The 479,733-nt window shown below is 41.7% G+C and overlaps 3 protein-coding genes, 4 long non-coding RNA genes and 5 pseudogenes across 11 annotated transcripts; 5 read left to right on the top strand and 7 right to left on the bottom strand.

The window, feature by feature from the left end:
* Positions 1 to 1,538: 1,538 nt before the first annotated feature.
* On the bottom strand, positions 1,539 to 6,263 carry HOXA13 (homeobox A13). Its single transcript, XM_045388949.3, has 2 exons — positions 5,288 to 6,263; positions 1,539 to 4,563 (listed from the first exon to the last, which is right to left on the bottom strand). The coding sequence occupies exons 1-2, from the start codon at positions 6,210 to 6,212 to the stop codon at positions 4,319 to 4,321; spliced, it is 1,170 nt and encodes a 389-aa protein (XP_045244884.1). The 5' UTR covers positions 6,213 to 6,263; the 3' UTR covers positions 1,539 to 4,318.
* A 338-nt stretch (positions 6,264 to 6,601) lies between these two features.
* On the top strand, positions 6,602 to 13,416 carry LOC123572342 (uncharacterized). The gene is made up of 3 exons (XR_006696867.2): positions 6,602 to 6,663; positions 6,765 to 8,798; positions 10,877 to 13,416. It is a non-coding gene; the product is annotated as an uncharacterized lncRNA (long non-coding RNA).
* Positions 13,417 to 43,046: 29,630 nt separating this feature from the next.
* LOC123572343 (uncharacterized) lies at positions 43,047 to 49,301 on the bottom strand. Of its 2 annotated transcripts, XR_012433213.1 has the most exons (4): positions 48,761 to 49,301; positions 47,655 to 47,923; positions 47,102 to 47,197; positions 43,047 to 44,172 (listed from the first exon to the last, which is right to left on the bottom strand). It is a non-coding gene; the product is annotated as an uncharacterized lncRNA (long non-coding RNA). The 2 variants fall into 2 exon arrangements; XR_006696868.3 differs by lacking the exon at positions 43,047 to 44,172 and having other exon boundaries at positions 44,422 to 47,197.
* Positions 47,989 to 52,991, top strand: EVX1 (even-skipped homeobox 1). Of its 2 annotated transcripts, none has more exons than XM_015447370.3 (3): positions 47,989 to 48,590; positions 50,236 to 50,492; positions 51,072 to 52,991. In XM_015447370.3, the coding sequence occupies exons 2-3, from the start codon at positions 50,355 to 50,357 to the stop codon at positions 51,612 to 51,614; spliced, it is 681 nt and encodes a 226-aa protein (XP_015302856.1). In that variant the 5' UTR covers positions 47,989 to 48,590; positions 50,236 to 50,354; the 3' UTR covers positions 51,615 to 52,991. The 2 variants fall into 2 exon arrangements, with proteins under 2 accessions (XP_015302856.1, XP_005549977.3); XM_005549920.4 differs by having other exon boundaries at positions 47,989 to 48,645.
* Positions 52,992 to 75,328: 22,337 nt separating this feature from the next.
* LOC102130450 (large ribosomal subunit protein uL29 pseudogene) lies at positions 75,329 to 75,990 on the bottom strand (annotated as a pseudogene).
* Positions 75,991 to 139,560: 63,570 nt separating this feature from the next.
* Positions 139,561 to 140,543, bottom strand: LOC107129143 (heterogeneous nuclear ribonucleoprotein A1-like; annotated as a pseudogene).
* Positions 140,544 to 172,367: 31,824 nt separating this feature from the next.
* On the top strand, positions 172,368 to 343,313 carry LOC141409878 (uncharacterized). Its single transcript, XR_012432573.1, has 2 exons — positions 172,368 to 172,434; positions 342,216 to 343,313. It is a non-coding gene; the product is annotated as an uncharacterized lncRNA (long non-coding RNA).
* LOC102129296 (2-iminobutanoate/2-iminopropanoate deaminase pseudogene) lies at positions 259,248 to 259,969 on the bottom strand (annotated as a pseudogene).
* Positions 271,530 to 273,403, top strand: LOC102128675 (26S proteasome regulatory subunit 4-like; annotated as a pseudogene).
* Positions 302,225 to 305,353, bottom strand: LOC102120097 (coiled-coil domain-containing protein 86 pseudogene; annotated as a pseudogene).
* On the bottom strand, positions 329,516 to 470,922 carry HIBADH (3-hydroxyisobutyrate dehydrogenase). 3 transcript variants are annotated; one of them, XM_074035314.1, is made up of 9 exons: positions 470,736 to 470,922; positions 467,125 to 467,441; positions 457,542 to 457,702; positions 440,271 to 440,380; positions 437,336 to 437,457; positions 346,970 to 347,103; positions 342,058 to 342,134; positions 335,186 to 335,342; positions 329,516 to 330,446 (listed from the first exon to the last, which is right to left on the bottom strand). In XM_074035314.1, exons 3-9 carry the CDS (start codon positions 457,644 to 457,646, stop codon positions 330,288 to 330,290), a joined length of 864 nt encoding a protein of 287 aa, XP_073891415.1. In that variant the 5' UTR covers positions 457,647 to 457,702; positions 467,125 to 467,441; positions 470,736 to 470,922; the 3' UTR covers positions 329,516 to 330,287. The 3 variants fall into 3 exon arrangements, with proteins under 3 accessions (XP_073891415.1, XP_045244888.1, XP_045244887.1); XM_045388953.2 differs by having other exon boundaries at positions 467,344 to 467,441; XM_045388952.2 differs by lacking the exon at positions 467,125 to 467,441.
* Positions 410,720 to 435,456, top strand: LOC107129225 (uncharacterized). The gene is made up of 3 exons (XR_001489503.4): positions 410,720 to 410,853; positions 424,778 to 425,013; positions 435,190 to 435,456. It is a non-coding gene; the product is annotated as an uncharacterized lncRNA (long non-coding RNA).
* Positions 470,923 to 479,733: the final 8,811 nt, after the last annotated feature.

The raw sequence follows: 479,733 nt of genomic DNA, 5'->3' as shown, positions 1-479,733 counted from the left end.
TCGATCAAGTTTAAAGGAATGCGCATAAATCAGCAAGCCCCTACCGTCTCCTTGGGAGAGGTCCGCAAATCCAGGAGGGCGCCTCTGAACCCACCGGGTCTGGGGATTAGCAGTCCAGGGCAACCTCCGTCTGGGCTTCTGAACTCGGGAATTCGCAGAGGAAGCAAGACACTGCATCTTCACCGAGCCCTCCAAACACATGCAGTAGAGTGCAATCTGCACTTACATCTATTACAAAGTGAAATCTGTGTCAACTCTCCACACACAAATGTTGCATCTGCAGCTGAATTTCGCTGCCTAGTGGTGAATTTTTAAGAAAAGATTTCAACTAGGTTGTTTTAATTTTTTTCTTTCCTTTTCTGTTATTTATTTTTAACCCACAACTTGAATGGGTGGCTTCAGCTCTGCATCAGTCACAAATAGGAGTAAAATGCACAGCGACATTTAACAATCATCCACTTAAAGTAACTAAATAAATATGACAGTACTGAGAGCAGATAGAAAAAGTAGGGTTTTTTTAAAGTCCTATTTTTATTATTTTGTATTCAGGAAGAGTTTTCTTTTTAGAAAAAAATACTTCGGTCAGGTTTTCAACAACATTATTCACAGATCAGTGGCTGATACTATTATTCCTGTTTTTCAGAGGTGGCTGGTCTCTCCTTGGACTTTTTTTTCTCTTTCAGGTTTTAGACTGATTGCTATTTGGGCATTAAAGGAGCCATCATAAATAATCCATGCCCACCTCTGGTTATCTGGTAGATCCATAGAAATTTTAAATAGAAGGAGAGTTAGGTAAGATCCATACTATCAATGACCATTTTAGAACTGGGGGAAAAAAACCCCACAACAACCCTGAAATATCTTCTGTCATTACAGTTTCAAAAACTAGAGAGAAAAAAAGAAGGCTACTACTTTACCCAGGGTTCCTGTAGTGGTGATGGCTTTCGAAAGGGGCGGTATCCCGGCTGGAGAGCTGCTGTTGGCCTCCTTCCTAGGCTCAAGGCTCAGAATATTTCTTACATCTAAAGAGAAATATCCCCCGTCAACAGAAGAGTCCCTTTTGGAGCTGTTCTTAAATACACAGTTTGATCCAGCTTTGAGGGAATTTTCCACCACTTTAAACATTTTGGGAGAAAGTTGTTACTTTGGCTTGATGGCAGCTCATTTGGAAATGGAGTACTGTTTGGAACAAGAGGTGGAGAGGTGGGTCTGAAGCAACATTATCATTTGTTTCCACAAGTGGAGTGAAAATCCTCAGGGCAGCAAAATATAATTGAATTTCTCAAGCCCTTTCGATATGTATGTTTCAACACCAGCCTGTTTTTGAGACAGCTTTAGAGACTCTTTCCATAATTCTCATCTATAAGGAAGCTGTGAGTCCTCAGGAGAGGTTGGAGAGGTTTCCGGCAGCCACTTTTGTAACCAATCAATATTATTTTCCATAAAATGTTGAATCTGGTTCTTCCATTCACTGTTACTTTCCTCTAATATAAAGATAAAATTAGCCTGCATCTCACAATTCTGCATCCCACGGCTACTGGTTCCACCAACATTTTAATACATATGTGCATAGCATAGATTTGACAAAAACACATTATCCTATGTGTGTATTAAATATACAAACATACATATGTATTCTTTATGACTCTGAATACAGCACCTGATTGTTGTTAGAGGTCAACAGCAGATATATTATTATTATAGTTTTGATGGAAGTTGTTAATATTAAACATATTTATTTATCCTACAAATAAAATGGCAGATTCACAAGCATCAATATAAGATTGCACACCACCCTGGAGCAGTACTCAGCTCTGAGTTATCCAGGATAACTCAGATCTGTATCCAATCCTGTGGTCATTTTGTAGCTATGAAATATTAAGTCCTCTTTACTGACCTCTCAAGAGGGGTTTCTTAGAATTTCTGAAACGTAACTCTAGAACTCTAGAATTAGCAAGGCATCTGAATCTTAATTTGCTGTAAAGACTCCTCAGTAGCTCTAATTAGAATGCGAGACCACATTGGAGGGTGAGGACCAGGAAAGAATGGTGATTTAAGAACACATCTTTGACTGTAACAAAAATGTACAGCTTTAAAGCAGATCTGCAGAAATCTGATGCAGAGAAAGCCACTGTGAAGACAAATCGAACTTAGCCATTAGAGAAAAGGAACAAAGCTTCATCTTGTAAAGTACATTTTGTACCTCAACTCTAGGAATCACCTTAAATTACAATATCTTGGGTCATTAGCAATTAATGATACGATATCTGTACAGATTCTACAAATATATATACAAGCACACACAAGCACTAATATGCAAAAGTATACATGTGTACACATATGATATATATTTACATATATACAGGGACATGTATAATTTACATATATTCAAATTTGCTCCATCTGGAGCCAAATAATTGAGTACTGAATCTCTAAAGTCAAGGAGGTAAGAGCTCTTGATTCCCTTGGTTGAAAAATTACAAGGAGGCTTGTCAACGCGAGGTGGCGCCCTTGATCTACTAATCCAGCTAAGGCCAATTCATGAGCTGTCAAAAGTCAAGGTCACAAATTGTCTTTTTTCGTCAAGGTCAAGGTTTAAGGCCTTTCGTAGTCCTGTCATTTCAACAGATATCAAAACCTGCCCTCTCAGACACATGCAGACCCAACAGCACATTTTAAAATACGACAGCCTAGGCATTGCTGATACAAAACAACTGGTTTTCATTTTCCACAGGGAGCCTGGGAATCCATACTATCTCTTCCTCCTTTCTTTTCTCTCCCTTTTGGAATATCTGACACTTTAATCTCCTTGAAGCACTTATCATTTTTTAGGATTTTAGTTATGAGGGGTTTCTCCCTTTTCTTAAAAATTTGGTAGCAAAAAAAGTACTGAATAATAATAAAGAATGGTCCTTGGTTTATATAAGACAAACCTGCTCCTTTTCTTTCTGTGCAGTGCACATTTAGCATAGGAAAGAAAAGAGTATTTTCTGCAGATTTTAATGGCAGTGACTATTTTATTAACAGAATTAATACCACTACATCACTATCAACAGGTCTAAGTTTTTTTTTTCATTTTTAGTAGAAATATTTAAAAAGCAGGTGCACAAATACATTTTCACAGTGTGCTGAGTGTCTTTATTTACAAGATATCATTCTATAGTGAATATGAACAAAACGAATGTGCTGGTTGAAATAACTGCTTAAAAATGTGCTGTGAAGATGAATCACTAATCTTTCTAATGCAGTCTGATAAAACAATAAACATGGAAAAATACTAATCTCTTAATAGATCAAACTATAGAATGAAGACACCTAAATATTTCAGGGGAATGAATTTTCATTTTGAGTTTTCTAAAAAAGAAAAAAAGAAAAATGATTTCTCCAGCAAATGTTTAGCAAATATTGTGAAATGCCAATTCAAATGAAAAAACGAATTGTGTTCAAACCGAAGTCCATCATGTTGGGATGGAAACTTTCGGGATTTCTCAAATAAAGTGAATTCTGCGGATCATCTGATGATTTAAGCATTTTCAAAAAGATACCAAATCCTTCGGAAAATAACGGATATTGGGGCAGTAAATATAGTCCAAATGCCACAAAATATGCTTGTTATAAGCAATTAAAAATTATTCTGAAAAGGACATTACCAACTCGGTTTCTCTTGTAGCCTGAAAGGTTCAGCTGGTTGGTTTTACTATACTACCAAGACAAATGATCCTCAGAAGAGTTTTCTCTCCCGTTTTCCCTTCACAGCAAATATTCCAAGATTATTATTTCAGTACCTTCTCGTTTCCCCTCTAAATCTATACATAAAATGTTTTGCAGAACATACAACAACGGTAGGAATTTCACTAAGATTTACCTGAGCAGACGCTTAACATGCAAAGGGAATGGCGACCTAAGAAGGACAAGCAGATGTTTACAATGGCCTCTTGCTTTTGTAACCAACTTCCAGATTATTACCATCTAACGCAGTGTCCTAAAATATAACGATCACATAAATACTTACAAGATTTCAGTAACTGTGTAACTTATCTGAAATTGCGTATTTTGGGGGTTGACGTTTGACATTTAACGGGCTGGGCTGGTGGGATTGGCGAAAGAACTGGCAGTCTTTACCTTTTTTAAAGTTTTAAAACAGTTGTAGATTCCATTAAAGAGAAAGAGATCTCCTTCAGGAGAGCAAAATGCCAGTGTCTGTCTCTTTCTCTTTCCCATTCTTCAATTATTATTAAGCATTATTATCATTATCTGGGCAAAGCAACAAGTTCTGAAGCGTTTCTTCAAGTTGCCTTCTTGTTCCATTTTTAATCCATTAACTAGTGGTTTTCAGTTTGTTGATGACTTTTTTCTCTTTAACCCTCCTGTTCTGGAACCAGATTGTGACCTGCCGCTCAGAGAGATTCGTCGTGGCTGATATCCGCCTCCGTTTGTCCTTAGTAATGAATTTGTTCGTGGCGTATTCCCGTTCAAGTTCTTTTAATTGCACCTTGGTATAAGGCACGCGCTTCTTTCTCCCCCTCCTATAAGAGCTGGCATCCGAGGGATGGGAGACGACGTCTAGAAGATAAGGGAGAAGGCAAGTTACACAGGGATCGGACCCCAGCCAGGGCATAGGCGACAGCTCGATCTGAGCCACCCGCCTTGCAGCGCCCGGCTGCTCTTTGCCACGCGCTGTACAATCCGGCCTTCTGCCAAAGCCTAGAGGGTCAGTGGGGAAGGTGGTTAGTTCTGAACTGAAATGAAATCGCCCAGGGCTCCAGTGACGTCCCCAACCCGGCCATCCTGCAGGAGCAACGCGTAGGCAGTTTCGAGAGATAGCCTGGTCCAGCGGCCCACACCTTAGCGCCAAGCTCAAGGTACAACACTTCTGTGCCTGGCTCCTTTCTGGGTGCCCGTCCCAATACTCGAAGCTTCTACACTGAAGCCATTTTTGAGAGAATGAATAGGGAGGGGCAATTTGGGGAGCTGTTTTCTGGTAAATTTCTCATCCTTAAACTGGTGTCAGGGGCTGGGGAGGGCGGGGCGCAGAGGGAGAGGGAAGCTAGCCGCGGTCCCCACAAGTTCTCTCCCAGCCACCCCTCACCCAGGGAGGGCCAGGGACCAGCTCAACTCAAGGCAGTGCAGGCAGCCCCAGCCAGCCATGCTTGGGCTCCCAGGGGTGCAGAGCCGCTAGGGCAGACCAGGAAAAGAACAGAAGGGAACCCGGGATCGCCCGGGTGCGAGCGGAGGAGAAGCTGGAGCAGAGCCGGAAGACCAGGGTTGGGAATATGTCGCCATTTACCAGGCAGAGTGGACTTCCAGAGGTGGGGAGGCTGCGCCTGCTCTTTGGGGCAGTACATTTGGCCGTTCCAGCCGTTGGGCAGAGCCCAGGGCTGGTAGCTTTCCATGGGAAGACCCAGGGGCTCGTGGCGCGACTCGCCGGGGCCCCCGAGGCCCGGCACCACTGGCATATCCAGGTAGCCAGGCATGGGCTGATGGTGGTGGTAAGGCCCGGCTGCGTAGCCCTGGTGGTAGAAGGCGAACTCCTTAGCGCGGGAGCTGAACTCCTCGGCCGCTGGGCCGGCGGTATCCATGTACTTGTCCGCGAAGGCGGCGGCGGCGGCGGCGGCCGAGGCGGGCTGCGCGCACGACTTGATGGCGTTGGGGTGCGGGCCCATGCGGGCGCACGGATAGTAGCCGCTGCCGAAGTAGCCATAGGGCAGCGCCGCGGGCCCCGACGAGCTCTGCGCCGCTGCCGAGCAGGGACTGCATTGCTTGGCGGCCTCTGCGCCCGCCGGGCCCGCCGGGCCGGGCCCTCCTGAGGACGACGCGGCGGCGGCGGCGGCGGCGGCAGCGGCAGCGGCGGCAGCAGCGGCGGCAGCCGACGGGGGCGCCTCGCCGGGGGCGCTGCTGTAGGCGGACGCGGCTCCTGGCGCCAAGGGCGCCGGGTGTGCCATCAGGTTGCGGCACTGGTTGGCCGCCGCCGCCGCCGCGGCCGCGGCCGCTGCCGCCACCGAGAAGTTGCCCCCTGCCGCCGCCGCCGCCGGGTGGGGGAAGCCCCCGCCCCCGGCCCCGGCCGCCGCCGCCGCTGCCGCCGCTGCTGCAGCCGCCGCCGCCCCTTCCATGTTCTTGTTGAGTTCGTCGGCCACCAGGCCGCCGCCGTTGTCGTAGAGAAACATGACGGTGGGCTCGATCCAGCGGGGGTGGAGGAGCACGGAGGCTGTCATAGCCCGAGCCGCATGGAGAAGACCCCAGTGGCGCTGTTTTAAAAAGCCCCCAAGAAGTGAAGAGCGCGCGGCGCGGGGCCGGGGCCCGAGCAAGGGGGGCGGATCGCGCCCCGCGGGGTCGCGCCAGGCGGCCGCCCATTGGCCCGGCCCCCCCGCTCCGCCCACGGCGTATGCAAAGCGGGCGGCTCCGACTCCAGCTCTGCACGGTGCACCCGCCGTCCCCGCCGCGGCCCGCGCCATCCCCAGCGCCAGCGCCAGCCGCGCCGCCGCGCAGCATTCACCGGGGGGAGAGGCGGGGGAACGTGCGGGTGGGGCAGGGAAGGAAGGGCGGCCCCATCTCCGCCCCCCTTCCCTCCCTTTATCCCAGTGGGGCCCAGACCCGCGCAACCAGGCGGGGAGGGGAGGTGGGCTCGCGATTGGGTTGCGATCTGGAGCGGTGGGGACAGGTCAGGTAATTCTGCCGGCCGTCAGGGATGGGAGAGTGGGGAGGACGGGACCAGCCTAGCTCAGAATGGGTGTTTCTTGAGGCCTCTGGGGCTGTTTTCTTTCCAGGAACCGGCGCGTATTTCTGCAGTGAGACCCTAGGATGGACATCGGCGCCTTCAGCTTCCATGGAGTTGCGATTTTGCTCTTTCCAGGGAAACAGTGGCAGGGGGTTTGCTGCTTGTCGGTTCCTGCGGATATCCTAGGACATTCCACTGGAGGCTTGGACTGCATTTAGGAGCCCCTATCCCTTCCCTGTCCACACTGTTAGTGAGCAATTTCATATGTTTGCATTTAGACCCATAGACTCAGAACGACTCATCACACACACAAACATCGTGTACACTGACACACTCACTCGCATTCACACACTTAGGTATACAGCCTGTTCCTTGCTCTGACCTTGTAACAACGCTTCCTCCTCCAGAGACTTTGAGATAGAGTGAGTGATCCGTGTGCACCATTCATCCATGCTCCCACCTTGCCAGTGTGGCTGGCTTGTTCTGGAAGGGGCTTAAGAGGAACAAGCCCCAGCTGTGCTTCTGGCTGTGACTCAAGCCCCCCTTCTGGGCTCTAACGCCTCCAGCTTCTTTGTGGACCGGACCTGACTCTCCAGGAACCTGGGAATCCACTGTTTCACTCTATTTTGGGACAAGAAAAAGGGGCTCTTTGGGGCCGCTTCCTGCCTTCCCCTCAAGTAGGATCTCCAGCCTGCAGAGGGTGCCTAGTCCTTCTTTGCCCAAGAACCAGCCCAAGAAGCCTTTCCTCTGTGCCTGGGAAATGCAACCTTTTACTGTTAGCATGGCAGGGTGTTGGTGCTGAAGAACCAAGCAGCGACCCCTCTTGCAGCTGCCATGTTTTGACGAGGGGCTCTGGGGGTCCTGCTGCTTTAGGGTCACATACTTCCACTTCCTGATTCACTACTGTGAGCTGGTGAGATGCCTAGAAGAGGAACAAGCGTTCAAAGTGAAAGTGGGCACATTACCGGAATAGTGCTGGGGAGAGTGCTGGATTCTTTTCCACCCTAGGCTGACTGGTGAGAAGCCAGGCTTGGACCTGTCCTCTGCTCCTAGCTTGCACATTCAGCCCTAAACTCAGAGCAGCATGCATACCACCACCCCCCCACACACACACACACACACCCCCCACCATCTGCTCTCTAAGGCCCCTGGGCTTCCTGCAGGGTCCAGACCAATGTGGCTGGGCTTGGGCTTTTATCTGTCCTGATCCTGGGTTTGTCCTGACCAATGTAAGTGTCGCCCAATAAAACCTTCTATGACCACCACACCAGCCACCCCCCGCCCTTCCAAGTTTGCCCTTTCCTTCTTGACTTTTTAGCAGTTCTGGGTAAACATTGATTTGCCCCCAGTTTACCTTCTCCCTGACTGGTCATTTGCAGACTCAGGAACTAGCTTCTGTAGGGACCTGACTTTTCTGTTCCTTTCTGGCCCTTTCACCACCCCCCTTCCTCCCTCCAAGTGGCATTGTAAAACTCAGCGACAAAGAGACAGAGTAGGGTTCGAGGCCCCTGTTCCTAGGTACTTGAAGGCGGTTTTACATACGGGTCAGACACGGCTGGAGGCCAAGGTCAAGTTGAAAGTTGCAGTCTAGCCAGCATGAGAACTGCCATGCAAGCGTGGAGACCCAGGCAGCAGCAAAAGGCCCACTGCCCGCATGCCCTCACGCTTAATTTTCTCTCTCTTTTTAAAGTTCTCGGCTCTGACTCAGTTCGGCTGCCCAGAATTTTTTGGTGCCTTCATGGGGTTTTTGGGGCGGTGTTTACCGACTCTTCTCTGCCTCCGCCCTACTCAGCCAGGGCTTTGAGCGTCTTCGGTTTTCCAGCCAGACCCGGAAAAACGAAAACACAGCTTGGGGAGCCCCCACTAGCCTGCGCCTGTGCCAGCTCACCTCTGGCCATGGCGCAGCTGCCGGTGCACACCGCGGCCAAGGCCGGCTCCACATTCTTCCCTCCCCCTTCCACTTCACCGGAGCCCCGAACCCTGCGCACAGAGAAAGGGCCTCAGCTCCACAGACGACTGGGTCCCTCCTCACCAAAACTGATGAGACAAGATTTCATCTTGTCGGCCGAGGAGCCACAAGCAGGTTTGTCTGGAAGGGATGGTACTGGGGGAAGGCTTTGGATTGCATCTCAAATTAAGCTTTGCTCCTTAAATGTGGTTCTCTCGCCAAGAAAGAGCTTGGGGCCTGAATTATTGAGATTTATGGTGCACCTTTAGTGATCAAATTTATCTGGGCTTTTTTTAGTTCCCCCATGTTAAAACAATAACAACAACAACCACAAAAACAAAACAAAACAAAACCTTCTCAAAACATGCTTGCTTAGAAGAACGCACCCTGCTTGTTCGCTTCTTGTCTTGGATCTCAATATATATTTTTATTTTTCTAACAGACAGGTCCATGGCGTCCTGGCATGCCCCCACTGTTTTCAAATGTCTACATGTCCTGTCAGTATTGAGTTGTAGCCACCAATCAGTGGAGGTGGTTTATAGAAGAAGAACAAGCTCTGAATAATTTTGGGTCTGAGTTTCAGAATTTCGACTCGCTTTTAAGCAAGAATAATCTTCCTTCCCTGTCTTCTGCTGAGGGAGATAAGACATTTCTTAATGGTTCCCAATATAATTTCTTTCCCTGCCAGGCAGCCAACAAATTGACTTGCTGTGGCAAAAGAAAGGTTGGAGGACAATTAAGGCGACTGTGCTCTGGGAAGCAAGCACAGACCCTCCTAGCATTTTTCCTCTTTTCCCAACGGCAAGGTCAAGATTTGCTTGCCTGCCAAAGTAATGGATCCTGACCTTCTGAGCTGTCTGTCCCTCTGATTTTTTGTTCTCCAGGCTCAGGAATTCCTATAGGATTGCATAGAGGCACCATCAACCTGACAATTTTATATTCTCAGACTCCTCATGGGTTAGACTGGGGAAGCCAGGGCACCCACTAGGATCGGCCGGCCGCGGTGGCACCTTAGGCATGACAGCCAAGCAGAGTGCTGCATGAGTAGAGGTGGGAGAGGTGGGAGAGGCTGCAGTCATTTCCCAGGTACTGCGTGGTGCACCGATTTCCCCAGAGGAGCCCTGAGAGGGCAGCGCAGGAAGGACTGGAGGGTAGTTTCTGCAGCAGGGCCTTTGTTTAAGGAATTACCAGAGCATTTCTCAGTGTTCCAAAATGCCTTGGCTGACAAGGCTTCTTACCTCCTGGGATAGACCAGGGTGCCCTGCAGGGTTTGGTTGCCCAAAAGCTTCTCACTGAAGAAAAAGACTATGGCTCGGTTTTTCTGGTTGGGGGACTGGGTGCCAGCCTGGTCCATGGGGCTCTGGGCTCCCAGCGTTGGAGGAGAAAAGGACAAAGGGAAACCAGGTTTTAATCGAGTTTGATTTTCATTAGCAAATGAAATTTACCTGCTCTCACTTTAACTCTGAGGAGGCTGTCAGTGCTGCTCCCTGGCACCATTTCTTTGCATTCATCCAGCATTAGGATAAACATTCCTTGGTTGGTTCTAAAGACACTTTGTATTTCAGGATATTCATGTGCTTTTAATGTATCCAAGCAGCTTTACAAGCCACTTTTGCAGAACATCTTAACCCACTCTCTCCCACCCTAGGTGGGCTGGGGCACAGAGATAATGTCAAAGGAAGAAAGATCCAGAGGAAAAACTGGTTGAGGGGCTGAGGAGAGAGAAAGAGAAAAAACAAAATCATCAAACAGTGTAGCACCTCTGAAGCCAAACTTGAGCAGATCATTTGGGAAAGGAGCAAGTGGGGGACTGCTCTGCTTACGGAAGGAATTTTGAGTGTCCCCATCAGGTGGAAGCTGTACCCTCTTTCTTAAGGTGAAAGGGTTGGTAGGTCCTGAGATCTGGGTTGAAGTCAGCCAGTGGACAGGGAAATGGCGCATTGAGTCACTCACTCAAGCTTTTGTTCTAGATTTTTGTGCATTCGAAACAATAATAAGGCAGTAAAAGGCTTGAGGCTGTGGGGATAGTTTTGGGCTACGTCACTGTGGTGACCAAATGTTAACATGGTGAAAGTGGAAGTGCAAGGTCCAGGAAGATCCACAGGGACCCCCACTTTGCCTTTAAGATCCCTTCATGGGGTGGATCTGAAGGACAGCAGATTTTTGGAGGAGCAGGTCTCCTGCTGCCTGTAGAGTTCTTTTTTTTTCCCCAGATACCACAAAGCCACTAGTGCACAGGGCCTCAGAAAATACGGCAGGAGCTCAAGGAAAACTCCAATTTGAGTACAGCCCTGCCCTGTTTCCCCCAGAGAGTCTCTGAGCAAGGAGATCTCCACCCGACACACACCATTTCAGAACAACCAGGTCCCAGACTCCCATGAGGAGCATCCTCCACTGCAAAGCCTTGGCCAGCCGCGCCTGGACTCCCCAGAGTTGGCGCAAACTCCGGCCTCCAAAACTCGGCTCTGGGAGGCCTAGGTGACTCCGAAGCCGGCAGCGGCCGCGGCCGCGGCAGCGGCGGCGGTGGTGGAAGAGCTCTTTCCTCCGACAGTGCCTCTGATCGCTCTTCACTGGAGCTGGAGACAGCCTTCGCGTAAAGGACCGGAGCGTGAGTTAGAAGCAGAGGGAGCTTGGAGAAGGGCTCGGCCGGAAGGAGGAAATGTCTTCTCGCAGTGCGCGGCCAGCCCGCGGGGGACACCGGCTTGCTGGACTGTGGGGCCCCTGCCACCCAGGGAGTGACCTGCGGGTCACTCAGCTGGGGCGCTGGGCGAGCGCGGGACGGCCCGGAGAATTCCGTCCGGCTGCGACGTGAAGAGGACGACGGGTCTCTGTACCCGACTCTGCCACTGGCCCAGAGGAATTTTACCCTTGGGCGCCCACCCCCGCCCTAGCTTGATGCTTACACCCGCAACAAAACAGGAAACCAGGACTGGGCAGTTCATTCTTTAAGTCAACAAATACACTGAAGACTTCGAGCGTTTGAAGGAAGTAGGGGGTTTGCACGAAAGCCGGACTCGGCTTTCTCGCTGAGAAAGCAGCGCAGGCAGCCAGGCGGCCTGGGCCCGCGGGGGTCCATCTCGCCCTAGACTCCTAAGAACTCCCACGGCCCTGTTCCCAGCTGCGAATTCTTAATGCACAACGCGACGGAGGGAAGGAAATTCACCAGCGCAGCGACGAGGAAGGGGAACTCAGGACCCCTTCAAGTACACACTGAGGTGTGATCAGAGTTTTATGGGCACGTTATATGCTGTAATTATAACGATGTGTGTGCCTCGATATGCACGCACATTCACGCATCAAACGTGCGTATACACACAGAGTGAATGTGCGCATCCAATGTCATGTGGGTGAAATACAGGCATCATAACCAGCCCTACGAAAAAAAATTCACCCTGTCGGACCAGCCTGGTGACATACTTCGCTGGCGCATCTCCTAACTCACTTTTCCGACCACTCACCATTCCCTCTCCTGTGGCTTTGTAAATACACCTGTCCCCCGTGGAAGGTGAGTCCTGGACTGGCGTTGTCCGGTTCACATGTCCTCCCCAGAACCTCCATCTGGCTCCAAGGACCCTAGCTGAGCCGGTTTAGAGCACCCGGCACTGTTCAAGGAGGAGCCGCGGTTCCTTTGTCCCGTGGCTCCAGCCCCGTTCCGCCCAGCTCTCAGGGAAACGAAGCGCTCAGTACGAACTTCTGATATTAGTTTTTATGGGTATTTACACTCTGGTGAGGGGAGCTGACTACGGAAGCTCCATCAATCAGCCCCCAACCTTGGGTTTAGATATTCAGTTTATGGGTTGGGAGAGGGAGTTTACCGGAAAGAAAGCATCAGGGTTGGCCGCTGACTCCAGAGAAGTGAAAAGGGAGTAAAGTCGTTTTCTGTTTCTGGAAATCAAGAATTAGGAATGGGCAACTACAGGTGCTAACCAACAGACCACTTTTTTGTTTTTTGGTAGCCCTTTGGCAGGGATAGTTTTTCCACCTTTGCCCCACATAGTTGTTTTTTTTTTTTTTTAATCCTTTTATTATGGACTTTGTCCACACACACAAGCATAACAAACCCCTATGTACCCAGCTCCTAGTTTTGACCGCTATTATAATTTCATCTTCAAATGTTTTATTATCCACTTCCTCTCTCTCTCTCTTTAGTATTTTGAAGTAAATCCCAGATAGTGTCACATCATTTCACCCCCACCATAGGATTTTGAAGATCTGTTATATTTCAAGATTGAGCAAAAGGACTTGAAATGGGGTTATTGCAATGAAACTCTAGAAAAAACCTGAGGGTTCACCCAGGAGTAAGCTGGACAAAAGAGGGGTTTGAGAGGTAGACCCATCTTGCCTAAAAATCTTGTCTCATCTTTCTAAAAATTACATATGAAAGAGGAAGATTTATGTTACCTTTTTATATGAGTGAATCGTCCTTTAATAGAAAATTTCTGTTGCTGTGTCAGAATTATGGGGGAACACAAAAAACATACCTCAGTCCTTAGTGTGTCCTAAATTGACATATATTCACTTATTAGTGGGTAAATGACTATATTCCATTTCAGCACAACTCCTCCCCTGGTAGAAACTCAAAAGAAATTTCTAATGATTAAACTAGGAAAGTTTGCACTGAATTGATGGCTCATCAGAACAACTGCAGTTTTCAGAAAGAAATTCAATGCCGAGCATTGAAAATATCCCCCTAGCAATAAGGGATTTTTAAAGAAAAGAATGAATAAAGGTGTTATGGTTTCTTTTGTTTTAATCTGGTAGTCTAATTTACAATGAGCATGATTCTCCCCATCGAACTCTGAAAGTGACTTAACTGAAAGCCTTGGCGACTTCAGAAAGCAAAACGGTAAAAACAGAAAATAGCACACTGTTGAATTTGACAACTTTTACACTACCCGGCTGCTTAATAAATTCTGACCCCACTTGTCTGAGTTGATACTGATCATCTTTTCTATGGCAGTATTTTGTATTTGGGTTGTTTATGGTTTCTTAATTAATTTTTTTGAGTAGTGATTAAATATCTGGGATGCTTTTACACTAAGCATATAAATTCTCATATAAATTCTACATTAAGCATATAAATTAGAAAAGAGCTATTTGATGAAACTCATAAGAGGTATGTAAATTTAAAAAGAGAAGAAAGTGTGTGTACATATTTTACAATAATCTCGAATGACTCCAACTGTATGTTGCAGAAGCCATGAGCTCTCTGCCCACTGTCTGTGGGGTATCAGCAATATCGACTCCTACCAAGCCTTGGGCACAGTGGTGGGTTTATGGATCCTATGTCTCTTGATCCTAAGATGGAGTTCACTACAGGGGTGAGGGCTTGGGTCAGGGTAAGGGTGGGGACTGTAGAAGTCAAACAATTCGGAGGAAGAGGGAGAGGGGAAGAGAGAAGCCACAGACAAGCCAGGAGACAAAGAGTAAGGGAGAGATGGGAGGGAGAAGAATAAGAAGCAATGAAACTGTAATTCTCCACAAATATTTAAGCTACAGCAGCTCAAAGATGGCCTGTTTTTAAAGCTTAGCAGAAGCCCATTCTCTGCTGAAGCCTGTTCTTTGCGGAAGCCTGGCTGGGGGGTAGTGGGGGTGGTGCCGCTCTTGAGTCTTCCTTGCCTTTTAGGTCCAAGCCTCCCTGTGATTTCTGTAACTGCTCAAAAACAACCTGGGCTTTGAGAATCTGATTATTGTCCGGAGTTAAATGCAGGCTCGACCTTCTCCCCATAGAGAGTCCAAACACGTGAATTCCTGTTGCTATCAGCTTCAGAGGCAGAGGTCGAGAGCTGAGCTTGGGACAACCCTTCAAGCCTGCTAGCAATTACCTGCTCTCAGCCACTTTTTAAAAGGCCATATTTCTTTACATTTCTAGGATCTAATGTGAGGTTATGTCAGGTCATGGGACCCTAGGCTGGTGCAAAGTAATTTGATGTCACCAAGAGCAAGCAGACTCGTTTGTCACCCTGAGGAATAGAAGTCCGCGTGATTTCTGCTGGGAGCAGAGCAGAGTTGATTGGCTGGGGGTGTGGAATCCAGCCAGGGGTCCAGTGTGGGCCTAACCAGGTGAGCTGGGAGGGGACTTTTTGGATCGTGGTGTGTGTGTGTGTGTGTGTGTGTGTGTGTGTGTGTGTGTGTCTGTCTGTCTGTCTGTCTGTCTCAGGTTGAGAGGATTAAGGGATCAGCTGTGCTCCAAGCACACACAGCAGCCCATTAGAACTCAGTGTGGAACCTGGACTGATCCAGGCGCTTGGATCCCAGGTTCACTTGTGATATGATCCAGGTCTCAGTTTTTCTGAAGTTAAGTCTGGTTAGCCCAGCTGCAGTCCTTTCTTCCCCTAACCCTTACCCACTGCTACTTTAATAGTCTGTAGCTGATTAAATAAAACATAAGGGAGTCTTCCTACCTGAGGTTTATCCAGTCATTAGGTGATTGGTGGGAGCACAGAAGGAGTCATAGCCTTTGTACCCCTTTGGGGAAACACTTCTGTGAGTGATAAGAGATGGCTAATGTCTCAGTGAAGGGTTTCAAGGCATTTGCTAGAATATCCTCTTCCACCATTTCCAGTTCTTCCATTTTTTCAGGGGGGGTTGTAGGTGGTCGTGTAACAAAGCCAAAGAACAGGGTCCCTTGAGCCTTCATTTGAGAATCAGGGAGAGTGCAAATCCTGGAGGAGTATGGGTAGCCAACTTGATGGGTAAAATGAAAAAGGAAGAAGCTGCTTCCCAGAGGCTGGGCCGATCGATACTAGTCCCAGGGACTTGAGCATGACAGGGTGGGGGTCCTTCTACAGAAGGCCTGGAAAGTCTATCAGTGGAGCTGCCTGTGGGGGCTCCACAATGTCCTGGGATTAATACATTGAAATGTGGAACATGGTTCCTTGGCCTTCTGTATCATTCCCAAAAGGAATATACTGGTGCCACTCTTCCTGACAATTTTAGGATGATCTAATGCCACAACTAACAGACTGAGAGAGCCTGGGCAACATGGTGAAACCCAGTCTCTTAAAAAAAACACACACAAAAATTAGCCAGGTGTGGTAGCATGTGCCTGTGGTCCCAGCTATGGGAAGGCTGAGGTGGGAGGATCGCTTGATCCCCAGCAAGTTGAGGCTGAAGTGAGCCGTGATAGTACCACTGTGCTCCAGCCTGGGCAAAAGAGTGGGGCCCTGTCTAAAAAAAAAAAAAAAAAAAAAAGACAGAGAGGAGAACTCAGACTCAGACTCAATCAAAGTGGTCAGCAAGGAGGCATGTCCCTACAAGGGGGGACCCCATTTGAAGCAGGCGAAGGCATCCAGTAGAGAACCTGCAGTGAGCATCTCCGAGGCACATGGGGAGGCCTGCACAGACTTCTCCATCTTTTGGCCATAAGGTTCGCAGGTGCTGGCGGGGCCAGAGAAGCTCAGATAAGAGCCAGCTCTCTATATGTGGCGCTCATTTCCATGGGGTAGTGAGAGGGGCCAATCCTTCACAGAAATTAGAATCTGGATGCAAGAAGGCAGCCAGGATCAGGTCTGGCCGGAGCCCCACGGCAGAGATGGGGAAAATGTCACCTTTGAATCCTAAGAAGCTAGGCTCCTGTGCTCTGCCAAAGGCCCGGTGGGCAGCAGTCTGTAGTTCCAGAGGTTTTGCATGCGGGTCTCTGGCCTCACTTAACTTCTGCAGCAATCTGCTGGTCCCCAGAGCCACTCAGTACCCTTCAGGAGAACCTACATATGGGCGCTCCAGGGATCTGCCGGCCTTAGGATCAGGAGCTCCAGAAAGGGTTAGATGGGAATTCAGAGATCCTGGGCCGGGTGCTTTGGGTGGGCAGCTAGATCTTTCTTTCAAGGTGGAAATTGCGCCTCTGCCCTGGGTGGGAGCCCAGCCCCAGCTCTGCAATCATGCAGGCAATAGAGTAAGCACTCCACTGTCGACGGGGAGGCCAAGGAGAGAGAGGCTTCTTTTTGAGGCCTCCGACTCCCATTCAATCCAGGAGGTTGCAGTCGCTGTGGGCGGCGGCGGAGGATGCTCGCAGGACACCGCTGTAGTTGCGACCTCTTCCCGCTAGATGTCTTCCCAGTTAATCGGAATTGAAGGACGCTGTCTCTGCTCCTCGGGCCGAGACTCGGTTTCCCCTGCTCCTTTTTGAAGTCTGGCGTTCCTCTGTGAAAGGTGACTTTTCCCTTTTTTTTCCTATACTCCCCTTCCCGCCCTGCGCTCTAAATCCTGGCTCTGGAAATCCACCCGAATCAAATGCTGGCTCCCTGCGGGCCCGCGTCGGAGCGGCTCACGCCATTGGAATCTTTTTATGACCTTTGATGTGTTTAAATAACATGGCAAGTCTGAGCACACACCTCGGATTAAACTTTAATCGGCTGCAGTCAAGGTCGCCCAGGTGGTAAACGCGTTTCCTTCGACGTCTCCTGGCAGACGCTGCGGGGTCCAAGGTCTGGGGAAAAGTCCTAGGCCCCTGCCATACCCTCCTGCCTGTGTCAGGCCTGGGTGGGGGCCAGGCCCAAGGCCACCCCATCGAGTTCCAAAGAGGACTAAGGAAATGGGATCGGAGGTAGACACCCAGGGTGGGCTAATGACCTGAGCACAGTTTTTATAGCTACTAGACAGAATAGTTAAAAATTCCAAGAAGCACTTTCAATTTCCCCTGACTCCAGAAAATGGTTGAGGGTCTACTCATGGTCAGTGCCTTACTGCCTCCTCCCCATGGCTCTGCTCCCCTAGGGAGAAAGGGGGTGCTGGTAATGATGGTGCGGCCAAGTTAGCTGATTGTTTTTAAGGTCGCCAGACCCATAAACTGTAGGCCAGGATCTAGAACCCAGGCTAAAGCAGCCTTTCTGTGTGTCAGGCTAGACGAGGTTAGCTTCAGTTTTATCTGGGCTGAGTCACTGGGTCTGAGCATATCTTTCTGAGCCAGTATACCTGTCATGGAGAATTGTCATGGGCAGTGTTTAGGAAAAGCTCCAAGAACAGGGCAGCATGTATAGTGAGAGCTACCACTGTGCTTTTAAAACAGAGAGAATGTACAAAAGAGCTAGAAGGACAGACAAGTCATCAGTAACAGTGGCCACCTCTGGGAAGAAGTGGTGTTCAGAGAATCTGAGTAGAGAATTTTTTTTTCTATAAAATCTTTTGTATTGTTTGTGAAGAGAACCAATTGCATCTATTAGCTATTGGGGTTATACTTTTCAGAAAACTGGGTACCCTATGTATCTCATGGCCAAATATTCCTTTGGGGAATTTCCTCCACACATTATACCAGACTTGCATTCAGCGGAGAACACTGAAATAAGTTACCCCAAGGCTTCAATCTTTGTCTTATGGACATCATCTCAGATTTCCATCCCCTGGGAGAGGTTCTCAGGCCTCTCTCTCTGGGCTTACCCCTAACTTGTAAATGAACATGCCAGCCAAAGACATAAAGCCCCAGCCATTCACAAAAGAGAACTCCGTTGTCTCAAAACGAATTAAAGCCTGATATTCAATTTCCCCCCAATCCCTGAGTGCCTAGGGGTTTGTAGAAAAGGCCCACAAATGACCCTCCAGACCAGAGATTCCCACAGTCCCTTGACATGTATATTTGGTTTGTCAATTCTTGTCTTGAAGACACTATCAAGTGTCTTCAAGGGCCACATACTAGACTGACCTATTGATCTCTTGACTTAGAGATAACACTATCACTGTCTAAAATTAGTTCTCAAAGTGCTTCTTCATGGCCTTCTGGGGGCTGTTAATACTCTTTATCTTGATCTTTGTAGTAGTTACACAAATGTATACATATATAAAATTCAGTGAACTGGGGGCTTAAGATTTGTATGCTTTGCTATACGTAAGTTATACGGTAATAAAAAATTTTTTAAGTGTTTCCTCCTAACAACCTGTGAAGTTGGTCCCGAGGTTATTATAATCATCTCCATTTTACAGACAAAGCAACTAAGACTCAAGGGAAGCTAGAGTCCCAGGCCTCTGTGGAAGAAAATAACCAGCCAGAAACTAACCAGCAGCTTCTTCCTCTGGGTCTTGCTGCTTCAATATCCAGCTTTCTTTTCCAGCAGATTTTTCAGGTGACAGGAGCCGGCTCAGTATAGAGACACTCTTTTCAGAGAGATTGTGAGGTAGGAACATGTAGTCTGCGTCTTCTTCAAATTTTTTAGTCTTCGAGTAGGGAGAGAGTCAGGGAGGGCACGTGCCCAGAGGGTGTGGGGTCTAGAGGGCCCCACTTGTGTGCCTCTAATGAGGAAGAGGGCCCTCAGGGCTTGGAACATATTTTCTTCTCCTTATTCTAGTCCTCCAAGCCCACACGCATCCGAGGCTCAGGAGACCTCTCCAGGCGACCGAACCCTCCCGCTGAAGTCCCTCACTTCTGCCCCATTTTTTCTCAAAAGCACGTCGAGGTGGGGTGGGGGTGTTCTGAAATAACGGTGGCTGCAGTTAGATGGCTGAGGACACAGAAAGCGGTTGTTATTTATTCCAGGCACCGTCACAAAAGGCTTCCAAAAATATCGAGCCGAGATATTTTATTATCCAGCCTGTCTGCAGCCTGTAATTATGCGTTCAAGATGTTTAATGTGTGCAAATGCATTAGCCGCTTTCGCTGGTGAAAACTCTAGCTGGGGGCGGGGTAGAGGCAAGTCTGGAGATAATTATGTCGTACAGTCGCAAACATTATTCCGTTCTTACTGTAAACGGCCCCGGCCACCTTTACGAGAAGCCAGGAAACTGAGAGTGACTTCGCAGCGTTTATGCGGGCAAACTGAGATCTTTTTGTTTCTCTCCCGGATTGTTCGAAGTGTCTATCAGGCGGCTTCGATGCCAGGTTCAAAGGCGCGCCAGGGAGAGGGCGCCCCGCAGAGGAGCGCAGCGGAAAGGCCCACGCAGGTCCCCGGTGCCCGCGGCCCTCGAAGGCCGGACCCTGCGTCTTGGCCAGGCACTGAGTGGCAGCTGAGACTGGTGGTCTGGAGCTCTCGCGGCCGCGGGCAGGCCCCTTCTTGGGCAGGGTCGGGCATTCCAGCTGTCCAGGGCTCTTCGGCACCTTCCTTCCCATCGGGTCGCTCTTCCCTGCTCCCCAGACTCGACTCCTCCGAAGCTGCTCCGGGTTGAAATGTGACCGCTAGGCCGACGCCCTGCGCCCGCGAGCAGTTCTCGAAAGGTGCGGACTGAGCCCTTCCTGGGGTGGGGTGCGAGTTGGCTCTCGCAAGGCTGACCCAGGGTGAACTTGCTATTTCGGGTCCCGGGTGCTGCAGGGCCAGGAGAACAGCTGGGATGGGGGACCCCCACCTCCACCTCCGGTCCGGCACATCCGCGCCCTGTCAGGTCTCCCTCCCGCCTCTTCGATGGCCAAGGCGTGCGCCAGGGCTATCGGGGAACCTTGTAAGGCCTCGTGCTGGCACCTAACCGCATTCGACACACACGCACCTCGGCCTCCTCCTATTAGTCTGCGGCCCCGCCTGCCAAATGAGAGTGACCAGTGCAGGGACAGATGGCCAGGCTGGTGGCCGACCGCCTGAGGGACAAAGGCGAACATTCACAAGACAACAGCAGCCCCCGGCTCCCCTTATTTCCATTTCGCTCAGGCTTTTAGGACAAAATCAACAGGGCCGCAGAGTGGTGCAGGCTCTCACCTCGGGTGACAGCCTGGAGAGCCACTGGTTCCGCGACCCTCAGCATGAAACTCCACAAGGGCGGCCCTCCAGAGGCAGGGGAGAGGCTGCTGCCGGCTTCTGCCCGAGGGCTTCTCTGTGGGAGGAGGGCAGGCACCCCACTTGAGTCACTCCCCGCGCCCTCAGTGTCCTCTCCTTTCTCTTTAGAAAAAGACTGGATTTTAAAACTCGTTTTAGGGCGCTGATTTAAAACCAAACCAAACCAAACTACTGGGTGCTCGTGGGGTGGTGTGGGACATATTTTAAAAAACTTGTGTGGGATCCAGGGTGCATTTTCTGGGGCCTGGCAGCGCTGCTGCAGCCCCAGGGCATGGAGAACAGGCGGGAATGGAAAGATCCGGGAGGATGATGAAACCCCAGGGAGGGAAACGCTCACACAGAGAGGAAAAACAAAACCCACTAGACGTGATTTGTTCCTGCTCCAAATGAATCATCTAAAGAGAATCCCTTTGGGCTACATTTCCTGGGGCTTAGGATCTGGGGCCCTCAGATCCACCAATGGTGGGGGCAGTTCCCTGAAATCTGCACTCCCAATCTCCCCCGTGAAGGTGCAGGCTGTAGCTACAAAGGGAAAAGGAGAGGAAGAGGCTAGTAGGATTCCTGGGTGGCTGCAGCCCCAAAGTAAACCCCATGCTTTGAGTGCCTCTGCATAACAAAGTTTCCCAGGCCCCCCAGACTTGGAGGGGGGTGGTTAGTTATGCAGCAACTAGTCGTTTGGGAACAGCAAGACCCTGGCAGGAGGTGCAGACTAAAGTTTTCAGGTTCCTGCCTCTTGTTCTTTCCTCTCCCGTGTCTGCCTTTCTCTCTCCCACCTTTCCAGAGAGTCAGGCCTCCAGGGGCAAGTGGCTTTGTTCTGAGGCCCTACCTGGATGGGCCAGAGAGACTGGGAAGTTTAAGGCCAGGTCTCACTCTTGGTTCAGATTTCAGACACCTCAGAGGTGGCTATAACTTAAAGCCTGCAAAAATAAACTTTAACCACATTCGGGTATCCCCCAAGCCTATAGCTTTGAAGGCCTAAAATATACGATCTTTTAACTTAGAGGCTGCTGGTTGCCTGAGAGGCTGAATAGAATTTCCTAAGCAAGAGGGGACAGGGAAAAAGGCCATTGTTTCTGTAGATATCCAGGTTCAGTTCAAAATCAGGGCTCACTGAAAAGGGCATGTGTCTGTGACTGCTCTCTTGAATGTAATTTTTGTGTCTCTCTCTCTCTCTTGCTCCCATAGAACTGTGCCCTCACAGCAATCCAATGTTTGATTCTCCCTATAGAAAGCAAATCTGATCGGGGTCTTCTTTACTCTCCTCCTCCTTCTCTTCTGTTCTGCAGCCCATTCAAAAGAACCTGCAGAAACACAGAGAGACCCATGAGGAGTCTCTTGCCACTGGGACTAACTCTGCCTGGGATCCAGAGACCAGAAATGGTGAGTGGTTTTTCTTCAAAGGCTGCTTGGGTCCTGGGGCTGGGATTGCCTGCACAGCGAGAGGGCCTCCCTTGCAGCTGCACCCAACCAGGGAAAGGGGTGGAAAGAGTTTTTGAAGGACTCCAGAAGATGGTAAGCAGAGCCACCTGGAAGACCTAGATTTCTCAACTCTACATCTCCTGGAGGAGGGATTCTCTCCTGGGAGTGATTGGTGCCAATTCCAGTTTCCAGATTTGGTTTGCCTGCCTAGGAAAATTGGAGCCTCATTTAAATCTTTTCCTAGAAGTCGTATGCTCATTCTTTGGTTTTCTGTTTTCTATTAGCCAGAGACTCATGTAAGATAATCTATGTTTCTCCCTCTGACCTCTGAAACATGTAATTTGGGGGAGATACTGTATTTAAAATGCCAGTCCCAGTAATGAGCCCAGCTTAGCAGTGTGAGCTCCCACCCTCCCCTTAATGAACAGAGCTGTCGAGAAATAATTTCACTTTGATCTAGTTTGTGACCTGAGTTCTTGGCTTAAAGAAGACTGGGCAGCTAATTGGATTCTTCAGTTGCCTTTAATCTCCACCTCAACACTTGGAACCTGACCAAGCTGAATTAAAACAAGTCTGATAAACAAGATGTAGCTGGCTCCCAGGTTAACAGCAACAAGAAAATCCCCACCACCACTGTGGGGTTTAATGATCACAGCGTGGTTGGCACCTCACAAAAAACATGAAGCTGTAGGCCCGCAAAACCTGCAGCACGGAAGTCTTCAGAATCCTTTCCCCTCCCTCCTAGCCCCCTGGATGTAGCTTAATTAGAAAGAGAAGGAGGGGTAGTGGGAGATGGGGAAGAAAAACTTACAGTTGGTGAAAGAATCAGGTTGGGGGTTCATCTCAAAGGGAGGCAGGACGTTGAGGAGACTTTGTCCCTGGGAGAGGAAGCAGGCCGAGCCTTTGAGGGCTGGACAGTAAAGATTGCAATTTGAATTTCCAACTGTGTTTCAAGAATGAGGGGATGCAGGAGGGAAATAGGATATGAGGGGCAGGGTTATGCAGCCTGGCGGGCTGGGAATCATGGATTGTATTTAATCTTTTCAGATGCCAGGGTTTTGTGTTCTAGAAGCAAAGCAGAAGGAGGAAGGAGTCTGCTAGACCTCCCCATTCTTAGTATGGGGCCTGAGAAGGGATTCTCTTGGACTCCCCTCCGGATGCTCCTGTCTGCTGTCTGCCTAAGTGGCTGGAGGAGTTCTGAGGGAATGCTTTCTCCAAGGCAGCAGGGGTTTTCTCTAGGCCAGGATTTCTCAAACCTCCGCAATATTGATGTTTTGGGCTAGATGATTAATTCCTTGCCATGGGGGCTGTCCTGTGTGTTGTAAGATGTTTACCAGTATCTTTGGCCTCTACTTATAGATGCCAGTAGTGCCTACCCCAGTTAAGACACCCAGAAAAGTCTCCAGACATTGTCAAATGTCCCCTGGGGGGCAAAAATTGCCCCCACTTAAGAACCACCAGTGTAGACCTCTGTGAGGCAGGCATTTCTGGGAAAAAAAGTGTAGTACTTTCCTTGAAATGATCTTTGTATAGTTTCAGAGAGCTAGGGGAGCAGGGCAGGGTACTCCCGCTCCTTCTTTGAACCTCTCCAGCAGGGCAGATCATGAATTCCTTCCCAGGGCTGTCTTGATCTCCTTATTGAAGGTGCTACACTTTCATTAAGCCTTTGAGCAAGGACTTTGAGCTTCCAGGGCATACAATCTGAATCTTTAGATACACTGAATCCAGGACAGGTGTGTGTGTGGGTGGGGAAGGTGATGGGGGGCTAGGTGTATATATGGGTCTGTCTAAGATAAATGCTAGGGAAAAGATATCCAGGCCTCACCTTTTCCTGTAGCTTTGAAAGCTCTTTCTTTGGCATACTTGGCCTTGAAGTGGGAAACAGCTGGGTTTTTGTAAAACAGTTGTTGAGGTTATCAGGGAATGGAAAGCCTATTACACATATTGAGGTGAGAGGTAGTGTCTAGGATGCTGTTACCAGATTCTCATGCAGTAGGTGGTCTTACAGCTCCTACCCATCTCTTCCCTCTAGCTCTGACTCTCAGCAAGCTCCACTCACATAGGCTTTCTGGAAACTGTTAAGATCCTAGAAAGTAGGAGCTTGACATAATTTATTGAACACTTGGTATTACTATTATAATGCTGACGGAAAATATTTTAAAAATAAGAGGCTGGGCATGGTGGCTTACGCCTGTAATCCCAGCACTTTGGGAGGCAGAGGCAGGCAGATCTCAAGGTCAGGAGTTTGAGACCAGCCTGGCCAATATGGTAAAACCCCGTCCCTACTAAAAATACAAAAATTAACTGGACGTGGTGGTGGGCGCCTGTAGTCCCAGCTACTCAGGAGGCTGAGGCAGGGGAATCATTTGAACCTGGGAGGCAGAGGTTGCAGTGAGCCGAGATCATACCACTGCACTCCAGCCTAGTGGACAGAGTGAGACTCCACCTCAAAAAAAAAAAAGAATTTTATTACAATCCAGACATCTCAACCGGATCCATCCACCCTTTTCTGTCTTCTCTCTTTCTTTCTCTCTCTTTCTTTCTTTCTCTCTCTCTTTCTTTTTCTTTCTTTCTCTCCCTCCTTCCATCCCCCATCCTTCCCTACCTCCTTTCTTTCCTCTCTCCCTCTCTCCCTTCCTCCCTTTCTTTCTTCCTTTCATTTTCTTTCCAGAATATGTTCACATAGAACACAAATGAAGGATGGTAAAGATTAAGAGAAATTGATTAATTGACAAGGACAGTTCTATCAAGTTTGCATTGCAATAATAGCAATGACAATAGGGTTAAGTTATGTGACCCTTATATATATTTTTCACATCTAGAGTAGGTTATAGCCACTTTGGGCTAGGCATATTTAGCCAGATGAATTAAGCTTTAGGTATTTGACTAAAATCACTGGTTGAGTGCTTACAGAGTGTTCATCACTTTACAAATGTTAACTCATGTAAACTGTTGAACACCTCTACGAACTGTTATAATCATCTTCATCTCACAGATGGTGAACAGAGGCCTAGAAAGCTTAAGTAACTTGCCCAAGGTCATCCAGCTACTAAGGGACAACACTAGGATTGGACTGAGGCATTGGATTTAGGGTCCATATTTTCTTTTTTCTTTTTTTTTTTTTTTTTTTTTTTTTTTTTTTTTTTTTGTGAGACGGAGTCTTGCTCTGTCGCCCAGCCCAGGCTGGAGTGCAGTGGCGCGATCTCCGCTCACTGCAAGCTCCGCCTCCCGGGTTCACGCCATTCTCCTGCCTCAGCCTCCCGAGTAGCTGGGACTACAGGCGCCCACAACCGCGCCCGGCTAATTTTTTGTATTTTTAGTAGAGACGGGGTTTCACCGTGGTCTCGATCTCCTGACCTTGTGATCCGCCCGCCTCGGCCTCCCAAAGTGCTGGGATTACAGGCGTGAGCCACCGCGCCCGGCCTTTCTTTTTTCTTTCTTTCTTTCTTTCTTTCTTTTTCTTTTTTTTTTTTTTTTTTGATACAGAGTTTCACTCTTGTTGCCCAGGCTGGAGTGCAATGGTGCGATCTTGGCTCACCGCAACCTCCGCCTCCCAGATTCAAGCGATTCTCCTGCCTCAGCCTCCCGAGTAGCTGGGATTACAGGCATGTGCCACCATGCCTGGCTAATTTTTGTATTTTTAGTAGAGACAGGGTTTCTCCAAGTTGGTCAGGCTGGTCTCGAACTCCCAACTTCAGGTGATCTGCCCACCTCGGCCTCCCAAAGTGCTGGGATTACAGGCGTGAGCCACCTCGCCCAGCTGGGTCCATATTTTCAACAACTAATTTCTGCTGCCACTTGTTAATATGCTGGGTAGGGACAGTGGCCCAGGGGACAACTGTTGAGGAGGTGGGTATCTCTAAGGGTGTAGCCACTGCTCTGGAAGCCTCATTCTGAGCTTTGGGGCCGGATTCCTTGTCCACAGTGTGTCTATTAACATAAGCCTTTCTGATAATTGAAAGTAAGTTATGGGAAATGTAATATATATCTCCGGTATTTACTAGCTTGGGAGCACGGGAGACATAATGAAGGAGGGAAGTTTGTAATTGTAGAAAAACATCAGTTCTAGGAACAGAAATCAGTGGCAGCCAGAGACGTTCTCCCCAGGTTTCCGGCCCTGCTGGTGGCCCCTCCACCAGGCTCCATACAGGCAGGAACCCCCAGAAGAGGAAAGGGGCCTGTTATAGGAGTCATCAACCTGTCACCACGGCTAGGGTGAATATGGCCTCTGAGTTGGGGGGAGGGGGGAGGTTTACTCTTTAGCACCACCAGCTGCAGGGATGGGGAGGGGCTGTGGAGGGTGGTGTGGGGAGGGGAGGCTGGAGGTGCAGCTGGCCTTCTCTACCCACAGCCCACAGCGTCCTCTGAACAGATATTGGGCCAGTAAGGTGCAGTGCTGCGGTGCTAGGCCCTGGCCCCACTTGGCACTAAGATGAGCATGGTGGTCCTTACCCTCAGGCAGCCTTCACATCTATAAGAATGTGCATACATGCGTGGGTTTGCGTGTGAGGGAAACATGGAGGGTGACACAGCTATGTAAATGATTGCACCGAAGGGAAGGCTGAGATAAGAACCTAGGGATGGAGCAGTATGAACCTGGTGCCAAGAGGTGTGGGGTGTCAGGGTCTGGTTGAGGATGGGCAGCAAGGAGGCTGAGATAATGACCTGGGCAGGCGGAGAGGGGCCGTCCCAGGTGGAGATGCAAGGAGGATGCTGGCAACAAGCTCTGGCCCTTGGGCTAGAGGGGAAGGGAGGGTAAAGGAGGCATTGTGTGGCACTTACCAGGTGCTGTGCTTTGCAGGGATGATCTCATCGAACCCTCACAATATCCCCATGTGGTAGGTACTGGTGTTACCCTAATTCTACAGATGAGGAAACAGGCAGAGAAGGTCAGTGACTTGGGCAAGGTCCCGTGGCTGGGTGGCAGAGAGTCTCTGTGAGCTGCTCTGAAATGGTCCATAGGAGGAAGCCCAGCACCTGCAGTGAAACCTGGGAAAGGGGAAACTTACTGGGAGGCTTTGATTCTGATTTGTGGCCTTGCTTGCTTTAAGAAGGTTCTCATAAGAAAAAGCTGCACGCAGCCGGGCGCGGTGGCTCACGCCTGTAATCCCAACACTTTGGGAGGCTGAGGCTGGTGGATCACCTGAGGTCGGGAGTTCGAGACCAGCCTGATCAACATGGAGAAACCCCGTCTCTACTAAAAATAGAAAAAAATTAGCTGGGTGTGGCCACGCATGCCTGTAATCCCAGCTACTTGGGAGGCTGAGGCAAAAGAATTGCTTGAACCTGGGAGGTGGAGGTTGCAGTGAGCCAAGATGGAGCCATTGCACTCCAGCCTGGGTGACAAGAGCAAAACTCCATCTCGAAAAAGAAAGAAAGAGAGAGAGAGAGAGAGAGAGAGAGAGAGAGAGAGAGAGAGAGAAGAAAAAGCTGCACGCGTCTTACATTTCTGTATTTCCCCCGTGCCTCTGCCAGCCCCATCTTAGAAGATATCCGCGAGTGATGAGAAGTCCTCCTCCTCCCCAGGATGAGTGAGAGGGCACCATCGCTGGGGCAAGGGCCCCTAGGCGCAGAATGCACGGATCCGAGGGACACACCACCGGACTGACCTGGGGTGGCGGGCGGGGCCGTGCCGCGAGAAACCGCAGCTCCTCGGAGGAGGTCGGGCTGCGGGGCTGGCGGGGACCCTGCAGGCTGGGCCCAGGTGCCGTGAGGCCTCCTCCCGACCTGGCCGCGTCCTCGGAGTTCGCTCGGGGCTTCGGGTTTGCAGAGCCATCTCCCGCCAGCCCGGCTTGCCCGGCTTGCCCGGGGATGTGGGGGATGTGGCAGGACCTGCTCCGCGCGACCGCGGCCCAGTGCAAAGCGTGATCCACCACCCTCTTCTGCTAGGTGGGAGGAACCTGGGGCTTTGCGCCCCTAACCAGCAGCATGACCCTCGCGGTCAGGGAACTTCTCATCTGTGAAGAAAGCTTAAGAATGACACCACTGATAGGAGCATACGTGCTTGCCTGCCCATAGGGGATAGGAACAAACGAGATCACATATTCCATGAACAGGCATTTAATGCCCACCTACTGTATGACAGGCACTGTGCTAGGCACTTATCTTTTCATTCTAAAATATTAATTTTACATCGTGTCCTTTTGGTATACTTTATTGAAATACTATGTACAAAAAGTGCAGAAGTCATAAGATCATCTAACACCAACAAATATTTATTTTCTTTCAACAAATAAATGATTCTGTAAAACTTACTGGCAATGTGTGAGGGTATTGCATGCTGCAATAAAGTGTGTCAGTAAGGGGCCTGTTCTCTACATTTCCTGCTGTTGAGCTGGGATGGATTTATCCCAGTACTTGCTTCTTCTGGGACTGGAGATGGGTTTTCAGTTCCACTGTCACTGAACACCCTGGCTACCTCCTGTGATCTCTCTGGAGCTCCTCAGTAGAGTAAGGCGTCTGGCCTTCACACTAAGGACCCTTCCTCCTGTGACTGATGAGGGTGGCTTGGGTGTATTTCAGAAATAATAGGACAATTTGAGTGTGGCTTCTTGTATTTATGATTACTAACACAAATGTTATTCACACATTCATGATAATACACATTTGCAGGTGAATGGCTTTGGCAGACCTGCTGGAAGAAATGTGAGGCCTGCGACTCATCATGAAACCCCAAGAAGGTTTCACTACTTTACCAACTGAAAAGTTCTCATAGGTGGCTTTAGAGAAGAGCCTTTCTTCCTGTGCAAATAGAATCCTTCTACTGAGCAGTCTTCTAAAGCAGTCATCTCAAAAATGGAGATAACACTACTCATTTTATGTTTTTTGCAGAAAGCTTTTAGAATAGTGCGTGGGTTTATTTTAAACTGAGAGTTTAATAAAAATTAGCCACAATTATTATTCACTCTGTTACACTCCCCCAAATGCTTATTTGTCTCCATTCTTGCCTCTTTAAGAAAGGAGGTAGTAGGTTGGAAGGTCCAGCCTAATTGTTATAATGTGCTGCCATGAATTCCAACCTAAAAATTAACAGTAGGAGGTGTAGATCCCTAAGTTTTCTCCCTGCACATTCATCCCCTGTTAAGACAGGGTGATTGGGTAAAGGTCCAACCTCCCTTCCTGGGCTCCCTGGCCTGGAGATGCACCAGGGCACTCCCTAGGGCAACCTCATCAGAAATCAGAATCCTCATCAGCAGACCTGAGTCCTTCAGGCCACCAGTGCCTTCCCAAGGGGGTTAAATGTTCTCTAACAAGGGCAGTGGTAGGTATGGAGAAAACGATGGAGTAACAATTCCTTCCATATGAGTGGAGATTTACAGTTGACAAGGCACTGGCCATTTCTCCATGTTCAGTGGAGTTGATAGGAAGACTTCCCTGGGTTTTGTGTGTTTGTTTTTGTGATGATGGAAGGGTACTGAGTGCAAAGAGCCTTTGGTATTTTGAATGCAAGGTGACTCTGCCTTTGGCTTTGGAGTTACAGACACCTAGATGTGAGCCGCCACTCTGCCACCTATTTGCTTTGTTACCTTCAGCAAGTCTGCTTACTTATTTCTAAACTTTAGCTTCCTCAACTTGAAAATGGATGTAACAATATCACCTAGTTAGCCCATAAGGCTGTTGTGCAGTTTAATTTCTATGATGCAAATAAAGCACTTAGCTCAGTGCCTAAAGTAATGTAGATGCAATACTAGTTAGCTTTCAGTATATATTATCAATATTCTTATATGATTCTCTTAGACATGGCAGAAAAAATTCATTCTGATTTTATAGGTGATAAAACTGTATGGAACTACTGATATTTACTATAGCATGGATGAACCTCAAAAATTATGCTAAGTGAAAGAAGCCAGACCCAACAGACTACCTCTTGTGTGATTATGTCTATCTAAAATGTCCAGAAGAGGTAAATTTATGGAGATAGAACATTAGCGGTTGCCTCAAGCTGGAGGTGGGAAGGAGAATTAACTTAAAAAAAAAAACCTGAGGGATCTCATGGGTTGGGGAGATGAAAATGTTCTGAAATGGATTTATTGTGATGGTTGTACCACTTGGTAAAGCTACTAAAAATCATTGTTTTGAACACCCTAATATTATAATGTATAACATATACTTCAGTAAAGTTGTTTTATTTTATTTTTTTATTATTTATTTATTTATTTATTTTTTTGAGATGGAGTCTTGCTCTGTCGCCCAGGCTGGGGTGCAGTGGCCGGATCTCAGCTCACTGCAAGCTCCGCCTCCGGGGTTTACGCCATTCTCCTGCCTCAGCCTCCCGAGTAGCTGGGACTACAGGCACCCGCCACCTCGCCCGGCTAGTTTTGTTTTTGTATTTTTCAGTAGAGGTGGGGTTTCACCACGTTATCCAGGATGGTCTCGATCTCCTGACCTCGTGATCCGCCCGTCTGGGCCTCCCAAAGTGCTGGGAATACAGGCTTGAGTCACCGCGCCCGGCCAGTAAAGTTGTTTTAAAAACCCAAAATATCACAGGAGAAGAGGGGGAATAGAATCTAGGTTTCCTATTAGGTGTTTTTTAGACTCTGCTACCTTCCATTGGGTAGGAGAGACAAGGCAAACAGCAGGAGAGGAGCCATGGTTAGAATCTTCATTAAATAAGAGAATGGAACTAAGACAATTCAGAGAATGTGGAGGCAGTAGTTTCTTACAGAGGGAAAAATGGAGACAAATAAGCTTTTGGGGGAGTGTAAAAGAGTGCATAATAATTGTGACTAACTTTTATTAAACTCTCACTGTGTGCCCAGGCACTATTCTAAAAGCTTTCTGTATAAAATACAAAATGAGTAGTGTTATTATCTTCATTTTTGAGATGATGAACTTGAAGCATAGAGAATGTAAATACCTTGACCACAGTCATAAGCTAATACATGGCAGGGTCAGGATTTGAACCCAAGTAGCTTGTTCCAAAGCGCCTGCATTTTACCCTGTTGCTATTAATACATATAAAAAGGAGGAGAGAAATGTCAGGTTTCTGGGCAAAAATCTGGAATTATGTTGTGTGGATTCGTGAGTCTGGAACATTCTGAGACTTTGCTTTAAAAATGTGATGTTGTTTTATGTACAAGTATGAACTACACCACATATCTTGCTGGGAAATGGATTTGCTCCACCACCTATTACATGGATGATATCCAGCATGGATATCATTTTTGTATATGAATATCTTAAAATGCCAGACAACCCCTTCACTTCTGTGTTTGAAGTGTGGCTATGCTCATTTCCCAGAGTATGAACTGAGCTCACATTTTGGGGACAACATTCAGACTGATGTAAACAATCTTAGAGTTACTTGGACCATGTGCCAAGCTCCATTCCCCCTCCCCTAGTCTCACTCCAGGTCCCTCCTTCATCCTTGTGCCCTTTGCCTCATTCCTGTCCCTCTTTACCTTTCCAGTGCTATTTTCTCCATGAAATAGGGAGTCTTTCTGGATTGAATAGAAAAATTATGCCTTAAAGAACCACTCTTTTGGTTTGCTGCATTGAGGAAGAATATGTATGTCACTAGAAGAAAAAACAGGCCATATCTATACAGAACTTGAAAAGTAATGGATTGAAAATTTCAGTGCTTCCAAGGCCCAAAAAGTATTGCACCATTTTTTCATTTAAATTGTATGAATAGATTAAGTGAAAATAATATTCTCATTTCTTTCATTCTTTTGATTTAAGTAATTTAAAACTATTTGCATGTATAAAACAGGCAATTTGTAAATTTAAGTGAAAGGAATGCAGACTTCTTGGATGCTGTACAGGGAGGGAAAGAGTTTGAAAAGATAATTAACATAGTAATGAAAAGATTAGAGAAAAGTGGTCAAGTGATCACAATCTGGTGGCCTTGGGATGGGGAAGAGGTATAATTTTTTAAAACGTTTATTATTTTGTGTGGGAGGAAATACAAAACTAATGCATGCTCATTTAAAAAGATAATCAGTTTTTGAAGATATAGTGTCGCAAGTTAATGCCCCATATGTCCCCATAATCCCAAAGTAACAGTTGAATATATATTCCTCCATATCTATGTGCATATAAAAATATACATATATTTCCTATATAACAATCCATGAAATTAAGTCACTAATCATATCTGATTGCTTGCAGACATTTGCTTATAATTTCTTTCTCAATTTTTACAAATGTGGAATCATATTACACAAATTATCCTTTTTCATTTAAAGTATGCTTAGACCTGTTTGCCTATGAGCACACAGATCTCCTCTGAATATAGAGTATTCCTTTATATGAATGTTCATCATTTTATTTAACCATCATTTTATTTATACATTGATGACTATAACCATCATTTTATTTATACATTGACGACTATCAGCTATTTCCACTTTTTCCTTATCACTAAAATAATCTAGTAAATATTCTTGAATGCATTCATTCGGGAATATTTACTAGATTATTTTAGTGGTAATGAAAAATATGCAAATTTTCAGAAGTGACATTTAAGGGACAAACCGAATAATAACTGTAAATTCATAAATGTCAAAATTGCCTTCAAAAAGGTTTTGCCGTTTTGTTTTTTGTTTGTTTTAGCGTTTCACCAATGGTTTGAGGGTGACAGTGTCCTTGCACGATGTAGTCCGTCTTCAAAGTTCCTTTACGCAATGTGAATTATATTGAAATTGGGCTTCCTTAAAATTCATAGAGCTTCGCCTCAGTGGAGGACAGCCTGGAGTAGGTGAGGGGGTCTCGAAAGGAATACCAGGCCAGGGAGTACTGGTGAGTGTCGGAGGGGAAGGGCAGGTCGGGGAGAGGATCCGCAGGGGCTGGGGTGTCTGCAGGGCTCCCCGTAACTCAGAGGGGCCGGACACCGCCGCCGGAAGCGTGAGCTTTTCTCAGCAGATGGAGAATTCATTTTTAACCCTCAGGGAGGAATGGGCTGAGACATCAGACCACCGCTCCTAGCGGGTCAAATTTCCTCCCCATAAATTCAAAACATTTGCTTTAGGGAATTCCCTCCGTGGTGCGCAAACCCGGGAAGCCGCGCGCCGTGGGTTTTCTTGGCTGACCGTCCGCGCAGCTGGAGCCGCCGAAGCCGCGTCATCCCGCATTTGCAGGCACCTGGGAGTTTGCAACCCGCAGAGCCCGCAGAGGCCACCGCCGAGAGTACGCGACTCGGTGCCCTGTCGGCCTCTACTTCCTCGGATCTGAGCCAGCGCCCCTAAACCGCAGGCCGCAGCAGAACCTGTCCCCAGCTTGGAGAGTCCCTCGCGCTGCCCTGGCTTCCGGGTCCTCAGGCGACTCGCGCTTCTCCCGGGTCCGCCGGGACCCCCGGCGGGCGCTCAAGCCTGTCGGCCGCTACTTGTGTGTAGAGAATAGGCCCCGTTACACCACCTCAGAAATGCGGAGGAAGCTGGGGACACTGAAGCCCGGGTGGCTGCAGTGAGGCTGAGGATCTCAGATGGGTGACCCCCAGCTCTGGTCAGTACCTGGGACCACTGCGTGTGGAGGACACTGCCCCCCAGGTTCCCACCTAGTTGGTCTCTTCCTTGGGTCAGTGGACTGCAGATGACTCCAATTGACCTAGTAGGCCATTTCTGTCCTAGAGTCATTTTTTGGCCAATATAGAATTTTATAACAATTCGAATTAGTTGCCAACATGTAGAAACACTTGAAAATGAAATACCTAACAATGATATCAGCTGGAGCTGAGATTCTGTGACCCCAGTCTTCTCAATTCCCAAATGTGACCATGGTCATTTCTCTCATTTCTGTTACACTTCTGTTACCAGCCCACTCCTGTAGTCACTGATGTGTGTTCCCTGTTGGAGTCACAGAATACCATGGTGGGGGCACCCTGAAAAATAGACCCCTTTAGCTCCCACTGATATTTGATGCTGTGAATTGGTCAAGGTTACTAGGGTGTGGCAGAGTTGAGATTAGCACTTTATTCACTGATGAGAGCCCAGAGGAGGGCAGAGACACTTCTGCAGGACCACCCAGCCAGAGAGCGGCAGGGGCACACCTAGAGCCCATGTTTCTGACCATTAGCCCCTTCTCCTGACCGCACAGGGGCCCCAGTAAAATGCAGCCTATGACCAAAGATGTTGCATATGACCCTTGCTTGGGCTCTCAGGCTTTGACTCAATATCTAGTCATTGGTCAGACCAACTGAGCTTCCACTGCCTTTGTCTGTAGCTATAGAATGGAGAGAGTCCATGAGGGCTGGCTTGTGTCTTGCTGTCAGCTTCCAGGTTCTGGGTTCTTGCCTAAGAAACAACTGCATCAAACTATGGGCAGATATTCCTTATCTTCTTGCATAGTCTAAAAATACACCTGGCCATACCATGGCAATTGTATTTGAACTTACGGCTCCAATCCCGTTGGAAATCAGTGCATCCAGTTATCAGGGGAATGTTTCCCAAACCTTCATACTTGCCACCTCCAGGGTAAAGGGAGACTGGAAAAGTAACAGCCATGTCTCTTGCCAGCCCTGTCACAGTTCTGAGTTCAGTCCTCCATTTTTCATTTGGAAGCCAGAAAGAAGTGGCTAGACTATCAGAAGGCCCATAGGGGTGGAAACTCCCTATCTTAAAACCAGTACAGGGAAACATAGTGGAGGGAAAATGAACGGCTGGAGATAACAACCAGTGTGGGGAAAAGAAATACTTCTGAAATGGCTTCTTATTTTACTTGGGAGCATTCCCCACCCAAGACTAAAGCGTGCAAAGAAGGCCAGAGACTTAGATGTTTCTCCTTAAGGAAATGAAAGTTTGAGGCATTTATGTTAACATATGGAATATTTATCTGTGACTGCATTCGCTCTTCAGACATATCTTCTTACCTCCCTAGAAGTAAGTGAACAGCTTACAAAAGCTGCAGTTTCTGTGGGAGAAACTCAATTTGGATTTGAAATCAAGAAGGCTTAACAACACCCACTCTATATGAAATTACCACCCCATTTTAATAAAGTCCAAGATGTTTAATAGCTCACTTAAGGTCTTACAGCAAATTGGGAGCAGAAATAGAAGAGCAAACTGTTTTTCTCATTTGGTCTCCTGAGAAAGGCTTGTTCATTTTCATTCTATCTCCAGAAAAATGTTTTATTTGTCCTCTTCACAATCCCTCCTTAATATCTCACTTAGGTGTTATCACATTGCAGGTAAAATAATTTATTTTTAAAGTGGCATGTTGTACACGTAAAAATAATTGAGTCTGCCTGCCTGGAGAAAGGTTCAGCTGCCTGCCTGGAAAAAGGTTAACTGTAGCCTAAAGTTCTATGAAGATGTATAATTTGTCAGTGAAAAATATATATGAACACATATGCATACCCCTTTATCACCACTCAGAAAGACTTGGGAAACTTACATTTTCTTCTTCTCTCTCTCTCATTTGGAAAACACGGCTCCTTCATTTCCCATTCTCTTGTAGACCTTCTGTCCTTGTGACCCTGTTCTCTTTACTTTTATGTTTGCAAGGCAGAGTACGGCACAGGCATAGCATATTCTCATCACCTACAGGCCAAGAATTTGGTCTCAGATAATTGTGCTAGTGAGGAGTAGCTCTGGCCCCCAGTCTTAGAAAACTTAAAATAAGCAAGAAAAAGGTTTACAGTTTTCCACCTAAAAGCCTGGATAGGGGCTCCAGGGCTGGTGTGATGCTTCATGATGTCAGAGATCTGAGCTGCTTCTACCTTGTTGCTCTACCTTATCCAGGCCCAGGATGTCAGTAGACAAGCTCCATCCAGGCAGCAGGATGGAGGAATGATAAAGAAAACCATTGGTCGGATGCGGTGGCTCAGGCCTATAATCCCAGCACTTTGGGAAGCCGAGATGGGTGAATTACTTGAGGTCAGGAGTTCAAGACCAGTCTGGCCAACATGGCAAAACCCCATCTGTACTAAAAATACAAAAATTAACTGGATGTGGGTTTCAGTGGGCCAAGATTGCACCACTGCACTCCAGCCTGGGTGACAGAGTAAGACTTTGTCTCAAAAAAAAAGAAAAGAAAAGAAAGAAAACCATGCAAAGAGCTTGCACATCTCTGTCTTTTAAGGAGTGTGCCTGGAGGCTGCTACGGGACATTTCTGCTGACATTCCAATGGGCCAGAATTTATTTGGCTCTAAATATAAGTGGCCACCCACTAGTATATTTGTTCCAGGTATGGAGTTGTTGCCTCTTTCATCTTCCTTTCAGTACATAAACTTACTGAAATTCCTCAGTCTCACATTCAGGGAAGTAACATGCCACAGTGGTAACAGCTAACATTTATTGAGGATTAGTGAGTGCTAGATATTCTTGGAAGTGCTCTGTATGTACTAACTCATGTTACCCTCATATGGCCCCATTTTACAGATGGGGCCAAATTAGAACCCAAGCAGTCTAATTTACGTATGGGCACTTAACCATTATTCTAAATTGCCACTGTAATTAAGAGGGCAGCAATTGTACTCTGTTATTATTTATGGATCATCTTATGCCTTTACTACAAAAGGAACATTTCCTTATCACACCAGGCATGCCTTGATTTTCTTCTCACTATTCCAAATTCCAGTGAATGTCACACAAAATCCTGGATGCCATTTACTATAGCACTGCAAAGATAGCAGCCAGATAATTCTTTATTTCAATTTCACATTTACCATCTCCACATCTGCTGCTTTCCAACAAATGCATTAATGCATCCTTGTTTTGCTATGTAGTTATTTCTTTCTTTCTTTCTTTTTTTTTTTTTTTGAGACAGAGTATTGCTCTGTTGCCCAGGCTGGAATGTAGTGGCGCGATCTCAGCTCACTGCAAGCTCCGCCTCCCAGGTTCAAGCCATTCTTCTGCCTCAGCCTCCTGAGTAGCTGGGACTACAGGTGCCCGCCACCACACCTGGCTAATTTTTTTGTATTTTTAGTAAAGACAGGATTTCACTGTGTTAGCCAGGATGGTCTCGATCTCCTGACTTCGTGATCCGCCTGCCTTGGCCTCCCAAAGTGCTGGGATTACAGGCTTGAGCCACCATGCCCAGCCTGAGGCAGGAGAATCACTTGAACCCAAGAGGTAGAGGTTGCAGTGAGCCAAGATTATGCCATTGCACTCCAGCCTGGGTGACAGAGCGAGACAACATCTCAAAAACAAAAAACAAAAAACAAAAAACGTTATGTCATGTATAATTAAAAGTGTTGGTAGCATTTCACAACCATCTGCCTTTTTGTGCATCTGTCAGTATTTCTAGGCCTTAAGGATGAGGCAGGGACCTAGAATAATTTATTCATTCTGCAGAATTCTTTACAAAGTTCATATTCTTACCCCATGAAGAGTCTGAGACTGATTCTTGTCATGGCTCTGTGAACTTGGCCAAGTCCTCTGAACTCTCTGAATCTTGGCTTCCTCAACTGGAAACTGAAAAGAACAATTCTGTCCCCTCCAACTTCATTAGGAACCTGGAGAGGAGCTAATAAAACGCTGGACATGGCTGGGCATGGTGGCTCATGCCTGTAATCCCAGCACTTTGGTAGGCTGAGGCAGGCAGATCACAAGGTCAGGAGTTCGAGACCAGCCTGGCCAATGTGGTGAAACCCCGTGTCTACTAAAAACACACAAATTAATAGGCCAGGTGCGGTGGCTCACACTTGTAATCCCAGCACTTTGGGAGGCCGAGGCAGGTGGATCACCTGAGGTCAAGAGTTCAAGACCAGCCTGACCAACATGGAGAAACCACTACTCTACTAAAAAAAATACAAAAAAATTAGCGGGATGTGGTAGTGCATGCCTGTAATTCCAGCTACTTGGGAGGCCAAGGCAGGAGAATCTCTTGAACCCAGGAGGCGGAGGTTGCGATGAGCTGAGATCGTGCCATTACACTCCAGCCTGGGTGACAAGAGCAAAACTCTGTCTCAAAAAAAAAAAAAAAGAAAAGAAAAGAAAAACACAAAAATTAGCCAGGTGTGGTGGTACATGCCTGTAGTCCCAGCTACTTGGGAGGCTGAGGCAGGAGAATTGCTTGAAGCTGGGAGGTAGCAGTTGCAGTGAGCCAAGATGATGCCATTGCACTCCAGCCTGGCGACAAAGCGAGACTCCGCCTCAAACAAAACAAAGCAAAACAAACAAACAAACAAACAAACAAACAAACTGCTGGACACAAGTCTGCCTGAGCAGCCTAAAGTAATAGATGGATTAATATGATGATCTGTGAATATGTGTCTGACATGGAAATGAAAGAAAAATAAGAAACAGAGACAAGGAAGTCGAAAGGAGTAACAGGGTTCCCTGATTTGCCATCTATTAGCTGAGTGATCATGGGGGAGGCTCTAATCTCTCTTGGTCTCAGCTTCCTCGTCTGTAAAGTGGGGATTATAATAATAGCTGCTCTTTCCATTTGATAAGACTATTGCATTAAATGGGTCAGTGGGTGTGAAAATGTTACTTGGAAAAGAAGAGACCATCTAACTTAATTATTATTAATACTGATAGTAGTTATCTTAGAAGAAGTTCCAGTGTTCTTCCAGGGCTTCAACTAGTTTGGTCACCTTTGGAAATGAAATCTATCTTTTGGGATCACACGGTAGTCACATGCAGGGATTGAGCCTAAAGAGTAGGAGCCTGGCTCCTGGCATCACACTGCTAGAATTCAAATTTCATCTCTGCCCCTAATAGGCTATGTGATCCTGAGCAAGCATTTAACCCTTCTTTCACTTAGTTTCTCCATCCATAGAATGGGGATGATAATTATGTAGTCTCTTACCTTCTGGAGTTATAAGAATTAAGTGCCATAATACTTATGTACTATCCAGTACACAGAAGATACTTGTAGGTATCTTTATTCTTGGATATAGGGTATTACTCTCAGGTATTCTTGGTGGCACCTTGGCCCCATACTGCCTAATTTACAACATTTGCTGTAAGTTTAATTTATCAAATAGCATCCCAGAGTAAGCCTGATACTAGAAAAATATGGCTGAAAGAAAAAGCATCTACATCTACAGCTACATGACTGAGACTTTTTTGGCTCCTACTAAAATCATTTGCTTTCTTTTTGAGACAGACTCTAGCTCTGTCACCCAGGCTGGAGTGCAGTAGCATGATTTCGGCTCACTACTGCAACCTCCGCCTCCTGGATTGAAGCAATTCTCCCTGCCTCAGCCTGCTGATTACAGGCGCCCACTACCATGCCCGCCTAATTTTTGTGTTTTTAGTAGAGACAGGGTTTCACCACGTTGGCCAGGCTGGTCTTGAACTCCTGAGCTCAGGTGATCTGCCCACCTTGGCCTCCCAAAGTGCTGGGATTACAGGCGTGAGCCACCACACCTGGCCTTCTCCATTTTAGAGCCAGCAAGCCAATCACATTTCAAGGCCTCTGTTCCCCTTTTGTGAAAGAAATCTCTAGGTAGGACAAGTTTTCCACCTTCCTCCAGCTCCTGCAGTTCCAGAGCAGTTTCTAACCTGCTGTCACAGAGTGAGGATTTCCATATCCTTAGGCAGTGGATGAATGACAGGATGAGTTAGAAGCTAAGTTAGATAATGGCATCATTAGGTAATAAGTTAGTGCACAAAGAGATACATGGAGGTGATAAGGTGGAAGGAGCAGGGGGTAACAGATGCAGAAATCTGTACTAGGGATTATTATCTTTTTATTTTTATTTTTATTTTATTGTTATTATTATTTTTTAAAGATACACTTTCAAAAAGCCATTCCAGGCTGGCTGCGGTGGCTCATGCCTGTAATCACAGCACTTGGGAGGCCAAGGTGACAGGAATACTTGAGCCCAGGAGTTCGAGATCAGCCTGGGCAACACAGTGAGACCCCCATCTCAAACAAATAAAATAAAAAAATAAAAATAAAGCCATTCCAGGCAGAATGGAGAATCATAGAAACTTACCAAGTCGAATAATGGAATTCGTAGGGCTGCAGTTCTTAAACTTGAGTGTGCATTAGAATCACTTGAAGGGCTTGTTAAAACATTGCTGGGCCCACCCCCAGAATTTCTGATTCAATAGGTCCAGAGAGGGGCCTCAGGAATTTCATTTCTAGTTAGTTCCCAGGTGACGTGGGGACCACACAAGGATCACTGTCATAGGGAATCTGAGAAGAGTTGCTGTAAGGCTGTCTTATTATAGAAATGGTCCTCAGACATAAGTCAGGCCCAAGAAAGAGTCCCAGGAGCTACAGAGATAGGAGTGTCCAGGGGCTCCCCACAGCCTGGACTTGCTGAGCCACAACAAATGGGGCCGACTAGTATATTGGTGGTATGATTGAACATATAGGCTGACCAGGCACTCTCACCCATGAGACCCTCGTTATCCAGACCTTGGCTGATGTGTAGGGGGGGAGTTTGGGAGAAGGTGTTCAGCGTTTCCTCTCAAAGGACAGGGCCAGGTGGGGTGGGGGTCGGAGGAAGGAGCTCACAGGAGAACCGCTTGTTACCTCCCCCCCCCACCCGTGGTTAATAACTGTCTAGAGAAGCCGTGGCTAAGGGGCTGTGACCCCACCACCCATCCCGCTTAGGGTCCAGCTCAGAGAGCGGACGCATAGGGCCGGGTGGAACTCCCTACCCAGTCAGGATCGGCTGCCCTCTGGGGTTGGGAGATTGGGGCCGCTGCTCCCGGTAGAGCCGCGGGATACGAGCCAGCGAGGATGCTGGGACGCGCCGCGACTTCCGCCTCTGGCGATCGGCAGTGGGGGGCGCACCAAGACAGCAGTTCGGGAGCTGCGCTTTGTCACCGAGGCGGAGAGGGGCGGAGGGCGCAGAAAGGGGCCACGGAGAAAGGACAGGGAGGCCGACCAGCTCCCAGGATGGAAAGGGACGCTCAGGGGCTCCAGGCAGCACCTGGGGCAAGGGGAGAGACTGACACTCCCGGCCAGAGCCCAGCCTGTGGCGCGTGCTTCAGTCCCGAGCCAGCGGCTCCCTGGCTTCTGGGCTGGCATCCCTCCTACCCTCCTCCCGCTGCAACACGCCCCTGATAGCCGGTCCCCCACCCTCTGAAACTCACCCGCACAGACTCACTGCCAGGCTTCTGGGCTGGGAGCGCGCAGTCCCTCCACGCCGTGGCGCCCTGCGGCCCCTCCGGGTGAGCCACCCGGCCCTCGTGCTCCGCTCCTGGGATACCAGCCTCACCTGGCTCCCGCGCATCGCTCACCGCCCGCGGGGTCGGCGGCCGCATCCGCCCAACCCACCTGGGAAGCGGAGCCCCTATCTGGGTCTTTCAATCATACCCAAGGCATCGCAGTTGTCTGGGTGTTAGGGAAAGCAGTCCTCGGTCCTGGGGCACGGGGTCAACGTCAAAGGAGAATCTGGCCCCTGGAGTCTGGACAACTTGGCGCTAAAATCCCCGCTCGGCCTCTTCCCCGCTGTGTGACTCTGAGCAAATTCCTCAACCTCTCGGAGAATCCGTTTTCCCGCTGCACGACGGGAGGGACTGTACCTCGTTGGGCGCTCCGAAGCTCAGTAGGAGGAGGATGGGGACTAGTCTGGGCCAGGAGGGGTCTCTAGGCAAGTCAGTCCCCAGAACTCCGCACAGAGTTTTCCATTTCACCGGAGGGAGAGGCTAGGCCCGCCCAACCAGTTGGACTTCCTTGCCTGGGATGGGGGAAGAGGGTGTCGGGGCAGTTCTCCCATCCCACACCTGGTAAACCGACTCCTCTGCTCCTTATTAAGCGCCACGAGTCTTCCAGGCCAGGGAGAGGGGAAGGGGCTTTGGCCTCCTCAGCTTGGGAACTGAGACAGAGGGTCAGAGAGCACACAGAGACAGAGAGAGACCTGCACCCGGGAGAAAGCATTTTGGGACCGTTGAGTTGCCCTCTACAACTCGACGGCCTGAAATGATGCCTCCACCCAGATTTGGGGTCCTGCATTCCCCTGGTTGGGTGGCCCTGACAGGCGCAACAGTGGGCAGGTTCCCTCTTACAGTGCACGGGTGGAAGAGGGTGGAGATGGTGCCCCATGGCAGGGGACCGGGAGTAGGGGGAACAAGGTGGTCAGGTTTGTCTGGACCTTGGATAGTCCAGTGCTTGGAAAGGATTTGTGTCTGTACAAAATCTATTAAAAACAAACAAAAGATCCTGAAAACATATCCTCCCCTAACCCCACTCCAATCTCTTCTCAATAATGGAAAGGAAGCAATAGTGTAATATGGTGATAATAACAGGACAGTTCCCTGGACTCTGGGTTCCCTTTATCACAAAGGAAGTGTCCAAGTCTTTTACAGAAGAAACCCCAGCGGGGTCATTCTCTCTCTGATGCAGGTCCAGAGCCTAGAGGTTTGGATGGAGATACATGCAGAACATAGAGGATGTCCCCAGCCAGGTTGCAGGTGTGGGCAGGCCTGGCCAGACTCTTGGGTTTTGCCCCTTGGACCAATCAATCCTGGAGGTCAGTTTGAAGGAGGTAACAGCCATGTAAGGGAAAATACCCTGGTAAAGCTCCTGGAGTATGGTGGCTCCAAGGGGGCAGGGGGTGGGGGATCTGGGAACTGAAGGCCAACTTCTCTGCCTCTGCATTTTCCTGGGAAGAAGGCTGATGGCTATGTGAAGGGGCCTTAATTCCTAAGAGGTTAAAACTGTCTGGGTGACCTTGGTGAGTCCCGCTCCTTTACAGAAAGGTTCTCAGGGTCTCAATGGATTGCAATGGTCAGCGAGGGACTGGGCTTTGTTTCTTAGGGTCTCCAGTATCAGCAGCTGCAGTGATGTTTCTGACATTCTGGCTTCAGGCCCTGAGACCCTTCCCACATGCTTGACCAGAGCAGTTCTCCTACCCTACATTCCTAAGGGTGGCTCTCCCAACCCCCTCTGTGAGTTAATCTAGAAATGAGGTAGAGGAGAAGAGGCTTTGGCCATAAAAATCACAAGTTGAATTTTTGGAAGGGAAGTCTCAGAAGGCAATGCTTAGCACCTTCCTAATGCTCAAATTGTGAGAGTGGCCTTTGAGCTGGAGGGAGGGGTTGAATCCTGATGCTCATTTACACATCAGCTTTCTGTCTGTGCTTCGGGTTTCTCAGCTACAAAATAGGGATGATTCATGCTGTCTTCCTCAGAGCCTGTTGTGAGGCTGGAGAGTTAATACATGTGAAACGCTTAGATCTGCGACTGCTCTTTTTTTTTTTTTTTTTTTTTTTTTTTTTTTTGAGATAGAGTCTCGCTCTGTTGCCCAGGCTGGAGTGAGTGAAGTGGCATGATCTCCGCTCACTGCAAGCTCCGCCCCCTGGGCTCAAGCCATTCTCCTGCCTCAGCCTCCGGAGTGGCGGGACTACAGGTGCCCACCACCATGCCTGGCTATTTTTTTTGTATTTTTAGTAGAGACGGGGTTTCACAGTGTTCACCACGATGGTCTCGATCTCCTGACCTCGTGATCCACCCGCCTTGGCTTCCCAAAGTGCTGGGATTACAGGTGTGAGCCAACGTGCCCAGCCTGACTGCTCTTATGCGGGAACTCTAGACTTCTAAAGGGATTTCTGTTTGCCCTCCTGGAAAAGCATGTGTGTGGTGTGGGTGAGGGATGGGGGTGGCCGGGTGAGGACTAGTCTGTCCAGCTCTGTGGGCCCTGAACCTTCCAGCTGTGCAGGTGCTTCTAAGGGCAGGCAGGACACTCTCTGAGAGGCCCATAGACCTGCCTAAACCCCAGCAAAGGCTGAGGCTTTGTGGAAGGTTGCCTTATGGAGAGTTAAAGCATTGCTAGGGGTTGAGGCATACCTGAAGGCCAGGAAGGGACATGGCCTTGGAAGGAAGACTCAGTCTGGTTTGACACTCAGCCATGACCTGGCCATCTGAGTCAAGACCACTGGTCATTTTACAAGAGGCCTTTTAAAGAACTGTTAAATTAAATGAGATTGTTAGATTAAATGAGAAATGGGTGTCAATGTTCTTTGTAATAAAAGTGAACTTCAGGACAATAATGATGAAGAAGAATCCATAGCATCTCTGCTAGGGTTGGGGAGGGAGATGTCTGAGCCTTTGGGTGCTTGGGTGTTGCAGAATTGCTCTTGGACACAAACAAACTGCATTGGGCCCTTCCAGTCAGTGGCTGATGTGGGGGCAAGCCTTGAGCTTGGGGAGGTCCTCAGCTGCCAGTCTCACCCTGGGTCCTCCAACCCCAGGATGGGCCAGTGGTGGGCATGGGGATGAGGACCAGATATCCTTAGCACAGGGCCAGGAAGCTACCACGCTGGCCTCAAGGAGCCCAGGCAGACAGGTGTACGGGCAGGGGTGCAGCAGGGCCAGCTGCCTCCCAGGACCTGAGAGGCATCTAGCTTCCTGTCCCAGGCACCTGGCCCTCAGTTCTAGGAAGGTGGAGGAGGGGGTACTCTTCGAAATCAGAGTTCCAGAAGCCGCAGGTTCCCCCTGTCTGAAGGAGAAACTGTTCCATGGTGTCTGCCACAGTTGCACAGCTACCACCGACTGTCTCAGCAGATTCCACTGCAGTGCAAGGAGGTGAGGGGAGTGGTCAACGCTGATCGACCTGCAAGTGTGAGATCCACTCGACCTTATTCCCCAGGGGTGCACCCACCAGGGGCACCAGGTTCCCAGAGGGACATCAGCAGCTGTCACGGCAGAAGGGGGAACTGGGTCCCAGAATTACCCACCTCCAGCTGTCCCCACCGCGAGGACCCAGCAGTCCGAGAACTTCGACGGCTGGCGCCCCCACCACTGGCTGGAAGATGACAGAGGGCCCAAGACTAATATTCAAGACAGCCAGACCACGCTTATGGTTTAGAAGGAAGCTCCCTTTGTTCTTACTTTTTAACCAAAGAGAAGCGAAAACATTTTTTTTCCTGATCGCGTTTTCACCAACACCTGAGCCGACAAGCCAGCTCCTGGCCCCGGGCGCAGGACTCCTCGCTCTCTCCCTTCTCCGGGCCCTGTGGCTGTTGAAAGGCCCGCTGCAGGCTGGGGAGGGCGACTGGGGCCATGGGCCGTCTCCCCCGAGCCAGGTGGGCAGACTGCGGAGGCAGGCCCCACAGGCGCCTCTTTCCTGAGCCCGGTTTTCTTGAGGAGCAAAGCTGTTCCAGCTGACCAGCGCGTCTGGGGGCCTAGACCCGGCTTCCGATTCCATTTAAAACGACCCGCGCACCTTATCTCCGTCGCCTCCTCGGGGTTCCCACCCACCCCCATCCCCACCCCCACCCCGGCCCAGGCCAGGCCAGCCCAGCCCCGGCGGAAGCCAAGCTGGGAGCTTTTGAAGTCCCGAGAATTTCAATCCGAGAGGAGCCGGCTGGATCGGAGCCCGTCGCCCGGGCGGGGAAGGGACTGGGGGCCTGCCGTGTGGCAGGTGGGGGATGGGTGTCCCCCGCCGCGGGAAATGAGAAGGCGCCGGGCCTGGAGCGGCCTCCACCTCAGCTGCTATCACCCCCTCTCCGCTGTTACGGGATTGCCCAGGCTTAATGGGGTTGTGCAAGGCTTCACTTGCTCTCGGAATTTACCTTCCTTCTCGAGCCGTGCCGCGAGTAACCTTCACGATACAATGATAATGACGTTATTAAATACTCCCCCCACATTCACCACCCAAAAAACCAAAACAGTGCTCTTATCCAGTCCTCTTTTTTTTGTCTTCTTTCCTTTAAAAACCCAACCACTCTTAATGTGACGTTGATGAAAGGATGCTTTTGGAAGAAGTGACATTTGGTTAAAACGTTTTCCCCCTAATGCGCCGGCGGAAAGGGGCGGGAGTGGGGGTGGTTCCCTAGGCTCCTAAGACTGGCGAAACAGTCAGCTTTGAAAGGGCGGGGCAGAAGTCGAGAGAGGGCTGGGGAAGGCTTTGGGCTGAGGGGATGTGTCCCTGAAGCTTCAGATCTGGAGCCCAAGGGAGGCAACCTCCCTCTGAAAAGCCTGTCCTCAGCTCCATCCAGCCCTCTCCCCGGGATATAAAAGCCCTGCTCTGTTGGGCCCGACCCAGGAACCAGACTAAGTAGTGCTCCTTGATCTCTCCTACTCGGCTTTCATCTCACCCAGAGGAAAAGGGGATCAAACAGAGGATTCTCATTGAATGCAGAGCTGGGGGTGGAGTGGGGAGCCAGGAGTCCCCCTGAGGACCCAGCCCCCAGGAGATGGGGGCAGCAGGCTACCCGTGAGAAAGCGAAGTGCTCAAGAAGGAAAGGAGGGTGGGCACCACCACCAAGGCCCAGTGCTGGAGGACCCTATAAAGAGTAGGCAACCTTGGCAGCTCTAAGACAGATGCCCAGGGGGCTTGCCATTGACAGCAAAGAGAGCAAGCCAGGTGTTCCCTCAGGCTGTGGCTGCTGGTAGGGAGGACAGAGCATGATAGAATCCCTGGACAGCTCTCCAAGGCAGCAAAAGGTTCCACGATTTGACTCCCCCACACTCAATTGCTCCTCTCACATCTAAAACGTTTCCCTGGATTTTGGAGCTAGCAGTGCTCAGCACACAGTGGCTTCAGGATTCCCAAACAGTGGAGATATCTATGTGGATACCACCTTCTGGATCCCGCTGCCTCTGCCCCCAGGCAAGATTAATGAGCATCTTCTTAGACTGAAGGAGAAGTGGAAAGCCAGAGTGGAGAGAAAACTGTCTTTCTTTGGACTCCTTACTTCCTCTACCTTCCTTAACCCTATGGATAGGAAGATGGAGGAGAGAAGCAAAGGGAGAAGAATACAGAAGGAGAAACAGGAGGAGAGAAAAGTAGGAGATAACAGACAAAAAGGTCATGGAAGAGGACTTACCTGTAAAAGCTGGGGCTTTGCTAGGGACATGGAAAGAAGGGAGGTGCTGGGCTGCCCTTTGCAGCTGGCTGCCTAGGGCTGGAAGCTCTTGGGGAGGAGGTGGAGAAAGGGAGATTGAGCATAGAAGGTGCCCACCTCCTGCCCTCAGCAATGTGGGGATAGACTCAGCCCACCCACCTGGCCCCAGCACACTTGCTTGGAGCTCAAAAAGTGTCAATTTGTAGGAGTTCTATTCAAGCTTCTTCCCTGGGAGAGGAGCCAAGAAAGGCCTATGGCCGCCCCCAAATATCAAGTTCCACAACCCCTGCCCCCACCTCCTGCCCTTCATCAGAGCCCCTACTTACTTGCTGTTTTAGGGCATTTTCAGCGACTTCACTCTCTTCTACCTCAAACACCATCCACTTTTGGAGACAGGGACCACTGCCCCTGGGCAGGGACTTGGGAGAGGACTTTATGAGCCAAACTTCTGTGAACCCCAACCTTTTTGTGCTCCGGGAGGCTGAACCCCTGCCCAAAACACTGCGGTGAAAGCTACTGCCTTCTCCCAGCTAGGGGCCTCCAGTACTGCCACAGCAGGGGCCGCATTTCCTGGGGCCTCTCCATTTGGAAAACCTCTTTCCAGGAGAATTCGTTGATTCTGAACGAATATCTTAAAATATGGGCTAGGAAAAAAAAAAGACAACTCTTAGAACCTCTCCCCACCGAACATACCTGGAGTGCAGGTTAGGCCCAGGCAAACGAGAAAGCGACTTCTTCTAGGAAGAGCCCTCTCAAGATGAAGCCAGGCTGTGGAAAACTTAAGGCCATCTAGATGGGAAGGAGGTATTTAAAAGAAATCAGCACACACTCTTACAGCAGCCAAGGCGGGTCTTTAAATTTAAAAAAAAAGTAAGGTATTTATTTCTTGTCCCTTGGGGAAGAAAAATAGCGAAGTTTGGTTCCCAGGAGTAAGGGGACAGAGGTGGGTAGGGAGAAGGAGGAGAAGAGAGGAAAAGATGGCCCAGCCTCAAGCTCTCCAGTCAACTTGGGGCGGGGGGATACATTTTTCCGTAGCTTGTAAAAAGACTTTTCAGCCAGTTTGAGGTTAGCTGCCAGGGGCAGACAGTTGTAATAATGCCGACAGAATTGAGGCTTGTAAGCTGGGCTTCACACTTCTAAAATGCAGTTATGGATTCTTTCATCGGTGTTAGATCAAGGCACCAAGTTAAGAAAACAAAAATCAAAACAACAATAAAAGAAGAAAATCAAAAGCGTATTTAATTACCGAGTCCCGCTGCCCCTGCGGAACTCGCCGCTCGCGTTAAGCTCTCTTTTCTTTCTGCGGAATTCCATTTGCATCTCCTCTGCCTGGGTGTCTCCCTCTCTCAGTGTGTGTGTCTCTCTGTCTGTTTTCACACTCTCCTCCCCATTCGAGCGAGGCCCACACCTGGCGCATCACTGCCGAGCCATTAGCTGCGGGTCTCCTTTCATCTTCGCTGTGGCAGACGTTTCTATTTATCCACTTGCGCTCGCCGAGTGGCGTCACCAGCGGTACTGTAATGACGATTGCAGCAGGAGGATGACAGCTTAGAAAGAAGAGGGCAATGGGGCTTCCTCCCAGAGGCGGTGCGGCACAGAGGAGCGCTCGCATCACAAGGTGACCCTAGCTCCCCACCGCCACCGCCGCGGTCGCGGTACGGACCTCGCTCCAGCCGCTCTGCGCGGTCCCAGTAACCCGGCCTCTCTTTCTCCCTCTTGCAACCAAGATCCGTCCGGCCGCTGGAGACCCAGGGAGCCGGGGTTAGGAATTCACTTGGGGCTTTTCCCTCCCCTACCGGAGAGCCCCGGGATGGAGAGCCGAAAGGACATGGTTGTGTTTCTGGATGGGGGTCAGCTTGGCACTCTGGTTGGCAAGAGGGTCTCCAATTTGTCCGAAGCCGTGGGCAGCCCGCTGCCGGAGCCGCCCGAGAAGATGGTGCCCCGTGGTTGCCTGAGCCCTCGGGCCGTCCCTCCGGCCACCCGGGAGCGCGGCGGGGGAGGCCCGGAGGAGGAGCCGGTAGATGGACTCGCAGGCAGCGCGGCGGGGCCGGGCGCCGAGCCCCGGGTAGCCGGGGCCGCCATGCTTGGCCCGGGACCCCCGGCCCCCTCCGTCGACAGCCTCTCCGGCCAGGGGCAACCCAGTAGCTCGGACACCGAGTCGGATTTCTATGAAGAAATCGAGGTGAGCTGCACCCCGGACTGCGCCACCGGGAACGCCGAGTACCAGCACAGCAAAGGTAGCCACCGCGCCCCTCCGCTCCTCGGGCCTCCCATTGCGCCCACCCTTCACTTCGGCGCAGGCCAGGAGGAAGACACTCCCTTCCCCTAGGGCAGGATGGCTGGGGGACCCACCTGAGCAACTCTCCCTGCTATCTGCGTTCTGGCGGGGGTCTCCTACTGTGTTCTGGCATTGGCGGACTAAGGGTGACAGCAGTGCCTTGAGTGCGGGGTGGAGTGGGCGCGGATGCAAGTCCTGGACTTGGGGGAGTCAAAGCTCACCCCAAGCCCCCAGTGTTTCAACTGCTCGGGGAATGCTTCAACTGCTAGGGGAAGACACTTTCCCCAGGCGAGGGCAAGATCAAACGCCAGTCCGGGCAGTTTGTGGCTGGCGGGGTGTAAGAGGCATGGAGGCGCGGAAGCGAGGAGTCCATAAAGGACCGTAAAATTGCGGCCCACTTGGGGCAGCCCGGGTGCTGCAGCCCTCCGACCAGTTTGCACGTCGGTCAGAGGTCCAAATTACCTTGTCACTTCCCGGGCTTGGCGGCGCCAGGTCGGAAATGGTCCCAATGGTCTAATTGCCTTTGGTCTCCGGTTGCATTTGAAAAGGCAGAGATCGGGTCCTCCCCCCTTCCCCTTTCCTTCCTAGTCCCACTTCTCCACCCAAAGGAAAAGGAGCTGCAGGGGGCTGGAGCCCCACCCTTCTCAGAGGTAGGCCCAAACGGGGGCTGGTTTAACTGGAGAACGCCTCCCCACCAAAGGCTAATGGGAAGGGGGTGGATAGCTCCGAAGGGAGTTTCCCTCTGTGCCAACAATCCACCTCCCCAGAAGGGGGTGGAAAACTGGGGGTGGGGGCGGAGAGGGGAGCCCACCAGCAGACACTCCTCCATAGAACTGCAGGAGTGGGTGGAAAGAGCCTGGGAGGGAAGAAAGACCACCCCCTGGCCTTGGCAGCCAACACCTTGTTGAGTACCAGCGCCTACCCCTTACTGTCTTATCACCAGTTTCACCCAGCCTCCTTCCCACAACCTGCCCTCAGAACAACCTGCACTTCACTCACATATACTAAGGTAATAAATAAGGTACTCAACATGCCTTCTCACTCCAGCCCTGCAATACATGGAACCTAGCACACATTCCCACACCTGTTCTGGCAGCCTGGCACACATAAGAGCAAGGAAACTCTCTGATTGCTCAGCATACTACAATGCACTTGACCCAGAGTTTACAACGCTCTAGCACAAAGGTGCATCTCAACTCATGTGCCTGTCAGAAGTGCACACCCTTGCCCACCCCTGCCAACGGGAGGCAGAAAGTTCACCTATGCCCCAGGGCAGGTGGAAAGGGCGACTGGGAACCCCTGTATCCAGAATGCCTTAGAGGAAGGGAAGGCCTCCCCAAAGACGTCTACCTACCCAATCAAGGGCAGGCCCTTATCTTCCCTTCTTGGGTTCCCCAGAGGCCGCAGTACCCTAGCAGAAACAGTTATTGGAGTGGCTGACAGGGTGTCCCTTCCCAAATCACCCTCCCACCTTAGGCCTACAGCCCCACTTCAATGGTGTTTGTGTGTCTGTGTCTGTACACGCCTGTGCTTTGGACTCGCTGTGCAGGGTCCGGCTCCGAGGCGCTGGTCGGCAGTCCGAACGGAGGGAGCGAGACCTCCAAGAGCAACGGCGGCGGTGGCGGGGGCGGCTCGCAAGGCACCCTGGCGTGCAGCGCCAGTGACCAGATGCGTCGTTACCGCACCGCCTTCACCCGAGAGCAGATTGCGCGGCTGGAGAAGGAATTCTACCGGGAGAACTACGTATCCAGGCCGCGGAGATGCGAGCTGGCGGCCGCCCTAAACCTGCCGGAAACCACCATCAAGGTATGCGGGGTCCAGGCTGGGGAGGCGCATGTGCACCTACTTAGCGGAAAGTAAATACCAACTGCCCACTCCCTAAACCGCAGGCCAGGAACCTGGGCCTGGGGTCTCCCTGCCCAGCGCGTGCAGATTGACTCTCGTGACGGCTCCTAGGCAGGCATTGCTGCCGTGTGGTTGACTCTGTCTCTTTCCTGGTTAAATAGACAGGGGGTGGGAGTGGGGGGAGGGGATAGAATGCCTGTGCGGGTGACAAGGTAGTTTCTGGGGACACGCTGTCTGCGGCCGCAGACCAATTGAGTCCACGTCCTCTCACTGCTCCTCCCGTACACACACCGGCCTCTGGCACCCCGGGGCCTGGCCACCTGGGCAGAGGGAAGGAGGGAGCGGGCTGGAGTCACTCCCCAAACCTCTCTGGAGGGATTCCAGCTCCAGGTGGTGGTGGTGGGGTCCGTCTCTACCCAGCTGGTGTCTGCTTTGACTCTTCCTGCCCTATGAACACTGTCCCCGGAGCGGGACCAGACTTCTGGCCTCTGACTATCAGGCCGAGTCCACCTGCCGAACCTGCTCCGCTCCTCTCCCCAGGTATGGTTCCAGAACCGGCGCATGAAGGACAAGCGGCAGCGCCTGGCCATGACGTGGCCGCACCCGGCGGACCCCGCCTTCTACACTTACATGATGAGCCATGCGGCGGCCGCGGGCGGCCTGCCCTACCCTTTCCCGTCTCACCTGCCCCTGCCCTACTACTCGCCTGTGGGCCTGGGCGCCGCATCTGCTGCCTCCGCCGCCGCCGCCTCGCCCTTCAGCGGCCCGCTGCGCCCGCTCGACACGTTCCGCGTGCTGTCGCAGCCCTACCCGCGGCCCGAACTGCTGTGCGCCTTCCGTCACCCGCCGCTCTATCCCGGGCCCGCGCACGGACTGGGCGCCTCGGCCGGCGGCCCTTGCTCCTGCCTCGCCTGTCACAGCGGCCCGGCCAACGGGCTGGCACCCCGGGCTGCCGCCGCCTCGGACTTCACCTGTGCCTCCACCTCCCGCTCGGACTCCTTCCTCACCTTCGCGCCCTCGGTACTCAGCAAGGCCTCCTCCGTCGCGCTGGACCAGAGGGAGGAGGTCCCCCTCACTAGATAAGGGGCCGCCGGCCGGCTGCCGGCTCCAGGACGCCCGTGGGGTCACCCCCAACCCCCGGGACTCAGCCTCTCGCTCCTCGCCCCTAGGACGCCAAGCGGGAAAGGAGAGGGCGGAAAAGGACCAGCGGGATCCGGCCGCGAGAATTGGAAAGCCTAGGAAGTGGCCGTGGCTGGCGCGTTTGGGGAGCAGGAGTGGGGATAGGGAAGCAGAGGTTGAGAGACCTTCCTCCGGGGCGGCCTCCGGACCCACTGCCCCCTACCAGGGTCGAGGCTGTAGCTCCAAAGCTAAACAAAACTTAGCAGCAACAGCAATCAATATCCGGCCCCTCGGCCCATCACCCTCCATCTCACACTCCCTTCTCACCGGGCCCCCTCTCCCCAGCCAAGGCCCAAGCACTGGAAAGGGAAATTGCTGTCTGTCTAACAAAATGCTGTGTATGCAGAGCAGGTAGAGATTAATCTTTGCCAACCTTTCCAAGGCATGACAAGGGGCTGGTGGATGGCAACATACCGGTCATTTGGAGGAGAGAGTGAGAGATTATTTACTACCGGGGAGAATCCGGCCCCTTGGCATGGAACCTGGAGCCTCGACTACACAGCATCTTCTGGATCTGGCGTCTGCCAGCACCAGATCTCCTTCCTCATTCCCAGCTTTGTGACACCTCTCAACTTGCAGCACCATCTCTCCCTGCCCCCACTTTTTTGTTGGCCAGGGAGGCTGCAGATGCCCCAGGAGCCCTTTGCCGCTTCTATGAGCCCAAGCCTTTTTTTCCCTGGGCCCAGCACACACCCTGATTAGCAAGTGATGTGTGCGAGGAGGGTTTGTGAATGTTGAATGTGTAATAATGATCAACACGGAGCTGGCCACTGAGCCCAGAGCTGGAGCTGTTAACAAGGCGCCCAGGGAAGAGCTTAGGGAGTGAGAACTTCACCTCCCTCTCTCAGTATCTGGCGGTAAATTAGAGGCAATTTTCATCCTTTGCTTGTTCACCTTCACTTCACCAGGAGCTTTCTGGCCCTACCCTTTGCATTGGGCATTTTACAACTTTTTCTCATTTTCTTCCCAAGCTACCACTGGAGCTTGACTTTCAGATACCAGTGGGAGCCTTCTGCCGATTCTGGGGACCCTGTCTGTACCCTCCACCAGGGTTTGTTTAGAGCCACTCCCAAATCCTCTCTCCCACACTCATCCTTTCAGCCAGTTTTTGAGGAAGAAGAGAACGTGTACACCCAATGCAAGCTTCACCCTGACTGAGAGGGAGTGGTTCTTCCTGTAGGGAATGAATTTGGTTTGGTTTGGGGTTTTCCTTTGAAGCCCAAAGAACTTGCTGTTATGATTCGTTAACCATATTGCAATAAAAGCTGGACATAATTCTCACTTTAGCATTTTAGCTTTTGTGGCAGCAGGCAGCTCTTAATTGACTTTTAAAATTGCTAGTTTAGCCACCATGGGTTTGAGTAGGAAAGGAACCAAAAGATGGACCCACAGAGTCTTCCAAGCCTCTGTCATTGGTAGGCTCCAAACAGCCATTGCATGGAGATGGAGAAGGCAGGCTCCAAGCTGCCCTGGGGTGCATGTTTCCTTAATTTTGGGTATGTTGGGAGCCTTTCCTGGGTAAAGTGGCAGCTGAATGCTGCCAGGGGCCCACTCCTGTGGTTTCTTCTCCAGCTGTTCCAATCCTTTGAGCGACTGAAAGGGAACCCAGGTTGTGGTCTCTGAGCAACCTGCCTCCACCCCAGCCCAAAGGGAGGTGAGTGGGGCAGTGGCAGTGGAGCCTGACTACTGCAGAGAGCTGAGTTTTCTGGTCAAGCTGGGTCCACACTTGAGGGTGGAGGACAGCAGGGAGGAAGGCTTCTTGGTTGGGATCATCTTGGTCTGAATTGTCCTCAGACTGGAAGTCATCTTGAGGGTGGGATTCTGAGGGATTAGGACAAGAGGAAAGGCAGTGCTCAGAGGCTACCTTCCAGCCCCCACCTGCACACCCCACAGGAGAGCCAAATGTGGCTGGGTATGAAGTTCCACTCAAACAGGGGAGAGATGGGACCCTTCTGGGAGTCCAGGAGGCTCTGGATTGCACAGACACGAGGGGTCCTCTGCCACTGTATCTTCCAGCAGATAGAGACTCCTCAAATGCCCTCCTCCCTCCTTGGGTTCCACAGCAAATCCTCCTGCACACAGTAGCTGGTGCCCTCCCAAGCAAATTGTGCCCTGAGGTTTCCAGCACCCCCTCCCCTGCAGCCAAAAGCTCCCGAGTGCCAAATCCCGGTAAATTTTGTGGTTGCTCCACGTTGGGCAGAGATTGCTTGTGACAGGTAAATGGGCTGCGGGTTGCCTTAATGCCAGGCGTATTTTCAGTTAATAGGGAGGGAAAATGAGGTGTCTGCAGCGATATTGGAAAGTACAAGATCGATGATCCGGCTTCGTGTCCAATCAGCAGCCTTTAATTGACTGTATTTTCTGGGTAATTGAGCCTCTCTTCCTCCAAATTGAAGTGGAAGATATAACAATACATCTTGCCAGGAGGAATTACTCATTACTTCATAATGAAATTTCCCTTTTGCCAAGGTTTGCGGTTTGGCACTAGGCAAACCTTCTCACTCCCCCTCCTCCCTCAAACATTCTTAGCCCACTCGCATCAGGCAACCCCATCTGGCATGACACGTTCCATTTGAGTGGTGGCAGGGAGGAAGTGGGAGTTGACTTGAAGAAGGTACTGCCCCTTCACAATCACAACCTCCTTATCTGTAAAACAGAAGGCTAGACCAAGACCTACCATGATGCTGTTTTCATTTTTCAACTTTCTCAATGTCTCTACTTGGCTTTGCTTCATCTCGGTTCCATTTTGCAGGTGGGAAAATAGAAGCTCCAGGTCTACACAGCTATTAGTGGCCAATGTAGCTATGAGGTCCTGGCTCCCACTTCCTCTTCTCTCACCCTGTTTTGGGGCACAGATTCTGAGGTAACCCCCAGTGAAACCTGATACCTCACTCCCGACTCACGCTTTCCCAGGGCTCTTCAATTCCAGCTGGCTGGCAGGGCCTGGGAGCGTGGTCCAGCGCCCAGCCCAGATTCGTCCGGCTGGGCAAGGCTGGCCACCCCGCAGCCCGAGTGCACACCGGCCCCTGGCAATTGCTGGCTTGTTAGTGTGTGATTGATTGCCTTATTAAAGCGTGTTCTTGTAAGTGTGACCAAACTGATTGCATTGCATATGTTTGGGATAATGCTCATTTTAAACAACAGGATAAAGAGGATGAGCTCCGCAGAGCCTTGAAGACAAAATGATTCTGGCCAGCAGCTCCCTAACTCTGGCATTAAATTGCTCAGTTACATAGCAAATCACTACTTGATTTCTGCATCCTTGTCCCTATTTTTTTTTTTGTCCTTCAGTTTGATCCTGTCGTCCAATGTGGCATGCCCCCTGAATGGTTTCTTTAGTGATTATGTCCACTCCACCTTCCTAGTTTCAAACCCTGCACCCGCACTCTCCAGACATGCAGTCCCTCTCCCTCGACTAGGGATTGAGGGAGAAGAGATTCAGAATGCATCTATTTGCCCTAGGCCTTCCGGGGGGACACGGTATTAGACAGTCACCTCCAAATGGGGCTCAGGTCCTCACAGTAAGTCGGGTGTCCCCCTACATCCCCAACCCCAGCCCTTTCACTAAAGTTTAAAAGATTCTTTTGTTCCTCAGGCTTCTCCCGCTTGGTTGCTTCCATTATTCCCCAACTGAGGAAACACCAGCCGCCATATGTCCACCCGAGAATGAACGTGAGTGTTGCGGTGGACCGTCGCCGCCAAAGGTGTCCAGACGGATGGCATTCTCAAAGTAGGGATCTTAGCATCCTCTCCATACACCATCACCCCAGATAGGTAGAGGAAAGAGTAGGAGTACGGGTACAGATAGGAGAGAAAGGAGGTTGAGGCCACAAAATTGGCATTTCTCTAATTACCAACCCCCTCCTCCACCATCCTGCCACCATTTGTTATGGCAAAGTTCTCTTTCTGTGCCCCTTCCCTAACAAAGAAATCCTCAGTCAGCTTCCACCTACTCCTTTTGATTTGCAGGAAGCCAAACTGCTCGCAGATTGAGCTTCCTAAGGGACACCTTTGGGATATGTTGGAATTCTGATTTGTTCAAGATGATGACGGTCATCAGTACAAATCAGAAACAATGCCACTCTTCGGGGTGTCATTTGTAAGTGCAATCACATGCATTCGTTTGCAAAACCCAGCTAAACTGCGTCTGGATAAGTGACTAGATCCAAACGACAAATTTCTTCCATCACTCAGCTCCTCTCAAGCTCTGCGGGGGCAGCACAGAAGACTGCTTTAGGGTGAAGCTAAGGCTCAGCTCACCATTTGTGCCAGTTTGAGGGACCTTGGAAATGTTGACTCTGAGAAAGAGACAAAACAAAACAAAACCCAATCACAAAACACATCCTACTGTCTACAAAGCAAACAGAAACACAAAGTCGTTTCCAAAATCACCTTCTCAGCAAATAAGTGTGTGATATTCCGAGCAGGAGCAGGAGAGGGAGAAAGATTGCCACTTAAAAAAACATGAAAGCATTAAGTAATTATTTAAAACAAGGCTGTTTAGAAAAATATTTGTATTTATTGCAGCTGCTCAATTGGCCTCGTTAAAGTCGGCAAGCATTTAAATTGTGTTACAATCTCATTTAAATCCCGCTCCGTTCCAGCAGGCTGAAGAGCTTGAGTAGACCAATCACTTCATAATGATGATGAATGAGAAATTAATTCAGATACAAGCAAGACAATTTAGGCCTTCATCTGTTTAAATAGCCTTCCAATATTATTCGCCATCGCGGGTCACAGATTGAATCAATTGTCCAATCTTGTGAAAGTCATATCCTTGCATCTTCATAGAGATTATTTATAGCGCAGTGAGCGCTGCTGAAAGGTATACGCTGTTAACAGGGACAATTACCTAAAGGGAAGCGTTTATAAAATGGAAAACAAATGCCGGGGTTGGTAACAAATGGGATCAAAAGCAGCCATTCCAATCTGTCTTCCCGAGGGAAAGGAGCGGGCGCGGCCCTGTAGGATTAGGGGCACTTCTGGCCTCCCCAAGGCCCAGGTGCGGCGCGCCAGCCTGCGCGGTGGCTGTGGCTGCGGTGGCGACTCGAGCCGGGCCTCGCTCTCGCCGGCTTCAGGTTCCCGCCTCCTCGGCGCAGGCAGCGGCCGCGTGTGGCCCGGGCTGGGCAAGCTGAGGAACAGCGACCCCCGGACGCTGACCGCATGGACGTCCCAGTTTGTGCCCGGGTCTCCGTCCCTCCCCGTAAGGGGCTTGGACCCCCGGGCTGGGTCTGACCCACAGGGCGCTGAGGCCTTTGTAGCTGAAGTCGGGAGGCCTCGTTGCCCGCGCAGCACAGGTTGCTGGTAAATTCTGGACTCTGGAGCCTCGGCCTTCCTTCTAAGCCGATGGCAGGGAAAGAACCTCGTTTCCACAGCTCCCCCGACCCCCGCCGCTTGCCATTTGGGGACGGGAAGCGCGCCCCGGTCGCTTCAGGTCCCTCTGGGCCGGAGCCCCTTCCATGGCCGGCTCGTCTGGGGGCTTTTGGGCCTGTGAGCAGCAGCGTCTAGTTCCCCCAGAGAAGAACCCTTTCCTTCCTCCATCGAAGCGTCCCTTTCTGTATCCTGAAATAACCCCTCCTGGGTGAGGCCAGTTGCCCTCCGTCGCCCTCCTCCCGCAGGCGTCCGGGAACCTCGTGAGGACCCCGTGCAGTTGAGTCCAGGCGACAGGTGCCTCCCCAGGTGTCTACTTGCCCTCCCTCAACCTATTAAGGGAAAGACCAGAACGAAGTGCGCGGAAGGTGCGTTTGTTTCTCCCGAAACCGGCGCTCTTGGGTAAAACCGTGTGCCGCGTCTACGCGGGCTCTGTTATGTGCGTGTCCCAGAAGAGCGGGCCTTCTAGGCGGCGCTCTTTGGAGAAGTAAGTGAGGTGAACTCAGAACAGAGAAGCGGGAACGATCGTTTGATGTGCCGAGCCGGAAAAAGAGAGGAGAGGGAGAGGCTCCCGGCGAGCGCGGAGACAGAGAAGCCCACGCGGCACAGCACGCGCCCTACTCCTGCCCGCGTAGAGGTGTGTGCGTGTTTTTTCCTCTGTATTTCTGTGTTTGAAACAAAAGCCCAACTAACAGATTCCTGGCGCTCTGAGAGGACTCACTCCCGGGAGCGACTTTGATGTATTGCTGTCCAATTAGTGTCTTTAATTGGTGTCCTCGGGGACAGGCAGGCCCGGAGCTGGGACAGAGCCTCCCCTCGCCTCTCCTGCACACTGGAAAGGTAAAATTTATAACGCACTGTAGCCACCCCTTGGGAGAGCGAGCGAGAGTGGGAGGCAGGGAAGAAAGGGAGAGATGTAGCTCTGTTTGCAGAGGATGGAGCCTCCAGCCCCGGGGGTCGTGGGGAAGGGCCCAGACCACCGGGTTCGACTCAGTTTTCTGTGTAAGAGGGTTCGGGGCGGCTGAGTCGCTGCGGATTATGAATTTGCTCGCAGAAAGGCTAAGGGAGCTCTCATTGTCTGTACAAACCCACCCCATGTGGTCTACCATCTCGTTAATAATGGCTGTTTGTTAACAAGGATGCGGAGGTTAAATAATCCTGGTGGAAGATTAAACACGTCTCATCAAGGCACTTGGAAGCCGCGCAGTGCAGAGACCTGCGCTGGAGCCGCCTGGCTCTCTGGAGCCTGGAGGAAGGTGGGAGCGCAGCCTGCAAGGAGCCCTGGGGTAGAGGAGGAGGGAAGGTCTGGGCGCCCTCTTCAGGGTGTCCTGCTATGCCAGGACAGGTCCAACTCCTCCACATGTCAAACAGAAAATCCACATAGAAGCCAGCCCCAGTGAGGTGTGGAGGTCAAACCCTCGGAGTAGTTGGCTGAAGGGCAGACAGGGAGCATCTGGGGTCTGAACCAAAGGCCCCCTTTTGAGGAGGGGTGGCCATCCCCGCCTCCCAGTCCTCACATGTCATGCATCTGGCAATTTGTGCCTACATGGGATCAGCATTGGATTAGAAGACAGAAGATGTGGCTTCTAGTTTGGGTTCTGCCCCTAAATCGCTGTGGAATTTTTGTTACATTATTCTCGCAGCTTCATTTTTCTACTGTGTAAGAGAGACAGGAGATGGGACTTGATGTAGATGATATATAGCCTTTCTTCTTTTCTCCAGCTTCCCACCAGAGTTAGGGAACTGAACACCTTATAAGATGCTCCGTCTCCCCCAAACCTTGCAGGATGCAGTCAAAGAGAATTTTATTTAGCAAATATCTGAGGGCTTACTCTGTGCCAGTCATGGTGCAGCATGTATTTTTTAACTGAGAGCAGAATATCAGTTCATATTCCCCTGTTATTCTCAAATATAACGTTTTATAACAAAAGACGAAAGAGAAAGAACTTCAAAGAGAATAGAATAGGATGGGTATGTATGTACAGGGTAGAGAAACTATAGAGGGAAAGGTAAAGGCGTTGACAAAAGCTGTGAAGAACTTGTTGAACTGGCAAGGAAGTCAGTGGATAAATACTGCAGAAGTAGCTCCTTAACAGAGATACTATGTAGGAGAGTAGAGAGAACGTCCCCACTTGAATCCTGGTGATTTGGCAGTGAACAAAAGGTAAGGGTTGCAGAATTTGACTAGAAGGCCCAAGTCTCATGCATCTAATATTGCCAATTTTTGGTTTATATATTGTTTCAGTAGTTGGAATCAATCTCTCTCTCTCTCTCTCTCTCTCTCTCTCTCTCTCTCTCTCTCTTTCTTTTTGAGATGGGGGTCTTGCTCTGTTGCTCAGGCTGAGTGCAGTGGCCCCATCAGGGCTCACTGCAGCCTTAAACTCCCAGGCTCAAGTGATCTTCTCATCTCAGTTTCCTGAGTAGCAAGGGCCACAGGCATGTGCCACCATGCCTGGCTAATTTTTTTTTTTTTTTTTTTTAGTTGGTGGGTAGGGATGGGGTCTTGCTGTGTTACACAGGCTGGTCTCAAACTCCTGGGCTCAATGAACCCTCCCACCTTGGTGTCCCAAAGTGTTGAGATTACAGGAATGAGCCACTGTGCCTGGCCTAGGAAGTTTACTCTTTAGCTGATTTTGAAACATTACTTTCTGAATCCATCAATCAGGAAACTCAGCTGTTAGGCTGGGACTCTTCAAGCTTCTAGGTGATGGGCATCTAGCCTCAAGGAAGGCAGTGCTGCTTAAATCACTAAACCATATCTCAGTTTCCGTGAGTCAGGAATCTAGTGAGCTTAGCTGTGTGTCCCTGGCTCCAGGCTATTCCACTTGGGGTTGTGGTCTTATCTAAAGATTCAACTGGGTGAGGATATGTTCTGGGCTCACTCATGGGGTCGCTGGCAGAATTCAGTTCCTTGCTGGGGGGCTATTTGGCTGAAGGCCTCAGTTCCTTGTTGGTGGTTGGCCAGAGGTTTCTCTCTATCCCTTACCATATGAGCCTCTCCATAGGGTAGCTTATAAAGTGGCAACTGTCTTTCCTCAGACTGAGTAAGCAAGAGAGAGAGTGGTGAGGGGAGAAAGCATCCAAGATGGAAGCTACAGTCTTTTGGTTACCTAATCTTGGAAGTGACTTTCCATCACTGTGCTGTATTATATTTGTTAGAAGTGAGTCAGTAGATCCAGCCCACACTCAAGGAAAGGGGATTACAGAAGGCATCAAATCCAGGAGGCAGGGATCACTGGAGGCTGTCTTAGAAACTGCTGCCCACAGGCCCTCGTTTATAGTATAGCTCTGAGGCTTATATGGTTTTATATTTATGAAGAGCTTAGGACAGCACCTGTTTGCTCTGATCATCAGCGTGATCCTTCTGATCCAATGAAGCACCCATTTCTTCATCTAGACCCTCCTACGTCAACAGTTCTCATTTTTTCCCGCAATGCCCTGTAAAAGAGTATAGGAAAGGCAAGACAGTAACCGCTGCAAGGAAAGAGGCTGAGGAAGCAGAATAGAAAGGGGATAGGATGGGAGATCCTGAAAAACTCTGGGGGAGGGTGCCTAGAGACAAAAGGGAAGTAGGAGACCCTTGTCTCCTATGCTTTACACTTTTTTTTTTTTTTTTTTTGAGACAATGACTTTCTCTGTCACCCAGCACCCACGCTGGAGTACAGTGGTGTGATCTCCAATCACTGAAACCTTCACCTTCAGAGCTCAAGCAATCCTCCTGCCTCAGCCTCCTAAGTAGCTGGGACTACAGGCATGCGCCACCACACTCAACTAGTTTATATATATATATAATATGTATATATAAATATTGGTAGAGACCAGGTTTTGCCATGTTGCCCAGGCTGGTCTTGAACTCCTAGGCTCAAGTGATTTGCCCGCCTCAGCCTCCCAAGTGCTGGGACTACAAGCATAAGCCACTGTGCCCGGCCAGCTTTACCCTGTTTAGAGTATTTCTATATACATGATCATATTGATTCTCACCACAGCTATGTGAAATAAAAATTGTTATTTCTATTTTAGAGATGAAGGGGAGGCTGGGCGCGGTGGCTCATGCCTGTAATCCCAGCACTTTGGGAGGCTGAGGTGGGCGGATCTCCTGAGGTTGGGAATTTGAGACCAGCCTGACCAACATGGAGAAACCCTGTTTCTATTAAAAATACAAAATTAGCCAGGTGTGGTGGCGCATGCCTGTAATCCCAGCTACTCAGGAGGCTGAAGCAGGAGAATTGCTTGAACCTGGGAGGCAGAGGTTGCAGTGAGCTAAGATTGTGCCATTGCACTCCAGCCTGGGCAACGAGAGCGAAACTCCATCTCAAAACAAAACAAAACAAAACAAAACAAAAAAAACCCAGAGATGAAGGGGAAAGCCCAGAAAGGGCACACAGCTAGTAAGCAGGCAATCGAGAACTTCAGTCCAGGCTGTCTTACCCTATGCCCTTGAATCTTTCTGTTGCAGTCTGACTTAGCTGCCCAACTTCTTTCCCATGAAGTTATAGCTTCAGCTGGAGTCATGGAAAGCCATATGGCATAAATATAATGCTGTGGGGGTGACATGTCAGATACTGGGTTAGGTCTTCTAGCCCTGCCTGGCCCAGCAAGTAAAATCAACTTGGCTAAAAGCTGACTCAAAAATGGGAAACCAGGGCCAGACATGATGGCTCATGCCTGTGATCCCAGCACTTTGGGAGGTCGAGGTGGGTGGATCCCTTAAGCTCAGGAGATCAAAACCAGCCTGGGCAACATAGTGAGACCTCATTTCTACTGAAAATAAAAATAAAAATAAAAAATAAGTCAAGCATGGTAGCACGTGCCTGTAGTTAAAACTGCTTAGGAAACTGAGGTGGGAGGATTGCTTGAACCTGGGAAGTCAAGGCTGCATTCCAGCCTGGGTGACAAGGCACAGCATCTAAAGGGAATCAGTCCTGATTCCATAAGCTTTCGGTACTGGGTTTCTCAATTAGGAAGGTGGAGCTGTGGAGCCCAGCAGCAAAAGGCACAGAAGCTGATGATACGTTATTACCCAGAAGTTTGAGGTGAAGGGAAAAGCTGTGGGACTGGCAGGAGAAGCTGGTACAAGGAGAGTAAGTAAATCAGGCTCCTGGACTTGCAAGGCTGATGGTGTCCAGGTTAGGGCTGCAGTCCTAGAGGGGAAGACTGGAGTGCCAGGCAGCAAACCGTGACTGAGACTTAACTATTCCTGTCCTGTCCCTCTCTTCTTTAGTAAAAAAGCCCCCTTTTTGCCTGGGCAAATTGCTGCCTGTAATAAAGGCCTTGTTTCCCCAGCTGGCTAACTGTGGCCATGTGGCTAAGTTATGGCCACTGGAATATAAGTGGAACTGGTGAGTGTGTGTGGCTTACAGAAGCATCTTTTTTTTTTTTTTTTTTTTTTGGTTGTTTTTGTCTTGTTTGTTCTTGAGACTGGGTTTTACTCTGTAGCCCAGGCTAGAATACAGTGGTACAGTCATAGCTCACTGCAGCCTCAATCTCCTGGGCTCAAGCAATCCTCTTGTCTCAGCCTCCTGAGTAGCTGGGACTGCAAGTGTGCATCACCAAGACTGGCTAATTTTTAACATTTTTAGTAGAGACAAGGTCTCACTATGTTGCCCAGGCTGGTCTCCAACTCCTGGCCTCAAGTGATCCTCCTGCTTTGGCCTCCCAAAGTGCTGGGATTATAGCATAAGCCACCACCACCAGTCAGAATGGATGAAACTGAAGAAGCTACCCTGCACCTGGAGGAAGCCATGATTGAGCAAAGCAGAATGACACAATGAAAGCAGCACAGGTCCCTGATGCTGTGGAACCCCCTGGACCCGCCTACCTTTGGGCTTCCTTTACATGAGAAAGAACTATCTTAATTGAGCCACTCTTATTTTGTATTTTCTGTCCCATGGAGTAGAACCTAATTCTAATTAATACAGTATTTAAGACTAAATAGGCCAAATGTGAGCAGGAGACATTTTTGAATATTGATTGCACAAGGAGACAGGACTTGGGAGATGTGGCCGCTGGCACCCAGATTCACATCTGGTTGATAATGAAGACAGGAGGTGTTGCTTATGGTACTGGAGCTTGAAGTTAGACTTGCAGGATGAGGAGGGTAGCATGAGTAGAACCTAGGTTTGGGGGTAAGAGGCTGGTTTAAATTCTCGTCTTTTTGCTTACTGGCTGAGTGATCTGGTGAACTGTTGAATCCCTTGAGCTTCAGTTTGTTTATCCGAGGGGTGGTGGTTATGATTAAAAGAGATAATAAACACAAAGCATTTTAATTCCCTTCTGTCTTCTTTGTTCTCTTTCTTGCTCTTTACCCCTAATCCTAACTTCCATTTACCCCCTGGACTAAGAGTATGACTTAATTCCCAGTCTCACCTTCTCTGGTATGAAGGGAAATAGAGGCCACTTATGTAAATTCTGCCTGTTGGAATTTGCCACAGAACGTGGTGGTGACAAACTTAGCTGTGGAAGGGTCAGTGTTGGCTCCATGTTAGAATCACGTGGGCTAATTTTTACAACAGACTCTGCCCTAAATCAATTGAAGTCTTGACATGGGCAGTCTGAACATTAGTCTTTTTCCAAGCTCCCCCAGGTGATCCTGATGCACAGTGAAAATTGAGAACTGCCAGAGAAGGGAAAGAAGAGGCATGCCCTAGCACCTGGTGGGTACTCAGTAATGCAATGAATTGTAATTGACCTGAGTTTGAGATTCATAGGGAAAGGATCTGGGTCTCCTTATTTTCTTTAAATACACATGGTCCACTCAGATTATTTATTGACTAACCCAAGTTTTAGTAGTTTAGAGATACTGCATAACTGGAGGCACTCTGACATTTTAGAGCCAGGAACAATGTTCAAGATTGTTTAGCAGGCCAGGCACGGTGGCTTATGCCTGTAATCCCAGAACTTTGGGAGGTCAAGGTGGGCGGATCACCTGAGGTCAGGAGTTTGAGACCAGCCTGCCCAACATGGCAAAACCCCGTCTCTACTAAAAATACAAAAATTAGCCGAGCGTGGTGGCATGCGCCTGTAATTCCAGCTACTTGGGAGGCTGAGGCAGGAGAATCGCTTGAACCTGGGAGGCGGAGGTTGCAGTGAACTGAGATTCTGCCATTGCACTCCAGCCTGGGCAACAAGAGTGAAAAACTATCTCAAACAGACAAACAAACAAACAAAATAACCAATTAGCCAATCTACTTTATTGGTCTTTCAGTTTTCTGTGAGTAAAATGAAACTTTTGTGGCTACAGTGGATTTAGAGAAGACACAGGATGTTACACAGGAAATATGCAACTTCTATTCATCTTATTTTGATGGAGAGGAGAGGCTGGGTGCCCTACATGCCTTTTGTATTTCACTTGGGCTGCAATAATGTGTCCAGATCCAAAGGCCAAAGCTGCATTTTTGTTTGAGACAGGGCCTCACTCTGTCCCCCAGGTTGGAGTGCGGTGTTGTGATCAAGGCTCACTGCAGCCTTGGCATCCTGGGCTCAAGAGATCCTTCTACCTCAGCCTCCCACCTCAGCCTCCCCAGCAGCTGGGACTACAGGTCCATATCCAGTTATTATTATTATTTTTTTTTCTTTATTTCTTCCTTTTTTTTTTTTTTTTTTTTGGTAGCAATGGGGTCTTGCGGTGTTCTCTAGGCTAGTCTTAAATTCCTGGGCTCAGGTGATCAATCTTCCCACCTTGGCCTCCCAAAGTGGTGGCCCCAAAGCTGCATTTCTTAATGGCCAGTCTAGGAACTTCAGTGGAAGTGGACATTTCAGTTGTACATCTCTGGGGTCAGCAACTGAAGTTAGTGAAATGCAAATATTGAGAAAAACAGGGCAATCGGGCATACTTTCACCTAGATGTTACGCCTCTAAACTACCAGGAAGGAAATGCAAAGGAGGAGTTGCAAGCTCAGGTTGCAGACTCGAAGATAAACTTGCATGTTGACTTAAGTGTGCCTTAGGGGAAAAAACATTTAGAGAGCCCCGCCAGTTTCTTATCTAGATGGCCAGAACTGGCCAGGTGCCTTTGGGAATTAGGATTAAGATCAGAGATAGTCTTTGGGGATAGTGGTGACTGTGGAAGAAATATATACAAAAATAGCCTGGCAGTTCCAAAGAGAATTTTTTAAATTCCAGGAAAGTGCTCTTAGCCCTGACTGAATAGGTCTGCTGCTATCATGATATCCCTGCAAAAGAGCCAATAATTCTACTTCCTGCAGAGAAAAAAGGTCATTTTATTTTTTTGAAGAAATAGATTTAATTCAATGCATATATAGTAATTCTTGAACTAACAGAGCCATCTTGATAAGGATGTCTTCTCCGTGATGCCACAGGCAGAGGCTTGTATTAGTTGAGAGGTCTGCATTAGATCAAAGGAGATAAAGAGGGAAGAGAAGAAAGAAAGGGAGAGTTGAATATAACCACAAATCTTGGTAAATCACTCAAGTTGTAAAGCCAACTATTGGAAACAAGAATCATTGCTTAGGTCATGGAGACCCACACTTGGATTTGAGCTCATGCTGTTAAGTATACAAGGTCCAAATCACTTGGAGGTAGCCTACGGGAAAGTCACTGATCATACTCCTACACTGGAAACTCTATCTCAGATCTGATACTCTTTTAATAAATTAGTTAATTGGAATTATTATTTTGATCTGGTAAAAATTTTACTCTTATTTCATCTTATGTCACATTTTAGCAAGATGTGACAAGGGGTCCTCAACTAATTTCACTGTACTTTCCCAATCAGGCTTGGATACAGGCATGTGGGTATACACAAGAGGGAATGCAGAAGTGTAGATGACTTCACGTGACTATCTGAGGGTGGACACTTTAATGGAATACTCCATGCTTGTATGTTACAGGATGGCCTCTCTTTGGTTGAAGAGGATGAAATGGGAGGTTTACACTGATCTGGCAAGCCACAGAGGGAAGTTCTGGTTTTGTTTGTGGCTTGGGCTTATTTCCTGGACTACTCATGTGAAAGCATGTGTCACCCACAACTCAGACTTTTAATTTCTAAAACTTTACATTTCACATAACCTTCCTACAGTTAACTGATATTCAAGTTCTCTCTCCACAACCTCTCTCTCCAAAATTCTACTAAGGAACACTCTTCAAATTGGAGTCTCCACCTGATTAGATGAGTTTCATAAAACTTCTTTTTTTTTTTTTGACCAACTCTGTTACCCAGGCTGGAGTGCAGTGGCATGATCATTGCTCACTACAGCCTCAACCTCCTGGGCTCAAGTGATCCTCCTGCCTCAACCTCCTGAGTGTGTGGGACTACAGGCACTTGCCACCATGCCGAGCTTTATAAAACTTTTTAAAGTTTATTAGTAGCCTTTCCAGAGGCAGTTTCAGCTGATGGGTAGTTGAGACTTTGGTAAAGAAGTGATTGTTGTGAATTGAACTGAATGCAACTTTAACATAGTGTATTTTTGGATGTGTGGTATAGGTTTGTCTAGTAGTGGAATGGTACTTTTACACCAATGATGATTTCGAGATAGATTTCTATCTTCAACGATCACCTGTGGACCCCTTAATTTTTCTCCTTACCTGTGAAGTTAAGTCCCAATGACATAGAGTTAGTTTGGTTCTTTTCCCACAATGTAATTCTTAGACAAATTGTGCCCAAGAAATTACCTTGACATAGATCATGTTTGAATGCTTTTTGGAGTGCTGCCTGTTGATGGACGATCACGTTGGTTAAAGGAAGTTGCCTTGGCTATTGGCTAATGGATGTGGCCCAGAACAAATTCTGTGCTGTATTCCTTTCTTCCTTCAAAGTCGGTTATTCCAATTTCAGGACAAAGCAATACATCCTTGGGAGAAGGGGTGTCTGAAATAAGCGCTCTGCCTTCATTTCCATTTCATTCTTCAGGACGTCTCCCTTCCCATCACACTGAGTCATGAAATACGAGTCAGTAATAGTGAATGGCACAGAGGCCTGAAAATGCTGTATGGATGGAGTGAGGATACTTGATTTAGACAATTTTATCAGTTACTTAGCACAGTAGGTCAATGTATATATGTTGATTTTCTGAAAGATGAAAAATTAAGCTTCTTCAGTCTTATCTCAGAGGAAAATGGGAAAATGATCTCAGAAGCCAAAAATAAGCCAAAGTAAAATGACATTCATGTAAGAGTGCACAATGGCTTTCAAAGAGTTAGATCTTCAAAGGACATTTTATTTCCACTATGGATTTTTTTTTTTTTTTTTTTTGAGACAGAGTTTTGCTCTTTGGCCTAGGTTGGAGTGCAGTGGCGCAATCTTGGCTCACTGCAACCTCTGCCTTCCGGTTTCAAGTGACTCTCCTGCCTCAGCCTCCTGAGTAGTTGGAATTACAGGCGCCTGCCACCACACCTGGCTAATGTTTGTATTTTTAGTAGAGATGGGGTTTCACCATGTTGGCCAGGCTGGTCTCGATCTCCTGACCTCGTGATCCGCCCGTCTCGGCCTCCCAAAGTGCTGGGGTTACAGGCTTGAGCCACCGCGCCTGGCCTGATTCTGGAATTTAAATGGAAAGGAAAAGGAACTAGAAGAACCAAAGAAATTATGAAAAAAAAGTTGGAGGAAACACATTATCTGATTTAAGACTTACTATAAGCGACAGTAATCAAGACAGTATGGTATTAGAAAGAAATAGACAATAGACCAATGAAACAGAACAGACAGTCCCTGAATAGTACCACCCAAATATGGCCAATTGACTTTCGACAAAGGTGCAAATGAAGAAAGGACAATCCTTTCAACAACTGGTGTTAGAATAATTGGACATCCTTATGCCAAAAACAAAAAACCCCAAAAAACTGCAAACTAAACCTCACATCTTATTTGAGGTAAAACTTACCTCAAAATATACAAAATATAAAACATGAAAGTACAAAACTTTTTTTTTTTTTCTTGAGACAGAGTCTCGGTCTGTTGCCAAGGCTGGAGTGCAGTGGTGCGATCTTGGCTCACTGCAACCTGCACCTCCCGGGTTCAAGCAATTCTCTGCCTCAGCCTCTCGAGTAGCTGGGATTACAAGTGCCCGCCACCACGCCTAGCTAATTTTTTGTATTTTTAGTAGAGACGGGGTTTCACCATCTTGGCCAGGCTGGTCTTGAACTCCTGACCTCGTGATCCACCCACCTCGGCCTCCCAAAGTGCTGGGATTACAGGCTCACGCCCGGCTGAAAGTACAAAACTTTTAGAAGAAAATGTGGAAGAAAACCATTGTGACCTGGGTTTAGGGCAAAGAATTCTTAGACACGACACCAAAAGCACATTCATAAAATAAAAAATTGACATAAAATTAGAAAAAAAAATTGGACTTATCAAATTTTAAAACATTTGCTCTGAAAAAGACACTATTAAGAAAATGAGATGGATTGGACAGATGTTGGTCAATGGATTAAAACAATAAATAGAACAAAATGAAAAGACAACCTACAGGCTAGGGGAGAAAATATTTGCAAATCACAAATATCCAACAATGAATCTGTGTTCAGAATATATGAAGAACTGTGGCCTAGGCATAGTGGGTCACACTCGTAATCCCACCACTTTGGGAGGCCAAGGTGGAAAGATCACTTGAGGCCAGGAGTTCAAGACCAACCTGGTCAACATGGCAAGACTCCGTCTCTACAAAAAAAAATTTTTTTAAGTTGCCAGGCATGGTGACACACATCTGTAGTCCCAGCTACTTGGGAGGCTAAGTTGGAAGAATCGCACAAGCCCAGGAGTTTAAGGCTGCAGTGAGCTATGATTGCACCATTGCACTCCAGCCTGGGTGACAGAGTGAAACCCTGTCTCTAAAAATTTTTAAAAAATAAAAAATAAAATTAAAATTTTTTTTTTTTTTTTTTTTTTTTTTTTTTTTTTTTGAGACGGAGTCTCAGTCTGTTGCCCAGGCTGGAATGCAGTGGCGTGATCTTGACTCACTGCAAGCTCAGCCTCCCAGGTTCATGCCATTCTCCTGCCTCAGCCTCCCGAGCAGCTGGGACTACAGGCGCCCACCACCACGGCCGGCTAATTTTTTGTATTTTTAGTAGAGACGGGGTTTCACTGTGTTAGCCAAGATGGTCTCGATCTCCTGACCTCGTGATCCACCCGCCTCAGCCTCCCAAAGTGCTAGGATTACAGGCGTGAGCCACCGCACCCGGCCTAAAATGTATTTTTTAAAGGACTCGAACAGATACAGCACCAAAAAGGATATACTAGTGGCAAATAAACGCAGGAAAAGGTTTTTAACATCATTAGCCATTAGTGATACATAGATTAAAACCATAGTGAGATACCACTATATACCTACTAGAATGGCTAAAATATTTTTAAAATTATTTTTAACTGATAATATCAAATGCTGGTGAGGATGTGGATCAACTGGAACTTTCATACATTGCTGGGAGGAATTCAAAATTATATAGCAATTCTGGAAATAGTTTGGCAGTTTCTAATAAAGCTAAATATACACTAACCATAGGCCCTGCAATCTAACACCTAAGTATTTACTAGAGATGAAAACTTAAGTTCACATAAAAATCTGTACATGTTTATAGCAGCCCTTTTCATAATCATCAAAAACTAGAAAAAACCCAAGTGTGCTTCAATAGGTAAATGGAGAAACAAACTATGGTACATTCGTCAGTGGAATACTACTCAGCAATCAAAAGAAATGAACCACTGTTACACACGACTTGGATAAATCTCAAATTCATTATGCTGACTGCAAGAAATCCCTGGCCTCAGTTTCCTCCTCTATAAAAATGTGGGCCTCAAGAAGGTCTCTTCCTGGCCAGGTGCAGTAGCCCACACCTGTAATCCCAGCACTTTGGGAGGCCAAGGTGGGTAGATCACCTGAGCTCAGGAGTTTGAGACAAGCCTGGCCAACATGGCGAAACCCTGTCCCTACTAAAAATACAAAAATTAGCCGGGCATGGTGGCACGCACCTGTAGTCCCAGCTACTGGAAGACTGAAGCAGGAGGATCGCTTGAACTCAGGAGGTGGAGGTTGTGGTAAGCCACGATTGTGCCACTGCACTCCAGCCTGGGTGACAGAGTAAGACTCTGTCTCAAAAAAAAAAAAAAAAAAAAAAGGAAAGTCTCTTCCAGTTCCATGTTCACAGATTTATGATCCAAATCAGCTATACTCTGAGAAGGGAGCTGCAAGTTCAGTCGGGAACCTTCTGAGACTCCCAAAACTGTAGAAAGCTCTCAACTGTCTACTCAAAGTCAGGCCAGTTTGTGGTCCAGGTACAGTCTGGACACATGGAGTCTGGACACATGGTGTGGGGCAGGATGGGGCCAGCATGGGTAGGGAGAGTGAATCCAGGGCTGCTCTCTATTGTGGGGAGTCTTCTAAAGCTCTCCTATAACAGAGGATAACTCATTTAAGGCTAGGGCTTTGCAAACAATGGGCTTACTAATCTTACTCCTCTAAGGAGTAAGAAATGCAGCTGGTTACAACCAGCATGCTTTGTAAAGAAATGGAATTAAATGGAATAGAGGAGAAACCATCAGAGTGTGTAAGTAAGTGTAAATATTATTTCAGCAAGCTTTTGTCTGGGGAGGAGGTTGTCATGTAAAACATTTGAAAGCATTGAAACATTTGAAAACTCGTGAATATGTGGAGGGAGCAGGGTAGGAAGAGGTGTCTTTCCAGGCCAGAAATACCGCTGGGAGATGGTGAGAAACAGACCTGAATTAGAAGTGATCCCATGGGCCGGGCGCGGTGGCTCAAACCTATAATCCCAGCACTTTGGGAGGCCAAGACGGGCGGGTCACGAGGTCAGGAGATCGAGACCATCCTGGCTAACACGGTGAAACCCCGTCTCTACTAAAAAATACAAAAAAAACCTAGCCGGGCGAGGTGGCGGGCGCCTGTAGTCCCAGCTACTCGGGAGGCTGAGGCAGGAGAATGGCGTAAGCCCGGGAGGCGGAGCTTGCAGTGAGCTGAGATCCGGCCACTGCACTCCAGCCTGGGCTACAGAGCAAGACTCCGTCTCAAAAAAAAAAAAAAAAAAAAAGAAGTGATCCCATGACCCAAATCCCCAACCTGCAAATGATCTGGGAATCCTTTTAAAAAGGTAGGAGAAGGGCTCTCATTCCCAGAAAACTGTCCTGGCCTCTTCCCTGAGCGCCCTGGGCACTGGCCCATGCAACAGCTTGGGTTTTCTGTGTGTGTGTGTGTGTTTTTTTTTTTTTTTTTTGAGACGGAGTCTCACTCTGTTGCCCAGGCTGGAGTGCAGTGGCATGATCTTGGCTCACTGCAACCTCCACTTCCCAGGTTCAAGCGATTCTCCCGTCTCAGTTTCCCGAGTAGGTGGGATTACAGGCGTGCACCACCACACCCAGCTAATTTTTTGTATTTTTAGTAGAGACAGGGTTTCACCATTTCGGCCAGGCTGGTTTCGAACTCCTGACCTCAAGTGATCTGTCCGCCTCGGCCTCCCAAAGTGCTGGGATTACAGGCGTGAGCCACCACACCCCAGCCTCTAGTATGTTATAAGCACTCATCAATATACAAAGGGTTGATGTAACTTGACTTAATTTTCTGCAGTTGGTGTGGCCATGAAAAAGCTCTATTAAAAGGAATTGTGTTTTAATCATACTCTACTAATGATTTTGGTTATAATTTTGGAAATCTTTTTTTTTTATTTTATTTATTTATTTATTTATTTTTATTTTTATTTTTATTTTTTTTGAGACGGAGTCTGGCTCTGTCACCCAGGCTGGAGTGCAGTGGCGCGATCTCGGCTCACTGCAAGCTCCGCCTCCCGGATTTACGCCATTCTCCTGCCTCAGCCTCCCGAGTAGCTGGGACTACAGGCGCCCGCCACCTCGCCCGGCTAGTTTTTTTTTTTTTGTATTTTTTAGTAGAGACGGGGTTTCACCGTGTTAGCCAGGATGGTCTCGATCTCCTGACCTTGTGATCCGCCCGTCTCGGCCTCCCAAAGTGCTGGGATTACAGGCTTGAGCCACCGCGCCCGGCCACTTTTTTTTTTTTTTTTGAGGTAGAGTCTCGCTCTTGTCACCCAGGCTGGAGTGCAGTGGCAAGATCTCGGCTCACTGCAACCTCTGCCTCCTGGGTTCAAGCTGTTCTCCTGCCTCAGCCTTCTGAGGAACTGGGATTACAGGCGACCACCACAACACCCAGCTAATTTTTGTACTTTCAGTAGAGACAGGGTTTCACCATGTTGGCCAGACTGGTCTTGAACTCCTGACCTCAAGTGATCCACCTGCCTCAGCCTCCCAAAGTGCTAGGATTACAGGTGTGAGCCACCGCGCCCGGCCTGGAAATATTTTCTTATATAAACTATAAATCTAGCTTTAGAATTCTAGTATTCATGTCAAGCAACATTATTTATGCTTGGTCTCTGTGCAATTATTTCTCTTACTGTCTCTTCAAAGTAGCTGATCAAATGAACAATCATGCTATATGATTTTCAATCCCCATTAAATACAACACTCACCGATGAACCCATTGAGAATTCCATAGCATGTGAAACACTAGTTTATGCTATTGCACTATAGAATAATTTGAACTCCTCAGCTGGGAGAACAGTAGGAACATTTTTTTAAAAAACAGCTCAGAATGAAGTAGAGCCAGTTTCATAGGAAGTGGGGTTGCTCACTCAGTAATAAAAGAGGCAACCTGATGTAGGGGAAAAGATTTAGACTTTGAAACCAGGCAAACCGGAGTTCAAATCCCCTTTCACCATGTACTGGCTGTGTGTGAAAATCAGCCTCCTAAACCTCAGGGTCTTCCTTGAGGAAGAATACTTACCTAGCTCCTGAATAGGAATGTAAAGCTGATAGCAATACTACAAACTTCCTGCCTACCCCAAAGACTGAGTAATTACTAACACACATCCTTCAAACAATTCCCTTACCTGAAGATAAGGCAGGAAGCTTTGAAGTGCAGACTTTATCAGCAGGGATTACCTCCCCTGCAGGCGATGTATACATAAAATCTATTTGGAGTGAGAATTGCAAATTGTGTCACTAAAATCCTGTTTGAAACATTTTGAATCTTGGAAATATCAAGGCTATGCAAAGCACAGTGGCTGCGCCAAGATGGTGCGGTGAGTCGTTCAGTTAAAAAAAAAAAAACAAAAAAAACACGGGACCAGAAACAGTGGCTCATGTCTGTAATCCCATCACTTTGGGAGGCCGAGGTGGGCGGATCGACTGAGGTCGGGAGTTCGAAACCTGACACAGTGAAACCCCGTCTCTACTAAAAAATACAAAACACTAGCCAGGCGAGATGGTCCCAGCTACTCGGGAGGCTGAGGCAGGAGAATGGCATAAGCCCAGGAGGCAGAGCTTGCAGTGAGCTGAGATCCAGCCACTGCACTCCAGCCTGACTCCATCTGACACAGCGAGACTCCATCTCAAAAAAAAAAATAAATAAATAAATAACTAAAAATAAAAATAATAATAAATACCAGAATCAGCTTATTATTTTAAAAAATATTTCTGGCATTTTGATTGGAAATGCATTAAATCTTATTTTTATTTATTTATTTTATTAATATTATTGTTATTTTTGAGACAAAGTCTGTCTCTGTTCCCAGGCTGGAGTGCAGTGGTATGATCTCAGCTCACTGCAACCTCCGCCTCCTGGGTTCAAGCAATTCTCCTGCCTCAGCCTCCCAAGTAACTGGGATTACAGGCACATGCTACCATGCCCGGCTAATTTTTGTATTATTATTATTATTATTAGGATGGGATTTTGCTCTTGTTGCCCAGGCTGGAGTGCAATGGCATGATCTCAGCTCACTGCAACCTCTGCCTCCTGGGTTCAAGCGATTCTCCTGCCTCAGCCATCCTAGTAGCTGGGATTACAGGCATGCGCCACCATGTCCAGCTAATTTTGTATTTTTAGTAGAGACGGGATTTCTCCATGTTGGTCAGGCTGGTCTCGAACTCCCGACCTCAGGTGATCCACCCACCTTGCCCGCCCAAAGTGTTGGGATTACAGGCGTGAGCCACTGTGCCTGGCCAATTTTTGTATTTTTAGTAGAGATGGAGTTTTGCCGTGTTGGCCAGGCTGGTCTCGAACTCCTCCTGATTGACCTCAGGCAATCTGCCTGCCTTGGTCTCCCAAAGTGCTGGGATTACACGTGTAAGCCACTGTGCCTGCCCAGAAATGCATTAAATCTATAACTATCTTTGGAAAAAATAACATCTTTATTATAATGAATCTTTCTTTCCCCTCCCTTCCTTCCTTCCTTCCTTCCTTCCTTCCTTCCTTCCTTCCTTCCTTCCTTCCTTCCTTCCTTCCTTTCTTTTCTTTCCTTTCTTTCCTTTCTTTCCTTTCTTTCCTTTCTTTCCTTTCTTTCCTTTCTTTCCTTTCTTTCCTTTCTTTCCTTTCTTTCCTTTCTTTCCTTTCTTTCCTTTCTTTCCTTTCTTTCCTTTCTTTCCTTTCTTTCCTTTCTTTCCTTTCTTTTCTTTCTTTTCTTTCTTTCTTTCTTTCTTTCTTTCTTTCTTTCTTTCTTTCTTTCTTTCTTTCTTTCGACAGAGTCTTGCTCTCGCCCAGGTTGGAGTGCAATGGTGCAGTCTAGGCTCACTGCAATCTCTGCCTCCCGAGTTCAAGCCATTCTCCTGCCTCAGCCTCCAGAGTAGCTGGGACTACAGGCACGTGCCACCACACCTGGCTAATTTTTTTTGCATTTTTAGTATAGATGGGGTTTCACCATGTTAGCCAGGCTGGTCTCAAACCCCTGACCTCATGATCTGCCTGCCTTGGCCTCCCAAAGTGCTGGGATTACAGGCGTGAGCCACTGTGCCTGGCCCATATTGAATCTTCTAATTGGTTGGAAAGGCATATGTCTTCATTTATCTAGGTTTTCTTTGATTTCTGTCATCAACGTTATATTGTACATAGGATACAGATACTGTACTTATTTTGTTAGATTTATGCCATTGAATATCATTTATATCATGTATATATGTATATGTATTTCATTTTAAAAACTATTATAAATGTTATTTAAATTTCTCATTTCCAAATGTATATTACTAGTGTATAGAAATATTATTGATCTTTGTCTATTAACTTTGTAACCTTGCCAAATTAAATTATGTCTTGAAATTTGTTTTTCAATACAAATTCCTTGAGATTTTCTACACAATCACATAATCTGAGAATAGGGACTCTTTTTATATCTTTCCCCCCAATCTATATGACTTTTATTCCTTTTTCTCATGATATTGCACTGGCTGGGAGTTCAATGTGAGTTGGAATAGGTGTGGTAGAAGTACACATTATTGCCTTGTTTCTAGTCTTAGAGGAAAAACATTCAGTCTTTCACTATTGAGTGATATCATGTCACTTGTATAGTCACATATAAGTAATATGTAATATATTATTACCTGTAGGTTTTTTGAAGATGCCCTTTATCAGTTTGAGAAAGTTCCCTTCTTTTCCAGTTTGCTGAGGGTTTTACCATAAATATATGTTGAATTTTGCCAAATGCTTCTTCTGCATCAGTTATTATGTTCCTATGTTTTTTCTTCTTTAGACTTTTTTTTTTTTTCCTCAGCCAGCTGTGCTTTATTGACAATGGGCCACTCAGGCCTTGACTGGGTACTTCTGCAGCAGGTACAGCCTCTCCTTCCGTTGCTGCTGCTTGGTCTTCTGGTTCTATCTGTGCTTGTTGAACCGGCGGCACATGGCGTGTGTCTTCTTAGGCCACAGGTTCAGGGGCTTATACTTCTTGCCCTTATAGAATTTCTTGAAGTTTTCTTTCTGAGTCTGGTTAATAAACGTGAGAACACGTCCAATTTGTGGACGACTCAGGTCTTAGAGAGCTTGGAGGCCGCACCGTCTGTCACTTTGGCGACGCTCAGCTGGGACAGCTCCACCTTCAGGTCGTCCAACTGTTTCAGCAGCTGCTCCTTCCGGTGAAGGTTTCCAGCCTTGATCTTGGCCATTGCTGCATAGGCTGCTGCCGCCGCCGCCGCCGCCGCCGCCTGCTCTGAAGGAAAGAGCTAGACTATTAATATGGTGGATTACATTTTTAAAATTGTAGACTATTAAGTCAGCCTTGTATTGCTGGGACAAACTGTTTAGTCATGTATTATTCTTTTTATATATTCCTGGATTTGATTTACTAACATTTTATTGAGGATATTTTGCATCTATGTTGGTTACAATACTGGTCTATAATTTTCTTACTGTCTTTGTATGATTTTGTTAGCAAAATCATAAAGTAGGTTGAGAAGTATTCCTCCTCTTCTAGTTTCTGACAAAGATTATGTAGAATTTGTATTTTTTTAAAATTTTATTTTCTTTATTTACTTTTTAGACAGAGTCTCATGCTGTCACCCAGGCTGGAGTGCAGTGGCAAAATGGAGCCCTCCACCTCCTGGGCTAGTGATCCTCCCACCTTAGCCTCCTGAAGACCTAGGCCCACAGATGTATGCCACCGTGCCCAGCTAATTTTTAAATTTCTTGTAGGGATGAGATCTCTCGCTTTGTTGCCTAGGCTGGTCTTGAACTCCGGGGCTCAAGCAATCTTCTTGCCTCAGCCTCCCAGTGTTGGTATTACAGGCATGAGTCTCTGCAATTGGCCTTGTTTTTTTCCTTAAATGTTAGGTAGAATTTACCAGTGAATCCATACAGACCTGGAGACTTCTTCTATAAAATGCTTTTCAACTGCTGATTCAATTTCTTTAATAAATATAGGACTATTCAGAGTGTCTGTTTCATCTTAGATGAACTTCATTATTTTTGGTTTGAGGAATTATTCTATTTCATCTAAGTTGTGGAATTTATGTGTATTGAGTCATTCATTACATTCCTTTATTATCCTTTTAATGTTTGCAGCATCTGTGGTGTCCCTCTTTTATTCTTGATATTAGTAATTTGTGTTTCCTCTGTGTTTTTCTTGCTAGAGGCTTATCATTTTTACTGATTTTTTTTTAAACAGCTTTTGAATTAATTGATTTTCTCTATTCTTCTGATTTAAATTTTATTGATCTGTTGTTATTTTTGTTATTTTCTCTATTCTTCTTGCATTGGGTCTATTTTACTCTTCTTTGTCTGGTGTCTTTAGGTGGAATAATTTGATTCTTTTTTGTTTGTTTTTTTTTTGAGACTTAGTCTTGCTCTGTTGCCCAGGTTGGAGTCCAGTGGTGCAATCTCGGCTCACTGCAACCTCCACCTCCCAGGTTCAGGCAATTCTCCTGCCTCAGCCTCCCAGGTAGCTGGGTAGTGTGTGCCACCATGCCCAGCTAAGTTTTGTATTTTTAGTAGAGACGGGGTTTTGCCCTGTTGGCCAGGCTGGTCTCAAATTCTTGACCTCAAGTGGTCCACCCACCTTGGCCTCCCAAAGTGTTGGGATTACAGGCATGAGCCACCATGCCCAGCCTTTCTTCTTTTTCTAATGTAATTATTTAATGTTACACATTTTTTAAAGCATAGCTTTAGTTGCATCCCACACATTTTGTTTTGTTATATTTTCATTTTTGTTCATTTCAAACTGTTTTCTAATGTTCCTTGACACTCCATCTTTGACTCATGGATTATTTAGAAGTGTGTTGCTTAACTTTAAAATGTTTGGTGATTTTTCAGTTATTCTATATTATCAATTTCTATTTAAATTCCATTTTGACTAGAGAACATACTTTGTATGATTTTGATTATTTTAAATTTGTTAATATTTGCTTTGTGATCCAAGATACAGTTCAGAAGTCCATTTCATATGCATTTCAAAACAATGTGTATTCTGTGGCTGTTGGGTAGAGTGCTCTATAAATGTCAAATATGTCCAATTGATTCATGATGTTATTTGTGCCTTCTCGGTCTTTGCTCATTTTCTGTCTACTTGTTTGCTCAGTTATTGAGAGGAATGTTGAAGCCTCCAACTACAATTGTGAATTTGCCTATTTTTCCTGTTAGTTCTGTCAGTTTTTGGTTCATGTATTTTGAAGCTCTGTTATTAAGTGCATAATAACAGAATTTAGGATTATGATGTTTTCATAACAGAATTATTATTACGTTTTCTAGGTGAATTGGTCCTTTTATTACATTATTATATAATGTCTCTCTTTATCTCTGGTAATTTTCTTTGCTCTGAAGTCTACTTTTTCTATTTTTAGTTGGCATTTAGCACATTGAAACAGAATGGTCCAAAGTGACAGAATCATTCCACATGCTTGCGCTCCTTCTCCAGGAAATACAATGGAATCTTTCCGTACTATTTTAAAGAGCCTTGATCCACAGGATAGTTTGTAAAATTCACCCTAATTTAGAATAAATAATAATGGTGACTTAGACCTTCTCCATGTCATATATAGACTATGTTGTTAGTAAAGTTCATTCTTTCAACAAACATTTTTTGAAATGTCAACCATCAACTGACAGGCACGGGGTTGTGTGAGGGGATACTGAGAAATAAAAGGATATAATAGAAGAAGAAAGAGAAGATTAAAAAAACCTTTTTCCAGACCCTTCAGATGGACAAGTTCAGTACAAATAATTCTATTTCAGTGTGCTAAATGCCAAAAAAAGTAGGATTACTATTAATAATCCCACTCCAGCCCTCTTTTGATTAGTATTTACATGCTTTTGTCTTATTTCTTTTTACTTTCAATTTACCTATATAATTACATTTAAAGTGAGTTTCTTATGTACTGAGTACAGTTTGTTCGGTCATGTTTAAAAAATCTATTTTGACAATCTCTGTCTTTTAATTGGTATGCTTAGACCATTTACATTTAATATAGTTATTGATATGCTTGAGTTTATGTTTATCTTTTTTTGTTTTTGTTTTTCATTTATTTATTTTTTTTTTTGTGATAGAGTCTCGCTGTGTCTCCAGGCTGGAGTGCATTCGTGCGATCTCAGCTCATTGCAACCTCCGCCTCCCGGGTCCAAGTGATTGTCCTGCTTCAGCCTCCTGAGTAGCTGGGACTACAGGTGCATGCCACCATGCCCAGATAATTTTTGTATTTTTAGTAGAGATGGGGTTTCACCATGTTGGCCAGGATAGTCTTGATCTTTTGACCTTGTGATCCACCTGCCTTGGCCTCCCAAAATGTTGGGATTACAGGCGTGAGCCACCACCTGGCTGTGTTATTTATTTATTTATTTATTTAAGATGGAGTCTCTGTCACCCAGGCTGGATTACATCTGTAATCCCAGCACTTTGGGAGGCTGAGGCGGGCAGATTATGAGGTCAGGAGTTCAAGGCCAGCCTGACCAACATGGTGAAACCCCATCTGTACTTAAAAAAAAAAAAAGAAAAATTAGCCAGGCATGGTGGTGCACGCCTGTAATCCCAGCTACTCAGGAGGCTGAGGCAGGAGAGAATTGCTTGAAACGGGGAGGCGGAGATTGCAGTGAGCCGAGATCATGCCACTGCACTCCAGCCTGGGCGACAGAGCAAGACTCTGTCTCAAAAACAAAACAAAACAAAACAAAACAAAACAACGGATACAATGTAAAATAGAAGAAGAAAGAGAAGATAAAAAGAAAACTTTTTCCTTTTTCCAGAGCCTTCAGATGGACACAGTTCAGTACAAATAATTCTATTTCAGTGTGCTAAATGCCAAGGTATGAGTAAGGGCTGGGGGATTGGGGGTGTGCAGGGGAGAGATTTTAACCAATATCTAAATAACTAATTTAACCAATAACTAAATACTTCTCATGTGCCAGACACTACCTTAGGTGCTGGGGGCACCATAATCTGGTCTAGGGTGGTGGATCTGGGAAGGCTTCTGGAGGCAGTGACATTTGATCTGGGTTTTGAAGGATGAGTAAGTTTTAACCAGCGAAAGGGTAGGGGTAGAAGGAGATGCGTATTCAAATACCTTGTGGCATGAGTGAGATTGATGTGTCTGTGAAAACTGAAAGAAGGCCAGTGTGGTTGGATCACAGCAAAATGGTGGTAAAGGGACACAAGATGTGACTATGAAGATAGGTGGTGTGTGTGTCGAGGTAAGGATTTGGGGTTTAGCAATGGGAAGCCGTTTACGCTGAGGAGAGGGCTTGACCCAGGATTAGATTTGCATTTGAAAAGAATACTCTGGATACAGCAGGGGGAACAGACTGGAATAGGTTAGTGGTGGATGTGAGGAGACCAATTAGGAGACTAATTTGGTGAGCCAGGCAAGAAGGAAAATGTTTGAAAAGCTTCTCAAAGGTTGGCATTTCAGCTTTTTTTTTTTTGAGGTGGGGTCTCACTTTGTCATCCAGGCTGGAGTGCAGTACTGCAATCATAGCTCACTGCAGCCTCGAACTCCCGGGCTCAAGCAATCCTCCTACCTCAGCCTCCTGAGTAGAAGGGCTTGCAGGCACACACCACAACACTTGGCTCAGCTGGGTTTTGAAGGATGAGTAGATGTTTTCCCATATCATTGAGAGCAAGAAGATTCTAGGTTTTAGGAGACATATTGAAAGGGCCTGTGAGGCTGGGCTCTGATGTGTTTGCACGCATGCATGTGTATGTGTGTGCATGTGTGAGAGTATGTGTGTGTATGTGGAGAGGTTGAGTACTTGGGAAAATACATCGGGGCCATATTGTGAAGAGAATTTGGCCTTCTTCATCAGGTAGTGAGATTATCTGATTTATATGTTGGAACAATCACTGTGTCTGCAGTGTAGAGGATAGGCAAATCAGTTGGCGACTTATTGTAGTTATCAGAGAGAGATGAGAAAGGCAGGAGCAAAGGGGACAAGAGGAGGGAATGGATTCAAGATCTATGTAAGAGATAGACTGTTCCGAGGTTATTAACATAGTGGGTGTGGTGGGTAAGAAAAAGGGAGGACTGAGGATGACTTTAAAGGTCTAATTTGGTTGAATGGTAGAGCCATTAACAGTAGTTGAGACTACACAGAAAGGGGAACACATTCTCTTGTGGGTTAGGAGAAGGAAGAGAAGGGGGAAGGAAAAGAGTGATACATTTGGCCTGGGGAACATTCAATTTAAGGTGCTCAAGACATGTATGGTAGAGATGTCCTCTTGACCAAGAATAACTAAGACTATCATTTGTTTAATGAATGCTTACCATGGTCAGGTACTGGGCTGAGGAATTTCCATAGATCACCTCATTTGACCCTAACAACAGCCCTATAAGGTAAATGTTATTGGCTCCATTTTACATATGGGGAAACTGAGGTGCAGAGAGTTTTGAAATTCTCATGTACTTGGCTGATTATTACATTATTTAACCCTTCAACAAATTTCCTTATCTCCATCTCATTTTCTGACTGTAAACTTTCCACCAAGAAGTCTTTTACTTTTCCCCATTCCTCCACCTTTTCCTGATTTACCACATGTAATCATAGAAAGAATATTGCCAGTTTTGAAGGAGATGCTGATTAAAACTAAGCTCTTGGCCGGGCGTGGTGGCTCAGGCCTGTAATGCCAGCACTTTGGGAGGCTGAGGCGGGTGAATTATAAGGTCAGGAGTTTGAGGCCAGCCTGGCCAACATGGTGAAACTCCATCTCTACTAAGAATATAAAAAATTAGCTGGGCCTAGTAGCAGGCACCTGTAGTCTCAGCTACTTGGGAGGCTGAGGCAGGAGAATCACTTGAACCCGGGAGGCAGAGGTTGCAGTAAGCTGAGATCACGCCACTGCACTCTAGCCAGGCGACAGAGTGAAACTCCATCTCAAACAACAACAACAACATAAAAAACTCTTTTACTAAATAGCTGTGTGGCCCTCACTTGTAAAACGGTTCCTCACTTGTAAAATGGAAAAAATGTAATGCCTTACTCTTTACTTCTCAAGTAAGCAAAATGTTCTAACATTCACTTTGTTAGAAAATTTAGGAACAATAATTTTGAATGATTAAACAGATATGCTACTGACTAGAATGTGAAATTTGCATGATTTTAAGAGCAAACAGCCGGGTGCGGTGGCTCACGCCTGTAATCCCAGCACTTTGGGAGGCTGAGGTGGGCAGATCACTTGAGTCAGGAGTTTGAGACCAGACTGGCCAATATGGTGAAACCCTGTCTCTTCTAAAAATACAAAAATTAGCCTGGCATTGACAGACAGGACTAGCTGGATTCCCTAGGCTGACTAACAATCCCTAATTCTAGCTGGGAAAGTTACTGCATCCACCTTTAAACACGGGGCTTGCAACTTAGCTCACACCCAACCAATCAGGTAGTAAAGAGAGCTCACTAAAATGCTAATTAGGCAAAAACAGGAGGTAAAGAAATAGCCAATCATCTATTGCCTGAGAGCACAGTGGGAGGAACAATGATTGGAATACAAACCCAGACATTCGAGCCAGCAACGGCTACCCTCTTTGGGTCCCCTCCTTTTGTATGGGAGCTCTGTTCTCACTCTATTAAATCTTGCAACTGTACTCTCTTCTGGTCGTGTTTGTTATGGCTCAAGCTGAGTTTTCACTCGCTGTCCACCACTGCTGTTTGCCGCAGTTGCAGACCCACCGCTAACTTCCATCCCTCCGGATCCCGCAGGGTGTCCGCTGTGCCCCTGATCCAGCAAGGTGCCCATTGCTGCTCCGGATCAGGCTAAAGGCTTGCCATTGTTCCTGCACAGATAAGTGCCTGGCTTCGTCCTAATCTAGCTGAACACTAGTCACTGGGTTCCACGGTTCTCTTCCGTGACCCATGGCTTCTAATAGAACTGTAACACTCACCGCATGGCCCAAGATTCCATTCCTTGGAATCTGTGAGGCCAAGAACCCCAGTTCAGAGAACACAAGGCTTGCCACCATCTTGGAAGTGGCCTGCCGCCATTTTGGAAGCAGCCCTCCACCATCTTGGGAGCTCTGGGAGCAAGGACCCCCTGGTAATATTTGGCGACCACGAAGGGACCTCCAAAGCGGTGAGTAATATTGGACCACTTTGGCTTGCTATTCTGTCCTATCCTTCCTTAGAATTGGAGGAAAATATTGGGCACCTGTTGGCCGGTTAAAAATGATTAGTGTGGCAGCCAGACTTAAGACTCAGGTGTGAGGCTGTCTGGGGAAGGGCTTTCTAACAACCCTCAACCCTTCTCGGTTGGGAACATTGGTCTGCCTGGAGCCAGCTTCCACTTTCAGTTTTCTTAGGGAAGCCGAGGGCTGACTAGAGTCAGAAAACTGTTGTCCCAAACTCCTGGCATTAGCCGGTTGAGATCATGGCGCAGCCAAAAGTTTCTACTCAACAGTTGCCTATGCGTGCACCCCTACCTTTCCTTCTGACCCATACCTCCTGGGTCCCGACCATGACTTTCTTGAAAGTGTAGCCCCAAAATTCTCCTTACCTCTGAATCTACTTCCTCTGATCCCTGCCTCCTAGGAATGGTTCAGACTTTCATTTCCTCTAGCAAGTTGTATCTCCAAAGGGATCTAAGGAAGTTCTATGCTGAATCCTTAGGCATCTAGGTATAAACCCAGGGAGTCTTATCCCTGGTGTCCCTCCCGATTTAGGTATACAGCTCTTGACATGGGCAATTATGTGGGACCCATTCCCCACCACCCTTGCCAGGGCCCCAAGTTTCTAATGGCTAAGAGAAGGAGAGAGAGAGAGAGAAAGAGGAAAGAGAGATGGAGGAGTGAGAGAGACAGAGGAGAGAGAGAGAGAGACACCGAAGAGAGAGATGGAGGAGAGAGATGGAGAGACGGAGGAGAGAGATGGAGGACAGAGAGAGAGAGGTGGAGAGAGACAAAGAGGGAGTCAAAGAGAAAAGAAAGAGAAAGAAATAGAAAAAAAAAGTGTGCCCTATTCCTTTAAAAGCCAGGGTAAATTTAAAACCTATAATTGATAATTGAAGGTCTTCTCTGTGACCCTGTAACACTCCAATACTACCTTGTTGTCAGTGTAAACAAGGGCGTAGCCTGAAAACACTGAGACCACTGACAGCCCTAGCTTTCCTATCAAAAATCCTTAACCCAGTAACCCGTGGATGCATTCAATCTGTAGTGGCAACTGCTTTGCTAACAGAAGAAAGCAGAAAAATAACTTTCAGAGGAAACCTCATTGTGAGCACACCTCACCAGTTCAGAAATTTTAAGTCAAAAAAGCAAAAAGGTAGCTTACTAACTCAAAAATCTTAAAGTATGGGGCTATTCTGTTAGAAAAAGGTAATTTAACACCAACCACTGGTAATTCCCTTAACCCAGCTGATTTCCTAACAAGGGATTTAAATCTTAATTACCATACAAAGGTCCTACCAGACCTAGGAGGAACTCCCTTCAGGACTGGAGATAGATGGTTCCTCCCAGGTGATTGAGGAAAAAACCACAATGGGCATTCAGTAATTGATAGGGAGACTCTTGTGGAAGCAGAGTTAGAAAAATTGTCTAATAATTGGTCTCCTCAAACGTGAGAGTTGTTTGCATTTAGCCAAGCCTTAAAGTACTTACAGAATCAAAAAAGAGTATCTCAATCTTGACTCAAAAGATTACCTATACCTTCTCTGAAATGAATTTGCATAAGAACTGTTGTTTATGGGAATGCATCTTGATGGGGCAGCTGGGTTGTTATGAAATACTCAGGAACCCAGCCCAGCTCTAGGACTCACCCCTGAGCACGAAGGCAATGTTGGGCACACTGGTAAAGGATCACTAGAATCCAGCAGCCCGGACCCCTTTTTTTGTGGTCAAGAGAGGCGGGAAAAGGGGTGCAGGACAGCTACATCGGTGAGCGTAACTAATCTGATAAGCAGAGGTACATAGGTGGTTACGCACCCTGGAAAGGAATAAGCATTAGGACCATAGAGGACACTCTAGGACTAATGCTCATTGGAAAATGACTAGGGGTTCTGGCATCCCTGTGTTCTTTTTTCAGATGGGAAACATTCTCCCCAAGGCAAAAATGCCCCTAAGATGTATTCTGGAGAATTAGGACCAATTTGACCCTCTGACGCTAAGAAAGAAACGAGTTATATTCATCTGTAGTACTGCCTGACCACGATATCCTCTTCAAGGGGGAGAAACCTGGCCTCCTGAGGGAAGTATAAGTTATAACACCACCTTACAGCTAGACCTCTTTTGTAGAAAAGCAGGCAAATGGAGTGAAGTGCCATATGTACAAACTTTCTTTTCATTAAGAGACAACTAGCACTTATGTAAAAAGTGTGATTTATGCCCTACAGGAAGCCCTCAGAGTCTACTTCCCTACCCCAACATCCCCCCAACTCCTTCCCCAACTAATAAGGACCCCCCTTCAACACAAATGGTCCAAAAGGAGATAGACAAAGGGGTAAACAATGAACTAAAGGGTGCCGATATTCCCTTATTAAGCCCCCTCCAAGCAGTGGGAGGAGGAGAATTTGGCCCAGCCAGAGTGCATGTACCTTTTTCTCTCTCAAACTTAAAGCAAATTAAAATAGGCCTAGGTAAATTATCAGATAACCCTGATGGCTATATTGATGTTTTACAAGGGTTAGGATCCTTTGATCTGACGTCGAGAGACATAATGTCACTGCTAAATCAGACACTAACAACAAATGAGAGAAGTGCCGCCATAACTGCAGCCCGAGAGTTTGGCGATCTCTGGTATCTCAGTCAGGTCAATGATAGGATGACAATAGAGGAAAGAGAATGATTCCCCACAGGCCAGCAGGCAGTTCCCAGCGTAGACCCTCACTAGGACACAGAATCAGAACATGGAGATTGGTGTCGCAGACATTTGCTAACTTGCGTGCTAGAAGGACTAAGGAACACTAGGAAAAAGCCTATGAATTATTCAGTGATGTCCACTATAACACACGGAAAGGAAAAAAAATCCTACTGCCTTTCTGAGAGACTAAGGAAGGTATTGAGGAAGCATACCTCCCTGTCACCTGACTCTATTGAAGGCCAACTAATCTTAAAGGATAAGTTTATCACTCAGTCAGCTGCAGACATTAGGAAAAAACTTCAAAAGTCCACAAAATTGAGAAACCCTATTGAACTTGGAAACCTTGGTTTTTTATAATAGAGATCAGGAGGAGCAGGCGGAATGGGACAAACGGGATAAACAAAAGGCCACCGCTTTAGTCATGGCCCTCAGGCAGGCAGACTTTGGAGGCTCTGGAAAAGGGAAAAGCTGGGCCAATCAAATGCCTAATAGGGCTCACTTCCAGTGTGGTCTACAAGGACATTTTTAAAAAGATTGTTCAAGTGGAAATAAGACACTCCCTCATCCATGCCCCTTATGTCAAGGGAATCACTGGAAGGCCCACTGCCCCGGGGGATGAAGGTCCTCTGAGTCAGAAGCCACTAACCAGATGATCCAGCAGCAGGACTGAGGGTGCCCAGGGCAAGTGCCAGCCCATGCCATCATCCTCACAGAGCCCTGGATATGCTTGACCATTGAGGGCCAGGAGGTTAACTGTCTCCTGGACACTGGCACGGCCTTCTCAGTATTACTCTCCTGTCCTGGACAACTGTCCTCCAGATCTATCACTATCCGAGGGGTCCTAGGACAGCCAGTCACTAGATACTCTCTCCTAGCCACCAAGTTGTGACTGGGGAACTTTACTCTTTTCACATGCTTTTCTAATTATGCCTGAAGGCCCCACTCTCTTGTTAGGGAGACACATTCTAGCAAAAGCAGGGGCCATTATATACCTGAACATAGAAGAAGGAACACCCGTTTGTTGTCCCCTGCTTGAGGAAGGAATTAATCCTGAAGTCTGGGCAACAGAAGGACAATATGGACAAGCAAAGAATGCCCGTCCTATTGAAGTTAAACTAAGGGACTCCCCCTCCTTTCCCTACCAAAGGCAGTAGCCCCTCAGACCCGAGGCCCAACAAGGACCCCAAAAGATTTTTAAGGACCTAAAAGCCCAAGGCCTAGTAAAACCATGCAGTAGCCCCTGCAGTACTCCAATTTTAGGAGTACAGAAACCCAATGGACAGTGGAGGTTAGTGTAAGATCCCAGGATTATCAATGAGGCCGTTGTCCCTCTATACCCAGCTGTACCTAACCCTTATACTCTGCTTTCCCAAATACCAGAGGAAGCAGAGTGGTTTACAGTCCTGGACTTTAAGGATGGCTTTTTCTGCATCCCTGTACATCCTGACTCTCAATTCTTGTTTGCCTTTGAGGATTCTTTGAACCCAACGTCTCAACTCACCTGGACTGTTTTACCCAAGGGTTCAGGGATAGCCCCCATCTATTTTGCCAGGCATTAGCCCAAGACTTGAGCCAGTTCTCATACCTGGACACTCTTGTCTTCAGTACGTGGATGATTTACTTTTAGCCGCCCATTCAGAAACCTTGTGCCATCAAGCTACCCAAGTGCTCTGAAATTTCCTCACTACCTGTGGTTACAAGGTTTCCAAACCAAAGGTTCAGCTCTGCTCACAGCAGGTTAAATACTTAGGGCTAAAATTATCCAAAGGCACCAGGGCCCTCAGTGAGGAATGTATCCAGCCTATACTGGCTTATCCTCATCCCAAAACCCTAAAGCAAATAAGAGCGTTCCTTGGTATAACAGGTTTCTGCTGAATATGTATTCCCAGGTACGGCGTAAACCAGACCATTATATACACTAATTAAGGAAACTCAGAAAGCCAATACCCATTTAGTAAGATGGACAACTGAAGCAGAAGTAGCTTTCCAGGCCCCAATGAAGGCCCTTTCCCTAGCCCCAGTGTTAAGCTTGCCAACGGGGCAAGACTTTTCTTTATATGTGACAGAAAAAACAGGAATAGCTCTAGGAGTCCTTACACATATCCGAGTGATGAGCTTGAAACCCGTGGCATACCTGAGTAAGGAAACTGATGCAGTGGCAAAGGGTTGGCCTCATTATTTACAGGTAGTGGCGGCAGTAGCAGTCTTAGTATCTGAAGCAGTTAAAATAATACAGGGAAGAGATCTTACTGTGTGGACATCTCATGATATGAACAGCATACTCACTGTTAAGGAGACTTGTGACTGTCAACCATTTATTTAAGTATCAGGCTGTATTACTTGAAGGGCCAGTGCTGTGACTGCACACTTGTGCAACTCTTAACCCAGTCACATTTCTTCCAGACAATGAAGAAAAGATAGAACATAACTGTCAACAAGTAATTGCTCAAACCTACACCACTCAAGGGGAACTTTTAGAGGTTCCCTTGACTGATCCCAACCTCAACTTGTATACTGATGGAAGTTCCTTTGTAGAAAAAGGACTTTGAAAAGTGGGGTCAGTGATAATGGAACACTTGAAAGTAATCCCCTCACTCCAGGAACTAGTGCTCAGCTGGCAGAACTAATAGCCCTCACTTGGGCACTAGAATTAGGAGAAGGAAAAAGGGTAAATATATATACAGACTCTAAGTATGCTTACCTAGTCCTCCATGCCCATGCAGCAATATGGAGAGAAAGGGAATTCCTAACTTCCGAGGGAATATCTATCAAACATCAGGAAGCCATTAGGAGATTATTATTGGCTGTGCAGAAACCTAAAGAAGTGGCAGTCTTACACTGCCGGGGTCATCAGAAAGGAAAGGAAAGGGAAATAGAAGGGAACTGACAAGCGAACATTGAAGCCAAAAGAGCCACAAGGCAGGACCCTCCATTAGAAAGGCTTATAGAAAGACCCCTAGTATGGAATAATCCCCTCCGGGAAAATAAGCCCCAGTACTCAGAAGAAGAAATAGAATGGGGAACCTCACAAGGACATAGTTTCCTCCCCTCAGGATGGCTAGCCACTGAAGAAGGGAAAATACTTTTGCCTGCAGCTAACCAATGGAAATTACTTAAAACTCTTCACCAAACCTTTCACTTAGGCATTGATAGCATCCATCAGATGGCCAAATTATTATTTACTGGACCAGGCCTTTTCAAAACTATCAAGCAGATAGTCAGGGCCTGTGAAGTGTGCCAAAGAAATAATCCCCTGCCTTATCACCAAGCTCCTTCAGGAGAGCAAAGAACAGGCCATTATCCAGGAAAAGACTGGCAACTAGATTTTACCCACATGCCCAAATCTCAGGGATTTCAGTATCTACTAGTTTGGGTAGATACTTTCACTAGTTGGGCAGAGGCCTTACGCTGTAGGACAGAAAAGTCCCAAGAGGTAATAAAGGCAATAGTTCATGAAATAATTCTCAGATTCAGACTTCCCTGAGGCTTACAGAGTGATGATGGCCCTGCTTTCAAGGCTACAGTAACCCAGGGAGTATCTCAGGCATTAGGTATACAATATCACTTACACTAAGCCTGGAGGCCACAATCCTCAGGGAAGGTCAAGAAAATGAACAAAACACTCAAACGACATCTAAAAAAGCTAACCCAGGAAACCCACCTTGCATGGCCTGTTCTGTTGCCTATAGCCTTATAAGAATCTGAAACTCTCCCCAAAAAAGCAGGACTTAGCCCATATGAAATGCTGTATTGATGGCCCTTCCTAACCAATGACCTTGTGCTTGACCAAGAGACGGCCAACTTAGTTGCAGACATCACCTCCTTAGCCAAATATCAATAAGTTCTTAAAATATTACAAGGAGCCTGTCCCCAAGAAGAGGGAAAGGAATTATTCCACCCTGGTGACATGGTTTTAGTCATGTCCCTTCCCTCTAATTCCCCATTCCTAGATACATCCTGGGAAGGACCCTACCCAGTCATTTTATCTACCCCAACTGTGGTTAAAGTGGCTGGAGTGGAGTCTTGGATACATCACACGTGAGTCAAACCCTGGATACTGCCAAAGGAACCTGAAAATCCAGGAGACAATGCTAGTTATTCCTGTGAACCTCTAGAGGATCTGCGCCTGCTCTTCAAGCAACAACCGTGAGGAAAGTAACTAAAATCGTAAATCCCCATGCTCTCCCTTATCATATTTTTATCTTTACTGTTCTCTTACCCCCTTTCACTCTCACTGCACCCCCTCCTTGCAGCTGTATGACCAGTAGCTCCCCTTACCGAGAGTTTCTATGGAGAATGTGGCTTCCCGGAAATATTGATGCCCCATCGTATAGGAGTTTATCTAAGGGAAACCCAACCTTCACTGCCCACACCCATATGCCCCACAACTGCTATAACTCTGCCACTCTTTGCATGCATGCAAATACTCATTATTGGACAGGAAAATCATTAATCCTAGTTGTCCTGGAGGACTTGGAGCCACTGTCTGTTGGACTTACTTCACCCATACCAGTATGTCTGATGGGGGTGGAGTTCAAGATCAGGCAAGAGAAAAACATGTAAAGGAAGTAATCTCCCGACTGACCCAGCTACATAGCACCCCTAGCCCTACAAAGGTCTAGATCTCTCAAAACTACATGAAACCCTCTGTACCCATACTCGGTGGGTAAGCCTATTTAATACCACCCTCACTGGGCTCCATGAGATCTTGGCCCAAAACCCTACTAACTGTTGGATGTGCCTCCCCCTGTACTTCAGGCCATACATTTCAATCCCTATACCTGAACAAGGGAGCAACTTCAGCACAGAAATAAGCACCATTTCCCTTTTAGTAGGACCTCTTGTTTCCAATCTGGAAATAACCCATACCACAAACCTCATCTGTGTAAAATTTAGCAATACTATAGACACAATCAACTCCCGATGCATCAGGTGTGTAACTCTTCCCACAAGAATAGTCAGCCTACCCTCAGGAATATTTTTTGTCTGTGGTACCTCAGCCTATCGTTGTTTGAATGGCTCTTCAGAATCTATGTGCTTCCTCTCATTCTTAGTGCCCCCATGACCATCTACACTGACAAGATTTATACAATTATGTCATACATAAGCCCTGCAACAAAAGAGTACCCATTCTTCCTTTTGTTATAGGAGCAAGAGTGCTAGGTGGATTAGGTACTGGCATTGGTGGTATCATAACCTCTACTCAGTTCTATTATAAACTATCTCAAGAACTAAATGGTGACATGGAACTTGTCACTGACTCCCTGGTCACCTTGCAAGATCAACTTAACTCCCTAGCAGCAGTAGTCCTTCAAAATCGAAGAGCTTTAGACTTGCTAATTGTCGAAAGAGGTGGGGCCTGTTTATTTTTAGGGGAAGAATGCTGCTATTAAGTTAATCAATCTGGAATAGTCACCAAGAAAGCTAAAGAAATTTGAGATCAAATACAACATAGAGCAGAGAGGCTTCAAAACACTGGACCCTGGGGCCTCCTCAGCCAATGGATGCCCTGGATTCTCCCCTTCTTAGGACCTCTAGCAGCTATAATATTAATACTCCTCTTTGGACCCTGTATCTTTAACCTCCTGGTTAAGTTTGTCTCTTCCAGAATTGAAGCTGTAAAGCTACAAATGGTTCTTCAAATGGACTTCAATGGGAGTCCCAGATGCAGTCCATGACTAAAATCTACCACAGAACCCTGGACTGGCCTGCTAGCCCATGCTCCGATGTTAATGACATTGAAGGCACCCCTCCCAAGGAAATCTCAGCTGCACAACCCCTACTATGCCCCAATTCAGCAGGAAGCAGTTAGAGCAGTCGTCAGCCAACCTCCCCAACAGCTCTCGGGTTTTCCTGTTGAGAGGGGGTACTGAGAGGCAGGACTAGCTGGATTTCCTACGCTAAGAATCCTTAAGCCTAGCTAGGAAGGTAACCGCATCCACCTTTAAACACGGGGCTTGCAACTTAGCTTACACCCGACCAATCAGGTAGTAAAGAGAGCTCACTAAAATGCTAATTAGGCAAAAACAGGAGGTAAAGAAATAGCCAATCATCTGTTGCCTGAGAGCATAGCGGGAGGAACAATGATTGGAATATAAGCCCAGGCATTTGAGCCGGCAATGGCTACCCTCTTTGGGTCCCCTCCCTTTGTATGGGAGCTCTGTTTTCACTCTATTAAATCTTGCAACTGCACTCTCTTCTGGTCGTGTTTGTTATGGCTCAAGCTGAGCTTTCGCTCACCGTCCACCACTGCTGTTTGCCGCCATTGCAGACCCGCTGCTGACTTCCCCGGCAGGGTGTCTGCTGTGCTCCCAATTCAGCCAGGTGCTCATTGCTGCTCCCGATTGGGCTAAAGGCTTGCCATTGTTCCTGCACGGCTAAGTGGCCGGGTTCATCCTAATTAAGCTGGACACTAGTCACTGGGTTCCTTGGTTCTCTTCCGTGACCCACAGCTTCTAATAGAGTTATAACACTCACTGCATGGCCCAAGTTTCTATTCCTTGGGATCTGTGAGGCCAAGAACCCCAAGTCAGAGAACATGAGGCTTGCCACCATCTTGGAAGTGACATGCTGCCATTTTGGAAGCGGCCCCCCACCATCTCGGGAGCTCTGGGAGCAAGGACCCCTGGTAACAGCATGGTGGCGAGTGCCTGTAGTCCCAGCTATTCTCAAGGCTGAGGCAGGAGAATTTCTTGAACCCTGGAGGTGGAGGTTGCAGTGAGCCGAGATCAAGCCATTGCACTCTGCAAGACTCTGTCTCAAAAACAAACAAAAAGAGCAAACTATAAGCACACAGGAACCCCAAAGATATTTCATGGCTTCGGTGTACTGTTTTGAGCTACTTCTTCAGATCTTTATGGATCAAAGTTCAGCTTCCACCAGTGGGAACATTTAATGAGGAAGGTTGAGAATTACCATGCATTCTATTAATATCTAGAAGGATTGCAGTTAGGACCAAATGACTAATAAGATACCATAAGTATTATTAGGAAATTTTTGTTATAACTCCGGGCAAATTGTACTTAGGTTCATTTCAGTTGTCATTTCCTTCATACTTTCTATGTCTGTTCTCCACCCTAGCAGCTGATTTATAGACTGACCTTTTACCTGGGCTAGTCCCCAACTATGCTGGCACTGTCACAAGGCAGTGAATCCGTGAGTAAATACATGTTCTGGTTTGCTTTGCTCTCAAAGGCCAACCTGACCTTCTCCTTGTCTTTCTGACTGGTTGTGACTCACAGACTAGCTGAACACCAGGCCCTTGGGATCCCAAGCTGGGCAGGGTGCTGTGTTTTTTCTTTGCTCATCCAGACTTTCCCAGTGCTTTCTGGTTCAGAACTGGGGTTGATAACACGTTTGGTAATGGGGAGACCAGGTTCCATTGCTATGGTTACTCTCTCCATGGATACAAATTATCAGGGACCTTCCATCCTCACAGACCTGACTCCCACCTCTTCCAGAGGTCTTTTACCGAGTAAAAACAAATGGTGAACTCTTCACTCACTTCCTGGAAATTTCTCTTCAATTTCACCCTATTTTTATCAACAAAATCACCGACCTATCTTTAAATATCAAATAGGAATTTTTACCTTTGAATATAATTGTTCAGATTTAGGTTACAAACTGCGTTTTTCTGTGTTGTGTGAATATTCATGTACCTGATTTTTTTTTTTTTTTGACAGAGTCTGACTCTGTAGCCCAGGCTGGAGTGCAGTGGCATGATCTCAGCTCACTGCAACCTCCACCTCCCGGGTTCAAGCAATTCTCCTGCCTCAGCCTCCCAAGTAGCTGGGATTGCAGGCGTGCACCACCACAACTGGCTGATTTTTTGTATTTTTAGTAGAGACGAGGTTTCACCGTGTTGACCAAGCTGGTCTCGAACTCTGAACCTCAGATGATCCACCTGCCTCAGCCTCCCAAAGTGCTGAGAATACAGGTGTGAGCCACCCCACCCAGCCTCATGTACTTGAATTTTTAATCATAAAAGTTATATAAGCCCATCAAGGGAAACAGTGAAAACTGGCAAAAGGGATGTAAAACCCCAGAATATTTTGGGCTGGATGAAGTGACTCACACCTGTAATCCCAGCATTTTGGGAGGCCAAGGTAGGTGGATCACTTGAGCCCAGGAGTTCAAGACCAGCCTGCGCAATATGTCAAAATCCTGTCTCTACTAAAAAGATAAAAATTAGCCAGGCACAGTGGCTCACACCTGTAATCCCAGAACTTTGGGAGGCCGAGGCAGGCAGCTCATGAGGTCAGGAGTTCGAGTCTAGCCTGACCAACATAGTGAAACCCCATCTCTACTAAAAATACAAAAATTAGCCAGGCATGGTGGTGCGCACCTGTAATCCCAGCTACTCAGGAGGCTGAGGCTGGAGAATCACTTGAACCCAGCCTGGGTGACAAAGCGAGACTCCATCTCAAAAATAAAACAAAACAAAACAAAATGAAAATTAGCTGGGTGTGGTGGCACGTGCCTGTAGTCCCAGCTACTCAAGAGACTAAGATAGGAGGATCGCTTGAGCCAGGGAGGTGGAGGTTGCAGTGAGCCGAGATTGCACCACTGCTCTCTAGCCTGGGCAATAGAGTGAGACCATCTCAAAAAAAAATTTTTTTTGGCATACTTTTTCTTAGATTTAAACATTTTTTGTATCTATTGACCTTTAAAAAATTTGTCTTCTGTCATCTGCACACTCATATTTTAAACTGAAGTTAATTATGGGTGGGTTTCAGGGAGCACCCAAATTCCCTGAAATTGTATGTAAAATTGTATATAGGGGCATATGTACTTTTTCTGGGGAGAGGGGAATAATTTCTATCAGATACTCAAAAGAATCTGACTCCAAACATTTTTTTAAAAATCACAATAAATTTGCATTATATTTTTTCTACTGCTCTAGGAAAGCACTTTCCCAGGAGGTTTGGGGGATGCCAGTTTATTACTCCAACAATGCCAGGGCTCAGCATTTTAATTTTTCAGTCTGCAATGGATTTCATTGTCCTTATAAAGGGTTAGGTCAGAGTGTCTCCTATAGCATGTAGGCAGTTGAGGGCTTTTGGACAACCATGGAGCATTTTAATTTCCAGGATTCTGTTAGATGTATGTGGTGGGAGGAGCCAGAGGGGTCATTGCTCAAGGTGGTTAAATGTGGCGTGTGTAGACAGTCAGCAATTCCGCATCCCACAAGGAAAGTTCTGATCTGTGCTGGGACTAGAGATCACCCTCAGTATCATACCTACTGCATGTTTGCCAGTATATTATGTCATCTATCTCTCCATATAATCTTGCTGTTGTAGAATCAATAGTTATTGAACGATTTTGATGGAAGATAGGCATAATTATCATTTCTCTTTGGAAAACTAGGAAAGTGTTGCTCGGAAAAATCTCTGTGGTTTTCTAAAGCTCCCAGTAACAGAAAATGAGAAACTTGAAATTGGATCCCAGATTCTGTGACTCTAATCCTGATAGCTTGTCCTTGAATCATAGATTATCATAGCCACCTTGGTTTTTATTTTGAGGAGCAGTTTCCATTTGGAAAGATGTTTGAATGGTCAGTGATTTCTATAGGCACTTGGTGGTGTCCAGTGATAGCAAATAAATAGTTTGATCATTATCTCCTCATTTATGAGAGCAAGAAGCAGGTGCATAAGTGAAAAGAAAGACGCAGGTTTCTTTACTTGTTCTGTATTTGTGATAACATAAAAATACTCATAGAAAACTAACTAGATGAGATAACCTAATATTCTAAAGATTTATCTCTATTCTGAATATTATGCTTAATATGTCATTATAGTACTCTTCCATTTCTGTGCTGAGAACGTTTTCTTCTTGTATTAATGAATTTACCTCTCATTCCTGAAGATAAGTGTCCCATTGGAGAGAGACATGAGCAATATTTGTGGACTCTAATGAACTTGCAAAAGAGAAATGAGGCAAATATTTTATAATAGAAAGATACTAAGACATCAGATTCTTGAATATGCAGGTAACGTTGCTGTATTAACAGATGTTCACCTTTTAAATAAAAATGTGCTTATAACAGACCCAATGAGATTTAAAAACTATCCTTGTTATTCAAAGATTTGATTTACACCAATATAATTGATGAAACTGTTCAGCCGTAGATTTTCAAAATGCTCTACTTTACAAATAGCACATTAAATTGATTTTCTCTTTTTATATATTACGGATTAAATGTTTCTCAAACGCTTTGCAAGATATTGAAGATTTCAGAAGACAGGGATGGTACATGTACCCTCCAGTCAGGCTTCCTAATGGGGCCATACATTTTACGGGAGAAACAGTGTGAGTAATTATTTGCAGGAGGTGGAAAAAGGTATCCAAGAATACCAAGGTAAAAATGCTTGAAAATTTAAAATTAAATGCAAGTTGTTTAGTCAAGATGTCATGGCTGGGCGCGGTGGTTCATGCCTGTAATCCCAGCACTTTGGGAGGCCAAGGCGGGTGGCTCACGAGGTCAGGAGTTCGAGACCAGCCTGGCTAACACGGGTGAAATCCTGTCTCTACTAAAAATACAAAAATTAGCTGGACATGGTAGCAGGCCTCTGTAATTGCAGCTAGTTGGAAGGCTGAGGCAGGAGAATCACTTGAACCCAGAATGCAGAGGTTGCAGTGAGCCAAGATCGCGCCATTGCACTCCAGCCTGGGCAGACAGAGCAAGACTCCGTCTCAAAAAAATAATAATAATAATAAAATAAAGATGCCATGTAGTAATATATTTTTGTAACCAGTATTTGATGTTTTATACTCTCTGATATTTTAAATGTTTGAGGTGCAGATGCACACACACACATACATGCACACACACGTATACACACACACACATTTATTTATTTATTTTTTGGAGACAGAGTCTCGCTCTGTTGCCAGGCTGGAGTACAGCAGCGCAATCTCGGCTCACTGCAACCTCCAACTCCCTGGTTCAAGCGATTCTTCTGCCTCAGCCTCCCAGGCAGCTGAGATTACAGGCATATGCTACCATGCCCCGCTAATTTTTGTATTTTTAGTAGAGACAGGGTTTCACCATGTTGGCCAGGATGGTCTCGATCTCCTGACCTCGTGATCCACCCACCTTGGCCTCCCAAAGTGCTGGGATTACAGGCGTGAGCCACCAAGCCTGGTCCACACATATTTATTATACTATTAAAAAGTTAGCTGTTACTTTAAATTAAAAAGGTTACGTTCATGGGAAAAAAATTTAAAAACTATGCAAAAGACAGAAGTAGATAAGGAGAAAAACAAAAGTTCACCTTCTTACTTCTCAATGTTTAATTATACTACCCAGAGATAAACAGGGTTAAAATTTCCTGCCAGCAATGTTCACTGTCTTATGTACATATGTCCTTTAAAAAGCTCTACAGATGTGATAGCAATACTGTTGAGCAACTTGCTATTTTCAGTAAATTATGTCTTGAACTTCATCTTTCTACATCTGTACATATAGATCTCTTTCATTCTTTTTGGTGGCTGTATAATATACTATTGTAAGAATGTACCTATCTTACTTAACTAATTCCTTACTGGTGAATATTTTGGTGGTTTCTACTTTTGTTTTGTTTTCCTGTTGTAAACCCATGTACAAGGACACACATTACACCATTATTTTTCCACACATGTGCAGGTATAGTATTGCATGGTTGGGTAACTTCCTAGGAATGTAATCTCTAGGTAAAAGGACATGTGCAATTTTTTTTTTTTTGAGACAGAGTTTCACTCTTGTTGCCCAGGCTGGAGTACAATGGCGCGATCTTGGCTCACCACAACCTCTGCCTCCCAGGTTTAACTGATTCTCCTGCCTCAGCCTCCTGAGTACCTGGGATTACAGGTGTGCACCACCACGCCCAGCTAATTTTGTATTTTTAGTAGAGACAAGGCTTCTCCATGTTGATCAGGCTGGTCTCGAACTCCCGACCTCAGGTGACCCACCTGTCTTGGCCTCCCAAAGTGCTGGGATTACAGGTGTGAGCCACCACGCCCGGCCCATGCATTTTCAATTATCTAGTTTTTTAGATAATATGAAAATTTAAAAAATATGTCTTAGAGTAAAAAGATCAATCTATATAGAAAGTGAAACACAGCTGGGCGCAGTAGCTCACGCCTATAATCCCAACACTTTGGGAGGCTGAGGCGGGTGGGTCACAAGGTCAAGAGACTGAGACCATCCTGGCCAACATGGTGAAACCCTGTCTCTACTAAAAATACAAAAGTTAGCTGGGCATAGTGGCAGGTGCCTGTAATCCCAGCTACTCGGGAGGCCAAGGCAGGAGAATCGCTTGAACCTGGGAGGTGGAGGTTGCAGCGAGCCAAGATTGTGCCACTGCACTCCAGCCTGACGGCAGAGTGAGACCCCATCTCAGAAGGAAAAAAAAAAAAAAAAAGAAAGTGAAAAGCAAAAGTTTCTTTCTCAAGCTCTGAGCTCCCCCCCATGACCATGATAACAGTTTCTTAGTCTCCTGCTCTAACACGAATATAATACATATTTTATGTGTGCATAAAAAATACAAGCAGGATGATTCATTGTGGGTTATGCTCACATTACGTTTGATAAGTACTGCTCTTCAAAAAAAAAAAAAAAAATGCATCAATTACATTCCTATCAAAAATCTGTGTACCTTCCTGTCCCCACCATCCTTGACAGCATCCTTGGATATGATCACACTTTTTCATTTCTTTCTTTTTAAAATTTTTTTTTTTCTTTTGAGACAGAGTCTTGCTCTGTCACCTATCCAGGCTGGAGTGCTCACTGCACTCCTGGCTCACTGCAGCCTCTGCCTCCTGGGCTTAAGTGATTCTCCTGCCTCAGCCTCTGAGTAGCTGGGATTACAGATGCGCACCATCATGCCTGGCTAATAGAGACAGGGTTTCACCATGTTGGCCAGGCTGGTCTCTAATTTCTGACCTCAGGTGATCCACCCAGTCGGCCTCCCAAGTGTTGGCATTACAGGCATGAGCCACCGTGCCTGGCCAATTCTTGTTTTGCCAATCTGATAGATGAAAATAGGCATCTTTTAAATCACTCACATTGTCATGTCTTTTTTTTTTTTTGAGACGAAGTTTTGCTCTTGTCCCCCAGACTGGAGTGCAATGGCATGAGCTCACTGCAACCTCCGCCTCCTGGGTTCAAGTGATTCTCCTGCCTCAGCCTCCCAAGTAGCTAGGATTACAGGCGTGTACCACCACACCTGGCTAGTAGAGATGGGGTTTCACCATGTTGGCCAGACTGGTCTCAAATTCCTGACCTCAAGTGATCCACTCACCTCGGCCTCCCAAAGTGCTGGGATTATAGGCATGAGCCACCACACCTGGCCTGGTATTTTTATCTTTTTTTGAGACTGAGTTTTGCTCTTTTGCCCAGGTTGAAGTGAAGTGGTGGATCTCGGCTCACTGCAACCTCCGCCTCCTTGGTTCAAGCAATTCTCGTGCCTCAGCCTCCTGAGTAGCTGGGATTACAGGCATCCACCAGGCACTAATTTTTTGTATTTTTAGTAGAGACGGGGTTTCGCCATGTTGGCCAGGCTGGTCTCAAACTCCTGACCTCAGGTGATTCACCTGCCTCGGCCTCCCAAAGTGCTAGGATTACAAGCGTGAGCTGCTGCGCCTGGACCGGGCATATCTTTTTTTATGGATGACCTGGAATCACACTGGATTGACTTTCTTATTGGCTTCTGTGCTTTCTTGGCATACTCACAATCAGACACAAGTATTTCTACAGTTACTGGAAACGAGATACCTATCCTGGAGCGAGCCACAGTGGCCCCAGTTACTTGCAGGGGAGGGGAGGCTGAAGTAAGAGGATCACTTGAGGCTAGGAGTTCAAGGCTGCAGTGAGCTATGATCACGCCACTGTGCTCCAGCCTGGGCGACAGAGCAAGACACCATTTCTTAAAAAAAAAAAAGCCTACTTTGTACCTTGATAAGATGTTATGTCCCCCGACCCCATTTCCTTCAACTCCATAAATGAGACCTTTATTTTTCTATCTCTTTTTCTCCGTTTCCTTCCTCTTCCAGATGAGGTCTTTGAAGTCTTTTTCTTCCCTTCCCACTCATCCTCTGCTCTCATCTCCTAGGTTAGGCTGAGGTATTTAGTGATTTTTGTTCTAATCTAAACTATAATATTCTCAGATGAGGCCCATGGGCGATATATTTTTTAGTCCTTCCATAAATGGAAATATCATCCTTTCCCTCTACAGGTGAATGACATCTTGAAAGATGATAGCCTTTTTCTTAGAAAACCTGTGATATTATTTCAGATTCCTGTGCTGAGGAAAAGAAATCCGGTGTCAGCCTGCCTCTTTTGTGAGTTATTCATTCTGTCTAAAAGCTGGCAAGCTTTCCTTTGTATCCTTGGAGTCCAGGAATCTTACAGTGATATTCCCAGGGGTGTGCTTTCTATCACTGAACTTGCCAGTAATTTGGTATGCCCTTTTAAGCTGCAGGCTAAGGAATATTTCTTCCATTTGTTTAATCATTACCTCTCTTTCATTGGTTTTTCTCCCTTTAGAATTCCTGTTATTCACAAAATAGCTATCCTTTACGCCTTTTATCTTTTTTCCTCTATCTCTTTGTATTTTTGTTCTTGAGACATTTCTTCCTTTTGGCCTCTAATTTATACCTCCACAGTGACCAGCTATCCTTTCCCTCAATTCATTTACTAAATTTTTCAATGAAAAAAAGCATACTTTAATTTCCAAAATGTCATTTTATGCTATAATTAAAGACTGTGCTTTCATTACTTTTTAGATGACTTAAGTAACAGACTGTTTAAGTAGACCCTTACTTTTACTAAGACCTAGTGGAGTTCTTCGGTCTTGTCACAGTTAACGATGTAGATGGAATCTTGGCCACCTAAACTCTGATCCACTTTTTCCTCCATCTGTGGGGCTATTCACAAGAAACAATTTTGATGATGTGCAAATAAAACTTGCTCTGTGGATCTGAAGGTAAGGCATTTATTTCTGTTGACTTTTCTAAAAGTATGTAGGATAACATTTTAGAGTTCGTGGATGTATAATGAAAATAACCACATGAATTTGTGCTATGAGGATAACTCTGGAAGGACGGCCATCAGACATTTCTGATTTCCCTCAAATACTCTTTCCTAAATTTCACCAAGTTCCATTCTAATATGATTCATAGGTGGTGTCTCCGAATTGTCTCTGCTCCTCTTGTGATGACTTGAATCATACCACACGACAATTAAATGAAAAGGATAAAACTTTATGAGCAATTAGTCTCAAAGTCTCTCCACTCAAAACTTGTGTGGCTTTTGTGCCAACCTACTAGTAATAATTACGTATGGAAGTTATATTAGGCAGAGTAGATTTAGAGTGCAGTAAAGATTATGGAATGATATGGAGGGACTGGTTATTCCAGTGGAGAAGAATGAACATGCTTGTTTTGGGTCCTTTTCCAATTACACATCTGTCTCCTGGATTGGTATTAAAACATTCTGTTTTTTAGCATCCTGGGTGCTTAAATTATTTTATGTCTGTTACTTGATGTTCAAGGTGTCCCACCAAGGTGGGGAGGAAGATTTTAAAAATTTATCTTGCTGCTTCATAGTCGGAAAATTGAAGCATAAAAAAGATACATATAGTGTCTCTTGGATCCAAGAAGGAAAGCAAACCATTTACTTTCAGGGCCATTACATTATCTCTTTGATTTTTGAGGACCTTTAAGCAAGAGATACAACATGCACTGCCTACATAACTTTTAGACCCAACTCACCACTGGTTCCCCCAACTCAAATCCACTGACATTTTCAACTCTTTCTTCTCTTTAATATTTTCATGGCGGCTGGGCGCGGTGGCTCACGCCTGTAATCCCAGCACTTTGGGAGGCCGAGGCAGGCGGATCACAAGGTCAGGAGATCGAGACCACGGTGAAACTCCGTCTCTACTAAAAATACAAAAAATTAGCCGGGCGCGGTGGCAGGTGCCTGTAGTCCCAGCTACTTGGGAGGCTGAGGCAGGAGAATGGCAGGAACCCGGGAGGCGGAGCTTGCAGTGAGCCGAGATTGCGCCACTGCACTCCAGCCAGGGGGACAGAGCGAGACTCCGTCTCAAAAAAAAAAAAAAAAAAAAATATATATATATATATATGTATATATTTTTTTTTTCATGGCATCTGATATTGGTGAATCTTACCCTTACCCTCCTGAAGCCATATCTTCCGCTGGCCTATGAGATATACTGCTTTGAGCATATCTTCTTATCCCTTTGATTACCTTCTGCTTCTTTCATTGGTTCTTTTTCCTCCTTTCATCATCTAAGACCAGTTCTTTTTTTTTTTTTTTTTTTTTTTTTTAACAGAGTCTTGCTCTATTTCCCAGGCTGGAGTGCAGTGGAGTGATTAGGGCTTACTGCAGCCTCAACCTCCTGGGCTCAAGTGATCCTCCCACCTCAGCCTCCCAAATACACACCTGGGACCACAGGTGTGTATCACCATGCCTGGCTAATTTTTCAACTTTTCATACAGATGAGGTCTCACTATGTTGCCCAAGCTGGTCTTGAACTCCTGAGTTTGAGTGATCCTCCCACCCAGCCTCCCAAAGTTCTGAGATTACAGGCATGAGCCACTGTGCTTGGCCCCAATTCTTGATAATGTGTTTGTTCATTCAGCTAATATTTACTGAACACTTATGATGTATCAGTACTGTGCTAAAAGGTGGTCATAAAAGGGTGAACAAGAAGGTGATATTCATCTTCCTATAGCTCACATCCTAGTGGGGGAGGCAGACAATAAGAATACAAACATAGAGGCCAGGTGCAGTGGCTCAAGCCTGTAATCCCAGCACTTTGGGAGGCCGAGACGGGCAGATCACGAGGTCAGGAGATGGAGACCATCCTGGCTAACATGGTGAAACCCCGTCTCTACTAAAAATAACAAAAAAACTAGCCAGGCGAGGTGGTGGGTGCCTGTAGTCCCAGCTACTCGGGAGGCTGAGGCAGGAGAATGGCGTAAACCCGGGAGGCAGAGCTTGCAGTGAGCTGAGAGCTAGCCATTGCACTCCAGCCTGGCTGACAGAGCAAGACTCTGTCTCAAAAAAAAAAAAAAAAAAAAAGAATAAAGGCCAGGCATGGTGGCTTATGCCTGTAATCTCAGCACTTTGGGAGGCCGAGGCAGGTGGATCACTTGAGGTCAAGAGTTCAAGAGCAGCCTGGCCAACATGATGAAACCCTGCCTCTACTAAAAATACAAAAATTAGCAGGGCACAATGGCACGTGCCTGTAATCCAGCTATTTGGGAGGCTGAGGCAGGATAATTGCTTGAATCCGGGAGGCGGAGGTTGCAGTGAGCCGAGATTGCGCCACCGCACTACAGCCTGGGCAACAGAGCAAGACTCTGCCTCAAAAAAAAAAAAAAAAAAAAAAGAATGAATAAGACCTAGTATTTGATAGCACAGCAGGCAACAGGGTGACTACAGTCAATAATAATTTAATTGTTTAATAATTTAATTTGGTTATTTAAAAATAACCGAAAGAGTATAATTGACTTGTTTGTAACACAAAGGATAAATGCTTGAGGTGATGGATATCCCATTTACTCTGATACGATTATTATGCATTACATGCCTGTATCAGAATATCTCATGTACTCCATAGATACATATACCTACTATGTACTCACAAAAATTTTTTTAAAAAGGGAATTTGGTGACTTGGACTAGGGTGATGAGTAGTAACTTTATGCAGATTACTACCATACTTAATCTTCAACTGTGATTGCTTCCCTTTCTCTCTTTTGATTGATAACTCCATTTGCTTGCAGTTGCATCTCCTCATGTCTAAACACTCAAAGAGCCTTTTAGTTTCCCAGTCCCTGGCTGATCCTTTCTCCATCCAGTCTTCCCATAACTGTCAAGACAATATCGCTGCTACCTTCCCTCATCCCTATGCAAGAACTGGCAATGGATTCTGAACAAACCGAAGTGATTCTGCTTTGTATTCAAGGAATTCTATCAGACGAACCAACTCTACTTGTACAACCATATGGCCTTATTAGTCTTGAAACACTACCTATTTCAACTTCTGGCTACGGCTTTGTTACTAATCTAAAAAGCGTCCATTATGCCTTCTTTCTATGTCAAACATGTTGTTAAACATGATGCTCTCACTGGTGTTCACTAAGTTAATCTTTACAAGGAACCCATGAGATTGGTTTTATTATCCTCATTTCTCTAATATAAAACTAAGAGTTAGAGAGGTTTCCTTGTTCAAGATAAAAAAAACTAGTAAGAGGCAGAGCTGGGATTTGAACCCAAGTTCTCTGATTCCACGTCCAGTATCCTTTCTTGAGCTTTTCTCTTGCAAACTCTCAATCTGTGATACTTTCTCTTTGGCTTTCTGTTGATGCACATCTACCTCTACTCTCCAACCCTTTCAAGAACTTTCTTGAAATTTGTCTCATATGGAAGTCTTTGTCATGTTTTCTCATGCTTTGAATATAGTTGAATTACAGACTCTTTTTTTTTTTTTCAGGAGACAGAGTCTCACTCTGTCACCCAGGCTGGAGTACAATGGCATGATCTCAGTTCACTGCAACCTCCACCTCCAGGGTTCAAGCAAATCTTGTGCCTCAGTCTCCTGAGTAGGTGGGATTGCAGGCATGCGCCACTATGCCTGGCTAATTTTTTTGTATTTTTAGTAGACACGGGGTTTTACCATGTTACTGAGGCTGGTCTCAAACTCCTTACCTCATGATCCACCCACCTCGGTCTCCCAAAGTGCTGGAATTACAGGCATGAGCTACCGTGCCCAGCCTACAGATTGTTTTGTTTGGTGACAATATCAATTGCAATTGGTTCATTGGCCTCCAGTAATTCTATTTCTCTACAACCTGTCTCTTCAACCAGATATCAGGATTCCCAAGGGCAGAAACAAGCAATATAGTCTTCCTTATTTTTTTGGTATTAGCTTTTAGTACTTAGAAAAATGCAGTTTTATTTACCCATAATTGTTGCTTGTCTAATAAATGGGTAAATAAAACAAGAACCTTGCATTAAATTCACGTATCTGGCTGCAGATAATTCTCCACATCCTTTGCTTTTATTCTTACTTTCACAGAATCTAAGTCCTAATAAGAACCATTTCCTTTTTTTTGGCAATAAAAATTCCAACATGTTCCCTATTGTGGTATCTTATTTGATAACCTTTCTAATTAGCGTTACATTTTAAATGCTTTTATAATGCCCCATTACATATTTGTCCAATAGTCCATGACAGTTCAGATATGTAATTGCTATTATGGATTACCTGGTGACCATCATTAAGTAATTAGAGAGACTTAAACATGTGTAGTGCTAATTAGGAAAGTTATCAACTATGGGCAGTTACGATAATAGGGAACATGATGATGATTTTGTTTTGGAACTGCAGTAAAAACATGGCTACAGGGAAATGGATGAATCTTTTGTGAATTTAGTGCCTGAGGAAGTTAGGAGCCATTTTAACAATGGAGAATTTGGCACAGCGGAAAGCAACTTTGCGAATTGTGCCCTTTTTGTCACTCCATTAATAACTGACTGTGACTGCCAAAATACTTCTCCTGGACTGTACTAGTGGAGCAAAAGGGGTCAAGCATGGAGCAAGACATACCCATAGAGGGCCCCTTAACTGCTCCCTTAGATCAGTGCCCCAAACCAATATCACTCTATTTTCCACCTCGCATTCACAGTCCCATGATCTATTAGGCCTTTACTCAACATATTCTATTAAGTGGTGTGAGTTTTCCCCCTCATGAAAAAATAATGACTACTTTACTAAGAATCATCCAAGATTGCCCAAAGTTCTTACAAAGGCCACTTGACCCTGACCATTGTTTCAAACAGTTCTTGAAACATTGGAGAATTGTTACAGCATAAAAGCAAGGAACGTGACATGTTCTCCGAGGGAATGTGATATGCTTTTGGAAGGTTTCGTTTTTTTTGTAAAGAAATAGTATTTCGCCGGGCGCGGTGGCTCAAGCCTGTAATCCCAGCACTTTGGGAGGCCGAGGCGGGCGGATCACAAGGTCAGGAGATCGAGACCACAGTGAAACCCCGTCTCTACTAAAAATACAAAAAATTAGCCGGGCGCGGTGGCGGGCGCCTGTAGTCCCAGCTACTCAGGAGGCTGAGGCAGGAGAATGGCGGGAACCGGGGAGGCGGAGCTTGCAGTGAGCCGAGATCGCGCCACTGCACTCCAGCCTGGGCAACAGCGTGAGACTCCGTCTCAAAAAAAAAAAAAAAAAAAAAAAAAAAAAAAAAAAGAAATAGTATTTCACTATTCCTAAATGGTAAGAAGCAGGTTTAGTGGGACTGTGAGGGAGTAAACTAGTTGTTTAAATGCCATTTCAGAAACATATACAAAATGATATGTGACATTTTGTATGTATATGCACATTTTTCTTACAGGAAGGGCTACACTTTCATCAGATTTTGCCCTTGAGCCTTTGGTAAGCTGGGACATAGATGCACATTACATGCCAGGCACCAAGGAACAGTACCATGTAAGAGACTTAGGATGCTCTATTGTTAGTATTACTAAAAAATAATCATAGCTAAAGTTCGGCTGGTGACACAAACATTTTTAGGCCAAGTATGCTTCTGCTGTGCGACTCTGCTATCTGAGACAAACATTCTAACCTCCCAGAGCTACCTCTCCTAATTATATGGCAAAGAGCTATGGAGACTTCAGGGTCATCTCAAGGTCATTATTGTCCTGTTGGCTGCCTGGAGACCTCTCTGGGGTCTTGGGAGAAAAAGAGAAGATGGTGGATTTTGACTCCTCAACCACAGAATGTTCCAGAGTCCCTTTGCCACCTTATGACTCAGGCAGTCATGACTTCTTCATGACTTCAATGTTTGGGTAGGTTCAAGGCACATCTTGCTGGAACAGGGGTAGTTGTCCTCTGAAGTGATTGTGGGGCTGTTGGTTCATATGGAGCTGTATATACGCTTTAATCCCCCTTTCCCTCCCCATCCAGGCATAGCTGGTGACCCAAACTGTGTGTTCAGACACTTGAGCTTGCCACTTGATTTTATTCAATCTTGTCCACGAACGCACTAATTTCAGGGCCTGGGAAATTTCTGACTTCTTCATACATGAACTTTAGAATGAGATTAGCAAAGTAAAGATGGACATTGTGGCAGGTATGTTCTCTTTCAGGTGAGATAAAAACGTCTTCATATATTCCTCCTCTTCCCCAAATTGAGCATCTGTTTATGTGTGACTGGGCAGCTTTGCCCTCCTCTATTAAAGTTGGAGCTATTTCCTGGTTAATTCTTTCCTCTCTTAATTTGGCAGACATCTGTGGCATGCTGCTGTGTGCATGGTGCAGACTGCCATGAAAGACATAAGCAGGGCCAGTGCACTGCCCTGCCCTGGGCTATTGGAGAAGTAGCTCATTTCATGGGAAGTTTGTTAATGTAAGCACTGAACAACAACTCAAGGCAGTGTTAGGGGAGGTATAACCAGGCTGTTAAGATCATGATATTCTCCTGAAGAAGGTGGGGCTTGACCTGAGTCTTGAAGGATGGCAGACAGTAGGCAAGGAGGACATCTCAAGTGGGGGAATTAGTGTAAGCTAAGGAATGAGGTTAATGAATACAGTGTGTGTGTGTGTGTGTGTGTGTGTGTGCGCGCGCGCATGCATGTGTGTGTGTGTGTATGTGTGTGTTTAAAGCAGAGGAAAGCAACAAGACTAGACAGGAAGGTAAACCAGGAATAGATCATGGGAGATCTGGAATTTTATGTGCACTTCAATCTTGATCCAATAGATCACGGACATTATTAGAGAGCTTATTAATAGGTTGAGGGAAGAAATCTGACACCTGTAAAGCACCCATGATGTGCCAAGCTCTGTGCTTGGTCTTTTACTTACATAAATAATTTCATCTCAAAATTACCTCTCCAGGAAGCATCTTCATTTTTCAGCTGGGAAAACTAACTTTAAGAAATGTTTTTATTGTGGACTATTATGTGCCTCTTGATAAAAGTACAAAAATCACCCATAAAGTATTCTTGCCAAAAATAGAGCTTCTATGGCGTCAAGTCTCTAAACACTACCAATAGTTTACAGGCCAGCAGAGAACAGAGGAGCATGTTAAATGATACATGAAATACAATCCAGAATACCAGACAGTACAGGATGAAAACAATAAAAAAGATTAAGAAAATTGGAAAATTACAAACATATACAAAAAAAGAGAAAATAGTATAATGAACTCTCTATGTATCCATCACTTAGCTTCAGCAATTGTCAACTTATGGCCAATCTTGTTTCATTGATATCCCCTCTTTTTTTTTTTTTTTGAGACAGAGCCGAGTCTCACTCTGTCGCCCAGGCTGGAGTGCAGTGGTGTCATCTCAGCTCACTGCAACCTCCGCCTCCCGGGTTCACGCCATTCTCCTGCCTCAGCCTCCCGAGTAGCCGGGACTACAGGCGCCCGCCACCACGTCCGACTAATTTTTTGTATTTTTAGTAGAGACGGGATTTTGCCGAGTTAGCCAGGATGGTCTCAATCTCCTGACCTTGTGATCTGCCCGCCTTGGCCTCCCAAAGTGCTGGAATTACAGGAGTGAGCCACCGCACCCGGCCGATATCCCCTCTTATCATCCCTCCAGTAATTATCTTGAAGGAAATCCCAGTTGTCACATCTCTTCAGCCACAAATATTTCAATGTATGTCTTTAAAAGATAAAGACTCCTAAAAAAATAACTACAGTGGGAGGCTGGGCGCAGTGGCTCATGCCTGTAATCCCAACACTTTGGGAGGCTGAGGTGGGCAGATCATAAGGTCAGGAGTTTGAGACTAGCCTGACCAACATGGTGAAACCCCGACTCTACTAAAAATACAAAAACTAACCAGGTGTGGTGGCACGTGCCTGTAATCCCAGCTACTCAGGAGGCTGAGGCAGGAGAATAGCATGAACCCAGGAGGTGAAGGTTGCAGTGAGCTGAGATTGCGCCACTGTACTCCAGCCTGGTTGACAGACCAAGACTGTGTCTTGGAAAAAAAAAATAACCACAGTACTATTATCATTGCTGAATTAATAATAATTCCTTAGTATCAGTGTCATCAAATATCCAACCATTGTTCACGTTCTCTTGATTGTCACATATATTAAAAACAAATAATTTCTTTTGTTTCAATCACAATCCAAATAAAGCCTATACGTTGAAAGTGGTTGTTATGTCTCTTAAGTCTCTTTTAATTGAAAAGCTCCTCCTCCCTTTCCTTTTTTTACCTTGGAGATTATTTGTTGAAGAAACCAGGATCTGTCCTGAGTATCTGCACATTCTGAAGTTGGCCGATGCATGCCCTTCTTTGGTGCAATGTGTTTCTCTCCCCTTTGATTTCCTGGAAACTAGTAGTGATAGCTGTTTACAAGGGCTCAATCACATTCCAAGTCCATCTTTTGGTGACAATACTTAGAGGTAGTGATGTGTATTTTCCTGAGGAGGCACAAAGTGGCTAATTGTCTCTCCTTTTATAGTTTATCTAATTTAAGCAACTCTGTAGCTAGGAAGTGGAGGAGCAATGAGAAGTTGACACTGAGGTCTCTGGTTCCAAACCTGTGCTCCAGCCGTCTCCTCCCATCGCCTTCTGAGATTAATCTGACCAGGAAGGATGGAAAGGATCCATGGGGATGGAGGCTGGGAGCAGGGGGAGATGAATCCATCTCCACATTGATGTGCTGGACACTCCACTGGGCTCTAGCAGGCAGCTGTTGCAGTGATCCAGAAAGACAGGGACAAGGGTGACCACAGAGACTGTCATCTCTCTGAGAAGGAAGGTGCAAACCGCAGGTCCTATTTTGATTCCTGTAATTATATTCAAAGGAGTCCCAGTACCTGGTTATGCAGAAACCTCTAGGTTTTGGTGATTTTTGAATGCTCACCCGAACTCTAGGGGATAACAGAGAAATCAGAATTACCCAGAACTGTTACGGAGAATTTTGGTGACTTTAAAAATCTTTATTTCTTTGTACTGCGTCTTTTGGATATTTGGAAAATTTTGGAAAAGATGGAAAAATTTTTCTTCTTAAATTGTATAGGCTTACTGCTTTTTCAGATAATAGCATCACATGCTTATTAAGACGCACATATACACACACACACACACCCCCTCCATCTCAGAAATGCTTACCATAAAAATCCTACCTAACAGAGAAAGTGTGGAAGAAAATCTGCTAAACTGTTACCTCTAGTTATCTCTGGTAGTTGTGTGGGGAGGGGATCATAGGAGCTGACATTTAGTGCTAACTCTTGTGTTTGAACTTGTTTGAGCATGTATTCTATTTGCCACTGGGAACCCCCCACCCAAAACGCAACCAATTTGGATGTGATGAAAAGTAATCATAATAAATGGTACCATATTAGACACGGTTTTACGAATTGCTTTTTAATTTAACACTACATCTAGGGAGGTGGAGTCATTATTATATAGGCAGTTATAGTAATTCTTTTTATTTTTGAGATGGAGTCCGGTACTGTTGCTCAGGCTGGAGTGCAGTGGCGAGATCTCAGCTCACTGCAACCTCTGCCTCCCGGGTTCAAGCGGTTCTCCTTGCCTTAGTCTCCCAAGTAGCTAGGTTTACACCACGCCCAGCTAATTTTTTTTTTTTTTTTTTTTAGACGGAGTTTCTGTCACCCAGGCTGGAGTACGGTGGTGCGATCTTGGTTCACTGCAACCTCCGCCTCCTGGGTTCAAGTGATTACCCTGCTTCAGCCTCCTGAGTAGCTGGGACTACAGGTGCATACCACTATGCCTGGCTAATTTTTTTTTAGTAGAGATGGGGTTTGGGGTTTCACCATGTTAGCCAGGATGGTCTCAATCTCCTAACCTCGTGATCTGCCCACCTCGGCCTCCCAAAGTGCTGGGATTACAGGGGTGAGCCACTGCACCTGGCCAACACCTGGCTAATTTTTTTGTACTGTTAGTAGAGATGGGGTTTCACCATGTTAGCCAGGCTGGTCTCAAACTTCTGACCTCATGATCCGCCCGCTTCGGCCTCCCAAAGTGCTGGGATTGCAGATGTGAGCCACTGTGCCTGGCCTACAGTAGCTCTTTTTTTTTTTTTTTTTTTTGAGACGGAGTCTCGCTGTGTCTCCCAGGCTGGAGTGCAGTGGCGTGATCTCGGCTCACTGCAAGCTCCGCCTCCCGGGTTCACGCCATTCTCCCGCCTCAGCCTCCCAAGTAGCTGAGACTACAGGCGCCTGCCACCACGCCCGGCTAGTTTTTTGTATTTTTAGTAGAGACGGGGTTTCACCATGTTAGCCAGGATAGTCTCGATCTCCTGACCTCGTGATCCACCCGCCTCGGCCTCCCAAAGTGCTGGGATTACAGGCTTGAGCCACCGCGCCCGGCCTACAGTAGCTCTTATATCTATAGTTACTATGTAGGCATTGCTCAGAAATTGTAATCATGGAGGTAAAAAAATTGAAGTCATGCTTATTAATTGATCAATGGTAGGCTTATGTAATTTATTAGTACAAATAATTGTTATACTGCTTCATTCTGGGAATCCAGAAGATCTCAGTCTTAATCCTGTTTTAAATTTGTCCTCCCTCCAGCCTCTGCCTGGATTTAGCCAGTGTGCAGTCTAGGAAGCCCTGCGGCCAGTGGACTTTCTCAGGAAACCTCTTTCTATCATGGGCAAAGTGCTTGGCAGTGGTTCTCTTTCTTCTTTTCATCTTTTGCTCCCATAGACTACAAGACAGAATTTTCTTTCCAAATAACTTGTTAAAAAACTCCCCCGTAGGATGTCATGGTGAGACATTGTGACAAACCTATTTGTCTTATTAATCATGTGCCAAGTGCTCAGGGCCAGAAGTGAACACTGTGGTTCAAGCAAAAGTAAAAAGCAGAGTCCCTGTCCTGAAGTTTCTAAATATATATTTTCCTAAATAACCCAGTGCTAAGCAGTCGCTGTCTTAACTTTGGTGGTACTTCTGGGGACTGAGTTCGTCTCCCCTCTCTGAATTGCCAGGTTGTGGGATGAGTTCAGAAGTGAGGCTGCAGCCAGGGATTGAGCATTGGGTTTCTGCACGCATCTGCACATTTCCTCAAATGCAGTCCACAGGCCACAGTGCAATTAAACACCCAAACTGCCAAGTTGAGTTTCTGAATCCAGTACCTCTCCCTAGGCCTGACTTGCATATTAAAGATATCCACTAACACATAATATCAATGTATAATCTGTTTACCTGTCATATGTACCCCTCTCAAGTATATTTCATTTTTAAATGATTGTATTTTAAAGACCAGAAATAATATATATGGAGCTTAGAGTATAATTATCAAAAAACTTACTAATAAGTAGCAAAACAAAAGCCACCCCGGAAACTGAGTTCATGCAAGCATATTTCTGCCAGCTTGGATTTTAGATGGACACATTATCTGCAATCCTTTTCTCAAATGGAGTGCCATTTACAGATATCTGCCAAGCCTCATCAAAACAAACAAGCCCCTAGAATCAGAGTTAGCATATAAAGAGCGGGTGGACAGGGCAACAATCTTTTCCCCAGGGCTCTCTTTTATCAGTGGCTCTGACCAAAGAATAGAACCCAGTGTTTTATGTTTCAAGTGTACCATATGGCATGATATGAGTGCACTTTAATGACTTATTAGCATATTCTTCCAACTAAGCTTTCCTAGTTAAACCAGCTTGACAAAAGCTGAATTTTAAAATATTTGCATGAAACCTCCCGGAATAAACATGGCTCAGTCATTGGTTTGCTTTTGCTTGTAGATAAAAGAGAAGCCACTGATCCTTAATGACAAGACTCATGAAAAACATTGAGTTGGCCACCTCTTCTTTTCCCCTCAGGAGTTGAAGATTTTTGGAATGTCTGCAGCATTATTTAGACATTTTCTCTCCCCATGGCATGAAGATTCCCCATTCTGCCTAGATTCTGTGCTTTACATAATGCTTTTTCTGCCTTTTGTGACCTTGATCCTTCCTTTGTGGGAATGAGATTTTCTGACTGAGATCTAGTCACCTGCCTGCCTCATTAAAAAGCCTTTTAGCCTTTGGAGGAGGACCAGACACCAGATCAGGGCTTGGGACTTCTCACTGGGGCTTGGCTAGGAGTGATATGAACCTGGGGGTGAGTCATGTTTCCCTTGAGACTTCCCTAATTGTCTCTGTGAAAATAGGGTCTGCTAGGAGGAAGGCGGGCAGAATGGAGACATCCTCATTACCTAAACAGAGGAAGCCAGTCTCTCTGTCTACTATTGCACGTGCTGTAGTGGTGTTTTTTTTTTTTTTCTTTTCAAATTTGTCTGAGTGTAAATGTCCCCTTTTCTCTCTTTCTCAAGTCAGTTCTTGATATTTTTTGTAGATCAGATTGCTCTTGGTAGAGATTACCAGTGACCATGATATGATGAAGGTGACCATCCTTGGTGACCCCACAATAAAGCTTCCTTGTCATCTCTAGTGCAACCACAATAATATGGGTATGTGAACACTGATTTTTCTTTAGAAAACCTATTTTATGGCAAACACTACAGAAACCCCTTCTCCATAGTTATTTTCCAGTTAGAGTAGCCATGTGACACTGTTATGACCATAACATAAGTGGAAGTCTGTTGGACACAGTTTCTGGGAAAACTTTTGTTTTTCTGGTAAAAAAAGACAAATCCAGCTGGCCTGTGCCTTGCCTTTACTTCTATCTTCTTGTGTGGAATGTAGATGAAACGGCTTTAGGTGCTGCAGCTATCTTGTAATCATGAAACAACAAGCAATCGAATAGAAGCCAACACACTAAATAAATTTAAAAAGTAAATTTCATATGTTAAGGCACTATTCTTCAGGTTTTGTGCAATCCCACTTTGTGGATTAGGAAACTGAAGTGAGAGTGGCTGAGTGGCTTGCTCAAGATCAAACAAGTCTTCTGACTTTAAGTACTGTGCTTTTTCTATGTATTTTGTTAATAAGTCAGAGTCGATACTTTTTACTGTTATTGTGTTCTTACTAAATGCCAGAGTCTATGCTAATTTTTTATATGCATTACTTTATTTAACCTTTACAAAAACCCTGTGAAGTAGTGCTCTGAACTGAATTCTGTTGCCCCAAGATTCATATGTTGAAGCCCTAACCCCCAATGTGACTGTATTTGGAGAAAGGGCCTTTAAGAGGTGACTAAGGTTAAATGACATCATAAGGGTGGGACCCTAATTTAATAGAATTAGTGTCCTTATAAGAAGAGACACCAGAGAACACCTTCTCCAACCTGTACCATATGAGTTGGCCATCTACAAGCCAGAAAGAGGTTCCTCTCCAGAACCTGAATTGGCCAGCACCTTGATCTTGCAGTTCCTAGTCTCCAAAACTGTGATAAATTGATTTCTGTTGTTTAAGCCACGCAGTCTGTAGTATTTTGTTATAGCAGCCCGAGCAGACTAAGACAAGTGATACTATTGTTATGTCCCTTTTGCAAATGAGGAAAATGAAGCTCAGAAAATTTAAGTATTCTCAAGGCCACATAGCTAGTAAGTGGTACTTTTCCTTTCTTCAAGAGATAATATCCTTGTGGCCAATATGTGGTCAGTCCTGTTAATACATGTATACCAGATTATTTCAATTTTTTAAAGTAGTAAAATAATACTTCAGAACAGTGGTTAGTAAATTTTTTCCGAAAAGAGCTAGCTAGAAAATAGTTCAGGTTGGCCAGGCACAGTGGCTCATGCCTGTAATCCCAGCATTTTAGGAGGCTGAGGTGGGTGGATCACCTGAGGTCAGGAGTTTGAGACCAGCCTGGCCAACATGGTGAAACCCCATTTCTACTAAAAATACAAAAATTAGCAGGGTGTGGTGGCATACTCCTATAATTCCAGCTACTTGGGGGCTGAGGCTGGAGAATCACTTGAACTCAGGAGGCAGAGATTGCAGTGAGCCAAGATTATGCCATTGCACTCCAGCCTGGGCGACAAGAGGAAAACTCTGTCTCTCAAAAACAGCAGCAACAACAACAACAAAAAGAAAATAGTTCAGGTTTTGTGGACCATATGGTCTCTGTTGGAACTACCCAGTTCTGCACTGTGAAGGCAGCCATGGACAATTCAAGTGTGAATGGGCATGGCCATACTCAGATAAAGCTTTATTTGCAAAATCAGGTAGTGAGCTGGATTTGGCTCATGCCCAGGTTATAGTTTGCTGATTATTGTTTTAAAGCAATGTTAAAATGTTAAAATGACAATACTTTTAAAATGAGATGTGCTGGGTTTGAATTCTGCTCTGTGACTTTGGGTAGATTCTATCATCTGGGCCTCATTTTCCAAGTTAGAATGGTAACACCTCTGCCAGCCACCAGGGTCGTCGTTGGGATCATGAAAGGTACTAGATGTGGAGGACCTCTAAGAAGAGCAAGTGCTTATGCAGATACAATTTGATGTGGGTATAATTTGATATACTTCAGAGTGCTCCTGGAAGCCCTACCCCAGGCAGAACATACTTAGTTTAAAGCCTGGACTCAGCTGAGACTGATATGGGTTGCTCCAGGGAAGGAAACTCCTCCTTGTACTGGGGGTCTTCCGTGCCCATGAAGCTATAACCTTCAGTGACATCTGGAGTGGAGCCAGCCTTTGGGTAGATTCCAGGCTCCCTGACTCCCCGGTGGAGAGCTCTATTTGGCTTTGAGCCTGCGTCTTCAGTGCAGGAGCTGTTTATCTGAGCTGGGGAGGGCACCGTGGGGAGTGATACTCCTGGTAAGGAAGAAACAGGGCAGCCTGCATCTCTGCTGAACACAAGTCAACATGAGCAAGGGTTCTGGCTGCTTGCCCATGCCGCATGAAACCAGGCTGTGAGGGTGTAAAGGAGAAGCCAGACAAATGTCTGCCCTTCTTTTCATTCTTGTTGCTTTTGCTCTCTGAAAGTATTGTGTTTTTTTGTTTTTTTTTTTGTTTTTTTGAGACAGAGTCTCACTCTGTTGTCCAGGCTGGAGGGCAGTGGCGCGATCTCGGCTCACTGCAACCTCCACTTCCTGGGCTCAAGAAATTCTCCTGCCTCAGCCTCCCGAGTAGCTGGGATTACAGACACACACCACCACACCCAGCTAATTTTTGTATTTTTAGTACAGATGGGGTTTCAGCATATTGGCCAGGCGGGTCTTGAACTCCTGACCTCAAGTGATACAACTGCCTCGGCCTCCCAAAGTGCTGGGATTACAGGCATAAGCTATTGTGCCCAGCCTTATTTATTTCTTTTCTTTTCCTTTTATTTTTTATTTTTTGAAAAGGAGTCTGGCTCTCTCGACCAGGCTGGAGTGCAGTGGCGCGATCTCGGCTCACTGCAAGCTCTGCCTCCCAGGTTCACGCCATTCTCCTGCCTCAGTATCCCATGTAGCTGGGACTACAGGCACCCACCACCTCGCCTGGCTAATTTTTTGTATTTTTAGTAGAGACGGATTTTCACTGTGTTAGCCAGGATGGTCTCAATCTCCTGACCTCTTGATCCACTCGCCTCGGCCTCCCAAAGTGCTGGGATTACAGGCGTAAACCACCGCGCCCAGCCTATTTATTTCTTAAAGTGAGATTATCTATGCAGTTGCTGGCCTCTGAGAAATGTTTTGGTCTCTGAGAATTTTAGAAAGCCAACTTCTTGAAAAAATGGAGAGGAAAGAAAGGAAGAAAACCCTTAAAAACATGTTTTACTTATGACATGGATGTATTTAGAGGACATTATGCTAAGTAACATACGCCAGCAGCAGAAAGACAAATACTATGTAATCTCATATGTGGAGTCTAAAAAAGTCAAACTCAGAAGTAGAAAGGTGGATGGTGGTTACCAGAGGCTGAGCCTGGGGAGGATGTGGAAAGGGGAGAGGTTAGTCAAAGGGTACAAAGTGCCAGTTAGACAGGAGAAATGAGTTCTAGTGATCTATTGCACAGCATGGTGACTACAGTTGATAATAATAATGTATTGTGACTGGACACAGTGGCTCTCACCTATAATCCCAGCACTTTTGGAGGCTGAGGCAAGGAGATCACTTGAGCCTAGGAGAACAAGAGCAGCCTGGGCAACATAGGAATACCCTGTCTCTACATAAAATAAAAGTAAAAAATCAACTGGTTGTGGTGTCATGTGTCTGTAGCCCCAGCTACATGAGAGGTTGAGGTGGGAGGATTGCTGGAACCCAGGAGTTTGAGACCAGCCTGGGCGACATAGTGAGATCCTGTCTCTACAAAAAAATGTTTTAAATTAGCCGGGCACGAGCCAGTGGTCCCAGCTACTTGGGAGGCTGAGGGAGGAGGATTGCTTGAGCTTTGGAGGTTGAGGCTGTCGTGAGTTGTAATTGTGCCACTGCACTCCAGCTTGGGTAACGGAGTGAGACCCTGTCAGAAAAGCAAACCAACAAAATAAAAATAAGAACATACCATGTATTTCAGAATTGGTAAAGAGTAGATTTTAAATGTTCCCACTACAAAGAAAGGGTACTACAAAGAAAGGTGAAGTGATAAGTATGTTAATTAGCCTGATTCAATCATTCTACAATGTATACATGGAGCATAATATCACAGTGTACCTCACAAATATATAAATTATCATTTATCAGTTTAAAAATAAATTTTTGGCCAAGCATGGGGGTTCACACCTATAATTCCAGCACTTTGTGAGGCTGAGGTTGGAGGACTGCTTGAGCCCAGAGTTCAAGACCGGCATGGGTAACACAATGAGGCCACCATCTGAAAAAAAAAAAAAAGAAAAGAAATTTTAAAAACTTAAAAAAAAAAAGAACAACCCAAAACAAGTCTTAGGGAGCCAGAAAGGGCTTCTTTAAATCTGTTCTTCTTTTGAGTTGTAGAAACTTGTTAGCATGGCATTCACAGGCTACCTGGTTAAACTTTCTCTCCCACCACATTCCCAGTCTGCCCATGTCCAGTCATCCTGGGTTTCTTGGTCCTGACTGTATCATGTGGTTTTGGTGTGTGCCTTTGCTTCCAGTTCCACTTCTTGGAATGTTCTTCCATTTTCACCTCCCCTGCTTGGACACATACACCTCCCTCGTGCCAACTTTATTTGGGCCTCTCTTCCATTGCCTCTGAAGAAGGGCTCCAAGGGGAAGTCTTCTCAGGCCCCCACTCTGCAAACAGAAGAACGAGTTCCTCCTCTACTCTCTCCTCTCCATGCTTAAGGTTCATCTTCAGTTTAACCCTGAGATTGTATTGTCTTATTCATCTGTTTTCTTCCAGGCTTCTTATACACAGTAGGTACTTACATACCCAGTGAATAGGGAATAAAAGCAGCCAGAAGTAGTTCACATCAACAACCTTGGAGTGAGGAGACAGACTCTCATCTTTCTGTTGAACATGAAACAAGTAATTTCTGTGTGAAGAAGGGCTTTGTAAACTGTCATCTGCCACTCATCTTCAAGGCCATTCTCTTTTAGAAGGAGTTGTGTTGGTGGCCTTCATGTTGTTTGCCTTTAATTCCAACTTGTATGTTTCCTAAAGACATAGATCTCATGAGATGAAGTAGTGATTTGAGAACAAATCAGTGCCAGCTCTGCTCTTTTATCTCCAAAGAGAATGGACTCTTCTCTGAGATCCAGGGGATTTTATTTCTGGCTCTGTCCTCTATTTTCGTGTTCTAGCCTATGACCAAGGCCCATTCAGCAGCATGAAGTGAAGAGGGTCTGATCTATGAAACTTGATCCTGACCGGCCACATCTCTAGCTCCAGAACACCTATACTGAATTTTCTGGAACTCTCCTCCCAACGGTTACTCTGTCAGAACCTCAGTCGGCTGCATGTCATCATCTTCATAGCCTTCTTTTCTATGGTCACGAAGTCAAGGGACAGCAATGCCAGCAAATCCTGAAGCTTAATGTGGCTAATTAACTCACATATGCCACAGACAGGAGCCTGCACTATTTATGGCACCAAGAAGTGAGAAAATGTCCCCTACCATGGGTATCAGGTAACTAACACAGTTCTGCCAAAGTTTGGTTGTGAAACACGAAGCCTCTGAAACCCGTTGGTGTTAAGTGCGCACCAAATATTCAATCCAGACATGTCGTGCTTGAACTATTCTGGGACTCATAAACCTTTCATCAGAATCAGAGGTGAAATATTTGGCCTTATTTGTAAGTCCCATATTTCTAAAGACCTTGGGGGCTCATTTAGTATTCCCAGCAGAAGGTCACAAGGTTGGTTTTCAGGGATCCTGGTTTAGTGGAACTGATGACTTTAAGCAGGAGATACTTTCATGATTTTCCAGAAACCAGTACCTCACTCCTCCTGCACATTGCCTGCTCTGTCTCCTTCCCTCTCCCTAACAGCACCCCCCAAAAACCCCTAAACACAAGCACTGTTGTATATGTGGCTGTACAGAGCCCTTATGTTTTCTGACCAAAACACTCAAACTTTTATTTAATAAAAATATTAGGGAAGGAGCCTATTCTTCTAGGCAAACTGTGTTATGGAAGGCTTTTTTTCCCATCAAAAATTAGTGGAAGGTGGTGACAATTTCATAGCAACATGAAATCTAAGTGTTAGAAGGGTCCTTTGAAATGATCCAGTCACCCTTCATTTTACAGAGGAAGCCACTGAGATCCAGGTGAGGTGACCAGCCCAGGAGCTCACAGTCAGGGCTTGGCTCTTCTAGGTCTCAAGCAAGTTACCTAATGATTCATTGCCTCAGTTTCCTCACAGATATTCTAAGGATTGGATGAGATAAGTCATCCAAAAATAATTAGCACAGTGCCTGGCGCAGAATGAATATTAGCCACTGATTTACTGACATTACTATTATTTCCCAGATCATTTGTTACTAAGTTTCACTCTTCATTGCACCTGGCTCTGTCCTTATGTCACCAACAGTATGCTCAAATCTGGGCCTCAGAAGCTGCCTTATAATGGGAGGGTATGATGTATTTTGGGGGGATGTGATGATCTTATTTTTCCATATATTCAAATCTTCCAGAGGTTCAGAAACCTCATGAACAAATTATCCCAACAGGTTGCTCCTAGTTTCCAATTATCACATAAGTTAAAAGCCAGATTTTTAAACCAGAGTTGAAAATGTTTCCCTTATAAACCAGCTGCATACTTAAGATCACAGAGATGCTGTCTTGATGCTCTGTTTCTGTTAGAGAGATGTTTGGACAACCTGGGGCCATTATCTGCAAGTGTTATCTTCTCATTTACTGACTTCACTGCCTGGAATGTCCTTTCCTGAGACAGCCTTCCTTGAAGGTGGTGGCACACGATCAGGCCCCTGGGGATGTCTGCACTTTCTCTCAGGGAAGGTCACTGTCCAACACATCAGCCCTCTTTGGGCCTCTCTTAGGAAATCTGCTGTTTGCTCTCTCCTCCAGGAAGGGGATGGGCAGGAAGGAACTCCTGGCTTGGCTCATGGCTGTCTAACAAGAATAGCCAATGCTTCCTGAGCACCTATTATGTGCCAGGCTTTGCTTTAACTATTTTACATTTATTTTCTCCTTGAATCCTCATAGCAATCCCATGAGTTAGATATTATTAGTAGTTTCATTTTGCAAATGGAGAAATTGAGGCACCCAGAAGTTAAATACTTACTAAAGAGACAGGTTGCCCTCCCAAGTGTTCAAGCCAGGTTCCAACTCCCAGAGCTATGCCCTGCAGTGTATAACACTGTCTCATCCACAAATTGTGTGTCTGCTCCTGGGCAAAACAACCAGGTGTTCATTCAAAACAGAGTTCAAACCTGACCCACCCTCACAGATCCTGGTTGATGCCGTATTACAGACAATTACAGGCATAGTTAGCCCCCATCCCCACCTCTCCACAATTTATTCCCTCCTGCCTCCCTCACCTTAGGTAGCTGCTGCCATGGGGGCACTAGGATGTATACTTCCCTTGAATGTTTCTGTATTTTAACTACAAATGCTTGTGCCTGCATATAATATATAGAATTATTTGGGGGTGTTTATGTGTTATATGGTACATAAATGGTACTATACTCAATGGGTTGTTTTACAACTTAAAAAAATTAAACATTATATTTTTGAATTTTATTCACATTGATATATGTACACCTAGTTCATTCATTTTAACTGCTGTACAGTATTACAATATATAATTATACTATAGATTGTTTTTGTCACTTCCCCTATTGATAAACAATACTGCTATGAACATTTAACATGTCCTCATATACAATATACATGTAAGAATTTCTTTCTTTTTTTGTTTTTGAGACAGAGACTCACTCTGTTCCCTAGGCTGGAGTGCAGTGGCTGGATCTTGGCTCACTGCAACCTTCGCCTTCCAGGTTCAAGTGATTCTCCTGCCTCAGCCTCCTGAGTAGCTGGGATTACAGGCGCCCACCACCATGCTTGGCTAATTTTTGTATTTTTAGTAGAGATGGAGTTTCACCATGTTGGCCAGGCTGGTCTTGAACTCCTGGCTTCAAGCAGTCTGCCCACCTTGGCCTCCCAAAGTGCTGGGATTACAGGTGTGAACCATCACACCCAACCAATAATTTTTTTTTTCTTTTTTTCTTTTTGAAGGGGTCTTGCTCTGTAGCCCAGTCTGGAGTGCAGTGGCACAATGTTTCCCAGGTTTGAGCAATCTTCCCACTTCAGCCTCCTGAATAGCTGGGACTACAAGCATGCCCCACCACACCCAACTAGTTTTTGTATTTTTTGTAGAGATGGGTTTCGTCATGTTTCCCAAGCTTGTCTCAAACTCCTGAGCTCAAGGGATCCACCCACCTTGGCCTCCCAAAGTTCTGGGATTATAGGAGTGAGCCACTGCGCCAGGCCATGTGAGAATTTCTTTAGGTATATGTCTAAGAGTGAAATTGTAAGGCATGCACATTATTAACCTTACTGTTATGATATTGCTTAATTGTTCTTTAAAATGAGTGTCAGTTTAGACTCCCAGGAGAAAAGGGTAAGAGTTTGTATTTCTCCCAATTCTTGTCAACACCTGATATTCGTAGACCTTAGCATTTTATGTTTTAACTAGTATAGGTAGAGTTTTTTGTTCACGCATTTTACATGCCATTTTTTGTTTATAATTTTAAAAATTATTTTTGATTAAAGTAAAAGAGTACATGATAAAAAACATTCAAAGTAGAAAAGCACATTCAATGAAAATTGAGTCCACTTCCGATTTCTGACCCTATCCCTTAGTTTTCCTTCCCAGTGGGGAAGGAAACTACTTTTTATGTATCCCTTCAGAGATATTCCGTGCATCTACAAACATACGTGTATGTGTTTATACACACCTACATGGCTTCATACCTTGTTTTTTTTGATTTAACACAAGATCTTGGAACCTTTTTTCAATTCATTGTTATTTATGTTTACTTCATTTAAAAATATCTTCTCCCTTTACGTATGTCTCTGTGCAGAGATAGAACACTTCCATTTTCCATCATTACGGAAACCAGGGTCCTCATCCGGACACTGGCTTTTATTACTCGTACCTTGAGATGGCCGACAGGGAGCTGCCTCCTAACCTCTCTTTCTGACCAGACCATTCTAGCCAAAGCCACGCAGTTCTCCAGATGATTCAGACAGAAAGTCCTTACTCAGGTAATTTTTGTAAAAGCAAAGATTGGTAATGACAGTGGTAATGACAAAAATTATAAGAAATAACTGAGAAGTTTATTGTCTTGGCATACAAAGAATGCAAAATAATTACTTCAATGTTAATAACACAGGCCTTCTTGAGCACTTACAATTGCTAGGCCTTGTATTTTACTTACATTATATTTTTAATCCTCTCAGCATTCCTATGAGTGATATTGTTGAGGTGATATGTTGTCATCACCTCCATATTATAGCTTTAGAAATTGGGGCTCAAGGACTTCAATAATTGGCCTAAGGTCTCAAGCCGGTAAAAATTAGTATGGGACAGGATTGAAACCTGGGTTGATGTGACACTAAAGCTTGTGCTCTTAACGACTGCCATATGGCTCCACACACACATCTAATTTTGTTCGCTTATGATTACAAGGGGATATATTTTTAAGTGTCCAAAATATGTCAATTTATGTATTCATTTTTATAACCATAGTGGTTATTAAATATTTTAATATCACCCCAGCAACCAATTTTATTGTTCATTACTCTCTCAAATCTGAGTGATATTTCCGTTAAATGAAACCAGTCACTCTTACTCAAACAAACCTTTTGTTTTCCGGCCTACCAGTAGATACTTTGGTTCTAGAAATGCTGAGAAAAGTCCTCCTGTCATTCAGTTCTGTTTTGCAGTGGTTCTGCCAAACAATTCTAGAGCAAGTCTGGGCGTTGTGGCTCACGCCTGTAATCCCAGCACTTTGGGAGGCTGGGGCGGGCGGATCACCTGAGGTTGGGAGTTTGAGACCAGCCTGACCAACATGGAGAAACCCTGTGTCTACTAAAAATACAAAATTAGCCGGGTGTGGTGGCGTATGCCTGTACTCCAGCCTGGGCAACAAGAGTGAAACAGTCTTTAAAAAAAAAAAAAAAAATTATAGAGCAATTACTAGGTAGCCACTAACGGGAAAACAGTAACAAGGAGACCAAAAAGGAGAGGAAACTCCAGGATGTTTCCAGAGTCTCTGATTTCTGACTGAGTGAACAGAGATGGGAGACTTGAAGTCTCCATTCTGCTCTCTACCTCTGCAGAGACACCAATCCCTCTTTTTCCTTGAAAAGGAAAGAAAACCACCTCCCTCTTCATTATTTCGATTTGCTTCCGTCTTTCCCATGTCTCTTTGACCCTACCCCCACAACCCAAGGTTTAGCCATCGACAAGGTAATATTCTGTTTTTGACTTTTTCTCCATTCTTTTTTTTTTTTTTTTTGAGACTGAATCTGACTCTGTCACCCAGGCTAGAGTGCAGTGGTGCGATCTCAGCTCGCTTCAACCTCCGCCTCCTGCGTTCAAGCAATTCTCCTGCCTCAGCCTCCCGAGTACCTGGGATTACAGGTGTGCACCACCACACCCAGCTAATTTTTGTATTTTTAGTAGAGACGAGGTTTCACATTTGTCGGGCTGGTTTCAAACTCCTGACCTCGTGATTCTCCCGCCTCAGCCTCCCAAAGTGCTGGGATTATAGGCATGAGCCACTGTACCCGGCCCTCCATTCTTACCTAAGAACAGAATAGAGCCCCAAGCAATGGTAGTTTCTGCAATTTTTGTGAAGCTCTGCTTTGTAATGGGGCTAGAGATGGTGGAGTGGAGGAATGGAGGAAAGGACGAATACTGATGTGCATGATAAGAGGAAGTATGAGCACTGTTGTAAAGAAGTAGCTTTGTGAACTGTCAATCTAAATAACAAACAGAGGGCACTGCAATTCTCCCTTGCAATGTCCTACTCCTGAATAAATATCTTTAGAATAGGGTGTTACAAAAATCATATTTACTCAGAAATATGGCATTGCAATGGGAATATGTGTGCCATAGTAAACTATGTGTGTATTCAAGGAAGTAAAATAAGATAAAAGGTTTTAAAAGAAAAATGAAGAGGATTACATAATTGTTTTGAAATGATTATTTTTGGCGACAAGGATCAATAACGAGGGTGATGTCAGTCCAACACTGGACAGGCAGTTACTGGGTAGATGTTGTCACAGTAGCTCTTACTGACATTTTGGGCTGGACAATTCTTTGTTGTTGGGGCTGTCCTGTGGAATGTAGAATGTTTAACAGCATCCCTGTCCTCTCTATACCCATTGGATGCCAGTAGCATCCTCTGCAGTCATGACAATCAAACATGTTTTCAGTCATCTCTGGTTGCCCCTTAAAGAGCAAAATTGTCCTCAGTTGAGAGCCACCACCAAAGCTGTTCCCTCTGCCTGGCACACTCTTCTCCTAAAGTTTCCACCCCGTCACCTCCCACAAGTCACTGCAGACCTAACCCTGATGAGCCTCCTCTACCACCTTTTTTAATTACTGCAAACTGTTCCTCTCCTAACTCCCTGAGCCCCCTTACCCTTCTCTACTTTTTTATTTTTATGATCATCTAATGTACTTATTTGTATGTGTTTATACTTGTTGTCTCTCACTACAATGTAAGCTCCTTAAGGGATCAATTTTCTTTGCTTATATTTCCTACAGCACCTAGAGCATTTCCTCACACGTGGTTAAAAAATAATAAAAATACATACGCAGAAGGTATAGATGAAAAGTCCAGCTCTCACTTCTGTTTTCTGTCCTCCTAGTTCTTCACTCCCAAACCAAGTAACTGCTTTTATCGGTTATTAGTGTATCCTTTCAGAGCTTCTTTATGCGAAATCAAGCAAGTAGGAACATATATTTCTAATCCTAATTTTTTAAACCAAAAGTTGGCACATTTAGACACCATTTAGCACCTTCCTTTTTTCATTTAAGCTTATATGCATTATGAGAATAGTTTATCTGTCTAGAAAGATTTTTGCTTTCCTGTTTGAACTTTTCCTGTGGCTGAAACTTGGAGATGCACAGTCTTGTAAATAGTAGCCTGACTTTCCTGTCTTTTCACCAAGAGAAAAATTGATTTTCCCGTTAAACTTGAATTCAGATTTCAGCCAGACCCCAGCCAGTCGGCAGGTCTGCCTGCCATGTTTCCTCTCTGAGAGCTATTCATTGACTCAAGTCCATATGTCATTTGATTATTTTGGATTATGTGACAAGCTTTTTAAATTTTCCTTTTGATATGAATTTAATTGGTTGCCTCTAGGACAGGGCGGAGGATTGGTAGTTCTTGGAAATCGGCCAGACTGTGAGTGTAGGAGGGTCCCTGGGGATGCAGACAGTGTTGACCTGGATCCTTTGAATAAGAATTCCCCAGGGTGTTCTGGACAGCCTTTCCAGCAGGAGCTGCAGGAGTGGACCCAGGCGGGAGCAGCTCCTTACACAGCCTCCACTGCCCTGGAGGTGACTTAGACGTTCATTGAGAAATGGTTCCTCTGGATTTCTGTGCAGAGGGAGAAAGGCTTTTTCCACCTCGTTTTTACATACGGTGGTTGTCCACCTACCTTGAAAGGCAAAAATTGGGAGGCCCAGGGAGATAGCTAGTTGCTTGAGAAGTCCAAATGTACAAAAGGTCCAAGATGAAAAATCTGGTCTGGGGCCAGTGGTGTGACTCTGTGATGAGCATTTTATCCTGTAGACGCAAATGAATGGTGTATGTTTGAAAATGAAGTACTTAGTGATTATTACTTGAGAGGTCTTAAAACATTTAGCTCTCAACTTATCAGGCCTCCATGTTTGACATTTCACATTAGCCAAAACGGATGGAATTTTTAAAGACCTAAAAGATAAAATATGCAACAACCTTCGAAATTGTAAACAGAGAATTAGAATGACAGATCACTACTGGTTTAAAAAAGCTATTATCTTGGGTGTACATACAAAAGACCCTCTTCTCGTTTGGGAGGGACATGTTCAGGTCACTATAGTCAAACATTATTTTTCTCTCTTTAGTTCCAGAAAGACTAATAAGAAGTTGCGGCAGACAAAAAGAACAGCTGGATCATGCATCTTTCAAATGGGAAAAACTTGTACCCTTAATCACAGATGAACCCGTGAGGAAATACTTTAGAAAAGATTGAACTCATCTTTTCATAGAATATGCAATCTAATCAGCACTCTGAGAAAAGCAGAGAGGAAGGATTAGAAATAATAGTCTGTGTTTATTTTTGTCTGGGATCTATGGAAATGTAGGTTTATGACTTGACTTGACTTGAGCTCTCACAGTTAAAATATATGGCATATAGAATAGTACTTGCTGCCAGGTCTGGCCTGGCCTCATTCAATTTCACAAGGTAAGTGGCAGACTGTGTATCCACTGGAGTTAGCTGTGGTTTGCTGGGAAAAGAAATATCTATTAGTTTAGGTCTTCTTTGCTTTTTTATTTTAAAATATACATTAAATACATTTCAGGATACATTAAAACATATACATGAAGTAAACTACTAATGTTTATTTCAAAGTCAAAAACAATATTCTATTTCTTTTTTCTTTTTTTTTTTTTTTGAGACAGAGTCTCTCTCTGTCACCCAGGCTGGAGTGTAGTGACTTGATCTCAGCTCACTGCAACCTCTGCCTCCCAGGTTCAAGGAATTCTCTTGCCTCAGCCTCCCAAGTAGCTGGGACTACAGGCACGTGCCACTATGCCCTGCTAATGTTTTGTATTTTTAGTAGAGATGGGGTTTCACCATGTTGGCCAGGCTGGTCTTAAACTCCTGACCTCATGATTCGCCTGCCTTGGCCTCCCAAAGTGCTGGGATTACAGGTGTGAGCCACTGTGCCTGGCCTCCATTTCTTTTTTGCAATTTGATCTCAGATATTCTGTAGTGTGTTTTGGGTGGGGGGAAATCTAGGTTGTTTTCTTCTTCCTTTTTTAGACAGGGTCTCAGGGTCTCACTCTATCGCCCAGGCTGGGGTACAGTGGTGCAATCATAGCTCACTGCAGACTTGAACTCCAGGGTTCAAGGAATCCTTCCTGCCTCAGACTCCCAAGTAGTTGGGAATACAGGTGCACACCACCACGTCCAGCTAATTAAAAAAAAATTGTCTGTAGAGACAGGGTTGCCCAGGCTGGTCTCAAACTCCTGCCTCAAGCAATCCTCTCACCTCAGCCTCCCCAGTGGCTGAGATTACAGGCTTGAGCCACCATGCCAGGCTAGGTACTTTTTAAAAACAACTTTTTGAGATATGATTCTTATATAGATCACCCATTGAAAGTGCACAGTTCAATGGTTTTTAGTATTTGTCAGAGTTGTGCAATCATCATCAAAATCTAATTTCAGATCATGTTCATCATCCCAAAAGGAAATTTCATTCCTGTTTAGCAATTACTCCCCATTTCACCTACTCCCCCAATCCTTGGCAACCACGAATGTAGTTTCTAACTCTGTGATTTGCCTATTCTAGATATTTCAGATAAATGGAGTCATGCAATATGTGGTATTTTGTGTCTGGCTTCTTCCACTTAGCATGTTCTCAAGGTTCATTATGTTGTAGTATATGTCAGTACTTCATGCCATTTGATGGTTGTCTAATGTTCCACTGTGTGAATAACTGCACTTTGTTTATCCATTCATCCTATGAAGAACATTTGGGTCGTTTATACTTTTTGCCTATTGGGAAAAATGCTGCGAGGAATATTTATGTACAAAGTTTTAGTGTGGATATTTGTTTTCATGTATTTGGGTATATACCTAAGAGTGGAAACGCTGTCTCATATGGTAACTGTAGGTTTAGCATTTTGAGAAGCTGCCAAATCATTCTCTGCTTTTTAAAATTTTTTTATTTTTTTGGAGATGGGGTCTTGCTCTGTCACCCAGGCTGGAGTGCAATGGTGTGATCATGGCTCATTGCAGCCTCAACCTCCCAGGCTCAAGCGGTCCTCCTGCCTCAGCCTCCCAAGTAGCTGGGACCACAGGCATGTACCACCATGCCTGGCTAATATTTTTTATTATTTTTGTAGAGACAGGATCTCTTTATGTTACCCAGGTTGGTCTTGAACTCGTGGGCTCAAGTTATCCTCCTGCCTCGGCCTCCTAAAGTGTTGGGATTCCAGGTGTGAGCCCCTGCACCTGGCCTGTTCTCTGCTCTTTAAGAGTGATAACTATGGCATTTTAGCCAGGGGTTTGTCAGGATTTGAGTATCGAGCACATATTTGATTCAGCTGGTTCACAGTTGTATTTTATCCTTCCCATCTCCATTCCCAATTGTTTCATTTGTTCAATGTTTACTGAGCCGGTTGCCAGTATTGGAGGATTACAATAAGAAGAAAACAAGATAAACAGTTATGAGGGCTCCCTGGGACATAGAAACTCACACTGGGCCATGTTGACCTATGCCTTACCCTGTATTCTCTTGGTGGTAAACTTAAATTTCAAACATCACTCTAACAAAGTCTAAGGACAATCAATATTTTTACTCATCTCCTAAATAATACCAGAAACCAGGCATGCTTAAATTTCCTTCTGCATCCTCTTCTTCAATTTTCTACATTTTAATCAAGTGTTTTATTTCTACCTTGTTTTGTAAGTCAATATTTATTTAGCATTAGTAACACTTAACAACTGATACCTTTGCTCACAATTGCAACTGGCTTCCCTTACATTTCTTCTGGATTCATTTCCTATTTTCTGAGATATATTTATTAGTAATTTTTTCAGAACGAATCTGGTCATTTTTTTTTACTTTATTTATTTATATTTTTTGAGACTGTCTCATTCTGTCATCCAGACTGAGTGCAGTGGCACGATCTTGGTTCACCGCAACTTCTACGTCCCAGTTCAAATAATTCTCGTGCCTCAGCCTCCCAAGTAGCTGGGATTACAGGTGCATGCTACCACACCTGGCTATTACTTTCATTCTTGAATAATTGTCTAGTATATTAAGATCAATAGACCAGGCATGATGGCTCACACCTGTAATCCCAGCAATTTGGGATGCCCAGGCAGAAAAATTGCTTGAAGCCATTAATTTGAGACCAGACTTGGCAACATAGCAAGACCCTATATCTACAAAAAATTTAAAAAATTAGCCAGGCAAGTTGGTGTGCACCTGCAATCCCAGCTACTCAGGAGGCTGAGGTGGGAGGATGACTTGAATCTAGGAGCTTGAGATTACAGTGAGCAATGACTGTGCTCAATGCTGATCAATAGAGTGAGACCCAGTCTCAAAAATAAATAAATAAAAAGATCAATAGCACTGTCTGGCTGCTGTCTTAATGTTCAGATCAGTCTTCACAATGTTCAACTGTGCTCAGTTCCTGCCTTTTCTTCTCTATCACCTTCATTGTTAAATCTCTGTGGCTTAACACAATTAAAATGAAATTCTCATTCATGTCTTAGTCTAATGTATCGGGTGGCTCTCTTGAGTAGCTTCCCTCCAACCAGTGCCTCAGAGATCCTCGCTCTTTTCATTTTATGATTCTGCCACACTGAGTTCTTTCCAGGGAGTCTATTGGCTATTTAGCATGTTTGTGTATATGTGTATGTGTGTGTGTTTTTTTCAGAGAAACCTAGAGGTGGTGCACATTACTTCTACTACATCATGTTGGCCCGAAATGCAACTGCATAGCCCCAAAGGAAGTTGAGAAATGTAGTTATCCTGTTTGCCCAGGAGGAATGTTTAATGAACTCACAGCATTACCTCTGCCACATTATGACATAGAATTCTTGGTTGGCAGTTATTTTTTCTCAGCACTTTTAAGATTTTATTTCATTTTCTTTTGGCATCTATTGTTCATGAGAAATTCATGGTCAGTCTGATTGTTGTTTTTCTGTTGATAATCTGTCTTTTCTCTCTGGTATCATTTAAGATTCTTCCATTCGTCCTTGATAGTCTGCTATTTTGCTTTCATGGGTCTCTTTGTAGGTTTGTTTTTATTTATCCTGATGAGAAAACTTTTAAAACAATCTGGGAAATTCCGAGTCAGGATATCTTTGAATATTGATTTTCTGCCATTCTGTTTTTTCCTTCAGGAGCTTTTAGATCTATTTTCCATGTCTCTTAACTTCTTGTTCACATTTTCTATGTTTAATCTATTGTTTAACTTGTTGAGGTTTTTTTTATTTTAGTGAGAATATTTGTTATTGTCTGGGACATACACATACTTGGTTTTTTTCCCCAACTTATCCTGTTCTTTTGTTTTTACTTTGTGAATTATATTTCTTCATCTCTCTGAATATTTTACACATTTATTTTGAAGGCCCCTCAGATTAATTTTCAAATTAAAATTACTCTACGATCTGTAGTTTGTTGGGTGTGAATTATCCTGTTTCTTAGGATTGTAGGCTAGGTTCCTTGAATCTCTTTCTCCATGAGAGTCACATGTGTGCGTTAGAGTTGTTTCATAGCTTTCTCTGCTCAGGCCCTGTATTCACCAGTTCTATTTTTTAATGTTGCCCAGGCTGGACTTTGAATTCCTGGGCTCAAGTAATCCCCCTGCCTCAGCCTCCTGAGTAGCTAGAACTATAGGCATGTGCCACCATGCCTGGCTTGTGCAACTTTTGTCTTACTTTTTGGTTTGGGGTTTCTTAATGGCAAAGATAGTAATACAATTTGGAGCCCATGCTCAGAAAGTCTTGGAGGTCTGGTTTCTTGAGAATGACTTATCTATTCTTTCTAATTAGAGAGAATTTTGCTAGAGGAAATAGAAGAATTTAGCTTGAAAAGTAAAGTATGACATTTAATAATGGATTCTTGAGTTAGATTGACTTAAATTCAAGTTCCGGCTTTATCAGTTAGTAGCTATGTGACTTCATTAAAGTTATCTAATTTTTCTGAGTGTACATTTCCTCATTGTAAAGTGGAATATATTCACTTCTTAGCTCATGGATATTAATCACTGTTAGTTATGATTTCTAGCTGCAGATCAAGGACAAAGGAAAATTTCTTTGTACCAAGTACCCTAGCCCAAGCAGGAAGACCTATTGAAGGAGCAGGCAAGGGAAATATCTGTAAAAGTTGGAGAAATGCCCTGCAGTTGTCAGCATCAGGAAATGTGAAGGGTGAAAGGTAGGAACACTTAAGGCATGGCTGTCTCTCCAGCTGTGTGGTCATTATTCCTTACTGTCTTCCCCTGGCCTCTCAGTCAGCAGGAACCATGTTGGTCAATGGTAGCAGCATCTAAGGTATCAATCTTCATCATGACCAGTGCAATCTGCCTAAGGGCAGAAGACTTTTGAAAAGTGCTAAATGAATGCTATAATCATTTCAGGATAACTATTATTGAGTTGAAAAATTTGAGATAAAAACAAAGTAAATTACTTTTATTATTTGAACCTTAAAATTTTTTTATTTACTTAAGTTTTATCTCCTTGTTGTTGTGATTCTTAAAGTGACTTCATTGTTTGGAAATCTAAAATTAGCTTTATTATTTTCTTTCTATTTTACTTTTTTCTTGTGTTCCCACCTCTGTTTCAATGCAAGTTTTCCCTAAGCATCTTTGTACCATGTTTGTCAGTATAAAGGAGGGTTAGACAAAAAGAAAGAAAGAAAAAAGGAAGGAAGGAAAACACACTGGTTTTACATAAGCATTAACACCTGTTTCACGTGCTGATAAAGTACAGTACTGCACTAATCTAGTTGAGTCTTTCTTAGTTGTCTGCCACCTGGTCTGTATCCTGAGTTATCCTTGAATTCCAGTTTATAATGGCTGACCCATTTAACCTCCCCATAAGGTTAAAACCCAGATATAAGAGGCCTTACTGCTATTCAACTTGTCACAGAAGGTTGAGTTTGACCAGGACCCTATCCTTCTAAGGTGGAATCTGGGAAATATCCAAGCACTTCCAAGTGATAATGCAAGCAAGAGACTCCTCAGCTATTGACCAGCTTTGCCCCAACAGCCCTGACTACCTCCTGGCATGAGAAAAGCAAAAGTCTGATAAATTAAGCCTCAGCTTCTAAGTTTTAGAAAAGGTCTATGGAAATAATTTTCTTTCCTATTTTTAATGCTTTGTAACTCTGATTATATCATAAATAATGCTTACTTCATGTCTAATGGGGCCAACATCATGTATGATGGCACTTTATCTGAGAAGGCATAAAAGTGGAGCAAGAAATCATTACCAAGAATGCAAAGCAAATTTAAAAAATCAGCAAAGTTTAAAATGAAATGTTCCTAGTTGATTTCACGTGCTACTGGCCTAATGACACTGTAACAGATGATTTTAAATCTAGAGCTGCTGGTGCAGCAGGGAGAGTCACTTTTTCAACTCTTCATGTAGTACCACAAGGATCAGGATGACGCTTTTGCATACACCTGGGCACAGCTGCAGCTCAAATGTGTGAAATTTCCCACAATGTCATGGGCACCTGCTGTTTTAGTCTGTCCAGCATTCATTCCCCTCGGTTCTGGTAACAGAGCCAGCTTCTTTTTGGGGGAATTCTGTCTTCCGCATGGGTGGGCCCTTTCGGTGAGACTGCCCTGCCATCCTCTAGTTAAGTGATGGCCACATGACCCAAGCCTGGCCAATCAGGCATTCTCTCTAGTGGAGTCTGTAAAACCAAGATGGTGGTTATTGATTCTCCCAGACAGAGGCTCCCTGAAGAGACTGCCCTTAGAGCCTGGAGCTACTCCAGTCCTAATCCTTCAGCTTTTCTAAGTTTCGCCCCATTAAATTATTTTATCCTCTTTAACTTTGTTAATTCACTTCTGTTGCTTGCAACAAAAACGCAAATTGACACACCGATACATACTTCCTGGTATGGCAGGCTGGCGCTCTCCCACCAAACCCTCCTTCAGAAGGAAAAGTTGCTTTTACACCTTCTTAGAACAGAATGTCTGGAGGGGAAGCTCTCACCTGGAACAACCAGTCATAGAAAAGACTTCACTGAAGACATGACATTTGTTTGTAAATAAATGGCAGAGGAGTGCTCCAGTTGTGCTGCATTTTCTTGCTTAGAAGGAGTGCTAGGGAAGATCGTCCATGCTCTGGAATCAAACTGCCTGTGCTCAAATCCTGGCTTTGTGACTCAACTAAACCTCCGTTTCTTTATCTGTTAAAAGAGAATAGTTGCATCTACTGTTAGGGTAGTTAAAAATGAAATAAGATAATTCACATAAAGAGTTTAACACAATGCTTGGTGCATACAGATCCTCAACAACATGAGTTCATTGTGACAATATGCTTAAAATACACTTCTCTAGGTTTCCTTTAATTTGGTCTGTATGGCAGCTCTTTGGGATAATAGGATCAAGTAAATGTGATGTCCCTCAGGCGCAAAGATAAAATGTGACCCGCTATCAATTGGACACACACTTAGAATTATTTAACGAGTAGTGATTGTAAGAGCCTTGAGTCAGAAACTGTTGAAATTAGTCTTGAGATAGAGCTCTCTCTATTTAATTACTATCTATTACAGTAGTCCTCCCTATCCATGGGTTCTGCAGCCAAAGATTAAACCAACCACAGAGAAAAAAATTTTGAAAAAAAAAAACCAATAAAAAATAGCAATACAACAATAAAAAATAATACAAATAAAAAACCAGTACAGTATAATAACTACACAGCATTTGCATTGTATTAGGTATTATAAGTAATTAGAGATGATTTAAAGTATAAGAGAGGATGTGCATAGGTTAAGGGCAAATACTATGCCATTTTAGATCAGGGACTTGAGCATTCATGGATTTTGGTATGTGGGGGAGTTGGGTCTTGGAACTAATACCATGTGGATACCCAGGATACACAGGGACAACTGTACATTCGCTCTTTCTTTTTTTTGTGTGTGTGTTGTTTTTTTTTTTGAGACGGAGTCTCGTTCTGTCGCCCAGGCTGGAGTGCAGTGGCGAGATCTCGGCTCACTGCAACCTCCGCCTCCCGAGCTCACGCCATTCTCCTGCCTCAGCCTCCCGAGCAGCTGGGACTACAGGCACCCACCACCATGCCCGGCTGATTTTTTGTATTTTTTAGTAGAGACGGGGTTTCACTGTGTTCACCAGGATGGTCTCGATCTCCTGACCTCGTGATCTGCCCGCCTTGGCCTCCCAAAGTGCTAGGATTACAGGCGTGAGCCACCGTGCCCGGTCTGCTCTTTCTTTTTTACATTATCCCCTTTCGTACCTCTTTCTTCCTCACCTCTTTGTAGTCACATCTCTTAGCTGAACAACAACTCTGATTCAAGAAGTAGTTACTGAGAGTTAGGTCATGTCCATACAGATGAATTAGGAGGCTTTCTGTGCTCAAGGCCTCAGGCTGGTTCTCACCTTCATTTCCAGTGTTTTCACCGACATTCAGCCTGAGTCTCAGGAACTCTTTTCTGAATGGTTGAAAGGACTTCCTAACTGACCTTTCACCTCTCTCTCCACTTCTTTCTTCCACCTTTTGAATCTCTCTGCTACATGAATCTCCCTGAAATTCAGCTCTCACCACATATTTCTGTAAACCCCCTCTCGCCACATCGTGCCACATTACCTACCAAATAAAGCCAACAGTTTTCTTTCTGGTGTGTGGGGTCCTCCCCAATATGGCGTCACCTTTCCTTCTCTCCTTCCTCCTGTTCCCCATGGCCCTGACCATCATCTGTCCTTCTCCAGCAGGCTCTGCATTCCCTATCCAGCTTTTGATCCATTTGCATCCCCTCCTCACATGGGCCAAAGCCCTGCCCATTCTTTAAGGCCAGGAATAAATGCCACTTTATAATTTGTCCTGGTTTCCCAAAGCCTGTAAAGGCTCTTCCTCCCCTCAGCCCCTACAGCGCATTGTAACTCTGTTTCAGTTTTATAGGACTCTACCTTGTTCCATAGATATTTAGGTAAGACAGGAAGAACTTTCTGCCTGTAAAAAGGAGACACTGAAATGTACTTCCAAGGAAGGAGGGGAGAATTTAGCTTTCTCTGCAAGTTTTGAAGAAAGAGATCCATCTTTGAGGAAATTTTATATGAGGTCTTGTCTGGAGGTCAGTCAATGAACTGATGGCCGCCAAAGGGTCTGGATAATTAAAATTCTAGTAAATTTCTTGAGACAGTTTTAATTCCTTGAGACAGCACATGCACGTAGATGCGTAGGAAGAACACTAGAACAGGTTCTACTGAAGAAGACTAAGAACTATCATGGAGCTGTTTTCACTTTGCCAAAGGAAAGAGTAGCCAGGCCTCCTAGAGACTGGGCTGTTTTGAGGTTCTCCATACCTTATTGGGACTAGGTAAATTATTTTTCCTTCTTCTACAGCGATTTAGATCTTGGGATCCCTGTCCAACTCATTTCCTGGTTCTTTGCAGAAACCTTGAGTATGTGGGTCCCTATCAGGAAACAGTGTGAAAGAGGAGAGATATTGGATTGCCAGCACTCTTCACATGTGTTATGTGTTTAACTTCCATATTAACACATAAGGCAGAAAACATTTCCTCCAATTTTTTAAATGTCAAAATGTTAGAAGTTTAGTGACTGGTTCAGGATTACTTAGTAAGTGTTGAAATGGGTATTCAAACTGAGGTCATACTCTTTCTCATTCCATTCAAATCTTCCCACCACCCCTTTCTTGTCATCAGTTCTCCTTTTGGACTTTCTCTCCCATATGGCCCTAGAACTAACCTGTTGGCCCAACTTCCACCAATTTCTCACTGCCGTATCAATCTGAGGCCTGTCCTTCACCTTCTCCCAGAATCAAAGGAGATTTTTGTGTGTGTGTGTGTGTCCCATTCTTTCAGGGCTACATTGTTAGCCAACCCAGAGATGATTAAGAGCTAAACTATCAGTGATCTGTTATGACCCAAAGACTATTATCCACCCATGATTGTGGCTTTATTCATTTCTCCTTTAGTTCTATTCATTATGCTTTATATATTTTGAAATTTATGTGAGTAGGCATATACAAATTTAGGATTTTAAGGTTTTTCTGATGAACTATGTTATCATCATAAAATGTTTTTCTTCATCTCTGATAATATTTCTTGTCTTGAAGTCTATTTTGTCTAATAATAAAGCCACATCAACTTTCTTATTATTAGAATTTGCATAACAATCTTTTTCCATCCTTTTACTTTCAGTATCTCTAAGTCCTTATATTTAAAATGTGTTTTCTGAAAACAGCATACAGTTGACATTGAGTTGTTTTTGTTTAAAAATCAAATCTAGGCTGGGCATGGTGGCTCAGGCCTATAATCCCAGTACTTTGGGAGGCCAAGGCCGGTAGATCACCTGAGATCAGGAGTTGGAGACTAGCCTGGCCAACATGGTGAAACCCCGTCTCTACTGAAAATACAAAAATTAGCTGAGTGTGGTGGTGCACACCTGTGATTCCAGCTACTGGGAAGGCTGAGGCAGGAGAATTGCTTGAATGGGGAGGTGGAGTTTGCAGTGAGCGGAGATTGCGCCATTGCACTCCAGCCTGGGCAATAAGAGTGAAACTCCATCTCAAAAAAAAAAAAAAAATCAATTCTGATAATATCTTTTAAATGGAGTGTTTAGTTCATTAGCCTTTTATATTGTATAAAATTTAAGGTATACAACATGATGTTTTGGTATATATATCCATTCATTAACATTTAATGTAATTATTGATAAAGCTGGATTTATGTTTCCCATCTTGCTCTTTTAGGGTTTTGGGTTTTCTTTTCTTTTCTTTTCTTTTTAGAGAATTGCATTTGAATAGGAAACGCCTGGATACCATGCATCTAACCCTGTTTGGTAATATTTTAGACAATCATAACAGATGAAGTGAAAGGGTCCTTCTGACATCTGCTACATGTTGCCAAGTAAGCATTTGAACTTTTTGCTTATAAGTAAAGGAATGCCCTAATTATTTAACATTTAGGTCATTTTCAGTTTTTATTTCCAGAAATGGTGTCTTAAAGATCATCTTCACACATAGCCTTTTCCTCCTGTTTTGGTCTGATGTAATAGGCTAGACTTCCAGAAGGAGGATCATTGGGTCAAAAATATTGAACATTTATAAAGTTACTGTATTGTTTTCCAAATGGGTGGTACCAATTTACCATGCAACCAGCAATGTATGACAGTACATATTTTGCCACATCTTTACCAGTATTGAATGTTCCCAATTCATTAAAATTTATTGTATTTATAAATTTAATTATACAATAATTTCTGGGATTATATTTAGTATATCTTAAAATTTTTATGTGCTACGAGAACCTCCAGAGCAGTAGGAAAAAAATATAAAATATCCTATTTATTATGCTGAGAATTCTAAGAAGGTTTTTATCTAGGCAGAGTGAAAAATTGTGGAGTAGATCTAGGGAGACTGAAAAATTCCCTGGTTGGTTCCTAAAGAAAGCCATCACTCCTTAAAAGACCTCTCTATCCTGTCTCCATCAAAATCTCATGCCAAATCTGCATTCTACTTCATCCTGAGGTATTGTCTCAAAAGGAATTTGCATGATGCAAACTTTCATGTACCTAAGGGATAGCTATGTGCTTAGAATAGTGACTGGCCCCCCATGACATCAGTGGAAAATGAAAATCTTTGCTAATTAGGTGCCTTTGTAGTAAGGAAACATAATGATTTCTATTATGCAATTAAGTATGAGCATTTCTTTCATTATAAACTGTAATTCTTCTTTGTTATGTGAGAGCAAGAACTAATTTTATTTTCAGATCAATAGTTGGAATGCCGAGTTAATAGACGTGCGATGTTAATATAGTATAAAATAGCAAATTAGGCTGCTTGGGTTTGAGAGCATTTTTTTTTTTTCTTTCTGAGACGGAGTCTCACTCTGTCGCCCAGGCTGGAGTGCAATGGCATGATTTCAGCTCACTGCAACCTCTGCCTCCCAGGTTTAATTGATTTTCCTGCCTTAGCCTCCTACAGATGTGTGCCACCACATCGGGCTAATTTTGCATTTTTAGTAGAGACAGGGTTTTGCCATTTTGGCCAGGCTGGTCTCAAACTCCTGACCTCAGGTGATCCACCCACCTCGGCCTCCCACAGCGCTGGGATTACAGGCATGAGCCACCACACCTGGCCTGGGAGCATCTTTTTAATCAGACCACATGACTATGGCTAGGTTGCGTGAATCACTGCTGCTCTGGAGTTTTCTGGATTGCAGAGCTCTTCCTGATTGAAGCAGGTCTCCTGAAAAATCACAATGGGACTTTGAATAAATACTTCCATCTCTTAGGCCTGTCTCATAAAATTGGTGGGGTTCTGAAATATGTTTTCTCAAGGGTTGAAATGCATATTTATTTTTTTGTTGGGTGGGCTGAGCCAATAATGATTGGAATCAATAAGAAAGTCCTTCATCAGTAGAGTTTATAATAGCAGCTTTAAAGGTCTCCAGATATGAGATGAACTCTGTTAAGTTTTATTGGTAATTTACCAGGTATACTTCATGAAATTTACTCAGATAATTTCAGAATTCATTTTTACCCACAACCACTGAAAGCCTCTAAAGATTTCAGGAGACCCAAACTCATTTCTACCCTGGCCAATATCTGCAGATCTAGCCCACACAGCTGGCTTCCAACTGTCTGTACCTCAGCTCTCACAAAGACACTGGTTTTGTTTTATTTTGTTTTGAGATGGAGTCTCACTCTCTTGCCCAGATTGGAGTGCAGTGGCACGATCTCGGCTCACTGCAACCTCTGCCTCCCGGGTTCAAGCAATTCTCCTGCCTCAGCCTCCTGAGTAGCTGGGATTACAGATGTATGCCACCACATCCAGCTAATTTTTGTATTTTTAGTAAAGACAGGGTTTCACCATGTTGGCCAGGCTGGTCTTGAATTCCCAACCTCAAGTGATCCGCCTATGTCGGTCTCCCAAAGTGCTGGGATTACAGGCATGAGCCACTGTGCCCGGCTGATCAATACATTTTTTCTTTTGTACTCCAAAGCAATGTATACTCATTGTTGAAAACTTGTAAAATAAGCAAAAGAAAGAAAATAAAAATCATTCAATAAATGTTTTTCTACTTGCTTATCTATATTTAAAAATTTTCAACATTGAATAGATATATTTATAATAAGAAAAAGTTATATTTAATTTTAAAAAATTTCAGAAAGATATACTTCAAAATGTTTATAGTCTTTTTAGCTTTTTTCCCCTTAATTTTGTATAATGATAACTATATTACTTTTATAATTGAGAAAAATAATTTCAGAATAAATATTAGTATTAATTATTAATATAAATTAATTAATATAAATATTATTAAAATTAATTCCACCACTCAGAAAGAAGTATTGCCAATATTTTGGTGTATATCTTTCAAGTCTTCTTAGGAAAGAAGACTGTATGTCTAGCTAGAGTTTTATTTTATTAATTTTAAAAAAGACATGTATTCAGTGTTATGATCAGACTGTTAGATTTAGCAATCCATAGCATGGGTGCATTAAAAACTTTTGTTAGAATGCTTTATACTTTCCACAGAACAGAACAGAACAGAAACTAAAATAACCTGCCACAAATACAGTCCTTGAGCTTTTTGTGCGTACACGTGAGCATTGTCTAAAACATATCTTCTTTGTAGCAGCTGGGCACTGCCACCACGGTGCTTGGTTGAGTCCACAAATCTGTTACTGGTAGCTTCCCTGTCACCTCTTTGGCTCTCCTCTCCTGCCAAGCTTTGTTGGTGTCAGTAATTAAAATCTTCTGCCATTGACATAGTGACTGCTGCTACTAGAAGCACCACACCCACCTTGGTTTCATGATTTGGCAAAGTATTGGCCTCCACCACCATAGGGGCCAAAGCTTCTGCCTCCAAAGTTTCTTCCCTTCATGGGTCCAAATCTGGAGATTGATTATTGTAATTGCCAAAATCATTGTAGCTTCCACCACCTCCAAAATTGCTCCTATCATTACCAAATCCCTTATAGCCATCTCCACTGCCACCATATCTACCACCAGCACAGCTGCTACCAAAGCTACCATAACCACTAATGTTTCCTCCATGACCAAAGTTGTCATGACCACCAAAACCATCTCCACGACCACCACCAAAGCTTCCAGAATGACTTCGACCTCTTTGGCTGGATGAGGCACCAGCCATCTCTTGCTCCGACAGGGCTTTCCTAACATCACAGTGTGGTCACTCCCACGAGAGTATTTCTGAACGACAGTCTTATCTGTGGAGTCATGGTTGTCAAAGGTTACAAAAGCAAAGCCTCTTTTCTTTCCACTGCCTTGGTCAGCCATGATTTCAATATTTCGATTTTCCCATACTGTTCAACATAATCTCTTAGGTGACGTTCTTCAGTGTCTTCTTTAACGCCACCAACAAAGATCTTTTTCACAGTTAAGTGGGCACCTGGTCTTTGAGAACTTTTTCTTGAGACAGCTGTCTTTGGTTCCACAGCTCTTCCATCCACGTTGCGTGATCTTGCATTCATGGCTGCATCCACCTCCTCCGCAGTGGCATATGGGACAACCCACAGCCCCTGGAGTGCTTGGTGTTTGGCTCTTTCATTAGCACACAGACTCTGAGTGTTTCCAGTTGCTCAGAATGGCTCCTCACACTCTCATTGGTTGTTCCAAAGTTCTTCCCCCACATGAAGAACTTCCATAGCTGTTCAAGCTCTTTAAAAGGCTCTGACTTAGGACAGCAGTGGGAAGAGACTTTAGCCATGCTTCCTCGGCTCCTCTGTTACTTAGGGGAGCCCTTGGTTCTCAATCTTTTGTCCAAGTCCTGATTTCGCATTTCACATAAATCCCCAATACTATTCTCATTCATTTGAGAAGGGTGGTGCTGTTAAGAAGGCAGTAGAAGGGATTTATGTCCTGGATGGAAGTTTGCACAAAATAGTTTTTGAAAACTCAAACTATGTAGGTTTCCAAGTCTTTTTTCATTTAGCGTGGGGACTAGTTGGAATCAGAAGCAGTAAATATAACTGATTGTGGAAGACATTAAATATAGAAAAAAAGATCCAACTACCTGGTGTGCAATCCAACCATCTCAAATACTAAAACTTTATGTTCAGTCATAATATTTTCCTCTTGGAATGAAAACATCTGAGTGTAATAGTAAAGCAACAGGGACTCACCAAAGAGTGAAGTTATCACTTGCCTGCAGAAGAGGAGACATTTAAAAGCACTCTATTCCCTGTGGCCCTCTGTATTATAAAAGTTTCATGATAAATCCATCCCCAGCTAATGCCTAGGGTGATTTAAATATATAGCAGCAGAGTCTCCAGTGGTCAACTGAGGGATAACGAGTTCTGGAACTGCCAAAGTGAACAGAAATCCTCCTGGTTCAAGCTTTTTGTTTTTTTCTTTTTGAAGTGATGCACTGATCAACAGTAAGGGAGAGGAATATATGAAAAGAAAGGGAGGCTGAGAGGCAGAGGGAAAGACAGAGGCTAGGCGTTTGTGATTATGTAATCCAAATATATACCAAGTGGCATGCTGAAAAGTCCCTCTCAGCAGGCAGCACACTCCCATGCTGAACATCCAAATGGAACATTTCTAATATCATCAGTGTTGTTCACAAACACAGAAGTATATTTGGTATAAGCAAATCCTTGGATACATTTGTAGAAGTGGATAATAGAAAATTCGAAACTAAAATCTGTCTGTTCCAACACACACACACACACACACACACACACACACACACACACACACACTCACACTGTGATGACTTTCCATCTCTCCACACTTGTACTTTTAAAAATATCAAAAGCCTTGAGTTTGGAAATCTTCCTTCCCTTCAGTTTCAGATATCCCTTCTCCTTCCCTCTTTGAATACAGTTACCAACTACAATCAGCTTCGGAACTCCTTTCCCTTCAAAACAGGTTCATAATGATTAAAAAATTATTTTTCACTTGTGAAACTTTATCTGTAAGCAACTTTAAACATGCTATATTTAGGCATGCTTAGTAATAGGCATCTTCAAGAAAAATAAAATGTAAGTCTAAAAGCTTACATACTAAGTAGTTTTAATAATTTCTAGACTATAACTTTCTTCAAGGCAAGGAGGGCATTTGATTTATGAAAAAGTTATTTGACTAGCATACATCTTTGGAGTTCAAAGAACCAAGGGTCCAAGGTAAAAACATATGTAGCATCTCCTAGACCTCCTAGTCTGAAGGAAAGAAAGAAAAAGAAAAAGAAAAGAAAAGAAAGGAAAAGAAAAATATTTTGAGCACTGGACCATAGTAGGTTCTTTTTTTTTTTTTTTTTTTTTTTTTTTTTTTTTTTTTTTTTTTTTTGAGACAGAGTCTTCACTCTGTTGCCCAGGCCAGAATGCAGTGGCTTGATGTTGGCTCACTGCAACCTCCACCTCCTGGGTTCAAGTGATTCTCCTGCCTCAGCCTCCCGAGTAGTTGGGATTACAGGCACACGCCACCACGCCCCGCTAATTTTGATATTTTTAGTAGAGACGGGGTTTCATCATGTTGGTCAGGCTGGTCTTGAACTCCCGACCTCGTGATCCGCCTGCCTCGGCCTCCCAAAGTGCTGGGATTACAGGCATGCCACTGCACCTGGCTCATAGTAGGTTCTTAGTAAATGTCCTGTATATTTACCCATATTTTCTGAATAAGTTTAACATTTTTCTCTTTATTTTAGTATTTTACTTTATCACTGATTTTATGCAATTTGATTGTGATATGACTTAGTGTAGTGTTTTTCACGTTTCTTGTGCTTTGGGTTCATTGAACTTCTTGGATCTGTGGGTAATGAAATTTGAAAAAAATTTTATCACTTCTTCAAATATTTTTTCAGCCCTCCCTTCTTTCTTCAGAAACTCCAGTCACATGTATATTAGGCTCTTGAAGATGTCATAAAATTCCCTGATGCTCTTTTCTTTTAGTTTTTAAAATCTTGGTATTTTATTTCTAATTTTTTTTTTTAATTTGAGATGGAGTCTTGCTCTTATCACCCAGGCTGGAATGCAATGGCACGATCTCGGCTCACTACAACCTCTGCCTCCCAGGTTCAAGCGATTCTCCTGCCTCAGCCTCCCAAGTACGTGGGTGCCTACCACCATGCCAAGCTAATCTTTGTATTTTTAGTAGAGACAGGTTTTCACCATGTTGGTCAGGCTGGTCTCGAACTCCTGATCTCAGGTGATCCACCCACCTCAGCCTCTCAAAGTGCTGAGGTTACTGGTGTGAATCACTGCTCCCAGCTCAAATCTTGGTATTTTATTTTAAAGACTGCTGTGTCTTTAAGTTCATGAATTCTTTCTTCAGCAATTACTGTTAATCCCATTCGGCATATTTTTCATGTCAGATATTGCAGTTTTTATTTCTAGAAATTTGATTTAGATATTCTTTTCTTGGCACATGATGCTTTGTTTTGTCACTTTACAAAATTTATTTTGAAATGATTTTAAATTTACAAAAATACAAAGAGCTGAAAAGATAGTAATGAGTGTTCCCAGTTCCCACTCTGTACCCAATTTACTTAAAAGTTAACTTCTTATATTATCATGATGTATTTATCAAAATTAAGAAATTAGCATTGGTATAGTACTATTAAGTACAGACTTTATTCAGACATCCTGGTTTGCAGCTTAAAAAAAATATTTCGGCCGGGTGCGGTGGCTCAAGCCTGTAATCCCAGCACTTTGGGAGGCCGAGACGGGCGGATCACGAGGTCAGGAGATCAAGACCATCCTGGCTAACACGGTGAAACCCCGTCTCTACTAAAAAATACAAAAAACTAGCTGGGCGAGGTGGCGGGCGCCTGTAGTCCCAGCTACACAGGAGGCTGAGGCAGGAGAATGGTGTAAACCTGGGAGGCGGAGCTTGCAGTGAGCTGAGATCCTGCCACTGCACTCCAGCCTGGGAGACAGAGCAAGACTCCATCTCAAACAAACAAACAAACAAACAAATATTTCAAATTTATTAGTCTTTCATGCACAGTCTTTCTTCTAGTTTCTTGAACATATGTAATTCAATTATGATAACTTTTTAACTCCTTGTTTACTAATTCTATCAACTGTGTCATTTCTGGGTCAGTTTCAATTGGTTGATCTTTCTCTTCATTATGGGTCACATTTTCCTGCTGCTTTGTGTGTCTAGTAATTTTTATTTGGATGCCAGGCATTATGAATTTTATCTTATTGGGTGCTAGATATTTTTGTATTCCTATACATGTTCTTCAGCTTTGTTCTGGGAGAAAGTTAAGTCACTTGGAACAGTCTGATTCTTCAGGTCTTATTTTTAATTTTTTTTAAGGCAAGACCAGAGCTTTTGCCTCACCACTGACCTTGCCCCACTACTGAGGAAAACTTCTTTGAGAACTCTACCAAATGTCCTTTGAATTATGAGGTTCTTCACTCTGGCTGGTGGAACAGAAACAATTCCTGGCCCCAAATGATTTCTGGAGATTGTTTCCTCAAATCCTCTCAGGTGCTTCTTTTCCTGGCCTCAGGTGATTTCCTCATCAACATGCCCTAATCAGTACTTTGCTGAAAACTTGGGGGCAGTTCCTCCGCAAATCTGTGAAGTTCTCCGTGCAGTTTTTTTCTTCTCTGGCACTCTGCCCTGTGTTCTTTAGCCACCTTGACCTCCCTGTATTCCAGGCTCTCCCCAGCCTGGGGAGATTTTTGGGCGTTTCCTGGGTTTCCCCTCCCTATGCCACAGCCTGGAAACTCTCTGCAGGTAGTAGACTAAGGTAATTACCTCCCTGTATTCCAGGCTCTCCCCAGCCTGGGGAGATTTTTGGGCGTTTCCTGGGTTTCCCCTCCCTATGCCACGGCCTGGAAACTCTCTGCAGGTAGTAGACTAAGGTAATTGAAAGGCTCGTCTTGTACGTTGTCCATCTTTCAGGGTTCACTGTTCTTCATTGACTTATCTCCAATGTCTTAAAGACCATTGTTTCATGTATTTTTTCATATATTTCATACGCTTTCATATATTTGCATTTCTGATTATATGACCCTCAAATGATTGCTATTTCTTCCTATTCTCGGGAGAATTTATATATATATATTCTGCTACACATACTTGGCTCTATTATGAACTTCTAAAAAATGCTCTCATACCTAACATATTTTACCGCCAGAGTGGCTGCAAGACAGGGCAAGCCTAGAGGCCCTTGGTCTGGGAAAGAGGCCAGGTTGGTGGGTCAAACAGAGAGTATGATGTGAGGGATAAGAGGTTATGAGTGGCAAAGTTCAGAGAGGATAGTTGGAAAGGAGTGTGTGTGTGTGTGTGTGTGTGTGTGTCTGTGTGTGTGTCTGTGTGTGTATGTGTTGGAATCCAGAGGGCATGATTAAGATCTAGGCCTGGGTGTCTCTGATACTAAGATTGGCAGACTAGTGAAACACATGTAGGCAGAAACAGACTAAGCATACAGGTAAATTCAAACTGAACTTAAGGGAACAAGCAGAGGACTTACCAAGATGAGGAGCCCCATGCAACACAGTGTCCAGTACACACGGGAGACACGTAGCACCATAACTGCTTGTCAATTTCGAGGTTGGCTCATTTGCTCCCCAGTGGCTGGTGATTTGAGAACTGATCTTCTGTGGGTTCCTTAGAGTTCTGGCATCCATTATTTCCAGCTAGCTTTGTTGATCCTCAATCTTGTTCCTGTGGTGGGACACCTGGATGTCATGGTGCCCTTTGTGGAATCTCATGAAATGCTGATATGACAAAATATGTAATTTTGTCCTAGGTTAGATATCATCGTATTCTTTTCTTTTTTTGAGATGGAGTCTCGCTTTGTCACCAGGCTGGAGTGCAGTGGTGCGATCTTGGCTCACTGCAACCTCTGTCTCCTGGGTTCAAGTGATTCTCCTGCCTTAGCCTCCTGAGTAGCTGGGACTGCAGGTGAGCACCACCACCCCGAGCTAATTTTGATATTTTTAGTAGAGACGAGGTTTCACCATGTTGGCCAAGATGGTCTCCATCTCTTGACCTCATGATCCACCCACCTTGGCCTCCCAAAGTGCTGTGATTACAGGCATGAGCCACCGCACCTGGCCTCATCTTATTTTTATACAGACATTCAGTAGTATGTGTCAAAGATTTAAGAAGAATTTATGAGATAAAAGCTTAGTAAGAAAAGCTTATCATTATCTTAGCTCTTTGTTCTGTGAAAGTGGGAAAAAAATCATCATCTTTCCATTTTTCATTAGTGGAATGCTTTGATTTAATGTGTATAACCCTGGGGTTCTGTGCAAGCAGATGTTGAGAACACCTGGAGTGGATGGTGCATTCTGTTTTCTTAAAAGCAAACTTTTAAAGCATAATATCATGTATTTATATATTACGTTATTAATATTTATTTATTTGAGATGGAGTCTCCCTGTGTCACCAGGCTGGAGTGCAGTGGCACGATCTCGACTCACTGCAACCTCCGCCTCCCGGGTTCAAGCGATTCCCCTGCTTCAGCCTCCCGAGTAGATGGGACTACAGGTGCGTGCTACCACGCCCAGCTAATCTTTGTACTTTCAGATATCCACAATTCAGTCTCTTGCACTATATAGTGACCAAATCCCTTTTAAGAAAGAACTAATTGCCCAGCTACAAGAAGTAAGGGTACTTGAGAGCCTCTCACTGTTAACTACTTTGAGTCCACTTCAGCTTTTGAGCTGAGGACATTCCTTGTCAAGGCGGCCCCAGCCAATGACTGAGCAAGACTTTATTACAAAGGCCAGGTCATCTCCACCTACCACAGAATTTCTCCTATGAGCTGTCTTGACTATGGAGCTGTTGATGATCTGGCAGAGACTTCGCCCACTCTTTCCAAAGGTCTGACAACTCCTCCTGCCCAGGCCTGTTTCCCCCTTCTCCTTTTTCACAGATGTTACTCTCTAGTGAAACTTTTGCAGTTCTAACTCCATCTCAATCTGCTTCTGACCCAACTTTCTGAAAAGTGCCCATATCACAAGGGTACAGCTTGATGAATTTTTATAAACCGAGCACATTTATGAAAGCAGCACATTAAGAAGATGATTATCAACAGCACCTAAAAGCTCCATGTGCTGCCTTCCTTACAGTCAACAACCCCTTCCCAAGGCTAACCACTGTCCCAGCTCTTAACATCATGGGTTACTTTGTCCTGTTGTAAATCATATAAATGAAATTTTAGCATATCTTTTGGTTTGATTGCCTTAGCTCAATATTGTGCATTCTTTTAAATTCCTTTAAATCTGTGGTGTAAGTCTTTAAGTAAGTGCTTCCACTTTTTCATCTTTCCACTCCAGAACTCTCTTTCTTTCACACACACACACACACACACACACGCACACACAGTGCAAACATAATGAATGTTTTTCAGTTTGATTTTCAATCTGATGTACAATGCACATGTAAAAATAGTAAAAATCGCATAGGATGTTCAATATGCTAAATTAGTTGGAATTGTCAGTGCTTCCATTTGTCTCATGCTTACCAAGTTTCCCTGGTTTAACTTCCACTACATCTGAGTTATCAGGGGTAGGTCATCTTTTAATATTATTATGGAGGACAGTGACTGGTTTCAACCAATTACTGACGAATCATTGATAGCTACATCTGTATTAAGCAGATCTTTCCTGAGTTTTAATTTAGTCAATTCCCTAGCTCTGCCCTAGAGAAATGAGGATGTTGCTGCACAATGTTCTTTTTCTCAACTCCAAAGACATTTCTTCACTTATTAACTGCCTCATGGTTCAATAGTATCTAGAAAATCTCCTGTTTCTCAGGCTGCTTGATAGTCTAAGATTTCACCCATTAAGCATATGTTTTTAGAGTTTCCCTGCTTTAGCCAGGCACAGTGGCTCATTCCTGTGATTGAGGCTGAAGCTAAGGATCCCTTGAGGCCAAGAATTTGAGACTAGCCTGGGCAATATAGTGAAACTCCTGTCTCAAAAAATATTTTTTTAAAAAATTAGTTGGGCATAGTGGTGCGCATCTGTTGCTCCACCTACTCAGGAGGCTGAGGCTGGCGGATCACTTAAGCCCAGGAGTTGGAGGCTGCAGTGAACTATGATCATGCCATTGCACTCTGTGTCTAAAAATTAAAAGAGAATTTCCTGGCTTTGATTCTTGCTTCCCTACCCAATTTAGGAGTATTCTTGAAAATAATAAAGGGAAACTTAAAGGCATTTCTCGTGCTTGAGCACATGCACTTGTGAATCTTATAAACAGTCCTCTAGTAAGAGGGCGTCTTTCAAGGTCTTTTCTCTTGTAGCTGTACTGCTAGTATGATGTTTTGCAAACCATTTTCAAAAGAGAACTCTCCCTTTATCCCTAGAGAGGGGATCAGCTTACCTCAGATTGCTATGCTTTTGCATTTGATTTTGTTTCAAACTCGAAAACAAAATATTGGTTCAGTATAGTTAGCTTTCTCCTTCTAGCTTTGAAAGCACTCACAAATAATTATGGTAGAAAGGTAAATGACACCAGGCTTTTTGCACTCTCAAAAGTAATTTTTTTTACTCGATGCAGGGACCTGTCAGTATCATTGACCAGATATAAACTTCTTATTGGCCTTCTTGGGAATCAGATGCTGCACTATTCATTGAGTAAGAGCTTAATAAACTTGAAGAGAATAAATGAATAAATTGATATAAGAGCCTTTTATGTTTATGTGTTTTTAAATCTAATAGTGATTCTAAAAAAGAGAGAGGTAAATGATGTGTATTTTGCTCTAAGATTTCCAAAGGTTTCTGATTTTTTGACTGACACTTAAGAGTAGAGTCTGCTATGAAGCATATTATTAATGGGTAATTTCTTTGCAATCTGATCTGAGAACAACAATGAAGTTTCATAGCCTTCAGCAGAGTTGTAGTTTAATTAAATGTACTTAGAATATAGCATTTCACTATTTTAGAACTAAAAGTAACTTTAAAAATAATCTGCCGGGTGTGCTGGCTCATATCTGTAATCCCAGCACTTTGGGAGGCCAATTATTAAAAATAACAAAAATTAGCCGGGTGTGGTGGCAGATGCCTATAATCCCAGCTACTTGGGAGGCTGAGGCAAGAGCCTCCTTGAACCTGGGAGGCGGAGGTTGCAGGGAGCTGAGACCATGCCATTGCACTCCAGCCTGGGCAATAACAGCCAAACTCCATCTGAAATAATCATCATCATTATCTAAGCTATCTTCCTTGCTACACCTTTACAGACAGGGAAGTTGAAATACAGAACTTGGAAATGACTTATTCTGTTCCCCTGCTCTGGGGCTTTCACTCCATCCCCACATTAAGGACTCTGGCTAGACTGGACCATTGTTCTCCAGAGGTTGTCAGTGTATTGACCTACTTGTATTACTCTACATGTTCTTGGTAGAGAAATCACTGATACCAAAGAGTAGTTTTATTTACCTCAACATTTAGGGTTATTCTAACCTTTTCCAATGAGCTTCTATTTCAACATTCATAACATACATTTAAAAATTCATCCAATTGGCTAGGTACAGTGGCTCACGCCTGTAATCCCAACACTTTGGGAGACTGAGGTGGGTGGATCACAAGGTCAAGAGATCGAGACCATCCTGGCTAACACGGTGAAACCCCATCTCTACTAAAAATACAAAAATTAGCTGGGTGTGGTGGCATGAGCCTGTAGTCCCAGCTACTCAGGAGGCTGAGACAGGAGAATCACTTGAACTCGGGATGTGGAGGTTGCAGTGAGCCAAGATTGCAACACCGCACTCCAGGCTGGTGAGAAAGTGAGACTCCATCTAAAAAAAAAAAAAAAAAAAAAAAAAATTCGTTCAACCAACGTGTCTTGGAGGAACCAGATTTAGGACTTCAGGGAGGGCAGTCAAGAGGAGGAGACGACAGTAACAGTGCCGTAGTGAGAATGTGATAATTGAGGTGAGTTAAGAAGGGACCCCTAACCCAAACTTGAGAAGGGGATGGTGAAGCCGGGAGTGGAGAAGAGCACTTCAAAGAGTGGGAAGAGCATGCCATGCCCAAGAGTCACACCTGTGAGTCTATAACAAAACGTGTTTTTAGATTTACCATGGAGAAAAACAAAAGAAATTCTGGGTTGACGTATTTTGTGTGAATAGAGAACTTGATCTAAGGTTAAGAAAACCAGAAAGTTCTGAAGTTCTGATGGGAAGAACACTGAACGGGAAGTCTGGAAAGCCAGCTTCCTACAGCACCAGCTTCCTACAGCACCAGCTTCCTACAGCACCAGCTTCCTCTTGGCTCTGCAGGTAACTGGCTGCATGACCTGGGCAAGTCACGTCACCCCTCTTGACCCTGGATTCTTCACCCATGAAAGAAGGGATAGGGAGTTATACCCAAAGTCCCTCAGACTCTGGCATCTGCAAATCCTAAGATTCGAGGTAGCTTTGTGCACTATGTCTACCACACAGAATATGTATTGAATAAAATTCCTAAGTTCTATCCCATTCTAATCAGAACTAGGTTACAGGTTAATAAAGCTGATTTCGAGAGGCATAGGCAATGCAGACTTCCCAGTGACCTCCTTTCCTATTAGGAAAATACATATTTATAATTGATTGTGTTTCATGCATTTTATTTGGCTATTAAAATAGTACTGTAGATAGATATGACTCTTCTCATTTACAGATAAGACTGGGGCTCACAGAAGTTAAGTAATTTGCCATCATGTCACACATTAAAAGTGGTGGTGGTGGGATTTGAACCTGAGTCTGTGTGAGGCCAGTATCTGACTTCTTCCCACTATGCCATTTGAAAGTAAATTTCTGTTAGAGAGAATCCTGACTGTGTAGGAAAATACACTGTGAAGATGACTTCCACTTAGGCAAAGGTCATCTTCCGCATCCACCACCAACCCCCTGACTCATTTTATTTCCCACCCTACTCCCCAGTCTTAGTTCTCCAAACTATACCATTCTCTGCTTTAGGAGCCTCAGCTCAGGTTGCTGAGTGAAAAAACAGGGAACTAGGGCAAGAACTAATAGAGTTGATAAAGTTTTCTTCAGAAACCACTTTGTCAACCTGACTGCCTTTGCTTTTGTCTGAAACCAGCGTGGAAGCTTCCCACTACTGAGACTAGAAATAGAAATCCCATCCTGTTTCATGAGTTTTCAACAGAAATATCACCCGGCATGCCTTTCTCTCTTCTACCTTTTCTCCCTGGTCTGTCAAAGCCCCTTTCCTGGTCACAGGTATTGCTTGACAGATGGACCTGTTAGCAGGCCCTCGTTGACCTCTGATTTACAAAACTTGTTTAGTTGCAAGCAACACTGATCTACTCAAGCAAGCTCAGGAAAGACAGTTTACGTGAGGATTAACAGGAATGTTCACAGAATCCCAAGAGCATAGTGGAAACAGGGCCAGAAATCGAAGTCCAGAACGGGAGGTTGTTTCTGGATCTAAGGTGGTCCCAATGGCCCAAGGACTGGGAGTGTATGGATCTTTACTCTGGAGTTCCACCAGTGGTATGACTCAGCAACCTGGGTATCTGTTCTTCTTTGTCTCTGATTGAAACTAGCTACAATGCACTTATTCTAATTTTTTTTTTTTTTTTTTTTTTTTAAGACAGAGTCTCACTCTGTCGCCCAGGCTGGAGTGCTGTGGTACAGTCTTGGCTCACTGCAACCTCCACCTCCCGGGCTCAAGCGATTCTCCTGCCTCAGCCTCCTAAGTAGCTGGGACTACAAGCAGGTGCTACCACATCCAGCTAATTTTTTTATTTTTTAGTAGAGATGGGATTTCATCATCTTGGCCAGGCTGGTCTTGAACTCCTGACCTCCTGATCCACCTGCCTCAGCCTTCCAAAGTGCTGGGATTACAGACATGAGCCACTGCACTTGGCAATGCACTTATTCTTTTAAAATCTACTTTATCCTTTAAAAATTCATACTTTTTTGGCCGGGCACAGTGCTTCACGCCTGTAATCCCAGCACTTCGGGAGGCTGAAGTCAGGAGTTTGAGACCAGCCTGACCAACATGGAGAAACCCTGTCTCTACTGAAAATACAAAATTAACTGGGAGTGGTGACTCATGCCTGTAATCCCAGCTACTTGGGAGGCTGAGGCAGGAGAATCACTTGAACCCAGGAGGCTGATGTTGCAGTGAGCTGAGATTGCACCATTGCACTCCAGCCTAGGCAACAAGAGTGAAATTCCATCTCAAAAAAAAAAAAATTAATACCTTTTGCTGAATCATAATTTCAGTTTGCCAAGATCCCTCACAGCCCCTTCTCTCCTTCCCCTCATAACTCCAACACTGCCTCAAGGCTTCTCTTTATGCATCCTTTAAGTTTCTACTCCTCCTGTTAATTTCCTATATTTCTACATGTTTCCAAAATAAAATTCCCAAAGAATTGTCCCAGATTATCCTTCACGCAAACAATATTATCCTTCACGCAAACAATATTATCCTTCACGCAAACAATATTATCCTTCATGCAAACAATGTTAATTGCCCCCAAACTCCAAGTACGCACAGATCAAGGTTGGACGCTGACTCAGAGTAGACCATTTATTGGCTAACCAGCAACTTATGTCATAGCCTGCAATGAAAATATGAGTTGGGCCATCAGCAGGGGAGGAATTGACTCCAACTAGATAGGTCTTGGCATCATCATTGACCTCCTTTGTATGACTACTATTGACCCATTTGGAGCAGCTTTATCCCAGTGTGAAACCTGCCGCTCACTAGTTCTGCTGGATGCATGTTGGAAGTGCTGATTGAGGTTAATCCTACCTGTACAAGTTTCTGAGGCAGGTCTTCTCAGAGCCTTTAATATGGTAAAGTGTATTCTAAATTAGCAAGCAGAGGATAAGGAATGCAGTGTGTTTCGTTCTATGTAGCAGATGCTGTCTGCACCACATCCATGTCCTCTCAGCACATGCCTGTACACTTTGAAGGCTGCTTTCTATGAACACCTACAATTCTTTGCCTGAAGTCTTTTTTTTTTTTTTTTTTTTTTTTTTTTTTTTTTTTTTTTGCTTTTTGATGGTGGTAGGGGGGCCGATGGGAGTCCGCTCAACCTGTTAACAGGTAAGCTGAAAGAACAAAATAGTTAACGTCCCTCACCTCAAAAGCAATGTTCAACCAAAGATGGACAGGCAGGTGGCAGATATGTTTCCCTGTTGCCTCTCAGTTAGGAAACTGAAACATGTTCCCTGATGCTTTCCAGAGTTTCCCAGTAAGGCAGAATTCCTCCTACAAGCTGTCTTCACTGTGGAGCTGTCAATGAGCTGGCAGAGACTTTGCCCGTTCTGTCTGATGGTCTGACAGCTCTTCCTGTCTAGGCCTGCTTCCCCCTTCTCCTCTTTCACAGGTGTTACTCTCCAGTGGAACTTTGGCACTTCTAACTCCATTTCAATCTGATTCTGACCCAACTGACTGAAAAGTGCCTGTATCACAAAAATCAGGGCTGAGTTCCTGCAGCCGAGAGTGGAAACTGGCTTGATAAAACTTCCCATATTGGCTCCCTTCCCCTCCTGGCCTCATTTCCCCACTCTTTTATTGGTGTTTCCCGGGATCACCTCCTAAGTAAACTATTTGCACTTTAATCTTTGACTCAGGCCCTATTTCTAGGGAAACCCACACCAAGACCCTCCCTTTATTGTGGGTGGTGGGGGGAGTGGGGGGAGGTGAGCACGTCTTTTAACATCTAACAGGCCCTGAGAAATATTGATCTAGTATACACAGGAGCTAGGGAAAATTACCTTTATCTCAAACTAGTTAAATTTCCTGAGACTTATTGATGATAAAATGGAGAGCACACACATTCCTGATTCAAGGTATTCTTCATTGATAGCATTCCCACACATGTAAGGATATGTGGATCTCAGATGTGTAACCACTCCATTTTTGTTTTACCTCTTTGTTACTCTCTCCCGAAATATGGTTTACATTGCATCCTTTTATATTACTATATTTCACAAGGAAGACATAGTAGAACATTTTTCTCAGCGCGACTGTAAATCCTAATTATGTTTTTGAGCTTGGCTCATCTTAGGTGTCATTGTGGGGACTCCATGAGTTACCACAAACATCTTTGTGATGTTAACAGATGATACAGCTTGATATATCAGTATAAGAATTTTCTCCATCATAAGATTTAGAATTATAAGGGTTTTTCAAGACTATATATATTATCCAAGCTTTCAACTAATAGGTTTCTAACCATTTTATTATGCTGATCACCAGATTTATAATCATGTATTGTTATTAATATATGAGATGATTTTATATATGGTCTTTTGGGTGCTTTTTATTTGTGAAAATAAAAATAAGTATATTTTTAGGAAAGCTGCAGCACCTAATGGGTATGATAGTATCCTACAATTGTTAAGCAATTTAAGATCTTTTCAGCTGATTGTAGCATAACTTTAAATGGCCTTAAATTGAGATACATGACCAACTTATTCACCTGGACAAATTTTCTGTTAGATGCTTGGCTGTAAGTAGCAGGAAACTCTGACTCAACTTTTTTAAACAATAAGGGAATTTTATTTTCTTCTGTAACAAGAAGTCCCAGGGCATGGTGGCTCTAGGGTTGATGAATCCATCAGCTTTTCATCAAGGACCTGGCTTCCCACCATCTCTGTCATTCTCAGCGGATCAGCTTCTTCCTGAGGCTAGCTCTTCTCATGGTCATGAGATGATGCTACCCATTAAAAGAAGAGGGAGGGTCAGCTGGGCACGGTGGCTCACGCCTGTAATCCCAGCACTTTGGGAGGCTAAGGCGGGTGGATCACTTAAGGTCAGGAGTTCGAGACCAACCTGGCCAACGTGGTGAAACCCCATCTCTACTAAAAATACGAAAATTAGTCAGGTGTGGTGGTGCATGCCCATAATCCCAGCTACTCGGGAGGCTGAGGCAGGAGAATCACTTGAACCTGGGAGGTAGAGGTTGCAGTGAGCCAAGATCATGCCATGGCACTCCAGCCTGGGCAACAGAGCAAGACTCTGTCTCAAAAAAAAAAAAAAGAAGAGGGAGTGTTTCTTAATGTGCTTCTCTTTAAAACTAAGGAAACTTTCCTGAGAAGGCCTCTGGTAGTTTCTCTTGAGTTTCACTGGCCAGAATTGTGTCACATGCTCCTTCCTAAACCAGTCACTGACAAAACACAGCATTACCTTGCTTGGCTTGGGCTATTGAGGCTTTACTGTGAATTACATAGAGAAAGGGAGGTCTCCAAACAAAATCAGGGTTCTCTCAAGAAAGAAAGGCAGAGGAAATAACTACTGGGCAGACCACCAGTCAGGTTAGCTCCCATTGCCCACACTGTTTGTCTTGGGATAACCAGAGCAAATGAGCAGCGGCTCTTAAAACACTTTCTTTTGTAACATCTAAAGAAACACAACGCATAAAAGGTTTAGCAATGATAAACTATTATGTTATGACTTTACAATGGCTACTGAGCATCACGCAGTGCTCAAGATTCCTAGTGTGAAGTTTGGTGTAGTAAGGAGAGAAGCAGATTTGGAGAGAGAAGACCTAAATGTGTTCCTGGACTTCAACAATTACCTGTTTGACCTTAAGGAATGAATCAGCTTTTCTGAATCTTAGTTTTATCATCTGTAAAATAGAGATTGTCTATCACAGAATTTGCTGTGAGGATTCGATACAATTGGATGCAAAGGAAAGTGCTTTGTAAATTACTAAGTGGTTCACACATGAGGGAGATTTAATTAAATTAATGAATTTTAATTGGTAAATAAAAGTTGTATGCATTTATGGTGTGCAACATGACATTCAAAATATGTATACATTGTGGAATGGCTAAATCAAGTCGATGAACATATCCATGGCCTCACATACTTATTTTTTTGTGGTGAGAACACTTAAAATCTATTATCTTTCTAATTTTCAAGTGTATAGTACATTGTTATTAACTATAGTCACCCTGTGGTATAGAGACATTTTGAAAGAGGAGCAGTAATGTGCCATTTATCCAAGCGAAACTCTCCACACCAGTCTTGGCAGCAGACCTGCAGAGGCTCTAAGGGAAAACAGCTGGAAGGATTACAGCTAATGAGCAGGCTTTTCAATGAAACAAAGCTGATTTAGTAACAACCCAAACAAAGTTAGTCTCTTTAGGCTTTTTTTTTTTTTTTTTTTTTTAAAGTTAATAAGTTCAGGAGGGAGTTTAGATGTACAAATGTGGTTACCTGGGCTTAAAGGTGACCAGGTGAACAGGAGTATATTGGTTCTAATTAAGGAGCACTTGACTTGTATTTTAACACAGTTAAAGCTGAAATCCAAAGCGCTTCATTTCTACAGCAGGCTTGCCTCTTCATTACAGCAAAATCTTCACTCAGTTCTGTTACCTCATTAGAAAGCTTAGTCACCTATACAACGTTCTCGCTCACTCACACCTGCACATTTCCTATACCTCCAAATGGCCTACCAGAAAAATATCTTTTTTCCTAATTAATAAGTTACTGTGATCTCAGTTTCTCTTCCCACGCCCTCAGCACTTCAGAGCTTGAATTATTCATTTCCAGCCTCAGTGCTGGGCTCCAGCTGCTCATATCGAAGAAGGCTCTGTTGACCTTGAGCTTGAGAATTTGTGTGTGTTATAATATAGATGTCACTAAAATATAACATTTACCTGCCGAGAACAACATTATACTGTTTATGAAACCATATAATTTCAATAACTAAACTCAGCAAGATTTTATTGCTCTTTCCACCTGGAATCACAGAAGTGCTGACTCATCACTTGAGAACTACAGTTCACCAACGTGCAGCTTCACTAAAAATCTGCAATGAGTCTTATTTTTTCATCATCTCTACGTAACCTTTTTTTTTTTTTTTTTTTTGGTGGCAGTTATACAGCCCCCTTCCAAAAGGTTATAATTAATTAAAGGCTCAAATTAACACCAGGAAAACTTTCATGTCACAAAATCTTCAGTGCCTCCGTGGTTAGAAAGAGCTATATTTTTAATACCATGATGATAAATTAAAATTCATGAATGTCTTTACATTTTTTATAGGTATCTTAACAGTCAATTTCACCTTCTCTGAAGATAGACTAAAAGGAGCCTTCTTTGATGTACTGAAGTAATTTCTTCCATATTTCCTTATCCCCCACTCTGGCTTTTTACTTCGTGTTATATACAGATACACACACGCACACAGTTTTCTTCGAGATATCAGTCCTTTTTTATCAGAATGCTTAAGTAAATTTGTAATTCTCTTAAGGGCCTTTAGACATAGTCAAATGACCATTTATACTGCATTTCATCTTGATCACCTCCTCCCAAAAAGTGAGGGGAAATAAAGGCTTGCCTCATGGAAATGGACAAATAATTCACCCAATTGAACCACAGTTGATATCAATATAGTTAAGAGTGAGAGGAAGGTATGAGAACAGCAGAAAACGTTAATTGTATGTACAAGGGATACCGCTCTGTTTATGTGTCACCAACTTCACAAAAGCATGGCAACGGCCTGTGAAGTGTCCTCCTGACTCCAATTGTGGTACGAGTGTGTGCACAGAAATGCGAGCCTTGTTAGAGATCAGAATCGCTAATGCCATTCTTATCTGTAGAAGTATTACATGATTTACAAATTTTTACTAACCTGTTAGCCTCAATCATGCCTCGAAGCAGTTATTTCCACAGGTTAATGATGTGTTATATAAAGAACGATTTCCTTTTTATTCTTGGTGAATTTGCCTTTTAATTTCATTTAGCAACCATTTTGTCTTACATGATGGAATGGTGTAGGCTTAAATTAACTCTCCAAAGATTGATAAAAATCGATGTCTGTTAGCTGTGCTTTGAACTATACTTCAACCTTACAAATGGAATTTGTTATTTTCTTTTAAAGGGGAGCATTATAAAGAATATTTGATTATTTTGGTAAAAACAGGCTTCCCTTAGTAAAAGAGACAGTATGTTATGAATGACGTTTATAACCTGATGTTATTTAGATAAGGTGGAAAAAAAGCCCCCCAAACCCAGCAGGACCTCAGTGATGGAAGCAAATCTGGAAAATAAGGAAATCTGATAAAACATAAGCCCACCATTTTTTGTCTTGTGGTGTGGGTCTTGCCCTTACCTGCTGGAAAACACTGGCAATTCTGTTCAGTGACAGGCAGCCAGAGAAGGCTAGCAAATGGATTTATTAATCATTTCAGGAAAAATGAAGAATGCCTTCAAAGACAACACCCTCTTCTTGGCTTCACAGAATCTTTTTAGGTTTTACTGTTAATAAGATTAAATAGGAGATGAGCAGTAAAGATATTGAAGCAGAGTTTGTTATAAGAAAAAGTACACATTAAGAATCGGGCTCCCCCACCACTTAGCTCAGCACTGTGTCCACATTCTTCTATTCAGACTTTTTTATTGCTGTTTGCTTAGGGGAAAAAGTCCCTGTTGAAAGAATGCTGGCCGGAGTACATTAGTCACCTTTCCAGTGCTCTTTCTGTGGGACGGGGCCACATATCCTTCCCAACTCTGTAGTTCTCTGCTAGTCAAGGCTGGAGACTGCTGCTGGCAGAAACCCAATCTTCTCCTTGCAAATAAAGGAGCCATCTGACAACGCTGTATTTGTTGGGACCTCTTCTGAGCCAATCAGAGACTGCCCTTGACCGAGGGGAGGAGGAGAAGTTTATAATAGGATCAGTTTTGTTTGCAATTTGTTTCTAATAGATGCCAATAAGCCAGTTAACTAGGCTCCGGTTAATGGATATTTTATTGTTCCCCACTCCCCCCATGGTGCACATGACCTTTCCTTAGAAGCATTTGTGATGCCTGAAAACATGTATCTGCTGCCTGGTAGCCAGAGGGCTTGCTCTGCTCTAGAAAACTTGTTCCCTAGCCCCGAGCGAGCGGCAGACCAGACCCAAATACTTTGATCATTCTGTCAGTGGGAAATTTACAGCAACATTCGGGCTTTTGTTCCATGTGTATTTCTCCAAATATAATATCTCCCTCAAGAAATCAATGATAAGCTGTTAAACTAAAGAGCATGGTAACATCCACAGAGCAGTAAATTAATGGTCTTTTGTGGATAGATGGTTACAGATTTCATCATAAAAAATGGATAAAAGATTACATATCACACAGAGCGAAACTTTTAATAACTCAACATGACTTTTCTTAATGGGTTTTATTCATTTTAATCATTATAGTGTCAATGATGATTATAGCCTTATTAGATTGCAGTGATTGAAGGGCCTGTTTATGAGATATTGAAAATCTCAGCCTGCTCAGAATAGCCTGGCGGCCTGTGTGGGTTAGATGTGTAACTTTATCTGAAGGAGCAGGTCTTGTCAGGAGAGTTTCAATTAATACTTTTACTAAATTGCTCCTGTCTTTAGTGACCTAGGTCACAGATGACTTAGGGATTCCACAACATCAGCTTTCCCAAACAGTTGGGCTACAGCAGTGTAAATCAAAAGAGGTTGTGAGTGTGTGTGTTTAAACGAAGGTAGGACTAGGAAAGGCCTCAGGCGAAGTGGCTTGAGTCCTTCTGTCTCACTTCGCAGCCAGGAGGGTCCTCTTTCTACCTTATGATGCCTCACAAGAAAGGAGTTCTTTTAATAACGGGATAAAAAGTTGGCCACAAGAATCTGGAAGTTTCTCCGTTTTTCCGTCCATGTCTGGGCACATGATTAAAATAAAAATCAAGACTCCATTCATGATTAATAAGGTGCTATTTCAAAGAAATGCCCCAAAACACAGTCATCCTAAAAAAGTTACTATAATAAAGGTGTCCATGTTCCTAAATTTAAAATAATAATAATAATAAAACCTATAGATGAATACCTTCAGTGGGACCAAGATTATGATGCCATCTATTTGATATCCTGATTTAGTATTGATTCTTCAGAATGTCTATTTCCGTTACAAATAAGTGTTACCTAAAAGTTATTACAAATGTTTCACTATAATTAATGTCGTCTGTAATAGGTCTTTGAGAAGAAGTGTGGTGTGTCATGGTGTTACATAAATTTGGGCTACTTCCTTTACCAGCAGTATGTTTTGGGACAGGTGACTTGAATTTTCATAGCCTCCATTTCTTCATCAGTAGAAGTGGGACCAATGATAATCCCCATTTTACCTGTCTCCTTTGTAGGGTGACTAACAGAATCAAATGAGTTCACATTTGTGCTGAAAAAACTCTGTGTTTTCAAGTGAATCTTTAGAATGTCACTAAGATCAAGGAGCCAGGTGATGTGGCTTTTAAAAATGCAGTGTTCACTATTAGATAGAAAATATCAAGTGATTTGATGAAAATCTGGAAAAGTCAAATTCAATTGGAGTCTAAGTGATTAGGTCTCAAATATTTGAGAAGAGAATAATAAAAGTCAAAAGGAATCTAGTAGAGCTTTTTAAAAATTTTTTTTATTTTTTATTTTTTATTTTTGCCTTTTTAGTGAGGAGAAGTGGATATTTGAATTAAAAAGATAGTGCAAGCCAGTAGGAATGGCTTAGGAAATGCCATACTGCTGTATGGACAAGTAGTCTGTCTCCATCTGTCAGATGGGCAGAGCCGAGAATCAGTCTCAGTCCAGACCTTAGCATGGGAGAAGGGAGATAATCGTGGGTGGGGGAGGCCTGGGAATTTAGAAGGGAAGAGAAAGGGAGAGAAATGGGGGTGGGAGAAGGACAGTGGCTTGTGCCTGAGCTGGAGAAAACTCACAAAATTAAAGGGAACCAAGGGTTGGAGAGCGGGGCAGCTGGTAAGTGGGAACTGAATGGAGCGCGTCTATGACAAGGAAGCACGCAGCAGGGAGGAGGTGCGGTTGGGAAAGAACATGACCATGACCTTGGGATCCCACAACCCTGGTCCAGTCTTTTTCTACCACCCTCACGATGGCCCCACAGCTGCCAGCCCCACTCAATATCCACTCACCACCAAGGACATGCCCTGTGGACTCAGTCACATTTACATCTGCTGGGGTAGATATAATCTATGGAGGGGTTGGGGATACTCAAATGATCTCAACATTTAATTCCCTTGGTCCACAGACTTCTATTCTTGATCTACACACTCTCCCTGGGAGAGTCAAGGCTAAGCTTCCCTACACAGCCTTTCAGTCCCCCAAATTTCTCCGTGGGTCCAGACAAAACTTTATAAATGCCTTGCTAGTCGTCTTTGCTCAGACATGTCCTAAACCTACCTTGTTCTCATCAAACCTGTTCCTCCTCCTGAGGAACCTTGGTTAATTACATTTCCACTGGACCAGGTCACCAATTTTTGAGTCATCTTCCACTCTGTGTCCTTTGCTTCTCAAATCCAATCAATCACTAAGCCCTGTCAATTCTAATTCCTTACTGTGCTGGTTTTAAAATATATCCACAAATTCTTTGACACTTCTATTGATAGATGGGTCTGCATTTCTTCCCCTGGAAACTAGACTTCTAGGACTGTTTTGACTAACAGAATTTGGTGAAAGTGAAACCATGTAACTTCCAAGATGTGACTTAGCCTCCACCTTGCTCCTTGGAACACTTGTGCCTCGGAGCCATGAGGCTTCCCTGTTGTAGAGAAGCCGAAACTAGCACATGTGGTGGAACCACATAGAGAAGCCCCGGGACTATGCGAAGAGAGAGAGATGCTTGGCTAGCTCCCAGCTGCTCTGCCCCTCTGCTGACTACCTGGCTTCAACCATCATTTGGCTACTAGACCCTGCCTAGAAAGACCACCTAGCTGAACAGTGTCCAAATTCCTGACCACAGAAATAATGAGATAAGATAAAATGATGGTTAATTGTTTTAAGCTACTAAGTTCTGCGGCAAACGTAACATAGCAAAAGTAACTGGAACGTTTGCCATCTATCCCCTTCTCCCTACCATCTTAGGTTGGGCCCTCATCACCTTGCCCAGCCTGTGGCTGGCACACAGGAGGCCCAATCAGTGTTCTGGCTGAATGCAAGTAAACTCGATGACAGTAGGCTTTGCAGAAGAGATTAGGATCTTAAATCTAGTTGGGTTGGAATTTTGTGGCAATAGATTTCTCCCTGCTGTTGTAAAACTGCCGAAGCGACACAGATAAATTCGAGAACTAGCATGAGATGCATGCTACCCTCAGAAATAAAACATAAAAGGGAAGAGAAAAGATTTAAAAATAAGCATTATCAAGTGCTATAAGTGATTGGTTTAGAGTTGGTGCAGATCTTTTTCTTTTTTTCACTCAAATTTATTCTGTCTTGTTAGTTGAAATCAGTTCAATCATTTGAGTCTTTTTCCCGAAAGGGCAAAACAAAGATTGTCTTATGTTCTTCTTTTCATGACTGGATGTTATCCAGTTTTAGTTGGAGACATTTTGGTTTTAACTTCTCTTAACCCTTGAACAACACTAAAATGATCCAGAAAGCTTCTGATTTATACGTTCAGTGAGAAACAGCCTTCCAATTCTTATAGCCTTTTACATGTTCCATTTTTCAATTTTATCTATTGGAATGTAAAATTTCAGCCCTTTTATAAATTGCCTATTAATATTTAATTTCTTACATCATTGTATTGTTACCAGATAACCACAATTGCTACATGAAACAATAACAGAAGATGCATTAACTATCAATTGAGGAGGACACAAATAGATAGCAAAGGTAATATACATGAAAAATAGTCTGTCAAGCAACGTCAGTCTCAATGAGCATGAATTTACAGTCTCGTACAGTAGCCACAATGATTCTCATTGTTGATTCAGCCTCTGATTACTCTGTTTGCACCACAGACAAAATAGTCTAAATGAACACCAAGATAATAAGTGAACTATCTATCATCTCTTTTATTTTTATCCCAAGCTAGGAGAATTGGCAGAAAGAGAACAGTAAATGGAGATTCCTGCTGGTTCTCTGTCATAGGACCCTTTTAAAACACTGAAGGCACTGTGAATTATTTAAGACGGGGAATAGAAAGCAGGACTTTGCAATTTTACTGAAGCTTTATGTCACGTTCTTACCTGCACTCCGACCACAGTAATCTCAGACTACAGGGTTTTTGGGTTATTGTTCAAAAACGATCAGTACAAGTATATTTTATGTCAGTAAAACAGAATGGTGAAGTCAGGAATTAGAGGAACGGTCAAGAAACAGACACTGCAGATGCAGATTGAGAACTTAGAGGAATAGTTTCGATTAATCAGAGAATCACAGACAGACCCCTTTAAGTGATTTTGCCTGTTTGACATCTCTGTTGGAGGTCCTACAGATATCTTCAACTCAACATATTTAAGATAGGACTTACTCTTATAGTCTTCCCTAACATTCTATAACAAGCCTAAACTAACCCTGTTCCTTTTCATCCTGATCTTCTTGTTTGCCTAATGGCACCATAATTTCTCCCCGTACTGGGGTTCAAAACCTGACTTCCTGTTTCTCTGTCCACGTACCACAGCCAATCGTTGCTAAGAGACGAATTACCAAGAAGCAGATGAAGCTGAAGCTGTGGAGTCCCTCTAGTGCACCGGCCTATTCTGGGGTTCTGGCAGTAGGGTGGGGTGGGGGTGGGGGGTTGGGCAGGGGAGGCTGTGATTGTGTTCACAAGGCCATAGGTTTTGTAAAATTTGGAAAAGATATTTTAGCTGATGTCTCTTTCGACTCCAGCTTTTCCTCTGCCACACTTCCCTTCTTGTCAAATGCCAGTTTGGAGATTGGGCTAAGGGGATGTTGAATTGAGTTTGAGGATGCGTTTATTTGGGTTTAATGGGCCACATTTATGTGATTTGGAGACCCTTCTGTTTACATTTGATTAATGTTTGTTGTCCCAGTGTAAGGGATGACTTCCAGTATACTCCTACCACCCACTGTGCTGACTTACGTGGCATCATGCCACAAAGAAACAAGGCTAGAAGTGTATCGTGCTGTGCAGGCCTGAAGGGAGAACGAGACGTGTATGTGTGGGGCAGTCTGTGGAAAGTTTTCCTATTTTTAGGCGTGTGAAATTGGAAGCAGAGGATTCACTTTTCATTGACACCTGGTCAACATACCAGTTCTATCCTATCAGAAATACACCCTAAAATACAATTTATACAATTGTGAATGTACTATGTTTTTAAAAGGAAAATATTACAAAATAGAATTATCATCCTGTGTTTGCAGGGCACAAACCTGTAGAAGGACTGTAATTAGTGAGCATGTCTACAACAAGTTGCACAGAAAAGAACTTAATAGAAGAGTTGTTCAACTTGAAAACAATCCTAGGCTCATGTGGTGGATCATGCCTGTAATTCCAGCACTTTGGGAGGCTGAGGCAAAAGGATCGCTTGAAGCCAGGAGTTGGGGACCTGTCTGGGCAACATAGTGAGACCTTGTCTCTACTGAAAAACTTTAAAAAATTAGCCAAGGGTGGTGGTGTGCATCTGTAGTCCCAGCTACTCAGGAGGCTGAGGTGGGAGGATCGTTTGAGGCCAAGAGGCGGAGGTTGCAGTGAGCTGTGATCATACCACGGCACTCCAGCCTGGGCGACAGAACGAGATCCTGTCTCAAAAAAAAAAATTATTTTTCTTTAAAGAGGGCCCCCTAACTGTATAAGCCTTATACCCTGGCCCAGCCCTATGGATTCTTCCTCCATGGTGATTCTTGATTCTATGTTGTTTCCATTTGCCAGCCTCCCCTTTCTTCAGACAGGTAATATGGGCACTCATCTTTACATTGTTGCAATTGTTTCATTGTACATGTAGTTTGCTTATTCCATTTACTGTCATAGACTGACTTTTTCCATACTTCTGCATAGTCAATAATTTCCACATTGAATAGTTACGTGAAATTTTACTTTACTGACAGCTGATTTAAATATTTCTTTGCAGTTAGACTTTTCTGGTTTCAGTTTTTGTTTGTGTTGTTGTTTGCTACTGTTAAAGTCAGCATTGGAGAGAACATTTTTGGAATATAGAATTATTTCTTCTATGTAATTATTTCGTCTGGACAAAACTCTAGAAGTGGCATTACTAAATCAAAGTGCATGGACATTTTATTACTCGTATAACTCTGTTGCTTTCCAAAGATTTGCATAATTTACATTGCAACTAATAGTACATAATTGTACCAGTTACATCTTGCAGCATTAAGATGATATTATTTAATTTTTCAGTTTTTGCCATCCCTTTGATATTTTTTTTTTTTTTTTGAGATTGAGAATCTTTTGATTAGAGCCAGGGGAAAGGACGAAAACTAGATAAATTATGTAAATAAGATTGCTTTAAAAATTCTAATTTTAAGATGAATGATGAAGAAAGGATACATGAAGAGAAAAATCTATGACTAATTTGGTACAAATCGTAAAAATAATTTGATACATAAATGTATCAAAGTCTTCAAACCCATGTAACTACTACCTGACAACAAGGTTTAGTTGGATGATTGGCTGAAGATTTGCAGATGCAAATATTACCACTATGCCAGATGTGTAATTGGACAGTCACTGCCAATTAAACGAGACAGGAAATTAAAAGAGTCCAAGAGATAATTGATTCTCCAAATTAGTAACTCAATTGGTCAAAATTACAATACCTGTTGAAGTTACTTTAAATTATACTCTAATAGTAATTAGAGGCTTTGCCTCATGTTCTATGAAATATTTCCATTTGCTGATGAAGTACTAAGGGACTGGTAATTTAGGCAAATAAATGATGATTGCCTGATCAAAGTCATTAAATTAATATAAAATGCAATGGTAGTAAATTCTCTGATAAAAGAAAACGGTTTAAAATCTCTATAGGGAGGTAGCCAAAAATATATTCTGCAAGTATTTGGATACATTTTCATATGGTCCAGCAACCCATTCCATTTTGCAGATTGACTTGATAGGTTCATAGACCCATCTTTTTTCTTTTACTATGGCAATAAGTAATTGTGTCTATTCCATGCCTTTGTCATACATAATTGCCACTTTATTGTTCCCGAAGGGCAACTGGATGAAGACTTTTAAAAAGCTGAAATTAAAATGACTAATAAGGATTAAAAGAAGGAACTCAGAGGTTGCAGAGCCTGTTGAAGCCTGATGCTGTTTCCTACAGTTATATTTTAAGGTAGTTAATTATAGGTCTCGTAATCACACGTTGTTGAGAGAGTAATTGTGCTTTCTTGAGATCTAAACTTTAAGAACCATAGATTTGCCTTCATTGTGACATAAGGAGCATGTTCTGAGTCTCAGACACCTTTTGCCAAATGTTCAAATCCAACACTGTCATTCATTAGAAAGGAAAAATTGTCCCGATATGGACCAGGATCCACAAAGGAAAATGAGTCTGAAATAGACAATTGCTTTACACACTGGGAATTCCACTTACTATGCAGCACTTAGAATGTGATAAGATTTCTGGCATCTTTTTAATTGTGGCTCCTGGTTGCTTTATAGAAAAGATGATGTCCCAGTCTATGTACCTGTGAATGGAGGTATCTGGGGAGCACTCATTTTTTCACTAAAAAGAAACATTTTAAGTACCTACTAATTGCAAGACAGGTTCTACACCAATGATGCTTTGGGATAGATGAGTAATTCAGCTACCTTGAATAAAAGATACAGTCAGGTTTTTTTTGTTTGTTTGTTTCCAGGCCTCTGGAACATGTAAACGTTGCCTAAAAGTATAACACTCTATTGCTGCAAAAGCAATGTAAAAATTAAACATAATTTTTGGAATTTTTTTTTAACAAAGCAAGTTTCTCCTGGATGCCGAGTAGGAGAGTTTCTCCTAGGAAGGAGGCTGTGAATTTCTGGGTGTAGAACTTACAAAGAGTTAGTGAATCGGAACCATAATCATTGCAATTCCAGTTGATCTGCCCCAGGTAAAACACAAAATCGTATTTTAAAGGGGTGAGTAGATGCTTTAAAAATGTTTTCAAAATAAATGTTTTGAATGTCAGTTTGGTTTCTGAGTTAAATTGTCTCTAAATGACCCAGTTCTAAAGTCACATTTCAAAGCTTCGGGAAACCCTGTCTGGGGCCTGTCTAGACCTCAGAATTGGCCTGGTTTGTTTTAAGGTTTCAGCAAGGGCTGGCCTGCTGGATTTGCCTATTTCCAGAGCAGAGGCATGTGTGAGATGTGATGCAGATTTCTAAGGTACTGTTTTGTTTTGTTTTTTCATTATATCCTGTATGAAAACATAATTTAAAAAAGTGGTATCACGGTATACATCATTTATATGTCATGGAAATTGCATCCTTCTTTGGCTTTGGAGATTCTTAAGTGAAAAGGGTCAAAGTGGTGGATCCCAACAAATGATCCAGTGGCTTTGATCCAGTGGCATCAGAGAGCTGAATTCTACTCTGACACCATAACTAACCCACTGTGGAACTTTGGAAACTCAACCTCTCTGGACTTCACTTCTAAAATGAGGCATTTGGAATATAAACTCTCTATAGTCTCTTTGTTTCTTTGCCTCTATGATATTACAAACAGTGTTGGCAGGTTTTCTAAATTTTATTGTATGCTGTATATTTGTCTGGAAAACAAACAAAAAATTCAGCACTAATTACATACTGGGCAAAGCTAAAACTTAGAATGAACTTAGCAGCTAGGTAGTCATGAGTTAGTAAATAAGGTAAGTTTATGGAGACTCAGAATCTCATGCAATTGGGGCACTGAGTCAGGTCAGGTGGGGTTGTTCATCTGTCACAGTCGGTGTGATGAAATATTCAAACTAAATATACACTTTTAAAACATACACATGCTTTGGTTTTTTTTTTTAAATAGAAGTTTGGAAAATACTAGAAACATTGACCAAATCAATTAGCTCATACCTTAGCAGTTCTGTGTTGCATGCATTTGACAGGGTGGAACATTCCTAAATAGGTATATTTAAGCCCCCGTCAAGGCTGGATTGTGTAATGGTCTGGCATATGTGACTTCTATGTTTCTTTAATTACTACTTCATGCAGCACCTGCATTAAGAGTGGAACACTGTGGGTCTAGTGAGCCTACCTCACACTGAAGGGATGGAGGGGATCACTCATATCTGTTGCATGATCCTTTCAAGTTGGACAAAGCAAATGGGTCAGCCACTGGGGGGTTGGAGCAGTGTGCATCATACTGGACCCTGTCATTCCAGCCAACGGAGGTATCCCCTCAACAGCAAAAGCCATTCACACAGCAGCGGTGAGCAAAGAGGCTCACTGCACACCATGATGCTACTACTTCTGAGATCTCCATCCTAATGTGCGTGGCTCTCACTGTGTGAGAATATAGCCTCATCTAAAGAGAGGCAGACTGGCAGTCTTTACTTAGGGAAGATGAGAAGAAGTTTATTCAGAGAATTAAGAAAGGCCACTCTTTCACCTTGAATATTAAACAGACTTATTGGTTAATTGTTAAACTCTCTTCTTATAGACTAATTTGGTGGTATGAATTTTCTCTCAAAATGTATCCTTGAAACTCTGTCTCACCAAAGAATTGACAAAAGGGTGAATGAAATCTGTGAGAATAGTGTTTTTGTAAAAAATTGAGGTGAAGTTCACATAACATAACAACCATTCTAAAGTTTGTAATTCAGTGGAATTCAGTGTATTCACAATGTAGTGCAGTGACCACCTCCCTTTAATTTCAAAACATTGTTATCACCCCAAAAGAGCACCCCATAACACATTGAGTAGTTACCCCCATTTGCCCCTTCCCCCATTTCCTGGCAACCATGAATTTACTTTCTGTCTCTGTGGACTTGCCTATTCTGGACATGTGTTATATTTTGAGGAGCTGCTTTTACTCCAAGGAACTCATCTCCTAAAGGATGGTGAAGGAAGAGAGCATGCACCTGCAGCCCCGTGATTATCAAATATCTATCTGTCGGGACCTCCTGCTTCCTTCCCCCGAGGTACAACCACCTTCAGACCACAACAGGCTGTCCACCAGCTCCAGAAAGGCTGCCTGGCAGCCCAGCACAGGAGGGAAGAATGATGTCTATTTAGAGTTCCAGGAAAGACATAAGTAGGGCTGAATAAAATGATTTTAGTTGGAATTTGGCCACATTTAAGGGCTAATTAATGGGGATTATGAACAAAGTGAGGAATGTGCTCTTGGCTGCCACTGAGTTATCAATGTAGTAAAGTATGGCCTGTGAGTTTCCTAACCTCTGTAGAAGGACGCCCTTGTGCTCTATCCAACATATTGAACTTGTTAAGTGCTGAAGAAAGCTGGACTCTTGGAAAAGGATGTGGAGTCTTTTATTCACTCACTGGACGATTGGTGCTTAAATCTGCGGGAACCTGGACATGTGACGCTTGATCTTAAATCTCACAGGAAAATGGTTTGGTTAGTGCTCACTGTTAAGATGCCATTCTGAGGCTTCAAAAAGTGATGGAGGCGATCATCTACCTGTTCCCTTTCCTAATTTGGACAGTCACCAATCTTACATTTGAAGTGAAAATATTAATATTTCTAGACACGTGCAAAATGAGAAAAAAAATCATGGATTGAGCAGCTCTTCTGGCTTCTTTCTTTCTCTCTCTCTTTTTTTTTTTTTTTTAGGAAACTGAGATCTGAGAGGCTTGTTTCTTCATTAAGTATTCTACAAACCTGGGAACTCTAGAAATGCTGGCTGGGAAGAGAAAGAGAAAATGGGGAAAATAACAAAAAATGGAAAAATCTTTTCCCCCACAGGCATCGTTTTTCAGTGAGTGAAAAAAGGTTCCAAATATCTGTCTGTTTCAGAATCCATTTAAGCAGTCTTAATCATCTCACCTCCGTTTCCTTATTATTCTAGAGCCTAGTCATTTTTTCCCTTCTAGAGTTAAGTTGCAATGCATATAGAGATGCATGGGTTTTATCCAAAACTTGTGATTTATTTTAGGTGGGCTCTTTCTTTATTCACATAAAGTAGCATTATGCATAAAAATTTAAAAATTTCCAACCCATAATTTTTTTTTTTTTTTTTTTTTTTTTTTTTTGAGACGGAGTCTCGCTCTGTCGCCCAGGCTGGAGTGCAGTGGCCGGATCTCAGCTCACTGCAAGCTCCGCCTCCCGGGTTCACGCCATTCTCCTGCCTCAGCCTCCCGAGTAGCTGGGACTACAGGCGTCTGCCACATCGCCCGGCTAGTTTTTTGTATTTTTTTAGTAGAGACGGGGTTTCACCGTGTTAGGCAGGATGGTCTCAATCTCCTGACCTCGTGATCCACCCGTCTCGGCCTCCCAAAGTGCTGGGATTACAGGCTTGAGCCACCGTGCCCGGCCAACCCATAATTTTTTAAAAAAGTAACTTGCCTCCCCCACTAAAGTTATGTCCAGATAATACAATAAATAAAAACTCTATTCGTTGCCATCTAGCTTTTAAAATTGGGCATGAGTGAGCGTTTACTGAAATTTGCTCCACTGCATAGAGCATAAATACTGTTTTAAGAGAAAAAGGGGAAGTTCTAAGCAAATGGGGATGTAGTCTGTTTTTCTGCTCTTGACTTGGAGGAGCTATTTTGCATTTCCTCAAAATCTAGAAGTAACTTGAGCAGGTTGGGATGGCTATGTGTTGGGCAAGAGGGTGAGGAAGAGGAGGAGGGAGAAGAAATGAAGAGGAGGAAATGCAAGAAAGAAAAAGGGAGGAAGAGGGAATGGCTCTCCAGAAGGACTTCCCTAAGTAAGGCCAGGGCAGGCAGGTAATAAGTATCTGAATACAGAGGAGCTTATTGGGGGTTTGCGACCAACTCCCTCACTGGGCATCCCTCCAGGTAGGGGTTTTGTGGAAGGCAGACTTTCATGGATGTGCAATTGGGCAGTGGCACAGAGTCTGGTGCTCAGAGGGCCCACACTCGGTTTAGGGCTCTGCTGTCACCATCTTGAAATTCTTACTAATCTGATTTTTGAACTTGTGTTCTGTACATAAAGTCTGATGGGACACGGAGCACATACATGAGCAGAGGAGACATATGCAATATTCATGTTTGCTGTTCCTTATCACCTCATTTGCATAAAGAACCCATGATGCTTAATGAGCACAAAATTTCAGCAGTCCCACAATGCATGAGAATTCAATAAGACTCAAAAAGACTAAGTGTAAAAAACGGGAAGTGTGTGATGCCTACAACTGAGTAAGCGGGGCAGCAGAAAGCCCCAAGAGGCCATGCTTTCCATTAGAAGACGTGCTTTCCAGAATTTACTTCAAATGCAGAAGAAGTAGTGGAATTCTAAGAAACACAGATGAGCTGAGCGTAGTGGCTCACGCCTGTAATCCCAGCACTTTGGGAGGCCAAGGCGGGCAGATCACCTGAGGTCAGGAGTTTGAGACCAGGCCGACATGACGAAACCCCGTCTCTACTAAACGTACAAAAATTAGCTGGAGGTAGTGGTGCGTGCCTATAGTCCCAGCTACTCAGGAGGCTGAGGCAGGAGAATCACTTGAACCTGGGAGGCAGAGGTTGCAGTGAGCCAAGATCAGGCTATTGCACTCCAGCCTGGGCAATAGAGTGACACTCTGTCTCAAAAAAAAAAAGAAAAAAAAAAAAAAGAAAAAAGAAAAATGAAACACAAATGACCAAGGAATCCTATCACATCCTTTCTTATTCATGTTGCTTTCCTGTAATAGTCACCACTTATACTGAAAAAGATGACATAAAAGGAAAGGGAAAGATAGGGCAACCATAGATTCCTTTCCTTTCAGACTCCCCTTACTTATCGGTAAGCCGAAGGTAGAGGGTTGATAGAATATGCACTTATCAAGCAGTGAAAGAAGACTAGCCGAGCTTGTTTTGTGCAGAATTTTTACTGTTCTGGTGAGAACAAAATACATATGCATGTATGAGGTACAAAATGTGAATTGTGCAATTTTGGTGATTCTGCATACAAGTTAAATGTTCCTATATTTGCATTTATAACTGATATTGCACAATATAAAAATGAATGGTGGCCGGGCGCGGTGGCTCACACCTGTAATCCCTGCACTTTGGGAGGCCAAGGTGGGCAGATCACCTGAGGTCAGGAGTTCGAGACCTGCCTGGCAAACATGGCAAAACCTCATTTCTACTAAAAGTACAAAAATTAGCTGGGCTTGGTGGTGGGAGCCTGTAATCCCAGCTACTTGGGAGGCTGGGGCAGGAGAATTGCTTCAACCCAGGAGGCGGAGGTTGCAGTGAGCTGAGATCGGCCCTGCTCTCCAGCCTGGGCGACAAGAGTAAGACTTCATCTTAAAAAAAAAAAAAGGGCAAAATTCATGCTAATAATTTTAATTTAAAATTTTTCTTTAGTACAACATCACATCACATAGCAAATAAGAAGACACCATGACAACTAGGGAAGAAAGGAAAAATCTTTATAATTTAGTATCTGTAACGGTATTTCCCCCTGCTTTTTGAACAAGGGGCCCCAGGCCCCACAAATTCTATAGCTGGCCTAGGGGAAGGTGTGCAGGTGTGATACAGGTGTGGTGCTGGAGCCAGGCGGAAGGTTGGGGGCCGGAACTGTAAACCTGATCTGGTTACATTAACAACTCTGAGTACCTTGATAAGATATTTCTTTCTTTTTTCTTAATAATTTCTCTTAAAACCAAGTAATACAGTTTGGCTGTGTCTCCACCCAAATCTCACCTTGATTTTCCACATATTGTGGGTGGGACCCAGTGGGAGGTAATTGAATCACGGAGGCAAGTCTTTCCTGTGCTATTCTCGTGATAGTGAATAAGTCTCACGAGATCTGACAATTTTAAAAAGAAGAGCTCCCCTGCGTAAGTTCTGTCTCTCTGCCTGCTGTAGTCCATGTCTTCCGCCATGATTGTGAGGCTTCCCCAGCTGCACAGAACTGTAAGTCCAATTAAACCTCTTTCTTTTGTAAATTGCCCAGTCTTGGGTATGTCTTTATCAGTAGCGTGAAAACAGACTGATAAACCAAATACCATGCTTCTCCAAAGCACTCCGCCCCTGGTATATTTCCGGGAGATAAGCCCGTTTTTCATGTGAGAACAGTGAGCTCCAAGGAGTGGCCTGCCCTTGGCTTCTGTTCCCAGGGCGAGTGTGGAGGCTGAGCTCTTCCGTTCCTTCTTCCATGGAGCTTGGCTGGTTCCTATGAACTGCAAGTTAAGGTTTGTTATTTTATAGTCCATTAAACAATCTTTTATAAAAATTTTAAAAAAGTTATAATGTAAATGTAAACAAAAAGTTAAAGTAAAAAGGTTAAAAAAATTATTTGGTGACTTTTTTTTTCAAGGCCTAAAAGCCACAATCAGATATTGTTGTAATTTTGGGTGTCATAGATCATATCTTACATTTGCTTTGGTATTTATAACTCTGTGGTATTTACCAATCTTAGGGCTATAATACTTTTTATAACATAAGTAGAAGCTGTTTCCCGGGTTTGATTTGTTAGTATTCTCTTCTGCCGTTAATTTATTGGTTTGTTCTACGTATTTTACAAAATCCAAACCTTGAGAAACAAGGCTTGACAATTTAGCTCCATATACACTTCAAAACTTAAGAAATGGTGAGATGTGTTTCATTTATATTCTTTATTATTCATTTGACTTACAAAGTATGTAGGCATGGAAATTGCCTGTCAGTTTTACTACTGAAAGCCCCAGCTACTCTTACTTAAGATTAAAGTCATTCTTTTTATAATCACTCACTTTCCTCCAAGAAAATTCTCTGTGTGGGGGGAAATTTTCGATGGAGAAGGACTCTGTGTGGACTTCCAACCCTTTAACCTAGGTTATAGTAGGATGTTAAGTCAGGAAATGACATATCGGGGCAGGAATCAGTTGTGCTCCCTCCCAAGTCTATTTTAAAGCACTTTCCATTTTAAATATAGCAATAAAATATCAGCCTCGAAATGTCTGATAAGGATAAAAGCAATAGATCCAAATCCAATCTAAATCTGACACTGCTAGGAACAAGAATTCACATTGGTAAGTCAGGACTCATTTATGGGGCCATAAATGGGTGGGCTGGCTATAATTTGGGTATTAAACTTGTAAAATATATTGATGGTATGGAAGAGCTAAATAAATAATTTACTACAAAAAAATTGGAAATCTTTACATGGTACTTAATTGACCAGTTGGTCTCCCAGATTCTCAATGCTCCTTGCTTTGCATTTATGTGTTTTTCGTAGGCTAGATTTTCCTCTTCCTCACTTGAGTTTAATTTCCCTCTGCAATGAATGATCACAAGTTAGTGCATTTCTGAAAACACACACAGTTTCCATTTAAAATTTTGCCAATCCATTACAAGCCTTTGACAATTTCATTTACCTGTTAGGAGGATAAATGTACCCCCAGTTCTGTCTGTTCCAGGATAAGACAAATTTCTTTCTGGCCTCAAAAAGCCTTTTCAGTACCACATCTCAGATTCCTGTGCCGAGCACATAATGGGCGGGGCTTCAAGGAGATGCTTTACAAAATTTACTGAATCTTTTTGCTTGGTATTTTGGGAATCGGCTGAATAGAGAGAAAAATGATTTTAGAAAGCTCTGTCACGGCCTTCTACACATCTGTGAGGTGCTAAGTGTGGTTGGGGAAGGGAAAGGAGAATGAAAATATGGAAACTCAAAGTAAGGCAGTGTTATTTATGTATGTATCCAGGAAAACAAGTAGATTTCTTGGACGATTTTAAATTTAATAGTAACAGTATCTCACATGTGTATAACAGTTACTTGTTTCAAAAGCCTTTCATATCTTTTATTTTTTCACCGCTTGTGATATTCCCCCAAAGTAAACAATAGAGGTATTACAATTTTTGGCCAGTTTTACTGGATGAGAAGACTGAGGTTTGGGTAAATTGGGACTTGCACAAAGTAATTTATATGGCAAATAGGCTGGTGCCTAGAGCCCGATTCTTAAGAATCCCAGGTTGACTCTGCTATGAAGGATCGTTTTGTGGTTCCACTGGCATGTAATAGAAAGGCCAACTCAAGCAAGGTTAAATAATAAGGAGTTGCATTGGCTTGTATAATGAGAAACCCAAACGGGGTGGGCTTCAGGCTTGGTTCTATCTAGGTTTTGACTCTGTTTTTCTGCAGTTCTTTCTGTGCCCTTCTGGGAGCTGACTTTGGCTTCTGGCTGGTGGTTGGTAGCAATTGAGGGAGTATGCCTCCTAATTCATCCCTACCAGGTTGACAGAGTCTGATTTCTCCATTGTTATCTCTTAAAAGCAAGGTAGGACTTTCCTGGAAACTTCCAGCAAGGTTTTTCTTTCTCCAGAATTGGAGTGCGTGACATCCTCAATCAATGACTAGCATGGACCATGGGATTACTTTGATGAGCTTAGTCTAATCAAAGCCAATTCTGAGTGACAGGTTATTCTGAAGAGGGAATCTATCTGAACAAAAGCAGGGTCCTTGTAGGAAGAAGGAGGTGAGAGTGGGCGATAGGTAGACAATCAACAGAGTCCTCTACAGTTACTCTGTATGATTTCAGTAGGCCACACGTTTGAGGAAATATCCACGTGTTTGTTATGGAACAAGGTAGCCAAAGAAACCTTTTTGGTTTGGCCAGAGGGGCTGATGAAACAACTAAATCCTGGTTGTTTCGCAGTCTCTTACGCACCTTCTTATTTTGTTTCCCCAGCAGCATCTGTGCTCTCCCACATGGCTTCTGCTTGGTCTTCTGCCAGACTCTGGGCTTCTCACAGGTACAATGGCTGTGCCTCACCCTCAGGAAACCCAGGGGTTTGCCAGAAGCACTCGCTCCCGGAGTCCCTAACTTCATCCTCTGCCAGACCCCATTTCTGAAGTGAAAGTACACAGAGGAGTTAGTCATAGAGAGTCTTGTGCAATTCTAAGAGGGAAAATGGGTGAGAGTTCATTGTTTTCCCTGAAGCAAGGCTTGGCAGTCCAAAATATTCCGCAATGTGCTGAAGTTAGTTTACCAGCAATGTGTTTTTCTCATACCAAACTGCTGTCTGAGCCACACCTTGTTGAAAAGAGTAGGGCCATACAGCTTACACAACTCTAACTATCCTCCCTGACAATTATAGAATAATAATGCACATCGAATACATCAGGTAGTTTTCTTATAGAAGAGTACACACTAGGAAACTTTAAATTTTTTGTCTGGAGAATCCTTGGTGTTCTAAATATGCAAAGCCTTTATGGCATCAGCCACCGCCTCTTACTCTGAAGACAAGCCACACTCTGGCTGTTAATCCAGACCCAGTCAAACACACCAGGGCCTGATGGGCCAGATCCCACAGTACAGGGGATGTGTGCCAGAGAGCACTGCTTAAAATGGAGGTCACTGGAGATGCTGAGGAGGAGGAGGAGGTGCCCAGCTTCCTTTAATACCATCGCGTGTTTTCAAGTGGAAGATTCATTTAAGCAAGGGAAAATACCTTCTCCCTAGGCTTCAGGCCCAGGTAGGTAGTAAAAAGCAAAGAACACAACTCCAAACCCCAAACACTCTGTCTTTTTAAATGAGGTTTGAGGCTTAGTTACTCACGTGTGACTAGCAGGACTGGTGTCATAATTTGCAGGGCTCTGTGTGAAATGAAAATGTGAACTCCTTGTTCAAAAATTATTAAGAATTATACGACAGTGACAGCAAAGCATTAAATCAAGCATGGAGCCCTTTTAAGCACGGGCCCTGTGCAACTGCGCAGGTCTCACACCTACAAAGCCAGACTTGGTGACTGTGTTCTTTAAAGTGACAGCACATTTTCTCTCACTATTTACTGTAGCTATTTTTTTAGCTCTAAACAGTCATTTCCTTTCAAAGAGCCCAGAACATAGAAAACTAGTTTGGATATTAATAATTGTTTTAATTTAAAGAGGAGAGCGTAGAGACATAAAATTGTGAGTTTTTGTTCTGGAGCTGCGTTGATTTGCAAGAGTCAAACCTGGTTTGTGCTTTAATCTCTGAATGGCCTTCAGTGAATTGTTTCCGTCTCAAAGTCATTGTCTCATTTACTGTAAAGCGGGGGCAATTCTAGTGCCTACTTTATTGGACTTCTAGAAGAATTAAATGCAATATTGAATTTAAAGTACTTAGCATAATGCCTGGCTCATATTATTGCTCAACAAATATTAGCAATTGCCATAATAATTATGAACTGAGAAAGGGATGGTTGAGGACTGAGACTCCTCCAAGGATATCTTAGGGTTAGGGGGTTTAAGTTGTGTTGGGTTTGCCTGAGCCTAGTTACCACTAGAAATTTTAAAAATGTTTTCTGATAATGTATTCTTTATTTGTAGAAAATTTTAGGAAAAAAATTGAGTGAAATTTATACTGGATTAATCATTCAAAGGTAACAACTGTTAGTTTCTTAATGTATTTCCCTCAAATTTTCTTTTTTACCTATATGTGTATGAGAATTGTACCTTAGTGTAGTTTTAGTTTTATATTCTGCTTCCTCTCCTTCCTGTAAATATCACCTTATGGCATTAAATTGCTTTCAAAAATTTTCATGACAGCTTAATTCTATATTGTGCAGATGTTCCATAATTTGTGTGTTTCCCTATCTCATGGACTTTTAAGCCGTTTTCAATTTTTCAGTATTGTAAATTATGCTATGAATGGCCATGCGCATATATCCCTGATCACCTCTGACTATTCCTCTCTTAGAGAAGAGTCCTCTTTTAAAGAAGGGATCTAGAAATGCATGGGTTAAGCCTCTTGCCATGTATGATGCTTCCAAAATGATTGCATCAGTTTCTCTCCCATCAGGTAGGGATAGGGGGATCCTATCTTCCAAGACCTTCTCCAACATCGAGTTATTTGTAAACCTTTGACCATTTGATAGGCACAAAAACTGTCATATCTATAATACTCTGTTGCTTTGATCAGTAGTGAGATTGGGCATATTTTCATGTTTATTGGGTGTGTTTACTATTTACTAAGTATTTATGTTTCTTTATGAATCATAAGTTCATGGCTTTTTGCCAGTTTTTCTATTGGGCAATTTGATTTGTGCCCAATTATTATCTGTTTTTTTGCCCAATTATATTATTTTTAATAAGGTACCCCAGATTCTTACCTCTCCTAATAATAATGCACATCGAATACATCAGGTAGTTTTCTGTAATAGTGTAGTGTTAGTTCTAAAAACATTTAGGACCAGAACAGAGTATGAAGTGGTGAGATGGAAAACTATTTGACAAATATGGCTATTGACAGCTTCTTTCACCATCATAGTCATGTTAGGTGGAACTTGTCTTTTAAGAAAAATTATTACAATACTAATAGAGAGCAATTTTTCAGTATTTTATGGGGTTATCATCAAATGTTAGTAGTAATTCTTTTTTCTGTGATAGGACTGTGTGATTTTTATTTTATTTCCTTTTATTCCTTGTACTTTTCAAAATTTATGTCCTGAACACATATTGCCTTTTATTATCTGTTTTACAGTTAAACAATAAAAACAAACAAATTCAAAGACCTAGTGATGGTTAGAATAAGCCTGTAATATTTTTGTTCCATATGATTTAGCAAAACTGAAGTTGCAAATAAAATTATTTGTCAAGTTACAAATGAGCTATTTAATCCTATTACCTTTTTAGTCTTTATACAATCCGATCTTGTAGTTGCCTGCACTCCCCTGAAGGGGATGTAACGCAGTGGGTACCACAATAGGATTTTGGGTCAACTAGATCTGAGGTCACATCCACGTAGCCTCATGTTGGTTGTGTGACCGTGGACATTAACATTTTTGTGCCTTAATTTTGTTTCTTTAAGATGGAGACAATAATATCTTCCTCTTCCTAATAAGGTTGTTGTGAGAAATAAATGAGTTAGAGTAACACTGCCACAGGCACACAGTAAGTGCTCAACAAATAGACTTCATTTTTATTAAACAGAGTTGATGTTAAGCCTATTTGAAAGAATACATTGGATTCAGTGACAGCACTGAAAGTTGAGTCTACAGAGGCCTTATTTTATGCCTCTTCTGCCTTCACCCTGAGCAAGTGATGTCAAGGGACAAAGTCCACTGTGATCCCACCTGCTTGCCAAATAGGGTCTCATGTAGGGCTGGGATGGGGCAGACCACTGTTCTCCCAGGAAAGGCCCGGTGTGGCTGTGTGTGTAGACTTCTCTGTCTCTGAGTCTCTCCCTGGCTCACCCTCTCTCTGTTTCCCACACACCACACATGCATGTATCTACATACCCACACACTCACAGACTCACACACTACACACTTACACATCACACACACTCTCATACACCACACACTCAGACTCACACACACACCATACACACTTACACCACACATTCACATACCGCACATTAATACACTCACACACCACATATATCACACACCACACATTCACAAACCGCACATTAACACATACCACACATACCACACACTCAGACTCTCACACATGCTGCACACTCTCACATACCACATGCTCACACACCCACACATTCAGACACACACACCGCACACTCAAACACACCACACACTCACACATACACCACATGCTCACACCACACAGACTCACACCACACACACATAACCACACACTCAGACACATCGCGCACTCACACACCACATGCTCACCCACCACACACTCACAGACTCACACACACCACGCACTCATACAATCACACTCACACGCTCACACACCACACACACACTACACACCCACTCACCACACGCTCACACACCACACACCCACACAGCACACACTCCTACACTACATACACAACGCATTCACAAACTACACATTAACACCCACACACAGACTCACACACTCACACCCCACACACGACACACCCACACAGCACACACTCCTATACCACACACACAACATTCACAAACCACTCATTAACACCCACACACCACACACACACACCACACCACACACACACACACCACACCCTCTCTGATCTGAGCAAGTTGTTGTGTGCAGGAGAAGAAAAATATCTTTTCCTTGTACTCATCCTAAGTTTATTGGCTGGGGCCCTGGTAATAAAAGACAGAGAAGAGCACACACATTTATGTGATCTAAGTATTCGGTCACATGGGAGCCTTCATCAGGAGACGCAGAGCGGAAGGCGCAGTTAAACCCAGGTGTTTCTCTGCAGGTTTGAGGAAGAGTGAAGAGTGGTGGAGAATATTACAAGACAAAGGAGGCCTGAATGAAATGTTATGGCCTGGGGACCTTAGTAAGGCCTGCTTGTCCACATTCCTCCCAGCATCCCTGCGTCTTCAGAGGCAACACTGCTTCTTCTCTCTGGGTCTAGGGGGTCACCTCTCCCATGAGGGGCTTATGACCTACTTCAGGGGAAGGTCAGAAGCTCTGTCTTGCACATGCTATTTCTCAAATTCCTTCAGCTTAAGATATTTAATATACTCCATGCCATATTTTGGGGTAGCATGTCCTGAATCCTGTTATGTGGTGATGGAGGGTATACATTAGTTGATTACTTTCCACTGATTTTCATTGTACATGAGGTTGTAACCACAAATATGGTGGCAGTCAGTGAGAGGTTTAAATGACAGACTGTGTTCCCTTTAAATGCAGACATAATACTTTAAAGCACACTCTATGGCCAGAATTAAGTGTTAGAAAGCAGATGTTTTGACAGGACTGCTTGACTCAACAGACAGACCAACTGTGATTAAGGCAGAGGCCGGTGGGTGTATCCAGGAGGCTGACGTCCTTTCTCCCAAGTAGATGGGCAGGTGCTATAAATCTTAAACTAAATGTTGTCTATAAATTTGGCAAAGAATTGCAACAACTCTAACGCTGGTAAGGGGAGACAGGCATTCTCATATCCTACCAGGGCAGTATAACTTGAGACTGTCATCTGGAGGGCAATTTGGAATGCAAAGTGTGATCATTACACCCACTGTGAGGATAGTGAGGATACTTTTAGATGCAAAGAATAGAAAACCTAGACAAAAACAACTTAGCTAAAGAAGAAATTCATTATCTCACCCTACCTCTAGAATTCTAGAGGTAGGGGAAATCCAGAGCTTGTTAACTGAATACCTCTGTGGTCATCAGGGTCCCGTGTCTTTTCTGCCTTTCTGCTCTGCCACTCTCAACATATGGGGTTGTCCTTATGGTTAATTCATAATGGTCATAGTATGGCTGCAGCAGCACGAGCCATCACAGACTCATTTGACAATGTCCAAGGGCTGGAAGAATGTCCCTCTCTTGTGTCCCTATTTAAGAGGAAGAAAACTTTCCAGAAGCCCTCTGTCTGCCTTCATATGGCTCATTGACTAGAATTTTCCCTCTAAAATTTCCCTCTAAATTTTTCCCTCACATGGCTGATTGACTAGAAACATATTACACATCTATTTTAAATCCTATCATTGGCAAAGAGAGTGAAATTGCACAGTTGGCTTAGGGCTTAAGAGAAACTTAGCTTTCTCTGAAGCACAGACCCTCCCAATATCTGAATCAGGTGTGAGTTCAATTAACAAGGAAGAAGTTGGTGGATCCTGGCTGTCTAGGCCATCAATAGAGTCTGCCATTCTCTTTAAAGCAGGGCTTTAGAGAGCTTTCCACAACACAGCACACACAGAAAATTCCAGTACAGTCCGGGCACGGTGGCTCAACAGATAGACCTGTAATCTCAGCACTTTGGGAGGCCAAGGCAGGTGGATCACTTGAGGTCAGGAGTTCCAGACCAGACTGACAAACATGGTGAGACCCTGTCTCTATTAAAAATACAAAATTAGCTGGGCATGGTAGCACACACCTGTAAACCCAGCTACTTGGGAGGCTGAGGCAGGAGAATCACTTGAACCCAGGAGGCAGGGGTTGCAGTCAGCCGAGATCACGCCATTGCACTCCAGCCTGGGCATCTCAAAAAAAAAAAAAAAAATTCTAGTACAATATTTGCATGGCACTCTGAAGTACATTGGGGAGCTTCAATATGGGGCTTGGTTGGTGAAAATTACTATCTTTTCTTTATGATACATAATTACAAGAAAAGTAAAATACAAAGTACTAAGAAAGATATTACACATTGAATTTGTATAAAACTTCTAAATAAAACCTTTTCAGGTTTTAACATGAGAAACTTGAGCTTGCTTCTAGAGACACACATATTTTTCTATTTCAGGTTTTATGTTGAAATAGCTACACTGAACTCTTGATCAAGACTTTTCTTTGAATGATGATTTCTTCAAATTCTTTATAGTCACCAGAGGAGAACTTTATTCTTAAAATAGGTGATAAAAATAATTAAACCGGCCAGGTGTGGTGGCTCACACCTGTAATCCCAGCACCTTGGGAGGCCAAGGCAGGTGGATCACAAGGTCAGCCTCGCCAACATGGTGAAATCCTGTCTCTACTAAAAATACAAAAATTAGCTAGGTGTAGTGTCACATGCCTATAGTCTCAGCTACTTGGGAGGCTGAGGCAGAGGAATCGCTTGAATCTGGGAGGTGGAGGTTGCAGTGAGCCGAGATCCTGCCACTGCACTCCAGCCTGGGTGACAGAGCAAGACTTTGTCTCAAAAACAAAAGCAAAAACAAAATTAGCTGGGCGTGGTGGTGTGCACCTGTAATCTCAGCTACTTGGGAGGCTGAGGCAGAGGAATTGCTTGAAACAGGGAGGTGGAGGTTGCAGTGAGCCGAGATCGCACCACTGCATTCCAGCCTGGGCGACAGAGTAAGACTCCATCTCAAAGAAAAAAAAAATGAAACCATTTTTACAACCTTTGAACATTTTCTGCAGTTGCAAATCTATTAAAAAAAATTAATAGGTCTTCTTTTTCTTTCACTGACAAATATAACAGTGAAATTTCTTTTATTAATGAAAGTGGATTTCAAGCTCATTTGAACTTTTTCATAGCAGGTCTTTCAAAATCATGACACGGTTCTAATGTACATATGAAATGATAAAGTGGGTATTATTACCTAGCCAAGATGCCGCTACAAAAGCACCTCAGGTACAAATGGACAGAGGTGTATGGTATAGATGAAAAAAATGCCTCCTGGATGAGCCCTTCCAGAGCCCTGTATTCAGTCTCCATTTTGCCCTGCTTAATAATTACACTTGGGACATAAACTCCCCCAGCAGCTCCATAGGTCCTTGTCTACCAAGGGCATGGTGTGATCCACAGCCACCTGCTTGGGGAAGCACCCTTTCCCCATGCTTAATAGGTTACTCTAGAACAGTGGTTCTCCGAGTGTAGTCCCCCGACCAGAAGCAAGAGCATCATCTGGGTACTGGTTAGAAATGCAAATTCTGGGGCCTTACCCTAGACTTATTGAACCAGAAATTCGGGGTGGGCCCAGCCTCTGTGTTGCACGAGTCCTCCAGGTGATTCTAATGTGCACTCAGGTTTGAGGCACTGAAGACAGATGTTGCTGATCATGCCCAACTATAGGTGCTCTGTTAGTCCTCACTCCAACTGTGGACTGAGAGGATTGCTGTCTTGTGGTTAACCTGTGTCTTAGTCCATTTGTGTTGCTAAAGAATACTTGAGGCTGGGTACTTTATTAAGAAATTTTGGCTCACAGTTCTGCAGGCTGTAGGATAATGGTATCAGCATCTGCTTCTGGTGAGGGCCTCAGGAATCTTCCACTCATGGTGGAAGGCAAAAGGGAGCAGGCATTACATGGTGAGGGAGGAAGGAAGATTGAGGGGCAGGGCCAGGATCTTTTAATAATCAGTTCTCACGGGAACTGAGAGAGTGAGAACTCCCTCACTACCATGAAGACAGCACCAGGCCACTCATGAAGGATCCGCCCCCATGATCCAAACACCTCCCACTAGGCCCCACCTCCAACACTGGAGATCAGATTTCAACTGGAAGTTTGGAGGGGACAGACATCTAAACTTTATCAAACTGTGACTCATCAAAGGCACACAGTCTCTGCTCCAAAGCAAGGGTGCGTCTCCACCTCTTGCCTTTGGCAGTTTTGAATGAAATAGCTGAAAGCAGAAAGCAGGACAGAACAACAGCCAGGGGAGGAAGGTCTGAGGCAACCATCCATGGGATAGTCAGGGCCCATTGTGTGTTTCCTTGGCTGTGGATGTCATATTTCCCTTAACGTTGTTTAAAGTTGTCCGAGATTGACAGTGGTGACAAGCCTGCCTCTGTCCCCATCAGAACTCCAGAGAGCAGGAGTGGCTGATCTCAGCCATTGGTGCCACCCACACAGGAAATGAGAGCACTTCCTATTTTACACACACACACACACACACACACTCATTAGCAGTTATGGTTGGGCACTGTCTCACAAGATCTGACCTCCTATGGGGCTTGTCCCTTTGCTCATGAGGAAAGACAGGGGACCAGAATGCTGTGGGATGCAAAATCACTTCATTAGATCACAGGGTGCTTGGAAAGTGATGTTAGATTTTTGACTTTAGAGAGAGTGTCTAGCAGACACTCACCCACTTCCCCGGTGTCCCTGAGTCTACTGCTCAAAGTCAAGACAGGTTTTCCTTTCAGGGTAACATTTCCTGGTAGTCAATAAAATGTGCATAACAGCAGAGGGTGGCACTGGCCCTAAGGAAGAATTTACATTGGGCTTTGCCTCTCCCCTCTGGTGTGGTTTTTTTTCTTACCCTTGGAGGGTGATTTAGGATGGAGAGCTGAGAGGGTACCCGAGAGTCAAGGGGCATCGTTTTCCATTCCATTCCTCACCAGCTGAACAAAAGAGTACTATGCCTTGATATTGTGGTACTGACTACCCTATAGCATTTGATGCTTAAAGCGTTTTCACATACTGGATCTTTGGAGCGTCCCTAGGACAGTAGTATGAAGGAGAATTCAAACCTCAGCGTAAGTGACTTGCCCAAGGGGAATATGTTTGATTTGTGCAAGTGGAGATCTGAACACAAAGTATCTGGATCTAAGAAGCACCATCCTCTTCTTGCCCCAAAACAAGACCTCTTTGCCACCTCGCCTTGCTCATCTTCAGCAGGTCAGGGTCAGTTTCTTTCCCACAGATTTTAATGATGAAACTTTCTGAGACTTGCTTTGTCTAAGAAAACCACCTCATGTTGTTAAACATCTTCACACTTGGGAAATTCTTTCTTATATTGGACTAACATCCTTGCTTTAAAAATGGTAAGTAAGCCCATTTTTTCTCTTTCTTTTCTGGCAAAAAGTGGGGTATAGTAATAACAATAACTAAATTTATTGAGCATCACTATAGTCTAGGCATGCTTCCTCAACTTCATGAGGAAAGTACTATTATAACCCCATTTTATAGATACAGAAAAACGAGGCACAAGATGTTAAGAACTGGTATAACTGGCCCAAGATGGAAAAAAACAGAAGCATAGGATGTTAAATACTGGTCAGAGTTAAAATGGCTAGTGAGTGGTTATGAAGGGATTTGAGCCCAGGTGGTTTGACTCCAGAATCTATGTGTCTGATTCCAGGACCACATTGACTTTAAGTAGAAAAGGAGATCCCCGATAACTTGCTTTGTGTATCTCAGTGTAATTCCTTCATTCTCTCTCAAAATAAATCCGGCTGCTTTTGTAGCTTTCCCCAGGTGTTACTTACCATTCAGTTAATCTCTTTTTTTCACCCCTGTTAGCTGCACTTCAGCAGTAAACACATTAGGGAGGCTCTTCTAACATTCTTTTACTCCTGGGTTATTACTTCCACTGTGGCAAAACTGTTATACTGAATTTGGGTGTAGATCTCCCTTAGGAAGTTTTTCCAGGTCCTGCTTCTACATGACCAGCAGGAATCTCCACTCCTGTTTCCTCCCGGCAACACACTTCAAAGTTCATGTTAGACAGACTCAACTATTATTCTTGAGGCTGCTATAAAATTTCTCAATGTAATCAGTACAAAAGACTTTCTATTGTTTTGCATAATTTTAGGTTAATTTACATGAAGTAATTAAAGACAAACTAAAGTCTAAACTGTCAGTTGAACCTGTTTTGTTGTTGTTGTTTTGATTTGTTTTTTGAGAAAGGGTCTTACTGTGTATCTCAGGCTGCAGGCTGGAGTGCACTGGTGCAATTATGGCTCACTGAAGCCTCCACTTCCCAGGCTCAAGCAATCGTCCCACCTAAACCTCCAGCAAAGTTGGGACCACAGGCGTGTGCCACCACACCTGGATTATTTATTTATTTATTTATTTATTTATTTATTTATTATGTTTTGTGGAGATCGGAGTCTCCCTATGTTGCCCAGGCTGGTCTTGAACTCCTGAGCTCAAGCAATCCCCCTGCCTTAGCCTCCCAAAGTGGTGGAATTATAGGCATGAGACACTGCACCTAGCCTGAACCTGTTTTAAAAGTTTGGAATTCAGAAACACTGAAAGGAGTGTGTATTAAAAGAACTACCTGAGACTGGGTAATTTATAAAGAAAGGAGGTTTAATTGGCTCTCAGTTCTGCGGGCTGTACAGGAAGCATAGCTGGGGAGGCCTCAGGAACCTTACAATCATGGTGGAAGACAAAGGGGAAGCAGGCACATCTTACGTGGCTGGAGGAGGAGGAAGAGAGAGAAGGGAGAGGAGCTACACACTTTTAAACAACCAGATCTTGTGAGAACTCACTCACTATCAGGAGAACAGTAAGGGAGATATCCACCCCCATGATCCAATAACCTCCCACCAGGCTCCTCTTCCAACATTGGGGATTACAATATGACATGAGGTTTGGGTAGAGACACAAATCCAAACCATATCAGAATGGGATTAAACCCAGACTATAAAGCTAAGAAAAACTGCTTTCATTATTACTCCTAAAAAATCTGGGGACATTTCTGGGCATGAGACTGGGGAGCTGAGACAGGGATTGCCCCATCAAACAGTATACCAACTGTTCCCTTGTTCTGAAACTTCTTCCTTCTTCGTTCCAAACTGTCCTTGACTATCATCGCAGTTAGATGTCCACTTAGACATCTCCACTCTGGGGAGCTCCTTCCTGATTCCAAATTCAGTTAGGTGCTCCCCCTCCGCACCCCAGAACCCTCCCAGTATCTTGTCCTTGCTCATTCTGCTAAATGGCTTGGCTTCCATCCTGCCCCAGGTTGCAGGTCATTGCCTGCGGGCAGTGACCTTGCCTCATCACCCTTCATTGGCTCCTAGTTCTACCCCGTAAAGGGACTGGTTCATAGATACTTAAATATTTAGTAAATGAATGAATGAGACCCTATTAGTGCAGATACTTTTTTGTTTGTTTACTTTTTCATCTCTATAAAAGAGGCGACCTTACTTTTCTATGTCAGTGAACATAATGAGAGCCTTTTTTTTTTTCCTGACTTCTCTCCTTTAATTAGGTGGATCATGAAAAATCACAAAGTACTTTAAAAAATGAACTGGTTCAGAACATCCTTCCCAATTATTAGCAGCTCCCAAGGATTCTACAAGGCGCTTTTCAAGGTACTCCCTCTTTTTCCTCACTGACGTTTCCAGAGCCTGCTGGCGTGGAAAGAATGTCTGAGAAGGAAAAAGAAGGAAAAAGAGCTGTGGAGACTGCATTTTCAAGCCAGGTTCCAAACCAGGACATTTTCTTCTACAGTTTCCCAGAGATCAAGCCAGCAGCTGCTTCCTGCCCCTTGCTGAGCTGTACCTGGGGGCTGATGATTTTACTGTTCTTTGGTAACCATGCAGATTCAAAGCTGCATGTTCAGTAGCTAGAGGGCTCCCTTAAATGGACAAAGTTGGAGCCTCACATTCCACGAGCCATTGGAAACTCTCAGCCTTTGGTTCCTTATTATGAGAATGTTATTGTGGCTCTGGGCTAGACAATGAATCTAGCAATGGTTTTGATGTCTTTTGTTTCATGCAGCCCATAAAAAAGCAGCTGGGCCCTCCTGTCTGCACTTGGTTTGGGCAGATAGACCCTCTGCTATGGCAGCCTTTAACTCTCACTCTAATCTGCCCTCATTAACTTACCAACAGCGGGAAATCTTGCATATCACGTTTCATTTTATAATGGCCTGTAGCACCCTCAAGATGCCCATCCCACCTATTCTCTTTGAAACCTTGACTGGGGAAGCTAAAATGCGTTGTCCCCATTTGGTGATTCTTAGAACCATACGTAGGTCACTTTTGTTCACTGTCCCATTCCCATCTTCCCTCCGTTAAGTAGCTGCAACTGAATTTTGCAATAGCCTTTTCTTTTCTGCCTCTGAGGTGATTTTAGGGAATATGTGGAAATCTAAATCTCCTGCTGGTCAACAGGCAAGAGCTGGGTACAAGAGGCTGAACTGCTGATAGGGTATTTGATTCTTTTTCATTCTGATTAAGCCTCTGGGGACTCATAGTCCAAACATGAAGGACAAATGGATTTTAAATTAGTTCTTAGGATCCAAAAACTCTGGCTGCAAGTACAAAGAGGTTAATGGTCTTGTAGGCATTTTTACTTGCTTCTCAGTTTTACAGCTTTCAATCCTTATGTGAGCCGATAGGAGCTTCTCATTGGCAAGAGATGTTAGACAACTAAACCCAGGAAGAATAGAAATAGTGCCAGGAAAGACAGATAACCTGCAGAAAGGCTATACGGCTATTTTGGCTTCTCCCAACCTGTGCAAGCCTGCCATCAGGAGGGTAGGGGTAGACAGGTGACAGCCCACATTTTTAACTACAAAAGTGCCTGGAGGTAGCATAAAGAACCATCAGGGCAGTGTCACACTTCCTTCCTCCCTATTATATGTGCCACCCAGAAGGTATGGTCCTGTTGCTTTTCTGTTTAATTTTCTGAACAGTGGACATATATTAAATGAGGAACAAGTCCTTTTGCAGATCTTTGTACAGTATGCAAGTATTCATTCAACACCCAAAATGTTGGAAAGTCAGATGTAAGTCAACATTAATAACAGCTAAGCCTGCAGGAAGTATGATTTCCTCAACCGCTACCAAAGGAAGTGACAAAGTATCAGATATATGTTTTTGATGTTTTACTTTTTAATTTGTATGGGTACAGAGTAGTTGTATGTATATATAGGGTACATGAGATGTTTTGATACAGACATGCAATGGGTAATAATCACATCATGGAGAATGGGGGATCCATCCCCTCAAGCATTTATCTTTTAAATACCAAGCATTTGATTAAGAAAAATTGGGATGGAGAAGATAAGTAACTGCAGCGGAAGTTGTAATGGTCTTCAACTGTCTATATAATCATCAGTCTTCTAGCTCAAATGATGGCTTGAATACACTGCCACCAGAAGTATTTTCTGGTTCAAAAATTGGAAGCAAGTTTTCAAGTGCCAGGATGAAATCCACTGCAATAATATAAAATGTAATCGCCTCATTTATTATTACAGAGATTATCAAAGATCTGATGGTGTTTTTAATGGCAGTGTGTTTTAATGACAGTGTATTTCATTTCTCTGGTGGAAAAAAGGGTTATGCTCCAGCAACCTAAAATAGCCCCACTGAGCATATTTTGCACCTCCACACAAGGCACTTGGGGATTTGTATGGGAAGAGTCCATTTTCCTGGGTTGAAAGAGATGTGATTTGGAAAGGGAAAAGGTTGCTGAGGGCTTCCATTCAACTAAGGGCATAGGTAGCTGTTGTCTTTCTGGTACCTTCCTCTGGCCCATGGGGGCAGCAGTGGGCGAGACAGCGTTATTTAGTTGATGGAGGTAAGGAAAAAATAAAGTGTATGAAGTCGAAGATTGAGCACTATGTGGAAAAGTTTTATTGTTAAGCAGGGAACCTGTGTCTAGGCTCTGGTGATGAGATGCCTAGACTTGGGAGGGGGTGTGGGGAGAACTAGGGTGGGTCCTTCAAACCAAGACACTGCAGACTCTATTTGTGTCCTTAGGATAGCAAAGTCTCCAATGGTTGCTGTTGGGCTGGTGATGTGTGAACTGTCCCTGGGAGGGGCTCCTGCTTGGGATATGGTGGTATAAGATGTGGTGCCCAGCTGCCCCTGCTATGCACAGGTCATGCGGGTCAGGATCGGGTGGCCCAGTCCACTCTGCACCAGTATCAGCCGGCTCATTGCCAGGCCAGGGTTTATCAGTGGCCACAGTGGTGGGAGGTGAAGACAGTGTCCTTCTCATATATTCTATTTGTTATACTCCCCTGCTCATTTCTATCACCTATGTCATATGGCACTTGGGAACATGAAGTTTGATCCTGGACACTACCCTCAGCATCTCTGAGCCTCAGCCTGCTCACGTCTGAGGAAGGAGGATAAATGCCCAGCACAGAACGAACTTAACATCAGACATCCTGAACCACTAACTGTGGACCACCCTGACCCTGCAACCTCACAATGGGATTTTTTATTCTTGCATCTCTTCCCAAATACTATGAATTCCTCCAGACACTGCATTCCTTATTAAACTGGACATATATGTCTAACTTGAAAGGTAATTAACTAAAAAGTCAAGGTATAGATCAGGGAACCAGGCCCCCGAGCAGCCCCCAAAGTTGTTGGTGTCTTCACACTGGAAAACAAGCCATTTGATCCCTTTTAGTTGAAGGAAAAATGCATTAAACTTTGTAACTAAGAACATTTATGATCTATCTGACCCAAAATCTCAAAACCCATTGAAAATGGCATTTAAATCTCCCAGCACCCTGAGATTCTGCCAACACCAGTGGGGAACATAGCTAAGAGATTGTATTACATCTTTGACCTGAGCTTTTTTTTTTTCTTTTAAATATGGTCTTGATAAATGATTTCCCATTTACCTTTTTCCTTTCTGTATTGTCTGTAACCTTGAAACTTGATTTGCTATCCACCAAGCAACACTGATTTGCAACTTCCCTAGATAGGATGGGGGAGGGGCTCTTACAGCCTCAAAACAACCCTGCTTTCCCTATCACGGGGCCAGAGGGAGTGGAGCTGCTTCTGAATGCTTGCTCTGAATTCAGCCTTGCTGAGTGCTACTCAAGGTAAGGGTGCGGTGGGTGGTGTCCCCAGTTCCTAATCTGATGAATTATCCCAGGGTACTTTGGGCAGCAAATTTCTGATGCAAAAAGGTGGTGTTTGTACTGCAGAGCTGTGGTCATAACATTTACACAAAGTCACAAAGTTTAATCTCAAAGTCGCCAAACCACTGTGTGCCTCAGTTTCCCCATATATACAGAGGAATAATAACCCTCACTATCAGTAGGGTGTTTTAGCAGCAAATAACAGAAAATCCAAATCAAATTGGCCTCAACAATAAGAACGTTTACTGACTCCCAGAACCAGAACTGCGGTGGTAGGGTATGGCTGCCTCTTCTGTCATCTCCTGCCCCCATTCTGTTTTGTTCTCATAACAACTAAATCCTTAGGCTGATAGGAAAGTGGAAGCAGCAATCTGCAAACTGACATGGGCCAAGGTTTCAAGGATTTTGTTTAAGGTAACATCCTAACAGGAGATTTTTGAACCACAAATGTTCCAGCCCTTGATGGTGAGAGTTAATGCCTTACAGTCACTGGCATATACTTGGGATGCTAGGTGTTATCGTAGCTAGCATAAGACCATAGGGTCAACTTTGCTTCCCTTGACATTCTGGAATGTGTCCACACCAGGCACAGGAGCTGGAATGGCTGTGCCTTCTGTGAGGTCACAAGTATCATCAGAGGATGTTCCTTTTAGGGGATGCAGATAGCTAATGAACAGCCAGAGCTGAAGACGAACCATGAAGCTGAAAGGTCACCTTGGGTTCCCTTGAAGGGAAGGATATAGAGTCCAGCCAGTGCTCATTCCTGTTGGTGGTCTTCTTCCAGAAGCCTAAAGCAGTGGGTCTCAAACTTGAGCACTGGCTTTGTTTGAGAGCTTCTCAAGGTACAGATTGCCGGGCCACACCTTAGGAGTCTCTAATCCAGCAGTTCTGGAGAAGGTCCTGATCATTTGTACTGCTGACAAGTTTCCAGATGATGCTGATGCTCCTGTTCCAGGGACCAGAATTTGAGACCAAGAGGATGAACGATGGAGTACGCTTTGCAGCAGAGACCAACAGCAGCGACCTGGACTCAGTTGACTTTCTGCTTACTCTGGCTTATTTATTCTCCATATGCTCCCCCTCATCGTCGAAGTATCCTGGATCATTCATTTATGGAGGGAACCACATTTTTACCTTTAGGCTAGAGCTCTCTGTGGGAGAGCGGTGGGGTTTTATGATTTGTCAACTATGAGGAGCTCAAGATTTCATCCCCATGGCTGTTTAGAATGCTTAAGAGAACATAGAAGCTCCCTAAGATGTGGCCTTTTTTGCACTGAATCTCCAACACTGGAAGCAAAAGGAAGTCCCAAACAGAAACCTGTGCAGTGCTGAGTCTACAGTGGCTCTGAGAACTTTTAACTAATGGGCACTTGTAAATCTCACAACATTTCCTGCTGGCGTGAATGCCTTGGGTAAAATGCTCATTAAACTGTCAGCCAGCAGAGAGGTGTCGTTCCTGGAAAGAGAGTCACAGCATCCAGGGGTGGAAAGAGGCCTCCCTTGGCCACCAGGGTCCTTCCCTCCCCTCGTCACCCACCACCGACCCCAGACTCAAACCCTCCTTTCAAAGTCTTTCCGAGGATGTTACAGCTCTCCTTCACCAGGAAATTATTCTTTTTCTCCAGTCCAAATATATATATATATATTCATGTTTAATCTGCTATTTCTTTTTGTTGGAGAGGATATCTTCTGTGAAAATTGAGAATGGCTAGCCACTGGCTGTGGTGAACAGTCTTTCATGTACTTAGAATCCCTTATAAAATCACTCCTGAGTCCTTATCTTTTTTATTTTTGTTTCATCATTTTAAACATTACCATTTAGTGACTGGGTGTGGTGGCTCATGCGTGTTATCCCAGCACTTTGGGAGGCTGAGGCGGGTGGATCACGGGGTCAGGAGTTCGAGACCAGCCTGCCCAACATGGTGAAACCCCATCTCAACTGAAAATACAAAAATTAGCTGGGCGTGGTGGCGGGCACCTGTAATCCCAGCTACTCAGGAGACTGAGATAGGAGAATCGTTTGAACCCGGGAGGTGGAGGTTGTAGTGATCCAAGATCGCGCTATTGCACTCCAGCCTGGGCGACAGGGCGTGACTCCATAAAAAAAAATAAAAATTAAAAAAAAATTACTATTTAGTATTATATAACAATTACACAGTAAAAAAAATTACATAGCACAAAATAGTGTATAACAATTCTTTCCTGTAATAAACCTGCAACAATAGTTTCATATGTACTTTTCAGAGATTTTCCAAACATATATTTGTACACACACACACACACACACACACGTTTTTTAACTTAAGGACATATCTTGGGGTTTCTTCATATCAGCACATACACTAAGGATATACCATAAATTATTTCATCACTTCTCTGTTTATGGTTTTTTGACTATTTCCAGTTTTGTACTTTGGGCAGTGTGGTAGATACATCTTTCATTATTTTGGCAAATACAAGATTTCCTAGAAGTGAGGTTACCAGGTCAAAGTTTGCATATATATTTTTTTCTTTTGATATAGAGTCTTACTCTGTCACCCAGGCTGGAGTGCAGTGGCACAATCTCAGCTCTGCAACCTCTGCTTCCCAGGTTCGAGTGATTCTCCTGCCTCAATCTCCCAAGTAGCTAGGATTACAAGTGTGTGCCACCACACCCAGCTAACTTTTTATATTTTTGGTAGAGACAGGGTTTCACCATGTTGGCCAGGCTGGTCTCGAACTCCTGACCTCAAGTGATCCGCCCGCCTTTGCCTCCCAAAGTGCTGGGATTACAGGCATGAGCCATTGTGACGGCCCAGGTTTGTATATTTTTAATTTTGACAGATTGCATTCTAGAGGTTGCACCAATTCTCACTCCTGTCAACAATGTTCAAGAGTGCCAATGACTCCCTACATATGCTTGCCTGTATAGTGTGTTGACAAGTTTTGAAATTTTTGCCTTATAGGCAAAAATAATGCTATAATCTTCAGACCTTTAATTCCCACTTCTCTTCTTATGATTGAGCACCTTTTTTTTTTTGAGACGGAGTCTTTCTCTGTTGCCCTGGCTGGAGTGCAATGGTGGCATCTCAGCTCACTGCAACCTCCACCTCCCAGGTTCAAGCGATTCTCCTGCTTCAGCCTCCTGAGTAGCTGGGATTACAGGTGCGCACCACCAGGCTCAGCTAATTTTTGTATTTCAAAGATGGGGTTTCACCATGTTGGTCAGGCTGGTCTTGAACTCCTGACCTCGTGAGCCACTGCCTCGGCCTCCAAAAGTGCTGGGATTGCAGGTGTGAGCCACCACGCCCGGCCGTGCATCTTTTCATATGTGTAAGTACCATTTGTGTTTGTTTGAAGTTTGTTTATATATCCTTTGACCCATTTTTCTATTGGTTGTTGAGCTTTTTTTGTAGGTTATTTTTATATATCAGGAATTAGCCTTTGTCTGTCACACATGTATATTCTGTTGTAATAATTTAAGTATTTTTCCCCATTTTGTCATTTCTGTTGATTCAGTTTAAAGTGTTTTATGCCATGGAGCCATTTTTTTATTTTTATATAGTTAAATATAATCATGCATTTTCTTAGGGACTTCTGGGTTCTATGTCAATTCAAGATTATTAAAAATGAAAAAGAATATTCCTTGCTTTCTTCTAGTACTTTTGTGGTTTATAGTCTTGTGGTTCCTTTCTAACATTTAATTTGGTATAAGGGGAGAGGTACTGATACAGCTTTGTTTTGCTTCCCAATAGCTCTCCGCTTGTCTCAGCACTGCTTACTGATGGCCCATTTACTCTTTACTGATATACAGTGTCACCGTTGTAAAGTAAATTCCCATTTGAACTTGAGTGTGTTATTTGTGGAATCTGTATTCATTCCATTGATTGGTCTATTCATTTGCCAAAATCTCATTATAAGAAATAGAGCAAATTTATCATGCATTTTAGCATCTGCTAGGACAAGTATGCTCCATTACTCTTCTTTTTCAGAATTTTCTAGACACACTGGCATGTTTACTTTTGTGTAGAAAATTGAAAATCTGCCTGGAATTGAAAATTACCATGTTGGTACTTCTATTGAGATTGCATTAAATGATCTATTTAGATTGATTTAAGAAGAATTGACTTATGATTATTGTCTTTCTATCCAATAACAAGGTTAGCATTTCCATTTATTCAAGTTTTCTTTTGTGTCCCTTAGTAGCATCTTAAAGTTTCTTCATGCACAACTTCAACATTTCCTGTTAAGTTCATTCCTGGATATTTTTCAGTTTCTTATTATGAATGAGTATTTTTTTTTTCATTTTGTTTTCTAACCTGTGTATATTTTGTATCTTATTTTCATACCCATCAATTTTCTGAATTCTTTTACCTGCTATAGTAAATTTTCAATTGATTATCTTTTTGTACTCTCTGCAAGTAGTAATTTTGCCCGCCTTCTTCCCATGCTTCCACTTATTTCTTTCACCTGTTCTATTGTAATGGCTACTGCATCTAGAACACTGTCAAATAATAGCGGGAAGAATGGATGTCTTGGTCCTGCTCCTGAGTTGAATTAGGAAGGCTTCTAGGGCTTCCTCATTCTGTATGATTCAGGCTTTGGTGAATGATCTTGTTATTTTATTGAGTTAATATGTTATGAAGGCATCCTCAATAATATTTTGTTAAAAGTTGGATAAAAATTTTACAATGAATATTAGATAATTAAATGACTTTTCAGCATCAAGGGAAGCAATTATGATTTTTCTCTTTTGATCTATTATTATGTTAAACTGTAGTCCAAGCTTTTTCCAGTGTTGGAAAATAAATAGGTAATGTTTATTCTGTGTTTACTTTGTGCCAGGCCCTATTCTAAGCACTTTACATGTGTTAATTCATGGAATCCTCTCAATATACTGTAATTAACCCCACCTGAAAAATGAGAAAACGAAAGCACAGAGAAGTTAAATAATTATGTGTCCAAGGTCCTATACCTGGCGAGTACCAGTTCCAGGATCTGAACACAGGCAGTTTGACTCCCGAATCTACACTCTTACCAGATACTCTCAGCAACGGTCTTTGAAATTCTCATCAAGAGGTAGCACTCTCGTAAAGTGTACTGGATTCTGTCTGCTAACACTTTATCTAAATGGGTTTTTTGCCTTGATATTAATAGATAGCTTTGGACTATAGTTTTTCTGTGTGTATACTATCGTTGTCGAGTTTTGGAATTGATATCTCGTTAGCTTCAAAAACCAATTTGAAAGTTTTTCTTCTTTTATTGTGGCCTGGAACAGTTTAAGTAGTCCTGGAATGATCTTTAAGACATTCTTTGCACCTATGAAGTGTCTGATTCTGGTGCTTTTGAGCGAGTTGGATTTTTGATAATATATGCTATTTTTTTTCTGTAATCATTGGTTATTTAGATTTTCTGTAACTTCTATGATTGGGTTTTGTAGTTTATGTTTTTGTAGAAAGCCATCCATTTCATCCAGGTTTTCAGCTTTATTTTAGTAGAGCTGAGCAAAGAAATATCTCAAAATTATTTTGTGTATACATACAAAACAGTTCCCAGTGTACTATTTTGATTTTGTATTAGCCTATGTTCATATTTTTTTAAATTATTTTAGCCAGCAGTTTTTCTGTTTTGTTCTGTTTTCAGAGAAGTAGCTCATGGATTTATTTGTTGGTTTTCTATTTTAACATTTTACTCTATCTGTGGTTACTTCCCTTACCCATTTCTAATTTTGTATATGTTGTTTCATCTTTTTACTTGACTAGGTTGGCTAATGGTTTGTTATCTGTTTTATTGTTTTCTTTGTTTATTTATCCCTAGTACCATCGTTTGGATCCATTTTTAGTTCCATTTAAAAAACTAATTCCTTTTGCCATATTTAGTTATATTTATTATTATTTTTATAACTTGCCAGAATGACTGCTCCTATTAATTATTTTCATTCTCTTCTGTTTCACAACACTAGTTAGTAGAACTATGCGGTGAGAGACAAGATCCCAAAGATTGTGATACACGATGCTTGCATTATCAATATTTTCTAGATACTGCATTTTAAATTTTGTTTTGAATTTCTTCTATGGTCCAAGAGTTAAAGAGAGAACTTCTAAGTTTCCAGGTGGTTAAGATTTTTTTGACTCTTGTAAATAGGGTTATTTTGATCAATATTTCAAGGACAATTATATAAAGGGCATATTCTTTATATTCAGGGTTTAGAGGTATAGATATAAACAGATATAGATATACACACGTGTGTGTGCACACACTCCACCCTATTAACTATGGGATTTAAGTTGTCGGTAGAATTCTTTTTTGTCTGCTTGATCTGTCATGGCCTGAAAAAGTGCTCACCACAGTTGCCTTTTTGTCTGTTTCTCTTTGTTTTTATTGCAGTTTTTCTTTTATGCATTTTGAAGTAATGCTATTTGCTACATGAACATTCACTAAATTGTGTGTTTACCATTATAAATTGTCCATCTTTGATTTGTATAGTGTGTTTTATGTCTTGAATTTAATATCATGATCCTTGCTATTTTTTTGCTTGCACCTGATTTCCATGTCTTTGCTTTACCTTTTGCTAGCAACTTTTCCGAGTAGTTTTATTGTAAACGTATTTCTTGAATGTGTAATGTGGCTGATTTATATCTTATTTCAGGTGAGATATATATTCAGATATCTGATTTCATATTTATATCAACCTGAAAGTGTTTTTCTTTTAAAAAGGGGAGTTTCCCATTTACATGTACTGCTAAACTATTTTTGAATTTAGTTCTATCATCTAGCTACTTACTATCTTACTCTTCTTTTTTTATTGTTTGCTCTATGGCTTAGGTTTTATTGCTTTATGCCCTGAGTAAATGTATTTATCTTCTACTAGTTTTTAAGATTGACATTTTGGTTTTTATTATTCTGATGATACCCCAGTACCTTTTTTTTTTTTTTTTTTTGAGACGGAGTCTCACTCTTGTCGCCCAGGCTGGAGTGCAGAGGCGTGATCTCGGCTCACCGCAACCTCCACCTCCTGGATTCAAGAGATTCTCCTGCCTCAGCCCTGGAGTAGCTGGGATTACAGGCGTGTGCCACTATGCATGGCTAATTTTTGTATTTTCAATAGAGATGGGGTTTCACTGTGTTGGCCAGCTGGTCTTGAACTCCTGACCACGAGTGATCCACCCGCTTCGGTCTCCCAAAGTGCTAGGATTACAGGTGTGAGCCACTGCACCTGGCCCCTAGTAACTTTTAATATATTGAAAACTTCTTGCTTTGTCAAGTTCAAGCAATATTTTTCGACACCCTGCTATGAAAAATGAGGCAAATTAGCAAGACTCTCTCTTGTCCTCTGCACCTTCCTGCCCTTCTTATCCCTGTCACCTCTGTACTCCATCACCACATGAGTCCAGTTCTTCATGGCACTTATCACAATGTGTAATGATGCTACTCATTCATTTGTATACTTGTTTGTTCTTTAACTCCCCCTCTGGACTATAAAATACTTGAGACCAAGGGCTTTGCATGTTGTGTAATCAGAAAGAAGTGACACAATTACAGGATAAGGGAAGGGTTATAAGGGGCCTTTAAGATTATCTCGCCCAAGCTCACTTCATGTAAGGAAATCGACCCCTGGTGGGTGGAGACACTGGCCCTACATCACAGAGATACTGAGTGACATCGCAGAGCTGATGAATTTCGATCACTTCACCCAAGCTTGTTCAGAACTCCAGGCTCCCTCAAACATATCTGAACCACAAGGGAGGCTTCACATTTACATAGAACCAATGTGGATAATATTTTTTAGCAATTTCAACTGCTGTCACTTGCATCTTTTAAATGACATATTTGAAAATAGCTCCATTATAATGTACAATTTAAAAAAATCATTGTTTCATATGTTCATAATAATCTCGTAACTTTTTTTTTTGCTGTTGTTGAGACGGTGTCTTGCTCTGTTGCCCGGGCTGGAGTGCAGTGGTGGGATCTCAGCTCACTGCAACCTCTGCCTCCTGGGTTCAAGTGATTCTTCTGCCTCAGCCTCTTAAGTAGCTGAGACTACAGGTGCATGTCACCATGCCCAGCTAATTTTTGTATTTTTAGTAGAGATGGAATTTCACCATATTGGCTGGTCTTGAACTCCTGACCTCGTGATCCACCCACCTTGGCCTCCCAAAGTGCTGGGATTACAGGTGTGAGCCACTGTGCCTAGCCATAATCTTGTAACTCTTTACAGATACATTCTGAATCTAATCTTTTGAGGTTTCTTGGTGGAGGAAGCCTGAGAGGAAGAACACACCCCCATTGTAAGTTGGGAACCAAGATTCTAATAAGTGACACACTGTAAGTCACTTAGAATGGCAAGAAATGATTCCAGAAAAGAATCTCTGTTTCCTGGCAACCAGCTCAGTAGTCCCTGAAGGGCACTTGGAAGGAAAGTTTAATCAATGGAAGGGTCAAATGTTTTGTTTTTCAAACGGCCATTTTGCATGTAATGGTGCAGACATTGTGGGCTGTTCTTCTCTTGTTCATAAGATCTAGGGTCCTTCTGTGCAAATGCATGTCCTGTGGGTAAGAAATTACTTCAACTGAGTTTATTGGCATTTCTTAGCACATATGAGTTCAAAGAAAATTATTACAGGTAAGAGCTCTGTCCGTTAAAACACCACTGTATAGATTACATAGTGATATATTTGGTCAGAGAGACATCCAAGAAATGCTCAGGACAGATCTTGCTAATTCCAAAGACCAGCCTTTCCAAAGGGTCTGTAAATCTTTCTCCCGACCTCAAAGCCACCTGCTTGGCCCTCATTATGTTTTCAGTTTGACTGAATTCCCGCTTATGGGAATGTATGGAGTGTAGGAAGGGTGCTGGAGTCAGACTGAACCCTTGGTTTGAACCTGAACTTCTGCATGCTTTTGAGAAAGGTCTTATCATTGCCAAGCCTTCAATACTTTAGATGTGGACAGAGTATAATAACATTATTTTAGAAGGTCGTTGTGCTGCTTCAATAGGATTATGTGTGGGTATCTGTTGCTTGGTATATTTAAGCCTTCTCCTGATCACAACACATTACTAGCTGTCAAAGATTGGCAGGGAGATCTGGACCAAATTGAAAACAGTACTGACTAATACTATATCATCATTTGTGCTCAAACTGACTTTGGTCGGTTTCTCTGCCAGCTCTTGAAACTGTATTAACTGTATCTAAGGAGTACGTAATAACTCGCTAGGACTTAGTAACACGGACTTCCGGTTAACAAGAAAAAATGGAGTCATGGAAAAATAAGGTAATGAACCTAAAGCTACATGAGTCACTGGCCAGCTCTGTGGATGAGCAGCTCTCACAAGGGCCACTGTGGCACCCTCGGGGCCGCCTGTGTGTGGTGGGGGACGGATGCCACAGATCCCTGGAGCTGTGATCTCTGGAGGGCTCTCTCTGTTTCTGACTGATAAGGAGATACTTTCTTAAATTTCGGTTGTCACACTGCAGACATTTCTTCCCCTATTAATAACCATTAGTTCTTTGTGCTCTAGAAATCATGAGTTAGAGGGAATAGGACAGTCTTTTGTAAAGACAGGCCATTGAGGAGTAACCCCAAATAGAAACAATGAGTTGCAATTTCTCATTCAACAAAAATGTTATTGAGCACTTCAGCTGTGCTGGGCTAGGCGAGTGCTGGCTGATGGGAGGGACACCATCGGCGAATCAGACCTGACCTGTCTAGTGGGAGAGCTACAAATAATTAGAAAAGACTATGTGGTGTTCACCTTGGCCAATTTAACCTGGACCTCGGTTCCTAAAGTATAAAAAAGGGAGACCTGGGCCTGGTGATTCCCCAAGGTCCATTTTACTTCTTCAATTCATGTTTATATGAAACTTTACCCTCAGTTTCTTAAAAAAAAAAAAAAACCAAAAAAAAAAAAAACACAAAACACTAAAAGGTAGAGAAACATAATAAGAAACATTTTAAATGATTTTACAACATCTTAATTTCCTCTGTAAAAAGGTTTAAACTGAACTGGTAATGATGACTTCATCCAAGCAGCCAATTTTAGCTCAACATTTAGGAATTGCTGTGGAAGAGTCCCAAGAGCCTCGGCTGTTCTTTCTTTCCCCCCCCCCCCTTTGCTCTTTCTGGCTTGCTGCTGCTCAAAGTTTTCCATGTCAATTTTTTTCCGTCTCTCCCTGCCTGCTGGTTCCTCCACATCATTTACTGCTTGTGTTAATTCACTTTTATTTGACCCTTAGCATCATCCATCAAATTCTCGCATGTTCACTAGCATACCATTGTTGTAGTAGTGGCTCTGCAGCTTCAGTCAACCTCTGGCCACAATTCCTCTAACTGTTGCTGCTGTTTCTTCTTCCTTCCTCATCTGGCTAGCTAGAAATGGGTGACATTAGCATTGAAAGGTCTATTCCCATCCACTCCTATTTTCCTAAAATTTCAGCTTTTGAAACTGAACAAAGTGATACTTTAGTAAACATGCCTGTGCTAAGAGAACTGGGACTTTCCTTTAAAAAAAAAAAGGAATTTCCACTCATAGGTGGGAATTGAACAATGAGAACACTTGGACACAGGAAGGGGAACATCACACACCGGGGCCTGTCATGGGTTGGGCGGGGAGGGGAGAGGGATAGTATTAGAAGATACACCTAAAGTAAATGATGAGTTAACGGGTGCAGCACATCAACATGGCACGTGTATACATATGTAACAAACCTGCACATTGTGCATATGTACCCTAGAACTTAAAGTATAATTTTAAAAAAATGGAGTTTCAAATGATAATGAATTTGAATTTTTCCTTTGAAAACATATTACATTCAATTATGCTGTATTGCAAGCTGGGCTGACAGTCTGTGATTTATATTGTTATAATTAGCAGATGAAATAAAGATTATAAAATATGCTGAACAGGGAAATGCAACTTGAGAATATGCTAGAAGTGTTCATTCTAAACATTGCAGTGTTTCTTTCCATCACTCTGTTTCTAATTAGAAGCGCAAGCACAAAATAAAGCCAAAGGGTAGGATAAGAAATGGAGGCTATTTTAGGCCAGATGCAGTGGCTCATGCCTGTAATACCAGTATTTTGGGAGACTGAGGCAGGAGGATCACTTGAGGCCCCAGCAGTTTGAGACCAGCTTCAATAATACAATGAGACTCCACACTCTACAAAAAATAAAAATAATAATTTAAAAAAGCTTGGGTGTGGTGGCTTGTGTCCGTGATCACAGCTCCTTGGGTAGCTGAGGCAGGAGGATCATTTGAGCCAGGAAGTCGAGGCTGCAGTGAGCCATGATCACACCTCTGCACTCCAGCCTGGATGACAGAACAAGACACTGTGTCAAGAAAGACCCAATTTAAGGTAAATATCAGACTTTCTCAGGTTTGCCCTAAGTCACTCAATATTTTTGTCCTTTCTTGATATATATATTTCAGTCATTATTTTGTTTATTGTCTGTCCCTCCCTCCTCTAGAATGTAAGCTCCATGAAGGTAGGGAGTTCTGTTGTTTTTGTTTAGTGCTGTATCTTTAGGGTATAGAATAATGCCTGGCATATAGTAGATGCTCTCTCTATATTTGAGTAAATGAAAGAATAGAGGAATTGTCATATTTGCAGGACTAAATTCCAGTATTATAAAAGGAAACTACTATACTGCAGGTATACTATATGGTAAATGGAACACGTTTATCTCCGTTCCCTCCAGAAATGCCTCTAAAAATAATATAAAAGGCATAAACTCTAAAAGACTAAAAGAACTAGAGAGAAGACAGCAGCAGACAAGAGATTTCAACAAAATTTTGATGGCTGATCACCTTGATGATTTTGTCAGGCTGGAAAAAGCTGACACCTAAGCCCATGGGGGAGAAGCCAATTAGAAACAAGCTATTTGTACCACAGCTCCCTAGAAAGGCTCAGGATTTGGAGGCACCTTGTGCCTCTCATGCGCCCTTCTCAGGAAGTTACTGGAGGATGTACTCCACGGAAACAGGGTAGAGGTCAAGGAAGAAAAAGATGTAGGGTTGGGGAAACAGGGATCTAACACAGGAGAGAGATAAAGGACATTTCCAGGATGAGAGTAAAGGGAAATCTCAGCCTGACAGGTTAACAGGCCTAGGGAGCAACCAGTCCAGTTGGTGGCATGGGAACATAAGAGTCCAAAGGTAATGTATTAAAGAAATGGAAAACATGATACTTTCAGGAACCATTTCTCTAGGTGTTAAAGAAGTAGAAGGAGCAGCAACAACCTGGTGTACTTGAACATACTCGGAGATTTTACAGTTCTGTCAGAGGATTTAGGGTCCCATTAATTATATAAATGCAAAAACAAAGCAATTATAATCTCCAGGGAAAACAAACAGCTATACAAAAAAGGAAATGGAATTACATTTTACTTCTAAGTTTTAACTGTGATTAGTATTTACTTATTCATCATAATGCTATATATATTGGGATGTTCAACAGGAGGGCAAGTGTTTGGTGTGTGTGGGGAGGAGACAGTTTAAGAAAATAAAACCAGTATCTTCCATAACTGAGAATCAGTGAATGCTATCTGAAACTGAAAAATCATGGCTGGGCACAGTGTCTCATGCCTGTAATTCCAGCACTTCGGGAGGCCGAGGTGGGCAGACCACCTGAGGTCAGTAGTTCGAGACCAGCCTGGCCAACATGGTAAAACGCTATCTCTACTAAAAATACAAAAATTAGCCAGGCATTGTGGCACATGCCTGTAATCCCAGCTAATTGGGAGGCTGAGGCAAGAGAATTGCTTGAACCCAGGAGGCGGAAGTTGCAGTGAGCTGAGATTGCGCCACTGCACTGTAGCCTGGGTGACAGAGCAAGACTCTGTCTGAAAAAAATAAAATAAAACAAAACTGAAAAATCAAAATATAGCAGTAGAAGCATAGTATTCGAAGCTATGAAGGTAAAAGCTCAAATAAATGGCTAAAATTTAAAAGTGCTGGCCTTTGGAAAACTTACAAAGCTATGTGCACATGTGTTATATTTTTATATAAGTAAAAATAAAATTAACAAGAAGAAATTAGGCTTTCATTATTCACCTCAAGAGAAGGATCTTGAAGTCAGATGTGTTCATCTTTTAATCTCTGTACATAGAAGATATTTGATAAATGATGAATGAATGAGTGAATGGGAGAGCTGTCATGAACTTAATTTAGAGTTCATAGCATATCCCTGGCAGCTGGTGGAATGATGAGAAGTCCTGCATCAGAAAATGATTTAAGGAAGCTGAGAAAAGATATGCAATTGTGTACCCTACTACAGTGGAGCCCTGAGGTTTCTGCTCAGTTTAACCTATTACACAGTGTAAGGCTGGCAAAAATTGCTCATTTCCATAGAGCTGACTTTGCAGATTTAAAAAGTCCTGAATGGGAAATAAATATGCTGCTCTTAATAAATGTCTGGTTAAGGTATAGTTAATATAGTTCAATGTGAAAGTGTATAAATGATATATTTTAATAGCACCCAGAGCACATTTCAGGACTGAGATAAATGCAAACTTTTAAAAAACTCTAACATCCTCTAAACACATTGCCTTATCATAGTAAATGATAAATTACTAAAGAAAAATGTTATTCTGCAATGTTTTGAAGATTAAGTAGCATATGAGTAAAATTAACATTGTGTGTAAGTGAAGCTGTGACTATATCATGTCAGGTTGGTAATAAAATTGCAAAGGAGAGAGAATTAGAGTTTTATGCCACAGAAATGGAAGTAGTTTTCATTTTAATTGTTTTTCTTTAAATGGATTGTTTCTGTAATATACTATATTCTTTCCAGTTCACAGATGTTCAGGAGGGATAAAAGAGTTATAAAATATTCTAATGTGAGCTTTTAAAATTGCTTTTTTTTGGAACAGGAAAAGAGCAGTCTAAAGAATTCAGAATTTTTAGAGTACAATAAAGCATTCATATTGCAAATTTAGTAATTTGCATTTTGTGATATGGAAAAACAAATGGCCTTTTAACATTGACGCTACTGCTGGCCTGTTAGTCACATACATTCACTTTATGATTTTATTTTTAATGTCAGAGATCTCTACAGTTCACTTACTTTCTTCCTTGCCTCCTCTCTTGCTAGCAGTTCTTTATTCCTGGCCTTAGGAAAGTCAACCTTTTCTGTAGCATCTAAATGTGGCCCTGGACTTTGCCTAGGTTGACCTGGATGGATGAATTTGTTGTGCTAATATCAGAGGCTTCCAGCTGTCCCTCTGCCACTGACCAGAGTTCCTTCCCCCTCCACCCTTCCAGGAGGCCCCACCCAGGGCCTCCTCAGAGGCCCTCCGATGGCACAGAGCCAGGGTGCTATGTTCCTTATACTTGCTGCACTTAGTATTTCTTGTCACCTTCTCCCCATCTTCATATCTTTCCATGATTCTTTCTAAAACTACGTTTATCCTTTGTGCTGTGTACAAAGGCTCCTGTTTATCCCAGGGCTGTGATCTTTTGTTACAATCACAGCTGCTTTTTCCCTGCTGCGCATATGTATCCTGAGAAATGGGCACCACTGTGGAAACCAACATTGGGATCAAAATGCCCCTTTTTTTATTTGTTTATTCAATAACAACGGCAACAGATATTTACTGAGTGCTTATTATGCATGAGGTTCTGGACTGTTTTTATAATGCTGAGCAAGATAAACATGGGCTCTGCTCTTACGCAGCTTACAATCTGGTGAGCAAAATATACGTTGAAATGAATTCGCCAATGAATCCATTAATTTCCAATATCATAAGCACCGGGAGATAGACATACAGGGTGATATATGTACATAAAGCAGGGGTATCTGACAAAATTTGGGGGATTAGGGAAAGTTTTCTTCAGGAAGTGACAGTTAAACTGGAATCAGCTGGAAAAGAGCAGAGCTTTCTCCACAGAAGCTCAGGAGTGAAGGCCTCGAGGCAGGGGAGAGAGTGGAGAATTTGAGAAACTGAGAGAAGGATCCTTGCCCTTCATTGATGAGGAGGCATTGAAGGATGAGGCTGAATGGGCAGGAGATGTTATGGAGGGCTGGCACGTGAGGGGCAACAGAGGCTTGAATGGGAGCAGGATGGCATCGACCTGCACTCTGACAGAATGGATTGGAGGGTGTATGTGTGGATGGGGGACATCTGCTCCAATTCTCCCTCATATCTGAGGTAAGCTGGTACCCCAGGGCTCCCTGGGTTTAACCATCACTTCCTATCGTCCTGCCACAGGTTCACACACAAGCGAGTGAGGGAGCTGGAGGGAAAGGAGTGGTACACACCAGCCTTGAGAAGTAGATGTGAGAGACGCATGCTACTTTGATTAGAAGACTTTCTAGATTTTTCTTTGGGCATTTCTCTTATTTCTCATTGTATAGTCAATGCTTGTTTTTTAACCTTGCTTCTGCCTGATCCTTTGATACCTCTTGGAGGTAGAAGAGGAAACACTAACGTAGCAAAGGCAAAGGGAAGTACTCTGTTGTTTCGTATAAGGGTTGTATCATCAACCAAAAAAATGAAGCTACACTTGAGATAGGGGAAAGTATGTCATTTCGAATGGAAAATTTAGTCATTAACTACATTTTAAAAATTATTAACAAGAAAAGGACCAATGATAGAAAAACACAGATGTCAGAGTTTCTGTTTCCCACACTGCAAAGTTGAATTCCATCAGTCACGCCAGAAGGTTAGGATGACCCTGCTCTTCTAGCCTCCTCTTTGCAATCTAATACGAACATTTGCGGAAAGCAACACTGTTTGGTGATATTTTCTGTTATGTCAGCTATTTGGAGAATAAATTATTCTACTCATCACTCCATGTATAGTTTTCCACCACAGGGTGTTTTCCAATTTTTTCCTTGTAATGCAACACTTGGTTTCATGGGCAAAAATGTTTTCTGAGTATAAGAACAAATTCCTTCCTCCCCTCCTCTCTCCACCCTCCTGTCCTTTCCACCCTTTTCTTTCTTCCTTTTTCCTTCCTTTTCCCTCCTTCCATCAGTAAGTATTGTTTATGACATTCAAAGCACTAACTTCAAAATCAAATTTGTGCGAAGTGGCAATTTTGATCATCATCCCAGCATTGTCCTGAAATGACTCCCATTGACTGATGACCTAATTCTGCCTGGTCAAGTCAGAGGAAGTCTTGGCCACATGGACTTTGTGGCCACAAATCCTGTCTAGCACATTTATTTTGATTCAGCTGGGTCTTCCCTATTGGGCACCTTCTATGGAGATGTTTGAGGAAAGATGGAATGTTAGAGAAGGGGTTTGTCTTCTTTTCTCCAAAAAAAAAAAAAAAAGAGAGAGAAGGTGACAATACCACTGTACACAATAGAAAAGGAAAACCCAGGCCCCTGAGTGAGAGCCAGCAAGCACTGCAGAGACTGAAGCTCGTGCCCACAGGTAAACAACAGCAGCACCCCTACGTAGGAGCAGGGCCACTGCTATGGACTCCAGCAGGGAGAGAAGGGGACAGGTAGGAGAAGCCGGGGGAGATTTGCTTACCCAGCTCTCAACAGTACTCGACTAGGGCAATGTGGCCTCCCTGACCAGGTGGTGGAGGCACTGAGGACATCCCACATCTCCCTTTGGCACCATTCCTTTGCACACCTGCCCACCCATCATGCGCTCAGCAAGCATTTATTGAGCACCTTGTATGGACATAACATTGAGATGCTCACATTGTCTCACTCCTCAAGGAGCGTAAAGTCTAGTGGGAGGAAGATAAATAGGCCACAGAACACAATCTGTGGCGGAGCAAATAAAGAAGGTGCTTTAACAGAGGGACATTGGCAAATAAAGAAGGTGCTGTCACAGAGGGACATTTTCAGGCACACAGGGAGAAGGGGAGAATTTATTATGGCTGAGTCTGAGATTTAAATATGAGAATATTTAAAATATAGATACTTAAAGTGACAAGGTCATGCAACGTACATGTGAGGTGTCTGATAAACCTTCATGTCAAAGAAGCTTAGTGTATGAAAATTTAATCTCGGAAAAGTTAGGTGGGGCTGTTACGTTATAAATAGGTGCTTTACAACAAAAGATGCTTAAAATAATAAGTATGTCTTATGTTAATATGACATAAAATATTAAGAGAAGGCATAGACTTAACGGGCTTTTGAAATGTTAATATAGCTATGAAAATGTGGTTCAAGCTACTAACATGTCATTGCATATTATTTTTCATAAATATTTCTGTTGCATAAGCTAAAACATAACCTGTAATTGGGATCATAAGTGCAAACACCTCTAGGAATAGGACCCAGGCATCAGGAGTTTTTAAAGCTCCCTGGATTGTTCCGCTGTATGGCCAACACTGAGGACCACTGCTGTGGAGTGGCACCCCTCAAACTTGGATGTGCAGAGGAAGCTTGGGGGTCCTCTTAAATGGAGGTTCTGACTCAGTAGGTCTGGGGTGGGGTCTGAGAGTCTGCAGGTCTAATGAGAACTCAGGTGGTGATGATATTGCCAACCGAAGACCACATGGTGGAAATGATGTTGGTTTTAAACCATGTGCACGGTGCATCCTGGGGAGCATCTCATTGAACACTGGGGACTTGATATTTCCGGGGCTCCTCATCCTGGAGTACAAATTGAATTACACAACAATTGCAACTCAAATGCCACCACCTCTCATTTGAGCCAGTTCTCACAGGTGTACCACACTCCCGTCCCCACTCATGGAAAGAGAGTGCTATAAATATGTCCAGTAGTCCTGTCATAGTTCTTAGGGGTATGTCACGTGGGCTCACAGGCATGTCCAGTTAACTGCCCCGTGGTCATTTCATTTCTCCCTCTTCTCTTGATTAGCTTTGTTACCTTATACTGTGACCCCAAACCCCAGCCCTACACCAGACCCGCAATGATTCCAATAGGGGACAGCCAGGAGACATTCTAGCTAAAAGACACCATCCTGTCCTCAGAATCGCTGGTCCCAAGCAGTTCTTATAACTCAGGGTGTTAGGTTTCATCGTCCCTTATAATGAGTTCTCTCTGGAAGGTCTTCATGGCTCACAATAAAAAAAAAATTCAGGGGGCCCACCCCACCAAGGCAACAGCCTTGTCTGAATCCCTGCTCATTTTCTAGTAGGAACCACAGCCATACCAAGCTTTGTTTTGTTGCTAGAAAGAACAGGGCAAGCCTGGTAGAAAAAGGAGTATGTGGAGACAGGAGGAAAAGAGTTCTCAGGGGGCATTCATGCCAGGGACCTCTGTAGCCACAGTCTCCTCAGCAGTGGGAACACTGCCTGAGACTCTGATCAGTGGGCTATATCTATGCAGGGAGGGCTGGACTCGCTTGCAGTATGTTAGTACAGGGCCTTAGAACCTCCTCAGATGGCTTCACAGATGGGGTGTCTCATCCTGCAATGGACATGATGTGACTGGGCGATGTTAGGTGCAGAAACCTCATCAGTAAAGGTTTCTGTGGTTAAGGGAGCACCCCACCTCCGTCTGTTGAACCAATCTCTCTATAAATTCTTCTCATCGTGTTTCCAGGTTCTCTGTTTCCTCTTTCCATTTTTTCCATTCCCATCATATGTGTGTAAGATGTACACATAGATGTGGCATGTGTCTACACCCTATGTTATTGTTAAACACGTAATTATCTTTTTCTTTGCCAAAATGCACATTTTTTGTTGTGTTGAGAAGCTACTAACAGTTAAAGCGGCCTTCATAATGATTTAAAATGTCTATATGCAGTAATATACAACCTTCAGAAAACACTGGCACAGTGTCTGTTAACATACTGCAGTGTGTGTGTGTGTATTTTAAGACAGGATCTTGCTCTGTCACTCAGACTAGAGTGCAGTGGTATGGTCATGGCTCACTGCAGCCTCAGACTCCTGGGCTCAAGCAATACTCCCACCTCAGCCTCCATAGTAGCTGGGCCTACAGGTAGGTGCCACCATGCCTGGCTAATTTTTTTTTTTTTCCCTGTAAAGATGAGATCTCACTATGTTTCCCGGGTTGGTCTTGAACTCAAGGAATTCTAGCCTTAAGGAATTCTCTTGCCTTGGCTTCCCAGAGTGCTGGGATTACAGGCATAAGCCACTGCACCCAGCTCTATAGTATAAAATAGTAAATTCCAGGAAAATTTAAATGAGGCCAGAATTTCCAAACCATTCTGCTGCGATTTATAACAAATGGGCCTCCCATATTATCTATTTCACTCTTTTATGTGTATTTCTATTGCTTCATAAACACAACTCTCTTGACTAAGTATTGCATGCTTTTGGAGTAGAATGGAGATGCCAGGTTGTTCACATTCTTAAAGGTTTTGTTTAAAGAGACAAACAGCTTAAGCAACACCCCAATTGGTAAGTTTAGCACAGTTTAGATGTAGAAAAGCAGAGATGTGCCTTACTGCAAATCACCGCCTCCACATTGCTAATACGTAAAAATCCAAACTTCCCAAACACACAAATTAAATTAATGCTGGATGTTTCATTTTACAAAGCTTTCATTAGATAGCGGGTTCCTAGAATGCATTCATGGGAAGGCAGCTCTTCAGAAGTTAATCTCCTGCACAGTATGAAGCAGGCATGCCTCTCAATCTGCATGAAACATTCCAACTATTTTTAAATCATGAGGTCTAGATTTAACAGCTTTTCAAGGAAAAAATTATCTAGGTTTTTACATATGTAATGAGAGGATACAGCAAGACCAAAAACCATCTTGAGCCAAGAAAATTTAGTCTTGGAACAAACAAAGTGTACAAGGATTTCCAGTGTTACAGCAGCCCCTGGCAGAGTTGCAAGGAAAAGCCAAGAGGTCTCCATTCAAGTTGTAGTCTGGGGCCAGCTTGAGCACGTGGGTGCCACTACTGCTGGGGCTTCCGGTAGATCAATGAGGGAGTCACTGGCTAAGGAACACTATCATGTCCACTGTATGGGCAGACATCACTAGGCATTGGTTCACTGTTCAGTAGTACTTTCCTACACCTGGTGGGTACATCCAACTAGACTTAACTGGTTTATTAACAAAGTATTTCTGGACTGGAGAAATCTTGGAAAACCATGTACATTGACTACCTCATTTATTATGCATGAGAAGGCAAATAACTTGCCCAGGACCATAAGACAAGTAAAGGTTATAGAGTTGAGACTATAGTGCTCTCGGCTTCTAGTGCAAGTCCGTAAGACTGGTACCATAAGTCTTCATCTCCCACCTCCAAAATGGGGCAACTCCCTGGGGTGACCCTTTTCGTCACTAAAAAATGACCGTGGTGAAACCCTGGGCACAAAGCTTCTCTAGCCATAGCGTGGGCCCAACGGCAGGTTCATGTAACAACCCTGGGCTTCTACAGACTCACCTGCTCCCGAGCCCGGCTCCGTTTTTTCCGCAGCCTCACTGCTAACAGGGATCTCAGCCGTCTCTAATTCTCTCCTTGTGGAAACCTTAGGACCTAACACCTTCAGGTCCTGCATGCCCAGCCATGGCAGGGCATTAATGCTGGCTTGATTTCCTTCAGAAATGAGCAATAGCTCTTCAAGCGTTTTCTACAGGCTCCACATGGCACCAAATCACAGCCCATGGCCACAAGCACTGCCAGCTCCCTCAACAAAATTGGGAACTTTGTGGACCCCATGAGAGGCCTTATTTATTACCTCTCCCAGAGAAAGCAGACTGGGGCAATAATCGTCAAAGTAATATTTACCCCTTAATAACTGCCTATTTTTATACCGGTGTTAGAGGTTAATAGCAGTGTTATTTACTCCTCTGCCAAAAAGAACTGAAGGATGTGAAATGTAGCAGTCAATAAAGCTGAACGGTCAGATAAATAACATTCATATTATTTCCTGACAAATCCTTCTGCAACCCAGGGATATAAATAACCCTAAGAAAGCAGTTCCTGCATTACAAGTTTACTGATGTGTAAAATGTAATTTAAAAGAGAGCCTCGAACCCTAGAAGCACTGGATTCTGTAACTCTGTACACCAACAGACAGCCCCACGATTGTGCGCATGCACATGCGTGGAGGCCATCTTCGAGTGCACGTTCATTCCCAGAGATACTTATTATCGCTAGTCCATGAGTGTGGTCATTCTTCTCATTTCCTCTTGACTTCCAGGACGCACACTTCTGCTTTTCCTCCCGCCTCTTTGATGGCTCTTGGTTTTCTTCTCTTATGCTCTTAAGAGAACCTCGTCCCAGTCCCAGGCATTCTGTTTTGGTGCTTTCCTCAGTGGTCCCGCCTGTCTTTGTAGCTGAATCACAAATATGTATCTCCACACTCCGTCTCCTTGAGTTCTAACTCCTATACTGACAGGCTCCCTGACTTTCCAGCTGGCATGTATAAGAGGCACCTCGGTCATGGTCTGGCCGCAGTGTGGCTCTAAATCCCACCCTTGGCCTGCTCCCCAGTCCCTCAGCCCCTGTGGTCTTCCCCAAACTAGCAAATGGAATTACCTTTCATGCAGCTATTTCATGAAAATGCCTAGCACCTTTTTTTTTTTTTTAATTATACTTTAAGTTCTAGGGTACATGTGCACGACGTGCAGGTTTGTTACATATGTATACATGTGCCATGTTGGTGTGCTGCACCCATTAACTCGTTATTTGCATGAGGTATATCTCCTAATGCTATCCGTATCCCTCCCCCTTCTCCCCACCCCATGACAGGCCCCGGTGTGTGATGTTCCCCACCCTGTGTCCAAGTGTTTTCATTGTTCAATTCCCACCTATGAGTGAGAACATGCGGTGTTTGGTTTTCTGTCCTTGCGATAGTTTGCTGAGAATGATGGTTTCCAGTTTCATCCATGTCCCTGCAAAGGACACGAACTCATCCCTTTTATGGCTGCATAGTATTCCATGATCTATATGTGCCACATTTTCTTAATCCAGTCTGTCATTGATGGACATTTGGGTTGGTTCCAAGTCTTTGCTATTGTGAATAGTGCTGCAGTAAACATATGTGTGCATGTGTCTTTATAGCAGCATGATTTATAATCCTTTGGGTATATACCCAGTAATGGAATGGTTGAGTCAAATGGTATTTCTAGTTCTAGATCCTTGAAGAATCACCACACTGTTTTCCACAATGGTTGAACTAGTTTACAGTCCTACCAACAGTGTAAAAGTGTTCCTATTTCTCCACATCCTCTCCAGCACCTGTTATTTCCTGACTTTTTAATGATTGCCATTCTAACTAGGCCTAACACGTTTTTAATCCCTCTCTGATATTCCCCTGCTCCCACTGGGTATTAAAGCCACCAGCAAGTCCTGCAAACCTCCATCCCTGTTCTTTCTGTCTCTGCCCCATCCCCCAGTCCAAGGTCTCCATCTTTCTGATTGCTTTCCGTGCTGCTACTCCAGTCCCTCACTCATTCCCCTCCCAGAAGAGTGAGCTTTTAAAATATGAATCCAAGGTCTTTCCTTGGCTTACAGGCCCTATGTGACCTGGCCCGTTCCTCTCCAGCCCCTCTCCTTCTCTCATAACCCTCCAACCACAACAGCTACCTCTTAGTTCCTCAAACAGATCAAGCAGGTTCCTTCTACCCAGAATGGTACGGATCCAGTATTCCTGTGCTGGCTTCCTCCTGTCTACTCTGTGAGGGGTCCTTCCAACCCTCCTGTCTAAATATACGCTACTGCCTTTATGACACCATTACTATTTTCTTCATAGAACCCATCATTTCTTGAAATTACATTGTTCCTAGGTGTGCTTGTGTGTTCATTATTGATCTCTACCAGACTTCGACCACCAGAAGAGCAGGGTCTTGGGCTGCCATCTTCATCAGTGTGCATCCAGTGCCTTGGGAGCTATCAGGCACACAGCAGGCATCTGTATTAGTGTGTTAGGGCTGCCATGCAAAGCATCACAGACTGGGTGGCTTGAACAACAGAAATTTATTTTCTTAAGATTCTGGAAACTAGAAGAAATCCAAGATCAGGGTGTCAGCAGTGTTGCTCCTTCCTTCTGAGGCCTCTCTTCTTGGTTTGCATGTGGCCGACATCTTCCTGTGTCTTCACATGGTCTTCTTTCTTTTCTTTTCTTTTTTTTTTTTTTGAGACAGAGTCTCACTCTGTCACCCAGGCTGGAGTATAGTGATGCAATCTTGGCTCACTGAACCTCTCCCTCCCGGGTTCAGGCAATTCTTCTGCCTCAGCCTCCCAATTGGCTGGGATTACAGGTACCCACCACCACACACGGCTAATTTTTTTGTATTTTTAGTAGAGATGGGGTTTCACAATGTTGGCCAGGCTGGTTTCGAACCCCTGACCTCAAGTGATCCACGCACCTCGGCCTCCCAAAGTGTTGGGATTATAGGCGTGAGCCACTGTGCCGGGCCCACATGGTCTTCTTTATGCATCTATGTCCTAATCACCTCTTCTTTAAGGACATACAAGTCCCAGTCATATTGGATTAGGGCCCACTCTAATGACCCCATTTTAACTTTATCCCCTCTTTAAAGACCTTGTCTCCAAATACAGGCACATTCTAAGGTATTGGGGGTTAGTGCTTCAACATACGAATTTTGGAGGGAACACAGTTCAGTTCGCATCAGCATCTAATACAGGGTAATAGTGATGATGAAAACTACCATTATTTTTATCTTATTATGTGCTAGACATTGTTTTAAGTACTTTTCCTGTATTATCTTAATCTTCACAAACACCCTGTAATAATGTCATTATCAGTTCCATTTTGCAGGTGAGAAAACTGAGGCACAAAGAAATTAGGTGACCTGCCTGAGATCACAGATTATACGTGGTGGAGCCTATTTGATTCTAACATCTGTGGTCTTTACCACCACCCTGTCCAGCCCCCTGGGATTTACAAACCTCTGTTGAATGAATGGATGCAGGGGAAGTGACCTGGAATTCAGCACCTGCACATGCACAGCAGCTAAGGCAGGCACATGGCCATGCTGCACACATTGTTTCCATGTAACTAAATCTATCCATCTCTTTCTTTATGGCTTCCATGATGGCTCCTTGCCTTGCTTAGAAAGGTCTTTCCTTCTCCAACATTTACAAATTTGGGAATAGGTTTTTCTCCCTCATTTTGAGACATGAATTGCTACTTAAATTGTCATGAGAGTAACTCTTTTCAGGGTGACTTAAACAAGGTTTTTCTTTTGTTCATTCTTTTTTTGTTTTTTTTGGAGGCAAGGTCTCACTCTGCTGCCCAGGCTGGAGTACAGTGGTGCCATCATAGCTCACTGCAGCCTCCTGCCTCAGCCTCTTAAGTAGCTAGGACTACAGGTGTGTGCCACAACACCCAACTAAGTTAAAAATATACATTTTTTTTTAGAGATAGGGTCTTGCTATGTTGCCCAGGCTGGTCTCAAACTCCTGGTCTCAAGTGGTCCTCCCATCTCAGCCTCCAAAGTGCTGGGATTACAGGCATGGGATGCCATGTCCAGCCTCCAGTGTTTTTCTTAATCCACAAAACTGGAACTTTTGGCCTTGAATATAACAGTGGTGGTGACTTGAAAATGTGTTGTTTCCAAACCTTCACCAAGGCTTCTTCCCCCAAAATCTCTCTTCTCACTTCATGTTGAGCAGTTGGTACGTGATGTGACACATTTTTCTAAGCCAAAAATCTCTAAACTTTTTCCTGTCAGCTACTTTTGACTTCTCTGAAGTCCTCAGGCAAAGCAGGGAGACAAGTGTGGGTGGTGGGATGCGGGAGGCAAGGTGGCTGTGGCTATAGACGTATGACTAGTCTTCTCTCCACTTGGAATCCCTAAAAATCATGGCAGACAGAATGGGAGGACGGGCCCTGCAGTGATCAGGGGAAAAGGGGAGTGAAAATGCAGGATGCTACAAGAAAATGATGTGACCAAGCTGGCTTGGAGATTGACCCAGTAAAACTTGGAACTTTATTAGTCGTAAATATCTTAGTCTGTAAAAAAACAAATACCACTGACATATTCTTAGTGTGTCATGTCCCATTCTGGAAATTTCAGGCAGTTGCAGTCTGGCATCACGTGGCACATCATCACTGTCTCTTCTGCAGATTTCTGAGAATAAAAAGAATTGGTTGGAAAAACTTCTAACATTCTCCATCGGTTTGTAATCAGTGAATACAGTAAGTGTAGGGAGTTGATGACTGCTTGCAGAGTACATTATTTTATGTATCTTGTGGGAGAGGTTGAGAGGGTTCTGTTTAAAAAGGCTACCCTAATAAATGATTTACCAGGGCAGCCAGAGATCAAAGAAATTGCTCAGAAATTGCATCTCAGGGCACCTAAAATTCAGAGTTTATGGAAGCCCTCAGAACCCCAAACCTTTTATGACTTTTATATTAGCTAACCACTAAATTTTCAAAGCAGTGTGACTGCCATGGGTTTTAATAAGAGCTGCATGGCCCAGTCCCTCCTCTGTTAATAAATGGAACAACGATGTCGCTGAGAGACAATTTGAAAATATGGCACATGTCATGGAATATCTAATATGGAGCAAGGCTCGGGCTGGATGGTGGAAATTTTAAATTCTGATGAGAAAAAAAATTGACCCAAAACAAATCCCTCATACTTTGAAACAAAATGATAGGAATTCTGCCTTGGACATAGTGCCTTAGCTGGAGTCTGTACATCAGAGAACTGTGAGAGGCTGAAGAGCTCCAGAGATTAGAAACCAAGTTTAATGCTCTCAGAGCAGGCTGGGCACTGACTTACTCCTCATCACCGTTGACAATGATGAAAGTTCCCCAGCACCCCTGGGACTTTAGAGAGTTTCCCTAGAACTAGCTGGTGTTCCTCCTCCCAAACAAGCTATGGTTCCAATCTCAAAATGGAGAACCAAAAATGGGCAGGATAGTGGTCTTCAAAGTGTGTTCCAGGGACCCTTTGAAGGTTGGTCCTGGAGACCCTTTTAAGGTGGTATGTAAGGTCAAAACTGTTTTTGTAATAATTCCAAGACACTATGTGCCTTTTCCATTCTCATTCTCACATGAGCAGCCACCAACAAGACTGAGAGAAGGATCACTCAACTGAATGCTGCTCAGATTGCAGAATTATGAGCACATAAAATGGTGGTTGTTTCCAGCCACTGAGTTTGGGGTGCTTTGTTTTCTAGCCATAGATCATTGGAACAGTCATGCCAGGGATGCATGTTGAGGCTGGTAGTATTGGTGACTTTTATTGGTGACCTTTTCTTTGAGACAGAGTTTTTGCTCTTGTTGCCCAGGCTGGAGTGCAATGGTATGATCTCAGCTCATTGCAACCTCTGCTTCCCTGGTTCAAGTGATTCTCCTGCCTCAGCCTCCTGAGTAGCTGGAATTACAGGCACCCACCACCACACCTAGCTAATTTTTGTATTTTTAGTAGAGACGGGGTTTTGCCATGTTGGTCAAGCTGGTCTTGAACCCCTGACCTCAGGTGATCCACCTGTCTTGGCCTCCCAAAGTGCTGGGATTACAGGCATGAGCCACTGCGCCTGGTTGGTATTGGTGATCTTGATGGGGGACCACTCTTAATTTTCTTTCAGCCATTTGAGGACTGAGTCTGGGTGTCACCAAGGAGAACATTTAATAAAGGATAACTCACAGAAACGGAGATCAGAATTACTGATTTCTTGGCATATTGATGGCTTGAATCAGAAAATGAGGGGATACGCACAGCCATGGTTTCCCCTCACAGACAGAACTAAAGGTGGTTACTGACAGTTGAAGGAGATATCTGCTGATGAGTAACTTTGAGGAAATTCATCGAAATGATGATGACGATGGTGGTGATGATGGTGATAATGATTGTGTGGTGCAGATGGAACTTGGCCCAGGGACTCCAGAGTTCTGAACCAAGAGAAATGCGTGTTGGAGAGAGCATGTTGTCGTGGAGAGAGTATAGGCACTGGCGTCAGAAGACCTGATCCACGTCCTGGCTTCATAATCTTGGACAGGTCATCCCTCCCACCTTAAGCTCAGTTTCCTCACTGCTAAATGCAGATAGTGTACTTCCTACTCCTCCTCTCACAGAGTTTTCATGAGGGTCAAGCAAGAGAATGTGGAAGTGCTCTAGAAAGTGCTGCAAAGGGGAAGAATATGAAGATACGATATGTGAGCTTGCTGCTAGAAGGAATCTTCCTGATGCTTAAGCAGTTATGAAAAAAAGTAGCAGGTGATAAAAGACCCTTTTGCAAGAAGTTTTTGAAGTTTTGTTTTTTTTTTTTTTTGAGAGTTACTGAACTTGCTGCCTCCTACAGCTGTCAGCCAGGGAAAACTGATGTGGTGCCACAAATAAGTGCAAGCTCTGTGTTCCTGATGTCTGGAAGGTGTAGCATTTTCTGTTCTGTTTACCATCATCATGTATAAGCTAGTCATGTCCTAGTTGTTCAACACTGTCCCAAAAATTGGGGATGGAGATTGAAGCACAAAAAGCAGGTCCTTCCTTTCTAGCCTGCTCGTGGTGCATAGAATAATCCCTGTCTCCTTCCCAAAGACGGCCATGTTTGAATCCCAGAACCTGTGGATGTGTTAGGCTATGTGGCAAAGAGGAATGAAGGTTGCAGATAGGATTATGGTTGTTATTAGTTGACCTTGAAGTGGGAGAGTGTCCTGGGTTATCCACGTGCATCCAACGTAAGCACAACGGTCCTTAAAAGCAGAAGAGGGAGGCAGTGGAGGAGAAGCAGAGGGAAGGCTGGTAAGAAGGACTCGGCTGGATGTTGCAGGCGTTGAAGATGGAGGAAGGGGCCGGGAGTCCAGGGATGTGAGCAGCCTTTAGGAGCTGGACGAGGAAAGGAAAGGCATTCTCTCCTAGAGCCTCCAGAAGGAACAAATCCTGCCAACACCTCGATTTTAGCCCCATTAGACCTATTTTGTGCTTCTGACCTCCAGAACTGTAAGAATAAATTTTGCATTGTTTAAGTCAACAATTTCCTGGTAATTTATTACATCAGCAATCGAAAACTAATATATTGCCTGACATCATCTTAGGCAAGCTACCTTTGTGGGAGGACTGGGCAGAAGAATGGGAAGATTTGACCCAAGGCCACATATGATGTCAATGGAATTTTAGTTCCATTTGCCATGATACGTTCAAAGACCTAAACCAGCAGGCAGCAAGGAAGGTCTGAGATTTTCCCATTTGTGAAGCTGTAGTTGTATAGGCAGGAAGTGGTATCAGCACCAAGAGCCAAGCTGCATACAGTTTACCATGTGACATCTCCGCATTGACATATTTGGCTTTTGTCTGGCTTCCCCTCCCTGGAATATAAGCTGTGTCAAATTCACTGCTGTGACCTCAATGCTTAAAATAATCCCTGGGCCATAGTAAGTGCTCAAGAATTGCTTATTAACAAATTCACTTATTCAACACATTTGTGTTAAGACTGTGTATCAATACTAGAAAGTAAGTTAATTGCGAGCAGAGAGTTTTATCTGTTTTGTTAGCCACTGCATTTCTGTATCTAGAGCAGTACCTGGCACTCAGTAAACATGTATGGAATAGTTGAATGAATGATTTAAAGAATAACACACAAAGGCTCTGCTTTTGAGGAGTATATAGTCTAGGGACTTCGGGTTTTAGGCTTGCCAGTATAGCCACTTGTACCAAAATTGAACTTTATTTCCTCTCCCGAATTTTCAATAATTCGCAATGACTTGTCAATTCAATGTGTTGCAGGGGAGGAGAGGTGAAGGCATGAAGAGGAGCTGGAGAAATGACGTGGGGTTCCTAAGTTAATATTTTTCCAGGTAATACGAGGATTTATCCAGACAAATAGAGTATTTGTTGAAACAATTTCTATTTTTATTATGTTAATATATGTATGCATATTTGAAATTTGACTACATTATATGCTCACTGTAAAAGAGTCAAGAAGCAATGGATTCCCCACCTTCCCAGTTCCACTCCAACCCCTCTCAGAGGTAACCACTATTCACAGTTTGGTCTGTGTTCCCTTCTTTTCAAATATCTTAATAGAGGCCTTGTTTTCAGAACTGCTTAAAATAAGTATAGGCCTAGACCTTGATAGGAACCAAAATTGCTGAGAAAACAGCTTAAAAATACATACTAAAAATAATACGAAAGACAACTGTGTAACAGAAACCCCTACATGGAAAAAATTGTTTTTTAAATTGCTGTGATTTCTACAATAGCTGGTTTTCCCATGCTCTATGTTTTTGTCCCTTTAAAAATTACCAGGAGCCCTAAATCTATTTGCCTGGGAATGAACAAATAAGCCTTTACTATCAACAGCAAAAAAGAGTCTTTCCTGACATTTACAGGGATGATATTTTTGTGAAAAGTTGAGTGAAGTACTTTGGAAAACTTTGTGTTTTGCAGCAGTATAGGGAGATGAGGTTATCAGTTGCTATCTCTCATCTAAATAATTCTCACCCATGATGACATCAAACCCTTCCAGAAGCAAGGTATGTCGGCAAATCAGGGCTGAAGCCCAGGCAGTAGTCAGATGGCTGTCCTTGAACTTCTCTCTCACTCTTATATTCTCTCCTAACCTTGTGTTGGCCTGACATTTAAAGGCTAAGTTTATCTTATAATAATATTTAATATTTATGTATCTTTTTACAGATTATGAAGCAATTTTCTACCTTTTTAAAAAATTTGATCCATGAACTTTTCAAGAGATGTGTGTTATTGCTGTTGTGGTGACCATTAGCTCCCATTTCTCAGATGAGGAAACTGAGGCTCAGTGAGCCTAAATGACTTGCCCAAAACTATATGATCAGTTAGTGGTGGAACTTCTGCCTTCAAATTTCTTGTCTTTTCCTGGAAGCAGTGTTGGTCCTCAAATAAGAAACCACAGTTCATAACCTCCTGTTATTGTTATCAAAACCTTCACCAACTGATTGGAAAAACAATAATTATAAAAATAATAAAATTAGATAAGATGTTTTATTGCATTTTGTTCATGCAGCAAATACAAGGTGTACACTGTGCCTCTCTAAGGTGGTCTCCCAAGATGGAGAATGGACTTTCTTGAGGGAGAATCACCAGGATGTGCATGTGAGCATCTCTGACTTTTCTACTGCACTGGCTGCAAGCCCTGGCTAGGGCCCCGGGTAACGACTTTCACATGAATGCAGGGCTAGGAGCTCCCATTTTGTCCAATAGGTCACGGAGGCTCCCCACAGCATATTCATTGGCCTCCCTCACTCCAGTATCCCTCTTCCCCTGGCTTGCTACCTCATTGTCCATACTACCCTCACAGCAGGCCGGAAACACAGACAAGTGGGGCTGACAATACAGGAGCCTTCCAAGACTTTAGAGTTTAACAGCGGGTCTGGAAAGATGGGAAGCCCAAAGGTAGGACCTCTAGGCCTTCCTGGAAAGTGTGGCAGGCTTCAAGTGCTCTGCCCCAGTAGCTCCATTTGTGCACATGATTGGAAAAGAGCATTATGGGAAGGTCCTTCAATGAATAAATACAAGATGGTGGTGGAAGATGGGGTTGGGGATTGAGTTTGAATCCTGCCTCTGCCACCTCATAACTATAAGACTTCCTAACCTCTGTGACTCTGTCTTATCATGAAAGCAAACTGGAGGTAACATTATCTTCCATTTGTGGTATTTAAGGCTGTTATAACAACTCAATGAGTCATTAAGTAAAAGCACTTTAAAACCTATAAAATAGCAAAAAAACCACCCCACATCTGTTTGATTTTTGTTATTGTTGGTTTGCCTTTCAGATGGAAATCTCTGCCCATAAAAATCTTCCACAGTAAATAGACACTGATACAAACACACTGGGCATCCTTCTATTACCTCATCATCCATGTGCTCCTTAAAATTGATCACTAGTGACTTCCTCTCTTCTCCCTTTCCTTGTCCTTACTTAATTCCTTTCCTGAATGACTTATCTTAGTACCAAGCTTTGTCCTCCTTCCCAAGTAGCCCAGTATGAAGAAAACATGAGGGAGACTCATTTAGTAGTGGGGAAAGTAACTACTGGGTGAAAATGACATTGAAGTTTTCCCAACGTCAGCAACACTGCTCAGACTACTACTCCGATAGTTAATCAAGCTGGACTTCTAATGTTAGAGACTGAGTTTTTTTGTCCCCCAGTATGTACTTTCTCTTCTATAATAACAATGAAAATACAGACCACCCAATTTAAAAGTGGGCAAAGAGCTTGAATAGATAATTTCTTCAAGGCAGATATACAAATGACCAACAAGCAAATGAAAAGATGCTCAACACCTCTAACGTTAGGGAACTGCAGCTCAACACCACAGTGGGATGCCACTGCACACCCATAGATGGCTATGCTTTTGTTTTTAAAGGAAAATAGCAAGTGTTAGGATGTGGAGAAACTGGAATCCTTATACACTGATGGTGGGAATGTAAACAACTCAGTTGCTGTGGAAAACAGTTTGGTAGTTCCTCAAAAAGTTAAATATAGAATTACCGTATGACCCAGCAATTCCACTCCCAGATATATACTCCAAAAAACTGAAAACAAGTACTGAAGTGCATGGACATACGTGTTCATAGCAGCATTATTCACAATTGCAAGGTGGAGACAGTTCAAATGCCCACAGTTGGATAAATGGATAAACACTGGTGGTGCATACATACAATAGAATATTACTCAGGAATAAAATGGAATGAACCACCGACACAGGCTACAACATGATGAACCTCAAAAACATTAAGCTAAGTGAAAGAAGTCAGATACGAAAAGGTCACATATTACATGATTCCATTTATAGGGGCTATCCAGAATAAATAAATCCAGAGAGACAGAAAGTAGATCAGTGGTTGCCTGGGGCCTGGGTGGGGATAGGGGAATGAGGAGTGACAGCTTAATGGGTATGCAGTTTCATTTTGGGTTGATTAAATGTTTTGGAACTAGACAGAGGTGATGGTTGCACACCACTGTGAATGCACTAAATGCCACTGAATGGTCCATTTAAAATTAAACTGGTTTTATGTCATGTGAATTTCACCTCAGTTGAATTAAAAAACAAAAAGCCATGGAACTCCAAAGCTACGGTAGGGTTGTTTGTTTCCAGAAAGACGCCCAGCAGTGCAGGGGTCTGCTTGGAACAAGAACCTGAGCCAGCTGAGCAGCTAGGCCACTAATGAGCTCCCCTCCTCCCCAGAAGCAAATGTTTCTTCTCCTCCTCCTCACAGCCATTCATTAGGCTCCAACCTGCTACTTGTCAGGTAGCATTAGTTGTACCAGTATCCTGGGGACTGGGGTGCCCTTGCTCTTCCTGGTTCCTTATTTATTATGTTAATGAGAACATAACCAAGGTTCTGAGGCAGAAACTCTGAGATGGATATTTGGGCTCTATTCAATGGGCAGGTGGTCTCCACAGGGTGCTGTGGAAGGACTCCCACCAAGATGTCTGGTTTCAAACCCAACTGTGTCACACAATTGCTCTATATTCTTGAGCAAGTCAGTTCTGAGGCTGAGTTTTCTTACCTTAAAATGAGACTAAACAAAATTTTTCTTAATTAATTTCAATGTGCAGAAACAGATTGCCTTGGCAGCCCCTCACTTGCAATCTCTCTGGGTCTGAGCCACCATCATCTTTTCCTTGACAAATGCAATGGCCACCTAACTGATCCCCCTGCGTCTGCCTGTGCCCTCTTCCCAGCATAAGACCGGCTCTTTCATACTTAAGGCAGACCACCACATTCCTCCTCGAAGCGCTCCAGAGAGGCCAGGCACGGTGGCTCAACGCCGGTAATCCCAGCACTTTAGGAGGCAGAGGCAGGCAGATCGCTTGAGGTCAGGAGTTGGAGACCAGCCTGGCCAACATGGTGAAACCCCGTCTCTACTAAAAATACAAAAATTAGCCAGGCATGGTGGTGGGCGCCTGTAATCCCAAAACTCGAGAGGCTGAGGCAGGAGAATCACTTGAACTAGGCGGAGGTTGCAGTGAGCAGAGACTGTGCCACTTCACTCCAGCCTGGGCGACAGAGCCAGACTCCGTCGCAAAAAAAACCAACGCCAAACAAACAAAAACCAGCCCTTCCAGAGCTCTCAGCTCACTCAGGTTAAAAGCCAGGTCCTGACACTGGCATTCATGGTCCCACACGAGAGCCTGCCTGCTGCTGCTTCAGTCACACCTCTTACCACCCATGGTCCCTTGCTCACTCCACTCGAAGCCCGGAGGTCTTCTTTCTGTTTCTGCCTCAGGGCCTTTGCACTTGCTGTTCTTCCAACCTGAAAGGTTGCTTCTGTACTTAGTTCCTCCAGGTCTTGACACAAATGTCATCTTACCTTAAAGTCTTTTCACCTTGGCAGTTTTTATCCCTCTTTCTTGCTTAGTTTTTGTTTTATATTACATTGCAGTTAACACCATTCCACACATAATACCAAACAATGTCTTCTTTATTTGTTTATTATCTGTCTCCCCCTAAAATGTAAGTTCCCTGAGATTTTTTTTCATTGCTACATCCAAAATGCCTAGAGTCGTTCCTGGAACATAGTAGGTGGTCTATAAACATGAACCAAATGAATGAGTTATTTTGAAGATCAAAGACAATGAATATGACGGTCCTGTACAAATGTACAATGTTTGGTTATTCATATGAAAACGAAGTTTCCTCGATATACCAAAGTCTACACCAGTAGAATCGAATTTGTGATATTTGGAAAAAGCAAATAACAATAAAAATTTTCAGTTGGAAAACTGTTGTGAGCCTCAAAGGATATTTTAGGATCTGACAGAGCCTGTTTCTAGACTCTCATCCCAAATGGCACTGTTCATTCAGCTTCCCAGAACTCATTTCATCAACCTTAACAGAACTGACTTCAGATGAGCAGGTTTCTGACGTGTGTAAGTTGAAGGAGCCTGGGTATTTCATAGCTGGTGTGGGATTGTATGGATATCAAATTGGCTTTTTATTTGCTACTGCAAAATTAAATTAGGAATGAAAGTAATTTGGTTCAATGAAAATAAAAAACTAAACTCAAAGTCGGGAAAAAAGGCCAAATCACACAGAGGTCAGGACTGCCAGGAAGGGTCCTTCTTAAAGTCTTATAAATAGAAGGTAATTTCTAAAATGTCAAGGGTTTCTCGGCTCAATTAAAATTATTTGTAGCACAAATGGCTGAGACCAGGGAGTGCTTTAAACCATGGAAGTGCAGTAACAAGAATACTAAGCAACTAGGTTATTGTTGTTCAGGAGACGTCTTATTTAAATGTTGAAGAATTTCAATCGTGTCAGATGCCAGAAAGGGCCAGTTATAAAGGGAGTGAGGCTGTTGTCCTTCAGGTTCTTTTCCTCCTGCTTTCGCTCAGAAATAGGAAACAGCCAAGAACCATTTTGTGATCGAAACAACTTCATTTCCCATGTCCATTTGGAAGAAAGAGCCATAACTCAACGAATACACGTTTAGGACAGGTTGGGGAATGGCTGTGATGCCGCAGCCCTGAGCTAAGAGCATATAACTTCTTTCTAAATGTGTTTTGGACTCTGTGCCTGTCATCTACTAAAGGATGAATTTTGCAAATATTACGAACTTATCCATTAGGGAAGTGAAAACAAATATCTGATAGACTCAGCTTTTATCACAGATAAATAGTTCTTTACATAGCAAGCCCAAGAGTGTTTGGCACAGCCTCACAATGGCCAGTGAAGTGTCAATTCAAGCTAGAGATGTGATCGTTTATTATCAACATAGACTGTCACCACTTATGGCCATAATCGGGAAAACTGCTGCTGATCGATACTGATGGCAATGATGATTACTCTTGCAATAAGCTTAATTAAAATAATGAAGTGCTACTGCATGTGACTTCGCTGTGGCACACGGAGGATGTTGTATAGGTGCCACAAACAAGTCACCGGGCAGCATGGGGTTCGTCTTTCAATCCGGACACACCTGGAAAGCCCCAAGGTATTGCGCATGATTCTTGAGGTCCTCTGCCTTCTCTCCTGGGATCACAGTTCCTCATTCCTCTGCACATATAATTGCTGGAATAAGTGCAATGACAGAGGTCTGCTGGTTACTGGTTTCAGCTGCAAATCCAGCCCAGGAGATGGTCTGTCTCCTCCTGGTCAGTCTTCCCGCAGAGCTACTTATCGAACTCCATGGGGATGGTGATTTAACCTGGGTGCCACAAGTAGCTTCAATCTCCCCCCACCACTGGCAACAAACCCCGTCAAAGGTGAGGGAAACCCTGCGGAGAGAAACGCTTCTGACCTCCTGGAACACTGGCTCAGAAATCTCACCCTCCATTGGCCTACACCATCCAGTTCATTTTTCTTCCCAGAGTTTCTTGCTGCTGACTTTTCCTCTGTTCTTTAGCACCTGGGGTGTAGGGGAGAGGGGAGGAGAAAGAATAAAAACCTTTGAGGGACATTTGAACCACCCAGAAGGCCAGCCTCCAACCCAGCCCTGAGACCATTTCCTATAATTGGTGAGGGCCTTAAAAACACAAACAGCCCTCATCCACGTCGGGAAGATCAAAGGAACATTTACCCACTCACTTAACTCAGAAAAAATAAAACACCAGCGCAAATTGTGGGCTTTTAACTATCTTGCGGGACCAAAAATCTAATCAGAGTGCAGAGGACTATAAACATCTAGGAAGGGAAGCAGACAGTCATTAAAATTTGATTATGGGACTAGCAGCTCTGATAGGACCTTGTAGACTCAGAGAAGAAAAATCCTGGACTGACAGGCCACCTTCCCTGTAGAGGGGTCTGCATGAGAGTGGAGAGAGTGAGTGAACAAAATCAGCCTGGAAAATCTTTCCTTCACATGTGTAAGAATTTGGAGCCACACAGGCCTCTGCAACTTGCCTCCCATTAAGAGAAAAATTGGCCTCTGCAGTTCATGGATTTTTTTTTTTTTTCCTATCAGCTTGCTCGTGAAACATTCATCATATGTCCATCACAGGAAAATGCAAACCTTCACAGAGCTTACCATAGCGACATCTCTGGTTACTGGGAACTGGGATTTGTTTCATTCATTCATTCACTCAGGCATTCAGCAAATATGTATTGAGCATCTGCTTTGTGCCAAGCTCTGTTCTGGGTGCTGAGGATGTAACACTATGCAGAACAAAGATCCTTGCTCTGATGGATCTGAGGAAGTGCTTCCTGGACAAACTGGGATTGGAATCAGAAGAAATATCAGGGCAAGTTATTAAAAGGAAAGAGGGACAGGAATGGCATTTCTGGAGGGCCACCCTGTGACCAGCACAATGCTTGTGGCTTCTGGGTGTTCTCGCTTTAATAGTGCTAACCAGGAGTGGTGGCTCATGCCTGTAATCCCAGCACTTTGGGAGGCCAAGGTGGGCGGATCACTTGAGGTCAGGAGTTCCAGACCAGCCTGGCCAACATGATGAAACCTCATCTCTACTAAAAATACAAAAAAATTAGCTGGGCTTAGTAGCCTACACCTGTCATCCCAGCTACTCGGGAGGCTGAGGCTGGAGAATCGCTTGAACTGGGAGGCAGAGGTTGTGGTGAGTCGAGATCATGCCACTGCACTCCAGCCTGGGCAACAGAGCAAGACTCCGTCTCAAAAAAAAAAAAAAAATAGTGCCTCTGTTGACACTCACCTGATTGCAACAAGTTAATGCAGTTAATGTCAAAATTGCGGAGGTCAGAACCTCAGGCTGTTTGTCACCCCAACTCTAAAGTGCTCTCTGGAGTCTAAATGACTTCAAGAAGTCACTCTTGGATGAAGATCTTGCCTGCAGCAAAGTAAAACCATACATTTTCAGGGACCCACATCTAGTCTATTAATTAGTCCGTTAATTGTATCACCCTTGGTACTATTAACATCCTGGATTGAACAGTCCTCTGCTGTGGGGGGCTGTCCTGTGCATTGCAGGGTATGTAGCAGCCTCCCTGGCCTCTACCCATTAGATGCCAGTAGCATCACCCTAGCTGTGACAACCAAAAATGTATGTCTCCAGACGTTGCCCTAGATGACAAAATCACCATGGATTCTTGTTATTGTTGTTGTTTTGTTTTTTGAGACGGAGTCTTGCTGTATTGCCCAGGCTGGAATGCACTGGCATGGTCTCGACTCACTGCAACCTCCACATCCCAGGTTCAGGAGATTCTCCTGTCTCAGCCTCCCGAGTAGCTGGGATTACAGGCACATACCACCATGCCCGGCTAATTTTTGTATTTTTAGTAGAGACGGGGTTTCACCATGTTGGCTAGACTGGTCTCAAACTCCTGACCTCATGATCTGCCCGCCTCGGCCTCCCAAAGTGCTGAGATTACAGGCGTGAGCCACCGTGCCTGGCCTAAAATCACCATGTTGAGAACCAGTGACCTCATGTGCACTGAATTAACCTTAAATACATGTGTTTAAGAGAAACTCACAGAAACCTCAGCACTCATTAAGCATCACTCATTCAGCCACTTGTTGTGGAGCCACTCCTGTGTGCCAGGACAGGATGACGAGACTCTAGGTGAGATCTAGCTGTCTCCCACCCCCTGGCCCATAACGAGACCCTCCTCTTTGGCTTCCTTGCCACCAGCCTGCTGCCTGCCACAGCCTCTCCATCATCTACACCATTTCTGTAAAGAGATCTGAACTATCACTCCTCTCTTTAAGACCCTCAACAGCTTTAGAGGATAAAATCCCAATGCCTGTTAGGATACTCCAGACCGTTCACCATCTGGCCTCAGTCACCTGGGTAGCCCCCTCTACCCCAGTCTCTGACTGAATGGTCTAGTCCCCTCCACCTTCTCTCTCTGTGCCCCAAATGGGATCATGCCCCCTCTGCCCTGACCACACCCCTGTCTCCACCCCTGCTTTGGCTCCAATTCCTCACTTTGTAAAAATTAATTTTTGTGGGTACATAGTAGGTATATATATTTATGGGGTACGTGAGATGTTTTGATACAGGCATGCAGTGTGTAATAATCACATCAGAGTAAATGGGGTATTCATCACCTCAAGGATTTATACTTTGTGTTATAAACAATCCAATTATACTCTTTTAGTTATTTTTAAATGTACAATTAAATTATTATTGACTATAGCCACCCTGTTGTACTATCAAATACTAGGCCTTATTCATTCTATTTTATGTACCCATTAACCATCCCCACCTCCCCCTCAACCCCCCTCTATCCTTTCCAGCCTCTAGTAGCTGGAAAGGATGAAAGGATGTTTCATTCTCAATCTCCATGGGTTCAATTGATTTGATTTTTAAATCCCACAAATAAGTGAGAACTTGTGATGATTGTCTTTCTGTGCCTGGCTTTTTTCACTTAACGTAATGACCTCCAGTTCCGTCCAAGTTGTTGCGAATGACAGGATCTCATTCTTTTTTTATGGCTGAATAGTACTCCATTCTGCATGTATCACATTTTCTTTCTCCATCTGCTGATGGACACTTAGGTTGCTTCCAAATCTTGGCTATTGTGCAGTTCCTCACCTTTAAGCCACAGAGGCTCATGAGCCTTTAAAGCTTAGATGCAATTCCAACTCTTCAGCTAAGTCTTTCTCAACATTCCTTTCAAGCCTTTAAAAACAAATAGCTTCTGGAACTATATCCCCATAGTACCCCATCCACACATCTGCTGTGCATTGTGCCTCAGCTGACCTGTCCTTTCATCAGCAAATGTGTGCTGAGGACCTACTGTGTGCCAGGCACTCTTCTAGACCCCGGGAGAGAGAGGTGAACAAATCCGGCAAAATCTGCCTTTGCCAAGCTTACACTCTAGATAGGGAGCTAGAAAAGAAAATAAATGACCAAACATAGTCAGAGGGTCATGGTGCCTGGTACTTGGTTTTGGGAATAGAAATGAGCTAGGTCCAATCCCTGCCTTCAAGGAGCTTATGGTCCTGGGGATGGGGATAGAGGGGAGCATGAAATGAGGGAGTAGAAGTAGGGGGTTATGGGAAGAGGAGGAAGGAGCATCTAAATACTGGGCCTAAGTGTGAGGAATCCCCAAAGTCATGGAGAGGTCAATGAGCAATGGCCAGAAACCACAGGGAAGGCTGGTTTAGAAACTACTGGAGAACCTTCTGAGAGGGTCAGGACATTGACAAGGTAGAATGCATTCTAGGGAGGCCCAGCCTGAGAGGGAAGAAGAAGAGACAGTTTCCAGAAATGCTTAGATGGAATCCCCATCCAAATTTACCTCAGTCCAGAATTTTCCCCTTTGCTTCAAGGCTACTTGATGATAGCGGTCAAGACAGAACTGGAAGCCCTAAGGTCACATCCCTGATTCATATCCTGTGCCTGAAACCCTGCTACATCCTGAATTCCTGTGCTCCTCAGGTAAGACTTCCTGGTGGAGATGGAGCTAAAGAAACTAAAAAACACTCCCACCCTTATTAGGACAGACTTCATTTGCACATAAGGTCAGACAAATTTCCATAATGCCACCTGCTATGGACTGAACATATTCCGGCAAAATTCATGTGTTGAAAACTACTCCCCAATGTAATGGTATTAGATGAGGTTTGGGGAGGTGATTTGATCATGAAGGTGGACCCCTCAAGAATGGGATTAGAGCCCTTACAAGTGGCCGAAGCAACCAGAGTGTTCCTTTTCCATGCGAGGACATGGCAAGAAGGTCCCACCCAGAAGCCATAAGCAAGCCCTCACCAGACACTCAATCTGCCTTCATTGTGGACTTCAAGGTCTGTGGGAACTGTGAGAAATAAATTTCTGTTGTATATAAGCCACTCAGCATATATAATTTTATTTTAGCAGTCAGGTCAAATGGGCTAGATACTATGCTTGAGGGGACCTCCAGGAATAGATAAAGGCTGTGCCCCATGTCTCCTGCAAAGCAAGAGGTACACTAGAATATCTAAAATAAAAAGCCAAAATTCATCCCAAGAAGTTGACATTAAATTGTCATTAAGACCCTGTGGGTCTTTACTTGCCCTGTTTTCCACGGTTTGTCTGAATTCTCTCCCACCTTCTTACCATGCTAAGACTGCAGGGGTGTGTTGACTTTCGTTGCCTTGAAATAGTTAATCTTTGCAACCAAGGTTCCAAATGGGAGGTTTAAACTGGGAATCGGCTCCCTCTGCGTGTAGGTCATTTAAGAGCTCAATCTCATCTTTGAAATATAGATTAACCAGGAGAGTATGAGTTCAGCATTTCTCTATAATGTTGTTTCATTGATCCTGCGGGCCAACTGGACATGGCTTCAGACGGATACCTAAAAATTAGTTTTAAAACTTTCCCATCTTTTAATATTTTATAACCTGTCAGAAAATCAATTACGGACTCTGCCCCCTTTCAACGCTTGGTTTCATAGGAGCTGACGTTTAACCAAAGCAAGGTTCTTTCCTCTCCTTTACAAAAAGCAATGGACAAGTTTAGAGTAAATGATGACTTCATGGAAATTCGTGGATTTGTAAAGATTTAGAGATGAATTGAATAGCTTTGACCTGCCATATCCACAGCTTGGGTTTCTCTCTCTCCCGAGCAATAGCCAGCGAATGGTTTCTCTAAACGCTGGGAAAGATCAGGGATCCAGAGGTCAGTATTGTGGGAACCCAACCATAATTTAAATTTGTCAAATATCTTGAGATAGTTCTTCAAGCCCAGTGAATCACAAAGGGCCTTTCTCCAAAACCTGTCCTTCCTCTTATGCACACACATGCATATGGAGCACAATCTTTCAGGTTAAATTTTTTTTTTCATTTTTTAGTTTAGAAGGATTTAAGGGACGAATAAAGATTAGGAGATATGCCAGAGCGATTTTTATGTTTTCTTTTTCTATATTTCATAAAGTTTCTAATATGAACATATATTAATTTTGTAAGAGAAAATAAAGTTAAAAAAAAAGAACCTAGGTAAAGTCTAACTAACATAACGCTAAGAATCCATGTTGAAAGAAAGTGGAATTAATTTTAGGTTAACAATAAAAATTTCAACTTCCATAGCATGCATACTCCAGTCACTTCTGAATGGCCATATTCATCAAAGTGAACTGTAGTTTGTCCCATGAAAATAGGTAGAAGTCAGGAACCATGGTGCATATCTACAGTCCCAGCTACTTAAGAAGCTGAGTCTGGAGGATCCCTCAAGCCCAAGAGTTCAAGGCTGCAGCGAGCCATGATCGTGCCACTGAACTTCCGCCTGGGCAACAAAGGGAAACCCTGTCTCTATTAAAAAAAGAAAAAAAAAAAAGAAAGAAAGAAAATAGGTAGATTAAGCATTCATGTTTAAGAAATGGGTGAGGAAGAAAGAGAGAGAGAGAGGAAAGGAAGGAAGACAAGAGGGAGGAGAAAGAGATAAATCCTGGCCAGGATGAAAGGGGAGAAAAAGAAGGGGAGTTGTAGAATGAAAAAGGAAGGTGGATCGAGTCAGATGCTATTGAACTGATAAAGTGTTCGGTTCTGTTGGTGGAATTCCAGCTGGCCTCACACCCATGTTTATTGCAGTAGGTAGCAGCAGCAGTATAATACCTCTCATCCCTGGTAGTACCCATGGCACAACTGCACATTATGCTGTAAATGGATGCAGAACACTTGCTATCTTTATTAGGCTGACATTTAATAACTAGAAGAGGCCTAGGAGAGAGATACCCATGAGATTCTGCCTTTGGTATGTTGGCCACAGCTCCCAGAATGGGGATGCCGGTTACTTGCCTCTCTTTATGCTTTTGAACAAACTAGCCACCAGCTGGGCTTTCCAGATCTCTCAGTGGTTAAAGAGCTGGGGGAAGTCTTGGGAAGAAGGTGGTATGTTTAGCCTGGGGCACAGGGGAAGTAACATGGCTGCTGGTAGTGGGCGCAGTGGTGGGGGAAGCCTTACATGGATTACAGTGAAATGGAGTTTACCTAACAAATTAACAAATAATATGTTCAATTTCTGCTTTCTGCCTACCTGCCTGGTTGGTTCTGAGAACTCAAGTTAGTTCTTCCTTATTTCATTTGCCAAATTGGACGAGTCCTTGAAATGCATCACTGGCAACTTAACCCAGTTTGTTTCTTCTACCAAATGCAAGGAACCAAAACATTTTCTTTTCTTATTCCCATTTGGCAATGACATTTTTACTTTGGATAGTGGGACGTGTCTAAACATCCTCCTACTTACTAGTTACGAAGGTACCATAACGTAGGCCTCAATCTCAAATCCACCTCCCACATGCAGTGGAAATTTGGGCAAATTAATTTACCTCTCACTACCTTAGTTTCCTAACCTCTAAAATGCAGAGGGTAACAACAGTACCTCCCTCATGGACTTGTTGCAAGGATTGCCCATGTTCACGAATGTAAAGCATTTTGAACAGTGCCCAGTGTGAGTTTAATGCTCTGTGTTCACTGTGATCATTTCAATCATCCACACATATTTTTGAGTCCCTGTTATGTGCCAGGCACCTTCCTGAACACCAGGAATAGAAAAGTGAGGATGTCTTTGGAGCTTATATTCCAGTGGAGCAATTGAGTCATAACAAAATTAAAAATAATGACCACTAATACTTACTGGGATTATAATATGCATAGCCTTACATGATCTTCCTAATAATCCTAAGAGGTAAGTAAGAGTATTATTTCATAGGAGAGGAATCCACAGGCTTAAAGGGGTTTGATAACCTGATCACACAACACAGCTGCTAAGTTGCTCACCCCAGAGCTGGAATGGGACAATGTGGTTCCCAAGTTTTCAGTCTTAACCGTGTCTTTCACTTTCATGGAATTGGGCTATTTTCAACTAACAACCATGGTTCTAGGAAACAACACAACCACTTTGTCCCTTTATGTTATTCTTAAAGAATCATTGCCCTGTCTCCCATTTCTTTTATGCCAGGCACTGAGTTTTTGGTAGCCATTCACTGAACATTATCAAATTTAACCACGCAGTGTAAAGGATTTTACCTGCAGGTCAGAGGAACAGCTCAGCATTTGGAAGAACATTTAACACTGTACAGCATTGGCCTTCATGCTGGGAGACAAGCGCACATCTCAAGGCCTACCCTGAGCCAATCACTGGAGAATGGTTTAATTGGTTAATCATATAAATTACAATCACTTAATCATTTTAAGCACCATCAGCCAATTAGCTCAGAATTATGGGCTCTGAGGTAACAGTTATGCAAATGTTTGTTCCACTGCAGGCTATTAACAGCCATATTTTCTCTATCAAGATGACAGAGACTGATGGGTGGGGGAAGAAAAGGAAAGAGAGCATTTGTTTAGTTTAAACTTCTTCCCTGTTGGGTTATAATGAAGCGTTCAGTGGGGAGGAGCGCCACGTCCGGTGATTTCTGTATCCTACTCAGTGTGAGTCTCCGAGTGGATTGGAGGGAGGCCCCTGAGCAAAGAACTGCAAGGAATGGCTTCGAAACTGCTGAATCAAGACTGTGCAGGAGTTTAGCCTACTATTGCTGCCAAGTGCTGGCTTTGTTGACCACCTGGTGTGCTCAGCCATGATACAGATAAATTGAGGACTGGCTGGGCATGGTGGGTCACACTTGTAATCCCAGCACTTTGGGAGGCTGAGGCTGGTGGATCACTTGAGCCCAGGAATTTGAGACTAGTCTGGGCAACATGGCAAAACCCCATCTCTACAAAAAAAAAAAAAAAAAGGCTGGCCATGGTGGCACACACCTGTAGTCCTAGCTACTCGGGAGGTTGAGATAGGAATATAGATTGAGCCCAGGAGGTCTAGGCTGCAGTGAGCTGTGATTGCGCCACTGTACTCTAGCCTGGGCAATAGCGCAAGACCCTGTCAAAAAAAAAAGAAAAGGAAAGAAACTGAGAACCAAAATGGGGACATGACTTTTGTGGCTGCCTTTTCTCCACCAAGCAACAAAGAGTGTCCACTAATTATGCAGGAGAATTAGATCAAGTTCAGACAGAGCGTCCCCATCTACGATAACCATTACTATATACTAACAATGAAGAAAATAAAACAGCTCTGGAAAGCAAGGTGAGTCATCAGCCGACCAGAAACTGTGAACACCTGAACGGTTGCCAATGTGGGTGTAGAGGACCTGTGTGTGCTCATCAGTCCCTGGTTTAGGGCCTGGCACATGGTAGCTTCCCAGTAAACTCTTGCGGATGAATTAATGACTAGTGGCCAAATGTGAACCTAAGAAGCAGGGAAATGGAGGAGCACTCATCTGTTTGATGTGGCTGAGCTCTGCCAGCATGCCTGTGCGAGTGTGTGTAAGACAGTTGGCCCCTGCAATGCAGTCTTTGCCAGCTTCTGCCTCCAGCAGCGCCTAGTATAACCGAGCTTTCTGTTGGATGGTCAGTTGAGTAGACTGGCTCATTTGCTAGCCTGCGATTGTAATATTTGCAAGCACTGTGATGGTAAGGAATATAAGAACTTCAAAGATAGAATTACTTTTGTCAGGAATGTGCAGGAAGCGACACGGTTTTGTGGTTCCCAGTCACTTTGTGACCACGGCACTGTGGTCTTCAGACTTCACCTGACTTGACTGATTAAAGTTGCGGTGGGACTGCTCCCAGCCTCCTACCATTTCTCAAACACGCACGCGCGCACATGCAATGTATTTGTTACAAAACTTCATGCATTCATTAAATAATACATACTGGATTTCTATGTGCCAGAGATCATGCAAGGGGCCAGGAAAAAACTGCACAGAACACATAGCACTTGCCATGTGATGGCAAAGTATGGTCAAGTGCAGAGAGGAGAGGGAGACTCCTAAAGGCTGACATAATCAAGGAGAACTTTCCGGAGGAGGTGGGGATTGATCTAGGGAGAAATTAGACAAAGAGATGAAAGTAGGGAACTTCATTGCACTTGTAATGTTGACCTAGACATAAAGCTTCAGGGAGAAACTTCAGGGAGAAAGTTTTCCAAATTAGGAGTTCTAATTTCCTTAAGGAAGTAACTGGTCTTGTTTTATCTTGTTTACACATGTCCCGGAGGTGCCTTGCCCGCAGGCGGCAGGAAAGGGTTCCTGGTAACTCCCTGTCTGACCTGAGCCAAAGGCATTTCTCCCTCTCTGGTCTTGCTTTTTCTTCTTTGAACAGGGAAAAATGATACTGACCTACTGTTGTGAGGGAAAACTGATACAAATATGACAACACACTTCAGAGAGTGAGGTGCTCTTAGGAAAAAAAAAGCGTAACAATGAGTATGCTGAGACATAGAAAACAATGGGTGGAAATTGAAAATTGGACCAAAATGATATAAAGAGGTTTTAAAGATTTTCTTCCTTCAGCATTTACAACACTCTATTATTGACTGTAGATTTTTTCTTGCACTTAATTAGTCAAAAACCAGGTGAACACTCTCTAAAATCCTTGTACAGGTCAGAAACTAGCAGAGTCCATATTCCTAAGGACCAAGCTATTGAGCCACTCCCATGTTTGATTGCTTCCCTTTTAGTTTTCATGCCCACTCAGCTTGCACTGTGTTTATTTGCCCTTGAAAGTATGAAGTCATTTTGTTTGTCTCTGGGGATTCCTCACACTCCCCACCCCTGGCACTGCCTATGCCCCAAAATAGGTTCCTAACTTCCTGGGGGACGTGTTTAATGAGGATGCCTTGGCAAGACAACTCCCTTAAGAGATATTATAACATCAGAGCTGAGTCTGACTCCAGCCCGGATGAGATGTGGTCAGCCCACATGTCCAATGAGTTCCAATTCCTCCCATCTTTCGTAGTTCAGGATGGAGTTGAAACTCACCCTGGGAGTTCCCTATACTCTAAGTCTGGCGTGGTTTATATAGCATAGAATAGTTTGTATCTTGGAGTTTCCCCAGAAGTAGACCCAGAGACAAGGGTTCAAATGCAAATGGTTTCTTTGGGCAGGGAAGGGAGCATCAGCAGGGGAGAGGGGAAACGGGACAGGGGAGGCAGCCAGTAAAAGGTGCGTTGAGTAAGCCAGCTGCCCCAGTGGGCAGCTGGAGCCAAGTCTAGGAAATGGGCTAGGACATAGCCCATAATTAGACCTCCAGAGGTGAGCACACTGGGACATTTAGACACCAACTCCTGTCAGTCATTGGTTGAAGGCATTGAGGAGGGGTTGTTAATTCCGAGGAGAGGTACTGGCAGCTGAAAGTCATCTGTATTTTGGGGAGCACCCAGAAATGGTGGGGTCTGAGGGATGTGGATGGGACACGAAGAGTATCTGTTAGGATTTGCATCATAACATTTATACTTTATTGACCAAAGGTCCAAGTTCAGGGACATAGTAGCAGACTTCTGGCACAATTACAAGCTTAAAACATGATCGCAAATTTACACCAGGAGCCAGAGGATGACAAAAACAGCCCTTCGTTTCCCCTTTGGATCATTTATCATAGGAGGCTGGGCCCACCCACCCAGACCCTGGAGGGGAGGCTTGTTTGGTGGTTTCATTCCTCTTGCTGAAGATTGGCGTCCACTTGGCCATATGTCCGGGTCTCAGCCAATGAAACTTGAGAGAAAGTTGAGGGTGGATGTGCGAGGCATCTGGAAAACAATGTTCTTGCTCATAAGAGAGATAACTGGATGAGAGCATCCCTCTTTTTTGCTAGACATCTTACAGTCGGCTTCTGATGCCTGGAACTTCTGCACCCACTTTGCCATCGTGTGGGATAATCACATCCAGAGGGCAGGATAATAGAAAGATGGAAAACGGGAAACCCTTGGGTCCCTGTGAGCCTCTGAATTACAATCCTGGAGGCACCCGCCTTTGGACTTCTTGTTCTTTTAGTTCCAGACACTTTTGGTTAGGTTTCTGTCAGTTTAAGACACTTTTATATTCCTTGTGCCTAAAAGCATCCTAAATAATACAATGTCAGGTAACTGCCTGACTGGTGAGGAGAACCCTTACTATATATGAAAGCAAGTGAGTGTGGGACCGCATGGATAGAGTGAGTCAGGCTGGAAGCCTGCTCCCAGCTTGTGTGTGGCTGTTTCAGTCAGCTTGGACTGCCACAGCATAATACCACAGACTGGGTGGCTTGAACAATGGTAACTTATTTTCTTACAGTTTTGGAGGCTGGAAGTCCATGCTCAGCGTGTCAGCAGGGCAAGTTTCTGGTCAGGCCTCTCTTCCTGGATTTCAGAGGGCCACCTTCTCCCTGTGTCCTCACATGGCCTTTCCTCTGTGCCTGTTTTCCTGCACAAAGCACTTCTGCATGACAGTATGACATTTGTCTTGAGGAAAAGGACTGGTTGAATTGATGAAATTGGAGATAACAGTAATGGATATAATTTTTAAATATCCTATAATAAAATGTTGAAAGTATATTTTCCACATGACCAATGTATGATGTTTCGAAATTGTGTGTGGGTAAGTGATCTCATCAAAGTGAAAGAGATACCAATATATTGTAATGTAACAGAGTATGAAAAGTTCATTGATAATGGTTTTAGATTCCACATTGCAACTAACAAGAAAGTGCTACTTTTCAAGTTTTGGTGTAATATCAAAGAAGAATTATCTGGAATTATCTGAAAAGCTAGTAATATTTGTGTAAGACCGGATTTTCTTTATATATGTCAACCAAAGCAACAAAACATATTGCAACAGACTAAATTTAGAAGATATGAAAATTGAACTGACTTCTACTTATTCAGACATCAAATAGATTGGCAAAAATAATGTTATACTTCTCATTACTTTTTTTGTTTTAGAAACTTTTTTTAAAATTATATTATTTTAAAAACATAAAATTATATTATTTCTGTTGATGTGAAATAGGTTTATTATTGTTGTTTGTAAAGGAATTACTACATACATACTTTCTTAAATCTTAATATAAAATATGGTAAATATTGATAAATATAGCCTATCTAAACAAAAACTTTTCAGAGTTCATGATAATTTTTTAAGCCAGTAAAGAGATCCTGAAACTAGAAAGTTTGAGCATCACTGACATAAATTAATGAAAACCATCTGAATAGATAGCTCTGCCAGGGTTCTCAGTTGCAAACAACAGAAACCCCTCTAGCTAGCCAGTTCAAGCAGAAAAGAAATTTATTTAAGGATGTTAGTTAGCTCCCCAAAGCTCGATGTCTCCTCCAGCACCTTTCTAGAGGAGTTCTTACAGAACTGTCTTCCATATCAGAGCCTTGTGGGGGAACCTCCCACAGTGGCAGACACAGGCTCGGAGCTCCTAGAAAAGCAAGAGACTAGAAAAGTAAGTTCTAGCCGGGTGCAGTGGCTCAAGCTTGTAATCCTAGCACTTTGGGAGGCCGAGACGGGCGGATCACGAGGTCAGGAGATCGAGACCATCCTGGCTAACACGTTGAAACCCCGTCTCTACTAAAAATACAAAAAATTAGCCGGGCGAGGTGGTGGGCGCCTGTAGTCCCAGCTACACGGGAGGCTGAGGCAGGAGAATGGCATAAACCCGGGAGGCGAAGCTTGCAGTGAGCTGAGATCCGGCCACTGCACTCCAGCCTGGGCGACAGAGCAAGACTCCGTCTCAAAAAAAAAAAAAAAAAAAAGAAAAGTAAGTTCTGATGGCATCTCGGGGAAGTGTGGGAATTTCACAATGTGTGAAATTCCCCAAACATAGGAAGGCTGTGCAAAAGATTGCTGGGCAGACAGAAATGTCCACTAGAGTATTATTAATAGTCCTGTTTTTTTCGGGGCAAAACCAAGGTTGAGGTGAGAGCTGTAAGGGAAGGAAGAAGCCATCATTTAAACTCAATTATTGATGCTGGATCCACTTCTGAACCAATGCGTGGAGCCCAGAAATTCTTTAAGCTCCAAGACAGCTTCACTGCAGTTCATCCCGTAGGGGTCTCAGAGATTCCAGGGCTCAGGGAGAAGGACGATGTATTTTTTTAGATATATTTTTTATTTTCCTTATGATAACAAAAGTGAACATGTAATCCTGATAAATAACCCTCATTACCCCATCATGCAGTGATAAATACTCATAACATTTTGATGTATTTCCCTCCAGATATTTTACATTTGTTATTTTAAACAAAAATGAGTTCATGGCTGTATGTGTTATTTTTAACTCCTGAGGCTTATATATATCAGGATTATCTTTGCATGTTATTAAATATTAATATTTAATATTCTTAATTTAGTGACTATATAGTAGTCTACTGAATGGAGGAACACAGTTTATTAAATGGTGATACATTGCTCTAAAATATATCCCATAATACTTCTATTTCAGTGGCTCTCCGCTTTTTTTTTGTTTTGTTTTGTTTTTTGAGGCAGAGTCTCGCTTTGTCACCGAGGCTGGAGTGCGATGGTGTGATCTTGGCTCACTGCAACCTCCACTTCCCGGGTTCAAGCAATTCAGTTATCCTGCCTCAGCCTCCCAAGTAGCTGGGATTACAGGTGCCCACAACCACACCAAGCTAATTTTTGTATTTTTAGTAGAGACGAGGTTTCACCATGTTGGCCAGGCTGGTCTCGAACTCCTGACCTTGGGTGATCCACCCGCCTCGGCCTCCCAAAGTGCTGGGATTACAGGCCTGAGCCACTGTGCCTGGCCAGCTCTCTGCTTCTAAAACTAAAGACATCAAACTCAATTTTTACTACATTCCTAATTTATAAAGCTAATCCTTTTCTTATATCCACAGTGCCTAGCATATAGTAGACAATCCAAAAATACTTGATGAGTGATGAAAAGAGTGACACACATTCAACATGAAAAATATAGTGGATCAATTCAAGCCTCACGTTTCAGAGTTTCAAGATTTGTAATTTAATGTGGAAAAAAGGAAAGGACATTTGGAAGTAAATTTTTCCTGTCTTGTGGTTGTCAGACACCCAACTGTTACAGAAGGAATACCGTGAGATAGCACAACTGAGAGTGGTCTGCATTCTGCAGGAAACACAACTGGCACAGGCAGTGAGTCTTAAAGCCATGAAGCTGGGAAGCATTAAAAGCACGAAAGAGCCATTCTAATCTCCTGACTTAGACTTTTAATACAACTGAGATGTGGCATTGCTGCCAATAAGAATAATGACTGAAAATCATGCCTCTGTCCATTCTTACAGGTAGAGAGTGAGAGACAGAGAGAGAAACAACTGAGGAAGAATGGATGAACAGAAAAATAATGGAGATATCTTAATTTTTAGCCAAAAGCGGTTAAGTTTCCAGCAACCAATAACCAAAAGATCCTATTCACCTTTGGTTCGAAGAGCAGTTCTTAGGCTAGTTTATTGCATACCCAGGCAGATAAGTTCCATGAGGACAGACACTGGGGCGCCTTGGTTGTCACTGTGCCCCTAGTGTCTACAACAATACTAGGCATGCCCACAAAAATTAAAAATTTAAAAAAAAAAATTTAAAAAGAAATAAAAATACACACAAAAATTACTGGGCACATCACAGGCACTCAGGAAACACCAGTCAGAGGAATGAATGAAAGAGACTTCCTTGCTTTCTTGTATACTCCAGCCACTCTACATTCTTCCATAGCCCCAACACTTTCATAGGTGTGTACCTTTGCATATAAACCACTCATTTTAATACAACAAATAACAACTGAGCTCCCACTAACTGTTCTGAGCGTGGGAGATACATGGACAAATGGACACAGAACCTGCTCTTGAGGAACTCTTGACTGATCAGTGTGTTTGCCAGTGCTTCCTAGACTTTAATGTGCATAGGAGTGCCCTGGGGATCTTGTTAAATGTGCATTCTGCTTCAGTAGGTCTGGGGCAGGGCTTGAGACCCTGCATTTTGAAGAAGCTTCCAGGTGAGGCTGATGTGCTAGGAGGCACATTGAGGACAAAGTATTCCAGCACTTCTGATTATAGTATGACAACTGAAGGATGGTTCTATCAACAGATACTCATAGCCTGATTCCCTTACCACATATAGACTTAGCTCTGGTCTTTTTAACCCAAGAGTTGTTTGAGGCCCAGAGTGTGTATACCTCCCAGCACAGTTGGCCAGAGGGCAGGCAGGATTACCTTACCGTTCTTCCGAGGTGTGAAAGAGACATGGTGGATACAGCCTGGATGCTGACAGCAGGTGAGGAACTCACATGTCTTGCATCAGTCATAGAATCAGGGTTTCTTTCTTTTTACCACTGGAGACAGTTGAGCACATTCTCATTGTCACATCTCATTGAAATATTTCATAAATCTGCAGGGTAATCATTTAAAATTTAAGTCATTTCCTTCTAAAAAGTGTTCAGAGAGGATGTGAAACTTAGCAAAATGCAAAGACTTTTTTTTCCACATCATAAATGTGCTTCCTCAGCAACTAATAACTTTCAAATGATCTGTCACACTTTGCATAATTAAATCACAGTCTCAGTGGCAGCAAATCACTGCAGGGACAGTAAGAAAACACTAAGGGAAGATAGAATATGAAGGGGAGAAACTTTCTTGGTTAGTACATTTTTCTTACATCAGGCTAAATACTCCACACCAGTCAGTGAAGGTGGAGGAAAATTATTTATTTATTTATTTATTTATTTATTTATTTATTTATTTATTTACTGAGACAGGGTTTTGCTCTGTCACTCAGCTGGAGGGCAGTGGTGTGATCGTGGCTCACTGCAGCCTCCACCTGTCAGGTGCAAGCAATCCTCCCACTGAGCCCACGCCTGGCTAATTTTTGTGTGTTTTGTAGAGATGAGGTTTCACCATGTTACCCAGGCTGGTCTTGAACTCCTGACATCAAGCAACTGCCCACCTCGGCCTTCCAAAGTGCTGGGATTGCCGGCGTGAGCTACCATGCCTGGCCTAAACTCTCCACTTAGATCACCAATAGAACATTTATAGGGCACCAACTGGGGTGGTTCCTGCCCACAGGAGCTTATAGTCTTACGAACACCAAAAAGTCAAACAGCAAAACAGAGTTCATCAATAGTGTTTCAGCAGAACTGTTCAGATAGTGATATAATTGCAGGTCAGTTATAAAAAGGATCATTTCATGGGGTCATGTGGATTCAAACTTCTCGTGTCCTCTTTCTTAATATCTCAGCCACCCAACAGCACAGGTCTTCATCCGTTAGACCTGCTCTCCCTCTGAGACTTTGAATTCAGAGACAGTTCCCACCATATCCCCGTTACTTCCTGATTTTCCTGTACCCCACTCTCTAAGCTTCACCAGGACTTTGTATATTTTGAGACAAGTATAGTGATTCAGAAGACAGGAACACAGATGCTGGAGCTTGACTTGGTTTGTGTGACCTTGGGGTAAGTCACCTAACAACTCAGTTTCCTCATCTGAAGAATGGGGATCATAATACTAGTTCATAAGGTTGTGGGGGTGATACATGTAAGCACTGTGTAGGGGTTTGCTGTCCTTACCAATACTCTCCTTATTCTCAGTCATCTCTGACCGTGCGACTTCCCTCCCCTCCCCTCCTGACTGATGATGGTCAGTCGGCCATGCCTGCCTTCACAATGTACAGTCCTGGAGATCCAGAAGTTGGTTTTGTCCATTCCCACAGCTAGGATGCCAAGTGTTATTAGGGGAGAATGAACCCTTCTTGGTGTGTTGGTCAGACTCACTGTGATCCCTGTTCTTTGGAACTGTCACCAGTACACAGAGATGGGCTGCCAGTGAGCCCTTGTGCCCTGGCGGTAGCTGATTGTCTAGGAGTGAACACGTAGCCTAGGCTGGGCCCATCATTCCATCTCCCAGGAACTTGACATCTGGAATGGAGGCCTTGACTCGATCCTGATCAATGGCAGAACTTGGGAGAAAGAATCTCTGACTTCTTGATGCCAAGTCCCCAAGCACTGCCCTGCCTCCCTCGCTTCTCCTGGCTTCTGCTGAAATACCCCCATGTCTTTCCAATAAATTCCTCTCTCCTCGTATGCTGGCCAGAGTGCACCTCTACCTTTCACAAACCACAGGAACCTCAGCTGAGGCTGCCAAGAAACAATGACAGTGAGGTCTTGCACAGAGCCATACTGTGTGATCTCAGATGACTTGTCCATCACTACAGCCCAGCACTTACTGAGCATCTCTTTTTGACTCCCTGGGACTTTCGCCACAGCAGCAGTGGTTTAACATTTTCTCCACTCAGGTCTCACCCGACCCTCCTCTACCTCTTCACCTACTCTTTAGGGCAGTGGTTCTCAACCCTGGCTGCACATTGGAATCACCCCCAGGGTGCCTGAAAAATCCAGGTGCCTGGGTCGCAGTGGGTCCTAATGGGGTGGAGACTGGCCTGGGTTATTCTCATGTGTACCCTGGATACAGTCCTCTCCCAGTCAGACTAAGACTATTCTACACAAGCCCCTTCAGCCTTCCCCACTCCCTCCAACAGTTTTTACTTTCTAAACCCTTTTTTCCTTCCATCTAGGGTTAGAGGATGGCATGCACCTGCACTTTGCCAAGACAAAGCCTAAACTGATGAAGGTGGCCAATCCTATCCCTGTCTTCAATCCCCACCACCACATTCCCTGGGAATCACTGGCCTCTCCTCTGTCCATTTCTTTCCTCAGGCTCCTCAGAGGAGCATTCTGCAGCCTAAAGATTCTATTATGTGCTAAACCAGGTTAGGAAGCACTAAAGAATATATTTATACTCCTGGGCATCACATGATTTAATCATTGTAATTAAGAGTTTTTAATGAGCAGAAAATGTAAATAATAAGAATAAGAATAGAAAACATGTAATAGAGCACTTACTCTCTGTCAGGTACTGTCCTATGCACTTTTCATGTATATCTTACCTGATTCTCCAAGCACCCTGTGAGACAGGAGCTGTTACTGCCACCTTACAGGTAAAGAAACTGAGTTATCGCAAGGCTAAGGAACTTGCCCAAGGACATATAGCTGGAACGTGATGAAGCTGGGATGCAAGATTATAATAAACATTTAGAAATAGGGCATTGTATTTTATTTAAGAAACATACATAAATGTTTTGTTTTCAACTTAAATGTTTTTACATATGGTTAACTCCAAGTTTGATTTTTTAAATGGCAGTATGGCCAGGATTTTAAAATTAGAGCAGAAATTAAACAGCTGCTGTCCCTTAGACTACAATCACTTATTTCTGTAGTAATAGCCTTTTTCTGAAAAACGAAATGAGAGAGAATGTAGGAGGGTAATTGACAGCATTTTATAGTCAGTGTGGAGGCCAAAAATTATCCAACCTAGTCATGTCATATGCTGATGTTGATTAAATTTAATGCTGAGATTTTTCAGTAAGTGAAAAAAATTTCAATCTATTTGTTTCAACCTAAGAGAGACCATTTATGGAATTCTTGCTGTTTGTAATTGACCACTGTTAGAGCAGGTACTGTGTCACGCAGCTACCCTCTGTGATGATTATCTGCTTTCCTTAATAAATTACAAGTTACAGTAGCACTCACTAGGAGCACTGTTTGCCGCCCCAGTCTGCATGGGCAGACGGCAGAATCACCAAATGAGCACCAGCAAGGTTGAGATGAGGCCACCTCGTGCCCACCATCATAACCAAGTGACAACAAGCTGAAGCTACCACCTTGGCTACAAAAAGAAATTGACTGCTGCTCAATTAAGCAGAAATGAGACTGTTACTCATGGGGGTGGAGACTGAGAATTGCCTTATCTTGTGCTCAATAGCAATTTGGGTTTTTGGAAGTTATTTTACAGTTGTAATTACAAAGGGAAATGAAGTCCGCTTTTGCAGTGTTACCAGGTGCTCTTCCTTCCATTATAACCTTGATGAATAGCCCCCCAGAGCAAACACACTGGCTGCTCTGCTAACTGGTTTTATTATGCAAGTACGGGATTAAAAGGAACGCTATTCAGTTGAGGCAGCATCTTAAGACCTGGGGACGTCTGTCCCCATGTAAACCTTTTGGTGAATGATATAAACTATCTCTAATAGGCCAACAACATTCTTTTATGCTAAAAAAAACCACATTCTAATCCAGACATTTTATATAAAAATTAGATTTCATGAAATAGAATAAATGTATTGTCATTAGCTCTTCTCTGCCATGGAGTCGCTGGAGACAAATGTGATCATGTGACAAGTTCCAGGTCCTGAGCTGGTACAAGAGTGGTACAGGCTCCACTTCTAACTTTCTATAGTCAGACCTCAGGGCACACCCTTCGCTTTTCTGTGCTCCACTTTTCCCTCCTGTTAAATGGGGCTTTCTAAACAGAGTACTTGTAAGGAGGGCTATTGAGAGAGATGCTGTGGAAGCGACCACAGCAGAGTCACAGACTCCTAGAATATTGGCGGGGACTTGAGCAGCCATCCTATCCAGTCCCCTCTTTGACAGTGGAGGGAACTGAGGCTGGAAGAAGGAGTGATTGCCCAAGGCCACACAACCACTTTCGTGTAGGGCCAGAGAGGGAAGCAGATCTTGGACTCACAGGCCAAGAGCCTCTCCAGGAAAACTTGGATGCTGAGTGGAATCCAATGCAAAAGTCACAACTTCCACCTTAAATATGACACACAGTGGGTTGCACAGCAATCACAGCCTCAATCTCAGCAAGAACACTAGCTGATGGCCAAATGATCAGGATATTCCCTCTTGAAATGGGCGTGATTGCTGTGCCTATGTTAAAGAGGGAACCAATGACAGGACGTAATTATTAAGCATGTACCATCTGTCAAGTGCTGCCCTGATCAGTAAGCTTGCAGATGGGATTCCCATCTCCCCCAAACAAATGAGGAGAATGAGATCCTTCCATTCTCTTCTGCCTAAAAAGTTCCCTCTAAAGCTCAGACACAACAATGGAACTAACCAATGAATCTGTGTCTTCCAAGTATTTCAGAAACTCTACACCTCTGGTGGCCTGAGTGGAAACCACTTGCAAGAGTTGGGTTGGTGAGCTAAGAGCTAACCTTCTGACCCTGGCAATAAACAAATAGTAAAGTTGTCTTTTGCTAGTCAGTACAAAACTCCCTCTCACTGCTCTAAAAACCATTTGGAATTGGTCCAACTTGCATATCTGTTGGATGTTTAAGAAATAGATTAAGAGGTCAACAGAGAAAACAAGACATCTCCAGATGGTTGTCTAAATGGACAATGGTAAGAAGAAAGAAGTGGAGGGGCTAGGGAGTTCATTGTGGTGGAACAAAAAGGGGCTAATTAAGACCACAGAAGCAGAGAGAAGCCTAGAGTCACCAGTGGAGGGAGCCTGCGATTTTTAGGATTTGTTAAATCGAGAGTCATGGAAAATTCAAGTCAACAGGATTAAACTGTATTGGGGCAGTGCTTCTTGAACTTTAAAGTGCACATTAATTAGCTGAGGATCTTGTTAAAATGCAGATTCTGACTCAGGAAGTCTAGGATGGGACCTGAGATTCTGCATTTCCACAAAACTCCCAGGTAATGCTGATGCTACTGGTCCTCAGACCACACTTATTGGAGTATTTAAGTCCATGTGACTGACAAGACAGCTGTAAGGGTGCGCTCCAGCATTCTCAGTCCAGAGGCTCGCCTCATCCTTGAGGACCCAGTTTCTTTCCATTTCTCTGCACTGCTGGCTACAGCTTTGGCTACAGCCAAACAATGTTTCATCTAGTACTCCTGTAACAGCTTCCAATTGTAATATGAGCTACTGGCCTCTTCATTCTCATCTGGTGAGGGAATGCCAAGCAGAGCTCTGAGAATTCACCCTAACTGGACCAGCTTAGGTCATATGCCCACCCATGAGCCAGTCACTGTCAGTGGAATGGGCTATGTGAAGTTTGCTTATGCTCATCAGGCCCCATTCCTTGAGTTGGGCAAGGGAGGAGATTACCCCCAAGCACAAGGGCTTCGTGGGCAAGAGATGGCTGCCAGATGAAAAAATTGGGTGCTGTAGGAAGTAGTATGGAAGAATGAACACTGGGTATTTTCCGTTAATGATCCTTTGGTTATGGTGGTTGGTAAAAAATGTGAGCATTAGCGACATCCTTTTGCCAGTCTTGGGTCTTTGGATGCCCCGAAGCTTCACTTTGTGTCTGCAAGATCATATTGAGGACTTAATACCCACAAAGGTGTCTGCTAGTGTAACCCACCTACATCCACCCACACATACACACTTGTAGACCCCTGGTTAAAGTGGATGAAAAGAGCTAAGGTCATCTGTGTTTCATGAATGAAGTCTGTTTGCCAGCATCCTTTGTACTGTGGGTCTCCTTCCGTGCCTCTACCATTTCCATTGTCCTGGTACAAGATCCAAATGTGTTCTTGGGACGCCAGTAAAATGTACTTACCCTGTGTTTCATTTTCCAGGGTGACAACTAGCTGATCTGATAACCTGCTTGATATCATGTGTGCCCAATGGTAAAATGTGTTACTTCTCCCAAAGGGACCATGCTTAGGTTTTTTAATTGGTATCCTCTGCAGCCACAGCATCTTGAATCAAAGGATTGAGCCCAATAATGGGAATTCAGGCATCATGACAGACTCTAGATGGAAGACATTTGGGGGCAAAGGAGCTTTTGGAGCCCCTTAGGCCACAGCATGTTGGCAGCCATTTGTCCTTACCCAGAGAGAAGGGTAGCCCAAGATTGGAGATTAAATGCACTTCCAGTTTAAAGGCTATTTTTCACAGGGGCGTGTTCTCTAATAGAAACACACACACACCGTGACATAAAAAAGCATGTTGTTCACGCCTCTATTTATTACTATCTGTTACTTTCAGTGGCAAAAACTGTAAATGCTTTTGCACCAACCCAGTAGTATTTATTTTGTTCCATCTTGCTGATGTTTTTGTTTCTATTCACCATATTGCAAGTTCCTTGCAGGTAGAACCTTCATGATGTCAAGCGTGGCGCAATGCAAAATTAAATGAATGTATAAGCAAGAGGAACTGACGTAGTCAGGACAGTCATAAACCCCTACCAAGATTCCTGCAAAAAATCTTAATAGGGATATCTTGCAGCCCTACAATTACCCTACTCTAATAATAATTCACCAACAATTCACTTAAATTGTTTTTGAAACTGTAAGATAGCTTTAGAAAGAGTGACCATGTCCAGCCATCAGAACATATTAATATACTCTAAAAAGGGAGAATAATAGTAGAATCATGCATTGAGCACTTGGTATATACATGGCCATCAAATAATCTGTGTTTAGATTTAATTAGTTTTCAATCCATGATTCTCTTATTATTAATCATTAATATTATTCATATTATTGTCAATCTAAGCATAGATTTAATTAGTTTTCCCCAAATTTATAACATCCTTCTCAAAAAAGGAAGGAAGGGAGAGAACAGGGAGGAAGGAGGGAGGAAAGGAGGAAGAAATTGCTGGGCAGGGTGAACAGTTTGGTTACTGAGCAATGGGGCTGAGTATTATTTTCTATTTCTGATAGAACCTCATAAGATAAAGTCAGAATTGGCCAGGCGTGGTGGCTCATGCCTGTAATCCCAGCACTTTGGGAGGCTGAGGCGGGTGGATCACCTGAGGTCGGGAGTTCGAGACCAACCTGACCAACATGGAGAAACCCCATCTCTACTAAAAATACAAAAATTAGCCGGGTGTGGTGGTGCGTGCCTGTAATCCCAGCTACTCAGAAGGCTGAGGCAGGAGAATTGCTTGAACCCAGGAGGCAGAGGTTGCAGTGAACCGAGATCGTGCCATTGCATTCCAGCCTGGACAACAAAAGCAAAACTCTGTATCAAAAAAAAAAAAAAGATAAAGTCAAAATTAAAAATTCAGAGAGTCCTTTGAGATGACACCATTTTGTTTGTACATTCTATCAGATATCCATTGAAGTAAGCAAGGTAACCAGCTGCGTTAGGGCTGGGACCCTGCCAGGCCTCCCTAGAGAGGCCAGGAACAAGCATACTGAGGGTCTCCTGTGTAGTTACCTCATCAGCTCTGACATGGGATCCAGAAGGACCCCGTGCCAAGCAGGAGTTAGAATAATCTTTGTGCCCCAAGTCATCTTGCATGTTTCATTGTCCCCCTAAGCTGGTGAGAAAACTATTTAGATTTCTGTTTTAAAATGTGCTAAGTTTTGCTTCACACTGGTTTGAATTATTGCGTATTAGACCAATAAGAGAAGAGTTTCAGATATAAGCTGAGATCCTAAAACATTCCCAGAATCTGCTTCCATAGTAAGCTGTCAGAGGTGTTATTTTGTTCAGAAAACTACTGGAGGTAATTTTCAGTTCTTAGATCTGGCTGAGGGCGTATTATAAAAAGTTAAGCGTGGAAGGGGGAGACAGTTTTTGTTTTCTTTTCTCAAAATGGACAGTATTCTATTGAAAAGACACAGGAGCTCATGTGATTCCCAAAGCTCCAGTGAGTGTTAGTTTGGGGTCTTCCGGCCTCTGCCCTGGAGAACAGAAGGGAGGCCTGGAGCAGTGGGCCATAGGGAAGTTTCCTTTCTCATTCCAAGAAGTGCAGTCAGCTGCACCTGCCAGGAAGCTGTGAGGATGGGGACTTTATCTTCAGGGAGTGCTTGTACCTTTCTAGCTGTGGATACACCTGTACACAGGAGGAAAGAGTCAAGTGTAACTCCCTATGAAAGAAAAAAATTTAAACATAAGAACTAAGAGATGGATACTGAATTGTTCCTAGATACATATTTTAAACTCTTGCTTTCATAAAACCAGATTCTAAAATGACATTTAATAAGGAAAGAGGGCCAGAGGCTTGGGCTTTGGTGCCATTTCTGCGATTTACTGCTGTGTGCCTTTAGAAAGGCCACTTGACCCAGTAGAGTGACCAGCTCATCCTGATTTTTGTGTTGAAAGTCCCATGTGCCTGGAAACCCCTCAGTCCCAGGCAAATCAAGGTGGGCCTTGCTGGATTTCCCTTTAGTCATTGATAAAATATGCAAGTTGGATTAGATTGTTTCTTTCTTTCTTTTTTTTTTTTTTCTTTTGAGACCAAGTCTTGCTCTGTCACCCAGGCTGGAGTGTAATGACATGATCTCGGCTCACTGTAACCTCTACTTCCCAGGCTCAAGCGATTCTACTGCCTCAGCCTCCCGAGTAGCTGGGATTGCAGGCACCTGCCACTAAAACCGGGCTAATTTTTGTAGTTTTAGTAAAGACAGGGTTTCACCATGTTGGCCTGGCTGGTCTCGAACTCCTGACCTCAAATGATCCACCCGCCTCAGTCTCCCAAAGTGCTGGGATTACAAGTGTGAGCCACCACACCCGGCCAGATTAGATTGTTTCTTAAGTCCCTGTTAGCTGCAGAAAAAAACTGATTACCTTAAATTGTTCTATTATTTTGTTTATTTACATATAATGGACTATTTTTACTAAAGGATTTGAGGCAGCTTATAAAGAATGGGCAGTATAAAATAGAAAATAGATTTAAAAAACAGGGCCAGTAAAAAATTTAGAATAGAAGAACAAGGCCAAGGTTTAAGTAGAAGTGGAGAGATGCTGGACATTTGATCCAATAGCTGTTACAATTGAGTGGCACATCTGGCTGTGAGCTTCCTGGCAGTCAAAGCAAAAAAAAAAAAAGCCTAATCTATAATGTGATTAATTGTCCATGAGGAAAAGTATTAATTTTTCAGGGGAATAAAGGATTTTCCTGGGATTTGGTCTGAAAGAAGTTTTGCACATGCATCTTTACATAGGGGACATTTAATATTTGTTCAGAAACACTGACTTAACAACATCTTAACAGTAAATGCAATAATGACCTCACATGGATGTTTATTGGGAGTCCTTCAGTGTAAACAGAGGAGAGTACACCAGAACAAACTCAGTGGAAATAATCCTAGAGTCTGCCAAAATAATATTGTACAAGATGATATTTTTAAAATCTACGTAACTTAGAACACTTGGTATGCTGCATGGCCATCAAATAATCCTCTACAGATTAGTATCTTTCAACCAGACATTTCCTTAGGATTATAAAAGGGTTACAAAGCAGGGAAGAAAAGGGTAAAACTGTACCTCAGATAGAACCACACTAGGAGTTCATTGGCAATGGCCCTTGCTGGAGGTGGCCCCTGGATCTCTTTCCTCACACCCCGGCCCCTCCCACTCCAGCCTCCATGTGGCAGGTCCTCTTTCTTCTCTCAGATGGAGTCCCTTCCACTTTCCCACAGATCAAATAAAATATCAATGCAAAAGGTGGAGATACCTGTTTATATTACTGTCCAAAACTATCATGAAACCTCCAATGTAGAATTTGATTTGGGTTTTATCTTTAAATAACAAATGTCTGTTGAAGTGTTTCATCTTAATTAAGAGCTCAAACTTTCAAGAAGGAACTCAAATCTCCACCTTGAACTACAAAGGAATTTTAAGGCCTTGGTTAGTGCTGCAGAGTCCAGGTCAAAGCCTTTGAAAATGAAAACATTTTCCCCCAAGTGCTTATGGCACCCACCATTCCCTGGGGAATGTGGCTGGGGTTTTTGGAAGAGATCTTTATTTTCCATGGCAAAGGCCAATGACTCTGAACTTTTCTTTGTTATAGTCATAACACAGATGTAAAGACAGAGGGAAATTAAGAAATTAGATCCAGGTGAAGGTAAATGAACATCTTGCAGAAGCAGGGTCCTTTTTACAAATTAATTTTTGGAGGGGTTTATTTTGTTTTTATTGTTATAAAGTCAATACATGCTTACAATAAAAACTCAAATAAAAAAGAGTAAAAAGGAATACTTCTTTCCCTCCAGACCTACTTCTCAGAGGAGATAGGCAAGATGCACAGCTTGTGTATTTTTCTAGATATGTTCTATTGAGCCGTATTTCTGATCGAAGATGATCTGTCAAGGATCTGGAAGCTGACTTAACAAATAACTGGCTATTTTTTTTTTTTAAAAAAGTCCAAGATACTGATTGAGTATAAAAGTCATGGTTCTTAATTGAATCTCAAATCAGAGCAAGTACCTTATCATTTGTTCAGTGTTTTTCATAACCGAGATCCTTACTCACCTAACATAGGCTACCTACCATAGGTAGCCTAGCATGACAACAGGCAAAATGTTGCAGAAGAAACACGTGTCTGGAACAGTTAGCAAACGCAAAAGTTCATTAGGGATCCTGTGAAACTCAAAAGCATATTTTATCATCTACAGAAATTTAGATATCCTAAGATGTAACTTGAGACACTGTGGCATGAGATGGTAGATCTGTTAGATTCAGATTTTTTAAGATGGTGGGATTCTGCAGGTGGTCATATAGTTCTAAAACTGATTCACCGTTAAGGTTATTGAGTGTTGGACACTAGAGCATAAGTGGTACCAAATTCAGGAAGAAGAAGGAACAATTTGTCTGACTTCCTTGACTCTTGCCTTATTTTTTACCTTTATCCTTTCAAGGGAATCAAAATTTCCCTTTCTAATAAAATATAATTATGATAAGTAATCTCTAGTTAACAGTAATGAGAAAAATAAATAATGTAGTTTAAAACTTTTAGCATATGTACACATGCAATAAAAAACACCAGAGACATGTCTCTGCCTTTCAATTTCTTTATCTGTAAAATGGAAAGAACTTTCCTGATTACGCTTGCATGAACTAACATATTACTGTGAAAAACTTTTGAAACTGTCAACACTATTTGTATTAGTTATCTATTGCTCTGTAACAAAATTACCATATATGTGGTGACTTAAAACTAGACAATTGTTTATTATTTTCTGCAGTTTTTGTGGGTCAAGAATTCAGACAGGCCCATCAGGGATGTCTTGTCTCTGCTTCTCACTGTGGATGGTTTTGGCTGGAAAACTCAAAGCTTCAGAACAGAAGCGTGCGAAGGCTTATCACTCACATGTCTGACAATTGATGCTGACTGTTGACTGAAGGTCTAACTAGGACTGTGGGTCAGAACACCCACATGTGGCTTCTCCATGTGGCCTGGGCTTCCCTAAAACATGGTATCTGGGTTCCAAAGGCAAGTGTCCTGAAAGAGAGAGCCAAGTGGAAGCTATATCCTTTTAATGATCTAGCCTGAGAGGTCACATAGCATTGCTTCCACCATATTCCATTGGTTAGGGTAGTCACACCAAGATTTGAGGAGAGGGGACATAGACTCCCATCTCTTGGTGAAGAAGTGTCAGGCATCTTGCAAAAAGAGCGTGCATGGGATAGAAGAACCTTATAGATACTGCAATTTCTGGAAAATACAATCTGGTACACTATTCATTGGAGAAAGGGTTATTGTTAGTGGTAATACTAATGCTAGGAAGGTTTTTTAGACATGATTATTAACACTCCTCTTTTGTCAGATCTTGGACTATCCCTATGTGCAAAACAGTGAAATAGGTAAGGCTTGTTTTCAAATATGTGCCCCTGCCCCTAGACTTCTACTTCACTCTTACATTTATTCTTCCTCTCTCCCAGGGGTTCGTCTTTCCATAACACTTCCCAGATGCCCAAGCTCCAGACATTCTATTTTCTACCTCCCATGCAAACTCAACTTTTGCTGTCCCCATCCACCAAGGCCTCAAGAGATCTCACTTGCTAAAGTAAAAATGGTTTATGAGCCATCTCAGAGACAGAACCAATTTCTACAGTATCAGGGCTTTGTGAAAGCAATGTCATATGCCAACACATATCTTGGGGGACTAGTAAAGCCAGTAAGATTCTTGATGGTTTCCACTGTAAAGGAATTTGCTCCTTGCTTCAGAAGAGCCAAAGCATGTCCTTGATAGACACCAGAATGTTCCCTCTTGTTATCTGTGGAATTATGGGTGACTTTTACTTTATCCATTTGTATTTTCAATCTTTTATAAGTTTTCCACAAAGAATGTGTATTGATTTTGTCATTTGGAAACAAAGCTATTTTTTAACACCTTTATTGAGATATAATTCACAGACCATACAATTCGCACACTTAAAGTGTACAATTCAATGGCTTTTAGTGTATTTACAGAGGCGTGCATCCATCACCACAGTCAACTTTAGAAACATTACCTCCCAAAGAAACCTCACACCCCTTAGCTCTCCCCCTCAACTCCTCATCCCCCATTTTCTGTGTCTATGGATTTGCCTATTCTGCACCTTTCATGTAAATGGAATCATATAATATGTGGTCTTTTGTGAGTGGTTTCTGTCATGTAGCATAAGGCTTTTTCAAGGTTTATATGGATTATAGAATGTATCAGTATTTCTTTTCTTTTTGTTGCTGAATAGCATCTCATCATATGGATATATCACATTTCATTTATCCATTCACCAGTTGAGAGATGTGCCAAATCTTTACCCCTGGAAGTGAGTCATAGGAACTAGAATTTCTCTTCCCCAAAGTGAGTCATAGAACCTAGAACTCCTCTCCCCAAAGCAAGCCATAAAACCTAGGAAGATCACTCTTGCTCTTCCCTTCTCCCTTAAAGACTCTCATTCCAGAGGGATCTTGCCCAATCCTCAAGGAAGGAATGCTACACAGAGAGGCCAAGAAGAATTTGAACACACAGGTCTTGCTGGGTTCCTCCTCTCCATCTATTACTATTAGATCATACCCTTTTAATCCAATCACATTTCTGCACGGCTGTCCATTCTTCATTAAACCTAAGCATAAAAATAAACAGTTTCCCTGGTTTTTGGATCTTTATTTCTGAAGGCTCCTATATCACATAAAACTTTGATTAAACAAACTATTATGCTTTGTCTTGTTAACTCCTCTTTTGCTACAGGAATGTTGGTTGTGATTCTTATGATGGATGAGGAAAGGTACCACACCTTCCCACCCCTACAGGGACATCTGAGTTGTTTCTATTTTTTGCGTATTATACATACTACTGCTGCTGTGGACATTCATTTATAATTATGTGAGTGGACACACATTTTCATTTCTCATATATATACACATGTGAGTGGAATTGTTAGATGATGTGGTAGATCTGTTTAACCATCTGAGGAACTATGAGGCTGTTCTTCAAAGTTGCTGTACCATTTTACATTCCTACCAGCAGTGTCTTGAGTGTTCTAATTTCTCTACATTCTCCCCAACACTAATCATTATCTGTCTTTGAGTCTAGCCATCCTACTGGGGTGTATCGCATTGTGGTTTTGATTCGTATTTCTCTAACAGCTAGTGATATTGAGCATCTTTTCATGGGCTTGTTGGCCATTTGTGTATCCTCTTAGAAGAAATGTCGATTCAAATTCATTGCCAATCTTTCAGTTGGATTGTCTTTTTATTACAGTAGTCCCCTCTTATCCACAGGGAATATGTTCCAAGACCCGCAGTGGATGCCTGAAACTGAGAAGAGTACTAAACCCTATATATACTATGCTTTTTCCTATGCATACATACCTGTGTTAAAGTTTAATTTATAAATTAGGCACAGTAAGAGATTCACAATAACTAATAATAAATGGAACAATTATAAAAATATGCCAGCATCACTACAGTTGCACTTTGGAGCCACTATTTAGTAAAACAAAGGTTACTTGAACACAAGCACTGCAATATTTTGACAGTTGATCTGATAATTAGGAAGGTTCCTAAGTGACTAATGGGTGGGTAGAGGACACAGCATGGATATGCTGGACAAAGGGATGCTTCACTTACCTGGTGAGGTGAAGCGGGGTGGCATGAGATTTCATCACACTGCTCAGAATGGCTTGCAATTTAAAACTTATTAATTGCCTATTTCTGGAATTTTCTATTTAATATTTTCAGCCCATGGTTGACTGTGGGTAACTAAAACTGCAGAAAGCAAAACCATGGACAAGGAGGAACTACTGTATAGAATTGTAATTGATTTTTATGTATTCTAGATACAAATCCCTTACCAGATGTGGGATTTATGAAATTTTCTGTAGGTTGTCTTTTTGCTTTTTTGATGGTGTCTTTTGGAGCATAAAAGTTGTAATTCTGATGAAGTCCAGTTCATCTGTTTTTTCTTGTCTTTGTGCTTCGATGTCATATATATGTAAAAACCCATTGCTTAATCCAAGGTCACAAAGATTTACGCCTATATTTCTTCTCAGATTTTTATACTTTCAGCTCTTACACTTACGTTTTTGATCAATTTTGAGTTAATTTTGTATATGCTGTGAGGTAGGGGATTTTTTTTATTTTTTAAATTTTTAACTGATCTATATAGCTATCCTTGGAGAATAACTCACTGTCTTGATTATTGTAGCTTTGTAGTGAGTTTTGAAGTTGGGATATATGATACTCCAAGTTTTTCTTTATTTTCAAGGCTGTTTTGACAGAAGACATACAAATGGCCAACAGACATACAAAACAATGGTCAACATCACTAATCATCAGAGAAATGCAGATCAAAACCACAATGGATATCACCTCACCCCAGTTGGAATGGTTGTTATCAAAAAAGACAAAAAATAATAATGAGCTACTGTAGAGAAAATGGACTTGCTAGACACCGTTGGTGGGAATGTATTATGGAAAGTCATTATGGAAAAACAGTACGGAAGTTACTCAAAATATTAAAAATAGAACTACTATATGATCCAGTGCAATCCCATTATTGGGTATGTATCCAAAGGAAAGGAAGTCAGTATATCAAAGAGATAGCACTCTAATATTTACTACAGCACTATTCACAATATCTAAGATATGAAATAACCTAAGTGTCCATCTACAGATGAATGGATAAAGGAAATTTTATACACACACACACACACACACACACACACACACACACACACACACACAGAGAAATACTATTCAGCCATAAAACAGAATGAAATATTGTCATTGGCTAGGTGCAGTGGCTCATACCTACAATCCCAGCACTTTGGGAGGCTGAGGCAGGAGGATCACTTAAGCCTGGGAGCTGGAGAACAGCCTGGGCAACATAGTGAAACCTCGTCTCTACTAAAATTAAAAATTAAAAAAAAAATTAGCCAAGTGTTGTGGCATGCACCTGTAGTGTCCAGCTACTTGGAAAGCTGAGGTAGGAGGATCGCTTGAGCCCAGGAGTTTCAGGCTGCAGTGAGCCATGATTGCACCACTGCATTCCAGCCTGGGCAACAGAGTGAGACGCTGTCTCAAAAAATAAAAATAAAAGGAAGGGAGGGAGGGAGAATCGGAGGGAAGGAGGGAGAATCGGAGGGAGGGAGGGAGGGAGGAAAAGAAAGACATTCTGTCATTTGCAGCAACATGAGTGAACCTGGAAGACATTAGGTTAAGTGAAATAAGCCTGGCACAGAAGGATAAAGATAAACACATTCTCATTCTTATGTGGAATCTAAAAACATTGGTCTCATAGAAATAGAGAGTAAAACAGCAGTTACCAGAGAGTGAGGAAGGGGAGAAGAGGGATGGGCAGATGTTAGCTAACATCTAGCCAGTTACAGTTAGACAGAAAGAATTAAGTTCTGGTGTTCTGTTACACAGTAGAGTGATTGTAGCTAATAACAATATATTGTATATTTCAAGATAGCTAGAAGAGAGGGCTTTGAGTGCTATCACCACAAAGAAATAATAAATGTTTAAAATGATGGATATATGCTAATTATCCTGATTTTATCATTATGCAATGTCCACATGCATTGAAACATAACACTGTACCCCGTTAATATGTACAATTTTATGTCATTTATAAATTTTAGAAGATAAAATAGAGATTGTTTTGTCTATTCTGTGTCCCTTACATTTTTTATGAATTTCAGGATCAGCTTATCAATTTCTACAAAGATGTCAGCAGGGATTTTGAAAAGGATGATGTTGAATCTGCAGATCAATTTGGGGAATATTGCCTTTCGATAGTAGCACATCTTCTAATCCATGAACATGTGATGCTTTCTGTTTATTTAGGTCTTCCTTAATTCCTTTCAGCATTATTTTGTAGTTTTCAGAGTATGAGTTTTCAGAGTATGAGTTTTGTGCTTCTTTTATTAAATTTACTGCTGTTTTATTCTTTTTTTTTTTTTTTTTTTTTTGAGACAGAGTCTTGCTCTGTCACCAGGCTGGAGTGCAATGGCGTGATCTCGGCTCACTGCAACCTCTTCCTCCTGGGTTCAACCGATTCTCCTGCCTCAGCCTTCTGAGTAGCTGGGACTATAGGCACATGCCACCACACCCGGCTAATTTTTGTATTTTTAGTATAGACGGGGTTTCACCATGTTGGCCAGACTGGTCCTGAACTCCTGACCTCGTGATCTGCCTACCTTGGCCTCCCAAAGTGCTGGGATTACAGGCATGAGCCACCGCGCCTGGCCATTTTGTTCTTTTAGGTACTATTATAAATGGAATTGTTTTCCTTTTTGTTTTTATTTATTTTTAGTTTTGGGGGATGGAGTCTCACTCTGTCACCCAGGCTGGAGTGCAGTTTTCTTAATATAATTTTTGCTTGCTCAATGCTACTGCACAGAAATACAATTGATTTTACTGAACTCATTTATTATTTCCAGTAGTTTTTAAATGGATTTCCTGGGATTTTCTATATATGAGATCATGTCACCTGCAAATAGAGATAATTTTACTTCTTCATCTCCAATCTGCATATACTTTATTTCATTTTCTTGCCAAATTACCTTGGCTAGACCCTTCAGTACAATGGTGAATAGAAGAGGCAAGAATGGACATCCTTGTTTTGTTCCTAATCTTTGGGAGAAAACATTGTCTTCCGCCGTTAAGTATGACACTCACTATGGGTTTTTCATAGTTATCTTTTATCAGGTTGAAGAAGTTCCCTTCTAACCTAGTTTGTTGAGTGTTTTCATCATTAAAGGCTGTTAGATTTTGTCAAATACTTTTTCTGTATTTGTTGAGCTGATGATGTGGTTTTTGTCCTTATTCTATTGATGTAGTATCAATAGAATCAACCCCAGTTGATTTTTGGATGTTAAACTAACTTTGCTTTATGAATCTGGGTGCTCCTGTATTGGGTGCATGTATATTTAGGATAGTTAGCTCTTCTTGTTGAATTGATCCCTTTACCATTATGCCTTCTTTGTCTCTTTTGATCTTTGTTGATATAAAGTCTGTTTTATCAGAGACTAGGATTCAACCCCTGCTTTTTTTTTGCTTTCAATTTGCTTGGTAGATGTTCCTCCATCCCTTTATTTTGAGCCTATGTGGGTCTCTGCATATGAGATGGGTCTCCTGAATGCAGCACACTGATGGGTTTTGACTTTTTTTTTTTTTGAAATCTGCATGTCTATTGTATTTCCATTAGAAAAATATTATCTGTGTTAAATTTTGTTCCACTTTCTTCTCCTTGACCTCAAATTTAAACACTTAAATTTTACTCAAGTAAGAGGAGAATCACATACCTAACATGAAAACTAAATCGTTCACATCATTAGTTTGAATTAGATATGTTCTTGATTATTTCTCAGGAATAATTACTCTTCTTTCCTACTTGTTATTTCTCTTTTATTTATTGAGTAACTATGTAATGGGTATCTCTTTCCTATATTCAGTAATACAGATGTAATTTAAAACAGTAACTGGATTCCTTCTCTAATCTTCAATTCATGTTCAATTCTCCCTATTATATGGTATTTCCATAATAACTTCAGATATTTTCATCAAGCTCACACTGTCATCAATTGTGAAAATTAAAAGGTTAATTAAGATGTTACATCAATTGTAAAAATTAAAATGTTAACAATTCCAGAATACAAAGCACTGGCCCACTTATAGTGATGCTGTTGTCAGCGGTCCTTGGACAGCTACTGCTTCAATTTCAACTCGGCTACCTTTGGACAAAGCAGCAACTTGGTAAGCAGCTCTAGCAGGAAAATTACTCTTGAAATACTGTTTGTAGATTTCATTGACAGTATTGAAGTCATTTATGTCAGCCAGAAGAACAGTTGTTTTCACCACATTAGTGAAGTCACAGCCTGCAGCTTTCAGAATTTCACCCATGTTTTTAAGAGCTTGTTTAGCTTCTTCTGCTACCCCTCCTGACACAAGCTGTCCACTTGAAGGGTCCATGCCTATCTGTCCTGAAATGTAAATGGTCCTGTCGACTAACACAGCTTGACTGTAGGGTCCAATGGCCCCTGGGGCTTTTGTGGTGCTGATCACCCTTTTGATCAAGGACGACATGGCTAAGTCTTCCCTCTTGCAGCCCCTTCAGGAGAAGAAGCCCTGGGTCTTGACTTTTTATCCAATTTGCCAGTCCGTGTCTTTTAATTGGGGCATTTAACCCATTTACATTTAAGGTTAATATTGTTATGTGTGAATTTGATCCTGTCATTATGATGTTAGCTGGTTATTTTACCTGTTAATTGATGCAGTTTCTTCATAGCATCGATGGTCTTTACAATTTGGCATGTTTTTGCAGTGGCTGGTACCAGTTGTTCCTTCCCATGTTTAGTGCTTCCTTCAGGAGCTCTTGTAAGGCAGGCCTGGTGGTGACAAACTCTCTCAGCATTTGCTTGTCTGTAAAAGATTTCATTTCCCCTTCACTTATGAAGCTTAGTTTGGCTGGATATGAAATTCTGGGTTGAAAATCCTTTTCTTTAAGAATGTTGGCCGGGCGCGGTGGCTCACGCCTGTAATCCCAGCACTTTGGGAGGCCGAGGCGGGCGGATCACAAGGTCAGGAGATCAAAACCACGGTGAAACCCCGTCTCTATTAAAAATACAAAAAAATTAGCCGGGCGCGGTGGCGGGCTCCTGTAGTCCCAGCTACTCAGGAGGCTGAGGCAGGAGAATGGCATGAACCCAGGAGGCGGAGCTTGCAGTGAGCCGAGATTGCGCCACTGCACTCCAGCCTGGGGCACAGAGCGAGACTCTGTCTCAAAAAAAAAAAAAAAAAAAAAAAAGAATGTTGACTATTGGCCCCCACTCTCTTCCAGCTTGTAGAGTTTCTTCCAAGGGATCTGCTGTTAGTCTGATGGGCTTCCCTTTGTGGGTAACCCACCTTTCTCTCTGGATGCCCTTAACATTTTTCCCTTCATTTCAGCCTTGGTGAATCGGACAGTTATGTGTCTTGAGGTTGCTCTTCTCAAGGAGTATCTTCGTGGTGTTCTCTATATTTCCTGAATTTGAATGTTGGCCTGCCTTGCTAGGCTGGGGAAGTTCTCCTGGATAATATCCTGAAGAGTGTTTTCCAACTTGATTCCATTCTCCCCATCACTTTCAGGTACACCAATCAAACCAATTTGGTCTTTTCACGTAGTCCCATATTTCTTGGAGGCTTTGTTCATTTCTTTTTACTCTTTTTTCTTTAATCTTGTCTTCTCACTTTATTTCATTAATTTGATCTTCAATCACTGATATCCTTTCTTCCACTTGATTGGATCGGCTACTGAAGCTTGTGCATGCATCACAAAGTTCTTGTGCCATGGTTTTCAGCTCCATCAGTCATTTGAGGTCTTCTCTACACTGTTTATTCTAATCAGCCATTTGTCTAACCTTTTTTCAAGGTTTTCAGCTTCCTCATGGTGGGTTAGAACATGCTCCTTGAGCTTGGAGAAGTTTGTTATTAACAACCTTCTGAAGCCTACTTTTGTCTGCTTGTCAAAGTCATTCTCTATCCAGCTTTGTTTCGTTGCTGGCAAGGAGCTGTGATCCTTTGGAGGAGAAGAGGTGCTCTGGTTTTTAGAATTTTCAGCTTTTCTGCTCTAGTTTCTCCCCATCTTTGTGGTTTTATCTACCTTTGGTCTTTGATGTTGGTGACCTACAGATGGGATTTTGGTGTGGTTGTCCTTTTTGTTGATGTTGCTGCTATTCATTTCTGTTTGTTAGTTTTCTTTCTAACAGTCAGGTCCCTCAGCTGCAGGTCTGTTGGAATTTGCTGGAGGTCCACTCCAGATGCTGTTTGCCAGTGGAAGCTGCAGAACAGCAAATATTGCCGATTGATCCTTTCTCTGGAAGCTTTGTCCCAGAGGGACACCTGCCTGTATGAGGTGTCAGTTGGCCCCTACTGGGAGGTGTCTCCCAGTTAGGCTATATTGGGGGTCAGGGACCCACTCAAGGAGGCACTCTGTCCATTCTCAGAACTCTAATGCCATTCTCAGAACCACTGCTCTCTTCAGAGCTGTCAGACAGGGACGTTTAAGTCTGCAGAAGTTTCTGCTGCCTTTTGTTGAGGTGAGTTTATAGAGGCAGTAGGCCTTGCTGAGCTGTGGTGGGCTCCGCCCAGTTCTAGCTTCCGGGCCATTTTGTTTACCTACTCAAGCCTCAGCAATGGTGGATGCCCCTCCCCCTGCCAGGCTGCAGCCTTGGAGGTTGATTTCAGATTGCTGTGCTAGCAGTGAGCAAGGCTCCATGGGCATGGGACCCACTGAGCCAGGCGTGGGAGAGAATCTCCTGGTCTGCTGATTGCTAAGACTGTGGGAAAAGCACAGTATTTGGGCAGGAGTGTCCCGTTTTTCCAGGTACAGTCTGTCATGGCTTCCCTTGGCTAGGAAAGGGAAATCCCCCAACCCCTTGTGCTTCCCAGGTGAGGCGATGCCCCACCCTGCTTCAGCTTGCCCTCCGTGGACTGCATTCACTGTCCAACCAGTCCCAATGCGATGAACCAGGTACTTCAGTTGGAAATGCAGAAATCACCGTCTTCTGTATCAGTCATGCTGGGAGCTGCAGACCGAAGCTATTCCTATTCAGCCATCTTGGACCATCCAATGTTAAACCAGCTTTGCATCCCTAGGACAATCCCACTTGAGTGTAGTGTATAATTATTTTTCTATATTACCTATCCTAATATTTTGTCAAAGACTTTTGTGCCTGTATTCCAAGAGATACTGATACGTAATTTTTCTTTTCTTGCCATGTCTTTGTCTGATTTTGCCTTCAGAGTAATACTGGCCTCATGAGCAAGTTGGGAAGTCTTCTCTTCTGTTTTTTGGAAAAGTGTGTGAAGAATTGGTGTCAATTCTTTTTAAAATGTTTGGTAGAATTCATCAATGAAGTCAACTGATCCTGGGCTGTTCTTTGTAGGAAGCTTTTTGATTACTAATTTAATTTCTACTTATTTTAGGTTTATTCACGTTTTCTATTTCTTCTCAGGTAAGTTTGGTTGTGTCTGTCTTTCCAGGAATATGTCCATTTGATCCAGGAATTTGTCCATTTGATCTCAGTTATCTAGTTTGTTGGCATCCAATTTTTTATAGTATTCCCTTATAATTTTTGTTTCTGGAACATCAGCAGTAATGTCCCTCTTTCATTTTTGAGATTTATCTCTTTTTTTCCTGTTTAGTCTGGCTAAAAGTTTATCAATTTTGTTGATCTTTTCAAAGAACTAACCTTCAGTTTTATTGATTTTTCTGTATTGTTTTTCTGTTCTCTATTTTACTAACTTCTGCACTAATCCTTGTTGCTGCCTTTTTTTCTGCTTGCTAACAAAGCTTTTTTGTCATATTAAAAAGAAGAAAAAATTACTTATCCAATATACTTTTGATGGTCATTCTGGTTATTTCCTGATTGAAGCTAGAGGCTATATGTATAAAGTTGTATTCTTGCACATATATTTATACGAACATGTATTTTTTTTTTTTTTTTTTTTTTTTGAGACAGAGTCTCGCTCTGTTGCCCAGGCTGGAGTGCAGTGGCCAGATCTCAGCTCACTGCAAGCTCCGCCTCCCGGGTTCCCGCCATTCTCCTGCCTCAGCCTCCTGAGTAGCTGGGACCACAGGCGCCGCCACCTCGCCCGGCTAATTTTTTGTGTTTTTAGTAGAGACGGGGTTTCGCTGTGTTAGCCAGGATGGTCTCGATCTCCTGACCTTGTGATCCGCCCGTCTCGGCCTCCCAAAGTGCTGGGATTACAGGCTTGAGCCACCGCGCCCGGCCGAACATGTATTTTTATTTCTCTTAAGTACCTAGGAGTGGAACAGGAATAGGGTAGATGTTTCAGTTTGTAGAAAGCTGTCAGTTTTCCAAAGTAGTTGTGCCATGTTATATTTCAACTAGCACTCTGTGAAAATCACCACGTCCTCCCAGCATCTGGTATTGTCAGTCTTTTTCCTTTTAGCATTATGGTGGGAGTATAATGGTATCTGGTGTTTTAGTTTGCATTTCCCTGATAACTAATGAGACTGATCATCGTTTCACTTCTCTCAAAGTAACTAATCAAACTTTCGTCCCCTTTTCTGTTGACTTGTCTCCTTTTGTCTTACTAATTTGCGTTCTTAATATATTTTATATATATATGTCTTTTGTTGAATAAATTACAGGACCTTCATACAATGAATTACTCTAGAGTAATCAAAGTCAATTAACTATTGCTACATACACTTATGTGTATAAACTCACAGACATAATATTGAGAAAAAGAAGCTTTCAAAAAAGAGTACATACTTTTGCATAAAGCTCAAAACTGGGCAAAACCAATCTACCATATTGAAAGTCTAGTGAGTGGTCCCTATAATTGGGTAATAACTAGGAAGGGGGCATATGGGGATCCCTGGGCATCCTGGTAACATTGTATTTCTTCAGCTGTACACAGGCCACACAGGTGAGTTCACTTGTGAAAATCTATTGATATGCCGCATTGCAATTTATGCATTTTTCTGAATGTTACATCTGAGCAAAATATTTTAAAAAAAGGAAAATTGAATGAGTTCTTGAAAAAAATCTGTTAATTATCACATGATATTTGTTAGCAGATTCTCTGTATATGATGTATTTCTAACACTGTATGAAGGTGGGGGTTTTTGTATTAAATGCTTTCCTTGTTCATTCTTTATATTGTAAGCCTAAAAATTTCATTCATAGGTCAATAACAGCTTAACTTTTCCTTTGCTCTGGACTGCAGACATCTTGGCAAATAACACAGTCTGAGTTCCCAAGGGCTATACCAATTTTAAAATCTGCTCCTTCCCCATCAGTCTCATAATGCTGAATACAGTGCTCATACAATGAAATGCCACAGCTAACACTGCTCTAGCTGTCCCCTTAGGAATTCATTGTAAAAGGGTTTCACTGTACTTTGTAAAGCAATTTGGAATCCTTCATGATGAAAGGTTCTATATAAAGAAGGTAATATAATGGACTTGGCTTTCAACTTATTTCATTTAAGCCTTAACAGAAACATGAATCTACTATATTAGCATCATAAACCAATAGGTGCTATATAAATGCTGAATAGAAATATTCTGGGTGAATTAAATTGCGAATATAACCATGTATTAGCTAAGTGCTTTACCAAGTATTATGCAAATACTGATTAATAAGAAATTTATACTCAATTAAAATAATAATAATGCTACATTCTTCTATATTCTCCCAATTCTCTGAGCACCCATTGACTTAGTTATTTTGCGTGTGTCTGCCACCCAAATCTCAAGCCTAAATGCAAACTCACATGAGATGTCCCTTTGGAAGGAAACAGTCTTCCCCATGGGTTGGTACCAAACACAAACTTCGGTAAGTGTATGTCAAGGGGGCGGGTAAAGGAAGTCCCTCTAATACATGTGATTGACATGCTTTTAAAAAGTCCATAATATTAAAAAAAAATACTGCCGGTATTTTACACAGGTATTCTGTGTAATACTGCCCAGAGTTACTTTTTTGCTTCTTAGCATTTCTTTGGAGACCAGATTCTCCAATGCTTCCAACATTATAATCACCAGGCATTAGCCATGTCATGGAACAGTTGCTATGCTTCACCCCAAAGACAGTGATGACCAGAAATGCGTGATGCAACCCCTACATGAAGTTTAAAATGTTACTGGAATGCTTTTGATGAAAAGTGTGTTAACATGAATCATTATCATCATCATCATTGTTCTTTTAAAAATTTCATCTTTCAGGACTGAGAGATGATTCCTACAGCTATAGGAGCTGCACTTTAATTTTTTTTTTGTATTTGTGAGTCTAGATTTACAGAGAAATGTATTTATGGAAAAATGTGTTAAATCTGCAGCTGCTAGTTTTGCAGGTATGTCAGATGAAGTACTCAACTTGATGGGTAAAAAATGGCATTTCTATCTCAACCTCTCATTTACTGTGCCTTACTGTGATGGGACAGGGCACAGCAGGGTCTGGTTAGAAATCAATTTTCTTGCAGTTCTAGCCTTCTGTACAAAATAATATAAATCCAATCCTATTGCAGAAAGTTTCAAATTTCACTTTGAATGGTCACAAATTTGAAAACGAAGAGAAGAGGGACTGCTAGACTGGAGAGGCTGCGAAAGAGACGATGGTGACCAACTGTTGACAGTGTCACTGAAGATGGGGCCTGGCTTAACTGAATCAGGAGGTTGTGAGGGTTTATATCCCTGAAAGGAGTTGCAATGAAACATGCAAGTCCCCCATCTCAAGGAAAGCATAGAATGAACCCTATTCTTGTCTCTATTCCTTTGGGTTGCAACATCACAGATATTCTGTGCTCAAAGATTCTTAAGAGTAGTCTAGCCGGGTGGAGTGGCTCACACCTGTAATCCCAGCACTTTGGGAGGCCGAGGTGGGTGGATCACCCGAGGTCAGGAGTTCAAGACCAGCCTGGCCAATGTGGTGAAACTCCGTCTCTACTAAAAATACAAAAATTAGCCAGGTGTGGTGGCACATGCCTGTAATCCCAGCTACTCGGGAGGCTGAGGCAGGAGAATCACTTGAACCCAGGAGGTTGAGGTTGCGGTGAGCCGAGATCATGTCATTGCACTCCAGCCTGGGCGACAGAGTGAGACTGTATGTCAAAAAAAAGAAGAGGGTTTCAAAGCTCCTGTAGCTGTGGAACACTTTGTTCAAGGAACCTTTAACATGAAACCTCAAAGAGAAAACAAAAGCCCCAGGATCCTCTCAGGCCTCCTTTCATTTTCCTCCAGCTCTGCACAGGGGCCCTCCCAGCTTATTGTCACTGCTCTATTTTTGTGGAATCAAGATCCACAAGGTGAGGCCATTGTTAGACTCCCAAAATCTTCAGTGAGCTTCATGAAACAGATGGGATCTGAAGCAGGGCTCTGTCCTGGGGGATGAGGTGGGACAACTTCAGGCACATCAAAAAGAAAGGAATGAAACACAGGGAATGAGTTTCCTACAAGTCACTGGAGGGGCTGGAGGAATGAGTCATGGTGTCGCTAGGCTAGATGATTGGCTTCAAGGTCACATCACAGCAACTATGATGAAGAGGTCAGGAAACTGCCGGAAACTGAACTGCCTCTGCTCTGGCTGCTGCCACAGTCATCCTACACCCAAGAAACTGTTAGAGACCAGCTGCTGCCAACAGTGCTTGCTCGTCAAGCAGCACTGCTGCAGGAAGATGGCCTCTGCTTCTCTCTTTCTAATCTTTATGCAAGGGCATCTCACTGCAGAATCTAAATCACATCCAGAACCATAGTCTAGGAGTCTGAGAGTTTAGCTATCAGCCTTCCAGCTCCATGAGAGGAGACAGAACTAGGTGGATCTCAGTGGATCTGGCACAGAACAATTGGGGAAGAGGCAATGCTTGTGAAGAGCCTGAGCGAAAGTGGTGCCAGAGCAAACTGGAGGTGAATTCTGGAAGTGGAGAGAGCTTTAGTACTGCTGTGAAAACAACAAGAAACCCCAGCGGCCTTCAATGAATAAATGGAAGGCATAGAATCTCCTTCCATAGCAAGTAAAAAATGAGGCCAGGTACGGTGGCTCACACCTGTAATCCTAGCACTTTGGGGGGCCAAGATGGGAGGATCACTTGAGGCCGTGAGTTCAAGACCAGCCTGGGAAACATAGCAAAACCTTCTGAAAAAAATATTAGCCAGGCATAGTGGCAGGCACCTGTAATCTCAGCTATTTGAGAGGTTGAGGCAGGAAGATCCCTTGAGCCCAGGAGTTTGAGGCTGCAGTGAGCTATGATCATGCCACTGCACTCCAGCCTGGGCAATTGAGCAAGACCGTGTCAAAAAAAAAAAAAAAAAAAAAAGAAAAGAAAAAGAATAGCTCAGGCCATCATTTTTAGAATCATTTGAGATGAAGTCTTTGATTTCTTTCCTATTTTTGTAACATAAGAAACTTATATTCATTGTAAAAAACACTAGAAAATGCATTCACTCGAAAAGAAATACAAAAACCACCCATAATCCCACCATTCATGGATAATCACCATATTGGTGACTCTCCTTCCTTCCAGATATTCTAGGGTTAATTTACTATCATATCATTGTTTTAAACTTTTTAAAAATTATGAACAATGCCATCCAGTGGCATTGTCAATGCTAACAGCCACACTGTTGACAGCATTCTGTTATAGAGATGTCTCATACTTTAATAAAACATTTGAAGTCCCCATTTTGTTAGACATGCCAATATGTTAGATTAACAGTGATGGAATGGATAGAAAAGGCAATATTGCAGAGGAGATTTGAATTGGGAGGTGCTTAAAGCTAAAGTATTAATGAGATGGGAGGATGCAGGAAAATTCACAATCTTTGAAGCTAGAAGGAACTTAGAGGTCATTCTCGCCCACCTTCCTCATTTAAGGGATGAGGGCAACTGCAGCCACATCACACTCTTTATCCCACGCTCTCCAGTCCTCCTTCTTCATATTTCTTTATTCTGTCCTCAGCCATGTGTATGATTCTTGTTAAAACTCCAATCTAAACAGCAACTCATAGAAAATATGACTTAAAGAATAAGAACAACAAAAAGTCCCAAGTCATAATAATTCCATTCCATTCATTCCTTTCACCTAGCATTTATTGAGAGATTGCTCTGTGGCTGATATAGTGCTATGAGGGAGGGGTTTAAAAATCCAACACAGACCCAACCCTCCACACACTCACTATCTTAAAAAGAAGATGAGAAGAAATATTTCAGTCACATTGAGGCGCCTGCTTTTCCTGTATGTGGGAATGGCCCTGGGACCCAGACAATTTCTTCCACGATTTTTTCCTTCTTGGGCTTTGGTTGTAAAGAAGCAGGAAAGTGAGAAAGGAGGGTGTATGGTTTTATATCTTCCAGTACAAGAACATTTAAGACAAGGTCTCTAATATTTTTCTTGTCTAGACATCCCCATCTTTTTATTTTTTAATAAAGCAAAAGGCAGTTGTGCCTTGTGGTTTGTAGCAAGAGTTCATTATCAGAGGAATGCTTGGCTTTTAAATGGTGTTAACACTGAAATCCTCTTCTCTTGTCTTTTCCTAGTTAGGATTTCCTCATCTTGATCCTCTCTCCTCACATATTGATCACACATTGCATGCTTCAAAGTGTTCACTGAATCATTCCACTTTTTCCAAGAGAATAGCTAACTCTTAACATGCTGCAGGTTTCCTATTACACTTCCTTTGCCTTAAAACATGTCTTGCAAGAGTAAATCTGCCCATAAAGAAACCACTCGGACCAAAAAGCCTTTGTACACACTCTCCCAAATGGAGCTGGACTGTAGGCAGGGACGATGTAGCAATAGCATCCGCACACTGTCTGGGGTTCCTGGACCCATCTATCGTCCCATTTGAATGGAAACAAAGCCTCTGCCCGTCACTCCCTCACATTTGACTTGCACCTTCTAAGGTCTCAGCCACACGCATCCGAAGCTGTCTGGGGATTATTCATTCTACAAATGGTTTAAGATGTGGTCATTTTACTCTGTTGTTGTTGTATTCCTTCTGTTTGACAATTTGTAGCTTTTAATTTGGGGGACAGAGTAATAACTCTTAAGCAGATGGTTGTAATTGGTCCCCAGGGGTGTACTTGGGGAGGGAAGTTGGATGGGACTCTCACCAAGGTCCAGCACTCTGTGACTCACTCGGCTTGATTCCAGGCCAGGAGTGAGGTTGCTGATTGCTTCTAACCTGTTCTTCGGCAAGTAGTAAATGTCAATTGATCTTTCTTCATATGGTAGGGATGATATCCATATAAGAGAACATGAAAAATAGTACGTGTTAAAATGCATTCTCAGCAGCCAAACCCATGCGTGCTTAGAATTAAGTTGTTGCATCCAGTCCATTTGTCATTCTTTTTATGTCCAAGTTTTGGTAACAGAATGTTTTCAAATAGTTTACATTTCTCTTGGGACATCTTCCCTAACCAAATGTCATACTAGTGTTAGGCTGGAGTTATTCGGATTGCTCAATTCTTATTGTTTCCAACAAGATTTAGGCCATTTCTGTGAGCAGAATTCTGCATTGAAGATAATGGGCTTTTCATGCCTGTCCTTAAGGAGAAAAATTATTAGATCAGTGGGAATTTTACAGAGTACATTATTGAATTCTTGGACATTAAAAACTTCAGCTACTTGGAACACACACATGGCAGAAACAAACTGCAACTGACATTCAAAAACACACCTGATGGAAATATTAAGGTTGATGTTTTTCTTAATATTATCCTATGTAACGTCTAGTGTTCTCTAAGGAAATTATATTTATTAGGCCTTTCTTTTTTCTTCTAAACTCTTTTATTATACTGCAAAATAACTTTATTTTCTGGTTATGAAGTAGTAGATCTTCACTGTAGAAAATTTGAAACATACGGAAAATATAAAGAAAATTTTTAAAGTATCTATGATTCTTCAATCTTGGGGTCTTATTTATTTATTTAAAGACATAGTCTTGCCCTGTTGCCCAGGCCGGACTGCAATGGCGTGATCTCAGCTCACTGCAACCTCTGCCTCCCGGGTTCAAGCAATTCTCCTGGCTCAGCCTCCCACATAGCTGGGATTAGAGACGTGTGCCACAACGCCCAGCTAATTTTTGTGTTTTTAGTAGAGACGGGGTTTCACCATGTTGGCCAGGCTGGTCTTGAACTCCTGACCTCGTGATCTGCCCACCTCGGCCTCCCAAAGTGCTGGGATTACAGGCGTGAGCCACTGGGCCTGGCCGGGGTGTTTATTTTTAAAAAGCCAACAGTGAACATTACTTGAAATCTTATTAAATGTTAAACACTTTTTTCTGAATTAAAGATTTCCTGATTTAAACCCTGATTCATTATTCTGCTAAGGATCTTGCTCTAGTGTCAAAGCTCCCTGATGCCACACTTCAAATGAAGCTTAGTTCTAGAATGACTCCTTTTCAGATAAGTGGACAATAAGTTATGGGCAAAGGTTTAGCCTGGGTCATCTCACTGGGGTCTTGGTGAAATCACTATTTCCTTTTTAATGTAATATTCTGTGAATAAAATCAAGATTAGAACAATGCTTGCAATTAAAGGGATTACTCAGTAGTAATAAGATAATTAGAAAATGAAGTATCAGCCCCAGCTGCAAGGAAGTATGGGGATGTGAGTATTTTGAGTAGGACACATTGCTGCTCTAGATAAAATGTTTCTGAAATGGAAGGTGAAAAGGGAGTAATAACTAGTAGGCTGCTAGCTGTGCCTGCCACAGAGATTCTCACAGAGCCACTTAGAACAATTCGGGACACTAACCTAAGACTTCTAGCCATACATCCCATGAGTTGTGAGCTACAGAGGAGTTATTATGCCCACTTTTCCATATAAACCTGAAACCAAATCAACAAAATAGTTATGTTTTAGAATTGTTCAACACAGGTAGTGAAAGATAAAATAATAGCTTCACAGAGCACATGGAATTTTACTGAACCAAATCATGTAGATGTACTTATGGCTGAATTCACCTTCTATCTTCAGTAGGCTTTTAAAAGCCAAGTCTCTGGAAGCATGTCAAGAAATGTTTGTTCTATGACGGGTGCGATGGCTCACATCTGTAATCCCAGCACTTTGGCAAAAGGATCGCTTGAGCCCAGGAGTTCAAAACTAGCCCAGGCAACATAGCAAGACCTCATCTGTACAAAAAATTTTAAAAACTAGGCAGCTTGAGTGGCCAGGGCAAGATGGGTCAAAGTCAGAGTGGTGCTCATGGTCTTGGAGCTGGCAAGAAGGATGACAAGGACAAGAAAAAGAAATATGAACCTCCTATACCAGCTAGAGTGAGGAAGAAGAAGAAAACCAAGGGACCAGATGCTGCCGGCAAACTGCCACTGATGACACCTCACACTCAGTGCGGGTTAAAATGATTGAAAGTTGGAATTAAAGACTGTCTTCTCATGAAGGAAGAATTCATTAGAAATCAGGAACAAATGAAACTATTAGAAGGAAAGCAAGAGGAGGAAAGATCAAAAGTAGATGATCTGAGGGGGAGCCTGATGTCAGTAGGAACCTTGGAAGAGAGTATTGAAGACAATCATGCCATCATGTCTACATCTGTGGGCTCAGAGCACTATGTCAGCATTCTTTGATTTGTAGACAGGGGTCTGCTGGAACGTGGCTGCTCGGTTCCTGCTCAACCACAAGGTGCATGCCATGATATGGGTTGCTGATGGATGACACGGATCCCCTAGTCACAATGATGAAGGTGGAAAAGACCCCCCAGGAGACCTATGCTGATATTGGGGGGTTGGACAGCCAAATTCAGGAAATTAAGGAATCCATTCTGAATATTATGAAGAGATGGGTATAAAGCCCCCAAAGGGGGTCATTCACTATGGTCCACCTGGCACAGGTAAAACCTTGTTAACCAAAGCAGTAGCAAACCACACCTTAGTCACTCTCTTGCAAGTGATCAGCTCTGAATTTATTAAGAAATACCTATGTATGGGAACTGAACAATGAGATCACTTGGACTCGGGAAGGGGAACATCATACACCGGGGCCTATCATGGGGAGGGGGGAGGGATTGCATTGGGAGTTATACCTGATGTAAATGACGAGTTGATGGGTGCTGACGAGTTGATGGGTGCAGCACGCCAACATGGCACAAGTATACATATGTAACAAACCTGCACGTTATGCACATGTACCCTAGAACTTAAAGTATAATTAAAAAAAAAATAAAAGAAATACCTATGTAATGGGCCCAAACTCACATGGGAATTGTTTGTAGTTGCTGAAAAACATGCACCTTCCATCATGTTTATTGATGAAATCTATGCTATTGGGACAAAAGATATGACTCAAATTCTGGTAGTGAGAGAGAAATTCAGCAAATAATGTTGGAAATGTTGAACCAGTTGGATGGATTTGATTCAAGGGGAGATGTGAAATTTATATCCACAAGCCGAATAGAAACTTTGGATCTAGCACTTATCAGACCAGGCTACATTGACAGGAAGCTTGAGTTCCCCCTGCCTGATGAAAAGACTAAGAAGTGCATCTTTCAGATGCACACAAGCAGCATGAGACTGGCCAGTGATGTAACCCTGGAACAACTTGACACTTGACATCAAGGCAATTTGCACAGAAGCTAGTCTGATGGCCTTAAGAGAACATGGAATGAAAGTAACAATGAAACCTTCAAAAAATCTCAAGAAAATGTTCTTTATAAAGAACAGGAAGACACCCCCAAGGGGCTCTGTCTCTAGTGAACCACAGTTGCCATCAGGAAAATGGCTGGGAGATTTCCCAAGCCCTCAAAGGGATGAGGTTGGGGGAGTTGCCCAGAGGAATTCGTGTTCCAGTTTATTTTTATTAACAACACATCCTGTGAGTCTTTTGCAGTATGATGTGTAAGACATCCACTGGGCTGTTTTTGTCTGTTGGTCACTGTGCAATATTCTGCTTCCCAATAAACTGTGCTTTTTCTTTCTCTCTCTCTCCACACAGACACGAACTAAAAACGAGAAATGTTTGTTCTAGAACCAGTAGTTTTTCATATAAGCAATTGCTAAGCAGAAAAATATGCCCTGGCTAACAAACATCAGGTAGGAAAAAATAAACGTATTTAACAGATTTTTGTTTTGGTGTGACTTAGTTCCATAGGTTTGTGTATAGCAATGACTTTAATCTTCTAAGACATCATTGATGTAATGCACTTCAAATATATGTTGATACCAAAATTATCTATAAATCTAAATTTCTATGACTTTTTCTTAGGCTTTTATCTTCCCATTGCAATTTGAAAGTAAAGGCATTCTCCAGCTTATATTCACAACCTTAACCCAACTCTAGGTTGAAGAACTTGTTAATTCTTCATAACTTTCCCATTCTCCACCTTCTGTCTCCATTTATCACATGCATCCACTCACACTAGCCTATGGATCAGGTGAAGTTTAGAAGCATAAAGGAGATATTATTTGGAACAAGGTGTTGTTTTATTGCAGTCTTACCCTTTCCTATTCTTCAAGTGAGTGACTAATTCCTCGGAATTTCTAAGATTTGGGTTTAAAACTGCACTGTCTCTAGGCTGTACCTATTATTGAATGAGATAACTATCCTTGCAGAGGTGCATAAAGTTGTTTTGATGGTAAAGCACATTCATTTGCAACCACTGCGGCACACAATGAAGGAAATGCAACTGCTGTCCTCCTGGGATAAGCCACTTAGGCAAGAAAATAAATAAGAGGATTTTGATTATATTTGGAACTCTTAAGCTTGTGCTCAGGGAGGCTCCATCTTTAAACTCTTGTCATTTCATGTTTACACAAAAATTATAATGGAAAAAATAGGCTCATCGTTTTCTGTACAAGCATTGCACGTTTTAAAAATGTATCCATGTTTTACTGGGGTAATGCCAGCCACAGTTCGCACGTGTTTGTTATTGCATCTGATTGTATGAGACAACAAATGAAAAGGGCTCAGCACGGTCTCTGGCACAGTGTGGACCAGGAGAAATGTCCTTTTTCTTCCATTCTCTCTCTTTTGTGTGTATCTTATTGCCCCTACTTGTTAGAAGTTATTCTGAAGAGAATGCAGAATTCCAGGTATCTGAGCCAGATACAGCTGTCAGAGCCAACAAACGTAGCGCTCTGCTATTGGACAAATTCTTCTAGTTCCCACTATTTTCTGTGTACATCATGTCTCTTCATTGGTGAGTGCAAAGAATCCATGTTCAAACTGCCTGTTCTTCCCCTACCTGCCAAAATTAATTCAGCAAACGGAGTACCAGTCTAGCTGGGGGAGAGATGTGTACCTGGATAATAACAATATTATTATTACTAAATAACACTATTTAATAATAATACTGTGTGCCAGGCACCAGGTGCAAATACTACAATAACTGTTACTACTATATTGAGCACTTATTATATGCCGAATATTGTGCTAAATGTTTTTACACATGACAGAGAATTATTCACTAAATGGGCCCAAAGAAGTAGGCTTTAATCTGGAAGCTTCCTAATTTATCTCCTTCAAACACAGTCTATCAGAAATTGGACAATATTAGATGCCTGTCTCTCCCGGTCACTGTCAGCTATTAAAACAGTCCTAGCCAGGCTTTGTGGCTCATGCCAAGTGCTGTAGTCCCAGCACTTTGGGAGGCTGAGGCATGAGGATTACTTGAGCCCAGGAGTTTGAGGCTGCAGCGAGCTAAGATCATGCCACTGCACTCCAGCCTGGATGACAGAATGATACCCAGCCTTTACAAATAGAAATAAAACAGTCCTAATTGCAGACATGATAAGGTCCAAGTCATCCTAAAACAAAACTTCAGACTCGTATGCAGTTTAGATCTGCCTGAGTCCCTGACAGCTTCCCAGTTGCCGTCTGTAATCCCCATGAAGACCAGCTGCTCCTGACTTCCATGAGTCACTCCTATACCTGTTTAATAGTCTCCTGTCTTTATTTGAGCAAGCTGGCAACCTTACAACCAACTAGTCAATCCCTGACTAGAAGAAGATGGACAGTACATTCTCAGCAGAGATTTTGAAAAAAAGACACTTTGGCTACTGCCACCTCAACCCTGGCCACTGCCCTGTCATTCTGTCAGGAATCAGCTGCCTTTCTCTGCCTTTCCACCTTGAAACTTTCATGTGTTGTGGTTTCATGATTTTTAACTAACATCTTTATTTGTGTAAAGACACCAGGCACAGTGGTGCATGACTGGCATACCAGCTACTCACAAGGCTGAGGCAGGAGGATCGCTTGAGCCCGGGAGTTTGAGGCTGCAGTGAGCTATGATCTCACCACTGCAATCCAGCCTAAGTGACAGAGCAAGAGCTTGTCTCTAATAAATAAATAAATAAATAAATAAATAAATAAATAAATATTTTATATATATAGGGGGCGGGTTGCAGGAAGGTATTTTAGAAAAGGCTTTGCCATCTATTATGAGGGAGGTTTCTGCCTTCTCCCCTCCAGTGAGGTAGGGCCCCCGTGGGGCTACCTGGTAAACTTAATATGTAAGCCCTATGAAGTGCAGTGAAGCTCTAGCCTCCTCTTGCAAACTCTGCTAGGGTAATGCTTGCTGAATCCCTTTGTGAATCCGGAGGGACGTTTCTTGTTCCACTCTTTCAAATACAGAGTTCCTTTCCCCCTATGTCTCCATTTGGAAATTCAGTCAAAACCTAAGTCAACAGGATATGTCCCCCTGTACATTTTGTTATGTAAACATTGGATATAATCCTCACAATAGCCTTCTGAGGGAGAGAATAAGATCCTTGCTTTACAAATGAGGAAGTGTAGGGAGATGAAATACCTTGTTCTAGATCACATGTTTAGTGATGCTAATACAGGATTAAAACCCAGGCCGGTCTGATTCTGAAGCCTATCCTTTCCACCACATCCTGGCAGAGAAGAAGGCAAAAAAAAGGTTGGAAAAGGTTGGTGCAAACGTAATTGTGGTTTTTGCAATTACTTTTTTAAAAAAATGGCCTCCCAGCACTTTGGGAGGCCGAGATGGGCGGATCACGAGGTCAGGATATCGAGACCATCCTGGCTAACACGGTGAAACTCTGTCTCTACTAAAAAATAAAAAAAAAAAAAAAATACTAGCCGGGCGAGGTGGCGGGCGCCTGTAGTCCCAGCTACTCGGGAGGCTGAGGCAGGAGAATGGCGTCAACCCGGGAGGCGGAGCTTGCAGTGAGCCGAGATCGCACCACTGCACTCCAGCCTGGGTGACGGAGCGAGACTCCGTCTCAAAAAAAAAAAAAAAAAAAGCCAAAACTGTCATTACTTTTGCAATTTTGCACCAACTTAATAGCTAAGTGTGAGCAGTGTCCTCGGGGGGAACCAGCAATGTCTGCGCTCTGTGGACAGGGTGCTCCTGGCCAGCTGGCACGGAGGGAGTCCAAGGGGGATGGTAGGTGACGGGTCTGCAGAGGGTAAGATCTGGCCAGACCATGAAGGACCTTGATGTAGGAGGTTTATGTAAAAAATGGTAGGGAAGTTGGACTCTGCCACAGGTAACTGGGGGTCATTCACGTTTGGAGCCAGTGAAGGACTCCTTCAACTCTGTTTCAGAGATCGCCCAGGTGGCCAGGTGCAAGCAAGTAGGAGGGGAGCAAGGTTGCAAGTGGAAGCGGATTGCAGATCCTGATTGGATGTAGTAAGAGTCCAAGTAGGCAGTGAGTGCCACAGGTAGGGAAGGAGGGACTGGGCTAGGAGAAAAACCAGTGGCCTGCAGTGCCCACTAGTTCTTCCCAGACACAGACAAAATTGAGGCAGGAACAGGAAACGAGTGTGGGTGCTAATAGTTGGGGTGTCCCCAGATAAAACAGCCCTAAGGGCGTCTCCAGCGAACCCAGCCCAGCTGGCACACAGGACGACAGAGAGGTGCTGAGTTCTGCAAAGGCAAGTTAAGTGCTCAGCCAAATGCATTCCTGCAGCATTAGATGACCACAGCCCCCGACATGTGTTTTTAATGGATTCCCAGGCTGCTAACAGTTAACATTGTTAATGACCTGCGGAGAGTTCAGATCCCTGGATAAGGGCTACCTGCAAATCTTGGTTATTACTTTTAAAGTATGCAAAGTGAACCTGAGCTGGTTCTTTTCTTCTTTTTTTTTTTCTTAAATATAGATTCCAGAGTCTTAAGGGTGTGGGGTGGTGTGTGTGTGTGTGTGTGTAGTCATGTCTATATCATCTCTCGCATTGACAGACCACTTTCTCTGCCTGAGTCAGGTCACTTTGCTTAGGCTGAGAAACTTCATGTCAAGCATGAAGCTTTTCACTCTAAATCAGTTTTTACTTCTAAATTAGTTCCACAAAACAGCATCCATTAATCAATACCCTGTTCAATCATGAAGCCTTTTAAGCTGGAAGAGGTTGAGTGCAAGTGTCTGGCGTGGGCTTCCAGATCGGCATCCCTAATCCCTGGGGGCCCTTCATCCTCTGCCCTTTCTTGCCCTTCTAGCCTCATCTCTTCCCTCTCAAGGGCTCCCTGTTTCTCAGCCTTTCACCCAACATGCTTCTTCACACTCTAGGGCTTCTTCACACTCATGGCACATTTTGTTCTTTCTGCCTGTGCCCTTCAAGTGCAGCACCATGCACACCATCCTTTCCTCACCCAGCCCCAGCTCTCCTTGAATGCTTGGTGCAGGTGACACCTCGTCCAGGAAGCTCTCCCTCACCTGCTGCTCTGCGTTTTCATCTTCTGTGTTCACACAGTTTTGTCACAACACTTTCACCCTATATTTAAAAAGTATATTTCGCTTGATTATAAAAGTCACTCACACTTGTAGAAAATATGGGAAATAAAAAAAAAAACTTAAAGGGAAAAAATACATGTAAATTGACAATTTGGGGGTTATAAGCACTGTTAACATTCTGATGAATTTCTTTCCAGTATTTTTTCCATGTATATATTTGTAAAACTTTCATACTCAGAAAAGAAAAAAATGCCATAAGAAGATGGGGAAGGAACCTTGACTGATAAAAAGTTCAGTGCATTTATTGTTTCTAGGTGACTGGCAACTTAAAAAATTGCTTAGTTTAAAAATCAAATTACAAGGGATTTTTTGGCACCAGTATAACAAAAGTGTGTGCTGGAAAATGAGTGCTTACACAAATAGTCAGTGTCCTCTTTTTTTTATTTAGCATTTTGTCATGTCCTAAGACATCTTTGAAAATGTGTTTTTACTCCATAACCCTCTGTTTTCTGATTCTCATTATGTTGTCCTGTTTGCTTACCTTTTGGTAGCCCCTGTCGGACTATAAGCTTCTTTCTTTCAGGCAGGGCCTGTGATCGTACCATTTTTTAATTCAATCCCTAACCCATTCTGATGAAGTGGGAATAGGTATGTAATAAACAGAATGCATTACCTGAGATTACCAAAAGATTACCTGAGTCTTCCTGAATTGCTTACTTACTCAACCCCTATTTGTTCTCTATGCTGAGGTGTCAAGACTATACCAGCATCCACAGGTCTGGTGGGTGCCACAGGCCTGCATCACCCACAGGCCCCTTAAGGGATGAAGGGCCACTCTACAGCTGCAGGGACTGCTGCTGGCAAGAAGCCCTCAGAGATTGCCTCGCCCAATGGGGAGCCACTTCATCCAAGGTCACCCCCTTTCCCGGGGTGTCCTGCTGCATCAATGACTGGTCCTTGGAGGTATAACATCCTGGCCCCTATTCCCCAACTGGGACAACTCTGAAAAGTTCTGCTTCAGAACTCTCCTTAGCATCTACCAAGGTTGCCATTGAGACCACACCGAAGCTGGACTCCTCCCCCTGCCCGACCTTGCTTCCCTCCCCTCCCTTCCCTCAGGTGTCATCCCAAGAGCACCCCCTACAAAGCTCCTTCAAATTCATATACGCCTCAGAGCCTGCTTCCTGGGTAGCCCAACCTGCAACAACAGGCATCTAAACAATGCCCAGACACACCCCTAACTTGAGGTGACTTACAAGCCAGCCGTGTCATGTGCTTCCAGGTTGTAGATTGTGAGTTCCTTGAACAGTGACCATGTCTTATACCTTTCACAGTGCTGGGCCTCACTACAGTCCCTGGAGCACAGAACATGACCAAGCACATCCCACATCGAGAGGGTAACAGCGAATGGGGAGGGAATAGGAGAACAGTTCCCAGGGAGCATCAGCTGGGTGCTAATGGCTGTTGGGACAAGGTGAGAATGATGAACATGTGGTTTCTGAGTCTCAACCTGAGAGACTGCGAGAAGAGTGACTGCTGGAGCGAGAAGTTCCTATTGTGGAAAATTGGTTTGATATTAGATTGGTGTGAAAGTGTTACATTTGAAGCACCAAAATCTTCAAGGGGAACTGTCCTGTAGGTGGTAGTTGAGGCAGAACCAGGTCTTGTGTACAGAACGATTTAGAAATCACGTTGAGGCACTATGGATTCCCACAGGGGTGATATTAGAAGCTGTGAGAATAAGGACAGTTTCAGAGAGTTTCTGTTTGTTTTTCTTTTCTTTTTAAGTTCAGACCTAGAAGAGAAGAAAATCCACCAAATGATAGCTGGACTTAAAGTGCGACATCAGCTTTTCTCTGGGTCTCTAGCCTGCTGGTCTACTCTGCAGGTTTGGGACTTGCCAGCCTTCATTAGCCAATTCCTTATAATCTCTCTCACTCTCTCCATATGCATATACATAACAAGAATGACAAATAGGTGGTTTCCAAGTTTCATATATACATGGAGAGAGAGAGAGAGAGAGAACCATTAGGGGGTGGGTGTGTGTGTGGGTGTGTGTGTGTGTGTTTCTCCGGAGAGTCCTGACCAATACCAATTTTGATTAAAATCTGACTAAGACACTTGATTAAGGAAAAAGCAACAGCACTGAAAGGAAGGAGAAGTCAAATGCTTTACAAAGAGATTCACTATGGAGCAGTGTCTTCAGGGGCAAAAAGAAGCAGGTTTCAATCGTGATTTCCTTCTGTTTCTTTGGCTCAAGCTGCACATTGAGTTAGCTGTCCCATAATGCAGGCTTTGTAGAGGACACAGAAACAATGCAAGGAGCAGGGGGAAGCTTCCGGAATAGAGATTGATATCCTCAGAGAGTAAGCAAAATCAGATACTAGAAAGAAGATCCAGCAAACAAGACAAAGCTCTTGGAAATTAAACCCATGATGACAGAAATTTTAAATGTAATAAACGAATTAGAAGGTAATTGAGTAACTCTCACAGTAAATAGAATAAATAGTCAAAGAAATTGAGAAGAGAAAATTGGAGAATCAATTCAGAAGGTCTGATTTCTGAAAGACACGACAGATAAAATGGACCAAGGAATTATCAAAAAATTATACAAAAAATTTTCCTGAGGGATGTAGTATTTCAGATTGAATGGGCTGAAAAGCCCAGCATACTTAATGAAAATGACTCATAACAAAGCATTTCATAATGATATTTCAGAGTTCTGAGGATAAAGAAAAGATCCTGAGAGCTCTAACAGGGAGAGAGAGAACAGGTCACAGGTGAAATAAATATGGGATCAGTCTTCTCAATACCAATACCAGAAATTAGAAGTCAGGCCGGGCATGGTGGCTCATGCCTGCAATCCGAACACTTTTGCAGGCCAAGGCGGGAAGATCACTTCAGCCCAGGAGTTTCAGACCAACGTAGGCAGCATAATAGGACTCCATCTCTACAAAAGTAAAAATAAAAAAAATTAGCTGGGTGTAGTAGCACATGCCTGTCATCCTAGCTACTTGGGAGGCTGAGGTGGGAAGATTGCTTGAGCCCAGGAGATAGAGGCTACAGTGAGCTGTGATCACGTCACTGCACTCTAGCCTGAATGACAGGGTGAGACCCTGCCTCAAAATAATAATAATAATAATCATCATCATCATGTTAGAAGATAATGGAAAAATGCCTTTGAGATCCTAAGGGAAAATAATTTCCAACTAGGATCTTATACTCAGCTAAGCTTTCAATTGAGGATGAGGGGGTTAAGACAAGGCCTCAAAATGTACCTTCCATATATCACTTTTTGAGAAGTCACTAGAAGACGCACTCCACCAAACCAAGACTGTTGTCAAGAAAGAGAAAGACGTGAGATTAACAACAACCACAATAAAAATAAATAAAAGCCAGAGGATTTTCCACAGAAGAGCAGGAAAATAGTTTCAAGGATAACGGGGCAGAGGAATATAAGAAAGCTCAATTCTGATCTTTCATAGCAGGAATTCAGTGGGTGATATCTGTAAGTGAAAAAGAGAAAACAGTATAATGTTGTTATTTAGACATATGAAGGTACATAGCAGGAGGAACGGCTAAAGAGATGAAAGGAATTTCCTTTGGGAAACAGGAATTGAAGGAGGAGGTTGAGTCGGGAAAGGATTGCTGTTTTTCTTCATAAGTCCTGTAGTATTATTTGACTTTTAAACTAAGCACATTTATTGCCTTCATACAAATTAAATTTAAATAGGCAAAAGTCTATTAATATGCCAAAAATAATTTGTAAATTGTGAGTAAAAATAGACCCCTTGCCCACACTACTAGAAGTGGTCTTTCAGGAGAGAAAGCACGACCCTCTGATTTGTCCCTCTTCCTCTGCAAATGGTTTTTAAGCAAATTCTTGGGAACCCATCAATCTGCCAATTAGAAGAAAATGCAAGAGTAACAGCAGGAATCATGACTGCAAGGAAACAGTTACCATCCCATAAAATTATTGCCTTTACCAAATTAGAATAAACCTGTCAAGACAATGTTTAACTATCTTTATGTAAAAATCAAAACGGTCTGACTTCAACTGTCAAACAGAGTCTTCGAACTTGTCTGTAACAAAGTGCTCCCTTAGTAAGTCGTATAGTTCAAGTTGCATTTGCAGTTTGGGGAAATGGAGCTGCCTGGCCCATGAATCCAGCAAGCTCGACTTTTCCATGGCTGACGTTCCTGTAGAATGACTGACTCATTTAGTTGGCCGGGCAGTTGCAGCAGGCTGGGTGGGTGTTGCTACTGCAGGAAAACTATGAAATAAAATATCATTGCACCTACCTCACTGATCAATAACATAAAAGAAAAAAAATCTAGCTCCTGTATTCGGACAAAAGGCAATTTTCTGTGGCTTCTCACATTTGCTAGAACTTTACAAATATGTATCACAAACTACCAGATGAGACAAATCGGTACAATACTAGTTATTTTTATGTGCTGCCTCATCCTTTATTCAAAATATCTCAGATCACTTTAAAATGAGAGGTCAGAATGGAAAGTGTGATTTATAGAGCCTAAGGGACCAAGGCGAAGGCTGCAGAATAGGCAAACGGCCCACTAAGGATTCTGGGAAAGGAAGGCAGGCTGAGTCAGATGCAAACCTCACTTGCAGCCCCTTCCAGAGTCCAGGGAGACAAGTGTAGTGGGTGTCACAGCTTCAGTTTTGCAGTTGTGGAGCTCATTATGAAAGGATGATCAAACTAGAAGATAAATGAACATTAACAAAAGTTGAGCTGCTTCTAAAATTACCTGCTTGATCATCTTTTTTAAAAACAACTGCTTTTTAAAAACCTCCTGGATTCAAGCAATCCTCTTACCTTACCCGCCCCCCCACTATCCCCCTGGGAGTAGCTGGGACCACAGGCACACACCCCAACACCTGGCTAAATGTTTTATTTTTAGTAAAGACGAAGTCTCGCTATGTTGTCCAGGCTGGTCTTGAACTCCTGAGCTCAAGGGCTCTCCCACCTTGGCCTCTCAAAGTGCTGGGATTATAGGTGTGAGCCACTGCACCTGGCTTGATATTTTTCAGTGTATTTACAGAGTTGTGCAATCACCACAATTTTAGAACATTTTTATCCCCCAACCCCATACCCCTTAGTAGTCACCCTCCTTTCTCTTTCTACATGCCCATTCCCCCTACACACACACACACACACACACACACACACACACACACACACGCGCGCGCATGCACGCACACACACACGTACATGCCCATGCAGTTCCAGGAAACCACTATTTCTGTCTCTGAACATTTAATATCAACAAAATCATACCATATATATTCTTCTGTGACTTGTTTCTTTCACACCACGCTGTGTTTTCAAGGTCCATCATGGTGCAGCATTATCAGCATCTACTCCTCTTTCTGGTGGAATAACCTTCCGTTGTATGTACGTACCAGATTTTATTTACCCATTTCTCCATCCATGGACATTTGGGTTGTTCCCACCTTTGAGCTGTATCAATAATGATGCCACAAACATTTATGTACAAGTTTCTGTACACTTGCTTTCAATTTTCTCTGTTATAGACCTAGAAGAGGAATTGCTGGGTCATGTGATAAATCTATTCTTAACATTTTGAGGAACTGCCAAACTATTTTCCAAAGTGGCTGCACTGCTTTACATTTTCATCACTGGTGTATGCGGGTTCTGATTTTTCCATATCTCCATGTGGAAATTGTTATTATCCATCTTTTTATTATAGCCACCCTGACTGGTGTCAGGTATCTCATTGTCCCAATAATTTCTCATCTTTAATGATGCTCCTATGCTCTCATGTTATGTGGATTTTAATATCCAACAACCGTTTTGTTAAAATCCCAAAATGGAAAGAAAAGATCAATAAAGAACTCTGGAACTTTGGTGCACCATTCAAAGTTGTCCATGGATTCCAATGCTTGGGAAAAAATGTTTATTTGAAGGTATAAGCGTGGATATTGCATAAACCACATATTATTACTATTCAGCAGCAGCTATTGAGAACATATTGGCCACCAAATGGCTATTCTAAGTGTCTTAGAGGAAATGAAAAACACACAGGCTCCTTACCGCCAAGCACTTGCAGAATTCCGGTACTCATAATGACGGCAGTAATACTGTTTACATGCACCTTTACAGATTATATAGGGCTTTGAAATTTTAATTCTGATTCCTGTTCCTGGGGCCGAGAGTTTCAGCAGCCACGTCATTCAGGCCCTAACATTGTATCGTAGGGGACTGGGAGGGTTTGGCAGGCTGAAAAACGGTGACCCACCCAGGTCCTTGCCTCTCACTGCCCTGACCTGCCCACAGAATCTGGTCTTCAGCTCTGTTAGTTTTCAAAGAGGTGCCAGGATTCAGGGGGCCCCCATCCTTGTTAAACTCCCCAGAGACTGACTAGTAAGCCAGGCTGGCTATATACGAACACACTCTGCCCAGAGAATCAGGAGAGTCGGCTGAGATTCTGTGCATTCTATCTTCAGAGGGAATGTCTCCTGGGAGGCCCCAGGAATTAAAGAAAAGTAGGTTGGATGGTTGGCAGGGCCAAGTGACTGAGCTAAGAGCCCCTGATAGACACAGGTCCGCTCCAAGGCTATAACCACCAAACAGACATGAGGATGAATGTTAACAGCTGGGAACCCCCTTCCCCACATAACAGTGCTGAAATTCTCTCACAAACTCGTCTTTACACTCTTCCAAAATGCTGAATCGGTCACCAGAGCTTCCACTATTACTGCACCTAATGACCAGCATAGAAGCCCAACACCTGGTAGGTACTCAACAAGTAAGTGGATGAGTTGGTGAATTAAGTTTCAAAATTATCTTCATTTGCTACACATTTAGATAAGATTCTGGAGCCGTTCTCCTCTTAGGAGTCAGTCACACATTCTTTCCCGGGATGAGTTATCTCCTGGGAAGATTTCCAAAGAATCATTCAGTAGATCACTTTTCACTCATTTACTCACTGAAAATTCATCTAACAAACATTTCCTGGGGTCCTACTACATACAAGGCTCAACAGCACATGTAATGGGGCTTTTAAAAAATTACATATATAAATATACAAAGAAAAAAAGGCATATCAAAATAAAGGACAAAAGACATACCAAAATGTTAACAGTGGTGGCATCATTGATCATTTTTCTTTCCTTCTTTTTGCTTATTTGCATTTACTACAGTGCCCATGTCCTGTTTATTTGAAGTGTTTTAAAAGCATTCAAGATGCATCTTGCCCTCAAAAAACATGGATAGAGTGAGTGGGCAGGAAATGGGACAAGACAAACTGAAAAATGACAACTCTGACACAAGTGCAAACCATGATCATTTCCCTAAAAGGCTTAAATGCTGTCAGGGTTAAGAGGAAATTGCAGCGACCCCGACAGATCAGGGACCAGGTCACAGAGGTGCCATCCTTGAAGGACAGGAGGGTTTCTCCAGGGAGCAGGACCTCAGAGAGTGGGAAGCATAAAGGTGGGGCGACAACAAGAAGTCTTCACATTTTCTATTTTCTCTTTTTTGAGACCATTTCAGTGACCTTGCTTGCGTAGGCTCTGGCTCTCTAACCTCCTACCCCAACAAGGCAAAGGATCAGATGTCTTACTAGGAGATGGGGATGCTGGGGGAGGGCAGAGTGGCAGAGGGAACATCTCTGATGGGACATGCTGGGGGAGCCCCACGACGCAGGAGCACAATGATGAGAGCCAAGAAGGATGGGAAGCCGGAGAAGGAAGTCCAATCACATCATGATTCCATGGGCAGGAGAAGCAGCTGGGTACAAAGAGGTAAACTGGAGGGCCTAGTGCCCAGATATGCCCCAACAGAGTGGGACCAACCTGGAGGCATTTATTAAAAGTCTTTGCCAGCTGGGTGCAGTGGCTCATGCCTGTAAACCTGCACTTTGGGAGGTCAAGGCGGGACAATCCCGTGAGAGCAGGAGTTTGAGACCAGTCTAGACAACATAGTGAGACCCCCATCTCTATAAAAAAATTGAAAAAACTAGCCAGGCATGGTGGCACATACCTGTGGTCCCAGCTACTTGGGAAGCTGAGGTGGGAGGATCACTTGAGTCCAGCAGTTTGAGGCTGCAGTGAACTATGACGACACCACTGCACTACATACAGCCTGGGTGACAGAACGAGACCTTGTCTCAAGAAACAAAAACAAAAACAAAACCCACCAAAAGCCTTTGCTCTCTCATCACCACTTGTAAGAAGTTGGCCAAAGTGCGGCAATCAATGCTGTTCTCAATGTAGCCTCACCCTGTGCTGCCCAGTCCTCTGCTGCCCTTCTGCTGGCATGGGTCACTCTCCCATATGCTCTGCAAAGCCTTCCCTGATGCTCCTGGGCAGAATTGACTCCCTTTTTCCTGTGTTTCCTCACCCCTTGCTTTATACCATGATTGCCCTCATCATTATCTAGCATGCTGTATATAAAGTTGTATACATTTTAGTTCCTCAGATAGTGAGGTCATTGAAGGCAGGGTCTCTGTTTCATTCATCTTTCTATCAACAGTGCCAAAGTGGGCGATGCAAGTCAAAGCATTCAAAAGGGAGGGAGGGAGGGAGGAAAGAAAGGAAAGGAAGGAAAGGAAAAGGAAGGAAGGAAGGAAGGAAGGAGTAAATGAATTTAAAGGAAATACCAGGTTTGTTTAGAAAAATACTTGTTTAGAAAAATATTGTCTTGGATAAATGTCATGACTAAGAGTTCATCTCAACATGAGATCAGAATAATTAGCAAATTGTGCTTATGTTTACACTTTTGTTTTCAAGAGAGACTATTTACATATGCTCCCCTGCGTTGATTAGAGCTCTTTTTGATTAGTTCATACAGGATATAGAGGTATTATTTCAACCAAGAATGCAATAAAGACAAAAGAGAAATTAAAAAATGAAATGCTTTTATTTACTAATGGTCATCAATAGCAATGAGCTAGAAGTGCAAAGAAATGCATAGTTCCTGAACCTAATTACTTTCCATAATAGTAAGATACATTAAAAGTGGGAGAAGGGCCGGGCCTTTAGGTGATTTTCTAAGAAATGTAATGCACTAGTACATTTGCAGAACAATAGGGCAATGTCAGAGATACCCTTTGTGGTACATTATGTCCTCAGAAAGGAATTGATCTGCCTGTAATGAATTAAAGATGGCTGCAAATTCTCTACCACTACTCTCATGGAGAGGCAGAGTCTGTACTCTTTCACTCTGAATCTGGGCTGGCCCTGTAACTTGTTTCATCCAATGAAAAGTAGCAGAAGTCACACTGCATAACTTCTGAGGCTAAGCCTTGAGAGATCTGCAGTCTCTGCTTTTATGTGCTGGAAATGTTCCCTCTTAGAATCCAGACACCGTGCTATGAGAGGCTGCATGGAGGGGTCCTCCTAAGGTGGTCTGGTCAACAGCACCGAGCTTATAGCCGATAGCCAGTGACCACTACCAGCCATGTCAGTGATCCGGCTTCAACATTCCAGCCCAGTGAAGCCTCCAAATGACTATAGACCCAGCCAACACCAACATGAAGCAGAAGAACCACCCAGTTGAGCACAGTCAACCCACAGAATTGTGAAATATAGCAAATGCCCGCTGTTATTTTAGACTACTGTGTTTTCAGGTTGTTTGTTATGCAGAAATAGATAACTGAAACAACCCCTGATTTGTATTTACTGGAAAGTAAGAATAATTTGAAATTCTACTCATCTCTAGGAATAGCAAAGTGGGACAGAAATAAGACTTTCTGTCTCCCAGGCAATTCCCAGGAGAAATACTTAGTTGGCTGTAGAAGAATTAATAAGAACAATGCAGTAAAGTAAGTGAGACAAACTGTTAAGTCAGCAGTGTCACTGGCAAAGTGTGCAAAAACTTATCGCGCCATTAAGGCACGCAATCCAATTACTACAATATGTACAAAGTGAAATGATAAAGTTGATGGGAAGAGTATATAAAATCAGTGGCTGTGAAGGGCATGGTAGAATCAATAAAGTTTATGAAAATGGAATTAGTTGTGCATGAATGTGGGTAACAAATGCACAACATGTTCTATATTTAGGAAATAAGGAGAGAGCCCTCTGTGGTCTGAGGCTACATTCAGAATAAAGGGTTAACAAATACTCATCTACTCCCTGATTTATTTTGGTCACATCTAAGACTATTGGGTTTATTCTATTTTTTTAGGCTTTCCTTTTGCCTGTATAGCTTCTGCCTCCAACCCAGTGAACTCCTACTTTTCAAGGTCCAGTGAATACTACCTCTGTGAAGCCTTCTTTACTTCTCCTGCCAGTAATTAGTCATGTCCCTCATTGTGTTCCAATGATACTTTTTACGAGTTGTTGTAATAGCACTTATCAGCTCTGTTTCAATTTCTGCTTACATGAGCTCACTGGGGATGGAACCAAGCCTTATTGAGTTTGGTGTCCCCTCTCATGGGTAAGACATGGTTCCAGGCAAGTAGAAAAGGCTACATTGTGAGTGCTCAGCATTCAAATAGATAGATGAATGGATACATGGATAGATGAATACAAAAAAGATTAAATGGATGAGTGTGTGAATCCCCACTAAACTGTGACTTTTAAAGTATCCTAAGAGCTGGAAAGACAGGAAAGGAAGAGTTACATGGTATCTTGAGTATTCTCTATAGGATTAGAACCATTCGTTGTTCTAATAGCTTAAATTCCAATCCAGATACAATGGCAAGGACCACACTGTGTACAGGACACTCTGGCAACAGAAAAAAACATTGTCTGCAGATGAAGAGAGCCACATTATATATACATTAATTCAGATTACATTTACTGAGTGTCTGTGATGTGCCAGGTCTGTCCCAGGGGCTGGGATACAGGGATATGCAGCTCTTGTAAAGTTTATGTAAGTCTAGTTAAGAGTATTAGACATTAAATAATAAACACACTCATAATTAAGTGCTGTGGAAGAAAGAACAAGATGATATGATATAGAAAAATCTAGCGTAGATGGGGTGGAGACAGAAGCGGAAGGCAGGAAGCAAGTACCAGTTAGATTGAGAGCTAAGGGTATAATTCAATGAGATATATATAATTTGTATATATACATATATGTGTATATATGTGTGTGTGTATATATATGTGTGTGTGTATGTGTGTGTGTATATATATATATATATGGAGTTGGAAGTTACTATTAGGTTGAACCACATACAATTACTGATACTTAACCATTTATGACCTACAAAATGGCAATTTCATGTGGTTCAAGCTAACGTGTGTATTCCCAGCAGGGTCAGGGACAAAAGGGTATTCTATAATACTTTCATCAGGGCAGGGACAGATGGCTGCAAGATTAGAGGGAACTGTAGCAACGGAAAGAAAACTTGCAACCCCACATTATAAAAGTAGCACCAGAATTTTAGCATTATGAATTGAGGTTTATAGTATTCTTTTGATTTTAAATACTCATGCTTGTTCTCAAAACACTGAATGGATGATTGGAGAAAAATCTGAACTTCTTTGATCTCACCTCCTTCTGAAATAAAGGTGGAGAGGGGGATGTTGTTTAAGTTTGGGCCTTGGACAGCAAAATAAACTATCATCAGAGTAAACAGGCAACCCATAGAATGGGAGAAAAATTTTGCAATCTACCCATCTGACAAAGGTCTAATATCCAGAATCTACAAGGAACTTAAACAAATTTACAAGAAAAAATAAGTCATTCAAAAGTGGGCAAAGGATATGAACAGATACTTCTCAAAAGAAGATATTTATGCAGCCAACAAACATATGAGAAAACTCAACATCACTGATCATTAGAGAAATGCAAATCAAAACCACAATGAGATACCATCTCACACCAGTCAGAATGGTGATTATTAAAAAGTCAGGAAACAGTAGATGCTGGTGAGGCTGTGGAGAAATAGGAACACTTTTACACTGTTGTTGGGAATGTAAATAGTTCAACCACTGTAGAATACAGTGTGGCGATTCCTCAAGGATCTAGAACCAGAAATACCATTTGACCCAGCAATCCCATTACTCTGTATAATACCCAAAGGAATATAAATCATTTTACTCTAAAGACTCATTCACACGTATGTTTACTGCAGCACTATTTACAATAGCAAAGACTTGGAACCAACCCAAATGCCCATCAATGATAGACTGGATAAAGAAAATGTATCACATATACACCATGGAATACTATGCAGCCATAAAAGGAATGAGATCTGTTTTTGCAGGACATGGATGAAGCTGGAAGCCATCATCCACAGCAAACTAACACAGGAATGGAAAACCAAACACTGCATGTTCTCACTTATAAGAGGGAGTTAAGCAATGAAAACACATGGACACAGGGAGGGGAACAACACACACCAGGGCCTGCTAGGCAGTGCGGAGCAAGGGGAGAGAGCATTAGGACAAATAGCCAATGCATGTGGAACTTAAAACCTAGATGATGGGTTGATAGGTGCAGCAGACCACCATGGCACATGTATATCTATGTAACAAACCTATACATTCTGCACTTGTATCCTGGAACTTAAAGTAAAATAAAAATAAAAACAGTTTGGGCCTTGGGAATTATGTGTTTCTAAATGAATCAGCCAGCTGCTGATTAGAATCAGTTTCTAAATGAATCAGTCACCACGTACTGTTATACAGTCACAGTGACAGGAACATGAGCACCCAGCAGTAGGTATAAAGTGTGCTCATGTCCCTATTACTGTGAACACATAACAAGCTACCCCAAACTCAGTGGTATAAAACTACAGCCATGTATTATACTCACAGGTTCCAAGGGCCAAGTACTAGGAATGGCATAGTAAGGATGGTTCTTCTCTGTTCTATGATGCCTGGTGCCTCAGCTGGGAAGATATGAACTGTGAGAGGCTGGAATACAGACACTTATTGACTTACAATGGAATTTCATCCCCAGAAACCTATCATAAGTTTAAAATATTGCTAAGTAGAAAATGCATTTAATTCTCCTAACCTGCCAAACACCATAGCTTAGCCTAGCCTGCCTTAAGCACGTTCAGAACACTTACGTTAGCCTAGACACAGATGGGTGTTTCGCAGACATGATGGGATGTGAAAACACGGAACACAGTATCTAAGAAATGCTGGCAACGCAGTACATGGTCGGGTATGGGTTGTTTACCCTTGTGATTGCGTGGCTGGCTGGGAGCATGAGAGAGGATCACAGGGCATGTCGCTAGGCTGGGAAAAGATCAAAATTCAAAGTACAGTTTCTGTTGAATGCATATGATTTTCATACCATCTTAAAGTTGAAAACTCCTAAGTTGAGCCCTCATAAGCTAGGGGCCGTATGTAGTATGATACGTCGTGGTAACTGGAGGATCCACTTCCCGCATGGGTTCTTCACTCATTGGTGCCTGAGCTGATATGTGGGCGGCTGGCTCCACTGGACCTGTGGTACACAGCATCCCACACAGTGTGGGCATCTCGCAGCCTGGAGGCTCAGTTTTGAAAGGAAGGGTCCTGATAGGGGGCCTTTGGAAAGGCAGAATTCTAAAAGACTAGGCCAAAGCTCCATGGCCCTTTCTTCACAGCCCATTCCTTCTAGTGTACTTTACTGGTAGAAACAATCACAAGCTCACTCAGACCCAAGGTGGCGGGGGTGGGGGCAGGGGGAGGCTGCAAAAAACCCACCTCTCAGTGGGAGGAGCGTCAAGGTCACAGTGTAGAAGCACCTGGGATAGGAGTATTGCTGCATCTATCGTTGAAAATGTAATCTGCGGGACAGGTGCCATGGCTCATGCCTGTAATCCCAGCACTTTGGGAGGCCAAGGCAGGCAGATTGCTTGAGTTTGAGACCGGCTTGGGCAACATGATGAGACTCTGTCTCTACAAAAAATGCAAAAATTAGCCTGGTGTGGTGGTGCATGCCTGTGGTCCCAGCTACTTGGGAGGCTGAGGTGGGAGGATTGCTTGAGCCTAGCAGGAGTCAAGGCTGCAGTGAGCCTTGATTGCACCACTGCACTCCAGCCTTGGCAACAGAGTGAGACCCTGTCTCAAGAAAAAAGAAAAGAAAAGAAATATAATCTGTGATTAAAGTGATTCAAGAGAGAGTAACACCCAAAGAAACTTTTATTAGAGGGCCAGGTAATAGCTTTGCACAGGATCGTTGCGTATCTGCACAAAGGGAAGGCGAAGGTGGGAGTATCCCCTATCACAAGAAGGGAGTGACCCCACCAAAAGAATCTTTCCAAAACAGTCCTTCTCTTGTCATAGCATGCAGAAAACTATTGGCTGTTCCTGAGAAGATGGAAGCACACACACTCCGTCTAGAGAGACAGGTGACTTCTGCCGGCAGAGTTAGAATTTTGGAGAGTGTAGTAGGGTAAACAGAGTCCCCCAAAGCAATCAAAGGTTCAGGTTGGAAAAGCTGCTCCTTGAGCAAATCACATAAGCAGTATCTGAGAGTTAGTGGTCTGAAGCAAGAATCAGATGTAAAGACTTAGCTATTGTAGACTTCAGCCCAGAAGAGGGGGAAACAGTAAAATAAATACCCTGACCTTTCTCAACTCCTGCCATTCCATCTCCTTCCACTTCCTACCATTGGCCAAACCAAACCAGAGCCAGTGACACTGTCCTTAGATGCCAGCCCCCAGAGACACAGGGCAGGGTGCAGATGGGTAGAGGATGAACCTGGAGCACAGCCCTAAATGAAAGAACCCAGAATCTAGAAAAGATAGGCTCAACCTATTTATTACATTCAAGATCCAGTGGCACAGAATAAGCAGCGATAATTTTGTGTTATTGAGGCTTATTTCTGGCTTTATGCTAATGGTATAGTAGTATTCTGAAAAAAAAAATCTTAATGTGAATACATCTAGAAATCAGGATTTCTGTGTTCCCTCTGAATTACTGTAAGGCAGGCAGCATGGTGGTTGAGCTTGAGGCTCTGGAATCACATAGTCTGGGTTCAAGTCTTGGCCCTGGCACGTATTAGCTATGTGGCCTTAGGTGAGTTGCTTAACATCTCTGTGCTTTTATTTCCCTCATTCAGAAGTTAGGGATGATGATTGCACCTCATGGAGTGTTCTAACAATAAGATGAGATTGTATGTAGCAAGCAGAGTGCTACTCTGGGTAGTAAGGGGTTGATAAATGCTACTATTGTTTTTGTGCACTAGAAGTTTTCACAGAATGTGAACAGCTCTGTACTTTTTCAATACAGTATAAAGTTGCTTAAAACATACTTTTTAGTGCAATTTTAATAACATGCCTCTTAGTTATTCTTTAACCTTCATCCCCCTGACACTTTTCAGGTAGACAAAAACATTACCAGTCAAAATTTAAAATCCACATGCCCTTTGACCCAGCAATGGTAATACTAGGATTTATTTAAAACAGACTATTGCCGGGCGCAGTGGCTCACGCCTGTAATCCCAGCACTTTGGGAGGCCGAGGCGGGTAGATCACGAGGTCAGGAGATCAAGACCATCCTGGTCAACATGGTGAAACCCCATCTCTACTAAAAATACAAAAATTAGCTGGGCATGGCAGCATGTGCCTGTAGTCCCAGCTACTTAGGAGGCTGAGGCAGGAGAATTGCTGAACCCGGGAGGCGGAGGCTGCAGTGAGCCAAGATGCACCACTGCATTCCAGCCTGGGTGACAGAGCGAGACTCCATCTCAAAAATAAATAAATAAGTAAATAAACTTTATTTTTTAGTGTTGTTTTAGATTTATAGTAAAACTGAGCAGAGTCATGAAGAGTTCCCATATAGCCTCTGCCCCCACACATGCATGGTTTCGCCCATTATCAACCACCTCTACCACAGCGGTACATTTATTACAATTGATGAGCCTCCTCTGACACATTTTCACCCAAAGTCTGCAGTTTACATTAGGGATCACTCTTGGTGTTGTACATTCTATGGGTTTTAACAAATATATAATGACCTGTCTCTAGCATTATAGCCCCATACAGCATCATTTCATTGACCTTAAAATCCTCTGTGCTCTGCCATTTTACCCTTCCCTTTCTTACCCACCCCCAATCCCTGGCAACCACTGATCTTTTACTTTCTGCACAGTTTTGCCTTTTCTAGCATGTCATATGCTTGGAATTCTACACTAGGTAGCCTTTTCAGATTGGTTTCTTTCACTTAGTAATATACATTTAAGATTCCTCCATTCTCCCATGTCTTTTCATGGCTTGATAACTCATTTCTTTTTAGTGTGGAATCATATTCCATTGTCTGGATGTACTATGGTTTATTTATCAAGTCACCTTCTGAAGGACACCTTAGCTGCTTCCAAGTTTTGGTCATTATGAATGAAGCTGCTATAAACATCCATGTGCTGTCTTTTTTTTTTTGAGATGGAGTCTCACTCTGTCACCAGGTTGGAGTGCAGTGGCACAATCTTGGCTCACTGCAACCTCCGCCTCCCAGGTTCAAGTGATTCTCCTGCGTCAGCCTCCCATGTAGCTGGGACTACAGGTGCGCACCACCACACCCAGCTAATTTTTGTATTTTTATATTTAAAGCCCAGGCTGGAGTGCAGTGGTGTGATGTCGGCTCACTGCAGCCTCTGCCTGCCAGGTTCAAGCAATTCTCCTGCCTCAGCCTCCCAAGTAGCTGGGACTACAGGCACATGTTGCCACACCCGGCTAATTTTTGTATTTTCAGTAGAGACAGGGTTTCACCATGTTGGCCAGAATGGTCTTGATCTCCTGACCTCATGATCTGTCTGACTTGGCCTCCCAAAGTGCTGGGATTACAGGCGTGAGCCACTGTGCCTGGCCCCCTGTGCTGTTTTTTGTGTGAACCTAAGTTTTCAACTCCACTGGGTAAAAACAAGGAGCACAATTGCTAGATTGTATAGAAAAATTATGTTTAGTTTTGTAAGAAGCCGACAAACTGTCTTCCAAAGTACTATCCTTTTGCATTCCCGCCAATAATGAATGAGAGTTCCCCTTGCTCCACATCCCCACCAGCCTTTGGTGGTGTGAGCGTTCTGGGTTTTGGCTGCTCTCATGGGTACATAGTGGTATTTCATTGTTTTAATTTGCATTTCCCTAATGACATATGATGTGGAGCATCTTTTCATGTGCTTATTTGCCATTTGTATATCTTCTTTTGTGAAGTATCTGCTAAGGTCTTCGGTCCATTTTAAAATTAGGTTGTTTCCTTATGTTGAATTTTAAGAATTCTTTGTGTATTTTGGATAAAAGTGCTTTATAAGGTATGCCTTTTGTAAATGTAGTATTTCCTCCAGATCGGTAGCTTGTTATTTCATTCTTTTGATAATGTCTTGGCCAGGCACAGTGGCTCACACCTGTAATCCCAGCACTTTGAGAGGCCAAGGTGGGCAGATCACGAGGTCAGGAGTTCGAGACCAGCCTGACCAACGTAGTGAAATTCCATCTCTACTAAAGATACAAAAAATTAGGCAGGTGTAGTGGCATGTGCCTGTAATCCCAGTTGCTCAGGAGGCTGAGGCAAGAAAATTGCTTGAACTCTGATGGTGGAGGTTGCAGTGAGCCGAGATCGCGCCATTGCACTCCAGCCTGGGCGACAGGGTGATACTCCATCTCAAAAAAAAAAAAAAAGAAAAAGAAAATGTCTTTTGCAGACATTTGAAATTCTTAATTTAATTTAATTTAATTTTTGAGGCAGAGTCTCTCTCTGTTGCCCAGGCTAGAGTGCAGTGGCGCCATCTCGGCTCACTGCAGCCTCTGCCTCCCAGGTTCAAGCGATTCAAGTGCCTCCATCTCCTGAGTGGCAAGGATTACAGGTGTGTACCACCATGCCGGCTAACTCTTGTATTTTCAGTAGAGACGGGGTTTTGCCATGTTAGCCAGGTTGGTTTCAAACTCCTGATATCAGGTGATCCACCCACCTCAGCCTCCCAAAGTGCTGGGATTACAGGCATGAGCCACCACTCCCAGCCTAGTTTTTTAATTTTAATGAAGTGCATTAAAATTTTTTTGCATTAATTATGCCTTTGGTATTGTATCTAAAAAGTCATGTCATACCAAAGGTCATCTAGGTCTTGTCCTCTGTTACCTTCTAGGAGTTTTATAGTTTTGCATTTTATAATACTAGGATTTAACCCACAGATATGTGTGTTGCATCCAAATAAGTATGCTTGAGGATGTTCTCTGCGGTTTGTTTATAATTTCAAAAAATTAGGAACAACACAATTGTCCATCAGTAGGGGACTGGTTCAATTATGGCACAATCTATACGTGGTGATGTTGAACAAGCTTCAAGATATACTGTTGAATGGAAAAAAAAATCAATATGCAAAGCAGTGTTAACAATGTGCCACCTCTTGTACTTTGAAAAGGATACAGTGTATACACACACGTATAAACATACAGACACACATACATACATGCTGGTATACATGTAGACTATCTCTGGAACAACATAGAAAAAACTCAAAACAGTGGTTGCTTCATGTGCAGGGGAAGCAAAGGCCTGGGGAGTGGGGCAGGGATGCGAGGAAAGGGACCTCATCTTCATTATATACTCTTTTGGACATTTTTAGCTTTTGACGATGTGCATGTATTATTCAGTAAAATTAATGAAATAAAAATCCAAATACAATAAATGCATAGCAATGGACACCTGTTCTGTACAATTCAAGGACACATTTTAGGGTTGAAGAAATAATGCTAACGCATTATTAGAATTTAATATTTAGGTATCATACTTTTAATGATTGTAAAGCTAAGATTTCTGGGGATGTGGAGGGAATGGAGAGGGATAATCCACCTACAGGAGGGCTTGCAGCATGGACATTACCTCGGGCTTTCCTCTGCTGGGAGATGCAGCTCCATGGGAAGGTCTCTGAGGGCAAGGAGGGGTCTCTCACTGGGTGTCTCTGCCAACCATCCACATCAAAGGTCATTCTCACTCCTGCCATCTAGCAAAAAGGGTGTGAATTTTAGGAGGCCAATTATTAGACTATGGCATTCTCCATTTCTTCTTTACCAGGGTGTCATTTACTAGCATATTTTAGCAAAATAGGATGGCGTTAAGAATGCAGAGGTGAGGAAGCGTAGGAAATGCTTGGGAAGCGAAGGCCTTGACTGGGGAGCAGCAGAGGTCTTTGAGGTATCCTCAGAAAGCATGCCTTGCCCTTTCTCTGGTTCTAAACGGAAAGGCTGACAGCAGGGAGCTCTGTGTGCCCCACCACCTGATTGCCACCCAGTGCCACTGAAGCTTAGCCTGTGCCCCAGGAGCTAAGCAGAGATGGCCAGCCTCCAGCCTTCCGGGAGCCTCCATGGCCTCCAAGACCATGCTTCATCTTCGTTGGTGGCCCATGTGCAAATGGGCCAGGGATCTTAGTGACCTCCTTGAAGTCATAGCCCTGGACCTCCTCCCACAACCACCTGCTGTGATGAACTGAGTCTGGCCTCCTTGGCACAGTGGCCGTTCTCTTGTTGGAGGCTGGTCACCTAGAGTACAGTGATTAGAGCCTGAACCAGGCCAAGTTAAAGCACAGGTCTCTAAGTCCTATTGTGTAGAGTGGGTGGAGTGCAGGGTTTCAGTCAGTTTCCCTGACTGAAACTGCAGATAAATAAATTCCATCTCGTTGCCTATCATTTGTTCCTGGTCTTCTCCCACAAGCCAAAATTACCAGAAAAGTACACACAGGTGAGCCAGAGAAAACCAGGGAAGTAAAGACCTGGGCCAGAGCAGCAGGTCACTAAATCTAAACAGGTGCTAGGATCCAGCCCCCTGGATTTCTTTGGGGCCTGGTTTCACCTGGTAGACACTCACCTGGCTCGAGAGTCCTACAGATGACTGCATGGGCTGTCCTGTCTCTGAATCTCACTTAATACTTGGATTCAGAGATGGCTTGTCTGGAAGGAACACTCTGCCCCACATGAAGACTTTTTCTAAAGCAAGACTTTTGTCTTTTAATGAGAAGCATCTTATCTTTTTTTTTTTTTTTTTTTGAGGCGGAGTCTCGCTCTGTCGCCCAGGCTGGAGTGCAGTGGCGCGATCTCGGCTCACTGCAAGCTCCGCCTCCCGGGTTCCCGCCATTCTCCTGCCTCAGCCTCCCGAGTAGCTGGGACTACAGGCGCCGCCACCACGCCCGGCTAATTTTTTTGTATTTTTAGTGGAGACGGGGTTTCATTGTGTTAGCCAGGATGGTCTCGATCTCCTGACCTCGTGATCCGCCCGTCTCGGCCTCCCAAAGTGCTGGGATTACAGGCTTGAGCCACCGCGCCCGGCCCATCTTATCATTTTTACTTGACCCCTGGACTGCAGTGGAAGCCGTGTCCCAGCTTGAACGTCCTCTCACTGGAGTGCAAATGAGCTTCCACTTGCACCACGTGTTCCCTGTGTGCTGGGACCCGCTGGGCGGTAAAGGGCATCGTCTCACTTACTTCTCACTGCATCCTCTGAGGTGTGCGCTATTTCTAGCCTTGTTTTACAGAGAGGAGATGGGTTTGGAAAGGAAAAGCAAGTTACCCAAACTCAACTGGGCAGCCTGACTCCATCCCTCCACCCCTCATTGCTCTTTTCGTAGTTTAAACAACACATCCAAAAGTTAAAGATCTAAAATCCCATTTATTGACCCCCTAAAGTCCGATGCTTGATTTCAGTGATGTGGTCCTGTAGTGCAAGCAATGCAGGGTAAAAGAGATGAAGTCAAAATCTTCTGACAGCACCCAGTGCCTTTGCATGCAGGAGAGGGGACGGCTGCCCACTGCTGTCCCATGGATGGTACCTTCTCCTTGTCCTTCCTCCAGAGAAGAGATGTGGTCACAGCTGACCTGCCACAGTGAGAAGCAGCTTCTCTCGGCAGACTGGCAGTGTGTATGGATAATCTCGGGGTTCATTGGACCTGTTCTTGGAGGTGAGGGTCTGCCCCACCAACCGTCACCTTATGTCCACTCTGGCTCAGGACATCTGCTTCTGGGCACACATGCAAAACATCTCCTCCCCAGGCAGGGCCTTTGAGGGGATATCCTTGAGCGCAGCCTGGCTCGTTCAGGCTTCTCCCAATTGGGAGATCACCTGCTTTCATCAATCTCTAATTTAGAGTTCCCTAGCTGATTTAACAAGACACTAGTGCTGTCCGCAGGATTCCTGGAGTCTACAAGTCTTTGCTTGGAAATCCCTGGGGAGAAAGAAGGGCACCCTAAACTTCTTTCTTCCTCACCTTTAAAGGGGTTCCCATTTAAAATCCTCCCTAGTCCCCTCCTTTCCTAAACAAAAGGCATTCTTTACAGTCCCAACTCACAGTTCTATTTTTCAATATTTGGTGGTTACTTTAGTGTAAGGTCCTTGGGGTATTTAAACTACATGGATTAAAGAAGAGCAGCTGGAAGGTGGAGAACTTTTCAGCAGAGTATCTTTTCTCTCTCTAATTGGTAGCAGCACAATCTGTAACAAGGTGAGTCTAATTCCATTCTGCTGAGAGAGGAAGAGTTTTGTTTTTATTATCCTTCCAAGACTGGCAAATTGGCAGGGTTTTTTTTTTTTTTTTCCTAATATAATAAAAAGTAGAAAAGCCCCAGTTTCTTCCCATTTCTGAGGAATCATCAAATGTGGGGGTCAAATGAGGACACAGACGTCCCTTTCATCACACCATTGCCTTGCTCCAGAGCCCCCTTGTCTGCCGGGACCCATCTTATCTAGTCCAGCCTGGTTCAGCATTACTTGGAGACAACGTGCCACCTTCTCCCGTCCCACCACTCTGTGCCCACACCTGCCAGGGCTGGTCTGGAGGGCACCTGCTTCACATCAGCGGCTTTCTCCACCTCTGGACCAGTCCATTACCCACCTTCAAGACCTTCCTCAAGCCTCATCTCTCCCCAAAGCTTCTCCAGACTCAACCAGACCCATAAGACTGCTCCCTTTCTGTGAATTCCTTTAGCCCTTATGCCCATTACTGCAACCATGCACTGCGTGGCATAGTTCTCTAGGTGTGACCACAGCAGCGTGGAGGGAACCTTCAACTGTCATAGACATAGACCCTGTGCACACTGTCAAAACAATTACTATAACCCCCTTCATACTCTTATATTGGCCAATTAAAAAGCACCTAAATACAGCCCTCACAGAGGGTAATTTGGTAATATGAATTTAAAAACAATATTTTATAGACCCTTTAACCCAGCAATTACACTTCTAGAAGTATCTTCTCAGGAAAAAATCATGTATGTAGGAATGTCCATTAGGAATATTTATTCTAAAAATTAGAAATAATTCAAATGTCCAACAATAGGAAAATGGCTAAATTATAGAGGAGCTGTGCAAAGGGCTATTCTACAGTCATTCAGATATTATAGAATAGTATTTAATGACAGGCAAAGATATTAAGGTTATATTATTTAGTAAAACAAAACCAAGCCAGACTTCAAATTAATGACAAATTTTACTTTAAATCATCTATCTACAGCTCAGAAGAGCTAAAAAAGAAGTAGACAAGTCATAGAATTAGAAGGTAGAGCTCTTTCAATGGGGTAATGATTCATTTTCTATATGCTAGGAAAAAATTAAAAATACACATAAACAAAGGAAGAGAAAAATTGACCAGCTGCCGCCACCCACACATAACCACAGTTAACATTTTGGTGGAGGCTTTCCATGATTTTTCTCTGTGTGCATGCAAGTGCATGTGTGCTTGGGTATGAGTGCATGTGTCATGAGTGGTACTGTTTTAGTAGTCCTTGGGTCATTAACACAGAGATGCAGTATACATCCTGATTTATAAAAGCCTGATGTTATTTTGTACTTCTGCCCTCTTCTGATAATGCCTTAAAATACTAATTTATTAATTTACCCTTTCCATCCCACTCTGACCTTACATATTATTGTTGCCATGCATTTTAATTCCATAGATATTATAAATTCCATGAAGCATTGATAATCAATATTTATTTATATTTCCTACATACACTTTCCATTGTTCTTCATTCCTTTCTACACCTCCAATTTCTGTCTTTAATCATTTTCCTTCTGCGTGAAGAATAACCTTTAGTATTCCTTTAGTATAGGTCTTCTGCTGACAAATTTATCCATTTTTGGTTGAAAATGTTTTTATTTCATCTTCATTCTTGAAGGATATTTTTACTGAGTGTAGGATCCTCAGTTGGTTGATTTTCTGTCAACTCTTTGAAGATGTTTTGAACAGTTTTCCTGTGATGTGCCTAGGTCTGCTTTTGCTTTTATTTGTCCTGCTAGGAGTTGGTAGTACTTCCTGAACCTGTGGCTCAATGTCTTTCATCATTTTTCGAAAATTCTCAGCTACTGTCTCTTCAAATATTGCATCCACCCAATGTCTCTCCTCTACTTTTGGGACGCCAATTACACATTATGTTAGATTCTTCATAGTATTTCCATGTCTCTTATTCTTTCCTCTGTCATCATTCATCATTCCAAATATTTTTTCATGGTCTATCTTGCAGATCATTAATTTTCTATTCAGCTGCGTCTATTCGTCTATTAAATGCACTCAATTAATTAGTTTCAGTTACTGAATTTTTCAGTTCTACAGATTCCATTTGATTTTTCTCTGTGAAAAATCACAATGTTATTTACTTATTTATTTTTGCATTTGCTAGTTTATTATGTTTTCTCTCCATCAGAATGAAAGCACCTCGAGAGCAGGGACTTTGGTCTACTGTCTGTATTGGCTGGTGCCTAGGGTTGTGCCTGTATGCAACAGGCACGCAATGAATATAAATATTTTTGCTGTACACTGGATGGACGTGAGTGATTCTCTGGGGCTTCTGCAGAGTCTGGTTTGGGAAAGGGGGTGCTAGGGAAAAACCCTGCTCCCTGCAGCCTCTCATTTTAATCTTTCAGTGTTGAAAAGTGGGGAGGAGCCAGATTCAGTTTGCTGGGGAGAGAGCCAGTGGGGCGCCAAGGTGCCCAGAGCAGCCTTTGGGAAGGTGTGGGGGAGGCTGGATTCCCAACTGCCAGCCTCCAGGCCTTGGATGGACCTAGGATGCTGAGACAGAACATACAACACTAGGTGAGTCACCCGCCAGTCACCAGCTCACTGAGGAACCAGAATAATGTACTGTTCTTGGTTTGAAGGCACTTGGAGAAGGAGAGGAAGGAGAGATGGGGGCTGAATCTCTTCCCACCCCATCTCTGTCAGGTCCCAGCCTCCTCTCTGGGCTTCTGTCCCAAAGAGACCTGCCTGCAAGCCTTCAAAGGCCTAGGAACCCCAGTTGGGGGTCCCTGTTCTGGAGCCATGGGGTTGGAGTGCCAGCTCCAGCAGAGTTGTCTGAGCTGCGGCCTGACATTATTGTTGGCCATGGAAGGCCTCGGGCCATCCTGAGCTCAGATCTTGGCTGCCGGCCGGCTGCTTCTGCAGCAGGGTCAGGGTGTCCTGCTTCTTAATGCAGCGCAGCTGCTCCTGCTTTGCCTGCTTGAGCTTGGTGGGGTTTCAGATCACTTGGACGATTTCCACCTTTGGCTCATTCCGGGCATTTCAGGTTCTCGGCCCGGTGCTGTTTCTTCTCCTGGCGGCGCCTCTCCTACTCCTCCTCCAGGTGAGGGGCAAAGTCCTAGGCCAGCTTCCTCTCCTGCTTCAGCTTCCCCTGCCACGATGGGCGCAGGGGCTTGTCCTGAAGCATCAGAGAGAATCTTTTCTTGGAGTGGTTCTTCCACACTCAGCCCGATTTGGGCTTCCCCTTCGGGATTACAGAAAGCTGCTCTTTCTTCAGCTTCTTGGACGCTGGGGCCTGGGATGAAGAACCCTTTCGCTTCTTTGCCGAAGCCGTGTGTCACCACCTCCCCAGCTGGAGGTGGTTTGCTCTGCTCGTGCTGACCCTGACCCCGGGGGAAGCCAGGTGCCTCGAGTGTCAGCTCCAGTAGTAGCTGAGAGGGCTCCGGACCTGGAGCTTGCTGAATGGGGTTAAGGCTCTGGTGATCCTGGGCCTGGCAGCAGCTGATGCTGGGAGGCCCCTGGGGTCAGCTCCTCCTTACTTTGGGCCAACACCGAGGCCAGTACTCCCTCGCCCTGAGAACAGTTGGGTGCCTCCTCACTTGGCTTCGGCTGACATCGTGGGGATTCAGGACTGACTCCAGCTGTCTTTGAGGCGACTCCAGGTGTAGGTCTTGCTGACGCTGTGGGGACCCTGGGCCTGATTCTGGCCGCCCCTGGGGGGGCTCCAAGTCTGCACCCTGCTGCAAAGACTGGGTGATCCTGGATTGTCTCCAGTGACCTTTCAGCGGGGCGCCCCAGGTCAGCTTGTTGCACACTCGGAGGAGACCCGGGCTCCCTCGTTTCTTCTGGGTTTGACTCGAACTCCACAAGGACCCGTCTCACCCGCAAAACTGAGGTGAGGCTCTCGGGGGATTCAGGCCCTAGGCCTTCCAGCCCTTGGCTGTGCCTTAGCGGTGTATCCATGGTTCAGCTGTAAGTTTCCAAACCCCTACACATATCCACAATGTTATCTTTAAACATCAGGCATGGTTATTTTAGAATCTATGTTAATACCTTCCTTGTCTGGATCCCCCGTGGGTCTGTTCTTTCTCTCGATTTTCATCTGTACTTTTCTTTTTCTCATATGCCTGGTTATTTTTGCATAAGTGCCTGAAATTGGTTATGAAAAAATAGTAGAAAAAATTAAAAGTTAGAAGAATGGTATACCATGTCTTCAGAAAGGATTTATCTGTGCATCTGGATGATAGCTGGGGCATTAGCAACCTAGGATCCCATTAATCCAAATTCAGGAATGAGAGGATTTGAAGCTGAGTTTCAGTCCCTTTGAAAGTTAGTTTACTTCTGGTTCATCTTTTCTTCCAGAGTATACATAATTATGAGTATCACCTCAAATTATAGAATTCAGTTTCTGTTCCCCTGTGTTCTGCAAAGCAATCAAAGCCCTGTTTATGTTTTTAACCTCTCAACCATAAGTCTCTTCTGAGATTGGCAGAGGTAGTCCTGAATGCCACTGGGTCTCCATTGCTCTGTGTTTCTGCCTTTCCCCAAATCTTAACCTGGTAACTCTTTTCTGCCTTGTTTGCTCTCTAATGCCTTCAAGCGGATTTTTACTACTTTGTTAGCTTTTCTAATGGTCTTCCACTGATAGGTAGGTTGGTCCAAATATCCTATTCTGCCACTACTGAAAGCAGAAGTCTGATATCTATTATGAAATTAATTTTAAAGGGCTTCTATAACTATTTTTTTTACCCCTATTACTGAATAATTTGCCACTTTGTTTTATTACTGTTGAATTGGTTGTCCTTTGTTCCTTTGAATCTGAAAAGAATTGCCAACCAAAACTGTAGAAAATTACTTCTGCCTGGGACTGCTCAAGGATTCTTTCTCCTGTGGTTCATCTACTTATATCCCACTTTACTGCTCAGAAACTCATCCATGATACTGCCTGGCCAATTGGGACCCAAGACAAGAGTGCCTCTTGATGTCTCCCTGAGTGCAGACTACCCTGCCTCTTCCTCTTTGGGGTCTAATTTTTGCCAATGGATGAAAGCCTGTCGTGGCCTAGATCTACTGTCCTAATTCTAATGCTTTGGGGCTCTGTAGAAGAAGAAAAATGCAGTCTACAATTCCACACACCAAAGGCCTGGGAAGCAAAGCCAAAGCATCAACAAGATCATATTTTAATCTGCCTTTTGCCTGCCTCTCATTTGTATTGGTGAGAGCTACAGCTACTGGCCCCTTTTCTGTCAGTGATTCACACAATTTTGTTGCTAGTGCTGAATTTCCCAGCTACCAGAAAGAGGATCTAATGTTTCTTTTTCAAAGGTCAAGTCTATCACAGTTATTTTTTTGTTTGAGTTGATTTTAAGAACAGTCTTTGGAAGGATAGTGGGTGGGGCGGCATTCTATAACACTGCTTCCCTCTCCAGGGCTCCTAATGAACAGAGGTAGGACCCGGGAGGAGGTAATTGCAGCAGTATCCAAGACTTCAGTGTTGGGTTCCTTTTGTAACTCATCCATCCACCCACTCACTCCCCTACTCTTTGGCTTGGTTTGGGGTGCTATAACAAAGTGCCACAGACTGGGTGGCTTTGAAACAACAGGAATTTATTTCTCATGGTTCTGGAGACTGGAAGTCCGAGACAGAGTGGTAGGGTTCTGGTGAGGACCTTCTTCTGGGTTGCAGATTGTCATCTTTTCGTTGTATCTTCATGTGGATAAAAGAGTATGAGAGAGCTCTCTGGGGTCCCTTTTATAAGGACACCAATCCCATTCATGAGGCTTCTGTGTTCATGACCTAATTACCCTTCAAAGACCCTCACCTCCTAATACCATCACATTAGAAATTAGTTAATGTATGAATCTGTGAGGGACACAAACATTTAGTCCATAAAACTCATTCACCTCCTCATTGAATATATACTCATTAGACCTTACCACTTGCAGGACCTTTTGCTAAGTATAGTACTTCAGGGGATTAAAAACGTTAGGCAAGGCACAGTGGCTTGCGCCTGTAATCCCGGCACTTTGAGAGGCTGAAGGAGATGGATCACTTGAGCCCAGGAGTTCGAGACCAGCCTGGCCAACATGGCAAAGCTCTTGTCTCTACAAAAAAAAAAAAAAAAAAGAAAAAGAATTAGCTGGGTGTGGTGGTGCAGGCCTGTAGTCCCAGCTATGTGTGCAGCTGAAGTGGGAGGATCACTTGAGGCTGGGAGACAGAGGTTGCAGTGAGCTGAGATTGTGTCACTGCACTCCAGCCTGGGTGACAGAGTGAGACCCTGTCTCAAGAGAGAGATTAGAAAAATCATTATAGAAGGATGATGATCTAACAGAGGCCACTGTCATGGCCCTAAAATGTTTGCACCATGTGATGAACGCTGAGATGCTCCTCTGAGATTTTCCCTTCAATGAAAGACCAGTTGTCCCAGCTACTGGGAGGGGTGGGCAGACAGTTTTCAGTTGTCAGACCCTTTAGGGATTGCCTCAGCTCCCGAGAACCACCTGGCCTGGTCTTCACAGGTGGTCTCCATCCAATGAGTGTCTGATGCATGAGTATAAAGGCCTGGGCATCTCAGCCCAACTTAGGAACAGTCTGAGAGGCTATTCCAGGTTCAGAGCTCCCTGTGTGACTGGCTGAGTCTGTTGCTGGGGCTGCATCACAGCCCAGCTTCTCTATCTAGTCCAACTTCCTTGCCCTATGTTCCACAGGTGTCAATACCAGAAGTGCTCCTTAATAAATATCTGCACATTAAACTCCATCTCAGAGTTTGCCTGCTAAGAAATTCAATCTGCCATACACCTGTCCTAGAGTATCTAATGGTTACAGAAACTGCTAGAATAAGTCAGGTTCATGTAGACTCTTGGCATAAGTCTAGCCAGGGCTGCAGAAACAGTACTGCATGGGGCAAGGGTTGGCATTTTTTTTTCCTTAAAGGGCCAGTAGTAAATATTTTAGGCTTTGCAGGCCATGTAAGATTCTTGTTGTATATTCATTCTCTCAGTCTCTCAGTCTCTCTCTCTCTCTCTCTCTCTCTCTCTCTCTCTCTCTCTCTCTGTCTGTGTGTGTGTGTGTGTCATAGTCTATTAATGTAAAAAACATTCTTAGCTCATTGGCAGTAGGAAAACAGGCTGAAGGCTGGTGGGCTGTAGTTACTAACTCCAGTGTAAGGTATTAAGAGCCTAGACTTGTTGGGAGGCAATTATCCATGGGTCTTTCATGTTTCTACACATCTAGCAATGCAGAGATACCAAATAACATTGTTCTAAATTATCTTGTTGTGTTAGACCATTCTTTCACATTGCTATAAAGAAATACCTGAGGCTGGGTAATTTATAAAGAAAGGAAATTTAAGTGGCTCAGGTTCTGCAGAGGCCTTAGGAAGCTTTTACTCATGTCAGAAGGCAAAACAAGAATAGGAGCATCACAAGGCCTACTCCCACTTTGGGAGCAAGAGAGAGTGGGGAAGAGATGCCACATACTTTTAAACAACCAGACATCACAACAACTCAGTCACTACCCTGAGGACAGCACCAAGCCATGAGAGATCCATGACTCAAACACCTCCCACCAGGCCCCACCTCGAACACTGGGGACTGCATCTCAACATGAGATTTGGAGGGGACATCCAAAGTATTTCACTTTTGAAAAATGTTGTAGAGTGGTCAGCCTTCAAAGATACAGTGTCTCTTACCGGAGAAGAGATTAGGCATACTCTCTGTCCATTATAAAAGACTCAGGTTCCCTCATCTCAGTATTCCTCTCCTATAACTCAACCTACCACATGTAAAGGAATCAACTGGCCCTCTTTGTGTTGCCCTGTGGCAATGAGGCTCATGAAACCAGCACAAGAAAATGCTGATGCTCTGCCTACTGGTATTGCTATGAGCAATAAACTGCTCTTTGTCTCTGATCCAGGAGTTTTGTGTCTATGGCCAATCCATGAAACTGTAGCAGGCTAATTTGTTAGATTACAAGTAGAGTAAAACCTCAGACCCTTCATAGTTCTTAATTTCCTAGGTTCAAATTCCTTCACCATTGATAGGTTGGTTAGATGGCCTAATTCCCAGGAAGGCCCAGAGACAGGGACAGGTAGGAACCATACCCAGGGACTGCCCACAGACCTCACCAGCTGACTGCATGTTGGGCTTGCCCCATCCCTGGAGTACAAAACTCTGCAACTGCTCCCAGCTGAGCTTGCCCAGGCTCTGTCTTTCCTTCCCTCTTTAGGTTAGAGCAGTGGTTCTCAATGTGTGGCCACCAGGCCTATAGTACGAGTGCCCCGTGAGAATTAGTTAGACATGCCCATTTTCAGATGACCAAGCTCTCAACTCAGATGCACTGAACTGGAAATTCTAGGGGCAGAACCCAGCATTCTGGTTTACCAAGCTCTCCAGTGATTCCCATGAGCGTCTTGCTCTGGCTTTTCATCTCAAGAAGCAAAATGCTCTGTTTCACAGCCCGAATTCATTCTCACCTGTCGGAAACCCAAAGGTGCCAGGGTTTCCAGTGAGCAACTACACCTTTTAAGTAAATTAAATTCTTTCTATGAAACTTTGACCCCCATCCAAGGACGTGTTCTAAGCACAAAATTAAAGGATCAAGAAACATGCCTCAAAGTCAGGGCTCCTGTGAGAAGACAACAAATTCAAGCTTGAGAGTTTTGCAAACCTCTCTAGGTACACATTTTTTCCCCACCTGAAAGCCCACTGCAAAACTTTTCCTACTTGTTGTCATGAGAAATAGCCCATGCCCCTTTGGTAAATATTAAAATCTCAAAATTCTTCTTTAAACATTTGAATTATCAATATCCTGACTTAAATCAATCTAATAGTACTTTTACAAGAAAAATTATTTTGGTATTAAAAAACATTTTGGACTGGGAATGGTGGCTCAAGCCTGTAATCCCAGTATTTTGGGAGGCTGAGGCAGGCAGATCATTTGAGGTCAGGAGTTCGAGACCAGCCCAGCCAACATGGCAAAACCTACTAAAAATACAAAATCTCTAGAATACAAAAATTAACCAGGCATGGTGGTGGGCACCTGTAATCCCAGCTACTCGGGAGGCTGAGGCAGGAGAATCACTTGAACCTGGGAGGCAGAGGTTGCAGTGAGCCAAGATTGTGCTATTGCCTGGGTGTCAGAGCAAGACTCCAGCTCAAAAAAAAATACACAGAAAACGTTTTGATCATAGGCTATCAGTGTGTCACACACTTTCTATCCTAGGTAAAACATGGAGGCTGGATCCAATCTAAGTCTGTTAGCATCAAGCCCAGTTCATGATGTGTGCAAAGTGTACTGTGCCCGCTTCTACCCCCTTTCTTTGTTAAGAATGCTTCCTTTCCTCTCAATTGAGAATCTCTGATTTAATATCAGTAGAATGACAACAGGGTGAAAAAGTATAGACCAAGCACCCTAGAGTGTCACCTCAAATTGTGTCTGGTTTTTATTAGACTATATTAATTTTATATACTGTTATTTGTAAGGTATAGAGCCACAAATACAGAAAAAAGGAATGAAGTAAGTCCTCACTTAATGTTGCCAATAGGTTCCTGGAAACTGCAACTTTAGGTGAAATGCCATAAAACAAAATCCATTTTCCCACAAGCTAATTGGTATAAACAGGAGCTAAGTTCCTGGAATATTTCTAATCAGAAAAACATCACCAAACTTCTAAATAAATACCAAAATGCGCCTAATAGTAAACACTGAAATAAATATGAGCAATACATACACTTAAGACAAATTCATAAGAACAAGATAATTATCTTCCTACTTATTCCAGTTCAGGGTGCAGGACGGAACCTGCCCCAGCCTGGACACCATCAGATCTCAGGGCGCACTCACACACACCCCTGCTCACTCTGGGGCCAGATAGACATGCCGTGTGCACACCTTTGGGATGTGGGAGGAAACCAGAGTGCTTAGAGAAAACCCATGTAGATGTGAGGAACGTGTACCAACTCCACATAGACAGTGGCCCCAGCTGGAATTCATTTTTCTTTTCTCGTCAACGTGGTAAGAAAATAATGTTGAACTAAATGTTATTTGGCCGGGCATGGTGGCTCATACCTGTAATCCCAGCACTTGGGAGGCCAAGGCGGGTAGATCACCTGAAGTCAGGAGTTTGAGACCGGCCTGGCCAACATGGTGAAACCCTGTCTCTACTAAAAATACAAAAATTAGCTGAGCGTGGTGGTGTGCGCTTGTAGTCCCAGATACATGGGAGGCTGAGGCAGGAGAAACACTTGAACCCGGGAGGTGGAGGTTGCAGTGAGCTGCGATGATACTACTACAATCCAGCCTGGGTGACAAGAGTGATACTCTGTCTCAAAGAAAGGAAGAAAAACGTTATTTGAGGACCTGCAGTATTTACTAAGTGCCAAGTATTGAATACGCATTACCTCAATTCAATACACAGCAGCCTTCCAAGGTCGACAGCAGCATCGCCGCCCCAGGTGGTTCTCATGTGCAGTCAGACTTGAGAGCCACTGATGGGTGAAGTTTGTTAGCAAATGTCATGGTTACTGAATGCTGGGGCTCACCAGCCTGCTTCTTCAAGGCCTCAGGTTCACCCTGGAACCCTGAAGCTGACACCACAGATGGTAAGGGAAGACTCACAGGAGGCCACATCTATTCATGGATGTCTGGGAAGCCGCCAGTCCCATGCCTGCCCCTCCTGGACCTGCCTGCGCTGGCCATGGGTCTGGAATGGAATACTTGAGACCCTCCAGTGCTGATGGCACTCTTAGGTTGCCACTCGCCAGGAACATTCTGTGGCTCAATATTTGTCAAGAAGGTGGTCAGTTAAAATGGAACCTGCTTAAGAGAAAGAGCAATTATTAAAGCACCAGTGTGCCGATTGTGGAGGCTGGAGACTGCAAGTTTATATGGCCAGAGAGAGAGGGGCCTGATCTGGGTTTTTCCCCAAAGCTTCACCGGAACCAAAGCCACATCTCCGGCCCTTGCTTGGTTATTCTCCCCTTGGTGCCAAGAGGGGCCTTGTGCTGGGCTCTGGGATGCCTGTTAGGCCTAGCTTCAAGCGCTGGGTAGCTAGCAGAGGGCTGTCCAAGCTCCTAGGCTGTTTCCTTCTCTGCCTCCCTTACCGCCCACATTTTGGTCATTTTGCTGCTCATTAGCACCTCCTCCAGAAGGTGACCTGGTTAAGGGGAGGAGGTGAAACTCAAATCCAGCAATTTTCCTGCCTGTTAGCAGCTCTTATAAAAGTCTTGATGGACAAGCAGGTTAATGCTGTTGGCTAACCCTGGAGGCTCCAGCATCCCCGTCCAGGGGCTGCACAGGGGCTTGCATTTACTGAGCACCTACTGGCATCACTAGAGCAGCAAGTGATGTTCTGTGAGGTACTGATGAGTTCACGGAGCACTTTGGAACATATGGTTCAGGTGATCCTCACAGCAAGCTTGTGGGGTCAGTATAATTCTTATCTTATTTTACAGATATGGAAGCTGAGACTGGGAGAGGCAAGTGACTTGTTCAACATCCCACAAACCACAGCAAATAAGTCCACCAGGAATGTGAATTCTGACAGGAAGTTGGAGTCCAGATCCTACTCACATTACTGTACCACTCTGTTTTTCTACCCGGTCACATTTGGTGTGAAGATTTCAAGTTCCCATTCTCGATATACTTCTGACCTGATGGGGGAGGAATGGCACCTTTGAGGTGAAAACCTAAAAAACAAAAGGGAAAGGGAAATGTGAGATCACAGCTGCTATGAGGAAGATGAGACATCAACAAACCAGTGAGAAGGAGGAGGGGATCTCGAAAGCGGTATCAGAAATGCACTTGAGGCTGAGCGCGGTGGCTCATGCCTGTAATCCCAGCACTTTGGGAGGCTGAGGCAGGTGGATCACCATAGGTCAGGAGTTCAAGGCCAGCCTTGTCAACATGGTGAAACCGCATCTCTACTAAAAATACAAAAATTAGCCAGCATGGTGGCAGGCACCTGTAATCCCAGCTACTTGGGAGGCTGAGGCAGGAGAATTGCTTGAACCTAGGAGGTGGAGGTTGTAGGGAAAGGAGATCATGCCACTATACTCCAGCCTGGGTGACAAGAGTGAAACTCTGTCTCAAAAAACAAAACAAAACAAAACAAAAAACACTTGGAAAGTGGGGGGCATTGTGAAAGAGCCCAGAGGAGGTTCTAGGCAGGGATAGGAAAGCTGGGGGCAGTGAGCAGGGGCAGGGGACTGGGTCAGCACTCCTAAGGAAGGAGACCTTGCAGGATGACAAGAGTGTATGGTGCAGATGAGAGTGTCGTGGGAGGCATGGCCACTGTGTAGTGTTAAGGCGAGTGCCAGGCTGGGGAGGCTGCTTCCTTCACAACTTCTGCAGGGGTCTGAGCAGATCAGGTCTGGTTGGAGCTGTGCTCCAGGAAAGCCAAGTAGCAACTGTGTGTGGATTAGGCCAGAGGGGACGGAGTGGAGGCAGGGGAATGAGTCTCACTAACGGAGAGGGAGAAACAAAGGAAAGGAGGGGCCTGACCAGCAGAAAGACATTGTGCAAACCGAATTCTCTCTCTGACTGCAATGAGCTCTCTCGGCAGTGCCCGTTAAACTAGGTTGCAGGGCTTCCATAATGTTACCTTGTAGCATCAAAGGGCTTAGTTTCTGATCCCCAGGTGGCTGACATATCTGTCCTGGGATTTATAATTTTTATAGAAAAACTAAGATTCCTGATAAAAGATTCAAATCTTTCAGTAATAATTTTAAAACTCTCAAACTTTCTCTAACAACTTCTTCCAGGCTTCATAAATGCAGCTGTGATTAGGCTCTTTGAAGAGAGGTAAGTGGGGGTACCTGTCTTCTACATAATACTCCAGAAAATTTCAATTCGTTACACTTCCTCTCACTAGCCTCTCAGGTATATAGTTTTATGTCTTAATATAAGTCCCTAAAATAAAATAAAAATAAGTCCCTAAAATAAAACTGGCCCACAAAATATCTTTAAAATTAATGTTCAGTTCCTCATACTCACCTTTCCTTCTTTCTCTCCCTAGAATAGGTCTGGCAGTAAATAAATTTAGAAACTTTTTTTATTTCCTGACTTAAACTGACATTTGCATTAGGGAGCAGGTAAGAGTTTTGTTTTGGTGTATGTGTGTGTGTGTTTGTTTTTTTGTTTTGTTTTGTTTTTGATGGAGTCTCGCTCTGTTGCCAAGCTGGAGTGCAGTGGTGTGATCTCAGCTCACTGCAACCTCTGCCTCTGGGGTTCAAGTGATTCTCCTGCCTCAGCCTCCCGAGTAGCTGGGACTACAGGCACATGCCATCACGCCCAGCTAATTTTTGTATTTTTAGTAGAGACGGGGTTTTACCATGTTGGCCAGGATGGTCTCGATCTCCTGACTTTGTAATCGGCCCACCTCGGCCTCCCAAAGTGCTGGGATTACAGGCGTGAGCCACCGCACCCAGCTAAGAGTTTTTTCCCATGTTGCATTGAGATTTTTTATTCTGTAGTTCCTACAAGCTGTGATAAATTGAAGAGTGGCCAGCGACCCACCTCTCAGGCCTCTCAAACTGCCTGCCGGTCCTCAGAGGGTCAGCCTTCTGAGTTTGGCCTCCCCTGCTGAGGGTCAGCCTTCATGCAGATCATTTGTATCCCCAGCCCCTCGAGCTGATCCAGAGTCCAATTCTAGGCTAGCCAGTGACCTGTGGAAGGTTGGGAGCAAAACATTTTATTGGACCGATCAGATTCTAGCTCTTGAGAATTGAGATGGAGGAAATCAGGCATCAGTATGAGCTGAAGCTGAAAGGAGATGCTGATGCAGAAAGGGGTTGGAGGGGCCATGATGGACCACGTCAAAGCTTAAGTTGTGCAGCAGCAGAAGCCATGAGGAAGCGCTGAAATGTGGTCCGTGAAGTGGGGAGAGTGGAGCAGACACAGGAGCTAGGGGCAGAGGGCAGCCTGTCCCTGGAGCTGCCTCCAGATCTTGCTTTCAGACTCCAGTTTGGGTCCATGTATATCCCATGAGTAAGCCCTCTGCTTCTTGGAGTGCTCTGGGTCTAGGATTCTTTCCTCGCAAAGGACATCCCTTCAAACTAAAAACCTGCCAACAACCCTAAACACCAGCATCTCCTGACACAGTGCGAGCTGAGGGATACTCAGCAGCTCTTCTCAGACAGGTCTGGCTAGCAACTGAGGCTCTGCATGTCTGTCATGGCCCCAGGTGCTGCCACTCCCACAGCCCCCAGTTCACAAGAGCAAGAGAAAGGGTGACTTGCGTGAGCAACCCTGTTACTCAACTAGAAAGAAAGAAATCCCGATCTAAAACAAATAAAACCAACAAAAACTTGATTTCCAACTGATCTAAAAGGCAGTAAAGAGGCAGAATAAGTGATATTTCCTCACTTTTTTCCCCTTTCTGTGGCATTTGGGGAGAGGAAGATGCTCAAATCTGGCACATGACCAAGCGCCTCCGAGGCCTCAGGTCCTTAGCATCTTGAGGAAAGCTTTTTTCTTTAATTTGTTTTAGAGAAGAATTCTTGGGTTTTTAAAAAAATCTGTTCTCTGGTATCAGTAAATTTACCCAGAGAGGATTTTTTTTTTTTTTTTTTTTGGCTAAATGGATTGGTCTTGAATAGTTTCTAAGACTCTAACAAGAAAGTGTTAGATTTCACTAGAAGGTAGTATGATGGGATATGGTAATCATTCTGAACTCAGCAGTAGGCCTCCTGATGTGCAGTTTCCAAACATGCTGCTTTCCATTGCCGCTGAAGTCTGTTGAAGTTTTTGATGCATATTTTGCTTTTAAAATGAGAGAGCTGACTCTTGACCGAGTGACTGAGTGCAAATGGTAACATCAATTTCCTCACACATATTTTCCTATTCTAACTTCAGGCTAGATCAATGTTTGCCCTCTTCAAACACTGGAAAGGCTCCACTGGGATAGAGGTAACAGTGAGATGGGAAATAAAGGGAAAACAAAGAGTACATTACAGCAAATACCAAAGTCAAACTTGGATCTGGTTCAAAAAAACCAAAAGGCATAATATAAAAATGTAAGCTTGAAAAATATCCAGTAGACTAAACATTCACTCATCCTGATAAAAAAAATAAAAATAAAGGCCTTGCCTTGGTGTCTTCTGGGCTAAACTCTTGGGCAATGGCTTTTAGTACAGTATAATTTGTTAGCATTTACTGCCGGTGATAAATTACGAGGCCCCACCATGAGATTTTACTGCTTCAGGTAGGGTGATCACAGCTTTCCAAATTGTAAATTACTTTAGCAACTACTTGGGACAGAAGGAAGTGAAACAGAACACTTCAGCTTAGAAGACCATTTCTTCTTATTCCTCTACCCTGGTGCTTATCTGCATGGAATGCCTGGGTAAAAGCAGGCTTTAAAACATCCCGCCATCCCTTGCCTGATCAGCCTTTTTAATTGTCTTTTGAGTAAACTTCAAAGCCATCTGTTAGTTATGCAAAAGATACCAATACAACTCACCTGATGTTAAACACAGTGCTCACTGGAAGCACCACATTTTAGGTAATCATATTTTTCAAATGCTGCTCTTGGACTTACTAATCCATACTTTGTTATTTAACCAACTTCTTAACAGAGTCTTTAATCAAAAAGGTCACTACAAGGGTAAATTCCTTAAAACCCCACTAAGATAGTGGAAGCTACGTATACGATATAAATCAGACTATTCAGATCTGGGACAACAGAGTTTTAGATATGTCACACTGATTGTGTCTTTTGAATGTGAAATCAACACACCTTATATAATAAACATTTCTTAAGGAGACAACAAGACAAAGTATTTGAAAATGAAACTCACTTTTATTGAGTACCTTCCCTGGGTCAGATGCTTTGTATATGCTCTTTCATCTCACTTAATTCTGCCAATAGCTCTACAAATTGCTTTTCCTATTTTGTTTTAATTATTATTATTTTTTTTAGAGACAGGGTCTTGCTCTGTTGCCCAGGCTGGAGTACAGTGGTGTGATCATAGCTCACTATAGCCTCAAACACCTGGGTTCAAGTGATCCTCCTGCCTCAGCCTCTGAGTAGCTGGGCCTACAGGCATGTGCCACCACACCCAGCTAATTTTCATTTTTATTTAGTAGAGATAGGGTCTCTCTATGTTGCCCAGGCTGATCTCCAACTCCTGGGCTCAAGTGATCCTCCTGCTTCAGATTCCCAAAGTGCCTGCCTGCTTCTCCATTTTATAGATAAGGAAACCAGGCTTCAGAAGTGTTAAGTAGTTTGCTATTTATTGGCAATTCAGGTACTCAAATATAAGTCTGCTGTATTCCAAAGCCCCTATTCTATTCTCTATGTCCTAAGATAACTATTCGACACAATGGCAGCTCTCTCTCATCCTCTTTCCTTCCCAACACCGTCTTCCTGTCTTCCCCTGGCTGCACACAGTAGCTCTATTTTACTGTGATCTCTATTTACATTCCATGGCTCTATTATGCTGGAAGCATGTTTGGCTGGCTATATGCAGTTATTTGTATTCCCTGCCTAGGGCATTTATTAAGCATCTACTATAGGTCAGTAACCAGGAGAGCTGTGGATGGCTGCAAGTGACGATGGATAGATAATTTTCACCAGCCATTTCATGCCTTATTGACAATTTAACAGTGGTAGGGAACATTCCAGGGTTCCTATGGTTCATTTTTTCCTCCCCTGAGACGGAGTCTTGCTCTGTCACCCAGGCTGGAGTGCTGTGGTGTAATCTCGGCTCACTCAACCTCTGCCTCCTGGGTGCAAGCAACTCTCCTGCCTCAGCCTCCCGAGTAGCTGGGATTACAGGTGTGCACCACCACACCCAGCTAATCTTTGTATTTTTAGTAGAGACAGGGTTTCAACATGTTGGCCAGGCTGGTATTGAACTCCTGACCTCGTGATCTGCCAGCCTTGGCCTCCCAAAGTGCTGGGATTACAGGCGTGAGCCACCGTGCCTGGCGGTTCCTATAGTTTTGTGGTGGCTCTTCCCACTTCACTGCCACCTCCAAAGCCAAACCTCTTCACCAGCCGCACTGGGCCTGGCAAAGCTTAACTAGAAAGAGCCCAATAAGGAGACCAGGGCATGGAAAAGGATCTGAATCACTTGTCAATACTATTATATAAAAGAAGCTAAGATGAATGAATACATTTGTAAATATTTTGGTGTTTAATTATAAATGAGTGTTTTTAAAATCTATTGGCAAATGATGCTCCAGCAAGACTTTTATCAGTCTGCATTCCCATCAGCTATGTACTAGCTGAGTCCCTGGGTTTGCAGACATTTAGCTAGCAATCTCCAGTTTGGTTTAGAGTGATGTCTGCTTGTCTGGCAGCTTCAGAATTTCTAAATGGGAAAGTCTCAGGGACAGGGATCTCATTGGGTGGAGGTGGGAAAGTGCTTTGAAACTGCATCTGCATAGCACTTTACATGAGATTGACAAAGTGTCCATTTTCCACATCAAAGAATGGGGTAGGGGAGGATTGCACAAAAGACAGGACTTAAAGCCACCATTTGCCCCAATGGGCTGAGCACTCACAGCCTTGGGCTGCGCCAAAGCCCCAGCTCTGAGTGGAATTCATTCAGCAAGATTTGTCTCCCAGAATATGACCTTGCAGACCACTGCTTTTGTCTTAGCAGATATAGCCCATGAGTCCAGCACATTTCTGACTTATCTTCTGCCAAGTTTGAGAGAGCCAGGCTTTTCGTATTCACTCTCTCTACTGGGTCCTATGGCATTAGAGAAAAAAAATCTCCCACAAGCAGATTCAAATACCCTCTTGCTAACTAACCAGAAACCATTTGAAGTAGAAGATGGCTGATGGCAGTCTTGTATTTATCAAGTTTGCTCTTTACCAACTGGCTTCTTGGTTACCAGTAGCTCATAATAAGAGCTTGTAAGTTTTAGTGAGCATTTACTATGTGGCAGACACCATGCCAGGCCCTGTACCTACACTGTGTTATTTAAGCCTTTCAATTATACCCTGGGACAGTTACTATTATCCCTATGTCATGATGAGAAAACTGGCACTGAGAGGCTGGGCGCAGTGGCTCATGCCTATAATCCTAGCACTTTGGGAGGCCGAGGCAGGTGGATCATGAGGTCAGGAGATTGAGACCAGCCTGGCCAACATGGTGAAAACCCGTCTCTACTAAAAACACTAAAAATTAGCTGGGTGTGGTGACACGTGCCTGCAGTCCCAGCTACTCAGGAGGCTGAGGCAGAAGAATTGCTTAAGCCCGGGAGGTGGAGGTTGCAGTGAGCCGAGATTGCACCACTGCACTCCAGCCTGGGCAACAGAGCAAGACTCTGCTCAAAAAAAAAAAAAAAAAAAAAAAAAAGAAAAAAGAAAACTGACACCGAGAGAGGCTAAGTCACCTGCTCAAGTCCACACTAGAAAATGGTATTGCTGGGTTTAGAACTCAGGCCTGACCTCTCCGGGGCCCACCTTTTAATACAGTGTTGAAGGATGTGGGAGGTGAGTAGGGCAGCAAAGGATGGCTTTCATCATTATTTTCAAAAGTTGATTATAAGTTTGTAAAATAAAGCAGAGTGTTTAGACATATCTCACTTAGATATATTAAGTGAAATGAGATTAAGCCGTTTCTGGTCTTCTGCTATGGTGGGCTTCTGTGTTCTCTAAGCTTGATTAACACAGCATTTCAGTGTTAACGGGCTCGTGGCTCCAATCAAAGATCCTACCTGCTGGTATTCAGATGCAGTCACTCTGAGAGCAAGGGCATTTATTAAGCATCTACTACAGGTTAGAAACTCTGCTAGTGCTTTATGTGTGTAAAGGGGTGTTTAGAGGGCCTCTTCCTGATGCCTTGGAATTGGTCCTGGGCCCATAATAACAGAGGCTATGTGTTCATGTTTCTAACTCAGGGAAAGCTTCCAAATATTGGGGCCAGGCTTCCTAAGACTTGGCAAACCCGCCTCACTACAGTCAGTCCCTCATTTCCTCCAATCCTTCCTGCTTTAGAGCCCATGGAATGAGGATCCTGGGAGCTTTGGCTTTGCCTGTGTTCCTGGACAGCTAAAGGAAAGGGAATTACTAGTTCCTTAGTAATTTTATTAGTAATTCAAGAGAATTACTAATAAAAACTGGGGCCATCTCATTCATTTGTTCCTTCACTCATGCACCAAACAAATGCCGTGTGTGGAATGCATCCAGTGTGCCAGGTGCTTGTGATACCTCAGTCACAAAACCATGGTCCGTGCCCTCATGGAGCTCGTGTTTGAACATCTTCTCAGGCAGTGGACATGCTCATTTGCCTCATGCCAGCCTGTGGTAGAAATGCAGGTGCGGCCACGCATCAAGAGGCCTCCTCAGTGGGTAGGTGGGTTGGAGCCTTCTTGTCAGTGCCCATCTAAAGGGCTCCTTCCAAGCAGGAGGTCCCTGCCTGTACAAAGCAGGTCTGTGCCCCTATGGAAGTTGAGAGAGATGTGGACAAAGGCAAGCTGGAAGAAATTTCTCCATCAGAAAATAGTGGGGTTGGGGAAAGGTGCCAGCAAGAGGGACTGCAAGGCTCTCTGAGGCCTCACATGTGGTCCCTTGTGAGATACAGAATACCCCCCGTTTTCCTAGGGAGGGATGCAGGTGTCTTACCTGGTCGCAAGTAGATTTTACTAGAATACTCTCCCTAGCCATATTCACAAGCAGACAAACTAACAAGGCCTCCTCTTCCTCCTTAGCCTAATTAAATCCACCTGGAGAGACAGAGGGCATGGCCTCCCTTTACACCCACTATCCATCTGAATTACCTGGACAGGACCCGGAGTCTTGATCACGCCAGTATGAAATTGTCCCCAGGCTCTCTTCTAACACTTCCCAGAGCTGCACTGTGTCTTCCTGAGTGCAGTGGATCCAAGGTGACATTTACAGGAGAGTGCTGATTTGATCTCGCTTCTAGGAAGCAGGGTAAGGCTGAGGTCCTTGGCCTTGACAAGGCAGGACCCAAAGGCCAAAGGTTGCTATTTAAACCCAGTTTCCAGCTGACAAAGTTAATGTTGCCAACGTTGATAATATTTAAAAAACATTTCCCATAAGCAGGATGATGCTGCTGCAAGCCAGACAAAGAAGCACCCACTGTCCCCCGGCAGTTCACTACATGCTTGGAAGTCAGAGTAGAAAACTTCAGAGATCACTTTGTTTTACTTAGAAACTGCTTATTTTTCAAAGTTAAAAATAAGCAGTTTCCAATTTTTTGTTTCTACTGAGCTGCTCTGTTTGTTATCTATTAAGTGATCAAAATAGGCAAAGGCTTGCTTTCGACATTTTTTCTTTTTCTTTTTCTTTCTTTTTTCTTTTTTTTTTTTTAAAGATGGATTCTTGCTTTGTTGCCCAGAATGGAGTGCACTGGTGCAATCCCAGCTCACTGCAGCCTCTGCCGGTAGGGTTCAAGTGATTCTCATGCCACAGCCTCCTTAGTAGCTGGGATTACAGGCACGCACCACCACGCCTGGCTAATTTTTGTATTTTTAGTAGAGATGGGGTTTTGCCATGCTGGCTAGGCTGGTCTCGAACTCCTGACCTCAAGTGATCTGCCCACCTCAGTCTCCCAAAGTGCTGGGATTACAGGCATGAGCCACCACGCCCCTCCTCTTTGAACATTTTTCTCACTCCAACATTTAAGGAAAAGAGAGGTTCTTAATTACTGACAGGAAGGCGATTGCCCATTTTTCTGAAACTCAAAACCAAAAGTGCAGTAAGATTGATCAGAGGATTTGCTCTCTCTGGAAATACTGTTCTTGCCATCTTCAAGCAAATGGCGGCTCACTGGTAGAAATTTCAAAACCTGTGCTTAAACTGCCAAATTCCTTTCCTCTGCTGTTCCCATTTCTCTGTAATGATGGCCCCAGAAGGGAGGCTCGGTGCAGGCAGAGGCTCACTCTGCCTTGGGCAGCATGGAATGTCTCACCCTTGACACACACACACAGAGCCAGGTTCTAAGGAGGTCCTCCATAAACATTTGTGGATACATATTTGTGGTCTGCGTCTGCAGTGCATTTACCTTCTCTATTATAATTCACATTAGTCCTCCTTTGTCTCTCTAACAATAGAGAAGGGTAGGGAAACCTTTTTTGTAACCTAATTTCAAACTCATCACCTATTTCTTTCATTACCACCTTCACTATTTAGAGCAAGCAAAGCAAGTCTTAGGTCATCATTTTCCCATTAGGGAAGGACAGCAAGCGTTCACTTTATATGAATATTCTTTCCCTTTCCCACAAAGTAATGATCTAAGACTTATAGCTAGCGGGGAAAAATGGTGTTCTTCCCAACCTGGAAATGGCATTGCTCATTAAGTGACTGAGGCTTGCTGAATCCTATGCAAATCAGTCCTGATGAGCCTTTAACTAATCTGTTTACAAACCAGACCTGCTAGACAGGCCTCAGTGATTTTCTATCAAAGCAAAAAGCACTGCTCTTTATGGGGATCTGGCTGTCCCTGAATGGGTAGTTTAAACATAGACTCTTTCCTTCAAAGTAAGATCAAAGGCTTTATGACTCCTAAATGAGTGCATTATTTCCACTTACTACCTTCTTGTTTGCAATTTGTGTTTATTAACAGCACTGTCTCAGGTTTACTTTGTGACTTACTAGTTTCTGAAAACAGTATGGCAGTTTTATGGACCACAGTATACATTTGTGGAGATTATGTAGCATATAATACATAGAATGGCCCATCAGACAGGACATTAGGCAAAGACAGTTCTCTGCAGAGATGACAATGCCTGTCCATGCAGAATACATTCATGATTTTTTTTTTTTTTTTAAAGAAACCATCTGGCATAACAGGGCTAACACAAGAAAAGATTCCCCAACTCTCCAGATTTGATAACTCTTTGACCACCTTAGAAGAATTTTCTTTGAAATTTTATTTCTTTTGAAGAGAGTAAGTTCCTAAAGCTGTATTGTTGGTGAGGGAATGCCACTAGTACTTTTCGAGGAGAAGCACAAACAGGTTCTTTTAGAGAACAAGCAGATTGTTTTAAAAACAACAAAGATTCCAGCATGTAACTAACCACTTAAGAAACCCTTCTTTTAGTCCTTCAGCCAGCAGCTTCCCAGTGCGAAGACAGAGGTCTCTATCGTCCCTGGTCCTAACACAGAGATTAGAACCCTGTCCTTCACTCCCACTCTCCAATTCATCTTAGGAGGATAAAGCTGCCAAGAAAATTGCATCTTTTAAGATTTGTAGTGACTCAGGTATACAGGCTTCAAGGTGTCACTGACCTATAAAAGGGACTAGACTAAACTGCAATGAGTACAGTGCAATGCAGGGAATATCCAGCTTTGGAAGGGGCAGCTTTTAATGTCACTAGATGGTCCAGCCAGAAATTAAATGGGATGGCCAGGAAAGGCCATAATCAGGGACCAAGCCACTGTTCAAAGTCATATCAGTTTTTAATAGATTTTTTTTTTTTTTGGACACTGAAGTGAGCATAAATTCACAAGGATAAAAACACATTTGTCAGAACCCCATGGACAGACCCCTACCAATCCAAAATGAATTGGGCTGAAAGTGGCAAGCTGGACAATAGGGAAACTAAACCCATCGTAAATCTTCTCCTTAAAAGTCTCTTCCAGCTTATCACCTTCTAAGCGTCCTTGATGGCCCAGTTCTGCCATTGCAACTTTGAAAAAAAAAAAAAATCAGAGACTACGTATTAAACTCAAGTCAGAAAAGCACGCCTGCACACACAAGCAGAATCAGAAATTATGTTATAGAGGCTGGAGAAATAAGACATTCGAATCACAAAGTGACAAACACAAAAATTTTTAACTTGGAGATATGATGACTCCTAGAACTCACAAGAGGAAAGTAGTCTGAACCGGAGCGCATTAGGCTGTAACTGTATAATAAAACATGTTAATGAACATTTATACTGGACTATAATATGGCAGTTGAGGTACAGGATATAAAGATACTCTCCCTCTCCAGCAGTTTGTTTTATGTTTCACTCTAGGGTAGTAGTCTGTATCCTGACTCTTGTTTATGTTAACTGTTTGCATCTCTTTGTCTAAGACATAGATGTTTCATCTCTGAGACAGAGGGTCAATTCTAGGCAAAGTAAAAGCCAAATAAATGAGTTAGGAGTTAACTAGTAGAGCATACTTACATTAGTGCAAATAAGCTATCGGGTCTCCCTGGTCATCTTGGCTCATTAAAGGAACAAAACTAAACCAAGCAAAGAGAATGAATCATGTTTATAGAGAGTGGTCCTCAGGTCAGGGTTAAGGTCATTAAGAGGAGGGATGGAGAGATGAGATGAAAGCTGCATTTGCTCTGGAGTCTCTGGGATTGGAACTCTAAGGTGAAGTTTCTGGAAAAGGTCTCAAATAGTCTAAAATTACCATAGACTACTTCAATTCTATCCATAAATGGTATACAAACGAAGTTCAAGAGGCACAAAACAAATGTAAAAGACTGGTGAACTTGATATCATCTGAACTCCTCACAGGGGATGAAAAGCTCCATCTGGAAGTGAATTAACTCTTTCAGGGCACGAGGCTATCTCTTAATGGTGCTGGGAGGAGGAATTCACTTCCAAAAGGCCCAGACCATCATTTTTACAAGGAGAACTGGCAACAATTATGCTCAATTCATATGATTAAAGGGAAAATAGTGAAAAGATTTTAAGTTTTGATTTGACAATGTCCATGAGAAGTTTTCCACTCTAAAATCCTGTTTAGTATTGACACAGTATTTATTCTAACCTACAGTAATCCAAACTCTAAAGTATTTTAGGCATTTATCATTTTTAATGACTACAGCAAATGCCAAATTTTGTCCTTTTGAAGATAAAATGCTACACTCAAAAAGTCATGGGATTTGCATCTACAGCCAGGGCTGAGAAGCATACCCCAAACCTGCTTTTGATTTTATGAGTCTGGCTGTGAAGAAGGTTTCCATAGTTTCTTCCTCTGCCAATGTCATTATTTCACAGAGAGGCCTGCCAAAATGCAGCTTGAAGCTAAGCTTATGTGTCAGGTTTATTCAAGTGGCTCATTCTAGATGAGCTTTCTTGCTATCTCTTTACCAGGCATGACGGACCATCATTAATAAAAATGTATTGATCTCTGAATCTATTCCTGGCTATAAAAAAAACCTTAATAAATGAGATGGCTATATGAGCAATAAATAATACCTAACCAGAGAGAGTCCAAAAACTGTCAGAAGCACATGCCTCATGTTTTCTTAAATCCTTAACTACGGGGAATCAGAATTTTAGAGCTAAAACAAACCTTAAAGATCAATGGAATGCCCTCATTTTAAAGAGAAGGAAACAGATCTACAACACACACAGCTTAGTGCTGACCTAGGACTAGAACTCAGGTCTTCTGTCTCCCAGCCCAGGAACCATTCTTGTAACCAAGCCATTCGAAAGCACTCCCTGTAGGCTGGTTGCAAAGGGCTTCTGATTTACTGTGTTTTCCTATTAATGCTCTAATCTGAATAAAGAAGTCTTCATCCCCTTTAGATATTCTTGAATTATTAAGTGATGAATACAATTACATAGCAAAAGGTCATCTTCAGTCTGTCTGCCACCAATGAGAGACGACTCCACTTGCGCATCGGTATGATGGACACGCTAGTTTATGGGTCTGACACCTTGCATGGAATGTTACAAATCCCTATGATGTCCTTAAGCTCCCTCTTCAATTGAACTGAAAGATGGCTAAAAACCCCACTCAGGCAGACGCCTCTCCATTGGCTGGCCATTTGAGAATGCTCAAGGGTGCAGTTACCGCAGCTGAGGCTGGTAGTAACTCGCGCTGTTTTCCTGAGCAGCAGCAGGCTTCTGACAGTAGCCTGGGTAGAATTTATGCACATGGATAATTTTGCCCCATTCTCTGCTCGGATTTGCCTTTCTTCCCCCTACAATGTGGACATATTATACACATTTCTGATTGCTTAGAAAACAAGATTGAACTTTGTGTAATGTGAAGAAGGGCTGAGTGGGCCCAGTTCATTTGGTGTTCGCTTTCATGTGGACTGGGCTGTGGCTGAGCAGTGTGCTCCATTATAATGGTGTCAGATCAGCAGGATGGCAGAGTCTCTCAAACACCTATTTACAGATTCCCTTGAATAAATCAAACCTAGATTCTTCTGAGATTCACCTCATGTCTCAAGGTCTACATAGCATGTTATGTAAGATGACATTTGCAACTGCTGTGCTCCATAAGGGGAAATAGGTGCATGCTTTACTGTAGGCAAGTACATAAAAGTTTAGACTAAGCTTGCTACCAAAAATGCATACTTTCTCTTTTCCAGAATTTCTCCAGTTTTAACAGCATAAGCTAAACTTTTGACTAATAAACTTGGTCTGCTAAGCAAGAGTCTTTAAGAAAATGTTTATGCAGTCAGTAATTCCCCTAACATAAATGTAATGCCCGAGCTTTCACTCATTCATTTATTCAAACGCTTATTGAGCTCTTACTTAATGCTAGGTGCTGAACTCAACGCAAACCTCAAAGCTGACAGGACATATTCTGTGCCGTCCAGGAGCTCACAGTCTGGTGAGGAAGACAAATGAGCAAACCTGGAAATATAATGTAACAGGGCAAGTCCTGTGATGAGAAAGATATCAACAAGGAGCTATGAAAACAGAGTGGCCACAACTGAGTCTGAAGTAGCTGAGGAAGGCTTTTTAGAAGATAACAGTGCTGAACCAGTCACAGTGCCAGAAGGGGCGGTGAAGGGCATTCCAGATGGAGGAAATGACATGTGCAAATGTACTGAGGTGTGCAAAGCATGGCAGGTTTGGGAAAAGACGTACTGTGGGCAGTGGTGCCGGTGAAATAGAAGCCCCAGCAGGAGGGTCTTGGAGACCAGACTGTATCCTAGACTCAAACATTCTAAACAGGGGGTTGGCTGGATTGGCTTTCAGTCTTAGAAAGACCTCTTCTGCAGCAGTGCTCAGCAACTGGGAAATAAAACCAGGCTGGTGGCCAAGAAGCAGCTTTAAATCTAGAGTCAGAAAGCTTAGTAGCCGCCAATGGCTGGGGGCAGGGAGAATGAGGAGTGACTACGAATGGATCCAAGGGATTTTGCAGGGGTGATGGAAATGTTCTAAAATTGAATTGTGATGGTTGTAAAACTCTAAATGTACTAAAAGTCATTCATTATATAAAAGGAGCAAATTTCATTGTATGTACACTGTACCTTTAAAAAGCTGTTAGGAAAAATAAAAGGTGTCACTGAAGATACTGAAGTACCCTAGATCAGGGGTCTCCAACCCCCAGGCCAAGGACTAGTACTGATCTGGTCTGTGGCCTGTTAGGAACTGGGTTGAAGGGCAGGTGAGCGGCCAGCCAGTGAACAAGCAATACTGCCTAAGCTCTGCCTCCTGTCAGATCAGCGGCTGCATTAGATTCTCATAGGATCCTAAACCCTATTGCGAACTGCACATGTGAGGGATCTAGGTTGTGCGCTCCTTACAAGAATCTAATACCTGATAATCTGAGGTGGAACAGCTTCATCCCAAAACCATTCCCCCAACCACCGCCCATGGAAAAACTGTCTTCCACAAAACCAGTCCCTGGTGCCAAAGAAGTTGGGGACTGCTGCCCTAGGTAAGAACTGGTGAGGGCCTATAATAGGCACTAGATATTTAGGATTAGCTGTGGAGAGTGGGTGGAGGAGTGGAGGAGTGGAGGAGTCAGGGATGGGTCCTGAAAGCCTGGGAGAAGTCATGGGGTAGGACCAGAAGGAGAAGCAGGGCTTTGGGGGAAAATGAGGAGCTCAGGTGTTGATATGCTGAGTTCAGGTCCTGTGGAATGTACACCTAGAGCAGCATTTCTTAAACTTTGCCTGACTCGTATTTTGGGCAGGATAACTATTGTTGTGGCTGCTGTCCCATGCATTGTAAGAGGTTTAGCAACATTCTTGGCCTCTACCCACTAAATACCAGTAAAATGGACAACCAAAAATGTCTCCAGCCATTGCCATGTGTCCCCCCTGGCAAGCAAAACTGCCCCAGTTGAGAACCACTTATCAAAAGATCTTAACTCATGATATTTTCCTTAGGCTTTTTAAAAATTGAGATGTAATTCACTATTTTCAAATATACAACTCAGTGATTTTAAAATATATCCACAAAGTTGTGAACCATCACTATTCCAGAACATTTTCATTACTCCCCTCAAAAAACTCCATATCCATTAGCAGTCATTCCCCATTTCCCCCTCTCCAGTCCGAGGATACCACTTATCTACTGTCTCTGTGGATTTGCCTATTATCTGATACTTCAGATAAGTAGAATCATACAATACGTGGCCCTTTGCGTCTGCCGCCTTTCACCTGGTATGTTTTTAAGTTCATGTGGTAGCATGGATCAGTACTTTATTCCTTTGTATGGTCAAGCAATCTTCCACTGTGTGGATATAACAGTTTGTTCATCCAATCATCAGCTGGAGGATATTTGGATTGTTTCCACTTTTTAGCTATTATGAATAATGCTGCTATGAACATTTGTGTATAAGTTTTGTGTGGAGATATTTTTTTCCTTTCTTGGTTATACATCTAGGAGTGAAATTGCTGGATCATGTGCCAACACTGTTTAACCTTTTGAGGAACTACCAAGCTATTTTCCAAAGTGGCTGCACCATTTTATATTCCCAGCAGCAATGTATAAGGGTTCCAATTTTTCCATATGCTTGCTATCATGCGTGATTGTCCTTAACTTACATCTTTTGTTTTCATTTCCAGAAAGCATTTAATATTAAGCTAGACTGTTTATGACAACTTCATAGATGAGAAAATGAATGGTCAGTAGAGGGTGGCTTGCACAGGGTCACACGCAGAGGGAATTCCTTTCCAGCACAAATATTTTGTTCATGTTGAAAACTGTATAATTAATTACAATTCTATTCTTCATGTAAGATGCTGACAGGCTGAAATGTGATCTGATCTGTTTTTGCTGGTTCCTTTAATTTGCAGAGATTTGGCCCAAGTTAAACCCCTTCCCTCTCAACTACTCAAAATATATCATTTAGCAAGTATCTTCTCTGTTGTGTCATTACTTTCCCCCTCGTTACTGGATCATTCCACTTCCATCCGTATAATCCCATAATATTTCCTATTTAAAAAATATAATAAAACTCTTCCTGACCCCTTATTTGCTGCCAATGTCTATCCTATTTGTCTGTTCTCCTCTGCAGCAAAGCTCTTCAAGAATTCTCTAGTTTCCAATTCCTCTCCCATTCTCAATCCAGGTCTCATTTCCAAGACTCCACCAAAACTCTTGAAAAAGTCACCAGTGATAGCTCTTTTGCCAAATCCAAATGACTCTCAGCCCTATTACTCATCAGATCATCATTCCCTCCTTAAAATACTGTTTTCATTTGGCTCCTGGGACACTGCTCCCATGTTTTTTCCCTACTTTGCTGATCTCTCCTCTTCAGTCTCATTTGCTTATCCCCCCCCATTTTCCTAACCACTGAAGTTACAGTAACACAGGGCTCAGTCCTTGGACTTTTGTTCTTTTCTTAGATGTCTATTAGGCATCTCATATAAATCCCTGACTTTTTTCTCCTAAACTTCCTACAGTTCTCCCCAAATCTTCCTCCCACGATCTTGCCCATATAGGAAATGGCAACTTCTTTCTTCTACATTCTCAGGCCACTGACATGGGGTTATCCCTGACTCCCCACTTTCTCTCTCATGCCATCCATCAGTTAGTAGCTCTGTTTTGTAGGTTCAGAATCTAACCACCTCTTGCCTCCTTCATCATTTTAACATTCTGATCCCAGCTACCACCTCTCAACTGGATTATTACTATTGCCTCCGAATTGGTCTCCTTGTTTCCAGCTTTGCTCCTACAGACTCTTTTCCACACAGCATCCAGAGTGATCCCTTTAAAAAAGTAGGTCAGATCACATCAATCTGGTGAAAAACTTTCACAGGCTGCTTGTGATAGGTTGTTTGCAAAAAGACAACCATAATGCCCCTCTTCGTGTCCACACTCTCATGCAGACCCCTCCTATGCTGATTCTGGGCTTGGCTATGACATTTGCTGTGGCCAAGGGGAAAGTACCAACATGAAGCAAGCGCAGGCTTAGAAAGTCAAGGCTTGTCGTCTGCTGCTGCTGGGATGCTTCCAGCACTATGTGAACAAATTCATACTAGACTCCTGGAAAATGCATGACCACATGGAGAGAAGCCTCAACCATTCCAGCAGTCCCAGCTGAGCAAAGCCAAACTAGAGACTTTAGCTAGAGATGAGCTGGTCTAGACCAGAATAATATGGCCAACCCACAGAATCTTGAAAAACAATACGTTTGTTGTTTTAAGCCACTAAATTTTGGGGTAATTTGTTATCCAGCAAAAGCTAAGTGATACATTGCCCATTTTGCTCAGAATAAAAGCCAGTGTCCTAACATACACTGCAAGGCCCCGTATGATCTGGCTACCCTCATTCTGAGCCACTTCACTTATAGCCTGCCTGTTACTCCTCATATTCAGCAGTGTCCTACCTCAGGGCCTTTGTACTTTCTGTTCCCTTTGCCTGGAATGTTTGTTCCTCAGGTACCTGCATTGCTTACTCCCTTACTTACCTCTGCTCAATTGCCACCTTATTGGAGAGAACTTTCCTTATCACCCTAAGAAAATACCCCAGCACTCCCTATCCATCCCCCTTATTCTGCTTTTTCTTTTTAGTTCTTATCTGAAAAATACATATTTCTTGTCTGTCACAAACACATGAGACACCAGAACTTATGCTCTGCAAGGGCAGAAATCTTGTGTCTTGTTCATCACTGTATCCCCAGCACTTTTAATAGTGCCTGGAATTTTTTATCACCAGGAAAATGATGAAAGCAATAATACTTCTGCCAAATTTGGTGTCTAGGTCTATTACCTGGAATGTTGCTAGAGGCTGAGGTGGGAAAAGTGGTGACTGTGCTCCATATTGGGGCATGTTACATTTAACACAGGCTGAATTCCTAGAGAACTGATGACCTAAAACACATTCAAACGAATACTCAATAAGGATTCAGGTAAAGCAGCAAAACACTGGCTTGCCACTGGCCAACTCAGAGCTTTGTTCCTTTTGACCTCCCCTCCTTTCTCTTTATTCCCATCCTTTCTCCATTAATGTGAACGTCAGTTTGTCAGATCATTAGTTCACCAAATGATGGGGAAGAAACAAAAACCAAGAAAGTATTACCAGTATAGAAATTTATTTGAATTCAAAATAATATGGCTATATTTATAATAATATAATAATTATCTAAAGCAAATATCATCATTGGCTCTGAAATGGGTCTAAAGATGTCATTCTTTTCAAGTCAAAAAAATACGTAGTAAGAATGTACAAGACAGAAAAAAATACAAAAACAAGTCTGCTGAGTGTTGGGAGTTGGTGAGGGATATCCTACCATATTGTGACTGAGTCCAAATAGAAAACATGCTGCAACAGTTCTCCTGCTTTATCAGCTCCCTGGAAAATAAACCAGTAACCCTGGTAGTGCAGTAACCATTTGGTTAACAGCACAAACTTCCTGATGGACACAGATAGTAATTCACTGCATATCCCTTCTCTAACTTCTCTCTTCACACCAATTCCTTTAAGATGGGTTTCATCCGGTTGACAAAAGATTTGCTTTTATTTGTAAAGTAAAGCAGATAATATCCTGATTGGAGGATTCAACGATTTAGTTGAGGATGCTCAGGGATCAAACTTTGTAAAAGGTCAATTCAGCTAGTTAGCAGAGACTATCAGTGGCTTGCAGAAAAAAAATTCAGATGTTTGTTAAAAAGACAAAAAGAATAAGTGGTTAAAAATGGGTGAAAAAATCCTAGAGATTACTGTGACCTAGACAATCAAAAGCAGACAGGTGACCTTTGATTAAATCCATTTACTTGTGGAGTGAGCTAGAAGGAGGCTCCAAGACAGAGTTTGGTTCCCAACAGTGTCCGTGGCCAAAGGGCACACTCAGAAGGTCTCCTCCTCTCGTAGGAACTGGAACACAGATGAGAAGTCTTTCTTTGAGTAGCCCTTTGCACACATCATCCTGTAGATCTGATGGGCCAGACTGCCAAGAAGGATTGGGGTCTTTGTGCTGGTAGCAGAGTCTTGTGCCAATCCCAGATCCTAAATCAAACAAGAGGAAGAGAGAACACATTGAGACTGGTAGTAAAGGCTCTTTAGAACTGTGGTTCCTAATGTTTTGGTTTCAAAGAAGAAAAAATGTAATCTGAAAAAATAAGATAAATACTATGGTAAGTTAACATTTTTTAGTAAGTGCTTTCATATAATTGCAAAACTGCTCCAGACAGAAACCTTGATTTCTCTTATATTTTTCCACCTTCCACAATACCTGTTTGTTTCACAGATTTGAAGAAGAAAAAAATTTCCCTGTGTAATCTTATCTGTGGAAATCTGTAAGACTGACAAAATTTTTTTAAAAGATTCTTAAATGAAAACAAAGAGAAATAAAACTGCAAAACAGGAAACAGTTATAAATATTACTTCATCCAGTAAATATTTGAAGTGTGCTGACAATGTGCCAGAAGCTGGGATAAAATGATGAGCAAAACAGCCACAGCCCACCCAAACTCACATTGTGTTAAGGAGAAAGACAAATAAACATGGTATAATTGGATAGGAGGAGTACTATCATGGGATCCAAGGAAGCAGGGTCTGGGGTGCTAGGAAAGGTGAAGAGAAAGAGACAGTGAAGCACAGACCTGGAGCCAGGTGAAAACATCGGGGTGGCAGGGAGGTGGTGGGCAAGGAATAATGATCCTGGCAGACGGAACAGCAAATGTGAAGGTTTGTAAGAGAGAGAACAAGAGGGAGAAATGAGTTCAGCATGATGAAAGCAAGGAGTGGGGGATGGGAAAGGAAATCAGTCTGGTTGAGGCAAGCAAAAGCCAAGGCATCTGGGGGCTTGTTAGACAAGTTGCAGGGATGGACTTTAATCTCGAAGTAACTGAAACTACTACAAAAACTTCAAAGTAGAAGTGACACAATCAGGATTTTACATTTTAGAAGCGCACTCTTGCTTTGTTGTGGAAAATAAAGTGGAGAAGATCAGGCTGAAAGACAAGATCAGTTAAGATGTATTTGTGGTACAACACACACGAGGCTCAGCCAAGGTACTGCTAGCAGGGGAGGAGGGATGGATTCAAGGCATATTCAGGAAGCAGAATGAACAAAGGTCATGGGGAATGAGGGAGAGTAAGCCAAGTATGGGCACATCTTGTCTGTCTGACTATGCTTCACTTTATCATGCTTCACAAATAATGCATGTTTGTTTTTGTATTTTAATAATCAAAGGTTTGTGGCAATCCTGCATTGAGCAAGTCTATCAGCACTGTTTTTCCAACAGCATGTGCCCAGCCATGCAGCTGTCACATTTTGGTAATTCTCACAATATTTTAAACTTTTTCATTACTATTATTTCTGTTATGGTGACTGTGATCAGTGACTTTTTTTTTTTTTTTTTGAGACGGAGTTTCTCTCTCTTGTTGCCCAGGCTGGAGTGTAGCGGTGCAATCTTGACTCACTGCAACCTCCGCCTCCCAGGTTCAAGCGATTTTCCTCCCACAGCCTCCTGAGCAGCTGGGATTACAGGCATGTGCCACCACACCCGGCTTTTTTATTTTTAGTAGAGTTATTTTAGTAGGGTTTTGCCATGTTGGCCAGGCTGGTGTTGAACTCCTAACCTCAGGTGATACACCCGCCTCGGCCTCCTGAAGTGCTGGGATTACAGGCATGAGCCACTGCGCCCAGTGATCTTTGATGTTATTATTGAAACTGTTTTGGGGTGTCACAAAGCGCATAGAAGATGGCAAACATAATCGATAAATGTGGTACACATGTATTCTGACTGCCCTGCCGCTGAATGGCAGCTCTCTCTCTTTCAATCCTCAGGCCTCCCTATTCCCTGAGACACAAAATATTGAAATTAGGTCAATTAATAACCCTACAATGATCTCTGAGTGTTCAAATGAAAGGAGTCAGCTGTCTCACACTTTAAATCAAAAGCTAGAAATGATTAAGCTTAGTGAGGAAGTCGTGTAGAAAATCAAGACAGGCTGAAAGGCAGGGCAACTAAAACAAACAGCAGAATGCAAAGAAAAAATTCTTGAAGAAAATTACAAATGCTATTCCAGTGAACACATGAATGATAATGTGTTACTGCTCCCTATTGGCCTTACTGCTGATAGGGAGAAAGTTTGAGTGGTCTGCATAGATCAAACCAGCTACAACATTCCCTTAAACCAAAGCTTAACCCAGAACAAGGCCCTAACTTTCTTCAATTCTATGAAGGCTGAGAGAGGTGAGGAAGCTGCAGAAGATGTGTGAAGCTAGCAGTGATTAGTTCATGAGGTTTAAGCAAAGAAGCCATCTCCATAACATAAAAGTGGAAGGTGAAGCAGCAAGTGCTGATGGAGAAACTGCAGGAAGTTATCCAGAAGATCCAGCTATCGCTGATGAGGGTGGCCACACAAAACAACAGATTTTCAGTGTAGATGAAACAGCCTGCTGTTGGAAGATATCATCTAGGACTTTCACAGCTAAAGAGAAGTCAATGTCTGGTTCCAAAGCTTCAAAGGACAGGCTAACCCTGTTGTTAAGGGCCAGTGCAGCTGGTGACTTGAAGTTGAAGCCAGTGCTCATTTATCATTCCAAAAATCCTAGGGCCCTTAAGAATCACGCTGAATCTGCTCTGCCTGTGCTCTACAAATGGAACAACAAAGTCTAAAAGAAAGCGCATCTGTTTATGGGATGGTTTACTGAATATTTTAAGCCCACTGTTGAGACCTACTGGTCAGAAGATTCCTTTCAAAACATGACTGCTCACTGACAGTACACGTAGTCACCCAAGGGTGCTGATGGAGATGTACAAGATTAATGTTGTTTTCATGTCTATGAACACAACAACATCCATTCTGTAGCCCATGGATCAAAGAGTCGTTTTTCAACTCTTATGTGAGAAATATTTCGTAAGGCAATAGCTACCATATATAGTGATTCCTCTGACAGATCTGGGCAGAGTAAACTGAAAACCTTATGAAAATAATTTGCCATTCTAGATGCCATTAAGAATATTTGTGATTCATGGGAGGAGGTCAAAATATCAACATTAACAGGAGTTTGGAAGAAGCTGATTCCAATGCTCATGTATAACTTTGAGGCCTTTAAGACTTCAATGGAGAAAGTCACTGCAGATGTGGTGGAAACAGAACTAGAATTAGAAGTGGAGCCTGCAGATGTGACTGAATTACTACCATCTTGTGCTAAACTTGAAGGGATGAGGAGTTACTTCTTACGGATGAGCAAAGAAAGTGGTTTCTTGAGATAGCTCTACTCCTGGTGAAATGACAACAAAGGATTTAGAATATTACACAAATTTAGTTAATAAAGTAGCATCAGAGTCTGAGAGGACTGCCTCCAATTTTGAAAAGTTCTACGGTGGGTAAAATGCTATCAAACAGCAGCACATAAATCTTCTATGAAAGGATGACTCAATCAATGCAGTAAACTTAAACTTCATTACTATCTTATTTTAAGAAATTGTCATAGCCACCCAACCTTCAGCAACCACCAACCCTGGTCAATCAGCAGTCATCAACCTCAAGGCAAGACCTTCCACCAGCAAAAAAGACTTATGACTCACTGAAGGCTCAAATAATTGTTAGCATTTTTTAGCAGTAGAGCATTTTGAAATTAAGATACGTATATTGTTTAGACATAATGCTACTGCACACTTAATAGACTACAGCATAGTATAAATGTAATTTTTATATGTACTGGGAAACCAAAAAATGTGTGTGACTTGCTTTGTTGTGGTTGTCTGGAACTGAACCCACAATATCTCCAAGGTATGCTTGTGTGGTATCTAAGTATATGTATTCTTTCTTTTTCTTTTTTTTTTTTTTTTTGAGATGAAGTCTCGCTCTGTTACCCAGGCTGGAGTGTAATGGCACGATCTCAGCGGACTGCAATCTCCACCTCCCGGGTTCAAGTGATTCTCCTGCCTCAGCCTCCTGAGTAGCTGGGCTTACAGACGCGTGCCATCACGCCTGACTAATTTTTTGTATTTGTAGTAGAAACGGGGTTTCACCACGTTAGCTGGACTGGTCTCGAACTCCTGACCTCAGGTAATCTGCCCACCGTGGCCTCCCAAAATGCTGGGATTATAGGCATGAGCCACTGCGCCTGGCCGTATTCTTACTTTTGAATCAGAAACAAACAAAAAAACCCACCCTCAACTGGGAGAAAATAGCACTGCAGAAATCTGAAAGTTAGCTCGTCTAAAAATTATTTTCTACAGTTGACAGCACAGACTTTCTAAAGTTGAGATCTCAAATAAGAGAAGGATGACAATCTGCTTTTCAAATGACTTAACTAATTTTTACATATAAATCCATATATTAAAATGTTAAAGCAGGAAGATGTATTTGGAAATCTATTATCAATGGGAAAATCCTCTCTTCTTTTGTGATGCATATATGCACTGCCAGTGTATTATCAACAATGAGAAAATTCTCACTGCTCTCATTTAAGAAGTTGGTAAATTAACCTAAGTTTATGATGAACCAAATTTTACCAGCTCATATAAACAAACCCAAGCGCGCGTGCACACACACACACACACACAGCCTGGCCCATTCTTCTCATCCAAAAGGCCAGGAATAAAAATGAACAAGATAAGGATTTTCATCTAAGCTAGGTTTTTACTCTTTTAGTGAGAGTGAATATGCTAGTAATTTTGCCTCTTCTATGAGACATATGCTTTATTAAGAGAAAGAGAAGGAAAGTGTTATTAGACCATGAAACATTTCTCCTTCTCTCTTGGTTAGTGTCTACATTTACCATACCTTAGCCATGAGTGTTGTTCCAAATCCACCCTGATAGTTATTAGCCGAGGGAACACCGTCCATCACTCCAGGCACAGGATTGTAAGTGTCACTTGACCAACACCGTCCTGAGCTCATGTTTAGGATTTTAGCCAATAGTTTTGGGTCAAGCCCTAACCTGTCAAAGGTCAAAGAAAAGAAGTGTTAAGTGTCAAAATGTACAAGTCGTGCGTGACTTATTTATGTATGGGGATGCTCCATCTTCTCTCTCCATTTATTATATGTCTTCTAAAATCTAAGCAGATTGATATGAGAGTGAACAATCCAATTTTGAATTATAGGGTACTAAACACTACTGGTTAAATAACATTTTTGAGCCAGGACCATTTTGCATTTAGAGAAAACCTATGTTATCCTATTATTCAGGAAAAACTAATATATAATTGCATAAAAGTACTATTGCTTTATCACACTCATGGGTTTTCTAATCTTTGGACATTACTACATTTATGTGTCACATAAGAACCTTAAACCAATATGATAATTTAAATTCTACATTCTTTACCCACAAATGATATATTTCAGAAAGAAATATTGACAGATAAACGATGCATCATGGGAGTCTGTGTGAATGCATTTATATGTATGTTTATTCCTTTAGTTTTTATGAGAATAAATGCAAGAGATGAGCCAGGAGCTGTAAACGAGCTTAAGAAAAGTTATTATAAAAGAAGACTTTTTTGCTGCAAACTTTTCCTTACTTATTAAATCTTTATTAGACAATCTTGCTTATGAAGCAAGTCTGCACAGAGTTGTGACATATGCTATCTATTCAGAGACATGCATTATAGTTCTGGGTCAACTGCTGATAAGGTTACTGATCCTGATAAAACAAAGCTTGCCCAAGCGGAAACATCATTTGTTCTATCACTGGGCTGATGGCAGAAACGGCTGTTCAGTATGGACCCTAGAAAAAATAGAATCAAAATGCTCCATTACTTGGATTCTAAAGATAAAATGCAGTTTGGGAAGCACAATTTTGCTAAGTATCATTGAATCAAGTTTCAAATAAAACTTTATACCTAGCAATTTATTTGGTTTCTTTTATACACAGAGCCATTATGAAACAATTGTCATAAAAGCTTTCCGCTTTTTCTTAAAACCAACCTCTTCCAGAAAATAAAAACACTGAAAAGAGACACTTATGTAAATGTTAAACAAACTATGCATCTTGGCATGCTTAGATTGTTTGTGTGTCTAAAACACGTCTGTTTATTTCAAAATCTGAATATCATGGCCAATAAAACATTTTTTTCAGATGCTAGAGCAGGGGGCTGAGGCTAACAGCCAAAAATATGTATGGTATTACCACATAATACAACTGTTATGTAATCAGGCTTTCAAGGGGTAGCTGTGGTTCCCAGACTGCTATGTGGCATATCAAGTATCTGAATTCATATGGTGGCCCATGTTATAGTGATGGGTTTTACTAAGGATTATAACAGATACAGAAACTCAGTCTAAATCGGCTATCATTCATTCTGTTCAACTGTAGATTGCCAGAGAGAAACCCAACAGTTTCATTCATTCTTTTATAAAGATCCAAGTTCACTCCATGTATAGTTTGCTACTGATGCTTGCTTTCTCCTTTTAAATAAGATTAGGCTATCAGTATGCTATTGTAGTATATCACTTAGGAAAAGATAAAGCCAGTGTGCTTAGTGAATAATTGTGAAAAGTAAAACCACAAATTAACAATTAGTTAATTCGTTATACCTGGAAAGTACAAATGTTCAAGAATGCATACATCTAATATGCTCCATAAGGAGAAAATACTTTTAAAGACTCCAAAACGTCGCTTTCTCCCTCCACTTGAAATACAATTTCAGGGCTTCCTAATTTAGATCTTTTAAGATGGTTCATCACATTTAAAGCAGCAGAATTCCTCCCTTCTTTCTAATCTACCAGGTTACACTCAGTAGTAACTCACAAGAGCTTTTACGGCTAAGGAAATTCTCTTCTATAATATTCAACAAAATGGTGAGCAAAGCTAATTATCCTAACTTTGTAAAACCCTACATTTTTCTTGAATGTTCAAGGAAGAGTACTGCTACTGATTGATGGAAACCCTTTGTGGTGAACACATTACAATTTAGAAGCATCCTGAGGGGCACACACAAAAAAATCAGGCGGCAGTTTTTCATTCTCACTTTTCAAATCTGATGCTTCCCCACCGTGCTGATTCCCTTCAGGAGATAGTTACTCCCTCTCCACTTCCCTCCCCCTGCCCCCACCCATAGCAAAGTGTATCATTAAAAACAGCAAGTTAGAAGTGTTTTGCATTTCATCTTTCTGAGGATTCTTTCTCTGGCACATACATAACTGACAGTTAAAATTAGACATGATATTAAAATCAGTTACTGAAGTCCTCTGTTTTCCACTGTGCCCAAGGCTTGTAATGGTCTGAAACCAGCTAGAATACACAGTAATTGTCATTCAGAGTCTATCCTAGAACGTCATGCTTCACTGGAGAAGACTGAGTTTCCATTCGAAATCAACAAATTAATCCAAGACAGGTATCTGAAAGGGCAAGTTTAATAGGAAGCAGCTACTGGGCTCTCAACCATGATAAAATGTTATTGCTGTTTCCCTGTAAATTGGCTGGGAACATATGATACTTTCTGCATAAGAGCCCCACTGCTGTTCAGAAGATATACAGCTCAAGCCATCAAAAGAATGACAGTCTGTCAGTCCCCATAATAACTTGCCACTGGATGTGGTTCGAGAGTGCATGCGTGCATGCATGTGGCTTTACAATTGCTGGAATGTTCTCTGATATAAACAGAATGAATTCATTGCTCTGACTGCATATATAATGCATCTCAAATAAACGTCACTGTGTCAAATCTACTCACCTCTAAAACATAAGAATTTTAAATGAGGTTTTGGAATAAGTAAAAATAATGCATAAACTGTAAAAAAATTTTAAAAATTAAACATTTGCCTTCAATGTAACCAAGACTTTAAGGGCCAAAAAAGTTTGTTTATATTATCTGTGAGTAATCTATACTGTCTGGTTTTACGAAAGAATGAAACAAATTATGTCACTAAACTGGGATGTTTATATATCACAGGAACATATCTGGAAATGAAACATCTAAGACCATGTCAGTTTTAATTAATCACTTATCCATCAATGTTTACTGAGATCTACTATACCCAAGTGCTACACGTAGTGCAGCCAAGGAGACAGTAAGAAGGAAGCTAAGAGGAGGCTGTGCCAGTCTGCCAGGAGGGCTGAGTTAAGACCCACCTGGATAACTTTTACTTTTGGCAAGAGACTCACTCATTCACTCCCCTACCTCCTCCCTCCTCTCCTTATTTATCTGACAAATCTTCACTGGGTGCCTAATACCTGCCAGGTATATTCTTAAGATATAGCAATGAGTAAACAAACCATTCCCCTTCATGGAGCTTCTAGATGGGAAGACAGGTAATAAACAGACAAATAAATATGTAATGCCAGCTAGTGAGACATGTTAGGAAGAAAAAGATTAAAGTACAATTTAATTTCAAACAATAACCACCTCACCACAACCACAAATATCATTACCACATATCAACACCTACTATGTGCCAGAAATTGTTTTACGTGGGTTAACTCACTTAATCTTCACAACAACCCAGTGGATAGATGTAATTATTTTTGTCACTTTATAAACGAAAAAAGCTTAATTATGTGGGACAGCTTGGATGCAGACCTACATGCACGCCCAAACACATGCTATTGTATTGGCTAGTAGTTAACTATTAAGTAGGTGGTGAACTTAATACGTATTGGTATACGTAGGTAGTAAACCAATACGTATTGGCTAGTTGTTGATAAAATATGATGGCATTTTATCAGTTTATTAAGAAATCTGTATGATAAGTGAATGATTTGGGTTGACATAGTCTTAGATGTTTCATTTCCAGATCTGTTCCTGTGATACAAACATCCCAGTTTAGTGACATAATTTGTTTTGTTCTTACGTAAAACCAGACAGTATAGAGACATACAAAGAACTTTCTGGCCGTTTACAAATTACAAACCTTTGCCATCTGTTATATTTATTAGGGTACACAACTAAGGCTCCAGTCATCACATAAATGCAAAAGCAACATCTTCTAAGGGCAGTATGCAAGAAACTATTAATAAAACCACACTGGAGGGAAAGTTCTCATCTTGAACAGCTTTCCAGAAGTTCAGCTGCTTCAAGCTTCTTTTGGTGGAAGACAATACAGTGGGTGCTGGAGGAGCCTGGGCCTGGTTGGTAATGCAAATAACTTGTTATACTACCAATATATATATATTTTAAATCAATTTCCAGTGGAGCTGGTAATTTAAAACAACAAAACATTATCAATGTTGTCTCTATGTGACACACAGGAACAAAACCTCTCTAATACAAGTAGGGTTCTTTCAGGGCCATAAAACTATGATTCTAATGCCTATGTAGGAATGCAATTAGAAAGCAGAAAGGTCTAATAAAAACGGAATCTCAAAATATATTGTATACCATATTTTGTACTCTTTTTTTTTTTTTTTTTTTTACAACATTTAAAAACTTTGCTAACATCCATAAAGACTCATTGTAAAAGAGCATAGGGTCAATAAGAATTTTAAACTGTAAGATTTTATTCTTCATTATTTTTAAAAAAGTGTTCCAGAAAAACCACTGATTTATGAGAATAAAATTAATCAGAGATGATCACTTCACAGGAATGGGTGACTCAATTTGTAAATGTTGACATTAATGCTCTGAAAAATTTCACTTCAGAGTGGACAGAATATAAATGTGGCTAAACCATTTTGATGCTATACTACTTTGTGGGAATTTACTACTTGAGAATTTATGCTTGCTGATGCCAATTTTCTCTTTCACCTTGCAGAGCTCAATAAATCGTGGCTGCTCTCTATACTCTATTAGAGAAAAATCCTGTCACTTTAAACCATGTCTGTAAACCATGGAGAAAAGACAATAGCAGAAGCATTCATTTTTAGGGCCTTTAAACCACTGAGAATCTTTGTAAGATAAAGTGGTAAAATCCTCATGTTATGAAAATAAGCAATTCATTGGTATAATCTGAAACACGAGAAACTTTTACATTATTTTTAACAGTTAAGTACAACTAGTGAGTTTCTGCCTTGTGTTCAGACTTTTAAAATATATTTTATGTTATATATATCAGTATATATGTAGAGTTTTAGAAAAATGAAATATTTAAAAGTTTCATATTTCTAAATAATAATTTTGTCATAGTTGATCAGAGCCAAAAATAAGGGAAACTCTGTTAATTGCTTCTGCTCTCTTACATGTCTTTTTTTTTAAATCACTTTTCATTTTCTCCTTGAAAACGAACCCACTACAAGTGAGTGGGCAAAGAGGGAAAGTTGTAGTACAGTATAGCCTAAGTTCATCCAGCATTTTACTTTATATAATCATTTATATCCAGAAAATAAAAATAAAATTCTAAACATACATATGCATACCAATCCTGCTGTCAACACCAATTGTATATGTAATTTATGTTCCAGAAATGTACATTTTCCTCTTCCATGAAATTAGTCTAGAGAATGAACATGAAAACAAGTTGCTAGTAACCAGTTTTTCAATTATAAGTGACCCATATCCTAAAACTGGCCACAATACAAACATAACACTCTGAAAAGGTGCCTATATACTACCACTTTTATTAAGGCTCTATACAGACATGCTTTACCGTCTTATGGACATTCAATTTTAAAATGTAAATGGTACACGATATTGATAAACCAATTAGTGCTGATGCAAAGCAAATTCCTCTTTTATCTCAATTACAACATGACAACTTAATAGGTCAAGATAGTTAAACATCTGAGACAAGGGCAATTCAATAAAATAACAGCATCTTGATATGGTAATTAAGAGGAAATGTGAATCCGTTACTGTGTTTTCAAAAATATCTCAAGTATGTTGGCTCTTTTTATTACTTTTATTAAAAGCTGTGCTAGGAAACACTATTCTGTTTTGTGATATATTTGGTAAGCAGTTTTGGGGAATGTGATGAAAGCAACTGAGTAAAGCATCCTGCTCATTAAGCATTTTCTAAAGTAAGCAATGTATATTTATTATTTTCATGAAATATAAAACATTCAAAAAATTAATTAGGTGATTAATCATATGTAGCATTACTAACCCAAAAGATTAAAGGCTAAAATTAAGACATTAACCTTAAGCATTTAAAAGATGATCATCCATAGGAAAAACAGAATTCCTGAATCACTTTAAGTATGCCATTTTAATAGAAAGATACATACTAATGCAAAGTAACTAAACGACAGGCAAAATAAAATGAAAGAGTTATACATATGAACTGCAGCTTTATGAATGCTATCCAGTTTTTAGCCTGAGAATGAACCACTAAGAACACTTTTAGGGCAGATTTGGGGGACCATATTTTTAAAAGGTACATAAACTAGTCACATGGTAGCATACCACTTGAATTCACTACACACTAAAACCATGTCTTATACAAATTTGTCCCGACATTGCCAAAGTATGTTTAAATTTTATAGTAAAAATGTTTCTTGCATTTCAACATAATAGAAGAAATGGGGCTCCCATATAAAAAGGATAATATAACTTCAAATGCACAGGCAATACATTTTATGGCTATGGCAAAAAGTATTCATGCTCTCCTGGGTCCTATTGCTTGTCCAATAAGCAAAGTCTGTTCAAGTTGAATAATGAAGTACTTTCAAAATGTTCTTGGATCAACTCATTTATCTCTCATGAACATCATTTTTTAACATCAGAAAATCAAATAGGAAAGCCTATAAAAATGTTAGTATAAAAATGTACTATTCAAACCTGATTCCAAGATTCATAGTTTCAGCAGTTCCGATCATACTAATAGCTAACAGCATGTTGTTGCAGATCTTTGCCGCCTGAAAATAAATTGAGTACATATTAAATATCTGTATTTTCAAGCTATAACTCACAGGATGTTTTTCCTTGCCCAATTCCAGGGGCTACGTTCTAAAAGAAGTAACATTCAACTGTTGATTTTCTCGAGTGGGGAAGAGAACATGATGCAGCCTGGCTCCCTCTGAACCTCATGCTATCCCAGAGCAGACTTGCAGGTCTCCTCCACTAGGTAATACATTTGCCTATGTGAAAATTTATTTTTCACATCGCTACTACGGGCTCAGCACTATAGGGTACAACTGCTCTTTACAGGATGTAACTTACAGTCTAATTGGGAAATGGGAGTAATATGCTATATGAAAAGGCAACAAAACAAGTGGTGAATTGTAAGGTAGAAGCTATAAGAGATAGGAGGAGGAGTTCAGAGCAACACGATCACTGAAGGCAGGAAGAGAGAGGAAGTGGAACCTGAAATCATCCTTTAGGAGGCCAAGGCAGGATTTAAACAGGCAAGAAAGGGAAAGAAGGAGATCCGGGGAGAAGGGTAAATATATAAGGATTAAATATTTTACATGGGATGTTGCTGGGGAACAGTAAGAAAATTGATTAATATGCCTATGTTTTAAGGAATAGTGAGAAATTTGATAGTTAAGACTGGGGCAAGAACATGTCAGCTATGAAAGCTAGGGTGTAGAGTTAAAATTTGACACGGTAGGAAATTGGGATCTATTCAGAGTTTCAGAATGGGGAAGCACTATGATGATACAAGCATCTTGATGGAGTTGGTCTGGGTTATGGTGTTGGACTGAGGGGTAAATTTGTCATTCAGGGACTTATTAGGCCCCCCTGAGCAGTAAACTAGGTATGAGACACTGAAAGAAAGGGTTGGACCAGGTCCTGTGTTGAATGGAAATGAAGGTCAACAATGAGAGTAATTTGAATCAATACAGCTTGGAGACTGTGTAAGAATATGGAGACAATAAATATATCTAAGATAATACCAAGTCTAGAGTGAGATAGAGTCCTAGTGACTAGGATAAAAGCATTAAGAGGAGGAGTGACAATGTGTGTGTGTGTGTGTGTGTGTGTGTATTGGGAGGGGGAGGGAAACAACTAGCTTGATTTCAGTGTTCAGTATTGTTTAATCGTCTCTGTCAATCACCTCATATTTCTAAATTAAAGTTACTTTTCAAGAAAAAGTTTGAAGTCCATGAGTTATTGCTGCCTGATTGTACTACAAATAGAGCTATGGCAAGTACAGTTGACCCTTGAATGATGAGGGGGTTAGGGGTGCCAACCCCCGGTTGCAGTCAAAAACCTATGTATAACTTTTGACTCTCCAAAAACTTAAGTACTAATAGCCCACTGTTGACTGGAAGCCTCGTCAATAACACAAACAGTTGATTAACACATATTTTTACATGTATTATATATTGTATTCTTACAGTAAAGTAAGCTAGAGAAAAAATGTTACTGAGAGAATCATGAGGAAGATAAAAATATATTTATTATTCATTAAGTGGAAGTGGATCATCATAAAGGTCTTCAATCCCATCATCTTAATAATGAGTAGGCTGAGGAGGAAGAGGAGGTGTTGGCTCTTTGCTGTCTCAGGGGTGACAGAGGCAGAAGAGGTGGAGGTGGTAGAAGGGGAGGCAGGAGGGGCAGGCACACTCCGGATAACTTTATGGAAATTGTAATTTCTATCAGACTTTTCTGCTGTTTCATTTCTCTAAAAACGTTTTTGTATGGTACCAATCCGTCTTCCACTGTTTGCTTTATTTTCAGTGTCTGTATCATAGAAAGGTCCATGTTGTAAAAGAAGTTGAAAGGAGTCTTTAATAAGAAACATTCTGCCTTACTGTCTAATGTCCATTTGTTTCCTGGCACTGCTTTCAGTACATCATCTTCCTCCTCATCTGGCACTGTTCAGAAGCACTCATCTCCATCAAGTCTCTTCTGTTAATTACTCTGGTGTGGTGTCTATTAGCTCTTGAATTTCTCCAAGATCCGTATCTTGAAAGCTTTCATACACTCCCCACCTTTTCTGCCATATGCACAGTCTCTTTAGTGATTTTCTTGATTGGCCCTGCCATAAATCCGGTGAAGTCCAGTACAACATCTGGACACTTTTTTCCAGCAGGAATTTACTGTTAGGGACTTGATGGCTTTCAAGGTGTTTTCTACAATAACAATGGCATCTTCAGTGGTGTAATCGTTCCAGATTTTCATGATGTTCTATCAGGGTTTTCTTCCACAGTGACAATCCTTCCCATAGAGTACCATGTGTAATAAGCCTTAAAGGTCCTTATGATCCCCTAATCTAGAGGCTGAATTAGGGGTGTTGTGTTTAGGGGCAAGTTGGCCCCTTGGATGCCCTTCAGTGTTGAACTCATATTATTCTGGGTGGCCAGGGGTACTGTCCAATATCAAAATAGCTTTAAAAGTCAGTCCTTTACTGGTAAGATATTTCCTGACTCCAGAGACAAAACCATTGATGGAAACAATCCAGAAACAGGGTTCTCACTGTCCAGGCCTTCTTGCTGTACAACCAAAAGACAGGCAGCTGGTATTTATCTTTTTACTCAAAGCCTCAGGAGTTAGCAACTTTATAGATAAGGGCAGTCCTGATTACCAACCCAACTGCATTTGTACAAAACAGGAGAGTCAGCCTATCCTTTCCTGCCTTAAATCCTGGTGCTTGCTTCTCTTCCCAATAAATGTCCTTTGAGCATCCTTTTTATTTCCCCCCATCATAGGGCACTTCTGTCTGGATTAAAAACTCATTCAGGCAGATATCCTTTCTCTTCAATTCTTTTTCTTTTTTTTTTTTTTTTGAGATGGAGTCTCGCTCTGTCGCCCAGGCTGGAGTGCAGTGGCCGGATCTCAGCTCACTGCAAGCTCCGCCTCCCAGGTTTACGCCATTCTCCTGCCTCAGCCTCCCGAGTAGCTGGGACCACAGGCGCCCGCCACCTTGCCCGGCTAGTTTTTTGTATTTTTTAGTAGAGACGGGGTTTCACCGTGTTAGCCAGGATGGTCTCGATCTCCTGACCTCGTGATCCGCCCGTCTCGGCCTCCCAAAGTGCTGGGATTACAGGCTTGAGCCACCGCGCCCGGCCTCAATTATTTTTCTTAATGGCACCTGGGAACTGTCTGCTGTCTCTTGGTTGGCAGAAACTACTTCGCTTATTATCTTGACATTTTTTAAGCAAACCTCCTCCTAAAATTATCAAACCATCCTTTGCTGGCATTAAATTCTCCAGCTTTAGATCCTTCATTTTCTTTTTGCTTTAAGTTGTCATATAATGACTTCACTTTTTCTTGAATCATATTAGATGTAAGTATGCCTTTCTATAGCAATCCTGCATCTACATAAAAGCTGCATTTTCAATGTGAGATAAAAAGATGTTCTGCAAAAAGTGCAAGCCTGCTGGAGTAGCTGCAGTGATGGGTTCATGACTATTCTTTTCTTTTTTTACAATGGTCCTTACATTGGATTTGTTTATCTTGAAATGGAGGGCAAATGCAACCGCAGACCTCAATCCATGGTACATATCAGGCAATTCAACTTTTTCTTGCAATGTCATGACTTTTCTCAGCTTCTTGGGAGCACTTCCAGCATTACTAGTGGCACTTTGTATGGGTCCTATGGTGTCATTTAAGGTGTATGGTATTGCACTAAACATGATAAAAAATACAAGAGAATTCCAAGAGATCGTGTTTACTATGATACACAATTTACTGAAGAGATGAACCACTCAAAGATGATTAGTGTCACATGACATTTTATGTCCAACACTTGTAACACGTGAGTTCACTGCAATAGCAACAGGAGGTGGCCACAAAATTATTAGAGCAGTACAGTATTACTATAGTTAATTTTATGCCATTATGATTTAATACTTCTTTTCCCAACTGTGAATGGTGCCATGTATGGTCTATAAGTGTTTGTAAATTTTGATAAATTTTAAATCTTTGTAACAGATTTGTGCATATTTATAAACTAGCATCTATCTACATATAATGCGTTCATGACATATCTAACTTTTTCTTAATTTTTTTGGTATTTATAGGCCATGTGGTTCATCTGTTTTTTCAAACTGTCACAAATCTTCAAAAAGTTTTCAATATATCTATGGAAAAAAATACATGTATAAGTGGGCCCACGGAATTCAAATCTGTGTTGTCCAAGGGTCAACTGTAATTACAAAATTAGGTGGAGGAAAATAGCAACTCAGAAACAAGCACTTCAAAATAAAAGCAGTTTTAAGGATGATTTCAGTAGTTGCTGGGATGACATGTCAAGATCCTAATAATGAAATTTTTTTCCCTTTTTTCTTTTTTTTTGAGATAGGTTCTTGCTCTATCACCCAGGCTGACTGCAGTGGCTCTATCATGGCTCACTGCAACCTTGATCCCCCACCCCTGGGCTCAGGTGATCCCCCCACCTCAGCCTCCTAAGTAGCTGGGACTATATAAGTGTGTGTCACCACACTCGACTAATTTTTTTGTTTATTGTAGAGATGGGGTCTTACTATGTTGCCCTGGCTGGTGTCTAACTCCTGGGCCCGAGTGATCCTCCTGCTTCAGCCTCCCAACGTGTTGGGATTACAGGCATGAGTCATCGCATCTGGCCAATAATGGAAGTTTTTTTAATAAGTTAATTGACTGATGTCTGCTTAAGCCCACCAGGAATGATGCAAAACTAATTTATTCCAAATAAATTTTTAAAAATCTGAGCAAAGAAAGAATCCAAAGGTTGAAGAAAGAAGAATAAAAATATGGTCAGGAAAGAGAAAGGAACATTAGTCAATTTTACATCATCAAGTCAAGGTCATTAATGTAAAAATCTTACCTGCCCAGTCCCAACAGCTCCACAGTATACCACGTTGGAGCCCATGCACCCCAGCAACTCTTGGGCAGCAGCAAATTCATCTTCAACTCCTCCCACCATAAACGTGAGGTTCCCAGATCGTGCAGCTCCTACACCTGAATCATTTGGGGGTAAAGGGATAGAAGCAAAAGAATACATTTCTTAAAATTTTTAGGCATATAATAAAATTAGAGAAACCAACTAAAAACATCCTGCCTCCAAACTGTATTTTTGCCAGGCATGTATAAGATACTCTAAATCTCTACAGAAATATTCAGCAATCAAGTATCACCCAGATTAATCACAAACCAAAAGAGACATATAGATTCAGTCGTACTCTGAATCTCAACTCACCTTAATCATTTCGGCACAATCATGGCCTAACAGATAAGGGAACTTAAAATGTAAATATTATTATTCCCATGCATCTATTATTCTCCTAAGAAACCTATTAAGTTACAGAAAGTACACACAAAAAAAGTTTTACCTGGGCCCTGATCAGCAAAGGAGCAGCCAGAGAGAGGTCTGCTGCCCACGTTTGGATTTGGGGTTCTTGCTCACTCACCCACTCTCCAAATACTATCTATAAGTGAGATCTACAAAGAGGGAGACCTGGCTCTTTGTTCCTTAAACAAGTAGGCATTTCAGATGGTAGATTCTTTTTTTTAAAGCAAGAAAAACCGTTGCTTATTTTGACTGATTATTCTCATGTGTACTTTTCAATATTATTTGATTTTTCTTTTCCTTCCTGCTATACATCTTTTGAGCAATTTATTTTTAGTGATATGAGCAAGAAGAAGAAATAAACTTTAACACTGACTTCACTACTCCTTAGTAACTTTTAACAAAGACTTAATGCATGTTCATTCATTCGAGTGACTGGAGAAACAACTTTTTATTTAGCACAGAAAATATGATCTAGACTTGTCCTAAAAGAAGAGGAAGAAGCTTCATTCATCTAAATTTTTATTAACTATAAAATCAAGAGTATTATTACTGTTTTTAATATTCAAAGAAATCTTGGTTCATAATTTTCAAGCTAGGCTTTATTTTTCAAAACTTCCCAGGCAAGTATGTGGAAGAACTTATTTTACAGTACGGTAAGAACAAAGAAACTGTAATTGTCTGTAGTATATATCAAATCTGGCCATTAGAATAGACAGCTGCAAGTAATGGCCTGCTTTTGAATTTAATGTATTCAATGAAATACCGTATTTATGTTTTTTAAAAGCCCAAGTGAAGAAATACCTATTTCATTCAAATTGTGAATATTTTGCTTTCTATTTTACAGTTGATACTAGTCATAGCCAATGATTAAAAGTCAAAAAAAAGTCAGCATTATGCTAGCCAAACAATCTTGGAATAGTGAGTGCCCACATGTTCTGAAAACCTGAGATGCTCATGCATATAGTTAAATTACATTATTTTGCAATATCTTCACTTTGAAATGGATTATATACAAAAACCCAATTTATAAAAAATGCATTCAGTTAGCCAATCTATGTCATTCAAACATTCTTATTAACATTTAAGTGACCGTTGTTTTGTTAGTTTCTAGTTTACTTTATCAAGATGGTAAACCATTAATGTTTTACAATTATTTTGCTCAATTTCTATAGCCATTTTTATTTAAACCATATAACCACCATTCCTCCTAATCCTGTTGATCTCACCTAGAGAAATTAAGTAGAAGATTTAAGTCAAAGCTTACAAACAAATCCAGCACTATCCATCATAGATCAATAGCTTTGCTTTGTATTTAGATTACAGACTGCTAAATAGCTTCAGAGTCATTTATTTTAAAAAAATAAATTAATGTTGACAGTGATTCTCAGCTGGTTAGTCTTTTGACAGGTGTACTTTCTCACTTGTTCAAACACATATTTTAAAAAGCAGAAATAAGTTGCTTAAGCAAGAGAAGACCACAAAAGAAAGAATAGTTTATCTTTTAATTCAGAGGTCTGTGGTAGTTCGACTCTTTCCTCATATTGATGTGGTATCATAATTATTTCCGACTTCATCATAACCTACATCCCAAAGTAAGGGTCTAACTAAAATGGGTAATTCTAAAGTTTTGACATTCCTTGGAACCAAATCTTATCTTCTCATACATATTCCTTTAATCATACAACACTATCAAGCCTAGTCCCTCTGCAAAGGCAGAATTAAGACCTAAATTAGCTAGGCATGGTGGTTCACATCTGTAATCCCAGCACTTTGGGAGGCTGAGGCTAGTGGACTGCTTGAGCCCAGAAGTTTGAGACCAGCCTGGGCAACAGGGCGAAACCCCATCTCTACAAAAAATACAAAAATTAGCTGGGCATGGTGGCATGTGCCTGTAGTCCCAGCTACTCAGGAGGCTGAGATGGAGGATTGCTTGAACCCAGAAGGTGGAAGCTGCAGTGAGCTGAGATCATGCCACTGCACTCCAGCCTGGACAACAGAGCAAGACCTTGTCTCAAAATCAAAACAAAGAGACCGAAATTATCCTGAAATAAATGTAAGTAACCATTTTGAACTTAGGAAAGAATATCTAGAAAGCTGTGACTCTAAAGCTGTGTAAGACAGCTTATGGATTTCAGAAGACATTGTATAGATTTTTATGTCTATCAAAAATGAAAAAATTTATTACAATGACATGCCATTTTGATTCAAGTCCATTTTCTAAAATATAAAAACACAGAATGCATACTCGGGTAGCTGCTAGAATACTGGAAGAAATATTTATTTTACTACATATTTTAGTAATTGTATATACAAAACCAAAATCCACCCTGTGCTTAATTCTATTACAGCATTTATCATACTTTATTAAAATCTTGGATTTTCTTGTCTGATTCTTCCATTATAAACTTCCCACAAAGTCAGCACTGGGGGCATGGCTTGCCAGCATCCCCATTATCTATTATAGTGCATGATATACTCAACAAATGGTTGGTTGATAAATAAACTAATAAGCATGGTAGAAGGGGTAAAATATCTGGAGATGTTATATTTTGTTTTGGGGATGCGCCACTTGCTGGCAAATTGTGTGACAAATTACTTAACTTCTGAGTCTCAGTGTATAAAACAGGAAAAGTATTAATAACCTCTTCATAGATTGGCTGTGAATATGTAAATGTATGCTGTAAAATAAAAATGCTATTTATTTTTTGAGACAGGGTCTTGCTCTGTCACCCTGGCTGGAGTGTAATGATCATAGCTCACTGCAGCCTCAACCTCCCAGGCTCAAGCAATCCTCCCACGTTCAAGCAATCCTCCCACCTCAGCCTTTTGAGTAGCTCGGACTACAGGCATGTGTCATTGTGCCTGGCTATTTGGTTTTTTGTTGTTGTTGTTGTTGTTGTTGTTGTTGGTAGACAGGGTTTCATTTAGGTTGGTCTCGAACTTCTGGGCTCAAGCAATTCTCCTGCCTTGGCCTCCCAAAGTGCTGGGATTACAAGCATGAGCACCCTGCCCAGCTAAAAATGCTATTTAAATGTAAGGGCTTACTACTTTTTAACTTGAATTTGTGAAGTGGACATTTTCCTATTTAGTTACTTAAGCCATTGTCTTCTCTGGGATAATTTTAGCCTCTCTTTTTAAGTATTAGTGGGTTTGGGCTGCACCTGTAAATAACAGAAGCAGGGTGGCTCAGGTTAAGTAAAACTTTAGTGGTCTACAGCCATTATGTTAAGATGACATCACTGTGAAGACTTCTTGCAAAATCTTTCACTGGCAGCATAGTGAATGGTGAAGACACAAGAAATCTGCATTTGTTTTATCTATTCAACACAATTAACTGGGCACCTACTAAGAATCAGGCCCTGTGGTAAGCCCTTGGGTGAAGGATGAATCACAAATGTCCCTGCTCCTAAGAAGTTAGGCACTGGTGATTCAGCCACTTCTCTCACTGTTCGTCCCTACTACCCTGGTCTGAGCCACAGGTAACTCCTGCCTGGATTACTGCAATAGTCTCCTACTTTATTTCCCTTCTCCTCTTGTCTCTGTAGTCTGTTCTCCATATAGCAGCTAGAGGAATCCTCTTAAAATATACATCTAGTTCACCCAGCTCATGTTTGTTCCCTATTCCCAACCCTCCAAAGACTTCCTATCACTCTTGGTATAAAATCCCAAGTCCTACAAAGCCCTACATGACATGGCTCTGGGCTACCTCTCCTATTTCATTTCATGTCATTCTTCCCATCACTTGCTGCTTTCCAGCCACCCTGCCCTCCTTGCTGTTCTTGAAACAGGTTAAGTATGCTCCCATCTCAAAGCCTTGAACTGGCTATTCCTTTTGCCGGAAATATTCTTCCCCCAGATATTCATGACTGGTATAGTTTAGTTCATTGAGGCCTCTGTTCAAAATTCACCTCTTGAGAGAGGCCTTCCCTGACCCCACTCAACCTAACAATCTAAAATAGCATCTCATCGCTCTCTCCTTTTCCTGCTTCAATTTTATTCATAGCATTTATCACCTCTTTAACACTTTCATTTGTTTCTGGTCTGTATTCCCTAGAATAACACTAGCTCCATGAGGGCAGTAATCGTTGGCTCATTCACTCACATCCACCAGCTCTAGTACATAAGAGATTCTCAGGAGGCAAGAGAGAAGAAAAGTCCAGGAAACAGACCACAACTGTAATACCATGTGATAACTGCTCTCACAAGATATGCACGAGATGCCAAGGATTACAGACAAAGCATTTCTATCATTCCAGCAAGTCATTAAATGCTGCTCACCCTGTTTCTTCATCTAGGATGTGAAGTGGTTAGAGAAAATTACCACTGAATTCCTTTTAAGGCTTTGAAATTCTATAATTTTGGGTTTTCAAGTTCATAATCATCCACTTTCCCACATTTATTATATTAACACACAAAACTATGGCATGTTTTATTTTGTACAAAAAAAAAAAGTTCCAAATGAGAAAAAAAAATTTCTCATGTAACTACATTAACCCTAAAAAGCCTAAATATTTGTGGCTGCCGTTAGTGCTTTTTCTAACACTTCCCTGTGATGATGTCTCTAGTGTTTCTCTCCCATAATACTAGAATCGGAAACACTGAACTCATTTGTACAAATACATGTTTTTGGCAAATGCCCAAACCGCGCAAAATGGGTAGCTGACTACCCTGATTTTAAAGTGATAGACATCTGTCACTTCTCTTGGTAATCTGTTTTGATTTTAGTAAGCCTTATAGGGGAGAAGCACTTTTAAATCTAAGCACAAATCCTCTAAATCAGCCTCTCTCTCTCTCTCTTAAAAAAAAAAAAGGTATCATAGATGACTCCATTTGCTAAGCTACGTTCCTTCTTCCCTTCCACACCTACTTATAGTTGACATCAAAAATGTGATCACTGGAGATCCATTCTTCAGTGGTCCTCAACCCTGAGAATGAGGAAGAAACAATCCTTGTTCTCAACGAGTTTGAAATTTTGTGCTTGTGATGCTGGGGGGAGGGAGACGTTGGAGAATGGAGGTAGCGGAAGGGATAAGGAAAATACATATAGCTAATAAAAGAGTCAGATTCGTGCTATTAGAGGGTATACAGTTGTACAGAGGTCCAAAGAGGAAAAATATCATCAGCAAATATTTATTCAGTGCCTTTAACAACTTGCTAGATCTTCGTGCTATGTGTAAAGATTCAACAAGTAAATATATGCTGAATCAAAAATAAGGACTTGTTTTCTGTTATATTCAGAAACTACTTGAAATACGACTATCACAGAAAGTCCAAAATGTAAGGTCATGGTAATTATAAAACCTAGTCTTTGCACTCAAAAAGTGCAAAATATAATTAGGGAAAGAGATGTATAACCAGAAGAAAATGCCAAAAGGTAGCATCACATACCAAGTATCAATGAATGAGGGCAATCACCACCAAATCCTGATTCCCCCTTTCCTTTCATTTTTCAACCTTCTTCATTGAAAGAATAATTCTCAGAAAGAGAAGGGGTGAAAAAACAACAAATTGTTCTTGAAGAGTAATATTCTTGCTGTCAACTGTAGGTAGGCATATAAAAACTCTGATAAGAATATAGGTATTCTGAATCCATTTGCAAATCTAGTTCAGAGCAGTTTAACTAACATGAACTGAGCAGGTAATCTGGTATGCTTTTTATTAGATGCTGAGTTCTGCCTGTTCTCTAAATGCACGTAACACTCTACCTCTCTTCACAACCAATGTGGGTATGCTTATCAGAGCAAAAACATTAGAGAGCTTTTAGAAAATCAGAAATAAGGAGAAGTTCAAGAGACCTGTACAACATAGTGATTATAGTTAATAACAATGTACTGTATTCTTGAAAATTGCTCAGAGAGTAGATTTTAAGTGCTTTTATCACACAAATAGTATGTGAGGTAATGCATATGTTAATTATTTCGGTTTAGCCATTTCACAATATGTACATATTTCAAAATATGTTGTACATGCTAAATATATACAATTTTTATTTGTCAATTAAAAAACAAAATCAAATTTTCAAAAGAAAACAAAATCAGCATTAAGAACAATAAAAAAAGAAACCATAGTATCTCACAACAAATCTCAAATATGGATCTGAGTATCTTAGAAGTCTTGGGAAACCCTATTTGGGAGCAAGCATCTTTTCCTTGAACTGAGTTCCATATTTTTAAAAATTCTCATTTGGAACTTCATGCAGGAACAGTAAATGAAGTAATGAACAATGTTTCCACATTTTTGCATCAAAAATAGTGACCTTTTTTTCCCAAGATAAACTGAATTGAAGCTTGGTTCTTGCTTTATATCCTTTCCAGGCTAATCTTAGCCTTATACCTATAAAATAAATAAAACTTAAATCACCTCATTCTAACATTTATGCTTATCTATCTCCTAATCTTTGGGCAGTTTTATTTGATATGAGAATGAAAACAGGCTGAAGTCTTAAGTTATACATTAACATGAAAATAACCAGCAACTGAACACATTATTCACTATTACTTAACATTTCCTTTCTTTTATCTGAGACGAGTCTCAATCTGTCGCCCAGGCTGGAGTGCCATGGCGCAATCTCAGCTCATTGCAACCTCTGCCTCCCAGGTTCAAGCAATTCTCCTGCCTCAGCCTCCCGAGTAGCTGGGACTACAGGAGCGTGCCACTACACCTAGCTAATATTTTTGTATTTTTAGTAGAGACAGGGCTTCACCATGTTGGCCAGGATGGTCTCGATCTCTTCACCTCGTGATCCTCCTGCCTCGGCCCCCCAAAGTGCTGGGATTACAGGCGTGAGTCACCACGCCCAGCCAACATTTTTTATATAGTCTCAAAGTTCCTCCCATTTTTTCTCCATTAAGTTATTCTTTCTGAAGTACCTATATATTTATGCTTCGGCAAAAAGGTGAACTACATAACTCACTGTACCCTCTCTTCTGTCTTGAGTTGTAGGAAGCAATGAATTTTCTCTTCTCTCCTTAAATGACCTCTGATTTTTAAATCTTTATTTTCCTTGTCAGTGAATCCTAATTACTTCTTTGGTCTCCTCATCTAACCCTTGCAACAAAAACTACCACTCAATGCACACTGAAAACTATTTGCAATGGCCAGAACGTGCAATGATTTTTCAAGTACCCATGCCTATCTTGGGCTGTTCCCTCACATGAAATACCCTTCTCTGCCTTCTTTGCCTGGCTAACTCCTGCTTATTTTTCAAGACTCAACTCATGTCAACTCTGAGAAGTATTTCATGACCCCTCTTTCTCTATCCTTAAAACATTCCTGGTGATATCTCTAATAAAGCACACTACTCTAATCAATGATTTTTCTGGTGTGTCTTATTAATATCCTTATGGGCATGAGCTGTTTGAATCTTTGCACCCAGCACATGGCATGTATCTGATAAATGTTAATTTTCTTCTTAGTAGGCAGGCAGATATCAATGGCTAATAAAATGACCAATAATCCTCATTAAGACTCATTAAGACAGTATTTTCTAGTTTATCAAAAAACTTTTTAGTATCAATGTATTTATTGTAATCTTGAAAATTACTGAGAGTAGATTTTTAAGTAACTTGACCACACCCCCCCCCCCCCCCACACACACACACACATGGTTAGTATGTGAGGTAATTAACTAGCTCAGTTTGGCCAATCTACAAGGTATACATATTTTATAACATGCACACAATACATACAATTTTTTATTTGTCAATTACTTTTTTTAAAAGCTCAACTTTGGGGCAGCATGATTCTTCACATGTGGTAATGGCATTTTCATTTACTGCTACATAAGCATGCATAAGCATAAGTGTATATGTATGGGGACATTATTATGAAGAGTTAAAAGTGAAAAACGTGATTGAGTTAAAAAACTTGGAAAGAAATCACAGGGCAGGGTCCCACCTCTTGGACAAGTTATAACAACTCTCAATCTTGGTTTCTTCATCTGACAACAGTGATAAAAACACTGGCCACACTAACTTTGACACTCAAATCAAGCAATACATTGGAAAGGTATACAGCTATTACACAAATGTTATAAAAAATTTAAACATAACAAGTACATTTATTCAGCTTAAACATGTCAAAGTCTTTGACCTAACAGTAGCAAAGAGCTGAAATTTGGAATTTAGCCTTACTGAAAAGGTGACCCAAAGAATTATGATAGATAAATAATGATGCAGGTGCTGATAACTTAGATTAACCACTCCCAAGTTACTAATAAGGAGATCATTTTCAATTCTATGGCTATTGGAAAGAAGGCTTCAAGTCCAAAGAGGGAAGAGATGGAAAACTAAAAAGTACAATTCAAATTATATTTGTCTTTAACACTATAAAAATATTGCCGCCAAAGCACTTCCATTGATATATAGCCAAACATAGTAAATCACTTAATTTACTCAAAAGAACTTAAATGTTTTAACCAGTGTGCCATCAAAAGACATCAAGAAGAGCACCAATGGGACTTGGGCTGCAATGTGAGCCATCTTTAAAATGCAATTGTTCTAATCATTTTCTACAGATGCAGCCTCACAAGGGGCTGCTGTCACAGGGACCATTTACGACTTGTTATGGTGTCTCTATTGTTTACCAGCGACATTCGCAGAAAAAGGCGACAGCTGGGAAAGAAAGCTGCTACTCAACGAACAATATAATCCCGTGAAAGTAATCAACAAATTTAAGGGTGTTAATTAACTTTACACTTTATCATGTTCAATTAGTTGTCCTTTCTAGAAAAGATTGCCGTGCACAATCAGTTTAGAGCATGCCATGTTTGATTTGTAAGTGATCACTGTTTCTGTTTCAGAGTCCATGTCAGATGTTCTCTTGGGTTTTGGTGACACAGATGAATGGCTTTGCACATGTTAGGGGTGATCTGGTTTAACATAAGCCAGCATAACATAACCCCTTGTTAACACTATTTCTGGCATTATCCAAGCTGGAAACAGAAAAGCAAAAACACTACAGCACTCTTCTGGAGTCAGATAAACAAAGTTTAGTTAGCTTTTCCTGAAATAAACACAGACACAAATACATGAAGAAATAAGCAATTTTTCATCATTATTTTTTAGAGTAAGACTTGTCTTTCAGGAGCATGTTTGGGATCATTTCCTCCCAGCAACGTCTCAAAGCTCTGCTATATTATGCACAAAGCACCACTGTATCCTCAGACTTTACATAATGCACACAGTCTTTTCTATGGCAGTTGAATAAATGTTAGGGATATGTTGTTAAGTGCTGGCTTGTGTTAAATTCTAGAATATGACTTTTAAATCCAGAAACTGTATTTCACAAGTATGAAAAATCTGGAGGAAGAATATTAATCTATGAATGCAATTTGCCTTCTCTCTTACCTTAATGCACCTGTTCCTACTTGCTAATAGGACAAGGAAAAGCTCATGATGGAGTGACAATATATTCAGTATTGCATTTTAATGAAAGTCACTGCAGCAGTTCCTCTGAATTGATAAATAGAGTTCTGCATCAAAATATTTCATAAGCCATTGACAAAGTGAACAAAACTCAAAACTGATATTTGGTAGGTGTTTATCTTTAAGAAAACAAAAGCAAGGGACATGCATCTATCTCTTTTTTTAGAAGAGGCATCTACATAGGATTGTGACACATCTTAATAAAGCTATACCTTGCTCTTAGAGACTAGCCATTTCCTGCACAATACACAAATTAAATGCATATAAATAAACTGTAGCTGATTAGCTAAAGCGTACACAAGGACAAAGCTGAACTTCTTCAAAATAGAAAAGTTGTTGACTCTGAAAGCTAATAATGTCCTAAGTTAAATATTAAAGAAGGAAATTATAGGCTATATCTGAAACAGCTGAAACCACAATACACAGCAGCAGAAAACATTAGTTTTCTGCAGAAGATCTGCAGGGAGAAGAGAAGCGGTCGATAGATCCTTAAATTGGAAGCAATAGCCGTTCTTCTAGCCCAAGTTGGCAGCTGCTACATTTGCAGACCTGGTTCATTATTTACCCATAATGACCATCAAGCTGCAGTCAAAGTCAGATCACAACAACTGTCAGCAGCTCTTTTAATTAGCCTTGCTTGAATTCAGATAAATATCACAATAGACCTGCTTATGCTGAAAGAGCAACAGAATGTTCCGCATGGAGCTGGCCGGCTTGAGGAGGACCGATGCAGTACAGAAGCCGTAAGACAGAAATGCAGAGTGGGGTTTTTAAAGGGAGGGCAAATCAGAGAATGAAATGGTTTTCTTTCATTCTAAAAATCACTTTAAAAAGCAATTCTCTGGCATTCACCTCAGATCAAGACGGTGCACAATGTTGGTTTACAATAAAACGCTAAGCTCCTGAAAGCTAAATAGCTGGAGCACAAAGAGAGTTAACTTAATGCCCCTGGAGAATATGATTTTTAAAACTCCGTCTTGCAAATAATGTAACTTTCAGCTTTAAAAGTCATTTTTATTTTTACTATTTATTTATTTGAGATGGAGTTTCGCTCTTGTCGCCCAGGCTGGAGTACAATGGTGTGATCCCAGCTCACTGCAACCTCTGCCTCCCGGGTTCAAGTGATTCTTCTGCCTCAGCCTCCCGAGTAGCTGGGATTACAAGCGCCCACTATCACAGTTGGCTAATTTTTGTATTTTTTAGTAGAGACAGGGTTTCACCTTACTGGCCAGGCTTGTCTTGAACTCCTAACCTCAGGTGATCCACCTGCCTCAGCCTCCCAAAGTGCTGAGATTATAGGCGTGAGCCACCGTGCCCAGCCAAAAGTCATTTTTAAAAGCCAAATGAGAGAGAGAAAAAAAGCCAAATAGCTTGCAATCGTTATGTCCTTCTATTTTACTTTCTTTAGGCAACACATAGTTTGTAACATTTCTGTGACAGGAGTTGGCTATTTTCCTGTAAGTTTCACATGCATCCTTTCATTCAGCATTAACAATCACAAAGTAAAACAAGGCCAATAACCAAATTCTCAGTAATCCAATTACCACCAATACCACACCCTTCCGGGTATCCTCCCATCCCTAATCTGTCTAGTTTGCTTGAGAAGAAAAACAGGCATAATAATCATGTGCCCTCTATTTTAAAGAGAACTGATTATTCACATGAGTTTTGTTATAACTTTGAAGGTAGGTATAAAGAAGTGATGGCTGTCAGAGAAAGGAGGGAAGAGAGTAAGAAGAAATAAGCAAAAGGCAAGATGATAACCTGGCAGCAAATAGTAGAAAACTGGGGACAGCAAAAAACCAAAGATTAAGAGAAGGCCGTGCTATGAAGCTACACTTGGCTAACCAGGAATTATCATCTCTTTCATGTGAAAATCCCTTGAAAATGTGGACTCTCATATTTTGGGGTTGGGGTACAGTTGAAGACGGTGCCAACTCCTACATATGAGTTGAGTATGGTCCACTCTGCCATTCTTGCTAGCTCCTCAGCCAATGCGTAGCCTTTTGCAGCCATTTCTGATGGTGCATTAACATAACATTAAGAAAGGGTAACCAGATTTGCGTGAGAACAAAGAACGCAGTACTGCTTGTATCGAGTTTGGATGCCACGTGACTATTTCCTTATTGAGCAGAAAAACACTCCACTGGGAAGTAGTTTAAAAAATTATTATGTTTTTGGGCTACTTCAAGTACTATAACCTTGGAACAAAATTTTTGTAGAATTCTGTATGTGCGATAAAGGCAACCACTGCTTAATGGTAGTAATTTAAGTGGGGAGAACTGTTCTGGTTTCACGAGAATTAATCATAGCCAAAGGAACATTTCTTGCTCTACTTTTTTTTTTTTTTAAATAAAGACTAAGCCAAATACATAAACCTATCATGGATAATGGCCTTCTCCCTCCTCAGCCCTTAACACAACCCACCTCCTGACTACATACAACTTGTTTCAGTAGAACACTGAGTACAAAGACAAGACTCAACTTTCAGTTCCAAGTCTAGAGTCAAAATTTCAACTATCAGCTAATTCTTACTATTGGCCCTTAGAAGCACAGTGAATTCAACATGTCCAAACAGCTTTTGTCGTCCTATCTTCTCCTCAAATAGACCTCAAATTGGTCTCATGCATGTCCATTCAGTTATGATATTACCATTACCCACTTATGGCAGCATTTCCAAATTTACAGTGATATAAATGTATAGATATGTATTATTTATTTGGATCACTTGAAAGACAATTCAATACTATGCCAAGAAGTTCAGGCATATAAAAAAAGTACCCAACCAGTCAAAATCTAGAGACATGATTCATGCAGTATTTGCCAAAGTAAAATAGAAGCAAATCCTTGTAAAAATCGTGTCTATCTTCTCAAGTCAAATATATATGCATCCAAGTGTGTGTCCTGAACACTTAACCTGTTGGGGTCACATGATCAAGGGTAGCCAACTGCATTTCTTTCCTTGCCCTTTCTCTTCAAGGGGCTATACTAAATAAACACCTTCAAGTGTATTCTGAAAACAAAATTTATATTAAAGATAGTCGTGAATTAGAGAATAAAGGATTTTAACTTAATGCAAAAAATATTCCACTTCGATGCCTTACAGTATTTGAAAAAATGTCCACCATAAGTTACTAATTCTAAGACTCGCTTTTCTCACTTGTTACATGAACTGAGTAATACCTGCCTTGACAGGACTGTGAAAGACTACATAAGCAATGCTTGATATACGATAGTCCTTCTGTGTCCTCTAGAAAAGTCGAGTATCTTTTTACATAGTTCACTGGGTTTTCTCTTCAGTAAATTGCCTATTATATGTTTCTCTACTTTTCTCCTGATTCTTAGTCTTTTTCTTGTTAATTATAGCAGATTTCATGTCTACTCTGTTATATATTTTGCAAAGAGTTTCCCTCAGTCTGTTGCTGCCTTTTAACTTTTCTTTTTGTCACAAAGATGTGTGTGTTTTCAATTCTTGGATCTGTTAATTTTTTTTAATGGTTTTTTTATTGTCTTGCTTCGGAAGGTTTTCCTCATTCTAAGATTTTGAAAATATTCTCTTAGACTTTTATTTGGCCTTCTTACACTTTTGTTTTAAACAGTTATTTAATCCATCTGCTATTTATTTTCAGTGTATGGGGTGAAGTAGGGATCTGCCCCCACAATGAATTGTCCTAACAACATTTATTAAATAATTCATTTCCCCACTGATCTGATTGCCTTACTCAGATTCTAAGTACCTATACATACAAGGGTCTGTTTGGGGACCTAACTCTGTCTCCCAGTCTGTCTGTTCTTGAACAAATATCATGCTGTTTTAATCACTGTAACTTTATACTGTGTTCTGATATTTATGGAGTCCTAACTGCCTTATTAAAATTTTTTTTTTGGGCAGGTGCCTATAATATTTGGGAGGCCAAGGCAGAGGATAGAGGATAAAGGAGGGTAGAAGAGGATAGAGCCTAAGCCCAGGAAACCTGCCTAGGCAACATGGTGAGACCCTGTCTCAACAAAAATTTTTAATATTAGCTGAACATGGTAACACATGCCTGTGGTCTCAGCTACTCAGGAGGCTGAGGCAAGAGGATCACTTGAGCCTAGGAGGTTGAGGCTATAGTGAGGCATGTTCACACTACTGCACTCCAGCCTGAACAACAGAGTGAGACCCTGTCTAAAAAGGAAAAAAAAAAAAAAAAAAACTGGCATTTTTTATTTACTTAATTCTCCCAGATAAGCTTAAGGTTTTTTGTTTTTTGTTTTTTAAGAAATAACATGGTTTTGCATTAAAATTTATATATTATCTCAAGAGAATGGACAGGTTTACATGCTTTCCCAAGCAGATAAGTGGTATCTCCATTTATTCAGATCTTATTTTGCCTTTATAGTTTTGTCATCTTCCTCATATAGGTCTTAACACATTTCTTGTTAAATTTGTTAAGTACTATTCTAGACCTTAGAACCTAGAATAATATTAAACTATATTATATAGTTACATATTGTCTTAGTCTGTTTTGTGCTCCCATCACAGAATATCACAGATTGGGAAATTTATAAAGAGCAGAAATGTATTTTTTCAGTTTCGGAGGCTGGGAAGTCCAAGATCAAGGCACCAACAGGTTCAGCTGTCTGGTGAGGGCTGCTCTCTGTTTCCAAGATGGCACCTTGTTGCTGTATCCCCTCCAGAAGGGAGGAACATTGTGTCTTCACATGGCAGAAGACAGAAGGGCAAGCAGAACAAACTCCCTCCATGAAGCCTTCTTATAAGGGGGCCTAATCCCATTCAGGAAAGGAGGAACCCTCATGACCTAATCACCTCTTAAAGACCCCACCTCTTAATATCTTTACATTGGCCGGTAAGTATTAACACCTGAATTTTGGAGAGGACACATTCAAACCGTAGCACAATATACAAGAACTAAGTATTACTTGAAGACTACATAAGACTTGTCTTTTAAAACCATCTTTACTTTGTTCCTCCTTAGTAATGGCTGTTAGAATACCTTTGGTCATTGGAAGTTTACTTATGTGTTTACCTCTTCTTGAATCGATTTTGGTAACTTATTTTTTCCTAGAAAATCACCTATTTCCTCTGGACTTTCCACTTTTCTGCCCCCAAACTTATAATTCCTTATTTCATCCATATCTGTGTGAAATCTCTTATCTTATTCTTGATGTTGATGGTTTCTCTATTTTTCTTGGTGAAACTTCTTAAAAGATTTGTCTTCTGAAAGACCAGTTCTTGGTTTTATTCAACGATTCTATTTTTCTTGTTGCTAACTAATTTCCTAATTAATTCCACTTACCACATTTGTCACATTTATCTTCTTATTTAAATAGATTTATATTTGTTTTCTTCTAGTTTATTGAGTTTGAGAGGCTCTGCTTATTTTCAGTTTTTTTTTTAGAGAGGGTCTCGCTCTGTCACCCTGGCTGGAGTGCGGTGGCACAATCTCGACTCACTGCAACCTCCAACTCCCAGGCTCAAGCAATCCTCCCACCTCAGCCTCCCAAATAGCTGGGACCACAAGCACGCATGACTTCACACAGCTACTTTTTTCTATTTTTAGTAGAGATAGTGTCTTGCCATTTGCCAGCTGGTCTCAAACTCCTAAACTCAAGCAATCCACCTGTGGTCCCAGCTACATGGGAGGCTGAGGCAAGAGGACTGCCTGAGCCCAGGAGGTTGAGGCTGTAGTGAGCCATATTCACTCCAGGACTCCAGCCTGGACCACAAAGCAAGACCAGGTCTCAAAAACAAAAAACAAAAACAAAATACCAGCACTTAAAGTCTGTAAAATCTCTTCTACAGTTTTAACTTTATAAGGGGGCCAAATCCCATTCAGGAAAGGAGAAGCCCTCACATTTTTAATGTAAAATGTTCTCATTTTCATTTACTTTAGCTTAAAACTTCTCTGATCTTCAAACTATCCAGCAGAATATTTTCAAGTTTGAAATGGTAGCTGTATTAGTTTGCTAGGGCTGTCATAACAAAGTACCACAAACTAGGTGGCTTAAACAACAGAAATTTACTGTCTGACAGTCCTGGAGGCTAGAAGTCTCAGATTAAGGTGTTGGCAGGATTGGTTCCTTTGGATGGCTGTGAGGGAAGGATTAGTTTCAGGACTTTCTCCTTGGTTTGTAGATGACTGTTTTCTCCCTGTGTCTTCCCATCATCTTCCTTTTATGTGTGTCTGTGTCCAAATTTGCCCTTTTTATAAGGAGAACAATCAAATTAGGGCCCACCTTAATGACCGCACTTTAACTTGATTAACTTTGTGAGGACCGTATCTCCAAGGTGGTCATATTCTGAGATACTTGGGTTAAGGATTTCAACATAGGAATTTTGGGAGCCCACAAATCAACCCAAAACCACAGCTTAAAACTCTATTTAGGCTGGGCACAATGGCTCATGCCATAATCTCAGCATTTTATGAGACCAAGGCGGGGGAATTGCTTGAGCCCAGGAGTTCGAGACCAGCTTAAGCAAAACAGCAAGATCTCATCTCTAGAAAAAATTTAAAAAATAAAAAAATTAGCCAGGAGTGGTGGCCCAAACCTATAGTCCCAGCTTCTTAGGAGGCTGAAGCAGAAGCATCACTTGAGCCCAAGAGGTTGAGGCTGCAGTGAGGTATGATCACTCCACTGCACAGCAGCCCAACCTAGGTGACAGAGGAAGATTCTGTCTCAAAAAACAATAACAACAACAACAACAAAAAGCTATACTTGTCCTTATGAGTAGGGAATCACAAAAACTATACATGTCCTTGTGATTAGGGAATATGACAGGATTTTCTATTTCTGAATCTTTAAAGGTTTTATCTGTGGCCAGTTCTCCCCACGGAAATATGATAAGAAAGTATATTCTCTATTTTTGTAGTATTCTATTAAACTAAGCATCACTGTTACTTTTATATGCGTTGTCATTTTGATCTGTCAAATGCTGAGAGAACTATTATAAATTTCCAAAATAATTGTAGTTTTAAATCAAACTCGTAAATTTCTAAAGATTTTGGCTTTATGTATTCACTGATATATAATGATGCCATATGCATAAAAGTGCATAATTTTGTTTCCTCTTCACAGTTGCGCAGTTTTGTTCCATTGTAAGACATCCCTGTTCATCACAAATTTTGCCCTAAGTTTTAGTTTCTGTAATATGATGTTGCCATCAAACCTTGTTTATATTTCTATTATTATTTTGATACAGAGTCTTGCTCTGTTGCCCAGGCTGGAGTGCAGTGGTGCGATGTTGGCTCACTGCAACCTTCACCACCCAGGTTCAAGCGATTCTCCTGTCTCAACTTCCCAAGTAGCAGGGATTACAGGTGCACGCCACCATGCCTGGCTAATTTTTTGTATTTTTAGTAGAGACGGGGTTTCACCATGTTGGCCAGGCTGGTCTTGAACTCCTGGCCTCAAGTGATCCACCTGTCTCTGCTTCCCACAGTGCTGGGATTACAGGTGTGAGCCACTGCACCCAGCCTTTTATTCATTTATTTTAAACATTTTTTATTTCATTAACTTTTGGGGTTCAAATGGTTTTTGGTTACATGGATGAACTGTATAGTGGCAAAGTCTGAGATTTTAGAGCACCTGTCACCTGAGTAGTGTATATTATACCCAAAATAAATATGTCTTTGTTTTTTCTTTTATTGTTAGCCTTTAATATAATTTTGTTTCAGATATTTCTTAAAAAGAGCAAAGAGCTGCATTTTGTTCTCTAATCCTGAGAATCTAGTCTCATAGTAAAATTCAAGTCAGTCATGACTGTTAATCATTTAAGTTTCGTTCCTGAGGCCGGGCGCGGTGGCTCAAGCCTGTAATCCCAGCACTTTGGGAGGCCGAGACGGGCGGATCACAAGGTCAGGAGATCGAGACCATCCTGGCTAACACGGTGAAACCTCGTCTCTATTAAGAAATACAAAAAACTAGCCGGGCGAGGTGGCGGGCGCCTGTAGTCCCAGCTACTCGGGAGGCTGAGGCAGGAGAATGGCGTGAACCTGGGAGGCGGAGCTTGCAGTGAGCTGAGATCCGGCCACTGCACTCCAGCCTGGGTGACAGAGCGAGACTCCGTCTCAAAAAAAAAAAAAAAAAAAAAAAAGTTTCGTTCCTGGATTTTTACTTAGTGATTTTTTTATGGTAAAATGTACATAAAATTTACCATTTTAACAATTTTTAAGTGTACAGTTCAGTGGCATTAAGTACATTCACACTGTTACACAACCATCACCACCATCATCTCCAGAACTTTTTCATTAACCCAAACTGAAACTCTGTACCCATTAAACAATATTTCCCTATTCTACCTGCCACCATGCCTGTGTTAACAACTGTTCTATTTTCTATCTTCTAGGAATCTGATGTATGGAAAAGCATACACTATTTGTCCTTTTGTGTCTGGCTTATTTCACTTAGCATAATGTCTTTAAGGTTCATCCACATTGTAGAACTCATCCAAATTTCATTCCATGTTAACGCTAAATAACACACCATTACATGCATATGCCACATTTTGTCTATCCACTGATGGACATTTGGGTTGTTTCCACCTTTTGGTTGCTATGAATACTGCAGCTATGAACATATGTGCTTTCAATTCTTTGGGCATATACCCAGAAGTAAAACTGCGGGATCATATGGTAATTACATGTTTAATGTTCTGAGGAACCACCAATATCATTTTCCACAGTGGCTGCACTATTTTACATTCCTACCAACGGTGCAAAAGGGTTCTAACTTCTCCACATCCTCAACACCACTTGTTTTCTATTTGTTGTTTTAGTAATAGCCATTCTCATGCGTGTTAAGTATAATCTCTTTGTGGTTTTGATTTGTCCTTCCCTAATGGTTAGTGATGTAGAGCATATTTTCATGTGCTTATTAGTCATCTGTATATCTTCTTTGGAGAAATGTCTGTTCAAATCCTTTGTCTATTTTTAAGCTGGGTTATTCACTTCTTGTTGAGTTCATTTTAGTTTTCACTATGTACTTTAGATTGGAAAAAATTCAAGTTTTCTTATACTCACCTTGCCCCCTTATATTTTCAAATTCCACTCAAAACTTGCATTCTCAGTTTCTTAAAAGTCCTGCTGCAGCTGCATCCCAGTTTACTAGACAGTATTTTCATTATTGTTGAGTTCTAACATTTTTTCTTATGACTTCTTCCACTAAAAAAAAAATTCTTTAGAAGTGTGATTCTAGAAGATGGCTGAATAGGAACAGCTCCAGGCTACAGCTCCCAGCGTGAGCAACACAGAAGACAGGTGATTTCTGCATTTCCAACTGAGGTACCGGGCTCATCTCACTGGGGCATGTCGGAAAGTGGATGCAGGACAGTGGGTGCAGCCCACCAAGCAAGAACTGAAGCAAGGCAAGGCATCACCTCACCCAGGAAGCGCAAGGGGTAAGGGAATTCCCTTTCCTAGCCAAGGGAAACTGTGACACACGGCACCTGGAAAATCGGGTCACTCCCACCCTTAATACTGTGATTTTCCAAGGGTCTTAGCAAATGGCACACCAGGAGATTATATCCCGCATCTGGCTCGGAGGGTCCCAAGCCCATGGGGCCTCTGTCATAGCACAGCAGTCTGAGATCTAACTGCAAGGCGGCAGTGAGGCTGGGAGAGAGGCGCCCACCATTGCTGAGGCTTAAGTAGGTAAACAAAGCAGCCAGGAAGCTCGAACTGGGTGGATCCCACTGCAGCTCAAGGAGGCCTGACTGCCTCTGTAGACTTCACCTCTGGGGACAGGGCATAGCCAAACAAAAGGCAGCAGAAACCTCTGCAGATTTAAATGTCCCTGTGCGACAGCTTTGAAAAGAGTAGTGGTTCTCCCAGCATGGAGTTTGAGATCTGACAACGGACAGACTGCCTCCTCAAGTGGGTCCCTGATCCCCGAGCAGCCTAACTGGGAGGCACCCCCAAGTAGGGGCAGACTGACACCTCACACGGCCGGGTACCCCTCTGAGACGAAGGTTCCAGAGAAACAATCAGGCACCAACATTTGCTGTTCAGCAATATTCAATCTTCTGCAGCCTCTGCTGCTGATACCCAGGCAAACAGGGTCTGGAGTGGGCCTCGAGCAAACTCCAACAGACCTTGCAGCTGAGGGTCCTGACTGTTAGAGGGAAAAAGACAGACAGGACATCCACACCAAAACCCCATCTGTACGTCACCATCATCAAAGACCAAAGTTAGATAAAACCACAAAGATGGGGAAAAAACAGAGCAGAAAAGCTGAAAATTCTAAAAATCAGAGCACCTCTCCCCCTCCAAAGGAAGACAGCTCCTCGCCAGCAACAGAACAAAGCTGGACGGAGAATGACTTTGGACAGTTGAGAGAAGAAGGCTTCAGACGATCAAACTTCTCCGAGCTAAAGGAGGAAGTTCAAACCCATCACAAAGAAGCTAAAAACCTTGAAAAAAGATTAGACAAATGGCAAACAAGAATAACCAATGTAGAGAAGTCCTTAAATGACCTGATAGAGCTGAAAACCATGACATGAGAACTACGTGACAAATGCACAAGCTTCAATAACCTATTCGATCAACTGGAAGAAAGGGTATCAGTGATTAAAGATCAAATGAATGAAATGAAGCGAGAAGAGAAGTTTAGAGAAAAAAGAGTAGGAAGAAACGAACAAAGCCTACAAGAAATATGGGACTATGTGAAAAGACCAAATCTATGTCTGACTGGTATACCTGAAAGTGAGTGGGAGAATAGAACCAAGCTAGAAAACACTCTGCAGGATATTGTCCAGGAGAAGTTCCCCAACCTAGCAAGGCAGACCAACATTCAAATTCAGGAAATACAGAGAACGCCACAAAGATACTCCTTGAGAAGAGCAACTCTAAGACACATAATGGCCAGATTCACCAAAGTTGATATGAAGGAAAAAATGTTAAGGGCAGCCAGAGAGAAAGGTTGGGTTACCCACAAAGGGAAGCCCATCAGACTAACAGCGGATCTCTCAGCAGGAACTCTACAAGCCAGAAGAGAGTGGGGGGCCAATATTCAACATTGTTTTTTTTGTTGTTGTTTGGTTTTTTTTTTAATATTCTTAAAGAAAAGAATTTTCAACCCAGAATTTCATATCCAGCCAAACTAAGTTTCATAAGTGAAGGAGAAATAAAATCCTTTGCAGACAAACAAATGCTGAGAGATTCTGCCACCATCAGGCCTGCCCTACAAGAGCTCCTGAAGGAAGCACTAAACATGGAAAGGAACAACTGGTATCAGCCACTGCAAAAACATGCCAAAATGTAAAGACCATCGATGCCAGAAAGAAACTGCATCAACTAGTGAGTAAAATAGCCAGCTATAATCATAATGACAGGATCAAATTCACACATAACAATACTAACCTTAAATGTAAATAGGCTAAATGCTCCAATTAAAAGACACAGACTGGCAAATTGGATAAAGAGTCAAGACCCATCAGTTTGCTGTATTCAGGAGACCCATCTCACCTGCAGAGACACACACAGGCTCAAAATAAAGGGATGGAGGAAGATCTACCAAGCAAATGGAAAACAAAAAAAGGCAGGGGTTGCAATCCTAGTATCTGATAAAACAGACTTTAAATCAACAAAGATCAAAAGAGACAAAGAAGGCATTACATAATGGTGAAGGGATCCGTTCAACAAGAAGAGCTCACTATCCTAAATATATATGCACCCAATACAGGAGCACCCATATTCATAAAGCAAGTCGTTAGAGACTTACAAAGAGACTTAGACTCCCACACCATAATAATGGGAGACTTTAACACCCCACTGTCAACATCAGACAGATCAACAAGACAGAAAGTTAACAAGGATATCCAGGAATTGAACTCAGCTCTGCACTAAGTGGACCTAATAGACATCTACAGAACTCTCCACAAATCAACAGAATATACATTCTTCTCAGCACCACATCACACTTATTCCAAAATTGACCACACTGTTGGAAGTAAAGCATTCCTCAGCAAATGTAAAAGAACAGAAATTATAACAAACTGTCTCTCAGACCACAGTGCAATCAAACTACAACTCAGGATTAAGAAACTCAATCAAAACCGCTCAACTACATGGAAACTGAACAACCTGCTCCTGAATGACTACTGGGTAAGTAATGAAATGAAGGCAGAAATAAAGATGTTCTTTGAAACCAATGAGAACAAAGACACAACATACCAGAATCTCTGGGACACATTTAAAGCAGTGTGTAGAGGGAAATTTATAGCACTAAATGCCCACAAGAGAAAGCAGGAAAGCTCTAAAATTGACACCCTAACATCACAATTAAAAGAACTAGAGAAGCAAGAGCAAACACATTCAAAAGTTAGCAGAAGGCAAGAAATAACTAAGATCAGAGCAGAACTGAAGGAGATAGAGACACAGAAAACCCTTCAAAAAATCACTGAATCCAGGAGCTGGTTTTTTGAAAAGATCAACAAAATTGATAGACGGCTAGCAAAACTTATAAAGAAGAAAAGAGAGAAGAATCAAATAGATGCAATAAAAAAATGACAAAGGGGATATCACCACCAACCCCACGGAAATACAAACTACCCTCAGAGAATACTGTAAACACCTCTACACAAACAAACTAGAAAACCTAGAAAAAATGGATAAATTCCTGGACACATACACTCTCCCAAGACTAAACCAGGAAGAAGTTGAATCCCTCAATAGACCAATAACAGGCTCTGAAATTGAGGCAATAATTAACGGTCTACCAACCAAAAAAAGTCCAGGACCAGACGGGTTCACAGCTGAATTCTACCAGAGGTATAAGGAGGAGCTGGTACCATTCCTTCTGAAACTATTCCAATCAATAGAAAAAGAGAGAATCCTCCCTAACTCATTTTATGAGGCCAACATCATCCTGATACCAAAGCCTGGCAGAGACACAACAAAAAAAAGAGAATTTTAGACCAATATCCCTGATGAACATCGATGCAAAAATCCTCAATAAAATACTGGCAAGCCGAATCCAGCAGCACATCAAAAAGCTTATCCACCATGATCAAGTGGGCTTCATCCCTGGGATGCAAGGCTGGTTCAACATATGCAAATCAACAAATGTAATCCAGCACATAAACAGAACCAAAGACAAAAACCACATGATTATCTCAATAGATGCAGAAAAGGCCTCTGACAAAATTCAACAGCCCTTCATGCTAAAAACTCTCAATAAATTCAGTATTGATGGAACGTATCTCAAAATAGTAAGAGCTATTTAGGACAAACCCACAGCCAATATCATACTGAATGGGCAAAAACTGGAAGCATTCCCTTTGAAAACTCGCACAAGACAGGGATGCCCTCTCTCACCACTCCTATTCAACATAGTGTTGGAAGTTCTGGCTAGGGCAATCAGGCAGGAGAAAGAAATAAAGCGTATTCAATTAGGGAAAGAGGAAGTCAAATTGTCCCTGTTTGCAGTTGACATGATTGTATATTTAGAAAACCCCATCATCTCAGTCCAAAATCTTCTTAAGCTGGTAAGCAACTTCAGCAAAGTCTCAGGATACAAAAATCACTGTGCAAAAATCACAAGCATTCTTATACACCAGTAACAGACACAGAGCCAAATCATGAGTGAACTCCCATTCACAATTGCTTCAAAGAGAATAAAATACCCAGGAATCCATCTTACAAGGGATGTGAAAGACCTCTTCAAGGAGAACTACAAACCACTGCTCAATGAAATAAAAGAGGACACAAACAAATGGAAGAACATTCCATGCTCATGGGATAAGAAGAATCAATATCGTGAAAATGGCCATAATGCCCAAGGTAATTTATAGATTCAATGCCATCCCCATCAAGCTACCAATGACTTTCTTCACAGAATTGGAAAAAACTACTTTAAAGTTCATATGGAACCAAAAAAGAGCCTGCATTGCCAAGACAATCCTAAGCCAAAAGAACAAAGCTGGAGGCATCATGCTACCTGACTTCAAACTACACTACAAGGCTACAGTAACCAAAACAGCATAGTACTTGTACCAAAACAGAGATATAGACCAATGGAACAGAACAGAGCCCTCAGAAATAACACCACACATCTACAACCATCTGATCTTTGACAAACTTGACAAAAACAAGAAATGGGGAAAGGATTCCCTATTTTATAAATAGTGCTGGGAAAACTGGCTAGCCATATGTAGGAAGCTGAAACTGGATCCCTTCCTTACACCTTATACGAAAATTAATTCAAGATGGATTAAAGACTTAAATGTTAGACCTAAAACCATAAAAACCCTAGAAGAAAACCTAGGCAATACCATTCAGGACATAGGCATGGGCAAGGACTTCATGTCTAAAACACCAAAAGCAGTGGCAACAAAAGCCAAAATTGACAAATGGGATCTAATTAAACTAAAGAGCTTCTGCACAGCAAAAGAAACTACCATCAGAGTGAACAGGCAACCTACAGAATGGGAGAAAATTTCTGCAATCTACTCATCTGACAAAAGGCTAATATCCAGAACCTACAAAGAACTCAAACAAATTTACAGGAAAAAAACAACCCCATTTTAAGTGGGTGAAGGATATGAACAGACACTTCTCAAAAGAAGACATTTATACAGCCAACAGACATATGAAAAAATGCTCATCATCACTGGCCATCAGAGAAATGCAAATCAAAACAACAATGAGATACCATCTCACACCAGTTAGAATGGCCATCATTAAAAAGTCAGGAAACAACAGGTGCTGGAGAGGATGTGGAGAAACAGGAACACTTTTACACTATTGGTGGGACTGTAAACTAGTTCAACCATGGTGGAAGACAGTGTGGCGATTCCTCAAGGATCTAGAACTAGAAATACCATTTGACCCAGCCATCCCATCACTGGGTATATACCCAAGGATTATAAATCATGCTGCTATAAAGACACATGCACACGTATGTTTACTGCGGCACTATTCACAATAGCAAAGACTTGGAACCAACCCACATGTCCATCCATGACAGACTGGATTAGGAAAATGTGGCACATATAGATCATGGAATACTATGCAGCCATAAAAAAGGATGAGTTCATGTCCTGTGTAGGGACATGGATGCAGCTGGAAACCATCATTCTGAGCAAACTATCTCAAGAACAGAAAACCAAACACCGCATGTTCTCACTCACAGGTGGGAATTGAACAATGAGATCACTTGGACACAGGAGGGGGAATATCACACACCGGGGCCTATTGTGGGGTTAGGGGAGGAATCGGGATAGCATTAGGAGATATACCTAATGTAAATGATGAGTTAATGGGTGCAGCACACCAACATGGCACATGTATACACATGTAACAAACCTCTATAGATGCAATAAAAAGTAATAGTGCTAAATGGGGGGAAATTGACATCTTTACTACACAGAGTCTTCAAATCCATCAATCCATGAACACAGTACACTTCATTTATTTAGGTCTTCTTTGACTTCTTTCATCAACTTTTGTAGTTTTCACGTGTTCTGCGCATTTAGATTTATAGCAAGTAATTTAGTTTTTTAAACAAATGTAAATAATAATGTTTTAAATGTTAGTTACCAATTGCATTAATTATGCCTTTTAATTTATTTCTGATGCTTTGAAATCTGGGCCCTTGCTGATCCTGGAGAGACTGCCCCTCCCAGGGCTAATCAATTCCTAGAGAGAGTAAAAGACTAACCTTTAAGCGTGCCTTTCATATGCAAACCAACCAATCTAAAACTCATATCCCCAACCACCTCCATTATACAGCTCTTATGCTCCAGGCTACTATTTCTCTGCCCTAATCACCCCAGGGCCAAGTACCAGACACTTAGAGATAGCCCCTATACCCCAAAACTGCTGAAATTATTCAAACTAGCCAAGCCTAAGCCTGCTTACCCTGCCTCACACATTCTTTCATGTAGAAACCGCAACAAAGGCTCTTGCCCACGTTTTCCTCCTGTTCCTTCTGCCTCCTGATAGACCCTGATGCATACCCATATGGTCTTGTGTGGTGTGACATGGCCCCTCCTCTTGGGAACTGTGAGTAATAAACTATGTTCTCAATGGTAGTGGTGTCCTGATCTGTTGGCCTCACTATACCTGCTTAATAATAAACTCTGTATCTTAAAACACCAATGTTGATTGCTAGTATAGAGAAATATGATGAATTTCTGCATGTTGACCTTGTGTTCTATGACCTTAGGAAACTCATTTACTGTTTATAAGCATTTACTTGTAGACTCCTTGAACTTTTCGACATAGACAATCATGTCATTTGTGAATATGAATAGTTTTATTTCATTTTTTTCTTATTGTACTGGCTAAGATTTCTAGTGAGAGACTGGTGAGAGTAGATATCCTGTGTTGTCTGATCTCGGGGGAAAGCATTTAGTCTTTCACTGTAAAGTATAACATTAGCTATAGGTTGTTTTTGTTTTAGTATATGCCTTTATCAGTTTTAGGAAGTTCCCTTCTATTCCTAGTTTGCTGAGAGCTTTTATCATGAATGGATGTTGAATTCTGACATATAGATATATGTCTTATATATGTCATACATATATATTCTGTATACATATACACACACATATTAGCATGAAGTCTTCTTTAGACTATTAATATTACAAAGATTGATTTCAGTTGAACAAGATTTGCATTTTAAGATAAATCCCACATGGCTGTATTGTTCTTTTTATGTATTGCTGATTCAATTTATTAATATGTTGATCAGAATTCTTATGTGTACAGTATAAAGAATACTAATCTGTACTATTCTTATAGTTTATCTGGTTTTATTATCAATGTAACACTGGTCTCAAAAAATGAGTTGGGAAATACTGCATACTCTTCCAGTTTTCTAGAAGAAATTGTGTAGAACTGCTGGTATTTCTTTAAATAAGAAAAAATGTGGTAGAATTCGCCAGAGAAAACATCTAGGCTTGTGTTTTTCTTTTTCAGAAAGTTTTTAACTACAAATTCATGCTTTAATTTCTTTTTAAGTAATTTTTAGTAGTTTGTGGCTCTCAAAAAAAAAAAAAAAAAAAGGTCCCTTTCATTTACACTGCAAAATTTATGTCAATAAAGTTACTTACAGTGCTCCATTCCTCACATTGGCAATTTGTGTCTTTTATTTTTTGGTTAGGCTGGTTTTTCAAAAGTATCAACCTTGGGTTTTATTGATTTTCTTTAATCTTTTTCTGTTTCCAATTTCATTAATTTCTGTTCTTTATTATTTCCTTTATTCTGTTTGCTTTGGTTTTATTTTACTCTGCTTTTTCTAGTTTCTTACGATAGAACTTAAATTACTGATATGAGACTCCTTTTCTAATACAAGCATTTAATTTTATAAATGTCCTTCTAAGCACTGCTTTAGGGGCATCCCACAAATATGTTGTATTTATATTTTTGTTCAGTTGAAAATATTTTCTAATATCCCTTGACATTTCCTCTTTGACCCATAGATTACTTAGGAATGTGTTATTCAATTTCCAAATATTTGAGGGGTAAATTTCCATATATATTTGTTACTGATTTCTAGTTTAAATCCTTATGGTTAAAGAATACATTTTGTTTAATTCTAGTTCTTTTCAAATTGTTAAGGGTGGTTTTGACCCAGGATAACATCCATCTTGGTAAATGTGCACTTAAGTAGCATGTGTTTTCTGCTGTTGCTGCAGAGTGTTCTATACATGTCAATTAGGTTCATTTGATTGACGATGTTGCTCAATTCTTTCATATTGTTGTTGATTGTTCTGTCTACTTGTCATATCCATTACTGAGAGAGAAGTGTTGAAGTCTCCAATAATAATTGTGGATTTGTTCATTTCTCCTTTTCATTCTGCTAGTTTTTATTTTATGTATTTTGAAGCTCTATTATTAGGTACCTACAAATTTAGGACTGTTAGTGTCTTCTTGGTACATTGACTCTTATCATTATGTAATGTCCTTCTTTACCTTTGGTAATTTTCCTTGCTCTTTGTTTCAACTAGTACTTACATGGTATATCTTTTTCTATACTTTTAATCTGCGTACATCATTATATTTAAAGTGGATTGCTTGTAAACACACTTTGGTCTCTTTTTAATATTTTTTATTTTTTCTTTTGAGACGGAGTCTTGCTCTGTTGCCCGGGCTGGAGTGCAGTGGCACCATCTCGGCTCACTGCAAGCTCCACCTCCCGGGTTCACACCATTCTCCTGCCTCAGCCTCCCAAGTAGCTGTGACTACAGGCAGCCATCACCACACCCAGCTAATTTTTTGTATTTTTAGTAGAGATGGGGTTTCATCGTGTTAGCCAGGATGGTCTCAATCTCTTGACCTCGTGATCTGCCTGCCTCGGCCTCCCAAAGTGCTGGGATTACAGGCGTGAGCCACTATGCCCGGCCTGGTCTCTTTTTTAAGTCCAATCTGATAATATTGTGCTTTTTAGTTGGTGTATTTAGGTCATTTACATTTAATGTTAGTATTGATAGGCTTGGATTTAAGTCTACTAGTTTATTTTCTGCTTGTCCACTATGTTTTTAGTTCCTCTCTTTCTCCTTTCCCACCTTCTTCTGCATTACAGTATTTGAGGATTTCTTTGATATTCCATTTTAATTTACCTATTGCATCTCTGTATAGAGTGTGTGTGTGTGCATGCGCATGTGTGACTGACCTAGGGATTACAATATACATACTAAACTTTTCATGTCCATTGAAAATTAATATTTTACATCAAGCAAAATGTAGAAAAATTGCCCTTACTACCTTTAATATTATAATTGTCATCTGTATTACATTTACATACATACAAAATTCCACCAATGTTTAACAGATGGCCTTCGACTTAGTTTGCCTTACAATTTTTTTTCACTTTACAATGGCACAAAAGCCATATGCATTCAGTACACTCCTTGACTTTCCATGGGGCTACATCTAGATAAACCCATCCTAAGTTGACAATGCATATTCAATTTATAATATTTTCAACTTATGCAGGAGTTACCGAGATGTAATCCCACTGTAAGTCAAGGAGCATTGGCAATTTTTAATCACGACCATCACACATATTTTAAAGAACTTAAAAGTAGAAAAAATACTGTATTTATCCAAATGCTTACAATTTGTTTCTTTTTCTTCTTTCTTGAGGTTCTATAGTTCTGTTATCAGTTTCCTTTTACCTGAAGAAATTCCTTCACCTTTTTTTTTTGTAAAGCAATCAACTGGAGATGAATTTTCTTAGTTTTCCTTTACCTGTGAATATCTCTATTTCATCTTCATTCCTGAAGGGTATTTTTGTCACATATAAAATTCTGGTTTCAACACTTCAAAAATGTTATTCCACTGGTCTTTTGACCTATATTTTTTTCCTGAAGTTGTTGCAATCATTGTTCCCCTGTAATGCATCATTTTTTTTCTAGCTGATCTCAAAAAATGTTATTTCTTTAAATAGACTTTTTTTTTTTTTTTTTTTTTTTTTGCGACAGAGTCTCTATCACCCTGGTTGGAGTACAGTGGTGTGATCTCAGCTCACTGCAACCTTCGCCTCCAGGGCTCAGCCAATTCTCATGCCTCAGCCTCCCGAGTAGGTGGGATTACAGGTGACTGCCACCAGGCCCGGCTAACTTTTTTTTTTATTTTTTTGTATTTTTAATAGTGACAGGGTTTCACCATGTTGGCCAGGCTGGTCTCAAACTCCTGACCTCAGGTGATCCACTCACTTTAGTCTCCCAAAGTGCTGGGATCACAGGTGTGAGCCAGCGCCCAGCCGGCATTTTTTTCTATGTGTCTGGTTTTCAGTAGTTTATGATAATCTGGGCATAGAGTTCTTTATTCTATTTGGGGCTCACTGAGCTTCTTAAATCTCTAAGTTTGTCTTTCACTAAACTTAGGAGGCTTTCAGCCACCTTTTTTTCCTTTTTTTTCTGTACCACACTCATCTCTGCATGAAACTCCACTAGCACAAATGTTAGATATTTCTTGGTATTACCTCAGAGTATCCCAAGGCTCTGTCCATTTTCTTACAGTTTTTTCTCTCTTTTGGTCCCATTAGATAATTTCCATTCATGTAATTTCTATCTCCAAACTCACTCTTTCCTTTGTCACACGCACTCTGCTTTTGAACATATCCAGTGATTTTCTTCACATTTCTAATTGTTCTATTTTCCAGTTATAAAATTTCCATTTGGTTCTTTTTTATAGCTTCTATTTCTTAACTGAGACTATTATTTCTTAAAGCATGGTTATAACAGCTGTTTTAAAATCATTGCCTCATACAAAACATCTGGGTAATCTCAGGGTTGGTATCTTGTCTTCCCTTGAGACTTAATCGGACTTCCCTGGTTCTTTTTGCATCAAGTAATTTTGTACCATATCATGAACATTTGGGATATAAAATGCTATGAGACTCTAGATCTTGCTCAAATTCTATGACGAACAGGATGTATTTGACTCTGTCCTAGATGTGCATCAGTCAGGAGTCAGTCTGCTGTCTATTCCATAGCTACTTGATATGCTGTTTAGGGTCAGATCCATGTTGTATGGCTCAAGGGTGGGCCCTGAAGTTCATACATAACATCATGTGGTCCCTTTTATGAGCTCCCTCTTACCTGTGAAGGGCCCCACTCTCTGACACTCTACTACCCCACCTCCATCCCCGACTGCCACCCAGTCCTCTGACTAGAAAGTCTTGTACTTCCTACAACTATATCTGTCTCTGGGGCCAAACAGCAAGAGAATTAAAAAAAGAAAAAAGCAATAGAAATCATTCTGCACTGTTTGGACCACAGTTCCTCTGATCAGAGAGTATTTACCTCCCTTGGATTTTTAAGCATCTGGTTGGCTACTGCTGATACCACAAAACTGCAGGTTCAGAAGTGAGGATCATGTGGCAGCGCTGGGAGGGAAGAAAAACAAGAGATAGCATTTTTTCCACTTTCTGTCTCATAGAGCCTCTCCTCCTGCTCCTTGGATCAGAAATTTCCCTTGGAATTCTTGTTGTTTGCACCTGTGCACAGTCCTAGGATTCATACTGTCTTTGAATTCAGACTTGGAGATACAAAAAGTGGAGAAAGGATCCAGGAAACTCACCACCAGAGCTTTTGTACTTAAAGTTCTATTTCTTCTCCAAGCTACTTGCTATCATTTACCTTTCAGAGTCCTCAGACAGCTTTCCCAGGCATTCTGCCCAAGGTTTTTAGCCACATTCAGTAGGAGAGAAAGGACAGTGTATTCACTTCATCTTAACCACAACTGGAACCTACTATCATTCTTGATTCTGTTGGATGCAAATTCTAAGGTGACAGTTACTTGTATTTTGATGATACTGTTCTACTGTTTTCTGGCTTCAGTTGTTCTTAGGAAGTCTTGCTACTGACACAAAAGGCTACCTATTGTATGAATTCTACATGCATATGTACATGATATTTACATGGTATTTTTACATGATACTCTAGAAGAGGCAAAACTATAGTATCAGAAAGCAAATCAGTGTTTACCTAGGGCTGAGGAAGGAAATGACTTCAAAAAAGCATGCGGGGAGTTTCTGTCACTACAGAAACTCTGCCTTAAATGTGATGACGGTTACACAACTATATATAGTTGTCCAAATTCATCAATCTCCACACTTCAAACAGGTAAATTTTACTGTATACAAATTATACCTCAATAATGCTGGGGGCGGTGGGGGGAGTAAAAAGTAAGTATGGTAACAGGCTGTATTGTTCTTTTATAGGTGATATGTCTTTTTTTCCTAGCTGCTTAAACATTTGTATTTGGTACTTAGTAGTTTTACTATCATGTACTTAGTAAGATTTCTTTTTTTAAAAAATTTAAACTCCTATTTGATATACATTGTGCTTCCTGTTTCTGTGGGTTTATGTCAATTCTGAAAAATTCTCAGATTTCATCATGTTGACCACTCTCTCCCTATTCTATCTGGAACTCCAATTAGATGCATGTATAACTTTTTCTTTCTAGCTTTCTATTCATGGCTCAACCTTTCTTTCATATTTTCCATTTCCAACTCTTTCTGTAGTATCTTTATTTCTTTAGATCTCTCTCCTTATTTACTAATTCTGTCTCTTCAGCTCCCATGTACCATTTAACTTATCTATTAATTTTTAAATTTCAATGATTTTTCTAAATTCAGTCATGTCTGACATTTTCTGGATCCTTATTCATTTTCAGTCTTTTTATTTTTATTAATTTTTTTTTTGAGATGGAGTTTTGCTCTTGTTGCCCAGGCTGGAGTGCAATGGTGTGATCTTGACTTACTCTCTGCCTCCCGGGTTCAAGCGATTCTCCTGCCTCAGCCTCCCAAGTGGCTGGGATCACAGGCATGTGCCACCAGGCCTGGCTAATTATTTTGTATTTTTAGTAGAGACAGGGTTTCTCCATGTTGGTCAGGCTGGTCTCAAACTCCTGACCTCAGGTGATCCACTTGCCTCAGCCTCCCAAAGTGCTGGGATTACAGGCGTGAGCCACTGCTCCCAGCTATCTTTTATTTCTTTAAATGTTTTATGTATAGTCATTTCACATTCTGTTTTGGAAACGTCAGTGTCTACAGTTTGTAGAGACTGAATATTTTTGTTCCTGTTGGCTTGTCTGGTGACCTGTCTCCCTATGTGTCTGGTAATTTTTTTTTTAACTGTGAGCTTATATTTATTATACTTGATATTTATGAGTTCTAAGATTTCTGGATTAAGGATGATTTTCTCCAGAAAGAATTTTTATTCTTTCTATGGATGACAAGTGCTAGCCCTACCAAATTAAGGTCTTAAATTTAATTATTCGTTGGGTACCTTCCCAACTGGATGAGTAATTTAAATTTGAACTTTATGCCCACAAATTCAGAGCTACTGTTATAAAGATTCAGGAGAAACTAATATACTTTATTTCTCAACCTATAACCAGCATAGACAGACAGACTTCCTGGATTCTTTAACTAGCAGGCTTATTATCCACAGACCACCCTTTCTCCCAGAAGTTATGGTCTCTTTGGGCATCTGGCTTTGTTGGGGCATAAGGGTTGGCTTCCTCACTTTGTGTGAGCATAGGGCCTAGGTTTCCATCACCCCATGATTGTTTTACTCACGAATGTTAACATCCAGAGCCCCTGTTTTCTGGAATCAGCATTTGCTTCCAGGTCAGCCAGAGCTTTCGGCTATATTTATTATTCTTATTTCAGATTACTACTCAATTATTTGGTCATTGAAGATCTCCCTTCTCTACTGAGAAATGTAAAGTACAGTTAAAAGTACATTTATTGTAATATATCCAGCACAGGTATTTTATTGCAGCAGGGTATTTTAATATACCCTAGTCCACCATATTGCCAGAAGCAGTAGACGGCTATGTAAAGAAACAAAACAGGCCCTTAAATGTTAAACGAAAAATTCATTTCCATTGTATTTTTATGCCAAGATACTCTTAACTATTTTCTCATAATAAAACAGGTTTCATCTTTACCATTAGCACCTTCATTATTCACTGTTACAGCAGACTGTTGCTTTTATGGCATCTACTTTTACAAATGAAATCAAGAAATCATCTAACTACATACAGCAGTCAATCATGTTAATGAAGAATTTTTTTTTTTTGAGACTGAGTCTGGCTCTGTCGCCCAGGCTGGAGTGCAATGGCCGGATCTCAGCTCACTGCAAGCTCCGCCTCCCAGGTTTACGCCATTCTCCTGCCTCAGCCTCCGGAGTAGCTGGGACCACAGGCGCCCGCCACCTCGCCCGGCTAGTTTTTTGTATTTTTTAGTAGAGACGGGGTTTCACCGTGTTAGCCAGGATGGTCTCGATCTCCTGACCTTGTGATCCGCCCGTCTCAGCCTCCCAAAGTGCTGGGATTACAGGCTTGAGCCACCGTGCCCGGCTGTTAATGAAGACTTTCCATGAAAGTAATCTACAAGAAACATTAGGTACTTGAAATCTCTAGATAACTTCAATTTTGTGCTTTTGTTTTAAATATTTCATAAAAATACTTATTATTCACAAATCAAGTATTTACTGAATATCTTCTGTATACAAGGAACCCACTCTCAGCTCTTCAGGGTATACAAAAATAATTAACATGTAATTCTTGCTCAAATTAAGAATTTGATTTGGTGATCCAGACTATTACTACATTATAAAATTAACTTTAATACAAAAAATATTGTCATACAAAAGTTAAAATGTTCAAAATTCCAAGAAGAGAAATATCACATTCATTTGGGGCATAAAACTACAACAGAAGAGTAAAAGAAGCTTCACTAAAAAGATCAGATCAATACGGGCCATGAAAGATGATTAAGATTATATATACTGGTAAGAAATGACTTGGGACAGAGAGAGAAATTCTATGTAAAGTGATCTGCAAAAGCAAATGCTTAAAGGTGAAAAAAGTAGGGGATTTGTACAGAAAATCCTAAGTAGCTGAAGTTAGAACAAACAAAACTCCAGAAACATTGACTCTCATTTAATCTTCAAACATGCCATGCCCTTTTCTAATTCTCAACTTTGAATACTATCTCTCCTTGGAATGTCCTCATTCCAACCCCATATATATGGTAAACATGGATTACTTCTTCAGGAAAGCAACTGCCTAGCAATCAGATCTGGTAAATGTGGATGACCCTAACTACATCATCGTCTCATCGTGGAACTTGTTTCTATCTCTGTTATGGCAATTACCAATCTGCACTATAACACAGTATCTTTTTCCATGCCCATCTCACTGACTAGGCATCTTCTAGACTACAGTATGAGCTCCTTGAGAGCAAAGGCTATGACTTATTCTAACAAAGTGGCTGATACACATATTATTCTAAAAACAGGAATGTAGGAAGTATGGGAAAAAAGGAACAAGAAAAATTCTGTAAATTTCCTTGCATGTATTTAACGAACATTGAAAGGCAGTGCAGAACCAGAATATGTCATTGGCTAAGAGAAAAATGTAGCGGCAGACTCTAAGGCTGTGTCCTGTCCAACAGAGTAGCCACTAGCAACATGTGGCTGTTGAGAACTTAAAATATAGCTAGTTCACATTCAGATGTGCTTTAAGTGTAAAATACACACATTTCAAAGACTTAGTGTGAAAAAATGTGAAATATCTTAATTTTTATATTGATTACATGTTGAAATTATATTTTTGATATACTGGGTTAAATAAAATGTATTCCTGAAATTATCCTCACCTATGTTTCTAACTACTTTTTTAATGTGACTACTAAAAAATTTTAAATTACACATGTGGCTTATATTACATTTCTATTGGACAGTGCTACTTTCAGAATCTGAACCTAAAAGATCAGAAAAATTGAAATTGTAATATACTATAGAGGACCAAGAGGAAGAGGTGGTTTTACTGAAACAGAAAAGCTTGACTCCAAAAATGAGCTTGATTGAAGGGGTCCAATAAATAAAAATGCAGATCCAGTAATCAGAAAAGTCTGTGATGGAAATACAGAGTTAGAAAATCTCTTTAGAAACAAGATAGTTGGAATTTTGGAAAAGCAGGTGAATCCCCAGAGAAAATTTTAGATCCCACAGCTTAGAAAAGGGGAGGAAGAGACAGTAGGTGATTTTTTTCCTCAAAGGATAGGATAGGAGGGGCTGGTATCCCACGAAGGATCTCTGAAATCATTTCCTACAGAAATACGATGACAATTGTGTTATAATTTAGGGATATTCTGAATATATGTGAGGTTGAAAATAAGGACCTAAATATATTAGAAAATATTTTTCCAAGGAAAAGTACATTCCAAACTTCTAACAGGTAACTCTTAACCTTTTTTACTTGTAAACCAAAAACACTGCAAGTTAGCTTCTATCATAACTAAGGACATAGATAGGTTCAGACATGCAGAACTTTATTATTGCTGCTCTGATAGAGGAAAAAAGGGGTTATGCACATCTCCCCCTCTAATAATAATGAAAATTTATATACTGTACTCAGCCACTGGAAATAATACTTGAAAAGAGCCCCCAAAATATAGTTCAAGTTCAAAATTCATGTATCTTCCACATATCTTATTTTTACCAAAACACAAGCCATCTGGAGCTGTTATAAGCAAAAGATTGTTTTTAACAAAACTCAATTTCTTCAAAATAGAGCCATGTACATATAAAATGTACATACCATTTTAAATTATAAAATACATTTTCTTTTCATTTAGGAGATTTAATATAGAACTGTTTGTATTCCCAGTGATATTACAAAGCAGGTAATCGAGAAGGGCAAGCTGACTACTATTCTCATGTGTTCAGACAGAGCTCAACTTATTGGACAAAGGCCTATCTTTTGTAGATGAGAGTTCTAGCAAAGGATATCCCACAGTCTTCCCTAATATTACAAACCTTAGCATTATAAAATTATTTTACTTTTCCCAGAATAAAATTAGAAAGCCAGATACTCTGCCAAATAGGTTTTTTAATTGGAAATTTTAGCACTCTTGATTTATTTGTCAAGAATCTCTGGACTTACAATGTAGCTGAGAACATAGGTACACAGTAACTACAATGTGAGGTGAGACCCTACCTGTCATGGTGCTTCACAGGGAGGGTGACCTCTACCTAAGGAGGGATCACAGGAGGTGGTATCTACATTGGGCTTAGAATTTGACAGATAAAAAATGAAGAAAAGGTTAAAATCCTAGTAGAAGAAAAGCGTAAATAAGCACCAGGGACTTGAGTAAATAAGAATTAGTGAATAGTCCAGTTTGGTTAGAATTTAAGGCATGTGGAAAGAAGTAGCAGGAAATAAGAATGGAAAAGTAAGTTGGATCCAGACTGTGGAGAGCCTTGAATGGCAGGCTGAGAAGGAAGACTGGGCTGGACTGGGTGAGCATCAGGAACCAGAGAAGGTTTCTGAACAATTTATCAGAAGTATATCTTGGGCAGACTGAAACAAATCTCAGAACAGTGAGGGGGATATAACTGTATAGCAGTTGGCATAGCAGCAGGGATGGTAAAAGCAGCAAGAAGTAGAGGAAGTCCAAGGAATGGTGTGATATGCCTGCTTTCTAAGAAAGAATGCACAGGGCTGTTTTCAAAAAAAGGAAACACATGTGCACATGTTGTTTTTTCCCTATGATCATGAGGCCTCCTCTTGGGCAACTAGCCTAGCCTGTAAGGAGGAAAACAGTTTTTATCACATAAGTACGGAAATCTGCCTTTTCCTGAATGGATTCTGGGCTGGACAGCCTGAAGACAGCCATCTGCTCGCAGCAACAGCAGCAGCAGCAGCATGCTTGCTTATATGCATACAATCTTCCTTTGCACTGCTGGTTGGCTCAGCTCAAGTTGCCCACCCTAGGATTACTTTAACATATGCAGTAAAAGTCACGTTCTTCTACTCATTGAATCAAGGCTGGAAAGCTTGAGAAGAAACATTCAATCACTGACAAAATAAAGTGGAAAAGGAATCCAAAGGAGGGAAGGAAAGGAATGAGAGAACAGAGAACAGGGATGGGAGCAACAGAAACCAAGAATGAAGCAGGAAGACAAGACATGGGGGAGAAGAAGGAACTGATCATAACCATTACACCTATGTTCACTTAAAAGTAATTGTTATTTAGAGTAAAACTTTATTTCCAAAAACCCTGTGGCCCACAAAAGATGTGGAGGCGGTAATGTTAATTATGTCTCATAATTAGTAATTAAGATTATATAACAAAGCCTTTGGCTATGTTCCATTCTAATGATGGAGGACCAACGTCAGAGAAATATAATAGTGTATTAGCATAACCACGTATGCAAAACACAGAACCATTTCCAAAGTTAACTTGTCATTGAATGATTAAATATGAATCCATAATTAGAAAAACCAACACTGTAATTTATTGGCTCTCCTGATCGTTCTGGTTCATTAAAAGTTGATTACTAAACAGTGACCTCTAGTGGCCCATAATTTTCCAATGCTATATTGTTTCTCTTAGAGTCAGCACAGATTTGAAGAACCTATTTACCCTAAATAAGGCAATTACTCTGAAGATGTTAATATTCCTTTTCATTATAAAGGGAAATATTCCTTTTTCCTGCACTTAGCTCCTTAAAGTATATTCTGGCAAATACAAAATGCCAAAAAGCTCTCCTGCTTCTACCCAAAGTGTCACACATTCATTAACAAATTATGATCGAGCACCTATTTGTGAAACCCAGGGGCTGGGTGTTTGGGATATTTTATGAATAATTAGAAACTGACTTTACTAATTTTTTACTATCCAATGAGAAATGAAATCAACATTAATACAATTGTCATGCTACTATCTATTCACTGCCTATACACACGGGATATACTGAAAACATACCTGATTTTAAAATTCAAAGACATCAATAATTTCTGATTCAATGCATACCAAATTACTGAGGTTTATCTTAAAAGGCAATAGATTAACAACTATAAAAAACAAATCCAGTTCATCTCTTAAATTTTTCGTAAAGAGATTTCTATAACAATGACCTTTTGGAAGAAATTACTTCTACAGCACATTTGTGAACTTTCCAAGCATCATTTCTCCCTTAAAATGAATACAAATCTTTTTAAAAGACCCATATCTTTATAATAATAATTTATGTTAAATTTAAACCCAATTTAAAAATCCACAAATATATTTGTTTTTATTACTTGCAACCCAGGTACACTCATTATGAAAACAAGGTTTCAGAAAGGCTCACAACATAAAGAGAAGACTTTGGGTGTGTTATTAAAAGGATTATATATCCCTTCATCCCCCCAAATCAGTCAAGATAATCATCCTGGTTCCCTAAAGTAGTGGCAATGCTGTAGCATCCTTTGAGAATGTAAGTAAGCCTCCAAAAAATTTGAGATGTAAATAAAAGAAACAAATATACTTCCCTGATGTACCACTGCTGCAGAACACATGGGTGTGGAGTGCCAGTTGTTCCTGTAATGATTTAATATAGTAGCTGGATAATGAGTTGTACCTTCTGCAACAACTGAATCACCATTTAATGCTATTATCAACAGTTCATGACCCACCAGCAAGAAATGTCAACCTGATTAATCTAAACACTGCTGACCTCAAAAAAAACCTTACTCCTCACAGAATACTGTTATTAGCATCCATTGTTCATGAGTATGAAAATATATAAATCAAATCATTAAATAAAAGAAATAGTTTAGAGTTCAGTATGCTAATTTTGCTAAGTGAGAGTCAATAGGGTTCTGAAAATGTGAAGCTGAAGACATTACTTAAACATATTTGTTAAAACCAAGAGAAATTTTTTTTGAAGATACATTATTTTATAAGTTCAATATATCAATGAAAATATTTGTTTTCTTAGTACTGTATATTAGGGTTACAGTAAGATTTCATTTTGGTTCTAAAGTTCAATGTTTAGATTTTTTTTTTTTTTTTTGAGACAGAGTTTCGCTTTGTTGCCCAAGCTGGAGTACAGTGGTACAATCTCAGCTGACTGCAACCTCCGCTTCCCAGGTTCAAGCAATTCTCATGCCTCAGACTCCTGATAGCTGAGATTACAGGCGCCCACCACCACGCCTGGCTGACTTTTTATATTTCAGTAGAGACAGGGTTTCACCATGTTGCCCAGGCTGGTCTCGAACTCCAGAACTCAGGCAATCCTCCAGTCTTGGCCTCCCAAAGTGCCAAGATTACAGATGTGAGCCACCTCGCCCAGCCAAATGCTTACTTCTTAACATAAATTTCAAAAATAACCAGATTATATTTAGAGCACATACTGGACACTAATTTTTACTAAAAATAAAACGAAAATTTTTTTGTTGTTACAATAAGCTAGGTCTTTAGTACCCATAAAAAGTAGTCAAACTCTGCTTCCTTGCACCTGAGTTGAGAGGTTAGGACTCTAAGAAAAGCAGATGCAAGCAGGCAGAACAAGTCAAGATTCTCTATAACTGAATGCTAAACTTCTTAAAAAATAATCAGACTCTATATGGTAACCAAAAAGATTTAACCTAAAATTAACAGTAAGAAAATAATCAGACAAATCCAGAATGAAGAACATTTCATACAATAACTGGTCTAGACTCCAGAAATGTGAAGAAAGATTTTTTTAATTTTAAAAGGGAGGGCATGGGAACTGTTCTACATTAAAGAAAGATGAAGAGGCCGGGCGCGGTGGCTCAAGCCTGTAATCCCAGCACTTTGGGAGGCCGAGACGGGCGGATCACGAGGTCAGGAGATCGAGACCATCCTGGCTAACACGGTGAAACCCCGTCTCTACTAAAAAATACAAAAAACTAGCCGGGCGCGGTGGCGGGCGCCTGTAGTCCCAACTACTCGGGAGGCTGAGGCAGGAGAATGGCGTGAACCTGGGAGGCGGAGCTTGCAGTGAGCTGAGATCCGGCCACTGCACTCCAGCCTGGGCGGCAGAGCGAGACTCCGTCTCAAAAAAAAAAAAAATAAATAAAGATGAAGAAACAGAACAACTAAATGTAATCCAGGAGCTTTTATTAGATGCTGGCTCAAAGAAAATTAGAAAGTCCAGTTATCTGTGGGACAACTGAGAAAATGTGAATATGGGTTACACAAATAAGATGGCACTGAATCAAAGTCAAATTTCTTGGGTGTGATAGCAGTCTTGGAGTTATATAGAGGAATGTCCCTATTCTCAGAAGATACATACTAAAAGTATTTAAGGCTGAATGGTTCCACCAAAAAAAAAAATTATGTGTGGCAGGGGGCTGAAGGGGGCAAAAGAGAACACATAAATTGAAATGTAAAATATAACAAATAATTAGATAGCAGAGCACTGATACCACACATAAAGAGAATCTCTATACACTCATTATTTAGAAATGTTTCATGAATTCTACTTTTACTGTGTCTTCCAAAAGGGCAGAAAGTGAAGGAGAAAAACTTTGGTCCCAAATACCAATGGAGGTAAATAGTTATCTTTTGATTTATAAAAAGGATATTTTATTGAAACATCTGAGTCAAATTTCTGTAAACTGAATACTTAACCATTAATTTATATTATTACATTGCTGCGTTACTCTATTATTACATTGCTGAGCTACTCTTTATCTCCACTTTAACAAGCAGGTTTACGTATGTGCTTTCTGTCTCTAGTAGCTCTGAGTCTGCCCTGGCAATAGCTTTCCAAGTAAATGACTAACCACATTAATCGTGTTTGTTCTAGGGTATCAACTACAACATTATGTTTAGAAATGACCTAGCTGAGTTCCATTTTAGGGTTGTCTTACAAAACACAGCCACCAAAAAAGAAGTGAGGCATCTTTATCATAATACCATTTGACTCACATTAGTAAGAACTGCAGGATTCATGGACTGGTTCTATAACATACTGCCATGTTACTAAGTTATAGCCCAAGAAAATCCATAATACTTGCTCCCATACTAAAACTGCACTGCATGTATTTCAAAATACATGAGAGTCTGTTTGAACAGCCATACTTCTACAAATTAGGATTCAGGGAAAAGAGATATAGAACCAAATTAAAATACATGTGGCTGTTTTCCTATGATTTTTCATGAAACACAGGTGTCAGGGAAACAAACATGCTTCCCCTGATTTTAATGAAAGAAATGCAATCAATTATATTGAGACTATACTAGGCATTTCTTAATACAAGAATCATGCCCAGATTCACTTCAGTGAGACAAAGTGATGGAGCAGGCAGTTGAACTCAGGTCTTCGAAGTAGCAGTAATGAGTAAAATGAACAGTTCTGGATTTGTACAGATCTATTCACTTGTGAAACTGCCACCAGAGAAATTCGTTTGAAAACCAAAGCTTAACCACTTAGAAATCAGAAAAATCTCAGTTCCCAGTAACAACAACAAAAATCCAGATAACTAGGACTGTCTGCATAAAAATTCTAGGAAAAGTTTTCAGGTGAGGACAGTTACAGTAAATCAGCAGAAAACTCTTTAAATGAACATTGTAAGATGAACAGTTTAGCTCCAATTTGATCATACAACACAAGGAAAGATTATTTATTAAGTGTGTTTTGTGCTCTTCAGAGCTTGTACTGTAATTTATATCTTTTTTACCAGAAAGATTCATTCGTTCATTTATCCATTCACTCATCTATCCATTCAACACAAGACTGAGTGCCTACTGTTGGGTTATGTATTGTTACAGACACTGAGAATACAGCAGTGAGCAAGAGAACAAATCTTTGGTCTGTGGAGTTTATATTCTAGCAGAGTGGTTCTCAATCCCAACTACGTATTAAGGAACAACTCTTAGAAATTGATTCAACTGGGGAGAAGGTAAGAGAGGTGGAGATCAAAGCAGAAGTAGAAAGGCTGACTTCAGAGAGACCACTAATGCTTGGCCAATTGTGACAGGAGGATAGGCAGAGTATGTGCATACAAATGCATGCAGGTTAAGGGGTGGTGGATCATGTGGAAGTTCTTTCTCGACTGTGTCTATTCTCAGTGAAAGTAAAAAGGAAGGTCATCAGCTGACACTGGGAGAGAATACCAGAGGCGCAGAGATAAGAGAAGGTGTGAAATAATTGTTTAGGTGATGGAAAAGAGTGAATGGACTACGGAAATGAAGGGGAACTGTCAAGCAGCCCTAAAGGCCAACTTGGGATTACTGATCATTAATTTAAAATTCAAGCCAGACCCACATGGTCATCCATTTACTCCAACCATGTTCAGCTACTCAAGGGCCAATGCAGGGCAAATGAACAGTTGGATTTGACCAGGGATGGGGTCAAATTCAATAAAGGGAAGGAAGAATGAGGGAGCTGAGGATGTGTAATCATGTACAGTGGAATATAAACCAGTAGGGAAGGAAGTTAGGACATGAAGAGGGTATAGATAAAGAATAAGGTATTTAATTATTCTGCTTCAGTTTTATCTACAACAGGTACTGTCATCAACTATAACTGCTTATCTTCCTAAAATTTGAAATTCCCTTCCTTTAGAATTATTCAATTCATTTTACGGAAGGATGGAAGATAGATTTCTTTTTCTCCTCCAACTTTATTAAGGTTTAATTGATAAAAATTTTATAGATTTATGATATACAACATATTTCGATAAATGTATACATTGTGCAATGATTAAATCAAACTAATTAACATATCCATCACCTTACATACTTACCGCTTTTTCTAGATTACTTTTGCTCAGGAGTGGCCAAACTTAGTTTCTTTCAAAGTTCAGAAGAATCTAGTATTTGTGGATCCTTCAGCACTTAAAGACCACCATACAGAATATCATTTTTTCATTCTCATTTAAAAGAAATGAGATTCTATTATGAAAAGGAATCTACAAAGAAAGACCAATTCAAATGGATTTAGCTTCTTGTGTTTTCTTTAATAAACACAGATCCTCTAGAAAAAAATATGGTACTTGATATTAGTCCCCAACTTCATGTAAAGTGACACATACTTATTTGAAAGAAGATAAAATAAGAGATGCTTGTTTTCTCTCTTTGGATGTAACTATTAGCATTTGAAATCAGGGGCCAAAAAGACTTAATGCTTTGACTTAGGATTAAGAGTCCTTTGAACAGAGCTATCACTTGTCTATTCAACTTAGTAAAGTAATTGATGCTTCTTTATTCTTGAAATGTTGTTATATGCTTTACAAGTATGCAATCCCTTCCCTTCAACTCTTATACAATAAGCTCTGAAATGCAAAAGAGTTTTTCTTCACTCATTTGAAAGCAAAACTTTACCTGAACTGATTTAAGGCTACAGTCTTCATTTCTTCTGCTTAGTGTGAATATGCATATATTTCATCGCATAAATTAATGTGTTTTGATTACAGGGGGCTGCCCTGGTCTCTGCTAGGGATGTTACACAGTATATGGTAAATATAGATATTATCTTTCTATAATTCTAAAACAAAACTCACATGACTAAGAGTTTCAAGTAAGGGATTGTGGGCTTATGGGAAGTTTTTCTTTTCCTATTTTATGAACAGGAACCTAAACTTCTGGCTTAGTCTTAGAATGATTGTAATAGTTCACTCCCACTTACTGAATAATTACTATATACCAGGCACTGGGTTTTACACATTTACATTATTCTAATTGAACATTGTGGAATGAATCTTTACGACCTAGAGATCTAAGTGTATGGGACTTTATCCAGGCTTCTCCCCACCTCAAAATCAATCTGGTCTCCCAGAGTAAGAAGCTGGGCTAGCTGCTCTTTGTGTCCATATGGTGGTTTTTCATTTCTCTTTAATCAGAGATTATTATATGGATAAAAAACACAAACCTTACAGTCATCCAGGCTCATGTCTGAATTAGCTCCACCACTACAAATGAGTAGGACAAGTTCTTTAACCTCTTTATGAGACCATTTCCACGTCAGTAAAATGGGGATAACAACAATACTGACCTCACAGGGCTTTTGTGGGGATTAAATGAGATGATGTCTATAAAGTACTAGCAATTTTATAAAGTACCTGGCCTAGTACTTAGTGTATAATCATAAGCTACCTTACCTATCTTTATCAATAAGCATCTGCATGATGATAATTTACTTTCTGTATTACAGCTATTATTCCACAAAACCTTTTTTTCCACAGAAATAAGATGATATTTACATGATGTGTTCTTGTTTCAAAAGACCCTTATTTTGACTTCAAGGGAAACTTTATTAAGCATTAAATGTCACAGATACACCGCTATTATACAGAATTTTAAAAGTTAAGGGAGATGTTAGAGGGAAGTAAAATACATTGAACAGCTTACTCTGTTAACAAGCTTGATCTGATTTTTAAAGTGAGGAGAACAAAATTCAGGCTTGGCCAATGTTACAAAACTAGTAAAGAGCAAATACCTTCATCAAAAGCCAGAAGGAAACAGTATCTCACGAATCAGTCTAATACTCTTATGACAACTTCAAAAAAACTTTTTCTACCTTCCTTTTCAAGAGAAAGCTGCCTAATACCTAAGTATTATAGAATACAATATTAAGTATATTATATATTAACTTTTTGTGACATTAAATCATGTATTGTTTCATAACCTGCTTTTACTACTAACAAAATACTGTAAAATATTTTCATGTCAAATGTTTATCTACATCACTGATTCATAATATGTAATTTAATCGTTTCTCCCTTATTGGACACTTGGGTTATTTCCAAGTCCTTATCATTTTAAACCAGTGATTCTTAAACTTTTTGGTCTTAGGATCTCTTTATACTCTTTAAATATTTTGGGGGACACAAAAGCTTTTGTTTATATGAATTGCATCTATTGGTATTTACTATATTAGAAATCAAAACAAATTTTAAAAACATTTCTCAATTGACTTAAAAACAATCATAAACCTACTACATATTAACATATTTTGGGGAAAATAACAAGCAAAAAACTTTAGTGAGAAGAGTAGCATTGTTTTACAATTTTTCAAATCTCTTTAGTTCTGGCTTAATAGAAGACAGCTGGGATTTTCATAGTAGATTAAATGCAGAAGCAGATATATGTTGTTTTGGTTGAAATACATAAAGAAAAGCTGACCTCATATAGATAATGCAGTTTAAAAAAGTAGGAGAGAATTTTAATAACTTTTTCAGATAATTGTGGATATCCTTCTTTTATATTAAACCCAAACTTGACAAATGGTGGTTTCTTAAAGGCTTGTTGCAATGTGGAAAGAACTTTTTATACTATGTTACATTAAAATCTATCCCTCTATTTTGTACTTTGTCTTCATCTTTTATCTAGGCATAATTTTGTAACATCATACAATGGTCACTTGGAAAATACTGGTTCAGTTAGTTATGCAGATATTCCAAATTCCCAGTATACAATAGCAGAAACACATTCTTCAACTGCACCAACAATCTTTTCACAAAAGTCTTTAAGGATTAGAAAGTTATTAAGTTCATATGGTCAGATACAAGTTTTCCAAAATGCTAATTTTTACTTTAAAGATCCAGTTTTATCATTAGCTACAAATACCCTCATATGCTTTCCTTGAAGTAAGACTCACTTTTTTCTTTCTATAAAATGTCTTGTTCTTCTTTGAAATAAAAATGGTGTTCCACAAAAATGCAGATAGTTTAGCTGGCAACTCAATCACCTAAATACTTCTCAAGACAACCCCAATACCAACACTAGCAGGATCATTTGGGGCATATTTTCCATTATGTCAAATAAAATATACAAAAGACATGTACTCAACATCAAGATTTAATAAAATTAATAATTGTTAATCCTTCATCAAGGAACATTAAGTGGAACTGCATTATGTGTAGCTGTTAAGAATACAATATCACTGTCTTGACTCTTGCTAAGGGCAGCAGTTTTACTCACCATTCCTTTTGCACCATGAGTATACTCTATTATTAGAAAAATAATTTTCACTTTATGGCCTCCTGGGGGATCCATGGAGGGCACATTGAGAACCAATGTTCTTAACAATGCTAAAAGTACATTCTTATACTTTAGTTAAACCTTTAACTAAAGTTAAAGAAAGATTTAAAGATTTAACTTCAGTTAAATCTTTACAAGTATTCTTAATTTGGGGGGATAAATTCTTAGAAGTGGAATTACTAGGTAAATTATATATATTTGTAAAAATAGACATATATAAATTACTAGGTAAATTTATAGATCTATATATAGCTTTTACACATACATACAGGTGTTTTTTATATATTATATATGTATATGTGTATAAATACACACATGTATAAAACGTGTGTATGTGTGCATGTACGTATATGCATGTGCACATACGTGCATATATACACGTGTATATATGTATATGCACACACGTGTGTATGCATAAAAGTTAAGTTTTTGATGCATACTACCAAACTGTTCTCTGAGTTGGTTCAAATAACTTACATCACCAAAGCAGTCTATGAAGCTACACATCCTTCCCTATCTATGCTAAGACTAGACTTTTGTATCTCTGCCAATCTGAAGGTTAAACATAACAACTTTTCAGAACCATCCTGACTGCCAGAAAGACTGGGTGGCCCCAGATTAGCCAGGAGACACTACATATATTTGCCTTCTTTGTGGCTCACATTTCATCCCATCAAAATGAAGATATTATTTACCCTGTCTAATTCACTGGGATGATATGAAAAATAATTAGGAAAAGAATGAAAAAGTAAAAAGCATTTGTAAGACAATTCAAAGAGAAACAGATCAAATGTCAATGACACACACTCAAAGGAAGTATATAAATTGTTTGTTTTCACTAGATTTTGGTTGTCCTAAAAGTGAGTGAGTTTCGGGCTTTTCAGGCTTGTAACATTTAAGTTTTCTGTTTTAGTGAAAAATGAATCTAGAGTTTTCCTGCCCTTAAAAATGGTTGTATTTTCTAGGTACATGATTTATTATTTTTTTTATTTTTTTGGAGAAAATGTTATAAGATGACAAAATTCTCAATTTAATAACACAGATGTAAACTTTATTAATAGCAGGTAGAGAGCTGGCCTTCTTTCATGCTATTCTATTCTAATCTAAGAAGATATGGGGTTATGTAATTCCTCCACATAAATTCAGTCCACCTGGACGTAAAGGGGGAGGTGACTTAAACTGACTTCACATCAGTTCACTCATTTTTCTCTGCAATTTATTCTTTAAACATGTTTTTTTCCCTATGAACAACACATTTAATATAAATTAGATTATCACCAATTTCTAAAAAAACCAAATATGCCCTTGTTGCGAATATGCAAAAACAGAAGGAAAACACAAAAAGGAACGTTCTTTTTCCATTCCAACTGATCGTCTATACGAGCGCTCAGGAAGTTTGGCAACTAGGTTTCAAGGTTTTAAGAATATTACAATAATCCAGAGTGACTGCAGTATAAAGGAAGGAAGGAAGGAAGGAAGGAAGGAAGGAAGGAAGGAAGGAAGGAAGGAAGGAAGGAAGGAAGGAAGGAAGGAAGGAAGGAAGGAAGGGAGGGAGGGAGGGAGGGAGGGAGGGAGGGAGGGAGGGAGAGGGAGAGAGAGAGAAAGAAAGAAAAAAAAAGAGAAAGAAAGAAAAAGAGAAAGAAAGAAAAAGAGAAAGGAGGAGGAGGAGAGAGGGAGGGAAGGAAGGGGAAGGGAAGGAAAGGGAGGGGAAGGGGAAGGGAAGGAAATGGAAGGAAAAGGGGAAGGAAAGGGGAAGGGGAGGGGAGGAAAGGGGGGGAAGGGGAGGGGAGGAAAGGGGAAGGAAGAGAGAGGAGGAGGAGGAGGAGGAGGAGGAGGAGGAAGAAGAGGAGGAGGAAGAGACAAAAAGAAAAGAGGCCTGCACTCTTAGAAAAGGAGGGAAATCACCCTATGAGGTGTTAGCTTTGTGGTTGCAACAGTGACCATCTCTACTTTCCTGGGACAGATTTATTCAGCTTAACCACCCTCACTGGTGACTTGTGACATTCTCCTGCCAGTCCCTGCAGGTACAGTACCCTGACAGGCCATTATAAAAAGGCTCTTTAACAGGGCCACTGGCTGTCAGAAGCCACCAGCTGGCCTGCCACAGCCCTGCAGTCGCCAGGGTCCAGCTGCCAGTCTGGGCGGTGCTGTCCACGCTGAGCAACGTGCCACCCAGCTGCTGCATGGTCACGTCCATCTGGAGCGCTCTAGCTAGACAAATCTCTATGCCTGTCAGATCTCTTCAGCAAGCCTTGTTATGCAAATTCAATTACTCAAGTGTGCCCTATTACTGCTGGCTAACTGCTCCTAGAACCGATCTCACACTGACAGTTCACATTTTTTGTTCACCAAAAAGTACCTCATTTATTCTTGCTTTGCTACCTCCTTGTATCATTAAAGCTGAACAGCCAAAGTCCACGGTATTCTAACCTCTCTACAGTGGGCTACTGTTCTCCACAAAGAGCTGAGAGGAAAATTAATTGCAAAAAGAAAACCTTCTAATCAGACATGAAGTGGTGTTAAAGCTGCAGATTCCCTACACTTGACAGAGATGATTTTACTACCAGAAATATGAAATTTAAATCTTAATGACCGAAAGGAAAATCTGGTATAACAAGTTATATTAGACAAAAAAAAAAAAAAAAGAATTATTAGGAGAAAATGCTGTAGTAGCATTTACTAATACCTACTTTTAAATAAAAAGGAAAGAAGTGACAAGACATTTCATCAGGTAAAGTTCATGTTGATGGCTCACTGCCTTGTCTACATTCTCCCCTCCCCTGCACCCTCTAGCCCTAGCCATGCCACTCCCAAACACGTGCACTCCCTCTCCCCACTGCCTATACCCTCTAGCCTTACAGCTACAATTAGGAGGTTTTGTTCTTTTTCAATAATTCATTTTAAACCAGCAGTGATTTGAAGGTTGAGATAAGTATTTGAAGGCATTTAACCATTTCTAATCCATTCAAGACAACTGAGAAAAGATTCCAAGGTACAGCTGTAATTCCAAGAGTCTCACCCAAGCAACGTCATCACAAAATGAGACATTTTAAACTGAAGAGGTTAAGAGAAAAAGAGTCCATCAGTAGTTACACTTTCAAAATAGCAGTTTCCAAACACGAGTGAGTACAGCAGTTTAGAAGAGAAAGGGAATAAGTAATGTCTGTTTATGAATCATGCAATGATACGAAATACCAACAGAAATTTAGCTAAAATAGGTATTACAGAGAGAGTGATATTTGGACATCAGTCCCCAAGGAATGTTTCTAATGCACAAATCTTTAGGATCTTTACTCTGAAGTAACAATTAACTGTTGATTACAAAACTAAAAAAATGAAAAGACTGCTGGCCAGGCACAAGTCAAAGTCAAATGCAACCGTGTTTCAAGTTTAAAGCTTATGGACAATGGAGGGTTGTTGGTTTTTTTGGTTTGCTTTATTTTCTAAGTGAACTTGGAAAATGTGTAAGGAAACGAGATCCAGGATAAATACAAGCAAGAAGTTTTGGTAAACAGTGTTTATTTTTTTATTTTCTTTTGTTTAAGAGAGAGGGTCTCACTCTGTCACCCAGGATGGAATGCAGTGGTATGATCATAGCTCACTGTAGCCTCTAACTCCTGGGCTCAAGTGATCCTCCTGCCTCAGCCTCCCAAGTAGCTAGACTACAAGTGCATGCCACCACACCCAGCTAAGTTTTTAAAATTTTTTTGTAGAGGCAAGGTCTTGCTATGTTGCCCATGCTGGTGTCTAATTCCTGACCTCAAGTGATCCTCCTGCCTCGGCCTCCAAAAGTGCTAGGATTACAGGAATAAGCCACCACACCTGGCCCAGTATAAGAGTATTTTAAAATAGATCATGAAGCCATCTTATTTTCTGCTAAGATGATTTTAGTAACTCTATAATTTTGCTTCTAGAAATTATTAAAATTTTCTCAATTCCATCTGAGCAATCAGTACTCTAAAAGCATAAAGTGTTATATTCTCTAATTATTTTTACTTTTGAACTCTGTTCTTGATCAGAAATGAAAAAGTAGAGTGCCTATATGCTTGGCCTTAAACCCCTAAAATCCAATTGTTTAGGAACTGCTTTTCAAATGCCTCATTTGTAATCATTTTTTAAAATCAGTATCTCTTACATTTTGAGAGACCCGACCAAAGTTATTTTAAATTATACTAGTTAAAACTGAAAGCAAACTATTTCACTCAAGTATGTGAATAATATGTATGAAAATTAGGAACTATCTGCATTTGCAGGGACATATAGCTATCCCACAGGAATGACTTTTAAAATGTGGGAATGGCATTATTAGGTAATACAAGTATATTGAAAATGTGTATTTTTATGTAACAAAATGGTTTTATCAACATGTTATATTTCCACTTATAAATTCAGATTAACAAAAAAGGGTAAGTATGCTTCTATTACATTTTTTAAAATCACTAAAATGCTTATATTTGATTTAGGAAAAAACCTAATTTTTTAAATTTTTATAGTGAATAATATATTTTCCTTCAAATCTTTATACACAAGTAGAAAAGCAGTAACTAGAATTTATCCTTAAACTATGCTGCTAGCTCTCAAATTCTTATTGACTAAATGAGAAATTCGTGTTTTCCCCTTAATAATTCCAACAGGGATTTTAATAACAATGGGAGTAATTAACACTATTCAGCACATACTGTGGATCAGGTACTTTTCTAGACCCTTGAGAAATCAACCCTTGAGGTATGTATTATATAATAATGTCTATTTTACAGATGTAGAAAGTAAGGCACAGAGATATTAAATAACTAGGACATATGCCTAGTATGCATCAGAGAAAGTGACTCTAACTCCACTGTCTTCAAATGTATGGTAGAAACTAAAAGGAAAACTGAAATCAAACACTTGATTGTAAGACAATCAGTAAAAAGGCAATCTGGGGAAATACTTCTCTGTGTATAAAATGAAGACAGTTGTGTTCTCTGAGCAACCTTTTCTGTGGCAAAGACTCTGTGGTTCGCTTTTGAATATGTGGTTCACACATACCCAAGTTTACAACTAGTAAGTGACCTACATTGGAGTCCTGAATCCAAATCCCGTGATCGTTCCATCACACCAAACTGCCTCTTCTCAAAGTTCCACAAGTCCTATTTTGTGAACCAGAGTAAGAGTTCTGATTTGGGTTATCACATTCTCAATTAAGTACTAATCTGTATCTTTCCACAATGATTACATTAGAACATTCTGATAAAGTCATCCCCTGAGGTTAGGATTTTGGTGAGAAAAAAAGAAAACATCAAAATCTCATTTGATGTTCACAAAAAGCACAGGCCCTAAAAATGGCATTAGAGAAAGGAATATGCCCACTCCAAGAGATTCAATGGTACATCATTTTATTTAAGTCTCAAAATAAGCAATGCATTTAGACTCAGCACCAACAGTCCCATCACTTTTATTTACACCCAGAAAAGCTGAGGCTCAGAAAAGTTAATTTGCCCAAAGTCACACAACAGATAGAGGAAGTAACAGAACTCAGATCTATCTTCAGATTTCTCATGTAAGTGCTCTCTTGACTATACCTAATGCACTTCTATACTGTAATTAATTGTTCTGCTGCCCATCAGTCAGAATTTCCTGCTTATCCAAAACTGTCCATTTTACAAAGCAAAAAGAGTAGGCCCCAAATTTCCAAATCATCTGAATAGTTTCTTCTTGATACTTTCAGAAGCACTTACAAACATCAAGGTTTCTCATGGAACCAATTCAGCAAAAATTAAGCACTGTACTTAATAGACCTCTGGTTTGCAGATTTTAAAAGGGACATCTGCTATTACTTAACCACCACCCATCTAATCCCTTTAGAGCTCTACAGCGATCTACATACACCTCAGGTGTAAAGCATTCTGAAGGTATCTGTTAATCCTTTCATAGTCCCAGATAAGGATCTCACTTAATTCTATAAAATACAACTATCACTTTCTTCAAAGTTTGGTCATAATATTAGCAATTATTATTATTTTAATCATTTGAATTAGAAAAGCACTTTCTTATACCATTTAAGAAGATGCTACCAGGTATGGTTAAGTGAAATTATATTTCCAGCCTTTCAGTGAGGGACTCTGTTAGCTTCAATCCTTGAATATCTCCCTCAAATAACAGAAAAATGCTTAAAGGGAGGAGACAGGAGCTCAGGAAAAATACTAACACTGCAAGAGAAAAGTCAATTTTTCCTTTTATATGGAACTTAACTGATACCATCATATTTTGGTATCAACTGGTCTCATCTAAGTTTTTTTAATTTGAAGTTTAGCTTTCAGTTTTCCTAAATCGAGGCACTATATAAATTCAGTTAGTTAAATGGGTACGATCAAAACATCATTTAAAAAATTCTCTACGAATCTCAGAGACTCTCCAAGTCTCTCCTTAGAAGTAAATTTTAAGTTTGGTGAGGACCTGAGCCCTTTCAGCTCACTTAAGATTATCACCTAACCCACCACAAGTTCTGACTGCTTTCAGTGAAGAGCATGGGAATTTCATGATTTTGTTTAACTTTCATTATTTTGTTTCATCTGCAAGCATTTACATATACATACAATGTAAGGCATTTATCAAGACAGTATTTTCTAAAAAGTACAACTAAATCGTCCCCTTGAAACTGAGTTTAACAATTTACTTGTTAACCTAGGTAAAAAGGGCATTTTTGAAATGGAGCTGTGGGCTTCTAAAATCTAAATACATTGCTCTGTTCATTTTTCATGCTAGCCTTTTATATCCCCCAATGTAAATGCTTTTCTGAATACAGCGATTCTAGAAGAACCTTCATGTGAGTGTCTTGTCAATCAAGCCAATCTCATCTCTTCCCACTTCCCTCTCCATTTACAACCAGAAATGCCAAAATCCAGAAATTTCAAACTTCCAAATTTCAGCAAAAACATTGTATTATTTCACGCTTCTGTGTCTTTGTAAATGCTATATTCCCTTTGCCTGAAAACAGCCTTCCCCTTCCTCACTTGGAAAATCTCTATTAATCTTCTAAAATGTAATTTGAACCTCACCTATTCCAGAAAGGCTTCCAAATGATGCCTCAAATGTATCAACAGCTTCATTTTGTGGGTTACATTTAGTGCAATGTGTTTTTTATGAATATGCATCTGTCTCACCTAATACATTATGATGATCTTGAGGTCCCTGAGCATCCATTTATCTTTTTCCTCAGCACTCAGCAGAATGCATGATACAAGAGGTACTCAAATGTTTGCTGGATGAAAGGATGTTTAAGATAACGAAGAGACTATCTGAAGAAAAGAGACTGAATTTTTAGGTCAGAAACCAAAATAGGAAAGATGAGAAAAAAGAGCAGGATGAGAATAAAAATAAAACAAAAAGTACTCAGACCAACTTGGTTATTTTTTATCCCAAAAGCCACACCTTCAGCCGGCCCCATTCATCCTATGAGTTATTCTTGGTGAATGTTATAGGCTGACTTCTTGTAAAGCCTGAACTTAAGATACTTTTAAGAAAACAAACAAACAAAAAAAACTGACAACTTTTCTCTATCTCTGTATCTGTAGCTCAGGCTACCATCCCTGCGTGCCTGGACTACTACAACTGACTCCCAATTGTCTCCCAGCTTTTACTCACACCCTGTCTCTAACATGTTTTCCACACTATAGCTACCATAATCTTTTAGAAATCCTAATCTGATTATGCTGTCTCCTTACTTAAAACTTTGAATGGCTTCCCACTGTTCTTAGCATATGAACAAAATTAGTAACGTGGTGAAAAAGGTCTTGATAGTCCAGCCCAACCTCTCTCTTCAGCCTCACCCAACACCATACTTCCCTATTTAAAATGTGCCACCAGGTGCTCGGCATGCTCTTCCTCTGTGTCTAGTTAACTCAAACTCTCCTTTAAGGTCACAATCAATGGTTACTTTTTCCAGCAAGACTTTCCTGACCTCCAAGAAAATCCACCTTAGGTAAATACTCCTATGGTTCAATGTAACCCTGCTGTAGCACAGGGCAAAATATGGTACAGTTTTTATGATTATATGATTAATACAGGTTGAGAGGATCCCAGTCCAAAAATCTGAAATCTGAAATGTTCCAATGAGCACTTCCTCTGAATATCATGTCAGCCCTCAAAAAGCTTTAGATTTTAAAGCATTTTGGATTTTCAAATTAGGGATGCTCATCCAGATATGTATTCTGCAAATACTTCAAAATCCAAAACACTTCAGGTCCCAAGCATTTTGGCAAATCTATAATCAATCGGTATCAGTTCTCCCAAACAGACTGTAAGTTCCAAGGGCAGGGATTGTGCCTATTCTGATTGCTCACTTTCCAGGGCCAATGCAGTGACTGACTCATACTAGAAACATTATATATTGGTTGAGGAAATTAATAATGCAAACATACATTTAAAAAAAGATATTTCTTCAACATAATTTTTCAAAAATCTCCTTCAAACCAAAGCTACCAGTGTGTTCAAAATTAACTCAATGAAAGCATTTTCATTCATGTCAGGAATATGACGAGAACACCTGTTATCACTACTATTATTCAATATTATTCTGGAAGTATTAACCAAATGTTTAATAACCAGTTAAGAAAGAAAGAAAAAACAAAAAGAGGCAATATGATTTAGGAAAAAAAGGCGCAAAATGATCATTTTTAGACCTAGAAAATCAGAGAACCACTGAAAAACTAGTAGAATAAGAGAATTCAAAAAGGAAGTAGGGTTCAAATTAATATATAGAAATCAATACCTCTCATATGTATAAATATCAATGGAAATTTTTTTTTTTTTTTTAAAGAGGAGTCAGTTTGCAATATCACTAACAGAGGCAGGAGAATGGTGTGAACCCAGAGGTGGAGCTTTCAGTAAGCCGAGATCGCACCGCTGCACTCCAGCCTGGGTGACAGAGCGAGACTCCGTCTCAAAAAAATAAACAAATAAGTAAAATAATACCAGTAACAATAAAGGTAAAAAGACTTGGGAATAAGCTGTTGAAGAAATGTTTAGGTTGTTACATAAAGACGTTTTTTGTTTTTTGTTTCTGAAACGGAGTTTCACTCGTTGCCCCAGCTGGAGTGCAATGGCACAATCTTAGCTTACTGCAACCTCCAACTCCCGAGTTCAACTGATTCTCCTGCCTCAGCCTCCCGAATAGCTGGGATTACAGACATGAGCCACCACACCTGGCTAATTTTGTATTTTTAGTAGAGACAAGGTTTCACCACATTGGTCACGCTGGTCTCGAACTTCTGACCTCAGGTGATCCACCCGCCTTGGCCTCCCAAAGTGCTGGGATTATAAGGCGTGAGCCACTGCGCCCAGCCTAAAGAAGACCTAAAAGTCCTAGTAAGAGACACACAAAAAGAAATCAATGAGTATATCTTATTCTTAAATAGAAAGATTTAGCTATGTAAATTTTCCATAAATTAATCCATAAATTCAGTGCAATCCCAACGAAAATATTAACAGTATGTTTTGGGAGGAACATGATAAAATGATTTTCATGTCTCTTTGGAACAATAAACAAGCAGAAGTAGTCTGAAAAATTCTGAGCAGGGAAAAAGAGCAATGAAAGACGACTAGCCTTCCAGACAGTAAAATAAAGCAATGGAAAGTTGTCCTACTCAGGAAACACTCAACAATGAGACATCAACAGAGAGCTCAGAAAAAGACCCAAATACATATTGGAACTGAGTGTATGAAATTAATGGGGCATTTGAAATGAAGGGAAAAAAGATTTTCATTCAAGAAATTTTTAAGAGAAAAAGTAATCTAGATTTCTACCCTCACCCCTTCAACTAAAATAAACTGCAAATGAATCAAAAATTTAAGTTTCTAAAAATGAAATCATAAAATAACTAAAAGAAGATATACATAAATTTCTTTTTAATTTTACAAATTTAGTGACAATAAACCTTTTCTGGATAGGACATCAAACTCAGAAGCCATAAAGGAGAAGACTGATACACTCAACTGTACAATAATTCCAAGCTTCCATATTTTAAAAATTACCATAAACTGAATAAAGAAAGGACAAACTGGCAGAAAATATTTGCAACATTTTTATCTTCCCACACATATTCATACTCATTAAAACGTAATTTCCAGCCAGGCGCAGTGGCTCATACCTATAATCCCAGCACTTTGGGAGGCTGAGGTGGGCAGATTTCTGGAGGTCAGGAGATCGAGATCAGCCTGGCCAACATGGCAAAACCCGGTCTCTATGAAAAACACAAAAATTAGCCAGGCGTCGTGGTACGTGCCTGTAATCCCAGCTACTCGGGAGGCTGAGGCATGAGAATCACTTGAACCTGGGAGGCAGAGGTTGCAGTTAGCCTAGATGGCAACACTGTACTCCAGCCTAGGCGAAAGAGACTCTGTCTCAAAAAAAAATTTTTTTTTTAATTAAAAAAAAAATGTAATTTCCATAAGGGCAGGAGTGTGTGTGTGTGTGTGTGTGTGTGTGTGTGTGTGTGTGTGTGAACAGCTATATTCCCAGGCCTAGACTAGTACTTGGTATATGACAGATAATAAATATTTATTGAATAAATGAATGAGCGTTTGATACTCATACATACCGATTAGAAAAGATCAATGCCTAGCACAGTGCCTGGCACACCATAATCAAGAAATAGCTGCTGAATGAATAAATCTAATAAAATCATGCATAAAGGACACGAATTCGCAATCACTTTTTAAAAAGGCAAATAAATGGCCAATAAGTGTTCCTAAAATGCTCAAACAAGATCATAATTTGGAGGAAAAAAAGAAAAGAAAATCAAAACCACACTATACTATTTTTTACTTCTTCTTAGACTAGAAGAAAAGAAATGTAAAGATAATGTATCAGTTCCCCCAACCAGACTGTTGCAAACGTATGAATAAATACTCTTTTTCCTTTTGTGATCCTACAACAAAATACCTGACACTGGGTAATTTATAAAGAACAGAAAAGTATTTCTCACACATTTCTGAGACTAAGAAGTCCAAGTCAAGATGCCAGCAGGTCTGTTGTCTGGTGAGGGTTCCAGCTCTGCTTCCAAGAAGTTACCTTGAATGCTGTGTCCTCTGGAGGGGAGGAATGCTGTGTCCTCACAGGGCAGAAGGCAGAAAGGCAAAAAAGGACCAAAGGACCAAAGGACCAAACTCCCTCCACCATGCCCTTTTCTAACATTATTAATCCATTCACAAGGGCAGAGCCCTCATGATCTGAACAGTTCCCAAAAGTCCCCAACACTGTTGCATTGGGAATTACGTTTCTAACACACGAATTCTGGGGGATACATTCAGACCACAAAATTCTCCTACATTGTTGGTAGAAGTAAAAACTTTGATGAAAAGACTGGCAACATCTACCAAAATTTAAAATGCACATACTCTTTGACCTAGAAATACCATTCCTTAAAATTTCTCCTACTGATAAATTTGCATTTACATGAAAATATCTCTGCTCAAGAATATTCAGAGTAGCCTCTGTAATAGCAGAAGGCTGTCTACAATATAAAATATTTTGTAGTAACTTGAAAGTATAAAGTAAATTTATTACAGGCTGAATGTCCCTTATCTAAAATGCCTGGGACCAGAAGTGTTTTGGATTCCAGATTTTTTCAGATGTTGGAGTATCTGCACTGTACTTACTGGCTGAGCATCCCAAATCCAAAAATCCAAAATCTGAAATGCTCCAGTGAGCATTTCCTTTGAGCATCATGTCAGTGCTCAAAAAGTTTCAGATTTGGAGCATTTCAGATTTCAGATGCTCAAGCTGTATATATGAAAAGATATATGAAATTTTTAAAAAGCAATTTGCAAAAAAAATCCCATTTTTGTTTTTTAAAGAAGTGCGTATATGCATATATATGCAATAAAAACTTTTTTTAAATATTAAGGCAAGAGTTAAGAGAAAAGTAGAGGTAGGGAGTCTTAATTTTATTTAAAAATTAGAAAAAATAAGCAAAGAAAATAAAAACTAAGGCAGGAATAAAAGTACATAGAGAAAGATTTTAAAAAGAGACAGAGCAGCACAAAAACCTGATGGCCCTATAATTCATATATTTACTTCCAAAAAGGATTTTGAGATAATTTGTAAGATGACACAAACATATGGACCATAAGTACTAAGAGGAAGGAAAGCAGGTCTCTCATGTATACCATTGTATTCTCAGTGCCTAGCAGATAGCAGGGACTAAATAAATATTTTTTAAGCTAAAGACACAAGTGAAAATAGAAACCACACAGAAAAAGGGAAGGCCAGGGGAAAAACGATGATTATTATGGGGTACCAAAATGTAGCTCCGAGCTTCCCATAGCCTCAGTTAAAACAAAACAAAACAAAAAACCATGATGCTCTGAGTCAATAATCCTGTATTCTCAGGCTTAGAATAGTATGCTGGGTACAGAGGCAACACCACTGTAAGAGGCACTACCAGAATCCCCCTAACCAGACTCCTTTGCATCCTGTATCTCAGATGCCGTAATCACAGTCAAAGACATGAGTGGACTCCAGATACCACTGAGACCACTTACTGTTTTGATCATAGTTCATCACTTTCCCCCGACACCAATAAAAAGAGGGGCTTAAGACTGCGGATGCTGCTGCTATCTTATTTTGCTCCTAACTATTGAAGGAAAGAATACATACAAGATAGAAAATAAAATATAAAGGAATTCAAAGAGGGAGTTTCAGATCCAACATCAATTTCTAATTACCTATATTAGTGTAAGAAAATATTAACGGCAAATAGCTGAGATGGAGGATAATAAAAGTTTGCAAATCACCCCACAGACTCAGTTCAGGCTATAAATTTACTCCCAATTGTGTCAGAGCATATCTGCAGTGGGAATCACCCAAGAAAGAAGAAAGAAACTCTGTCTTTAAATGCCAAGCAATTTGATTAGAACCTCCTACTTGTTTTTAGTAACAAGTTTATTTGTTGGGAGAATTTAATCAAAAATTTATTTCCATCCAATAGGTAAGTGGTGGCTAACAGCTTTCAACACAAGTGTAGATAAATTACAGATTGCATAAAAGCTATTAGAAGTACACAATTATCTAAAAATACTATTAGTCAAACTAATCAGAATAAAACTAAAGACTGCTATGCTACATGAATGGGAGAATTGAATGTTTTATTTCTGGAATATGAAAGAACCAAGTAACTTCTTTGCTTTTATTTTTCTTTTATAAAATAAGGACAATCCTTCATTATCTAGATATTTCTTTCTAGAAGCTCTGAAGAAAAAGGTTTGACTATTTCTACCATTTGTTTTATTTCAGACAAAACTAACAATCATTCCTGGTTTTTATTCCTAAACCTTTTGTTTTAAAGAAAGAAAAAGAATCACAAGCATCAATTAGAAGTACACATTATTATTGCTGGTCTGGCTCATGGACTTGTTTGCTCAATGGTTTGAATACTATGATTCCATTTTCTTCAGGAAACTGAAAGGAACAGTAATCTTTCCAGATCAAACTTCCACCAAGCAGTTTTAGTACAACATTTATCATACCTAGCAAAAACACCACAGGACAACTCCATCTGCTACAACAAAACAGAGAAAGATAAAGGTCTCCAAACACTTAATAGCACTTTCCCAAAAAAAGGCCATATACCTAACACCACTGCAAGAGAAATGCAATCTGCACTTTGCAGACCTAGACAGGAATTGCTTCAATACTATCTTTTCCCCTCTTCCTCACCATAAAAACTACCCAACCCTAGTCGTGATGTACAGATCTACATCCCAAGACTCTTGGAAGATTAGGAACCTACAAATACCAACAAAGACAGGAAACAAGGACTTCTTTCCCACACAAGCTTTATGTACTGAGTGTGCACTGAAAAGAAAAGAAAAAGTATGACCACCAAGAGGCATAAAGTGAGTACAATTCAAACTCGACATACAGTAGCATAATCATCTATGTCAAATGCAGAACACCTTACAATGATATGTGATTGATCCCATTCAACAATTTTAGTTCATTACGGGGGGGAATAATTAAGCAGCCCTTCAGAAAGCAAACATCGTATCAAAGATGTGTTCACATATGAGGTATGTACCAATTAGTCCATCAGAGTTGCTATTTTGGATCCAAATAAAAAAGTTTATCAAATGTGTTCCTTAGGTTGAACTTAAAGAAGGATTAAAATGAAAGAACATTTTTTAAAGGAATTTCTATAGAAAACGCAGAAAAACAGCAGAGTCAATTAGATCAATTTCCCTTCCCAAACTTTGTTTTAAATCCTTTGTATTTCAATTTTTAATTAGTTTTAAAAATTGATTAAAACTGAACAAGAGAAAGTAAAATAATACAAATAAAACCAAATACCAATTGTTTAAAAGATTCAGTGTTTTGTTTTTTTTAAGGAAAGTTTTTTTCTTCAAAAAAGGTTTGCATGGAAAATTATAAGTAAATGTTTGTTGGTCCTTTATAATTGTATACATTGTCTTATAATCAAATAAAAAATTCAAAACTCAGACATAAATAAAAGGAAGCTATATCACATTTTTGTCGCCAATGGGAAAAAAAATCAAAGTTTAAGTTACTATAGGATATGGAAGAAATAACAGAGATAAGTCACTTCTTATTTCTTAGATGCTAAAATGTTTTGACAGAGTCAGGGAGTTCTCTCCCTTAAACAACAAAAATAGAAAGGGTCTTCTTTCACGTTCCTTATTTTTCTTCACCTTCATTGCTATGGTTTTCCCATACCATCTCTCCTTTATGAAAACACTGTCATGTTCACTTAGCATACTTCCTAGAATATAACAATCCACCCTTTTAAACTTACAGCCTCTATCTTCAAAAAACACATCACTTAAAACATGCATAAAGATAAAGAATTGTTCATTTTTTTTTCCAATGAAGAATCTCATTATTATAAGGCATTTTGGTTTGAAAAGATAACACTGAAGTCAGGCAAAGCTAAACTTGACCTTGGTCCTGCCATAATCAAACAACCCACTAAACGTCTTTGCCAACCCAACCAACTACAGGAAAAGAGTGAGTAAAATCACACAAAAATAAGAGTTGGCTAAACTCCAGTTTTCATCACTACCTAGTTGGGCAATTTTCTGGCTAGCAATAATCTTTATTCCCTTGGAACTTTATCCCACTGAGGGTCAGGGTCAGAATATATTTTCAAAAGTAATTTTCTCTACTCACCCTTTTCTAAACCTTTCCTTTCATAGCAACCTATCTAGTAAGCATTTCTAGAAACAATTTAGTATATAACGAGCCAGGAATCTTTAGAATAAGAACAAGTTGAAATGAAAAGGTCTTCATACACTACTTCTAAAACAATCTGGAAACTGATAGCTGGCTCTTCTTTAGTGCTCCAAGCTATAGTAACAAAAATACTGGTTTATATTTTACTTTTGAACACACCAATGTAAGAAGAAGAGCCTCTTCTTTACTCTTTTTTCCAAACTGCTGACAATCTTATTTGGTGCAAGAAATCTATGAGTTATGAAGCCAGACTTATTAGACTATTGAATTCTCATTCTTAAAATATGTAAAATATACTGGGCAAGTGGATTTTGGTTTGTTTTCCGAAAATACATTAGCATTTCGTACTTTGGATACTTGATCTTTGCAAAATTCAGACAAATACTGGCAAAGGAAAATGTTATAAACATCAGATTTTCTTACAGCCTTCAATGAAACCTATGTATAAAACTCCAAAAGTTAAGTCATGATGATAGTATGGGCTGGTTGGTTGGGTCTTTCTAACATACTCTAGAAAGTATCTTTCACTGAGTTCTCTTCAAGATAAAACTATTAAAACACACACATCTCACACTCTTGAAGGTCCTCTGTTTAAAGTTGTTGGAACAGATTTCTTTTGATGAAACTACTGAAAGATTACATATGTTGAGAGGGATTAAAAATACTAACAAGATGAAAGTCATCAGTTACCAATATAAGTCTTTCAGTATAACACCAAATGATAATTGCAATGTCTACTTAGCACTGAATGGTGTATTTTATTATGATCGTGCAATAAGCTTGATACACTGTTAATCATGTATTAACGTTAAATACCTATACTATAAACGTACTTAAAAAAAGCTTATCAGTGATTAATGTTGAATACTGAAATTCTCATTGATATTTTGTAAAGGTCAATTTTGGGTATTTAAAAAGTTACAAAAGAGCATTTAACTGGGTAATGTTGCAAAATAAAAATTTAAAAATATAAGGTAAAGGGGAAAATATGTAAAGCTGTCCTGTGTACTCATATTACAATTAATGACTAAATAAGATATTCTGGCTCTTTTTCCTAATCCAATTGCTAAAAGACCTATGAAGGAAATTATGTTAGAAGGTTAAAAGTTCTGGTTTTCACTTGTTTATACATGTTTGCCCTTCCTGTTCCTTTGGTTAGCTAGATTAAAGCACTTAAAACCAAAACTAAAATTACTTTAGATTACCTATGTGAACTTTTTTTGGCTGGCTAACAATTCTTTCTGTATTTTGATTGTGGGTACGTGTGTGGGAGTTGGGGTCATTGAATGGTGTGATATCGATAGAGCAAGAAAAAGTATTTTTCTCTATTTTGTTTTTAAATGAAACAAACCAAAGCCTTTTAGTTATTCTAGCAACCCAAAGAAACTCCAAACTTGAATGTATTAGTCCTGCCATAATATTGAAAATCCTCTACCTAAATTGTCTTCTTTTTGCTAAATCAGGCTAATTCTTAAAATTACATATTGTCCTATCGTGCCTTCCTGAGACTCAACTTCCTCACTGGAAAAAAAAAAAAAAAATTTAGGATAATCTGCATTTCATGGGGATGCTATAAGGATGAAATGTTTTAAAATACAGAAACAACCCAGTGAGGTAACCTGACACACAAAAAGTACTTAATAAATGAGCTGACTTCTAGAAAATTCTGCACTATAAAACTTTAAGGTGATTAGAGATGTTTTGAATCTACTTATTGATAAGGCTGTGTGCATTTTCACACTTTCCACTCCGTTAAGACTATCAGATTTTACTCCAAGAAGGTGCGAGGAAGAAAAAGCAGCAGGCAAAAACTGAAACAGAAAAGCAACACGGATGTTGTAGCTCTTACTTTCATTCTCTTATTTTTAAAAATAAACTTGACTTTTCATCCCTTGTTACCTATTTTTCCAACAAATACAAGTTTCCTTAGTCTTTTAGTTTTTAGAAGCCATGTTTAGAGCTAAGCCGACTATGCCAAAAGTACACTTAAAACTGGGCATCTTCATTGCTGAACGTTTTACATTATAAGGCGTCAGTCTTTAAAAAAAATTTTTTTTTAACCTGAAGATTACTGACAACTAAGCATTCTCTAACAATTATGAATTATTTCACATCATTTTAAGGTTTCACTTGATCCATTTTAGGTGCAAACATACTTTCTCATTCTTTACTCTCTTTCCTACTATGTTTTGCATGCCAAAAAAATCCACTAATAGATTATAAACTCTGCTTGCCAGTTCCCTTCTCAACAACCCCCATCCATCCCAGCACCCACCCACTCCCAAAGAGACACCCAGCATTGTTTATGTGGAGTTGGAAACAATACACTCCCCACTGCTGGTTAATTTACATCAGATACAGCCAGGCCCGGGAAGCACAGTGCCTGTCGTTTTCACCCCTGTTTCTTCTCGCTTGCTTGCTCATGCCCCCTCACCTCTTTTAATTTAAATTACTCATTTTAACTTAAAAACTTCTGGATATTTTATTACCTTGGCAGCTTTTTCTCTGGATTGACTAAAAAGGTAAGTTTAAACAGTTTTTGTCAGGTTAATATCTCTTCTTTTTTTTTATACTTGTATCTGACAACCAGAATCCATAGTGTTAAAACTGCCATGATGATGATGCTGCATTTTACCAGGCTAACTCAGGTTGGGCACAATTTCATTGTTTTTTTGTAACCTAAGCATACAAAAAACAAAAATGTTACTTTGCATGCAGTTAAATTGGTTGTTCTCTAATCATCTCTATCTCTATAATCTTTATGTGCTCCTAAGGGATATAAAAAGATTTTATGTTAGGTTTTGTTGTTTTCATTCTTTATTTTTTTAAACCATAAAATATTATACATGTAGATACAGTAAGTCATTGTTTCCTTGCCTATATATTTATAGAAAATTACTAAAAATCTAATATTAAAAATACTATAAAGCCAAAATGCTAGCTTTTCTTTGAAAGTCACATTAACTGTGTCCTAGTCAGTTTAGTTTTTCTAAATTTCAGATATTTAAAAAGAATTAAATATGATAACCATCTTTAATAACATGTATAATTAAAGCCATTTCAAAGACTGAAATCCTAACTCTCAAATTTCACTAAATTAAATTTTATCTAAAACCAAGTAAGTTAAACATACTCCAATGTAGGTTAAAAATAAGGTATGCAAAGACTCCCCAGTATGTGCAAATGATACCAATAATTAAGAATCACATTTCAAGCTTTAAAACACTTCCATCTAAAAGAATCCAAAAGTATGAGTAAATTGCTTTGACTGGTAACATTTACTTTCCGTAGTACTTTCTCTCCCCTTTTCATCCTAGCTCTCACCCCCACACCAACACATACATAAAATAGATCATTTAGGCCACTGGTATTTCAGTACATCGCCCCTCCTCCTCCACTTAGACAGTATTGCCTTTTATATCTATGTGGAGGTTCCCATGGCAACACTCACTTACACCAATACTATTTCCAACTGAAATTACAGAATCCAAAATCTAAATGCTTCATTACTAAATAACATATACCCTAACAAGTAAGAATTGTTTTTCTCATGATCAGTATTTTTCAATGTTTTTAGATTTCTGAAATTTCAGCAAAAAAATCATCATTTTATTATAGAAATAAGTAGAAAAATACAGTCATTGTGGGCAACTATATGTATGCATATCATTACATGAGATTTGCATGTGCTTACTCTTACTGCATAAAATTAATATGCTTAGCCAAGAAACCTCAATTATAATTATGAATAGTAAGTATAATTTTTACTAATCCAGTTTGCTCTATCAAATTTGATTTTTTTTTTTTTTTTAATGTTGGCTACATAGCTCACAAAAGACCCTGGTGAGAAATTCTAACACGACAAGCCAAGAAGCAATTCATGGACCGCAGGAGGCAATTCCAGAACACAGGCCTAATCTATAAAGAGAAACCTCGACAGCTTTTTGATGTTAAATAAGTAGAAATATTAGCATACAACAAAGCTAAGAAGCAGACTGTTGTATCAAGTTTAAAAGTAAAAATTTCAGGGTCAAATGTCATGAGTACCTTTGTCTAGATTACTTTCAAATGTGAAATTTCCTAATTTTTAAAACCAAAAGGTCTCTTTTGGTAATACTGAAGGGTACGTATATTTAGTTTTAGTACAACACACATTCTCATCAAGTTATTCAAAATATAAGGGAGAGAAGGGTTTTGCTTTTAAGTGGGAACATCAAGGTGGGAGGTCAAACATTTACTTTGAAAACATATACATTTCTTAAACAGGTTGTGCACATTAAGAAGCCTCAGAGAAGAGGCAAGAGTATAAAATGAGTAGCACTAAGCTTTTTGATAAATGATCAAAGCTAAGCATTAAACATCTCTCTGCATGGTGAATACATTTTTTAAAAGAATAAAAATCAATAGAATATACACTGAGCTTTATTTATTCTGACAACATATCCTAGCACCTGGATAGCTGTATTAAGTAATTTAATTGTTTCTGCTACAGTTTATTAACTAATATTTATGGCTTCATAAAAATAGAACATGAATACGTATTTTAATGAAAAAAATCACACTTTTATAAAATTTATAATGAGCCTTTTTTTATTGTGCTTTTTACATTATCACTGTTTTAAAATGAGCTGATTCAAAAGACTATAAAGACTCCCTGAAAACCAGTACAGGAAACTCAAGAATTTACTTTCCCAAAAACAGCTTTTAAGACATGAACATGAACTCCTAATGAATCTCATAGTGAGGCTTGTGAAAAGGACCAACTTGCACCTTTCAGAGGTCTCTCCCTCTTTTTAAAAATTCCCATACAGTAAAACCTGCTGACACTTTTTTTTTTTTTTTTTTACAAGACCCAAGGAGGGGGGTGGAATCTTGCCACATGGTAGGGGGCGGGGATTTGAAATATTTGTGAGAATCTTTATAGGCTGGATTCCCCTCTCCAGTGTTTAGACGAGCAAAAAAAAAAAAAAAAGCCAAATGTTAAATGCTTATTTTACGAAATGAAAAATAGCAATCCCCTCAATGTTTAATTTTCATTTACTTTCGTTTTAATATCAACAACCTAAAAAATATTTACAGAGTTTAGAAATCTTTTCAATTCTTTGGAGATACTTAACCTTGATATCAGATGTAGTTTTAAGTTAACTTCGAAAGCAAAATCTTTATATCTTTAACAAAAAAATATATTTTATAATCCTTCTTTTATCATTAGCAGGTTTGGATGCAATGCCACCTGGTGGCACAGATAAATTCTTAGCTGGACTTAGGTTTTTAGAAACTGAGCTGTTCTACAAAATACTAACCAACCCTTCTGACTAACCTCCTCCCAAACAAGTTATTCATCCCATAGTTTAACAATAAATGATCATTTTTATTTAAAAACTTTTAAGATTTTTAAGCAATTAAACTGTACATATGCACATGACAACTTCCTCAGCATTTAAACATCATAAAACAAAAAAACGTTTTTTTCATAAACCAAAATTATACCAAAGATTTACTTTTTAAAAGTTGAAATGTTTAAATATGGGGGAGGGGATAAGATGGAGTAACCAAGTTGCTTTGTAAAATTACACTGTATAATTAATTCCATGGTAAGAATGTTTTTATGGTGTGTTTTGGTGACCTTTTATTACCATCAAGTTCACAATGCTGGTGGGCTGCCTTTTAATCCCTCCGCAGACAAAGGCCCTAAATAAACACAGATCCCTTCCTGGGAAAAAGTCCACTCTGGTTAAATGGTAAGGAAATGAGTAAATCATTAGTAATCTTTAAAGCCAAAGCTATAAACTCAAGTTACCTTAAGTTGAAATGAAAGTGTCCTGCAAGAGTTTCAAAGTTCTGTCACAGATAGAAATCTCCAGCTCTTGACTCCAGACTAGGCGCCAGCTGATAAACAAACAATTTAAGTCAAGAGCTGGAGAATTCCCAGCTTTTTCATTTAATGGCTTTGGCCAAGAGTATTTATTGCCTCCAGTTTTATTCTCACTTAGCTCTAAGAGGAAATTTAAACTCATCATTATCTTAAAGCCCCATATGGGTAGCAGTCAGCTCACCTGATAATAGCTCCTCTTACTCTGCACTGATTGTGAGTCTCTATTAAAAGTGATGTAACAATATAAACTAATTAACTATAGTTTTAGGTTGACTTTTTAACAGGCTAAATAAATTTTGTTCAATATAGTTTACATTCCCACTTGGGACAGTTACAATTCCAAAAAGTTTGACTTTACAGTTTTCGGTACAAACTACCAACTAAAATGGAAGAGGACAATGTAATCGCACTCTCATTCTTGCATGCTCTGCTCTCTGGCACCCCCACCCCCCAACCCTTGTTCACTTGCTCTTGAATATTGCGTAAGGTAACTTTTACATAACAAATGTAGACTTTTCCTATTGGCTTCAAAATATCCAGTGTTGCTCTATTTCCTAACAGAGCAGAGTGCAAGATTTAAGATGTAAATGCCGAATCATGAAAAGCTGTTGATTTTATACGTGTACTAATAAGAATATAAAAGTTCAGTCCAATTAAAGACCATATGATATCATCAAACCTTTCTAAATGCTGTTTTTAAAAGTTTGCGGCTGGGCACCGTGGCTCACGCCTATAATCCCAACACTTTGGGAGGCTGAGGTAGGCAGATCACCTGAGGTCAGGAGTTCGAGGCCAGCCTTGTCAACACAGTGAAACCATGTCTCTAGTAAAAATACAAAAAATTAGCCGGGCGTGGTAGCTCATGCCTATAATGGCAGCTACATGGGAGGAAGAGGCAGGAAAATCGTTTGAACCCAGGAGACGGAGGTTGCCATGAGCTGAGATCACGCCACTGAACTCCAGTGTGGGCGACAGAGCAAGACTTTGTCTCAAAAAAAAAAAAAAGTTTGCTATTAAAGATTACAGGTCTCAAAGTCAGAATTATGTCACTGCTCTTATTCCTTTCTCAAAATTATCATTTATTTTTAGAAAAACTTCATCTCTACCCAGGATTTTATATGAAAATAATTATTTTAACTATCTGAATGTTTGCAGATATTTAACACTTACAGTAAACTAACTAGCCTCCTTCCTCCAGCTGCTTATCTAATGAAAGAATGCTGCAAAAAAAAAAAAAAATGTTATAGCCTAAGGTAAAGGGTTAATAAAATATGCCATTAGTGCATAGAAACATACTTTTCCTCCCATTTCTTAATTTTCACAAAGTTTTACAAACCTATCTTGGCTGGAAAAGCCAATTAACTATTCCAGTGTCTGCCAAGACTGGTTTCTATTCTTTTAATATATGCACATAGTACATTAAAAATGTTGGTCACTTAAGAACAAGTATTACTCTCACACATAAGAAGAATTAGGGGAAATGAAATGTAATTAATGATAAAATTATTTGTATTCTGGCCTCATACTAAGTTTGGTTTTTAAAATCTCCCTAGGAACAATGTCCTCCTAGAGGCTATAGTAGATAAACAATGATGGTAACCAAAACTAACAGTCAATAATAACTCAGTGTAAAAAGATGTCAGATGCTAATGTTAAAATTCTTAGTACTCTAAGGAATCCACATCTTTCCTATCCCTGTAGGTAACCCAAGCTAAATGCAAAACAGCAACAATCTTCTAATCTTCAGGTCAGGTCAAAATCCTTCCAAGGCAGAAGACAGAAGGCATACCTGCTGCCATACTTTCCTTGGACCCGAAGGAAAGATGACTACTATGAAATTTGCATGTAAATTTAAAATGTTCACAACTACATCACCCAAGCAATGCAAAACAAAACAGAATTTTATGGCAAATATATAGAAAGACAGACTTAAAACTTCATATACTTTTCATCTGTTAACATTATCAAATTTTAAGAAAATCGGACTTCTTGAAAACTTCAAATAAGTCTGATAAGGTTTCAGTTTGATTATGGTAGCAAGGCCCTTGTCAAATTCTGAATTACATCTGCTCCTCCCACTTCACTACCAATGCTATCCAGGGGTCACAAACAAAGCCAAATAAAGACATATAATACATAGAGTATTCTGGAACTAGTTTCACATTGCTTAGAAATCAATAGATGTTAAAGAAAAATAAATTGTACATAAGTAATAGCTTCAGATTTATTTCCTAAATTCACCTTTATATAAACAGGGCTCAGTAGTCCTAAACTGTGACCAGACCCAATTGTGTCTGGTCTGACTTACATCCTGAATGGCAATTAAAGGACATTAAAAATACACTGGGATTACTTCAGGCAGGACCCCTGCCTTATCCATACACTTTCCAGCATAGCCATGTGAAGAGAACACAGGTTCCCCCTCCACCACAGAATAGAGCCCGGCAAGAGCAGCCGGTGTCATGGTTACTTGATTGGAAATTACAATGCAATTAATATTTGGCCTTCAGGTTTGGTCAAACTGTGAAAGTAAAATTTTAGAAATAAAGTAGCTTGTTGGCAATAATAGTAATTATCACTAACAATAAATAATGAAAGCAATAATAAGAAAATACTGTAAAAGTGATCACCTTGCCTTCTCTAACACATTCTTCTGTAATTTTCTTAGGAGACAAACTGCTGGAGCTGCCTCAACCATGTTATCTTGGGCAGTGAGTCAGCAGTCTTCTTTGAATGTGTTAAGAACTTAACACCTTATATAACGAATTCTTGTCTATGACAACTGTTGTAAGGCAGTCTTAGGCATGCCAAAGAATGTAAAAAGAGATTTTTATGGGCACCTCTTCTTCAGGACTAATTTCAAAGAAACCCTTGGAATTTATTTACCAAACATTTCTGAACTACTTGTGCAAACTGTAGAAAATCCCAGGCTAAAGATATTCTCCAGAGACAGAAAGGATACTTTATGGATACAGAGTGATAAGTAAAATTATGGGAAAATGTAAATGGCTAACATAATTGACCCAGTTCTGTGTACTAGTACTGATGAATCTTAACTCATTTCTAAGGAAATGGATTTGTCCCTCAAACAACGTAAGGGATACTTTAATTATGACAGTCACCGAAGTTTTAAATAATAGAAAGTCAGACCAAGGAAAGTCTTATTTTACTTAATTTTTTTAAGATAGTATAATTCAAGCCTTTCATATAATAGTTAATGCACAAAGTACTTTAATTTTTATAATAAATAACAGAAGTTGCTAATTAAAAAGTTAAGTTTTTTAAAAATTTATTTATTTATTGAGACAGAGTCTTGCTCTGTTGCCCAGGCTGGAGTGCAGTGTGCGATCTTGGCTCACTGCAACCTCAGCCTCCTGGGTTCAAGCGATTCTCCTGCCTCAGCCTCCTGAGTAGCTGGGATTACAGGCACATGCCACCACACCCAGCTAATTTTTATATTTTTTTAGTAGAGATGGGGTTTCACCATGTTGGCCAGGCTGGTCTCGAACTCCTGATCTCAGGTGATCTGCCCGTCGCAGCCTCCCAAAGTGCTGGGATTACAGACGTGAGCCACCACGCCTGGTCAAAAGTAACTTTAAAATACGTAATAGTACTATAACTCTTTAAAGAGAGGAACCCATGGGGATGAATTATTTTACCAAAATATTTCAAATCATTCTTAAAAATTCTTTCTTAAACAGCCTTATTGAGGAATAATTGATATACTGTACATATTTAATGTATACAATTTGGTGAGTTTGGACATATGCAAATACCCATAAAACTACCACCACATTCAAGGTAATAAACATTTCCATCACCTCCAAAAGTTTCCTCATGCCCCACATGTTGTGGTAGTGGTGGTTGCTTTGTGGTAAGAACACCTATCCTGATATCTACCTTCTTAACAAATTTTTAATACTCAACACAGTATTGTTAACTATAGGCACTATGTTTTACAACAGCTCTCTAGAACTTACTTATCTTGCATAACAAAAATAAATTCTTACTGAGATAAGAATAAAACGTAAGAATAAATATCACACACAAGACTACTGTATAATCGAAGCACTTGTGAGAGTATCAAAAAAAAGACCTATTCTGATAGCTCTTCCCCCTCTACACATTATAATTTCAGTTATATGAAATTTGATAGAAGAATTTGCTTTTTGGACAAAAATAGCAATGTTTCAGCCCAAAGCCAAGTAAAACTGCCAAGTTATAAACTTCTCTAAGAAAACGTTTTAATGGAAATGCCAACAGACCCTTAACTATAATAGTGTTAGGTGCCAAAATAGAAATAATTTTTTGTGGTCCTTTTACCATAAATTAGATACAGATCTAGTGGAAAAACAGTAGGTATCCAGTTCAGTGAGCAGTAAAGGCCAAGCCTGAATGGTTGATTTTAAAAACAATAATGAAGTCTATAGGAAACTCACTGAGATTTACCAAGCAAGCCTAGCACTCTAAGAGAAATTTCTTAATAGGTTTTGCGCTTATTCTAAGAATGCCTCAAACAAATTACTAAAACTTAACTCAGCCAAGTAGAGTATAAAATTTGGTTTTCTGGTATGGAACTGTTATACAAACACGTACACACAAGTTCAATTATTTAATTTTGACATTAACTCCTACCTGGAACAATACAGTTTAGCAAATCAATGAGGCTTGCCAGCATGCAGTGCCTGGGGCTAACAACAAGCGCCACTTCAGAATCACTTCAACTTAAGGTCTCTGGGCAAATCTACAGATGTATTGGGCAATCAGTGAGTTTATTCTTCAATTATTCAAGCACAGCTATAATGATGCCCTGGGAGCAGACTGAACAGTATTTGGTCATCAGTCACTAGCAATAGTTTTTAATTTAGTTTTAATTTGCTCTATGTCTAGCATTCATTATAGATGAGAGCTGATCAAGCTAGAACCAACGCTGTGGTAGCAGACCCACTGCGTGCACACACACACACACATACATACATACACACATGTGCATGTATCCAAAATGGCATGACTAAACAACATTAGACATTAAATAAGGATTACAACTTTCATAAAAATGTGATTTGCACAAGTTAATAGGGCATCATACTTATGAGACCTGTGTCATGAGCTAATTTATATAAAGCCCAGTTCGCTTTACTTTGGAAACAACAAACTGATCAACAAAGGCATAGTATTAGACATATGGTGAGTCAGGTACAGGTTATTCAGTTTAACAAACTCTGAGGGAAACAACTGCTAAGTCTGGTGATACAAAGATAAATGTTCCATGAACACACCAAGCCAGTTCAATGCCTCGGAGCTCTTAACAGAGCAACTCCTTTCAGTGAAACACTCTTCCCTAAACCTTTTCATTCAAACCTCTGCTTAAATATCACTTCCCCAGAAAGGGCATCCCATCCACTCTATCCAAAAGAGCACTCTCAATACTTTCTATCTCCCAAACTGTTACTCTTCCTTTTTTTTTTTTTCCTTCATAGCAATTATCACTGAATTATTTTTATGTTAACTCTCTCTATTCCTCTGTAAGTTTCAAGAGGCAAAGGACTTTGAGTATCTTTAAAGCCTTATCCCTTCATCTTGTTCTGAGTATTTCTCTACCTTCTTTATATGAACTGGAAAATGAGGCAAGTCCCTTGTGGTGAAGATGCTGTCAGCATAATACAGAAGATGAGATTAAAGTGTATAATCAGAAATAAGTAGATAATCTTGTAAGGACTATATAAATAATTTCAAGTATAAGATATTTTGTTGAAGAAAGAAATGCAGACCTTGATTTTTAAAGTTACATTCTCTTTCTTTTCATTTTCTTTTTTTTTTTTTTAAGAGAAGTCTTGCTCTTGTCCCTCAGGCTTGAGTGCAATGGCTCAATCTCGGCTCACTGCAGCCTCCGCCTCTCAGGTTCAAACGATTCTCCTGCCGCTGCCTCCCAAGTAGCTGGGATCAAGCTGCCTGCCACCAAGCCCAACTAATTTTTGTATCTTTTAGTAGAGATGGGGTTTCACCATGTTGGACAGGCTGGTCTCGTACTCTTGACTTTAGGTGATCCGCCCGCCTCAGCCTCCCAAAGTGCTGGGATTACAGGCATGAGCCACCGCGCCTGGCCAATTACATTCTCTTTCTAAAAGTACCAGGCTCAGCCAGACACAGGGGTTCACACCTGTAATCCCAGCACTTTGGGAGGCCAAGGCAGGAGGATCACTTGAGCCCAAGAGTTGGAGATCAGCCTGGGCAACACAGCCAGATCCCCCATCACTACAAAAAAATTAAAAAATTAGCTGGGTATGGTGGTGCATGCCTCTAGTCCTAGATATTCCAGAGGCAGAAGACTGCTTGAACCCAGGAGTTGAAGGATGCAGTAAGCTATTATCACATCACTGCACTCCAGCCTAGATGACGGAGACCATCTCCAAATAAATAAATAAATAAATAAATAATATATATATATATGTATGTATGAACCAGGTTCTTTCTACCATCCAAGGAAACTTCTTTCAATTTATTCTTTAATAAAAGCACAACAACAAAAAACCTAAAGGTGGTAGGAGAATTATATGAACTAATTCCCTTTCTTCTTTATTTAAAGAATATGTACTAAAGAACTGTCAAATCTAATTCCAAATTCCACTGGTTCCCCCAGGTTGTTACTGGGAAGCATCTTAAAAAATTTCCAGTTGATCTTTAACAGAAACATTCCATTTCCAGAACTAAAAGTCCTTCTGTTGGCCTGGAATCAGCTGTATAGATTAAATCTAGTGGGGTTTTTTGTTGTGGTTTTTGTTTTGTTTTTTGTTTTGTTTTGTTTTGTTTTGTTTGAGACAGGTCTCATCTGTTACCCAGGCTGGAGTGCAGTGGCACAATCTCAGCTCACTGCAACTTCCACGTTCCAGGTTCAAGTGATTCTCCCATCTCAGCCTCCTGAGTAGCTGGGACTACAGGTACATGCCACCATGCCCAGGTAAATTTTTGTATTTTTTGGTAGAGACAGGGTTTCACCAGGCTGGTCTCAAACTCCTGAGCCCCAGTGGTTCACCCACATTGGCCTCCCAAAGTGCTGAGATTACAGGCATAAGTCACTGCTCCCGGCCTAAATCTAGTGTTACTCTCTTTAAACATCCAGAAAGTTGACTAGGAGATAAAAGTGTAAACAGTAATAGTCAACCGAGATGGGATGAGGACTGTTTCTTTACAGTGCCTAGAATGCTGTTAGAGATTAAACTGGTAATGAGGAGTTCCATTTCTGCTTGTTAAATACTGGGAATACTGCCATATTGCAGTATTTTGCATTCCGTAACTATTTGCAAGTATTAGTATGTTTTTCTAAATTCTAAACTTTTAATGTAAGAACTTCCTCTTTAAGTTGTTCTGAGTATTTCTCTACTTCTCTTATCTCATCCCTACTAAATTGATCATAATCACACTCACCACAATGGCACCTAATATTATAATACAATATTTTAAACATAGTATATACCTGCTACCTGACTGATAACAAAATGTAGAGGCAGTTAGCTCACACTTCACAGAGAGATAAATAATCTGGAGATAACCTGGAGGACAGCTTCAGAAAGATGAATTAACTCAGCTCAAAATATTTAACATCAGTCTTGAATTTTAAAATAAGAAAAGATTCTTGATTCAACCAACCATACTTTATTAAATGTCTACAAGGAGATATACATTGGAGATATAAATTAAATAAGATATGGTGTCTGCCCTCTTCAGTCTAGCAGAAGAGACAGGCACAAATATAAGTGTAACACAGTTGTCCTTGCAATAGCATAGATTCTGTACTATCATTGTTGCTATATAAAAATCCTCTCATCCCTTTGCTTTCAACTATAATTCTGTTCAATTCACAAATCCTTATACCTAAAAACAGATCTTATCCCATTAAACTAAAACATGTTAAAGATATGTCAAGGTATCACTTTACTTTCTCTTTCTCTGGAGGCTTATTTGATGAAACAGCACTAGTCAGGTGGATCTCAATCAGGAAAGACCCCAAAAACTGGTTCCATCGCAATCCATCCACAGAACAAATGCCCCTTAGAGCCAGTTAACAAACATTCCAGGATGGACATAACCTAATAGGACTGATCTGATCTCTCCTGAGTTCTCCAGATTCAAGAACAGTGGCTTCTCAATGATTCCTTCTCATGTGAATCTGACACAGAAGTATTAAGCCTCTTTCAGATTATAAGCTAGCCTCTGAGGACTAGGAAATATGGCGATTCCCTATTTTTACTACATGCCAGTGCCCATCGGCTAGCAACATAGGAGATGGGGAGCAGTTGCTGGGGTAAATAAAATGGATACAAATGGAGTTATGAGAATCCCTTCCGATCTGATAAGTATGACTGCTATGAAGAAGAGAGGATGCCACCATGGAATGAGACTGAAGGGAGGAAGGTGTGACACAGTGTGGGAAGAACATTAGATTTAGCTGGAAAACTGATTCTAGTCCTAGAGTTGCTAAAAACCTAGAGAACCCTGGGCAAGTCACTTATCCTCTTTGAACCTCGATTTTTCCATCTATAAAATGTTAACAGAGTTAAATTAAATTATTAGTAAGGTCCTGTCTAATAATAAAACTGAAGTCTAGGAGCACAAGAGACATTTAACAGCTAGACATACTACAGCCATGCACTGCATAATGACACTTCAGTCAATGACAGGCTGCATATACAACATTGGCCCCATGAGATCATCACGGAGCTGAAAAATTCCAGTCACCTAGTAATGTCACAGGACAATACATTATTCATGTTTGTGGTGATGCTGGTATAAACAAACCCACTGCACTGCTAGTCAGATAAAAGTGTAGCACACAACAATTACGTACAGCACATAATACTTGCTGATGGAAATAAAACAACCCTGCTACTAGTTGATGGATTTACTATAATTTTAGAATAAATAGAGTATATTCCTTCTATTGATAAAGAAAAGTAAGCTACAAAACAACCCCAGGCAGGTCCTTCAGGAGGTATTCCATAAGAAAGCACTGTTATTTTAAGACATTATATCTCCATGCCTGTTAGTTGCCCCCGAAGACCTTTCCAGTGAGATAAGACGTATAAGTGAAAGACAGTGTGTCTTAGTCCATTTAGTGTTGCTATAAAGGAATACCCAAGGCTGGATAATTTATAAAGAATAGAGGTTTATTTGGCTCATAGTTCTGCAAGCTACACAAGAAGGATGGCACTAGCACCAATGCATTTTCTGAGGGCCTCAGGCTGCTTCCTCTCATGGCAGAAAGTGAAGGGGAGCCAGCATGTGCAGACATCACAGGGCAAAAGAGGAAGCAAGAGAAAAAAGGGGAAGGAGCCAAACTCATTTTAACAACCCGATATTGCGGGAATTAAGACTGAGAATGCACTCACTCCTCACCTGCAAGGAATAGCATTAATCTATTCATGAGGGATCTGCCTCCATGGCCCAAATACGTCCCATGAGGTCTCTCCTCCAACACTGGGGATCAAATTTCAACATGAGGTTTGGAGAGCTCATACATCCAAACCATAGCACAGTAATATCCTATGAGTGAATGTGAAGGCTTAGGAAAGGCCCAGGCTAATGTGTGTGTTCATGTCTTCGTTGTTTTTTTTGTTTTGTTTTAAATATAGGGTTTTGCTCTGTCGCCTAGGCTGTAGTGCAGTGGTGCCATCACGACTCACTGCACCCTCAATCTTCCAGGCTCAATCGACTCTCCCACCTCAGCCTCCTAAGTAGATGGGACTACAGGTGCACGCCCAACTGATGTTTGTATTTTTTGCAGAGAAGGAGTCTTGCCATGTTACCCAGGCTGGTCTTGAACTCCTGGGCTCAAGTGTGTGTTCACCTTGGCCTCCCAAAGTGCTGGAATTTCAGGCATGAGCCACTACGCCCAGCCCCTGTGTCTTCCTTTTTTAGAAAAGAGTTAAAAGGAAAAAAATTAATAGGAAAAAAGCTTATAAAATATCAGGAAAAAAATATTTTTTGTACAGTTGTATAATGTGTTGCTGTTTTGAGTATTATTACAAGAGTCAGAAAGTTTTTTAGAAATTTAAGTTTGTAAAGTAAAAATGTTACAGTAAGCTGGGGTTGATTATTGAAGAAAGAAAAATATGTTTTCTAAATTTAGTGTACCCTAAGTATACAGTGTTTATCAAGTCTACAGCAGTGTACAGTAATGTCCTAGGCCTTCACATTCACTCACCACTCACTGACTCATCCAGAGCAATTTCCAGACTCACAAGCTCCATTCATGGTAAGTGGCCCTATACAGGTGTGCCATTTTTTATCTTTTATATTGTATTTAACATTGTATCTTTTCTAGGTTTAGATATGCTTCGATACACAAATACTATTGTGTTATAACTGCCTACAGTATTCAGTACAGTAACATGTTGTATAGGTTTACAGCCTAGGAGCAATAGGCTATGGCCATACAGCCTAGATTCAGATTTGTGTAAGTACACTCTGATATTTGAACAATGATGAAATTGCTTTACATTAAGTGACACAACACTGCATTTATCCCAGCAGTCTGAAGAACACTATAACAACTTTTATTAAATTTTCACCAGCTTGGTCAAAACTCAGTTACCTGGTTGAAGATGGCTGACGACAGATATCAGACAGCCACCCTCTCCAGAAAGAAAAGCCAAAATTAGGAATAAAAATACCTCAAGTAGAAGAGAACATTAGAGTCCACGGGTGAATTCACAGCAAACACCAGAGGCATAGAAAGAGAAGAAAGAAAGCAGTCAGCTTAACCAAGATCAACCAAGAGCCCCGAGGGACTCTGTATTACAGGAAAATGGTAAGTAAAAGAGCTTCAGCAGTCCATGTCTCTGCAACGGACTGTTGCGATCTGATGAACCACAAGAGAGCTCCTCTACCTACATGAACCCTGACACTAGCGCAGGTGGAGATCTGCAGACGCTGCAAGGGCAGGCACTGCACCAGACAGGAAACTCATCCTGGGTCATTCGCCATCCCCCAAGACCTGAATGGCCGTGGTGGCACAGCACTGGCTGAATCCAAAGGACTTTAACCCACAGGGTATACTACTCCCCAGGAAAAAAATGGTACAGTGCACTGAAAGGCAGTACCTGGGACAAAGGAAACCGAAGCACACTCTACAGTGTCTGAGAGCTCCCTGTCCGGGGCTGTGAGAAGTGACTCCAAGCCCAGCAATTCACAAACCCTGTGCTTGGCTTTGCAAAGGGAGAGTGAACTCTTCTCCTACGGGTGGAACAGCCTCTGTGATCAAGCTCTCACACACACACAGAGCATGGTACCCTTCCCCCTGCTCTGTGTACTTGCTCCTGCTATCACTGGAGGCTGGGCTAGGCAAGCTGGAGGGCTACCAGTGAGGGGCAGTGAGTGGTGACTGAAACCCCACTGGCAGCATGGCCTCCATGCTAAGGCTCACATGCAAAGGCAGGGCCCCTACACCACTCTGTATAGCATGGCAGCACTGCTGCTATAGACAGCAGGAAAGCCTGGCAGCAGCATGTCTGGGGCTGTTGGGGGTGACCCTATATTGCAGCCACCACCATCACCAGCCCACACAGATAGGGACCCAGAAGGTAATCAAACCACCAATATTGCCATTGCCCAAACCACTCCAGCTGGCCAGGGATATGAGAACCTGCTCACCTACCCAGCCCCCACTGCCACTACTGGCATTGGAGTAAGCCATGTGAAGGCATCAAGAATTGGTCCGTCGTAACCACTGACACAGGTGCCAGCATGTATGAGGCTGTTCTTGCATTGCTATAAAGAAATACCTGAAGCTGGGTATTATAAATAAAAGAGGTTCAATTGGCTTTTGGATCTGCAGGTTGTCAGGAAGCATGGCACCAGCATCTGCACAGCTTTTGGATAGGTCTCAGGGAGCTTTTCTCATGGTGGAAGGCAAAGGGGGAGAGGGCATATTACATGACCAGGTGGGAGCAAGAGAGAAGGGGGAAGGTGCCACACACTTTTAAACAACCAGGTGTCCTGAGAAGTTACTCATTATTGCGAGGACAGCACCAAGGGGATGGTATTAAAACTTTCATAAGAAATCTGCCCCCATGACCTCCCACCAGGCTTCACCTCCAACACTGGGGATTACATTCTTGGGCAGACAAATATCCAAACTGTACCAATCACACACTGCCCTGGGGAACAAAGCATGCACAGCCCACTGCTGCCACCACTAGGGCCTGAAGACTGGCCTACCTGGCTTCCCAGTCCACACCGCAACTTCACCACAGCTTCCACTAATAACTTCACCCTAATCCTCCAAGGAAATAACAGATACCAGTAAAGCTATTTACAGCCAAGGAAATCATGCAGTGACTATAATACTGCATGCAACCATAATCAAAGCCAAAGAGCCCTGCTCAATCATGAAACCACAGATATATCTTTAAGAAAAAGTCTTCCCCTACAAAAAGTAAATTCAAAAATAGGAGGAAGAGACTATTACACCAGATGCATAGATATCAATATGAGGAGACAGGAAACATGAAAAAGCAAGGAAATATGACATCTCCAAAGGAATACACCAATTCTCCAACAATATATATTAATTTTTTAAAATCTTCAAAATTCCAGATAATAAATTCAAAATATTGATTTTAAAGAAGCTCAGTAAAAAACAGATTAATTCTAAAACACAATGCAAACAAATCAGAATAACAATTAAGGACATGAATGTGAAATTTACCAAAGAGATAGATATCTTTAAGAAGCAACAAGTAGAAACTCTGGAACTGAAGAATTTATCGAAGGAAATATAAAATACATTAGAAAGCTTCAACAATAAACTAGACAAGCAGAAGATAAAAAGCTCAGAACTTGAAGATAGACTTTTTTAAATAATGCAGTCAGACAAAAATAAATAATTAAAAAGAATGAGTAAAGCATTCATGACATTTGGGATAACATACAGTGACCAAATATACAAATTATCAGTATCTCCAAACCCACAGAAAAAGTGAAAAGATTAGAAAATCTATTCAACAAAAGAATAGGTGAAAACTTCCTAAGTCTAGCAAGAAATTAAAATATTCAGATACAGGAGGTTCAGCAATTCCCAAAAAGATACAATGCTAAAAGATCTTCTTCACTACACATTTTAATCAGACTGGCTAAAGTCGAAGCCAGCGGGATATGGTGGCTCACTCCTGTAACCCCAACACTTTAGGAAGCCAAGGTGGAGGAGCGCTTGAGCCAAGGAGTTTGAGATCAGCCTGGGCAATATACTGAGATCCCATCACTACAAAAATTTTTAATTAGCTGGGCATTGTGACGCATACCTATTGTTCTAGCTACTCAGGAGGCTGGGGTTGGGGGGAATCACTTGAACCCAGGAGTTCAAGGGTGCAGTGAACTTTGATCACACCACTGCACTCCAGCCAGGGCAACAGACTGAGACCTAGTTTCTAATAAATACATAAATAAATAAAGTCTTTTTTGTTTGTTTTGAGATGGAGTCTCGCTCTGTCGCCCAGGCTGGAGTGCAGTGGCGCAATCTCGGCTCACTGCAAGCTCCGCCTTCCGGGTTCACGTCATTCTCCTGCCTCAGCCTCCCGAGTAGCTGGGACTACAGGCGCCCGCCACCACGCCCGGCTAATTTTTTGTATTTTTAGTAGAGATGGGGTTTCACCATGTTAGCCAAGATGGTCTCGATCTCCTGACCTCTTGATCCGCCCACCTCGGCCTCCCAAAGTGCTGGGATTACAGGTGTGAGCCACCGTGCCTGGCCATAAAATAAATAAGATCTAAGCTAAACAGCAAGACAAAAGGACCTGGACACCTATAAAGGGAACCCCATCAGACTAACAGAAGATTTATCGGCAGAAACTTTATAGGCCGGAAGAGAATAGGATAATATATTCAAAGTGCTGACAGGAAGAAGAAAAAAAAAAACCTGGCAGCCAAGAATACTGTATCCAACAAAATTACTGTTCACGATGAAGAAGAAATAAAGTTTTTTCCAGAGAAGCAAATGCTCAAGGAATTAATTCCACTAGCCCAGCCCTACAAGAAATAATCAAGGGAGTCCTGAACCTGGAAGCAAAAAGACATTTACCATCATGAAAACACACAAAAGTATAAAACTCACTGGCAAAGCAATCACACAAAGAAAAAAGGACTCAAATGGTATCAATACAGAAATCCACCATGCCATAATGACTAACAAGGAGAGAAAAAGAAACAAAATATATAACATCATTGTAAAATAATTAACAATATGACAGGGACAAAGCCTCTCATATCAATAATAACCTTGATAGTAACTAAACAGATTAAATTCTCCAGTTAAAAGATACACAATGGTTGAATGGATTAAAAAAAAAAAAAAAAAACAATCCAACTGCTTACAAGAAACTCACCTCACTAATAAGGACACATACACAGTTAAAGAATGGAAAAGATATTCCATGCAAACAGAAACCAATAGCAAGCAAGAATAGTTATACTTACATCAGAAAAAAACAGACTTAAATAAAGAACAATAAAAAAAGACAATCATTAATTGTAGGGCATTAAATAATGAAAAAAGAATCAATCCAGCAAGATGATATAACAAGTCCAAATTTATATGCACCCAACACTGGAGTACCCAGATTCATAAAGCAAATATTACTAGATCTAAAAGAAAGATCCAATAATAGTTGGGGGCTTCAACACCCAATTCGCAATGTTAAACAGCTCACCTAGACAAGAAGTCAAGAAATAAACATTGAATTTAAACTGGAGTTCAGACAAAACGGACCTAACAGACATTTACAGCACATTTTATCCAACAGTTGCAGAATATACATTTTTTTCATCAGTATATGGAACATTCTCCAGAATAGACCTTTTATTAGGCCACAAAATAAGTATGAATAACTTTTAAAAAACTGAAAACAGCCAGGCGTGGTGGCTAACACCTGTAATCCCAGCAGCTTGGGAGGCCAAGGCAGGCAGATCACTTGAGGTCAGTGGTTTGAGACCAGCCTGCCCAACATGGTGAAACCCCATCTTTACTAAAAATACAAAAATGAGCCAGGTGTGGTGGCACAAGTCTGTAATCCCAGCTACTCAGGAGGCTGAGGCAGAAGAATTGCTTGAACCTGGGAGGTGGAGGTTGCAGTGAGCCGAGATGGCGCCACTGCATTCCAGCCTGGGCGACAAAGTGAGACTCAGTCTCAAAACAAACAAACAAACAACAAAAAACTGAAAACCTGTTAAGTATCTCTTCATACCACAATAAAATATAACTAAAATCAATACCAAGAAGAATTCTACAAATACATGGGTGGGGTTGGGGGGGAACATGCTTCTGAATTGACTAAGAAATTAAGATGAAAATAAAGGCTGGGCACCATGACTCATGGCTGTAATCCCAGCACTTTGGGAGGCCAAGATGGGAGGATCACTTGAGCCCCAGAGTTCAAGACCAGACTGGGCAACACAGTGAGAATCCGTCTCTACAAAAATCAGACAGGTGTGGTGGTGCACACCTGTAGTCCCAGCTACTTGAGAGGCTGAGGGTGGAGGATCCCTTGAGTCCAGGAGGTCGAGGCTGCAGTGAGCTGTGATTGCACCACTGCACTCCAGCCTGGATGACAGGGCAAGAGTTATTTAAAAGAAAAAAGAAAAAAAAAGAAAACATGGAAATTAAAAAATTTATTGGAACAAATGAAAACAGAAACACAATATACCAAAACCTGTGAGATACAGCAAAAGCAGTACTAAGAGGGAAGTTTATAGCAATAAATGCCCAAAGATTATAACGTAACATAAAATGAGCAGAAGAAAATAAATAATAAAGATCAGAGCAGAGCTAGATGAAAGAGACTTAAAAATACAAAGGATCAACAAAACAAAAATTTGGCTCTTCAAAAAGATAAATAAAATTGATAAACCACTGGTTTTAACCAGGAAGAGAAGAGAGAAGCCTCAAATAAAATCAAATGAAAAATGACACATTACAACTGATACCACAGAAATACAAAAGATCATCAGAGACTATTATGAACTATCATATGCTTAAAAAGCTGGAAAACCTAGAGGAAATGAAAAATTTCTAGAAACATACAACCTATCAAGATTGAATCAGAAAGAAATAGAAAACCTGAACTGACATTATGACTAGCAAGATGGAATGAATAATAAAACATCTTTCAACATGGAAAAGTCCAGGCCCAGACAAACTGACAGTTGAGTTCTACCAAACGTACAGAGGAACTAATACTAATCTTTCTGAAACTATTCCCAAAAATGGGAAGAATTCTGCCTAACCCATTCTATGAAGCTGGAATCACCCTGATCCCAAAATCAGACAAGGACACAACAAAAAAAGAAAACTACAGGCCTATATCCCTGATGAACACAGGTGCAAAAATTCTCAACAAAACACTAGCAAACAGAATCCAGTAGCGCATCAAAAAGATAATACACCACGATCAAGTGAGATTTGTACTAGGGATGTAAGGATGGTTCTATGCAAATCAGTAAATGTGATACATCACAACAACAAAATGAAGGACAAAAACCGTATGATCAATAGACACAGAAAATGCATCTGATAAAATTCCACATCCCTTCATGATAATAACATGCAACAAACTAGGCATAGAAGGAACATATCTCAAAATAATAAAGGCCATATAAAACAAACCCACAGCTAACAACATACTGAATGGGGGAAAGTTGAAAGACTTTCTCTAAGAACTGGAACAAGACAAAGATACCCACTTTGACCACTCCTATTTAACATAAGTACTGAAAGGCCTAGCCAGAGCAGTCAGGAAAGAGAAAGAAATGAAAGTCATCTAAATTGGAATAAAGGAAGTTAAATTGTCCCTTTCTGCTGATGATAAGATCTTACACCTAGAAAAACCTAAAACTCAACCCAGAAGTCTTAGATTTGATAAGTAAATTCAGTAAAGTTATAGGATACAAAATCGACACATGAAAATCAGTAGCATTTCTATAAACCAAGAGTGATCTAGCCGAGAAGAAACTCAAGAAGGCAATCCCACTTATAATAGCTATGAAAAATAAAGTATCTAAGAATAAATTTAACTAACAAGGTAAAAGATCTCTACAAGAAAAACTGCAAAACACTGATGAAAGAAACTGAAGATGACATAACCAAATGGAAAAACATGACATGCTCATAGATCACAAGAATTAATATTGTTTTTTGTTTTTTGAGACAAGATCTCACTCTGTTGCCCAGGCTGGAGTGCAATGGCACGATCTCAGCTCACTGCACCCTCTGCCTCCCAGGCTCAATTGATTCTCCTGCCTCAGCCTCCCAAGTAGCTAGGACCACAGGCGCACACCACCGTGGCCAGTCAGATTTTTGTCTTTTTAGTAGAGACAGGGTTTCACCATGTTGCCCAGGCTGGTCTCAAATGCCTGAGCTCAGGTGATCCCCCTGCCTAGGCCTCCCAGTGCTGGGATTACAAGCATAAGCCACCGCGTGCCCGGCCAAATTAATATTGTTAAAATGACCATATTGCCCACAGCAATCTAAATATTCAATGCAATCTCTACCAGATTACCAAGTTATTTTTCATAATATTAGAAAAAAAAATCCTAAAATTCATATGGAACCAGAAAAGAGCCTGAATATTCAAATCAATCCTCAGCAACAAGAACAAGGCTAGAGACGCCACATTACCTGACTTCAAAACATTCCAAGGCTATAGTAATGTCAAGCTGGCCTTCATATCAAAACCACATTACAATTATTCTCCTTCAGAAAGAGTTTATAACACTTGTACTAAATAAGCACAGGTAGCACACTGATAATACAAGCAACATTACTACATAATTATGGAAATATCAACTTTATTGGCTGCATCCATTATTTACTGCTACAAAACACCCACCCCCAAATTTAGTGGCCTTACTTGTTCACAATTCTGTTGATAAGCACTTTAGATTGAGTCTAGCTGGAATGTTCATCTGCTGCTCAGCCCTAAGGTCACTAATTCTTGTATTTAGCAATCTTTATTTCCCTCTTGAAATACATGAGAACTCTTTAGAAAATATTATTTCCTAATACAGTAGAATATGCATTAAAGAACTATCATGCAGTGACCAAGGAGGAATTTCAGGGTGAATGGACTGCTCCAGCTCCTGAGTTCACTGCTACTCAGCCTGAGGTTGCAGACTATCTGAAGGTGTGCAGGTGCCCTCTGTGCCTGTTCAGCAGTTCCCTACTTAAGACTGGAGTGCTCAGCCTGCCACGGAAGACTGGTCTGCAGTTCCCACTGCTCAGGCCACTGAATGGGTAGGAGCAACCACTGAATGGTCTTAAGCTGTTCTTGCACGGGCTCTTAAGCAACATGGAAAAATGGTTGATGAAAAATAAACATCAGTTTCTAAAAGTTGAAAAAAAAAACAACAACAACAACAAAAGAACTATCATATCAGTCCTTCAATTCTGCCAGTAATTAATAGTATGGTCTTGAGGTAAGTTATCTAATATCTCTTGGTGTTACTTCCATCCTTGGTAAAATGGGAGTATCACTGCTTATCCTGTCTATTTTCACATGGTTGTTTTTCCAGTTGAAGTCAACCCAAGTTTTTAAACATTTACTGAAGACCAACCATGTTCTAAGCATTACACTGGAAAAACAGAGACTAAAAAGACACATTTCATAGTGTGTAAGAATGTGAATTTTTTTAAAACTTGGAAATAATCCAAATGTATATCACAATAGAAAGAAGAAATAGTGATATATTTATATAGAATACTACAGAGCAGTTAAAATTAATGAACTACATGTAACAACCATGTAATAGAGATACATTTTATGTACTGCACATGGGCATCTAGCCAAACGGGTGAGCAGGGGCTGACATTTAATCCACATTCAGTGTGTCAAACCGCAAAGCCTGACGTAAGGTCACATGTGTCCACAGAAAGGCATACCTTTTTCTTTATACAAAGGTTCATTCTGCTCATCTGAAGGGATATTTTGGTACAGACAGGTGCCCTTTCTAATTCTCACACAGGCACCAAGTAAGCCAGTGGCTCCAGTAACACCAGGGATGAAATTCAGAAATACAATGTAAAGTGAAAAAGCAAGTCACAGAATATGCTCATTATGATTCCATTTCTACAATGTTCCAAAGATGGAAAATAAACTACTGTTTAGAAATAAAAACATAAGGAGTTAAACTATTTAAAAAAAAAAAAAAAGGAATGTGACATGAAATTCAGGAAGCTGGTTACCTCTCATCAGAGAGAAAAGAAAATAGGATCAGGGAAGCAAGAACTTCAAAGGAAATAAATAGCAAGGCTCTAGTTCTTAAACTGAGTAGGGGGTACGTATTAGTTCAATGTATACTTTATACTGCACATATATTTTATAAATATCTTGTACATATATTCAATATTTAATTTTAAAAACTGGGGAAAAAAACTTACTCCCTGCACTTAAAAAGCTTAAACTCAAGAGGAAGAGAATCATAGCCTATAAACACAGTGTGATGTGGGCTCTGATAAAGACATACACATCAAGGCCGGGCATGGTGCCTCACGCCTGTATTCCCAGCACTTTGGGAGGCTGAAGAGGGCAGATCACCTAAGGTCTGGCCAACATGGCGAAACCCTGTCTCTACTAAAAATACAAAAATTAGCCGGGTGTGATGGCAGGCGCCTGTAATCTCAGCTACTCGGGAGGCTGAGGCAGGGAGAACTGCTTGATGCCGGGAGGCAGAGGTTGTAGTGAGCCAAGATTGCTTGACCCCGGGAGGCAGAAGTTGCAGTGAGCCAAGATTGCTTGACCCCAGGAGGCAGAGGTTGCAGTGAGCCAAGATTGCACCACTGCACTCCAGCCTGGGCGACAGAGCAAGACTCTGTCTCAAAAAAAAAAAAAAAAAGATGTACAGTTTGACAGCTTCAAAAAGAAGCACCAAGCCCATTTTACATGATGTGATTATTACGCAGTGCATGCCAGTATCAAAACATTTCATCTACCCTGTAAGTATATACACCTATTATATACCCACAAAAATTAAAATTAGAACAAACAAATAGCAGCACCAAATAGGCTGAGGCATGCCAAAGTGCTTTATAAACTACTATCTATACCATAAAGTGATAACTACACCAATATTAAAGTGGTTCTTCACACTGGTTTCAGGATAAATATAACAAGTTTAAGCATTACTTACTTTTGATTTTTAGAAGAAGTCATACAGCACTTAAATATAATTGTATTCTTTCGAATAAGGATAATGTATGCAGGAGCCATTACACAGTGGGTCTAATAAGTATCAAAATGAAACCTGAGGAAAACTTTCAATCTGTTACTCCATAGGCTAGAACAATGATTAAGTAATAATTCTTACTTTACTCCCCAGAATAATACTTAGCAGGAAGTAGGGGGAAACACCTGACTAAATAAACCAATTGCTTCTCAAAAATCAATACTATTTTAAATTCATCTGAGTTTTTTAAAAAAAACTTCTCTTTAAAATACTAACCATAGACTAATAGAAGTATAGTATGTTTCCATTTACAGTTTTAGAATACTACTCTATTTGTATGTACCTATATATAAATCCATGATGCATTTTTTAAAGTCTGGAATAGGAAATAGATGAAGACTTGGGAGAAAGGGATGGGGAGAAATTCTTCAAGTTTTTTTCAAATGATCTCAAATACTCTACGTTTCAAGATTGATGAACACAGGACTTCTATAAAACTGTGGGCCCATTTTGGTTATCTAAGCCATGCTTTTCCCACCTCCCTTTTGAAACCACCACCCTCACAGAGTTGATGGAGAAGTACAAGCCAGGCTTTAGGCAGAATTATAGTCAGGCACTGACCAGGGTGCACTGGGGCACTTCAACCCATTTCCCTGTAGCTGGTAACTAACCAAGGGTCATGTGGCATGCTGACCACCTGCTCCCCCATTGTTCCTATAGACAGAATCTCTGACACTGGACCTTTTTACCCAAGAATTGCTTATGGCATTTTCAGGTCCTGAATTCCAGCAGAATGGCTGAAGCCATTCTAAAGACGTCAACCAAGGAACCAAAGAACTCTGCACAGGAATGCGGTTTCTTCATCTCCCTGTCCCAGGAATTCACCCCTTGCTTCCTGACCAATCAGCAATCCCCACATTTTAGCCCTACCTGTTCAGACCCTTTACAAGCTCCATCCCCAAACCCTTGAGGGAGGAGGATTTGAAGGATCCTCTGTCTCATTTGACTGCCCTACAATTATTAAATTCTTTCTCTACTGCAACTCCCATTGTGTCTGCATACTGGTCTGTTACCATGCAACAAGCAATCAAACCCAGTAGTCCTATAACACTTTGGTTTAACTTTATTTAGTTAAAATACAATAATTTTTAAACCAGCCCATTTAAGTGGGAAGGTAGAACAGTTTGTAACACACCATGTTAAAAAATATAAACATAATAACAATAAGACCAATATAAATAAGCTGTTATTATATACTGGTTAACCTCATAATGATCATGTGTCAACCAATAAATTGCCACAAATCATCCCTGCACAAAGCTTTTAATCTACTGTATAGTGCAGATTCAGGTGTATTCAGTTATATTAGCATTTTTGTACACTAAAACAACAAACCAAAGTTTAAAAATTGCTTGACAAGAACTAAAGAGTAATTTCAAAGTTTTCTCACAAGATTGTATTTTAAAGGTTAAAATAATGTTTAAAACTCAAATTGGTATTTTTTATTATCAGATTATAATTTCAGGTTGTACTCCTGAGGCCAAAGAAAATCAATCAATGGCAAGAACATTTGTACCATATCAATTCTCAAATTCAACTGTAGAACCACTCTAAGAAAGACCTGTTCAGTTTATTAATTCCAACCAATAAAAACCACACAAACACCAACCTTAAAACCGCTTATTAGTATTTTGTAGGTACTTTTACTCAAAGTACCTATACCACATCATAAATCTTTATACCTAAATCCTATTTAAGTAATTCAATATAACAATCAGAAGAGCTAGCAATTATTTATTCCTCCACCTATATTCAAAAATCATTTGGGATATAAGGTACCTTTACAAGATCATTAAGTTCTTTATAAAAAAAATACAAAATGATTTAAATTTCTATATTTTACTTTTTAATTCTAAAGCCCACAATCCAGTTTAATGTAACTGGAATAAAATTCATATTCTGCTGCCTACTGCTATACTGCTACAAATACATAATATAAATGTGTACACAGTAATTCTGATTACACAGTAATTTTGGAAAACTTGGAAATTACAGAAAAGCCATACTATAATCCTGCCATTCCAAACTACCCAGATACCCACTATTAATATATGAGTTAATAGTAAGTTTTTAGAATTTCATTACTGGGTCTTTTCTTCTAATTGAGACAATCATATGACTTTTAACCATGTTAACATGGTAAATTATATGCACAGATTTTCTAAAATTAAGCCATCTTGGCATACATGGGCTAAAGGAAACTTGGTTATAGTGTTTAATCTCTTTCATACATGGTTGGATTTAGTTTGCTAATATAAAGTTTTTACATCTATATTCATAACTAAAATAAATCTACATTTATTTTTTCTTTTTTATAACATTTCTATCTGGTGTAAACATCAGAGTTATACAGGTGTTACAGAATGAATTGGGAAGTATTTCCTCTTTTCCTATTCTCTGGAAAAGTTTGTATAAAATTTAGATGATCTGCTCCTTGAAATTTTGGTAATATTCACCTGTAAAATGATCTGAGCCAATGTTTCCCTTGTGAAACAACTGTTTTTCTTTTTTTCCACTTGTTCAATTTCTTTAACAGTTACAGGATTATTTAAGCTGATTATTTTTTACATTAGTTCCAAAAGAAATTTTCTAAAAACTGATATATTCCTATCCACAGTAAATGGACCAAAAATTCACAACACTTCAAAGTTATGACACTTTTTTATCTGAATTTAAGACTAACAATGTTACTTAGACTTGAGAGTACTAAATAACATGTCGGTTTGTTTTTATTTTTAATGAGTGAGAATCCTGTAACAAGTCTAAAAATAACTACCACAAAACCATATGGTACCACAAAACCATAATTGCTACTTCTGATAAACATAAATAGGTTTGCATATATTTTAGCTACCACTTACCACCAGAAACAGGGGCATCCATGAAAACTGCTCCCATTTTCTCAACTTCTTTGGCCAATTCTTTTGAAACTGCAGGATCAATAGTGCTGGAATCTATTAATAACGAGCCCTTCTTCACTTTTCTAAGTAAATAAATAAAAATATTTCTAGTTTACAATTCCGAGTAAAAATTTCATGCACCTACCTATAGAATTAGAATCTGCTAAAAAGCTGCCATATATCAAGGAGGATTTTAGTTTAGTATTAAAAACATTATTTTAGAATAGGTTTAAAAATCTCATATTCTTTTTGAGATCAATTATAGTTCAAAAGTAAAGCCAAACTCTTTCAAAAGATCCAAAAAAACCTGATACATTACATGGTATAAATTCTGATTTCAGGTGAAGTACACACTAACCACAATAATAAACACGAAGCTAAGGCGTAAGCAATTTAAAACACCTATTAACTTTAAAAGGGTATTAGATAGGACTTAAATTTTTGTTTGTAAAGTAGTTGGGTCTTTAAAAAGTAATTTATTTGTCTTTAACAAGCCATACTGCAAATTTCATATATCTGTGTTATTTCCACTATGAAGAATAAACATATGCAATTAAAATCTAGTCATTTGTGTTGAGATGGCATATTACTTTATAACTTTAACTTTTTAATGACAAAATAAAATATCAAACAGGTAGAAAGGAAAATATATGAAAGAATCTGGAAATCTCACAGTCTTTTTGGCTTTTTAGGGTAACTTACGTATATACACTATAAGGCACTGTCTATCTTCACTAGCTAGGAAACTCTAACCTAAATTATAATTTCTTTAAAGGGTATGGCTAACCTTTAATTCAAACTTTCCAAAGTTCTTTAAGACATGGTCTCCCACCTCAGCCTCCCAAGTAGCTGGGACCACAGGTGCATGCCACCATACCCATCTAAGTTTTAAATTTTATATTTATAGAGATGGGGTCTCACCATGTTGTCCAGGCTGATCTTGAACTCCTGGGCTCAACCAATCATCCTGCCTCGGTCTCCCACAGTGGTGGGATTACAGGTATGAGCTACTGTGCCTAGCCAAACTTTCCAAAGTTCTTACTATAGATATAGTAACCCAGAGGACATGGAATCATGATTAGAAAATTAAAACTGAATAAATGTAAACACTGAAGAAGAAAACAGAAAAATCATTGATAAAAACTACTAAAAGGAAAAATCTTTCTATTAAAAAAATAGCACACAAAATGATTTAAACATAACCAGGCATGGTGGCTTATGCCTGTAATCCCAGCACTCTATGAGGCCAAGGCAGAAGGATCACTTGAGGCCATGGGTTGGAGACCAGACTAGGCAACATAGCAAGACCTCATCTAAAATAAAAAGAAAAGAAAAATATATACATTAAAAATTGTTTAAACAATTTTAGACATATGAATTGTTACAATTCAAATGCAATGGTTGGGTATATTTCACAGAAGAGAAATAGCATACTCTACGAGTATGTAGGTTTCTCTTTAGCCTAAAAAAATAAGAATTAAGTTTATCAATCTGTGATCTTAAAATTTTAAGATCTTAAACCTTCAAACAAATGGAAAATCATCCAAAAAATTATACATGCAGTGGGTGTATGGAAATGATCCTTACCCAGAAAAAAATAACCACCCATAAGAAGCAAATTATAGCTCAAGGTAAAGTCAAACTTTTAAAAAACACATCCTGGACCAAACTGTTCTGATAGCTAGTCACCATATTCCTTAGCAAAGGATATTAACAAATATAGGGCTATGTCTCCTCAGAAGTTTTTAGTAACTTTTCCTTCAGAGGCAAAGCAGGACCATAACTGAAACAGGCTAGGTAACAGGACAGCTAGGATGCCTCTGGACCACACACACTGTGGCCCTGAGAGCTCCATCCAAAATGAGTGTCTTTTAACCTTCCCTGAAATCTAAACATTTATCTTATCAGTTTTCTGCCTAATATCCAAGTGTCTTTTGCTTCCTTCCAAGTTGGTTAGTTTTCCAACACAATTCAATTTCCAAAAACTTCAAATTTCACATATTACAGTTTCCTGAAATCAAACCCTTTCTTTTAGCCCTTCTTGTGACTACAGCATCTACCAGTTTGCTCTAGCTCTTTGTTGAAATTCAACAACAAAATAAGTTAGGAATAGAAACAGTGAGATGAGAAAACTAAGTTGGGAATTCAAACACTATCATCCTAACATAACCACAAGGGTTTGGCAATAAGCAGCAATTAACCAAAAGGTTTCTCAGAGCCAGGGAAGACAGGCACAGATTAGGAAACTCTGACCTAAACTTTATTTTACTTAGCCCATTTATGCCTACTGTTCCATTTACACTAAGTTTGTTGGAGTTATTTACATCCTACTGCTCAAGGTCATTGCCAAGGTCTGATTTTTCACAAAAAAATTTGCAACCTCCGACATAAATGGGTTAAAGAGCTACTGCTAACCTTTAATTCCAACTTCCCAAAGTTCTTACTAAAAACATACTAACCCACAGGACATACGATAACTTTTTTCATATAATAAAATGTTAAACAATGGTGTTCTTTCCAATGTTTGGCTATATTTTTCTTAAAACTCTTTTCCTGAATTTCTATAAGCTGTAAGAAAATTATATTATTAATAGTTGCAGCTTAAAATGTAAGCTTTAAAAGTCTCCTAAACATGTTACCAATGAAAGGGTAAGTTTAAAATCCAAGAGTTAAAGGAAAAAAATGAAACCAAAAAAATTTATACACAATGTCACATACTTGACTTCAGTGAAAAAAAATAAGCCTTTTACAATGAGAAAACCACACTATTCACTGTATGAAATAAGAACAGTATAGAAAGGTTTAACAAACACAATTGTAATTTCCTAATAGTTCTAACACGTGAAATTCATGAACTATCATAACAAGAAAATATCCACAGTTGAGAAATACATACTTTAGAATCCCATTTGCTCCGGAATAAGCTTCTATTGCATTGATACTTGTGGGCAGCATTGTAATAATTCTGTCAGCTTTTTCAGCAACATCTGCTGGGGAAGATACTACCTTTAAAAAAAAAATTGCAAAGGCACATTATTTAAATTATAATGTAAGCAGTTTCTAGAGCACAAACAGGATCCACTTTTCATGCATGCCTGTAACAGTGACAGTGCATAAAAACTAATCCTTGTTTGCAAACGACCAAAAAAAAAAAAGCTTACTGCCCAAAATAAAGGCACATCATTATACATATACAGATGCAGTTTCTGTGAAATCAAATCTATCGTTTATTTTTAAAAGTGTGAAGAGAGTTGAGGGTAAAAGGGCAAAACCCAGCAGTCCTGGGAACAGACACACTTCTCATGGGTTCTTCCAAGTTGGATTCCTAAACAGCATAGTCTTTGGTATACACTTTGACTAAGAAAAATATTATAGTACAACAACGCTGGTAACTCAACTGTAGGACTCATTAGTGATTTGGTGGGCAGCAAAATCCCTTAACAAAATCTCAAGTCCCAATCCCCACCATCCTCCAGTCTCTATTTTCAAGCAAAAAAAAGAAGAAAATATAAGTCTGTTTCAGAAAAGAAAAGGTCAGGACAAGGACATAAACACTTACTACAATGACTGCAAGTACCACCAGGAAGGCTAACAGTATGAGCTACCTAAACTTATGTGGAAACTACATACAGAATAAAGATATATGAATAGGCATCAGGGCACTCTCTCAACCCTCATTTCTGCTTTATTAACGACCACAAACATACTGCAAAGGAAAGTTTGTATAGGTGCATGCATGAGTAGATGCACTGTCGCTCAAATCCCCCACCCCCAGCTCTCTCGCTCTTTTCCATATATTCAACTTGAGAAACCTGGCCAGTCAACTGGCAACCAAAGAGGTCAGGAGAGACCAGGAGCTCCCTCCTTGACTCAAATTACCCTTTAATAGAAAGAATCAGCTGGGCATGATGACTCATGCCTGTAATCCCAGCACTTTGGGAGGCCAGAGCAGGACTGCCTGAACCCAGGAGGTCAAGACCAGCCTGGGTAACACAGCAAGACTCCATCTCTACAAAAAAACAGAAAAATTAGCTGGGTGCAGTGGTGCGCACCAGTAGTCCCAGCTACTTGGGAGGCTGAGATGGGAGGATAACTTAAAAAAGCCCAGGCGTTGGAGGTTACAGTGAGCTATGATCACGCCACTGTGGTCCAGCCTGCCTGGGCAACAGAGCGAGACCTGTCTCTTAAAAAAGAAATCCGGCATCCCAACTGTCACAACATCTTCTGTAAAGCCTTTTTTCTCTTCGTTGAAAAAAGACAAAAGACTATCAGGCAGATTATTGAAGATTTCTCTCCAGAATGAGTCACATATGGAAAAAGAGACATATTTCTACATACATTATGCATGTAGAAACATGTATTTTCTACTAGAAAATGTGAAGTGACATGTAAGCATCTTACAAATAGGAACGCCTCTGCTTTTCATGTGGTAGAAGTTTACACATTTTATATTTTACGTGCATTTGATGAAAGTAAAAGAATAGGAAGCCAAAGAGAGTGTGTAATCTAAATATTAAGAGCTAGAAGTAATTACATTTCAATTTCCACAAGAGACTATGAGTTTCTAAATCAAATTCAAGATAAATGTAGCTTTAACAAAAAGCAGTTTCATAAGTCACACTTTAAAATTTCAGTAAATCAAGTATCCTGGCATATGGTGTATTAACAAGGTAGGAAATGACATTATAAAACATCTCAGACCCTAAAACAAACAAACAAAAATTCTCTTTTAATGTTTCACTCTAAAGACAATGCAGCATTTTAGAATCTACAATGAGATACATTCAACCTGTATATTTTGATACATAATGAGGATTTGCTACAAATAATTCTAAAAATCAAAAAATTTTCCATCAAATTACAAAGAAATGCTTAAGTTGCATGAAAACCTTTCCTACACCTTCATAAATATTGAGACTCTAGAAGAGACAACTATTTCCTGGCAAACAGTTGAAGTTTACTCAAGAAAAATAGAGCTCAGTGAAATAAGAAAAACAAGTTGTAGTAGTCATACTTCTCTATTCCTATACTATACCAAAAATATGTTACTTAGACGGCCCCATTTATTCATCCTACTCTAATAAACACAATGCAAAACAATGGCATACTTTCCTTCTATTCCAGCTCCATCCTTCTAGATTTTTCAAGGACATCAGTAAGCCATGAGGTCTAAGAGTTAATTCCAGACTTCCTCTTAGGAATTGAGTTCTCTCTCACTGAAGGAAATTAAATTCCATCTACATAACTCCTTTAGAGGGGCCCTGAAGGGCACCAACAATTAGTTCACAGGTCAAGGGTGTTTCACACCTCCAAGTTTCCTAATCCCATGAACTGGCAGTGCCAATTCAGGCACTTGCCAAGTGCATGGGGTGGCCAATCAGCCCCCTGCATCTCTAGCATCTGCTTCTTGAGATGGTTGCATTGCCAGAATACTGTTAACCCCTCAATTATACAGGAAAGTAGTGTCAAAGCTCACAGGCCCAGAAAAAACACACAACAGTAGTGATAGCTGGAAATGTCACCACTGTACTGGCCACAACTGCTCTAAATCTAATAACACACAGTCTCTCTCTCTCTATATATATATATATATGTAGATATATAGACATACAGATATACATGTATATATGGTATATCCTAACAGTCTCTAATTTGTACTACAAAGGCATGTTTATTAGACAGATAAACAGACATTCAAATAATCTCACCATCCATGTGATGACTTCAAGACCCTGAAATAACTGACTGACAAATCTGGCCACAACTCAAAAGCTGGGAGGAAAAAAAAAAAAAATCAACCTTGTTGCCAGTCTGACATCAACTACAAAAGCCTTTAGAAGCCAAACTAATTAGAGTCCCTTCAATTACATTTGCTAATTGAATGGATAAGCAAAGCCAGCATGGATCAGTGAAAGGAACACTAATTTGGGAAGCCAGAGACCCGGGTTTAGTTGCAGCTCAGCCAAGAAGTCACGGGTGATTTTGTGTAAACTGTGTAACGTCTCCAGCTTCAGTTTCCAAATCTATAAAATAAAAACAGTGATTTGGATTATCTCTCAGCGTTCCCATCCCCAAAGTAAAAAGGAAACTTAGGCAGAGATACTTTTCATATTTAGTAATCTCAAGTTCTAAGAAGGTATAGTTCCCATGAAAAAGGGCTGAGGGGACTGGAAGCACGTGCAATGATTCAGCACAAATGCACAGCATTAGCAGGACTTTCACCGTGCAGGTTTTCAACACCTCCATAACCGGGGATGGTCACTGGCCTGGCTGATTCTGGGACATGGCTCTGCTCTGATTGTCAAGGCTGCCCCAGACAGATCTGCTAATTCCAACTGCCTCACACTTATACTATTATGAATTAAAACAATTCTACTCTTCTATTATCTCAATTTTGACTATAGGAAATTGGTTTCTGTGTATACCACAACACAGTCTTTAAGATTTCTTGCAGCCAACTTATCTGAATTTAACTTTATCTGTATGCCAGTATGCATCAACGGCGGGTGTGTAATATAAAGAGCAGAGGACTGAATAAATTAAAAATCTGCTAAAATAAATTAAAGATCTGTTTAATAAAAACAAAAATCTGCTTTGCTGCATGAGGAGGGGGGTGAAGAGCCAAGAGTAATCTGAAGGGACTACACCGTCTTTTTACATATCCATTGGGAGAAGACAACTGTTACCTAGTTGCTTTACATGAAGGGAAAAATCTTGCTGCCTCTTCTAGATAAAACAGTCACATAAGTCAAGTTCAGCACTGCTTCCAAGTAAACCAGATGGGTAACAGAAATTTACAAAGAAACAAGAAGAACTTGATCTTGTTAAACTTGCCACTCCTGTGTTTTTTAATCTTTAAAAGTACTATTTAAAAGTACTTTTTAAATACTTTAAAAGTAGAAAAGCACAATTACTTCAAAATTACACTACACTTGGAAAACTGACAAAAGTGCTTTGTGCCTACATCTTGAAACATTTGGTCAACAATGATGGAGCCCACTCAGCAAGAGGCTTTTAACGCTCTCATTTAACAAGACCTGAGTGGATGCCAGATTAGATCCCAAGAGATTTACTTAAGCAAACATGTTCAGCCTTACAACTCAGGAACAACAAAATGGTTTCCAAGTTTTTAAAGAGAAAACAAAAGAAAAGAGAATCTAATTAAGCCTAGTTCAATCAGAAAACTCACACAGAAGTGGTGCATACATCCCAGACTTTTGGCATAGATCAGGAGCATCTCCAAGGAAAATCCTAGACAATGAAAACAAAGCACAAGTCGCATGTCCTTGATGCTAAGGCCTAAGTTAAAAAGAAAAACCAGTATCTTCCGCAAAATAAAGGTGGGTCAGAAGGGGCAGTGCAGAATAGACTCAAACAGGAATGCTGCCAAATCACTTTACCGCCTAGCTTGGTTTTAATTTGTATCTTCATTCTTTCATTTAGAAATATGTCTCCGTATCACTTCTTGGCCTTTGGGCTATAATCAAGAATGAAAATATATCTATGACTCTCTTTCAACATATTCTGGACTCAATAATGCAGCCGAGACAGTGGTGTTTGAGGTGTGCTGGAGAATAAAGATTTTGGAGAAAAATGCTATAGCTACAATAACAACAGCAGCAGCAGTAATTAACAACAGCAGCAGCAATAATAGCAGTAGCAGCAGCAGTAGTGGTACTTTCTATGTGCCAGGTTATTTTGGGCTAAGAGAAAGATACTCTTATCCTCATTTTATATAAGAGTAAGAAATTTAAGCAGAGAAAGGTTAAGTCATCTGAAGTCACACAGCTATCAAATGGCAGAGCTGAGATTTGAGCCCAGACAGTTTAGTTCCAAGGTTTATGTTTTTAAATCACTACATTCACAATTTATTGATTCAAAATTTCTAAAATATGAAGATCTGATCATTATCAGTTACATTTTTTAAAAAGATGCTAAAAGTTGAAATGATGCATCTGTTTCCAACAGAAACACGAATATAATAAAGGGATAAGCTATGACAAACCCACAGCCAACATCATAATGAATGAGCAAAAGCTAGAAGTACTCCCCTTGAAAACCGGAACCAGACAAGGATGCCCTATCTCATCACTCCTATTCAATATGGTACTTAAAGTCCTGGCCACAGCAATCAGGCAAGAAATAAAAGGCATTCAAATACAAAGAGAGGAAGTCAACCTATCCCTGTTTGCAGACATGACCCTATATCTAGAAAACCCCATAATCTCAGTCCAAATGCCCTTTAAGCTGATAAACAACTTCAGCAAAGTCCCAAGACACAAAATCAATGTGCAAAAATAAGTAACATTCCTATATACCAATAATACTCAAGCCAAGAGCCAAATCAAGAACACAATCCTACTCACAATAGACACAAAAAGAATAAAATACAGGAATACAGCTAACAAGAGAGGTGAAAGATCTCTATATCAAGAATTACAGAACACTGCTCAAAGAAATCAGAGATGACACAAATGGAAAAACATTTCATGCTCATGGATAGGAATAATGAATTTTGTTAAAATGGCCATACTGCCCAAAGCAATTTATAGATTCAATGCTATTCCTATCAAACTACCAATGACTTTCTTCACAGAATTAGAAAAAAACTATTTTAAAATTTATATGGAACCAAAAAAGGAGCTCAAATAGTCAAGGCAATCCTAAGCAAAAAGAACAAAGCTGAAGGCATCATGTTACCTGACTTCAAACTCAAACTTTTCTACAGGGTTATAGTAACCAAAATAGCATGGAACAAAACAGGCACACAGACTAATGGAACAGAAAAGAGTTCCAGAAACAATGCTGCACACCTACACCCATCTGATCTTTGGCAAAGTCAACAAAAACAAGCAATAAGGGCTCCCTATTCAATAAATGGTGCTGGAATAACTGGCTAGCCATATGCAAAAACCTGACACTGGACCCCTCCTTACACCATACTCAAAATTCAACTCAAGATGGATTAAAGACTTAAATGTAAAACCTAAAGCTATAAAAACCCTGGAAGATAATCTAGGAAATACTGTTTCTAGACATAGGACCTGGAAAAGATTTCAAGACAAAGTTACCAAAAGCAATTGCAACAAAAACAAAAATTGATAAATGGGACCTAATTAAACTAAAGAGCTTCTTCTGCACAGCAAAAGAAACTATCAACAAAAAGTAAACAGACAACCTACAGAATGGGAGAAAATGTTTGCAAACTATGCGTCCCACAAAGGTCTACTACTCAGAATCTATAAGGAACTTAAATCAACAAGCAAAAATCAAACAACTGCATTAAAGAGTAGGCAAAGGACATGAACAGACACTTCTCAAAAAAAGACATACACATGGTCAACAAGCATATGAAAAAATGTGACCATACTAATCATTAGTGAAATGCAAATCAAAACCACAGTGAGATACAGTATCACACCAGTCAGAAAGGCTGTTATTAGAAAGTCAAAAAAACAACATGCTGGCAAGGTTGCAGAGAAAAGGGAACATTTATACACCACTGGTGGGAATGTAAATTAGATGAGTTATTGTGGAAGCAGTGTGGTGATTTCTCAAAGAACTCAAAGCAGAATTACCATTCAACCCAGCAATCCCATTATTCGGTACATACCCAAAGGAATATAAACAGTTCACCATAAAGACACATGCACCCGTATGTTCATCACAGCACTATTCACAATAGCAAAGACATGGAATCAACCTAAATGCCCATCAATGGTAGACTGAATAAAAAAAATGTGGTACATATACACCATGAAATACTATGCAGCCATAAAAAAGAATGAGATCATGGCCTTTGCAGCAACATAGATAGAGCTGGAGGCCATTATCCTAAGCAAACTAATCCAGGGAGAGAAACCAAATACCACATGTTCTCACTTATAAGTGGGAGTTGAACACTGAGTACATATGGACACAAAGGAAGGAACAACAGACACTTGGGACTACCTGAAGGTGGAGGGAGGGAGGAGGGTGAGGATCAAAAAACTACCTGCCAGGTACTATGCTTATTACCTGGGTGGCAAAATAATCTGTACACCAAACTCCTGTGACATGCAATTTACCTATATAACAAACCTGCACATTACCACTGAACCTAAAAGTTAAAAAACATCTTCAACTGCAAGCTTCCTGCGGGGCTTGGAGGCTGCCCTACAAACACACTCATTTTCTGAGTCCATCATTCTGCCCAACTTATTTTAATAAACGCTTATATAATAATAACTTCCCTCTGATGTTTTTAAATTTAAAAAAAGGGATAAGGCCGGGTGCGGTGGCTCACACCTGTAATCCCAGCACTTTGGGAGGCCGAGGCAGGCGGATCACCTGAGGTCAGGAGTTTGAGACTAGCCTGGCCAACATGGCGAAACCCCGTCTCTACTAAAAATACAAAAATCAGCCAGGTGTGGTGGCAAGCACCTATAATCCCAGCTACTTGGGAGGCTGAGGCGAGAGAATCGCTTGAACCTGGAAGGTGGCGGTTGCAGTGAGCCGAGATTATGCCACTGCACTCCAGCCTGGGTGACAGAGCGAGACTCCGTCTCAAAAAAAAAAAAAAAAAAGGGATAAGGAAATAGAAATGTCTACATATTTTATGAAAATGACCACAACAAGTTCAACCAATTATAAATGCCCTATCAGAATAGGTTAACACTTCAAGGCATAAACAAGCTATTAAGTAGTCATGTAAAACGTATTAAACATATCAAAGTTTTTATTGCCCTAATAATCCACATACAGTCATGCAAAAGAGATACGTTCTGAGAAATGCGTTGTGAGAAAAGAAAAACAACTTGGAGCAATCTGAGCTATGTGAGGTTTGCAAAATTTATCAGGCCCAGAGAGACGTGAGCATAGGACTTTGGTCACCACCACCTTCCGTGCCCAGTGGTAATTACTTAAAGGCATTTTTGTTCCTGACTAGCTGCCTCACTTATTATGGTCATGTTCCTGAAATCTGGAATACAAAGAACAGTGTACAGCCAATTAATAATTTATGTTAACGTAAACTCTTGCTAAACAACTTAGGAACTGCCTCTTCTTTTTTCCTTAAAAACTCACCTGGGGCCAGGTGCAGTGGCTCACACCTGTAATCCCAACACTTTGGGAGGCCAAGACGGGCTGATCACTTGAGCCCAGTGGTTCAAGCCCAGCCTGAGCAACAAAGCAAAACCCTGTCTCTACAAAAATACAAAAATTGGCTGGGCATAGTGGTACACGCCTGTGGTTCCAACTACTTGGGAGACAGGGCAGGAGGATCACTTAAGTCTGGGAGGTTGAGACTGCAGTGAGCTGTGATCCCACCACTGCATTCCAGCCTGGGTGACAGAGAGAGACCCTGTCTCAAAAGAAATGAACAAACAAAATCACTTGTAACATCTGGTAATCACATATATTCAAGGCAACTTGAATTTATGCTTCCAGGTGGACATTTTCCACCGTTTGGGCTTGAATAAACTCTATACCTAATCACAGTTTCTGAATCGTTATTTAAGGTTGACAGTTGTTAGGCTATTTCATGGTGTCGAACGTCAGAGAAAGCACTTACAGACCTTCATGGTATAGTGTATTGCTTCTAGGCTACAAACCTGTACAGCAACATTACTGTACTGAATACTGTAGGCAACTGTAACATAATGTAAGAATTTGTGTATTTAATGTATCTATACATACAAAAGGTACGGTAAAAATACTCTATTACAATCCTATATGCAGTCCATGACCAAAACATCCTCATGAGGTGCATGACTACAGTTTTACTAAAACTTGAAGAAAAGCCTCCAGGGTCATAATATTCTAAAACACTTCTTCACCTGGAACTGCAGGTGGCCATCTTGCACCTTGAAGGGAGAAAGGAGCCTAAGGGAGAAAAGCAGACTCAAGAGGCAAAGAGAAAAGAAAAGAATCTGGCTATATCTATGTCACTAAATTCAGCTCTGCCAGAGGTCAGACCACTCCCCAACTCTTCGAATACATGAAACAATAAATTCTCAGTTTTTGCTTTCAAAAAAAGAAAAGCACTTCTTCAAAACGACATCTGATTTTCCTCCCTGCAAATCTCTCACTGAAAGAACAGTTGACATTAGAAATCAACTAGCCAGCATTTCTGCAATCTTGGCAGGGTGTTGGGGGATGGGCTTGTTTTCTTTGACTCTCACTTCATCAGCTTGACTTGATATAGTAACACAGAAGGAGGAAATGGACACCCATCCTTAAAAATGTATGAGTCAACTCAAATATACCCTGAATTTTTTAACCTTTAAACCCTTCAGGGCACTATTGTGGCAAAAAGTTTCAAGGTTTCACACATACTTTTCCATCTCATCCCAAGTTGTGTCTTGGCCTTATAGCAGTAGAATGAAATTCATTTTTTCTTTTATCCAACATTTTAAAAAACTAAACATAGCTATGAAATAAGAATGTTGACATTTTAATATATCAGAACCTATCTAAATTAATATTACTTTTTAAAGTAGTGCTCTTAGGAAATCACACTTGTTCTGATGATGTCGCCACTGTTCCAAACATTCTCTAAGCTGCCAACATAAATCATTTATCAACAAATGCTTTCATTTTCTGTTGCCCTCAGGACCAAAGCTTTTTCACCCTTTACCTTTCTCACTTCATCTGAATTTCACATTGTCCTACCTTCCACTGCTGTTAAAATCAATACTCAAAGGACCTCTTAGAGTCAAGATGCTTAAGAGAACGAGAGATGTGAGGAAGAGAGGCAAGAAGATTCTGTCTTCCAGGCTTCCTGCCTCAGTGAACCACACACAGAATTTTTCCCACTGTGTATTGGGGGAGGAGTGGCAACTGTACACAAGAAGCTAAGTCTTTGCTATTCACTAATCTGGGAGGAGCACTGACCCAGAACCCACCTTCTTTCCTTCTTTACAACCAGTGACATATTGCAAGGAAGAAGAAAAAGGAAAACCCAGTAACTGAGTCTATGTCCTGGAACCCTCAAATTTTTATGCAGGAATCTTGGAGACCTTGTCCTTCATGACTTTCATTTCAGACTACAAAGATAATACAATCTTTGTTGGGTGAGTAAAGATTATATGCAATCTTTACTGTAATTAATCCTGTAATTCCCTATCAGAAATGAAATGACCCTTAGGAGTTGCTTATTTTTTTCTACCTCAAAAATTGCCTTAGCACTTAATTATAGTCAAATTACAATTTTAGTAGAAACTTCCTTGCAGTATTAGTTGGTCTTGCCACCTAAGGCATATCCAACACCTTGTCACATCCAACTCAACCTGTTTTATTCCCCAAGAGCATTAGGTAAACTACTAGACATATGGTAGTTACTCAAGCTATCTCTGATGACCTAAAGTAACAGTCTTCAGCAAAGACTGAGGCTCCACTTCTTGAGGAAATTGCTCCTTTGTCTTCATTCTTAATCTGGATAAATCCTATTTGTTATTTTGCTGTCTGCCTAAATATCTAGTCTTTAGAGAGAATTCCCCTAACCACCCTCTCACCTAATGTAACACAGATTTTTATTAAAAACTAATGTGACCTTTTACTTTTTCTTTAGACTTATCACAGTTTGGAATCACATATTTGTGTGATTTGACAATCTAACACCCCCTATTGGTCCCTAAAGGCAAGGACTGTGACTATCTTGTTCTGAGCTGTATTCCCAGTGCCTGGCACATAGAAAGTTCTCGAGAAACATCTGTTAAATTAGTGACTTAATGAAGGTCCTATCCCCCGTTTTGCTAAGGTAGTCTACAGTAGCCTTAACCCATAGTGATTAGAGCAATAAAAAGTAACTTTTCTTCACAGAAGAGAATATCTGATACTACCATTTGAATGGAGAACATGAGAAAAGGAACAGCTGTGTACAGCAGAGATGAAACTAAGGCATACAGAAACTAATTTATAGTTAACATTAACATACAGTGATTAATATGTGCCAAATGCTATTTTAAGCTCCATACATAATTAACTCACTTAATCCCTGTAACAACTCTATGAAAACAGTATGATTAATCTTCATACATGTGGAAACAAGGGTATAGAGACACTGAAAAACTTGCCCAAGATTGCACAGATACTAAGTGGTAAAAAAAAAAAGATTCAAAACCCACACATTTTGTAGATTCCCAATGTTTGCTGCATTAGTTTTCCATAGCTGCTGCAACAAGTTACCACAAGCACAGTCGCTTAAAACAGAAATTTACTCTCTCACAGCTCTGGAGGTCAAAAGTCTGAAATCAAGGTGTCAAGAGAGACACGCTCCCCACAAAGGCTCTAGGGGAGGATCCGTCTTTGCCTTTTCCAGCTTCTGATGGCTCCTGATATTCCTTGGTTGGCAGCAGCGAAACTCTAATGTCTGCTTCCATCTTCACATGGCCTTCCCCTCTGTGTCTCTGTGTCTTCTTTTCTGTCTCTGGTAAGGACACCTGTCATTAGCTTTAGGGTCCACCCTAAATCCAGGATGATCTCTCTTAACTTACCTAGATCGTCAAAGACCCTGCTTCCAAAAACGTCACATTCACAGGTACTAGGAGTTAGAACTTGAATATATCTTTTTTAATAGCTTCACTGACATATCATTTGCATACAATTCACCCATTTAAAGTGTACCAAAGGCCCTGTTAACATATTCACAGACATATGCAACCATGACGACAATCAATTTCAGAAACTTTTCAAGAAGAAACCTGGCCGGGCCTGGTGGCTCACGCCTGTAATCCCAGCACTTTGGGAGGCCGAGGTGGGCAGATCACGAGGGTCAAGAGATCGAGACCATCCTGGCCAACATGGTGAAACCCCGTCTCTACTAAAAATACAAAAAAATTGGCCAGGTACGGTGGCTCACACCTATAATCTCAGCACTTTGGGAGGCCAAGGTGGGTGGATCACCTGAGGTCGAGTTCGAGACCAGCCTAGCCAGTATGGTGAAACCCCATCTCTACTAAAAATACAAAAATTAGACGGGTGTGGTGACATGTGTCTGTAATCCTAGCTACTCAGGAGTCTAAGACAGGAGAATTGCTTGAACCCGGGAGGCAGAGGTTGCAGTGAGCCAAGATTGCGCCACCGCACTCCAGCCTGGGCAACAGAGCAAGACGCCATCTCAAAAAAAAAAAAAAAAATTAGCTGGGCGTGGTGGGGCGTGCCTGTAGTCACAGCTACTCGGGAGGCTGAGGCAGGAGAATCACTTAAACCCGGGAGGCGGAGGTTGCAGTAGGCTGAGATCGCACCACTGCACTCCAGTCTGGTGAGAGTGAGACTCCATTTCAAAAAAAACAAAGAACAAGAAGCCTTATAGGCATTAGCTATCATGCCTCTATGCCCAACTTTCCCTCTTCCCCAGTGCTAAACAACCACTAATCTACTTTGTGTCTCTATACAGACTTCCTTATTCTGGACTTTCCTGGGAAGTCTATAGTATGTGGTCTTTTATGACTGGCTTCCTTCACGCAACATGTTTTCAAGGTTCATCAATGTTGCAGCAAATATTAGTACTTCATTTCTTTTTATTACTGAATAATCATCCATTGTATGGATATAACACATTTTGTTTGGACATTCTATCCACTGATAGATTTTTGGGTTGTTTCCACTTTTTCGTGATTATGAATAATGTTGCTGAATACACATTTCCATGTGGATACAAATTTCTCATTTCTCTTGAGTATATAGCTAGGTGTGAAATTCCTGGGTCATGGCATAATTCTAATACTTAATTGTTTGAGGAACTCCCAAACTCTTTCCCAAAGTGGCTGTACCATTTTACATTTCCACTAGCAGTACATGAGGGCTCCAATTTTTCTACAACCTCACAAACACATTTTGCTATCTAACTTTTTAATCTAGATTCTAGTGGGTGTGTCTCATGGTTTTAATTACTTTTTTTTTTTTTTTTGAGACAGACTCTTACTCTGTCACCCAGGCTGGAGTGCAGTGGTGGCAATGTTGGCTCACTGCAACGTCCACCTCCTGGGTTCAAGCAATTCTCCCACCTCAGCCTCCTGAGTAGGTGGGATTATAGATGCGCACCATCACGCTTGGCTAATTTTTTTTGTATTTTTAGTAGAGACGGGGTTTCACCATGTTGGCCAGGCTGGTCTTGAACTCCTGACCTCAAGTATCCACCTGCCTCGGCCTCCCAAAGTGTTGGGATTACAGGCGTGAGCCACCTCACCCAGCTGTTCTGATTACGTTTCTATGATGCCTAATGATGTTGAGCATCTTTTCACGTGTTTACTGGCCATTCATATATCTTCCTGGGAGAAATGTCTATTCAAATCCTTTGCCTATTTAATTGAGTTACTTGTCTTATGTTTCCGTTGTAAGACTTCTTCATATATTATAGATACAAATTCCTTTATCAGATACATGATTTGCAAATATTTTATCACATTCTGTGAATTGTTTTTCACTTTCTTGATGATGTTCTTTGGAGAACAAGTTTTTAATTTTGATAAAGTCCAATTTACCTATTTGTAATTTTGTTGCTCATGCTCTTGATGTCATATCTAAGAATCCTTCGCCAAATCCAAAGTCATAAAGATTTACCTCTGTGTTTTCTCCTAACAATTTTATAGGACGTCATTGGGGGTTGGGGAGGTGGGCCACCATTCAACCCACTAAACAACCCATACAATAGATAATTATTAGTAAATTCTAACTCCATGGGTACAGAACCACACAAGAGAAGGGGCAAGGGAGACAAATCATCAGTGGCTTGACTGATCTAGGCACTTTATTTTCCAGCAATCTAGTTTATAAATAGGTTAACAGGTAGCTACATTTCAGAATCATCAACAGAGATGTCACACACACACACACACACACTCAAAAACGTCTTTCACGTTAAATTTCACTAATTAGTGACTATACATCACGTAATTAAAAGAACCAAAACTCCAAAGTCAAAGACCTTTGTTTAGACACTGGCTCTTGCTATTCATTCACTGCACAGTGGTAACTCTTCCTCTGAGAGGTATCCATTCCAAGACTCGCAGTGGATGTCTGAAACCACGGACAGTACCAAATCCTATAACATAGTCTATATGTTTATAGAACATAGTCTATATGTTTCACTTCATGTTCTATATGTTTATAGAACATAGTCTATATAAATATACAGACTATGTTTTCCTTTTTTTTTTTTTCCTTTTTAAGGCAAGGTCTCACTCCATCACCGAGGCTGCAGCGCACAGCTCACTGCAGCCTCAACCTCCTAGGCTCAAGTAATCCTCCCACCTCAGCCTCCCAAGTAGCTGGGACTACAGGCACACACAACCACGCTCAGCTAATTTTTTTTTTTTTTTTTTTTTTCTGAGACAGAGTCTCCCTCCGTCATCCAGGCTGGACCAGAGTGGTGCAATCTCGGCTCATTGCAACCTCCGCCTCCCGGGCTCAAGTGATTCTCATGTCTCAGTCTCCCAAGTAACTGAAATCACAGGCACATGCCACCACGCCTGGCTAATTTTTGTATTTTTAGTAGAGACGGGGTTTTGCCACATTGACCAGGCTGGTCTTGAACTCCTGGCCTCAAGTGATCCGCCTGTCTTGGCCTCCCAAAATGTTGGGATTAGAGGCGTGAGACACAGCGCCCAGCCAGTTTTTCTTTAAATATACACTTCTATGATAAAGTTTTAATCTACAAATTAGTCACAGTAAGAAATTAACAACAATAAAATAGAACAATTATAACGATATGCAAGCATCACTACTCCTGCACTTTGGACCATTATGAAATAAAATAAGGATTACCTGAAAATAAGCACGCAATATCACAACAGCCAATCACTGAGGCGGCTACTAAGCGGCTGATGGGCCAGAGAGTGTCTACAGCATGGAGACACTGGACAAAGGGATGATTCACATCCAGGGTGGGCAGAGCAGGACAGCACAAGATTTCATCATGCTACTCAGAACGGCATGCAATTTAAAACTTATAAATTGTTTATTTCTTGAATTTTGTACTTAACATTTTCAGACCACATTTGACTATAGGTAACTGAAATTGTAGAAAGTGAAACTACAGATAATAAGAACCACTGTATAACGTTAGGGATATTATTTAGCTTCTCCAAGCATCAATTTCTTGATAACACTTCTGTTGCAAAGACAAAATGAGATAATATACACAAAATATTTAGCAAAAGACCTGACACATAGTAGGTGCTCACTAAATACTGTATTAGATTCTTTTCTCTGCCTTTCAAAATATCTGTCAAAATATATCTATTTCAAAATAAATATCTATTTCAAAAATATCTATTTGAAAATAAATATCTCATTCACACAGGGTGAATCACCATCTCTGAAGATGGTAAAAGGCCACCTTTCCCAGATTCTCTTATTCTTAAGGTAGGCTTCCTTCATACCTACCTAAAATTAGCAACACAAAAGAAATAATAAACTTGTTGGGAAATAGAGGTAGGCCTGGTAACTTCAGAGTATGAGGTAATTCAGGTAGGGCATCAGAAAGCTCTAGAATTCTGGGAAAACACAGGAGAGATTCACAAAGCAGTGACGATCATTACAGATGTTCCACAGACAAGCTGGAAGTGCTACAGGGATAGAGGGAAAGTACTTGTGTTGGTAACAATTTAAAAGGTCACAAGTTTCTGCTTTGCCGGTCTAGGGTAATAGTCTCCATTCAATTCCTATTCCACTCTTTGGTCAAATTTTGTATTTAATTGAAGATATTTCCTCTGTTTAGAGATGAAGTACCCTTGTTACTCTTACTAACAGATAAACCACTGTAAAACGGCAATACCAAATAGATGTGTTATCCCAGAAAATAATAACCATCTCCTCAAAATAACTACTAATTGGTTCATCTCAGACTGAATATCAACTTGAAATGCTCACCATCTCTGAAGATGGTAAAAGGCCACCTTTCCCAGATTCTCTACTATACAACTGATCAAATTTCTCCAACAAGGCTACTAAGTCCCTACATTAATTAAGCCCATAAGCCTGCTGTACTGGGAGTATAGTATCCGTATTCAGCGACTGAACAGGCAGAAGCAGCCACAACACTACGCTGAAAAGTTCCAAAGTCATACTTCCACCCTAACACTACACTGCTGCAATTTCCATATGGCACAAAAACCACGGAAAGGGAAAAGATTCAGATATCTAGTTGTGAAAATGGCCTCTAAGTTACCTAAAGCTGTTCTGTATCTAGGTATAGCATTTATCAGTATTTATTTTCAAGTCTATTATCTAGAAGTTGACTAATTTTTTTCTCTCACCTTTTTCTCAGGAATTTTTTAGTATTCTCTGTTTTGGGGTCACATACTATCCTCAGTTACCACTCTACAACTTGACCAAGAAGGATTTCCTCATATCTAGAAAAAACAAACTCTATATTCAGATACTGATACATGGTCTCCTATAATTTGAGTTATTGATAAAGTTTAACAAATTCCAACAACTCAAGACTTAACCAGCAGATACTATCATCCAACATGATAAACTCTAGTACCAAAATTCTTTAACATGAATGATAGCCTAAAAACAAAACACTAGAGATTCACTATAACTCAACTCTTCATTACAAGACATAGTGTTTTTAGGTTGTCTCCTGGTTTATGGCCAATAACTAATAATTATGCACAAAGTGCTGCTATATGGTGTTTACAAAGTATGTTCACATACATTCTCTCATTTGAGCTTCACAACCTAATGGCGTAGGTTGTCATCATTCACCTTTTAAGAATGAGGAAATCAGCAGAAGTGATGTAACTTGCCCCCAGTAAGAAAGCACGTAACTATCTGAACTAGAACCCAAACTAAGCTTTGTATCTCTCAGTCTACTCTTGTTTTAAAGACAATTGTGCTTTTAATAACACAGGAGATTATTTCCACCAAACTAAATACTTTAACAGCACAATCAGTAAAGTTACTATCTCAGAAAACTGATACAGAGCTAAAGCAAGGCCCTCTCACCAAATGTGCAAAATGTTCCAAGTCACCGCCAAAGAATAGATACCCCTGAGTGTCTGACGAGAACTCTCCTTTACTGCAAATCTGGATGTTGGATGTTTACATATATATAAAATTAACATTGAATCAGGTTTACAACTCCATTGGGTATACTTCTAACAAGCTGTCACTTATTTGAATGTACATTCATTTTTAATCCTCAAAATCTAAAACAAATCTAAAGAAAAGGCCTTACCTGTTCACCTGCATCTTGAAACTCTTTGCAGGCATCAGGGAACACATCATAAATAATAAGTGGATAGCCATGTTTCATGAGATTTTTTGCCATTGGATTCCCCATGTTGCCCAGTCCAATGAATCCAACTGGAGTCTTTGAAGCCACTGACCTAGAACACACTGATTTCAATACATTATATTCAATAGGGGCAAATAATATTTTTTATTGTAAACATTCATTTAATATTAGCAAGTCAATTGTTAGGTTTTTTTTTTTTTTAACTAAAAGAAACTTTTAGGACCAGGTGCAGTGGTGCGCACCTATAATCCTAGCTACTTGGGAGGCTGAGGCAGGAGGACTGCTCAAGCCCAGGAGTTTTAGAACAGCCTAGGCAACACAACGAGATCCCATCTCAAAAATACACAAAATAATAATACATTTATTTAAGAAAAAAAAATCCCACTAACTTTTAAAAGGTTAATTTTAAACTAATGGACCTAACCACATTTAAAGTTATCAACAATGTGCAGGCAGACTAACTTCTAATTATTTAGTTTTCTGGGGCACAGTCACAAAATTTTAAGCATTTTTCCTGTTTTGTACCTGTATAACATTCCTTTACCATTTTTAACACTAAACTAAATAACATTATCATTTACAAAACACCTAATATGTGATTCACTTATAATGTGAAGTATTCTATATTATCTCCCTTAATAATGTGTATAAAAGACAGAAGTATTCAATAAGACCTATGTCTTGGACCAGCTCCAAGAATGGAAAAGCTTTTCACCTTCCCACTCCCACAGTTACAGAAACCATCTCCTCCAATGATACAAAAAACAAAAAAAAATCTCAAAAAGATGTTAAACCCAGTAGAATGGAATCATCGGTTTATAAAGGTGGTCCTGGGGGAGAAAGCGGAGACACTTCCATAGGCTTTAAATGGCAAGTATAACAGTATCAGGACCTTGGTCTAACAACTCTGAACTTTCAGAAAAGAGAAACTTCCTTATTTTATTTATTTATTTATTTTATTTTATTTTATTTTTTTTGAGATGGAGTCTTGCTCTGTCACCCAGGCTGGAGGGTAGTGATGCAATCTCGGCTCACTGAAGCCTCTGCCTACTGGGTTCAAGCAATTCTCACGCCTCAGCCTCCGGAGTAGCAGGGATCACAGGCACGTACCACCACGCCTGGTTAATTTTTGTACTTTTAATAGAGACAGGGTTTCACTCTGTTGACCAGACTGCCATTTAAAAAAAAAAAAAAAAAAAAAGCCTTAAAAACTATACAGATTTTATTTATTCTTTTCTTTTTCATATAAGACTTTTTGAAATTACTCTGTGGGCATATGAATCAAAGTAATGCGTTACAGAGTGGGGAGGCTTTACATTACTATGGAAATAACATTAGATGCAGTTTTTCACTTTCTAGATTGAGAACTCCACTCAACAAATATTAATTGCATGAAGTACTACGACAGAGCTCAGAGATAGACACAAGCAATGTATGGTCCCTATCCTTTAAAAGCTCACAGTCTAGTGAGGGAAGAAAGAGAAATAACTCTCCTTGCCCTTTCATTTCCCAGAATTCTTTTTCTTTTTTCTTTCAAGAACTCCAGCTTTAAAATTTGTAGTGCAACAACTAATCACAGTCCCTCTTTTAAGTTTCAGGTCCCCTCAACTGAACTTAATCTGCTCTTCCCTGAATTGAATCTGAATGGAATGAGACTTGTTAAAAGCAAATTATTTGAAGCCCTAATGCTTAAGAACTAGAGGTCTTCTTGGGTTAGAAGCATATTTAATTCCTTTAACTTAATGATTGACTAACACTCCCATTAAATGTGGGTGTCATTTCCGTGCAACATCATTTAACAGGTGCTAAGTTTAATACACTGATATAATAGTACATTGGTATAATTTGTCTTTCTGGCCCACGAGGAATTCAGTAACAGAAAAGTGACACCTAATTGAAATTTTATTTTGATATTTAAAAAAAATGAGTACACTTCATCGAGAACTCTAACTAATGCTCACAAACAAACTAGCAATAATAGCCAGAAAGACAATGTGGCATTACTGTGCCTGACTACTGTGTTAAGGTTGAAAAGGTATAATTTAGCAATCTAAAAACATTAGAAACTAGGAAGATTATAATTTAAAGACAGTTAATTTAACAGGCAATTCACCCTAGGTCAAACACTTCGTAAGTACAGTCAGGTAGAACCACAATTCATTCACAAATTCAACAAATATTAAGCAACTATCACATGTACCAAAAGAGATGCCAAGGAAGGTAAGAGACACAGTCCTTGCCTTCAACAAGCTTAAAACCCAAGAAGAAATAAACCATGTACATAAACACTGACATAAGACAGTTAAGGATAAAAACAGAATGCTGATGAAAAATGAGAATTCATGGTGTGGGAACTTGAGGAAGGTGGCATCTGACCTGGATATTAAGCAAGGGGTAGGATTACAAATGGATAGGAGGGTAAGGAGAAAAAGTTCCAAATAGAAAAAGGAACATGAATATACACAAGGAACTAGAAGAGCCATGAAGAAATGACAGTAATAGTTAATACTTGCTGTAATTTTACTACATGCCAGACACTGTACTAAGCACTTTATAAACAGACTTATTACCATATGCTATATATGAAGCCCATCTTACAGCTGAGAACCCTGATGCTTAGTGAGCTGAAGTAAAATACCCAATACTTTACTAAGTTGTAATGCCAAGATTCAAATCCAGACATTCTAATTTTAGAGTCTCCACTTGTAAACACTATATGATACTGCCCTCTATTCTTCCTAAAGAATGCACAAAGAAACAAAACAGCAAGAGATTAAGATTTTTTAAAAAATGCAACCATAATGTGGAAGGATGGAAGGATGCTAAACAACTGGTATTTTGTAGGCAAGAGGTAGTTACTGAAATGGTGGGCAAGAGAAATGACAGATGAGACTTAATACTTTAGGAACAGAAAAGAGGCAGCAGTGCACAATGAATGAACTTAAAGAGTCTGGAGGCAAGAAGACCAATCTAAAAGCAACGGTAATCCTCTAGATGCCTTAGTTTGAGCTACTATAACAAATATACCATAATGGCTTAAATAACGAACACTTATTTCTCATAGTTCTGGAGGCCAGGAAGTCCAACATGAAGGTGGCAGCAGATCCAGTGTCTGGTAGGTCCATTTACTCGTTTCCCGATGGCCATTTTCTCACTGTATCCTCACACGGTAGAGAGCAGAAAGAGAAGCAGCTCTCACGTCTCTCTGTATAAGCGCGCTAATCCTATTCACAGGAGCTCTACCTGCCTGATCTAATTGCCTCCCAAACGGCCGAGCTCCTAGTATCATTAGATTGAGGGTTACGAATTTTGGCCAGGCACATTGGCTCACGCCTATAATCCCAGCACTTTGGGAGGCCAAAGTGGGTGGATCACCTGCGGTCAGGAGTTTGAGACCAACCTGGACAACATGGTGAAACCCAGTGTTTACTAAAAATACAAAAATTAGCCAGGCATGGTGGCATGCGCCTGTAATCCCAGCTACTCAGAAGGGTGAGGCAGGAGGATCGCTTGAACACAGTGGGGTGGAAGCTGCAGCGAGCCAAGATTGTACCACTGCACTTCAGCCTGGGTGACAGAGCAAGACTCCATCTCAAAAAAGAAAAAAAAAGGAATTCAACATAAAAATTTTGTAGGGACATAAAATTTCAGTCCATAACAAAGTCAAAGTTAATAAAGTGTGGTAGCCACAGGAAAAGACAGGTATAAAAAATACTTCAAAGACAGAAGTAAAAGGATATAACAATGGATTGGATTATAAGCTAAAATAAGGGTGAGGTCCAAAATGACAGCAAGAGAATAGTGTTATCAATACGTAAGTGAAAAAATCAAGGAGATCTGGCTCAGTTTTACACACGGCAACGATGAACTGTCAATGAGCTGAAAGACGTCCAACAGACTATTAGAAATATCATGACCAAGGTTTCAGTTATAGGATGAGAAAAAAGAGATATACATGGTAGCCACCTGTCTCAAAGTAAGAGATGAAATCTGTAAAAGCTAATAAAATCACCAGATCAGTATAAAGAGGCTGAAGGTCAAAAGCTGAACCTCTCTGAAGCCCAAGAGAATGTGTATACTCAAAAGTCAAAACCAACCCTAAGCTGAAACAGATGTTAGAATCAGGAAACAAGGACATTAAAAATTATAACTGTAGTCCATATATTCCAAAGGTAGAATTATGAAAGATATTTTTACCAATCCAAATTAAATTTCTTGAGATGAAATCTACCAATAAAATGTGTGAGATGAAAATTATACCAGAAGATTAACCAAAGAATAGATACCAAAGATTAATAACCTTGAAGATAAATCAATAGAAACTATTTAAAACACAGAGAAAAAAACAATTTAAAAAATAAAGAGAGCATCAATATGCTGTGAGACAGCTTCAACCACCCAAACACATATGTAACTCGAGTCCTCAAACGAGGGGAGAGAAGTGGGGCAGAAAATATATGTGAAGAATGAATGGCCAAAAACGTTCCAAAGTTGATGAAAACTACAAACACCCCACGCATCCAAGGAACTGGATGAACCCCAATACAAAAAACGTGAAGAAAACCATACCAAGACACATCACAATCAAACACATAAGAGCAGCCACAGGAAAAAAGACACACTATGTAGAAAGGGAAAAAGATAAGGATAAAGGCAGATTTTTCATCAGAAACAATGCAAGTGAGAAGACAGTGGTGCAACATTTTTTAAACACTAGAAGGAAAAAACAACTGTCAAGCTAGAAATCTATAACCAGGAAAAATATACAAATATTCGTATATTCCACAGGTATGAATAAATCTCAGGGATATGGTGATGGATATGTTTACTTTTTTTTTTTTTTTTTGACAGGGTCTCACTCTGTCGCCCAGGCTAGAGTGCAGTGGCGTGATCACAGCTCGCTGCAGCCTCAACTTCCCAAGCTCAGATATCCCACTTCAGCTTCCCAAGTAGCTGGGACTACAGGCACATGCCACCACGCCCGTCTAATTTTTGTATTTTTTTGTAGAGAAGAGGTTTCATCATGTTGGCCAGAATGGTCTCAAACTCCTGAGCTCAAGCAATCAACAGGCCTCAGCCTCCTAAAGTGCTAAGAGTGTAGGCGTGAGCCACCGCACCAAGCCACACTACCCTGACTGTGATGATAGCTTCACTGGCTTATATACATCAAAACTTACCAAATTGTATACTTTATGTACAATTTATCATATGTCACTATATTGCTAACAAAGCTGTTTTTAAAAAGTCAGTATCATATTTATAGAATCAAACAAGACAGTTCTCAATTAAAAAATACTAAAGTGATAGATTAATCAAATGTAAAGTAGGAAGTCTGAATAGATCCTTTTTAAAAAAAGCTGGACTTTCTTAAAAAAATAATGAAATCTTGAATATAAACTGTACATTAGATGATACCATGGAATTGCTGCTAATTGGCTTAGGTAGGACAGTGGTAGTTTGGTTACATAGAATATCCTCATTCTTAGATTCATGCTGAAGCATTAGGGTTAAAGTGTCATGTCAGCAATTTACATTCAAGTGGAATAGGTATATATGTGGAACAAAAAAGATAATGTGGCAAAATATTAACAACTGTTGTTTCTAAGGAAAGAGTATATGGATGCCAGTTATATTATTCTTTCAATACTTTCTGCTTCATATTTTTCATAATAAAACAAAGGGGAAAAGTTTAGCACGTCTATGTGGAAAAAATATCACAAACAGATAAAATACAAATAACAAGAAAAATACTCCAACACATAACAAAAATAGGGCTACTTTGTTTTATATGTAAAATAACTTTAAAATCTGGAAGAAAATATAATTTTTTTAAGTAGGCAAAAATCACGAAATGACAACAGAAAATTTGTAAATTACCTCCCAAAAAACCCTCTAAATATATACCCAACTTGTCATAATTAGAGAAATGCAAAACAAAATGATGTAATACTATTTTTCACCTGTTGGATACATTTTATTTCTTTGATAAAAACTGCTCTTGGTAAGAAATAACTGATGAAAACATAGCTCTCATATACTGTCCAACTGTATATTAGGTCAACCTTTTGGATGGTAATTTGGCAAAAAAAAAAAAAAAAATTTGAACTTTTATTTAAAATTTAAATTTAAAACATGCATACTCTCTGACCCAGCAATTCCATTTCTAAGAATATATAGTACACATGAGGGGCCAGCCAACTTTGTCTTAAAAGGTCAGGCAGTAAATTATTTTCAGCTTTGTGAGCCATAAGGCTCACAACTATTATAACTATTACATTCATCTATTTACAACTATTTCATTCTGTTACAACTATTTCATTCATCTACTCTAGTTTGAAAGCAGCCATAGACAACATACAAACAAATGGGTATGGCTGTGTTCCAATACAATTTTATTCACAAAAAAGGTGCCCAACTAAGGGCCATAGCAATCCCTACTATGTATTAAATTCTGAACAACACAAAGATACAGTTTATTACACCACTGCTTGTAACAGCCAAAAAACTGCAAATAGCTATATATTAATAAGGCACTTCATTCATAACTAATTATATATTAATAGGGCACTTAATTCATAACTAAATATACATTGTAGGGCACTTGATAATTCACAGTAAATAACACAATGAAATGTGCAAATGTTTAAAAAAAAGGTGATATATTTATCTAAAATTATAGGAAAAAATCTCCAGGATAAGTTATTAAGTGGGAAAAAAAAAAACCCACAAAACGCTGAACATTATCTATAGGATAGAGTATGAGAGGAGAAAAAAGGATACATACGCATTAAGTTTTCTGATTTTCTGTATGGAGACACACGAAACAGTACTTACACCTGGAGAGTTCAACTACTGGGTCAGAGTTGAAGAAAATATTACATTTTATAACCTTTCCCATTTTTTTACCATGAGCATGTAACTTTTGTAACTACTTTTATAATAAAATTAAATACATAAAGTGGCACAGTGAAATTTAATATATGCCATGTGAATGAATAATAAACTAGGTAAGTTTCATCAAATAGGCATATGGGAATAAAAGCCAGTTCTAAAGCAATTACAAAGTAATGATGCTGATAAAAGTGGATTGTGTAAAGGTAAACAGTGTCACAGCAACCATTACACATTGCAGGTTGACTCTCCAATATTCTTTCCCCTAAATCCGAGGTCAAGTTCCAAACTGCCTAAACTAATACATGGTAATGTCATCCTTCTGCCAAATGACTAGTTCAGGAGCTGCCAGCCCTAAGTTAAAGTTCTAGAAATGCTGTGGAAAGTCTGCAAATGTAATGGGGAATGAACAAGAAATTAATGAAAGCATTGTATCTAATCAGCAAACTTCTGTGACTCTCAATACCACTAAGCTAAGTGACAGCTGGGGAAAGGCACAAACAGACCACAACAACGGATTTATCGAGAAATACAACAAGAGGCTGAAAAAAATAGTATTAGGCATCAGTGAAATTCCTAATTATAAATAAGTTTGAGACTGGATACAGACAAACCTAGAGAGAGACCTAACGAAATGAGGAAACAAGAAAGTATGTCTATGTACTTGGAGGAAAACGGAGGGAGTCAAAGGACCAGGTGATGAGCATTATGTAACATTATGTTTGTTAGAACAAGAATCACAGAGGGGGTTAAATCAACCAGAAGACTAGTTCTGCTGGTGAAATCTCGGCAAGAGAATCACTCCCACTACTAAGATCCTAGAGAAGCTCAAGTAGAGTGCTGATGTTTGTTACTAAAGCTGAAGAAGTGAAGAACAATGAGGCCATGTTGGATGGGCCAACATGAATGTGAATGAAGATAAAGTTTTCAAAGGGCTCAGCTCTCTTTATTTCATCTTTGCCTGTGGCAAAGTTAAAGAAAGGGCAGTATAATTAGATGACCTGATGTCAAAAGAGAAGAAGTTATTTATTGATAGTGATAATGTTTAAAATTTTCTCTGAGTTGGGAAGGCCTAGGTTCCTATCCAGATAATTTCACTTCTCAGATGTATACAAGTTACTTAACTTCTCAAGACATTGTTTGATCAATAAAAGTACCTACTTCAGAAGGTTATTGTAAAGATTACTTGAGATAATGCATATAAAGCGTTCAACAGTGCCTGACACATGACAGATAATACGTATTACTTACTCTTACTAAAATTGGTCAAGAAGTAGCAGTACAGGTGAAGTCCTATGCCAACTGCCCCATTTTGCCTAGTGGGTTAGAAGTAAGAGTCAAAGAGATAGAAAAAGGAATAGATGCCTGTAGGAGAAGCCCTGTATCTGGGGAAAGAAAGCTTTTAGTTAAGGTGAAGCACCTGAATAAGCACTTGGCAAATACAAAAGAATTTGCAACCAAAGGAGCAGAAATCCATGAGCATAATGGAATGATTATTGCCCTAAAAACTTTCAAACCTAAATAACGCATCTCTCTTTAAATAACTTCTGACAGTGGAGAGTGGAAAAAGTAGAGTTAAAACATAAATAAAACCAAACTGGGAGAAAATCAATCAACAAAATACAAAGGTGATACTGGTTGACTGGTTAAGAAACTAGCATTAGTGTCTATTACTGAGGACCAATGTAAAGAAACTAGCTAGAAAACTTGGCAAAGTTTGTTTCTAAATTTATAGATGCAAATTTACCAATCATGACCTCTTTCTCCAATGTAACAAGGGGAGTTATCCGTATCTTGACAACCTTAAGTGCTACCAAAAACCAGGTTTCACTAAGTGTCAAAATGCAAAAACTGGTAACAAGTTAATTACTTTACGTTTCTGAGGCTTCTTTTCTATTCAAAGTAATGCATTTTCATTGTAGAAAACTAGAATGAAAAAGTATATAGTCATAAGGGGAAACAATCTCATTACACAAAAATAAAAACATTTTGCATGGACCTTCAGTCTTTCGACTGCATTTTTCATTGTATCATTAGGTTTTCTATACAATGTATGTCTATTTTATCACATAATACTGCATCATAAGCACTCTATCTGCTTTACTATTAAGAGTTACTAAACTAAGGGTGAGGACTTTCTCTATAAAGGCCTTTATGGTCTCAGTTAACTTATTTTAGTAATAAATACGCTCCTTATGTAATTTCACAAGTTTAGGGTCAACTTTTAGTCCCAGGACCACGAGCAGCTTTTCAGAACTTCATGTGCAGCCCCAGAAGCTAAGGTAAAGGGAAAAATTGCCATTATATATTTGATTTATCCAATGAGTTATGCTACTTTGAAAGTAAATTTCATGTATACAGAAGGACCAAAAATATTAAAAATTGTATTCCTGTTTCTATACATGATGCTAACTTTTCCATTCTACCTTTGGTCAGGTGGTCACTTCAAGATGATCTGATGTGATTTATTTTTCCATGTACAAGCTGGAGAGTCACAACAAGACATTTTGTAGAGGACCTACATCCATAGATTTTTTTCTCTGTATAAATAAGTCTGAAACTAAATTTAATTACCTTGTAAAATAACATACACAATTGTATCAAACAGGTGATGAAATAGTAATATACATACAATTTAATATTTCTCATTCTTCTATTTCCCTTTCAATGCTTTAAGTATTTTAAAATTAGGCTCAGGTACAGCGGCTCATGCCTGTAATCCCAGTACTTTAGGAGGCTGAGGTAGGAGGATCAGTTGACTCCTGGCGTTCAAGACCAGCCTAGGCAACATGGTGAGACTCCATCTCCACAAAAAAAAAAAAAAAAAAAAGCCAGGCGTGGTGGTGTGCACCTGTGGTCCCAGCTACTTGGGAGGCTGAGGCAGGAGGATTGCTTGAGCCCAGGAGGTTGAGGTGACAATGAGCCATGATTGCACCACTGCACTCCAGCCTGGGCAAGAGAGAGAGAAACCCCATCTCAAATAAATAAATAAATAAACAAACATACAAACAAACATTTAAAAATTAAGATGTGGCAGGCTGGGCACAGTGACTAATGCCTGCAAGCCCAACACTTAAGGAGGTCAAGGCAAGAGGATGGCTTCAGGCCAGCAGTTCTAAACCAGCGTAGTAGGCTACTAGCCTTGTCTCAAAAAACATTTTTTTTTAATTAGCTAGGTATGGTGGTGCACCCCTGCAATCCTAACTACTTGGGAAGCTGAGGCAGAAGATCACTTGAGTCCAGGAATTCAAGGTTGCAATGAGCTAAGTAGGTGCCACTGTACTCCTGCCTGGACAACACCGGGAGACCTGTCTCTAAAACGTATTTATAAAAAAATTAAAAAGATGTGCTACTAACTGGCAACTTTGTTTCATTTTTTTAAACAGTAAATAAATTATATAGATCCTTATCATTTGTATGATATAAACATCTTAAACATACTACAAATATCAAAAGAATTCAGAACATCACACATTATTATTTGAACATGGTTCTTTTTTTTTTTTTTTTTTTGGGACGGACTCTCGCTGTGTCGCCCAGGCTGGAGTGCAGTAGCCCCATCTCAGCTCACTGCAAGCTCCGCCTCCCGGGTTCAGGTCATTCTCCTGCCTCCGCCTCCCGAGTAGCTGGGACTACAGGCACCCGCCACCACACCCGGCTAATTTTGTTTTGTATTTTTTAGTAGAGACGGGGTTTCACCGTGTTAGCCAGGATGGTCTCTATCTCCTGACCTCGTGATCCGCCCGCCTCGGCCTCCCAAAGTGCTGGGATTACAGGCGTGAGCCACCGCGCCCAGCCTGAACATGGTTCTTTTTCTTAATGTCATTTGACTCCAAACTTGCAGGTAGATTTTTTTCTACTCTTTAAGAATCTAATGTCAAAAAAGTTAACACTTTTGCAGTAAACTCAAATTAACAGAAATTTAAATGTTTAAAACAATTCCAGAGAAAGGCCGGGAGCGGTGGCTCACGCCTGTAATCCCAGCACTTTGGGAGGCCGAGGCGGACGGATCACGAGGTCAGGAGATGGAGATCATCCTGGCTAGCAGGTGAAACCCCGTCTCTACTAAAAAATACCAAAAAAATTAGCTGGGCGTGGTGGTGGGCACCTGTAGTCCCAGCTACTCGGGAGGCTGAGGCAGGAGAAAGGCGTGAATCCGGGAGGCGGAGCTTGCAGTGAGCCAAGATCACGCTACTGCACTCCAGCCTGGGTAACAGAGCGAGACTCCATCTCAAAAAAAAAAAAAAAAGAATTCCAGAGAAAAAAACAATTGGTGAAGTGATCTAATCACTTTGTCACAAAAGAACTATTTAAAATTTATCAGAAATCTACATTCTTACAATATCTTTGGGCCAAAGAACCCAAAGTACAAGACCATATGCCAAAGTAGTCTAATCAGCACTCTTGAGGTAGGACCTCCCAGTTTACAGAGGCACCTATTAGTCTTAGGCCTCAGGCTCTTTCACCATGAACTGGTAAGAACTTTCATAACGCTAAAAGGTACATCAAGGGTTCATTAAAATACCATTAGAACACCTTGTAAAACCACTAAACAGCAAATATGTCTTCCTTGGCTAATTAGAACTGAAAGAATTGTGAATTCATGTGAAAAGTGCTGCTACTGTGGAAAAGTGTCTTTTTTTTTAAGGTTATCTCAAAAGTCGGGAGCATTTTTGTAGCTCAATATATAAGCTCAAATAGTGATTACATTCAGGTTTGGCACATTCTGAGTTTTTATCTTGTTACTGTGGTTCTGTATCAGACACGTGCTCTCTTGCATCTCGCCAAGCCTCTGTCCTCCAACCAGAAACGAAATTCAGAAGTTTCACTGAGGGGGAGAATGGCAAGCTGTTAAGAATTTTAAGAGAAAGTTCTTACAATTCCAGGCCAGGCACGGTGGCTCATGCCTATATTCCCAGCACTCTGGGAGGATCACTTGAGCCCAGGGGTTCAAGACCAGCCTGGGCAACATGGCAAAACCCTGTCCCTAGTGAAAATACAAAAACTGGACGGGCATGGTGGCGCATGCCTGTAATCCCAGCTACTCGGGAGGCTGAGGTGGTGGGAGGATCACCTAAGCCCAGGAGGTCGAGGCTGCAGTGAACAGTGTGATTGGGCCACCGCACTCCAGTCTGGGCGACAGAGACCCTGTCTCAAAAAAAAAAAAAAAAAAGGGGGGGGCAGGATGGGGGAGGCTCAAATCCTAACCTACCACACTTTTTTAACCAAACATTAGAAAAAATTAATGCCAAGATATTTTTGTGGTTAATCCTCAGTATCATCTTGCTACAAGGTGCAGTTACAACTCTCAAACTTTCACAAGAAAACGGCAGTGTCCCCACGAATCAACCAATTTTTCAATTAAAGAGGAGTCTTGGTGTGATAGAAAGTGAAGGAATTAGGTAGAACTGAGAACTACTTCCTAGATCTTGCTGGGAATATCCTGATTCACTTATCCAAGGGGCCTCATGTCCCTCGTGCGGAATATGAAAGACTGGGGATCTTCATCCTGGCTCTAACAACTGTCTCTTCATAAATTCATGGCTAGCTTCCACAATTTACAATAGTATGAGAGGAGGGAGGCAGGATAAATTCCGCCCACAATCTTGAGGACGCTGAACATGCTTTGGTTCATAATTTGACAGAAATGACATTTTTTAGATGGCACAGTTACGGTAGAGGGGGGAAGCCCGTCTTGCTGGTCAAGGCTGACTCAAACTTTGCTGGAAGATTTACTGCCTGGCTTGTACAGACACCGCTTGTGTAATAAGGCCATTCCCTCGTACTCAAGTGGTTAAACATCAGGCCCTGCTGCCCAACTGTGTCCCCAATCCAAGGTGCACCCTGGGGGCGCTGAAAGGCCAGGGGGCGCTGGGGTGAGTGCGGGGTTGCCCCTGGAGTTGGGCCCTCCAAAAGTCCTCGGAGTCCTAACTCCAAAGCAGCATGCCGCGGTCCCAAATACTCTTCCCTTCAGCGCAAGCTCTTCCCCACCTCTTCCTAAATACCGAAAAGGGCGCTGAACCCGTTCATCAGGAGCCGGGGAGAAAGGGAGGTAAGGCAGAGGGGGGTACTCGCGGAGTGGCGGCCGGAGAAGAGGACAGGCCTTTAGGACCAGCCAAAATATTGGTTTTTAAGCCCCAGCCCAAGCGCAGCACCTCCCGAGAAAAGACTTCTTCGGCCGTCTGGACAGAAGAAGCGAGCGGCCGAAAGAAGGACAAGGGGGAGGAGGCGTGAGGTCCTTACCCGCTGCAAAGCTGCCGGCTGCCGGCCGCAGCCGCCGGCTCCAGTACCGGAGACCGGAGGCAGCTCCGAGGAGCCGTAAGGAGGCTGCCATGCTGCCCCCGCCCCTCCTCCCCGCGGTGACCGCCGCCGCCTCCTGGAGGGCCCACAGACGGCGAGCGTGTGCAGCGGGACTAGCTGGCTCGGCCACGGAAAAAGCCGCGCGCGCACGCGCTCTCACCGCTCGGGGGCGGGTGCCCACGCGCGAGAGAAGGAGCGCGGAGCCGAGAGGAGCGGCCTGACGCGGCAGAGCCTGTCAATCCCCTTACGGACAGGGAAACAGACCAATCAGAACTCCCAGATCCGCCGCTGCGCGAAGGACCAATAAGAGGTCTTTTTGAACAGGGGCGTCAGGCGCCCTGGCTCTGCCCCCAAGCTCGTGCCTCAATTACAGCCTGCGGGCGGGAGTCTCCTTGTTTACCAAAGCAGAGGGCGTGTGGGAGCAGGTGGCCGTCTCTCGCTCCCGCCTCTTTGGAAAACCTGTCCCCAGAACCGTCCTACGGAGAGCTGTATTGCGTGTTTAAAAGGACAAAACTGACTCGCAGCTTGAAAAACACTCAGAAAGCTACCATGTGTGTAATAACTTTTAAATTCATTTGATTTTAACACGTTTCTCAATAAATTCTAAAAATAGTAGGAAAAGAAGTTGGTAACATTATCTTTGAAGGGAAGAATTACTAGAAACTTGCACTTTCTATTTCAAGTATTTCTCTAATACTTGAAAATTCTACAGCCTAAATCCATTTTGTAAGCAAAACTAAATATAAAATCCAGAAAGTAGTAGTATATGTATGTGTATTAGAAAGACAGTCCTTTTTTTTTTTTTTTTTTCCTTCTTTGGAGACGGAGTCTGTCACCCAGTCTGGAGTGCAGTGGTGCGATCTCGGCTCACTGCAACCTCCGCCTCCCGGGTTCAAGTGATTCTCCTACTTCAGCCTCCGGAGTAGGTGAGGTGGGACTGCAGGCCTGCGTGCGCCACCACACCCGGCTAATTTTTTGTCACTTTTAGTAGAGGCGGGGTGTCGCCATTTTGCCCAGGCTGGTCTCAAACTCCTGGCCTCAAGTGATCCGCCAGCCTCGGCCTTCCAAAGTGCTGGGGATTACAGGCGTGAGCCACTGCACCGTGCGGAGAGACAGACAATCATTCTTCTGTCAGTTCTTGGTGTACCTATTCGAGTCTGTAAACCCCTTGAGGGTAATTGCAGGCCTTCTCATCTCCACTAACTCCACCAAAGGGTTGGAAGTCATGACCGCACCAAAGCAAAACTATATAGCCTTTGGAGAATGGCGATAAAGCAGGAAAGAGGATGTGTATGGAGTAGGTAGGGAAATGCGAACCCCAATCTGAGGAGCACAATCAACAAATTTGACTTTGACCTTTTTTTTTTCACTCTACCCAGTAACCCATGGAGTTGAAAGCACAGGAATTGGATCATTTCCATCTGGGCTCTTTCATGTTTCTGGGCATGCTGGCAACGTTTCCAAAAACCTGTACAGAGTGCAAGGTCCCTATCTGTAACTGGGAGGAAAGTAATTCCCTTCTTTGACCATCTCTCCACCCCAATCCTCTACCCAACACTAAATGAAAAGAATGAAGGAAAGGGAGTGAGGGAGAAAAAACTCATTTCACCAATTAGACCCTCTCCTAGATTTGGGTCCCCACCCCTACTAGGGGTTAATTAGTTTCTGGAGCATTCCCCACCTGTGCCTGTCTTCCTGGTTTCGTCAGGTTTTAGCTGGAATAGATCTCCTGCAACCAATAAATGTGAGCCTACAGGTTTCTTTCTTTTTCTTCCTCCAGCCCTACAGATTTCTGTAATTAACTCCTGAAGTGCAATTGGCCTTTCAACTATGTCTCCTCCAAGAAGCCCTACATTGTCTCCTCCGAGAAGCCCTACATTGATTCATAAACTAAGGAATTTTCATAGGTTTCTATGATTTTTAAAAGGCGTTATGAATTTTTAAGTAATTCTTACTGTTTGAAGGTGCTTGCAAATATTATTGTACTGGCAAATGCAGTTACTGCCTATGGCTGGCTAGCTTTCTTCATTTGATTGCCCTCCTGATGCCCTTGTTTGAAAGGCACTGCAACTCCTCCCTGTGTCTTTGCCACGCGATTTTGTTTGAAATTGTTTCAATGCCTTATAGTGGCCCCTGACTTCTGCTTCCAGGAAGATGGAGTAGATAGGTTTCTCCCTATTCTTCTAAGTACAGCTAAAAACTCGACATTATATGTAAGATAAACATAGGGAAACTTTGAAAGGTGGAGAGAAGTCACACTGGCTAGGGTCCAGAGAGGAACACAGTGGGAAGTTCCTTGGGTTTTCATGTAGCCTTATGTATCCCAAACTGGGTCCTGGAGAAGCCAAAAACCAGAAACCCCAAAATGCCAAGAGGCATAGATAGACAAAAAGTGCCCCAATAAAAAGCCGCTCTTTCTAGCCAAGCAATGAAAAAGGAGCAGCCTAGCAAGAAAGAAAACATTTAGAAGATAATCACTCTACTGTAGACAAACAATACACACACACACTCACTGACCCCACCCCATAAAGCAAAGGCTGAGTGGGGAGCCTAGACTTCCACACTCTCCAGGTTGTGATGAGACACGCCAGCATCCTACCACCCAATCTACTCCTCAACCCCTCTAAGGTAATGTCAGAGAAAACCAAAGAGAGAGATGAGATTTTCATCTTCAACTGGTCAGTAATGAGTGATCCTCCACACACATCCTTCCCTACCATCGGTGTCCCTGGAAACCACAGGGGGTGAGCCTGGATTTCCACTCCTACCTTACAGTGATGACGTTCCCCTCCCTTTGCCCGCTTAGATGGTGTAATTGGAGGCATACTGGAGAGTCAGAGCTTTCATCACTGCCCAGTGGTAAAGATGTCACCCCTTCCCCTCCATGGTGTCAGTGGAGGCTACGTGGGGGCAGTAAGGAGCCATTCCAAGCCTTTTAAACTAGGGAAGTATCAGTGGACAACTAGTGGGGAGCTGAAACTCCCATCATTGCCCGGCAGTAACAAGGAACCACCCACCCTTGGTGTCAACGGAGGTGGAATAGGGAACCTAGACGTCTACCACGAGTTGCCGTTTACAAGTTGATGCCCCTGCCAGAACAGTGTCAAGAAAAAGATAGTTAAAATAAAAGCTTAAATAATATCCAAAATATCGTAATACCCAAATGTCCAGATTTCAATAAAAAATCACTCATGATACCAGATGACTCATGATACCAAAACCCAGGAAGATCTCAAGCTGAATAAAAAAGACAATAAGTGCCAACACTGAGATGACAAGTTAAAATTATCTAACAAAGATTTGAAAGCATCCATCAGAAAATATTTCAAGAAGCAACTAAAACACACTTGAGGCCAGGTGCTGTGGCTCATGCCTGTAATCCTAGCACTTTGGGAGGCCGAGGCTGGCAGATCATTTGAGGTGAGGAGTTCAAGATAAGCCTGGCCAACATGGTAAAACCCCATCTCTTCCAAAAAATTACAAAAATTAGCCAGGTGTCGTGGTAGGCACCTGTAATCCCAGCAACTCGGGAGGCTGAGGCAGGAGAATCACTTGAACCCAGGAGGCGGAGGTTGCAGTGAGCCACTGCACTACAGCCTGGATGACAGAGTGAGACTCTTTCTCAAAAAATAAAATAATAAATAAAACATGCTTGAATTAAATAAAAAGAAATCTCAGCAAAGAAACAACATGTAAAGAAGAAATAAATGAAAATTTTAAAACAAAAAATGCAAGAAATACAATTTTTTAACTCAACAGCGGAATAAAGAAAAGAATCACTGAACTAGAAGATAGAACAGTAGAAACCATCTAATCTAAACAGAGAGAAAATAAACTGGGATTTAAAAAGCAACAAAGCTCAGGGGTGTGTGTTGTGACTCTAACAAAAGATCAAACATTCGGCTGAGTGTGGTGGCCCACACCTGTAATCCCACTTTGGGAGGCCCAAGCATCCCTGATCTCAGGATCACCTGAGGTCAGGAGTTCGAGACCAGCCTGGTCAACATGGTGAAACCTCATCTCTACTGAAAATACAAAAATTATCTGGGCATGGTGGCAGGCACCTGTAATCCCAGCTACTCAGGAGGCTGAGGCAGGAGAATCCCTTGAACCTGGGAGGCGGAGGCTGCAATGAGACGAGATCTCATTATTGCACTCCAGCCTGGGTAACAAGAGTGAAATTCCGTCTCAAAAAAAAAAAAAAAAAAAATCTAACATTCCTGTCATCAGAATCTCAGAATCTGGGAAGAAGAGGAAAAAGACTTTCCCAACAATGCCTACACTATCTAATCATTTTTACACCTATTCCTAAGATATCATTCTCTCTGTACTCACCTCCCTGATAATGCAGTACTCTCTCCCTTTCCCAGAGCACTCTGAGTTCCTCAGGTTCTCTGTTTTTCTTCTTTCGTTCCTTTTTTCTTTTCCACACATTCTAATGTCGCTTTTACACTCCCCGCTTTTTAGTACTCAACTCAATATGACTTTCCTCAAGAAGTCTTTTTCTGAATAATATATAAGCAGTCATAAAAACAATCCAGTTTGATTAAGAAATTATATCTAAAGTCACTTTCAAAAACTATCAGCATCAGGTTTGGTTGGATAAAACAAAGTCCAAATGATAGCAATTTGGTTTTTCCTCTCATAAAAGCGGTGTGGACGTAGACAGAACCAGGGCCAGTTTGACAGCTCTGAGTTGTCAAAAATCCAAGCTTCTCATTTTGTTTTACTATCTAAAATGATTTTCTAACCTCATAATTACTTCGTGATCAAAGATAGCTGCTAGTGGTCCAACCATCTTGTCTGAGTTCCAGGCAAGAGGAAAGAAAAGGAGGGAAAAGTAAAGGAAAGAGGTGTGTCAGCAGACTGTTCTCATTTTCAGAAGCCTCCCTGTAAGTCCCACCCTACAACTGTCCTCCCACTGACCAGAACTTTGTCACTTAGCCATAAGATTTGGATGGCATGACAAGTCTTTGTTCTAGGCAGTTTCAAAAATTATGGAACACAAAACCCTGGTAAGATAATTGAGTTGTGTCCTAAGATGAGAGCAAATCTAAGTACATATTATTGCATTAATTTAAATGGATTAAAGTTGGAGACATCAGTATGAACTAACTTAATATGGATACAGATGGTTACATATAGAAATGTTTTTCAATGTGTATATAGACACAGGTTAGTATACACATGTCTCTTTGCTCTGTCATCTGAGGGGGCCTAGAAGCATTTATACTCCAGTAGCAACAATTGTGTGTTTTCCAGTTCTATATGTCTTTGACTGTGGTGGTCAACAATTATCTCGTAATTGGATTACGAGATCCCTTGTAAATATGGATTACAAAATTGTATTATTGAATACAATTACATTGTTGAATAAATTTAATTACCATTCAATAAATATCTGTTGATTCTGCCAATTATTATTATCATACAACCTAATTTATATTCAGTTATTTTACTTACTATGTGGTCCTCAATATGCAAATTCAATATGAACATTTAATCAAATGAATTAACTATATTCTTTTGTTTCTGTTTCATAAAACGTATCCAAACATGTTAATGTTCATAACTACTATTGAGCAATGCACTACATCTTTCGTTATCTTTTTTTCTTTTATTTTCTTTTCTTTTTCTGAGACGGAGTTTCACTCTTGTTGCCCAGGCTGGAGTGCAATGGCATGATCCTGGCTCACTGCAACCTCTGCCTCCCGGGTTCAAGCAATTCTCCTGCCTCAGCCTCCCAAGTAGCTGGGATTACACGTGTGCGCCACCACACCTGCCTAATTTTGTATTTTTTTAGTAGAGACGGGGTTTCACCATATTTGTGAGACTGGTCTCCAACTCCTGACCTCAAGTGATCCACCTACCTCGGTCTCCCAAAGTGCTGGGATTACAGGCATGAGCCACTGTGCCTGGCATACTTTCTAATATGGCATGATAGTAAGGAGCCTGAGACGTAATTACCTCTTTTGATGATGTCTATGGTGTAAAGGTGTTACAAATTCCCATAAATCCCCGTTCCATCTTGATAATTTGGTTCCTCAATCATGGACCTGAATTTTTATGACCTCTAAGTATGGGAAGATTCAAAATCATCCTTACTTTTTTGCTAGTTATATAACTAGCAAAAAAAACCCCAAAAAACTAGCGTACGAATTAATAATATTAGGAATGTATACAAGTGATAAAACTTCTTCTTTTTTTTTTTTTTTTTTTTCCTTGAGACGGAGTTTCACTTTTGTTGCCCAGGCTGGAGTGCAATGGCATGATCTTGGCTCATTGCAACCTCTGCCTCCCAGGTTCAAGCGATTCTCCTGCCTCAGCCTCCTGAGTAGCTGGAATTACAGGCACCCGCCACCACGTCCAGCTAATTTTTTATATTTTTAGTAGAGATGAGGTTTCACCGTGTTGGCCAGGCTGGTTTTGAACTCCTGACCTCTAGTGATCTACCCACCTCCACCTCCCAAAGTGTTAGGATTACAGGTGTGAGCCACCACACCTGGCCAAAACTATTTTAATTCTAATAAAGACCACGTATTAAATCAGTCTTTATGTCACAAGTTGTCTTAGTTCATTTTGTGCTGCTATAACAGAATATCACAAACTGGGTAATTTGTTAAAAACAGAAATTTATTTCTCACAGTTCTGGGGTCTGGGAAGTCTGAGATTAAGGTGGCATCTTCTGTGGGCCTGCTGGCTGTGTCCTCACGTGGCAGAAGAGTGAAAGAGGGCAAATCTACTCCCTCGAGTCCTTTTTATAGTGGCAGAGCCCTCATGACCTAAACACCTCCCAGAAGGCCCTACCTCCCAACAGTGTTGCATGGGGGATTCAGTTTCCAACTATCAATTTTAGGGAACACATTCAGACCATAGCACAAATTATTTTAAAATTTTAATTTGCTTAAAGAAATAAAAAGAGGGTGTTTTTCTGCATTACCGAAAAGTCCATAGTAGAGAGACTTGCTCCACTCTACTTGCCGTGGTCTTGGCTTCATCTTCAAGCATCATGCACTGTCCTAGTTGCTCCCCTGGCAGTGGCCAGTGGCTATGGCTGCTTTACATTCTCATACTGAACCATCTTGGGGTGGATATGAACTTTCTTATGGAAGACAGAAACTTTTTGTCCTCACAGAACTGATTAGATTCTTGCTTATCTCTGAATCAATTACTATTGCCACAACAATGGAATAATACAAAGCTCTGGTATCTGGGCTCACAGTGGAGCTAAGTTGAGGTCATTCTCACTCAAACTAAATGGCTTGAGCATGGGAGATGAGGGAAAGATGTGTTCCGGGTTTTTTAACCCACAAGAGGATGAAGGGCTACAGGATAACAACAATGGATGTTGACCTCAGACAGCGACTGAGCAAATTAATACTTAAATGTGACTTTAAACAGGGTTTTAGACTGGCAGCTCCAGGTAAAATCTCATCTTCAAAATGTGCTGCAGTGCTTTTAAAAATTAGAATCACAATCTGTCATGGGATTAGAGTGAAATAATAAAAGAAAAAGAAAAAATTGGAATCAGATGCCTTTGGAGAAGTCAGGCAGTCTCCCATGTTGACATCGTATGTTTATATAACCTACTGGCCCCTTTGTGATTGAGGAAGCAGTGGACCAACTTTGTTCAATATCCCATAAACCAATTATAACAAAAATAGCTGAAGTATGGGGTTTTGCTGTTGTTTATTTGGTTTTGTTCAAGAATATAATTACCAGAGACTCACAACATAATTCTGATAGCCTTGGATCACTCTGATATTTCCTAGTCAGATTACTTCTACATCTGGCCCAAGATGGTTCAGTTTATCTTCCAATCCACTTGCAATTCATCTTCACAGATCATAAAGCAATGGCTTGCCATCCTAAGTGCACATTAGAACTTTTTCAAAATGTGAATGTCCAGTCCCCATCCAAAAGTAATTTCTAAGGTGAGTCATCAAATATTTGATTTTTTTTTTTCAGATGGAGCTTTGCTCTTGTTGCTCAGGTTGGAGTGCAATGGCACAATCTCAGCTCACTGCAACCTCCACCTCCTGAGTTTAAGCAATTCTCCTGCCTCAGCCTCCTGAGTGGCTGGAATTACAGGCATGTGCCACCATACCTGGCTAATTTTGTGTTTTTAGTAGAGACGGGGTTTTACCATGTTGGTCAGGCTGGTCTCGAACTCTGACCTCAGGTGATCCACCCACCTCAGCCTCCCAAAGTACTAGGATTACAGGCATGAGCCACTACACCTGGCCGAATTTATTTTTAATTTCCTCAAGTTCTGCTCTACAGTGATCATTGAGAGCCACTGCCATAAAAGGTAAAGCTATCTAAGACATAAGAGATGCTCAGGAGCCGGGCGCGGTGGCTCACGTCTGTAATCCCAGCACTTTGGGAGGCCGAGGCGGGTGGATCACGAGGTCAGGAGATAGAGACCATCCTGGCTAACACGGTGAAACCCTGTCTCTACTGAAACTACAAAAAATTAGCCGGGTGTGGTGGCGGGTGCCTGTAGTCCCAGCTACTCGGGAGGCGGAGGCAGGAGAATGTTGTGAACCCAGGAGGTGGAGCTTGCAGTGAGCTGAGATTACACCACTGCACTCCAGCCTGGGCAACAGAGCGAGACTCTGTCTTAAAAAAAAAAAAAAAAAAAAAAAAAAAAAAAAGAGATGCTCAGGAATAAATCATGCTGGTAGTGATAGCAAGCATAGAAAGAAAGAGGCAGGTATGAGAGATATCTGGGGTGCAAAATTGATGCTATCAGTTACTTGCAGGGGTTGAAGGAGACTTGAAGGAGGATGGGTAATCTAGGTAAATTCCTAGGCTGTTGGTTGAGTGGATAGATGAAAGTGCCATCTCCCAAGACAGGGAACTGAGTAACACTGAGTTGGAAGTGGACATGTTCAAGGGCAGTTGGCCATATGGAAAGTGTGAGTTAGAGATATATATT

Source organism: Macaca fascicularis, chromosome 3 (genome assembly GCF_037993035.2).
Source record: "Macaca fascicularis isolate 582-1 chromosome 3, T2T-MFA8v1.1".
NCBI classification, from domain to species: domain Eukaryota; kingdom Metazoa; phylum Chordata; class Mammalia; order Primates; family Cercopithecidae; genus Macaca; species Macaca fascicularis.
This window is presented reverse-complemented; position numbering and strand designations above follow the sequence as displayed.

What these genes read in the sequence shown, in the direction of transcription:
- EVX1 (XM_005549920.4), top strand. Translation starts at nt 48,219, where the DNA reads ATGGAGAGCCGAAAGGACATGGTTGTGTTTCTGGATGGGGGTCAGCTT. An exon ending in CGAGTACCAGCACAGCAAAG is followed by an intron (nt 48,646 to 50,235) that starts GTAGCCACCGCG and finishes CTCGCTGTGCAG; the next exon opens with GGTCCGGCTCCGAGGCGCTG. An exon ending in TGCCGGAAACCACCATCAAG is followed by an intron (nt 50,493 to 51,071) that starts GTATGCGGGGTC and finishes TCCTCTCCCCAG; the next exon opens with GTATGGTTCCAGAACCGGCG.
- HIBADH (XM_045388952.2), bottom strand. Translation starts at nt 470,826, where the DNA reads ATGGCAGCCTCCTTACGGCTCCTCGGAGCTGCCTCCGGTCTCCGGTAC. An exon ending in AGCCGGCAGCTTTGCAGCGG is followed by an intron (nt 457,703 to 470,735) that starts GTAAGGACCTCA and finishes TATTGAAATCAG; the next exon opens with TGTGTTCTAGGTCAGTGGCT. An exon ending in ACTATGAATCTTGGAATCAG is followed by an intron (nt 335,343 to 342,057) that starts GTTTGAATAGTA and finishes GACCTTTGACAG; the next exon opens with GTTAGGGCTTGACCCAAAAC.
- HOXA13 (XM_045388949.3), bottom strand. Translation starts at nt 6,212, where the DNA reads ATGACAGCCTCCGTGCTCCTCCACCCCCGCTGGATCGAGCCCACCGTC. An exon ending in CTGGAAGTCCACTCTGCCTG is followed by an intron (nt 4,564 to 5,287) that starts GTAAATGGCGAC and finishes CTTATCTTCTAG; the next exon opens with ACGTCGTCTCCCATCCCTCG.